The 464374-nt window shown below is 47.6% G+C and overlaps 2 protein-coding genes and 1 long non-coding RNA gene across 4 annotated transcripts; 1 reads left to right on the top strand and 2 right to left on the bottom strand.

The window, feature by feature from the left end:
- Positions 1–34190: 34190 nt before the first annotated feature.
- On the top strand, positions 34191–315361 carry SMPD3 (sphingomyelin phosphodiesterase 3). Of its 2 annotated transcripts, XM_063945732.1 has the most exons (10): positions 34191–34351; positions 124737–124806; positions 210389–210475; positions 245051–246623; positions 291244–291319; positions 300008–300163; positions 300541–300630; positions 304904–304967; positions 307522–307684; positions 314524–315361. In XM_063945732.1, exons 4-10 carry the CDS (start codon positions 245295–245297, stop codon positions 314623–314625), a joined length of 1980 nt encoding a protein of 659 aa, XP_063801802.1. In that variant the 5' UTR covers positions 34191–34351; positions 124737–124806; positions 210389–210475; positions 245051–245294; the 3' UTR covers positions 314626–315361. The 2 variants fall into 2 exon arrangements, with proteins under 2 accessions (XP_063801802.1, XP_063801801.1); XM_063945731.1 differs by lacking the exon at positions 210389–210475.
- Positions 299119–314266, bottom strand: LOC134969645 (uncharacterized). Its single transcript, XR_010189513.1, has 3 exons — positions 314049–314266; positions 305205–305302; positions 299119–299265 (listed from the first exon to the last, which is right to left on the bottom strand). It is a non-coding gene; the product is annotated as an uncharacterized LOC134969645 (long non-coding RNA).
- A 49591-nt stretch (positions 315362–364952) lies between the features above and the next one.
- On the bottom strand, positions 364953–407605 carry LOC134969642 (fatty acyl-CoA hydrolase precursor, medium chain-like). Its single transcript, XM_063945730.1, has 13 exons — positions 407291–407605; positions 398628–398832; positions 398387–398525; positions 396571–396704; positions 392526–392679; positions 391985–392098; positions 388483–388578; positions 386825–386965; positions 386192–386269; positions 378910–379057; positions 367603–367752; positions 366556–366628; positions 364953–365434 (listed from the first exon to the last, which is right to left on the bottom strand). The coding sequence occupies exons 1-13, from the start codon at positions 407349–407351 to the stop codon at positions 365248–365250; spliced, it is 1680 nt and encodes a 559-aa protein (XP_063801800.1). The 5' UTR covers positions 407352–407605; the 3' UTR covers positions 364953–365247.
- Between the last annotated feature and the right edge of the window lie 56769 nt (positions 407606–464374).

Genomic DNA, 464374 nt, shown 5'->3' with positions numbered 1-464374 from the left:
AAGAAAAAAAGAGGCGCAATGAGGTAGCTGACTGTGTGAGTAAGATTAGCGACCCTAGTGGCCGACACAAACACCGGGCCCATTTAGGAGTGGCACTGCAGTGTCACGCAGGATGTCCCTTCCAAAAAACCCTCCCCAATCAGCACATGACGCAAAGAAAAAAAGAGGCGCAATGAGGTAGCTGACTGTGTGAGTAAGATTAGCGACCCTAGTGGCCGACACAAACACCGGGCCCATTTAGGAGTGGCACTGCAGTGTCACGCAGGATGTCCCTTCCAAAAAACCCTCCCCAATCAGCACATGACGCAAAGAAAAAAAGAGGCGCAATGAGGTAGCTGACTGTGTGAGTAAGATTAGCGACCCTAGTGGCCGACACAAACACCGGGCCCATTTAGGAGTGGCACTGCAGTGTCACGCAGGATGTCCCTTCCAAAAAACCCTCCCCAATCAGCACATGACGCAAAGAAAAAAAGAGGCGCAATGAGGTAGCTGACTGTGTGAGTAAGATTAGCGACCCTAGTGGCCGACACAAACACCGGGCCCATTTAGGAGTGGCACTGCAGTGTCACGCAGGATGTCCCTTCCAAAAAACCCTCCCCAATCAGCACATGACGCAAAGAAAAAAAGAGGCGCAATGAGGTAGCTGACTGTGTGAGTAAGATTAGCGACCCTAGTGGCCGACACAAACACCGGGCCCATTTAGGAGTGGCACTGCAGTGTCACGCAGGATGTCCCTTCCAAAAAACCCTCCCCAAACAGCACATGACGCAAAGAAAAATAAAAGAAAAAAGAGGTGCAAGATGGAATTGTCCTTGGGCCCTCCCACCCACCCTTATGTTGTATAAACAAAACAGGACATGCACACTTTAACCAACCCATCATTTCAGTGACAGGGTCTGCCACACGACTGTGACTGATATGACGGGTTGGTTTGGACCCCCCCCAAAAAAGAAGCAATTAATCTCTCCTTGCACAAACTGGCTCTACAGAGGCAAGATGTCCACCTCATCATCACCCTCCGATATATCACCGTGTACATCCCCCTCCTCACAGATTATCAATTCGTCCCCACTGGAATCCACCATCTCAGCTCCCTGTGTACTTTGTGGAGGCAATTGCTGCTGGTCAATGTCTCCGCGGAGGAATTGATTATAATTCATTTTAATGAACATCATCTTCTCCACATCTTCTGGATGTAACCTCGTACGCCGATTGCTGACAAGGTGAGCGGCGGCACTAAACACTCTTTCGGAGTACACACTTGTGGGAGGGCAACTTAGGTAGAATAAAGCCAGTTTGTGCAATGGCCTCCAAATTGCCTCTTTTTCCTGCCAGTATAAGTATGGACTGTGTGACGTGCCTACTTGGATGCGGTCACTCATATAATCCTCCACCATTCTTTCAATGGTGAGAGAATCATATGCAGTGACAGTAGACGACATGTCCGTAATCGTTGTCAGGTCCTTCAGTCCGGACCAGATGTCAGCATCAGCAGTCGCTCCAGACTGCCCTGCATCACCGCCAGCGGGTGGGCTCGGAATTCTGAGCCTTTTCCTCGCACCCCCAGTTGCGGGAGAATGTGAAGGAGGAGATGTTGACAGGTCGCGTTCCGCTTGACTTGACAATTTTCTCACCAGCAGGTCTTTCAACCCCAGCAGACTTGTGTCTGCCGGAAAGAGAGATCCAAGGTAGGCTTTAAATCTAGGATCGAGCACGGTGGCCAAAATGTAGTGCTCTGATTTCAACAGATTGACCACCCGTGAATCCTTGTTAAGCGAATTAAGGGCTCCATCCACAAGTCCCACATGCCTAGCGGAATCGCTCCGTGTTAGCTCCTCCTTCAATGTCTCCAGCTTCTTCTGCAAAAGCCTGATGAGGGGAATGACCTGACTCAGGCTGGCAGTGTCTGAACTGACTTCACGTGTGGCAAGTTCAAAGGGCATCAGAACCTTGCACAACGTTGAAATCATTCTCCACTGCGCTTGAGACAGGTGCATTCCACCTCCTATATCGTGCTCAATTGTATAGGCTTGAATGGCCTTTTGCTGCTCCTCCAACCTCTGAAGCATATAGAGGGTTGAATTCCACCTCGTTACCACTTCTTGCTTCAGATGATGGCAGGGCAGGTTCAGTAGTTTTTGGTGGTGCTCCAGTCTTCTGTACGTGGTGCCTGTACGCCGAAAGTGTCCCGCAATTTTTCTGGCCACCGACAGCATCTCTTGCACGCCCCTGTCGTTTTTTAAATAATTCTGCACCACCAAATTCAAGGTATGTGCAAAACATGGGACGTGCTGGAATTTGCCCATATTTAATGCACACACAATATTGCTGGCGTTGTCCGATGCCACAAATCCACAGGAGAGTCCAATTGGGGTAAGCCATTCCGCGATGATCTTCCTCAGTTGCCGTAAGAGGTTTTCAGCTGTGTGCGTATTCTGGAAACCGGTGATACAAAGCGTAGCCTGCCTAGGAAAGAGTTGGCGTTTGCCAGATGCTGCTACTGGTGCCGCCGCTGCTGTTCTTGCGGCGGGAGTCCATACATCTACCCAGTGGGCTGTCACAGTCATATAGTCCTGACCCTGCCCTGCTCCACTTGTCCACATGTCCGTGGTTAAGTGGACATTGGGTACAACTGCATTTTTTAGGACACTGGTGAGTCTTTTTCTGACGTCCGTGTACATTCTCGGTATCGCCTGCCTAGAGAAGTGGAACCTAGATGGTATTTGGTAACGGGGGCACACTGCCTCAATAAATTGTCTAGTTCCCTGTGAACTAACGGCGGATACCGGACGCACGTCTAACACCAACATAGTTGTCAAGGCCTCAGTTATCCGCTTTGCAGCAGGATGACTGCTGTGATATTTCATCTTCCTCGCAAAGGACTGTTGAACAGTCAATTGCTTACTGGAAGTAGTACAAGTGGGCTTACGACTTCCCCTCTGGGATGACCATCGACTCCCAGCAGCAACAACAGCAGCGCCAGCAGCAGTAGGCGTTACACGCAAGGATGCATCGGAGGAATCCCAGGCAGGAGAGGAATCGTCAGAATTGCCAGTGACATGGCCTGCAGGACTATTGGCATTCCTGGGGAAGGAGGAAATTGACACTGAGGGAGTTGGTGGGGTGGTTTGCGTGAGCTTGGTTACAAGAGGAAGGGATTTACTGGTCAGTGGACTGCTTCCGCTGTCACCCAAAGTTTTTGAACTTGTCACTGTCTTATTATGAATGCGCTGCAGGTGACGTATAAGGGAGGATGTTCCGAGGTGGTTAACGTCCTTACCCCTACTTATTACAGCTTGACAAAGGGAACACACGGCTTGACACCTGTTGTCCGCATTTCTGTTGAAATACCTCCACACCGAAGAGCTGATTTTTTTGGTATTTTCACCTGGCATGTCAACGGCCATATTCCTCCCACCGACAACAGGTGTCTCCCCGGGTGCCTGACTTAAACAAACCACCTCACCATCAGAATCCTCCTGGTCAATTTCCTCCCCAGCGCCAGCAACACCCATATCCTCCTCATCCTGGTGTACTTCAACACTGACATCTTCAATCTGACTATCAGGATCTGGACTGCGGGTGCTCCTTCCAGCACTTGCAGGGGGCGTGCAAATGGTGGAAGGCGCATGCTCTTCACGTCCAGTGTTGGGAAGGACAGGCATCGCAACCGACACAATTGGACTCTCCTTGTGGATTTGGGATTTCGAAGAATGCACAGTTCTTTGCTGTGCTTTTGCCAGCTTGAGTCTTTTCATTTTTCTAGCGAGAGGCTGAGTGCTTCCATCCTCATGTGAAGCTGAACCACTAGCCATGAACATAGGCCAGGGCCTCAGCCGTTCCTTGCCACTCCGTGTGGTAAATGGCATATTGGCAAGTTTACGCTTCTCCTCCGACAATTTTATTTTAGGTTTTGGAGTCCTTTTTTTACTGATATTTGGTGTTTTGGATTTGACATGCTCTGTACTATGACATTGGGCATCGGCCTTGGCAGACGACGTTGCTGGCATTTCATCGTCTCGGCCATGACTAGTGGCAGCAGCTTCAGCACGAGGTGGAAGTGGATCTTGATCTTTCCCTAATTTTGGAACCTCAACATTTTTGTTCTCCATATTTTAATAGGCACAACTAAAAGGCACCTCAGGTAAACAATGGAGATGGATGGATACTAGTATACAATTATGGACGGACTGCCGAGTGCCGACACAGAGGTAGCCACAGCCGTGAACTACCGTACTGTACTGTGTCTGCTGCTAATATAGACTGGTTGATAAAGAGATGTCGTAGTATGTATGTATGAAGAAGAAAGAAAAAAAAACCACGGTTAGGTGGTATACAATTATGGACGGACTGCCGAGTGCCGACACAGAGGTAGCCACAGCCGTGAACTACCGTACTGTACTGTGTCTGCTGCTAATATAGACTGGTTGATAAAGAGATGTCGTAGTATGTATGTATGAAGAAGAAAGAAAAAAAAAACCACGGGTAGGTGGTATACAATTATGGACGGACTGCCGAGTGCCGACACAGAGGTAGCCACAGCCGTGAACTACCATACTGTACTGTGTCTGCTGCTAATATAGACTGGTTGATAAAGAGATGTCGTAGTATGTATGTATGAAGAAGAAAGAAAAAAAAACCACGGGTAGGTGGTATACAATTATGGATGGACTGCCGAGTGCCGACACAGAGGTAGCCACAGCCGTGAACTACCGTACTGTACTGTGTCTGCTGCTAATATAGACTGGTTGATAAAGAGATGTCGTAGTATGTATGTATAAAGAAGAAAGAAAAAAAAACCACGGTTAGGTGGTATACAATTATGGACGGACTGCCGAGTGCCGACACAGAGGTAGCCACAGCCGTGAACTACCGTACTGTACTGTGTCTGCTGCTAATATAGACTGGTTGATAAAGAGATGTAGTAGTATGTATGTATAAAGAAGAAAGAAAAAAAAACCACGGGTAGGTGGTATACAATTATGGACGGACTGCCGAGTGCCGACACAGAGGTAGCCACAGCCGTGAACTACCGTACTGTACTGTGTCTGCTGCTAATATAGACTGGTTGATAAAGAGATGTCGTAGTATGTATGTATAAAGAAGAAAGAAAAAAAAACCACGGTTAGGTGGTATACAATTATGGACGGACTGCCGAGTGCCGACACAGAGGTAGCCACAGCCGTGAACTACCGTACTGTACTGTGTCTGCTGCTAATATAGACTGGTTGATAAAGAGATGTCGTAGTATGTATGTATGAAGAAGAAAGAAAAAAAAACCACGGTTAGGTGGTATACAATTATGGACGGACTGCCGAGTGCCGACACAGAGGTAGCCACAGCCGTGAACTACCGTACTGTACTGTGTCTGCTGCTAATATAGACTGGTTGATAAAGAGATGTCGTAGTATGTATGTATAAAGAAGAAAGAAAAAAAAACCACGGTTAGGTGGTATACAATTATGGACGGACTGCCGAGTGCCGACACAGAGGTAGCCACAGCCGTGAACTACCGTACTGTACTGTGTCTGCTGCTAATATAGACTGGTTGATAAAGAGATGTAGTAGTATGTATGTATAAAGAAGAAAGAAAAAAAAACCACGGGTAGGTGGTATACAATTATGGATGGACTGCCGAGTGCCGACACAGAGGTAGCTACAGCCGTGAACTACCGTACTGTGTCTGCTGCGACTGGATGATAAATAATGATATAAAAAATATATATATATCACTACTGCAGCCGGACAGGTATATATATTATATAATGACGGACCTGCTGGACACTGTCTGTCAGCAGAATGAGTTTTTTATAGAATAAAAAAAAAAACACCACACAAGTGAAGTCACACGACGAGTGTTTAACTTTTTCAGGCAATCACAATATAGTATACTACTAACTATACTGGTGGTCAGTGTGGTCAGGTCACTGGTCAGTCACACTGGCAGTGGCACTCCTGCAGCAAAAGTGTGCACTGTTTAATTTTAATATAATATGTACTCCTGGCTCCTGCTATAACCTATAACTGGCACTGCAGTGCTCCCCAGTCTCCCCCACAATTATAAGCTGTGTGAGCTGAGCACAGTCAGATATATAATATATACATAGATGATGCAGCACACTGGGCTGAGCAGTGCACACAGATATGGTATGTGACTGTCTTGTACTCCTGGCTCCTGCTATAACCTATAACTGGCACTGCAGTGCTCCCCAGTCTCCCCCACAATTATAAGCTGTGTGAGCTGAGCACAGTCAGATATATAATATATACATAGATGATGCAGGCATGCAGCACACTGGGCTGAGCAGTGCACACAGATATGGTATGTGACTGAGTCACTGTGTGTACCGTTTTTTTCAGGCAGAGAACGGATATATTAAATAAAACAACTGCACTGCTGGTGGTCACTGTGGTCAGTCACTAAACTCTGCACTCTCTTCTACAGTATCAGCCTCAGGTCAATCTCTCTCTCTCTCTCCTAATCTAAATGGAGAGGACGCCAGCCACGTCCTCTCCCTATCAATCTCAATGCACGTGTGAAAATGGCGGCGACGCGCGGCTCGAGTCCTTATATAGAATCCGAGTCTCGCGAGAATCCGACAGCGTCATGATGACGTTCGGGCGCGCTCGGGTTAACCGAGCAAGGCGGGAAGATCCGAGTCGCTCGGACCCGTGAAAAAAAACATGAAGTTCGTGCGGGTTCGGATTCAGAGAAACCGAACCCGCTCATCTCTACTTTCTATAACTTATTTACTTTCTGGTAGCGGTATTGACTTTACTCCACAAATGGTACATTTCAAAGCTTTGTATTAATACTAGGAACTGCAGACCATTAAGCGTCCTTTATTTCTCATAACTCTTTCTTTAGTTTGGTACTAAAACATGAGGGACTGCCTGAGGTAGACGCACTGCGATGTCGGACGCAGTGCAGCGATGTTTTGCTACCGCGCATGCATCTAAAGCAGGGTACACACTAGACGATAAAGTGTACGATATCTCCGATAACAACACATCATTCACAATATCGTATGTGTACGCACTATGGGGGTCATTCCGAGTTGATCGCTCGCTAGCTAGTTTTAGCAGCCGTGCAAATGCTATGCCGCCTCCCACTGGGAGTGTATTTTAGCTTAGCAGAAGTGCGAACGAAAGGATCGCAGAACGGCGACAACGTTTTTTTGTGTAGTTTCAGAGTAGCTTAAAACCTACTCACCGCTTTCGATCACTTCAGACTATTCAGTTCCTGATTTGACGTCACAAACCTGCCCAGCGTTCGCCCAGCCACGCCTGCATTTTTCCTGGCACGCCTGCGTTTATCCGCATACTCCCTGAAAACGGTCAGTTGCCACCCAGAAATGCCCACTTCATGTCACTCACTCTGTGGCAAGCAGTGCGACTGAAATGCATCGCTAGACCCTGTGCAAAACTACATCGTTCGTTGTGCCCATACGTCGCGCGTGTGCATTGCGCCGCATACGCATGCGCAGAATTTATGTTTTTTAGCCTGATCACTGCGTTGCGAACAAATTAAGCTAGCAATCAACTCGGAATGACCCCCCATGTGCACTGCAGGTGTGACAGATATAACATGTGCAGAGAGAGTTAGATTTGGGTGGGTTATTTTGTTTCTGTGCAGGGTAAATACTGGCTGCTCTGTTTTTACACTGCAATTTAGATTTCAGTTTGAATACGCCCTACCCAAATCTAACTCTCTCTGCACATGTTATATCCCCCCCCCCCCCCTCCCTGCAGTGCACATGGGTGGTCATTCCAAGTTGTTCGCTCGCTGCCGATTTTCGCAGTGCAGCGATCAAGTGAAAAAATGACAATTATGCGCATGGTACGCAGCGCGCATGCGCTAAGTACTTTCACACAAAACTTTGTAGATTTACACAAGCTCGAGCGAAGTTTTTTCATCGTTGAAGTGATCGTAGTATAATTGACAGGAAGTGGGTGTTTCTGGGCGGAAACTGGCCGTTTTTTTAGGGAGTGTACTAAAAAATGCAGGCGTGCCAGGTAAAAACGCAGGAGTGGCTGGAGAAACGGGGGAGTGGCTGGCCGAACGCAGGGCGTGTTTGTGATGTCAAACCAGGAACTAAACGGACTGAGGTGATCGCAGTCTAGGAGTAGGTCCGGAGCTACTCAGAAACTGCAAAGAATTATTTAGTAGCAATTCTGCTAATCTTTCGTTCGCAATTCTGCTATACTAAGATACACTCCCAGAGGGCGGCGGCCTAGCGTTTGCAATGCTGCTAAAAGCAGCTAGCGAGCGAACAACTCGGAATGAGGGCCATGGTTTTTGCCCAACTGTTAACAAATTTGCTGCTGCTGAATTAGGCCCTATGTTCCTGACGATACGCACTCCCGTATGTGGTCATCGACATTGCCTGAGGGCCATTTTGCTGAATGAGCTGTTGTGCCTTTAATAAAATTGCAGTTTTACAAGCTTCTGGCTAAATTGTTGCTTGATAAATAAACCCTGTAATGTTTCACCAGCATGTGAGCGCAATTAATTATTGATGTTAACAGGATACTGCATAGCATCACACTATTTTTGCTTTAAATACAGACTAAAAAACACACTGGAAATAATGAATATGAATGTTTGATTAAAAGATTCTTCAAGCATGAGTATTTATATTTATACAGTAAATTAATACTATCAACACGCGGAACACATCTAATGAAGTGCAATTTGCTAAAATCATAACTCTCATCGATTCTTGCTGCAAAATTGTTGTAGGATTTAAATTGTCAAATTCATTCTGCAAAAGAGTCCAACAGATCTGTGAAGAAGACAACAGATGGCAGATAGGGCCTCACAAGTTTGGTGCCTATAAATACCTACAAAATAAAGTTTAATAACAGTTACTGTCTGTGAATTTTTCAAATTATGAGAACCTAAATAACTATATTTTTAAGACAAAAATAAAAGCTCACACCTCAGTTATGGCATAAAAGCATCTAGTTAAATAACATACTGTACTCTAAAGCCACCCACACTCTCAGATACGGTTTAATTGTGGTAAAAAAAATATCTATATAGAGATGTGAAACATGTGTAACACATGCCGCAGAAGGCGAACCTTGGAATAGGTATGTAAAAATAAAATAAAAAACATCTAAGGCCGATTCTGAGTCGCCTGCTATGTCTATGTTGTGAACAGTTGAGCCATTAGTTGCTACTGCGCACGCATCTAATTCGCACTGCGCCTGATTGTGTTTGTACAGAGATGCAGTAGTGAATTTAGATACATGCACGCAAAAGTATTTTGGAAACGTATTGTGGGTCATTCCGAGTTGTTCGCTCGCTAGCAACTTTTAGCAGCCATGCAAACGCATAGTCGCGGCCCACGGGGGGAGTGTATTTTCGCTTTGCAAGTGTGCGAACGCCTGTGCAGCCGAGCGGGACAAAAACGTTTTTTGCAGTTTCTGAGTAGCTCTGGACTTACTCAGCCGCTGCGATCACTTCAGTCTTTTTGGCCCCGGAACTGACGTCAGACACCCACCCTGCAAACGCCTGAGTTTTTCCAAACACTCCCAGAAAACGGTCAGTTGCCACCAATAAACGCCCTCTTCCTGTCAATCTCCTTGCGATCGGCTGTGCGAATGGATTCTTTGTAAAACCCACCGCCCAGCAATGATTCACTTTGTACCCGTACGACGCACCTGCGCATTGTGGTGCATGCGCAGTAGTAACCTGTTCGCTGCTCTGCGAAAAACGGCAACGAGCGATCAACTCGGAATGACGCCCATTGGACGTTCCAGGCTGGTTACAGGGTGGTGGCTATTAAGACGCATGAAAATGGTCGCAGACGGGATGCGTTCGGCATCCTATCAGTTTATGTGCCAGCGGACATGTGACCAACGCTGGAATCCCGACACCACTCTGGAAACTGGTGCCGAAACACTGGCCAACGGATTACCGAAGGCGAGTATTGGGTTAGAGATAGATTTCCGGGGGGGAATGGGTTAGGAACTAGGGGGGGGTTAGGTTTAGACACTAGGGTGCCGTGGTGGTTAGCCGTAACCACCCCCGTAGACTCTCGGCACAGCTCACTCATGCCAAATGGGATCCGGTCAAGATCCCGGCAGTCGAGATCCCGGCTGTCAAAATACAGACGCTGGGATCCTGACACTACTCGGAATGCCGACACCTGCATCTTGAATAGGGTCACAAGGTTGGGACCAAAATCCCGGCCACCAGGATTCCAAAACGATCGTGCCCTGGCCGCAAGGAATGGTAAGCCGCGGTGGGGGGTGGAGGTTAGGGTTAGGCCTCACCCCAGTGGGGTTAGGTTTAGGCTGTGTAGAGGGGGGGGGTTAAGGTTAGGCACCCATCAGAGGGTTAGGGCAAGGCTGCGGAGGGGGGGTTAGGGCAAGGCTGCAGGAAGGGAGGGTTAGGTTCAGGCGCCACCAGGGAGTGTTTGGGTTAGTCTGCGGGGGAGAGAGGGTAAGGTTTAGGTTGTGGGTAGGGAGGCTACTTACCTTTCCCTGTTGGGATTTAGACTACCGGGGTGCCGCAATCAGTATTCTGACTGCTGGCATATTCTACCCAACCCGTGCCAAACATCTCGTGCTGTAAAAAGTTGCAGATGAAGCAGAACTTGGCATGAGAAAAACCGCATATGAGAAAAACACATATGTACATGTATCACAGATCAAATTATGTCAGTGCAGTCTTGTGAAGTGGTTTTGTCACATCACATTGAGACTACGCATATTTGAGCAAAAGAGAAGCTAAAGACACTCAGAACAAGCCAAGTCGCACGGGGCCTGGCGCACTGAAAAGGGCTGTTTGACGCAACTGCGGCAACAGTGTTTGAGGACACATCTGTATATGGTAATCTCAACTAAACTCAGGATTTGTCTGTTAATAGTAAAACCAGACGTATTTTAATCCAAGTAATCATGTAACTTGTATATAGAGCCAATGAATTTCATACATTTCCTTATAGAAAGTCATAAATCACTTAGGGGTTGATTTCTGAAAACGAGATCAACCTTGAATATTGGGATAATGGCCATTTTTTGCAGGATTAAGGTATTCTCACTATTTAGCATTCCTTGTAACTTGCAATGACCGTCACCAACTGCCTTGGCTTAGGGATTACTTACAGGGAATTTATCAAGGACGGCAGTGGTACCTAGGATGTCCATAGCACGGACACATTTTATATTATTTGATGCATTTTTTTCTCGTAGCAATGGTGTTATAACAGCTTTTTTTTTTTTTCACTTTTTTTTTTTCGTTTTGCATATTCTGCACTGGGAGCCCAAGATCAGGCATCCAGTGTCTTGTCCGTGTATGACCCAGCTTCACTTGCACAGAAAGCAGAGGTGGTGTAAGAGAGGAGAGGACTAATGTGCAGGCTACATGTGACCTCCCTCCTGTCTGGCAGTGCAGCAGACTCAGACTCGTGAGCTGTATAGAACCCCACTTTGCTCAAAGCTTCGGTCCTGTGTATACAACAGTGAGTACGGCTGCACCTGTCGTGCTTCAATAGACCAACACCACTGGTTAAGTAACTGGGCTGATCACACTTTGAGTTATACGCTGGTGTGTGCCTGCATAACTATGCAGTATCTAACCTAAACACACATCATTAACCAGAGCCATCTGAAAACAGGTTCACAGTATCTTCATCTATACACAACTCTGCATAGCCCAGTGCTGTAGTCCATTTAAGATGTAAGTTGCACTACTATCAGTTGGTTTACACATACTAGCAGCCTGATTCATGGTGTATTGGTTTACATGCATCTACGATGTTTATTAAACTGCACATATGCATAACCCATTTGCGCAGGTGCCGATTGGAATCTGTATTGTCAGAAGCAGTGCCCCTTTTGACACCGCTGATTGACGTGCTTTGGCCGTTTGGGGGTGGGGAATGAACGGGTGAAGACTGGCTACTTAATCCAACATGGCATAGCATGTTGACTGGCAAGACTGCTATAATGCATAATGAAAGATATTTATCACTAGACCTCAGCCCAAGTCTATAATACTAACGCCTGTTTTGACTAGACTACTACTGTTGGGTTTTTTTGTGGTTTTTTTTTTGTAACTATTAACTTAATTCTTCAGGACTTTCTCTTTAACCTGCCACCACCAGGGCAGAATAACTAATTGTCTTCTATCAGGTAAATACTCCAATGCTTACGGCAGTTACAGACCTATGTATATAATGTAGCTTTTGGATGTTGTCCTCAAGCCGTTTGCTAAATTACTTGCCAACAGATAGCTCAAGGCCATTCTATCCACAACCTATTAAGAACAAGTTTGATTCATATAAATATGTCAAGTATTGGCTTTGAAATGACGCTGCTTAGTAAATAACGCCCTCTATGCTGGGAAAGCCACAGATATTATTATTATTATTATTATTATTATTATTCATTTATATGGCACCACAAGGGTTCGAAGTACATAAACAGAGAGTAAAACAACAAAACAGTTACTTACAGTACATGGTTTAAAACACTGCTACATCAGTGGTCATAAAACTCAAATAAGCAGCAGGGCGGTAGAACCCAAGAGCTAGGTGCCACTGTAGGGAGTATGGAGAAGGGTATCCGTTCACATGGTCGACCGTGTTATGGTCGACAGTCATTAGGTCGACCACTATTGGTCGACATTGACATGGTCGACATGGACACATTGTCGACACATGAAAATGGTCGACGCATGAAAGGTCGCCACATGAAAAGGTCGACATTAGTTTTTTAACTTTTTTTTCTTTTGGGGAACTTTTCCATACTTTACGATCCACGTGGACTACGATTGGAAAGGTAATCTGTGCCGATCAAAGCGGTAGCGGAGCGAAGGCACCATGCCCGAAGCATGGCGAGCGAAGCGAGCCATGCGAGGGAACGCGGTGCACTAATTGGGGTTCCAGTCACTTCACGCAAAAAACGACACCAAAAAAAGTAAAAAAACTCATGTCGACCTTTTCATGTGTCGACATTTCACGTGTCGACCATTTTCATGTGTCGACCATGTGTCCATGTCGACCATGTCAATGTCGACCAAATAGTGGTCGACCTAATGACTGTCGACCATAACATGGTCGACCATTCATACCGGAACCTGGAGAAGATGTTAGTATAAGTAATAGAGGCAAAGGATATGAGGGAAGAGGACCCTGCTCATGAGGGCATACATTCTAAAGCGGAGGGGCAGACAGACAGGGTGACACAGATGGGGTGGACAGTGAGCATGGAACAAAGGGTTAGGATGAGAGAGGGCTGAGTTTGATGAAGAAGTGGATCTTGAGAGCCCATTTAACGTTTTCAGAGAGGCAGAGAGTCTGAGAGGGAGAGAATTCCAGAGGTAGAGAGCAGTACGGGCAAAATATTGGAGGCGGGAGTGGGAAGAAGTACAGTAGTCAGTTGGCAGGAAAGGCGATTTTCATTTGTGGAGTGATGAGGGAAGGTGGGAGTGTGAAGGGAGATGAGGTCAGAGATGTAAATGAGTATGGAATGGGTGAAAGCTTTGTGAATGAGTGTGAGCTTGAATTGGGTTCTGAAAGGGAAGGGGAGCCAGCTTAGGGCTTGTAGGAGAGTGGAGGCGTACATAGTACATTTGTAGAGGAGGATGAGTCAGGCAGCAGCACTGAGGATAGATTGGAGTGGAGAGAGGCGTTTTTCAGGGAGGTTAGATAGGAGAAGGTTACAGTAGTGTAATCTGAAGATGACCAGTGAGTGGATGAGGGCCATAGTAGCATTCAGGGTGAGAAAGGGTCTGATAGTGATATATTTTTAAAATAGCAACGGCAGGACTGCGAAAAGTACTGAATGTGTGGTTTGAAGGAGAGGGAGGAGTCATGGATAACTCCAAGATAGCGCACTTGGGGACTAGAGGAGATAGTAGTGCCATCAATAAATAATTAAATTGTGGGAAGTGCGGTTATGTCGAAGGGTGGGTAGATGATCAGCTCGGTCTTAGACATGTTTCGTTTATGAAGGCACTGAAACATCCAGAAAGAGAGCACAGTATGAGAGGGGGGGCGGGATGTATTAACATACATCGCCGCACCTCGCCGGTTACCGCAGCGATGTTGATCGCGTATGTACTAACATATGCGATCAACATTGCGATGCGGTGACGGAGGCCCCCCGCGATACCTGTTAGGTGGTCTGCGGGGGGTCTCCGTCACCTCCATGGGGTCCCCACACAGGCTAGATACCGGGAAGCAGCAGCAGGCTGCCCCCGGCGCCTCCTCCTCCCCCCTGCAGCCGGAAGGACGTCCGGCTGCGCTGCTAGGGGGAGGAGGAGATTACCTTCCGGGTCTGGTGCATCATGGAAGAAGGTAAGCTGGGGGGGAGGGGGGTCGGCGTCTGCGGCGGTGTCGACGGTGTCGGCGGGTTGCGGCGGTCGGCGAAAAGAAGCCCATAGGCTTCTATAGGGTATCGCCTTCCAGAGATGGCGATACCCTGGACGCCGAAAACGCGGCGGTAGGGTGTTAGTAAATATGAAAATGCGGTAAAACCCCCGTTTTCGGGGGTTTTACCGCATTTTTGCTTTAGTACATCCCGCCCGGGGAGAGATCAGGGGAGATGATATTGGAGGTCAAAAGAGTTGATGTGCTCACCTAATGAGGAAATACAGAGTGAGAATAGGACAAGTCCAAGAACAGAACCTTAAGGGACACCAGGTTTTAGTGTAAGTGCGAAGTGGGGAGAGGAGTAACGAGAGTAGACAGAGAAAGAACGGTCAGAGAGGCAGGAGGATAACCAGGAGAGGGCAATTTCACAAAGACCAAGTGAGTGAAGGATTTGAAGGTGGAGAAGGTGGTCTACAGTGTCAAAAGCAGCAGAGAGATCCAGGAGAACAAGCAGAGAGTAGTGTCCCTTGGATTTTGTAGCAAAGAGGCCATTGCTGACTTTTGTGAGGCAGTTTCAGTGGAGTATAGTGTCACCAGGGACGTGCGGTGAGCTGAATGGGTCAGGAGGCACTGGTTAGCCCCAGAGCCAGGTTTACACGCAATATATGAGCCAAAGGGTACATCTGGGCATTATACACAGGTGCAGCAGTATAAACTCCTTGGAATTTGGTGAGTTTTGATCAGAGATGTGCGGAGAAGATAGACAGGTGGGGCACTGCCTCACCTGCCATATACTTTTTACTCCAGAGTTTTGGCTATAAAAATTATTAGAATAATGCAAAGAAGATATTTCAAACATATTTTTTGTATTTTTCATATACTTTACACAGTCAAAACTCTGGCACAAACATTGGTATGACAGGACAGGCTCTGCCTCACCTGCCTCACCCCACCGCACGTCACTGAGTGTCACTGTTCATCCTTTAGATCTCAAACACAGACCCCATTGCTTCCAGTTCGAACACTGGGGTATATTTACTAAGGTCCCGATTTTGACCGAGATGATGTTTTTTCTTCAAAGTGTCATCTCGGGAATTTACTAAGCAAAAGTCACGGCAGTGATGAGGGCATTCGTAATATTTTGGAAGTCCTAGGAAAAAATTACGAATCAATACACCATCGGACAAATACGCCTGCAATTTGGTAGAAATCGGTCATTTACTAAAAAGTGCAAATCACAAACACTGCCGACAATAGCCAAACACTGCCGTGCTGAAATACAATTCGTGGAAAAGTGCTAAAAAAAAACAGACCTGCTTTTTTATCCCGTGTTTGGATAGGCATGCACAGATCCATGAGATCCGTGCATGTTTTTCAGTGGGAAGGGGATGGGAAAGTGTTTTTTTTTTTAATAAAAAATGCGTGGGGTCCCCCCTCCGAAGCCAAACCAGCCTCGGGCTCTTTGAGCCGGCCCTGGTTGAAAAAATATGGGGAAAAAAATGATAGGGGTTCCCCCATATTTAAACAACCAGCACCGGGCTCTGCGCCTGATCCTGGTTCCAAAAATACGGGGGACAAAAAGCGTAGGGGTCCCCCGTATTTCTGAAACCAGCACCGGGCTCCACTAGCCAGATACATAATGCCACAGCCGGGGGACACTTTTATCTAGGTCCCTGCGGCCCTGGCATTACATAACCAACTAGTCACCCCTGGCCGGGGTACCCTGGAGGAGTGGGGACCCCTTCAATCAAGGGGTTCCCCCCCTCCAGCCACCCAAGGGCCAGGGGTGAAGCCCGAGGCTGTCCCCCCCCATCCATGGGCTGCGGATGGGAGGCTGATAGCCTTTTTGTCAAAAAATGAATATTGTTTTTAGTAGCAATACTACAAGTCCCAGCAAGCCTCCCCCGCAAGCTGGTACTTGGAGAACCACAAGTACCAGCATGCAGTGGAAAACCGGGCCCGCTGGTACCTGTAGTACTACTACTAAAAAAATACCCCAATAAAAACATAAGACACACACCTTGAAAGTAAAACTTTAATGCATACATCCACACCTCCATATACACATACTTACCTTATGTTCACACGAGGGTCGGTCCTCTTCTCCATGTAGAATCCATGGTGTACCTGTTGAAAAAATTATACTCACAAAATCCAGTGTAGATGGCTCCTCTTTTAATCCATTTGTAATCCAGGTACTTTGCAAAATAACAAAACGGACACCCGACCTCGCACTGAAAGGGGCCCCATGTTTTCACATGGGACCCCTTTCCCCGAATGCCAGGAACCCCCTCTGACTTATGTCTAAGACGGTTCCATCAGCCAATCAGGGAGCGCCACGTTGTGGCGCCCTACTGATTGGCTGTGTGCTCCTGTAGTGTATGACAGGCAGCACACGGCAATGTTACAATGTAGCGCCTATGCGCTCCATTATAACCAATGGTGGGAACTTTGTGGTCAGCGGTGAGGTTACTTTCGGTCAACCGCTGACCACAAAGTTCCCACCATTGGTTACAATGGAGCGCATAGGCGCTACATTGTAACACTGCCGTGTGCTGCCTGTCATACAGTACAGGAGCACACAGCTAATCAGGAGGATGCCACAACGTGGCGTTCCCTGATTGGCTGATGGAACCGTCTTAGACATAAGTCAGAGGGGGTTCCTGGCATTCGGGGAAAGGGGTCCCATGTGAAAACATGAGGCCCCTTTCAGTGCGAGGTCGGGTGTTCGTTTTGTTATTTTGCAAAGTACCTGGATTACAAATCGGAAAGAAGAGGAGCCATCTACACTGGATTTTGTGAGTATAATTTTTTCAACAGGTACACCATGGATTCTACATGGAGAAGAGGACCGACCCTCGTGTGAACATAGGTAAGTATGTGTATATGGAGGTGTGGATGTATGTATTAAAGTTTTACTTTCAAGGTGTGTGTCTTTTGTTTTTATTGGGGTATTTTTTTAGTAGTAGTACTACAGGTACCAGCGGCCCCGGTTTTCCACCGCATGCTGGTACTTGTGGTTCTCCAAGTACCAGCTTGCGGGGGAGGCTTGCTGGGACTTGTAGTACTGCTACTAAAAACAATATTCATTTTTTGACAAAAAGGCTATCAGCCCCTGACATTTTTTTCCCCATATTTTTTCAACGAGGACCGGCTCAAAGAGCCCGAGGCTGGTTTGGCTTAGGAGGGGGGACCCCACGCAATTTTTTTTTTTATTTTAACACTGATTACAATTTTTTAAAAGGTGCACAATGAAGCCCAGCATGGATCTCTCAGATCCGGCCGAGATTCATTGTATTAAAGTCGGCAGTGTTTTACAAGTCACTCACGTAAAACACTGCCAAAAAAACGAATTACATCGACATCGGTAAATCCGAAAATGCAGAATACGACAGCTTAGTAAATTAGTCATAATAAATTCAAAAAGTTGCAACTTTACACTTTCGATGTCATTCGTGATTGAACTTTGACCTCAAACGGGAAAATACGAATTTTAGTAAATATACCCCACTGTCGGGTCTACTCTGTGACGCGCTGGCAGTCTGCCGGAGGCTGGTCGCTGTTGCTGCTACTAGTGCTTCATCTTCTGTGTCTCCTGCTGCAGTGGTCTGCTCTCTTTGTCCCTGCTGGTGACTGCATGCTTGTAACACTGGGACCACGCCTGATAGAGGGGCCCTGGTCCACCGCTCGCCCACTCACCACCCCTTACCTGTCAGTCTGGGCTGCAGTGTGTGTATGGAGGCTGCTGCTCCTCTGTCTGCGTGGCAGCAGGGGGGGGAGTAGCAATCACACTGATCGCGCCCCAGCCCTGCTCTGCTCCTGGCTGCTGGGGTGCACAATGGTGCCCCCCAATAGAACATGCAGTGCTGCAAAGCGGCACCATAAATATTGTTTTCAATAATATTTTTTGGGTGAGGAGACGTGGTCATGTCCACTTACATACAGAGTTCTTATGCAGCCCTTTTTAGTTTCCCAAATCTACAGCTAACATACAGTACTGTACCAGGTATCAGAATTACTAAAATGCAGAGGCACAGGAATGCATTTACATTCCACATCCGTAAAGTATTCACAGTGCTTAAATTTTTCCACATTTTGTTATGTTACAGCCTTATTCCACAATGCAATAAATTCATTTTTTCCCTCAAAATTTTATACACAATACCTCATAATGACAACGTGAAAAAAAAGTTTTTGGGAGATCTTTGCAAATTTCTTAAAAATAAAAAAACTTATAAATCATATGTTCATAAGTATTCACAGCCTTTGCTCATTACTTTGTTGATGCACCTTTGGCAGCAATTACAGCCTCAAGTCTTTTTCAATATGATGCCACAAGCTTGGCACACCTATCTTTGGGCAGTTTCGCCCATTCCTCTTTGCAGCAGCTCTCAAGCTCCATCAGGTTGGATGGGAAGCGTCGGTGCACAGCCATTTTCAGATCTCTCCAGAGATGTTCAATTGAATTCAAGTCTGGGCTCTGGCTGGGCCACTCAAGGACATTCACAGAGTTGTCCTGAAGCCACTCCTTTGATATCTTGGCTGTGTGCTTAGGGTTGTTGTCCTGCTGAAAGATGAACCGTCGCCCCAGTCTGAGGTCAAGAGCGCTCTGGAGCAGGTTTTCATCCAGGATGTCTCTGTACATTGCTGCATTCATCTTTCCCTCTATCCTGACTAGTCTCCCTGTTCCTGCCGCCGAAAAAGATCCCCACAGCATGATGATGCTGCCACCATGCTTCACTGTAGGGATGGTATTGGCCTGGTGATGAGCGGTGCCTGGTTTCCTCCAAACATGATGCCTTGCATTCACGCCAAAGAGTTCAATCTTTGTCTCATCAGACCAGAGAATTTTGTTTCTCATGGTCTGAGTGTCCTTTAGGTGCATTTTGGTAAACTCCAGACGGGCTGCCGTGTTTTTTTACTAAGGAATGGCTTCTGTCTGGCCGCTCTACCATACAGGCCTGATTGGTGGATTGCTGCAGAGATGGTTGTCCTTCTGGAAGGTTCTCCTCTCTCCACAGAGGAATGCTGTAGCTCTGACAGAGTGAGCATTGGATTCTTGGTCACCTCCCTGACTAGGACCCTTCTCCCCCGATTGCTCAGTTTAGATGGCCAGCCAGCTTTAGGAAGAGTGCTGGTAGTTCTGAACTTCTTCCACTTACGGATGATGGAGGCCACTGTGCTCATTGGGACCTTCAAAGCAGCAGATATTTTTCTGTATCCTTCCCCAGATTTGTGCCTCAAGACAATCCTGTCTCGGAGGTCTACAGACAATTCCTTTGACTTCATGCTTGGTTTGTGCTCAGACATGCACTGTCAAGTGTGGGACCTTTTATAGACAGGTGTGTGCCTTTCCAAATCATATCCAATCAACTGAATTTACCACAGGTGGACTCCAATTAAGCTGTAGAAATATCTCAAGGATGATCAGTGGAAACAGGATGCACCTGAGTTCAATTTTGAGCTTCATGGCAAAGGCTGTGAATACTTTTGTACATGTGATTTTTTTCGTTTTTTATTTTTAATAAATTTGCAAGAATCTCAGGGAAAAAAATTCATGTCGTCATGGGGTATTGTGTGTAGAATTTGGAGGGAACAAATGAATGTAGTCCTTTTTGGATTAAGGCTGTAACATAACAAAATGTGGAAAAAGTGAAGAGCTGTGAATACTTTCCGGATGCAATGTATTGTGCTGTAATATACATCATCTTTTTATATATGTTTTTTATCATTAACAAATCTCCCCAATCAGAACATACAGTAGTACACAATACTGTCTTTGGTCTTTAAAAAAGCACATCAATACTGATTAATGTAACTATGTACCCCAATAATAACACAGCTCCAATTTTGGTTCCTGGTACAGTGTACCCAAGTCATTTCCAAACTGAGTACCGTGAGGAACTTGCTTGGGTTCCACGGGTTGGTGGTCCAAGACCAAATCAAATTATTTGTGGTTAGTTTGATAGGTAAAACCAGTGCTGGAGGCTGCCAGTCATAGACAATGTGCACAAATATAAGCACAGCCATGTCCACGGGTTGGGTTTGTGTCGGTCACCATACCGACGCGGGGATCCCGGCTTTTAGGTGGCTGGTGAGGATGGGTGTGGTCGAACACAACGAAGCCCCTTGCGGGCTCGGTGGCTTGCTGTGCTCGCCACGGGTTCTATTCCGCTCCATGGATGTCGTGGACACCCACGAGTGGGAACAGTCCCTGTTGGTCGGCATGCCGACCGGCGGGCTATTGAGCGCTCAGGATCCCGGCGTTGGTATTGTGACATGTCCACACCACATAGTTGGCCCCAAGGAGGGCAAGTACTTTATTTAATAATGTTTGATGAATTTCTAAGCAACTTTTGGCTTATGGGCGCCAAGAAATAAATCAGGGTCTGATCAATCAATAGGCTGATCAGACTCCAGCCTGGAACGCTGGGTCCAGGGGAGGCGCAGCGGGTGTGGACGTCACGTACGCCATGACATCACGCGCTATACCCGCCCGCATTCCTAGAGCCACGGCAGCCTGCAGCCATTAAGTACAGCGGCCCTACCCAGGAGTGGATTGGCCGCGGCGACTCCCCAACCAGTGTCACGGACCGCTGTTCTCCGCAGCCAGCGCCGCGGACTGACTGTCATTGTCACTGACTGTGGAGGGGAGGCCACCTGTTAGGCTATTGGCTGGAGGAAGCTACAGTCAGGACATGTTACATCCACATCTCTCCCGAGTTCCAGTTACCTGTGACATCCAGGCAGAATAAGTGCTGTCTGTACTAAGCTATCACACCGACGTCCACATAAACTCTGCAGCACTCACTTACTGCGGCCAGAGCGCATTCTGTAGGATACTGTAATGCAAGTGTCAGTTGTATTACAGTAACCTATAGAATGCGCTCTGGCCTCAGTAAGCGAGTGCTGCAGAGTTTATGTGGCTCCCCCTACAGCTGGCGGCCTGCTCTCCCTGGGCTGTGCCATGTAAGACTGGCTGCTCCTTTTTTTGTTTTTTTTAACCCTTTGGATCTAAGCGGAAAAAAATGGTGGTGGGGAAGGGGGAGGTCACTTCTGTATTAGTCTAGGGCGGCTGGAACCCTTAATCAGGCCCTGCAAAAAATGCTGATAATCAAGGGCGCAAAGGTTCAAGTAATCTGGTGTACCCCAATAAAAACACAGCCTGCAATACTGTCTTTTCAGTAACAGTGCACTCCAATTATACCATAGCCCCAATACTATCTCCTGTAACAGTGTACCCCAATAATAACACAACCCCAATATTGTCTCCAGTAACAGTGCACCCAAATAATAACACAATCCTAATACTGTATCATGTAACAGTGTACCCCAATAACACAAACCAATACTGCCTCCTGTAACAGAGTGTAACCCAATAACAACACAAACCAATACTGCCTCCTGTAACAGTGTAACCCAATAACAACACACACCAATACTGCCTCCTGTAACAGTGTAACCCAATAACAACACAAACCAATACTGCCTCCTGTAACAGTGTAACCCAATAACAACACAAACCAATACTGTCTACTGTAACAGTGTAACCCAATAACAACACAAACCAATACTGCCTCCTGTAACAGTGTAACCCAATAACAACACAAACCAATACTGCCTCCTGTAACAGTGTAACCCAATAACAACACACACCAATACTGCCTCCTGTAACAGTGTAACCCAATAACAACACACACCAATACTGCCTCCTGTAACAGTGTAACCAAATAACAACACACACCAATACTGCCTCCTGTAACAGTGTAACCCAATAACAACACAAACCAATACTGCCTCCTGTAACAGTGTAACCCAATAACAACACACACCAATACTGCCTCCTGTAACAGTGTAACCCAATAACAACACACACCAATACTGCCTCCTGTAACAGTGTAACCAAATAACAACACACACCAATACTGCCTCCTGTAACAGTGTAACCCAATAACAACACAAACCAATACTGCCTCCTGTAACAGTGTAACCCAATAACAACACACACCAATACTGTCTACTGTAACAGTGTAACCCAATAACAACACACACCAATACTGCCTCCTGTAACAGTGTAACCCAATAACAACACAAACCAATACTGCCTCCTGTAACAGTTTAACCCAATAACAACACACACCAATACTGCCTTCTGTAACAGTGTAACCCAATAACAACACACACCAATACTGCCTCCTGTAACAGTGTAACCCAATAACGACACAAACCAATACTGCCTCCTGTAACAGTGTAACCCAATAACAACACACACCAATACTGCCTCCTGTAACAGTGTAACCCAATAACGACACACACCAATACTGCCTCCTGTAACAGTGTAACCCAATAACAACACACACCAATACTGCCTTCTGTAACAGTGTAACCCAATAACAACACAAACCAATACTGCCTCCTGTAACAGTGTAACCCAATAACAACACACACCAATACTGCCTCCTGTAACAGTGTAACCCAATAACGACACACACCAATACTGCCTCCTGTAACAGTGTAACCCAATAACAACACACACCAATACTGCCTCCTGTAACAGTGTAACCCAATAACAACACAAACCAATACTGTCTCCTGTAACAGTGTAACCCAATAACAACACACACCAATACTGCCTCCTGTAACAGTGTAACCCAATAACAACACAAACCAATACTGCCTCCTGTAACAGTGTAACCCAATAACAACACACACCAATACTGCCTTCTGTAACAGTGTAACCCAATAACAACACAAACCAATACTGCCTCCTGTAACAGTGTAACCCAATAACAACACAAACCAATACTGCCTTCTGTAACAGTGTAACCCAATAACAACACACACCAATACTGCCTCCTGTAACAGTGTAACCCAATAACAACACACACCAATACTGCCTCCTGTAACAGTGTAACCCAATAACAACACAAACCAATACTGCCTCCTGTAACAGAGTGTAACCCAATAACAACGCAAACCAATACTGCCTCCTGTAACAGTGTAACCCAATAACAACACAAACCAATACTGCCTCCTGTACCAGTGTAACCCAATAACAACACACACCAATACTGCCTTCTGTAACAGTGTAACCCAATAACAACACACAAGAATACTGCCTCCTGTAACAGTGTAACCCAATAACAACACAAACCAATACTGTTTCCTGTAACAGTTTAACCCAATAACAACACAAACCAATACTGTTTCTTGTAACAGTGTAACCCAATAACGACACACACCAATACTGCCTCCTGTAACAGTGTAACCCAATAACAACACAAACCAATACTGTTTCCTGTAACAGTGTAACCCAATAACAACACACACCAATACTGCCTCCTGTAACAGTGTAACCCAATAACAACACAAACCAATACTGTTTCCTGTAACAGTGTAACCCAATAACAACACAAACCAATACTGTCTTCTGTAACAGTGTAACCCAATAACAACACACACCAATACTGCCTCCTGTAACAGTGTAACCCAATAACAACACAAACCAATACTGTTTCCTGTAACAGTGTAACCCAATAACAACACAAACCAATACTGCCTTCTGTAAAAGTGTAACCCAATAACAACACAAACCAATACTGTCTTCGGTAACAGTGTAACCCAATAACAACACAAACCAATACTGCCTTCTGTAAAAGTGTAACCCAATAACAACACACACCAATACTGCCTCCTGTAACAGTGTAACCCAATAACAACACACACCAATACTGCCTCCTGTAACAGTGTAACCCAATAACAACACAAACCAATACTGTTTCCTGTAACAGTGTAACCCAATAACAACACAAACCAATACTGCCTCCTGTAACAGTGTAACCCAATAACAACACAAACCATTACTGCCTCCTGTAACAGTGTAATAACAACACAAACCAATACTATTTCCTGTAACAGTGTAACCCAATAACAACACAAACCAATACTGTCTTCTGTAACAGTGTAACCCAATAACAACACAAACCAATACTGTTTCCTGTAACAGAGTGTAACCCAATAACAACACAAACCAATACTGCCTTCTGTAAAAGTGTAACCCAAAACAACACACACCAATACTGCCTCCTGTAACAGTGTAACCCAATAACAACACACACCAATACTGCCTCCTGTAACAGTGTAACCCAATAACAACACAAACCAATACTGTCTACTGTAGCAGTGTAATCCAATAACAACACAAACCAATACTGCCTTCTGTAAAAGTGTAACCCAATAACAACACACACCAATACTGCCTCCTGTAACAGTGTAATCCAATAACAACACAAACCAATACTGTTTCCTGTAACAGTGTAACCCAATAACAACACAAACCAATACTGTCTTCTGTAACAGTGTAACCCAATAACAACACAAACCAATACTGCCTTCTGTAAAAGTGTAACCCAAAAACAACACACACCAATACTGCCTCCTGTTACAGTGTAACCCAATAACAACACAAACCAATACTGTTTCCTGTAACAGTGTAACCCAATAACAACACAAACCAATACTGCCTCCTGTAACAGTGTAACCCAATAACAACACAAACCAATACTGTCTACTGTAACAGTGTAACCCAATAACAACACAAACCAATACTGCCTGCTGTAAAAGTGTAACCCAATAACAACACACGCCAATACTGCCTCCTGTAACAGTGTAACCCAATAACAACACAAACCAATACTGTTTTCTGTAACAGTGTAACCCAATAACAACACAAACCAATACTGTCTTCTGTAACAGTGTAACCCAATAACAACACAAACCAATACTGCCTTCTGTAAAAGTGTAACTCAAAAACAACACACACCAATACTGCCTCCTGTAACAGTGTTACCCAATAACAACACACACCAATACTGCCTCCTGTAACAGTGTAACCCAATAACAACACAAACCAATACTGCCTTCTGTAAAAGTGTAGCCCAAAAACAGCACACACCAATACTGCCTCCTGTAACAGTGTAACCCAATAACAACACAAACCAATACTGCCTTCTGTAAAAGTGTAGCCCAAAAACAGCACACACCAATACTGCCTCCTGTAACAGTGTAACCCAATAACAACACACACCAATACTGCCTTCTGTAATAGTGTAACCCAATAACAACACAAACCAATACTGTTTCCTGTAACAGTGTAACCCAATAACAACACAAACCAATACTGCCTCCTGTAACAGTGTAACCCAATAACAACACAAACCAATACTGCCTTTTGTAAAAGTGTAACCCAAAAACAACACAAACCAATACTGTTTCCGGTAACAGTGTAACCCAATAACAACACACACCAATACTGCCTCCTGTAACAGTGTAACCCAATAACAACACAAACCAATACTGTCTTCTGTAACAGTGTAACCCAATAACAACACAAGCCAATACTGCCTCCTGTAACAGTGTAACCCAATAACAACACAAACCAATACTGTCTTCTGTAACAGTGTAACCCAATAACAACACAAGCCAATACTGCCTCCTGTAACAGTGTAACCCAATAACAACACACACCAATACTGCCTCCTGTAACAGAGTGTAACCCAATAACAACACAAACCAATACTGCCTCCTGTAACAGTGTAACCCAATAACAACACAAACCAATACTGTCTACTGTACCAGTGTAACCCAATAACAACACAAACCAATACCGTCTCCTGTAACAGTGTAACCCAATAACAACACAAACCAATACAGATGGGTCCTCCGTAACCTTGGCTGACTGAGGCGTAGTCGCGATCAGGCATACGCAGCGTACCTGGGCGCAAGGAGGCGCACAGAACATTTGGCGTTACCTTTGAGTGTAATACCTAAGATCATCCACCAGATGTCGCTTTTTAAAATCACCATTGCGCAAGCGTGTGGTCTCGATTAAAATACAATACTGAACTACAGCGTAAGAACTACTTTACTGGTGCGTCTCATTACGCTACATTATGCTACAGTATGTCATACAGTCTATAACAGTATATACAGTACAGATGCAAATAGTACAGCATATACAGATGCAAACAAACAAGTTATAGATACAGTATGGTCTATTGATGTTAGGGATATGTGAGCGTCCAAATACCGTAGTATTAAGTATAATGGGGAGAGATAAAAGCTCATCCCTAAGTTCCTGGATGCCAAATCACTGTGTGTAAAGTTTATACAGATGCAAATGAACGTCTGTATAAACTATATAACAACACAATCCAATACTGCCATCTGTAACAGTGTAACCCAATAACAACACAAAGAATAATAGCCACAATTCTATCTCCTGCAGCAATGTACTCCAATAACAACACACAGTCCCAATACTATCTTGTGTTACAGTGAACCCCAATAATTACAAACCCCAATATTGTTTCCTGTAACAGTGTAGAAAGTTTTAGCATACTGCACAGTGGTAAACATACACATCTTTGTGTATCTCAGAGTCAAACGCATATTGGATGTTTCTTTCCGTTTATGAAATGGGTGTTTCTGGGTGTCAGCTTGGCATATGCACAGAAGAGAACTTTCTTATGGGAGAGTAGTGGGTGTGTAGCCAGAATAACACCACAGTCAGAGCCTTCTGTATGCAGAGGGGAGGCCTATTCTAGTCATGTTTGTTGCACCCAGAATGTGGTAGATGTAAGCCCCAATACTAGTGATTATTATTATTATTATTATTATTATTATTATTACATTTTATTTATAAGGAGCCACATGGGTTTCGCAGTGCCGTACAAAGGACAGTACAGGCAGACAAAACATAGCATTGCAGTAAATAAAAAACAGAAATAGAGTACAGGTAACATAGAGCACCACACATTCTCAAGACATAATACAGCTAAGATGTAAGTATTGAGGGATTGATCATCATACTACTAGAGGCTGGTGGCCATAGATGGAGATGAGTCTTTACTTGCAGGGTAAAGATGGTCTTTGAGTAGGGGAGAGCTGCGAGTGAAATGTGTCGAGACGAGGGCTTAGATAACAAGAGGAAAGAGGGCCCTGCTCTGAAGAGCTAACAATCTAGTGGGGAGGGGCGACAGACAGATGACAAGAGGTGCAGGCAAGCGGGAGTTAGCCTGATGGCAGTATGCAAGCACAGCTGAGATGTTCACGGCATGAGGCAGGGGGATGGGGGCACGGCTTCAGGGCTAGGTTATGCATCGGGAGGGTATGCTTTGATGAATAGGTGGGTTTTTAGTGCCTGTTTGAAGCTTTGCAAGGTCGGGGAGAGTCTAATGGAGCGGGGGATACGTTCCACTGAAGGGGAGCAGCACGGGCATAGTCTTGAACACGAGCATGGGAAACAGTGACCAGGGCGGTGGAGAGGCGACGGTCATTGGTCGACCGTAGGGGGTGGGAGGGAGTATGAAGGGAGAGGAGGTTGGAGATGTAGGGATCAGTGGAATTTGAGATGGCCTTGTATGTGAGGGTGAGGCGTTTGAAGAGGATTCTGTAGGGGAATGGGAGCCAGTGTAGATTTTGGCGAAGGGGAGTGGCAGATGTGGTGCGGCGGGAGAGGAAGATAAGCCTAGCTGCGGAGTTCAGGACAGATTGGAGGGGAGCAAGATGGGAGCAAGCGAGGCCAGTGAGAACATTGCAGTAGTCAAGTTGTGATAACAGCTGTTACTGCCAAAAGAGGGCTGCAATGCCAACAGCACAGGAATTCGTTTTAAACACGTACAAAGGGGGTCATTCCGGGTTGATCGCACCAAGCAACTTTTTGCTGCTGGTGCGATCAACTAATCTCCGCCTATGGGGGAGTGTATTTTAGCTTAGCAGGGCTGCGATCGCTTGTGCAGCCCTGCTATGCTAAAAATGTTTCACGTTAAATAAGAGCAGCCCTGGACATACTTACCCTGTGCGACGGATCCAGCGATGATGGGGACGGCTTTGACGTCAGACATCCGCCCTCCGTTCTCCTGGACACGCCTGCGTTTTACTCACCACTCCCCGAAAATGGCCGTCAACGGACAGGTGATGCCCCGGAACACCTTCCTTCTGTCAATCTTCTTGCGTTCGCTGCTGCGACCGCTTTCTTTGTTTCCAGTGTTGTAGCTCGCCGGGCAACGGCGCGCATGCGCAGTTCCGACCTGATCGCACCACTGTGAGGAAATGCAGCGTGCGATCGGGTCGGGATGACCCGCAAAGTTGTAGATGACGCACAGCAGCACTTGGCGGGAGGAAAAGCCGCACTTTCAGATGCATACCAGGCCGCACACAGATTGATCAGTGTGTAATCTAGTAGAGTCGTTTTGTCACTTCAAGTAAATTTATTTATGCGAATACACACATACATACAGTATATAGATAGATAGATAGATAGATAGATAGATAGATAGATAGATAGATAGATAGATAGATAGATAGATAGATAGATAGATATATTCTCTCTCTCTCTGGGTAGATACACACAGACACACATCCTTGTCAAGCAGAGCCGGCCATAGGCATAGGCAAACTAGGCAATTGCCTAGGGCATTTGATATGCCTAGGGGCATCAGCAGCTTCTGCTGATTAAAATGATATGCGGCATGCCTATATTCTGTATGTAGCATTTCATATGCAGATACAGCCACAGTCTCACACAGTATATAGGCATGCTGCATATCATTTTAATCAGCAGAATCTGCTTGTGCACCCTAGCCACATAGCAATGCAAATAAGATGCATTTTCATAAAAAAAAGTGCCCGACATTAGCATTGAGGCAAGATTTATGAGGACACATCTGTATCCAAGCAGAGGCAGAGGTCACAGTGTTAGTGGCAGTGTGAGTGCGGTGTGCATGTGAGTGGGTTGGTTGTGCAGTAGTGTTCAGAATATGTGTAAGGAGCATTATGTGTGTCATGTAAAAATGCATTAATAATGTGCAACATATGTGTAAAGGGGCACTATGTGTGTCATTATGTGTATAAGGGCATTAATAATGTGCGGCATATGTGTAACAGGGTACTACTGTATGTGTGTCATTATGTGTATAGGGGCACTAATAATGTGCAGCAAATGTGTAGGGGCACTATTTGTGTCATTATGTGTAAGGGACATTATGTGTAAAAGGGCATTAATAAAGGTTGTCATAATGTGTAAGGTGCATTATGTTTATAAGGACATTAATAATGTGTCTCATATGTGTAAGGGGCATTACTATGTGGTATTATGTGTATAAAGGCATTACTAATGTGTGGCATTATGTGTATAAGGTGCTCTACTATGTGGCGTTGCGTATAGAAAGGGCACTACTGTGTCATCTAATGTGAATAAAGAGCACTAGGGTGTGGTGTAATGTGAATAACGAGCAATTCAGTGTGATGTAATGTGAATAAGGGGCTCTACTGTGAGGAGTAACGTTTATAAGGTAAAGTGATACTACTGTGGGATGTAATATGAATTATGGACACTATCGCATGATCAAATGTTAATAAAGTTGCAATACTGTGTGGCGTAATTGGAATTGGGGTGACTATTGTGTGGTCATGCCTCTTGCCAGCAAAAACACACCCCTTTTTGGGCTGTGCACCAATTGTGCAAGCTGATCCTATTTAAAATATAGGGGGTACAAACACCAAAATAAGGACTGTTATGGGTGAGGGAAAGAGGTGCAAGGTCAGAGGCGGAACCAGCGGTGGTGCTAGGGGGCTCCAGCTAAAATCTTGCCTAGGGCATCATATTGTTTAGGGCCAGCTCTGGTGTCAAGGGACGCCTGCTTGAAACGTGCTGGATACAACAGTGGCGGATTTAGCGGGGGGCGATTAGGGCGAACGCCCCCCCCTACACATACCGGCACCGGGATGGAGGCCGAGTCCCGCCGCGGTGTTGGGAACGGGGTGGAGAGCGGGGCAGCGCGGCGGGGGAAGGGGAGAGAGAGAGCGTCCTGACGCGCGTACAGGGAGGAGGGGGCGTGGTCAGAACAGAGGCCGGCGGGGACAGGCTACAGTGATTGTGTACACTGCTGCCTCTGCCGTCCGTTCTCAACGGACGGCAGAGGCAGCAGTGTACACAATCACTGTAGCCTGTCCCCGCCGGCCTCTGTTCTGACCACCCCCCCTCCTCCCTGTACGCGCATCAGGACGCTCTCTCTCTCCCCTTCTCCCGCCGCGCTGCACCGCTCTCCACCCCGTTCCCAACACCATGGCGGGACCCGGCCTCCATCCCGACTCCTCATGCTGCTGCGGAGTCGGACTCCAAAATACGAGTAGGTGTCAATGTATGCCATGACTCCACCCCTCCAAGCTAAAGTGTGTGTGTGTGTGTGTGTGTGTGTGTGTGTGTGTGTGTGTGTGTGTGTGTGTGCCATATCTTCTACCCCCCCTTCTCCTCCTAGCTAAAGTGTGTGTGCCATGTCTCCCCTCCTAACTAAAGCGTCTGTGTTCCATGTCTCCCCCCTCCCCTCCTAGCTAAAGTGTCTGTGTGCCATTTCTCCCCCCTCTTCTCCTAACTAAAGTGTATGATATGTCCCCCCTCCTAGCTAAAGTGTGTGTGTGCCACGTCTCCCCCCTGTGCTTTTTTCCTCGTTGCCCCAGTGTAAGTTAATAAGGGGGTAGGATTCCCCTTGCCCCCAGTGCCTGCATTATTTTGGCTCATTCAGTGTACTGTAATGTGAATTTCGGCTCATTCAGTGTGCTATAATGTGAATTTCGGCTCATTCAGTGTGCTATAATGTGAATTTCGGCTCATTCAGTGTGCTACAATGTGAATTTCAGCTCATTCTGCGTGCTATAATGTGAATTTCAGCTCATTCTGCGTGCTATAATGTGAATTTCAGCTCATTCAGTGTGCTATAATGTGAATTTCGGCTCATTCGGTGTGCTATAATGTGAATTTCGGCTCATTCAGTGTGCTATAATGTGAATTTCGGCTCATACAGTGTGCTATAATGTGAATTTCGGCTCATTCAGTGTGCTATAATGTAAATTTCAGCTCATTCTGCGTGCTATAATGTGAATTTCAGCTCATTCTGCGTGCTATAATGTGAATTTCAGCTCATTCAGTGTGCTATAATGTGAATTTCGTCTCATTCGGTGTGCTATAATGTGAATTTCGGCTCATTCAGTGTGCTATAATGTGATTTCGGCTCATACAGTGTGCTACAATGTGAATTTCGGCTCATTCAGTGTGCTACAAGGTGAATTTCGGCTCATTCGGTGTGCTATAATGTGAATTTCGGCTCATTCAGTGTGCTACAATGTGAATTTCGGCTCATTCTGCGTGCTATAATGTGAATTTCGGCTCATTCAGTGTGCTATAATGTGAATTTCGGATCATTCAGTGTGCTATAATGTGAATTTCGGCTCATTCTGTGTGCTATAGAAACATAGAATTTGCCCCATCTAGTCTAACCCCTTTTTTTTTACATTATTTTTATCTCTAACCTTATTTGATCCTTATTTTTTTGTAAGGAGATCCTTATATCTATCCCATGCATGTTTAAATTGCCCTACTGTCTTAGCCTCTACCACCCCTGATGGAAGGAATGGCGATTCGCCAGTCTGTATCACCAGTGCGCAGGGTTCTCTCCACTAACTGGCAACATTTTATTAGTAATGGCAACAATAGGAAATTTTAGAAGCGAACGGGAAGGGCATTACTAAGTGGGAGGGGCTATGATTAGGGGGAGGAGTCATCATTCTTAAACCGCCCCCCCCCTAAAAGTTAAGTCTAGATCCGCCACTGGGATACAATAAATATACACTGAATAGCAACGACTGGATGCTGTCTCAACTCTTATATCTATATATAATATATATATATATATATATATATATATATATATATATTAGTGATGAGCCGGTTCGGTTCCTCGGGATCCGAACCCCCCCCGTACTTCACCCATTTTACACGGTTCCGAGGCAGCCTCGGATGTTCCCGCTTTGCTCGGTTCACCCGAGCGCGCCCGAACGTCATCATCCCGCTGTCGAATTCTTGCGAGATTCATATTCTATATAAGGAGCCGCACGTCGCCGCCATTTTCACTCGTGCTTTGGAGATGATAGCGAGAGGACGTGGAAATATCTGTGCTCAGAGTGCTTGCAAATATCTGTGCTCAGTGTGCTGAAAATATCTACGTTCTCTGCCTGAAAAACGCTCCATATCTGTGCTGCATTGTAGTATATAGTATAGGAGGACAGTGCAGAATTTTGCTGTGACCACCAGCATATATATAGCAGTACGGTACAGTAGTCCACTGCTCTACCTCTGTGTCGTCAAGTATATTATGCATCCATACCTGTGCTGCATTTTAGTTGTGCGCAGTATATAGTAGGAGGGGACAGTGCAGAATGTTGCTGTGACCACCAGTATATATATAGCAGTACGGTACAGTAGTCCACTGCTCTACCTCTGTGTCGTCAAGTATACTATGCATCCATACCTGTGCTGCATTTTAGTTGTGTGCAGTATATAGTAGGAGGGGACAGTGCAGAATGTTGCTGTGACCACCAGTATATATATAGCAGTACGGTACAGTAATCCATTGCTCTACCTCTGTGTCGTCAAGTATACCACAAAAGTTCAGTAAAATTACCCAAAAATCAAAATTAAAATCGTCTGATGAGAAGCGTAAACTTGCCAATATGCCATTTACGACACGGAGTGGCAAGGAACGGCTGAGGCCCTGGCCTATGTTCATGGCTAGTGGTTCAGATTCACATGAGGATGGAAGCACTCATCCTCTCGCTAGAAAACTGCAGTGCCACTCCTAGATGGGCCAGGTGTTTGTGTCGGCCACTTGGGTCGCTTAGCTTAGTCACACAGCTACCTCATTGCACCTCTTTTTCTCTTTGCATCATGTGCTGTTTGGGGACTATTTTTTAAATCGGCCATCCTGTCTGACACTGCAGTGCCACTCCTAGATGGGCCAGGTGTTTGTGTCGGCCACTTGGGTTGCTTAGCTTAGCCATCCAGCGACCTCGGTGCAAATTTTAGGACTAAAAATAATATTGTGAGGTGTGAGGTGTTCAGAATAGACTGGAAATGAGTGGAAATTATGGTTATTGAGGTTAATAATACTATGGGATCAAAATGACCCCCAAATTCTATGATTTAAGCTGTTTTTGAGGTTTTTTTTTAGAAAAACACCAGAATCCAAAACACGCCCGAATCCGACAAAAAATTTTCAGGGAGGTTTTGCCAAAACGCGTCCGACTCCAAAACACGGCCGTGGAACCGAATCCAAAACCAAAACACAAAACCCGAAAAATTTCCGGTGCACATCACTAAATTATATATATATATATAATATATATATTTATATATATATATATATATATAATATATATATTTATAATATATATATAATATATATGTGTGTGTGTGTGTGTGTGTGTGTGTGTATCTAATATCTCTCTCTCTCTCTCTATACATATAAATAATATATACATTTACATATAATATATATTATACACACACACACACACACACACACACACACACACACACACACACACACACACACACACAGTGTGTGTGTGTGTGTGTGTGTGTGTATATATATTTATATATATATATCTATCTATCTCTTAGACAGATCGATAGATATAATCAGTGCACACAGTATACATGTAAACTCAATCCCTTTCTATCCCTGTGTGTATTTAGTACATGATGCCTACAGATACATCTGCCGCCTGGCAGAGGGAGGGCAGCACGTCCACGCCCACCAGTCTCCAATTACAATTGGATAAACCATACAAATGGGCGGAGCTTATTGAAAATCCTTCACCACCCCCCTCCGATCGCGATTGGCTAGGCGCGGGTACGCGCAGTCCTGAGTACGTGTGCGCGCCGCTTGTTAGAAGAGGAGCTGTTCTCAGCAGCAGGTGCTGAGTAGAGAGAGAAAGAGGGAGGGTGGGGGAACCGAGGAGAAGGGAGGGAGAAGAGGGAGGGAGAGAGAGAGAGAAAAGACAGAGACAGGAGAAAGAGGGGGAAAAAAGAGAGAGAGAGAGCGAGGCAGAGGGGAAGCAGCCTGCATTTACCTAAAAGAGAGAAGCCCTGGTACCCACCCTGCAAGACTGGTCCTCAGCAGCAGGTAAGTCCAGCCATGCTATTGCACTCTGCTCTTCTGTTTGCTGCCAGGGCACGTACATGATACATGTATGAGATATTTGGGGGGGCTTTGTTGCTGCAGCATCAGGTTGTGATGGGGTCTTGCTCAGGTGTTTGGGCATGCCCCCCCACCCACCCAGTGCTTGCACCCCTATATTGCACAGCACATGCTTGTATTGCAGCTGCTATCCTCACATCAGATAATGGCAGCACCAGTGCCTTCCAATTAGACTGACATTTCTCCTGCAAGCCCTTCCTTTCCCATTGCATGGAGAGATGATGAGAATGTGATTTGGTCATCATGGATCACCGTGTTGATTCTAGCAGTAGATCTCATCCGCTGTGTGGCTTTCTCTTGTGTCTGAGGATCCAATGCTTTCATCTACTCAGAGATGTGATTTGGAGGAGAGACAGATGGTGAGCGCAGGATCTGCCTAGGAACATGAATCTAGGAATGAAAAATGCCCCAGAGGCCGGGAACATTCATTGTGTTAGAAATGTATCAAAGTGTTATCTTCTTCCCTTATCCATCTCTACTTTTATAGAAGCTTGTGCGTTCTACGGAAATATGCAAATAAATCCACCACCTGTACAAGAGATAGCAATCTGGGATTAATGGACCCAAACGCCTGGACTCTTGTTTAAACTACATTTTATAACTGGGGTCACATTTTGTTTTCATTGTGATCAGACGAGCGTTGTTGTGCAATAGATCCCATCCGCCAAATCAATCATTCTTATTTTACTCATCCCATCTACTTGTTTTTTGAGACTTAAAAATGGTTTGTTTTGTACTTGTCTATGTAGACCCACATGCAATTCTGATGTTTTTCTGATACGGTCTATATTTCTATATTTCTTTGTTTTGTCTTCTTGAATCTTTTTCTGGTAAAGTGAATGTACGTTTTATTTTGATCTCCCTAAATCTGGGATATCTAGGGTCAGTCTTGTATGCTTTCGGTCCTCCAATATAAAGCATGGGAGTGGTTATGTTATAGCACAGTTTATAAAGCTTGGGTTTTTTTGTTTTATAATGCTTGAGGTCTGATACACTTGGCTGATGATATGTTGCAATGTATATTTCCCATATTTACATGCATACACCGGTTTACCTCCAGAAGGGGTCAGAGCAGGCCTTTGAAATAGTGTATGGGTTAAAGATAACGTAGCAAGACGGCATAATGTAAAAAAAAAAACTAAAAAAACCCAAAACTTTATAGCTCACAGGATTGAGGCGTCATATAAGACGCCTGAAGTTCAGTGAAAGAATAATTCTACGGGAAGAACAGGTGGGTGATAGAGCACAGTCAGAGGAAGAGACTCTCACGCTAAAGATTTTAGTTGTCTGTTTTGGGAACAATTCCCAGGATAATTATGTAAGGTGCTGAAGAACATTTCATTGTCCTATTAGCAATGACAGATTGTGTCAACTTTGATTTGATTTTTAAAAAGACGAGGTTATAAACTCCAAAGCGTCTTTCGGATCTGAGCTGTAACTTCAGGCAGGGAAAGTGGAACGTTTACTAAGCAACATTTTTTCGTGCTGTCAGATTTCCATTTAGCGGAAAACCACATTTTTTTAGTTGCTGCGTAACATTTTTGTGTAGATTTTTATAGAACTGTCCAGAACTTTTCTTCGTGTGTGTGGATGTTGTTTGGTGAGAGTTGACGAGAGGCACCTGTGGCATTGGTGGCACACAACTTATATGACTTTTTCCCTTTCCAAGTGTGCAGTGTATATTGAAGAAGGCAGCGTTCAGCTGAAGCCAAAAAGATCATTTATTTTCCCTGTTGGTGGGTGGCACAAGTTGGTGTTCTGCAGAGATGTGTATATCTCTGTATGGTCCTGATATGGAATCAAATGTTTCTACTGTGTGCTATTGGATGTTATCCTGTCACATCGCCTGTCAGCTAAATGAGAGGCGGTTGGCTTCACATGGCAGCTTACATGGCAGCTTCTACTGAGGGTTGACACAAAAAATTTTTGTTCAAGTCCATGCGAAAAGGCATCGCTTTAATACAGTGATTTTAAATGTTTTTAACTCACGACACACTGAACAAGATGCTAAAATTGCCAAGGCACACCATCAGTTTTTTTTCCTCTAAGGAGAGGTTTTGGGGGTCATTCCGAGTTGATCGCTCGCTAGCAGTTTGTAGCAGCCGTGCAAACGCATAGTCGCCGCCCACGGGGGAGTGTATTTTCGCTTTGCAGGAGTGCGAACGCCTGTGCAGCAGAGCGCCTGCAAACACATTTTGTGCAAAACAAGACCAGCCCTGTAGTTACTTATCCTGTGCGATGATTGCTGCGACGAGTGACACGGTAATGATGTCAGGTACCCACCCAGCAAACGCCCTGCCACACCTGCGTTTTTCCAAACACTCCCAGAAAACGGTCAGTTGACACCCAGAAACGACCACTTCCTGTCAATCTCCTTGCGATCGGCTGTGCGATTGGAATCGTCGCTAGAACCAGTGCAAAACCACGAAGGGCTTCGTACCCGTACGATGCGCGTACACATTGCGGTGCATGCGCAGATTAGCCATTTTTTCACTGATCGCTACACAGCGAACAACGGCAGCTAGCCATCAACTCGGAATGACCCCCTTTATCATAAAAAAATTAGTATTGCGATTGTGTATGTTGATTCTGTTATATTTAAAAACAGTATGGATCTTTGTATGTTGATATTTGGTATTAGTTTGCTCATTGAAAAGAGATATCATTGAAAATGTCACACAAAAAAAACTATGAGTAGGAATAAAATGTCTTTACAGACATTAATAATTCAGTGTGAAACCTGGGCTTGGTGATGATGTCTCATTGTCGTCAGATGCGAGGCCGGATGGTTGAAAAGATTACCCTCCAATGTTTGAAGCCGGCATTCTCTTACAGCTGCTAATATTTAGTGAAAGACACTGAGGAGAGCTCAAGATCCGGAGCCACACCCCCTTCCTGTATCCAGACTCTGCCCCACTCCCCCTTCCCGAACCCAGACCATCCCTCCCCAACTCTACCGCCGGCAGAATCCAAGCCTTGGTCCAGCAAGAGCTTACAGGCCCAGATCTATCAATCCTAGTGATAAATTGTACGATGATAAAGTACTAACCAATCAGCTTATGACTGTCATTTTTCAAGCAGCCTGTAACATGGCAGTTAGGAGCTGATTGGTTGGTAATTTAATATCGTGCTATTTATCACTCTCCAAGGCTTGATAAATCTGGGCACTTGATTGCATATCCGTGGCGCTGAAGCGGGAAGTAAAAGCCCAGCCCCCTTGTCTCTCTGCAGAGTACAGGAGGTGGGCTTGGCAAAAACTCCAGTGTCTGCTCCGCGGACCCGGCTACAGTGCGGCACACTTGTGCACTGCTCGCGACACATTGGGGCAGATGTATTAAGCCTGGAGAAGGCATAAAGAAGTGATAAAGCGGTGATAAGCGCAAGGTGATAATACACCAGCCAATCAGCTCGTAACTGTCAATTTACATATTGGAGCTGATCACCTTGCACTTATCACAATCTGAGTGCTTTTTTTTTTTTTTTTATAAAAGGTTTGGAATTAAAATATTGTATAACATATACTACTGATACTAACCCTTCAGACTTTGCTAACGAGTCCAAAACCTACGGTTACATAGTTAGTACGGTTGAAAAAAAAGACTGGGTACGTCCATTAGCATATCTAGGTCTCCGGGCACCCCTGTCAAAGACTTGATCAGCTGCGATATGGTGACACACGTACTGCACTTCTGGACCAAAACATCAGGGAGGCTCTGTAAGAAACCTAGGGCCAGGAATGTGTATCAAAATTCAAGGCTAGGGTAATTTACGGAGACCAGGGCCATCTTAACATATGGGCACACTGGGCATCTGCCCAGGCCCCCACAGTTCTAGGATCCTTTTAAGCAGGGGCTGGTGCCCCCGGAGATTCTTGGGAGCAGGCAGGGAATGCTGGCCAGCCAAGCTGATTGGGAATTACACACAATCAGGGCAGCAGAACAGCAAGCCAGCATTCTCTTCCTGCCTACCAGCCTGCAGGCAAACAATGATGGATGTCATGCTCATTGGTGGATGGCTGAAGCTATCCAGCAATCAGAAGACAGCATTCAATATCTGCCTCCCAGCCGGCAGCCAGACAGTGAATGGCTCTCATCGTGCTGATTGGTGGATGGCTGAAGCTATCAAGCAATCAGATGTCAGCATTCTCTACCTGCCTCCCAGCCTGTAGCCAGACAGTGAATGGTTGTCAGCATACTGATAGGTGGATGGCTGGAACTATTCACCAATCAGAGTTAATTTATTCCTCTGAATGGGTGGGTAGAGGCCCCGGTGCATTGCTTTGACCAGGGCCTACAATGCTGTTAAGACGGCCCTGGAGGATACCTTTCCCTGGCGTTTCGTGGTTGCGGCACCTCGGATGGCTGAGCCCACCTCTCAACTAATGCTCCTGGTGAGGGCTGTCCTGGCCAACTGGTAGTTCCAGCCCTGGGAATATCATGTTCCAACTTCCATCTTATTATAAATTCTAATTTTGATGCTTTAGTGCAGGCATGTCCAAACTGCGGCCCTCCAGCTGTTGATAAACTACACATCCCAGCATGCCCTGACACAGCTTTAGCATTCTCTGACAGCAAAACTGTGTCAGGGCATGCTGGGATATGTAGTTTCACAACAGCTGGAGGGCCGCAGTTTGGACATGCCTGCTTTAGTGAAAGGCAAAATGAATTGCCAAATACAACAGTTTCCAGTGAGCTTCACAATGGAACACATGTCCTTACTGACCCCATAAGGCTTTTGTAGCAAGTTACTATACCCTGTTAATAAATCCTAGAAGCTCAAAGTCATAGGAATTATATACACCTTACTTTCAGGGCCATTACCAAAAAACATTAAAGAAAAGACTAAATAGCATCTGGCTCAATACTGATACCAGAGGCATTGTAAGACTATACATAGTAACATAGTAACATAGTATCTAAGGTTGAAAAAAAGACAATTGTCCATCGAGTTCAACCTATTTGTGGTCTCCTATGCATGATTATTTTGTATATAATTTTGACTGATGTTGATGACTGCCGTTACGTTTTACCCCTCTTTTTTATAATAACCATAGTGCGTGACTATGTCCCTTAACCCTGGATATCCTTATCCATTAGGAATTTATCTAACCCATTCTTAAAGGTGTTGACTGAGTCGGCCATTACAATTCCCTCTGGCAGGGAATTCCAAACACGTATTGTCCTTACCGTAAAAAAGCCTTTACGCTGTATAGTGGGCCTCTGGGCAAGATTCGAGCTGGCTCGCTGCCCGAATGCATATCCCAACAGTTTTGATTGAAGGATCTAAACAGAGGATGAGAGTGCGCATGGCATATGATATATGGGGTATAACTGCTTCACATTATTGTTGCGTAACGTCCCAAGGAGCATCCAGAGTGATTTGGAAGTGCTGGGCTATCCCCAGCCTCTGTCACCACCATCAAACCACGCACACTCAGGTATTGAGGAACCATCATATAGTTGGACATATCTCCCCAACTATTCCCAAATCAGGACAAAAGTGCATTTACGTAGGAGAACCATATTAATTGTGGTGAAACAGTGCTGATTTGAGGGACATTTAGTACATTTTGAGGCTGCTGCTCTCTCCTATCCGTTTTTTGCTACTTTGACAACCTGCTGCTATCTTAGGCTGGGTACACACTACACGCAGGGCAGTAGACATCTAGCCCAGGCTCCGGCAATGCTAGGGGTGTGGCTTAATCACAGAGGTGTGACCACTGGCGTTTCTATAATGGGTGCAGTGTGTACGGTGCACACGGGCCCCTGAGTCCAGAGGGGGGCCCCCACCGCACACACTGCACCCATTTTTAAAATACTCACCCCTCCGAAGTCCAGCGCCGGCATCCGCAGCGCTGTTAGAACACAGTGAAAATGTCCCAGCGGAGCGCTGTAGAGTCTGAGCACTAGAGGGCGCAGATCCACTGGGCCATTTTCCCGGAGTTCTGCGCATGCGCAGTAGAGAAATCTCAGGGAAAATGTCCGCCGCGCCATTTTCCTGGAGATCTGCGCCCTCTAGTGCTCAGACTCTACAGCGCTCCGGGCAGAGAGGAGGGGGCCAGAACGGAGGAGGCTGAACACAGGCCTCCTCCTCTCTTAAAGCGCCCCTGGGTGTGACCACGCCCCTTTGAAAAAAATAAGCTTGCAAACTACCTTTAATGCACCATGAAGCAGCACCATGCACTCCAGGGTCAGATCCCGGTGAAGGGGGGGGGGGGGGGGGGGGGGGGTTGGGCGTTGTGGCCCGATCAATGCTATCATTCCCCCTATCTGCAGGTAGAGGAGACTACTGATAATGGTTGCAGTCTCCCTAGACCCACCGCAGCGTAGCACACAGCAGGGTTGGGGAGAGGCTTCTCCCGGCCATTAAGTAAGTAGAATGGGGGGGGCAGCATGGGCCACTCGATGGTGCGATCATTATGCCGATATATCACACCTACTGTACACTATGCATGATATCACACTGCATTATATATTGCACGCTGGTGCAATATAACGGGGCACCCTGCATTTGCCTGCATGATGTCGTCTGCCGTGTCGGCCCATCTGAAATGCAGTACATCAGGTGGGACAGCTCTGCTGATGCCGGTTGGAGCGCGCAATTGTGGGTATATACAATGTGATGTGGCTGACATCAGAGCGCTATATTGGCCAATATGCTGTGTAGTGTGCACCCAACCTTACTGTCTCTTGCTGCTTGGCCAAATCCTGGAAAGTTGGGAACCTGTTTATAAAAGGGTTAAGTATTATTCACCTCATGGAAAGCTGAGTAATAAGCCCTTCTCCATCTCAGCAGTTAAACAACACTACCTCCATTCAGTAACTAGCCTCAATCCCACCAACTAGTCCAGCCATTATATCATTAGCTCCCACATGCATTTCATAGAACCCATGTTGCAGTGTGTGGTTCATAGGGTCGACCAAACTTAGGTCAACAGTGTCTAGGTCAACCACCATTGGTCGACAGTAACTAAGTCGACACCAAAATAGGTCGACACAAGCATTATGTCGACATCAGCAAGGTCGGTATGACAAAAGGTCAACATGAGGTTTTTAAAAAAATGTAGTGTCATTTTCTTCATAGAGTGACCGGGAACCCCAGTTAGTGCACCGCGTCCCCTTGCATGGCTCGCAGGCTGTGCTCGGCACAGGTTACCGTTCCAATTCGTAGTCCACGTGGATCATAAAGTGTGAAAAAGTTAAAAAAATGAAAAAAATTGTGAAAAACTCATGTCAACCTTTTGTCATGTTGACCTAGAACATATCGACCTAGTGACCATGGCAACCTAGAAACCCTGTCAACCTAATGCATGTCGACCAATAGTGGTCGACCTAGTGACTGTCGACCTAAGTGTGGTCGACCTAGAGACCAGATACCATCATTATTCACCCTTTATAACAGGGTAATTTAATAGCCCTCTTTAATCCCAAATAACATTTAATAGAGTCCCCCCATTAAACTAACAGTTTACCAGCTGCTGCATTAAATATATGGCCCCATATTACACCTTCCAACCAGATTTAACATTAATCAGTAGCATCTACATATAATAATTAGGCTTCTCTACTCTACCTGCAGCCAGCTCCCCACATTAAATTACTTGCATTCATATTTGATAAATAAACCTATGCCACCCCAACTAGCCCGACATTAAATTAAATTAAAAACAACCTATTTCCTACCAACATACAGGGCCGGTTCTAGCCCTTGTGGCGCCTCGGGTGAAAATAGGGGCGTGGCTTCATAAAGGGGCGTGTTCAGTTATGCCCCCTGTAGAGTTGTGCCCCCAGTGGTATTGCCCCCAGTACAGTTGTGCCCCATTTGTGCCCCCAGTGGTATTGCCCCCAGTACAGTTGTGCCCCGTTTGTGCCCCCAGTGGTATTGCTCCGAGTACAGTTGTGTCCCCGTTTGTGCCTCGTAGTTGCGCCGCTTACAATACATTTTTTTTAAATTAATACTCGCCATCCCCGCTCCTGATTCCTGACCGCTACTGCCCGCTGCCCTCTGTCTCCGGCCGCCGGCGCCGCTCCTCTGATCTATGGGAGAGACGTCATGACATCTCTCCCATAGCACAGCATAGACACTAGAGGTCAATCATGACCCCTAGTGTCTATATGTCGTTCCACAATGCCGTGCGGTGCGCGATTACATCATCGCGCACAGCACAGCAGTGACAGCCAGCACCGTGGGGCACCACCAGTAGCGGATCTTGCCATGGCGGCGGCGCCCTCCAGATGGCGGCGGCGCCCTCCGGAAGGCGGCGCCCCGGGCAAAAATCCCGTGTGTTCGTAGCAAGATCTGCTACTGCCAACATACCCTGACATTAAATTAATAGTATTCACATGAACTAAATATAACCTTCCATACAGCTATAACATTAAATAAATAACACAACTACTCCCCAAACTCAGCCCCACATTCAAATATAGCACATACATCGCACTAACACGATAAAGCTTAAAACGTTCTTATTTAAAATAAAATAAAGTTATATGTTTTTGTACGCAATGGCCAGTCCTTCGTGGAATTATTTTCTACAACAAACTTCCCTCAAAAACCCTTTAGAATAATATACCCACTGCGGCAATCAGGCTCGCAGATATATAATTTACTGCTTTTCATTTTGTTCCCTTTCTAAAATTCGGTCCCACATGTAATTTTCTTCAAGCTTGTGGCACTGAACCTATTATAAGTGTGGTGGATTCATATAGAAAATCATCAATTACTGCACTGATTCATGTTTGTAAGTAAAGCTAAAAATGCAAGTTACTGGGCACAAGCAGGTTACACTGCAGGTGGGGCAGATGTGCAGGAAGATTTAGATTTGGGTGGGGTGAGTTCAAACAAGTCTAAATTGCAGTGTAAAAATAAAGCTGTTGAACATTTCTGGGCTACATGCAAAAGCATCCAGTATTTACCCTGCACAGAAACATCTAATTGTATTTGCTCCCCTTGCATGGCAACATGGTTTGTTACAGACACAACATTTTATACAGGTTCTGTGGCTGGCTGACTACAAGCCTGCATTTCACCTGGTTTTAAGCAGCTACAGAACCTGCGTAATTCATGAGTGTCCCAGGCTAAAGGGATAATATGGTCAGCCTACTTTAATTACAGACATGAATCAGACCCCTATTGTTACAGCATGTGTGACTGTCTGCCATGCATTCCACTCTCCTGCACTTTTTGCTGAGTGGTCTTCAGGTTGCCGAATGTCGGGATCCCGGCGCACAGTATACCGGCACCGGAATCCCGACACCCGGTATACCAACAGATATTCTCCCTCGTGGGGGTCCACGACCCCCCTGGAGGGAGAATAAATAGCATGGCGTGCGTAGCGCGACAACGTGCCCGCAGCGTGGCAAGCACAGCGAGCCCGCAAGGTGCTCATTTGCGCTCGCCACGCTGTCGGTATGCCGGCGGTCGGGCTCCCGGCGCCGGTATACTGGTCGCCGGGAGCCCAGCCACCGGCATACCATACTACACTCCTTTTTGCTCCTTTACACACACAAGTGGAAAAAAACCCATTCAGATCGCCTTTACTTTTTGTCTTTAATTAATTTTTATAATCATTGTACGATATTAAGTTTTATTTTAGTTGCTGTTTGTTTCATTTTAATAAACAAACAAACATTTTTGGATTAGTTGGTTTATATATATATATATATATATATGTATGTATTAATGCTACTTTGCTTCTACTGTATTTTTCAGAAAAAAAATTCAGTCCCTTCTAGTTCTACCACCTATTCCCCCACCCCAACACCCCCAAAACGTTCTTATTTCACTGCATGGGTAATCTTTTATTCCGGCTCTTAATGGAATTTGCAGACCGTGACGTCAGCCAGAATTGCCTGTAAGATGAGGTTTTTATTAGAGATCCGTTGGAGATAAGAAAGAGGTACGTAGAGAGAGAGAGAGAGAGAGAGAAAGAAGCTGTTCAGGTATTTAGTGACATACCACTAAATCACAAAGGTAGCCATTCCCGAAATAACGTCATTTTATAGGACATGTAGGACACACAGATTTAAGGAAATAAAATTCTGTCCGTCAGATGTAAAAAGAGACAGATTGAAAAAAAAAAACAGATTCTTCTAAAAAAAAGTCTGACAAATCTAAATATACTGCACACAGGACACAAAGTATTAATGGAAGCCAAGCTTTCAGCTTGTGACATGTACTGTACCCTTAGTAGCTGTCATGGATATCACCTGTCAGAAAGGGCAAAGCATCAGGATCAGCTGACTAGGAACTGATGACATCATTGAAACACATGACTAATATTCGTGTAACACTTTGTTAGGCTGTGTTCTCAGGAATATCAGGACAGTAGGCCTAAAACATGGGGGCCTCTGCAGTGTGACATTAGTCAGCCCTATGCATACAATACATTTGAATATTTTGATGAGAAAGAGAACGTGTCTAATGGTGTCGTTACAAAAACAGACACTGTTGAAAGGCGTTAATAAAGGCCAACGTTTTATAAAGTTACATTTTTCAGATTAGGGATTAATAATTCTTCATCTGATGCTACATTTGACTGAATTTGGGGCCTGATTCGGACCTGATTGCTGCTGTGCGTTTTCACTGGCCATGCATATGCACCGCAATGCGTACGCGCGTCGTACAACAACAAAGGGCAACGCCGGTCAGCGACTGGATGGTGTGAAAAATCTGATCGCACGGTCGTTCGCAAGGTGATTGACAGGTGGAGGCCATCTGTGGGTGGTAAATGACCATTTATTGGGAGTGTCCGGAAAAACGCAGGCGTGCCCAAGCGTTTTCAGGGAGGGCGTGTGACGTCAGCTCCGGTCCCGATCAGCCTGTTCTCATCGCACTGTAGGAGTAAGTCCTGGGCTGCGCACACACTGCACACAGTGGATTTTTGAAGCTCGGCGAACACATAGGATCGCACACTTGCATATCGAATTTACACTCCCCCTGGTGGCGGCGACTATCTGAATGCAGGACAGCAAAGTTAGCAGCCCAGCGATCAGGTGTGAATCACCCGCTTTGTCACCTGTGTTCGATGTGTACAAGTGCAAACCTTTTTGCCATCCCTGGGGGTAAGTTTACTAAAGGTTCTAAAAATGAAAAGTGGTGGGGTTGCATAGCAACCAATCAGATCCTATCTATTATTTCTGTATTGCATCCTACAAAATGATAGGCAGATTCTGATTGGTTGCTATGGCCAATATCACCACTTTTCATTTTTATAAACTCTAGTAAATGTACTCCCTAGTTCTCCAGGTTGTGACACACAAATGGATTTTCTGTGAGGCAAGAGTTGATCATCCTAGTTGACTGCTAAGGCCCTGTCATCCTTCCACCTGCGCTAATAATCCCATTTGCACACATTCCATCAGTCCCAAATGAGAAGGGCCAGTCTTGATTTCAGTAACCTGTCCCTCTGTGCTGGCAATTAGGACTTTTGTGCAGCTCCCAAAACAGTTTAACGTTGTTTCCCACTAATGGGTACCAGACGTAATTGTGAGTTAACGGCTTTGGAAAGGTGTTTTTTGGGGATGGTGCACACCCCATCCTGAAGTGGTTCTGTCCCTGTGTAGTTTGACCATTTTGACATCTCCAAAAGTTGAATGTTATTCACTTGTATGAATCTGTAGGTACTGGATGGTGTTTTTCATTTGAGACCAACTAAAAAAAAATATTCTGATTTATTCTCTGCAATCATAATTGGAGATCCGGTTCCACAGTGACATTAAAATGATGACAGCAATGACTGGGTTAAAAACAAATCTGTTTTCCAGGCAGACGCTTATCCAGACAATGAGGAATGTGGGAATTGTCAGCATCCCATCCTTTATCAAAATATACAAGAGGAGCTGTTAATATGACCTTAATTTAACAGGGGTCTATCTATCTTCTGCCAGCACGGTGATTAACTGAAATTAATTTTTTTTTATCTGTGACATATTTGCATTTTAGTTCCTATTCTGCAGAATCAAATGATATTTACTGTGAACCTGAGTTACTAAGATGCTATTAATATCACCAATCTCTAAAGATATGTTGTCGAAATCTTATTTTGCTGCCTTCTTACATTCAGTATGCCTATCACTTGCGATGTACAGTATTGAATTGAAACACTCATAGTTGACTTTCCAGAATAACAGGAATATATATCTATATTTATTATTATTATTATTATTACTACCAGTTATTTATATAGCGCACACATATTCCGCAGCGCTTTACAGAGAATTGGCCATTCACATCAGTCCCTGCCCCAGTGGAGCTTACAATCTATATTCCCTACCACATGTACACGCACACACATTCAAGGTTGGGTTAATTTTGCTGGGAGCCAATTAACCTACCAGTATATATTTGGATTGTGGGAGGAAACCGGAGTACCCAGAGGAAACCTACGCAAGTACGGGGAGAATATACAAACTCCACACAGTTAGGGGCATGGTGGGAATCGAACCCATGACCTCAGTGCTGTGAGGCAGTAATGCTAACCCTTACACCATCCGTATCTATACCCCATCTTGTAACATCTCCTTCACCAAAGTATAACTGTACCTGTATTTAATTTGCTTATTCTTAATAATAGAGTTTCATTTTTACGGTTTGTTTCTATAATTATGTGCCTGTTGTTGTTAGCCTCTCCAGACACCCCTATGTAAATCTTGGAGGGTTTCCCTCAGAGGTCTTTCCCTAGGACCTAACTGTAACGCTCAGAGCCTTGGAGGGGTTCGGTGGACTATGGTCCAGGTGTGGTCCCATAACTCAATCTAGATATTTGATAAGAAAAACCCATGCAAATCTACCACACCCCTAAAATCAATGGAAAAACAGGTGGAAGTGACATGTATACTGTAGGTCCTCAATCTTCACTTGGTAATAGGAAACGTGTCCTGGCCAGCCAGATGCCTAGGGCAAAGGTACAAAAGCAGCAAACAACAAGAGAATTACAAGGGACTAACTGATTTGTGGTATGACCACTCCGTTGTGTTTTTTTCTGGCTACAGTGGAATCTACATCGTAGGCCAGTGGTTCTCAAACTGTGTGCAATGGCACTCTGGGGTGCCGCGAGGCTCTTGCAAGGGAGCCTTGGATTGGGGGTCCAGGACCAGTTCAAATTATTTACGGTCAATGTAATAAGCAAAAATAGTGCTTTTGGCTTCCAATCATAAAATATGTGTACAAACGAAAACTAATTCTGTCCTCCACCACACAGTTGAACCTAAGGATGACATAAAAACACAATTTACTTCATTTAATCTCTTTTCTAAATTTCTCACTAAGAAACTTTTGGCCTTGGGGTGCCGTGAAAAAAATTCTGATACTCTAGGACGCCGTGATTCAGAAAAGTTTGTGAACCGCTGCCATAGGTATATACTGTATTATATGCCAGGCTTTTACTGCTGTCCGTCCTGTCCATGAGGTCCAAGGTATCCTGTCCTTGATGTACACTTGGGTAAATTTACTAATTGTCAGTTTTACTTTTATTTCTAGCAGTTTTCAAATGATCAGTGTCACTAATGGAAACGCAGTAGAAAATCACCACAAATCTGCCATTTTACCAACACACCACAACACACAACTCCTCCTGATTTTTTGGGTGTAAAAAATACAAAACAACCACATTTGTAGAGAAGCAGTTTTACAAAATGTGAGAAAAACTGAACCGCATCTTGTTTCAGCAAGTGGGCTTACGGGTTTCTCACACGTGTGGCAGATTTTATTGGGGGGAGAGATTTCAGTGAGACACAGTTCCTGGCACTGGGGGCGGCCAAATCCGGTAGCTGTTGCCACACCACCTCTGACAAATAAGTTAAAACTGTCAGGCTCCGGAGCCTTACTTCCGGCGGGTAGTCCTGCTGGTTACCATCCTGCTGGTTGGCGCAACTGCGGTGGCAGGGAGCTGCTGGCAGCGGGTCCCCCTGGACGGATGTGCGGCTGCCTAAAGCTGTGTGCTAACAGCTAAGTATGTCTCCTGTGCTGGGGGCAGCCATGTTGGAGACCAGAGTATTACCAATGAAGTTCCCAATCTGTGTCCAGCCAATCCTGCGTGTTCTCCCCTTACAAAAGGGGGCTGGCTCAGAGGGAGAGTGCCAGTGCTTCAGCCAAAACTCGGTTGTCGGAACCCCAACTTACGCCGAGCGTGACAAAAACAAAGCGTCACCACATGCAGCGGATAGGGAAATGTGTTCCCCTCAGCAGCTGACCTGGGCCATTGATCAAGGCCAGGCCTGGGTAATCAGCCCCTATAGTGCCAGTGCAGACAATAGAAAATGCAGTTCCCTTAAAACAGCAATAGGAGGATTTGCAGTGAAAGGTATAGTTGCCGACTTAACAGTTTCCTTTTCGGTTTAGTTCCCAGAGGGGAGATGCAACGGATTACGGTGTATGGGGCTGGAAGCTACTCGTCATTAGACCATACCGCCTTGCTGCATAATGCTGCACATTGTCGGTTTATGAAGTGGGGGGGTGGCAAAGGTGATGCAGTCCTCTTAGAATTGTGTCATTGTGCCTAAATTCCACTAAAAAGTGGGCAGGATGTGTTAGCGTGAACTCCAGGAGTCTGTGGGACTCCCCACAAAAATTTCCCCTGGACATTCCAGTTCACTTCTGTATAAGATTCTGAACTGGAATGTCCAGGGGAAATTTTTTTATTTAGTGCTCTCAAATTTTTGAAATGAAAAAAAAAAAATCAAGAATCTAAATTATGAATAAATCCGCCCTGTGTATTGAATATTTTTCGTGGAATAAAAAGGAGATTGTCCTGGGAAATAGAGACATATGGGAGCTCTTATCACATTGCAGCCTCGCGCCTTGACAGGTCTTACCATGAGACCTTGCAGTCTTGCTGCTCTTATTAGCTAATTCAGTGGCTACAAAGAAAATCAACGCTTAAGACTGTTATTGGTTATTGCTGTCACTTTTTACTGTAAACGCAAATCTCTTCTAGCCTACTGTTGCCTGTAATGAACTCCGAGTGGCTAGAGTACACTTCTGAATTTCAAACACTGTGCCTAATTCATGTCTGTATGCAGATACAGTTCAATTGCGATTCTCTAGGCCACAAGTTCTCAAACTCGGTCCTCAGGACCCCGCACGGTTCATGTTTTGCAGGTCACCTGTAGATTTTTAAAATGTGACAGTTGGTGATACACAGTGCACCTGCTGGGTGACATGGAAAACGTGAACTGTGTGGGGTCCTGAGGACCGAGTTTGAGAACCACTGCTCTAGAACACAGGTTCTCAAACTCGGTCCTCAGGACCCCACACAGTGCATGTTTTGCAGGTCACCTGTAGATTTTTTAAATGTGACAGTTGGTGATACACAGTGCAGCTGCTGGGTGACATGGAGAACGTGAACTGTGTGGGGTCCTGAGGACCGAGTTTGAGAACCACTGCTCTAGGCTACAGGGCTGCAAATGTTAGCAAGTGAAACTGCCGCCCAGAAATGAAAAAGGACGCCGAAGCCATCACAAACTCATTCGCAGTTGCATACACATTTGCAGCCTATACGTAAAAAAACGAGGAACATCGTGTCTAAAGGTTGGGCTATGGCTACGCAAACTGGACACAGCAGTAACGACTCAGACACCATGTTTTTCCCGTAGGAGCACGCACATGACAGCAGGTACACTCACCGAAAATGTCCATGATGTGCCTGCGTTTTACCAACCACTCCCCGTTAACTCGTCCAAACGGTCACTTCCTGTCAATCACTGCTCCATGAAATCCTCATTGCGAGCGGGATTGCAGCGGCACCTTAGCGCATGTGCCTTGCAATTACAGCACTTGCGCAGTTGGCTGATAATTGCTCCATTGCATGAACAACGCCCAATGCATACAAAGATAAATTAGGCCCATAGTGCTGTAGCCACTGGCAAAGATGAGATTACTTTGTGTTTGCAACCAGCCATAGGGATCTATGAAAGTTAATGAGCCCTAAATACTACAAAAACAGTAGGTTGAATTTATGGTATTTACTTATTTAGCAAGGCCGAACATCTGATGAAGACTTTTGCAGCTATCGCAAGGAATTGCCTTAACCGGTGGCATTCTGCGAATGTTTCTGCGCGAAAATAGTAGGAGAAACAACGGTACTCCCACACCATATCAAGGCATTTGCTGATGGCGTCAATAGTAAAAAAAATTATTTACTCTGAAAATGAAGCATTTTTTTCTGTTATGTTCATATATATAAGTAACTTTTTTTTTTTTCATTCTGTAAACATTCATTCTGTTCTGGAACCACACTCCTTGACCCTAACTTAGCATACTGGTCACTGTCGCCAGGGAGCAAAGCATCGCACGGCTGCCCTGGCAATGTTTTTAATTAAGCCCCCCCCATCCCCCCTACACTCACACACACACATAAAAAAAAAAGTTGAAATAAAATTTGGTTATAAAAAAAATATATCTGTCTTTTTGGTCAGATTGACAAGTATCTTTGATCCCACCCCCTCCAAGTCCTCTAATCCTTTAGCGCACATGCGCAAACCCAAGTCTCCAATTGCATTCTTAATTGCGTACGGCATCGCTTACACTTGAGAAGAGGTTTCCTTGGGTATTTCAGGGTAGAGACTGGGAGATGGCCTAAAGTGATTGCAAAAAGTAGGCTTCTCATGGGTGAATTAAAAGTGTGCCACTGGCTGCTGCTTTCCATTGCATCAGAGGCCATGTTTAGTTGAATTTGAGGTGAGTTGCTAGAGTAGACCTTAGGCTACCACAGATGTCAAGGTGGCAACCGATGTGTTGGGCCGAAGCCGGAGTTGCACAGACCATGGAGCCTGAAAGCGGGCGTCTCAGTGCTCGTGCACTCTGGCATGCGGTCTAGCACAAAGGGAGGGTGGAGATTAGTATTTGCATATTTCCATAACCACTCTCGAGGGAGCAACTGCGATGGTGACAGTATTACCACCCATCTCTGAATCAGATCCATGGGGGTCATTCCGAGTTGATCGCTAGCTGAAACTGTTCGCTGAGCAGCGATGATGCAAAAAAAACGGCACTTCTGCGCATGGGTATGCGGCGCAATGCGCACGTACGATGTACTTTTATAACGGCCGATGTAGTTTCACACAAGGTCTAGCAAAGCTTTTCAGTCGCACTGCTGGCCACAAAGTGATTGACATGAAGTGGGCGTTTCTGGGTGTCAACTGACCGTTTTCAGGGAGTGTTCGGAAAAACGCAGGCGTGCCAGGAAAAACGCAGGCGTGGCTGGGCGAACGCAGGGCATGTTTGTGACGTCAAAACAGGAACTGAACAGTCTGAAGTGATCGCAAGCGCTGAGTAGGTATTGAGCTACTCTGAAACTGCACAAAATTATTTTGTAGCCGCTCTGCGATCCTTTCGTTCGCACTTCTGCTAAGCTAAAATACACTCCCAGTGGGAGGCGGCCTAGCGTTTGCACGGCTGCTAAAACTAGCTAGCGAGCGATCAACTCGGAATGACCCCCATTCTCATTGGCCAATATGCTACTAAAGTTTAATGAAATTAAATTTCTATATAGGACACTGGCAATAGTGATTGAAAATGATTGTTTTGAAACAGAGTACACCATGGTGGTCATTCCGAGTTGTTCGCTCAGTAATTTTCTTCGCATCGCAGCGATTTTCCGCTAATTGCGCATGCGCAATGTTCGCACTGCGACTGCGCCAAGTAAATTTGCTAAGAAGTTTGGTATTTTACTCACGGCATTACGAGGTTTTTTCTTCGTTTTGGTGATCGTAATGTGATTGACAGGAAGTGGGTGTTTCTGGGCGGAAACTGGCCGTTTTATGGGAGTGTGTGAAAAAACGCTGCCGTTTCTGGGAAAAACGCGGGAGTGGCTGGAGAAACGGGGGAGTGTCTGGGCGAACGCTGGGTGTGTTTGTGACGTCAAACCAGGAACGAAACTGACTGAACTGATCGCAGTGACAGAGTAAGTCCCGAGCTACTCAGAAACTGCTTAGAAATTTCTATTCGCAATTTTGAGAATCTTTCGTTCGCAATTTTGCTAAGCTAAGATTCACTCCCAGTAGGCGGCGGCTTAGCGTGTGCAATGCTGCTAAAAGCAGCTTGCGAGCGAACAACTCGGAATGAGGGCCCATATATGTGTTACTCTGACAGCTGGCAAATTGTCTGATTGCTCAAATACATTAGATAATGATCCTAATTAGCCCCCAGAACTGTTGTTTTATGTTTTGTTTAAAAAAACAAACGTGCAATTTGTTCAGCTCAATTTAGTCTATGAAGTAGGACAGTGGCCTGCAGTCTTGCCTGTGTGTCAGTATCCCTGGCTGTGTGTAAGCGTATGGTGATTTAATGTAGTGTGTACAGTTTAGATGCTTTTAAGAGATGTGAGTAACCTGGAGCAATTTGCAGTGTGGACAGAATGAGTTCAGCCTGACTCAGTGGGGATTATTAAATATGGGACTGTAGGACTTGATGTATTTATGTATCTTCGTAGCTTTAATTACCACGAGCCTGATATAGAGTGGAACGCAAAGATGTTCCATTTACATATGAGTAAGGAGCATAATTGTGTTTCCATATGTATATGTTGCGTTTTATGCAATTTAAAATATGTGCAACCTAAAATATAGGGGCTAATTCAGACACGATCGCTACGGTGCGTTTTCACACAGCAGCGATCAGGTCTGAACTGCGCATGCACCGGTGCCGCGTTGCGCCGGCGCATGCCAGACAGCCGATGGCTTAGTCCTATGATCGCCTCGGCCTGATTGACAGGCAGAGGCAGTCACTGGGTGGGAGGGGGCGTTTGGCCGCCAGTTAGGGGGCGTGGTCCGGGCAATGCAGGCGTGCCCGGACCGTTGGGGAGGTGGACCACACGCAACTGCTGCGACCCGGGCATCGGCAAGTAGCTCCCTGCCAGTGCGCAGGAGCTGCGCTGGTAGGGAGCTACTCTTCCAGTACTAAAGCATCTCCGCTGTGCGATGCTTTTGTACTTGTGCTGCACTCTGTTACTGTTCTGCATACCCATACTGTACTGCACTCTGTTTCTGTGCTGCATATCTTACTGTACTGCACTCTGTTTCTGTGCTGCATATCTTACTGTACTGCACACTGTTTCTGTGCTGCATATCTTACTGTACTGCACTCTGTTTCTGTGCTGCATATCTTACTGTACTGCACACTGTTTCTGTGCTGCATATCTTACTGTACTGCACTCTGTTTCTGTGCTGCATATCTTACTGTACTGCACACTGTTTCTGTGCTGCATATCTTACTGTACTGCACTCTGTTTCTGTGCTGCATATCTTACTGTACTGCACACTGTTTCTGTGCTGCATATCTTACTGTACTGCACTCTGTTTCTGTGCTGCATATCTTACTGTACTGCACACTGTTTCTGTGCTGCATATCTTACTGTACTGCACACTGTTTCTGTGCTGCATATTCTTACTGTACTGCACTCTGTTACTGTTCTGCATACCCTTACTGTACTGCACTCTGTTACTGTTCTGCATATCTTAAAACCCCTTTCACATCGCACAAATAACCCGGTACCGACACGGCATATTGCCGTGTCGAACCGGGTCAGTGTGCGATGTGAAAGCACACTGGGCGATTTAGCGGGTCGCCTGACCCGGTAAATCAACCCGGTAAAAAAGAAGGGTTTTACCCGGGTTGATTACCGGGTCAGGTGCGGTGTGAATGGGAGCCGTGTCGATGCGACACGGTTCCCATTCACAAGATAGGGAGAGGCGGCGCTGGAGATGAGCTCATCTCCCGACGCCGCCTCCACCCCCGCCCCTGCTGCTGCTGCGGCCTCCGTTGTCATGGCAACCGACCCGGTATATTGCCGGGTCGGGAAGCCTGCAACGGAGCGCAAATGCCGGATCCCACCCGGTAAGTACACGTTTGTCTTACCGGGTAGGACCCGGCATTTGCGGTGTGAATGCAGCATTACTGTACTGCACACTGTTTCTGTTCTGCATATCTTACTGTACTGCACTCTTTTACTGTGCTGCATATTCTTACTGTACTGCACTCTGTTTCTGTGCTGCATATCTTACTGTACTGCACTCTGTTTCTGTGCTGCATATCTTACTGTACTGCACACTGTTTCTGTGCTGCATATCTTACTGTACTGCACACTGTTTCTGTGCTGCATATCTTACTGTACTGCACACTGTTTCTGTGCTGCATATCTTACTGTACTGCACACTGTTTCTGTGCTGCATATCTTACTGTACTGCACTCTGTTTCTGTGCTGCATATCTTACTGTACTGCACACTGTTTCTGTGCTGCATATCTTACTGTACTGCACTCTGATTCTGTGCTGCATATCTTACTGTACTGCAATCTGTTTCTGTGCTGCATATCTTACTGTACTGCACACTGTTTCTGTGCTGCATATCTTACTGTACTGCACTCTGTTTCTGTTCTGCATATCTTACTGTACTGCACACTGTTTCTGTGCTGCATATCTTACTGTACTGCACTCTGTTACTGTTCTGCATATCTTACTGTACTGCACACTGTTTCTGTTCTGCATATCTTACTGTACTGCACACTGTTTCTGTTCTGCATATCTTACTGTACTGCACACTGTTTCTGTTCTGCATATCTTACTGTACTGCACTCTGTTTCTGTGCTGCATATCTTACTGTACTGCACACTGTTTCTGTGCTGCATATCTTACTGTACTGCACTCTGTTTCTGTGCTGCATATCTTACTGTACTGCACACTGTTTCTGTGCTGCATATCTTACTGTACTGCACACTGTTTCTGTGCTGCATATCTTACTGTACTGCACACTGTTTCTGTGCTGCATATCTTACTGTACTGCACACTGTTTCTGTGCTGCATATCTTACTGTACTGCACTCTGTTTCTGTGCTGCATATCTTACTGTACTGCACACTGTTTCTGTGCTGCATATCTTACTGTACTGCACACTGTTTCTGTGCTGCATATCTTACTGTACTGCACACTGTTTCTGTTCTGCATATCTTACTGTACTGCACACTGTTTCTGTGCTGCATATCTTACTGTACTGCACTCTGTTTCTGTTCTGCATATCTTACTGTACTGCACACTGTTTCTGTGCTGCATATCTTACTGTACTGCACTCTGTTACTGTTCTGCATATCTTACTGTACTGCACACTGTTTCTGTGCTGCATATCTTACTGTACTGCACACTGTTTCTGTGCTGCATATCTTACTGTACTGCACACTGTTTCTGTGCTGCATATCTTACTGTACTGCACACTGTTTCTGTGCTGCATATCTTACTGTACTGCACTCTGTTTCTGTGCTGCATATCTTACTGTACTGCACACTGTTTCTGTGCTGCATATCTTACTGTACTGCACACTGTTTCTGTGCTGCATATCTTACTGTACTGCACACTGTTTCTGTGCTGCATATCTTACTGTACTGCACTCTGTTTCTGTTCTGCATATCTTACTGTACTGCACACTGTTTCTGTGCTGCATATCTTACTGTACTGCACACTGTTTCTGTGCTGCATATCTTACTGTACTGCACACTGTTTCTGTTCTGCATATCTTACTGTACTGCACTCTGTTACTGTTCTGCATATCTTACTGTACTGCACACTGTTTCTGTTCTGCATATCTTACTGTACTGCACTCTTTTACTGTGCTGCATATTCTTACTGTACTGCACTCTGTTACTGTTCTGCATACCCTTACTGTACTGCACTCTGTTACTGTTCTGCATATCTTACTGTACTGCACACTGTTTCTGTTCTGCATATCTTACTGTACTGCACTCTTTTACTGTGCTGCATATTCTTACTGTACTGCACTCTGTTACTGTTCTGCATACCCTTACTGTACTGCACTCTGTTACTGTTCTGCATATCTTACTGTACTGCACACTGTTTCTGTGCTACATATCCTTACTGTACTGCACTCTTTTACTGTGCTGCATATTCTTACTGTACTGCACTCTGTTACTGTTCTGCATACCCATACTTTGCTGCACTCTGTCACTGTGCTGCATACCCTTACTGTACTGCACTCTGTTACTGTTCTGCATATCTTACTGTACTGCACACTGTTTCTGTGCTACATATCCTTACTGTACTGCACTCTTTTACTGTGCTGCATATTCTTACTGTACTGCACTCTGTTACTGTTCTGCATACCCATACTTTGCTGCACTCTGTCACTGTGCTGCATACCCTTACTGTACTGCACTCTGTTTCTGTGCTGCATATCTTACTGTACTGCACTCTTTTACTGTGCTGCATATTCTTACTGTACTGCACTCTTTTACTGTGCTGCATATTCTTACTGTACTGCACTCTGTTACTGTGCTGCAAACCCTTGCTGTACTGCACTCTGTTACTGTGCTGCATATCATTTCTGCGCTGCACTATGTTACCGTGCTGCAAATCCTTGCTGTGCTGCACTCTGTTACTGTGCTGCATATCATTTCTGCGCTGCACTATGTTACTGTGCTGCATTCTGTTACTGTGCAGCACTCTGTGACTGTGCTTCATGTCCTTACCACCCAGATATACTATATGTGCAATTCTAATTATGAATCAGTGTTGTTTATCAGGACCAGTGGCATATTTCCCATTAGGCATGTGTGGCACGTGCTTAGGGGTGGCACTTGTTTGGGGGTGGCACCTGCATGCTTGTATTGGCATACTCAGTCTGAAATGTACCATTAACTGCAAAATATATTCACTGTACTGCACCATGGGGGTAATTCCAAGTTGATCGCAGCAGGAATTTTGTTAGCAGTTGGGCAAAACAATGGCCCTCATTCCGAGTTGATCGCTCGCAAGGCGAATGTAGCAGAGTTACACACGCTAAGCCGCCGCCTACTGGGAGTGAATCTTAGCTTCTTAAATGTGCGACCGATGTATGCGCAATATTGCGATTACAAACGAGTTAGCAGTTTTTGAGTAGCTTCAGACTTACTCTGCCTGTGCGATCAGTTCAGTGCTTTTCGGTCCTGGCTGACGTCATAAACACACCCAGCGTTCGCCCAGGCACACCCACCGTTTCCCCGGCCACTCCTGCGTTTTCTCCGGAAAGTAACACCCATTTCCTGTCAATCACAATGCGAACGTCGGAGCGATGAAAAAGCCGTGAGTAAACTTACTTTCTTCATAGTAAAGTTACTTGGCGCAGTCGCAGTGCGAACATTGCGCATGCGCACTAAGAGAATTCTCACTGCGATGCGATGAAAATCTCCGAGCGAACAACTCGGAATGAGGGCCAATGTGCACTGCAGGGGAGGCAGATTTAACATGTGCAGAGAGAGATAGATTTGGGTGTGGTGTGTTCAATCTGCAATCTAATTTGCAGTGTAAAAATAAAGCAGCCAGTATTTACCCTGCACAGAAACAAAATAACCCACCCACATCTAACTCTTTCTGCATATGTTACATCTGCCTCCCCTTCAGTGCACATGGGCCCTCATTCCGAGTTGTTCGCTCGCTAGCTGCTTTTAGCAGCTTTGCACACGCTAAGCCGCCGCCTACTGGGAGTGAATCTTAGCTTTGCGGAATTGCGAACGAAATATTTGCATAATTGCTAAAAGAAATTTCTCTGACGTCCTAGTGGATGCTGGGAACACCGTAAGGACCATGGGGAATAGCGGCTCCGCAGGAGACTGGGCACAACTAAAAGAAAGCTTTTAGACTACCTGGTGTGCACTGGCTCCTCCCACTATGACCCTCCTCCAAGCCTCAGTTAGATTTCTGTGCCCGGCCGAGCTGGATGCACACTAGGGGCTCTCCTGAGCTCCTAGAAAGAAAGTTTATTTTAGGTTTTTTATTTTACAGTGAGACCTGCTGGCAACAGGCTCACTGCATCGAGGGACTAAGGGGAGAAGAAGCGAACCTACCTGCTTGCAGCTAGCTTGGGCTTCTTAGGCTACTGGACACCATTAACTCCAGAGGGAACGACCGCATGGAACTGGCCTTGGTGTTCGTTCCCGGAGCAGCGCCGCCGTCCCCCTTACAGAGCCAGAAGCAAGAAGAGGTCCGGAAAATCGTCGGCAGAAGACATCAGTCTTCACCAAGGTAGCGCACAGCACTGCAGCTGTGCGCCATTGCTCCTCATACACACTTCACACTCCGGTCACTGAGGGTGCAGGGCGCTGGGGGGGGGGGGCGTCCTGAGCAGCAATAAAAACACCTTGGCTGGCAAATATATCACAATATATAGCCCCAGAGGCTATATATGTGATAAATACCCCTGCCAGAATCCATAAAAAAGCGGGAGAAAAGTCAGCGGAAAAGGGGCGGAGCTATATATCTCAGCACTGGCGCCATTTTCTCTTCACAGTACAGCTGGAAGACAGCTCCCCAGGCTCTCCCCTGTAGTTTGCAGGCTCAAAGGGTTAAAAAGAGAGGGGGGGGCACTAAATTTAGGCGCAATATTGTATATACAAGCAGCTATTGGGAAAAATTCACTCAATATAGTGTTAATCCCTAAATTATATAGCGCTCTGGTGTGTGCTGGCATACTCTCTCTCTGTCTCCCCAAAGGGCTGTGTGGGGTCCTGTCCTCAGTCAGAGCATTCCCTGTGTGTGTGCGGTGTGTCGGTACGGCTGTGTCGACACGTTTGATGAGGAGGCTTATGTGGTGGCAGAGCAGATGCCGATAAATGTGATGTCGCCCCCTGTGGGGCCGACACCAGAGTGGATGGATAGGTGGAAGGTATAAACGACAGTGTCAACTCCTTACATAAAAGGCTGGATGACGTAACAGCTATGGGACAGCCGGCTGCTCAGCCGCGCCTGCCCAGGCGTCTCAAAGGCCATCAGGGGCTCAAAAACGCCCGCTCCCTCAGATGGCAGACACAGATGTCGACACGGAGTCTGACTCCAGTGTCGACGAAGTTGAGACATATACACAATCCACTAGGAACATCAATTACATGATCCCGGCAATAAAAAATGTGTTACACATTTCTGACATTAACCCAAGTACCACTAAAAAAGGGTTTTATGTGTGGGGAGAAAAAGCAGGCAGTGTTTTGTTCCCCCATCAAATGAGTGAATGAAGTGTGAAAAAGCGTGGGTTCTCCCGATAAGAAAATGGTAATTTCTAAAAAGTTACTGATGGCGTACCCTTTCCCGCCAGAGGATAAGTTACGCTGGGAGATATCCCCTAGGGGGGATAAGGCGCTCACACGTTTGTCAAAAAAGGTGGCACTGCCGTCTTAGGATACGGCCACTTTGAAGGTACCTGCTGATAAAAAGCAGGAGGCTATCCTGAAGTCTGTATTTCCACACTCAGGTACTAGACTGAGACCTGCAGATAGTGCTGCTGCAGCGTGGTCTGTGACCCTGTCAAACAGGGATACTATTTTGCGAATATATTAAAGACGTCGTCTTATATATGAGGGATGCACAGAGGGATATTTTGCCGGCTGGCATCCAGAATTAATGCAATGTCCATTCTGTCAGGAGGGTATTAGAGACCCGACACTGGACAGGTGATGCTGACTTTAAAAGGCACATAGAGCCTTATAAGGGTGAGGAATTATTTGGGGATGGTCTCTGGGACCTCGTATCCACAGCAACAGCTGGGAAAAAATTTTTTTACCTCAGGTTTCCTCACAGCCTAAGAAAGCACTGTATTATCAGGTACAGTCCTTTCGGCTTCAGAAAAGCAAGCGGGTCAAAGGCGCTTCTTTTCTGCACAGAGACGAGGGAAGAGGGAAAAAGCTGCACCAGTCAGCCAGTTCCCAGAATCAAAATTCTTCCCCCGCTTCCTCTGAGTCCACCGCATGACGCGGGGGCTCCACAGGCGTAGCCAGTTACGGTGGGGGGCCGCCTCAAAAATTTCAGCGATCAGTGGGCTCGCTCACAGGTGGATCCCTGGATCCTTCATGTAGTATCTCAGGGGTACAAGCTGGAATTCGAGGCGTCTCCCCCCCGCCGTTTCCTCAAATCTGCCTTGCCGACAACTCCCTCAGGCAGGGAGACTGTGCTAGAGGCAATTCACAAGCTGTATTCCCAGCAGGTGATAGTCAAGGTGCCCCTACTTCAACAAGGACGGGGTTACTATTCCACACTGTTTGTGGTACCGAAACCGGACGGTTCGGTAAGACCCATGTTAAATTTGAAATCCTTGAACACATATATAAAAAAATTTAAGTTCAAGATGGAATCGCTCAGGGCGGTTATTGCAAGCCTGGAGGAGGGGGATTACATGGTATCCCTGGACATCAAGGATGCTTACCTACATGTCCCCATCAGGGCCGGTTCTTGCCCTTGCGGCGCCCTGGGAAAAAGTTAGGGGCGTGGCTTAACATGGGGGCGTGGTCAGTCACGCCCCCCATTTGTAGCGCCGCTGGAAAAAAAAAAGAAAAAAAAAAAGTATACTTACTGTACCCCGCTCCTGTTTCCAGGCCCTGCAGACCGGCGCCGCTCTTCTCCTCGGATCAATGGGAGAGACGTCAGTCATGACGTTTCTCCCATAGCACAGCATAGGCACTAGAGGTCAATTATGACCCCTAGCGTCTATGCCACAATGCTGTGCGGTGCGCGATGACGTCATCGCGCACCGCACACCAAAGGTCCTCTCCATGAAGGGAAACTAGACGCTTAGCGTCTGATTCCCTTCAGAGCGGGGGAGGACCAGCGCCATGAAGGGAAACCAGACGCGTAGCATCTGGTTCCCTTCTCACAGCGGGAGGGGGGGCACAGCGGGGGGACACTGCTGGGGCGCACACTGACAGTGGAGGATCTTGCCATGGTGCGGCGCCCTCCGGAAGGCGGCGCCCCGGGCAAAAGTCCTGCTTGCCCGTGGCAAGATCCGCCACTGGTCCCCATTTACCATCTTCACCAGGAGTACCTCAGATTTTTGGTACAGGATTGCCATTACCAATTCCAAACACTGCCGTTTGGACTGTCCACGGCACCGAGGGTCTTTACCAATGTAATGGCAGAAATGATGATACTCCTTCGAAAAAAGGGAGTTTTAATTATCCCGTACTTGGACGATCTCCTTATAAAGGCGAGGTCCAAGGAGCAGTTGTTGGTCGGAGTAGCACTATCTCGGGAAGTGCTACAACAGCACGGATGGATTCTATACTTTCCAAAGTCACAGCTGGTTCCTACCACACGCCTACTGTTCCTGGGGATGGTTCTGGACACAGAACAGAAAAAAGTATTTCTCCCGCAGGAGAAAGCCAAGGAGCTGTCATCTCTAGTCAGAGACCTCCTGTAACCAAAACAGGTATCGGTGCATCACTGCACACGAGTCCTAGGAAAAATGATAGCTTCTTACGAAGCAGAATTCCATTCGGCAGGTTCCATGCAAGAACCTTTCAGTGGGACCTCTTGGACAAATGGTCGGGATCGCATCTTCAGATGTATCGGCTGATAACCCTGTCTCCAAGGACCAGGGTATCTCTACTGTGGTGGCTGCAGAGTGCTCATCTTCAAGAGGGCCGCAGATTCGGCATACAGGACTGGGTCCTGGTAACCACGGATGCCAGCCTTCGAGGCTGGGGGGCAGTCACACAGGGAAGAAATTTCCAAGGACTTTGGTCAAGTCAGGAGTCGTCCCTACACATAAATGTTCTGGAACTGAGAACCATTTACAATGCCCTAAGTCTGGCAAGGCCTCTGCTTCAAAACCAGCCGGTACTGATCCGATCAGACAACATCACGGCGGTCGCCCATGTAAACCGACAGGGCGGCACAAGAAGCAGGATGGCGATGGCAGAAGCCACAAGGATTCTCAGATGGGCGGAAAATCACGTCTTAGCACTGTCAGCAGTGTTCATTCCGGGAGTGGACAACTGGGAAGCAGACTTCCTCAGCAGACACGACCTACACCCGGGAGAGTGGGAACTTCATCCAGAAGTCTTCCAACTGTTGGTAAACCGTTGGGAAAGGCCACAGGTGGACATGATGGCGTCCCGCCTAAACAAAAAACTAGATATTGCGCCAGGTCAAGGGACCCTCAGGCAATAGCTGTGGACGCTCTAGTGACACCGTGGGTGTACCAGTCGGTTTATGTATTCCCTCCTCTGCCTCTCATACCAAAGGTACTGAGAATAATAAGAAAACGAGGAGTAAGAACGATACTCGTGGTTCAGGATGGGCCAAGAAGAGCTTGGTACCCAGAACTTCAAGAAATGATATCTGAGGACCCATGGCCTCTACCGCTCAGACAGGATCTGCTACAGCAGGGGCCCTGTCTGTTCCAAGACTTACCGCGGCTGCGTTTGACGGCATGGCGGTTGAATTCCGGATCCTAAAGGAAAAGGGCATTCCGGAGGAAGTCATTCCTACGCTGATAAAAGCCAGGAAAGAAGTAACCGCAAACCATTATCACCGTATTTGGCGAAAATATGTTGCGTGGTGTGAGGCCAGGAAGGCCCCAACAGAGGAATTTCAGCTGGGTCGTTTTCTGCACTTCCTACAGTCAGGAGTGACTATGGGCCTAAACTTGGGTTCCATTAAGGTCCAGATTTCGGCTCTGTCGATTTTCTTCCAGAAAGAACTGGCTTCACTGCCTGGAGTTCAGACATTTGTAAAGGGAGTGCTACATATTCAGCCCCCTTTTGTGCCTCCTGTGGCACCTTGGGATCTCAACGTGGTGTTGAGTTTCCTAAAATCACATTGGTTTGAGCCACTTAAAACTGTGGATTTGAAATATCTCACGTGGAAAGTGGTCATGTTGTTGGCCTTGGCTTCGGCCAGGCGCGTGTCAGAATTGGCGGCTTTGTCATGTAAAAGCCCTTATCTGATTTTCCATATGGATAGGGCAGAATTGAGGACTCGTCCCCAGTTTCTCCCTAAGGTGATATCAGCTTTTCACTTGAACCAACCTATTGTAGTGCCTGCGGCTACTAGGGACTTGGAAGATTCCAAGTTACTGGACGTAGTCAGGGCCTTAAAAATTTATATTTCCAGGACGGCTGGAGTCAGGAAAACTGACTCGCTTTTTATCCTGTAGGCACCCAACAAAATAGGTGCTCCTGCTTCTAAGCAGACTATTGCTCGCTGAATTTGTAGCACAATTCAGCTGGAGCATTCTGCGGCTGGATTGCCGCATCCTAAATCAGTAAAAGCCCATTCCACGAGGAAAGTGGGCTCATCGTGTGCGGCTGCCCGAGGGGTCTCGGCTTTACAACTTTGCCGAGCTGCAACTTGGTCAGGGGCAAACACGTTTGCAAAATTCTACATTCTAAAATTCTAAATTCTGAGGAGGACCTTGAGTTCTCTCATTCGGTGCTGCAGAGTCATCCGCACTCTCCCGCCCGTTTGGGAGCTTTGGTATAATCCCCATGGTCCTTACGGAGTTCCCAGCATCCACTAGGACGTCAGAGAAAATAAGATTTTACTCACTGGTAAATCTATTTCTCGTAGTCCGTAGTGGATGCTGGGCGCCCATCCCAAGTGCGGATTGTCTGCAATACTTGTATGTAGTTATTGCCTAACTAAGGGTTATTGTTGAGCCATCTGTTGAGAGGCTCAGTTATATTTCATACTGTTAACTGGGTATAGTATCACAAGTTATACGGTGTGATTGGTGTGGCTGGTATGAGTCTTACCCGGGATTCAAAATCCTTCCTTATTGTGTCATGTCTTCCGGGCACAGTATCCTAACTGAGGCTTGGAGGAGGGTCATAGTAAGAGGAGCCAGTGCACACCAGGTAGTCTAAAAGCTTTCTTTTAGTTGTGCCCAGTCTCCTGCGGAGCCGCTATTCCCCATGGTCCTTACGGAGTTCCCAGCATCCACTATGGACTATGAGAAATAGATTTACCGGTGAGTAAAATCTTATTTTCTTTGCAGTTTCTGAGTAGCTCGACACTTACTCTGCCAGTGCGATCAGTTCAGTCAGTTTCGTTCCTGGTTTGACGTCACAAACACACCCAGGGTTCGCCCAGACACTCCCCCGTTTCTCCAGCCACTCCCGCGTTTTTCCAAGAATTGGCTGCTTTTTTTCGCACACACCCATAAAACGTCCAGTTTCCGCCCAGAAACACCCACTTCCTGTCAATCTCTCTCCGATCACCAGAACGAAGAAATTTCATCGTTAAGCCGTGTGTAAACTACCAAACTTTTTTGCACATTTACTTGGCGCAGACGCACTGCGAACATTGCGCATGCGCAGTTTGCGACTAATCGCTCCGTTGCGGAAAAAAAACTAACGAGCGAACAACTCGGAATGAGGGCCAGGGTTTTGCCCAACTGCTAACAAAATTCCTGCTGCGATCAACTTGGAATTACCCCCCATATGCCATCTTTATTGGAGTGTAAATAGGTAGGACGTGTACACACTGCCCCTGAATGCTGTCTAACTTAGTAAATATATATACATACAGTAACTAAAAATAAAGAAATGTCTGACATTTTTTAATATTCTATTAAATTGGCTATCATCTAATGAGAGCTTATAACCAATCAATTAAAATAATACAATTAGGAAAGGGGGTGGGCGTAACTGTTGTGCCTTAGGGGCGCCCTCACCCCTAAATTCGCCATTGATCAGGACACAGCATAAATTTTGCCTCAAAAAGCCTCTTAATGCACGAGTCACAGTCACAGTGGATTCCTACTATAATGTGTGTAGTGCAAGTTACAGATATTGGCCCTCGTTCCGAGTTGATCGCTCGCTAGCTACTTTTTGCAGCCGTGCAAACGCATAGTCGCCGCCCACGGGGGAGTGTATTTTCGCTTTGCAAGTGTGCGAACGCCTGTGCAGCCGAGCTGTGCAAAAACATTTTGTGCAGTTTCTGAGTAGCTCTGGACTTACTCAGCCCTTGCGATCACTTCAGTCTTTTTGGTGCCGGAATTGACGTCAGACACCCGCCCTGCAAACGCTTGGACACGCCTGCGTTTTCCCAAACACTCCCAGAAAACGGTCAGTGGACACCCATAAACGCCCTCTTCCTGTCAATCTCCTTGCGATCGCCCGTGCGAATGGATTCTTCGTTAAATCCATCGCTCAGCCACGATCTGCTGTGTACCCGTACGACGCGCCTGCGCATTGCGGTGCATACGCATGCGCAGTAGAGACCTGATCGCTGTGCTGCGAAAAACGTCAGCGAGCGATTGACTGGGAATGACCCCCATAAAGCAAAGTCTGACAGGTTGCTCTGGGGTCACCGCACATGGTTACACATAACACTCTCTGTATGATGAGCCTATAATCTCAGTTGTATGTCCTGGGCGTAGCAACCTGTGTGCTTTAGTCTCCTGCTGTAAAACCATCATGGAGCAAGTCATGTGACCACATGCCACCCTTTGCCATCTGTCTTCCCAGGCAATGCCAGCTGCTAATTCTCATCCACCTCCATATACTGGCAGATGCTCATGCCTGGCAGGTAAAGGGAGAAAATTGTTCCCTGCTGGGATAATATATATTTTATCTTAGAGCTCCGATCCTCATTGCTAACATAAAATAATATTTTTTTCCTACACGTTTCACGGTCTGCTGGGGATGTCTATTCCACAGGCTGAAATAGAAGCAGGACAGACGTTGACAGGGCCGGTTCTTGCCCTTGTGGCGCCCCGGGCCAAAATATAGGGGGCGTGGCTTCATATGGGGGCGTGGCCAGTTACGCCCACATTTTCCCCCTTGAAGCGTCGCAGAAAAAAAAAAAAAAAGAAACATTTATACTTACGATCCCCGCTCCTGATTCCAGACCGCTGCAGACCTCCGCCGGCGCCGCTCTTCTCCTCTCCTCTCCTCCGATCTATGGGAGAGACGTCAGTCATGACGTCTCTCCAATAGCACAGCATAGACACTAGAGGTCAATTATGACCCCTAGCGTCTGTGCCACAGTGCTGTGCGGTGCGCGATGACGTCATTGCGCACCGCACAGCAAAGGTCCTCTCCCAAGAAGGGAAACTAGACGCGTAGCGTCTGGTTCCCTTCGCAGCGGGGGGGCACTGCGGGGGGCACAGTTGCGGATCTTGCCATGGTGCGGCGCCCTCCGGATGGCGCCGGCACCCTCCGGATGGCGGCGCCCCGGGCAAAAGTTCTGCTTGCCCGTGGCAAGATCCGCTACTGGTTGTTGGACCACAATTGTATTACAGTGCTGTGACTGGAAGAGGAAATCTCCGAGTTCCAACTCACACTGAATGTTTTTATTATTATTTGTCGATAAGTTGATACAGTATAAAGTCACAAAGTGAAAATATTTTTAACAGCTTTCAGAAAGATACAGCTAGTAATAAATCTGAGTACATGTAAAAGTTGTACAAAGAACTTACAATCTTCCCATGTTTAATGCCAGTCACGAGCGTAAAGCATGTAAAGTGGCAACTCTCACTAGTTGTGTGCACGTCTGCACCAGTAGCACACTGTATACACAAGCGTTATGTCTCTGGTATGCCTCATACATATGTCAGTGTTTGTTTTGCATGCAGAGTACGCAACGCTATTAGGTTTCAAGGGAGCTTAGAAAAATAACAGGAAATACAGCAGATACTCTGTAACTCTCCGTATCCTGTAAAACGCACACAGACACATAATGTATGCACAAGCAACATGGACAGCACCAATCAGCATCAGCAGTGTATCCCTCAAACAGCCAATCACGTGTGGTTTGCAAATGTTAGCAAGCTGCCCTCAAATACCTGCTGATGATGCAGGCTGGAATTGCTCCATGCCGCTCTGTTCACGATCACGCAGACACATCCACGTTGTACTCAGCCTGTATTAGCTCAGATACAGGGGGTCATTCTGAGTTGATCGTAGATGTGCTAAATTTAGCACAGCTACGATCATTCACACTGACATGCGGGGGGACGCCCAGCACAGGGCTAGTCCGCCCTGCATGTCTGTGCCAGCCCCCCTCAGAAGTGCACAGACATCGCACAGCGGCGATCACATTGCACTTTAAGAGTAGCTCCCGGCCAGCACAACTTTTGCAACCTGGCCGGGAGCTACTCATCGCTCCCCGGTCCGCAGCGGCTGCGTGTGACGTCCCGCCATTTGGTCCAGCCACGCCTGCGTTGGCCGGACCGCTCCCACGAAACGGCGGCCAAACGCCCCTGTTCCGCCCCCTTCCGCCCAGCGATCGCCTCTGCCTGTCAATCAGGCCGAGGCGATCGCAGCCCTGCTTCGGCCTTCGTCCGTCTGGCATGCACCGGCGCACTACAGCGCCAGCGCATGCGCAGTAGGGACCCGTTCGCTCAACTGCGACAAAAAGCAGCGAGCGAACGGGTCAGAATGACCCCCATAGTTAGTATACAGCAGTGTTTCCCAACCACGGCCCTCAAGGCACACTAACAGTCCTGGTTTTAAGGATAACCATACCAGGTGATTTAATTAGTACCTCAGTTATTTTAATTGAGCCATTTGCGCTCAAACATGGTTATCACTAAAACCTGCACTGTTGGTGTGCCTTGAGGACCGTGGTTGTGAAACACTGGTATACAGTATTGTACTGACACATCTAGAGGCAAACAAAGGAAGACAAAATGCAGTCTGGGTAAAAACTTCCCACAATATATAGGGGGAGATTCAAATGTTTGAAAAGTCGGTTGGGTGTCTGTTTTTTCCTGTCTATTCCCTACTGACTTTTCAAACATTTGAATCTCCCCCAAAGTGTTTTTATACTGGTCCTGGCATTCCCTGTAAGTTTCTAATATCTTTTTTTTCCCTCAGTAGGTGGTTAGTTATTCGTTATAATACAGTTTTAATTTGAAACTAAAAATACATTTTTTTATTCAGTCGTCTCATTCCTGCTGTGTTATTATGGTATCTGGACTCTGGGTCGACACCAGTTAGGTCGACACCCATTAGGTTGACACCCATTGGTTGACAATGGCTAGGTTAACACTAGAAATAGGTCGACACGGCCACTAGGTTGACATGAAAAAAGGTCGACATGAGTTTTTCAAATTTTTTAATTTTTTACTTTTTCATACATTGCGATCGACGTGGACTACGATTGGGAACGGTAACCTGTGCCAAGCGCAGCAGTAGCAGAGCGAGGCACCTTGCCCGCAGTGTGACGCAGTGCACTAATTGGGGTTTCTCGTCACTTGATGGACAAAACAACACCAAAAAACCATGTAAAACCTGTTTTTCATGTCGACCTACTGGCCGCGTCGACCTATTTCTAGTGTCGACCTAGCCACTGTCGACCCTGAATCCCATACCTGTTATTATATGATCGGTTCTGAACAGTATGTGATAACATTGACTTTAGGTGCAATTGTTAAACTTACTGAATGGTTGAGTGGTAGCAGGCTTGGACTGGCCCACAGGGGTACAGGGAAACCACCGATGGGCCCCACTGCCTGGGGGGCCCCACCTCCTGTTTTAAGGATCAGGTTCCAGACTGTGCCCTTGAATTATACACTATACAGATGTTACCTTATACTGGACTATGGTGTATTTTCTACAGTGCATTGCTGTTATTAATCTGGTACATTATCATACATGCAGCAGCTGCATTTACTGTATATATTTATGAAGGGGCCCAGACGTTGCACTCTAATGGTTAGTCAAACAAATGAGGTGGCAGGCCACACCCCCTATGTGGACTGGCCACACCCCTAAACATGAGCTCCTACCACTGCATTCCCCCAGTGGGCCCTACATGCCCCAGTCCAACACTGAGTGGTAGTTTGCATCTAAAAGCAACGTAACTGTTAGCACCTAACAAAGTACATAAGCAAATAAGCAAGACAAGAAAACCGCGACCTACAGTACAAGACAATGCAGGACAAGTGCATGGTATATAATTATAAACATTCTACATCAGGGGACAGCACACTGAAATAAGCATCAGGGAGGCAGAAACAGGGGGTTAGGTGCCATTGTAGGGAGTATGGAAAAGAAGAAGTCTAAGAGAGGGAAAAGCACTTGAGGGGAGAGGGCCCTGCTCGTGAGATCTTACATTCTGAAGTTAGCTACTATAGGTAACTGGCAAGGAAAGTAATTCTAGGGATACAGAGGATATCTGGAGAGCGATCAGTGAGGGATTTATGAAAGTAACACACAAGTAAAATTGCTTTGGATGGTGAGCACATCTGTGTACAGTCGCTCTCTAGATGGTTACGATGCATGTAGTAGAAAATAGCTGAGAGCTCGTATAGTGTAATTGCTATTGGTGTAAGAGCCTGTTCTAATTCAGTCGGTGTGAACATTTTATAGGGGGGATTCAGTTGTTTTTGGGGTGCATCTAAGTAATGGGTGCCCGTTGGGCAATATTCAGTTGTACCGCAGGCGCCCATCACTTATCTCACTTGAAACATCCAAAGGCACCGAGATTAGACGCATGAAACAGCTAATGCACGGATTGGGCGTGCTGCCGGAACGGCATTTTGGGTGCCCAACTTTTTGCGGATACCTGTTCGCCACCTCAGGAGGTTGTGATCAGAAATAATAGGCGCCCACGGCACTTGCGCTGGATGGCACTACAGCTGAAGAGCTCCCGCCGGGCAACCATTCCTTACAACTGCACAAATACAATTGAATTCCCCCCTAAGAACAGCCTGCAAAAAAATGGAAGAAAAGTTCGACCTTACAACTGCAAAGCCGCTTATAGAAGAGATCCATTTCCTCAAGAGTTTACGTCTTACAGGGCTGTCTGTTTAACACCAAATGATGGCGTTACCTGCAAGAGGACTTTTACCGGAACGTCTTCAATTACCAGCTAGAGTACACTGTGCATGTTGTTTATTGGAATGTGCCATTGATTCAAATAAATGGGGAGTCTTCCGTTATGCCACACAGCTTACTCTATGTTATGCTTCTACACAAACACAAGACAGGACTTCTGCCGTGAGTACTGCCTTATCCATCAATCTGAAGCTACAGCGCAGACAGCTGTTGGGAATTAAGGACATTCACTCAAAATAACAGACCGATATGCCAGTGTAAAGCTGGGAAAATACCCTGGATACATTATAAAATTTGCCCTTCACATATTCCCAGTCATATATTTGATTTACTTTTGTTAAAATAGTTTTTTATACTTACAACTTGATTAAAAAAATTTTAACTTATTAAAAACATAAGTGTATTATGCTTTTTTTAAAGTTTTTTTATTGCCTTTAACAATTTATTTTTTATTTTTTGTAGTATATATAGATTGTTTTTATATAAAACATTTAACAATAAAATATAATGAAACAGCAACAGTTAACAAGATATAATAACTGAAATTCAGTTTAACAATTAGAAACCTTTAAGTTTCAGGAAATATGGATTTTGTTCAAAAGATGATGGCCCTCATTCCGAGTTGTTCGCTCGCAAGTGAATTTTAGCAGATTTGCTCATGCTAAACCGCCGCCTACTGGGAGTGAATCTTAGCATCTTAAAATTGCGAACGATGTATTCGCAATATTGCGATTACACACCTCGTAGCAATTTCTGAGTAGCTTCAGACTTACTCGGCATCTGCGATCAGTTCAGTGCTTGTCGTTCCTGGTTTGACGTCACAAACACACCCAGCGTTCGCCCAGACACTCCCCCGTTTCTCCGGCCACTCCTGCGTTTTTTCCGGAAACGGTAGCGTTTTTTCCCACACGCCCATAAAACGGCCTGTTTCCGCCCAGTAACACCCATTTCCTGTCAATCACATTACGATCGCCAGACCGATGAAAAAGCCGTGAGTAAAAATCCTAACTGCATAGCAAATTTACTTGGCGCAGTCGCAGTGCGGACATTGCGCATGCGCATTAAGCGGAAAATCGCTGCGATGCGAAGATTTTTACCGAGCGAACAACTCGGAATGAGGGCCCATGAGTAGGGATCAGTGGCGGAACTTAATCTGCAACGCCTAGAGGCAGTGTCTCCTGGTGCCCCCTCGCCCAACCCTGGCAAGGTCTTCAACAGCCCCCTGGATTTCATACCTGCATGAGGGGACTATGCAGCTTGCGGAAATGACCGTGCATTACCTCTATAATGCTACAGGAAGCAGTGTCCTATGCTATGGATCCCGGGATTAGGAGTTTGAAAGTCCATAGTGGTGGAAGTGTAAGCGAATGTATGTATGCTGTACTGTTTGTGGCCTTTGTGTGGTGTTGTTGTTGTTATTATTATGTTGCGTGTTTTCTTCATTGTGCATGCATTAGTCTGGTAGTGTTTTAGTGCATTAGTTTTTAGTGTGATGAGGTGCAGAAATAGGGGTGGAATGGATACAGCTGTTAAGTAATACCCCTTTCACACTGACACATATTTCCCGGGTTATTGCACATGAACGCGCATCAACCCGGGAATTTGCTCAGTGTGAAAGGGTCCTGAAAGAATAGCCCAGATCGAGCGTCCCGGCATTTCATCCCAGGTCTCGACCAGCGGTGCAAGTGTGCGGGTACAGTCGAGTATGGCGTACCCTTAAGAATTTGGCAGCGGGTATGCCGTACCGCCACCAGCACACATTTCAGCGCACCACTTTAAGGAGAGAGGAGAGCGCAGCATGCGCCTCTCCTCTCCTGCATGGCACAGTGACAGGAGTCCGGCGGCCGCGGAGTGCACTGAAACGCCGGTTCGTGAGCCAATCAGAGCTCACGGACCAGCAGGCAATCAGGAGCCAGATCTAAAATACGGGACACCGCCGCAGGAGGACGGGGAGACCGGACTGAGGGCAGGAGGGGCACGTGCTATGCTATCCTCTCTCCAGCAGCAGAAGAAGACGATGACGACAGTGCGGTGAGTTGCACTGCTGGGGCATATCTGGCACTCTGGGGGCATGTGTATCTGGCACTCAGGGGGCTTATCTGGCACTCTGGGGGCATGTGTATCTGGCACTCAGGGGGCATATCTGGCACTCTGGGGGCATGTGTATCTGGCATTCAGGGGGCATATCTGGCACTCTGGGGGCATGTGTATCTGGCACTCAGGGGGCATATCTGGCACTCTGGTGGGACTATCTGGCACTGTGGGGGCATGTGCATCTGGCACTGAGGGGGCATATCTGGCACTGAAGGGGCATATCTGGCACTGTAGGGGCATATGTGTATCTGGCACTGAAGGGGCATATCTGGCACTCTGGGGGCATGTGTATCTGGCAGAGTGGGAGCATATCTGGCACTGTGGGGGCATATCTGGCACTGTGTGGGGCAAATCTGGCACTGTAGGGGCATATGTGTATCTGGCACTGTGGGGGCATATCTGGCATTTGTACATCTGGCAATGTGGGGTCTTTGTGCATCTAGCACCGTGGGGCATTTGTGCATCTGGCACAGTGGGGCATATCTGGAACGGTGGGGGCGTATCCGGCACTGTGGGGGCATATGTGTATCTGCCCCCCCCGCCCGATATGTGTATCACGCCCCCATTTCCATTGGCCACGTCCCATGTGGCATTTGGTCACATCCATTATTTTGGCGTGCGCACCTTCTGCGCGCGCACACAGTACCTGTAAGACATTTTTTCTACTTGCACCACTGGTCTCGACCTGGGTTGAATCCGCAATCGATATGGGATGTGGCGCAGTGTGAACGGTAAGCCAGGTCACGGCGACCCGGCACCCGTTCTCTGCATAGGAGGAGGCGGTGCTTGGAGATGATTATCTCCAAGCACCGCCTCCGGTAGCGTCAGCGGTGACATCACCAATCGGCAATATTCCGTCGTCTTAGGGGTGTCTTGTTTTTGTGGGTCCAAAAAATCAGACTGTTGCATAAACCATAAGATTCACACAGAAAGGATTTCTTCTGCAATCTCTGGGTCTATCAGTGCTACACAATGTAATGAGGACAGGATATGGAAAGAAATGGCTATAAATAGTAACATTGGCCCTCATTCCGAGTTGTTCGCTCGTTAATTTTCATTGCATCGCAGCGATTTTCCGCAAACTGCGCATGCGCAATGTTCGCACCGCGGCTGCGCCAAGTAAATTTGCTAAGAAGTTTGGTATTTTACTCACGGCTTAACGAAGAAATTTCTTCGTTCTGTTGATCGGACTGTGGTTGACAGGAAGTGGGTGTTTCTGGGCGGAAACTGGCCGTTTTATGGGTGTGTGTGAAAAAACGCTGCCGTTTCTGGGAAAAACGCGGGAGTGTCTGGAGTAACGGGGGAGTGTCTGGGCGAACGCTGGGTGTGTTTGTGACGTCAAACCAGGAACGAAACTGACTGAACTGATCGCAGTGGCAGAGTAAGTCTCGAGCTACTCAGAAACTGCTAAGAAATTTCTAATCGCTATTCTATTCGCAATTCTGCTAATCTTTCGTTCGCAATTCTGCAAAGCTAAGATTCACTCCCAGTAGGCGGCGGCTTAGCGTGTGCAAAGCTGCTAAAAGCAGCTAGCGAGCGAACAACTCGGAATGAGGGCCATTGGGCCAGATGTACTAAGCCTGAAAAGTGATAAATATCACTGTGATAAAGTACCAGCCAATTGGCTCCTAACTGTCATTTTTCAAACACAGCCTGTGACATGACAGTTAGGAGCCGATTGGCTGGTGCTTTATCACAGTGATATTTATCACTTTTCAGGCTTAGTACATCTCCCCCATTATGTGTTATTTAGTATATTTAATGCATTAAAGCATGGTGGTGCTAATTCTGGAAACACACTTTCTCTGGCAAACCCAAATTTCGAAGCATTCCGTGTAATAGATTTCATACCTGTACAGTGGTCTATATGATATGATATTTTATTTTATCAATACGTATAATAAAACTGGGAGGGTTGTGTCTGTACATAGCATTTCTTTGAGAAATATATCTCTAGGGACTGTTTAAGAACTATGGAGACGGAAAGAAACCCCCCAGAATTTTTGGCTGTTTGTTACTGCATCATGCAAAACTATTGGATTAATTTGGATCCTGTTTTCAGTTTTTCACCATTGTATAGCTTAGTGCAGACTTGCCTACTCTCCCGGAATGGCCGGGAGGCTCCCGAAAATCGGGTGACCCTCCCGGCCCCCCGAAAGAGCAGGCAAGTCTCCCGATTACAGGGATCCCCCCTGCCCGGCTGCCCACTTAGCAAGTAAAGTGGGCGGTCCGGACAGGCGATGACGCGATTCTTGTTGAATCGCGTCATCATAGCCACGCCCCCTGCTGTATAATGCCGGCATTACACAGCGGGGGCGGGGCTTGCACGGGACGATCCCGTAGTCACGCCCCCTGCCCGCCTCCGCCACGCCCCCGGCCTGCCTGCGTCACGCCTCCAGCCCCCCCCCCCCCTCTGCATTCACATCGCAGCCCGCCCACCTGCCGAGCCGGCCAAAAAGTCGGTAAGTATGGCTTAGTGACCTAGAAAGAAAGTGAGGTAGGTATGACCTCTATGTGACATGAGAAGCAATAAAGGATAAACTAGACGCTTGACACTCGGCAAACAACAAAAAGCAACACTAGATAATCACACATAAAAATGAATTGGATGGATGGGTGAACACTTAAAAAACGTTTATTATACCAATCAATAAAAACATGAATTAAAAGTCCATGGATAAGTCACCTCTGGTAATAAATGCACCCCTTCATTACTTACTATAAGAATGGAAAAAATTAGTCATTTCTTGTAGCACAGTTCAAATAGGACAAATGTTACCACATTTTCACCGTTGGAGGTTAGTCCCAATTGCAGAAGATCCTTTAATAGGTCTTTTGAATCCTCACCAGGCATGCGGTGCCTTTTGATGGTAGTGGAATCCTGTCCTGATGCCAAGAATATAGTGTCCAAATGAGTCTTTCAATTTCCTTAGTCCAAACGTAGCAAATAAGGTGCAATCGTGATCCAAATGGTTTAGGTGACACAGCCACTACAACCGACGCGTTTCGCTGCTTTTTCGGCGTGTGCAGCCTGCAGGCTCCTCAAGTCCAAAATGACTATATGTATAAAATTATAGTAAGTGGGAGTTCCAATTGTGCTTCTGCGGAACTTGACTCTGTGCCCAAGTTATGGAACAGAACCTGACTTAAAGTGACTGCTCTGCAGAGGAACCTAATTGAGGCAGAGATTCTAATGGGATGTGACACCTGGGTATCCCCCAGCACACTAATAGTACTTGCAACAATACTTGAAAACTATGGGGCTAATTCAGACTGGAATGCTGCAGCGGCAGTGATCGCAGCCTGAATCTTTTCGTGGAGGGCGCACGTGCAGCGGCCGCACTGCGCGTGTGCAACCCGGGAGCCCAGTGAAATGCTATGAGCATCTCTGGGCTGGGATCGCCTCTGCCTGATTGACAGGCAGAAGCTGTAGCGGGGAGGAAGGGGGTGTGCCAACGGTGTTAGAGCGCCGTTGGCGGGGCGCGGTCCGGACAATGGAGGCGTGTCCGGACCATTGGGTGGGTGGGCCGTGGCGGCTGCGTGACATCACGCAGCCGCTGCGACCCGGGACGCGGCCGGTAGCTTCCTGCCAGAGTAGCTGATCGTAGATGTGCTAAATTTACCCCCTATATGGTAATAGAAATTCAGAGATATTTGTTGCATACGTCAAAATTACTGTAAGCGTCTGCTTCTCTATGACAATAAACAAGTCTCAGGAGCAAACACTCAGGGCTTCAGGCGTAGATCCCAGTACCAGCTGCTTCTTCCATGTGCAGCTTTACGTGGCTTGCTCACAAATTAGCAGCCCCAGGCATCTTTTTGTGTTAATCCCCGAAGAAAAACTGCAAATATTGTTTACAAAGAAATGTTGTGATCAATGTGTACAATGTAAAATATAAATCACAATATTAGATGGCACTACTGTCTTTGTAAAATGAGTTCCGCTGATCAACAACAGGACCCTTTCGCAGGACCCGGCCTGCACATGTGCAGCCACCCAACCGTCCAGCAAGAAAATAAAACAGCTGAAAGTAAAATCTTGGCCAGGTGGTCAGCATAATTAAAATCAGTTGTTCTGGCCTTCATCCGAGCCATTTTGTCTGGGATTATTCTAATTATTTTGGGCATGCTTGGCAGATAAATGCTTCCGTCTGTTACACAGAACAGAAACCTAATCCACTTTAGTGGAAGATTGCAAAATGGGCCCAATACATTGGTTGTACAGGTAACTAATCTAGAAGGGATTAATGCAGGTCCTAACAAAACAAATAGAGATTTTAATTAGTTGTCGAAATTTTGGCTGGTTAACTCCTCAGCGTCATAGCTCTGATAGACTGTATTGAGTGACCTTGTAATACTAGCAGGGAACCAGAGCGAGCTGGATAGTGTGACTGAATCTGTGAGTTGTCTATTAAAATTGACCATATGTGCTGCAGTCTGGTTGCTTGACAACATCATCGAGTGACGGGATGAGGGTTCTTTGTGACCATAATCTTTCTGAACATATCAGGGTTTGACACATGACATCAGATTATGGGGGTAATTCCAAGTTGATCGCAGCAGGAATTTTGTTAGCAGTTAGGCAAATCCATATGCACTGCAGGGGAGGCAGATATAACATGTGCAGAGAGAGTTAGATTTGGGTGTGGTGTGTTCAATCTGCAATCTAATTTGCAGTGTAAAAATAAAGCAGCCAGTATTTACCCTGCACAGAAACAAAATAACCCACCCAAATCTAACTCTTTGTGCACGTTATATCTGCCTCCCCTGCAGTGCACATGGTTTTGCCCAACTGCTAACAAAATTCCTGCTGCAATCAACTTGGAATTACCCCCTATAATCAGGCTTGTTTTTGGGACACGCTAGCTTCATAGCAAGCCAAAATCATTGCTGATATTGCTGTATATACAGGTTGAGTATCCCATATCCAAATATTCCGAAATACGGACTTTTTTGAGTGAGAGTGAGATAGTGAAACCTTTGTTTTTTGATGGCTCTATGTACACAAACTTTGTTTAATATACACAAAGTTATTGTACATATTGTATTAAATGACCTTCAGGCTGTGTGTATAAGGTGTATATGAAACATAAATGAATTGTGTGAATGTACACACACTTTGTTTAATGCACAAAGTTATAAAAAATATTGGCTAAAATGACCTTCAGGCTGTGTGTATAAGGTGTATATGTAACATAAATGCATTCTATGCTTAGATTTAGGTCCCATCGCCATGATATCTCATTATGGTATGCAATTATTCCAAAGTACGGAAAAATCCAATATCCAAAATACCTCTGGTCCCAAGCATTTTGGATAAGGGATACTCAACCTGTATATTGCTGTATATATGGGTGCCATAAGGATCCCGTCTACTACACAGTAAAATACAATGTGACACTGTCCTGTGCAGGTCTGTTTGTCTTTTAGTTGTGTTTTTCAATTAACGAAAACCACTATGGCTTTTTTTTTTTTTCTTTATTGCATTGGTTCAAACAGTATTGAGTCCTTTTCCTAGTGGCACATGGCAGCGAACTACATAAGGACTGTTTTATTGGGATGGTATCGATATACCGGCGGTTGAAATCAGGACGGCCAGAATAGCGACAGCTGCACCTCCGATATCTGCTGTGGGCTCCTCTAGATACGTTGAAGGGATACATAATATTTGCCGGTACCCCCAGAAAATAGGTGTTTTTGGAGTATATCTCACATATAGTAATTGATAAATAGGCCCGTTATAGACGATTTGCCATATTGGAATGATAAATCGTCTAGATTGTCTAGTATGTATGCACAATTGCGTGCTCCTGAGGGTCGCCTGCTACATCGTTTGGTCGGCCATGCTGCGCGGTCAGTAAGGCGATATTGTATGTCCTAAAAAACAATAGCTAGTGTCAATCCATGCGCCAACCGCAGCCGTAGACCCACCCAGTAATAAAAAGTGTCACCCACACGTCATAGACAACAACAAGAAAAAAGTATCACCGGATCATAAGGCGCTGGACCCTTAAATGGATGGTCTTGGTAGGATATAATGAACCTCAAAAACATAAAACACTCACAGAGCACATAGCGTAACTCTGTAATGGAAGTTAATCGGATCTATTCAATTTCCTCTCTGTGGACTTCTATCAGATCAGGTGGTCTACAAATGAGAGTGGACAATGGATCATTCAGCAAAAATAAAGCTCAACAGGCCTTCACACGCCCTCCCTCTTTGTTGGTTCTAATCCAAATTCCTCAGAATAAGAAGGAGAAATGCTCCCAATAGTGTATAAAGTTTTAATAAAATGTAATAATTATACATAAAACATTCTGGTTAGATTGGACTCTCACTGGCTGATTTTGTCTACAAACAAGGTAGACAACAAGGCATAGATCACCAAAGTTTCGGTCCAACGTCCCCACTGTCTCTCCAGTTACCAAAGCGTTTAAACACCACTTGGGTGTCTTTTTCAAGGCATAAGAGAGTCCCTATGGCTAATATATATACCCCAAAATCCATTTGCATGATTCCTCAATGAACTAACCTAGTGCCAGACATGGAGTTCCTAAGCCATCTAAAACCTATTAAAATATGCCAATGTCTCATAGTCCATATATCCGCTGTTTGATTTAAACCATTTCCTCCAGGTGTTTGTTAAAATGAAAAGCTGCATCCTCTCGATTCCCGCTGGACTCCCAGCATGACGCAACTGCGTGTCACCGTGCGTTCCACTGCGGTGTACTACTTCCAGGTGAGGTATTTCCACTTCCGGAAGTCCTGTGATCGGATTACTGGCTTTTTTCACCGGGAGCGGCCATATATAATCCATAGATAATTGTGGTGGGTGGCTATTTCCATGTGGAGTAAATCTAAATATAAAACAACATTAAACATCTAAAATTCAAATATGTTTCACAAATGGATATATACATTATACCCCAATTGTACTGCTTTACTTTTCTTACATAATCCAATAATGATTCGCTGAGGTTTTAGAAAAGATTTAAGGGGTTTCAATCTTATCTTAAACCCCAACATACCGACGCCGGGATCCCGGCTGGGGGCCGAGGACTGAAAGATCTGCAACCTGCCACTACTAAGATGCAGATTGATATTTCAGCATCAGGATGGTGAATCCTGCAGCTCTGGTCTGAAAACCCATTCCAAGGGTGACAGTCTGCAAGCCCCACGATAATCCACAGTTTGACGCATAGCGCCCATGATCTGTGATTATATGTTCAGAGGCACAAAAATAAAATGTTTCTTGCTTGTGATGCGTATTGTGGGCCTAATCAGAGATGCAGGTTATTTCTATATGTACGCACACTTTGGTGTTTTTGGAACTGCGCGTGTGCAGATCCGGAACAGCGATGTCACTCTCAGTGCCCCAAACGCTGCAGTAGGGTTGACTGATGTTTGGGGATAGCGTCAGGGCGTTGTCCCCATTTTCTGTCGTGCTGAAGTCAGTGGCCCCGGATGCATGAAATACCACCCATCCCCCATCCTTAGTAACAGGCTGTTGATATGATTGCTGGTCGTGGAGATCTTCGGATGTAGCAGCAAATTAGAGAAGCAGGGCGGCGGCGTTTATTCACACAAGACGCCTCCTTTGGCACCGTCATATTATCACGCATTAGCATATTATCACACAGCCGCTACGCCCATCTTTGAATCAGGCCCTGGGTTCAGTTTTGGTTACCTCAGACTTATGGCTAGATGCATCATCGCTTGGAGAGTGATAAAATGGAGAGAGAAAAAGTGACAGCCAATCAGCTCCTAGCTGCCATGTCACATGCTGTGTTTGAAAAATGGCAGTTAGAAGCTGATTGGCTGGTACTTTTTATTTCTCCATTTGATCACTTTCCAAGCGTTGATGCATCTGGCCCTATATTTATTTTCCCTTCCATACAAACTTATAATAACACCAGACTGTTATTACTACCTTATTCCCTTCTAATATATTCCGCTAAGCATACATTACAACCGCTTATTATGTTTACTGGTGACAGAGACCTACAGGGATCAGTGTTGTTAATTGCTGTTGTACCTAATTAAATGAATAGGTCTGCTCGGAAAAAAAAACGCAGGCAATTATCCTAAATAGTAACAAATAAATATAAAAGCACCCAGGAGCTCTCATTCATCGCAGATAGAGTTCTCACGTGTGTGGATAAAGCTATGGAAATGTATTTGTCCTGGCCGCACTGTTCCTGACAGGAATACATACGATTTACCGGTGGGCGGGATGCCAACTGTCCATATCCCGACAGCGGCAACCTGCCCGCCAGAATGCCGGCAGCGGGGCTGGCTGCCGGCATTCTGCCGGCTCGGTGGCTCGCTGCACTTGCCACAGGATGTCGTGGACACCCACGAGTGGGAATAGTCCCGTTTTGCCGGGATTTCAGCTGGCGCAATTGCCGGATGTCGGAATTACATCATCGGTATCCCGACCGCAGGGATCCCGATAGCCGGCAAATTGAACGAATCCCTACTGAAGGACTATGGCCAGGCAACGCTGCTACGTGCTAGAAATACAGCATTTTATTTTATTGTTTTCTGGATAAATTACTTTCATTCCATTTAATTTTACATTTAGAAAATCTCTGTATTCCTGGACAGAAATAATTGGCTGTTAAGAAAAACTGTACTGAAATCTTTGTCCGCTTTCATTTCACAGTACAATAGGATAAATTGGGCGAGATGTATCATTGGTCGCATATAAACTGCGATCATTTGCAACAACGAGTGCAGACTTATGCGCCCTAGGCCCCTACATCAGATGGCTATAGTCCCCATTACTCCATCTGACTGGAATGCCGATGTGCTGATATGAACTAGTGATCTGTCAGGGAATCCGGGAAATTCTTCATGTTAAAAATTCCAGATTTACCTATCCTGACCATTTTTGGGTCCGGATCTGGGGAATCAAGATTTTTCAATATCCCTGATTCTCCAACCCGGTGTAGGCAGATTGGAGAATTCTGACAACTAGTTGCAGTAGTATGAGGAACTTTACAGATATTATACTTTGCCGGGATAGCTCACCGATATCCTACTGTCTCAGCAATGTGATCACTTCCAGGTTACAGACTCGATAGTCGTGGTCATCTGGAGAGGAATCTGAAGGAACCCTCTCCGGGAAAATTTGCAGAATGTAACCCTAAAGCTATAATGGCTAACACCATGTAAAGATGGCGTTAGCTATGCTTTCCAGAACTTGATACATTCGGTCAAATCACAGCCCCGCAGAAACCCATGGATACTGCTCGCTAAAGGGCCACAGCAGATATCCCTGCGGCCCTTGATCATGTGGGGGGGGGAATCTAGAGCAAAGCGGGAAACTGCAGGATTTACCACAAATCGCTTTGATACTTCTTGCTGCATATTATAATTATTATTATTATTATAATTATCAGTTATTTATATAGCGCACACATATTCCGCAGCGCTTTACAGAGAATATTTTGCCCATTCACATCAGTCCCTGCCCCAGTGGAGCTTGCAATCTATATTCCCTATCACATGTACACGCAGGGCGTGGTATGGAAGGTAGATAGTAACTAGGTCAACAGTGTCTAGGTCGACCACTATTGGTCGACAGGGTCTCTAGGTTGACAGTCTTTAGGTCGACAGGGTCTAGGTCGACAGGTCAAAAGGTCAACGTGAGTTTTTTAATGTTTTATGGTATCGTTTTCTTCGTAGAGTGACCGGGAACCCCAATTAGTGCACCGTGTCCCCTCGCATGGCTCGCTTCACTCGCCATGCTTCAGGCAAGGATTACCGTTCCAATTGTAGTCCACGTGGATCGTTAAGTATGAAAAGGTTTAAAAAAAGAAATTGTGAAAAACTCATGTCAACCTGTTGACCCTAAGACCGGATTCCGTACACGCACACATATTCATGCTAGGGTTAATTTTTGTCAGGATCCAATTAACCTACTGGTATATTTTTTGATTGTGGGAGGAAACCCACCGAAGTACAGGGAGAATATACAAACTCCACACAAGTGGGAATGTGTGGCCATGGTGGGAATCGAACCCATGACCTCAGTGCTGTGAGGCAGTAATGCTAACCATTACACCGTCCATGCTGCTCTGCATAGACTTTTAATTGTTGCCAATGGCAACAACAGCTCTTCCTGTCTTCCTGGAACTGGTAACAAAATATTCAAAAACATGAGACAGATAAAATTGTTCTAATGCTAAAGCTTTCATTCACTGCTGTTTCCAAAGTAGTAAGACGGAAAGCTGCATGATTTCATTCACTGCTGTTTCCAAAGTAGTAAGACGGAAAGCTGCATGATGGATGTGGGATGTGGTGGTTTCTGAGGCACATGCTCAGAATAGGTTAATGTGAGATGTGCTTTTCCCAGTACAGTATCACTAAGTGCCCTTAGCAACCACTTATGTGGTATTGTTTGCGTACGATGCAGGGACAACAGAGTTTCCGTCCATCCGTGTCACAGAGGGAGACCTTATTCTTCCTACAGATGACATATACAGTATATCTAGGAGTAACTCTTTCCTGGCCAAGACACCTGACGACGCTCAGAATAACTGCTGACCATACAGGGATATATCTCCTTATCATTAAACTGTTCCTGATTGTTTACAAGTTGATATCGCTATGGTTGGTAAATATATAACATATACGATAACTATGCATTGTTGGGAACATGTTACTATACAGTACATTCTAACATACATTTTCCTACTTGCTAGGCGCTTGTACAGTAAGGATGTCACATGCTCCACTATCTGGGTAGGGGATGTAGTTACAATGGGATCATGGCGGCCGAAATACTGACGCCGGAATCCCGACCGGCGGCATAATACCGACATCAAATATAATTGGAAGTTTTGCAGATTTTGTGGGTTATTCAGGTTTGTTAGCAAACCAAAAAAGCACAATAATGGGCAAAACCATGTGTACTGCAGGTGGGGCAGATGTAACATGTGCAGAGAGAGATTTGGGTGGGGTGTTTTCAAACTGAAATCTAAATTGTAGTGTAAAAATAAAGCAGCCAGTATTTACCCTGCACAGAAACAATATAACCCATCCAAATCTAACTCTCTCTGCACATGTTACATCTGCCCCACCTGCAGTGCACATGGGGCCTAATTCAGATGGAATCCCTGCGTGGAGTGCGCACGCGCACCCCGGGAGCCCAGTGAGATGCTAACAGCATCTCTGGGCTGCGATCGCCTCTGCCGTGGGGTGGGAGGGGACGTGCCAACGGCGTTAGAATGCTGTTGGCGGGGTGCAGTCCGGACAATGCAGACGTGTCCAGAGCGTTGGGGGGCGGGCCGCAGTGGCTGCGTGACGTCACACGCAGTTGCTGCAACCAGGGACGTGGCGGGTAGCAGCCTGCCAGCGCACAGGAGCTGTGCTGGCAGGGAGCTACTCAGCGGGTGCAAAAGCATCGCACAAATGCACCCTTGTGGGGGGTGATAGGGTCAGACATGCGAGGCGGACTAGCCCTGTGCTGAGCGTCCCCCCCGCATGTGTGAGAAACTGATGTAGATGTGCTAAATTAAGCACATCTACGATCAGATCTGAACTAGGCCCTTGGTTTGGCCCATTGGTATGCGCTTGTGGTTTGCTAACAAACCTGAACAAGCCCTTTCGTCATACAGCCATAGTGGTGCACTGGATATTAATGTAGTCTCTACTCTAATAGGCAAATATATGCGCAGCCGGTAACCGTGGCGATGTGTGGTGGAACACCGCCCTAATTGAATTGATGCCTATACAGTGATTCAGCCATCAAAATTTCTGCTTTGTTAAGGATGACTAGATTATAGGTACTGTATGCTGAATTCCGTATAATAAAAGGCTAACGCTGCTCCTCACCTCTATGGGGGGGGGGGGGTTCAAGAGTTGTGCGCGCCAGTGGCCACTAGATGGCGCCCAATGCAGCAATTCAAGTGTTGCTCCGTTCAAACGCGCCCAGCCACCGGCGCTGATACTACTGTTATGTTGTTCCGTCATTTTAACGGGCTGAAAACTGGTATTTATAATATTCCAACAGCGTATACTTTACTTAAAGAAACATAATATAATTGGAAATTAAGCGGTGCGATTGACTATTTTATAGATTGACTACAGACTATTCATAGTTATACCATATGTATTTTACTTAAAGGAAAACTATTCATTTCTGGGCAAAATAACACTTCCTCCCCTCCTCCATACACAGGCACAAGCTTAGTGAATACTGTACAGCAGCTTCAATCCCTGAGAGGCTGCTTTCCTCCTGCTCCACATGAATTATTAAGTTAATTACCTCCGCAATTCATTCATTTGCTTTCCTTCTTAATGAAAAACAGAGCCTGGCTTGGTCACTAGGGGAAAGAACCCATTAGGTGATGGCGCACTGAGCACTTGTGATGCTGCTTAGAACTGGAGTCACACTTACAGGGTAACTGTGGATAAAATGCTGATCTTTCTCCCTGTTCATTATGGAGAGTTTTCTACTATCAGCACTGCAGAATCAGGGGGTCATTAAGACCCCGAGGCTTATGCGGGCCGCAGCGCACACATCCGCAGCCACGTACATCCCTTTTCTAAAAGGCAATAAAGAAATGATAGACAGTATCTGATTGGTTGCTATGGCAACATCACCAATTCTCTGTTTTAGAAGTTTTAGTAAATTTACCTCTAAGGGTCCTATTTATTAAGCCCAAAAAATGTCCTAAATCCTCTGAAAACTGGTGTTTTTTTGTTTGAGGACTGACACACTTTTGAGCATTGTGGTATTTAGCAAAGACAGATATCTGCTGCTGACTCCGTCTTTCCAATTGCAAATGTAGGACCCCATGTGGAGACTGCAAAAACGCCCCATTTACTAAACATGGAAAAGCTTGGCCTCATTAGCTACTGCAGCGTTATCTTAGCGGCCTGTATTATATGATGGTCCCAGAACAGTTTTGCTATTATCAGCGAAACCTGAAATTCCAGTCATTTCCTATCAAAGCGCTGCTAACAGTTTTTTATACCAACTACCTATGGGGGCGATTCAGATCTGATCACTGGGGTTGCTAACTTTGTTGTCCTGCGTCAGATAGTCCCCCCCCCCAGGGTAGTGTAAATTCGCCGTGCAAGTGTGCGATGCCATGTATACGCAGAGCTGCAAAAATCCACTTTGTGGAGTCTGTGCGCAGCCCAGGACTTATTCCTATAGTGCGGTGAGAACAGGCTGGAGCTGACGTCAGACCCTCCCTGAAATCTCTTGGCCACACCTGCGTTTTTCCGGACACTCCCAATAACCGGTCAGTTACCACCCACAAACACCCTCCTCCTGTCAATCACCTAGCGAACGCCCGTGCTATCAGATTTTTCGCAACATCCTGTCGCTGAGCGGTGATGCCCTTTGTTGCTGTTCCGACGCACATGCGCATTGCGGCGCATACGCATGCGCAGTTAGTACGTGATCACCCGCTATGAGAAAACGCACAGAAGAGATCAGGTCTGAATCACCCCCTATATCTACAATAGACACACAGGGAATGCTTTAGAATTAGAAGCAAATAAAAAAAGTAGCAATGTGCAGTGTAAAATCAAAGTTGCCCAGTATTTGTTCACTACATACAGAAGCATCCAGTATTTTCTCTGCTCGTAAAAACATAACTGCCTTTGCACCCCCTTGATTGCAATATCATTTGTTCCAGGAGCTCATTTCCTACTTATTTGGTTTGCTCCTAACCTTGCATTAAATTAATAGCACGTCATTGTCAGAGCGGGTGTACTACGAGTGGGCGTCACTCTGAATCCCTGCGCCCAGCATAACGGCTCCAGGATCCCAACCGCCGGAATGCAGACAGCGGGCTCGCTGCGCGCGCTGTTTATTCTCCCTCCGGCGGTGTCGTGGACACCCCAAGAGGGAGATTAATTGTCAGTATACCGGCGGTCGGGATCCCCGCACCGGTATGCTGAGCGCCGGTAGGATCCCGACAGCCGGTATATCGAGTGTCTCCCGTCAGAGCGTCTACAGGGTTCTCATATATTAAGTAGTTGATGTTCCTTCTCTTGGAACCACTTTAGCATACCTCCCAACTGTCCCGATTTTCGCGTGACTGTTCCGTTGTCCCACCTGCGGCCCGCAGTGTCCAGGGGGGGCAGTTGGGAGGCTATTCACAGGACACAGAGGGAGAGACACCCTCAGTGACAAAAAGCGGGAGGCGTGGCAGGCGTACTCAGCATTGCTGTGAAGCCATGCCCCTTTTCATGAGGCCACGCCCCTTTAAGCCACGCATAAAGGTCCCTCTTTGCATTTAATAGATGTTGGGAGGTATGCTTACGTGCAGTAGCTGAATCTTATAACAATTTGCACAGCAAGAAGTTTCCGTGCTTCCAGTCTGATAGGTCAGAATAGAAGACTTCTATTCACACTTGCCTACTCTCCTGGATACTGCGCGAGAATCACGATTTTCCAGGTAGTCCCCCGCACCCCTGAAAGAGTGGGCAACCCTCCCACCCACTTCCTAATGAAGTGGGCAGAATGGGGAGATAAATACCGTGAATTTGCAGTAATTTGGGAGTGTGTGGCCTAATGACATCCTATAGTTATTATGTCATTTTAGCCCCACCCCCTATTCAAATATGTGCAAATCACAGGATTTTACAGCGAGAGGGCAGGGCCTTATGGCACATTTAGTCTAGCCCTGCCCCATCACCGCTTACCTGCTTCTCCTCCCAGGGCTTCTCTCGAAGAGAAAAATTCATATATCAGTATGTATGCTTCTGTTGCAGAGCCAACTTAACACCATGCTCCTGGGGACCTGTGCATACCCAGTAGAGAAGTGTCTGGGATCGTACAACGGATGCCATGTTCCCGGAGACCTGTGCATGCCCAGTAGAGAAGTGTCTGGGATCATACAACGGATGCCATGTTCCCGGAGACCTGTGCATGCACTGTAAAGAAGTCTTTGGAAACATCCCACGGATGCCATGTTCCCGGAGACCTGTGCATGCGCAGTAGAGAAGTCTCCGGGGACATACCACGGATGCCATGTTCCCGGAGACCTGTGCATGCGCGGTAAAGAAGTCTCTGGAAACATATCACGGATGCCATGTTCCCGGAGACCTGTGCATGCGCAGTAGAGAAGTCTCCGGGAACATACCACGGATGCCATGTTTCAGGAGACCTGTGCATGCGCAGTAGACTCTAGTGCAAAGACTTTGGGTCTGTTGTGTTGCCAGAGAGTAGGAGGCCTGCACGGAGCCTGCACGTGAGGCCGTCTTTTTCTGAAACTACCCCTGCCCTTCATCCATCTTTGTTCTGCTGCAACTTCTTTGCTTGATGCAGCTCCTGTCTTCGGGCATCAGGCATTGAATTAGGTATCCTCTATTCATAGGTGTTTCTATAATGGGTGTAATGGGTGCGGTGCACTCAGGCCCCTTGGTCAAGGAGGGGCCCACACCACACCCATTTTTAGTACTTCTCTTTCGGGAGTCCAGAGTCGGGTGATGCAGTCGCGCCGAAATGGCCGCCACACATGCGCAGTAGTGATGTTGGTCTCCGGAACATTTTCGGGGCGCCATGTTTCCGGAGACCTGCGGGACCTGCGCATGTGCAGTAGACTTTGGAACAATGCCAGAGTCTACTGCGACCTACAGATTAAGGGGCCCACCCGGAGGTGCACACAGGCCCCCTCCTCTGTTAAAACGCCCCTGCCTCTATTTGCTACTTTAGGTAGCTGGAAAGAGGGATGGAGTGTTGTCCACAAGTTAATGGACTAGACAGATTATTTGAGGCCTGATTCAGAGGTAGATGCAGTGTCAGTGCCGCACACGGTTGTTTGATGATGTAAGTTGCGCAGCACCTGCCTCACAATTGTTACTGCTCAGAGATGCAGTACAGACATGGATGCGGAGGATTTTAGGTGGACATTCCTGTCAGGTAACAGCGGGGGTTACTATGTCAACATGGTCATGTCGTTGAAAGTTGCTGTGTCTAAAAACTTATGGCAGGTGCCTTATGGCCTCCTGTGTGAGAGGTTCAGCATCTTTGTACGAAACACCCCCCCGACACTCCCATAAGTGCGTCAGTGTAGCCACCCCCCAATTACCATCCAGGAATGCCCCTTCTATTTATGCCACCGATGCATGGGGTGTGGCTAAGTACAGCACTATTAGGCGCGTTCTGACGATAGGTGTTTGTGGACAAATCTGTATTACTTAGATTTCTGAGGTAGCGGAAACCCAATAAAAGTTCCAGTGTGTCTAGTTTCTGGAACAGACAACTCTGGGCTTGATTCAAAGGTGGTTGCTGACATGGAAAAAAGTATATATCAAGTAGATATGAACAGGCGCACATATGAGTGGTTTCTCCTAGCTGCTGTGTTGGGAGATAATCAGTCTCCCCAAGGGGTAAGTTACAGTAGAAAGAAACAGCGCTAAAATATATGTAATTAAGAACAATTTAATCCACATTTACATAAAACAATTGCTAATATAAGGAAACGTATCTGTTTGAAAAAGCTGCCCAGAGCAGCGAAACGCGTCAGTTCTGCATACACCAGGTACTGGACTTCTCCACCTAGCACCATCCATTGATCAGGAAAATCTCCAGCTACACAGCAAATCCAGCAAAAGCACTCTGTGAACCAGGATCCAACACTGCTTCTGCCGTCGCTAAATGAGCTTAAATCATTTGGACTATCCAATTGGAACACAGTTTGGAAGTACCCCACAGTTGGAAAATTTGATTGCTGGTAAAACATGGCCATGTGTGAGTAACTATCAATATACATTGGACAGTGTCCTTCCAAGGAGTGCATATATTGGTGGATTGAATCCAGAGACCTATTAATTACCTGTGTATTCCTGACAGATACGTTTCCTTATATTAGCAATTGTTTTATGTAAATGTGGATTAAATTGTTCTTAATTACATATATTTTAGTGCTGTTTCTACTGTTGTTGCTGACATGGCTGATGCTGCGTCAATTCGCCGTTACAAGTGCCACTATAAAAGCCCTTCCCTGGTGTTCATCTGTGCGTATGACTGTACAAGGACTGAGACGCCAACATTCAGTATCTGTACACGCTGTAATACAGCCTGGTGCATCTTTAGACTCCACCAACGGTCGCATCATCAAAGCTTGCAGTAGGCCTATAGCAGGTGCAGATCCGAGTGAGGCCTCCAAAGTGAGCGATTAAGCGCCTGAGTGCGCAAACTCTACAGTGCCATGCCCGTGGCACTCCCATAACACATTTAGCCACCTCCCAGTCACTGCCCAGGAACAACCAGCTCTGATTCTGTGCGTCCAATCGCAGTAGCTCCCTTGTGCGTACACTCTGTGCAACGTAGAAGTTTTTAGGTATGTTAGCAAAAAATCTCTCAACTCCATCAACATCGGCATTGCGTGCGGGTACAGAATCAGGCCTTCTGTGTGTTCAAGTCAGGGCTCAGATTCATATAACAAAATTCTGGCCCTCATTCAGGTCTCCAAGGGTCTGTGGCGTATGCCGCACAGTACAGATGTTCGGCACATGTGCAATATCTGTTCTGCGCCTGCGCAAACCGGTCCTGTGACGGTTGACACAGGACGGCATCAGTTTGGGGGCGGGAAGGGGGTGGCTACGGCCTCCATTTCTAAAAAATGGCGGCGTGTTGCTGGCATTGTGGCGGAAGGAAGAGGCCAGGATTTCTGTCAGAGGACAGAGATTTCCTGGCCTCTGTGTAGTAAATGCAGCGACCACCTTGCGCAGCCCCATAGGTCATGTAGCCGGCCGGTGGTTTCGGTGGTGACCCTATATTGCGTCCTAGGACTCAGTATGGATCAGTAATCCATGCTCCTGATGCATTATCATATAAGAGCAACTCTAACCACATCTGAATGAGGGCCCAAAACGCATTCTCATGATGCAGCCAATTCAGGAAGCTCTCCCTTGATATTTACCTAACAAGAATGTCTTCTGTCTCCTCCTTACACTTGGCACGCCCGTGCACCACTGAGAAAGGCAACAGGGTCTGCAATAAGTGGCTGTTATATGTAAGTTGTTAGTCATGTAGCATTTAATTAACAAATGTTTGTTTATTTTGACATAATTGTTTAATAATTGCCGTTAATCTCTGAGAAAAGCGCTTCATTAACAGCAGAAGTGACAGCACCCTGCAAGAAGAAGCTGCTATCCAACGTGATGAAGAATACTGTATAAAATTATAAACACAACCAAAATTATTTTATTTATCCTGATTACATAAATTCTTTCTTTTTCGAATTTCCCAAATGTCATGGTTATGACGGTGCCTGTTACCTTTCATTGCACTTATTTTTTGCCGTTAAAGAAAAGCAATACTTGTAATTAGCTGTCGTTTGGTGTCCTGGCCAGGTCTGACATGTAACCTTCTCCCACTGCTCGTGTTTCCACGCTGACTCCTCGGTGCTAACGCTCTGAGATTGCTGAGAATATGTGGAACGTCTGGTTACAGACCTACATATTCTGCTCGCTTCACTAGCTATAAATTATTCATCTGCATTTCCTGCGATGTGAAGGAAGCTGATCTCATTAATTCAGCCTTTTTTGAACTTCTAAACAAATGAATACGTTATACATAATTAATTCTGCCTCTGAAAGCACAGAGTTTCCTATCTGTGGTTACCTGGTGTGGATGGCTGCCCCAGTCGGCGGAGATCAAGTAAATGTGTTTCAAATAGTTTGGTGTGTTTAAGCATGCAATCAAGCTTACACATGTTCATTTTCCAAGAAAGCTAGTGCATCTCCAGATTCACAGGGACGGCATTCACTTCAAGATAGTATAAATTTCCTACTTCAACATATTTATTGCCGCAATAACCCTTGTTCCGGCAAATTATTAAAATTATCAGCAGGGCAATTGAGCAATATTCAGTTGCTGTGACGAGTGGTAAAGGTTAACTTACTGTTTTCCAAAAACTAGGCTTTGCAGATGTACGTGTGCGTGAGCCGGCGATCAGAAAATGACGACGAAAACTGGAGAATAGCACTGCCAGAGGGGGCTACCAATGGTGAGATTCGGCCTGACCCGAATTCTAGTGACTGTTTAATATCAGAATTTTGGGCCTAATTCAAGGTTGATTGCAAAATTAAATTTTCCTCTAATGGTCAAAACCATGTGCAGTGCAGGTGGGACAGATATAACATGTGCAGAGAGAGTTAGATTTGGGTGGGGTGTGTTCAAACTGAAATCAAAATTGCGGAGTAATAATAAAGCAGCCAGTATTTACCCTGCACAGAAACAATATAACCCACCCAAATATAACTCTCTCTGCACATGTTACATCTGCCCCACCTGCAGTGCACATGGTTTTGCCCATTAGGGGAAAATGTTATTTTGCAATCAACCTTGAATTAGGCCCTTTATTTCAAAACCTGAACCAGGAGGATGAGACGAGATAAAATCCAGCTGGGTGGACCAACGTTCACAGCTGTTGCCTCTTTAGAGAACCATGCTTGGAAGGGAACCCAAATTTCATGTAACCGGGTCACCAGAGTGTTTCGCCAAATTGCAGGATGAGCTTGTCACTTTGGCTCTTGCAGTGCGGCAGATTGAGCCCATGCATTCCCAGCGTTCCTCTCCTCCACACCAGACTGTCGGTGACCACTGCAAGCCCTACATTTCAGTCAGACTGTACAGTATGGAAAGTACAAGTGATAGGATGAAGTTGCCATTAAAAGCAGCTGGATCATTTCACCTCTGACCCAGATTACAAGTTACACCTCAGACGGACTGTGCTTGCGAGAGAGGAGGCACAAAGCACCTCACACAGCTGATCCCAGATCCATTACAAGTGTCCTTTGTTGTTGGTAAGCCAGGTCAGAGGTAGCCGTGTAAGATAATGGGACTGAACAAAGTTGGCCTCCGTTTTCCTCCCTCTCGCAAGAGAGCAATCACAGGGGACTCTTCTGCTGATTTTCTGGTCAGCGGACAGGGCAGGAGTGTGCTGATGCAGTTCGGTCCCATGCGGCCTCTGTGAGGCACCATCATTAGAAGTGCAACACAGATTAGTAAATGATGCCATGTAGAGAGGTTTGTGTGTTGTACAGTATGTATATGGTCACAAAGAGTAGACTCTAGGACAGGGATGGGAAACCTTCGGCCCTCCAGCAACTACACATACCAGCATGCCTTGATACAGTTTTGCTATTTGGCCATGCTAAAGCTGTTGCAGGGCATGCTGAGATGTGTAGTTCAGCAACAGCTGGAGGGCCGAAGGGTCCCCATCCCTGCTCTAGTCGAAGGACGTAGGATCGATATCTGGGACAATTCAGGATGCAGTCTGACTACTTCCATCTGAAAGCCTGCTTACATTCCATTCACTAATGCTGGCCAGGGCCTCTTCATTCTCAGCTGCTTCTGTACTAGCTGATTAGATGAGCGCAACTGAGCAAAAAATGGCAGACTGTGTGCGATGCCGCTCATAGTGAGGAATGACAGAAAGAGGCCGTATGGGGGAGGTAACAAGGAGTGTCTGCAGAAACGCAGGCATGGTGTAACTGTTTTCAGGGCGTCTCACGTGCGACTGCGATCTTGTAGGCGTAAAACATGGCTCCGGCGTCCATTCTGCGTGGCAGTGGAGGCACTCAGGGATTCGATGTTCCTCCCATCTGCGTCGCGGTTGCGACAGAGTACGCAGTTGCTGAGCATGTTGTGATGGCTTCAGTGGGTGCCTGTTTTCACTTGTAGGCATTATGACACCTCATAATTCTGTCACTAATAGAGATTGCTGCTGCGTTGGCATTGCAATCGCATCTGACAGGTCCATTGTTAGGAACAGGGCCATCACTACCAACAGGTGAGCATAGGCAGCCGCCTAGTGTACCCGTGGTTAGACGAAACCTGAAATATTGAACGAGTGACACCATGCCACAGAGATCTGGATGATATGGACAGGGGCGGTCTAAGAGAGATGGGGTCCTATGTGTAGGCACCCCCTTATCTTGCCAGCCCAATAGCAGAGTAAACTCTGGCACTGTGCCAGATTCTAATGCGAATATGCAGGTCTGCGTCCAACTCTGATTCAGGCCCTAGGCCTCAGTGTATTGTAGAATACTCTCTAGCTGTGACAATTCTAGTATCAATCACATAGAATGCTGAGAGGAAAAATACACAAGGAGGAGAGAGCAACTGAGTGCTGCACAACCACACTATAGAGCTGTATGTAGCTGTGCCGGGATTCCAATGAATTTTGCTGAATTGCAGCAAAATTCTTTATTTTTCCTTTCAAATTCTGCATGTAAATCACAGTTTGCTTTGATTCGCTTAGTTCCAGCAATGATTCGCCGAGTCCTAGCTCTGATTCGCCAAGTCCCAGCAATGATTCGCCGAGTCCCAGCTCTGAGTCGCCGAGTCCCAGCAATGATTCGCCGAGTCCCAGCAATGATTCTCCGAGTCCCAGCAATGATTCTCCGAGTCCCAGCAATGATTCACTGAGTCCCAGCAATGATTTGCAGAGTCCCAGCTGTGATTCGCCACACCCTGTCAGCGATGTACAATCTCTGTGGGAGCAGCAGGCAACAAAGCCCAGTGAGTAAAAGCTAGGGAGGATATTTAAAGGTTTAAGTGTGAAATGTTTATTATACTTTAGGTATACTTACCCACTCTACTGAAATCTCTGAGAGACTCCTAAATTTCAGGGTGTCCCCATGGATTCCCAAGAGAATGGGACACCCTCCCGAATCCTGCCAGCTTCCTAGTGAAAGGGCGGAACAAAGTCAGGTGTCTTTGACCAAGAAATTTCTTTTGGTTCTTGGCATTGAAACAACGCTCACCAAGGTCACCAGTGACCTGCTCTTGGCCAAGTCTACAGTAAAGGACAGTTCTCTATTCTTCTGCTGCTTGACCTCACAGCAGGATTTGACCCCATTAACCACCCCCCTTTCCTCCAAAGCTTTCTACCAGTTTGCTTCCTACTTTTCTTGGCCTCCTTCTCTTCTCTCTCTACACGTCTTCCCTCTGAAAATTTAATTCTCTTAAGGTGCCCATACACTAGACGATATTATGAGCGATTTGGCCATTTCCGACGGATCAGAACTAAAATTCGTTCATAAAAGTGCAGATCGTTCAGTATCTGTGAACGATAACCATCATGATGCGCGCCCCCTGCTGGTCGTTGGTCGGAGCTTCTCATCTTCCCTGCTGCAGGCAGATCTGAAGTTATTGACAACGACCGCCTGCTCCTGGATGTAGCCACTCCCAGATCTTAAGATATATCTTATGTGTATTGTACTATATTGTTTGCCCAGGACTGCCGGGCAGCTGCCGGGGAAGTTCAAGGGAAATCGTTAATGATAAATCATCATTTACAGGTCGTCTAGTGTATGGGCACATTTAAGGGCCCCATACACTACAACAATATGTCTGAGGCTGAAGTCGGAGGCGATTTCCCTTGAACTCTCCTGGGAGCTTCCCGGGAGTGGTTCCATACGATTTGGTACATTTTGCATGCAATATATCTTATGCGATCCCAGCCATGCCTGCGGGAGCTGACATATCACGAGTGCAGCACTAACGATCTAGGGGAGCCGATCCGACCCTCACGGGAATGCGCATCAGATCAGAAGCACATCCAAAATGCCCGATTTCACCCGATATATCGGCCCGAATGCCGAAATTGGATGAAATCGGGCATTATCGTTCTAGTGTATGGGGCCCTTTAGACTTTGCTATGCCCTCTTTGCCTATGGGGCATGAACTGATTAGCCAGGTCACATATGTTCTGATCATCTGAGACTGGCCTGGCATAGTGGCAGGCTGTGTGGCATACAGTAGCTGCCTCCACAAGTTTGTATTCAGAAATTGTAGCGATAGCAGATTTTTAATTGGTGCTGTAAGTGGTATTAAAAAAATAAATCAAGATTATTGCCACTTAGTACATAGGCCTCATAAAGTTCATACAGCTTTGAAAAATAATACTGACTCAATTCCCAAAATGATGCAGGGTCAAGAAACTTGGCAAGTGATCATCACAGAGTGCTCCAAGACGTATTCTGCTGTACTTCTTCCCACTGTGTGGTACTTGCAGCATTGATGGTTGGCTGCGGTTTCACAGAGTGCTCCAGGACATGTTCTGCTGTACTTCTTCCTACTGTCTGGTACTTGCAGCATTGATGATTGGTATCAATAGTTGTGGTTGCGCAGAGTGCTCCAGGATGTGTTCTGCTGTACTTCTTCCCACTGTCTGGTACTTGCAGCATTGATGATTGGTATCAATAGTTGTGGTTGCGCAGAGTGCTCCAGGATGTGTTCTGCTGTACTTCTTCCCACTGTGTGGTACTTGCAGCATTGATGGTTGGCATCGATAGTTGTGGTTTTGCAGAGTGCTCCAGGATGTGTTCTGCTGTACTTCTTCCTACTGTCTGGTGCTTGCAGCATTGATGATTGGTATCAATAGTTGTGGTTGCGCAGAGTGCTCCAGGATGTGTTCTGCTGTACTTCTTCCCACTGTCTGGTGCTTGCAGCATTGATGATTGGTATCAATAGTTGTGGTTGCGCAGAGTGCTCCAGGATGTGTTCTGCTGTACTTCTTCCTACTGTCTGGTACTTGCAGCATTGATGATTGGTATCAATAGTTATGGTTGCGCAGAGTGCTCCAGGATGTGTTCTGCTGTACTTCTTCCCACTGTATGGTACTTGCAGTATTGATGGTTGGCATCGATAGTTGTGGTTTTGTAGAGTGCTGCAGGACATGTTCTGCTGTACTTCTTCCCACTGTCTGGTGCTTGCAGTATTGATGGTTGACATCGATAGTTGTGGTTTTGTAGAGTGCTCCAGGATGTGTTCTGCTGTACTTCTTCCCACTGTCTGGTACTTTACAGCATTGATGGTTGGCATCGATAGTTGTGGTTTCACCGAGTGCTCCAGGATGTGTTCTGCTGTACTTCTTCCCACTGTCTGGTACTTTACAGCATTGATGGTTGGCATCGATAGTTGTGGTTTCACCGAGTGCTCCAGGATGTGTTCTGCTGTACTTCTTCCCACTATAGAATAAAATTAACCCCGCGCTTGAAAAAATATATAAATAAGCAGCTCCTATAAAAAATAATATCAATTCCTTTTGTGTATAAAAGGAGCGCTGACAGTGTACTATATGAAAAATTTGCAAACACCTGTGAAAAGAAAATTGAGTTAAAAGTAATGTTTACAGCACTTTTATGTGCTGGTGCAGTAGTCCGTGAGTGGGTTCTGTTTTAATTGCCGGCGTTATGTCCCGCACTGCGGCGGTGGTCAGAGGCTCACTCACTATCTCTCCCTGAGCTGCCTACCTCAAAGATGATTCTTCAGGTTTTCCTCCGGTCTGCTGGTCCTCGCACGTTGTGTCTCTGCTCTTACACCCGTCGGCGCAGGCTGAGTGACGTGTTCAGATATCGGACTCTCCTGCTGTCGCTCTCCAACGTGTTTCAGACCCGTGGGTCCTTAGACCTGGATGTTTGGAATTTTCCCTTGGATTTACTACAAAAGCAGATGACGCACTTTATAGTTCGTCAGGTTTGTCAGTCCCAAAAGAATCAACACATATTTCATCACCCTTATCACTGTGAGTACGGACAACAACGCCAGATGTAGTAGTATTAACATGTTTATTATTAGTCCTGCCGTCTGCTTTATAAGGTCTTGTGTTCATCTCCTGAAGAAGACTGATGCGTTTCCATGTTATGATCAGTGCCCACTTTCCAAGCTTTGTTCCCTGGCAACCTCGACTGATCCTTTCGCTTGATGCTGAGCTCCACGTCTGTCCATTTGCGGAGCGTATCTGGTGTGTTTTCACTTTGAGTGGTCTGGAAGTGAATGTATGCAGGTCCAGGTGTTGCTGAGTCATATGTGTTTCAGTCACGTCTCCATTTGCAACCGAGAAGGTGTAATTGGGATGTAACGGGGGCACACACTTGATCATTGCCATGATGTCTATGTCACCCTGAATACTTGTAGGCTTCTCAAGTTCAAGTTCAGTTTATTGTCATCAGCCAAAACAAATTGACAGACGAAATTACAATAGTGTATAGCACCTGATTGTCAGTCGCATGCAAATTGTCTGTAGTCACTGACAGCTGCCGGAGCCTGAATTACTGCGTTATGTTAATGTGAGATTCTGTTTAACTAAAGAATCTGCAATCAGAAACCAATAGCGCCCACTGATTATACACCGGTCACAGCCACTGTTATCATTAGAATCTCAACAGCCCCGTACACCGGACACAGCCACTAGAATCTGTACAGCCCCACTGTTATCATTAGAATCTGCATTGCCCCATGTTATCATTAGAATCTGCATAGCCCCATGTTATCATTAGAATCTGCACAGCCCCATGCCACAGATCCGTCACAAACTGGCTTCCCTTCAGGGGTCACAAAATGGCTTCCCTTCAGGGGCGTATTAAGAGAGGAGGGGGCCCGTGTGCAGTCACCGGCTTGGACCACTTCTCTCTAGTAGGCAACGCAGTAGACTCAACACTAGGAGCACTAGTTGACCCTAGTGCGGCAGCCATTTTGCCCGAAATTTTCCTACTGCGCAAAACGCGAAAATGGCCGCTGCACCATTTTTTCGGTGATTTGTGCAGCACTGCTGCCACCGACGCAGGACTCTGGACAGGTGAGTTTAGAAAAGATACGCCACTGCTTCCCTTCCCCATAAGCACGGCTCAGAATCTCACAGAGCTTTTGATTCACGCCCACGACACTCCTACCGCCCAGTTGCCGCCCCCGAAACACCCTATTTCATGAAAAGACAGATCTGGCCAAGACAGACAAATGCAAAGATGCGTAAATTTGCATCTGTGCCTGCGCTGTATGTGAACACTCAACGTTTGCATCTGTGAGCAGAGAGCCATATAACTGAGAAACCAAACCACCCAATATTTTTTTTCTTGAATTGGCAACTTTATTAGTTCTTGTTTATAACGTTGTATCGCTGTAGGTAGGCAACAAGCAGCCATAGCACTTGTCTTACAGTTCTCTGCATAGTATAATGTTATTCTGGGGAGCAGGCTGAGGAGACTTGGCTAATGGCTTGTCTACGCTTATCGGGCGTCTGCTGAATATTAGCGCCATCTAGGTGCATGAACGTACGTTGTGTAATGCCGTGTCGCTTTGTCACCAGAATCTGCTGGCACCGACTGATTTAATGTACCTTGTTTTCGCCACTGCTATGACATAGGACATATTGTCCCCAGAGACCACAAATCTGTGACTAAATACAGCTTTGTGTCACCGTGTGATAGAGGAGATAATAGAGAGTCACAGCTTTCTCTGTCATCTCACCTGACAGCATGGGTTTGCCATAATTTCATGTGCTGACTCATAGAACAAAATATACCCCTATAGCATGAAGGAAATATGTTACCTTCCTTTGGGGTAGAGGAGATATTTTTCTCAGTTATTTATTAAGTATCTGACAGTCTCTGCAGTGAACTTTATATTGGCCTTCACAATACAGTATTGGCTGCAGTTAGTGGGTGCAATTAGGCTCACAATGAAGGCGTGGCTTAAAAATCGGGCGACGGTAGTCGAATGGGGGCGTGGTGTGGGCGTGATTGGGGCCGCTGCGTGACGTCACACACATCCGCTGTGGTCAGAAAAATGGCGGTGGGTCTTCTACGGCCGCAGCCAGGTGTATGAGGTTGTGTGATGTGCTGCAGAGTTGCACGTAGAAACTGCGATGTGCTGCAGAGAGAGGCTGTCATCACAGTACTGGGCTATCTTCCAGCACCCATCAGAGTTATCACTTATTACAGCTCCAATACCATGATGAACATACTTTTATACAATGTTGCAGAATGAATGTGTATAATAGGAAAATTAGCCATGTGTATTAGATCAAATGGATTGTGGATAGAACAGTCCCCATATGGGGATTCGGTCTCTAGGTCGACAGTAACTAGGTCGACCACTATTGGTCGACAGTAACTAGGTCGACAGTGTTTCTAGGTCGACAGGGTCTCTAGGTCGACATGTTCTAGGTCGACAGGTCAACATGAGTTTTTCACGATTTTTTCCTTTTTTTTTGAACCTTTTCATACTTAACGATCCATGTGGAATACGATTGGAACGGTAATCTGAAGCATGGTGAGCAAAGTGAGCCATGCGAGGGGACACCGTGCACTAATTGGGGTTCCCGGTCACTGTACGAAGAAAACGACAACAAAAAACATAAAAATTCCACGTCGACCTTTTGACCTGTCGACCTAGACCACGTCGACCTAAAGACCCTGTCGACCTAGAAACCCTGTCGAACCTAGTTACTGTCGACTAATAGTGGTCGACCTAGATAGTGTCGACCTAGTTACTGTCTACCTTCCATACCACACCTCCCTGTGTGTATGTCTTCACACGGTCATTGATGGGTAGTTAGGAAACTGACTGAAAGATATGAACAATCTCGTTCATTAATTAATGAGATACCGTTCATATCTTTCAGTGTGGAGGCACCAGCGATGAACGATGCGCGGCCCCGCGCTCGTTCATCGCTGGTGCCCAGGCGGCTGTACATGCAGGCCAGTATGGACAATCTCGTCCATATTTGCCTGCACTTCTATGGAGCCGGGTGACGGGGGGGAGTGAAGAAACTTCAATCCCCCCGTCACTGCCCCCCCCCCCCCCCCCCGCCGCCGGGTCCCCGTCGACCATATCCGCCATCGGGCAGCTCGGCGGCGGATCGCTAAATGTGTAGGGCCGTTTAGTCTGTGCTCATCCTGCAACATTGTAACATATACAGGGCCCTGCAAAAGTATTCAACCCCTGTGACAGAGACAGCATTATTTGGACATGATTGTAAAACTGCAGGGTTGTAACTGGATACAATCCAGGCCAGGTATTTATTGAGGCCAGCTTTGAGAAGCAGCTGATTGCAGGCACCTGTAAGTTGCTGGTAAAAAGGCATCAGACACAAAGAACATGGCTCCTGCTGGAGGACAAGCTGCCCAGGCGATAGGCCAGGGAGTGGCTACTGTTAGGGGTTCTGAAGAATAGTGTTTGATGTATGTGAAGACTGTGAACATTGTGTGGCGGTACAGAACTAACCTGTCCTGTGAATCCTGCAATTGCCTGTAAACTGCCTGCAGTGAGAATAAAACTTATCTTGGATTTTACTCAGGTCTGTGTGATTCCTGTCACACCCCTTACAAAGTAAACAGATTATGTTCTTTATTATTGATCCAGAGGATAATTGAATGCCAATTGTTAGGGCAATGTCTTCATTTGTGTAAACCAGCAGCCTCCACTGGGGTTGAGTTTTCTTTCTTTTTTCCTTTGGGGAAGGGGGTGGGGGGTGTTAATCTGCAGACAATTAGTTAATTATGTGAAAATGTACTTGAAGAGCCTACTGGTGTTTTATTTGTGATTCAGACAAATCTATTGACTTTTTAAAGTGAAGCTACAGTATGTCTGGAAGTCTGGCAGCTGGTGAAAGCTGTGAGGAGGAGGATGGAGCATGTCCTCCCTGCAGCTAGGCATAGGCCATAGGAGATTATGTAATAGACTAGTATTTTGAACCCGTCATTTACCAGGACGCTAGCTCTGTCTCATCTCTGTGTGTGTGTGTGTGTGTGTGTGTGTGTGTGTGTGTGTGTGTGTGTGTGTCCCTCCGCCCCCCTGTCCCTCCTCCCATCCAGGGTCGGACTGGCCCATAGGGGTGCAGGGGAAACCACCGGTAGGCCCCACTGCCTGGAGGTCCACATCCTCCTCTAGGGATCAGGTTCCAGACTCAGCACTTGAATTATACACTATACATAGGTTACCTTATACTGCACACTATGTATTTACGCTATATATTTATCAAAGGGCCCAGACCATACACTGAAAGTTGGCCAAGCCTCTAAACATGGGCCCCTACCTCTGCATTTCCCCGGTGGGCCCTTCATGCCCCAGTCCGACACTGCTCCCATCTGTCTCTCATCTCTATCCCACTCCCTTTTCCTCTCTCTCATCCATGTCCCCCATCAGTCTCTCTCATTCCTGCCTGCCCCCGTCTGTATCTCTCTCACTTCTATCCTCATCTCTCTCTTCCCATTCCCGCTCATCTCTCTCACTCTCATATATGCCCCCCATCTATTTCCCTCTCATCTCTGTCCCCTCGTCTCTCTCATGTTCTTTCCCACCATCTCTATCGCTCACCTCGCAGTCTTTCTCTCTCATCTCTCACACTCATACCCCTTTCACTCTGCCAAAAATAACCCAGGTTGCATGTGAATGCGCAGTAACCCGGGTTTTTGTGCAATGCGGATGGGCCCAGGAGAAATAACCTGGATTGAGCGACTTGGTATTTCAACCTGGGCAGCGACCAGGACTGAACACGGTGTCAATACGGGTCACTGTGCGGTGGGAACGGATAACCCAGGTCGATGCGACCTGGGACCCATTAACACTATAGGAAACCCGGCTCTTGGAGAGGGTTAGGCTTAGGCTGCAGAGAGGGGGAGTTAGGTTTAGGCCCCCCCCCAGGGAGGGTTAGGCTGCAGGGGAAAGAGGGTTAGGGTTAGGCTGAGGGAAAGGAGGGTTAGGGGGGCATTGGGGAAAGGTGAGTATACTTACCTTGTCCCTATCAGGAATCTCACCATCGGGATGCCTCGGTCTGTATTCTGACCACTGGCAAGTCAGACCCAACCCATTACAGTAAGTAGACCAGTGATTTTCAACCTTTTTTAACTCGTGGCACACCGAACATTATTTTAAAATTGGCAAGGCACACCACCAGTTCCCCACGGGAAAAAAAAAACACACATTGGCCCTCACAGTAAAAAAATAATCCACACATACATTGGCCTACACAGAAAAAAAACAATCACATTGTTTCCCACATAAATCACGTCGCTCCCTACATAAATCCTATTTCTCCCCACAAAAATCAATCACTTTGTTCCCCCCAAAAATCCTTTTGCTCCCCACATAAATCCTATTGTTCCCCACAGGAGAAATAACATAACAAATATTAGCCCCTACCGGTCAGCTGTCCTCCTTCCTGTCCCTCACTGGTGGGGGTTGTTCATAGTGGAGTGCTGCGAATACTGAGCAGCGGGTGGTCGGGCAGGTGTGGATGTGGGTGGGCAAAGAAAGTTGTGGATGCGGGCGGGAAATGGAAGATGTGTATGTAGGCGGGTGGGCTGGCTGGGGGGTGAGACACGGCTGCCATGACCTATGTCACATCGCCATGTCTACAAGGCATAGGTCACAGGCGGGGCACGAGTGATCTTCTAAGTAAAACCCGGGCCAACAGTTCACTCTGAAGGTGCAGGCAGCTGCTCTGGCTCCGCGGCACACCTTGCAAATGGTCGCGGCACACTGGTCGAAAAAGCCTGAAGTAGACAATAACAAATAATTCTGTATAACCAAATTACAGAGGGGAATATTTGTAAAAATAAAATTGCAGGATATGCCCTGAAAACAGAATTATATTTTTGGGGCTACAAATATTAAGCCACACCAGAATATTTGTACAGGGAACCTCAGCAGATATCGCTAATATTTGTATTTCAAAAGCACCCCCCCATATATTTCTAAGGAGGCTGCTAAAGGTCAAGTGTTCCAAGCTTGTAACCGGCCTATCAGCTACATTAATCAGAGGTTTCCTGGAGAGGCTCCTGAAGGATCCTTCCCGGTACTCTCTGTTAGCACATGCGTGGACTGTGATAACCACATAGTAACGCAGTCGCTGTCTGAACCTGGAAGTAAATCGATCACATTAGCAATCACTTCCTATACATCAGAGGGATGATGTCCTATCGGAAACCCCTGTCCCTGCATGTGACTATTGTTAAATGTCGGCGATCTGTAATTTCTTATTTAAAAATGATAATTATCAGGACTAAGTACAGTTAATTGATAAATATGTCCCAAAATCAGGTTTGTAAAGACTCTTAAGTGCTAATTCAATTAGGCATGACTAGTTTGTGCCCGTGAGCCGGCTATATGCTGCACCTACAGTATCACTGGTCATCACAGGCGTGCGCAGCACATTTTATTAGGGGGTGCACTGTTGGAGGGGTGTGTCTAGCACCGCCTTTTGGGCGTGTCTAGCACCATCTATTGACAGTCAACGTAATATAAAATATCCACCCTTGTACCAATCCTAATAATGCAGATGCATTGTCAGATGTTGTGGTGTGCACCAAACAAACACCCCTGATGGCACTCACTGCAATTACACTGCTCCTCCTCAGCCTGGTCTGGCTCCCCCTCTCTTTCCCCTGCAAGCTGCAGTCACTCACTGACACTGACAGTCGCAGACTAGTTACTGCTGCTAGAAAAACGAGTGACGTGCCAATGCTGCTGCCAACCGCCTGCCAGTATTGAATTTGTCTTCCTAAGAGGAACGCTGGCTGCATACTGCTCCTCACCAGTGGCTGGCGTTGGCATATAATAGAAGGAGAGAGGTGGGCGTGTGACGGGTGGGCGTGCAAGCAGCATGATGTCATCACGTCACATCACGCTGTTTTTGTACATTGAGGTGGAGCCAGGAGTTTGAAAGCCGGTGGCAGTGGCACCCTTGATTAACCCAGGCATCCGGTCAGTAATGCAGTCCTGACAGGGTGCAACGCAGAGGGGACAGTAATCAGCTTGCTCGGTGATCGCTGCATCAGGAATGTGAGATCGGATATGCTGGTCATAGGCACCGGAGCAGAAAGGAGGGATGAGCGCAGGGGTGTTTTACGGGAGGAGGGGACCCGCGTGCAGCTCCTCTCCCGCAGCTAGTAGACTCTGACATAAAGCCAGAGACTACTGCGCATGTGCAGGTCTCCGGGAACATGGCGCCCACGCCTTGTTCCCAGGGACATCTTTAGTGCACGTCTTTAGTGCCCCGCAGTGTTTGCGAACGCCTCTGCCTGTTTGATAGTTAGAGGCGTTTGCGAGCGGTAACGCTCTTTTTCCAAGGCGGAGACGGAACGTTGCGGGGGTGGCGGCATCTGAACGGGGGCGTGTCGGCTGCGTTATCGGGATGGCTGCGTGACGTCACACAGCTGCGCCGATCAAAAAGATGGCGTACGGGCCTCCTACTGTCGCAGCCAGGCTGCGCCGGTAAGAGGCATCCACAATTTCTGCGGATAGGAAAGTATAATGTATGGGTGCAGGGTGTGGATCAAGGGCCTTTGTGCCATACGGGTGGCATTTGATATGGGTATGCTGGGCACCGGGATCCCCATCGCCGGCGTACCGTAGTACACTATGCCATACATACACCCTGCACCCATTACAGATACAGCCATGCTTGGTAAACCTTTTTTTGTGCACAAACAATTAATATTGTGATTGAAAATGATTGAAAATGTAATAATGCATTTTGTGCGGAGAGCAGACAGGGTCACAGACATTTTCAAACCCAATTTAAACTGTGCATGAGATTGGGTCTGGCTGTCTTCAGCTCTCCTCTGAATGGAAACTGCTCTGCACCGCTATGTTTCACTTTGGCAAAAGAACATATTTCCAGACGTGCTCTGAGCAAAGTACTGTAATGAAAAGCTTCTCTGAATACAGTATTCATTTCTCCTTTTATTCATTTAAACCACAAGGCGCTTATTTTTCACAATCCACATTTCAGATGCAGTTGTGAGGGGGAAACACTCGTCCAAACTCACAGTGTGGTATTACTAATACCCCTTTTACACCGCCAGCTTTGAAGAACACGGGTTATTGCACATGAGCGTGCAAAACCCGTGCTGCTGTGCGGTCTGTAAGGGCCCGGATGGAATAATCTGGGTCGAGCGACCCGGTATTCCAACTCTGGTAGCGAGCAGGCGACAAGCTGTGTTGTGTGAATGGGAAGTCGGGTCGCATCGACCCGTTTCCCGTTCACTCTGTGCGGACGGGCGTCGCTCGGAGATCATGTGATCTCTAAGCACCGCCCCCCGCCGAGTCAGTGCTAACGTCGCCAACCTGGCAATATGCCTGGTTAGGAACAGCAGCGGTGAGGGGCCTGAGACGGGTCGCACCGGGAAGCACCTGTTTAGGGCTCCCGCGTGCGACCCACCTCTGGCGTTCTAAGAGGGATATTAATATTGCAGGAATTTATCAAAATGAAGATGCCGGGACAGAGCTTGTGATACCTTACACTGCTAACCCTGGTCCAGCCCAGGTCACTGAACACGGGTTTGAAGCCTTGTCACAGCGGCTTGAAACCCTGATTACACCGCAGACAGGACCTGGGTAATTGCCGGAGCTTCCCTCTGCCGGCGTTTGGAGATGACACAATCTCCAAGTACCACTGCCAGCTCTTTTTAGGCTTGTAACGGGACTGGAACATTCCGTCACCTAGGTCCTTCCCGGGTCCAACCCTGGTTGGATTCCCAGGTCACTAGACTCAGGTTGTTTTTGGGACCCTTTTACACTGAGCCGCGACTTGGGCCAACATGGCAATAGGTGGCGCTGTAAAAAGGGTATTGGCAAGCTCTGTCCTGGTGAATAAGGAGTAGGCCGCTTCTTCACATTTGTTTTATGCTGCATTGCACTGGAATTCAGGTTTACGCATGCGGTGGCTTCACGTCAACACAGATATGTAAATGCAAACAAGCCTGCAACCTTGCGCCTTGTGTAACCCGCCTGTTGTGCACATTTGCCTAAGAAAATGTATCCCTCTTGCTTGATACCACATTCTAGTATAGAGGTTTAGCCATCCACTTTTTCTATTTACCAAGCACACCGTTGTCCTAAATTGGGTCTTACAGCACCTTGGGATCTATGCACAGTGTGACACCTCATGTGTTCTGGACATACGCAAAAAGATTCTGGTGTAAAAGTATACTTCATGTTCACTTTGCAGGTATGTCAGCATCATACTTGCCTACCTGACCCTCTCCATGAGGGAGAAAATGCTCTGTTCCTGGACTTTCCTGGTAATGTATGATTGCCATCACCTGTGGTGAGCTAGTTAATTGATAAGAAAGGTGTTTCACCACAGGTGATGGCAATCATACATTACCAGGAATGTCCAGGAACAGAGCATTTTCTCCCTCATGGAGAGGGTCAGGTAGGCAAGTATGGTCAGTATACAGTACAGTACGTCTAACTGTAAAACAGTGCATGACTTACGTCCCACTATAGCGTAAAGTTGCTGCTTGACATCGTGTGGAAGAGACAGCATGATTCCACATGAGGGAAATGTAAAACGGCAGACTTTTGCAGGATTGGAACACCAGCAACAGGTCTGATGGAATCCAGTCCAGGTTTTAGCTGAGTCTTCGGTCAGCCACAGCTGGGCTAATCACTTCACCTTGTCTGCTGTCTTTAAAAATGTGCAGTAGGCCATTACTCCTGATGCCAGCAAGTAGCCAGGCGATAGCTACCGCCAGCAGTACTCATCACTGGTGATTGCCAGCGGTAGTCTTTGATACAGAGCAAAAAAAATATTATCTCTATGTGATAAATTATTTACACCTAAATTCAAAGAGCTGTTGCCTAGAGACAGACTCTGGTAAGACCCCATCCTGACAAAATGCTGGAAGCAGATAGCTCACTCTGTTTCCTGGTTCAGATCTTCTACAGTGGGGCTGACGGAATCTCTTGTGAAAATCTCATGGAAATCTTGCTAAAGAGTAGCCCATAGGCTACTATAGACTAACACCATCTACAGATGGCCTTAGCAAATGGGGCCAAAATCTGACTGTACAGCAGCTCCCTTAGGGGTCTATTCATGAAGCAGTGAAAAGTGTGGAGAAGTGAGTCTGTGGAGAAGTTGCCCATGGCAACCAATCAGCTGCTCCGTTCAGTTGTATAGTATGCAAATGTTACTTCAATGCTGATTGGTTGCAATGGGCAACTTCTCCACTGGCTCACTTCTCCACTCTTATCACTGCTTTATGAATAGACCCATTAGAATTCTGTGGGGGCTGCTTTGTGACCGTAAATGGAGGTACCATGGCAGTTGTCGGATATATCTGTTGCAGTCCCTCCATAAATACCGGTGTTCCTTAATATTTACAGATACCCACTAATAAGCACTAAGGGGCATGTTTATTAAAATATGATTGAGGGATATCCCCCGAAAACATCCAATTTCTGGGGATATCCCCCAAATATACTTCAATAATTGACCCTTTAGTGCTTATTGAATGACAGGGTTGTTTGAAAATGGCAGACGATCAGACAGTCATGTTACATTTTTTATTATTTCGCACTGTGGAGTCTATTCACGAAGCAGTGAAAGAATGGCGAAAACAGAGAAAATCTGTCTATTGTCCTCCCATCCTTTTCCTTTATATCCGCAAGTCCATGGCGTGTTTATGATAGGTGCATAGCATACGCTGCAGCCTTTTCTTCAGCACTTACCTCTCCGGAGTCCAGCGTCCGCTATGACAGCCCTGCAAAATCACTGGGAAAATGGCCTCCGCAGCATTTTCCCGAAGTCCTGCGCCGTAGACTCTAGCACTGCTCTAGAGACTCTAGCTTCCGGCACTGTCACTCAGAATGACATTGACTACACTGCCAGGCTGCAGGTAAAAGAGAGAGAGGAGGGGGCCTGATTGAAGACTGCCCATTGCCCCCCTTGTCTCTTAATACGCCCCTGCACCAAGTAATGTAGTTACCTGCACAAATAATGAAGACTGAAGTTTCTTTGCAAAGAAAACTGTCAGATATCTGCTGAAAGAGAATAGACATTTGGGCACACCTCCCAACTGTCTCCCGATTTTTGTGGGACTGTCCCATTTTTGGGGGACTATCCCGCTGTCCCACCCGCGGGCCGGTGTCCTGCGGTTGGGGGGGGGGGGGGGGGGGCAGTTGGGAGGCTCCTGTCACTCGCTGTTCTGCTTAGCAGAGCATTCGTGAATAGACGCTGTGCGCATGCCCACAGCATCTATTCGCAGGAGACAGAAGGACGGGGGGCATGCCAGCAGCTCATAAAGCGCTGGGCATGCCCCAACAGTGATGAAATATGGGGGCGTGGCTCATGATCGTGGTGCTCCCAGGAAGCCCTCTTCTCCATAAGCCACACCCCTTTTTGGCCGGGTGCGGCTTTGCCGCGTGAAGGTGTTGGGAGGTATGTTTGGGCATACAGAGAACAGTCATATGAATTTGGGACAAGACAAAGACGGACAAGAAGGGCAGATGTGAGTTGATGGTGGGGCATATAAAAGATAAAGGGATGAGATATTATCCTTTATTTATATGGCACCATTTAGCTCCAGTGCCTCACTACGTGATTCCGGTGATTATCTTCCCATACTGCCCACTACAGACGGGAAGCGTTAAAGCCACCTACTTTTCCGGGAGTGCGGGGATACTACCCGAAGAATCGCGAGTCTCTCGCAACTTCCGAGAGAGTAGACAAGGTTTATAAAGTGCAGCAGCAGTCATTTTACCCATATGAGCAGCAGGGCGGCCAAACACAAAGGTTTGATGCTATTGATGGCAGTGGGAAGGAGATGATGGTATAAGTGAAGGATGGAGAAGCACATGAGGATGGAGGGCCCTGCTCGTGAGAGCTTACATGCAGGGAGGACCGAAGTGAGTACTACCTAGCAGTATCGGTGGTTATAAAACTCCCTGTGACCCACCTAGACACGATTCAGACCCGCTCATACAACATCACTTCCTGTTAGACCACGGTAGGCCTCTCCCCTTGGAGGCTTTCAGGGAAAGATGATGTTGTAGTTCCACGCAGCTGGAGAGTTAGTTTCCTTAGGCATTCTCAATGGCCTGAGTGGGGGAAGCAGTTAGCTTCCCGACAGACGGGATCCTGGCGGTCGATATACCGACGCCGGGATCCCAAAGTAGGACGCAATGCTGGCATCTACATACCGATGCTGCTCGGGATGCCGGCGTCACATTACCGACAGCTGGCATCCCGATGGTCCGCACAACGGGACGCGCTGGCGTCCTGCCGCCGGTGGGTTAGGTTTAGGCAGAAGAATGGGGGTTAGGGTTAGAGTGCAAGGCCGGCAAGATTAGGGTTAGGGACTGGGGAGGGTGGGTTAGGCACATAAAAGGGGAGGATAAGGTTCGGTATCAAGCGGGGAGGGTTAGGTTTAAGCAGGAGAATGGGTGTTAGGGTTAGAGGGCAGGGCCATTAGGGTTAGGGACCGGGGAGGGCGGGATAGGTTAGGCACATAGTAGGGGAGGTTAGGGGTAGGCACCCACAAGGGAGGGTTAGGGTTAGGCACCCACAAGGGAGGGTTAGGGTAGGGGGAAGAGGAGGGTTAGGGGCTTCCTGGTGGCCTGTCGGGATTCTGATGGACAGGATGCCGTTGTCGGTATACTTACAGCCGGCATCCAGTCCATCGGCAATTCATACTGAACCCCTGAGTGGGACTGTACAAATATTACATCCCCCCTAATGTGTTTCCACAATAGACAGCTGAATAAGAGAATTGCAGCTAATAATGTTTTACATGACAGAGTCTTGCTTGCTGGGTAGCATATTCCACACTGGCGTTGGTATTGAGAGGTAAAGAATGCATGGCAGAGCAGACAGCGGTGTAATATTTCCAGAACATGATCCATCTACCCAGGCTACAACACAGAGCTTAAATCCGACCAGTCCTACTTTACCTGAAATGGTTAAACTGATCTCTGTAATGACATTAAATGCAGTGTGGGCGGTAGTTAATTTTCTCCTGAATTAATATAAATACCATTAAGAGACAAATCTGCCTTTCCCTGATGAATTTGTGGATGTTCAGGCTTGGAATGTCTCCGGCACAGGAACCCGTCCGCGTTACTTCCGATCACCGATGGCTGCGCTCCTGGCCCCTCTCATCTTTTCACCTCTTCAATATTTAATGTACCTCCTTGCTGTGGCCCACATTGTGACATTTTATGGAACAGTCTTATGGAAATCGTGCTGATGACTGTTGTTTATTTATATATATATATATATATATATATATATATATATTTTTTTTTTTTTTTTTTTTTTTTTAAATTAAATTATAACCTGAACATTTGTACTTAGTGGGGCCGCTGCAGAGTTGAGCAGAGTTTGGTTTTACGGACGGATCTTGCGTGTTTCCGCAATGCACATTGGGGGTCATTCCGAGTTGATTGCTCGCTAGCAACTTTTTGCAGCACTGCGATCAGGTCAAAACTCGGAATAACTGCGCATGCCTATGCACCGCAATGCGCAGGTGCGTCGTACGGGTACAAAGAGGATCGGTGCTGGGCGATGGATTTAACTAATAATCCATTCGCACCACCGATCGCAAGGTGATTGACAGGAAGAGGGCGTCAACTGACCGTTTTCTGGGAGTGTTTGGAAAAACGCAGACGTGTCCAAGCGTTTGCAGGGCGGGTGTCTGACATCAATTCCGGGACCAAAAAGACTGAAGTGATCGCAGCGGCTGAGTAAGTGCAGAGCTACTCACAAACGGCAAAAAACTTTTTTGTGCCGCTCGGCTGCAAAAGCGTTCGCACACTTGTGAAGCGAAAATACACTCCCCCATAGGCGGCGACTATCTGAACGCAGCGCTGCAAAAAGTTGCTAGCGACCGATCAACACGGAATGACCCCCATTCTCCGTAGCTGTGCGCACACATCTACAGGCGATCCAGAGTTGTAGGCAGCTCAGCCGAATGAGCTTTAATGAATGATAAAAGGTGCATTCACACATAGGCAATTTTAGTTATGGCGCGTTGATGCATCTGCGGACTTTGCAGAGTTGCCTACTGTTCCAGAAGGTGCAGGAGACTGTCGATAGTCACCCGGGCCGTACTCCTGGAAGAGTGGTTGGATTTCCCGTAGCCTGCCCATTTCCTAGTAAAGTGGGTAGGATAGGGAAAAAAATACTGCAAATCATTGGTCAGTATGGGGGCGGGGCTAAATGTACTTGATTTGTGTTATTTTAGCCCCAGCTCTTCCCCACGGAGTGGTCCGCTGCATATCCTCTCTGGACTCTGAGCAGTCACATAGATGTGTACAGACTTGCATACCAATATCCACACTTTGTATCCGTCCAATGCAGTGTGGGTAATTACCAGTGGCAAACGCAGGATTTCTAGAGGGGGGGTTTCCAAATGCAATCCACAATCTCCCACTCTGCGGAACATGGAATACAATATTAATATTTAACACTATGGGGGGTCTATAGTACAGGCTGTATCAAACACATTTAAAATAAATAAGATAATGTTAGTGGTCAGGAAAAGGTTAAACATACCATAATAAATAAATACACAAACATAATAGAACCAGTACTGCACTTTCTAAGCACACATTCTCCCACCTCATGGTGAAGCTCCTGTCTCTTCTACCTGGTAGCTACTCACTGGTCCAGTGCACTGATTGAGGCCTCAGAAGCAGAAGAAGCTTCTGCCCCTAGGCACGTGTAGCAGCTTAAACTGCATGATGTGGCAGCAGCTCTAATAATTGTATTATATACCATTGCAATTGTTGTCATAATTTGAGCCACTTGCCAAGAGAACGGGGTTTCCAAGCAACTGGAAACCCCCCTCCCCCCTTGTGTTTGCCTATGATTACAGCTGATATGTGCTTAACCCTGCATCAGCCTTAGAGGTATATTTACTAAAGTGCGGGTTTATAGAAGTGGAGATGTTGCCCATAGCAACCAATCAGATTGTAGCTATTATCATCTAGAAGGTGCTAGTAGAATCTGATTGGTTGCTATGGGCAACCTATCCACTTCTAAAAATCTGCACTTTATTAAATATACCCCTCAGTGTCGCTGCACAGCAGATCCAAAACACTTCAAAAGAAGCATGGGCCCTCATTCCGAGTTGTTCGCTCGCTAGCTGCTTTTAGCAGCATTGCACACGCTAAACCGCCGCCTACTGGGAGTGAATCTTAGCTTAGCAGAATTGCGAACGCAAGATTAGCAGAATTGCGAATAGAAATTTCTTTGCAGTTTCTGAGTAGCTCGATACTTACTCTGCCACTGTGATCAGTTCAGTCAGTTTCGCTCCTGGTTTGACGTCACAAACACACCCAGCGTTTACCCAGACACTCCCGCGTTTTTCCCAGAAGCGGTAGCGTTTTTTCGCACACACCCATAAAACGGCCAGTTTCCGCCCAGAAACACCCACTTCCTGTCAATCACACTCCGATCACCAGAACGAAGAAATTTCTTCGTTAAGCCGTGAGTAAAATACCAAACTTCTTAGCAAATTTACTTGACGCAGGCGCGGTGCGAACATTGCGCATGCGCAGTTTGCGGAAAATCGCTGCGATGAAAAATAACGAGCGAACAACTCGGAATGAGGGCCATTATGCATACAAAATACAGCCTCAGCTCGAGTTGTACTTCATGGGAATCACAGCTATAAAACTGGGTGCTAATATGTAAAGTTGGCGTCATGCGTGGTACAGCACACTGGGGGCGTGGTCACGGGTGCTGCTGCTGGGTAGGGGCGGGGCGGGGTGTGTCTGCAAATTCCCGTCATCGTGGAACCGCCCCTGCCCCCCAATGTCGAGATTACAGGCATTGAGAGGCAAGGCGGCGGGGCCGTGATGACGCAAATCACATCATTGGCCCCCCCTTGGGAGTGGTGGCAGGGGTTTACGGACAGGTGGCGGCGGGCTGGAAGACCTGGCCACTCTTCTGGGGGACTGGGACAATTTTCAGGAGCCACTCGCCCATTCCGGGAGAGTAGGCAAGTATGAGCTAGTGGGCATGGCTGAGACTGAGCTTCTATCCTGCAGTAATATCTTGTTGTATTATGAAACATAGAAAATATAATTTGACTGCAGATAAGAACCACTGGTCTACCCCTGGGTTAGGGTATTAGGTTGTTAAGGGTTGTGGTGAAGTTAAGTGAAGAACAGGAAACAATGGGGGTCATTCCGAGTTGATCGTAGCTGTGCTAAATTTAGCACAGCTACGATCGTTAACTCAGACATGCGGGGGGACGCCCAGAACAGGGCTAGTCTGCCCCGCATGTCAGTGCTCCCCCCCCCCCCCCCCCCCGCACAAATACAAAGGCATCACACAGAGGTATTTTATTTGAGGAGTAACTCCCGGCCAGCGCAGCCGCTGTGGCCCGCCCTCCCAACAGTCTGGCCACGCCTGCGTTGGCAGGACCGCTCCCCCTAAACGGCGGCTTAACCCCGCCGTTCAGCCCCCTCCCGCATACCGACCGCCTCTGTTTTAGAGGCGACCGCTAGGTAACGATAGCTGCCATGCGTCGGCGCACTGCGGCGCCGGTGCATGCGCAGTTCCTACCCGATCGCTGCGCTGCGACAAACTGCTGCGAGCGATCGGGGCGGAATGACCCCCATTGGTCTATCCCAGTGGTTCCAAACCTCAGTCCTCGAGTACCCCAAACATTTCATGTTTTCCAGGTCTCCTCATGGGACTGCAAGTGAAATAATTTGCTCCACCTGTGGGTCTTTTAAAATGTGTCAGTGAGTAATGAATACACCTGTTCAACTGCTAGGTGACCTGGAAAACATGAACTGTTGGAGGTACTTGAGGACAGAGGTTGGGAACCACTGGTCACTCTAGACCAGAGGTTCTCAAACTCGGTCCTCAGGACCCCACACAGTGCATGTTTTGCAGGTAACCCAGCAGGTGCACAGGTGTATTAATTACTCACTGACACATTTTAAAAGGTCCACAGGTGGAGATAATTATTTCACTTGTGATTCTGTGAGGAGACCTGCAAAACATGCAGTGTGTGGGGTCCTGAGGACCGAGTTTGAGAACCTGTGCTCTAGACTAGAGTCCAGAGTGATAATTCCTCTTTCCCATTCTCCCCTCCTCCTGCCTGGTGTTCTGCTGTTGCTGTAAGTTAGTGGGCCCCCTCAAAAACTTTTGGTCCCCTCACAGCCACTATGGCTGAAACCTCTGTTCATTTGATATATGTCAAATTAGATGTTATTATTTTCTGGAGATAAATCCACCTATTTGCACACTGCTGCTATAAAACTAGACATATGTAGGAAATGGAAATGTAATCACCGCACTGACATTAGTTTGTTTACAGCACTTATATCATCCACATCTCACTTGTCTGTCCTATGACACTGTCTATGGGACTGCGACTCCTCGGATCATCTCTGGCTGCGACGCTGCTATAATATTCTGCGTGACTCTTTCACAGAAATTTCAGTATCGCTTATTTTCCTGTCATCGGTAATTACAGAAACACATAATGTGACAGCTGATAACCTCTCTCCAATCAGCCCCCTGGCTTTCTGCTCGCAGACAAAAACTAGTTTTCATTTCCAGGACAAACTTTGGCATATGCCGACCTAGGTGCCAATTCAGACCTGATTGGTGCTGTGCGTTTGCGCACAGCAGCGATCAGATCTGAAATGCGCATGCGCCGTTGCCGCAGTGCGTCGGCGCATGGCAGACAGCCGACGGCTGTCTTAGCCCTGCGATCGCCTCTGCCTGATTGACAGGCAGAGGCGGGAGGGGGCGGGCCGGCGGCGTTTGGCCGCTGTTTAGGGGGCGCGGTCCGGGCAATGCAGGCTTCTGTGCATGTGCTGCGATTGCATTGACGTGCGTGGGCTTTGACTATGCGATTGCATCAAGACTGACAGGCGGTGGGTGTTAGGGGCGGCGTTGGGGGGGGGGGGGCGGTGCAGGAAACGCAGGCGTGCCTCACATTTACTAACAGATGATTTCTGACATCCTTTTTAAAAAAAAACGTCAAAAATCGTCTGTAGTAAATGTGGGAAAATCGATCTGGGTCGATGGTTTGGTCGATGTTGTATTTCAGGGTCTAAATTACCCGCCCTGAAAACGGCCATTTCACACCTGCGTTTTGCCAATCAGTCCCCATAAACTCCCAGTTGACACCTCCAAACGGTCGCTTCCTGTCAATCACTTTTCTGTGAAATTCTCATTACGAGCGCGATCGCAGCGGCACCTTCACGCATGCGCATTTTGATGGTAGCACATGCTCAGTCTACTGATTATTACTCCGTTGCGTGCTAATTGGCCATTGTGTACAAACATGAATTACTGTTGGCTCAATGTTACTTCTCTCTCTTTCATTCAATACAGATGTGTTGTGCTATTAGGCAGCCTCTTTGGTTATATAGTATAAAGTGATTGAACTGGATGCTGATTGGTGGAATTGTATTCAAGGGCGGGGCCAGAGATGTCATCACTACTAAACTTATGTTTTGCATTTTTGTCCTGCAGTATGGGGGTCATTCCGAGTTGATCATAGCTGTGCTAAATTTAGCACAGCTACGATCTTCTTCCCTGACATGCGCGGGGACGCCCAGCACAGGGCTATCCCGCCCCGCATGTCAGTGCCGCCCCCCCCCCCTTCCCCGCAGAAGTGCAAAGGCATCGCACAGCGGCGATGCCTTTGCACTTCAAGAGTAGCTCCCGGCCAGCGCAGCTTTAGCGTGCTGACCGGTAGCTACTCATCGCTCCCCGGCCTGCAGCAGCTGCGTGTAACGTCACGCAGCCCCTGCGGCCCACCCCCCGTTCGGTCCGGCCACGCCTGCGTTGGCCGGACCAAACCCACAAAACTGCGGCCAAACGCCGCCGTTCCGCCCCCTCCCGCCCACCGATATTCCTGCTACGGCCTTCGGCCGTCTGGCATGCGCTGGCGCACTACGGCGCATGCGCAGTAGGGACCCGTTCGCTCTGCTGCGTTAAAACGCAGCGAGCGAACGGGTTAGAATGACCCCCTATGTCATAGTCATTAGGAGAGTAGACTTGTTTATACTGGGAAACAAAATGGATTTTGGGGCAAAATGTTAGCATTAGCCTGGGTGAAACATTTAGCATTTTGTGGGTGTAGTAGGTGTGCAGAAGGGGTACACCTTGCAAAATTAGACTTTGCAAAAATACACCTACAAAAAGGATATCCTGGAGCTAGAAAAGGTTCAAAGGCGGGCGACCAAACTAATTAAGGGTATGGAGACGCTGGAATACGAGGAAAGGCTTGCAACACTAGGCATGTTTACACTGGAAAAGAGGAGATTAAGAGGGGACATGATCAACATTTACAAGTATATAAGGGGACAATATACAGATCTTGCACAGGACCTGTTTTTGGTTAGATCAACACAGAGAACTTGTGGACACTCGCTCAGGTTAGAGGAGAGGAGATTCCGCACAATACGGCGTAAAGGCTTTTTTACGGTAAGGACGATACGTGTTTGGAATTCCCTGCCTGAGGGAGTTGTAATGGCTGACTCAGTCAACACCTTTAAGAATGGGTTAGATAAATTCCTAATGGACAAGTATATCCAGGGATATGGGGCATAGTCACGCACTATGGTTATTATAAAAAGAGGGATAAAACGTAACGGCAGACATCAGCATCAGTCAAAATTTTATACAAAATAATCGTGCATAGGAGACCACAAATAGGTTGAACTCGATGGACAATTGTCTTTTTTTCAACCTTAGATACTATGTTACTATGTTACCTTCAGGGAACGCAGAGCATTCTGCTACCTACATGTGCACTTATATTTTACAGGCACTTGGGACTCCTATACTTTCACCGGTTTACGTTCTCTCCATCCAGCTGCACTATATGGGAAGCCTGTTTCTAGTCACATGTAAAGGAAACAGAACCACACTCCCTCCTCAATAAGACAATTTAGTAATTTAGGTGAAAACTAATAAACCTCCTAATGGCTGATGAAGGCCCTGTGCATGAATCAGTGATAACACTTTGGGGGTCATTCCGAGTTGTTCGCTCGTTATATTTTTCTCGCAACAGAGCGATTAGTCGCTAATGCGCATGCGCAATGTCCGCAGTGCGACTGCGCCAAGTAAATTTGCTATGCAGTTAGGTATTTTACTCACGGCATTACGAGGTTTTTTCTTCGTTCTGGTGATCGTAATGTGATTGACAGGAAGTGGGTGTTTCTGGGTGGAAACTGGCCGTTTTATGGGAGTGTGTGAAAAAACGCTACAGTTTCTGGGAAAAACGCGGGAGTGGCTGGAGAAACGGAGGAGTGTCTGGCCGAACGCTGGGCGTGTTTGTGACGTCAAACCAGGAACGAAACTGACTGAACTGATCGCAGATGCCGAGTAAGTGTGGAGCTACTCAGAAACTGCTGAGAAGTGTCTATTCGCAATTTTGCTAATCTTTCGTTCGCAATTTTGATAAGCTAAGATTCACTCCCAGTAGGCGGCGGCTTAGCGTGTGCAAAGCTGCTAAAAGCAGCTTGCGAGCGAACAACTCGGAATGAGGGCCTTTAACCTTAAATTAAATAATGACACAGAGACTAAAGGGGGGTACACACGGAGCGATAATCTAAGCAAATTGAAATTAGCGCCCCCCCCCCACCGTCTCACCCCGCACCCTCAGCACACATCGCGCTGTGCTAAGCGCACACACATCTCTCCTCAATCGGGCTGTGAGTACTGGCCTTTAGATAACTGTTAGCTTATTTATTTCAATGAGCTATAACTTTAAATGGCTGTAAGGAAAAAGGCCGTAAGGTGAAACGCCTTCCGCAACCCGCAAAAACTGACAACATCATCACAACCATAAACCAAACCTGCTAAACCCACCATGGTATCCACTCAAGCTATCTAAGCTAACTTTTCCTATCTAGTCAATACGCTCTTCAACGTTGTGGTGGGGTTGGTGCCTGAGAGGTAGTGGGCTGGGCTTGGAAGGGTCACTTGCACTCATTCTGCCATGCCTGTTTCCAGTTGTTCCAACGATTCCATAAACGTCAGTGTGGCGTGGTTTTCCGGGGGCAGCACCAAACCCAGAATGTGTTGGAAGGCGAACAATTCGGAGGCTTTTCCCAAATAAAATCTCAGCACGTCCAGGTGTTTTGCACTCTTGTAAATTACTTTTATATGTCTTCAAAATATATACGATTTGGGGGTTCATAATGAAGGGGGAAGGGATTGCTGTGTATGAGAGTATATCTGAGAGCTTTCTGGGAGTGTTTGGAAAAACACAGGCTTGTCCAAGCGTTTGCAGGGTGGGTATCTGACGTCAATTCCGGGACCGGACAGGCTGAAGTGATCGCAGCGGCTGAGTAAGTTCTGGGCTACTCAGAAACTGCACAAATATTTTTTGTACCGCTCGGCTGCACATGCGATCGCACACTTGCACAGCTAAAATGCACTCCCCTATGGGCGGCGACTATCTGATCGCAGCAGTGCAAAAAACCCCTAGCGAGCGATCAGGTCTGAATTAGGCCCACGTGCACTGCTGGGGGTGCAGATATAACATTTGCAGAGAGAGTTAGATTTGGGTGGGTTATTTTGTTTCTGTGCAGGGTAAATACTGGCTGCTTTATTTTTACCCTGCAATTTAGATTGCAGATTGAACACCCCCCCCCCCCCCAAATCTAACTCTCTCTGCACATGTTATATCTGCCTCCCCTGCAGTGCACATGGGGGGTGATTCCGAGTTGTTCGCTCGTTAGCTGCTTTTAGCAGCATTGCACACGCTAAGCCGCCGCCCTCTGGGAGTGTATCTTAGCTTAGCAGAATTGCGAACGAAAGATTAGCAGAATTGCGAATAGAAATTTCTTAGCAGTTTCTGAGTAGCTCCAGACCTATTCACAAATAGCGAACAGTTCAGTCAGTTTCGTTCCTAGTTTGACGTCACAAACACGCCCTGCGTTCGGCCAGCCACTCCCCCATTTCTCCAGACACTCCCCCGTTTCTCCAGACACTCCCCCGTTTCTCCAGACACTCCCCCGTTTCTCCAGACACTCCCCCGTTTCTCCAGACACTCCCGCGTTTTTCCGCACACTCCCAGAAAACGGTCAGTTTCCGCCCAGAAACACCCACTTCCTGTCAATCACACTCCGATCACTTCAACGATGAAAATTGTTAGTTCGGACGTGAGTAAATCTACTAAGTTTTGTGCTAAAATACTTAGCGCATGCGCGCTGCGTACCATGCGCATTTTTGCCTTAATCGCTCCGTTGCGAAAATCGGCAACGAGCGAACAACTCGGAATGACCCCCAAGGTTTTGCCCAACTGCTAACAAAATTCCTGCTGCGATCAACTCAGAATTAGGCCCTATGGGGGTCATTCCGAATTGATCGTAGCTGTTCTAAATTTAGCACAGGTACAATCAGGCACTCAGACATGCGGGGGAACCCCGCAGAAGTGCAAGGCATCGCACAGCTCCTGCGACTGGCCGGGAGAACCTCTTCGCTGCCCGGGTCGCAGCGGCTGCGTGTGACATCACGTAGCCACCGCGGCCCGCCTACCCCTCCCCGGCCACGCCTGCGTTGGCCGGACTGCGCCCCCTAAACGGTGGCTTAACGCCGTCGTCCAGTCCCCTCCCACCCAGCGACCACCTCTGCCTGTCAATCACTGCGATGCCGGCGCGTGCACAGTACTGACCCGATCGCACCACTGCGATAAACTGCAGCGTGCGATCGGGTCAGAATGACCCCCTATATCTAGATGGATAACTACTACTGATGTATGCTAGCCCTGGAACAGTAAGTGGTTCTTAGCTTTGTCAGAACACTTATACTTATGTTTCTTATATGACACTGCTTTCCGATAGGCCCCCCGGAAGAGCAGGCAGGTCTCCTGATTCTTAAGCCCCCCCGCCCCCCGCCCAGCTGCCCACTTAGTGAGTAAAGTGGGCGGTCCGGGTAGTCGTTGGCGCGATTCCTGCTGAATCGCGTCATCATAGCCACGCACCCTGCAGTATAATGCCGTAATATCGGCATTACAGAGCGAGGGGTGTGGCTTCAATGACGTGATGAGGTACCCATGCCCCATTCCGCCTCCTCTGCGCATCATAGCCCTGCCCCGCCCCCCTGCTGAGCCGACCTAGCTGCTCTCTCCCGTAGAGATAAGCCAGGATGTCGGCAAGTATGATCTTGATGCTTCCATATAATACTTGACTCAGTAGGGTTTTACCCAGAACTTACGTAGGGTTCAGTATTGTATCCTGGCTGACGGGATGCCAGCTGTCAGGATCCCACCAGCGGCATCCCGCCAGCCACAATACTGTCAGTGAGCGCAGTGAGTACCCTCGCGGGCTCGATGCGCTCGCCACGCTTCTGGCCCCGCTTTCTTTTCCCAAGTGGGAATACCAGGGAGCAGTCAGTATTCCGACCGCTGGCATTTTACCGGTTGTCAGGATTCCAGCGTCAGGATCCTGAACGCCGGGATCCCGACAGCCGGTATATTAACTACATCCCCTTACCTACTGTACAGTTTAATTTGAACTAAGTTTGAAGTAAGCCAATCCCCTTATCCTTTGCATACATTAGTCAGAGTGGGGAGATGTACCAAGTCTTGGAGAGAGACACAGCAACAACCAATCAGCTCCTAACTGCCATGTCAAAGGCTGTGTTTGAAAATTGACAGTTTGGAACTGATCGGTTGGTAGTTTATCTCCCTCCACTTTGTCTCTCGCCAAGACTTGATACATCTCCCCCTTATTGTACTAAAGAATATTAATGATCAAACAAATGTACAAATGAAAGCATTGTTTGCCTTGTAACTGCTTTTTAATAGGAACAAGATATACTTTTAAGTTACCCGAGCGTGTCCCACCTTTGCTTTTTAGAACCGAATCCAATTCAGCAGGCATTAAAATAAGTAGTAATTTAGTCATGCAAATGAACTTGGAATTGTTGGGTCTTTCTTAGTGAATGGGTGACTTAAACATTGCATGTCAGGCGCTACCTCCCCCCCACACACACAGCCCCCCCGCACGAGTACAAAAGCTTCGCACAGCGGCGATGCTTTTGTACTTGACAAGTAGCTCCCTGCCTGCGCAGCTCCTGCGTCACACGCAGCCGCCCCGGCCCACCCCCCGCATGGTTCGGGCACACCTGCGTTGCCCGGCCCGCGTCCCCAAAATGGCGACCAAACGCCGCCATCCTGTCCCCTCCTGCCCAGCGAACGCCTCTGCTTGTCAATCAGGCAGAGGCGACCACTGGGCTGAGATACCGATAGCATCTCTGGCATGAACATGCGCACTGTGGCGCATGCGCAGTTCAGACCTGATCGGCCGCTGTGCGAAAACGCACAGCTGCGATCAGGTCTGAATTAGCCCCATTGCCTCCAGTTTCTTTGCTGTGTAACGTTAGTGCATTGCATTGATGTGGTGGATATCTGTAAAGATAATAACTGGGCTTTTTTAAAAAAATTCTAGTTCCCACTTACTATTATTATCTGTTTTGGCTGCTTGTGTTTCCATCCCGCCTCTGCTAATTGATTTATTGCTAATTTACTATCTTGGTGTTCGGGACACAGAGCCGCCATAACTCTTCCATAGGACCTTATTGAATTAACCAGCTCATTACCTCTTGATGTAAATGCCGCTAACCCAGTTAGGGTTTTCCTGTGATGTCATCGGTGCAATAACACGGGAACTGGGAAAGGAAATCAGCTCTGAAATGTGGAAAACCTTTTTATGGTGCAAGCAGGTCATTAGATGCCAGGGACATTTAACAAAAGATAGAGCCAAGCCTTGCTTCATTTAATTGAGTTTTTATTGCAGCAATTCATTTTAAGTATTGTGCATGTACCTGAAGATAGCTCTGTAGATTGTGAATGCCTGTGTAATTCTGCTATAGAGTCATCTATTTGTATTTAGTAGTGTGTTGATGTGTAAAGGCCTCCATACATCAGCGACCGATTGGGGCAATGGACCGATCCCTCGACAATCGTGTTGGGGGATCAGGATTTTTAAACATGTTTAAAAAATCCCGATTCGCTGATCGGAAACGGTCGGGATCGGCAAATCGGGCGTTTTTAACATGGTTAATTTCCTAGACGGATCGCCTATCCTTGATGGCCGCCGATCAGAGAATCCTGACGGCGGATTGGCGTTTCCGGCAGGGTCAGTGAATCACCTCATAGATGTATGGCAGCCTTTACTCCCACTATCCTGTATTTCAAAGAGAGGAAGTCGTAATCGTTAACATTTTTCAGGCATTAACAGTATCCGGTTCCCTTAAGTTGTAGAAATGTGCTCCCATAGCCTTGTATAGTAATTACTAAATAAAGTCAATTATTAAACACCATCTAAAGATTTCATTACCTGTCGGCCTGGATCTGAGAAGCTTACGATGCTTGGAGTATAATAAATTGCTCATTTTCACAGGTCTTATAAAAAGCTATGGTGTTGCGTTTGAGAATAAGGGGTATATTCAATAAGAGTCAGGTCCATTCCGACATGCAGTTGTCGAAATGGACCCGACAACCCCTATTCAAAGAGCAGCCAAATCCGGCTGTCGGATTTGACCGTTCCCTGTGTCCTGTCCTGCGGCTGCCGGGTGCGCTGCCAGGAGCGGCGGGGGGAGCAGTGTGCGGCGGCCGGCGGGGGGAGCAGTGTGCGGCGGCCGGCGGGGGGAGCAGTGTGCGGCGGCCGGCGGGGGGAGCAGTGTGCGGCGGCCGGCGGGGGGAGCAGTGTGCGGCGGCCGGCAGGGGGAGCAGTGTGCGGCGGCCGGCGGGGGAGCAGTGTGCGGCGGCCGGCGGGAAAGCAGTGTGCGGCGGCCGGCGGGGGAGCAGCGTGAGGCGGCCGGCAGGGGAGCTTCCAGCGGCGGCCGGAGCTAGCAGCGGGAGTGATCTGTGCGGCAGCGGAGGAGGCACTGCAGGTACTATCATCCCGGTAGCCCGCCGCACCGCTCCCCGTCTCCTCACCTCAATCCGACTTGTTTTCAAGTCAGATCGAGTTTGTCGGAAAGGAAGCCAGAACCTGTCGGATTTTGCCCTGTTTCCGACAGCAGCAGGTGGATCGGCGGGTATTCCTCCGATCCACCTGCTTTCCGACAGCATTCCGACAAGTCAGGTTTCCCGACTTGTCGGAAAAAATGTGCCCCTATTGAATAGGTCGGAACCCCTTCCTACCTTTCCGACAAGACGGCAGTTTCTGACTCTTATTGAATATAGCCCTAAGAGGCCTATTTTCTATCATAGGCGAGATGTAGCGGTGGATACTTGGCCCAGATTTATCAAGCCTTGAAGAGTGATAAATTGCACGGTGATAAAGTACCAACCAATCAGCTCCTAACTGTCATTTTTCAAACACAGCCTGTAACATGGCAGTTAGGAGCTGATTGATTAGACTATCTTGTGGCGATAGCAGTGGGAAGGTGGGGGTTGGGGTGGGCGATACTGTTGTGCCTAGGGGTGGCCTGACCCTTAAATCCGCCTCTGTGTGTTGGCTGGGATCACACATGCGTACAGCCACATATACGATCGGTTCCCGCTTTAAAATCCCAGACCCCCTTCCTATAGGAAGGTGCATGGCTCTGGAAACCAACGCCATCTGCAGATGACACTGTTTCCTGCAAGCAAACTCCGAAAACTTTTCGGAGTTTGCTGAATACTAGGTGGCCCTATCAGGCCTTCAATAATGAATGTTCCCCTCAAAAAAGAGCTTACCCTCACATGAAATAGCCATGATACTTGAATAATGCATCAACCTTTCAAAAGTTAGAGCAGTGCATTAATAAATAGATCCCTTGCCAGTAGATTGTGTCCAATACACAGAACAAAGCTAAGCAGTATTGTACAACAGGGCAACAATACCATATTCATATAGGGGCCTATTTATCAAATAGTGGGGCAGATGTATTAACCTGGAGAAGGCATAAGGAAGTGATAAACCAGTGATATGTGCAAGGTGATAAAGGCACCAGCCAATCAGCTCCAATATGTAAATTAACAGTTAGGATCTGATTGGCTGGTGCCTTTATCACCTTGCACATATCACTGGTTTATCACTTCCTTATGCCTTCTCCAGGTTAATACATCTGCCCCAATATATTATATACAAAAAGGGAGAAGCCCTATCTCCTGTGAAAACGGTCATTTTCAGTGGTGTTAGGGGTTTTCTCTAAAGTAAGGTCCTAAACTTTCTAAAATTAAAATTATTACAGGTCTATCCAACAGTGTGTGTGTGTGGTAGTGTTTTACTACTCTGTACCTATTATTATTATTATTATTATTATTATATTTTATTTATAAGGCGCCACAAGTGTTTTGCAGCGCTGTACAAAGGACAGTACAGGGAGACAAAACTTAGCATTACAGTAAATAAATAACAAAAATAGAGTACAGGTAACAAAGAGCACCACAATTCCCAAAACATAATACAGCTTAGATGTAAGTAGCGAGGGAGTAATCATCGTACTACTTGGGGCTGGCGGCCATAGATAAAGATGAGCCTTTACCAGCAGGAGAAAAAGCAGTAAAGATGGTCGCTGAGTAGGAGAGGACTGTGAGTGAAATGTGTCGAGAAGAAGGCTTTGACAACAAGAGGAAAGAGGGCCCTGCTCTGAAGAGCTAACAATCTAGTGGGAAGGGGCGACAAACAGATGACGTGAGGTGCAAGCAAGCGGGAGGTAGCCGGGTGGCAGTATGTAAGCAAAGCAGAGATGTTCAAGGCATGAGGCAGGGGGATGGAGGAGTGGCCTCAGGACTAGGTTATGTAGGTTGATGAATAGGTGGGTTTTTAATGCCCATTTGAAGCTTTACAAGGTCGGGGAGAGTCTAATGGAGCGCGTTCCACTGAGGAGTTCAGGACAGGTAAAATCTTGAACTCGAGCATGGGAAGCAGTGACCAGGGTAGAGGAGAGGTGACGGTCATTGGCCGACTGTAGGGGGTGGGAGGGAGTATGAAGGGAGAGGAGGTTGGAGATGTAGGGAGCAGCGGAATTAGAGATGTACCTATGATTGCATTGCACTGGGAGGCCAGAGCACAAAACAAGGATATACTGTAAAGGCACATTGCAGTGATGCCTGCGTGACTCCACATATTCCTATAACTATAATGCTGCCCTCTTTATAACCAAGCGCCCCAAGAGGCTTTATGTCTTATCTGATGGTTTTGTGCTTAAAATATTTATGGTGTCAAATCCAGCAGTAACATGTTTTCTTATTTTGCATTTTTAGACCGGAGGAGGCGCTCGATTTGTGAGATAAGAGCAGACGACACAGCAACTTGTATAATCCGTCTTGTCCGGTGAGTTATTTTAAGATCTACCAGTTATTCCGAGTCACGATTATTGCTGTTTACAGGTAAACTCAGACACTTGGGAGGACAGGTCTGGTGGCTCAGTTAGTAAGATATAATAATAATAATAATAATAATAATAATAATTTTATTTATATAGCGCTCTTTCTCCAAGGCGCTTAACAGATACATAGCATAATATAGTACAGAAAATAATGAAGTACAGAACAGCTTTTCACTAAATACAGAAGCATGAAGATACTAAAAGGGACATTATGGAAATGCTGAGTAAACAGGAAAGTCTTGAGTCTACTTTTGAAGCATTCTATAGTTGGGGCCTCTCGCACTGTGCGGGGAAGTGACTTCCACAGAGCCGGAGCCGCAAGACTAAAAGCTCCACTCCCAGATGAATTACGAGAGATTCTAGGTGCTGCTAAAAGTCCTTCATCGACAGATTGCAGTAATCGAGTGGGGCAGTATGGGGTCAGTAGCTTCTTCAGGTACCTTGGGCCCTGGTCATGTAATACTTTGAAGCTCAGTAAGCCAATCTTGAAGCTGATTCGCCGTATTGATCCCTCTTTCTCTGGGACTTACTATGTGTTGGCCTGAAGCGGAAAGCTCCCCTCACAAAAGCGCAGTGCAATGTATTGATGTATCCTCAGCTTTACAAACGCCTATCACTTATCATATACAAAAATTTTGTGGGCAGATGTTGGAAAGGGAGAGTCGAGGACTTGCCCTACGGTAGCTCAACTGCACATCACATATAAATAAAGAAATTGTATTTGCTCCCATTATATCACAATCATTGGCACCTCTCTGAGGCGTGGACTTGTTGAAGAATGTAACCATGGGGGTCATTCCGAGTTGATCGCTAGCTGCTTTCGTTCGCTGCGCAGCGATCAGGCAAAAAATTGGCACTTCTGCGCATGCGTATGTGGCGCAATGCGCACGCGCGTCATACTAATGCAATGAACGATGTCGTTTTACACAAGGTCTAGCGAAGCATTTCAGTTGCACTGCTGGCCGCAGAGTGATTGACATGAAGTGGGCGTTTCTGGGTGTCAAGTGACCGTTTTCAGGGAGTGTTCGGAAAAACGCAGGCGTGCCAGGAAAAAAGCAGGTGTGGCTGGGCGAACGCAGGGTGTGCTCGTGACGTCACAACAGGACCTGAATAGTCTGAAGTGATCGCAAGCGCTGAGTAGGTTTTGAGCTACTCTGAAACAGCACAAAAATATTTTGTAGCCGCTCTGCGATCCTTTAGTTCGCACTTCTGCTAAGCTAAAATACACTCCCAGTGGGCGGCGGCATAGCGCTTGCACGGCTGCTAAAAACTGCTAGCGAGCGAACAACTTGGAATGACCCCCCATGTTCCCATGAAGATGCAGCTTTGCCCCCTCTTGGGACACGGTGGTGTACGCCTTCTCCAAAGAGTACCGATGAGGCTCAGCCATACCCGCAGAAAGATATACTACTCCAGTTTAATATAAACCACTCTCCTGTATGATGGGTGAAAAAGTTGGGGGTTGGGGGGAAGGGGGGCTCTGCAGTGCCATGAAATAGCCTTTGCTGATAGCATAGAACTCCGGCAGAAGACTCCATACCATTTACTTTCCAAATGTTTACTGTACATGCTCATTAAAATGTAATAATCAACTGCATCAACAAGCTGATAATTGCATGCCCAGGCATATGCGTCTCACCGCACGGAGCGTGAAGTAACGTTTGCACATTGACAAGCCGACTGGGAATGCAAGTATGCACAATGCCATCCTGAGATGGCATTATGTTGTTTTTCCCCTCCAACTGCACCTCTCCACAGTCCCTAAAGCTGCCTACAACAGTAAACTGCGAGATTAGAGGGACCGCAGGGAAAATCTCCTTGTTTCCACTCTATAAATAGACCTGTAAGTAAAGATCACAATGTTAATATTTAGATAGATATTTAAAAGTTACTATCATGTCTGCCTAGAGAGGTATCCCAGTTATTCCATCAGTGCCAACAGAAACATGTTCCGCCGACATACCGGAGTATAATGATCAGGCTGATTGACACTGTAACCTGATATCATAGATTGGATTGAGGTGCGGAAGTAACATTGCAATCCCTACCGCTGTATGAGTAATGAGGAGGGCCTGAATAGGGGAGTACAGAAGGGAGGGAGGCAGCAGATAGATAAGCAGATGACATGACATGATATTGCCCCTCTCCAAGCACTTCCGCTGTGCTCCCTGCCCCTGTCCTTCCGTACAGGCCATCCTCAGAGGCCCATATCTACTCATGTGTCATGGGTGGGGTATGGAAGGTCGACTCACACTTTGGTCGACAGTGTCTAGGTCGACCACTATTGGTCGACAGTAACTAGGTCGACAGGGTTTCTAGGTCATCAGGGTCTCTAGGTCGAGATGTTCTAGGTCAAAAGGTCGACATGAGCGTTTTTGTTTTTTGTACATGTGTTGTTTTCTCCGTACAGTGACGGGGAACCCCAATTAGTGCACCGTGTCCCCTTCGCTCATCATGCTTTGGGCAGGGTCCGTCGCTGCGCTCGGCACAGGTTACTATTCTCAATCGTAATCCACGTGGACCGTTAAGTACGAAAAAGTTCAAAAAAGGAAAAAAATTGTGAAAAACTCATGTTGACCTGTCAACCTAGAACATGTCGACCTAGAAACCCTGTCGACTTAGTTACTATCGACCAGTAGTGGTCGACCTAGTCATTGTTGACCTAAGTGTGGTGGACCTAGAGACCGGATACCATATGTCATACATAGTAAGGCTGGTATAGGAACATGCATTAGTGCTGTTCTGTGTGTGACCCATGGATTGCAGACCAATGGGGACAGGCCTGTGTGCTGGGAATGTTGGTGCCATCTGACGGGAGCAGCTCAGCCAATCAGGACTGCTCCTTGTTGAATGTGGATTAGGCAACTTGTGTAGAGTGCACATACTTATAAACCTATATGCAAAATGTGATTTAGGGGTCTATTTACTAAACCGTGGATGGAGATAAAGTGGAGGGAGATAAAGGTGGCCATTCCGAGTTGATCGCTAGCTGTTTTCGTTCGCTGCGCAGCGATCAGGCAAAAAAAACGGCACTTCTGTGCATGCGTATGCGGCGCAATGCGGACGCACGACGTACTTTCACACAAGGTCTAGCAACGCTTTTCAGCCGCACTGTTGGCCGCAGAGTGATTGACAGGAAGAGGGCGTTTCTGGGAGGTAACTGACCGTTTTCGGGGAGTGTGTGGAAAAACGCAGGCGTGTCAGATACAAACGCAGGCGTGGCTGGGCGAACACAGGCGTGGCTGGCTGAACGCAGGGCGTGTTCAGGACGTCAGAACAGGAACTAAACAGTCTGAAGTGATCGCAGGCTAGGAGTAAGTCTGGAGCTGCTCAGAAACGACACAATCTTTTTTTGTAGCAGAGCTGCGATCTTTTCGTTCGCACTTCTGCTAAGCTAAGATACACTCGGAGAGGGCGGCGGCTTAGCGTTTGCACGGCTGCTAAAAGCAGCTAGCGAGCGAACAACTTGGAATGAGGGCCAAAGTACCAGCCAATCAGCTCCTAAATTTAATTTTTCAAACACAGCCTGTGACGTGGCACTTGGAAGCTGATTGGCTGGTACTTTATCTCCATTCACTTTTTCTCTTTCCAAGGCTTCGTAAATAGACCCCTTAGTTTTTATAGGATGAGATGAGTGGGTCTATCCTATATAATAAAAGGCTAAAGTTACTCCTCACCACTATGGGGGGGAATGCAAGTGTTATGTGTGCCAGCAGGCACTAGATAGAGCAAGTGAAGTGTTGCTCCGGTGGGGCGCGCACAGCCGCCGGTCTGACATTACTGTATTGTTGTTCTGGCATTTTGACGCACTGGTAACTAGTATATTAACTTATTTTCTACCTCAGTGATGACATGATAGGCATCTAGCGTACTTTCATTGGTCATATAGATTCAGTACGCAACATGGCTGACTTCACCATGAATACAGATGTGTCCTCTTACGTTATTGATGCAGTCGCAGCAAACAGCCATAACCAGCGCCACTCTTTTTAGCATCTTTTTGCCCAAAATGTGTCTACAGGCCCATACACACTGGCCGATATATCGGCCGTTCTCTTGAACAGCTGATACATCGCGGGTCTGTCGGCCAATGTGTACGGCCGATACGTCTGTGAACTCCGTCGTTCACAGGCGTATCGCGCCGGCCCCGCAGCACAGCCGACAGGCAATATATCTACCAATATATTGGCGCGTCGCTATGTGTGTACGCCCGCCTGTACACATTCTGCGGCGGCCGGCGGTTCATGACGTCAGTCCCCGACGGATCGGGCAGTGTGTATGCTCAACACACTGCCCGTTCCGTCCATAGATATATCTGCAGATCAATTGATCGGCAGATATATCTTCCAGTGTGTACCCACCTTTAGTCGCAATGTGATGCAACTACACCAGGAGACTGTTGCAATATATGCAACACTGTATATCTGTGTGCGGCTGAGTCTCTGAATCTGTATCCGAAGCCGCAGCTTTTTGTTGCCCTCCGTATACAGACCCAGTCGATTACAAGTGTTGCATATCACATTAATCAGCCCAGTCTCCTGGTGCGTCCTAGTCGCATTGCATTGTGATTAATACACATTGTAGGGCAAAAAGTCGCAAAAAAATACCCCCAGTGCTAGCAGAGTCACCGGGACTGGGCGGCTCACTCATGCCAGGTGTCTTGTGTCACATGACGTATTGGTCGGCTGATGAGAACTTCCTGCGGATTCAGCGGTGCTTCTGGCGGTGTGTATTGCTAACACCAACCATCCCCTCCCGCTGCCTAGCTCTAGCTATCTGCTGCTGGTCTGTGCAAAATATCGGCTTTATGAGCATGTCGACATGTTCAATTTCGACATTTTAACAACGTCGTCATCCTATCTGTTGACATTTTGACTACATCCCCCACAAACAGTGCATAGAACTGTATGCTTGAAACATTTAAATTAAGCTTATACCTTCCACATCCATTTCCCACACAAGCTGCTCCGCTAGGATCCTGAGAGGCTGCTTACGGGAAGCCCAGTAATGATGTGTGTTAAATAAAGACAATTAGCTCTCACTGAATATCTGCGTGCACGCAGGAAAGCTGTGTGGGATGGAACCGCTTTCAGATCAGAGCTCATTCCACCTACTTAGCTCGTCATTGGCTAATGTCCCTAATGCTGTAAGTGCAGATGGAACGGCAGGGGTTAATGTCAGCGTGTGTGACACTGTCACAAATTGCAAGCGCAGTGTCCTAAACAGCGCACGCTTGCCTAAAAATAATCCGTGCTAGTATGAAAATAACTGTAATTAGCATTCCTGATCCTCTGCTCCCTGGATCTGCGTCTAATGCAAAATATTTATGTGTAACAATCCACTTTCACACAGTTAATGCACTCAGTATTAAGCCACTAATGCAGCGGTAACCGTGCTCTCATCGCCCTCTCATGCCCACGTGTGATTGGGGGGAGGCTGGTGAAACGTAGGGCTCAATTTATTCTTATTATATATTTATTAATGTTTACCGCTGTAACTTTTGTTTGGTAATGCTACTTCTCACAGCAATTCGTGCTTGAGTACCGCAGGTATTCGTTATACACACCGGTGAGGGCGTGCAGCGATAACTCTCTCCTTCGCTGTGTCCTCTTGTGGGTAGCTGGGAGCCTGATGATGCTCTAGATCGGTGCTCCTCAACCTCGGTCTTCAAGGCATACTAATGGTCCAGGATTCAAGGTTAGTCATACTTGAGCACAGGTGACTAAATTAGTGCCGCAGTTATTTTTTATTTAACCTGTGCTCAAGTATGAAGAGATTAAGCTTGGACTCTTATACCTCTTTCAGACAAGCCTAAAACTTGGGAAAAGTTTGTTGGGACCCTATCCTTTAAAGCAGGGATGGGGAAGCTTCGGCCCTCCAGCTGTTTTTGAACTACACATACCAGCATGCCTTGCTACAGTTTTGATATTTAGCCATGCAAAAACTGTTGCAGGGCATGCTGGGATGTGTAGTTCAACAACAGCTGGAGGGCCGAAGGTTCCCCATCCCTGCGTTAAAGTTACATGAACAAGGCAGAAGCAGCCATTTGTGGGATTAACCAATGTTAACTAGAATACAGTCTCAGTTTATTGAAGACTAGGGACATCACTTATATTATATTATGTCTCAGTGATGTTGATAGTCCGTAGGGCAGTGGTTTCCAAACACTGTCGTCAAGGCATCCTAACAGTCTAGGTCTTAAGGATATCCATGTTTAAGCACAGGTGACTTAAATAGGGCCTCAGTCAGTTTGATTGTACCATCTATGTACAAGCATGGACAGCCTTAAAACCTCTCACCTGTCCCGCTCCTATTTTTGTGGGACTGTCCACAGGAAGATTGTACATAACTCAATATGCATGCACTGATGCACTCATCCAAGCCGGTGTACGGGTACTCACTCTGTATTATGGGCCAAATGTAATATAGTGCTGGATTCTGAAACTGCAGAGATTTTGGGGCGTTAACAGTCAAACTTAAAGCGGCGATGCATAGTAAGGTAAAACCAGGTTGGCTTTGCCTTACTAAGCATTGCCACTTTAAATTTACTTTTAATAACACCATGTTCTTCAACCATGTTTTCATTCTAAATAACAGTTCAGTTCATTCTTTTCCTAGATATTGCCACTTCTTCATAAATTGTAAAATGAAGCGGTGACTGCCTTTCTGCGTCATCATCACCGTTTTGTAAATAGGCCACTAAGCCAACATTCATGAGAATGCAGCCTCTGTATCTCAATGATCCTGTGCCCTCGATGTAAAATCGCTAGTCCCACTGCCTCCACTGTGTATAACTGATAGATGTACTTTAATAATGTTCTATGTTTCATTATCTCCACTCAATGTGTATCGATCCTGTTTTCTAAGCAGACTGTAGTTAATTTAGATGGAAACTTTTGAATAAAAAACATAGAGATCAATAGAATTGACTTGAACTTCAATGCCCTTAGTACATTTGAGCATAACATTATTGCATAATTTTCTTAGAGCTTTCTTACAGCTTTTCATTGGGTAAAATATTTTGTTTTAAAACAATATTCCATAACACATTCACTGTGAGAGCGGAGGGCCACAGAACAGCATCAGGTACACTAGTAAGGTATATAGCAGGCATCAAACCGTAAGGAGTTCTTTTGAAAACCTCTAATAGTAGTATACACTACCCACCTACGAATATGTAGATCTTAGGAGCTTATTTGTTATAGAGCAGAAAGGCCCTATTAGGTATGGCCATTGAAGGGTTCACCATCGATGGTGCCATCAGTACTTTACAGATGAAACTAATGAAAACCGTGAAGGTTTGAACCATCGATGGGCATCTCTACTGAGGGATAAGTAACAGCAGCCGGCCAATGAGAGAAGGGGGTGTGGCTAAGCAGGATGCCACTGCTAGGAAAGTGGCGAAGAACTGTGCATAGTATGTTGGGGTGGAAAAAAACTGTGCAGCATTTCTATCATCGATCACAAAACCATCGCCCATAGGTGGCAAACCATCGCTGGTTGGTTGCCATCAATTGTAGGTGGCCATCCCTAGGCCCTATGACCTTAGAAAAATAATAATAGAGCACTAATTATTATACATAAATGGAGTCACCACACCACTTGAAGTAGCACTGCTGTCGTCATGGGAATAGCCAATTAACAAGGATGGTGTACTTACTGTTTTTTTAATACATTACAATTTTTTTTCTTTTTGTGCCACAAAGTTCAGCTAAAAGGCTTCTGCTTCCATTGCGCACGTGAGAGCTGTCTAGCTGTGTCACGCCTGCGCATAATCCTACCAGACCTGCGCAGAGAAGCGGAAGTATCGCCAACGCAGCCGAGTCCCGATCGCATGCCCCGGCGATACATTCTTGATTGCAGTGGCAGAAAATCATCTTCAGTGCCGAATCATAGTAAATAGCCTCCTTAGGATTTTTGTTTGCTGTAAAGTGTGACATTTCGGTGCCGACCGTAGGTGGTAAAATGAAGACTCCCCCTCCTCGATAGATAGCGGTGACATTTATTTCTCAGGATATTTATATCAGTGAAAAGAGAAAATGATGAAAGCTCGGAAACAGTGTGTATGATACTGAACAACTCTGCCAAAGTAATCGCTGATATATTTAACTCCTTCTAACCCGGAGTCACCTGTGAGATGCTGTGACAGTTCCGGAACATGCAGTAAGCGTATACAGTGTGTACAGGTGGCTATTATGTTAATTCTGTGACTTGGAAAATATCAGCTCGTTAGTACAATGTCCCAATATTCTTGCTGGCTGCCCAGCAACGGGGCAATTTGGGGACAAAGTGTTCTGCTCTCACTGCTCTGTCTCCACAGTATTAACCCATTAGCCACCTGAAGAAGCTCATAGAAACCTGGCAGGTGGCTGAAGATAAGGGCCATGTGTCTATAGTCCCATTTCTTCCTACATGTAGAACTTGCAGGCTGTACTCATCTGTTGTTATAGTAGATGCTCAGCATCCGTCTATTGCTGCATCCAAGCGTTTTCTACCCTCTATTAAGTCTGAGAACCTCATCTGGGAAAGTATTTCAGCAATACGGAAAGTGGAGATTAGGTTTACATCTCTGGCACAAGCTCATGTAGGAATATCGCTCCTGCGCCTTCTGGCTATAAATATCAGAAAAACTGATAAGCTTACAATCAGCAAAAATAGACCAAATATTATTTTAGTAAAAAAGAAAAACGCTTTAATGCAGTAATATTAGTGCACGAATAGTGATGACTTTAATAAGCATTGGGGTGTTATTTATACAGACTGATTCCCAGCGAATGGATTTCGGGGGTCATTCCGACCCGATCGCTCACTGCAGTTTATCGCAGTGCAGCGATCGGGTCGGAACTGCGCATGCGTCGGCACCGCAGTGCGCTGGCGCATGCCGGGCGGCCGAAGGCCGTCGTTTCCTAGCGATCGCCTCTGCCTGATTCACAGGCAGAGGCGGTTGCCGGGCGGCACGGTGGGTTCCAGTATGAATGGTCGACCATGTTATGGTCGACAGTCATTAGGTCGACCACTATTGGTCGACATGGACACATGGTCGACACATGAAAATGGTCGACACATGAAAGGTCGACACATGAAAAGGTCGACATGAGTTTTTTACTTTTTTTGGTGTCGTTTTTTGCGTAAAGTGACTGGGAACCCCAATTAGTGCACCGCGTCCTCTCGCATGGCTCGCTTCGCTCGCCATGCTTCGGGCATGGTGCCTTCGCTTCGCTCGGCACAGATTACCGTTCCAATCGTAGTCCATGTGGATCGTAAAGTATGGAAAAGTTCCCCAAAAGAAAAAAAAGTAAAAAAACTCATGTCGACCTTTTCATGTGTCGACCTTTCATGTGTCGACCATTTTCATGTGTCGACCATGTGTCCATGTCGACCATGTCCATGTCGACCAATAGTGGTCGACCTAATGACTGTCGACCATAACATGGTCGACCATGTGAAAGGATACCGGCACGGTGGGGGCGCGGTCTGGCCAACGCAGGCGTGACCGAACCGTGCGGGGGGCGGGCCGCAACGGATGCGTGATGCAGACGCAGCCGCTGCGATCAGGGGCAGCGATGAGCAACTCCCGGTTAGCCGCAGGAGCTGCGCTGGCCGGGAGTTACTCAACAAGTACAAAAGCATCGCCGCTGCGATCAGCTCGGAATGACCCCCTTCATCTTTTTTGCAAATAACAATCCACACTCATTTAGAGTGGACTTATCACCTGCACACCTGGGCCTGACGCGGATCTGCTGGCCAGTCCACTCTGCAGACAGATCTTGAGATTCTTAGCAGCTGCGCATGCGTAAGATCAGGGCCATAAAAGGGTTGTATATCAGTAACATGCAGTGAGGTAAATGGCTGAGGAGGCACTGGCTAGTAGCAGGGCCCAGATTAACACACAATGGGGTATTTATAACAGGGTCTGAGTTTGCCGAAGGTACATGATCAGTCGCGCCGAGGGGGAAGGGAGGGGTACTCTTTTCCCGGGTGCCCACTGCCCTCCCCCCTCTTCCCCGTTGTAGACAGCGGCGACGGGGAGAGAGAGGACATTGCTGCAGCAGCGCCTCTCCCCAGCTCAGCACACACGCTGCTGTGTGATGCTGGGGACAGTGTCCTCTCTCTCCCCGCACCTCCGGCAGACTCCAACCCTTGGGTAAATGTATGAACTGTCGACATGGGGGGGGGGGGAGCAGTATCAGCGCATGTTATGAGCGCTATACCGCTTCCCCCCATGTATGATGGCAGCGGTACCGGCTCAGTGACAGGGGCGCTATGTATTATTAAATAATTAGAATAATACAAAGAAGATATTTTTTATATATTCTTTGTATTTTTCATAGACTTTATATAGTCAAAACTCTAGGACATGGGTCTTCAACCTGCGGCCCTCCAGCTGCTGTGGAACTACACATCCCAGCATGCCCTGCCTCAGTTTAAGCATACCTTAACAGCAAAACTGTGGCAGAGCATGCTGGGATGTGTAGTTTCACAGCAGCTGGAGGGCCACAGGTTGCTCTAGCATATACTGGAGTATGACAGGAAAGGCTCTACCTCACCTGCATCACCTCACTGCTCTGTACCCAACTGTGCCATCCCCGCCCCCTAAACCCATGACATCTATACATCACGCCTAGATGGGCGAGGCCATTGTCTCTAGGAAGTAGAGCACTGCCCTTAGCGCACAAAGAATGGTTCGGGTATTCACACAGGCTGGCCGACACTCCGGGCTGCTTGGTAGCAGTGTTACTGTCTGCAGGGTGCTGTTCCAGCTACCCTGCAAGCCACCTACAGGTGCTGTGGACCCTGCGCCTGGGAGACGGTACTGCTATCACACACCTAGTTACGGCCATGCATCAGATCCTGTATATGTAACAATGGGCTGAATTCAGACCTGATCGCAGCAGAAAATTTGTTAACTAATGGGCAAAGCCATGTGCAGTGCAGGTGGGGCAGATGTAACATGTGCAGAGAGAGTTAGCTTTGGGTGGGTTATATTGTTTCTGTGCAGGGTAAATACTGGCTGCTTTATTTTTACACTGCAATTTAGATTTCAATTTCAACGCACCCCACCCAAATCTAACTCTCTCTGCACATGTTGTATCTGCCCCACCTGCAGTACACATGGTTTTGCCCATTATCTAACAAATTTGCTGCTGCAATCAGATCTAAATTAGGCCCAATGGGCGAGTCAGAGTTGTACATCTCCGCAGCTGCATCAGTCTACTGGGCATTCACCCATAAGATAAGTATCCAGTGGCTGTGTGATGGAATTGCAGACTATTCAAGAGTGATCATACGCAGAGATCCATCAGATTTTCTCTTGTACCAAGGGCAGCGCTAGTGCGATTGCACGATGATAGTGATGCTGGCTACTTTCACAAGCGGATGTGTAGGGGCGGTGTGGGTGCATCGATACAGCCGACTCTGGAATAAACCAATATCCGCAGTTTCCTCTGACCACACAGAGCGGTTGCTGTTGTGGCCGAATTTCATGCGACTCCAAATCTGCCCCAGTACAAGTAACAATGGGCCTAATTCAGACCTGATCGCAGCAGCAACATTTTGCTCTAATGGGCAAAACCATGTGCACTGCAGGTGGGGCAGAGATATAACATGTGCAGAGAGAGTTAGATTTGGGTGTGGTGTGTTCTAATCTAAATTGCAGTGTAAAAATAAAGCAGCCAGTATTTACCCTGCACAGAAACAATATAACCCACCCAAATCTAACTCTCTCTGCACATGTTATATCTGCCACACCTGCAGTGCACATGGGTATGCCAATTAGAGAAAGATTTTGCTGCTGCGATCAGGTCTGAATTAAGCCCTATATTGCATCCTGTCAGTGCACTAGAAAACTGTCACATTACTGAGGTACAGTATGAGGCACTGTGGGGCTCATTTAAAGCAGACAACAGTTTTGCAGCCTAAACATACTGTATATATAAAGAAGAGGTCAGCAATATTGTGCTCTTATAGGCATATATTGGGATGCCTATATATTAGGTGCAGTTTAAAATACAGTGAAGATAGCTGGCTGCATTATAAGTAGTATATTGGTACAGCCAGTGCTATTTTTCAGCAGGAACTGAGTTCCTGAAACTCTTATTAAATATGACATCATCAGGAACTGGGTTCCTGAACCTGTCCTGGGCCAAAAAAATGTTTTTCATAAGTTTTATTTTAAAGTCAATTTTGAGTGCCTTCTTTCTAAAAACTTTATATCATCTATCTCTAACTTTTTTAATAGCTCCGCCCCCGATCCGTAGTGCCTGAACCTATTAAGAAAAAAAGAGTTCTGGTGTAACTGGCACTGCTGGGGGCATTGTGTAACTGGCACTGCTGGGGGCATTGTGTAACTGGTACTGCTGGGGACATTGTGTAACTGGTACTGCTGGGGACACTGTGTAACTGGCTCTGCTGGGGGCATTGTGTAACTGGTACTGCTGGGGGCATTGTGTATCTGGTACTGCTGGGGACACTGTGTAACTGGCACTGCTGGGGGCATTGTGTAACTGGTACTGCTGGGGACACTGTGTAACTGGCACTGCTGGGGGCATTGTGTAACTGGTACTGCTGGGGACACTGTGTAACTGGTACTGCTGGGGGCATTGTGTAACTGGTACTGCTGGGGGCATTGTGTATCTGGCACTGCTGGGGGCATTGTGTAACTGGTACTGCTGGGGGCATTGTGTATCTGGCACTGCTGGGGGCATTGTGTAACTGGCACTGCTGGGGGCATTGTGTATCTGGCACTGCTGGGGGCATTGTGTAACTGATACTGCTGGGGACACTGTGTAACTGGCTCTGCTGGGGGCATTGTGTAACTGGTACTGCTGGGGACACTGTGTAACTGGCTCTGCTGGGGGCATTGTGTAACTGGTACTGCTGGGGACACTGTGTAACTGGCACTGCTGGGGGCATTGTGTAACTGGTACTGCTGGGGGCATTGTGTATCTGGCACTGCTGGGGGCATTGTGTAACTGGTACTGCTGGGGACACTGTGTAACTGGCACTGCTGGGGGCATTGTGTAACTGGTACTGCTGGGGGCATTGTGTATCTGGCACTGCTGGGGGCATTGTGTAACTGGCACTGCTGGGGGCATTGTGTATCTGGCACTGCTGGGGACATTGTGTATCTGGCACTGCTGGGGACACTGTGTAACTGGCACTGCTGGGGGCCACTGTGTAACTGGCACTGCTGGGGGCATTGTGTATCTGGCACTGGTGGGGGCATTGTGTAACTGTTACTGCTGGGGACACTGTGTAACTGGCACTGCTGGGGGCATTGTGTAACTGGTACTGCTGGGGGCATTGTGTATCTGGCACTGCTGGGGGCATTGTGTAACTGGCACTGCTGGGGGCATTGTGTATCTGGCACTGCTGGGGGCAGTGTGTAACTGGCACTGCTGGGGACACTGTGTAACTGGCACTGCTGGGGGCCACTGTGTAACTGGCACTGCTGGGGGCATTGTGTAACTGGCACTGCTGGGGGCATTGTGTAACTGGTACTGCTGGGGACACTGTGTAACTGGCACTGCTGGGGACACTGTGTAACTGGCACTACTGGGGGCATTGTGTAACTGGTACTGCTGGGGACACTGTGTAACTGGTACTGCTGGGGACACTGTGTAACTGGTACTGCTGGGGACACTGTGTAACTGGCACTGCTGGGGGCATTGTGTAACTGGTACTGCTGGGGACACTGTGTAACTGGTACTGCTGGGGACACTGTGTAACTGGTACTGCTGGGGGCATTGTGTATCTAGCACTGCTGGGGGCTATGTGTATCTGGCACTGCTGGGGGCATTGTGTAACTGGCACTACTGGGGGCAGTGTGTAACTGGCACTGCTGGGGGCATTGTGTAACTGGCACTACTGGGGGCAGTGTGTAACTGGCACTGCTGGGGGCATTGTGTAACTGGCACTGCTGGGGGCATTGTGTATCTAGCACTACTGGGGGCATTGTGTAACTGGCACTGCTGGGGGCATTGTGTATCTAGCACTACTGGGGGCTATGTGTAACTGGCACTACTGGGGGCAGTGTGTAACTGGCACTGCTGGGGGCATTGTGTAACTGGCACTACTGGGGGCAGTGTGTAACTGGCACTGCTGGGGGCATTGTGTAACTGGCACTACTGGGGGCAGTGTGTAACTGGCACTGCTGGGGGCATTGTGTAACTGGCACTGCTGGGGGCATTGTGTATCTAGCACTACTGGGGGCATTGTGTAACTGGCACTGCTGGGGGCATTGTGTATCTAGCACTACTGGGGGCTATGTGTAACTGGCACTGCTGGGGGCATTGTGTATCTAGCACTACTGGGGGCATTGTGTAACTGGCACTGCTGGGGGCATTGTGTATCTAGCACTACTGGGGGCTATGTGTAACTGGCACTATTTGGGGACATTATGGGCAGGATGTACTAAAGCAAAAATGCGGTAAAACCCCCGAAAACGGGGGTTTTACCTTATTTTCATATTTACTAACACCCTACCGCCGCGTTTTCGGCATCCAGGGTATCGCCATCTCTGGATGGCGATACCCTATAGAAGCCAATGAGCTTCTTTTTTCGCCGACCGCTGCAACCCGCCGACACCGCCGCAGATGCCCCCCCCCCCCTCCCCCCCGGCTTACCTTCCTCCATGCAGCCCTGGTACCGGAAGGTAGTCTCCTCCTCCCCCTAGCAACGCAGCCGGACGTCCTTCCGGCTGTAGGGGGGAGGAGGAGGCGCCGGGGGCAGCCTGCTGCTGCTTCCCGGCGTCTAGCCAGTGTGGGGACCCCTGGGAGGTGACAGAGACCCCCCGCAGACCACCTAACAGGTATCACGGGGGGCCTCCGTCACTGCATCGCGATGTTGAGCGCATATGTTAGTACATATGCGATCTACATCGCTGCGGTAACCGGCGAGGGGCGGCGATGTATCTTAATACATCTCGCCCTATGTGTATTTGGCACTACTGGTGGCATTATGTTTATATATGGCAGTACTCAGGGCATTATGTGTTTAAACAAAAAGTTTATGTACCAATTGATGCCCCGCCCCTTTGTTATCTCCACCCACATCACCGCTCACCTCTGCTCCGCCCACAGTTCCTAAACCTTATGCCTACAAAAATAGCACTGGGTACAGCCACAACATGATCATGACGACCGGCGTTTAAATTGATCCTTCATGAGTGTCATACAATGGATAACAGATTGGGATGGTAGGGGTCATTTGGAAATGGTGTGCATCCGGTGGGGGACATGCACTAAGCAGTGAAAAGTGTGGAGAAGTGAGCCAGTGGTGATGTTGCCCATGGCAACCAATCAGCTGCCCTGTATAATTTTAAAATATGCAAATTATAAATGTTACTTCAATGCTGATTGGTTGCCATGGGTAACGTCTCCACTGGCTCACTTCTCAGCTCTTTTCACCACTTAGTACATCTCCCCATTAATGAGAGCCCCGAGGCTGGTGCCTACGTAGCGTGGAGTGCCCTTAGCCAAGATCCTCCACAACAAGTGCTGTCCTGGTGCTGCTGCTATCTACAGATCAGACGTGTCCAGGTAAATAAAGGAACGGCCGTACCCACCAAAAGTCACAACCAGCACCAGGCTATGCCAGACGGAGCTAGTCATGACGTCAATATCCAGCAGCTCCGGATTCCCCTTGTCATAGTGGAAAACAATCCCAACCTGGTCAGCACAGGATCTCATCAAACTGAGACGGGTTTATATGAGGGGTCAAGTAGCCGCACAGTTTGGCCACTTTTCAAACACTCTGGATGCTGTGGGGTTGTTGACGAGTCACAGTGGCAAAACAGTTTGTTGAATGTGTTGAACTACAAGTTTCAGCAAGCCTGACATGGGGATGCTCTTATAAAATGCGTACAGTATGACTGGAGGATCCCTGCTTGCTGTGTGTTGTTGACACAGAACGTTGTTCTCCAGCTGTAAAGCAGTAGATTAGGATTCCGCTTCAGTAATCAGGCCGCTGTGTGCGCGACAAGTGGCTGCTGTGTTCCTCCGAGCACATGGGACATTATATCACCTGCCCCTGTTACGCAGGACATAAATACAGCTTTAATCCCGCAGGCCAGCAGTTTTAGCCCTGCTATTCATAGCTCAGAGAGCTTATTCTGTGGAGCAGGAATGTCATACTGCTGTATATTTTCCAAATAACGCCATAAAAAATGGTCACATTATATTATCCATCATCAGAAGACACTCCGTCCTGACTCTGAATGAACAAACAGGCCTGTGTGCTGCTAGGGCTTCAGAGTCACACACGGCTGACCCACCTCCTAACTAAACATTCAATTCACCGGTTTGTAACTTCAGGCATAGATCTCTCCAACAGCAATACAAAATATCTGTGTGTTGGTCAGGGCTGTGCCTCGTCTGAGTAATAATACAACTCCCAGACATCGGCCTTTGGAGTATTGCTTATTGGGGGTTATTCAGGTCATACTTGCCAACATTCTGGCTGCTCTCTGCGGGAGAGAGCAGCCAGGTCGGCTCAGCAAGGGGGCAGGGGAGGGCTGTGACGTGGGGAGGAGGTGGGCCGGAGGTGGGACGGGGGTGGAGCAGGGGCGGGATGGGGGTGGAGTTTCAGCGGCACATCCTTTAAGCCACGCCCCCGCTCTGTAATGCCGCGATCCCCGGCATTACACTGCAGGGGGCGTGGCTATGATGACGCGATTCAGCAAGAATCGCGTCATCAACTGCCCGGACCGCCCACTTTACACACTAAGTGGGCGGATGGGCAGGGGGACCCCTGATTCCGGGAGACTTGCCTGCTCTTCCGGGGGGCCGGGAGGGTCACCCGATTTTCGGGAGCCTCCCGGCCATTCCGGGAGAGTAGGCAAGTATGATTCAGGTTTGTTAGTAAACCAAAAAAGCACACTTAATGGGCAAAACCATGCTGCACTGCAGGTGGGGCAGATGTAACATGTGCAGAGAGCGTTCGATATGGGTGGGTTATATTGTTTCTGTGCAGGGTAAATACTGGCTGCTTTATTTTTACACTGTAATATAGATTTCAGTATGAACACTGCTCACCCAAATCTAAATCTCTCTGCACATGTTACATGTGCCCCACCTGCAATGCACATGGTTTTCCCCCAGTTGCTTGTTTCTGACCAGCAGGCAGTTAAAAACAAAAAATACAAAAGTTGGCCGCACTATTACACAGCTGACTCTCAAGGGGGGGGATTTATCAAACCTTGGAGAGAGATAAAGTACCAACCAATTAGCTTCTGTCATTTTACAGGCTGTGCTAGAAAAATGACAGGAGCTGGTTGGTTGGTACTTTGGGGTCCATTTACTAAGCCTTGGAGAGAGTTAAACTGGAGGAAGATAAAGGTGGACAGTACTAAGCAGTAATAACAGCGGAGAAGTGAGCCAGTGGAAAAGTTGTCCATGGCATCCAATCAGCATTGACGTAACATTTATAATTTGCATACTTTAAAAGTATGCAGAGCAGCTGATTGGTTGCCTTGGGCAACTTCTCCACTGGCTCACTTCCCCACTTTTATCACTGCTCAGTACATGTCCCCCAAAGTACCAGCCAATCACCTCCTGTCATTTTTCAAACACAGCTTGTAACATAGCAGTTAGCAGCTGATTGGCTGGTACTTTATCTCCAAGATTTGTTAGACCTCCCCAATATCTGTAATGTTTACAGACTGACGCATACACACTATTGTTTGTGTTATAATAATTATCGCTCATTATTAATACTTCAAAAGATAGGTAGATTTGGGTACAGTAAATGTATGTACAGAACAATACGCCTTTGTATAAGTGGCAGGTTTGCAGGCAAGTAGCAGCTGAGAGAAGTCCTGCAATCCCTGACGTAGCTTGCTGGTACAGCTGGATCTCTCCAAGCGTGGGCGTTCTCCAGCATTTTTTCTAGCACAAAATAAATTATTTTGCATTTTGAAATTAAGAGGCTATAAAAAGCAACAGATAAATAGTCAGAAAGGTCACGGGGCTTCTGGTCTGCAGGAGTAGAAAACAGTATAATTGGAAATCTATCTATGCAGATTCGAGAGCTGAGACTCCAGGAGTATGGGGCGATTCAGAGCCGACGCGCTGCTTGCTGACGGTGGCTGCCTCTGCCAGTATATGGTAATGCCGCAGCCGACGGGCCACCTAATTGAATATTTTAGCAACACTATGGTTGCTCAAAATATCAAGAGTACGTGGCCACAGGTGTTAGTGGGGCTGCGCCGATCCTGCCCTCGACACACCTGCCGACTGGAGCCACCCTCCAGTCACCGTCCAGCAATGTCTGAAGGGATTTCATGTATCTCTATGCAATACCATTCTGTGTCGCCCGGCGGTAACCATTGCGGCGGTAACTATAGGGACACATGAGCAGATTTCAAATGTTTTAAATGAATCCACCTCTGAATCAGGCACTATGGGGGTCATTCCGAGTTGTTCACTCTCAAGCTGCTTTTAGCAGCTTTGCACACGCTAAGCCGCCGCCTACTGGGAGTGAATCTTAGCTTATGAAAATTGCGAACGAAAGATTAGCAGAATTGCGAATAGACACTTCTTAGCAGTTTCTGAGTAGCTCCACACTTACTCGGCAACTGCGATCAGTTCAGTGCTTGTCGTTCCTGGTTTGACGTCACAAACACACCCAGCGTTCGCCCAGACACTCCTCCGTTTCTCCAGCCACTCCCGCGTTTTTCCCAGAAACGGTAGCGTTTTTTCGCACACACCCATAAAACGGCCAGTTTCCGCCCAGAAACACCCACTTCCTGTCAATCACACTCCGATCACCAGAACGAAGAAAAAACCTCGTAATGCCGTGAGTAAAATACCTAACTGCATAGCAAATTTACTTGGCGCAGTCGCAGTGCGGACATTGCGCATGCGCATTAGCGACTAATCGCTCCGTTGCGAGAAAAAAATAACGAGCGAACAACTCGGAATGACCCCCTATATAACTACATGGCCCACACAATACTGATGGAGAACTTATGGCTGTATGAACCTCTGCAATTATTTTATCTACCTCAAGCCATTTTAACTGAAAGCTCAGGGCCCATGGCGCGTTCATTTTGTCTGACTGTCTATTCCGGCATTACGCAAAATCTACTGGATGAAATTGGATGGTGTTTTCACTATTGTATAGCTTAGTGACCTACAAAGAAACTGAGGTAGTGTCACACTGCGGCAGAGATTTTGTGAATCCAGGTTTGGATCCTTGACTGATGCGGATTTAGGGATAGGTGTCTCGAAAGTTGCTGGCATTCCTGGTCATAGACTAGGAGCAATAATAACCAGTACTGGATTATTGGCAAAGACCCAGAACAGGGGAACGAATTCTAACACGCTGGTGGTTTTCACCAGGGAACCCCGTAAGGAAGTTTGGACTTCGCTGCCCCCAACGTGCAGGTTGAGGTCAACTGCCTGGTCTCCCAGTACTAACACTAAGTAGATACTGACTGAACTGATGATAACGCTATTGGACTGGATCCAATGGTCAGAGTAATGGGCTGGAACCGATGGTGAGTTATCAGACTGGAACTGATGGTTAGAGAATCGGCTGGAACGGATGGTGAGATATCGGGCTGGAACTGATGGCCAGAGTATGAGCTGGAACCGATGGCAAGAGTATTGGCTGGGACCAATGAAGCAAGTGGGTGCACAGGATGGTAGTTGCGCTGAAGTCACTATGAGAAAGAATCCACAGGAGCTCAGATGAAGCACGCAGCTAGGCTTTGAGTGAAATTGCACTGGCAGCTTGTGACTCCAATTCAATCTGATTTTATACCCTTAGGATGACAGGGATTGGTTGCTGCAGTCAGTTGGGTAACTGACTGTCTGGGATTTGATGCAGACCAGTCATGTGACTGGAACCAAAATGGTGACGCCCAGCTGCCGGGAACAGCGCCTGTAGACCCCCCCCCCCCCCCTCTCTGCACTGCTGATCACCAGCGACCCGTAGCACCACCAGGCAGACAGTAATGCTGCTTACGAAGAGATAAGGAGCCAGTCTCCCGCAGTACTTGCTTACGGACTGTGACAGGTAGTACGTTCTTGATGTGACATCAGGGAGAGGAGCAATAAAGGAAAAGCCAGACTGTTGACACTCGTACTGAAAGTTGGTGTTCCGATCATGCTTCTGCGGAACTGACTCCGTCCAAGTTATGCAACAGAACCCGACTTAGGGCTTAATGCAGACCTGATTGCAGCAGCAAAATCTTTCTCTAATGGGCAAAATCATGTGCACTGCAGGTGGGGCAGATTTAACATGTAGAGATGCAAAGAGAGTTAGATTTGGGTAGGTTATATTGTTTCTGTGCAGGGTAAATACTGGCTGCTTTGTTTCTACACTACAATTTAGATTTCAGTTTGAACACACCCACCCAAATTTAACTCTCTCTGCACATGTTATATCTGCCCCACCTGCACTGCACATGGGGGGTCATTCTGACCCGATCGCTCGCTGCAGTTTGTCGCAGCGCAGCGATCGGGTCAGAACTGCGCATGCGCCGGCACATGGCAGCCGTCGTTGCCTAGCGATCGCCTCTGAGACAACCGCCGGTCACCCAAACCCAACCCCATACAGCATTGCTCAACTCATATCATGCCACATCCAACCAAAAGATACATCATGGAGTCAATTTGAGGTGTAATTGTGATCACTTCCCCCACTACCTGAACAGGCAGAGGCTCAGCAGTAGCAGCAGCCTCACTGCAGCACAGCACACTGCAGCATGTGCTGTGCTACCAAGATGAGTGCTTATGCTGCTGCTGCTTCTGTCCAGTAAGGAGGGAGAGGGTAGAGAGTGCAGTGGACCAGGGCACCCACCGGGCCCTCCATCAGTCCGTGGCCCGAGTAATTAGTACCCGATCCCTCCCTCCATCTCTGAGTCACTGCCGACATCCTACAGAGCCGCTGCTGCGGGGGTAATGGAGCCTCCGAGAGACATGAGGAGAAGGCAGCACCAGGTCGGGACCTCCTGCAGATACTGGGACAGTGCTGTGGAGGGAATGAGGGATGTACCTGGCATAATATGTATACTGGGTTCTACCTGGCCGCATAATGTGTATAAGGTGCTCTCCTGTGTGGCCTAACGTGTATAAGAGTACTACTGTGCAGTGTAATGTGACTAATGAATGCTACTGTGCAGTGTAATGTGACTAACGGACACTACTGTGCAGTGTAATGTGACTAACGGACGCTACTGTGCAGTGTAATGTGACTAATGGATGCTACTGTGCTGTGTAATATGACTAACGGACACTACTGTGCAGTGTAATGTGACTAATGAATGCTACTGTGCAGTGTAATGTGACTAACGGACACTACTGTGCAGTGTAATGTGACTAATGGACGCTACTGTGCAGTGTAATGTGACTAACGGACGCTACTGTGCAGTGTAATGTGACTAATGGATGCTACTGTGCTGTGTAATATGACTAACGGACACTACTGTGCAGTGTAATGTGACTAATGAATGCTACTGTGCAGTGTAATGTGACTAACGGACACTACTGTGCAGTGTAATGTGACTAATGGATGCTACTGTGCAGTGTAATGTGACTAATGGACGCTACTGTGCAGTGTAATGTGACTAACGGACGCTACTGTGCAGTGTAATGTGACTAACGGACACTACTGTGCAGTGTAATGTGACTAACGGACACTACTGTGCAGTGTAATGTGACTAATGGACGCTACTGTGCAGTGTAATGTGACTAACGGACGCTACTGTGCAGTGTAATGTGACTAATGGATGCTACTGTGCAGTGTAATGTGACTAACGGACACTACTGTGCAGTGTAATGTGACTAATGGACGCTACTGTGCAGTGTAATGTGACTAACGGACACTACTGTGCAGTGTAATGTGACCAATGGATGCTACTGTGCAGTGTAATGTGACTAACGGACACTACTGTGCAGTTTAATGTGACTAATGGACGCTACTGTGCAGTGTAATGTGACTAATGGACGCTACTGTGCAGTGTAATGTGACTAACGGACGCTACTGTGCAGTGTAATGTGACTAACGGACACTACTGTGCAGTGTAATGTGACTAACGGACACTACTGTGCAGTGTAATGTGACTAATGGACGCTACTGTGCAGTGTAATGTGACTAACGGACGCTACTGTGCAGTGTAATGTGACTAATGGATGCTACTGTGCAGTGTAATGTGACTAACGGACACTACTGTGCAGTGTAATGTGACTAACGGACACTACTGTGCTGTGTAATATGACTAACGGACGCTACTGTGCAGTGTAATGTGACTAACGGACGCTACTGTGCCGTGTAATGTGACTAACGGATGCTACTGTGCAGTGTAATGTGACTAACGGATGCTACTGTGCAGTGTAATGTGACTAATGGACGCTACTGTGCAGTGTAATGTGACTAACGGACACTACTGTGCAGTGTAATGTGACTAACAGACACCACTGAGCAGTGTAATGTGACTAACGGACACTACTGTGCAGTGTAATGTGACTAACGGACACTACTGTGCAGTGTAATGTGACTAACGGACGCTACTGTGCAGTGTAATGTGACTAACGGATGCTACTGTGCAGTGTAATGTGAATAACGGACGCTACTGTGCAGTGTAATGTGACTAATGGACGCTACTGTGCAGTGTAATGTGACTAACGGACGCTACTGTGCAGTGTAATGTGACTAACGGACGCTACTGTGCAGTGTAATGTGACTACCGGACGCTACTGTGCAGTGTAATGTGACTAACGGATGCTACTGTGCAGTGTAATGTGACTAATGGACGCTACTGTGCAGTGTAATGTGACTATCAGACACTACTGTGCAGTGTAATGTGACTAACAGACACTACTGTGTAGTGTAATGTGACTAACAGACACTACTGAGCAGTGTAATGTGACTAACGGACACTACTGTGCAGTGTAATGTGACTAACGGACACTACTGTGCAGTATAATGTGACTAACGGACGCTACTGTGCAGTGTAATGTGACTAATGGATGCTACTGTGCAGTGTAATGTGAATAACGGACGCTACTGTGCAGTGTAATGTGACTAATGGACACTACTGTGCAGTGTAATGTGACTAATGAATGCTACTGTGCAGTGTAATGTGACTAATGAATGCTACTGTGCAGTGTAATGTGACTAATGAACGCTACTGTGCAGTGTAATGTGACTAATGGATGCTACTGTGCAGTGTAATGTGACTAATAGATGCTACTGTGCAGTGTAATGTGACTAACGGACGCTACTGTGCAGTGTAATGTGACTAACGGACGCTACTGTGCAGTGTACTGTGACTAATGGATGCTACTGTGCAGTGTAATGTGACTAACGGACACTACTGTGCAGTGTAATGTGACTAACGGACGCTACTGTGCAGTGTAATGTGACTAATGGATGCTACTGTGCTGTGTAATATGACTAACGGACACTACTGTGCAGTGTAATGTGACCAATGAATGCTACTGTGCAGTGTAATGTGACTAACGGACACTACTGTGCAGTGTAATGTGACTAATGGACGCTACTGTGCAGTGTAATGTGACTAACGGACACTACTGTGCAGTGTAATGTGACTAATGGATGCTACTGTGCAGTGTAATATGACTAACGGAGACTACTGTGCAGTGTAATGTGACTAATGAATGCTACTGTGCAGTGTAATGTGACTAACAGACACTACTGTGCAGTGTAATGTGACTAATGAATGCTACTGTGCAGTGTAATGTGACTAACGGACAGTACTGTGCAGTGTAATGTGACCAACGGACGCTACTGTGCTGTGTAATGTGACTAATGGATGCTACTGTGCTGTGTAATATGACTAACGGACACTACTGTGCAGTGTAATGTGACTAGTGAATGCTACTGTGCAGTGTAATGTGACTAACGGACACTACTGTGCAGTGTAATGTGACTAATGGACGCTACTGTGCAGTGTAATATGACTAACGGACACTACTGTGCAGTGTAATGTGACTAATGAATGCTACTGTGCAGTGTAATGTGACTAACGGACACTACTGTGCAGTGTAATGTGACTAATGGACGCTACTGTGCAGTGTAATGTGACTAACGGACGCTAATGTGCAGTGTAATGTGACTAACGGACACTACTGTGCAGTGTAATGTGAATAACGGACACTACTGTGCAGTGTAATGTGACTAACGGACGCTACTGTGCAGTGTAATGTGACTAACGGACGCTACTGTGCAGTGTAATGTGACTAATGGATGCTACTGTGCAGTGTAATGTGACTAACGGACACTACTGTGCAGTGTAATGTGACTAACGGACACTACTGTGCAGTGTAATGTGACTAACGGACGCTACTGTGCAGTGTAATGTGACTAACGGACGCTACTGTGCAGTGTAATGTGACTAACGGACGCTACTGTGCAGTGTAATGTGACTAACGGACGCTACTGTGCAGTGTAATGTGACTAATGGACGCTACTGTGCAGTGTAATGTGACTAACAGACACTACTGTGCAGTGTAATGTGACTAACAGACACTACTGTGCAGTGTAATGTGACTAACAGACACTACTGAGCAGTGTAATGTGACTAACGGATACTACTGTGCAGTGTAATGTGACTAACGGACACTAGTGTGCAGTGTAATGTGACTAACGGACGCTACTGTGCAGTGTAATGTGACTAACGGATGCTACTGTGCAGTGTAATGTGAATAACGGACGCTACTGTGCAGTGTAATGTGACTAATGGACACTACTGTGCAGTGTAATGTGACTAATGAATGCTACTGTGCAGTGTAATGTGACTAATGAACGCTACTGTGCAGTGTAATGTGACTAATGGATGCTACTGTGCAGTGTAATGTGACTAATAGATGCTACTGTGCAGTGTAATGTGACTAATGGATGCTACTGTGCTGTGTAATATGACTAACGGACACTACTGTGCAGTGTAATGTGACTAGTGAATGCTACTGTGCAGTGTAATGTGACTAACGGACACTACTGTGCAGTGTAATGTGACTAACGGACGCTACTGTGCAGTGTAATGTGACTAATGGATGCTACTGTGCAGTGTAATGTGACTAACGGACACTACTGTGCAGTGTAATGTGACTAACGGACGCTACTGTGCAGTGTAATGTGACTAACGGATGCTACTGTGCTGTGTAATATGACTAACGGACACTACTGTGCAGTGTAATGTGACTAATGAATGCTACTGTGCAGTGTAATGTGACTAACGGACACTACTGTGCAGTGTAATGTGACTAATGGACGCTACTGTGCAGTGTAATGTGACTAACGGACACTACTGTGCAGTGTAATGTGACTAATGGATGCTACTGTGCAGTGTAATATGACTAACGGACACTACTGTGCAGTGTAATGTGACTAATGGACGCTACTGTGCAGTGTAATGTGACTAATGAATGCTACTGTGCAGTGTAATGTGACTAACGGACACTACTGTGCAGTGTAATGTGACTAATGGACGCTACTGTGCAGTGTAATGTGACTAACGGACACTACTGTGCAGTGTAATGTGACTAATGGATGCTACTGTGCAGTGTAATATGACTAACGGACACTACTGTGCAGTGTAATGTGACTAATGGACGCTACTGTGCAGTGTAATGTGACTAACGGACGCTAATGTGCAGTGTAATGTGACTAACGGACACTACTGTGCAGTGTAATGTGAATAACGGACACTACTGTGCAGTGTAATGTGACTAACGGACGCTACTGTGCAGTGTAATGTGACTAACGGACGCTACTGTGCAGTGTAATGTGACTAATGGATGCTACTGTGCAGTGTAATGTGACTAACGGACACTACTGTGCAGTGTAATGTGACTAACGGACACTACTGTGCAGTGTAATGTGACTAACGGACGCTACTGTGCAGTGTAATGTGACTAACGGACGCTACTGTGCAGTGTAATGTGACTAACGGACGCTACTGTGCAGTGTAATGTGACTAACGGATGCTACTGTGCAGTGTAATGTGACTAATGGACGCTACTGTGCAGTGTAATGTGACTAACAGACACTACTGTGCAGTGTAATGTGACTAACAGACACTACTGTGCAGTGTAATGTGACTAACAGACACTACTGAGCAGTGTAATGTGACTAACGGATACTACTGTGCAGTGTAATGTGACTAACGGACACTACTGTGCAGTGTAATGTGACTAACGGACGCTACTGTGCAGTGTAATGTGACTAACGGATGCTACTGTGCAGTGTAATGTGAATAACGGACGCTACTGTGCAGTGTAATGTGACTAATGGACACTACTGTGCAGTGTAATGTGACTAATGAATGCTACTGTGCAGTGTAATGTGACTAATGAACGCTACTGTGCAGTGTAATGTGACTAATGGATGCTACTGTGCAGTGTAATGTGACTAATAGATGCTACTGTGCAGTGTAATGTGACTAATGGATGCTACTGTGCTGTGTAATATGACTAACGGACACTACTGTGCAGTGTAATGTGACTAGTGAATGCTACTGTGCAGTGTAATGTGACTAACGGACACTACTGTGCAGTGTAATGTGACTAACGGACGCTACTGTGCAGTGTAATGTGACTAATGGATGCTACTGTGCAGTGTAATGTGACTAACGGACACTACTGTGCAGTGTAATGTGACTAACGGACGCTACTGTGCAGTGTAATGTGACTAACGGATGCTACTGTGCTGTGTAATATGACTAACGGACACTACTGTGCAGTGTAATGTGACTAATGAATGCTACTGTGCAGTGTAATGTGACTAACGGACACTACTGTGCAGTGTAATGTGACTAATGGACGCTACTGTGCAGTGTAATGTGACTAACGGACACTACTGTGCAGTGTAATGTGACTAATGGATGCTACTGTGCAGTGTAATATGACTAACGGACACTACTGTGCAGTGTAATGTGACTAATGAATGCTACTGTGCAGTGTAATGTGACTAACGGACACTACTGTGCAGTGTAATGTGACTAATGGACGCTACTGTGCAGTGTAATGTGACTAACGGACGCTACTGTGCAGTGTAATGTGACTAACGGACACTACTGTGCAGTGTAATGTGACTAACGGACGCTACTGTGCAGTGTAATGTGACTAACGGACGCTACTGTGCAGTGTAATGTGACTAACGGACGCTACTGTGCAGTGTAATGTGACTAATGGATGCTACTGTGCAGTGTAATGTGACTAACGGACACTACTGTGCAGTCTAATGTGACTAACGGACACTACTGTGCAGTGTAATGTGACTAACGGACGCTACTGTGCAGTGTAATGTGACTAATGGACGCTACTGTGCAGTGTAATGAGACTATTGGATGTTAGAGTGCGGTTTAATGTGTCTAACGGACGCTACTGTGCAGTGTAATGTGACTAATGGACGCTACTGTGCAGTGTAATGTGACTAACGGACGCTACTGTGCAGTGTAATGTGACTAACGGACGCTACTGTGCAGTGTAATGTGACTAATGGATGCTAGTGTGCGGTTTAATGTGACTAATGGACTTACTGTGCAGTGTAATGTGACTAACGGACGCTACTGTGCAGTGTAATGTGACTAACGGACGCTACTGTGCAGTGTAATGAGACTGTTGGATGTTAGTGTGCGGTTTAATGTGACTAACGGACGCTACTGTGCAGTGTAATGTGACTAATGGACGCTACTGTGCAGTGTAATGTGACTAACGGACACTACTGTGCAGTGTAATGTGACTAACGGACGCCACTGTGCAGTGTAATGTGACTAACGGATGCTACTGTGCAGTGAAATGTGACTAACAGACACTACTGTGCAGTGTAATGTGACTAATGGACACTACTGTGCAGTGTAATGTGACTAATAGATGCTACTGTGCAGTGTAATGTGACGGACACTACTGTGCAGTGTAATGTGACTAACGGACGCTACTGTGCAGTGTAATGTGACTAATGGATGCTACTGTGCAGTGTAGTGTGACTAACGAACGCTACTGTGCAGTGTAATGTGACTAACAGACACTACTGTGCAGTGTAATGTGACTAATGGATGCTACTGTGCAGTGTAATGTGACTAATGGACGCTACTGTGCAGTGTAATGTGACTAATGGATGCTACTGTGCAGTGTAATGTGACTAACAGACGCTACTGTGCAGTGTAATGTGACTAACGGACGCTGCTGTGCAGTGTAATGTGACTAATGGATGCTACTGTGCAGTGTAATGTGACTAACGGACGCTACTGTGCAGTGTAATGTGACTGACGGACGCCACTGTGCAGTGTAATGTGACTAACAGACACTACTGTGCAGTGTAATGTGACTAACAGACACTACTGTGCAGTGTAATGTGACTAACGGACGCTACTGTGCAATGTAATGTGACTAATGAATGCTACTGTGCAGTGTAATGTGACTAACGGACACTACTGTGCAGTTTAATGTGACTAACGGACGCTACTGTGCAGTGTAATGTGAATAACAGACACTACTGTGCATTGTACAGGGCAGGCTCTTCCACTAGGCAGCTTTAGGCGGCTGCCTAGGGGCGCAGGCCCTTGGAGGGCGCCACTGAATTTGCCAAGCAATAAATTGAAGGATGCCTCTGTACGAAACATTCTCCTTTTACACTGCACTGGCAGCGGCTGCAGGTCTAATCAGGTACAGCTGCCGCTATCAGGCTGCGCTGCATAGTGCCTCAGCGCTTCCTCCGTGCCGTCACGTGTATCCTCAAGTCATGTGAAGGCACATAGGAGGCAGATGTTACTGTGGCTCCCGAGGGGTACCCCCACGGTCGCTCCCCATAGCTCTGATGCACCTCCTCCAGGCCCCTGGATCCTGGCTCTCCAGCAGCAAACAGCTCCTGACTACATGTCTGCACCCATTAGCATCACTGTAATCCTGCTGCTGACTGTAAGAGGAGCCATGCCAATGATGAGGGGAAACAACATGAGGTAAGTAACCCATGGGAGTTTATGCGGGACCACAGAGGGTGGGTGGGGGAAGTTTGGGGTGGGGGGGTTTGCACAGCACATTAGCAAAAACACAGGAACATAAAAATATATGTAGGTGCGTATATATGTATGTATACACATACAATTAAATATCCCCACCAGATGTATATCACTCAGCATAAAGGTGACACTGGCCTCAGTGTCATATTCGATTCCCAACATGCCACCTACAATTTACACATATTACAATATATATTTTCATTTTAAAAGTCCTTGAGTGTCATCCCTTTTCTCTGTCTATGTATAATGATACCCCCGGAAGGTGTTGAGGGAGGAAGGGGGGGGGGGGGGGGGTGCTGCTGCAGATTAGGGGGCACTAGGCTGAAACTTTGCCTAGGGTGCAGAGAGACCTTGCAACTTTATTTGAATTGTGGGTACCATTGTGGCCATGCCCCTCCCTTGTGTTACCACACCCCTTTTTGCGGCGTGCACCGTCCTTTTTTTATGGATGGGAGGGCGCAAATTTATAATTTGCAGGGGGGCGCCAAACACTTTAGCACCGCCCCTGTGCTCACGGCAATAAAACTGTTTTGGGTTTTTTACTACATATAAATGACGGTGCAGATCTATAGCTTCCTGTTGGTCCACTTAGTCACCTCCTGGGCTGAGTGTGGGGTGCGGACTTTGGAAGATGCACCTACAGCCACTGGATGGTGGAGGCCTCTCGGCAACCTTATCGGACCTTAGTTTTCCCTATCAGAGCCCTCAGCCACAGCTTATTAGGTGTGGAAATCCTATTTCTGTCTTGCCTGTAAAACTATTACTTTAATATTTCTTATGAAAATTTTGAGATGAAACCTGGTGACTCACTTTTTCGCGTTTTGCAGGGAAAGGTCCTTTGTGTGACGTAGTGTGTGCGATTGATCAGCAGGATCCACCAATCATATGTCACAGAGGGGAAGCAGCTTGCCGTGCAGAGCTGTTCCTTTTCTTAGCACTTATATGTAGGCAGTTATGCCTTCAAACTACTGGGCTCATTGTTTTTCTGTCACACTGCTTCATTATCTAATGGAAAATACTTAAATGGTTGATGTATAAAAGGTTATTATATACAAGTTAAAAAAAAAGGTGTTCTATTCATTCAGACTTCAGTCACAAGGTCTAATATAGAATAGGACAAATATACAACAATGACATGTAAAAATGTTCTTTTCAGGACTGTCCGGAGCAAAATATGGCAGCCACACTTTGAGTAGAAAATAACTGCACTTGAGCCACTTTCGCCTGGATATGCGGATCTTGGCCAAAACGAATCTGGCGTAGTAATGGTTACCGCTTAAGCTGGAGTACAATGAGTGTTGGAACCACCTGGAAAAGAGGTGACCAGCACCAGGCTTTGCCATGCTGTGCAGGTCACTTAGTAACAGAACAAGAAGTCCCAGTAAGCCCTGGCAGTCTTTGACTCCTTGGGCATGCTGGCACTGGTGGCACTGAAAGTACCATCATGTCCCTGTCTGCCGGTGGCTTCAGAGTATATTGGAGCTTGCGGAACTACTACAAGCCTTGGTAGCCAGGGCTAACTTGAGAATGTAGTGTATCTAATAGAAACAAAATCCCAAAACACATACATGGTAATAAAATAATTAAAGTAGCATGCGCACAAATGATCGAGCCAACTGTATTCTAGGGACTGCATTGGCTGCAGCCCATAGAAGCCGTGTAGGGCTGGCGTGATAGCAGGGGAGTGGCTTCTCATTGGAACCACTCTCCGCTATCATAGTCTGGCCTGGCAGTCCTGGGGGGGCAGAAAATACCATCTCTCTGTGACTGCCTGTCCACTGTGATTAGCAGAAAGTGCTTTCAATGGGAAGCCTCTTACCAGTGTAGTCAATGAGGTGGTGGATTTTACTGGGGGGGAGAGATTCACTGTTATGCATGATTTAGGACTAAATCGAAATAACCTTCGTAATACAGCAAGCATAATTTCTCTAACGTCCTAGTGGATGCTGGGAACTCCGTAAGGACCATGGGGAATAGCGGGCTCCGAAGGAGGCTGGGCACTCTAGAAAGATCTTAGACTACCTGGTGTGCACTGGCTCCTCCCACTATGACCCTCCTCCAAGCCTCAGTTAGATTTCGTGCCCGGCCGAGGTTGGATGCACACTAGGGGCTCTCCTGAGCTCTTAGAAAGTTATAGTCTTAGAATTTGTTTTTTTTCAGTGAGACCTGCTGGCAACAGGCTCACTGCAGCGAGGGACTAAGGGGAGAAGAAGCGAACTCGCCTGCTTGCAGCCGGATTGGGCTTCTTAGGCTACTGGACACCATTAGCTCCAGAGGGATCGACCGCAGGCCCAGCCTTGATGTTCGGTCCCGGAGCCGCGCCGCCGTCCCCCTTACAGAGCCAGAAGCAGGAAGATGGTCCGGAAAATCGGCGGCATGAAGACATCCTGTCTTCACCAAGGTAGCGCACAGCACTGCAGCTGTGCGCCATTGCTCCTCATACACACTTCACACTCCGGTCACTGAGGGTGCAGGGCGCTGGGGGGGGGCGCCCTGAGGCAGCAATAAAAACACCTTGGCTGGCTAAAATACCTCAATATATAGCCCCTGGGGCTATATATGAGGTAAATACCCCTGCCAGAATCCCAAAAAAAGCGGGAGAATAGGCCGCGAAAAAGGGGCGGAGCCTATCTCCTCAGCACACTGGCGCCATTTTTCCCTCACAGCTCGGCTGGAAGGAAGCTCCCTGGCTCTTCCCTGCATTTCTACAGTACAGTAAGAGGGAAAAGAGAGGGGGGGCACTAAATTGGCACTGTATACAGTATAAGCAGCTATTAGGGACATAACTCAGTTAGTCCCTGTATATATATAGCGCTCTGGTGTGTGCTGGCATACTCTTACTCTGTCCCCCCAAAGGGCTTTTGTGGGTCCTGTCCTCTATTTGAGCATTCCCTGTGTGTGTGGAGTGTGTCGGTACGGCTGTGTCGACATGTTTGAGGAGGATAATGATGTGGAGGGGGAGCAGATGCCTTTAGCAGAGATGTCACCCCCTGCGGGGCAGACACCTGAGTGGATGGTATTATGGCAAGAAATGAGTGCACGTATAGACTCCTTACATAAAAAATTTGACGACATGCCGACTGTGGGACAGCCGAGTCTTCAGCTCGTGCCTGTCCAAGGGTCTCAAAAGTCATCAGGGGCTCTAAAACGCCCGTTATCTCAGGTGGCACAAGTAGATGTCGACACGGATACTGACGCCAGTGTCGACGACGATGAGTCAAATTTAATGCCCGTTAAGGCCATTCGCTGCATGATTGAGGCAATGAAAGAGGTGTTAAATATTTCTGATTTACATCCAGGTACCACAAAAAAGGGTATTATGTTTGGGGAGAAAAAACTACCTGTAGTTTTTCCCCCGTCAGATGAATTAAATGAAGTATGTGAAGAAGCGTGGGGTTCCCCTGATAAGAAATTGGTGATTCCTAAGAAATTACTAATGGCGTTCCCTTTCCCGCCAGAGGATAGGTTACGTTGGGAAACACCCCCGAGGGTGGATAAAGCGCTCACACGTTTGTCAAAAAAGGTGGCACTACCGTCCCAGGATACGGCCGCCCTTAAGGAACCTGCTGATAGAAGGCAGGAGGCGATCCTGAAGTCTGTATATACACACTCAGGCATTATACTCAGACCCGCAATTGCGTCAGCTTGGATGTGCAGTGCTGCCGCTGCATGGTCAGATAACCTGTCAGAAAATATTGACACACTAGACAGAGACACGATCCTGTTGACAATTGACCATATAAAAGACTCAGTCTTATACATGAGAGATGCACAGAGGGAAATCTGCCGGCTGGCATCTAAAGTAAGTGCACTATCTATCTCTGCTAGGAGATGCTTATGGACTCGCCAGTGGACTGGAGATGCAGATTCCAAAAGGCACATGGAAGTTTTGCCTTATAAAGGGGAGGAATTATTTGGGGATGGTCTCTCCGACCTAGTTTCCACAGCAACGTCTGGGAAGTCAGCATTTTTACCCCATGTCCCCTCACAGCCTAAGAAGGCGCCATTTTATCAGGTTCAGTCCTTTCGATCCCAGAAAAACAAGCGGGGAAAAGGAGGGTCTTTTCTGTCAAGAGGCAGAGGCAGGGGAAAAAGGCTGCAGCAAACAGCAGGTTCCCAGGAACAAAAGTCCTCCCCCGCTTCCTCTTCCAAGTCCGCCGCATGACGGTGGGGCTTCACAAGCGGAGCCAGGTACGGTGGGGGCCCGCCTCAGGAATTTCAGCGATCAGTGGGTTCGCTCACAGGTGGATCCCTGGATCCTTCAAATAGTATCTCAGGGATACAGGCTGGAATTCGAGGCGATTCCACCCCGCCGTTTCCTAAAATCCGCCTTGCCGATTGCTCCCTCAGACAGGGAGGCAGTGCTAGCGGCAATTCACAAGCTGTATTCCCAGCAGGTGATAATCAAGGTACCCCTACTTCAACAAGGCCGGGGTTACTATTCCACACTATTTGTGGTACCGAAACCGGACGGTTCGGTGAGACCCATTCTAAATTTGAAGTCCTTGAACACATACATAAAAAAATTCAAGTTCAAGATGGAATCGCTCAGGGCGGTTATTGCATGCCTGGACGAGGGGGATTACATGGTATCCCTGGACATCAAGGATGCTTACCTGCATGTCCCCATTTACAATTCTCACCAGGAGTACCTCAGATTTGTGGTACAGGATTGCCATTACCAATTCCAGACGCTGCCGTTTGGACTCTCCACGGCACCGAGGGTATTTACCAAGGTTATGGCGGAAATGATGATACTCCTTCGAAAAAAGGGAGTTTTAATTATCCCATACTTGGACGATCTCCTAATAAAGGCACGATCCAAGGAACAGTTGTTAGTGGGAGTAGCACTATCTCAGGAAGTGCTGAGCCAGCACGGTTGGATTCTGAATATCCCAAAGTCACAGCTGGTCCCCACGACACGTCTAATGTTCCTGGGAATGATTCTGGACACGGCCCAGAAAAAAGTGTTTCTCCCGGAGGAGAAAGCCAGGGAGTTGTCTTCTCTAGTCAGAGACCTCCTAAAACCAAAACAGGTATCGGTGCATCACTGCACGCGGGTCCTGGGAAAGATGGTAGCTTCTTACGAAGCAATTCCATTCGGCAGGTTCCATGCCAGAATCTTTCAGTGGAACCTGTTGGACAAGTGGTCCGGATCGCATCTTCAGATGCATCGTTTAATAACCCTGTCTCCACGAACCAGGGTGTCTCTTCTGTGGTGGCTGAACAGTGCTCATCTTCTGGAGGGCCGCAGATTCGGCATACAGGACTGGGTCCTGGTGACCACGGATGCCAGCCTACGAGGCTGGGGGGCAGTCACAAACGGAAGAAATTTCCAGGGACTATGGTCAAGTCAGGAGACTGCCCTTCACATAAATATTCTGGAACTAAGGGCCATTTACAATGCCCTAAGTCAAGCAAAATCCCTGCTCCTACACCAGCCGGTGCTGATCCAGTCAGACAACATCACGGCAGTCGCCCATGTGAATCGACAGGGCGGCACAAGAAGCAGGACGGCGATGGCAGAAGCCACAAAAATTCTCCGATGGGCGGAGAACCATGTACTAGCACTGTCAGCAGTGTTCATCCCGGGAGTGGACAACTGGGAAGCAGACTTTCTCAGCAGGCACGACCTCCACCCGGGAGAGTGGGGACTTCATCCAGAAGTCTTCCAAATGATTGTAAATCAATGGGGTCGTCCACAGGTGGACATGATGGCGTCCCGCATAAACAAAAAACTAGAGAAGTATTGCACCAGGTCAAGAGACCCTCAGGCGATAGCGGTGGACGCCCTAGTGACACCGTGGGTGTACCGGTCAGTGTATGTGTTCCCTCCTCTACCTCTCATACCAAAGGTACTGAGAATAATAAGAAAGCGAGGAGTAAACACAATTCTCGTGGTTCCGGATTGGCCAAGAAGAGCGTGGTACCCGGAACTTCAAGAGATGATCTCAGAGGACCCTTGGTCCCTGCCGCTCAGACAGGACCTGCTACAGCAGGGCCCCTGTCTGTTCCAAGACTTACCGCGGCTGCGTTTGACGGCATGGCGGTTGAACGCCGGATCCTGAAGGAAAAGGGCATTCCGGAGGAAGTCATTCCTACGCTTATTAAAGCTAGGAAAGATGTTACGGCAAAACATTATCACCGCATATGGCGGAAATATGTTGCATGGTGCGAGGCCAAAAAGGCCCCAACAGAGGAATTTCAACTGGGTCGATTTCTGCATTTCCTGCAAGCAGGAGTGAATATGGGCCTAAAACTAGGCTCCATTAAAGTACAGATCTCGGCTCTGTCGATTTTCTTTCAAAAGGAACTAGCTTCAGTACCTGAAGTTCAGACATTTGTGAAGGGAGTGCTGCATATTCAGCCCCCATTTGTGCCTCCTGTGGCACCGTGGGATCTCAACGTGATGTTGAATTTCTTGAAATCACATTGGTTTGAGCCACTAAAAACCGTGGATCTGAAATATCTCACGTGGAAAGTGGTCATGTTATTGGCCCTGGCATCAGCCAGGCGAGTGTCAGAATTGGCGGCTTTATCATGTAAAAGCCCTTATCTGATTTTTCATATGGATAGGGCAGAATTGAGGACTCGTCCCCAGTTTCTCCCTAAGGTGGTGTCAGCGTTTCACCTGAACCAGCCTATTGTGGTGCCTGCGGCTACTAAGGATTTGGAGGACTCCAAGTTGCTAGACGTTGTCAGGGCCCTGAAAATATATGTTTCCAGGACGGCTGGAGTCAGAAAATCTGACTCGCTGTTTATCCTATATGCGCCCAACAAGCTGGGTGCTCCTGCTTCTAAGCAGACTATTGCTCGTTGGATTTGTAGTACAATTCAGCTTGCACATACTGTGGCAGGCCTGCCACAGCCTAAATCTGTCAATGCCCATTCCACAAGGAAGGTGGGCTCATCTTGGGCGGCTGCCCGAGGGGTCTCGGCTTTACAACTTTGCCGAGCAGCTACTTGGTCAGGGGCAAACACGTTTGCAAAATTCTATAAATTTGATACCCTGGCTGAGGAGGACCTGGAGTTCTCTCATTCGGTGCTGCAGAGTCATCCGCACTCTCCCGCCCGTTTGGGAGCTTTGGTATAATCCCCATGGTCCTTACGGAGTTCCCAGCATCCACTAGGACGTTAGAGAAAATAAGAATTTACTCACCGGTAATTCTGTTTCTCGTAGTCCGTAGTGGATGCTGGGCGCCCATCCCAAGTGCGGTCTATCTGCAATACTTGTACATAGTTATTGTTAACTAAATCGGGTTATTGTTGAGCCATCTGTTGAGAGGCTCTATCGTTTCATACTGTTAACTGTGTTTCATATCACGAGTTGTTCGGTGTGATTGGTGTGGCTGGTATGAGTCTTACCCGGGATTCAAAATCCTTCCTTATTGTGTACGCTCGTCCGGGCACAGTACCTAACTGAGGCTTGGAGGAGGGTCATAGTGGGAGGAGCCAGTGCACACCAGGTAGTCTAAGATCTTTCTAGAGTGCCCAGCCTCCTTCGGAGCCCGCTATTCCCCATGGTCCTTACGGAGTTCCCAGCATCCACTACGGACTACGAGAAACAGAATTACCGGTGAGTAAATTCTTATTTTCCTTGCACGTGTACCAATGAAGTTAAATATTTATTAAAAAATACACCCACACCCCGCTTTCTTTTCACCAAACGTAGGGAAGTGCAGGTGTCAGAGCTGACCCTTTATCTATGCATGCGTTTAGCATATTTTACCATAAACAAATGAGCCTACTCCAGCTCAGTATATGCTCAAAATGCTTATAGATCATCCAGGTCAAAAAAACACTTCCTATTTTCTGTTTATTGTCTAGATCAGTGTTTACCAACCGCGGTCCTCAAGGCACATTAACAGTCCTGGTTTTAGTGATACCCAGGCTTGAACACAGGTGACTTAATTAGTACCTCAGTTATTTTGATTAAACCATCTGTGCTGAAGCCTGGATATCACTAAAACCTGCACTGTTGGTGTGCCTTGAGGACCGCGGTTGGGAATGCCTGCTCTAGATACTTCTTCCCATTGGTCTTCCCTGAAGTGTTAAGGTGGGTACACACTAGTAGATATATCTGCAGATCAATTGATCTGCAGATATATCTATGTACGGATCGGGCAGTGTGCTGTGCATACACACAGTCCGATCCGTCGGGGGACTGACGTCATGAACTGGGCGGCACCTGTCAATCACCGCCGGCCGCCGCAGCATGTGTACGGGCGGTCGGACGACCGCCCCGTACACACACAGCGACGGGCCAATATATCGTTAGATATATTGGCTGTCGGCTGTGCTGCGCGGCCGACGCGATACGTATGTGAACGACGGAGTTCACAGACGTATCGCCCGTAGACACTGGCCGACGGTCCCGCGATGTATCGGCCGTTCAAGAGAACGGCCGATACATCGACCAGTGTGTACGGGCCTTTAAACACAGAGGTTCCCTGTCCATGGTGCTGAATACATTGTCTCTATCTATACAGCCTATTTCAAGGCACTGTGTAACTGGGAGAGTATTATTTCACAAATAAGAAGTATATTCATGAAGCAGTTAAAAGTGTGAAGAAGTTGCCCATGGCAACCAATCAGCAATGAAATAACATTTATCATTTGCATACTATCCAGTTGTACGGTGCAGCTGATTGGTTGCCCTGAGCAACTTCTCCACAGGCGCACTTCTCCACTCCTTTCACTGTTTCGTGAATAGACCCCTCTGTCAGATGACTGTCTCTCTCTGGATGGCAATACGACCTCTCCATCTTGTCATCTTCTTCTGTATACTTCAACATAAAGGGAAGTGTCAATAAATTTACACAGGATTTAGGTCCATGGAGAGATCCGATCTTTGGGCTAAGACGGTGAAACTATTTATTTTCCACCTTATGAAAGCACCAGTCACATTACTGAGTTTATTGTTTACTTTCGACTGGATCAATACAGAGGAAATCCTCCAAAAGGTTAAATGTGATGGATTTATGTATTTGTTCAACTTCTCCAGCTACGTTGTTACAGTGTTAGTGCAGGGCTAATGGAGTTTCTCTTTTGCCAGTACTAAAATCTATTGATCACCCCAAGCATGTCATGTATTAATAATGCAGATGCACATGCTGGCTGTTAGCCTGTTCATTACTAATTGACTCGTGGTTTTAACACATTCGTTTTACCATTGGATCGGTGTCACATTCACACATACAGAGGGAGGTCTGGAAGCAGATACGCCCAAGGCAAAGAGATTATAAAAAGACATTTTACTAAAGTAAAGAGATTTTTATTAAAAACAATGAATATGTTACAGCTAAATACAAAGTAGACTGGAAGCTACACAGCTGGAAGTGCAGTGAATGTTCCCTACATTGAGCATAGCGTGCTGTAGAGACTTTCATTTGTGGATTGGGGGGGGGGGGGGGGGGTTTGTATTGACAATGGGCCTAATTCTGAGTTGATCACAGCAGAAAATTTGTTAGCAGTTGGCCAAAACCATGGGGGTAATTCCAAGTTGATCGCAGCAGGAATTTTGTTGGCAGTTGGGCAAAACCATGTGCACTGCAGGGGGGGCAGATATAACATTTGCAGAGAGAGTTAGATTTGGGTGGGTTATTTTGTTTCTGTGCAGGGTAAATACTGGCTGCTTTATTTCTACACTGCAATTTAGATTGCAGATAGATTTGGGTGTGGTAAATTCAATCTCTGCACATGTTATATCTGCCTCCCCTGCAGTGCACATGGTTTTGCCCAACTGCTAACAAAGATCCTGCTGCGATCAACTCAGAATTACCCCCCATGTGCACTGCAGGTAGGGGCAGATGTAACATGTGCAGAGAGAGTTAGATTTGGGTGTGGTGTGTTCAAACTGAAATCTTAATTGCAGTGTATAAAAATAAAGCAGCCAGTAATTACCCTGCAAATAACCCACCCAAATCTAACTCTCTCTGCACATGTTATATCTGCCCCCCCCCTCCTCTGCAGTGCACATGGTTTTGCCCAATTGCTAACAAACTTGCTGCTGCAATCAACTCAGAATTACCCCCAATGTGTCAATTCTCACTAGACAGTAGATTTAATTTCTTAGACATACTGAATATATATTACATATTCACACATTTACATTTATACCGCAGTCTGGGGCATGGGCTCTGGTAACTTAAAGTGTGAGCAGTGGACCTCCTTGCCTCTGATCTTGCAGCAGATACTGTATAAGCTACAGCAGAGAGGACTGAAGCTCATTCCCCCACCTGAGACATTCTCCACTGTTCTCCGTAGTAGAGGGGGGGGGGGGGGGGGATCATTAGATCGACAGTGTCTAGGTCGACAATGTTAGGTCGACCACTACAGGTCGACAGTCACTAGGTCGACAGGGTTGGAAGGTCGACAGGGTTGGAAGGTTGACAGGTCAAAAGGTCAACATGTCAAAAGGTCGACATGAGTTGTTGGGGTGTTTTTGTTTTGGTGTTGTTTTCTTCGTAGAGTGACCGGGAACCCCAATTAGTGCACCGTGTCCCCTCGCATGGCTCGCTTCGCTCGGCACAGATTACCGTTCCAATCGTAGTCCACGTGGAACGTTAAGTATGAAACAGTTTAAAAAAAAATGTGAAAAACTCATGTCGACATTTCGACCTGACGACCTACCACATGTCGACCTAGAAACCCTGTTGCCCTTCCAACCCTTTTGACCTAGTGACTGTCGACCTGTAGTGGTCGACCTAAACATTGTCGACCTAGACAGTGTCGATCTTCAGACCGGATCCCGTAGAGGGGGGGAGGGGGGAGTAAATGGCTCTGGGGAAGGGTGACGCCAGAAAATGGGGATCTACTGCCACTGTGAAGTTGGAGTGGTATTTATTGCCACCAAGACATTCATTGCTTGCTACTGTTGAGGGCAAGGGCTTAGCTACCATAAGTGCAGGGAGTGCACCTGCTATGGGGCCCAGAGCTGAGAGGGGCCACCTTCCCTGTCACAGTTGCATGTTTTATATACAGCGGGCGTAGCTACCATAGGTGCAGGCAGTGCAGCTGCTATGGAGCCCAGAGCTGAGAGGGGCCACCTTCCCTGTCTCAGTTACATATGTTATATACAGGGTGTAGCTACCATAGGTGCAGGGAGTGCAGCTGCTATGGGGCCAGAGCTGAGAGGGGCCACCTTCCCTGTCACAGTTACATGTGTTATATACAGGGTGTAGCTACCATAGGTGCAGGGAGTGCAGCTGCTATGGGGCCAGAGCGGAGAGGGGCCACCTTCCCTGTCACAGTTACATGTGTTATATACAGGGTGTAGCTACCATAGGTGCAGGGAGTGCAGCTGCTATGGGGCCAGAGCTGAGAGGGGCCACCTTCCCTGCCACAGTTATATGTGTTATATACAGGGTGTAGCTACCATAGGTGCAGGGAGTGCAGCTGCTATGGGGCCCAGAGCTGAGAGGAGACACCTTCCCTGTCACAGTTACATGTGTTATATACAGGGTGTAGCTACCATAGGTACAGGGAATGCAGCTGCTATGGGGCCCAGAGCTGAGAGGGGCCACCTTCCCTGTCACAGTTACATGTGTTATATACAGGGTGTAGCTACCATAGGTGCAGGGAGTGCAGCTGCTATGGGGCCAGAGCTGAGAGGGGCCACCTTCCCTGTCACAGTTATATGTGTTATATACAGGGTGTAGCTACCATAGGTGCAGGGAGTGCTGCTGCTATGGGGCCCAGAGCTGAGAGGAGACACCTTCCCTGTCACAGTTACATGTGCTATATACAGGGTGTAGCTACCATAGGTACAGGGAATGCAGCTGCTATGGGGCCCAGAGCTGAGAGGGGCCACCTTCCCTGTCACAGTTATATGTGTTATATACAGGGTGTAGCTACCATAGGTGCAGGGAGTGCAGCTGCTATGGGGCCCAGAGCTGAGAGGGGCCACCTTCCCTGTCTCAGTTACATATGTTATATACAGGGTGTAGCTACCATAGGTGCAGGGAGTGCAGCTGCTATGGGGCCCAGAGCTGAAAGGGGCCACCTTCCCTGTCTCAGTTACATATGTTATATACAGGGTGTAGCTACCATAGGTGCAGGGAGTGCAGCTGCTATGGGGCCCAGAGCTGAGAGGGGGCACCTTCCCTGTCACAGTTACATGTGTTATATAGAGGGCGTAGCTACCATAGGTGCAGGGAGTGCAGCTGCTATGGGGCCCAGAGCTGAGCGGGGCCACCTTCCCTGTCACAGTTACATGTGTTATATAGAGGGCGTAGCTACCATAGGTGCAGGGAGTGCAGCTGCTATGGGGCCCAGAGCTGAGAGGGGCCACCTTCCCTCTCACAGTTACATGTATTATATACAGGGTGTAGCTACCATAGGTGCAGGGAGTGCAGCTGCTATGGGGCCCAGAGCTGAAAGGGGCCACCTTCCCTGTCACAGTTACATATGTTATATACAGGGTGTAGCTACCATAGGTGCAAGGAGTGCAGCTGCTATGGGGCCCAGAGCTGAGAGGGGCCACCTTCCCTGTCACAGTTACATGTATTATATACATGGTGTAGCTACCATAGGTGCAGGGAGTGCAGCTGATATTGGGACCAGAGCTGAGAGGGGCCATCTTCCCTACCAAAGTTACATGTGTTATATAAAAGATTTCACCATTAGGTGGTACATAGAGGCCCTTACAAACTTTTGCTTTGTGGTCTGTAATATATCTTGGTATACCCTGGACTTACTCATTGTAATGTAGTGTAAAATTAACTGACGGGCATTATAATGTTACATAATCTAAACTGGGGCATTGTAATGCACCAGATATAAAGTGGAGGCACTATAGTGTGGAATATTATGAAGTTTTAAAGTGGAGGCCCTTTAGTGTGGCATAATATGAACTGGGGCACTATAGTGTGGCTGAACTGGGGGCACTGTAATATGAACTGGGGACACTGTATATAATAATGTGAATTGGGGGTACTATGTTCCATAATGTGTACTTTCAGTCCTACAATGTGACATGACATGAGCTAGGGCACTATTATGGTTCAGAAATTGAACTAGGACACTACTATGGGGCATGACATTAGCAATTACTGTGAAGAGGTGTCTCTCTAGATGCACTGGGACAGGGGCCCATTCAATGGGTGGAATTCAAATGTTTGAAAAGTCGGTTGAGTGTCTGTTTTTTCCTGTCTATTAGATAGGAAAAAACAGACTCCCAACTGACTTCATACATTTGAATCTCCCCCAATATGTTGCTATGGGGCCCGCAAAGTTCTGGCTATGCCCCTGGTTGAGGGGATTAATATTAAGATGAAGACACTGGATTGGGGGGGGGGGGGGGGTTGCAAAACTAAAAGGACATCCATGAACAGAGGTGGAGGAGGGGGGTTAATGGCTCTGGGAAGGGGTAATGACAGAAAAGGAGGGATCTACTTCCACTGTGAAGTTGGGGTGGTATTTATTGCCACTGCGACATTCATTGCTTGCTACTATTGAGGGGAATAATATTAAAATGGAGACACTGGATTAGAGGTGGTGTAAAACTAAAAGGACATCCATGAACATAGGGGGAGGGAAATGCTGGTGGTGACATATGAACACTGACGGAATCTATTGCCACTGATGGGGTAATACTACATTACACATTCCCAGGGTAGTGCTAGAGACACCCCTACTGTTATGTTGTTTCCCTAAAATAGTTACAAAATTTAAAAATAGATGTTTTTAACTTAATTAAATAATGTTGATGACTATTTCTGATGTTGTTTTGAGAGGAAAAAATAACAGTTGAGTGGTCATTATTTAATTTGTTTTTATTAAATGTATGGTTCTTTTTAATGATATTGATGCCGCTGGAACTCACCAGTGCCAAATAAACCACTGTTTCTTACTAGAGATGATGTGCGGCTGGCACTTTTCGTGTTTTGTGTTTTGGTTTTGGTTCTAATTCCACTTTCGTGTTTTGGTTTTGGATGTGGATGATTTTTGAAAAAAAATAAATGGCTAAAATCACAGAATTTGGGGGTAATTTTGCTCCTACGATGTTATTAACCTCAATAACATTCATTTCCACTCATTGCCATTCTATTCTGAACACCTCACACCTCACAATATTGTTTTTAGGCCTAAAAGTTGCACCGAGGTGGCTGTATGACCAAGCTAATCTACACAAGTGTGCGGCACAAACACCTGGCCCATCTAGGAGTGGCACTGCAGTGTCAGACAGGATGGCACTTTTCAAAAACTAGGCCCCAAACAGCACCTCATGCAAAGATGTAGAAGAGGTGCAATGAGGTAGCTGTATGACTAAGCCAAGCGACACAAACAATTCCCACTGGAATTATACGTCCAAATCACTGGAATTAAATGGCAAAATCACTGGAATTATACTGCAAAATCACTGGAATTATACTGCAAAATCACTGGAATTATACGTCCAAATCACTGGAATTATACATCCAAATCACTGGAATTAAATGGCAGTACCACTGGACATATACGGAAGTGTCAGACAGGATGGCACTTTAACAAAGATAGTCCCCAAACAGCACATCATGCTAAGAAGTAAAAGAGGGCAATGAGGTAGCTGTATGACTAAGCTAAGCGACACAAGTCTGCGGCACAAACACCTGGCCCATCTAGGGTTGGCACTGCAGTCCCACTGCACTAATGGCGGATACCGGATGCACGTCTAACACCAGCATAGTTGTTATGGCCTCAGTAATCGTCTTTGCAACAGGATATATATATATATATATATATATATATATATATACGGCAGTATCACTGGACTGGATTTATACACCAGTACCACTGTAATTATACGGCAAGATCACTGGACTTATACAGCAGGATCACTGGATTTATACGGCAGGATCACTGTAATTATACGCCAGTACCACTGTAATTATACGGCAGGATCACTGGAATTAAATGGCCAAATCACTGGAATTAAATGGCAAAATCACTGGAATTATACTGCAAAATCACTGTAATAATACTGCAAAATCACTGGAATTATACGTCCAAATCATTGGAATTATACGTCCAAATCACTGGAATTAAATGGCAGTACCACTGGACATATACGGAGGTGTCAGACAGGATGGCACTTTAAAAAAATAGTCCCCAAACAGCACATGATGCAAAGAAGAAAGAAAGGTGCACCGATGTTGCTGTATGACTAATCTAAGCAACACAACCACCTGGCCCATCTAGTAGTGTCACGCAGTGGCTGAATGTCGAGAGTGGGCTGCAATTGTTCGGCCCACTGACAGCATCTCCAGCATGCCCCTGTCATTTTTTAAAAAATTCTGCAATTGGTGGACTTATACGGCAGTACCCCAGGACTAATACAGCAGTACCCCTGGACTCATACGGCAGTGTCAGACAGGATGGCACTTTTCAAAAACTAGGCCCCAAACAGCACCTCATGCAAAGATGTCGAAGAGGTGCAATGAGGTAGCTTAATGACTAAGCCAAGCGACACAAACAATTCCCACTGGAAGTATACGTCCAAATCACTGGAATTAAATGGCAAAATCACTGGAATTAAATGGCAAAATCACTGGAATTACGTCCAAATCACTGGAATGAAATGGCAAAATCACTGGAATTATACTGCAAAATCACTGGAATAATACTGCAAAATCACTGGAATTATACATCCAAATCACTGGAATTATACATCCAAATCACTGCAATTAAATGGCAAAATAACTGGAATTAAATGGCAAAATCACTGGAATTATACGTCCAAATCACTGGAATTAAATGGCAAAATCTCGGTATCGCCTGCCTAGTGAAGTGGAATCTAGATGGGATTTGGTGCCGAGGGCACAATACCTCCATCAATTGTCTAAATCCCACTGCACTAATGGCGGATACCGGACGCACGTCTAACACCAACTTAAGTGTCAAGGCATCAGTTATGAGGGCTTCCATCGTCATGTGAAGCTGAACCACTAGTCATGAACATAGGCCAGGGCCTCAGCCGTTCCTTGCCACTCTGTGTCGTAAATGGCATATTGGCAAGTTTACGTTTCTCCTCAGACCATTTAAATTTATTTCTCTAACGTCCTAGTGGATGCTGGGGACTCCGAAAGGACCATGGGGAATAGCGGCTCCGCAGGAGACTGGGCACAAAAGTAAAAAGCTTTAGGACTACCTGGTGTGCACTGGCTCCTCCCCCTATGACCCTCCTCCAAGCCTCAGTTAAGATTTTGTGCCCGAACGAGAAGGGTGCAATCTAGGTGGCTCTCCTGAGCTGCTTAGAGTAAAAGTTTAAATAGGTTTTTTTATTTTCAGTGAGACCTGCTGGCAACAGGCTCACTGCATCGAGGGACTAAGGGGAGAAGAAGCGAACTCACCTGCGTGCAGAGTGGATTGGGCTTCTTAGGCTACTGGACATTAGTTTCAGAGGGACGATCACAGGCCCAGCCATGGATGGGTCCCGGAGCCGCGCCGCCGTCCCCCTTACAGAGCCAGAAGACTGAAGAGGTCCGGAAAATCGGCGGCAGAAGACGTCCTGTCTTCACTAAGGTAGCGCACAGCACCGCAGCTGTGCGCCATTGCTCTCAGCACACTTCACACTCCGGTCACTGAGGGTGCAGAGCACTGGGGGGGAGCGCCCTGAGACGCAATAAAAACACCTTTTTGGCAAAAAAAAAAAAAAAAAATACATCACATATAGCTCCTGGGCTATATGGATGTATTTAACCCCTGCCTATTTTTACATAAAAAAGCGGGAGAAAGGCCGTCGAAAAAGGGGCGGAGCCTATCTCCTCAGCACACTGGCGCCATTTTTTCCTCACAGCTCCGTTGGAGGAAGGCTCCCTGACTCTCCCCTGCAGTCCTGCACTACAGAAACAGGGTAAAACAAGAGAGGGGGGGCACTAAATTGGCATATAAATATATACAGCAGCTATATTAGGGAAAAACACTTATATAAGGTTATCCCTATATATATATAGCGCTCTGGTGTGTGCTGGCAAACTCTCCCTCTGTCTCCCCAAAGGGCTAGTGGGGTCCTGTCCTCTATCAGAGCATTCCCTGTGTGTGTGCTGTGTGTCGGTACGTTGTGTCGACATGTATGAGGAGGAAAATGGTGTGGAGGCGGAACAATTGCCTGTGTTAGTGATGTCACCCCCTAGGGAGTCGACACCTGACTGGATGGTCTTATGGAAAGAATTACGTGATAGTGTCAGCACTTTACAAAAGACTGTTGACGACATGAGACAGCCGGCAAATCAGTTAATACCTGTACAGGCGTCTCAAACACCGTCAGGGGCTCTAAAGCGCCCGTTACCTCAGGTCGATACAGACACAGACACGGACACTGACTCCAGTGTCGACGGTGAGGAAACAAACGTATTTTCCAGTAGGGCCACACGTTACATGATCACGGCAATGAAGGAGGTTTTGAACATTTCTGATACTACAAGTACCACAAAAAAGGGTATTATGTGGGGTGTGAAAAAACTACCCGTAGTTTTTCCCGAATCAGATGAATTAAATGAGGTGTGTGATGAAGCGTGGGTTTCCCCCGATAAAAAACTACTAATTTCTAAAAAGTTATTGGCATTATACCCTTTCCCGCCAGAGGTTAGGGCACGTTGGGAAACACCCCCTAGTGTAGATAAGGCGCTCACACGCTTATCAAAACAAGTGGCGTTACCGTCCCCTGATACGGCCGCCCTCAAGGAACCAGCTGATAGAAAGCTGGAAAAATATCCTTAAAAGTATATACACACATACTGGTATTATACTGCGACCAGCAATCGCCTCAGCCTGGATGTGCAGTGCTGGGGTGGCTTGGTCGGATTCCCTGACTGAAAATATTGATACCCTGGACAGGGACAATATATTATTGACTATAGAGCATTTAAAGGATGCATTTCTATATATGCGAGATGCACAGAGGGATATTTGCACTCTGGCATCAAGAGTAAGTGCGATGTCCATTTCTGCCAGAAGAGGATTATGGACGCGACAGTGGTCAGGGGGATGCGGATTCCAAACGGCATATGGAAGTATTGCCGTATAAAGGGGAGGAGTTATTTGGGGTCGGTCTATCGGACCTGGTGGCCACGGCAACGGCTGGAAAATCCACCTTTTTACCCCAAGTCACCTCGCAGCAGAAAAAAAGATACCGTCTTTTCAGGCTCAGTCCTTTCGTCCCCATAAGGGCAAGCGGGCAAAAGGCCACTCATATCTGCCCCGGGGCAGAGGAAGGGGAAAAAGACTGCAGCAGACAGCCTCTTCCCACGAACAGAAGCCCTCCCCCGCTTCGGCCAAGTCCTCAGCATGACGCTGGGGCCTTACAAGCGGACTCAGGCACGGTGGGGGCCCGTCTCAAGAATTTCAGCGCGCAGTGGGCTCACTCGCAAGTGGACCCCTGGATCCTGCAGGTAGTATCTCAGGGGTACAAATTGGAATTCGAGACGTCTCCCCCTCGCCGGTTCCTGAAGTCTGCTTTACCAACGTCTCCCCCCGACAGGGAGGCGGTATTGGAAGCCATTCACAAGCTGTATTCCCAGCAGGTGATAATCAAGGTACCCCTCCTACAACAGGGAAAGGGGTATTATTCCACGCTGTTTGTGGTACCGAAGCCGGACGGCTCGGTGAGACCCATTTTAAATCTGAAATCCTTGAACACTTACATAAAAAGGTTCAAGTTCAAGATGGAGTCACTCAGAGCAGTGATAGCGAACCTGGAAGAAGGGGACTATATGGTGTCTCTGGACATCAAGGATGCTTACCTCCATGTCCCAATTTGCCCTTCTCACCAAGGGTACCTCAGGTTTGTGGTACAGAACTGTCACTATCAGTTTCAGACGCTGCCGTTTGGATTGTCCACGGCACCCCGGGTCTTTACCAAGGTAATGGCCGAAATGATGATTCTTCGAAGAAAAGGCGTCTTAATTATCCCTTACTTGGACGATCTCCTGATAAGGGCAAGGTCCAGAGAACAGTTAGAGGTCGGAGTAGCACTATCTCAAGTAGTACTACGACAGCACGGATGGATTCTAAATATTCCAAAAAAATCGCAGCTGATTCCGACGACACGTCTGCTGTTCATAGGGATGATTGTGGACACAGTACAGAAAAAGGTGTTTCTCCCGGAGGAGAAGGCCAAGGAGTTATCCGACCTAGTCAGGAACCTCCTAAGACCAGGCCAAGTGTCAGTACATCAATGCACAAGGGTCCTGGGAAAGATGGTGGCTTCTTACGAAGCGATTCCATTCGGCAGATTCCACGCAAGAACTTTTCAGTGGGATCTGCTGGACAAATGGTCCGGATCGCATCTTCAAATGCATCAGCGGATAACCCTGTCTCCAAGGACAAGGGTGTCTCTCCTGTGGTGGTTACAGAGTGCTCATCTCCTAGAGGGCCGCAGATTCGGCATTCAGGATTGGGTCCTGGTGACCACGGATGCCAGCCTGAGAGGCTGGGGAGCAGTCACACAGGGAAGAAATTTCCAGGGCTTGTGGTCAAGCATGGAAACGTCACTTCACATAAATATCCTGGAACTAAGGGCCATTTACAATGCCCTAAGTCAGGCAAGACCTCTGCTTCAGGGTCAGCCGGTGTTGATCCAGTCGGACAACATCACGGCAGTCGCCCACGTAAACAGACAGGGCGGCACAAGAAGCAGGAGGGCAATGATGGAAGTGGCAAGGATTCTTCGCTGGGCGGAGAATCATGTGATAGCACTGTCAGCAGTGTTCATTCCGGGAGTGGACAACTGGGAAGCAGACTTCCTCAGCAGACACGATCTTCACCTGGGGGAGTGGGGACTTCACCCAGAAGTCTTCCACATGATTGTGAACCGTTGGGAAAAACCAAAGGTGGACATGATGGCGTCCCGCCTCAACAAAAAACTGGACAGATATTGCGCCAGGTCAAGGGACCCTCAGGCAATAGCTGTGGACGCTCTGGTAACACCGTGGGTGTACCAGTCAGTGTATGTGTTCCCTCCTCTTCCTCTCATACCAAAAGTACTGAGAATCATAAGAAGGAGAGGAGTAAAGACTATACTCGTGGCTCCGGATTGGCCAAGAAGGACTTGGTACCCGGAAATTCAAGAGATGCTCACGGAAGACCCGTGGCCTCTACCTCTAAGAAAGGACCTGCTCCAGCAGGGACCATGTCTGTTCCAAGACTTACCGCGGCTGCGTTTGACGGCATGGCGGTTGAACGCCGGATCCTGAAGGAAAAAGGCATTCCGGATGAAGCCAGGAAGGATGTAACCGTACAACATTATCACCGTATTTGGCGTAAATATGTTGCGTGGTGCGAGGCCAGGAAGGCCCCTACAGAGGAATTTCAACTGGGTCGTTTCCTGCATTTCCTGCAAACAGGACTGTCTATGGGCCTCAAATTGGGGTCCATTAAGGTTCAAATTTCGGCCCTGTCAATATTCTTCCAAAAAGAACTGGCTTCTGTTCCTGAAGTTCAGACGTTTGTCAAGGGAGTACTGCATATACAGCCTCCTTTTGTGCCTCCAGTGGCACCTTGGGATCTCAATGTAGTTTTGGGATTCCTAAAATCACATTGGTTTGAACCACTCACCACTGTGGACTTAAAATATCTCACATGGAAAGTGGTAATGCTGTTAGCCCTGGCTTGAGCCAGGCGTGTCTCAGAATTGGCGGCTTTATCCTATAAAAGCCCTTACCTAATTTTTCATACGGACAGGGCAGAATTGAGGACTCGTCCTCAATTTCTCCCTAAGGTGGTTTCAGCTTTTCACTTAAACCAGCCTATTGTGGTGCCTGCGGCTACTAGGGACTTGGAGGATTCCAAGTTGCTAGACGTAGTCAGGGCCCTGAAAATATATGTTTCCAGGACGGCTGGAGTCAGAAAATCTGATTCGCTTTTTATCCTGTATGCACCCAACAAGCTGGGTGCTCCTGCTTCTAAGCAGACGATTGCTCGTTGGATTTGTAGTACAATTCAGCTTGCACATTCTGTGGCAGGCCTGCCACAGCCAAAATCTGTAAAAGCCCATTCCACACGGAAAGTGGGCTCATCTTGGGCGGCTGCCCAAGGGGTCTCGGCTTTACAACTTTGCCGAGCAGCTACTTGGTCAGGGGCAAACACGTTTGCTAAATTCTACAAATTTGATACCCTGGCTGAGGAGGACCTGGAGTTCTCTCATTCGGTGCTGCAGAGTCATCCGCACTCTCCCGCCCGTTTGGGAGCTTTGGTATAATCCCCATGGTCCTTTCGGAGTCCCCAGCATCCACTAGAACGTTAGAGAAAATAAGAATTTACTTACCGATAATTCTATTTCTCATAGTCCGTAGTGGATGCTGGGCGCCCATCCCAAGTGCGGATTGTCTGCATTACTTGTACATAGTTATTGTTACAAAAATCGGGTTATTGTTGTTGTGAGCCATCTTTTCAGAGGCTCCTTCTGTTATCATGCTGTTAACTGGGTTCAGATCACAAGTTGTACGGTGTGATTGGTGTGGCTGGTATGAGTCTTACCCGGGATTCAAAATCCTTCCTTATTGTGTACGCTCGTCCGGGCACAGTATCCTAACTGAGGCTTGGAGGAGGGTCATAGGGGGAGGAGCCAGTGCACACCAGGTAGTCCTAAAGCTTTTTACTTTTGTGCCCAGTCTCTTGCGGAGCCGCTATTCCCCATGGTCCTTTCGGAGTCCCCAGCATCCACTACGGACTATGAGAAATAGAATTATCGGTAAGTAAATTCTTATTTTTTGGGGTCTTTATACTGAACTTTGGCTTTTTGGATTTTACATGGCCTCTACTATCACATTGGGCATCGGCCTTGGCAGACGACGTTGATGGCATTTCATCGTCTATGTCATGGCTAGTGGCAGCAGCTTCACCACTAGGAGGAAGTGGTTCTTGATCTTTCCCTATTTTATCCTCCAAATTTTTGTTCTCCATTATTTTTTTGGAGTTATATAACACAATATGCGGCACAGGAATGACTGGAATGACTGATGGCCAGGACACTACCACTGGTCTGATGCAGCACAACACAGCAACACTGTAAGGGACTTGTGGTTGTTGTTGTTGTTATTATTATTATTATTATTATAATAATACGGCAGCAGTGGACATATAGCAGCAGCGTATACCACTGTTACTGCCTGGTCACTGGAATTGTGATGTTAGTGTATTAGAATGCTTAATATTTGTAGACACTCCCTTACAAATATGTGTAAGCCTGAATCTGCAGTGATGGTCCCTAGGACCAGGGGGATGCTGGGAAGTGGGTGGTCCAGTGTGCAGTGTGCCTGGAGTTGGTGATTGAATAAACAGCATAGCAGTGAACTCACGTGTCTCTGTGTCCTGATGACTGGATTTACAAACGTATGAACAAAACATGGTGTCAGAAGAAGTTTAACTTGGACTGCTAGTGCTCACAGAGTGTGAAAGAATCTTGCAGAAGTCTGTAAGGCTGTGATACTCAGTGTCTGCAAAGCCTGCCGTGTGCTCCTATCTTCAAACAGTGAGTAACCATGGATAAACTAGCTCCTCCAACCAGCATGCTGATGTCTGGTAACTTGTCTGAAAACTGGAAAAGATTTAAGCAAAGGTTTAATATATATCTTGCTGCATGTGGAGCTGATTCAGAGGCTGACAAAACGAAGGCATCCATTTTCCTCCATGTGATAGGAGAGGATGTGCTGGACATTTATAATAGTTTTCAGTTTGATGAGGGGGAGAATATGGTGCTATCTTCTATAATGCAAAAGTTTGAAGATTACTTTGTGCCAAGGAAAAATGTGACATATGAAAGATATAAGTTTTTCACATGTGATCAGAAGTCTGGAGATTAATTTAATCAGTATGTTACAGAGCTGCAATCACTCAGTAAAACCTGTGAGTTTGGTGATTTCAAGGATTCACTGATTAGAGATCGTATTGTCTGTGGAATACCTGATAATGTACTCAGAGAGAGACTTCTGAGAGAGCAAGACCTAACACTCCACAAGGCAGTGACTATGTGTAGATCTGCAGAAATAACTAGATTTCAAGCCAAAACGTTACACAAGGACGCTGATGCTGCTGTATATGTAGTGCAGAAAACAGAGCAAAGCAAACCTCCATTCTCAAGAATGAAGCAGTCTAAGCCACAGTCTAATAAGGAAATGTGTAGTAGATGTGGAAATGCTCACAATCCTAAAATGTGCCCTGCTTATGGTAAAACCTGCATGAAATGTGGTAGACTTAATCACTTTGCCAAATGCTGTAAAATTAAAAGTAAAACAACCAAAGTGCATGCTGTTAAACAAACAGATGAATTCTTTGTGGATTGCATTGAACTTTGCAGTGCAGATAAGAAAGAATGGATTGTCCCTTTAACTGTGAACGAGATTGTCATTCCCTTTAAGCTTGATACTGGTGCGCAGGTGAATTTAATATCATTTCAAGACTATAAGACTTTTAGAGTAACCCTAAAATTCATCCAGCCAAAGTGAAAGTTACAGGGTACACTGGGGAGGAAATTCCTGTGAAAGGTACATGCTTAGTGACACTGAAATATAAGGGACAACAGTTTAAAACATCTCTACTGATTGTGGATAAAAATGTGCAACCGATTCTAGGATTAAGTTCCTGTGAGAAACTAAGCTTGCTAAAGAAAGTTTTTATGGTGACATCACAAGTAGAAGATGACTGCAAATCGATGTTTACAGAATACAGAGACTTGTTTGAAGGTCTAGGTTGTTTGCCTGGAGAGCATAAAATAAATATAGACACACAAGTTTCTTCAGTGATACACCCCTGTAGAAAAGTGCCGTTTGCGCTGAGAGAAAAACTGAAACAAGAGTTAAATCGCATGGAAGCCTTGGGTGTGATACAGAAAGTTGATGAGCCTACTGAATGGGTAAGCTCCTTAGTAATTGTTGTAAAGAAAAATTGACAACTCAGAATATGTCTAGACCCCAGAGATTTAAACAAAGCTATTAAACGAGAACATTTCAAACTACCAACCAGAGATGAAATCATGTCGCAATTTGCGGGAGCAAAATGGTTCAGTAAATTGGACACATGTTAAGGATTCTGGCAAATGAAGCTAGATGAGGCCAGCTCAAAGCTTTGTACATTTAATACACCAGAAGGTAGATACAGATTTCTTCGACTACCATATGGAATATTGTCTGCTCCAGAAGTATATCACAAAAAGATACACATGATTTTTGAACATATTCCAAGTGTTGAAACAATGATGGATGACATTATTGTCTGGGGATGTACAAAGGAAGAACATGATTCTAGATTGAGACAAGTAATGGAACTTGTCAAGAAAGTGAATCTAAAGCTAAACAAGGACAGATGTGAATATGGCGTGAATACACTTACCTTTATGGGCGACATGGTGTCGGATCAAGGTGTAAAACCAGACCCAAGGAAAATATCAGCCATAGTGAACATGGAACGTCCTAACAACAAAGACGACGTCAGAAGATTCCTAGGAATGATTACTTACTTAGGAAAGTTTATTTCTTAACTCTCTGAACGAACAGCCTCTCTTAGATGGTTGTTGGACAAAGATAACGAGTGGATGTGGTCACATGAACAAGAAGAAAGTTGGCAAAACTTGAAACAGATCATTACAGAGCAACCAGTGCTAAAATTCTTTGATCCTGCGAAAAGAATAAGAATTTCAGCAGATGCTTCGCAATTTGGCCTAGGCTCAGTGCTGTTACAAGAACATGAGGATACATGGCAACCAGTAATCTATGCATCAAGAGCACTGACAAGTGCTGAAAGAAGGTATGCTCAGATAGAAAAAGAACGTGCTGTGGACAAAAGTGAAGGTTCCAAAAGTCTGATGGATGAAGAGATAGAAGCCTATGTTAATTTGTTCGTAGCTTCTCTACCAGTGTCTCTTGCAAGACAAGAACAGATTAGGAAAGAAACTGAGACAGATGACACAATGAAAGTGTTGAAAGATATCATTCTGAAAGGTTGGCCAGCAGAAAAACATGCGTGCCCGATGTCTATCCATGATTATTGGATGTACCGCAGTGACCTTACAGTTGTCGATGGTATTATTTACAAAGGCAATAGGTTTGTCATACCTATACGACTAAGAAAAACTATGCTGTGCAAGATACATGAAGGCCACTTAGGAGAAGAAAAATGTAAGCGGAGAGCGCGTGAAGTTATGTATTGGCCAAGAATGAACCAAGACATAGCACAGACTACAGCTACATGTGAATTATGTCTTACGTATAGACCGAAACAACAAGTCGAGCCACTGAGTCCTCACGCAGTGCCAGAGAGACCGTACCAGAAAGTTGGCGCAGATTTGTTTGATTGTAATGGGAAAACGTACATTGTCGTGACTGATTATTACTCTAACTACCCTGAGGTGAAGACACTACATACAACTACTAGTAAAGTCGTAATCAATTGCATGAAGTCAATCTTTGCAAGGCATGGTGTTCCTATGGAAGTGTTCACTGACAATGGTCCTCAGTTTTCCAGTGCTGAATTTAGACAATTTGCTGATGAGTGGGAATTTGTCCATACTACGTCAAGTCCCCACTATCCACGCTCAAATGGGTTGGTGGAAAGTTCAATAAAAAACTGTAAAGAGGCTCATGAAAAAAGCTCAAGAAGGTAAAGAAGATTTCTACAAAAGTCTTTTAATCTACCGCAGTACACCTTTACAGAATGGACTTTCTCCTGCACAAATGCTGATGAGAAGGATGATTAGAGCAAATCTCCCGATACATGATGAACTGCTTAATACACATAACTTAGCGTTGGTCAGACTGAGTAAGGAAAGTCAACAGGCGAAACAGAAACTGTTCCATGACAGGCGAGCAAAAAACGTATGTGATCTAAAATCGGGTGACCAAGTCCGTCTCAGAGATCACGAGAAAGGTATTTGGGTGCAGAAAGGTATTGTGCAAGCACAAGTAGCACCGAGATCTTATACTATACGTACAGTGCGTGGAACGGAAGTAAGAAGAAATCAGGTGGATTTAAGATCTCAACCTAACCATAATGAAGACAACATGACTGAAGAATACCCTTCACCTGACATGTATGATGATCCTGATAATGGTGAACAAACCACGATTCTAGAAAGGTCCAACACAGACTGTGTATGAAAGATCCAAAAGGGAAATACGCAGACCTGAGAGACTCATTGAAACGTGTTAGATGATGTTCTTAATATGAAGTTGTTAATTGTTGCATTGAAGCGTACAAGGCTTATCTTTAAAGAAAAGAGGATGTGATGTTAGTGTATTAGAATGCTTAATATTTGTAGACACTCCCTTACAAATATGTGTAAGCCTGAATCTTCAGTGATGGTCCCTAGGACCAGGGGGATGCTGGGAAGTGGGTGGACCAGTGTGCAGTGTGCCTGGAGTTGGTGATGGAATAAACAGCACAGCAGTGAACTCACATGTCTCTGTGTCATGATGACTGGATTTACAAACGTATGAACAAAACAGGAATGACTGATGGCCAGGACACTACCACTGGTCTGATGCAGCACAACACAGCAACACTGAACTGATGCAGCACAACACAGCAGCAATGGACATATGGTAGCAGAGAACACAAACACTGTGACTGCCTGGTCACTGGAATAACTGATGGCTGATGCACAGGACACTACCACTGGACTGATGCAGCACAATACAGCAGCAATGGACATATGGCAGCAAGAGGACACAAAAACTGTGACTGGACAAATACAGCACAAGACACTACCACAGAGGACACTGAGGACAGAGACACATCCTCTCTCTACACTCTCCAATGCCGGAGTGAAAATGGCGGGGACGCGCGGCTCCTTATATGGAATCCAAACCCTGCGAGAATCCGACAGCAGGATGATGACGTTTTGCCTCGTTCTGGTTTCTGAGTCAGGCGGGAAAACCAGAGCCTGGCTCGGAATCAGACTCGAATGGTGACTTTCAGTACAGTTCGGTTCTCTGAGAACCAAACCCACTCATCCCTATTTCTTACCGACCCAGAGAACTGGACAAGCAAGCTGTACTATGCATCCAGCAAGAATGGTCTTGTGACAAGGGAATGGTGTGCAAGAGTAGCTGTTACCTCAGGGAGGTTAGTCCCAACCCCTCTGCTCTCACTTGTTCCTGGTGGCCCTGTGATTGCAAAACAGTGCAGGAATTGACACTGTATGGGTAGCGTCGAGTTACCCTTCGTGGAGAGGAACTTTCCCATAAGCCCCTGGGTCCATGTCACAAACTATTTGGAATAGTAACCTGTGGTGAGTGAAGTGAGTCTCCAAGCCCGAAGCGCGGCGAGGGAAGTAGCCCACGAGGGTCCTATGGTACGTAGATAACACAAAATAACCTCAAACAAACGGAGAATGGATAAAACATTAAGGTGCTGTAAGGGCGAAAGTTCGCTTCTGCCCTCTCGTGCTGTCACTTCCTGGTCCTGATCACAAAGGGAACATAGACACAACCATTTCATTTCCTGCAGGGAAGTAACACTCTATGTCACTTCCTGCAAGGAAGTCACACTCTATGTCACTTCCTGCAAGGAAGATACACTCTGCTACACATCCTTACACTCTGTGGCCAGAGAGGTATGGTCTTTTCTTAGTGCAGACACTGAGGTTTCCATAAACCGCACAGTAAGTGCCTGTTGCTGGAATGATGCTGCATTATGGGAACCGGGAGGGTGACCGTCTCCTGGCTCAGCACTGTGCCCAGAAACCATTTACATTGATTCCAGGGTAGGAGATCACTGTTAAATAACCTAGAGTCTGAATACTATGTAACCCAATGTTGGAATCGGATGTGTGTAAAGTGATTGCTTACTCAGAAATGGAAACTTCCTTATGGGCCCTACACATCTGCCGATTGCTGGGTGAGGTGCCCAGCGACTGATACGGCCCACGGGCACCCCGGTGGCAGGGGGGGGGTGACGGGGGGAGTGAAGTTTCTTCACTCCCCCCGTCACCTGGCCCCATAGCCCTGCATGCTAATATGGACGAGATTGTCCATATTGGCCTGCATGTATAAACGAGCCGGCACCAACAATGACACATTGAAAGATATGAACGATATCTCGTTCATTAGTGAACGAGATCGTTCATATCTTTCAGTGTAATCGCTAAGTGTATAGGGCCCTTTAGACAGATAGCACCCAGGGAGGGAGAGCCTAAATGAATATAGGCAAAGTATATATGATCTCCAGATCACACAGTGGGTTGTTCCCAAAATGTTTACCCATTCTCTGTAACACTGATACAAAGAAAAAAAAATCAATGCTTGAATGTTTCACAAAATACTTGTGGCCCAGTACCTCCAACAAAGTATTCATCAACTTTATTTCTGTCCACCCATTTCCAGCTATGTCTCCACTTATCACCAGCTTCAGTATTGGGGCAGTTACGCAGAACACAGATCATGGGTCCCCTTAAATCACCATTACCCAACACTAGGTTTTACTAACCAGGACTGCTGGAACCATAGAGGGGAGACCTGCATTGGTGGGGGCCCTCCAATATGATTCCAACCAGCCCTATGCTAGTTGATCACCAGGTCTGGGTTCTCTATGGGACCAGGCTTGAAAAAAACATGCAAATTCCCCCTTCTATATTTACAGTACCTAGACTTTAGGGGTCATATTTGTATAAAAGAATAAATACACTTTGTCTCTTGAGCACTACAGGTACCAGCAATGCCTAAAATGGCAGCCAGGGCATGCCGACACTTGGAGAACCATAAGTGCTACAATGCCCTGGCACCTGGGTCCACCGGCACCTGTAGTAGTAAACCAGGTAAAAATGGAAAGAAAAACAAATCACAAATGGCAGTTTCATAAAAAAATAAAAGCAACAAAAAAAAAAACATTTATTGAATGTAAACACCCCTGGATCCTTCTTTAACAGATGTTTGACTTACAAATCCATTGGAAAAGGTCCCAGTCCAAAGTGGACATCCTCGTACTTTGAATAAAAAAATGTAAGATGTTGCAGGACTTCTCCCGGGTGCGGTATGATATACCTGTCAGTATACCGACAGCGGCATCCCACCTGCCGGTAAACCGGCAGCGAGTCCGCTCACCACACTTCGGGCCTGGTGGAGAGCTTTACTCTCCACACGTTCTATTTTCACTCGGTTGATGACATGGACCCACCAACCGAGTGGGAATTGGGGGGTGGCGGATGTGTAGGGATTCCGCCTGCAGGTGGAATGTCGTAGGTTGGGATTCCGGCGTTGGTCTCCAGATAGCTCACGGACGGACACTGCCATTTCGTGAATGAAAGTGTTCTGACTGGCCAGACTGTGGGAGCTTGCACAGTTGTAAAGAATCTGTGTAGTGCTTTCTACAGACACGCCTGATATAACTTTTTTAATAAATAATTTGAAGGATACTTGTCAGATCTAGGAGTCACTATTAATAGAACAAAATGAAATGCCTACCTGTATATTACTCTGTATAGCCTAACTACCTATTGATCACCATCTGTATAGATTTATTTTTCCATAAATCAAAACTTAGTAGGAATTCGACAACCTCATCAATAAAACTTACATTAATTACATTAACATCTGAAAGAAAAGAAACACGCACAATGGCTCATGAAGCAAGTCAGGTTCAAAGACATCATGGGGATGAATATAAGCTCTCTCCAGAGAATTCACCCTAAGGATTTTTATACTTGATTTGATATGATGAAGAGGGGAACAGATTTGGTCCTTGTCATGTGACATACCGCACCTATTCTTGTCATGCGTGTACAGTAGTAAATCATAATGGCAGAATCGCAAAGAAAACTAGAAAATGTAAAAACTAACTATATACAGTACAGCGCTCATGTTGCCTTAATTATATGAATGAATTAAGACTTAAGTGAAGCCTGTTATAGAAAAGCAAAGTAAAAATGTAAAGAAACGCGTTAGTATCTAACGATGTATTGGCGCGTCGTGCTGTGTGTACGGGTGGTGTACACTTGCTGCAGACGCCGACGATGATTGTCAGCACAGCTAGGCGGGCGCATGTAAACTTCTGATGAAACAGCCCCAGTTTTAGAGGCTGAGAAACGCGTCAAGCATTCCGCCCGACACGCTATCCGGTATCCTGGACATCACTAAAAAGACCTGACACACAGCAACACGCTTTGGCGGCTCCCGCTACGTAACCACGAGCGAGCGGCTTTAGTGGACAAGCCGCGCTCCAAAACTATCCTGCGAGTCCTGTCCTCACCCATTGCACTTGACAGCCTCCTCCGTGCCACTGCTTAGCGGTGTGGGCAGCCGGCGCCCACTAACAAGAAGGAGACATCGTTCAATTCCTCCACTCCTAAGGCCAGGGTAAGCTTTGCACGAAACTGTTCAAATAGCGGTTCCAGCTTAAAAGTCACTGTGGTATACATGGTATCAAGTCCATATAAGCTGCCCATAAAGAGCCTTTTTTCATTGGTGGATAAGAGTGTGAGCATTTAAGCTTTTCATCAAGCGCTAGACAACTCAAGTGCACCATTTTCATTGTGGATGGACTCTTAAATTTAAAGGAATATCCAACTAAGCCCTTGAGATCAATTAGCCCATGCATGGAGCTTATTAAGGAGCATCTGATAAGCACAAATGCTGTACCTTTATCCGGAATATAAGAGGTTACATTTCTAAGGGAGTTTTTACAATGGGCGTAATTCCAAGTTGATCGCAGCAGGAAATTTTTTAGCAATTGGGCAAAACCATGTGCACTGCAGGTGTGGCAGATATAACATTTGCAGAGAAAGTTAGATTTGGGTGGGTTATTTTATTTCTGTGCAGGGTAAATACTGGCTGCTTTATTTTTACACTGCAAATTAGATTGCAGATTGAACACACCCCACCCAAATCTAACTCTCTCTGCACATGTTATATCTGCCTCCCCTGCAGTTCACATGGTTTTGCCCAATTGCTAACAGAATTCCTGCTGCGATCAACTTGGAATTATCCCCCATGTATCCTACATTTTATTGCTATTTGTAGTTATCAATGTTTGGTTCATACTGCAAAATCACAGGATACTTTGTTTATACATTGTATTGTGATATATACACACATTAAATATTTTTAATAATACATTTTATTAATACTGTTTAACGACAGCGCTTCTCTGAGTGGTTTTTCATTATTTTCATGGGCGCATGTAAATGTCCGCCCAGTTCGTGACGTCAGTCTTGACGGATCGAGCGGTGTGTATGCAGAACACACTGCTTGGTCCGTCTGTGGATATGTCTGCGGATCAGTTGCTATGCAGATATGTCTACAGGTGTGTACCCAGCATTACAGTTTAAATTTGGCATTACTTCTTCATCTCATTTTCCTTTTTTTCTTCCCCTTATTGTTTTATTTATTATTATTGCAGCTCATATGTTAATATGCTATAATGTGTTTATGTTTGTTTACACTGACTCAAATCATCTGTAATATAAAATTTTCTTTTTCTGTATTTAATAAAAATACTTCAGTATAAACAAAGAAACGCGTTAGTAGTCTTAACAGTTGTCTTACTGTTGGCAGCAAGTGGATGCCCGCTCTTGTAAAATGTAGCAAAAAGCATCTTTACTGGTGCACTACAAATAGCAGAATGTGGCTGTCCACTGGTGAATGTTGACAAAAGATAAGTACAGGTGTTTATCCAGTAAAGCAGGGGTGGGGAACCTTTTTTCTACCAAGGGCCATTTGGATATTTATAAAATCCTGCGGGGGCCATACAAAAATTCTCAACTTAAAAAATTACCCTCCCCCCCAGTAGGTGAGCCAAAAAATGGGTGTGGTCAATTAAAATGGGACGTGATACACATATGCCCCCAATAGTGCAGTGCCAGATCCACAATTGCCCCCACAGTGCCAGATTCACAATTGTCCCCACATTGCCAGATCCACAATTGCCCCCACAGTGTCAGATCCACAATTGCCCCCATAGTGCCAGGTATACAAATGCCCCCACAGTGCCAGGTATACAAATGCCCCCACAGTGCCAGGTATACAAATGCCCCCACAGTGCCAGATCCACAAATTCCCCCACAGTGCCCCCCCCACCCCACTGTGCTGCTCACCGCTGCTGCTCCATCCGCGCGGCTATGTTGGGCGGCGTGTAGGACCTCAAACCAGCTGCCGGTTTGTGAGCCAATCAGAGCTCACGGACCGGCAGCGGCAGCTCCTGATTGGCTGCCGGTCCGCAAGCTCTGATTTTCTCACAAACTGGCGGCTGGTTTGAGATCTTACCTGCCGCCGGACATAGTAGATGCGCTCTCCTCCCTGACAGCTGAGACACGCTGCCGCCAGACATAGTAGCTGCGCTCTCCTCCCTGACAGCTGAGACACGCTGCCGCCGGATATAGTAGCTGCGCTCTCCTCCCTGACAGCTGAGACACGCTGCCGCCGGACATAGTAGCTGCGCTCTCCTCCATGACAGCTGAGACACACTGCTGCTGCCGCCGGACATAGTAGATGCGCTCTCCTCCCTGACAGCTGAGACACGCTGCCGCCGGACATAGTAGCTGCGCTCTCCTCCCTGACAGCTGAGACACGCTGCCGCCGGACATAGTAGCTGCGCTCTCCTCCCTGACAGCTGAGACACGCTGCCGCCGGACATAGTAGCTGCGCTCTCCTCCCTGACAGCTGAGACACGCTGCCGCTGGATATAGTAGCTGCGCTTTCCTCCCTGACAGCTGAGACACACTGCTGCTGCCGCCGGACATAGTAGCTGCGCTCTCCTCCCTGACAGCTGAGACACGCTGCCGCCGGACATAGTAGCTGCGCTCTCCTCCCTGACAGCTGAGACACGCTGCCGCCGGATATAGTAGCTGCGCTCTCCTCCCTGACAGTTGAGACACACTGCTGCTGCCGCCGGACATAGTAGCTGCGCTCTTCTCCCTGACAGCTGAGACACGCTGCCGCCGGACATAGTAGCTGCGCTCTCCTCCCTGACAGCTGAGACACGCTGCCGCCGGATATAGTAGCTGCGCTCTCCTCCCTGACAGCTGAGACACACTGCTGCTGCCGCCGGATATAGTAGCTGCGCTCTCCTCCCTGACAGCTGAGACACACTGCTGCTGCCACCGGACATAGTATCTGCGCTCTCCTCCCTGACAGCTGAGACACACTGCTGCTGCCGCCGGACATAGTAGCTGCGCTCTCCTCTCTGACAGCTGAGACACGTTGCCGCCGGATATAGTAGCTGCGCTCTCCTCCCTGACAGCTGAGACACACTGCTGCTGCCGCCGGACATAGTAGCTGCGCTCTCCTCCCTGACAGCTGAGACACACTGCTGCTGCCGCCGGACATAGTAGCTGCGCTCTCCTCCCTGACAGCTGAGACACGCTGCCGCCGGATGAAGTAGCTGCGCTCTCCTCCCTGACAGCTGAGACACACTGCTGCTGCCGCCGGACATAGTAGCTGCGCTCTCCTCCCTGACAGCTGAGACACACTGCTGCTACCGCCGGACATAGTAGCTGCGGTCTCCTCCCTGACAGCTGAGACACACTGCTGCTGCCGCTGGACATAGTAGCTGCGCTCTCCTCCCTGACAGCTGATACACACTGCTGCTGCCGCCGGACATAGTAGCTGCGCTCTCCTCCCTGACAGCTGAGACACGCTGCCGCCGGATATAGTAGCTGCGCTCTCCTCCCTGACAGCTGAGACACACTGCTGCTGCCGCCGGACATAGTAGCTGCGCTCTCCTCCCTGACAGCTGAGACACACTGCTGCTGCCGCCAGATGTAGTAGCTGCGCTCTCCTCCCTGACAGCTGAGACACGCTGCCGCCGGACATAGTAGCTGCGCTCTCCTCCCTGACAGCTGAGACACACTGCTGCTGCTGCCAGACATAGTAGCTGCGCTCTCCTCCCTGACAGCTGAGACACGCTGCCGCCGGATATAGTAGATGCGCTCTCCTCCCTGACAGCTGAGACACGCTGCTGCTACCGCCGGACATAGTAGCTGCGCTCTCCTCCCTGACAGCTGAGACACACTGCTGCTGCCGCTGGACATAGTAGCTGCGCTCTCCTCCCAGACAGCTGATACACACTGCTGCTGCCGCCGGACATAGTAGCTGCGCTCTCCTCCCTGACAGCTGAGACACGCTGCCGCCGGATATAGTAGCTGCGCTCTCCTCCCTGACAGCTGAGACACACTGCTGCTGCCGCCGGACATAGTAGCTGCGCTCTCCTCCCTGACAGCTGAGACACACTGCTGCTGCCGCCAGATGTAGTAGCTGCGCTCTCCTCCCTGACAGCTGAGACACGCTGCCGCCGGACATAGTAGCTGCGCTCTCCTCCCTGACAGCTGAGACACACTGCTGCTGCTGCCAGACATAGTAGCTGCGCTCTCCTCCCTGACAGCTGAGACATGCTGCCGCCGGATATAGTAGATGCGCTCTCCTCCCTGACAGCTGAGACACGCTGCCGCCAGACATAGTAGCTGCGCTCTCCTCCCTGACAGCTGAGACACACTGCTGCTGCCGCCAGACATAGTAGCTGCGCTCTCCTCCCTGACAGCTGAGACACGCTGCCGCCGGATATAGTAGATGTGCTCTCCTCCCTGACAGCTGAGACACGCTGCTGCTGCCACCGGACATAGTAGCTGCGCTCTCCTCCCTGACAGCTGAGACACACTGCTGCTGCCACCGGACATAGTAGCTGCGCTATCCTCCCTGACAGCTGAGACACACTGCCGCTGGACTGAGCGGCGGCGTGTCTCACTGACACAAGCGGGTGGGCCGAAACCAACGGCTTTGCGGGCCTTATACGGGCCGCGGGCCAGAGGTTCCTTACCCCTGCAGTAAAGAATGAGATGCGTCATTGTATTGTTTCCAATACATAAATGATCTCGATACAGTTGCTTTGATTGGCCAATGTGCGTTAATGTCTTCTCAGCTTACGAGGAAATGTATGTTCTTATAGAATAAATATCATCAGTCAGGGCTTTTGCTTTAACCGTCAGTAAAGCTCCTCTGCCATTAGAGGTAATTACATTTCACTATAAATGTAACATTGCTACATGAGAACAATGAAGACCTAACCTAACCCCAGCTTAGTGTTTCTGTCTCATATCAATTTGTGTAATGACATCTCTCTGTTTGTGATCTGTGACCAGGAGCTTCCTAGCTCCCTCCCATGGAATACAGGAAGGTATTGTTCTGTGCCTGGGAGGGCTGCAGATTATTCTCCCTCGCAGCGTTAGCAATGCACCGGAAAATCTAATCATAGTCATACTTGCCTACCTGACCCTCTCCATGAGGGAGAAAATGCTCTGTTCCTGGACGTTCCTGGTAATGTATGATTGCCATCTCCTGTGATGAGCTAGGTAATTGATAAGAAAGGTGTTTCACCACAGGTGATGGCAATCATACATTACCAGGAAAGTCCAGGAACAGAGCATTTTCTCCCTCATGGAGAGGGTCAGGTAGGCAAGTATGTCATAGGTGCTGAAATCTAGGAAAAGCACCGTTCTGCTGTAGTTCCTATTACTCAGAAACTAGAGTATCTCGTTTTGGAAATGATTGCTGGAATGGGAAATGGGTAGGCAACCAGAGTGGCTCTTTGGGTTGAAAGGAAAAGGCAATTTCCCATCTTACAGACATGTTATTTGTTTACGCAGTTATCTGCAGCTTTGAGAACACTCAGAACATCAATTTAGCAAAAGACACCGCCACGTCTAAATCTTATACAAATGCCACAGCCAATTTTCTTAATACTAAGACGCCCACTTGCACCGTCTTCCAGCAGTGCATTTCCATCTCGGTGTGTCTTTAGACCAGGGACGGATTAGGGCTTGGGGGGGGCAAGGGCAACTAGGTAGCGGGGGGCACAACTAATAAAATTCATCCCAAATACCCCACCCCTTCACGCAGCCAACACTACTACTATGCAATACAGGTATAGGCATGTCAAGTGGCATTTGTGGGGTATATTGGGGGCACTGGGGCTGACTGGGAGGGTGGACTTGAAGCCAGGTGCCATCATGCCTTGCCAGGTTTCCGGCTGGAACCCACCATCACAGCTGCTGAAATTGCAATGGACATGTGGAGGGCAGAGCACACACATACGCAGGAGAGGGCCAGAAACTGGGCACTGGTGCGTTACCTTCCAGGACACTGGTGATCGTGATTGTTGAGGGTCATGCCATTGGCTGCCACCGTCCTTCTGCCGGTGACGCTGTCACCGACCATTCACAGAGCAGCAGCCTGGGCTGAGATAGCTGAGAGCCAGGTGAGCGCAGCATGTGCCAAGTGTATCCATCCCGGCTGAGGGAAAGATGGAGACAGAGTAGGGGTAGCGGGTAGGAGTCTGCAGTTGGAGAGTCTGTGATGCACTGGGAGGAGGCTGGACAGGCCAGGAAGGGTGCTGAGTGGGGGGACCCATGGATGACCACCCTGTCTGCCCCACCTATAATCTGGTCCTGCTTTAGACACACCACCGGATGCACCGTGCATCTGAGTATGGCCTCCTGTGTGAGCGGTTGGGGGTCTTTGGATGCAACCACTTACACACACGTCCCCCTGTCTGCTTAGCCAACCCCCATTAACCTTCCAGTACTTCTTGCTTTGATGTGTTCCATGGATCCTACAGCATGATACAAAGAGAAGACAGGCATATGAAACCATCTCATTTCTATATAGGAATAATTAAAAGGTGCCCAAAAGATCATGACTGCGTCTGGTATGTGAAACGCCACTTTCTCTACCATAGTGATTGATGAGCATTATACGTTTGCATTATACTTGTATGGCATTGACTCTCATGTTACTTTTGTAGATTAGGCCGTGACTCCGTAGAGGGTGTTGACGCAAACCTTTTCAGATTGAGCACCGGCCATGTTAACCACTGTATGAGAAAAGTCTGGAAACAGTTAGAGGCAAAGGAGTCCTGATAACCTGATACCGGTATTCTAGAGTCAGTGGATCACGCAATAAACTATATAATACATTGTAAAAACCAAAGGGCGCCATCAAAGTACCGTGCTGCTTCTGGGAATACATTTCTACGCTTACCAAAGAGTAAATATAGCTACAAAAGTTTACAGCATGTTATTTGACTCAGCTGCTACATATGGAAGACTCTGAGGGTGGGTAGCAAAATTGTTGTAAATTGCAAAAAAAAAAAAATGCACCGAGAAATTATTCATTCAGAGCCATACATAGGTCGAGATGCTTATGCCTCCGCATTGGCGGTATATGCGCCTAGTTTCCAACACGTCATGGTGATCAGCATGTATTGGGGGTGTGGCATATCATAAGGGAGCGTGGCCTCACGGGATATTCCGGGTTCCCTTAATCAGGGGGCATGGCCTAGCTGGAAAGGGGCATGGCTTCACATAGATGCTGGCTGGCTCCTCCTCCGAGACAGGAGCGGGCACTGCAGGAGAATGTCACACTGCAGCACCCGACTCCTGTCACTGCAGAGGAGCTGGCATTTTGGTGTTTGCACCTTCAAGGGTGACACCCCCCATAGTGACGCCACTGACACAATCTCGTATACACCCCCACCCGCAGAACTCACTGCTGCACATATACTGTGCAGTCTTACAGTGGGGCAGCAGGATGATGCTGACAAGATGTGGAGGAGTGGGGACTGACCCCCCCCCTGTCTTACGTCCTCCTGATTCCCCCAAGGCTTAGCGGCCTATTTATCACCATCCGCCTCCAGGATGCGGCTGACAGGTGATAAAATCGCCCTAACTCGCACTGCGATAATTGATTACATTGCAGGGATGTATCAATTATCTCATGCAGGAACAGAGCTTGCGGTCAAGCTCTGTCCCTGCGATGCCTCTTCGCAGCATCATCGGGGTATTTTTCGTAAAAAAACACCCCCATGTCCTGCTGCGCATTTGCCACCCCATCTACATCGCCACTAGCGCCGCTGCCTGTTCGACTACCCCCACGCACCGCGGACACCCCCCAGCAGGGTAATATTACTCACCTGTCCAGGGAGCCGGTCCGTGCTGCTTCAGGAGGCTGCCGGGCGCCGGGTCCTTCTGCTGCGCTGTGACCCCCGGTGCTGTAAAGTGCGCTGCACAACATATGGGGGGCCTGGCACCCGGCAGCGCTCACAGGAGCAGCGGACACCGGCTCCCTGGACAGGTGAGTATGTTTTTGGGGTTTCTTTAACCTTTTTTTTCTTTTTACACTGATCAGCTTGTGTGTGCATCGGACACACATAGCTGATCACTCTGCCGGGTCCCCGCTCAGCTCTCTCTGCCAGGGGCAGAGAAAGCTGGGCAAAAGGGTGCATATCGCAGTGCTGCCCTGTGATCTCGCCAGCCTGAGCTGGTGAGATTATCACAGGACACACTGCGGTATTTTTTCACAACTTTTCTCTTACGTCCTAGAGGATGCTGGGGACTCCGTAAGGACCATGGGGTATAGACGGGCTCCGCAGGAGACATGGGCACTCTAAAGAACTTTTAGTATGGGTGTGCACTGGCTCCTCCCTCTATGCCCCTCCTCCAGACCTCAGTTAGATCTTGTGCCCAAAGGAGACTGGGTGCATTACAGGGAGCTCTACTGAGTTTCTCTGATAAAAGAATTTTGGTAGGTTTTTTATTTTCAGGGAGCACTGCTGGCAACAGGCTCCCTGCATCGTGGGACTGAGGGGAGAGAAGCAGACCTACTTAAGTGATAGGCTCTGCTTCTTAGGCTACTGGACACCATTAGCTCCAGAGGGATCGGAACGCAGGTCTCCCCCTGCCGTTCGTCTCAGAGCCGCGCCGCCGTCCTCCTCGCAGAGCCGGAAGATAGAAGACGGGTGAGTATAAGAAGAAAGAAGACTTCTAAGGCGGCAGAAGACTTCAGATCTTCACTGAGGTAAGCGCGCAGCGGTAATGCTGCGCGCCATTGCTCCCTCACGTTACACACACTGACAGGCACTGATGGGTGCAGGGCGCAGGGGGGGCACCCTGGGCAGCAATATAGACTTCTGTTTTGGCATTTTTCACATATAGGCTGCGGAGTCAGTAGATATGTACATCCCCCGCCATTAATTGTAATTTTGAGCGGGATAGCAGCCTGCCACTAGAGGGGGCGGAGCTTGGTCTCACATCACTAACCAGCGCCATTTTCTCCACAGTGATCTGAAGAGAAGCTGGCTCCCCGGACTCTCCCCTGCAGATCGGTGGCACAGGGCTGAAAGAGAGGAGGGGGGGGGGGGGGGGGGGGGCACATTTAGGCGTAGTGAGTGTATTACACTGTTAATATATATAAAAGCGCTATATCTGGGAATTGTTTCCAGTGTCAATTGGCGCTGGGTGTGTGCTGGCATACTCTCTCTCTGTCTCTCCAAAGGGCCTTGTTGGGGAGCTGTCCCCTCATAGATATATCCCTGTGTGTGTACGGGTGTCGGTACGCGTGTGTCGGCATGTCTGAAGCGGAAGGCTCATCCAAGGAGGAGGTGGAGCAAATGATTGTGGTGTCTCCGTCGGCAACGCCAACTCATGATTGGTATGATATGTGGAATATTTTAAATGCTAATGTGACCTTATTACATAAGAGAATGGACAAAGCTGAGTCCAGGGAAACAGCAGGGAGTCAATCCGCGGATTGGACTGGGTCACAGGGCCCGTCAGGGTCTCAAAAGCGTCCCCTATCACAAATAGCAGACACTGATACCGACACGGATTCTGACTCCATTGTCGACTATGATGAGGCACGGTTACACCCTAAGGTGGCCAAAAGTATTCATTATATGATTATGGCAATAAAAGATGTTTTGCATATCACAGATGACCCCTCTGTCCCTGACACGAGGGTACACATGTTTAAGGGAAAGAAACCTGATGTAACGTTTCCTCCATCTCATGAACTGAACAAATTATTTGAAAAAGCTTGGGAACCTCCAGACAAAAAACTGCAGATTCCCAAGAGGATTCTTATGGTGTATCCTTTCCCTGCAAAGGACAGGATACGGTGGGAATCCTCGCCTAGGGTGGACAAGGCGTTAACGCGTCTGTCCAAGAAGGTGGTGCTACCGTCTCCAGACACCGCGACCCTTAAGGATCCTGCGGATCGTAGACAGGAAACTACCTTAAAGTCTATTTATGCACATACGGGTGTTTTACTCAGACCGGCAATAGCATCGGCATGGGTTTGTAGCGCTGTTGCAGCATGGACAGATACCTTGTTGGCTGACATGGATACCCTGGACAAGGATACCATTGTACTGACTTTAGGTCTTATATATGAGAGACGCTCAAAGAGACGTGGGGCTGCTTGGGTCCAGAGCTAATGCCATGGCAGTTTCGGCAAGAAGAGCTCTGTGGACCCGCCAATGGTCGGGTGATGCCGACTCAAAGAAACATATGGAGGTTTTACCTTACAAGGGTGAAGTTTTGTTTGGAGATGGTCTTGCGGACCTGGTTTCCACAGCTACCGCGGGTAAATCTACATTTTTGCCTTTTGTTCCCCACTGCAAAAGAAAACCCCACAATATCAGATGCAGTCCTTTCGGTCGCATAAGTCCAGAAGAGGTCAGGGCTCCTCTTTCCTTGCCAGAGGTAAGGGTAGAGGTAAGAGAACACCTGCTTCGGCTAGTTCCCAGGAGCAGAAGTCCTCCCCGGCTTCTGCTAAATCCACCGCATGACGCTGGGGCTCCACGGAGGGTGGGGGCACGTCTTCGACTCTTCAGCCAGGTCTGGGTTCTATCAGACGTGGATCCTTGGGTGTTGGAAATTGTATCCCAAGGTTACAAACTGGAGTTCGAAGAGGTGCCCCCTCGCCGATTTTTCAAGTCGGCCTTGCCAACCTCTTCCCCGGAGAGGGAAGTGGTATTAGATGCAATTCAAAAGCTGTGTCAACAGCAAGTGATTGTCAAGGTCCCCCTAGGCCAACAAGGAAAAGGGTACTATTCAACACTGTTTGTGGTCCCGAAGCCGGATGGTTCGGTCAGACCCATTTTGAATCTAAAATCCCTGAACCTATACTTGAAAAAGTTCAAATTCAAGATGGAATCACTCCGGGCTGTGATATCCAGTCTGGAAGCAGGGGATTTTATGGTGTCGCTGGACGCGAAGGATGCCTACCTTCATGTCCCCATATTTCCTCTTCATCAGGAATACCTGCGTTTCGCGGTACAGGACTGTCATTACCAGTTTCAGACGTTGCCGTTTGGGCTTTCCACGGCCCCGAGAATTTTCACCAAAGTAATGGCGGAAATGATGGTGCTCCTGCGCAAGCAGGGAGTCACAATTATCCCGTACTTGGACGATCTCCTGATAAAGGCGAGATCAAGAGATCAATTGCTGAAAAGCGTGTCGCTCTCCCTGAGAGTGTTACATCAACACGGTTGGATTCTCAATCTACCAAAGTCACAGATTCCAACGACTCGAATATCATTCCTAGGCATGATTCTAGACACGGAACAGAAGAGGGTTTTTCTACCAATAGAAAAAGCCCAGGACCTCCAGAACATGGTCAGGGACCTGCTAAAACCAAAAAGAGTGTCTGTTCATCAATGCACTCGAGTCCTGGGAAAAATGGTAGCAGCCTACGAGGCCATCCCCTTCGGCAGGTTCCATGCGAGGACGTTTCAGTGGGACCTTCTGGACAAATGGTCGGGGTCCCATCTACACCTACATCAAAAGATAAGCCTGTCCCCCAGGGCCAGGGTGTCTCTCCTGTGGTGGCTGCAGAGTGCTCACCTTCCAGAGGGTCGCAGGTTCGGCATTCAAGACTGGGTTCTGGTGACCACGGACGCGAGCCTCCGAGGATGGGGAGCAGTCACAAAAGGAAGAAATTTTCAGGGACTGTGGTCAAGCCAGGAGGCTTGTCTACACAATGGAATTGAGGTCCATATACAACGGCCTACGACAAGCGGAGTATCTTTTTCGCAACCTACCGGTTCTGATTCAATCAGACAACGTCACAGCCGTGGCTCATGTAAACCGCCAAGGCGGGACAAGGAGCAGAGTGGCAATGGCGGAAGCCACCAGAATTCTACGCTGGGCGGAAAATCACGTAAGTGTTCTGTCAGCAGTCTTCATACCGGGAGTGGACAACTGGGAAGCAGACTTCCTCAGCAGACACGATCTCCATCCAGGAGAGTGGGGACTTCATCAAGAGGTCTTTGCAGAGATAGCAAGTCTTTGGGGACTTCCTCAAATAGACATGATGGCGTCACGCCTCAACAAAAAGCTTCGGAGGTATTGTGCCAGGTCAAGGGACCCTCAGGCAGTAGCGGTAGACGCCCTGGTGACACAATTGGTGTTTCAGTCGGTCTATGTGTTCCCTCCTCTACCTCTCATCTCAAAAGTGTTGAGAATCATAAGACGAAACAGAGTACAAGCAATACTCGTGGTTCCAGATTGGCCTCGAAGGGCCTGGTATTCGGATCTTCAGAAAATGCTCACAGAAGATCCGTCGCCTCTTCCTCTCAGGGAAGACCTGTTGCAGCAGGGGCCTTGCATGTTCCAAGACTTACCGCGGTTGCGTTTGACGGCATGGCGGTTGAACACCGAATCCTAGCTGAGAGAGGTATTCCGGAGGAAGTTATTCCTACTCTGATAAAGGTTAGGAAGGAAGTAACGGCGAAACATTATCACCGTATCTGGAGGAAGTATGTTTCTTGGTGTGAAGCCAAGAATGCTCCTACAAAAGATTTCCATCTGGGCCGTTTTCTCCACTGCCTACAGACAGGAGTGGATATGGGCCTAAAATTAGGCTCCATTAAGGTACAGATTTCGGCCCTATCTATATTTTTTCAAAAGGAATTGGCTTCTCTCCCAGAAGTCCAAACTTTCGTAAAGGGAGTGCTGCACATCCAGCCTCCTTTTGTGCCACCTGCGGCACCATGGGACCTTAACGTGGTGTTGCAGTTCCTTAAATCACACTGGTTTGAACCTCTTCAAATGGTGGAATTAAAATTTCTCACTTGGAAAGTGGTCATGTTGCTGGCCTTGGCATCTGCAAGGCGGGTGTCAGAGTTGGCGGCCTTGTTCCACAAGAGCCTCTACTTGATTTTTCATGTGGATAGAGCAGAGTTGAGGACTCGTCCTCAATTTTTGCCTAAGGTGGTTTCTTCTTTTCATATGAACCAACCCATTGTGGTGCCTGTGGCTACGGGGGACTTGTAGTCAGGGCCTTAAAAATTTACGTAACCAGGACGGCTAGGGTTAGGAAAACAGAGGCTCTGTTTGTCCTGTATGCAGCCAACAAGGTTGGCGCGCCTGCTTCTAAGCAGACTATTGCTCTCTGGATCTGTAACACGATTCAGCAGGCCCATTCTATGGCTGGATTGCCGGTACCAAATTCAGTAAAGGCCCATTCCACTAGGAAGGTGGGCTCTTGTTGGGCGGCTGCCAGAGGCATCTCGGCATTACAGTTGTGCCGAGCAGCTACTTGGTCGGGTTCAAACACTTTTGCAAAATTCTACAAGTTTGATACCCTGGCTGAGGAGGACCTCGCGTTTGCTCAATCGGTGCTGCAGAGTCATCCGCACTCTCCCGCCCGGTTTGGAGCTTTGGTATAAACCCCATGGTCCTTACGGAGTCCCCAGCATCCTCTAGGATGTAAGAGAAAATAAGATTTTAAACCTACCGGTAAATCTTTTTCTCCTAGTCCGTAGAGTATGCTGGGCGCCCGTCCCAGTGTGGACTAAATCTGCAAGACTTGTATATAGTGGGGGGTGGGGGGGGAAGGGAGGGAGGGGGAGAGAGATAGAGGTAATACTTACATCTTCCCGCCCTTCTGGTGCGGCCGCCTCACGTCCCTCGCGCCGGCCACCTCCTCCTTCCAGGCTTATCTCCTCTCCTCCCTCTTCCCGAGCACTCCTGCTCGGGGGGAAGGGTTTCGCGGAATGCCGCGTTTGCGTCGTGACGTCACGACGCAAACGCGTCATTCCGCGAAACTCCGCCCCCCGAGCAGGAGCGCTCAAGAAGAGGGAGGAGAGGAGATAAGGACACACAAAGTGCCGCGGCGGGCGCCCTGTGCGGTTGCATGGCTCGCCCGCCGCTAGAAACGGCACTGTTTCTCAGGCAGGGAATTCCAAACACGTATTGTCCTTACTGTGAAAAAACCTTTTCGCCTCAATTTGCGGAAACTCCTCTCCTCTAACCTAAGCGAGTGACCATGTGTCCTCTGTGCTGATCTTATAGAAAACAGGTCCCTCCCGAGCTCTGTGTATTGACCCCTTATATATTTGTAGATGTTGATCATGTCCCCTCTTAGTCTCCTCTTTTCCAATGTAAACATGCCTAGCCTTGTAAGCCTTTTCTTGTATTCCAGCATCTCCATGCCCTTGATTAGTTTGGTCGCCCGCTTCTAAACCTTTTCTAGCTCCAGGATATCCTTTTTGTAATATGGTGCCCAAAATTGCACACAGTATTCAAGATGTGGCCTCACTAGTGATTTATATAATGGGAGTATAATACTCTCGTCCCTTGCATCAAATCCCCATTTTATGCATGCTCTCATACTTTGGGTACTGCTGCTTAATTTGTTATCTATGTGAACCCCTTAAGTTAAGTTGTTCTGAAGAGAATCAGCATCCCCCTCCGTATTTATAACCTTACACAATTTGGTATCGTCTGCGAAAATTGACACCATGCTCTCTAGACCTACTGTTAGGTCGTTGATGAAAATGTTGAACAAAAGTGGTCCAAGTACAGACCCTTGTGGCACACCACTTAGTACTTTAGTCCAATTTGAAAATGATCCATTGACTACAACGCGCTGCTCCCTGTTATCTAACCAATTACTGACCCAAGTGCATATTGTGCTCCCTAGCCCTATTTCGTGTAGCTTATAGATAAGACGCATGTGTGGTACAGTGTCGAAAGCTTTGGCAAAGTCTAAAAAGATTACATCCACCTCCTTACCCTGATCAAGGTTCGCACTTGCTGTTTCGTAAAAGCCAAGTAAGTTGTTTTGACATGATCTGTCCTTCACAAATCCATGTTGGTTCCTTTTAATGACCTTATTTGCTTCAAGGAACTTTTGAATACTGTCCCTTAGAATACCTTCCAATACTTTCCCCACTCTAGATGTAAGACTAACTGGTCTATAATTACCTGGTTCAGCTTTGCTACCCTTTTTGAATATCGGCACTACCTCCGCTATACGTCAGTCTTTGGGAACCATACCCGATTTAACCGAACCCATGAAGATCAAAAATAGAGGTCTTGCTAGTTCAGCGTGCAACTCCATAAGAACTGTCGGGTGAATTCCATCTGGACCAGGTGACTTATTATTCTTTAACTTTTTCAATCGGTCACAGACTACCTCCTCACATAAATAAGCATTTATAGCAATGGGACATTATCTTTGTTGAGATTTTGTGTTAGACCCAGCATTTGGTCCTCTGGTAAATACCGTTGAAAAAACTTGTTTAGTTTGTTTGCTGTGTCATTATCATTTTTGATTAAGACTCCCCTCTTGTCCTTTAAAGGGCCTATACTCTCCTTCATTAGTCTCTTGCTGTTGATGTACTTAAGAAAAAAATATTGGGATTCGCTTTGCTTTCCTTTGCTACTAGTTTTTCAGTTTCTTCTTTAGCCGCTCTTATTCCTTTTTGCATATTTTGTTACAGTCCTTATAGTGCTGGAATGACTACGCATCCCCCTCAGATTTGTATTTTTGAAATGCTAAATTTTTTTGTCCATTAATTCCTTTATATTTTTGTTAAACCACATTGGTTTGGGATTTTCATTCCTTTTTTTACTGCTGGTGGGAATAAATGTACAAGTATTATTAATTAGCAGTGATTTGAATACATCCCATTTCTCTGTAGTTTTTTTTCCTTGAAACAGAATTTCCCATTCAATGTCCCGTAACGCTTCCTTCATCATGTCAAAGTTGGCTTTGCTAAAGTTTAGAGTCCTAGTTGAGCCAGTATAGGATTGCTTATGAAAACTGATATTGAATGTGACCATTAGTCAGATTGCTTAGAATTTAAGCACACATCTCTATGTGTGTACCCCCCTTTAGTTTCTGATTGTTACGTTCCTGGTGCTCAGAACTAGAGAGATGTTGCGTAGTGAGTCCAGAGCACCAGGACGTGACGCTGAAATAAGGTGTGGTAGGGAAATAGCCCCTAGCACCCTACCTCCATTGTCTCACCCGTGTGGTCAGTTCACGCCTGAGTGACTATGGTCTCTTGGGCCCACGGCAGCCGCGTTTAAAGGGCGGATTATGGGGGTCATTCCGAGTTGTTCGCTCATTATTTTTTTCTCGCAACGGAGCGATTAGTCGCTAATGCGCATGCGCAATGTCCGCAGTGCGACTGCGCCAAGTAAATTTGCTATGCAGTTAGGTATTTTACTCACGGCATTACGAGGTTTTTTCTTCGCTCTGGTGATCGTAATTTGATTGACAGGAAGTGGGTGTTCCTGGGCGGAAACTGGCCGTTTTATGGGTGTGTGCGAAAAAACGCTACCGTTTCTGGGAAAAACGCGGGAGTGGCTGGAGAAACGGAGGAGTGTCTGGGCGAACGCTGGGTGTGTTTGTGACGTCAAACCAGGAACGACACTGACTGAACTGATCGCAGATGCCGAGTAAGTCTGAAGCTACTCAGAAACTGCTAAGAAGTGTCTATTCGCAATTCTGCTAATCTTTCGTCCGCAATTTTGATAAGCTAAGATACACTCCCAGTAGGCGGCGGCTTAGCGTGTGCAAAGCTGCTAAAAGCAGCTTGCGAGCGAACAACTCGGAATGACCCCCTAGGTCTGCCCAACTCCGATGCCCCCAGGTCTTAGAGTGAGGCAAGGTGTGAACCGAGACAGGATAATAACAAGGGGACCTCTAACTTAAGCAAACAAAAGGCTAGGGGCTACTAACAACCCTAAAACTAAATGTATGTGCGGCACGCCGCCAAAGGAAAAGAACAACAAAAGATACCACTGTCCACCCCCCCACACGGCACCGTCGTGTACCGGGGAGGACAGTGAAAAGCGGAAACCTCCGCAAAACCACCAGTACAAAATAAACGCAAAGACTAAGCGGCCTAGGCCGCAACACGCGGCAGAAGCCGCTACTCACGAAACCGGGAGAGAACCCCAATAAGCGAGAACCCCCAGATGACTGCAACAGTTTCACTTGGACTGGAAGGATTCCCAGGACCCAGGACTCAGGAGCACAGGGAGCAGGATCGACCAGATACAGCTGACCAGAAACAAACGTTGCAAGGCAGGAACAGCATACAGGAAGCTATCACCGGCGAGGCTGCAGTGTGCTGGCTCCCATAAAAAGACCCTGCTGGCCAATGACAGGAGGGCCAGCAAGACCAGCCCCCAGACCCTAATTACTAGTTGCCGTGCAGCTGCCCTGCTGCACGAACAACTAATCAATTTTATCTGGCAACGGGGAATGCGGTCCGCCAATGGCGTCCCCGTTGCCATGGACCCAGCGGCTGTGAACGCCCGGCGTCCTAGCGTTGCCAGGGATCCGGCGGCTACAGTACGCACGGCGTCCTGGCGTTGCTAGGCGCCGGGCAGGGAGGGAGGTGCGGCGGCCGTGAGCGTCGCACAGAAGCAGACCGTGCGGCGCCGCGGACCGCGGCACCTAACACTGATTGCCTGGATCTTGGAATGTTGGGGCTATGTTTGGTAAAGTTATGGGTATATGAAATATGGAAAACCTAGCAATGATTGAGCAATTAGGCATCCCCTCTCCAAACCAGCCACAACATTATATTAGTAGCTCCCACATTTAGGGGCATCACAAGCCGCATCTCATATGCGGATGCGGTGTGATAAATTTGCTCCAATCCGCAAGGTGATCATTTAAATACATTGCAGGAATGTATCAAGTGTCGCATGCAGGGACAGAGCTTGCGAGAGAGCTCTGTCCCTACGAATCTGCCTTCCCCAATTGTACCGTGCATACACCAGCACTGGGTACCCTGCGACACCCCCCCCACCACCACCCCACCCACACACGCACTGCTTATACTTACCAGGTAATCAGTGAGTCAGTCCTCTAGTCAGCTGATCACCTAGCTCCTGGTCTGTAAACCAGCATCCCACTTTACAGCATAAGAGATGCTGGTGTACAGCACAGCTGATCAGTGTCACAGAGAAAGAGTCCGGTGATCAGCTGACTTGAGGAGTGAGCTTACCGATCACTGGGCTCCTTGGTGCAGGTGAGTATTTCTTTTCTTTTAATCTATTTATTTTTTATTATTATTATTATTATTATTATTATTATTTTATTTTTTTTATTTTTTTCAGTGAACAGCTTTGTGGTCTGTTAGACCAGAAAGCTGATCACATCTGCTGCCTCACAGCTCTACTCTGCCGGTCAGATCAGAGCAGGAGAAACTCGGGGAAAGCCTGTTAACGACATCTCCAGATAGCGTTGTTATTGCAAGGCTCCCCCCTTCAGTATTTTTTCACAATTACCCTTAGTAAATTAGGGCAGAACGCATTTCCCATTACAAGAATGAGAAATGTGATCTGTTTACTTAATTAAAGGGCTTGGAGTAGTTTTTCCCAAAAACTGCTCAAAAAGTCCTTGAATACATTCAGGTGATACTAAAGAAATGTGAAAAGGGTGGGACAGAATGAGATCTGTCAGTGCCAGCACAATTACACCTGGCTGTGGTGCAAGAATGACCAGAACTTGTGCTAATGATGGGGTCATTGTCCCCCTTTGTTGCGCTGCTGAGGGAGAACTAATGTTTTTATAAGTCCTCTGTTGTATTTCAGATTTAGGATATCCTTATGTCCTTTACATTTTTTTTTTTTAAATTGAGTATCTTTTATTAATGTTTATAAAACCGAACACATGACTATACTGTACAGGGGGGGCATAGAGTAAAGAAGAAAGGAAAGGCACCCATTGCACCCAAGCGATATATCGGACATGGAGGCTGTGGGTCAATTTAAACCGTTCGCCGGGCACTTTAGATTATCAGGATTTTTTCTACCGAAACCAGATACAGATGAATTTAGACTCATGTTCATTACATGTTTAGATCCTCCCCTTTATTAGGGGTGGGTAGGATATGCGGTCGGGATGCCGGTGGTCAGAATACCAACCGCGGCATCCCCATTGTCTCAATGCCGATAGGGGAAGCTAAGTATACTTACCTTCCCCTAATGGCCCCCTAACCCTCCCTACCTGCAGCCTAAACCTAACCCTCCCTCCCCCACAGCCTAACCCTAACACTTCGTGGTGGCACCTGAACCTAACCCCCCTACCCGCAGCCTAAACCTATCCCTCACACACACACACACACACACACACACACACCCATCCACAGCCTAATCCTCTGGGTGGGTGCCTAACCCTAACCCCATTTACACAGCCTAAACCTAACCCCCCCAGGCTGCAGCCTAATCCTATACAGCCTAACCCTAACCCTCCCCTCCGCTGCCTAAACCTAACCTCCTGTGGCTTGCTCTGTCCTTGTGGTTGGGATTCCGGCGCCGGCCTTGTGTCCCTATTCGGGATGCAGGTGTCGGCATTCCGAGTAGTATCGGCATCCCGGCGTCGGTATTTCCACTGCCGGTATCCTGACCGCCGGGATTTTAGCCGGATCCCCTTTTAGTAATGTAATTCTTCCTCTAGTGCTAGTCTCCAGTATTGGTGTATTTACTTTTGCTTCTATTTCCCTTCCAACATAGAATAGTGTTACCCTGTTACCTTACATAAAACGTCATTTATTTTATTGTTTCAGTGATAATCCCCGTTTTGGCTTCTCTGCTCTATGCTACACATGGCGGCCTCTAGTTTGCCGTGGTACGTTAGGTGCTATTCCCTATGCACCAGTTCATTAGCCCTTCCTTGCACAAGTTATTTATGACCTTCTGCAATATGGCTTCCAGAACTAAGTAGCAGAAAATCAGTGTTATAGCTGCGTAATAGTAGATAGGCCTGTTAGAAACGTAATCCATTGCCCAGACCTGTGACGAGCAGAGAGTTAGTAATGTATGTGCTGTTGTTAAGCAATTTCCATCTGACTGATCAATATGAACATGTAAGTGATCTTCAGTAAACAGATGTCCATTACTCATCTGCACTACGGTCGGAAAGTGGAATCAATAGCGCAGTAACTGCATGTTTCTATACTCGTACCAGTGCTTATCACTACAACAGGACAGGGGGATTACCCTACGGAGAATAACAGCAATTAGCTCTTAGATCACAGGCAGACATGAGTTGTTGATAAATATATAAGCCGTCCATTGATTTTATTAACGGCCTCGCCGTCCACCCCCCTACCTTCTTTTCTCCCCAATAAACACGCGGACAACTGAATTGCGATTTAAAAGGTCACAGCCAAATTTATTGATTGGATTAGAATTGGTACTCTATAAGTGGGTGGCGAGAAAGCAGTGCATACCCCCGGCTACAGCCTCCATATTAATTTCTCCTCAATTAAACAACGGGGCGGAACCTAAGTCCCGCCCTTGCGCAAGTTAGCTGAGCGGTACCACTTCCCCTCATCGGCATAGCACCGGTCCACCCTTAAGATGACGACCGTGTCGGCCCTTGAGGCCACGACAAATTCGCCGAGTATCTGGGGAAGTGCCGGCCAACCGACGTTGCGCTACTACAGACCGCCGAGGAGCACTGCTTGCCGCGCCTGCTGGACCTCTTTTGCCAGACCATAATTAAAGACCGAATTGGCCTGACGTTGCCACCACCGGACGTAAACTTCAATTCAAATTCCAGTTACCTCACCTTCGCCCTGGTGATAGCGAAAACTCTGGATTGCCTGTCGGTGCCACCACCGAAATTAAAAAATGTTCAATTCCTAAATACCAGGGCCAAATTGCCCTACCAACTGGGCGGGAGGGTGGGTGCCTTCTTGTATCCTTGATCAGCCTGAAAGAGGGAGCCTGCCTGGCACTCCTGCTCTTTTGTACCTCCCAGGTAACTCTCCTCCCCCTCTTACCTATAGGATGCTGCTATGCTACCTGCTCTATCCCCCCCCCCCCCTCCCCTCCCCTCCCCTTTTCTCTCCTTCCTTGCCCTAGGCTCCTTCTTTAAAAAACCCAGGACGCTTATTTATTCTCGGGCCTAGTTTGTCCCTCGAATTCTTTAAGCCGTCCATTGATTTTATTAACGGCCTCGCCGTCCACCCCCCTACCTTCTTTTCTCCCCAATAAACACGCGGACAACTGAATTGCGATTTAAAAGGTCACAGCCAAATTTATTGATTGGATTAGAATTGGTACTCTATAAGTGGGTGGCGAGAAAGCAGTGCATACCCCCGGCTACAGCCTCCATATTAATTTCTCCTCAATTAAACAACGGGGCGGAACCTAAGTCCCGCCCTTGCGCAAGTTAGCTGAGCGGTACCACTTCCCCTCATCGGCATAGCACCGGTCCACCCTTAAGATGACGACCGTGTCGGCCCTTGAGGCCACGACAAATTCGCCGAGTATCTGGGGAAGTGCCGGCCAACCGACGTTGCGCTACTACAGACCGCCGAGGAGCACTGCTTGCCGCCATAGCCTGGTTCCTAGAACCCAGGCCCGCCACCCCCTGCTACCTCATGCCTTCCACTGACGCTTTCTGCTATGTTGCCCAAGAATATAGCTAAACCTTCCTCTGTCAGGTGTACCCCGCCTTGCCTGAATAGTCCCTCCTCTCCGAACCTCAACAACGGGTGCCTGGCGATCGTATCGCCTTCTCCCGTTAAGAGACGGGCTACCGCCCTGTTCACCTTTCTTCTGACCCTTTGTAACCCCGTGCCCCCCTGTGCCCTTGGGACTATCTCGGACCATGTGATCCGTGTATTAGGCCACCGGCCCTTCAACCCTTGTATGCCGGCTTGAATTGCCGTAATCGGCTCGCTCCCCTAGCTTTTTCCTAGATCGCTGCCCCCTAGACCTTTTGCCCTCCTGAAAAGTAGAATTACACATAACCGTTACCCCCTGTTGTATGCGGACCTATGGTGCGAACTTTCGCGCGACCCATATGAAGGTGAAAACCACAAAACCTCTTTTTGTTTGAGGGCAAAATTGGAAAAAGTCCTTCATTCCCCCATTTATGGCGGGCAGCTTAAGGCCTTGGGTTTCGCGAAAGACGCCGAGCTGCCTTCTAGTCTTGCTTTTCCGCGCGTAAGTGTACCTTGTACGCTCCTGATTTCCCCCTGGCCAGATTTTTGGTCTCGCCCGCTGGCAACCCCTTACGTGCCACTACTGCCATGTCTTGTCAGTTGATAATTACACTTTCAAATGGCCTGACGATGCCTCCACCGAAAAAAAAAAAAAAAAAAAAAAAAAAAAAACAATTTCTACATCCTAACGGTGCCAATAAAAAATTTCTACATCCTAACGGTGCCGAAATTAAAAACACAACAATTCTACATCCTAACGGGTTCAATCCGGTTAGGTATACTCATCATATAGCGCCCTATGATCTATACCTAGCAACTGACATATGACATAAGACACCCGAGAGTGCATACAAACTCCACAAAGAATGCTCTTAACTGGATTGAACCCATGACCTAAGCACTGTGAGGCCGTAATACTACCCATTGCCACATACTGGTGCGTTTACGCTGACTTGATATTCATGCCTTGCGCCAGACTATAGTTGTCCTACGTTATCCCGTCTACCGCTAAGGCACATGCAGCCTTGACCCCTACTTTATGCAGAGATGAGGTATTATTCAGCCCTTAAACCTTCGCTTTGCGCCTGGACCTTTTGCTTTCCTTTTCCTTCTGTCCTGTCTACCTTATTATGATACCATAAGTGACCATCATATTGCACGTTCACTAAAGTAGCTTTGATGGGTTTTTACTGTGATCGCTACCGCTACTTGTTGCATTTTGTATGACCGTTCGGTTCTGGAACAAACTTATTCAGCGCTTAAAGGCATAGCTAGTAAATGTAATATGAATTAAGAACTGGGATTGAACCCATGACCTCAGCGCTGTGAGGCCGTAATGCTAACCATTGCCCCATAAATGGTGCGTTTCTGCTATTCTGCTACCTAAGTGAACATAATACTGCGTATTCCCCAAAGCCGCTTTGATGGTTTTTCTATTGAGATCGCTATCGCTACTTGCTTTGTCTCCCAGGCCTGCCTTTTGTATGACACTCAGGTTATATAACAAGCGGTTATCATTATAACTATATACCACATAATACAATGCCAGGGGATTAAACCATGCGTTTAGCACAGTGGAAGTTGTACTGCGTAGCGCTGGGCTGTACCGCGCTATGCAAATCGTGGTCTGTCTATTTTTTATTTATTTTTATTTATTCATTATTATTATTATTATTATTATTATTTTTGGTTTTTGTTACTGCCTCGTTATGCTCTGTGTACCCATGCATTTTTCTAATGTATGGACTGTGCAAGGCATTGCAAATCGCCTGTGACGCCTTCCTACTAACTGCAATACAATAATAATGGAGCTAAGGCCACGGGTAATACTGAAAAAATTTGCTAGTATGAACGTTATGGTGCGTGACTGTCCCCCACTGATCTGTATTATACTGTTCTTATATACCTACTATCAATGCAATAGTACATGCTCACGGCAATGCGATGACTGTTCTGCCTTATATTATATAATTCATCGCTATTCCCCTCTATAATGTGCAAAATACCCCCCGGCCGTTCGATCCGGTATTAAGCTTTATATTAGCCCGCTAGTATACCTATGATGCTGAAATATGCTCTTGCCGCCATGCCCTCAGTAATCATTACGCTGTATACCTAGTACGACCCGTACCCTGTAATATACCCATGCGGCAATGACATCGCTGATTTGCTTTATCTCGTATACTTCCCCTTTCACACTGCCGCCCGTACCCGGTATTTTGCCATTTTAACTGGCTTCCTAAACGGGTCAAAACTGCGATGTGAAAAGGGGTCCCCTTCAATTTACCGCTTTCAACTACAGGTATTTTGAACGGTAAAAGAAGGGTCCTCCCCGTTTCAGTCCCATTTCGCTGTGCAGTGTGAAAGGGTCTGAAACGGTATTTGCAAGCCCCAGCAGGTCATAGGCTGTCTCCATGTGTGATGTCAGAAGCCACAACCAGGAAACAGCTTGGAAAACACCGGAGACCCATGTGAGAGTGGCTTTATAAACTTTTATACTGCAAAGCCACTATAAAATGTCTCATTGGAGTGATGAAGAGGTGAGGGAGCTGCTTTAGGATCAGAGGGGATGAGGAAATCTGCAGACAAATTACTGGGACAGTCAAGAATACCCTCATATATAAAAACATAGCAAAATGCTTCAAGCTGCTGGGTTCCATCGTACTACTATCCAAATTTATTAATAATTAATTAATTAATACTTATTAATAATGTGTGGTTAGAAAAGTCCATTTATAGCGACAACCACTGTTTTCTATGGGTGAAACGGGTTCAGTGTGAAAGGTACCAAAAAAAAATTAATGAAATGGTAATATACTGGTTACAACATGAGATGTGAAAGGGGTTTAACTGCTCAAACCCGTTTTAAGAACCGTTTCAAATACCGTTTCAAAAGCAGGTTTTGCGATGTGAGCAGCATTGCTAGTACCTATTCTACCCTGCAATATATACACGCCGTTGCACTTCTGCGATCCTTGCATCACTCGCATATTATAACCTTATCATACTTTATACGCTGTAATTTAATACTGACTGCAATGTAACCACTGACCCATGTTATACTGTCTACTATGACACTATTACACACTATGCGCTGCCATAACCCCCACAACCCTGTAATTCTACCCAGCCCCCCACTGCCCTTTTATTTCCTTTATTTATGTATTTTTATTTTTACACCCCCTCCCTCGTATACCTTACACTGGTCACCCTGCTGGGAGGGGTTATGTGCAGGGGAGAAGATGAAAGGGAACCACCACCATTGTTGGAGGAGGGGAGATAAGATAACCCCCAGCCAGATAGCGTCTGCTGGACATGCTATCAGTAATTAAGAAGGGGGGAAGCTATTGTATTACTGTGAGAGCAAAGATTTTATGCGGGAAGCCTTAGCAACGGGGAAAGGGGGGGGGGGGGGGTTGCTTAGATGTGGTGTTTGCTATCCCTGCAGCAGCTGAATGTCCCATGCGTTTGTCTTTTAAAACCAACTCCAAGGCTGGAGTGATTATCTTATGTTTTCTTACCAGACAGTCGCTTTAACCCACTAAGCCATAGCGCAGAAGCCATACCCCTAGCCTGTAAATACATGATACTTATCTGGGTGGTCCCTCTGCGTGCCTCCTAAGGAATCATTAGATTGCAAAGTTTCGCGTGGGCTCCCCCTGAAGCTAAGCCGTAGGGAGAAGCGAGACGAGTAGCCTGATCATCTGTAAGTAAGTACAGTAAGTGAGAGGGAAAAGTACCATATTACAAAGTAACATGACCGAAAAGGGAACATTCATGGAAATAATTAATTAACTAACAACCCAATAACTTGAATTAATAAATAGGCTGGCTGATTGATATGGGTATTGGTACTGGCTAGCGCCCGTGCAGCCTGGCGGATATGGCGGGGCTGATACCCGGTGGAGTGGGCTGCGGCGGGCCAGCAGCTTGCCCACTGCGGATAATGGGCTGTGGGGAAGTGCTGTCCCGCATGCCACCCGAGGGGGGGGGGGGGGGGGAGCGCTGCAAGCTGCTGCCCCCATCCCACTTGCTCTGGCTGTGCAAAATGAGTGTTTAGCAACTATTTTTCTATATAAACATTACTCAATTACCGACATAGGAGTATACACAGATAAAATGTAAGCTAACATGGTGCTGTTATAAAGAATGAGAAACTGTGACCTGTAAAATGTGGATTACTCCAAATGATCTTTACATTTTTGAAATCTTACTTTCCTATAATGTTATATTTTCATGTTATATTTTTATTGTATCATATTTACTTACCACTTTGCTCTTATTATTTTTATTGTATCATATTTATTTACCACTTTGTTCTTATTTTGATTAAAGATTTAGAACACATTCTGCTGTACCGTTTACCTTTAATTTTTAGTTAAAAACATGAAAATACTAATAAAAGTATTTTAAAAAGGAAAGCATGTTAAGTTTCTTAGTGAGAAGTAGAGTATTCCACCCACAGCAATCACGGGCTCCTGCGGTGGTGTCTGTCCCGCCGGAGCCGCTATCTGTGCCTGCTGTCGCTGCTGGGCGCGTACCTGCGTGTGTCGGTACGCGCCGCTACTGTGCAGCGTCGCTGGGGGTGTGAGTGCGGGCTCTGGCGGCGGCCTGTTAAGTTTCTTAGGACCTGACCCGCCGTAGACGGGGATTGTAGCTGCTGCTGTGGCTGGGCGGCGCCGAGCGTGACGCGATCGCTCGGCGCCGGAAGGAGGGGGGGGGGTGCGGCCTGCGGCTGGCTACGGGCTGGCTCGCCGGAGCCTGCTTCCGGGCCGCCGCGCGCCAGCCACGTGCGTAGGGGTGACGCGGTCGGCGGTCTCGCCGATCCCGTCCGGGGCCCTCGGGAGTGAGCAGCGTGCTGTGAACCGTGCGCTGCCTGGTCCGCCTGGATGAGGCGCCGGGGGGCGGGGGCATTCCTCCTGGGTCTGGGCATTCTGGTGTGCGGGCGCTAGATGACTGGGCTGCGTTTGGTGCAGTGAGTATATTTTGTGGTGAACTGTAAGGAGGGGGGTCTAGATTTTGGGCTGCAGTGTGTGTATAACTGAAGTGTATGAGAGGGGGCTTATAATAAAATTGTACTTATTCCTTTCCCTTGATTCCAGGAGCTGTGAGGTGGGTGCCTTCTTGTATCCTTGATCAGCCTGAAAGAGGGAGCCTGCCTGGCACTCCTGCTCTTTTGTACCTCCCAGGTAACTCTCCTCCCCCTCTTACCTATAGGATGCTGCTATGCTACCTGCTCTATCCCCCCCCCCCCCCTCCCCTCCCCTCCCCTTTTCTCTCCTTCCTTGCCCTAGGCTCCTTCTTTAAAAAACCCAGGACGCTTATTTATTCTCGGGCCTAGTTTGTCCCTCGAATTCTTTTACCAGAGTTTGCTGCTACTTCCGAAGACCAGGTGACCATAACGGGGGTCATTCCGAGTTGATCGCTCGCTAGCTACTTTTAGCAGCTGTGCAAACGCATTGTCGCCGCCCACCGGGGAGTGTATTTTCGCTTTGCAGAAGTGCGAACGCTTGTGCAGCAGAGCGCCTGCAAAATCTTTTTGTACAAAACAAGACCAGCCCTGTAGTTACTCTTCGTGTGCGTTGATTCTAACGATGGTGGGACGGCTTTTGACATCACACACCCGCCCAGCGTTCGCCCAGCCACGCCTGCGTTTTTCTAAGCACTCCCTGAAAACGGTCAGTTGACACCCAGAAACGCCCCCTTCCTGTCAATCTTCCTGCGTTGTGCCGTGCGACTGAAAGCTTCGCTAGAAACTGTGCAAAACCGCAAAGGACTTTGTACCCGTACGCCGCGCTTGCGCATTGCGGTGCATACGCATGCGCAGAAATGCCGATTTTGAGCCTGATCGCTACGCTGCGAACAACGGCAGCTAGCTATCAACTCGGAATGACCCCCTATGTCCCTTTAATCTGGGACACCTATGATTTACTAGTGATGTGCACCGGAAATTTTTCGGGTTTTGTGTTTTGGTTTTGGATTCGGTTCCGCGGCCGTGTTTTGGATTCGTACGCGTTTTGGCAAAACCTCCATGAAAATTTTTTGTCGGATTCGGGTGTATTTTGGATTCTGTTTTTTTTTTACAAAAAACCCTCAAAAACAGCTTAAATCATAGAATTTGGGGGTCATTTTGATCCCATAGTATTATTAACCTCAATAACCATAATTTTCACTCATTTCTAGTCTATTCTGAACACCTCACACCTCACAATATTATTTTTAGTCCTAAAATCTGCACCAAGGTCGCTGGATGGCTAAGCTAAGCGACCCAAGTGGCCGACACAAACACCAGGCCCATCTAGGAGTGGCACTGCAGTGTCAGACAGGATGGCAGATTAAAAAAATTGTCCCCAAACAGCACATGATGCAAAGAAAAAAAGAGGTGCACCATGGTCGCTGGATGGCTAAGCTAAGCGACACAAGTGGCCGACACAAACACCTGGCCCATCTAGGAGTGGCACTGCAGTGTCAGACAGGATGGCAGATTTAAAAAATAGTCCCCAAACAGCACATGATGCAAAGAAAAAAAGAGGTGCAATGGGGTAGCTGTGTGACTAAGCTAAGCGACCCAAGTGGCCAACACAAACACCTGGCCCATCTAGGAGTGGCAATGCACTGTCCTACTACTATATATATACTGCGCACAACTTAAATGCACCACAGGTATGGATGGATAGTATACTTGACGACACAGAGGTAGCTAGAGCAGTGGCCTACTGTACCGTACTGCTATATATTATATACTTTTGGCAGTACGGATGGTGTAATGGTTAGCATTACTGTCTCACAGCACTGAGGTCATAGGTTCGATTCCCACCATGGCCCTAACTGTGCGGAGTTTGTATATTCTCCCCGTACTTGCGTAGGTTTCCTCCGGGTACTCCGGTTTCCTCCCACAATCCAAAAATATACTGGTAGGTTAATTGGCTCCCAACAAAAATTAACCCTAGCGTGAATGTGTCTGTGTGTACATGTGATAGGGAATATAGATTGTAAGCTCCACTGGGGCAGGGACTGATGTGAATGGGCAGATATTCTCTGGAAAGCGCTGCGGAATATGTGTGCGCTATATAAATAACTGGTAATTAATAAATAATATACTGATGGTCAGCAAACTGTGCAAAACTGAAATGCACCACCGGTATGGATGGATAGTATACTTGACGACACAGAGGTAGCTAGAGCAGTGGCCTACTGTACCGTACTGCTATATATTATATACTGATGGTCAGCAAACTGTGCAAAACTGAAATGCACCACAGGTATGGATGGATAGTATACTTGACGACACAGAGGTAGGTAGAGCAGTGGCCTACTATACCGTACTGCTATATATTATATACTGGTGGTCAGCAAACTGTGCAAAACTGAAATGCACCACAGGTATGGATGGATAGTATACTTGACGACACAGAGGTAGGTAGAGCATTGGCCTACTGTACCGAACTGCTATATATTATATACTGGTGGTCAGCAAACTGTGCAAAACTGAAATGCACCACAGGTATGGATGGATAGTATACTTGACGACACAGAGGTAGGTAGAGCAGTGGCCTACTGTACCGTACTGCTATATATTATATACTGGTGGTCAGCAAACTGTGCAAAACTGAAATGCACCACAGGTATGGATGGATAGTATACTTGACGACACAGAGGTAGGTAGAGCAGTGGCCTTCTGTACCGTACTGCTATATTTTATATACTGGTGGTCAGCAAAATTATGCACTGTACTCCTACTATATACTACAATGCAGCACAGATATGGAGCGTTTTTCAGGCAGAGAACGTATAATACTGGTGGTCACTGGTCAGCAAAACTCTGCACTGTACTCCTCCTATATAATACTGGTGGTCCCCAGTCCCCACAATAAAGCAGTGTGAGCACAGATATATGCAGCACACTGAGCACAGATATGGAGCGTTTTTCAGGAAGAGAACGTATAATACTGGTGGTCACTGGTCAGCAAAACTCTGCACTGTACTCCTCCTATATAATACTGCTGGTCCCCAGTCCCCACAATAAAGCAGTGTGAGCACAGATATATGCAGCACATTGAGCACAGATATGGAGCGTTTTTCAGGCAGAGAACGTATAATACTGGTGGTCACTGGTCAGCAAAACTCTGCACTGTACTCCTCCTATATAATACTGGTGGTCCCCAGTCCCCACAATAAAGCACACTGAGCACAGATATTTGCAGCACACTGAGCACAGATATGGAGCGTTTTTCAGGCAGAGAATGTAGATATTTGCAGCACACTGAGCACAGATATTTGCAGCACACTGAGCACAGATATTTGCAGCCCCCTGAACATAGAAACTGAGAGGACGCCAGCCACGTCCTCTCACGATCATTTCCAATGCACGAGTGAAAAATGGCGGCGACGCACGGCTCCTTATATAGAGTCCGAATCTCGCGAGAATCCGACAGCGGGATGATGACGTTCGGGCGCGCTCGGGTTAACCGAGCAATACAGGAGAATCCGTGTATGCCTCGGACCCGTGTAAAATGGGTGAAGTTCGGGGGGGTTCGGATTCCGAGGAACCGAACCCGCTCATCACTATGATTTACACAGGTTCTGTGGCTGGCTAAACTCTGGCCTGAATTTCACCTGGTTCTGTGGCTGGCTAAACTCTAGCCTGAATTTACACAGGTTCAGCCACAGAACCTGTGTAAATCATATGTGTCCCAGATTATAGTGATATTATGGTCACCCTAGAACCTCAGGGAGGGCGGGATGTACTAAGGGAAGAATGCTGTAAAACCCCCGTTTTCGGGGGTTTTACCGCATTTTCAAATGTACTAAGACCCGGCCGCCGGGTTTTCACCACCCAGGGTATCGCCATCTTTGGATGGCGATACCCGATAGAAGCCTACGGGCTTTTTAACGCCGGCCGCCGCAACCCGATGCCTTCGCTGCAGATGCCTCTCCCCCTGCATACCTTCCTCCAGGCATACTGGACCCGGAAGGTAATCTCCTCCTCCCCCTAGCAACGCAGCCTGAGGACCTTCCGGCTGCAGGAGGAAGGAGGAGGCGCCGGGGACAGCCTGCTGCTGCTTCCCGGCGTGCGGGGAGTGTGGAGACCCTTGGGAGATGACGGAGACCCACCGCACACCACCTCACAGGTATCGCGGGGGGCCTCCATCACCGCATTGCAATGTTGTTCGCTGCGAGGGGCGGCGATGTATGTTAATACATCCCGCCCTGATACAAGAAATGGTCAGTTCCAACCAGTTTCTGGTAATATACAGGAAGGGGAGGGGGGGGGGAGTTGGCTGCAGGAAGAAAGTACTGTCTGGGGGCCAAGGACTTCCAATGAGACACAACCATGTCCCCAAACTGATGTTACCACACTACTTACATACTATGAGGGGTATCCAGTTTATCCGTCCTATCCAATAATTTCACGCGGAAAAAAAAATTCTATGCCAAATTCCATTGTGCTTCATACACAGACTCAAGGCCTAATTCACTAAGGATTGCAATTGCACAGCAGTTTGCAGCAGCTTTGCAATTGCAACCCTTAGCAATGCAAATACAGGAGAAGGTGCATACCACCTCCTCCCTGCATACCATCTCCACCCTCCCACCACCTCACCTCCTCCCTGTATACCATCTCCACCCTCCCACCACCTCCTCCCTGCACACCACCTCCTCCCTGCATACCATCTCCACCCTCCCACCACCTCACCTCCTCCCTGTATACCATCTCCACCCTCCCACCACCTCCTCCCTGCACACCACCTCCTCCCTGTATACCATCTCCACCCTCCCACCACCTCCTCCCTGCACACCACCTCCTCCCTGTATACCATCTCCACCCTCCCACCACCTCCTCCCTGCACACCACCTCCTCCCTGTATACCATCTCCACCCTCCCACCACCTCCTCCCTGCACACCACCTCCTCCCTGTATACCATCTCCACCCTCCCACCACCTCCTCCCTGCACACCACCTCCTCTCTGTATACCACCTCCTCCTCCTCCCTCCACACCACCTCTTCCCTGTATACCATCTCCACCCTTCCACCACCTCCTCCCTGCACACCACCTCCTCCCTGTATACCATCTCCACCCTCCCACCACACCACCTCCTCTCTGTATACCTCCTCCCTCCACACCACCTCCTCTCTGTATACCACCTCCTCCTCCTCCCTCCACACCACCTCCTCCCTGTATACCATCTCCACCCTCCCACCACCTCCTCCCTGCACACCACCTCCTCCCTGTATACTATCTCCACCCTCCCACCACACCACCTCTTCTCTGTATACCACCTCCTCCTCCTCCCTCCACACCACCTCCTCCCTGTATACCATCTCCACCCTCCCACCACCTCCTCCCTGCACACCACCTCCTCCCTGTATACCATCTCCACCCTCCCACCACCTCCTCCCTGCACACCACCTCCTCCCTGTATACCATCTCCACCCTCCCACCACCTCCTCCCTGCACACCACCTCCTCTCTGTATACCACCTCCTCCTCCTCCCTCCACACCACCTCTTCCCTGTATACAATCTCCACCCTTCCACCACCTCCTCCCTGCACACCACCTCCTCCCTGTATACCATCTCCACCCTCCCACCACACCACCTCCTCTCTGTATACCTCCTCCCTCCACACCACCTCCTCTCTGTATACCACCTCCTCCTCCTCCTCCCTCCACACCACCTCCTCCCTGTATACCATCTCCACCCTCCCACCACCTCCTCCCTGCACACCACCTCCTCCCTGTATACTATCTCCACCCTCCCACCACACCACCTCTTCTCTGTATACCACCTCCACCCTCCCTCCACACCACCCTCCCTCCACACCACCTCCTCCCTGTATACCATCTCCACCCTCCCACCACCTCCTCTCTCCACACCACCTCCTCCCTGTATACCATCTCCACCCTCCCACCACCTCCTCCCTGCACACCACCTCCTCCCTGTATACCATCTCCACCCTCCCACCACACCACCTCCTCTCTGTATACCACCTCCTCCTCCTCCCTCCACACCACCTCCTCCCTGTATACCATCTCCATCCTCCCACCACCTCCTCCCTGCACACCACCTCCTCCCTGTATGTATACCATCTCCACCCTCCCACCACACCACCTCCTCCTCCTCCTCCTCCCTACACACTACCTCCTCCCTGCACACCACCTCCTCCCTGCATACTACCTCCTCCCTGCACATCACCTCCTCCCTGCATACCACCTCCTCCTCCTTCTCCCTACACACCACTTCCTCCCCTTCTCTCTGCACACCACCTCCTCCCTGCACACCACCTCCTCCTCCTCCCTACACACCACTTCCTCCCCTCCTCCCTGCACACCACCTCCTCCCTGCATACCACCTCCTCCTCCTCTCTACACACCGCTTCCTCCCTGCACACCACCTCTTCCCTGCACACCACCTCCTCCCTCCACATCACCTCCTCCCTGCACACAACCTCCTCCCTCCACACCACTGCACACCACCTCCTCCCTGCACAACACCACCTCCTCCCTACATACCACCTCCTCCCTGCACACCACCTCCTCCATCCACGCCACCTCCTCCCTGCACACCACCTCCTCCCTGCATACTACCTCCTCCCTGCACACCACCTCCTCCCTGCATACCACCTCCTCCTCCTCCCTACACACCACCTCCTCCCTGCAACCACCTCCTCCTCCTCCCTACACACCACCTCCTCCCTGCACACCACCTCCTCCCTGCCCCTGCACACCACCTCCTCCCTGCACACCACCTCCTCCCTGCAACCACCTCCTCCTCCTCCCTACACACCACCTCCTCCCTGCATACCACCTCCTACTCCTCCCTACACATCACCTCTTCCCCTCCTCCCTGCACACCACCTCCTCCCTGCATATTACCTCCTCTCTGCACATCACCTCCTCCCTGCACACCACGTCCTCCCTGCATACCCCCTCCTCCTCCTCCTCCCAACACACCACCTCCTCCCTGCATACCACCTCCTCCTCCTTCCACACCATCTCCTCCCTGCACACCACCTCCTCCCTGCATACTACCTCCTCCCTGCATACCACCTCCTCCCTGCATACCACCTCCTACCTGCACACCACCTCCTCCCTGCATACCACCTCCTCCTCCTCCCTCCTCATCACCTCCTCCCTGCACACTACCTCCTCCCTCCACACCACCTCCACCCTCAACACCACCACCTCCCTGCACAGCACCACCTCCTCCCTGCGCACACCACCTCCTCCCTGCATACCAACTCCTCCCTGCGTACCAACTCCTCCCTGCACACCACTTCCTCCCTGCACACCTCCTCCTCCATGCACACCACCTCCTTCTGCATTTGCAGTCGGCGGTCGCTATGGTTCTGCGACTGCAAGCTGAGTGAGCCTAAGCTTTCTCAGCCTTGCCATCGCAGGGCGGCTTACAAGGCCAAGGAAATTGCGTCTCGCGATGCAGTCCTTGGCCTTGCCACTCCGGGAAAGCGGGGGCAGCACGCCCCTGTTTTCTGGAAGCTGGCTGCATCCGTCCCTTTACGCGAAAAAGACTCTGTCTGTCAATCAGGCAGAAGCGTTCGCATTCCTGTGCTGAAACAGCAGGACCCATTCTGGCTGTGTGAGGACACCTGATAACGAGGGTGTGACTGATTATAGATGGATCCCTTACGTCAGGTACATATACTGCAGGAGCAGCGCAAGTGAGCGCTGATAATAATGCTGGCTGGTTGAACAAGTGGATTGATAGGCGTGGTGCAGCCGCATAGACTCTGCATACAGGTGAATATCTGTAGCTAGTTCTGAAGACCTGATTCACACCTGATGGCTGTTGTGCGAAATTGCACAGCGAACTGTTATCGAATGACTGCGCATGCGTATGCACCGCAATGTGCACATGCGAGGCCAAACAGTAACAGAGTGCTGCGAAAATTTAGATCGCTAGGCATACGCAAAGGTGATTGACAAGAAGCGGGCGTTTGGGGGTGGTAATTGGCCGTTTTCTGGGAGTGTCAGGAAAAACGCAGGCATGGCCAAGCGTTTTCAGGGCGGGTGTGTGACGTCAGCTCCGGCCCCGATCAGCCTGTTTGTATCGCACTGGAGGAGTAAGTCCTGGGCTACGCACAGACTGCACAGACTGGAAAAATCATTAGATGGTGATTGAGTTGTGAACGGATTTGCAGATGTCCGCTGTCTGGCGAAGTTTTTGCACGGCGTACGCATGCATTCGCACACTTGCGCAGGGCGGGTTTCCACTCTATGGGCGGCGGCTATCTGATCACAGACCTCTGCAAAAATGCAGAGGAGCGATCAGGTATGAATTAGGCCCCATGTGTGCACTGCAAGTGCAGTTGAGGCCATTTTGCTAATAATTCTGGTTTGTCCCATAGTGCAGTGCTTACAACCAAGCTAAGAGAGGGACAGTGCGAGCAGGAACATACGATAAGACAGGTTACAGAACTGCTCTTCACTGATCACCGACCTCTTCCTGTGTCAGCATGTGTCTTGCTTTCTGTTCCACCGTACAGCTGTGCTATTCAGCCGGCTAATGAACAGTTCCTCTCTCCTCATGTGCCCTGAGCGTACAACTCATCTCACGTGTATAGCAGAGATGCATACCTTCCAATATCTTCAATGATAGAAGCGGGACTCCCACGCGTGCCCAAAAAGGGGTTTACCGTCACTGAGGGGGCATGCCCAGCGCTCTGTGAGCCACTGGCATGCCCCCTCTTCTCCTGTCTCCAGTGAATAGACGCTGTGTGCATACGCACAGCGTCTATTCACTGCTGCTCTGCTAAGCAGGGCAGCAAGTGCAGGAGCCTCCAAACACCACCACCACCCACCGCGGGACACTGCGGCCCGCAGGTGGGACAGCGGGACAGTCCCGAAAAAACTGGACTGTCCTGCGAAATCAGGACAGTTGGGAGCAGTGGCGTGCAGTGAGGTCAGTAGCTGGTGAGGCACTGCAGCCATAATGTACGCTGAGGCCCACCGATGACCCCTACCACCGCTGAGCTGATGTCTGCTACTACCCCACAAGCCAATACCCACTGCTGCTGCTGCTAATGACTGCTGCCTATGCCAATCTACTACAAAATTGCCGCCATCAACCGTCCTGGCCCCCCTGCCGCTAATTTGCATCTCAGTCCGATGCAGCCACTGCCAAACTTGTGATGAGCAGGCGGCTAATATATTGTAAATTTTGTAATATAAAAAATAAATATTAAGGGGGGAGGGTGATGCCAGGGAGAGGGTGACAGCAGTGGGTGACAGAGAGGGTGACGCTGACAGCATTGGGAGACAGGGAGAGGGTGATGCCAGGGAGAGGGTGACAGCAGTGGGTGACAGAGAGGGTGACGCTGACAGCATTGGGAGACAGGGAGAGGGTGATGCCAGGGAGAGGGTGACAGAAGTGGGTGCCAGAGAGAAGGTGACACTGACAGCATTGGGAGACAGGGAGAGGGTGACACCAGGGAGAGGGTGACAGAAGTGGGTGCCAGAGAGAAGGTGACACTGACAGCATTGGGAGACAGGGAGAGGGTGACACCAGGGAGAGGGTGACAGAAGTGGGTGCCAGAGAGAGGGTGATGCTGTGGAGAGGATGACAGCAGTGGGTTACACGGAGAGGGTGACACTAGGTATAGCACAATATAAAATACAACATAAACAGTACATCCCGGGGTCCGTGGAACAGCACGGGTGAGCTCACACAATGTCACACTGAAAATACACTTTTTGGGGGGCACGCTTGAAAATGTCCACAGGGATGTAAATGCACACATTTTTTTCTGGTCCTGCTCTTATCAGCGATCGTGAAGGGCACACGGAAAAGCTTTTTAGTATCAGGGTGACCCGTTCCCCCTAACGCAGACAGCAGACTATCACTATATACTGTATTACACTCTCGGTAATTTACCTCACATATTAGCTCAATATTTTTTCCTATTTTTCAGCACTCTCTTATTGGCGAATTTGTTGTAGTCTCCCTGCACTGTCCTTTGGCATCAGGGTTACGATCAGCATCTAACACCAACAGCAGAAGTGTTCTGTCTGTCTTATTTTTTTTATTTACAGTACATTATACAGTGCAGGTACACAATTCAGTGGCGGATCTTGCCACGGGCAAGCAGGACTTTTGCCCGGGGCGCCGCCTTCCAGAGGGCGCTGGCGCCATCCGGAGGGCGCCGCACCGTGGCAAGATCCGCCACTGCTGCCCGCTGTGTCCCTGTCCGCCTCCGCTGCCGTCCCCGTCCCCGTCCGCCTCCTGAAGGGAACTAGACGCTATGCGTCTAGTTTCCCTTCCTGGAGAGTAACTTTGCTGAGCGGTGCGCGATGACGTCATCGCGCACCGCACAGCAAAGGTCCTCTCTACGAAGAGAACTAGACTCATAGCGTCTAGTTTCCCTTCGTGGAGAGGACCTTTTGCTGTGCGGTGCGCGATGACGTCATCGCGCACCGCTCAGCATTCAAGCGGCGCTTTTAATGTACAGGGGGCGTAATTAACCACGCCCCCTGTATTAGGCCACGCCCCATTTCCTGCCCGGGGCGCAGAGCGCCCTTGAACCGGCCCTGACACAATTATGTATTCCTGTTTTAACTGGAAATACCTATGCAAATAACTATGTTACTGTACAATCTGCTGAATCAAATTGTATCAATCGCTTTCTTCAACAAAAAATTCTAACAATGTGGCAATCATAAAATAACAGTGGCCCTCATTCCGAGTTGATCGGTCGCAAGGCGAATTTAGCAGAGTTACACACGCTAAGCCGCCGCCTACTGGGAGTGAATCTTAGCTTCTTAAAATTGCGACCGATGTATTCGCAATATTGCGATTACTAACTACTTAGCAGTTTCTGAGTAGCTCCAGACTTACTCTGCCTGTGCGATCATTTCAGTGCTTATCGTTCCTGGTTGACGTCACAAACACACCCAGCGTTCGCCCAGGCACTCCCACCGTTTCCCCGGCCACTCCTGCGTTTTTTCCGGAAACGGTAGCGTTTTCAGCCACACGCCCCTGAAACGCCGTGTTTCCGCCCAGTAACACCCATTTCCTGTCAATCACATTACGATCGCCGGAGCGAAGAAAAAGCCGTGAGTAAAATTACTTTCTTCATAGTAAAGTTACTTGGCGCAGTCGCAGTGCGAACATTGCGCATGCGTACTAAGCGGATTTTCACTGCGATGCGATGAAAAATACCGAGCGAACAACTCGGAATGAGGGCCAGTGTTGCTACCACTTACATAAGCAACAAACGTTTTAGCAATTAGAACACATCAGCGTTTCTGTTATCTTTATCACAAGCTTACAGTATATTGGCCCTCATTCCGAGTTGTTCGCTCGCTAGCTGCTTTTAGCAGCATTGCACACGCTAAGCTGCCGCCCTCTGGGAGTGTATCTTAGTATAGCAAAATTGCAAACGAAAGATTCGCAAAATTGCGAGTAGAAATTTCTTAGCAGTTTCTGAGTAGCTCCAGACTTACTCTGCCACTGCGATCAGTTCAGTCAGTTTCGTTCCTGGTTTGACGTCACAAACACACCCAGTGTTCGCCCAGACACTCCCCCGTTTCTCCAGCCACTCCCGCGTTTTTCCCAGAAACGGCAGCGTTTTTTCACACACACCCTTAAAACGGCCAGTTTCCGCCCAGAAACACCCACATCCTGTCAATCACATTACGATCACCAGAACAAAGAAAAGACCTCGTAATGCCGTGAGTAAAATACCTAACTGCATAGCAAATTTACTTGGCGCAGTCGCACTGCGGACATTGCGCATGCGCAGTAAGCGGAAAATCGCAATATAGCGAAAATCGGCAACGAGCGAACAACTCGGAATGACCACCATTGTTGCTCCTGGGACGCTCATGCTTGATCAATTGAGGTGAATACTGTTCTCTCTAATACAAGCCTATACTGTTATTCTAAAGGACCTCGATACTTTACTAATTAAGGTGACAATTGTGTCTTTTCCATATTGGGTTACTCTAACTTTACATTATTTTATATTTATGTGATCTTTTTCAAATATCACAATAATTGGCGGTTAGGGAGCATTATGATTAAGGATCATTAATGCCAATTAACTTGTTTTTTTGTATTTATGCTTTTGACCGAGTGTTATGCGGATAATGAATGAGGTCCCAGTTGGAATTGCTCCTATATTACATGTGCAGTTTCAGTCATTTGTAAACATTTCAGATCTTTTTGGTGTAAAACATTAATTGGTATTGTCATTTATGACTAGAGTAGTGATTATCGGATTATGTGATCAACAAATTGTGTATACATTAAAGGTCACTTTTACGTTTGATTTAATTCAATGTTTGGTATGTCTAAGTATTTTGGGGAACTGTACTCTTTTTAAGATGGAATAATAAAAGTTATGTTTTAATTTTTTCTAAGTGTGCATTTACAACCCTGCGGACATTTTCAAGCGTGCCCCCCAAAAAAGAGCATTCTTTCTTCTAAGTGTATTTTCTCTGTTTATGTGGCTCTGGGGAGCACCACCAACCCGTATTATACATCTGCTCTATTGGGCTTATAAATTAGGTAGTTGGCTTTATATCAGTACTTCATGATATAACCATCCATTTGCATCTGTTTGAGATATTTTCAGAGGCTCAGGGTGGGGATCCTGTTGCAGACATTTAATTTATGCTTTTCTGTCCACAATGTCACACTGACAAGCCCTCACACTGTACTGAGGCACACACACTCACACTGAGGCACACACACTCATACTGAGACATGCACACTGTCACTCACACTGAGGCACAGACTCTCATACTGAGACACACACTCATACTGAGACATGCACACTGACACTCATACAGAGACACACACACTGTCACTCACACTGAGGCACACACACTCATACTGAGACACGCACACTGTCACTCACACTGAGGCACACACACTTATACTGAGACACACACTCATACTGAGACACGCACACTGACACTCACACTGAGGCGCACACACTCATACTGAGACACGCACACTGACACTCACACTGAGGCACAGACTCATACTGAGACACACACTCATACTGAGACACGCACACTGACACTCACACTGAGGCACACACACTCATACTGAGACACGCACACTGACACTCATACTGAGACACGCACACTGACACTCACACTGAGGCGCACACACTCATACTGAGACACGCACACTGACACTCATACTGAGACACGCACACTGACACTCACACTGAGGCGCACACACTCATACTGAGACACGCACACTGTCACTCACACTGAGGCACACACACTCATACTGAGACATGCACACTGTCACTCACACTGAGGCACACACACTCATACTGAGACACACACTCATACTGAGACACGCACACTGACACTCACACTGAGGCGCACACACTCATACTGAGACACACACTCATACTGAGACACGCACACTGACACTCACACTGAGGCGCACACACTCATACTGAGACACGCACACTGACACTCACACTGAGGCACACACACTCATACTGAGACACGCACACTGACACTCACACTGAGGCACACACACTCATACTGAGACACGCACACTGACACTCACACTAAGGCGCACACACTCATACTGAGACATGTACCGCTGCATGAACAGCAAGAACAGTGCTGTGAGTAAGGAGGCAGGGAGGGGGGAGCCGCTCATAGTCAGCGCCGCATGCACTCTGTCTCCTCGGCATCCCGGCACGCTGCAACTGGAGCAGTGCCTGACGTGTCCCGCCGCCACTTCTCCCCGCCGCGTCTATGTGATTGGACCAGCGAATCCAGCACTGGATCCGCTGTCCAATCACAGGTGCCTCGCTAGCAGGGGCGTGCTTTCCCTGCTAGCGAGGCACTTGTATAAGTGCCGCTTTCCACTCTTTTTGTAATGGGCTTTTACAGCCCAGCACATGGCCCCGCCCCCCGCTTTGTCCCGTTCCCACTGGTTACGGGAGGCACTAGCTGTCAGTGCCTCCCAAATGTAGTACATGCGGACTACAATGATTATAATAATACAAAGAGGGTACATCTGACACAGGATATGTGTCTTATGTATCTACTTTGTATTATTTTAATCATTAGTGACAGGGGAGGCACTGCCTCCCCTGCCTCCCCTGACTGCACGTCCCTGGTTGGGAGGTATGGAGATGTGCGTGGACTCTCGTGTTTTGGTTTTGCATAACCACCCTCAAGTGTTGTGTTTCGGAATTCGGATTTAAAATCCGATTTTTGTTTTTTGGATTTCTTGATAATGGATAAAAACAGCTAAAATGAAATAATTTTTATAATCCAAAACCTGAAATTCATGTTTTTAATCCAAATTCCGAACCACGGGAAGATTTGAACTGGGACTCGTTTCGGTTCGGATCCACAAAATTCGGGTGGGTTCGTATTTCTAAAGAACCCAGCCACTCATCTCTACTGTTAACCAGCATATGCTGCTCTCAGAGCCGTAACTAGGTGTGTGCCGATGGTGCATTGCCCACAGCGCAAATGTACTGAGGCGCACCATCGGGCAACACACCCGCAGGGCCGCAATCTCCAGACTCCAGCCTGCACACAGTCACTGCCGCTGGTGGCGCCGCCTGTGTCCTGAGTCCAGACTCCCGCTGGTGGTGCCCCCTGTGTGCCGCTGGTGGCGCCGCCTGTGTCCAGCGTGCGACGCCACCTGTGTCCCGACTCCCGCTGATGGTGCCCCCTGTGTGCCGCTGGCGGCGCCGCCTGTGCCCAGCGTGCGGCACCGCCTGTGTACCGACTCCCGCTGATGGTGCCCCCTGTGTGCCACTGGCGGCGCCGCCTGTGTCCAGCGTGTGGCGCCGCCTGTGTCCCGACTCCCGCTGGTGGTGCCCCCTGTGTGACGCTGGCGCCGCTGCCTGTGTTCAGGGTGCAGCGCCGCCTATGTACCGTCCCCCACCGCCGGCGCTGCTTTTACACTTAAGGGTCTGGCTGCCGCTGCACTCACCCGGCTGTGATGCTGCTGCTCCGGAGAGATGTCAAGTATCAACTATTCTGTATCGATCGATCCTGCCGTAATGTGTAAAGAGGGGGGAGGCTGTCTGTCGTAATGTGTAATAAGGGGACGCTGTCTGCCATAATGTGTAATAAGGGGGACGCTGTCTGCTGTAATGTGTAACAAGGGGGACGCTGTCTGCCGTAATGTGTAATAAGGGGACGCTGTCTGCCGTAATGTGTAAAAAGGGGACGCTGTCTGCCGTAGTGTGTAATAAGGGGACGCTGTCTGCCGTAATGTGTAAAAAGGGGACGCTCTCTGCCGTAGTGTGTAATAAGGGGACGCTGTCTGCCGTAATGTGTAATAAGGGTGACGCTGTCTGCCGTAGTGAGTAATAAGGAGACACTGTCTGCCGTAATGTGTAATAAGGGGACGCTGTCTGCCGTAGTGTGTAAAAAGGGGACGCTGTCTGCCGTAATGTGTAATAAGGGGACGCTGTCTGCCGTAATGTGTAAAAAGGGGACACTGTCTGCCGTAATGTGTAAAAAGGGGGCGCTGTCTGCCGTAATGTGTAATAAGGGGGCGCTGTCTGCAGTAATGTGTAAAAAGGGGACGCTGTCAGCCGTAATGTGTAATAATAAGATTTTACTCACCGGTAAATCTATTTCTCGTAGTCCGTAGTGGATGCTGGGGACTCCGTAAGGACCATGGGGAATAGACGGGCTCCGCAGGAGACTGGGCACTCTAAGAAAGATTTAGTACTACTGGTGTGCACTGGCTCCTCCCTCTATGCCCCTCCTCCAGACCTCAGTTAAGGAAACTGTGCCCGGAAGAGCTGACATTACAAGGAAAGGATTTTGGAATCCAGGGTAAGACTCATACCAGCCACACCAATCACACCGTACAACTTGTGATAACATACCCAGTTAACAGTATGAACAACAATCGAGCATCACTCAACGGATGCCACATAACATAACCGTTTATTAAGCAATAACTATATACACGTATTGCAGAAAGTCCGCACTTGGGACGGGCGCCCAGCATCCACTACGGACTACGAGAAATAGATTTACCGGTGAGTAAAATCTTATTTTCTCTAACGTCCTAGTGGATGCTGGGGATTATACCAAAGCTCCCAAACGGGCGGGAGAGTGCGGATGACTGCAGCACTGAATGGGCAAACACAAGGTCTTCCTCAGCCAGGGTATCAAACTTGTAGAATTTTGCAAAGATGTTTGAACCTGACCAAGTAGCTGCTCAGCAAAGCTGTAATGCCGAGACGCCTCGGGCAGCTGCCCAAGAAGAGCCCACTTTCCTTGTGGAATGGGCTTTTACTGATTTTGGATGCGGCAATCCCGCCGCAGAATGAGCCTGCTGAATCGTGTTACAGATCCAGCGAGCAATGGTTTGCTTTGAAGCAGGAGCACCCAGCTTGTTGGATGCATACAGGATAAACAGCGAGTCAGTTTTCCTGACTCCAGCCGTTCTGGTCACATAAATCTTCAAAGCCCTGACTACATCAAGCAACTTGGAATCCTCCAAGTCACGAGTAGCCACAGGCACCACAATAGGTTGGTTCAAATGAAAAGATGACACCACCTTCGGCAGAAATTGTGGACGAGTCCGTAATTCTGCCCTGTCCATATGAAAAACCAGATAGGGGCTTTTACATGACAAAGCCGCCAAATCTGACACACGCCTAGCCGAAGCCAAGGCCAATAGCATGACCACCTTCCATGTGAGATACTTTAGCTCCACGGTTTTAAGTGGCTCAAACCAGTGGGATTTCAGGAAACCCAACACCACGTTGAGATCCCAAGGTGCCACTGGTGGCACAAAAGGGGGCTGAATATGCAGCACTCCCTTAACAAATGTCTGAACCTCAGGAAGAGAAGCCAGTTCTTTCTGAAAGAAAATGGACAGGGCTGAAATCTGGACCTTTATGGACCCCAATTTCAAGCCCATAGTCACTCCTGACTGTAGGAAGTGCAGGAACCGGCCCAGCTGGAATTTCTCTGTTGGGGCCTTCCTGGCCTCACACCAAGCAACATATTTTCGCCATATACGGTGATAGTGCTTTGCTGTCACGTCCTTCCTAGCCTTTATTAGCGTAGGAATAACTTCATCCGGAATGCCTTTTTTCTCTAGGATCCGGCGTTCAACCGCCATGCCGTCAAACGCAGCCGCGGTAAGTCTTGGAACAGACAGGGTCCCTGTTGCAACAGGTCCTGTCTGAGAGGCAGAGGCCATGGGTCCTCTGTGAGCATTTCTTGCAGTTCCGGGTACCAAGTCCTTCTTGGCCAATCCGGAACAATGAGTATTGTTCTCACTCCTCTTTTTCTTACGATTCTCAGCACCTTGGGTATGAAAAGAAGAGGAGGAAACACATAGACCGACTGGAACACCCACGGTGTTACTAGTGCGTCCACAGCTATCGCCTGAGGGTCCCTTGACCTGGCGCAATACCTGTTTAGCTTTTTGTTGAGGCGGGACGCCATCATGTCCACCTGTGGCAGTTCCCATCGATTTGCAATCTGCGTGAAGACTTCTTGATGAAGTCCCCACTCTCCCGGGTGGAGGTCGTGCCTGCTGAGGAAGTCTGCTTCCCAGTTGTCCACTCCCGAAATGAACACTGCTGACAGTGCTTGCACGTGATTCTCCGCCCAACGAAGAATCCTGGTGGCTTCCGCCATTGCCACCCTGCTTCTTGTGCCGCCCTGGCGGTTTACATGGGCCACTGCGGTGATGTTGTCTGACTGAATCAGCACCGGTTGGTTTCGAAGCAGAGGCTCCGCTTGACTCAGGGCGTTGTATATGGCCCTTAGTTCCAGGATATTGATGTGCAGACAAGCCTTCTGACTTGACCACAGCCCTTGGAAGTTTCTTCCCTGAGTGACTGCCCCCCATCCTCGGAGGCTTGCATCTGTGGTCACCAGGACCCAGTCCTGTATGCCGAACCTGCGGCCCTCGAGAAGGTGAGCACTCTGCAGCCACCACAGAAGAGACACCCTGGCCCTGGGGGATAGGGTGATCAGCCGATGCATCTGAAGATGCGATCCGGACCACTTGTCCAACAGATCCCACTGAAAGATCCTCGCATGGAACCTGCCGAAGGGAATGGCTTCGTATAACGCCACCATCTTTCCCAGGACTCGCGTGAAGTGATGCACCGACACCTGTTTTGGTTTTAGGAGGTCTCTGACCAGAGTCACGAGCTCCTGAGCCTTCTCCGCCGGGAGAAACACCTTCTTCTGGTCTGTGTCCAGAATCATGCCCAGGAAGGGCAAACGCGTCGTAGGAATCAGCTGCGACTTTGGAATATTCAGAATCCAGCCGTGCTGTTGCAACACTTCCTGAGAGTGTGCTACGCTGATCAGCAACTGCTCCCTGGACCTCGCCTTTATGAGGAGATCGTCCAAGTATGGGATAATTGTAACTCCTTGCTTTCGAAGGAGCACCATCATTTCCGCCATTACCTTGGTAAATATTCTCGGTGCCGTGGACAGGCCAAACGGCAACGTCTGGAATTGGTAATGACAGTCCTCTACCACAAACCTGAGGTACTCCTGATGAGGTGGATAAATGGGGACTTGCAAGTAAGCATCCTTGATGTCCAGAGACACCATAAAATCCCCCTCTTCCAGGCTTGCAATGACCGCTCTGAGCGATTCCATTTTGAACTTGAATTTCTTCAGATAAATTTTCATGGATTTTAAATTCAAAATGGGTCTGACCGAACCGTCCGGTTTCGGTACCACAAACATTGTGGAATAGCCTCTGACTTTCTTGCTTTTTTGTGAACGAAAGGACTGCATTTGGTAATACGGTGCTTTCTTAGGCTGTGAGGGAATATATGGCAAAAAATTTGACTTCCCAGCCGTAGCTGTGGAAACTAGGTCCGAGAGACCATCCCCAAACAATTCCTCACCCTTATAAGGTAAAACCTCCATGTGTTTTTTAGAGTCGGCATCACCTGTCAACGCTTTTTCTACCCTAGGGGAGGATTCCCAGCGTAACCTGTCCGTTGGTGGGAAAGGATACGCCATAAGTAATCTTTTGGAAATCTGCACTTTCCTATCAGGAGAATCCCACGCTTTTTCACATAATTCATTTAATTCATGTGAAGGGGGAAAAGTCACCTCTTGCTTTTTCTCCCCAAACATATAAACCCTCTTGTCAGGGACAGGGTTTTCCTCTGATATATGCAACACATCCTTCATTGCTATAATCATGTAGCGGATGGCTTTAGCCATTTTAGGCTGCAATTTTGCCTTATCGCCATCGACACTGGAGTCAGAATCCGTGTTGATATCTGTGTCAACAATTTGGGATAGTGGGCACTTTTGAGACCCTGCCGGCCTCTGAGCTGTAGGATCAGGCATGGGTTGAGACCCTGACTGTCCCAAGGCTTCAGCTTTATCCAACCTTTTATGCAAGGAGTTTACATTATCATTTAACACCTTCCACAAATCCATCCAATCAGGTGTCGGCGCCGTCGGCAGAGACACCACATTCATCTGCACCTCTTCTGCCTCCACGTAGCCTTCCTCGTCAAACATGTCGACACAATCGTACCGACACACCGCACACACACAGGGGATGCTCTAATTGAGGACAGGACCCCCACAAGGCCTTTTGGGGAGACAGATAGAGAGTATGCCAGCACACACCCCAGCGCTATATGACCCAGGGATTACACAGTAACTTAGTGTTTACCCAGTAGCTGCTGTATAACTGATTTATGCGCCTAAATTTATGTGCCCCCCCCTCTCTTTTTACCCTCTTTCTACCTGGAGACTGCAGGGGAGAGCCTGGGGAGCTTCCTCTCAGCGGAGCTGTGGAGAGAAAATGGCGCTGGTGAGTGCTGAGGAAGAAGCCCCGCCCCCTCAGCGGCGGGCTTCTGTCCCGCTTTCTGTGTAAAAATAATGGCGGGGCTCATACATATATACAGTGCCCAGCTGTATATATGTGACTTTTGCCAAGAGGTATCATAATTGCTGCCCAGGGCGCCCCCCCTGCGCCCTGCACCCTACAGTGACCGGAGTGTGTGGGTAGTGTGGGAGCAATGGCGCACAGCTGCAGTGCTGTGCGCTACCTCATGTGAATACAGGAGTCTTCTGCCGCCGATTTCGATGTCTTCTTGCTTCTGCCGGCATCTGTCTTCTGGCTCTGCGAGGGGGACGGCGGCGCGGCTCCGGGAACGGACGACCAAGGTTAAGATCCTGTGTTCGAACCCTCTGGAGCTAATGGTGTCCAGTAGCCTAAGAAGCGCAACCTAGCCGCAGTTAGTAGGTTTGCTTCTCTCCCTCAGTCCCACGTAGCAGAGAGTCTGTTGCCAGCAGAAGCTCTCTGAAAATAAAAAAACCTAACTAAAATACTTTCTTATCAGCAAGCTCAGGAGAGCTCACTAAAAGCACCCAGCTCTGTCCGGGCACAGATTCTAACTGAGGTCTGGAGGAGGGGCATAGAGGGAGGAGCCAGTGCACACCAGTAGTACTAAATCTTTCTTAGAGTGCCCAGTCTCCTGCGGAGCCCGTCTATTCCCCATGGTCCTTACGGAGTCCCCAGCATCCACTAGGACGTTAGAGAAAAGGGGACGCTGTCTGCCGTAATGTGTAATAAGGGGATGCTGTCTGCCATAATGTGTAATAAGGAGACGCTGTCTGCCGTAATGTGTAAAAAGGGGGACGCTGTCTGCCGTAATGTGTAATAAGGGGACGCTGTCTGCCGTAATGTGTAAAAAGGGGACGCTGTCAGCCGTAATGTGTAAAAGGGGACGCTGTCTGCCGTAATGTGTAAAAAGGGGACGCTGTCTGCCGTCATGTGTAAAAATAAGAATTTACTTACCGATAATTCTATTTCTCGGAGTCCGTAGTGGATGCTGGGGTTCCTGAAAGGACCATGGGGAATAGCGGCTCCGCAGGAGACAGGGCACAAAAGTAAAGCTTTTACAGGTCAGGTGGTGTGTACTGGCTCCTCCCCCTATGACCCTCCTCCAGACTCCAGTTAGGTACTGTGCCCGGACGAGCGTACACAATAAGGGAGGATTTTGAATCCCGGGTAAGACTCATACCAGCCACACCAATCACACCGTACAACTTGTGATCTAAACCCAGTTAACAGTATGATAACAGAGGAGCCTCTGAAAGATGGCTTCCTAAACAATAACCCGAATTAGTTAACAATAACTATGTACAAGTATTGCAGATAATCCGCACTTGGGATGGGCGCCCAGCATCCACTACGGACTCCGAGAAATAGAATTATCGGTAAGTAAATTCTTATTTTCTCTATCGTCCTAAGTGGATGCTGGGGTTCCTGAAAGGACCATGGGGATTATACCAAAGCTCCCAAACGGGCGGGAGAGTGCGGATGACTCCGCAGCACCGAATGAGAGAACTCCAGGTCCTCCTTTGCCAGGGTATCAAATTTGTAAAAATTTACAAACGTGTTCTCCCCTGACCACGTAGCTGCTCGGCAGAGTTGTAATGCCGAGACCCCTCGGGCAGCCGCCCAAGATGAGCCCACCTTCCTTGCGGAATGGGCCTTAACAGATTTAGGCTGTGGCAGGCCTGCCACAGAATGTACAAGTTGAATTTTGTTACAAAACCAACGAGCAATCGACTGCTTAGAAGCAGGTGCACCCAACTTGTTGGGTGCATACAGTATAAACAGCGAGTCAGATTTTCTGACTCCAGCCGTCCTTTAAATGTATATTTTTAAGGCTCTGACAACGTCCAACAACTTGGAGTCCTTCAAGTCGTCTGTAGCCGCAGGCACTACAATAGGCTGGTTCAGGTGAAACGCTGATACCACCTTAGGGAGAAAATGCGGACGCGTCCGCAGCTCTGCCCTATGTCGAATGGAAAATTAAATAAGGGCTTTTATAAGACAAAGCCGCCAGTTCAGATACTCTCCCGGCCGAAGCCAGGGCCAGTAACATAGTCACTTTCCATGTGAGATATTTCAAATCCACATTCTTTAGTGGTTCAAACCAATTGGATTTGAGGAAATCTAAAACTACATTTAGATCCCACGGTGCCACCTTAGGCACCACAGGAGGCTGTATATGCAGTACTCCTTTGATAAAAATCTGGACCTCAGGGACTGAGGCCAATTCTTTGTGGAAGAATATTGATAGGGCCGAAATTTGAACCTTAATAGATCCCAATTTGAGACCCATAGACAATCCTGATTGCAGGAAATGTAGGAAAACGACCCAGTTGAAATTCCTCCATCGGAGCACTCCGCTGCTCGCACCACGCAACATATTTTCGCCAAATACGGCGATAATGCTTCGCGGTGACTTCCTTCCTTGCCTTTATCAAGGTAGGAATGACTTCTTCTGGAATGCCTTTTCCTTTTAGGATCTGGCATTCAACGCCATGCCGTCAAACGCAGCCGCGGTAAGTCTTGAAAAAGACAAGGACCCTGCTGAAGCAGGTCCCTTCTCAGAAGTAGAGGCCACGGATCGTCCGTGACCATCTCTTGAAGTTCCGGGTACCAAGTCCTTCTTGGCCAATCCGGAGCCACTAGTCTTACTCCTCTTTGCCGTATAATCCTCAATACCTTTGGTATGAGAGGCAGAGGAGGAAACACATATACCGACTGGTACACCCAAGGTGTTACCAGCGCGTCCACAGCTATTGCCTGCGGATCTCTTGACCTGGCGCAATACCTGTCCAGTGTTTTGTTGAGGCGAGACGCCATCATGTCCACCATTGGTTTTACCCAACGGTTTAATAGCATGTGGAAAACTTCTGGATGAAGTCCCCACTCTCCCGGGTGAAGGTCGTGTCTGCTGAGGAAGTCTGCTTCCCAGTTGTCCACGCCCGGGATGAATACTGCTGACAGTGCTATCACGTGATTCTCCGCCCAGCGAAGGATCCTGGCAGCTTCTGCCATTGCCCTCCTGCTTCTTGTGCCGCCCTGTCTGTTTACATGGGCGACTGCCGTGATGTTGTCCGACTGGATCAACACCGGTCTTCCTTGAAGCAGAGGTTCCGCCTGGCTTAGAGCATTGTAGATTGCTCTTAGTTCCAGAATGCTTATGTGAAGAGACTTTTTCAGGCTCGACCACACTCCCTGGAAATTTCTTCCCTGTGTGACTGCTCCCCAGCCTCTCAGGCTGGCATCCGTGGTCACCAGGATCCAATCCTGCATGCCGAATCTGCGGCCCTCCAATAGATGAGCCTCCTGCAACCACCACAGAAGGGATACCCTTGTCCTCGGCGACAGGGTTATCCGCAGGTGCATCTGAAGATGCGACCCTGACCATTTGTCCAACAGATCCCTTTGCATGGAATCTGCCGAAAGGGATTGCTTCGTAAGAAGCTACCATTTTTTCCCAGGACTCTTGTGCATTGATGTACAGACACCTTTCCTGGTTTTAGGAGGTTCCTGACCAGGTCAGATAACTCCTTGGCTTTTTCTTCGGGAAGAAAAACCTTTTTCTGAACTGTGTCCAGAATCATCCCCAGGAACAGCAGACGAGTTGTCGGCATTAATTGGGATTTTGGAATATTCAGAATCCATCCGTGCTGCTTTAGCACCTCTTGAGATAGTGCTAAACCCATCTCTAGCTGTTCTCTGGACCTTGCCCTTATTAGGAGATCGTCCAAGTATGGGATAATTAATACGCCTTTTCTTCGAAGAAGAAATATTATCTCGGCCATTACCTTTGTAAAGACCCGAGGTGCCGTGGACAAACCAAACGGCAGCGTCTGAAACTGATAGTGACAGTTTTGTACAACGAACCTGAGGTACCCCTGGTGTGAGGGGTAATTGGAACGTGGAGATACGCATCCTTGATGTCCAAGGATACCATAAAGTCCCCTTCTTCCAGGTTCGCTATCACTGCTCTGAGTGACTCCATCTTGAACTTGAACTTCTTTATGTATAGGTTCAAGGACTTCAGATTTAGAATAGGCCTTACCGAGCCATCCGGCTTCGGTACCACAAATAGAGTGGAATAATACCCCTTCCCTTGTTGTAGAAGAGGTACCTTGACTATCACCTGCTGAGAATACAGCTTGTGAATGGCTTCCAAAACCGTCTCCCTTTCTGAGGGGGACGTTGGTAAAGCAGACTTCAGGAAACGGCGAGGTGGTTCTGTCTCTAATTTCAACCTGTACCCCTGAGATATTATCTGCAGGATCCAGGGATTTACCTGCGAGTGAGCCCACTGCGCGCTGTAATTTTTGAGACGACCGCCTACCGCCCCCGAGTCCGCTTGCGAAGCCCCAGCGTCATGCTGAGGCTTTTGTAGAAGCCGGGGAGGGCTTCTGTTCCTGGGAAGGAGCTGCCTGTTGCTGTCTCTTCCCTCGTCCTCTGCCTCGTGGCAGATATGAATAGCCCTTTGCTCTCTTATTTTTAAAGGAACGAAAGGGCTGCGGTTGAAAGGTCGGTGCCTTTTTCTGTTGGGGAGTGACTTGAGGTAGAAAGGTGGATTTCCCGGCCGTAGCCGTGGCCACCAAATCCGATAGACCGACCTCAAATAACTCCTCTACGCATCGCCTGTCCACTGTCGTGTCCATAAAGCTCTTCTGGCCGAAATGGACATAGCACTTACCCGTGATGCCAGTGTGCAGATATCTCTCTGTGCATCACGCATATAAAGAAATGCATCCTTTATTTGTTCTAACGACAGTAAAATATTGTCCCTGTCCAGGGTATCAATATTTTCGATCAGGGACTCTGACCAAACTACCCCAGCACTGCACATCCAGGCAGTCGCAATAGCTGGTCGTAGTATAACACCTGCATGTGTGTATATACCTTTTTGGATATTTTCCATCCTCCTATCTGATGGATCTTTAAGTGCGTCCGTCTCAGGAGAGGGTAACGCCACTTGTTTTGATAAGCGTGTTAGCGCTTTGTCCACCCTAGGAGGTGTTTCCCAGCGCTCCCTAACCTCTGGCGGGAAAGGGTATAAAGCCAATAACTTCTTTGAAATTAGCAGTTTTTTATCGGGGCACCCCACGCTTCATCACACACGTCATTTAATTCTTCTGATTCGGTAAAAACTACTGGTAGTTTTTTCACACCCCACATAATACCCTGTTTAGTGGTACCTGTAGTATCAGCTAAATGTAACATCTCCTTTATTGCCAAAATCATATAACGTGTGGCCCTACTGGAAAATACGGTTGATTCGTCACCTTCACCACCGGAATCAGTGCCTGTGTCTGGGTCTGTGTCGACCGACTGAGGCAAGGGACGTTTTACAGCCCCTGACGGTGTTTGAGGCGCCTGGACAGACACTAATTGAGTGTCCGGCCGCCTCATGTCGGCAAACGACTGCTTAAGCGAGTTGACGCTATCCCGTAATTCCACAAATAAAGGCATCCATTCTGGTGTCGACCCCCTAGGAGGTGACATCCTCATATTTGGCAATTGCTCCGCCTCCACACCAATAACGTCCTCATACATGTCGACACACACGTACCGACACACAGCAGACACACAGGGAATGCTCTATACGAAGACAGGACCCACTAGCCCTTTGGGGAGACAGAGGGAGAGTCTGCCAGCACACACCAAAAAGCGCTATATATGACAGGGATAGCCTTATGATTAAGTGCTCCCTTATAGCTGCTTTTATATTAATATATTGCCATTTATTTTGCCCCCCCTCTCTGTTATACCCTGTTTCTGTAGTGCAGTGCAGGGGAGAGACCTGGGAGCCTTCCTGACCAGCGGAGCTGTGACAGAAAATGGCGCCGTGTGCTGAGGAGATAGGCCCCGCCCCTTTTTCGGCGGGCTCGTCTCCCGCTATTTAGTACATTTAGGCAGGGGTAAATATCTCCATATAGCCTCTGGGGCTATATGTGAGGTATTTTTAGCCTTTTTAAAGGTTTTCATTTGCCTCCCAGGGCGCCCCCCCCCAGCGCCCTGCACCCTCAGTGACTGCCGTGTGAAGTGTGCTGAGAGGAAAATGGCGCACAGCTGCAGTGCTGTGCGCTACCTTAAGAAGACTGCCGGAGTCTTCAGCCGCCGATTCTGGACCTCTTCTTGCTTCAGCATCTGTGAGGGGGCCGGCGGCGTGGCTCCGGTGACCATCCAGGCTGTACCTGTGATCGTCCCTCTGGAGCTTCATGTCCAGTAGCCAAGAAGCCAATCCATCCTGCACGCAGGTGAGTTCACTTCTTCTCCCCTCTGTCCCTCGTTGCAGTGATCCTGTTGCCAGCAGGAATCACTGTAAAATAAAAAACCTAAGCTAAACTCTCTAAGCAGCTCTTTATGAGAGCCACCTAGAATTGCACCCTTCTCGGCCGGGCACAAAAATCTAACTGGAGTCTGGAGGAGGGTCATAGGGGGAGGAGCCAGTACACACCACCTGACCTGTAAAAGCTTTACTTTTGTGCCCTGTCTCCTGCGGAGCCGCTATTCCCCATGGTCCTTTCAGGAACCCCAGCATCCACTTAGGACGATAGAGAAAAGGGGACACTGTCTGCCATAATATGTAAAAGGGTCTCTACCTGGTGTAGTGGCTCTACTGTGCAGCGTAATTTGAATAATGGAGACTACTGTGCACCGTAGTATGAATTGGTATTATTTTGTGGCCACGCCCCTTCCCCATGAAGCCACGCCCCTATATGTTTTGCACGCCTGCGCACCGCACTGGCCCTATCTTGCATATGGGGGAAGGGGGGGCGTTTTTTACCTTTTCTTGCACACAGCGCTAAAATACCTAGTTACGGCACTGGATGCTCTCGTTCTTCCAGCAGTTACTTCTAATGCCCCTCCTTTGCCGTCCACCAGCGCACAAGTGATCACTGATCACTTCTAGGCATACATGTTCACATACTTTAATTACAAGATAAATGTTAAGAGACAGATTCAGGGGGACATTTACTAAGCAGTGATAAGAGCGGAGAAGTGAGCCAGGGGAGAAGTTGCCCCATCAACCAATCAGCACTGAAGTAACATCTATAATTTGCATACTATAAAATTATACAGAGCTGCTGATTGGTTGATGGGGCAACTTCTCCACTGGCTCACATCTCCGTTCTTATCACTGCTTAGTAAATGTCCCCCTTAGAGTTGCACGCTGAGAATGCATATCCCGATTTATAGTAACTGAGCAATCATATGTATATGCAGCATTTAGTAACTATGGGCGTCACTACTTGTGGCTGAGTGGGTGTAACTGGGCGTCCGCACGTAGCGTCAGTGTGGAAACGGAATTACGGGTTAGTTAGAGGTGAGGGTACGCGGAGATCTGTCCGATTGCAGGTGGATCTCTTGCACCAGTTGTGCAGTGACAGTAATGATGGCGACATACAGTAGAGGCAGCTGACTCAGGACAGAGGGCGGTATGTACTAAGCACAAAATGCGGTAAACCCCCGTTTACCGCATTTTCCTCAATGTACATAGCCCTGGGTCAGCGCCGCGGAGGGGTTTGCCAGATTTTGCTGGCGATACCCCATTGAAGCCTATGGGCTTCTTTCCGCAGCGCTGGTGTGAGGGATCTCTCCCAGCATACCCCGCGGCCACCCCCATCGTTCTGCACATGCGCAGAATGACACGGGGCCGAAACCAGGAAGTCAGGGAGACGCCGGGGATCGCGAAGAACAGCTCTTATTGGAAGAGCCGTCCTTTGCAATGCTAAGCGCATATGTAAGTACATATGCTCTTAGCATTGTGACCATGAGTGGCGACGTCACATAGTGCATCCCGCCCAGAGTCCGAATGGAGTGCGACTATGAATCAGGCCTAAATCATAGTTGCCTACCCTCCCTCATTCTGCAGGAGACTCCCTGAAATAGTAGCAATCTCCCTCACTCCCTGAATAGTTCCTCAATCTCCCTGAAAAAAAGAGAAATCAGCGATACATACATTCAAATGGGATCATCAGCGCCATTTCCCTGTATTGGTTATAAGGCACAATGATCCCTATGGCTACATGCATGGCCTAAATGTATAGAGAAAACGGTAGTTACATAATGGAACACGAAAGCATTAATGTGTTAAACCAATTCTGTTGTTTATACAAGTTATTGATTGTCCTGTGCTTTTTGCTCACCACACTTCTAACTCCAGCGCTTTTCTGGAAAGTATTAATGAGCAGCAAGAAGCACTTTCCATACTGTGTGTGCAGCGGACGCTAATGAGAAAGCAGGACAGGCCGGGTGGGAAGTTATAATACTGCTGACTTAGCAGGCTGGGTTTATACATGCTGTGGTTAAGAAGAACAATCTTACCATTAATATGATGGCGGGAAGATGGAAGTGCAGCGTCCCCTTTCTCATATTTACTTTTCCTATTGTACCGCCACCCCAGCAGACACAGATCTTTGGTGGTCATTCCGAGTTGATCGCTAGCTGCATTTGTTCGCTGTGCAGCGATGAGCCAAAAAAACAGCACTTCTGCGCATGCTATGCGGGAAACAATGCGCACGCGCGAAGTACTATTACAACGAACGATGTAGTTTCACACAAGGTCTAGTGAAGCTTTTCAGTCGCACTGCTGGCCGCAGAGTGATTGACATGAAGTGGGCGTTTCTGGGTGTCACCTGACGGTTTTCAGGGAGTGATCGTAAAAACGCAGGCGTGTCTGGAAAAACGCAGGCGTGGCTGGCCGAACGCAGGGCGTGTTTGTGACGTCAAAACAGCAACTGAATAGTCTGAAGTGATGGCAAGCGCTGAGTACTGTAGGTCTGAAGCTACTCTGAAACTGCTCAAAAATATTTTGCAGCCGCTCTGCGATCCTTTCGTTCGCACTTCTGCTAAGCTAAAATACACTCCCAGAGGGCGGCGGCTTAGCGTTTGCATGGCTGCTAAAATACAGCTAGCGAGCGAATAACTCGGAATGAGGGCCTTTATTTCCTGCACTGCCCCTTCCATTTTTGTGTGTAATTTGCTCTAACCCCTAGTATGCTGTCTAGAGTCTACCATGTACACATTTTGCTTTGTTCCCTACCCCCCTCGTGTTGTTTGTGGGGGCCCCTGGTGACCACCCTGCCGGTAATCTGTCCCTGACAGCACCATGTAAAAGTGTGACTTTTTTTTCTCAAGATGGCAGCTGCCTAATGGTAGCGCCGTCCCTCTGTGCCCAGACTAAAATCTAAATTGCAGTGTAATTATAAAGCTGGCCAGCATTTGTGAGCTACATGCAAAAGCAGCCAGTATTTACCCTGCATGCAAAAATAATACAAAAACAAATTATTTGCAACACGGTTTGTCCAGTTGCACAGTTATATATTTTTGCGTCATCCATAACTGAGAATCTGCCCATTTTTCCGCATCGTGTATGCGTCTTAACAGAGCCGGCCTTAGGCATAGGCAAACCAGACAAATGCCTAGGGCATTTGGTATGCTTAGGGGCACCAGCAGCTTCTGCTGATTAAAATGATATGCGGCATGCCTATATTCTGTGTGTGACTGCGGCTGTATCTGCATACGAAATGCTACTTTGCAGTGTATTCCTGCAAATCACTGTAATGTAGCATTTCGTATCCAGATACAGCCGCAGTCACACACAGAATATAGGCATACTGCATATCATTTAAATCAGCAGAAGCAGCTTGTGCATCCTAGCCACATAGTAATGCAAATAAGATGCATTTTCATAAACAAAAGATGCCCGACGTTAGCAGAGCTGCCAGCTGACTCATGCCAGGCATCTCCTGCAGAACTAGTGGCGGTGCTAGGGGGCACCAGCCAAAATCTTGCCAAGGCATCATATTGGTTAGGGCCAGCTCTGCGTCTTAATGCAAATGCCTCTACAAACCCCTTCCCTGGGGTACATTTGAGGGTCCAAATGTGCAAGGACTGGGGTGCCCATTTATCAGTGTCTGTAGATGCTGAAATAGTACTTGGTGGCCAGGATGGTGTGCGATACATCCCGTCACTTATCGGGTACATACTGGTGTTAATAACGCCAAATGCGATTGGTATCGCAAAGGACAGCTCTCCCAATGAGAGCTGTCCTTTGTGATCACAGAACTTCCGCGTTTAGTACCATGGAGTCTTTTGGCCTATGGCCACCAAACAGCTGCTACGTATAACTGTATAGAATGTGCTTGATAAATGCTACCTCAAAGCTGATTGGTTGTCATGGACAACTTCTCCACTCTTTTCACTGCTTCATACATTTCCCCCTGTATGACTTTTTAGCCACCCCCGTTATCTCCCAGTCACTGTCCAGGAATGCCCCATTTCTGCAACTGTGCATCTAATTTTGATGTGCAACTCTGTAGAAACGATAGGGGTAATTCACAGTTGATCGCAGCAGCAAATTTGTTTGCAGTTGGACAAAACCATGAGGGTCATTCCGACCCGATTGCACGCTGCAGTTCGCAGCGCAGCGAGCCGGTCGAATCTGCGCATGCAACAGTGCCGCAGTGCGCCGGTGCATGCCAGATGGCCGAAGGCCGTCGTTACCGAGCGATCGAATCAGGCAGAAGCATTCGCTGGGCGGGAGGGGGCGGCACGGCAGCGTTTAGCCGCCGTTTTCAGGGCGCGATCCGGCCAACACAGGTGTGACCGGACCGTGCGGGGGGCATCACACGCAGCCGCTGCGACCCGGGGCAGCGACGAGTAACTCCCAGTCAGTCGTCAGGAGCTGCGCTGGCCGGGAGTTACTCTTCAAATACAAAAGCATCGCCACTGTGCGATGCTTTTGTACTTGTGCGGGGGTGGGGGGGGGGGGGGGGGGCGGACTAACATGCAGGGCAGACTAGCCCTGTGCTGAGCGTCCCCCCGCATGTCTGGGAAGATGATCATATTTAGCACAGCTACGATCAACTCGGAATGACCCCTATGTGCACTGCAGGTGGGGCCGATATAACATGTGCAGAGAGAGTTAGATTTGGGTGGGTTATTTTGTTTCTTACTGGCTGCTTTATTTTTACACTGCAATTTAGATTTCAGTTTGACCACACCCCACCCAAATCTAACTCTCTCTGCACATGTTACATCTGCCCCACCTGCAGTGCACATGGGGGGTCATTCTGACCTGATCGCACGCTGCCGTTCATCGCAGCGCAGCGATCAGGTTGGCGCCGGCGCATGGCTGACAGCCGACGGCTTTTATTGCCTAGCGATCTCCTCTGCCTGATTGACAGGCAGAGGCGGTCGCTGGGCGGGAGGGGGCAGCACGGCGGCGTTTTGTGGGCGTGGCCGGACGTGCAGGGGCGGGCCGCAGCGGCTGCATGACGTCACACGCAGCCACTGCGACCTGGGCAGTGACGAGTAGCTCCCGGCCAGCACGCAAAAGCTGCGCTGGCCGGGAGCTACTCCTGAAGTGCAGAAGCATCACCGCTGTGCGGGGCGGGCCTGCCATGCGGGGCGGACTATCCCTGTGCTGGGCGTCCCCCCACGTGTCAGTGTGCCTGATCGTAGCCCTGCAAAATTTAACAGGGCTGCGATCAACTGTGAATTAGGCCCAATATCGGGATGAAACTTCTGCTAAGCTAAAATACACTCCCAGTGGGCGGCGGCATAGCGTTTGCACGGCTGCTAAAAACTGCTAGCCTCTCCCCCTGTCAGTGAGTCACGCATGCGCAGTAGTAGGAAGCAGAGACTACTGCGCATGCGCGACTCACTGACAGGGGGAGCGCAGAGCTGAACAACCGCTGTGGAGGGATCAGTGGCCGCGGTGGTGATTATGGCAGACCGCAGTGACGACCAGTGTGACGTGGAAACTACAGGGAGCGTTGGGGAGCGCCGGGCAGCAGGAGGAAAACAGCTAACGAGGAGTAATCACCGGGAGCGCAGAGATATCCCTAATACCGCAGCGGGAGAGGTTAGTACATCCCGCCCATTGGGAGAGGTGGCGCGGAGATGAGCTCATCTCCCAGTGACACCTCCGCCCCTGATGCCGGCTCCGCCCTACACCGCTATGGCAACCTGACCCGGCATATTGCCAGGTCAGGGAGCCAGTTGTTAGGGTCCAATGCCAGGTCCCACCCGGTAAGGACCTGTTTCCATTTACCGGATGGGACCTGGCATTTGTGATGTCATAGATTTATTAGTGACTGCATACCGTTAAATCTACCTCTATAGAGTTCATCCAAGCCAGGTGCAATGATATATAACTTTGCAGGACATGTTACGATATATCATGATAATTGTTGTTCTTTAGCACAGATAGGGGGTCATTCCGAGTTGATCGCTCGCTAGCAGTTTTTAGCAGCCGTGCAAAAGCATTGTCGCCGCCCACCGGGGAGTGCATTTTTGCTTTGCAGAAGTGCAAACGCTTGTGCAGCCGAGCGCTTGCAAAATCATTTTGTGCAAAACAAGACCAGCCCTTTAGTTACTCTCCGTGTGCGTTGAGTCTAACGACGGAGGGACGGCTTTTGACATCACACACCTGCCTAGCGTTCGCCCAGCCACACCTGCGTTTTCCCCGACACGCCTGCGTTTTTCTAAGCACTCCCTGAAAACGGTCGGTTGACACCCAGAAACGCCCACTTCATGTCAATCTTCCAGCGTTCGCCCGTGCGACTGAAAGCTTCGCTAGAACCTGTGCAAAACCACAAAAAACTTTGTAACCGTACGTACATACGCATGCGCAGATTAGCCGTTTTTTCCACTTATCGCTGCGCTGCGAACAACGCAGCTAGCGAACAACTCGGAATGACTCCCATAGTCAGCATCATTTGTAGATATTTGTGAAGTTGTGTTACCATTCTTGCTGATTACTGTACTAGTGTGCCCACAGTGTACATCCCTCTTACGTTTTACCCCAATAGATTGCATTCACAAAAAAATGGATAGGAAATGAAACTGCCGAAGCTTGAAATGTGGAGACTTTACTCTCTGTCCGCATAGATTGATAGATATTTTCAGAGAGCGCCAATCTATCATCCTGCTCGGAACCGGCTCGGTGGTTACACAGTTCTCGTCTCAGGGAGCAGACATTCCCAAACACATACAGACTGAACTGAAGGTGCAGAATTGATCTGTACTTCTTCTGTTCAGTGGAGTTGTCACAGCAAATAATAGTTATTGTTCTATCCCAAGGAAAGATAAATGGCCTCTGGCTAAGAAGCGAGTTAATGAAGTCCCAAGGAGAGAACTCTTCGTGTTTATGTGAGAGAAATAATCTTCTATTCCACGTTATGATATTGTTATAGGTCATGCATGGCCAACCTGTGGCTCTCCAGCTGTTGTGAAACTACATATCTCAGCGTGCTTTGCCAAAGGTTTAGTATTCCCTAATAGCAAAACTGTTGCAGGGCATGCTGGGATTGTAGTTTCACAACAGCTGGAGAGCCACTGGTTGGCCAGGCCTGTTATAGGTGATCAGTATATATCACAGTACTACTTATTGCCTAGAACAGAGGTTCCAAAACTCTGCCTTTACAGTGCATTTCTTTAGGCTATCCATGATTTAGCCCAGATGGTTAAATCAAATAGACTGAGGTACTAATTAAGTCACCTGTGCTCAAGCATGGATGGATATCCTTAAAGCCAGGACTGTCATGGCAGTTTGGGAAACTCTGGCTTAGGACATGTTACTCCTTGAGATATGAGGGTTCTAGGTAAGTTGATTGGTAATAATTACCCAGGTCCAGGTCTGTCCGAGGGGCCAGCTGGGTAGGAGGAGAAATGTCCCTCTCTGCTTAATATTTTTCAGTTTTGATTTTCAGAGTGGGTGTGACCACATCTCCAGGGCTTGGTCACGCCCCTTGTGTCACTAATGCCCGCCGTATGTCTCGTTGGCCATGTATATTTGTGATTTTTGTTATATTTCCTCTGTTCAGCCTTTGATAAATTGCAATGATACATTAATCATGTGGATTTTTGGGTTGAGAGCTTTAATAAATAGACCCCTACAGTATATGTCATATACTCAAGAAAAAGGCAATCCACGTATGGAGATAGACAGCATATGTGGGGCTTCACACTGTAAAAATGGTTTTATTGGTATGGAAAAGCATGGAGTATTAGGAAGGCCACATCTAGCCTACTTACTCCCAGTTGGACAACCCTGATCTAGAAGTAGTTCTAGAAGTAGAAACTTGTCATTGAACTACCAAGTACTTTATTACACTGAAGTTACTAATAGTAGTGTTTTCGTGAAAGGTGTTGAACAGGTAAAATGGGCTATAACCTTAAGCAACCAATCAGGGGTCTAATTTTTTTTTTTAAGCTCTATTAGAAAAATACCGGTGACAGCTTGGAACATCAGTTCCCATAAATTAACCCCCCAATGCAGTGGTTCCCAAATTCAGTCCTTAAGGCACGCTAACACTCCAGGTTTTAAGGAAATCTGTGTTTATGCAAAGGTGACTTTTTTTGTATATATCAGATTGCTTATACCATCTGTGCATAAGGAGGAATATCCTTATTTACTGGATTGGTAAGGTGCTCTGAGGACAGAGTTTGGGAAACCCTGCAACAATGCCTGACAACGTATGACGCAAACCCCATGGCTTGCGCACTACTCCGGTTGTGCATGTGCGCATTCAGGGCGTTGTCGGTCACAGTTGCCCCAAGCCGTGGCTTGATTGACATGCTTCTGCCATTTGGGTGTGGGGTAGGGTGTGGTTGGCTTGCATTCCCAGAAATGCGGGCATGTCACCCCCCTGTTTTCTGGGAGTACCATGGCCAGGGTCTACGGCAGAGGAGGCAGATTTCCTGGCCTTGCAAGTTGTACGGGATTGCACAGCGGCTCCTCTACAGAATGATGAGTACAGATAGTTTATTTGTCACTGACAGTAGTAATGAAATACAGAGTTTAGAAATTATTCTCAGTGGACTTCATTTGTCCTAGACTTAGTCACAATCTTATAATGTAGGCGATATAATGTCTTCTTTATCAGTCTACGGTATATCCTGTCCATTTTTATATCAGTTGTTTTTTCTTTGTCTACAGGATCTCTCTCAGACATGAAGGCCTCTGAGAAGCAATGACACTCCCCTGGTCACAAGCTCATCCCATTGCTAGATATATCTTCTGCTTTGGAGACATGTCAAGGTGATATTTATCAGCAGTGTAAATAACTCCCATTGGGTGAGGGCTTAGAGGTGGTTCCTGCCTTCTGCCCCTTCCATTCTGATTATTCAACTAGAGTGACATCACGCAGAAGCTCCCATGAAGAGGACACCACTGAGCTGAGATGGTTTTGCACACTTCCCCCTTTCCCAGTAGCTTCCTGTCATTCCTCCACTCCCTATCATGGGCACTAATATTCCCTTGTGTGTGGCTTGGAGATCGTCTCCTGGCCTCGTTCTTGCCTACCACCTATGAAAAACGTCAGAGGTCTGATGATCCCTGTTACTTCCAGGCCCTTTGTATTATCATCACTACTCCAATTTACTTGGCCTTGCTTGTTTCATCTCTTCCCTTTGCCTTCATCGGCTTCCTGGTGTGGTCGCCTCTTCAAGCTGTCCGCAGACCTTATACCTACTCCCGTCTGCAGGACAAGGCCAGGGCTAGTGGAGCTAAGTTACTAACCGAATGGAGAGGAACAGGCAGCTCCAAAAGCTTCTGCTTTTGCTCGGCCAATGTCTGTCTGTTGCCAGACTCACTTGCAAGGTTCACTAACCTCTTTAACACTCAAGCACGGGCCAAAGAAATTGGCAGGAGAATACGCAATGGAGCCAGTAGGCCCCAAATAAAGATTTACATAGACTCTCCAACCAACACTTCCATCAGTGCTGCAAGCTTCAGCAGCCTGGTATCTCCACAGGGAGCGGATGTTACCCATCGTGCAGTCAACATGGGTATGAAGAGAACAACTTCAGTGGAATACAAAGGAGACAATGCTGGAGAGAACAGCAGCGAAGAGGGACGGGACGGGAGAAATGGTGGGGATATGGGTGAAGGGGAGGATAGTCCATGTATTGTTCGAATCAGTAGGGATGACAGCGGTCACATCTCCGACACAGAGACTGATGCCATGAGTGGACATGTGAATGTGGCATGTTTGGCCGAAACAGAACCAGACTTCCAAAAAAGCCCAACCCCTAACCACAAGCACAGGGAGGGGGATGGTGGAAGCCTGGACAGCTGCAACACTTCTCGTGACTCGCTAGTCAAGGGTAGGGTGGCGGACGGGGCTACTGACCAAAGTGTCATTAATAACAAACTTCTATACAGGGCATCCATCATTAAGAAAGCTGCAGCCCGGAAAAAAAAGCATATGGACGATATCCTGGACCATGAAATATCTGCCTTTTTCCCAGCCAACCTGGACTTCCTGTGCCTGCAGGAAGTGTTTGACAAACGGGCTGCCGAGAAGTTGAAAGAGCAACTACACTATTATTTTGAATACGTTCTGTATGACGTGGGGGTCTACAGCTGCCATGGCTGCTGCGGCTTTAAGTTCCTGAACAGTGGGCTCATGTTTGCAAGCCGCTACCCCATACTGGACGCTACCTATCACTGTTATCCCAACGGGAGAGGAATTGACGCGCTGGCCGCCAAGGGAGCTCTGTTCATTAAGGTGAGCGGTTTGGGGTGTCTTATGTGAAGTATATAGTATGTTCACTGTAGCGTAATATTGGATATAGTCACCGCTCTGCATATCTCTTGCATTGCATCACCGCTGCATGTCACTCGATATGCTATAAGTGAAATAGACAGATACAGACACAACTCAGATTGATGCATGTTACACTTAATGAAATCTGAATACAGTCCTAATTTCATTTTGTGAAGGTGAAGGTTAAAATGTTCATATATCAAAGTCTTCCATAAAGCATTATACAGTCTAATAAGCATCATTGATCATCCAAATTATTTTCAATGCATTTCTGTTTTGACTGTAATTTCAATTGTTCTAGACTGCCAACACACTGTGCTGTGTACAATGACTGCAAGTATTAATCTGAAGTATAAGCACTGTGCTTCGGATTATAGAAAGAGACAGAAATGTGTGTATTAACCAACATATATTAACCAGGATCAACTATGTATTATACAGCACTTTAGTAAACATTTCTATGTTTTTTGGGGGATGACACTGTAATGTCTTCCTGTGACTCATAACTTTCTTATCTTTGGTTTTCGATTATCTTTATGTTTGACTGTACAGATGTGTCCTCATACACCTAGTGTCTATACGCCATACAGCGCAAGACATCCAGCGCAACTGAGGTGCTCTGAGTAGTATACTGTACTCTTTATTTCTCTGACGTCCTAAGTGGATGCTGGGGACTCCGTCAGGACCATGGGGATTAGCGGCTCCGCAGGAGACAGGGCACAAAACTAAAGCTTTAGGATCAGGTGGTGTGTACTGGCTCCTCCCCCTATGACCCTCTTCCAAGCCTCAGTTAGGTTTTTGTGCCCGTCCGAGCAGGGTGCAATCTAGGTGGCTCTCTTAAGGAGCTGCTTAGAAAAAGTTTTTAGGTTTCTTATTTTCAGTGAGTCCTGCTGGCAACAGGCTCACTGCATCGAGGGACTTAGGGGAGAGAAGTTCAACTCACCTGCGTGCAGGATGGATTGGCTTCTTAGGCTACTGGACACCATTAGCTCCAGAGGGAGTCGGAACACAGGTCTCACCCTGGGGTTCGTCCCGGAGCCGCGCCGCCGACCCCCCTTGCAGATGCTGAAAATTGAAGGTCCAGAAACCGGCGGCAGAAGGCTTTTCAGTCTTCATGAAGGTAGCGCACAGCACTGCAGCTGTGCGCCATTGTTGTCACACACTTCACACCAACGGTCACGGAGGGTGCAGGGCGTTGCTGGGGGCGCCCTGGGCAGCAATGTATAATACCTTATTCTGGCTAAAAATACATCACATATAGCCCCTGGAGGCTATATGGATGTATTTAACCCCTGCCAGGTCTCAGAAAAACGGGAGAAGAGGCCCGCCGAAAAGGGGGCGGGGCCTATTCTCCTCAGCACACAGCGCCATTTTCCCTCACAGAAATGCTGGTGGGAAGGCTCCCAGGCTCTCCCCTGCACTGCACTACAGAAACAGGGTTAAAACAGAGAGGGGGGGCACTTATTTGGCGATATGTATATATATATATTAAAATGCTATAAGGGAAAAACACTTATATAAAGGTTGTCCCTGTATAATATAGCGTTTTTGGTGTGTGCTGGCAAACTCTCCCTCTGTCTCCCCAAAGGGCTAGTGGGGTCCTGTCCTCTATCAGAGCATTCCCTGTGTGTGTGCTGTGTGTCGGTACTTGTGTGTCGACATGTATGAGGACGATGTTGGTGAGGAGGCGGAGCAATTGCCGGTAATGGTGATGTCACTCTCTAGGGAGTCGACACCGGAATGGATGGCTTATTTAAGGAATTACGTGATAATGTCAACACGCTGCAAGGTCGGTTGACGACATGAGATGGCCGGCAAACCAATTAGTACCTGTCCAGGCGTCTAAAACACCGTCAGGGGCGTTAAAACGTCCTTTTTACCTCAGTCGGTCGACACAGACACAGACACGGACACTGACTCCAGTGTCGACGGTGAAGAAACAAACGTATTTTCCTTTAGGGCCACACGTTACTTGTTAAGGGCAATGAAGGAGATGTTACATATTTCTGATACTACAAGTACCACAAAAAAGGGTATTATGTGGAGTGTGAAAAAACTACATGTGGTTTTTCCTGAATCAGATAAATTAAATGAAGTGTGTGATGATGCGTGGGTTTCCCCCGATAGAAAATTATTGGCGGTATACCCTTTCCCGCCAGAAGTTATGGCGCGTTGGGAAACACACCTTAGGGTGGATAAGGCGCTCACACGCTTATAAAAACAAGTGGCGTTACCGTCTCCAGATACGGACGCCCTCAAGGAGCCAACTGATAGGAGGTTGGAAAATATCCTAAAAAGTATATACACACATACTGGTGTTATACTGCGACCAGCGATCGCCTCAGCCTGGATGGGCAGCGCTGGGGTGGCTTGGTCGGATTCCCTGACTGGAAATATTGATACCCTTGACAGGGACAGTATTTTATTGACTATAGAGCATTTAAAAGATGCATTTCTATATATGCGAAACTCTGGCATCAAGAGTAAGTGCGATGTCCATATCTGCCAGACGATGTTTATGGACACGACAGTGGTCAGGTGATGCAGATTCCAAACGGCACATGGAAGTATTGCCGTATAAAGGGGAGGAGTTATTTGGGGTCGGTCCATCGGACCTGGTGGCCACGGCAACAGCTAGAAAATCCACCTTTTTACCCCAAGTCACATCTCAGCAGAAAAAGACATAGTCTTTTCAGCCTCAGTCCTTTCGTCCCCATAATATCTGCCCAGGGATAGAGGTAAGGGAAGAAGACTGCAGCAGGCAGCCCATTCCCAGGAACAGAAGCCTTCCACCGCTTCTGCCAAGTCCTCAGCATGACGCTGGGGCCGTACAAACAGGTGCGGTGGGGGGTCGTCTCAAGAGTTTTCAGCACGCAGTGGGCTCACTCGCAAGTGGACCCCTGGATCCTACAAGTAGTATCCCAGGGGTACAGATTGGAAATTCGAGATGTCTCCCCCTCGCAAGTTCCTGAAGTTTGCTTTACCAACGTCTACCTCCGACAGGGAGGCAGTATTGGAAACAATTCACAAGCTGTATTCCCAGCAGGTGATAATCAAAGTACCCCTCCTACAACAAGTAAAGGGGTATTATTCCACACTATATTGTGGTACTGAAGCCAGACGGCTCGGTGAGACCTATTCTAAATGGAGTCACTCAGAGCAGTGATAACGAACCAGGAAGAAGGGGACTATATGGTGTCCCTGGACATCAAGGATGCTTACCTCCATGTCCAAATTTGCCCTTCTCACAAAGGGTACCTCAGGTTCGTGGTACAAAACTGTCACTATCAGTTTCAGACGCTGCCGTTTGGATTGTCCACGGCACCCCGGGTCTTTACCAAGGTAATGGCCGAAATGATGATTCTTCTTCAAAGAAAAGGCGTCTTAATTATCCCTTACTTGGACGATCTCCTGATAAGGGCAAGGTCCAGAGAACAGTTGGAGGTCTGAGTAGCACTATCTCAAGTAGTTCTACGACAGCATGGGTGGATTCTAAATATTCCAAAATCGCAGCTGTCTCCGACGACACGTCTGCTGTCCCTAGGGATGATTCTGGACACAGTCCAGAAAAAGGTGTTTCTCCCGGAGGAGAAAGCCAGGGAGTTATCCGAGCTAGTCAGGAACCTCCAAAAACCAGGAAAAGTGTCAGTGCATCATTGCACAAGGGTCCTGGGAAAATGGTGGCTTCTTACGAAGCGATTCCATTCGGCAGATTTCACGCAAGAACTTTTCAGTGGGATCTGCTGGACAAATGGTCCGGATCGCATCTTCAGATGCATCAGCGGATAACCCTGTCTCCAAGGACAAGGGTGTCTCTTCTGTGGTGGCTGCAGAGTGCTCATCTACTAAAGGGCCACAGTTATGCATTCAGGACTGGGTCCTGGTGACCACGGATTCCAGCTTGAAAGGCTGGGGAACAGTCACACAGGGAAAAAATTTCCAGGGAGTGTGATCAAGTCTGGGGACTTCTCCCTGCATAAATATACTGGAGCTAAGAGCAATTTACAATGCTCTAAGCTTAGCAAGACCTCTGCTTCAAGGTCAGCCGGTATTGATCCAGTGGGACAACATCACGGCAGTCGCCCACGTAAACAGACAGGGCGGCACAAGAAGCAGGAGGACAATGGCAGAAACTGCAAGGATTCTTCGCTGGGCGGAAAATCATGTGATAGCACTGTCAGCAGTTTTCATTCCGGGAGTGGACAACTGGGAAGCAGACTTCCTCAGCACGACCTCCACCCGGGAGAGTGGGGACTTCATCGAGAAGTTTTTTCCACATGATTGTGCACCGTTGGGAAAGACCAAAGGTGGACATGATGGCGTCCCGCCTGAACAAAAAACTGGACAGGTATTGCGCCAGGTTAAGAGACCCTCAGGCAATAGCTGTGGACGTTCTGGTAACACCAGGGGTGTACCAGTCGGTGTATGTGTTCCCTCCTCTGCTTCTCATACCAAAGGTACTGAGAATTATAAGACGTAGAGGAGTAAGAACTATACTCGTGGCTCCGGATGGGCCAAGAAGGACTTGGTACCCGGAACTTCAAGAGATGCTCACAGAGGACTCAGGGCCTCTGCCGATAAGAAGGGACTTGTTTCAGCAAGTACCATGTCTGTTCCAAGACTTACCGCGGCTGCGTTTGACGGCATGGCGGTTGAACGCCGGATCCTAAGGGAAAAAGGCATTCCGGAAGAGGTCATTCCTACCCTGGTCAAAGCCAGGAAGGAGGTGACCGCACAACATTATCACCACATGTGGCGAAAATATGTTGCGTGGTGTGAGGCCAGGAAGGCCCCACGAAGAAATTTCAACTCGGTCGATTCCTGCATTTCCTGCAAACAGGAGTGTCTATGGGCCTCAAATTGGGGTCCATTAAGGTTCAAATTTCGGCCCTGTCGATTTTCTTCCAGAAAGAATTGGCTTCAGTTCCTGAAGTCCAGAAATTTGACAAGGGAGTACTGCATATACAACCCCCTTTTGTGCCTCCAGTGGCACTGTGGGATCTCAACGTAGTCCTGGGATTCCTCAAATCACGTTGGTTTAAACCGCTCAAATCTGTGGATTTGAAATATCTCACATGGAAAGTGACCATGATGATGGCCCTGGCCTCGGCCAGGCGAGTGTCAGAATTGGCGGCTTTGTCTCACAAAAGCCCATATCTGATTGTCCATTCGGACAGGGCAGAGCTGCGGACTCGTCCCCAGTTTCTCCCTAAGTTGGTGTCAGCGTTTCATCTGAACCAGCTTATTGTGGTACCTGCGGCTACTAGAGACTTGGAGGACTCCAAGTTGCTAGATGTTGTCAGGGCCCTGAAAATATAGATTTCCAGGACGGCTGGAGTCAGGAAAACTGACTTGCTGTTATCCTGTATGCACCCAAAAAAAAAACTGGGTGCTCTTGCTTCTAAGCAGACGATTGCTAGTTGAATGTGTAGTACAATTCAGCTTGCACATTCTGTGGCAGGACTGCCACAGCCAAAATATATAAATGCCCATTCCACAAGGAAGGTGGGCTCATCTTGGGCGACTGCCCGAGGGGTCTCGGCTTTACAACTTTGCCGAGCTGCTACTTGGTCAGGGGCACACCCTGGCTGAGGAGGACCTGGAGTTCTCTCACTCGGTGCTGCAGAGTCATCCGCACTCTCCCGCCCGTTTGGGAGCTTTGGTATAATCCCCATGGTCCTGACGGAGTCCCCAGCATCCACTTAGGACGTCAGGGAAAATAAGATTTTACTTACCGATAAATCTATTTCTCGTAGTCCGTAGTGGATGCTGGGCGCCCATCCCAAGTGCGGATTGTCTGCAATACTTGTACATAGTTGTTGTTACAAAAAAATCGGGTTGTTATTGTTGTGAGCCGTCTGTTCAGAGGCTCCTACGTTTGTCATACTGTTAACTGGGTTCAGATCACAAGTTATACGGTGTGATTGGTGTGGCTGGTATGAGTCTTACCCGGGATTCAATATCCTTCCTTATTGTGTACGCTCGTCCGGGCACAGTATCCTAACTGAGGCTTGGAGGAGGGTCATAGGGGGAGGAGCCAGTACACACCACCTGATCCTAAAGCTTTAGTTTTGTGCCCTGTCTCCTGCGGAGCCGCTAATCCCCATGGTCCTGACGGAGTCCCCAGCATCCACTACGGACTACGAGAAATAGATTTATCGGTAAGTAAAATCTTATTTTTATTATTTTGACTTATTCACATCGCAGAAGCTGCAAAACACCACTCACAGGGTACCAGAGACGCTGGGCTGCGACTTTAACTTTTACTGGAGTTTCAAACACGTAGAAAGTCGCAGATGAAGCACAACAGAACTTAGCGTGAGAAAAGCCGTGGCCCTTGGGGCCCTTCCTACACAGACGCAGACTTAATCACCGCACATAAAATTGATCAGTGCAAGCTGGCAATGTAGTTTTGTCGCTCCCAGTCAGTAAAATCCACCACCGCAGGGAGCCAATTGCAGTCCGTGACTGCCCTGGCTCCACTGTGACTGGCAGTGACTTCCTATTGGAAGTGCTACCTGTCAGTCACCCATATGACAGGCAGCCCCAGGTGGAGGTGATTTCTCCCTCTGGGACTGCCAGACCAGGCTGTGATTAACTGAGAGGGTGCTACTAGTAGGAAGCCACTCCCTATCTTATCTACAGCCCTACCTGGCTTCTATGGACTGCAGCCAATGCAGTCCATAGAATATGCTTAATAACCGGCAAATAAGGAAACAATGCTATACGTCTACATAGAAAAATGTTTTACTGTTTGCTGAAAATTATTTACTATGAAAATTCTGTCTTATGCAGTGTAAATCTCACTATTTTCCTTACGCTATTACTGTATATACGAGCCCAACCACCCAGCCATAGCTGGGTAGTCATGCCAGGTTGCCATCTCAGGAAGATGCCTTGTATGCACTCTCCTGACACTGGTGTTTCTATAATGGGTGCAGTGTGTGCGGTGCACACGGGCCCCTGAGTCCAGAGGGGGCCCCCACCGCGCACACTACACCCATTTTTAAAATACTCACCCCTCCGAAGTCCAGCGCCGGCATCCGCAGCGCTGGTAAAATACTGTGAAATTGGCTCAGCGGCCATTTTCACGGAGTTCTGCGCATGCGCAGTAGGAAAATCTCAGGGAAAATGGCCACCGCACCATTTTCCCGGAGATCTGCGCATGCGCAGTAGAGTATGAGCCCTCTAGTGCTCAGACTCTTAGTGTTCACTCAAGGGGACGGGCAGGGCAGGGCGCGGGGCCGTGAGGGGCACAAGCGCGCCGCGCGTGCCAAAAGTGGGCGTGGTCATGCAAATAGGGGGCGTGGACACTTGCACGTAATGCAAGTGGGCGGTTCAGTCCACAGAAGGGGGGCGTTGGTGGCCGACGCCGTCACTGTTGGGGGCATGCCCAGCACCTACGGAGGTGCTGGACTTCCCCCAAACTCTCTGACAGCGTAAATGGCGCGCGGCATCTTTACACACTGAGAGGGCAGAAAGCGGCCGGCTGTTTTAGCAGGGCGCCCCAGAAAGGGCAGGGCGGGTTTTGCCCTTAAAAAATCGGGCAGGGCGCGGCGCCCTGCTAAAACAGCCTAGAGTGAACACTAGACTCTACAGCGTCTGGGCAGAGAGGAGGAGGCCCGCACGAAGGAGGCTGAACACGGGCCTCCTCCTCTCTTAAAGCTCTCCTGTCTCCTGAGAATGCAACGGTACCATCACGTGACTTATGTGGGTTGGTAAAGGATAGGCTGGGTTAAGTTCCAGTTTTTTTGCTCTTTTAAAACAAAGGAACCCAAACCGGATCTCATTACATTCTCTTTCAGAATCAAATTTCAAGCATTTCGCTACCCCATACAGCACAGCATCCATCAGCCTCCAGAAATTGTGGGGTCAGTACAAATAAAACAGGCAGGGTCACCCTCCTCCTCAACAACCACCCCACCCCCTTCCCAGTGGACACAGAGGTGCAGCGTGGAGCCCTGGCACTGGAGCAATCACCTGCTATTTCCTCCCCTGCAGTATTAAAGTGCCTTAAACTTGCTACTCGAAGGCCCTTAGAATTATGATGCCCTGTGCAACTGCCCTGTGTGCCTCTATGTTAAGATGGCTCTGCTGGTGATTCCTATCTACCTGTCTCTTAGCTCAATATACTGTACTTATATGCCTAAACTATGTGAGGTTATTTGGTGCCAGAGACAGCAATGTTTATCAAGGTATACACATGCATACACACACATGTAGTTTCCTATTCAGAGCTGTTTGGAGCTATAACTGATAGGCGGAATGGCACCAAATTTAAGAAGTGTACTGTACTGGGCAGAGGAATTGTGTGTAAAAAAAATGTAATTGCAAAATCTGCCAATAGGGGAAAATATGGTGCTGTACAATGTAATAATACACTGAAAGGGACCAACAAATGAATAACTAAAGCTGGGCTTACACTCTACAACTATCTGGCAGATTATCTGTCAGATCTGGCTGGTTGGAATGAAAATCTGGTAGTGGATGAGAGCAAGTGACAATAGACAATTTGCTCCTAAACACTGAAAAATGGACAAAAAAAATTGGTTAAAGTTGTGATTGAACCAATTTGTCTGAACAACAGGTTTGTCCATTTTCTAGTGTTTGGACACAAATGGTCAATTGTCATTTGCTCTCATCCACTACCAGATTTTCATTCCAACCAGCTAGATCTGGCAGATACTCTGCCAGATAATTGTATATAGGGGGTCATTCTGAGTTGATCGCTAGCTGCCGTTGTTCGCTGTGTAGTGATCAGTGAAAAAAACGGCTAATCTGCGCATGCGTATGCACCGCAATGCGCACGCGCGTCGTACGGGTACAAAGTCCTTTGTGGTTTTGCACTGGTTCTAGCGACGATTCCAATCGCACAGCCGAACGCAAGGAGATTGACAGAAAGACGGCGTTTATGGATGTCAACTGACTGTTTTCTGGGAGTGTTTGGAAAAACGCAGGCATGGCCGGACGGGTATCTGGCGTCATTACCGTGTCCCTCTTCGCAGTAATCATCGCACAGGATAAGTAACTACAGGGCTGGTCTTGTTCTTCACAACCTGTGTTTGCAGGCGTTTGCACGCCTGCAAAGCGAAAATAAACTCCCCCGTGGGCGGCGACTATGCGTTTGCACGGCTGCTAAAAACTGCTAGCGAGCGATCAACTCGGAATGACCCCCATAGTGTATGCCCAGTTTAAGAGCTAAAATGAAAATTAACATAAAAATTTTCCCTTCTTTGTAAAAACTGAAAAACAAACTGAAGTGACCTGAAATTGTAATAATGAAAGAAGTGTGCACAGCACTTGGGAGAGCAGAATATGTGCATGCATCTAATGTGTTACCTTTCCCCCCATCAGCAGAGAGCTATAAAGGCGCAGTGACACATTAGTTCCTGTATTTTCATTTTGTTCAATGGGGAAAAAATACAAATATGAAACTTCAATAAGGCGCAATGTATACCCTAGGCAGCACACACACCCCAGACGCTCACTCCCATCCCCCGGAACTTCTCCGTCCTAAGCTTTTTACCTTGTGCAAGGAGTGGGGTATGGAGGCATCTTCTTTCAGTCTGGGATTCCCAATGCACGGAAAGATCTACAGGCAGTCCGGACTCTGGGGATATGTAAGGAAGCATAATGCCACCCTGAGATGTTTTTAACAGCAATTTAATAAATTGACTTTCTTTGTCATGACTCTGAGGCCAAATCTGGACACAGGCGAGATCCACATTTATTTATTGTGTGCGTCACTGAATCAGGGCTAGTGAGATCAGTCAGTGATATAGCACTGGGATGACGCTGATGTGTATACTACACAAGGACAGAAACATATAATAATATAATTTAATATAAGGCTGCAAGGCGCTTCAATAAAAAAATTCTTTAATAATACAACTGCACGGTAAAACCTAACAACCAATAAAAAATTATCTAGTCTAGTCTAATAGACTATTTAAAGCACATTCCTAATTGGTTGCTTTATATTAGCATGGCATTAAAGTGACACGTAGAGTGTGACAGATGTCTCCCTCTATACATGTATTACTGCCCTAACAGACAACTACTGTACTTTAGGCAAGGCGGATGCATGTGTCTGTTTATATCGCAACTGGGTTTTACTGTTAGTGAGTTTACATTATAGGACTTATTATAAAGGAGTATACAGTAGTACATTTAACATATAGGGGTATATTAAATAAAAGTCGGACCCATTCTGACATGCATTTGTCGGAATGGATCCATCAACCCATATTCAATGGCGGATTTGGTCGAACCCGGGGTGCTGTTCTGCCGCTGCTGTCAGCTGCTGGGTGCGCTGACAGCGGTGGCAGGGAGAGCAGACAGCGGCAGCTAGCGGGCGGCAGATGACGGCGGCGGGAACTGGACGGTGGCGGGCGGCGGGGGAAGCTGGACGGCGGCGGGGGGAGCTGCCAGCGCCTGAGGAGAGTGATGTCTGCAGCGGGGGGAGGCGTGGCACGGAGAGAGGTGCCTGGCCGGGGGACGGCCAGGCAAGGTACCTCTCATCCCCGTAGCTTGCCACAGCACTCCCCGTCTCCTGACCTCAATCCGACTTGTTTTCAAGTCGGATTGAGTTTGCCGGAAAGGGGGCCAAAACCTGTCGGATTTGGCCCCATTTCCGACAGAAGACACACGGATCGGCGGCTATTCTACCGATCCAAGTGTTTTCCGACAAGTCGGGAATTCCCGACTTGTCAGGAAAAAAAAAGCATTTTTTGAACAGGTTGGAACCCCTGCCGACCGAAATCTGTCGGAAGCTGCCGTCTTTCCGACAAGACGGCAGCTTCCGACAGTTATTGAATATACCCCATAGTCGTATACCATAGAAACCAATAAGGTAGTAACTGTCATTATTCTGACTCCTCCTGCAGGCTATATACTCATATCCGATTCCCTGCAATATATTATAGGGGTATGGGACTCCAGGTCAACACCAAAAAGGTCGACACACTTTAGGTCGACAGCAATTGGTCGACACACCTTAGATAGGTTGCCATGGAAAAAGGTCGACATGAGTTTTTCACATACGTTCCAAGGTATTTATATGATTTTGAGAGCCTCTTTAATGCTGGATAGCTCCCTCTATAGTACAATGTAAAAATATTCATAATGAGATCATATATTTAATATATAATACTGCCATCTAGTGGCAGAACTACTGCGGGTGCTGTCAGCAATGCACTGTTCCGACCCCGTTCTCATCATTAAAAAACACATAGGTGGCCCGTTTTAGGTGTATTATTATTATTATTATTAATCTTTATTTACATAACAAAAACTTATTACAGATTTACACTTTACAGATTTTTTTTTTTATATCCCCTGCCCAGTGGAGCCAACAGTCTAGGGCAGTGGTTTCCCTAACGCGGTCCTCAGGGCAGTCCAGGCTTCAAGGATATCCATGTTTGAGGACAGATGGTTAAATCAAATTGACTGCAGTACTAATTAAGCTGCCTGTGCTCAAGCATGATAATTCTTAATACCTGGACTGTTAGGGTTCCTCAAGGACTGAGTTTGGAAACTGCTGGTCTATTATATTTATCTAGTTGTAGTAGCCCCTTTTTCCGGAGATTTCTCCGTTATCTCTAAATTACGCCACTGCCATGGCTGGCGATAGCGGGCAAGCCTAGCTGACAACTAATCAGGCAACGGAAAGCTGAGCTACATCTACAGGCACCAGCGCTGCCAGGGCATCCGGATAGTCCTTATGAAGCCATGCTCATTATTAGTTTACTCATGTACAGTCTAAGGGGGAGATGTACTAAGCAGTGATAAAAGTGGAGAAGTGAGCCAGTGGAGAAGTTGCCCATGGCAACCAATCAGCTGCTCTGTATACTTTTATAGTATGCAAATTATAAATGTTACGGCAATGCTGATTGGTTGCCATGGGCAACTTCTCCACTGGCTCACTTCTCCACTGCTCAGTACATGTGCCCTAAGTGCTGCACATCGCTGATGTTATAAAGAGGGTCTCTGATTGCTGGAGGGGTCAGTTACCACAAGTCCTCTCAGACAACTGAATTATGGATACATTGCTATCACAGATCTGTTTCACTGCATAGAGATAACCCAGATGTTGATAAATCTGCTACCACACATGCAAATACTAACAACCTATTAGTATATTGGGGGAGGGGTTGATCAGAGGCTGACTGGAGGATTTTAGCTTGTGGGTCAATGGGGGTCATTCCGACCCGCTCGCACGCAGCGGTTCTTCGCTGCGGTGCGAACGGGTCGGAACTGCGCAAGCGGGCAGCGGCTAGAACAAAGAAGAAAGTGATCGCTAGCGTGATCGCAAGAAGACTGACAGTGGGGAGGCGTTCCGGGGCTTCTACTCGCCGTTTTCCGGGCGTGGAGATCCGAACGCAGGCGTGTCCAGGCGTTTGAAGGGCGGATGTCTGACGTCAATCCCGGGACCTTCATTGCTGGATCCGTCGCACAGGGTAAGTAGGTCTGACCCTGGTCTTGTTTTGCAGGAAACGTTTTTTAGCATAGCAGGGTTGCACAAGCGATCGCAGCCCTTCTATGCTAAAATACACTCCCCCAGAGGCGGCGTCTAGTTGATCGCACCAACAGCAAAAACTTGCTACGTGCGATCAACTCGGAATGACCACCAATGACAGTAATGGTCCATGAGCCGCCGCCCATCCTTATATGGTTGTTTTATGAGGATCCCTCTCTGAAAATAAGTGCAAGCATTTCGGCTACAATTGCTAATGGGGGTCAAAATCCAACAAGCTAAACTTTTCTGAGTTAGGTAAATGGGGCTTTATCGCAGTCCCCATAGAAAGCTATGGAGACTACAGCTGTGATCCCATAGAAAGCTATGGAGACTACAGTTGTGATCCCATAGAAAGCTATGGAGACTACAGCTGTGATCATTAAGATAGGAAAAACATTGGGAGTTGGGCTGTACTGATTGCAGCTGCCTGCAAAGTATGGAAGACAATTCTCTCCTGCCTGGGTTCAAATAGTATAAGAAAGTTTTTCCTAAAGCCCTGTTGTACAGTAAATGGGAGTGTTTAAGTATACCTGACTGTAGTGGGGTGAGTGAGACCAGAGACAAAATGGAATATAAATATATAGTATATGGAGCACCCTTTATATAGAACTAAGGAGGACATTTACTAAGCAGTGATAAGAGCGGAGAAGTGAGCCAGTGGAGAAGTTGCCCATGGCAACCAATCAGCACTGAAGTAACATCTATAATTTGCATACTATAAAATTATACAGAGCTGCTGATTGGTTGATGGGGCAACTTCTCCACTGACTCACTTCTCCGCTCTTATTACTGCTTAATAAATGTCCCCCTTAAACAGTAATAATTCTAATACTCGAAATCTATACAATATAATATGCATTTTTTAGGTGTAACAAGTCCAATTCCACATTTAGGAGCATATTTGTTGCAGCATTAAATAATAGAGTATCGGCCGGAGGTATTAATATACACATGCAGAGACAGGGCACCGGATAGAAACTCGCCCCGACGATGGGGTATATTTACTAAGCTCCCGATTTTGACCGAGATGCCGTTTTTTCTTCAAAGTGTCATCTCGGTTAATCTCGGTCATTTACTAAACACTAATCACGGCAGTGATGAGGGCATTCGTAATTTTTTGCTAGTTCAGGTAAAAAATTACGAATGAATACACCATCGGTCAAATTACGCCTGTTTAGATATGAATCTCGGTCATTTACTAAGAAGTGCAAAGCAAAAAAACACAAAACACTGCCGTGAAAAATTACAACTCGTAAAAAAGTCCTAAAAAAAAACAGACCTGCTTTTTTTTTCCGTGATTTGAGATGCATGCAGGGATCCATGAGATCCGTGCATGTATATCAGTGGGAAGGGGTGGGAAAGTGCTTATTTTTGCCAAAAAAATTGCGTGGGGTCCCCCCTCCTAAGCATAACCAGCCTCGGGCTCTTTGAGCCGATCCTGGTTGCAGAAATATGGGGGGAAAAATGACAGGGGTTCCCCCATATTTAAGCAACCAGCATCAGGCTCTGCGCCTGGTCCTGGTCCCAAAAATACGGGGGTCAAAAAGAGTAGGGGTCCCCCGTATTTTTAAAACCAGCACCGGGCTCCACTAGCTGGACAGATAATGCCACAGCCGGGGGTCACTTTTATACAGCGCCCTGCGGCCGTGGCATCAAAAATCCAACTAGTCACCCCTGGCCGGGGTACCCTGGGGGAGTGGGAACCCCTTCAATCAAGGGGTCCCCCCCCCCAGCCACCCAAGGGCCAGGGGTGAAGCCCGAGGCTGTCCCCCCCATCCAATGGGCTGCGGATGGGAGGGCTGATAGCCTTTGTTGTAAAATAAAAGATATTGTTTTTAGTAGCAGTACTACAAGTCCCAGCAAGCCTCCCCCGCATGCTGGTACTTGGAGAACCACAAGTACCAGCATGCGGCGGAAAAACGGGCCCGCTGGTACCTGTAGTACTACCACTAAAAAAATACCCAAAAAAACACAAGACACACACACCGTGAAAGTATAATTTTATTACATACATACACACATACATACATACTTACCTTATGTTCTCACGCAGGTCGGTCCTCTTCTCCAGTAGAATCCAAGGGCTACCTGTTGAAGAAATTCTACTCACCAGATCCATGGGTCCAGGCTCCTCGGCAAATCCAGGGTTAATCCACGTACTTGAATAAATAAAAAAAACGGTGTCCCGACCACGAACTGAAAGGGGACCCATGTTTGCACATGGGTCACCTTCCCACGAATGCCAGAAACCCACTTTGACTTCTGTCTAAGTGGGTTTCTTCAGCCAATCAGGGAGTGCCACGTTGTAGCACTCTCCTGATCAGCTGTGTGCTGCTGTCCTCACTGACAGGCGGCACACGGCAGTGTTACAATGTAGCGCCTATGCGCTCCATTGTAACCAATGCTGGGAACTTTCTGCTCAGCGGTGACGTCACTTTAGGTCAACCGCAGGGCAGAAAGTTCCCATCATTGGTTACAATGTAGCGCATAGGCGCTACATTGTAACACTGCCGCGTGCTGCCTGTCAGTGAGGACAGCAGCACACAGCTGATCAGGAGAGTGCTACAACGTGGCACTCCCTGATTGGCTGAAGAGACCCACTTAGACAGAAGTCAAAGTGGGTTTCTGGCATTCGTGGGAAGGTGACCCATGTGCAAACATGGGTCCCCTTTCAGTTCGTGGTCGGGACACCGTTTTTTTTTATTTATTCAAGTACGTGGATTAACCCTGGATTTGCCGAGGAGCCTGGACCCATGGATCTGGTGAGTAGAATTTCTTCAACAGGTAGCCCTTGGATTCTACTGGAGAAGAGGACCGACCTGCGTGAGAACATAAGGTAAGTATGTATGTATGTGTGTATGTATGTAATAAAATTATACTTTCACGGTGTGTGTGTCTTGTGTTTTTTTGGGTATTTTTTTAGTGGTAGTACTACAGGTACCAGCGGGCCCGTTTTTCAGCCGCATGCTGGTACTTGTGGTTCTCCAAGTACCAGCTTGCGGGGGAGGCTTGCTGGGACTTGTAGTACTGCTACTAAAAACAATATCTTTTCATTATCACAAATGGCTATCAGCCTCCCCATCCGCAGCCCATTGGATGGGGGGGGACAGCCTCGGGCTTCACCCCTGGCCCTTGGGTGGCTGGGGGGGGGGACCCCTTGATTGAAGGGGTCCCCACTCCCCCAGGGTACCCCGGCCAGGGGTGACTAGTTGGATTTTTGATGCCACGGCCGCAGGGCACTGTATAAAAGTGACCCCCGGCTGTGGCATTATCTGTCCAGCTAGTGGAGCCCGGTGCTGGTTTTAAAAATACGGGGGACCCCTACTCTTTTTGTCCCCCGTATTTTTGGAACCAGGACCAGGCGCAGAGCCCGATGCTGGTTGCTTAAATATGGGGGAACCCCTGTCAATTTTTTCCCCATATTTCTGCAACCAGGATCGGCTCAAAGAGCCCGAGGCTGGTTATGCTTAGGAGGGGGGACCCCACGCATTTTTTTTTGGGATTTTACATTGTTTAATTAAAAAAAAAAAAAAAAAGAACCCCAGCACGGATCACACAGATCCGGCCGAGATTGATTGTAAAAAAAAACGGCAGTGTTTTGCTAATCACTGCCGTAAAAATAGGTAAAAAAAAACGAATGACATCGACATCGGAAGCAAAGAAAAATACGAATACGACAGCTTAGTAAATCCATCGTAATCAATTCAAAAAGTTGCAGTTTTACACTGTCGATGTCATTCGTGATTGAACTTTGACCTATTTTCGGAAATTACGAATCTTAGTAAATATACCCCGATGTGTCAGAACTAGAGAAATCGATAATGCAGATGGGAGACGAAAATTCTTCTATTTATGTTCTTTAAACTTAGTGTTTTCTTTCCTCCCATCATACTGTATCAATAAAGGTCATTTACAACAGTACAAAATACACACCTTGGCCCCTGAGCAGGCAATTTGGGGACTTTCCGCAGATGGGATAAGCTGTGCTGAGGCACGTATCTTGCTTGTGTGCTCTAGTGCATGAATGTGCCTAGTTATGTATAAGCCAAAACAAGACATTTCTTGGTTAAATATCCCTCATTATCAGCATGCATTTTACACTAGCCCTACCCCTGATGTAGTTCAGATGGATCTCTGCATATTGTCAGCGCACCATGACCCACGATTCCAACGACATACTCCCGACATGCCCTCACTTAGCCTACATGCAAACACCCCATTGCCAACCAGTTACATCCATTCAGTTGCAAGCAGAGATGCATACAGTGTCTGACTAAGGCATTATGTGCCCACCATAGTAAGGGTACATGCTTAGCGCTGTGGCCAGCTTCCAGAAGGGGTGTGGCTAGCCACCACAGATTAGAGAGTGCAAGATCTGGGCCCCTTTATAAATACTGCTAGTGCATGCATGATAATGTAACAGATTAATAACAGCAATGCACTATAGAGAATACACCATAGTCGTGTGCAGTATAAGGTAACATATGTATAATGTATAATTCAAGTGCGCAGTCTGGAACCTGATCTCTATAGCAGGGTGTGGGCCCCCAGGCAGTGGGGCCCTCCGGGAGTTAACCCTGTACCTAGGGCCGGCTCCAGGCCTACTAGCACCCCGAGCGAGAAAATTTAGAAGCGCGCTCCTGGAAAAGTGGGCGTGGCCTCGCAACTTCATATTATCAAACTATAAATAAATATCTTTTCACACACCCTCTACACTCACAATTAGCAGCCTTACACATTACAACCACAGTAGTGTTCCTTACACATAATGTCTCCAGTCTAGTGCCAGATACACATAATGTCTCCAGTATAGTGCCAGATAGACATGGCATGCCCCCTAGCAGTGCCAGATACACATGATATGCACCCCAGCAGTGCCACATACATGATATGCCCTCCAGAACTGCCAGAAAGACACAATATGCCGCACAGAAGTACCAGATAGACATGATATGCCCCGCAGCAGTGCCAGATACACATGACATGCCCCCCAGCAGTGCCAGATACATGATATGCCCCCCAGCACTGCCAGATAGACACGATATGCCACCCAGAAGTACCAGATAGACATGATATGCCCAGCAGCAGTGTCAGATACAAATGATATGCCCCGCAGCAGTGCCAGATACACATGATATGTCCCCAGCAGTGCCAGATACACAACATATACCCCCAGCAGTGCCAGATACACAACATATACCCCCAGCAGTGCCAGATACACATGATATGTCCCCAGCACTGCCAGATACACAACATATTCCCCCAGCAGTGCCAGATACACAACAAATACCCCCAACAGTGCCAGATAGACACGACATGCCCCCCAGCAGTGCCAGATAGACACGACATGCCCCCCAGCACTGCTAGATAGACACGACATGCCTCCCAGCACTGCCAGATAGACACGACATGCCTCCCAGCACTGCCAGATAGACACGACATGCCTCCCAGCACTGCCAGATAGACACGACATGCCCCCCAGCAGTGCCAGATAGACACGACATGCCCCCCAGCACTGCCAGATAGACACGACATGCCCCCCAGCACTGCCAGATAGACACAACATGCCCCCCAGCACTGCCAGATACACATTATATGCCCTGCAGCAGTGCCAGATACACATGATATGCCCCCAGCAGTGCCAGATACACATGATATGCCCCCAGCAGTGCCAGATACACATGATATGCCCCCCAGATACACATGTGCCCACAGTGCCAGATACATATATGCCCCACAGTGCCAGATACATATATGCCCCACACAGTGACAGATACATATATGCCCCACACAGTGCCAGATACATATATGCCACACACAGTGCCAGATATGCCCCAATGCCAGGTACACATGTTCCCACAGTGCCAGATATGCCCCAAATGACAGATACACATGTCCCCACAGTGCCAGATATGCCCCCAATCCCAGATACACATGTCCTCACACAGTGCCAGACATGTCCCCAATGCCAGATTACACATGTCCCCACACAGTGCCAGATATCCCACCTCCCCCCCAAGTGCTACTCACCGCGCGTCTGTTGTTCTTAAGGGTGGGGAGGCTGCTGATACTGCTCTTAAGTTGAAGGCGGGGAGGAGAGCGCACCTCTCCTGCCCCTCAGTCTCCGGCGGCGGTGTCTGAGCTCCAACTACGCGCCGGTCCACGAGCCAGTCAAACTCGCGGCCCGGCAGCCAATCAGGAGCCTCAGCTGCAAGGTCGGATTGGCTCACGGGCTGGCGCTGGTTAGCGGGGAGGGAGATTTACACAGGGCTGTACATGCAGTGCATGTCTCTGCTAGGAGACGGACACTGTAGTGCTGCTGCTGTAGGGACGGCTCCAGGCTCCAATATGGTGGCCAGAGCTAGCGGCGCCCATAAAGTGTGGTGCCCTGTTCGCCCGCTCTATTGGAACGTGCCTGGAGCCGGCCCTGCCTGTACCCCTATAGATCAGTCTAACACTGGTTCCATAACGCTGCCAACAAAATGGCCTTCTGTACACCCCTGAATCGCCCGAATGTAACTAAACCAAGTAGTATGTGAGGCAAAGATGTGAGAGGTTTAAATCTATGAGAAAAGTGAAAATAATTGTCGTAGAATAGACTCTGAAGTGACATTTTGACAGCTGTAATTACCCACTGCTGGGAGCTGGCGCTCTGCCTATAGATATCAACTGCCTGGAGGCAGGGAACAGCACAACAAGCGCCTGGAGGCAGGGAACAGCACAACAAGCGCCTGGAGGCAGGGAACAGCACAACAAGTGCCTGGAGGCAGGGAACAGCACAACAAGAGCCTGGAGGCAGGGAACAGCACAACAACTGCATGGAGGCAGGGACCAGCACAACAACTGCATGGAGGCAGGGAACAGCACAACAACTGCATGGAGGCAGGGAACAGCACAACAAGCACCTGGAGGCAGGGAACAGCACAACAACTGCATGGAGGTGGGGAACAGCACAACAAGCGCCTGGAGGCAGGGAACAGCACAACAAGAGCCTGGAGGTAGGGAACAGCACAACAAGCGCCTGGAGGCAGGGAACAGCACAACAAGCGCCTGGAGGCAGAGAACAGCACAACAAGAGCCTGTAGGCAGGGAACAGCACAACAACTGCATGGAGGCAGGGACCAGCACAACAACTGCATGGAGGCAGGGAACAGCACAACAACTGCATGGAGGCAGGGAACAGCACAACAACTGCATGGAGGCAGGGAACAGCACAACAAGCACCTGGAGGCAGGGAACAGCACAACAACTGCATGGAGGTGGGGAACAGCACAACAAGCGCCTGGAGGCAGGGAACAGCACAACAAGCGCCTGGAGGTAGGGAACAGCACAACAAGTGCCTGGAGGCAGGGAACAGCACAACAAGCGCCTGGAGGCAGAGAACAGCACAACAAGAGCCTGTAGGCAGGGAACAGCACAACAACTGCATGGAGGCAGGGAACAGCACAACAAGCACCTGGAGGTAGGGAACAGCACAACAAGTGCCTGGAAGCAGGGAACAGCACAACAAGCGCCTGGAGGCAGGGAACAGCACAACAAGCGCCTGGAGGCAGAGAACAGCACAACAAGAGCCTGTAGGCAGGGAACAGCACAACAACTGCATGGAGGCATGGAACTGCACAACAAGCACCTGGAGGTAGGGAACAGCACAATAAGCGCCTGGGGGTAGGGAACAGCACAACAAGTGCCTGGAGGCAGGGAACAGCACAACAAGAGCCTGGAGGCAGGGAACAGCACAACAAGAGCATGGAGGCAGGGAACAGCACAACAACTGCATGGAGGCAGGGAACAGCATACCAAGCGCCTGGAGGTAGGGAACAGCACAACAAGTGCCTGGAGGCAGGGAACAGCGCACAGGGAACAGCACAACAAGAGCCTGGAGGCAGGGAACAGCACAACAAGAGCCTGGAGGCAGGGAACAGCACAACAACTGCATGGAGGCAGGGAACAGCATAACAAGCGCCTGGAGGTAGGGAACAGCACAACAAGAGCCTGGAGGCAGGGAACAGCATAACAAGCGCCTGGAGGTAGGGAACAGCACAACAAGCGCCTGGAGGAAGGGAACAGCACAACAAGTGCCTGGAGGCAGGGAACAGCACAACAAGTGCCTGGAGGCAGGGAACAGCACAACAAGTGCCTGGAGGCAGGGAACAGCACAACAAGAGCCTGGAGGCAGGGAACAGCACAACAAGAGCCTGGAGGCAGGGAACAGCACAACAAGAGCCTGGAGGCAGGGAACAGCACAACAAGAGCCTGGAGGCAGGGAACAGCACAACAAGTACCTGGAGGCAGGGAACAGCACAACAAGTGCCTGGAGGCAGGGAACAGCACAACAAGAGCCTGGAGGCAGGGAACAGCACAACAAGCGCCTGGAGGCAGGGTACAGCACAACAAGTGTCTGGAGGCAGGGAACAGCATAACAAGCGCCTGGAGGTAGGGGACAGCACAACAAGTGCCTGGAGGCAGGGAACAGCACAACAAGTACCTGGAGGCAGGGAACAGCACAACAAGTGCCTGGAGGCAGGGAACAGCACAACAAGAGCCTGGAGGCAGGGAACAGCATAACAAGCGCCTGGAGGTAGGGAACAGCACAACAAGTGCCTGGAGGCAGGGAACAGCACAACAAGAGCCTGGAGGCAGGGAACAACACAACAAGAGCCTGGAGGCAGGGACAGCACAACAACTGCATGGAGGCAGGGAACAGCACAACAAGCGCCTGGAGGCAGGGAACAGCACAACAAGTGCCTAGAGGCAGGGAACAGCACAACAAGAGCCTGGAGGCAGGGAACAGCACAACAAGCACCTGGAGGAACAGCACAACAAGAGCCTGGAGGAAGGAAACAGCGCAACAAGTGCCTGGAGGAAGGGAACAGCGAAACAAGTAACTGGAGGCAGGGAACAGCACAACAAGCGCCTGGAGGCAGGGAACAGCACAACAAGCCCCTGGAGGCAGGGAACAGCACAAGCTGCTGGAGGTATGGAACAGCACAACAAGCTCCTGGAGGCAGGGAACAGCACAACAAGTGCCTGGAGGCAGGGAACAGCACAACAAGAGATTGGAGGCAGGGAACAGCACCACAAGTGCCTGGAGGCAGGGAACAGCACCACAAGTGCCTGGAGGAAGGGAACAGCAAAACAAGCGCCTGGAGGAAGGGAACAGCACAACAAGCGCCTGGAGGAAGGGAACAGCACAACAATGTCACGCTCGACGTAAGTTGGGGTTCCAACAACCCAGTTTTGGCTGAAGGGACAGCTACTTGTGAGGAGAGTAAACGAGGTGGCTGAATGTAATTCCTCCTCATGGGATGGGAGCCAAACTAAGTGTTAACATTGGCAGGAGGGCGTAAAGAAAAGGAGGAATTCGTAGGAAGATAACTGTAGTTTTAATGAATAATCAGGCTGTACACATATATTGGAGAAATAGAAGAAACTGGAAGAATTAGAGTCCATGGTTAAATGACTTGAAGAGCGAAGCTGAAGAACTCCGGTGAAGAAGAACTGAAGACTGTGTTTTATTATTAAAAGACGAGGCTGAAGTACTTGGACTTTGAAGAAAAGAAGAGTGTGGTTTGTGATTGAAAGACAAGGCTGAAGAACTTGGACTTTGAAGAAATGAAGACTGTGGTTTGTGATTGAAAGACGAGGCTGAAGAACTTTGACTTTGAAGAAATGAAGTCGTCTGCGGAAACCGCCGTTAGCACCTGGAGCTCCTCTACGACCTGGGACTCCGTGAGCGCTTCCAAAAGTGGCAACGGACTTAGACAGCAGGACTGCAGCAGTGTTTAGGTAACCGATAGATGAGAGCAACCAGGACCAGGGAACCAGAAGTAACCTGGGAGCACAGAGCTGGAGAACCTTTCACAAGGAGGTAACTTGAAGCACTGGCAATCTCCCTCTGAGCCAGCCCCCTTTTGTAAGGGGAGAACACGCAGGATTGGCTGGACACAGATTGGGAACTTCAATGGTAATACTCTGGTCTCCAACATGGCTGCCCCCAGCACAGGAGACATACTTAGCTGTTAGCACACAGCTTTAGCCAGCTTCTGTCTCTGACACACTATACTGTGTCACCACTAGGGGACCTAACCGCAGCGATCCCCGCCGCAGCGGCCGGCTCTCCAGACCCTCGGCCCCCGGCCCTTGGCAGCCGTACATACGTCCAGGCGGACCTGCCGCCAGCAGCTCCCTGCTGCCGCAGCCGTGCCAACCAGCGGGACGTTAACCCGTGGGAGCTCCCGCCGGAGGTAAGGCTCCGGAGCCTGACAAACAAGAGCCTGGAGGCAACGAACAGCACAACAAGTGCCTGGAGGCAGGGAACAGCACGACAACTGCCTGGAGGAAGTGAACAGCACAACAAGCGCCTTAGAGGCAGGGTACAGCACAACAAGTCTCTGGAGGCAAGGAACAACACAACAAGCGCCTGGAGGCAGGGAACAGCACAACAAGTGTCTGGAGGCAGGGTACAGCACAACAAGTGTCTGGAGGCAGGGAACAACACAACAAGTGCCTGGAGGCAGGGAACTGCACAACAAGCGCCTGGAGGCAGGTAACAGCACAACAAGTGTCTGGAGGCAGGGAACAACACAACAAGTGCCTGGAGGCAGGGAACTGCACAACAAGCGCCTGGAGGCAGGGAACAGCACGACAACTGCCTGGAGGCAGGGAACAGCACAACAAGCGCCTGGAGGCAGGGAACAGCACAACAAGTGCCTGGAGGCAGGGAACAGCACAGCAAACACCTGGAGGCAGGAAACAGTTACATTATATTGTGCATATAATAGAGGTTTTAAAATATAGGCTAGGCTGGCAATAGATTTGACAGACTCTAGTAGATTGTAACCTGATTGCTGCTACCTACGAAGGAAATAAAAAGCCACCAGGCTGTTTATTGAATTCAGGAACCATTAGCAGACTTCTATAAGTGGATCTAGAGAGATAAGGGCTGTGTGCTGCTGGGGGGGGGGGGGGGGGGTCTGGACAAATAGGTCATTTTCTAGAATTGTGTTTGAAGGATAGATAAGCAAAGCGAACACTTTGCAGCTTATACAGAGAGAGGTGTAAGTGATTTTAGCAGCATTTGTTTTGGCCGCAGTCTGCATTTTATTTGTAATGCACACGTACAACTTTTCGCAATATTTTTTCACTTGTACTGTAACCAACTGTGTACGACTAAGGGCCGGGATGGGAACTGCAGTGGGTATAGGGGGTAATTCTGAGTTGATCGCAGCAGGAACTTTGTTAGCAGTTGGGCAAAACCATGTGCACTGCAGGGGAGGCAGATGTAACATGTGCAGAGAGAGTTATATTTGGGTGGGTTATTTTGTTTCTGTGCAGGGTAAATACCGCTGCTGCTTTATTTTTACACTGCAATTTAGATTGCAGATTGAACACACCCCACCCAAATCTAACTCTCTCTGCACATGTTACATCTGCCTCCCTTGCAGTGCACATGGTTTTGCCCAACTGCTAACAAAATTCCTGCTGCGATCAACTCAGAATTACCCCCATAGAGTCACAGACATTGTGCATGCAGAACGGCAAGCTTGCTTGAGGACACCCCACTATAGCCCAGTTACACCAGTATAGTCACAAGTGGAGATGCCCCTGAAACGCATCGCCATTAGTTGCAAACGTTTGGGTACCAGAGCATGTGCAGTGTGAAAACACACAAATGGGTGATCGCTCAACCAGTGGCATAACTAGAAATTTTTCTCCCCCAAGCCAAAAAATTATCCGGCGCCGCGCCCCCCATCCCCCATAATTGGCACTAGTAAAGGGATAAACCTGTGCGCGCTGCAAAAAGGGGTGTGGCTTCGTTGAAATGGGCGTGGCTTCACATAACGGGTTGTGGCATTGCAGGAAAAGACTACCTTATACCCCAGTTTTGCAACCTGCACGCCCAGACGTTAGCCACCACAGGAAAGAAAAATAATCCTGATTCATGCCCCTTACATTATTTGTCATTTTTCCTCCTTATAGTAATGCCCAGTATACATTATGCCACATACTGCAATGGCCCTTAGACATTATGCCACACACAGTAATGCACATGACACAATATGCACACACCATAATGCCCCCAACACATTATGCCACACACCGTAATGCCTGTGACACATTATGACAGGAATCGCAATGCCCGTTATACATTATGCTACACACTGCAATGCCCCTATAGCACATACAATGTCTGTGACACATTATGACACACACTGCAATGACCCTGAGACATTATACCACATACCAAAATGCCCGTGATATAGTATACAACACACCGTAATGCCTGTGACACATACCGCAATGCCCGTTATACCCTATGCCACACACCGCAATGCCCATTATACATTATGCCACACTGCAATGCCCCTGAGACATTATACCACATACCACAATGCCCGTGATGTAGTATGCCACACACCGTAATGCCTGTGACACATTATGACACACACCGCAATGTCCGTGATACATTATGCCACACACCGTAATGCCCATTACACATTAAGTCCTACAGTAGGGCTTCTAATTACTTTTAAATTACCTGCTCGTTGTCAGGGGTTTCATGCTCTTGGTTCCATGCACGGTGCCAGGGGTTTTCATGCTCAGGGTGTCAATCTCGTTGCCAGGGGTTTCATGCACTGGGTGTCATGCTCGTTGCCAGGCGTTTCATGCACTGGGTGTCATGCTCGTTGCTAGGGGGTAATGCTTGTTGCTAGGGCTGTGCTCCCAGTGCCACATATGCCCCCAGTGCCAGATATTCCCCCACAGTGCCAGGTACACACATGCCCCCAATGCCAAATATGCCCCCCCCCCAAGTGCCAGGTACACACATACCCCCCAGTGTCACACATGCCCCCTCAGTGCCAAATATGTTCCCCCTCCCCCAGTGCCACATATGCTCCCCAAGGTCCAGGCACAGTCCCACCCCCCACCCCCCCATCCGCTCCCCGCTGTTTTGTATAGGAGGACACGGAGAGCACAGCGCGCGCCTCTCCTGTGTCCCTCCTGCGTCTCCGGCGTGTCTGTGGAATGAAGTGCCGGTTCCTGAGCCAATCAGAGCTCATAAACGGGCACTTCATTCAATAGACCCGCCGGAGACGCAGGAGGGACACAGGAGAGGCGTGTGCTGTGCCCTCCATGTCCCTCCTTACAGCAGCGGCTAGGGAAGGAGGGAGACAGCAGATTGACATGCGGACGCTCGTCCGCATGTCAATCTGCGCTAAATCAGTGGCTGCGCCCCGCAGCCCTGCGCCTCCAAGCCACCGCGAGGGCTGCGGGGGCAGTAGTTACGCCACTGCGCTCAACCCTGCATTGACCCAGCAATACACCCAGATAAGTACATTAGAGTTGCTGTAATCTGTAGCTTGTGTGATGAACAGCGATGAACAGTTTGCAAATTTGGCCATTGTCCAAAATACCATGGACATTGTTTAATCCAGTGTTCATTTCCAATGTAGTTTTAGTCTTATGGGCCCTACACATATAAAGACCCGCCGCCGAGCTGCCTGACGGCGGATACGGCCGATGGGCGACCCGGCGGAGGTGGAGCAGTGACGGGGGGAGTGAAGTTTCTTCACTCCCCCCGTCACCCGGCTCCATTGAAGTGCAGGCAAATATGGACGAGATTGTCCATATTCGCCTGCATGCACGGCGACGGGGCACCAGTGATGAACGAGCGCGGGGCCGCGCATCATTCATTGCTGGTGACTCCACACTCAAAGATATGAACGTTATCTCGTTCAATAATGAACGAGATCGATCATATCTTTGAGGAATATCGGCCAGTGTGTAGGGCCTATTAGTTGCTTACTTAAAATTGTAGTTGGGTTAAAGTCACATTTTAGTTTTTTTCTTTTGATTTAGTCAGTGGATCTCCATTTTCATTTTAGTGTAATATTTAAGTCTTCACATAGGGAGTTATTCAGGTTTGTTAGCAAACCAAAAAAGTTAGCAATTGGGCAAAACCATGTTGCACTGCCGGCGGGACAGATGTAACGTGCAGAGAGTTAGATTTGAGTGGGGTGTAATCAACCTGAAATCTAAATGTCAGTGCAGAAAGTAAGCAGCCAGTATTTACCATGCATAGAAACAATACAACCTACCCTAATCTAAATCTCTCGGCACATGTTACATCTTCCCCATCTGCAGTGCAACATGGTTTTGCCCAATTGCAAGAAATGTTGGTTTTTGTGGCCTAATAACAGCAAACCGCCCAACTGTCCAGATTCTGGTGGGACAATCCCGTTTTTCATGATCTGTCCCACCCATGGGTTGCAGTGTCCCGCGGTGAGGGGGCAGTTGGGAGATCCCCCATGTCACTCGCTGAGGAGAGCAGCGGTGAATAGATGCTGTAAGCATGCAAACAACATCTATCATTCCCTGGCAACGTGGGACATGGGGCATAGCCAGCAGCTCACTGAGAGCTGTCCATGCCCCCATAGTGATGAAAACGGGGGCGTCTTTACCAATTGTGGCGCTTGCCATGAGACCACGCCCTCTAACCATGTGTCCACACCCCCTGTTCAGAGGCCATGCCTGCCCCCTAATTTCCCCCGCTGATAGATTTGCAAAATCCTATAGTATAATCTGCATGTATAGTACAAACTAATTTTAAATCATTAGTCTGTAGATAGAAAGCTGTACTGTCCCCAGAACAGAGCTATTAGAAGGTGTATGTTTGTGAGCGTACATTGGGGGTCATTCCGAGTTGTTCGCTCGTTATTTTTTTTCTCGCAACGGAGCGATTAGTCGCTAATGCGCATGCGCAATGTCCGCAGTGCGACTGCGCCAAGTAAATTTGCTATGCAGTTAGGTATTTTACTCACGGCATTACGAGGTTTTTTCTTCGTTCTGGTGATCGTAATGTGATTGACAGGAAGTGGGTGTTTCTGGGCGGAAATTGTCCGTTTTATGGGAGTGTGTGAAAAAACGCTACAGTTTCTGGGAAAAACGCGGGAGTGGCTGGAGAAACGGGGGAGTGTCTGGCCGAACGCTGGGTGTGTTTGTGACGTCAAACCAGGAACGACAAGCACTGAACTGATCGCACTGGCAGAGTAAGTCTCGAGCTACTCAGAAACTGCACAGAGAAGTCTTTTCGCAATATTGCGAATCTTTCGTTTGCAATTTTACTATGCTAAGATTCACTCCCAGTAGGCGGCGGCTTAGCGTGTGCAAAGCTGCTAAAAGCAGCTTGCGAGCGAACAACTCGGAATGACCCCCATAAGCAGAAGGCACATTTATAAGTTGATTATGACTGTCATATCTTTGCTCAAGACTCATCTACCTACAGTATATGCTCTATTTTGGACTGCATGTAACATATGAACTACTGTAGATACCAATACATAAAGAGCTGGAGCTGATCATTGTAGGGGCGGGGCCAGACACCTCTCGTCATTTGGCCCCTTCCAGCATACGGTGAGCGAGTCCATGAAAAAGGAGGTGTGGCCAAGATGATGAGATCACCCAATGGCACACCCCATCCAGCCTACTTCATTAGGAAGTGGGCGGGATGCCGGAAGGTGACCTACTCCTTTGAGAATCTGTGGGACTCCTCAAAAATTCTGAAGTCCCCCAGACATTTCAGGAGAGTAGGTAAGTACAGTATATGCCAATGGAAAATATCAATTAGTAAGGCCCACAATCTGTGGCCCCATTGAGGACCAAAGGCTGCAGCTGAGGATAGAAATCTTGCTATCAATCCCAGAGCTGGTGTGAGTGGGGATTACTGGGGGGTTTTAGCTGAGAGTAATAGTAGTGTTCTTATAAGTGTGGTTAGTAATACTGTAATTATATACACATTCTATTGCTTCTGTATGACATTGTTTCACTGTTTCATTGGGCATGATTTTGAGTAGGGAATAAAGTTAGAATAGCAAGTAACAACCATGCTGCACTGCAGGTGGGGCAGCTGTAACATGTGCAGAGAGAGCAGGGCCGGTTCTATGATTTGTGGCGCCCCGGGCAAAATATGGGGGCGTGGCTTCGATTGGGGGCGTGGTCAGCGCGCTGAAAGAAAAAATAAAAATAAATAAAAAGTATACTTACCATCCCCGTTCCTGATCCAGACCCCCTCCGCCGGCGGCGCCGCTCTTCTCCTCTCCTCCTCTCTTCTGTTCTCTTCGATCTATGGGAGAGACGTTATTACGTCTCTCCCATAGAACAGCATAGACACTAGAGGTCAATTATGACCCCTAGTGTCTGTGCCACTATGCTGTGCGGTGCGCGATGACGTCATCGCGCATCGCACAGCAAAGGTCCTCTAGACGAAGGGAAACTAGACCGTAGCGTCTAGTTTCCCTTCATTGAGAGGACCTTTGCTGTGCGGTGCGCGATGACATCATCGCGCACCGCACAACTAAGGTCCTCTCCATGAAGGGAAACTAGACGCTACGCGTCTGGTTCCCTTCAAAGCGGGGGGGGGGGGCACAGTAGGGCACTACGGGGGGCACAGTGGCGGATCTTGCCCTGGTGCGGCGCCCTCCGGATGGCGCCGGCGCCCTCCGGAAGGCGGCGCCCCGGGCAAAAGTACCGCTTGCCCGTGGCAAGAACCGCCACTGAGAGAGAGATGTTGGGAGGGACGTGTCCAAACTGAAAACTAATTTGCAGTGTGAAAATAAAGCAGCCAGTATTTACCCTTTCGAACAAAAATGTATGTATGCAAATGTATGCAGTGCAGCATGGTTTGCCCAGGTGCAAAATGCCCAGATTTATCAAGCATTGGAGAGTGATAAATTGCATGGTGATAAAGTCCCAGCCAACCAGCTCCTAACTGTCATTTTTCAAACACAGCCTGTAACATGTCAGTTAGGAGCTGATTGGTTGGTACTTTATCACCGTGAAATGTATCACTCTCCAAGGCTTGATAAATCAGGTCAATGGTTACGTTCTCTTTCTCACTTTAATCGCAACTCAGAGTCAGGCCCATTGTGTGAATAAAGCACAGATTTTCCCAAACGCACAATTCTGCAGTAGCTGAGAAACATATCTGGTTGAAAGAACAAAATGATCATAAGTTCCCTACAAATGACTTTGCTACAGACAAACTTACATTACTCCACATGAGCAGCTAAGGATTCATGACCTGGGAATGCGTATCCCAGATGCATTGTACAGAAAAGTCTCCAATGTGCTCTGGTTTTCCCAGGGCGCTCCTGTTCTTGCTTCTAGAAATCGTTAACGCAAAATAATTAAATGACTGTGCGAGAGGTTAGATTCTTGCAGTACTAGCGAGTATAATATTTTTTACTGCCATCCAGGAAAGTTTAGACTCGTGTTTTTTCTATAGACTGATCAAATCTTGGTGACCTGGTTTCTGTTTCAAAATGTTTCCATTGCTGATAAAGTTTTAGAGGTGGCTTGGTTCTATTATATTCTTCATCTGAATCTGCCAGTGTAGTATGGGACTAATACGGTATTAGAGGGTAAAGGTGGTTTGGTTCTGTTATATGCTTCATCTGTACAGTGGCGGATTTAGCGGGGGGCGATTAGGGCGAACACCCCCCCTACATACACCGGCACCGGGATGGAGGCCGGGTCCCGGCGCGGTATTGGGAACGGGGTGGAGAGCGGTGCAGCGCAGCGGGGTACGAGGAGAGAGAGGAGCGTCCTGACGCGTGTACAGCGACCTCTGTTCTGACCACGCCCCCTCCTTCCTGTACGCGCGTCAGGACGCTCTCTCTCTGTCTTCGTCCTCCGCCGCGCTGCACCGCTCTGCACCCCGTTCCCAATACCGCGGCGGGACCCGGCCTCCATCTATGAGGTGTGTGAGTGTGTGTGAGTGTGTGTGTGTCTCCCATTTCTCCCCCCTCCCCCCCCCCCCCCTCTTCTCCGTGCATTATTTGGCTGAATTTTGCCTCATTCTGTGTGCTATGTCATTTTTGCCTCATACAGTGTGCTATAATGTGATTTTTTCCCTCATTCTGCGTGCTATCATGTGATTTTTCCCTCATTCTGCGTGCTATCATGTGAATTTTGCCTCATTCTGCGTGCTATAATGTCAATTTCGGCTCATTCTGCGTGCTATCATGTGAATTTTTTTCCTCATTCTGCGTGCTATCATGTGAATTTTGCCTCATTCTGCGTGCTATAATGTCAATTTCGGCTCATTCTGCGTGCTATCATGTGAATTTTGACTCATTCTGCGTGCTATCATGTGAATTTTGCCTCATTCTGCGTGCTATAATGTCAATTTCGGCTCATTCTGCGTGCTATCATGTGAATTTTGCCTCATTCTGCGTGCTATCATGTCATTTTTGCCTCATACAGTGTGCTATAATGTGATTTTTCCCTCATTCTGCGTGCTATCATGTGAATTTTGCCTCATTCTGCGTGCTATAATGTCAATTTCGGCTCATTCTGCGTGCTATCATGTGAATTTTGCCTCATTCTGCGTGCTATAATGTCAATTTCGGCTCATTCTGCGTGCTATCATGTGAATTTTGCCTCATTCTGCGTGCTATCATGTCATTTTTGCCTCATACAGTGTGCTATAATGTGATTTTTCCCTCATTCTGCGTGCTATCATATGAATTTTGCCTCATTCTGCGTGCTATAAAGTCAATTTCGGCTCATTCTGCGTGCTATCATGTGAATTTTGCCTCATTCTGCGTGCTATAATGTCAATTTCGGCTCATTCTGCGTGCTATCATGTGAATTTTGCCTCATTCTGCGTGCTATCATGTCATTTTTGCCTCATACAGTGTGCTATAATGTGATTTTTCCCTCATTCTGCGTGCTATCATGTGAATTTTGCCTCATTCTGCGTGCTATAATGTCAATTTCGGCTCATTCTGCGTGCTATCATGTGAATTTTGCCTCATTCTGCGTGCTATCAAGTCATTTTTGCCTCATACAGTGTGCTATAATGTGATTTTTCCCTCATTCTGCGTGCTATCATGTGAATTTTGCCTCATTCTGCATGCTATAATGTGAATTTCGGCTCATTCTGCGTGCTATCATGTGAATTTTGCCTCATTCTGCGTGCTATAATGTCAATTTCGGCTCATTCTGCGTGCTATCATGTGAATTTTGCCTCATTCTGCGTGCTATCATGTCATTTTTGCCTCATACAGTGTGCTATAATGTGATTTTTCCCTCATTCTGCGTGCTATCATGTGAATTTTGCCTCATTCTGCGTGCTATAATGTGAATTTTCCCTCATTCTGCGTGCTATCATGTGAATTTTGCCTCATTCTGCGTGCTATAATGTAAATTTCGGCTCATTCTGCGTGCTATAACGTCATTTTTGCCTCATACAGTGTGCTATAATGTGATTTTTCCCTCATTCTGCGTGCTATCATGTGAATTTTCCCTCATTCTGCGTGCTATCATGTGAATTTCGGCTCATTCAGTGTGCTATAATGTGAATTTCGGCTCATTCAGTGTGCTACAATGTAAATTTCGGCTCATTCAGTGTGCTATGATGTGAATTTCGGCTCATTCAGTGTGCTACAATGTAAATTTCGGCTCATTCAGTGTGCTACAATGTGAATTTCGGCTCATTCAGTGTGCTATAATGTGAATTTCGGATCATACTGTGTGCTATAATGTGAATTTTAGCTCATTCTGTGTGCTATAATGTGAATTTCGGCTCATACAGTGTGCTACAATGTGAATTTCGGCTCATTCAGTGTGCTATAATGTGAATTTCGGCTCATTCTGTGTGCTGTAGAAACAGAATTTGTCGGCAGATAAGACCCACTTGGCCCATCTAGTCTGCCCCTTTTTTTTTTTTTTTTTTTTTTACATTATTTTTATCTCTAACCTTATCTGATCCTTATTTCTTTGTAAGAATATCCTTATGTCTATCCCATGCATGTTTAAATTGCCCTACTGTCTTATCTTCTACCACCCCTGATGGAAGGAATGGCGATTCGCCAGTCTGTATCACCAGTGCGCAGGGTTCTCTCCACTAACTGGCAACATTTTATTAGTAATGGCAACAATAGGAAATTTTAGAAGCGAACGGGAAGGGCATTACTAAGTGGGAGGGGCTATGATTAGGGGGAGGAGTCATCATTCTTAAACCGCCCCCCCCTAAAAGTTAAGTCTAGATCCGCCACTGCATCTGTATCTGCCAGTGTAGTATGGGAGTAATACGGTATTAGAAGGTAAAGGTGGTTTGGTTCTATTATATTCTTCATCTGTATCTGCCAGTGTAGTATGGGAGTAATACGGTATTAGAGGGTAAAGGTGGCTTGGTCCTGCTATATGCTTCATCTGTATCTGCCAGTGTAGTATGGGACTAATACGGTATTAGAAGGTAAAGGTGGTTTGGTTCTGTTATATGCTTCATGTATATCTGCCAGTGTAGTATGGGACTAATACGGTATTAGAGGGTAAAGGTGGCTTGGTCCTGTTATATGCTTCATCTGTATCTGCCAGTGTAGTATGGGACTAATACGGTATTAGAGGGTAAAGGTGGTTTGGTTCTGTTATATGCTTCATCTGTATCTGCCAGTGTAGTATGGGACTAATACGGTATTAGGGAGTAAAGGTGGTTTGGTTCTGTTATATGCTTCATGTATATCTGCCAGTGTAGTATGGGACTAATACGGTACTAGAGGGTAAAGGTGGTTTGGTTCTATTATATGCTTCATCTGTATCTGCCAGTGTAGTATGGGACTAATACGGTATTAGGGAGTAAAGGTGGTTTGGTTCTATTATATGCTTCATCTGTATCTGCCAGTGTAGTATGGGACTAATACGGTATTAGAGGGTAAAGGTGGTTTGGTTCTGTTATATGCTTCATGTATATCTGCCAGTGTAGTATGGGACTAATACGGTATTAGAGGGTAAAGGTGGTTCGGTTCTATTATTTGCTTCATCTGTATCTGCCAGTGTAGTATGGGACTAATACGGTATTAGGGAGTAAAGGTGGTTTGGTTCTGTTATATGCTTCATCTGTATCTGCCAGTGTAGTATGGGACTAATACGGTATTAGAGGGTAAAGGTGGCTTGGTCCTGTTATATGCTTCATCTGTATCTGCCAGTGTAGTGTGGGACTAATACGGTATTAGAGGGTAAAGGTGGCTTGGTCCTGTTATATGCTTCATCTGTATCTGACTGTGTAGTATGGGACTAATACGGTATTAGAGGGTAAAGGTGGTTTGGTTCTGTTATGTGCTTCATCTGTATCTGCCAGTGTAGTATGGGACTAATACGGTATTAGAGGGTAAAGGTGGTTTGGTTCTATTATATGCTTCATCTGTATCTGCCAGTGTAGTATGGGACTAATACGGTATTAGAGGGTAAAGGTGGCTTGGTTCTATTATATGCTTCATCTGTATCTGCCAGTGTAGTATGGGACTAATACGGTATTAGAGGGTAAAGGTGGTTTGGTTCTGTTATATGCTTCATCTGTATCTGCCAGTGTAGTATGGGACTAATACAGTATTAGGGAGTAAAGGTGGCTTGGTTCTATTATATGCTTCATCTGTATCTGCCAGTGTAGTATGGGACTAATACGGTATTAGGGAGTAAAGGTGGCTTGGTTCTATTATATGCTTCATCTGTATCTGCCATTGTAGTATGGGACTAATACGGTATTAGAGGGTAGAGGTGGTATGGTCCTGTTATATGCTTCATCTGTATCTGCCAGTGTAGTATGGGACTAATACGGTATTAGGGAGTAAAGGTGGCTTGGTTCTATTATATGCTTCATCTGTATCTGCCAGTGTAGTATGGGACTAATACGGTATTAGGGAGTAAAGGTGGCTTGGTTCTATTATATGCTTCATCTGTATCTGCCATTGTAGTATGGGAGTAATACGGTATTAGAGGGTAAAGGTGGCTTGGTCCTGTTATATGCTTCATCTGTATCTGCCAGTGTAGTATGGTACTAATACGGTATTAGAGGGTAAAGGTGGTTTGGTTCTGTTATATGCTTCAGTTGTATCTGCCAGTGTAGTATGGTACTAATACGGTATTAGAGGGTAAAGGTGGCTTGGTTCTGTTATATGCTTCATCTGTATCTGCCAGTGTAGTATGGGACTAATACGGTATTAGAGGGAAAAGGTGGTTTGGTTCTGTTATATGCTTCATCTGTATCTGCCAGTGTAGTATGGGACTAATACGGTATTAGAGGGTAAAGGTGGCTTGGTTCTATTATATGCTTCATCTGTATCTGCCAGTGTAGTATGGGACTAATACGGTATTAGAGGGTAAAGGTGGTTTGGTCCTGGTATATGCTTCGTCTGTATCTGCCAGTGTAGTATGGGACTAATACGGTATTAGGGAGTAAAGGTGGTTTGGTTCTGTTATATGCTTCATCTGTATCTGCCAGTGTAGTATGGGACTAATACGGTATTAGAGTAAAGGTGGCTTGGTTCTATTATATGCTTCATCTGTATCTGCCAGTGTAGTATGGGACTAATACGGTATTAGGGAGTAAAGGTGGCTTGGTTCTATTATATGCTTCATCTGTATCTGCCAGTGTAGTATGGGACTAATACGGTATTAGAGGGTAAAGGTGGTTTGGTTCTGTTATATGCTTCATCTGTATCTGCCAGTGTAGTATGGGACTAATACGGTATTAGAGGGTAAAGGTGGCTTGGTCCTGGTATGTGCTTCGTCTGTATCTGCCAGTGTAGTATGGGACTAATACGGTATTAGGGAGTAAAGGTGGCTTGGTTCTGTTATATGCTTCATCTGTATCTGACTGTGTAGTATGGGACTAATACGGTATTAGAGGGTAAAGGTGGTTTGGTTCTGTTATATGCTTCATCTGTATCTGCCAGTGTAGTATGGGACTAATACGGTATTAGAGGGTAAAGGTGGTTTGGTTCTGTTATATGCTTCATCTGTATCTGCCAGTGTAGTATGGGACTAATACGGTATTAGAGGGTAAAGGTGGCTTTGTCCTGTTATATGCTTCATCTGTATCTGACTGTGTAGTATGGGACTAATACGGTATTAAAGGGTAAAGGTGGTTTGGTCCTGGTATATGCTTCATCTGTATCTGCCAGTGTAGTATGGGACTAATACGGTATTAGAGGGTAAAGGTGGTTTGGTTCTGTTATATGCTTCATCTGTATCTGCCAGTGTAGTATGGGACTAATACGGTATTAGAGGGTAAAGGTGGTTTGGTTCTATTATATGCTTCATCTGTATCTGCCAGTGTAGTATGGGACTAATACGGTATTAGAGGGTAAAGGTGGCTTGGTTCTATTATATGCTTCATCTGTATCTGCCAGTGTAGTATGGGACTAATACGGTATTAGGGAGTAAAGGTGGCTTGGTTCTATTATATGCTTCATCTGTATCTGCCATTGTAGTATGGGACTAATACGGTATTAGAGGGTAGACGTGGTATGGTCCTGTTATATGCTTCATCTGTATCTGCCAGTGTAGTATGGGACTAATACGGTATTAGGGAGTAAAGGTGGCTTGGTTCTATTATATGCTTCATCTGTATCTGCCAGTGTAGTATGGGACTAATACGGTATTAGAGGGTAAAGGTGGTTTGGTTCTGTTATATGCTTCATCTGTATCTGCCAGTGTAGTATGGGACTAATGCAGTATTAGGGAGTAAAGGTGGCTTGGTTCTATTATATGCTTCATCTGTATCTGCCAGTGTAGTATGGGACTAATACGGTATTAGAGGGTAAAGGTGGTTTGGTTCTGTTATGTGCTTCATCTGTATCTGCCAGTGTAGTATGGGACTAATACGGTATTAGAGGGTAAAGGTGGCTTGGTTCTATTATATGCTTCATCTGTATCTGCCAGTGTAGTATGGGACTAATACGGTATTAGGGAGTAAAGGTGGCTTGGTTCTATTATATGCTTCAGTTGTATCTGCCAGTGTAGTATGGTACTAATACGGTATTAGAGGGTAAAGGTGGCTTGGTTCTGTTATATGCTTCATCTGTATCTGCCAGTGTAGTATGGGACTAATACGGTATTAGAGGGTAAAGGTGGTTTGGTTCTGTTATATGCTTCATCTGTATCTGCCAGTGTAGTATGGGACTAATACGGTATTAGAGGGTAAAGGTGGCTTGGTTCTATTATATGCTTCATCTGTATCTGCCAGTGTAGTATGGGACTAATACGGTATTAGGGAGTAAAGGTGGCTTGGTTCTGTTATATGCTTCATCTGTATCTGCCAGTGTAGTATGGGACTAATACGGTATTAGAGGGTAAAGGTGGCTTGGTTCTGTTATATGCTTCATCTGTATCTGCCAGTGTAGTATGGTACTAATACGGTATTAGAGGGTAAAGGTGGTTTGGTTCTATTATATGCTTCATCTGTATCTGCCAGTGTAGTATGGGACTAATACAGTATTAGGGAGTAAAGGTGGCTTGGTCCTGTTATCTGCTTCATCTGTATCTGCCAGTGTAGTATGGGACTAATACGGTATTAGAGAGTAAAGGTGGCTTGGTTCTGCTGTATGCTTCATCTGTATCTGCCAGTGTAGTATGGGACTAATACGGTATTAGAGGGTAAAGGTGGTTTGGTTCTATTATATGCTTCATCTGTATCTGCCAGTGTAGTATGGGACTAATACGGTATTAGAGGGTAAAGGTGGCTTGGTTCTATTATATGCTTCATCTGTATCTGCCAGTGTAGTATGGGACTAATACGGTATTAGAGGGTAAAGGTGGTTTGGTTCTGCTATATGCTTCATCTGTATCTGCCAGTGTAGTATGGGACTAATACGGTATTAGAGGGTAAAGGTGGCTTGGTTCTGTTATATGCTTCATCTGTATCTGCCATTGTAGTATGGGACTAATACAATATTAGAGGGTAAAGGTGGTTTGGTTCTGTTATATGCTTCATCTGTATCTGCCAGTGTAGTATGGCACTAATACGGTATTAGAAGGTAAAGGTGGCTTGGTCCTGTTATCTGCTTCATCTGTATCTGCCAGTGTAGTATGGGACTAATACGGTACTAGAGGGTAAAGGTGGTTTGGTTCTGTTATATGCTTCATCTGTATCTGCCAGTGTAGTATGGGACTAATACGGTATTAGAGGGTAAAGGTGGTTTGGTTCTATTATATGCTTCATCTTATCTGCCAGTGTAGTATGGGACTAATACGGTATTAGGGAGTAAAGGTGGCTTGGTCCTGTTATATGCTCCATCTGTATCTGCCAGTGTAGTATGGGACTAATACGGTATTAGAGGGTAAAGGTGGCTTGGTTCTGTTATATGCTTCATCTGCATCTGCCAGTGTAGTATGGGACTAATACGGTATTAGGGAGTAAAGGTGGCTTGGTCCTGTTATATGCTCCATCTGTATCTGCCAGTGTAGTATGGGACTAATACGATATTAGAGGGTAAAGGTGGCTTGGTCCTGGTATGTGCTTCATCTGTATCTGCCAGTGTAGTATGGGACTAATACGGTATTAGAGGGTAAATGTGGCTTGGTCCTGGTATGTGCTTCGTCTGTATCTGCCAGTGTAGTATGGGACTAATACGGTATTAGGGAGTAAAGGTGGCTTGGTCCTGGTATGTGCTTCGTCTGTATCTGCCAGTGTAGTATGGGACTAATACGGTATTAGGGAGTAAAGGTGGCTTGGTCCTGGTATGTGCTTCATCTGTATCTGCCAGTGTAGTATGGGACTAATACGGTATTAGAGGGTAAAGGTGGTTTGGTTCTGTTATATGCTTCATCTGTGTCTGCCAGTGTAGTATGGGACTAATACAGTATTAGGGAGTAAAGGTGGCTTGGTCCTGGTATGTGCTTCAGCTGTATCTGCCATTGTAGTATGGGACTAATACGGTATTAGAGGGTAAAGGTGGCTTGGTCCTGGTATGTGCTTCGTCTGTATCTGCCAGTGTAGTATGGGACTAATACGGTATTAGAGGGTAAAGGTGGTTTGGTTCTGTTATATGCTTCATCTGTATCTGCCAGTGTAGTATGGGACTAATACGGTATTAGAGGGTAAAGGTGGCTTGGTCCTGGTATGTGCTTCGTCTGTATCTGCCAGTATAGTTTGGGACTAATACGGTATTAGAGGGTAAAGGTGGTTTGGTTCTATTATATTCTTCATCTGTATCTGCCAGTGTAGTATGGGACTAATACGGTATTAGGGAGTAAAGGTGGCTTGGTCCTGGTATATGCTTCATCTGTATCTGCCAGTGTAGTATGGGACTAATACGGTATTAGAGGGTAAAGGTGGCTTGGTCCTGTTATATGCTTCATCTGTATCTGCCAGTGTAGTATGGTACTAATACGGTATTAGAGGGTAAAGGTGGTTTGGTTCTGTTATATGCTTCAGTTGTATCTGCCAGTGTAGTATGGTACTAATACGGTATTAGAGGGTAAAGGTGGCTTGGTTCTGTTATATGCTTCATCTGTATCTGCCAGTGTAGTATGGGACTAATACGGTATTAGAGGGAAAAGGTGGTTTGGTTCTGTTATATGCTTCATCTGTATCTGCCAGTGTAGTATGGGACTAATACGGTATTAGAGGGTAAAGGTGGCTTGGTTCTATTATATGCTTCATCTGTATCTGCCAGTGTAGTATGGGACTAATACGGTATTAGAGGGTAAAGGTGGTTTGGTCCTGGTATATGCTTCGTCTGTATCTGCCAGTGTAGTATGGGACTAATACGGTATTAGGGAGTAAAGGTGGTTTGGTTCTGTTATATGCTTCATCTGTATCTGCCAGTGTAGTATGGGACTAATACGGTATTAGAGTAAAGGTGGCTTGGTTCTATTATATGCTTCATCTGTATCTGCCAGTGTAGTATGGGACTAATACGGTATTAGGGAGTAAAGGTGGCTTGGTTCTATTATATGCTTCATCTGTATCTGCCAGTGTAGTATGGGACTAATACGGTATTAGAGGGTAAAGGTGGTTTGGTTCTGTTATATGCTTCATCTGTATCTGCCAGTGTAGTATGGGACTAATACGGTATTAGAGGGTAAAGGTGGCTTGGTCCTGGTATGTGCTTCGTCTGTATCTGCCAGTGTAGTATGGGACTAATACGGTATTAGGGAGTAAAGGTGGCTTGGTTCTGTTATATGCTTCATCTGTATCTGACTGTGTAGTATGGGACTAATACGGTATTAGAGGGTAAAGGTGGTTTGGTTCTGTTATATGCTTCATCTGTATCTGCCAGTGTAGTATGGGACTAATACGGTATTAGAGGGTAAAGGTGGTTTGGTTCTGTTATATGCTTCATCTGTATCTGCCAGTGTAGTATGGGACTAATACGGTATTAGAGGGTAAAGGTGGCTTTGTCCTGTTATATGCTTCATCTGTATCTGACTGTGTAGTATGGGACTAATACGGTATTAAAGGGTAAAGGTGGTTTGGTCCTGGTATATGCTTCATCTGTATCTGCCAGTGTAGTATGGGACTAATACGGTATTAGAGGGTAAAGGTGGTTTGGTTCTGTTATATGCTTCATCTGTATCTGCCAGTGTAGTATGGGACTAATACGGTATTAGAGGGTAAAGGTGGTTTGGTTCTATTATATGCTTCATCTGTATCTGCCAGTGTAGTATGGGACTAATACGGTATTAGAGGGTAAAGGTGGCTTGGTTCTATTATATGCTTCATCTGTATCTGCCAGTGTAGTATGGGACTAATACGGTATTAGGGAGTAAAGGTGGCTTGGTTCTATTATATGCTTCATCTGTATCTGCCATTGTAGTATGGGACTAATACGGTATTAGAGGGTAGACGTGGTATGGTCCTGTTATATGCTTCATCTGTATCTGCCAGTGTAGTATGGGACTAATACGGTATTAGGGAGTAAAGGTGGCTTGGTTCTATTATATGCTTCATCTGTATCTGCCAGTGTAGTATGGGACTAATACGGTATTAGAGGGTAAAGGTGGTTTGGTTCTGTTATATGCTTCATCTGTATCTGCCAGTGTAGTATGGGACTAATGCAGTATTAGGGAGTAAAGGTGGCTTGGTTCTATTATATGCTTCATCTGTATCTGCCAGTGTAGTATGGGACTAATACGGTATTAGAGGGTAAAGGTGGTTTGGTTCTGTTATGTGCTTCATCTGTATCTGCCAGTGTAGTATGGGACTAATACGGTATTAGAGGGTAAAGGTGGCTTGGTTCTATTATATGCTTCATCTGTATCTGCCAGTGTAGTATGGGACTAATACGGTATTAGGGAGTAAAGGTGGCTTGGTTCTATTATATGCTTCAGTTGTATCTGCCAGTGTAGTATGGTACTAATACGGTATTAGAGGGTAAAGGTGGCTTGGTTCTGTTATATGCTTCATCTGTATCTGCCAGTGTAGTATGGGACTAATACGGTATTAGAGGGTAAAGGTGGTTTGGTTCTGTTATATGCTTCATCTGTATCTGCCAGTGTAGTATGGGACTAATACGGTATTAGAGGGTAAAGGTGGCTTGGTTCTATTATATGCTTCATCTGTATCTGCCAGTGTAGTATGGGACTAATACGGTATTAGGGAGTAAAGGTGGCTTGGTTCTGTTATATGCTTCATCTGTATCTGCCAGTGTAGTATGGGACTAATACGGTATTAGAGGGTAAAGGTGGCTTGGTTCTGTTATATGCTTCATCTGTATCTGCCAGTGTAGTATGGTACTAATACGGTATTAGAGGGTAAAGGTGGTTTGGTTCTATTATATGCTTCATCTGTATCTGCCAGTGTAGTATGGGACTAATACAGTATTAGGGAGTAAAGGTGGCTTGGTCCTGTTATCTGCTTCATCTGTATCTGCCAGTGTAGTATGGGACTAATACGGTATTAGAGAGTAAAGGTGGCTTGGTTCTGCTGTATGCTTCATCTGTATCTGCCAGTGTAGTATGGGACTAATACGGTATTAGAGGGTAAAGGTGGTTTGGTTCTATTATATGCTTCATCTGTATCTGCCAGTGTAGTATGGGACTAATACGGTATTAGAGGGTAAAGGTGGCTTGGTTCTATTATATGCTTCATCTGTATCTGCCAGTGTAGTATGGGACTAATACGGTATTAGAGGGTAAAGGTGGTTTGGTTCTGCTATATGCTTCATCTGTATCTGCCAGTGTAGTATGGGACTAATACGGTATTAGAGGGTAAAGGTGGCTTGGTTCTGTTATATGCTTCATCTGTATCTGCCATTGTAGTATGGGACTAATACAATATTAGAGGGTAAAGGTGGTTTGGTTCTGTTATATGCTTCATCTGTATCTGCCAGTGTAGTATGGCACTAATACGGTATTAGAAGGTAAAGGTGGCTTGGTCCTGTTATCTGCTTCATCTGTATCTGCCAGTGTAGTATGGGACTAATACGGTACTAGAGGGTAAAGGTGGTTTGGTTCTGTTATATGCTTCATCTGTATCTGCCAGTGTAGTATGGGACTAATACGGTATTAGAGGGTAAAGGTGGTTTGGTTCTATTATATGCTTCATCTTATCTGCCAGTGTAGTATGGGACTAATACGGTATTAGGGAGTAAAGGTGGCTTGGTCCTGTTATATGCTCCATCTGTATCTGCCAGTGTAGTATGGGACTAATACGGTATTAGAGGGTAAAGGTGGCTTGGTTCTGTTATATGCTTCATCTGCATCTGCCAGTGTAGTATGGGACTAATACGGTATTAGGGAGTAAAGGTGGCTTGGTCCTGTTATATGCTCCATCTGTATCTGCCAGTGTAGTATGGGACTAATACGATATTAGAGGGTAAAGGTGGCTTGGTCCTGGTATGTGCTTCATCTGTATCTGCCAGTGTAGTATGGGACTAATACGGTATTAGAGGGTAAATGTGGCTTGGTCCTGGTATGTGCTTCGTCTGTATCTGCCAGTGTAGTATGGGACTAATACGGTATTAGGGAGTAAAGGTGGCTTGGTCCTGGTATGTGCTTCGTCTGTATCTGCCAGTGTAGTATGGGACTAATACGGTATTAGGGAGTAAAGGTGGCTTGGTCCTGGTATGTGCTTCATCTGTATCTGCCAGTGTAGTATGGGACTAATACGGTATTAGAGGGTAAAGGTGGTTTGGTTCTGTTATATGCTTCATCTGTGTCTGCCAGTGTAGTATGGGACTAATACAGTATTAGGGAGTAAAGGTGGCTTGGTCCTGGTATGTGCTTCAGCTGTATCTGCCATTGTAGTATGGGACTAATACGGTATTAGAGGGTAAAGGTGGCTTGGTCCTGGTATGTGCTTCGTCTGTATCTGCCAGTGTAGTATGGGACTAATACGGTATTAGAGGGTAAAGGTGGTTTGGTTCTGTTATATGCTTCATCTGTATCTGCCAGTGTAGTATGGGACTAATACGGTATTAGAGGGTAAAGGTGGCTTGGTCCTGGTATGTGCTTCGTCTGTATCTGCCAGTATAGTTTGGGACTAATACGGTATTAGAGGGTAAAGGTGGTTTGGTTCTATTATATTCTTCATCTGTATCTGCCAGTGTAGTATGGGACTAATACGGTATTAGGGAGTAAAGGTGGCTTGGTCCTGGTATATGCTTCATCTGTATCTGCCAGTGTAGTATGGGACTAATACGGTATTAGAGGGTAAAGGTGGCTTGGTCCTGGTATGTGCTTCATCTGTATCTGCCAGTGTAGTATGGGACTAATACGGTATTAGGGAGTAAAGGTGGTTTGGTTCTGTTATATGCTTCATCTGTATCTGCCAGTGTAGTATGGGACTAATACGGTATTAGGGAGTAAAGGTGGCTTGGTCCTGGTATGTGCTTCATCTGTATCTGCCAGTGTAGTATGGGACTAATACGGTATTAGAGGGTAAAGGTGGTTTGGTTCTATTATATGCTTCATCTGTATCTGCCAGTGTAGTATGGGACTAATACGGTATTAGAGGGTAAAGGTGGTTTGGTTCTATTATATGCTTCATCTGTATCTGCCAGTGTAGTATGGGACTAATACGGTATTAGAGGGTAAAGGTGGTTTGGTTCTGTTATATGCTTCATCTGTATCTGCCAGTGTAGTATGGGACTAATACGGTATTAGAGGGTAAAGGTGGCTTTGTCCTGTTATATGCTTCATCTGTATCTGACTGTGTAGTATGGGACTAATACGGTATTAAAGGGTAAAGGTGGTTTGGTCCTGGTATATGCTTCATCTGTATCTGCCAGTGTAGTATGGGACTAATACGGTATTAGAGGGTAAAGGTGGTTTGGTTCTGTTATATGCTTCATCTGTATCTGCCAGTGTAGTATGGGACTAATACGGTATTAGGGAGTAAAGGTGGCTTGGTCCTGGTATGTGCTTCGTAGGCATGCGCACTGCAGACATGTTTTCCTTTTGAGTGGCTGCGTGCGCCGACCCACCCCCCGTTCACATTGACCCACAACAGCGCCACGCCGCGATTGACAGGCAGAGGCGTTCACAGCCATGCGATCCAATCGCATTGGCGCGGCACGCATCTGCAAGAAGGGACCAGCGCTTGTGCATTGGCGCCAGCAAAGGAGAAATTGCGGTCGTATCGCTTTGTGATGCGGCCTGAATAACCCCCATTATGAGGTTATACAGGTTGAGTATCCCTTATCCAAAATGCTTGGGACCAGAGGTATTTTGGATATGGGATTTTTCCGTATTTTGGAATAATTGCATACCATAATGAGATATCATGGTGATGGGACCTAAATCTAAGCACAGAATGCATTTATGTTTTATATGCACCTTATACACACAGCCTGAAGGTAGTTTTAGCCAATATTTTTTATAACTTTGTGCTTTAAACAAAGTGTGTGTACATACACACAATTCATTTATGTTTCATATACACCTTATACACACAGCCTGAAGGTCATTTAATACAATATTTGTAATAACTTTGTGTATTAAACAAAGTTTGCATACATTGAGCCATCAAAAAACAAAGGTTTCACATTCTCACTCTCACTCAAAAAAGTCCGTATTTCGGAATATTCCGTATTTCGGAATATTTGGATATGGGATACTCAACCTGTATAATGTATATATTGTCATGATTTTATATAATGAACAATGGTTCACAAGAATTAGCTGCTTTCAAAAAATGGGCATTCTGGCACGGAGTCTGCATTTCCGGCTTCTCGCAGCCGGTCTCATTTATCCCCATGTTGGGAAAATGCAATGTGTCATTCTGAGAAAATCCAAGAACAATCTCCTAAATATTATTCCCTGTATCTGATGTTTTAGGTGCAGGTGGGGACCATTCCTCAGGACCAAAGAATTGTGGGATATGTCTCCTGCACTCACCTGCAGGCTTTGGCAGGTAAGTCACTCATCTCTACTTACATTCTGAAATGACAGAGTTCATATAGAAAATAATGAAACATTACTCAAAGCTATCTGCAGGATTCCGGGAGTCGCTATAAAGAACAGCCTGACACAAACATTGCTGTCTCTACTTCGGGATCCGGTCTCTAGGTCGACAGTAACTAGGTCGACACTATCTAGGTCGACCACTATTGGTCAACAGTAACTAGGTCGACACGTTTCTAGGTCGACGGGTCAAAAGGTCGACATGCGTTTTTCACGTTTTTTTCTTCTTTTTTTGAACCTTTTCATACTCAACGATCCACGTGGACTACAATTGGGAACGGTAATCTGTGCTGAGTGCAGCGGTAGCGGAGCGAGGCACCTTGCCCGAAGCGAGGGGGACAAAGTGCACTAATTGGGGTTCCCGGTCACTCTACGAAGGAAACGACACAAAAAAACCATTAAAAACTCATGTCGACCTAGGGACCTTGTCGACCTAGTTACTGTTGACCAGTAGTGGTTGACCTAGACACTGTCGACCTAGTTACTATCTACCTTCATACCACACCCCTCTACTTCAGCTGTGCGCCCAATCAGCTGCCAGACCCTCCATTGGTTACTAGTCCTATGGTCTGGCTCCATCCCCAGGCATGTCACCATCTTTGTGCAGTGCGGAGCGTGGCCCCCTGTAACGTGGCTTCCTATTTTCCACAACCTGAAAATGTTATTGAAATTTAATGACTTTATTATTTTCTTACTGCTGTTCATGTTCTCATCAGTGTCTCATACCTGTTCCGGTGGTCAGTGACTAGAGCAGTGGTCGGCCATCTTATGTTATCAGTGCGCCACCTAAAATCTAGTTAAGCTAAGCACACAGTTCTACATATATATATATATACTAGGCAGATTGTCTGGCACTCTCCAACGGCTATCTGAGCATGGCTCTTGCTCCGGTGCCCTCCCATCCAGACTGGACTGTCTGGGTATATATGAATTGCAAAAAACGAGGCGGCACTCAGGAGGCTTGTAGTGAACAGGTGAACTCTGTCTAAGAGGACTTTATATATATATATATATATATATATATATGTGTATGGGATGCGCTTATGTGACCGGCGGTCACACTACAGACACCGGGATCCCGACATCTGAAAATCCCGCCGGTCAGCACGATGACCAACAGGGACTATTGCTACTCGTGGGTGTGCACGACACCCATAGAGTGGGAATAGAACCTGTGGCGAGCCACCGAGCCCACAAGGGGCTTCACTGCGCTCACCTCCCCCTCCCCACACGCCAGCCATGCAACAGCCAGGATCCCTCCGTCGGTATTGTTGACTGTATTGTTGACCGCCGGTCACACATACCCAACCCCTTACACAGACAGACAGACAGACAGACAGACAGATAATAGAGAGATAGATAGATAGATAGATAGATAGATAGATAGATAGATAGATAGATAGATAGATAGATAGATAGATAGATAGTGGCAGCAGGATCAAAAAGTTGGTGGCAAGACCAATACACAGGCCTCTCTTATAGGTAAATTGGTAGATTTCGGCTTATTGGTGTTTGTGATCAGTATGAATATAAAAAAAAAGACTCTATTGATTATAAAATACTGGGGCCTAAGTGTGAAGGTGGATACACACTGATAGATATATCTGCAGATCAACTGACCGGCAGATATATCTATGGACGGATCAGGCAGTGTGTTGAGCATACACACTGCCCGATCCGTCGGGGACTGACGTCATGAACTGGGCGGGCGTGAGTTCAGCTGTCAGTCACCGCCGGCTGCCGCAGCATGTGTACGGGCGGTTGGCCGACCGCCCGTACACACACAGCGACGTGCCAATATATCGGTAGATATATTGGCTGTCGGCTGTGCTGCGGGGCCGACGCGATATGTCTGTGAACGACGGAGTTCACAGACATATCGGCTGTACACACTGGCCGACGGACCCGCGATATAGCGGCCGCTCAAGAGAACGGCCGATATATCTGTGTACCCACCTTAAGTCTGGAGGTTACATACCTGTACTAGCTTTTAAATCTTCAAAAATGTTTGTTAGGCCACATTGAACTGTTCTGCATTCTGCATTCTGGCACCCATGCTGGAGGTTGCTGATTATAGGACTAGAGCACATGTACCGATCCAGTGTTGCCAGGTTGGCAAGTTCAACAATGGTACTGACGCATACTTACCTACTCTTCCGGAACCTGCAGAAGACTCCTGATTTTTTAGGTAGTCTCCCGCACCCCTGGAAGAGTGGATATTTCTCCAGCACCCCGCCCTTTTCCTAGTGAAGTGGGAAGAATAATGCAGATAAACGCGGGTCTGTATGGAGGGGGCGGGGCCATTATGATGTATTTCTATGGTTCATCAGGCCCCGCCCCTATCACCTGCCACTTGCATCTGATCTCCGGTCTTCTCCCGGAGAGATGATAATAAGCTTAGGCAAGTACTGATGGCAGAGGTAATGGGGGTTATTCTGACCCGATCACACGCTGCAGTTTATCGCAGCGGTGCGATCGGGTCAGAACTGCGCATGCGCCGGTGCCGCAGTGCGCCCGTCGGGCCGTTACGATCGCTGCTGCCTGATTGACAGGCAGAGGCAGTCGCTGAGCGGGGAAGGGGGGCGCAGGCGTGGCCAGACCGAACGGGGGGCGGGCCGCAGTGGCCACGTGACATCACACGCAGCTGCTGCGGGCCAGGGAGCGATGAGTAGCTCCTGGCCAGCACGCTAAAGCTGCGCTGTTCGGGAGCTACTCTTGAAGTGCAAAGGCATCACCACTGTGCGATGCCTTTGCACTTCTGCGGGGGGCGGGGGGCGGGCGGCACTGACATGCGGGGCAGGATATCCCTGTGCTGGGCGTCCCCCCCGCATGTCAGTGTGAATAATCGTAGCTGTGCTAAATTTAGCACAGCTACGATCATCTCGGAATGACCCCTATATGCATATCGGCAAAAAAATTTTGACTACCTAAACTAACTATGACCTTAACTGAATATAACAGCATCGAAAACTAGTATTAGGGGTAATTCAGACCTGATCGCTTGTCTGATTTACACGGTGTGTACTTCCCAACACTGTATAAGCAAATTGTACCGATATCTTTCCAAATATTATATGGTTCCTTTAGGATCAACTTAGATTTCTCCCTCTAGCTCTAGTAACGTCAGTTTTCCCATCCACGTCACCCACACCTCTCCCTGTCTAACAGCTATGCCAGGGATACCTCCAGCCAAAGCCGGGGAGCAGTGTTTGGATTCCACGGGGAGAACACAGACATGTATTTACATTACTGGTCCCTGCTCTGTGACTTTGTTTGGGTTCCCAAAGAGAAATATGAGCAGGGAATATAGTGAGTGATGTTCATGTAGCAGAGCCACTGACATTAAACAAAGCAAGTGTGTGAGATACTGTTTGCAGCTGTGTGTGGTCCAGACCAGAGTGTCTCATCCTACTTGTATTATGTGCAACCAATGTGATGGTCATTTGCTACTGAGTAACCCCTATTGTGCATAACGTTCTCCGAAGTTCCCTCTAAAGTGCATACGTTTATTCCAGGTAACCCTGCATGTGTATTATTGTGTATCATTGTTTGCTAGATAAACCCTTTGATTTTTGGCCAAATTGATGGGTGCCCTGGAAGGGATCCTACGTATCCCTCTCCCTGTGCTTTTTTTGATCTGTAGCCTATTGGCTAGATTGGCTCTTGCCAGTGTAGATGGCATTAGCTAACAGGCCAAGCTCCGGAATGCAGCTGGGTAAATTTGTCAGGAAATCAGCCGCATAGCTTTCTATGGGGGCTACTTTTGCAGTCGAAACGGGGGACCGCAGCAGATATCTCTGATCCCCTATAGATAATTCAAGGGAACACAGGGATTTTGGGGGTTATCTCCCAAATATGAATTAATAAATAAGCCCCTTATGTCTGTAAATAATTTAACGTTTAATTTGACTGGTGGATGGAAATTGACCTTGAGTCTGACTGATGTATCCTTGTTCGTATGTTTACCATTGGCTGGAATCCTTGTTCGTATGTTTACCATTGGCTGGAATCCTTGTTCGTATGTTTACCATTGGCTGGAATCCTTGTTCGTATGTTTACCATTGGCTGGAATCTTTGTTCGTATGTTTACCATTGGCTGGAATCCTTGTTCGTATGTTTACCATTGGCTGGAATCTTAGGCCCTCATTCCGAGTTGATCGCTCGGTAATTTTCATCGCATCGCAGTGAAATTCCGCTTAGTACGCATGCGCAATATTCGCACTGCGACTGCGCCAAGTAATTTAACAATGAAGATAGTATTTTTACTCACGGCTTTTTCTTCGCTCCGGCGATCGTAGTGTGATTGACAGGAAATGGGTGTTACTGGGCGGAAACACGGCGTTTTATGGGCGTGTGGATCAAAACGCTACCGTTTCCGGAAAAAACGCAGGAGTGGCCGGAGAAACGGAGGAGTGTCTGGGCGAACGCTGGGTGTGTTTGTGACGTCAAACCAGGAACGACAAGCACTGAACTGATCGCAGATGCCGAGTAAGTCTGAAGCTACTCAGAAACTGCTACGAGGTGTTTAAGCGCAATATTGCGAATACATCGTTCGCAATTTTAAGAAGCTAAGATTCACTCCCAGTAGGCGGCGGCTTAGCGTGTGTAACTCTGCTAAAATCGCCTTGCGAGCGATCAACTCGGAATGAGGGCCTTTGTTCGTATGTTTACCATTGGCTGGAATCCTTGTTCGTATGTTTACCATTGGCTGGTATCCTTGTTCGTATGTTTACCATTGGCTGGAATCCTTGTTCGTATGTTTACCATTGGCTGGTATCCTTGTTCGTATGTTTACCATTGGCTGATATCCTTGTTCGTATGTTTACCATTGGCTGGAATCCTTGTACGTATGTTTACCATTGGCTGGAATCCTTGTTCGTATGTTAACCATTGGCTGGTATCCTAGGGGGTAATTCTGAGTTGATCGCAGCAGCAAGTTTGTTAGCAATTGGGCAAAACCATGTGCACTGCAGGGGGGGCAGATATAACATTTGCAGAGAGAGTTAGAATTGGGTGGGTTATTTTGTTTCTGTGCAGGGTAAATACTGGCTGCTTTATTTTTACACTGCAATTTAGATTTCAGTTTGAACACGCCCCACCCAAATCTAACTCTCTCTGCAAATGTTATATCTGCCCCCCCTGCAGTGCACATGGTTTTGCCCAACTGCAAAAAAATGTCCTGCTGCGATCAACTCGGAATTACCCCCCTTGTTCGTATGTTTACCATTGGCTGGTATCCTTGTTCGTATGTTTACCATTGGCTGGTATCCTTGTTCGTATGTTTACCATTGGCTGGTATCCTTGTTCGTATGTTTACCATTGGTTGGTATCCTTGATCGTATGCTTACCATTGGTTGGTATCCTTGTTCGTATATTTACCATTGGCTGGTATCCTTGTTCGTATGTTTACCATTGGCTGGTATCCTTGTTCGTATGTTTACCATTGGCTGGTATCCTTGTTCGTATGTTTACCATTGGCTGGTATCCTTGTTCGTATGTTTACCATTGGCTGGTATCCTTGTTCGTATGTTTACCATTGGCTGGAATCCTTGTTCGTATGTTTACCATTGGCTGGTGTCCTTGTTCGTATGTTTACCATTGGCTGGAATCCTTGTTCGTATGTTTACCATTGGCTGGTGTCCTTGTTCGTATGTTTACCATTGGCTAGTGTCCTTGTTCGTATGTTTACCATTGGCTGGTATCCTTGTTCGTATGTTTACCATTGGCTGGTATCCTTGTTCGTATGTTTACCATTGGCTGGAATCCTTGTTCGTATGTTTACCATTGGCTGGTGTCCTTGTTCGTATGTTTACCATTGGCTGGTATCCTTGTTCGTATGTTTACCATTGGCTGGTATCCTTGTTCGTATGTTTACCATTGGCTGGTATCCTTGTTCGTATGTTTACCATTGGCTGGTATCCTTGTTCGTATGTTTACCATTGGCTGGTATCCTTGTTCGTATGTTTACCATTGGCTGGTATCCTTGTTCGTATGTTTACCGTTGGCTGGAATCCTTGTTCGTATGTTTACCATTGGCTGGTATCCTTGTACGTATGTTTACCGTTGGTTGGTATCCTTGTCCATATGTTTACCATTGGTTGGCATCCTTGTTTGTGTATTTACCATTGGCTGGTATCTTGGTTCGTATGTTTACCATTGGTTGGTATCCTTGTTCGTATGCTTACCATTGGCTGGTATCCTTGTTCGTATGTTTACCATTGGCTGGTATCCTTGTTCGTATGTTTACCATTGGCTGGTATCCTTGTTTGTGTATTTACCATTGGCTGGTATCCTTGTTCGTATGTTTACTATTGGCTGGTATCCTTTTTCGTATGTTTACCATTGGCTGGAATCCTTGTTCGTATGTTTACCATTGGCTGGTATCCTTGTTTGTGTATTTACCATTGGCTGGTATCCTTGTTCGTATGTTTACTATTGGCTGGTATCCTTTTTCGTATGTTTACCATTGGCTGGTGTCCTTGTTCGTATGTTTACCATTGGCTGGTATCCTTGTTCGTATGTTTACCATTGGCTGGTGTCCTTGTTCGTATGTTTACCATTGGCTGGTATCCTTGTTCGTATGTTTACCATTGGCTGGTATCCTTGTTCGTATGTTTACCATTGGTTGTGAATCCCTGGTCTAGAGGATTCTCAAATTAGCAGAAAGTAACAGGTCAGCATGCAGTCCCTCTGTATGTGTCTTACTACCTCCTCTATTACACAGGATATTAACAAGAAAGGACATACACAGGCTGTTATTAGCGTACGTCTTGATTACTAACACAACACGCATCATTACAGAACATTTTGTCATATTGGACGAGATTATTGTGCACGCTCAATTACAGCCCACAAAGAACAAAATGTACTTAAAACTGCAAATTCAAATAGTAGATTCATCACTGTGTGAGGCAAGTAAGCGCTGGGTGCTTCGCTTTTTATAAGTGACCAGTAACAGCGGCAAACTCTTCTTGGCGGGGTTTCCCAATGTTTGATTTTAGAGCGATTGTTTCCGGCCCATGAAGGATGCATAATTAGCATGTAACTAGCAATAGTCTGCTCCAAACAACGTGCAATTTATGTAATACAGGGGGTAATTCTGAGTTGATCGTAGCAGCAAGTTTGTTAGCAATTGGGCAAAACCATGTGCACTGCAGGAGGGGCAGATATAACATGTGCAGAGAGAGTTAGATTTGGGTGGGTTATTTTGGTTCTGTGCCGGGTAAATACCGGCTGCTTTATTTTCACACTGCAATTTAGATTTCAGTTTGAATACACCCCACCCAAATCTAATCTCTCTGCACATGTTGTATCTGCCTCCCCTGCAGTGCACATGGTTTTGCCCAACTGCTAACAAAATTGCTGCTGCGATCAACTCAGAATTAGGCCCACAGTACGTCAGACATATGCAGGCCCAATGATCACGGTAAGCCACTTACAACATTCTCTCTCTGGAGCGCTGTTGAGCACTCAGATCCACAGACACACAAACAGCCGACTTGGTAGGAAAATCTGCTGCCAGTGGATGTGTGCAGCAGCTCCATTCCACCCTTTGAACTGCATGTAGTTGCAGCTAGGTTCTGGTGAAGGGGAGTTTCCGGGCAACTGGAAACCCCCCCTGTGTTTGTCTATGAGTAACACATACAGACTAGTCTGCACAGACAATCTTATATGTGTGAATATTTGCAATAATTAAAAATATTGGATGGTGTCACGGAATAAGAAATATAGACATCACCGGAGCAGTGCAGGTGGCCAGAAAGATTTTTATGCTCTTTCAAAATTACCGGTGACAGATTGATAACGCTGCTGAGGTCAGGGTGGGTTCGTCTGCCGGACAGTAGGCCATGCCGTCATCTGCAGAGAGGCGCCTCTTCTATTCCTGGGTCCTGTTAGCTACACATAGAAAGCATAAAATATTAATTGTTTTCCAGCAGCAAAATTTGCAGTGTAAGTAAATTTTCTGCTTGCTGCCCCCCCCCCCCCCCCCCGCAATCTCCCCATAACCTCAATGCACATCTTCCCCAAAACTTGCCATATGAAACATCATCCCACCTTTATAAGTGACTGCCCAGTTTTATTTAGTGGCTACACTCTGAGGCCAGATAAGATCAGAGAATATGTAAAGCTGGGTACACACGAGGTGATCCCAGCGATGGTACGACCGATGCAACGATACATCGGTCGCTCGTACACCGAATGATATAGAGCACGACAGTGCGATATATGGCTCATTAGCCGCATTCAGCTACACGCTGTCGGCTGACTGATCTTCCCACTGGCCGTGCAGCTCAGCGGATGGGACATCCCCGATGTTGGCACACAGGAGCTCGTGGTAATGCATATACAAGGCCCGATATGCACAATATGTCGGTCTGATCTGCCGGATCGGTTGACATATCGCCTAGTGCAGTGATGGCTAACCTTGACACTCCAGCTGTTGTTGAACTACACATCCCAGCATGCCCTGCATCAGTTTTGCTATTTGGCCATGCTAAAACTGATGCAGGGCATGCTGGGATGTGTAGTTCAACAACAGCTGAAGTGTCAAGGTTAGCCATCACTGGCCTAGTGTGTACCCGGCATAAGCCTTATTTGGTGCTTGTTTAAGGACACAGCCTCTCTCCTCTTCTTTCAGGGGACGCAATGATCCGATGTGAGCAGCTAGACTTGCTACACGAATGGGTGTCTGAATTCCGCAAATCTACCTCCTCCTCCAGTGCGGCGAACCCGGAGGAGCTGGTGGCCTTTGATGTCATCTGTGGGGACTTCAACTTTGACAACTGCTCATCAGGTAAGAGCTAGGATGTCAGAGCTGGAGCTGAAAATAATTAAGGGCATAGGGGGAGATGTATCAAGCTTTGAAGAGAGCTCAAGTGGAGAAGTTGCCCCAAGCAACCAATTAGTCATCTCAAAGACTGTGCTATATAAATGACAGAAGCTGGGCAACTTGTGCACTCACTCTGCAAGGCTTGATACATTTCCCCCTTATTGTGAGAAGCTGGAGACCTGTGGACAGTGATATGTCTTTCCCAAGTAGCATATTGTAGTGTCAGAACAGTATGCAGTCCAAAAACAAAAAAGAGAATGTGATATTTTAGAAGGCAGTAGTGCTGAGGAGAAATGTCAGTGCGTGCACCCATACAATTGTGTCCCTATGTTCTGTTGCAGAAGATAAACTGGAGCAGCAGCACGCCCTGTTTACACACTACAAGGATCCCTGCAGACTGAGTCCTGGGGAGGAGAAACCTTGGGCGATAGGTGAGACAAATGTGTGGGCCCAACGATTTAACGTAAATGTTTTCCTGCAGTGCCACCTGCAGGAAACTGTATACACTGCAGTGCACATGGTTTTGCCCATTAGAGAAAGATTTTGCTTTTGTGATCAGGTCTGAATTAGGGCCTAAGGGGGTCATTTTGACCCGATCGTGGCTGTGCTAAATCTACGATCAATTCGGAATGACCCCCTAAGGGTCTAATTTAGATCTGTTCGCTGCAGCAAATTTGTTAGCAGGGGGGCAGGTGTAACATGTGCCGAGAGAGTTAGATTTGGGTGGGGTGTGTTCAAATTGAAATGTAAATTGCAGTGTAAAAATAAAGCAGCCAATATTTACCCTGCACAGAAACAAAATAACCCACCCAAATCTAACTCTCTCTGCACATGTTACATCTGCTACCCCTGCAGTGCACATGGGTGGGTCATTCCGAGTTGATCGCTAGCTGCATTCGTTCGCTATGCAGCGATGAGGCAAAAAAATGGCACTTCTGCGCATGCTTATGCGGCACAATGCGCGCGCGCGTCGTACTTTTACAACGGCCGATGTAGTTTCACACAAGGTCTAGCGAAGTTTTTCAGTCGCACTGCTGGCCGCAGAGTGATTGACAGGAAGAGGGCGTTTCTGGGTGTCAACTGACCGTTTTCAGGGAGTGTTCGAAAAAACGCAGGCGTGCCAGGAAAAACGCAGGCGTGGCTGGGCGAACGCTCGGCGGGTGTGTGACGTCAAAACAGGAACTGAACAGTCTGAAGTGATCGCAAGCGCTGAGTAGGTTTTGAGCTACTCTAAAACTGCACAAAAAAACTTTGTAGCCGCTCTGCGATCCTTTCGTTCGCACTTCTGCTAAATTAAAATACACTCCCAGTGGGTGGCAGCATAGCGTTTGCATGGCTGCTAAAAACTGCTAGCGAGCGATCAACTCGGAATGACCCCCATGGTTTTGTCCATTAGCTAACAAATTCGCTGCTGCAATCAGATGTGAATTAGGCCCTAAATCCACCCTGCAAAATGCTTTGGTTTTACACCAGGCATCTAGATTGGTCTGGCCAACATGTATATTCTCATCTCAGGGTATCAGTCTGCAAACTAGAAGTCTGCCTACAGCAGGTAAGTGTTCAAAGAAGCAGAAACATTCCAAGAAGCACACTGTCACATTAACGTCCAACCACATTAGGTCCATCCATTTCTATAAATAACACGGAAATATGTCTGAAAATTCTGCTTGCTTCAGCTCACTCATGGCCTAAATGAACCATGACAGATGGAACACTGGGATTGGCTGTATTAAACATGGCACGTTCGTGTGTGTGAAGCATTTCTTACCCTAGGAAATATGATTCTCCGCACACTGGAAGGTGCAAAATCCATCCCGTTAAAAGTATAGAATGAATGAGGCAGGACTTCTGCCAGCGGAATCTGGTGCAGTCAGAGCCAGATTAACAGCGGGAATGCTGGAACACTGTCGCCAAAATGCCCCCTATGTAGCATAATGTGAACTGGGGGCATTACACTGCAGTATTTACACTTTATAGTCTTTAATAACATCACAGACATGTCTTACTGACACCTTTATCGGTGAGGACCCCTACAAGTTCTTTTTCCTGCAGCCCTGACAAACCTTAATCCGTCCCTTGGTGCAGTAATCTTTTTATGGATTGAAGATGAATTAGAGCCTTCCGCACATTAAGACCTGTAAACACAGCCTCTCCCATCTCATCCCACAAACCATCGCTTGCAAACTATGATCCGAGTCTACCCACAGTCGCCCACCCAAAGTCCTCCTGCTGCCAGGTGCAAGCTTCCCATTCTCCGCAAACGCTAACATTGTGCTCGTCAAACCAGTAAACTCTGGCCAATCTCTAGGTGTTGCTGTGCCAATTGCGGCACGTGACGCCTCCTAGTGCTTAAAGTGGTCCTAGAGAGTTGGTGGAACTCACCCCCCTCTCCCCGGCGCCCATGCAATAAAGGTAGGCGCACGCCCCCCCAAAATGGGCGTGGTCTCAAAAAGAAAGGGGTGTGGTCACACAATAGTAATAATGCCCATAGTAGTAGCACCCCTAATACACATAATGCCCACAGTAGTAGCACCCCGTAATACACATGATGCCCACAGCAGTAGCGCCCCTTTTACAATGCCCACAGTAGTAGTGCTCCTTATGCAATGTCCACTGTACTGGTAGTGCCCACAGTGGTAGTGCCCCTTATATAGACCCCATAGTAGTTGTGCCCCTAATGCAATGCCCCCAGTAGTAGTGTCCTTATGTCCCCAGGAGTGATGCCCCTTATGAAGTGCCCCCTTTACAATGCCCTCATTAGTAGTGCCCTTAATGGTAATGCCCCTGTGTAGTATTGCCCCCAGTAGTAATGTCGCCTGTAGTAATGCCTCCAGTCATTTAGCCCCAGTAGTTATGCCCCCAGTAGTTTATCCCCTGTAGTTTAGTCCTCATGTAGTTTGCCCCATGTAGTTTAGCCCCCAGTGGTAATGCCCCCTGTAGTTTAGCCCCTGCACTTATGCCCCCAGTAGTTTAGCCCCCCAGTAGTAATATCCCCATTAATTTAGCCCCATGTAGTTTGCCCAAAGTAGTAATGCCCCCAGTAGTTTAGCCCCTGTAGTTATGCCCCCAGTAGTTTAGCCCCCAATAGTAATGCCCCCCTGTAGTTTGCCCCATTGTAGTTTACCCCCCCTGCAGTTTAGCCCAGAAGTAGTAATGCCCCCAGTAGTTTAGCCCCTGTAGTTATGCTCCCTGTAGTTTGCCCCCTTGTAGTTTGCCTCCAGTAGCTTGTCCCCTTGTAGTTAGCGCCTGTAGTTTAGCCCCATGTAGTTTGCCCCAAGTAGTAATGCCCTCAGTAGTTTAGCCTCCTTGTAGTTTAGCCCCCAGTAGTAATGCCCCCCTGTAGTTTGCCCCCTTGTAGTTTAGCCCCCAAGTAGTAATGCCTCCCAGTAATTTAGCCCCTATAGGTATGCCCCCAGTAGTTTACCCAAAATAGTAATGCCCCCAGTAGTAATGCTCCCTGTAGTTATGCCCCCAGTAGTAATGTGACCCTGTAGTTATGCCCCCAGTAGTAATGCACCCCTGTAGTTTGCCCCCAGTAGTTTGCCCCCAGTAGTTAGCCCCCTTGTAGTTTGCCCCCTTGTAGTATGCCCCAGTAGCTTGCCCCCTTGTAGTTTGCCCCCAGTAGCTTTCCCCCTTGTTGTTTGCCCCCTTGTAGCTTGCCCCCTTGTAGTTTGCCCACAGTAGATTGCCCTCAGTGGTTAGCCCCCTGTAGTTTGCCCCCAGTAGACGCACCGCTAATACACTCACACATATGTTTAAATGATGTCTCTCCCATAGCGCGCACTGACAGAGACAGGAGCCAGCGCTCAGTAGCAAGCTCCTGTCGTCGGCTTCCGCTTGGGAGCAGCTATTGTGTAGTTTGGAGTAGTATTCATGACAGTGCAGCTTTATCACTGAGGCATGAGGCACAGTTCATATTTCTCATCTTGGGCCTATATAGTAAATAGCTATGGACCCAGTCAGAGGCAGCACAGGGGTCAGTAAATAGTCCCCGCGCACGCTGAAAACCTGAAAGGTTCCAGGACCCACGGAGAGCTTGCGTTTATGTCAATCTGGGGGCATGACCTCACAGGAACGAGGACATGGCCTTGCAGGAAACCCACTGTTACATCGATTTAGGGGTGTGCCAAGCATCCCCGGGGATTCTGGCCTGTCCCCAGAGGCTGCACTGCCGGCTGCTCTTCAGTTACAGGTGCCGTGCGCTGCAGGAGAATGTCACAGTGCAGCACCTGGCTTCCTGTCACTGCAGAGGAAAAGTGACACCTGGGTGTGGTCCGCAATCCCCATTACGACACGTCTCGTCACAGTCCTTCATTGGTTCTTAAAAGTGTCTGTTTTTCACATGGATTTCCGTTCCTCACACGCTGGGAGTGTGCTTTTAGGATGTCTTTTTTTCCCCAGTGTCTGTTTTTTACATGGATTTCCTCACACGCTCGGAGTGTGCTTTTAGGATGTCTTTTTTTCCCCCCGATGTGTTTAAAAATGTGCTGTATGAAATTGCTGAATGTGAGAATCAGTGAGTCCCAGAGCATAGTCCGACTTCAGCTACCTAATCATTTCCCCCAGTCTACGGCTCTCCCTCTCCGCACAAGTGTTGCCGTGATTACGGAGTAGGTCACAGAGTGAGCCGCCTCTAAGTACCATGGGTACACAATAGCCTCAAATTGCTGTGGCACTCAGTATAATTTGTGTTTGTTTTCCCAGGAACACTGCTGGACCCGGAAGGTCTCTATGATGAGGAGGTGTGCACCCCAGACAATCTGCAGAAGTGAGTGACTTGTGTACACAGGAAGAATGGGGTGGTGTGTTTTATGCTGGGAGTAATTGCCATCATTTAAATCACTTCTCCAGAAACTGAATATTGCGTGTGTGAGGGGAGGCAATCCCAGTCCACGGCACGGCTAATACAGCTAATTCCTAAAGTGTATAGGTTACAGCTTATGCCGTGCAGGTGGCGAGAATGGGCGCCAGGCCGCTGCAGTCGGTATGTGCAATCCTCTCATACCTGGGATTGCGCAGGATGGGCGCAGCACCATTATTATCCGCAAAGCAGTCCCTCCGCTGGTGCCCGGATGCTGGTAGTGGGAAATGCTGTCTCCGGTGCTGTTACAGAATATGAAAGAGATTAGTTTAGATCAGTGGTTCTCAAACTCGGTCCTCAGGACCCCACACAGTGCATGTTTTACAGGTAACACAGCAGGTGCACAGGTGTATTAATTACTCACTGACATTTTTTAAAAGGTCCACAGGTGGAGCTAATTATGTCACTTGTGATTCTGTGAGGAGACCTGCAAAACATGCACTGTGTGGGGTCCTGAGGCCCGAGTTTGAGAACCTGTGGTTTAGATCTAGCTATGCGCCAGTATATGACATATAGATAACACAAGGGGACATTTACTAAGCAGTGATAAGAGCGGAGAAGTTGCCCATGGCAACCAATCAGCACTGAAGTAACATCTATAATTTGCATACTATAAGATTATACAGAGCTGCTGATTGGTTGATGGGGCAACTTCTCTGTTGGCTCACTTCTCCGCTCGTATCACTGCTTAGTAAATGTCCCCCACAGTGTCTTGCCTATAAAGTAATTGGATGACTACATATTTGTTGTGTGGATGGGGCTATTGTCATACAGGAAGACACCCCTCCTGTCAGCAAGGGGTCAGGTTGGTTACTCTCCACCTTTACACAGTGAGTGGCATTGTTGACTTACAAGATAAGGACCAGACTAACACCAAGCAAGTAATATGTGCTCCACCGGGGAAGCAGTTAGCTTCCCAACGGATGGGATCCTGGCGATCAGTATACCTGCGTCGGGATCCCGAAGGAGGACGTAACGTCGGCATCACATTACCGACAGCCAGCATCCCGATCATTCTCACAGCGGGATGCGCTGGTGCTCTACGGTGGGGGGGTTAGGTTTAGGCAGGGGAAGGGGGGTTAGAATTATGGAGCAGGGACGGGAAGGTTAGGGTTTGGGACTGGGGAGGGAGGGTTAGGTTTAGGCTCTTAGAGGGGGAGGTTAGGGTTATGCATCAAGCAAGGAAGGTTAGGTATAGGGAATGGGGAAGCAGCGGTGCAAGTATGCGGGTACGCTTGGGTACCCATAAGAATTTGGCAGCGGGCACTCAGTACCACCTGCCACACACTCTGCCATTACCACAATTATAATGTGCCACAAAGCAACAAGACCATGGTGCTTGGCAGCATGACGGCTCCTCCCACTTTGTCAGGGTTACTGGAAAGGCGACACTGGCTGTATTTTCCTGTTATAATGGAGGCATTACTATATATTGTTATTAAATTGGGGGCATTACTATATATTTCTATTATACTGGAGGTATCACTATAAATTTCTATTATACTGGAGGCGTTACTATATATGTTTAGCCGGGTGGTATTCATGTGACCGGCGGTCGGGAGACCGACAGTCACATGACCTCCTCCAGCATCCCGACCCCTCACTATCCCGATGGTTGGCATGCCGACCAACAGGGACTATTTCCACTCGTGGGTGTCCACGACACCCATAGAGTGGGAATAGAACCCGTAGCGACCGCAGGTCGCCACCGAGCCCGCAGCGAGCCTGCAAGGGGCTTGCTGCACTGGCCCCTCCCCGCCGGGATCCCGCCATCGGTATGCTGATACTACACCCGTTTAGCCTTGCCCCCAGATTAAAAAAAAAAGGGGGTTGGCTGTCGTGTGGCCACGCCACTAGTGTCATGTAGCTACTCCCACTAGCAGCATGTGGCCACACCCCCTCACAACACATGACCACGCCCATTTTTCAGCACACAGTACCACTAAGAAAATATTTCTACAAGCGGGGAGGTGTAGGGTTAGGCATCATCAGGGAGGGTTAGGCACCCCCAATGGAGGGTTAGGGTAGGGAAAAGGTGAGCGATAGGCGCCTAAAAGGGGGGCTTTTGGGATTCTGATGGACGTGATGCCACTGTCGGTATGCTGACAGCTGGCATCCCGCCCATCGGCAAATCATACTGATTCCCTCCACAATATAAGGGAATCACCAAAGCCCTTGACTCTTGGGGGGAAAAACACTGAGGCCTGCTCTTTTAGGGTGGTGCCAGAGCCTAGAACAGATGGCAGAAACTGGCAATACAGCTGACTATGACCATGTTGGGAGCTATTTGATCTCTATATCCTTGTTGTCCCTCATTTATCAAATTCTGTTTTCCGCTTCAATACCTACATGAGTCCATTAGAAGGTTCCTTAATGTGTTGGAAAGCGTCACTATGCTTGTCCACTATAATGCCAACGCTGCTCAATACCACTGTAGGTAAAAACTGATTTTCCCTTCCAGAGTTCTGGAAAATGAGGAGGGCAGAAAGGAATATCTGGTATATCCCACCAGCAAGAACCATTGTCCCAACCAGAAGGGAAGAAAGGTTCCGTTAAAGGGTAGCGGGCGCAGAATCGATTATATGCTCTATTCCGAGGATGGCAACAATATGGAGTGTAAAGTGGTAAGTATTGTAACTTGTCCTTTACTGTTAGCATCTCAGGTCGATACTGTATATAGAGGGTCATTCCGAGTTGATCGCTCGCTAGCAGTTTTCAGCAGCTGTGCAAACGCTATGCCGCCGCCCACTGGGAGTGTATTTTAGCTTAGCAGAAGTGCGAACGAAAGGATCGCAGAGCGGCTACAAAGTTTTTTTATGCAGTTTTAGAGTAGCTCAAATCCTACTCAGCGCTTGCGATCACTTCAGACTGTTCAGTTCCTGTTTTGACGTAACAAACCCGCCCAGCGTTCGCCCAGCCACGCCTGCGTTTTTCCTGGCACGCCTGCGTTTTTTCGAACACTCCCTGAAAACGGTCAGTTGACACCCAGAAACGCCCACTTCATGTCAATCACTCTGCGGCCACCGGTGCGACTGAAGTGCTTCGCTAGACCCTGTGCAAAACTACATCGTTCGTTGTGCCCGTACGATGTGCGTGCGCATTGCGCCGCATATGCATGCGCAGAACTGCCTTTTTTTTAGCCTGATAGCTGCGCTGCGAACAAATGCAGCTAGCGATCAACTCGGAATGACCCCCATCAGCTCAGTGTTGGTGACATCCACTAATATCATTCTGTCAGACATTGCTAGAACATTCTGTGGGGTATATGCAATTGTGGTCGAATTCCCGAAATTGGCGAATTTCGGGTCATTTTCGACCAAAAAAAAAAATTCGCCTATGCAATGCAGTGCTTTCCGACCAAAAAACGGACTTTCAAAATTCGACTTTTTGAAATTCGACTTTTTGCAAATTCGACTTTTCTGCAATGATACAAGTGCTGCAATTCGACCAAAGCATATTCAATTCAAGTTTGGAAATTCGACAGCAGTGCTTTTAGACAGCAAATTCGTCATTTTCAATCCGCCACACTTTGGAGGGTGAAAACAAATAAAAAAATTTTAAACATGTTTTTTTTGGTGTTTTTTTTGGGGGGAATAGCAGATCTATTTATATTAGAAGGGATTAGGTACTTTTTTTTTTTTGGGGGGAGGCACAAATATTATTTATATATTTTTTAAAATATTATTTATTTATTTTTATTTTTTTTATTGCTGGAACGGTAAAATCAGAAAAAAAAATGGCGTGGGGTCCCCCCTCCAAAGCATAACCAGCCTCGGGCTCATTGAGCTGGTCCTGGTTCTAAAAATGCGGGGAAAAAATTGACAGGGGATCCCCCGTATTTTTAAAACCACCACCGGGCTCTGCGCCTGGTGCTGGTGCCAAAAATACGGGGGACAAAAAGAGTAGGGGTCCCCCGTATTTTTAACACCAGCATCGGGCTCTACTAGCTGGACAGATAATGCCACAGCCGGGGGTCACTTTTATGCCGTGCCCTGCGGCCGTGGCATCAAATATCCAACTAGTCACCCCTGGCCGGGGTACCCTGGGGGAGTGGGGACCCCTTCAATCAAGGGGTCCCCCCCCCCCAGCCACCCAAGGGCCAGGGGTGAAGCCCGAGGCTGTCCCCCCCCATCCAATGGGCTGCGGATGGGGGGGCTGATAGCCTTTGTGATAAAAAAAAGATATTGTTTTTTCCATTAGTACTACAAGTCCCAGCAAGCCTCCCCCGCAAGCTGGTACTTGGAGAACCACAAGTACCAGCATGCGGGAGAAAAGCGGGCCCGCTGGTACCTGTAGTACTACTGGGAAAAAAATACCCAAATAAAAACAGGACACACACACCGTCGACAGTAAAACTTTATTTCACACTACCGACACACACATACTTACCTATGTTCACACGCCGACATCGGTCCTCTTCTCCATGTAGAATCCACGGATACCTGAAAAGCAAAGTTCAATATACTCACCTCAGGGTCCAGAGATAAATCCACGTACTTGGCAAAAAAAGAAAACGCAAATACCCGCTCCAGAACGGACTGAAAGGGGTCCCATGCTGACACATGGGACACCTTTCCACGATTGAGACCTGTCAGTGACAGCTGTCACTGACAGGTCTCTAAGCCAATCAGGAAGCGCAACTTCGTTGCGCTCACCTGATTGGCTGATCGCTGTGACAGCGCATCGCACAGCTCCCTCCATTATATTCAATGGTGGGAACTTAGCGGCTAGCGGTGAGGTCACCCGCCGGTCAGCGGCTGACCGGCGGGTGACCCCACCGCTAGCCGCAAAGTTCCCACCATTGAAAGTAATGGAGCGGCTTTGCGAGGCGCTGTCAGAGTACAGACGGCGTCCAGCCAATCAGGTGAGCGCCACGGCAGTAGCGCTTCCTGATTGGCTGAAGGGACATCAGTGACAGGAGTCACGTGATGTCCCGGCATTCGGGGAAAGGAGTCTAATGTGAAAACATTGGACCCCTTTCATTAGTCGGGTGGATCGTGTTCGGTTTGTTTTTTTACAAAGTACGTGGATTTACCTCTGGACCTGGACCTCTGGACGCTGGAAGGTGAGTATAATTTTTTGACAGGTACCCTCGGATCGTCGGAGATCGTTGCAGTCGGCGTGTCAACACAGGTAAGTATGTGTGTGTCGGCGTATGAAATAAAGTTTTACTATCAAGGTGTGTGTGTCCTGTTTTTATTTGGGTATTTTTTTCCCAGTAGTACTACAGGTACCAGCGGGCCCGTTTTTCTCCCGCATGCTGGTACTTGTGGTTCTCCAAGTACCAGCTTGCGGGGGAGGCTTGCTGGGACTTGTAGTACTAATGGAAAAAACAATATCTTTTTTTTTATCACAAAGGCTATCAGCCCCCCCATCCGCAGCCCATTGGATGGGGGGGGACAGCCTCGGGCTTCACCCCTGGCCCTTGGGTGGCTGGGGGGGGGGGGACCCCTTGATTGAAGGGGTCCCCACTCCCCCAGGGTACCCCGGCCAGGGGTGACTAGTTGGATATTTGATGCCACGGCCGCAGGGCACGGCATAAAAGTGACCCCCGGCTGTGGCATTATCTGTCCAGCTAGTGGAGCCCGATGCTGGTGTTAAAAATACGGGGGACCCCTACTCTTTTTGTCCCCCGTATTTTTGGCACCAGCATCAGGCGCAGAGCCCGGTGCTGGTTTTAAAAATATGGGGGATCCCTGGCCGATTTTTCCCCTGCATTTTTAGAACCAGGACCAGCTCGATGAGCCCGAGGCTGGTTATGCTTTGGAGGGGGGACCCCACGCCATTTTTTTTTCGGGTTTTTCCCCGTTTTTTCCCGTTTTTTAAAATCGCGGCAAAATCCGCCAAATCGGCCGATTTTCGCCCGCGACTCTGGCGAATCCGTTTTTCATTGCATATGGTGAATTCCGGAAGCCACCTTCCGGAATTCACCTGGCGAATTTGGTCGAATTGAAAAAACGGCGATAATTGCCGCGAATTCGCCCGCTATTGCATATACCCCTGTATATCTATTGAAAAGGATGTCCAACAACAACCAGTGATGTCTGTCTAACAGGGTCCTCCAGCACATTGTTTCTATAACCCAGCAATTACTATGTGCAGTACATGTTTTCAGGATATTCTAGTCTAACCAGTTAATCTGGACGACTAAGAGACATGCTTATCGTGACTTTTTTTTTTACTAAAATAATGAGAAAACTATTGTTTTCTCACAGATTTCACAGAAGAAAACTACTTTATCTCGTGTTTTACAGGCAATATGGAGGAGCTTTTGCAAAAATCTTCTCCATTATATAAAATTTGCATCAGCTCCGTGTTGTTAGCGCATTTTCCATATCTATAATGGGAAATGCGGTAATTCTGAATTTACCATGATCCAATTGAGATATTTAATCAGAAGAAGTCTACATACCTAACGGCCCCTTAAGATGGCGTTAGCAGGGGATTCTCACGATTTTGAAGTGAGAGGGATCTTTTCAGATCCCTCCCCTCTCCCTTGGCTGCTTCTGTGCCCTGCCTCCTCCACAGGACAAAGTTGCACTGAAGTGGAATATTTAACAATGCTGCACGCTTACCAGTGATCCAGGTCAAATTCTGCAATGCAAGTTTTAGGGGGACATTTACTAAGCAGTGATAAGAGTGGAGAAGTGAACCAGTGGAGAAGTTGCCCATGGCAACCAATCAGCACTGAAGTAACATCTATAATTTTCATACTATAAAATGATACAGAGCTGCTGATTGGTTGATGGGGCAACTTCTCTACTGGCTCACTTCTCCGCTCTTATCACTGCTTAGTAAATGTACCCCTTAGTGTTTTTTACTCTTAACATAATCGCATTTAAAATGTGATTTGTGATATATATGCCCCAAAGTGAGACAGCAATCTTCATACATTGGCAGTGAGGAAACATTCACATTACTATTTATCCCAGCCCAAACATTAAGATCCTAAGATCATGCAGCTAGTGGTATCTCAGGTGCGGAGCAAAGAGAAGCCCTTGTATATTTCCAATGCATGTTTAAGCTATTACCTTTACCTGTCAATGGCCCTCATTCCGAGTTGTTCGCTCGCTAGCCGCTTTTCGCAGCAGTACACACGCTAAGCCGCCGCCCTCTGGGAGTGTATCTTAGCTTAGCAGAATTGCGAATGAAGTATTCGCAATATTGCGAAAAGATTTTTCTGTGCAGTTTCTGAGTAGCTCGAGACTTACTCTACCAGTGCGATCAGTTCAGTACTTGTCGTTCCTGGTTAGACGTCACAAACACACCCAGCGTTCGCCCAGACACTCCCCCGTTTCTCCAGCCACTCCCGCGTTTTTCCCAGAAACGGCAGCGTTTTTTCACACACTCCCATAAAACGGCCAGTTTCCGCCCAGAAACACCCACTTCCTGTCAATCACACTCCGATCACCAGAACGAAGTTAAAACCTCGTAATGCCGTGAGTAAAATACCAAACTTCTTAGCAAATTTACTTGGCGCAGTCGCAGTGCGAACATTGCGCATGCGCAATTAGCGGAAAATCGCTGCGATGCGAAGAAAATTACCGAGCGAACAACTCGGAATGAGGGCCAATATCAGAATCTATGATGAGGAACAACGTGACTCAATGGCACTCATTCCGAGTTGATCGCACCAAGCAACTTTTTGCTGCTGGTGCGTTCAACTAATCTCCGCCTATGGGGGAGTGTATTCTAGCATAGCAGGGCTGCGAACGCTTGTGCAGCCCTGCTATGCTAAAAAAGTTTCACTCAAAACAAGAGTAGCCCTGGACATACTTACCCTGTGCGATGGGTCCAGCGATGATGGTCACGGCTTTGACGTCACTCCTCCGCCCTCCGTTTGGCTGGACACGCCTGCGTTTTGCTTCCCACTCCCCAAAAACGGCAGCAAACGGTAGGGTGACGCCCCGGGAACGCCCTCATGCTGTCCATCTTCTTTGCGGTCGCCGCTGCAACCGCTTTCTTTTCTGTAAGCATCGTTGCCCGGCAACAGAGGTGCCGTGCATGCGCATTCCAGACCCGTTTGCACCGCAGCGAAGAACCGTTGCGTGCGAACGGGTCGGAATGACCCCCAATATTAGCTAATTGTGTTCATGTAATGCCCGTGTCCAACTGTATACAGCTATTTTGAAATGTCTGGTATTTAATATTTGAAAAACTAGCGCCATGATAATGCAATGACTCTAATGGGGCATACACACGGGACGACTTGGGCTAAGCGATCTAGGTGAGCTTAGCGATCTAGGTTAGCACAGATCGCTCAGCACACATCGCTATACACCGCTATACACACAGCGATGTATGCTGAGCGATTTGTGGTAACCAGTGTTTTTTGTGCCCATGCTAGGCGATCTAACTAGATCTTGCCTGCATGTGCAAAAGATCTGAGCGTGCGATGACGACGCGTGGGACCGTGCATCGCCATCGCTATGGTGTGTACACACGGAGCTATCCGTGCTAAATTTCTAAGTGATCTAGACAGATCGCTTAGAAAATAGGCAAAAATCGCCCCGTGTGTATGCCCCATAAGAATTACTGATGGAAACCTTCTATGTAAATGTTCCCAGTAAAGGGCCAAATTGCGCAAAGTCTTAAAAACACTACAGAAGGTGGTATCTTTTGTGACCGTTACATCTAAGCGTCAATCCCCCGATGCTGATCCGATCCGATTGGCTGCTTGGTGTTCTCCAATGATCTGCAATTTGTCATGGCCTCACCAAAATTCTACAATCTAAAAATCCCAGACCAGCCGATTCCGATCTTTGGAATTGGCGATTCAAGACTGCCCCCCATGTTGGATTTGCCAAGCCAATAAATAGATAGATAGGAGAAGTAGTACAAATCCAGCATAGAGATTATATATTTACGTTGTTTAGGAACTTTTACATAATATATGCATTTGTATTTTCTTTTACCGATCCTATCATATTTGTTAGAATGAATGACGGCAGTAACATTAATTTTTGCTTTTGCAGTGCTTCTCCTCACCGTACAACCAGTGGCGTATCTATAATGCGTGCAGTGTGTGCGGTGCACACGGGCCCCTAGGTCCAGAGGGGGCCCACACCGCACTGCACCCATTTCTTCTAAATGCATAACCTTTCTGGTGTCCGGGTGTGGGTCCCCTCCTCTCCCGAGTCCCGTAGCCGGCAGCCGCAGCAGCGCTGTTAGTGCTCTGTCTGAGCACTAGAGACTCTGGCACAGTGCCAGAGTCTACAGCGCATGCGCTGCTCTCCGAAAAAATGGCCGCCGCACAGTGCCAGAGTACCTAGCGCTCAGACAAAGTGCTAACAGCGCTGCTGCCAGCTACAGAACTGAAGAGGAGGGGTCCCACACTTGGAGACTGCACACAGGTCCCCTCCTCTCTAGATACGCCCCCGTGTACAACATAATATTGTTTGAAAGTTTAGCGCAACCCCCTAAACGGAATTTTTGTGTGTCTTGTTTTTTTTTTTTTTTTTAGGACATTGAAGAATACAGTTTTATCACACAGCTAGCCGGACTTACAGACCACGTGCCAGTAGCAATGCGACTGAGTGTTTCTACAGGAGAAGAAGAGTCTTAAGCAGGACTATGGACTCTACCAGTGTTAATGGGGACCGTAGACATGGCCCAGGGGATATCTCCAAGCCCCAACATCTGGAGCAGGAAGATTTATCCAGCGAGCTAATGGAGTCATAAGAGTCCTCCACTATTTGGACTGCATGAAAGAGGCAGATAAGAGGATTGAGTGGAGAGGCTTCCTCACTGGTGCCATTTTTGGGTTCCAGAGCAGCTCCCGCAGCCGGCCAGCCACCCTCTCTACGGTAACAGAATGAGAGGACCTTAGGACAGATCCAGTGCCATTCTTACCAAGATGTTTTTTTTTATACCACTATATAGCACAATTTAGTTTGTAACCGTGAGATGCTGTTCAATGTTTCTTTTACTTTTTTTCTTTTTCTTTTTTTTCTTTTTTTTTGACATAATCTTTGTATATCTAAAGAAAAAAAAAAGAGGACCATTAACCTTTATACTTTTTAGGTTCTTGTTGTAGTTCCGAACACCTCCACTAGCATGCGCTATAACTGCATGAGGCTCTGCATTTAAAAAACAAAAACAAAAAAACAGCCAATTACACCTGGACAATTTAAAGGGAAAGAATACAGCCAAGAACGTGAATTACAAATTAAGAAAACTACGGTTTCTTTGATTGGCTAATACTTTTTTAACGGCTTTGCAGGATTTTGTTTAATCTTTTGTTTTTTTGTTTTTTTCCAATGGTTATAGAAATTACACAATAAAATATCACTTTGCTTTTATCGATCTGGATCATTGCTCGTTTTAAACCAATTTGAGAAAAGTAGCAAGTCAGAATTTACAGGTGCAGCTCAAGGTGTCTTTGGTACTGTACATTAAACCTCGTGTTGCTTTTAGCATAAGTTTCCATAAATATCTCAGAGTGATTGTTATTATGTAGGATGTCGTCAGTGGTCACCCTACTTTAATTTTTGTGGAGTAAAATGAGTGCTCGTAAAATTTTTAAGGTGTGCATCATTCCAAAGAGGGGCATGGCGCTATGTAATTGCACTGCGCTGGATCCATTCTGCTGAGAAGGTTCAGTCCCTGAGCACCTTCTGCTGAGAAGGTTCTGTCCCTGAGTGCCTTCTGCTGAGAAGGTTCGGTCCCTGAGCACCTTCTGCTGAGAAGGTTCGGTCCCTGAGTGCCTTCTGCTGAGAAGGTTCGGTCCCTGAGCACCGAGAAGGTTCGGTCCTTGAGCACCTTCTGCTGAGAAGGTTCGGTCCCTGAGCACCGAGAAGGTTCGGTCCCTGAACACCTTCTGCTGAGAAGGTTCGGTCCCTGAGCACCGAGAAGGTTCGGTCCCTGAGCACCGAGAAGGTTCGGTCCCTGAGCACCTTCTGCTGAGAAGGTTCGGTCCCTGAGCACCGAGAAGGTTCGGTCCTTGAGCACCTTCTGCTGAGAAGGTTCGGTCCTTGAGCACCTTCTGCTGAGAAGGTTCGGTCCCTGAGCACCGAGAACGTTCGGTCCCTGAGCACCTTCTGCTGAGAAGGTTCGGTCCCTGAGCACCGAGAAGGTTCGGTCCCTGAGCACCTTCTGCTGAGAAGGTTTGGTTCCTGAGCGCCTCCTTCTGAGACGGTTCGGTCCCTGAGCGCCCGCTTGGCAGGAGGAGACGCGCTGCCTTGGATGTAAGCAGCATTGTCTAATCGTGTAAAGCCATTGTGCAGAAGCTGATGCAGAGTCACACACAAGTCCACCTGCAGTGTGTATGGCGTATGTTTTTGCTCTGCGTATGCACCAGATCCAAGTGTATGCAGCTATGGGCAAAGCAGAGTCATACATATCTCCAAGGGGCAACTCAAGGGGCAGAACTGGATTATCACAGGGTGGTCTCATGTCGGCTAATTTCAGTGACGGTATGTAGATGGTAATGTGGGATATGCATCGTTGTGTGCGCGCATAACTTCTTTTGCACCAGGGATAGGGCATGTGCAAATGTGCACTGAGAATGTAGTTGGCTATGAAACCAGCATACGCATAGCAGCGTCCAGACTACAGAGATGCGTATATCTGCGTAGGAGCTATTATACACATTTAGTTTTGTGCATGCAATGCAGGAGCAATTGCGGCCAATTCACTTTGAATTCTGCATCAGCTCTGGTGGCAGTTAGGTGTCTAACAAATTGTTGTGGAACTTTCACACTGAGCAGCTGGTACAGATGTGTAAGTGGACCTGTTTGCTGTGTGTGCCTTGGGTATTTTTGTACTGCTCATACTACCAAGGCCAAACTTGCGCATGTACAGGCGATGCATTGGGGGTCGCATCCAAGACACCTCTCCGACTGAAGGGGCAAAACTGGGCTAAAGGGGGGTGTTCTTACATAGGCAATGTTCACTGAGGGTATATTGACTGCATTGCAGGCTGTTCAGAGACACAAATGCTGCTGTATACAGATACATCCTAACTCTGGATCGACCTTAATTGCATTGCCTGCAAAATTAAATCTTGTTTTTCACTAGATTGTTATGCATGTGAAATGTCCCATCATCTAGAGCAGTGGTTCCAAAACTCTGTACTCAGGTCATGTTTTCCAGGTCTCCTCACAGAATCACAAGTCAAGTAATGAGCTTCACCTGCGGATCTTTTAAAATGTGTACCTCCTGGGGACCTGAAAAACTTGAGCTGTATGGGGTCCAGGAGGACCAAATTTGGGAACCACTGATCTAAGGTATTTGTGCAAACACAATGAGATTTTGACTATCTTCGATCTTGACTGCGATATGGACTATAGGGGTAATTCACAGTTGATCGCAGCAGAAAATTTGTTAGCAGTTGGCCAAAAACCATGGGGTCATTCTGAGTTGATCGTATACGATCTTCTTCCCAGACATGCTGGGGGACGCCCAGCACAGGGCTAGTCCACCCCGCATGTCAGTCTGGCTAGGGATAGAGAACATAATACAGATTAAAAAATAATAATGAGAGGCACAATACAGATCAATGAGACATAATATAGGAGTTTAAACTTGATTATGTAGTGGATGAGGAACCAGCCAAGAGGGCAGCATAGAAGGTAGCGCACCAAAACAGGAACATAAAGAAGGATGCCATATTATGGAGAGACTGCAGAGGGCGAGGTGGGAGTCCTAAAGGCCTGGTGAGGATTAGATTACATTTAATCCAGGTAGGACATGAATGACTGCTTTATTGGCTTCCATGGTGATCCTGAAACTATTATAGAGGTAGACGCAGCAGAATTGGTAAATATGAATGTGAAGGGGAGTAAGAGAGGGCAAGTCAAGGATGAAACCCAGACAGTGTACATGCAAACAAAAGAGGAGAGGGGAGGAACGGAAGACAGAGGACTTTGGCTGGGATAAAGGCAATGATTGCAGTTTCAGAAATCTAGAGTTTAGGAAGCATCATAAAAAGGAAGTGGTTCTCAGGAAGTGGTTGGCAGACAGCAGGTAACATGGGAGAGGACTGAAGTGGAGAAGTCAAGGTAAGAGCACTAAATTTGGGTGGTGTGGACACACAGGTGGTATGGGAGGCTGAAGGAACTGAGGTGTTCACCTAGGGAAGAAGTACTGTATAGAGGGAAAATAGAAGGGGATCAAGGATAACCACTTGTGAGACTCCAACAGGGAGGTGAAGAATAACTAGGTGTGGGGATAGAGAAGTTGGACAACTAGCAGTGGACTCATGAGAGAGCTAAGTCATGAAGACTGATGTAAAGGAGGATGGTGTCAGATGTTGCTGTGAGGTTGCAGACTGAGTACTGATATTTTGGGTCAAAAAAGCTCTCAGGGTTTTTTCTATACACTATACCCATCGGACATTGTGTTGGTAAGCATATTGATGAATACGACAAGGAGCTTGGAGGTTAGAATGGTGAGGTAGACAAGGTTTCACAAAATGTCAATCAACTTCGCACTCATAATGGTTTGTAAAGATCCAAGACGTGTCGTACAATTCAACTTCTTTTATTTCAGGTTATGCAGTATAATAATTCTGTAGTTATATCACAATTACCCACAGTGCTTTGCTCGTTCATGGCAGACCAGAGGGACGGCAACAGCTGGCAGATTTATAAATAATTCATGAAATTGCTCAATATAAATTTCCATCATTACTATTTATATTAATTGAATCCAAAAGTGCGTAGCAAGATATTATACCTATCAAGTAATGCATGAATTAATTCAATAACAGAATAATATATTTCTTACATACGCAATTTTATAGAGCTGTCAAATCAAAATTTCTGGGAGAGCGTTGCCTGTAAATTCTAATTTATTCAGGGTAAAGACAAATAGCATATTAACAAAATGGGTGAGACTAATAATGTAATGGCGTTACTCAAATATATCAGATTTTACAGATTTATTCATGATTTTGCATAGGTCTAAGTGCTGTTTTATTGCACAGTTTGCATACACATTAGCGAGCGAGGACTACTGGCGAATCTATCATGGTTGGAGGGTGTACAGTGCATCAACTGTTGTGCTATAGGAGAGTTGGGGGTGTGGTTATGATAAAGTTATAGAAGTCTTCCCTTGTTAGGCTTCGGCCTATTTCATCTGATGAATTTGGACTAATGCCATCTATAGATTGTGTTAGCTACCGGGGCCAGTATCCTACAGAAACCTACGGCCCTGTTTTAGCAAATGAAAATGAAGGGACAGAGATCAGAGAATTGTAGTGAACGGTGGGTTAGGGTAAAGGCGCATATGGTACAGCTCGGGCTTTTTAAGGGAGGCGGAGGCCCGTGTGTAGCCTTCTGCATCAGGGGCCCCCTACTCTCTGACCAAGGCACAAGGATAGAATACTTACCTCTCCAGAGTCCCCCGGTGGTGCCATCCTTCTCTGCCACGGCAGTAGAGTCTGAGCCAAGGGCGTAGCTACCATAGGTGCAGACAGTGCAGCTGCTATAGGACCCAGAGCTGAGAGGGACCACCTTCCCTGTCACAGTTACATGTGTTATATACAGGGTGTAGCTACCATAGGTGCAGGGAGTGCAGCTGCTCTGGGGACCAGAGCTGAGAGGGGCCACCTTCCCTGTCACAGTTACATGTGTTATATACAGGGTGTAGCTACCATAGGTGCAGGGAGTGCAGCTGCTCTGGGGACCAGAGCTGAGAGGGGCCACCTTCCCTGTCACAGTTACATGTGTTAGATACCGGGGCGTAGTGACCATAGGTGCAGGGAGTGCAGCTGCTTTGGGGCCCAGAGCTGAGAGAGGACACCTTCCCTGTCACAGTTACATGTGTTATATACAGGGGCGTAACTACCATAGGTGCAGGGAATGCAGCTGCTATGGGGCCCAGAGCTGAGAGGGGACACCTTCCCTGTCACAGTTACATGTGTTATATACAGGGTGTAACTACCATAGGTGCAGGCAGTGCAGCTGCTATGGGGCCCAGAGCTAAAAGGGGCCACCTTCCCTGTCACATGTGTTATATACAGTTTTTCGCCAGTGGGTGGTACGTAGGGGTCCTTTCAAACTGTTTCCTTGGGACCTGTAATATATCTAGGTATGCCCCTGGACCTGCTCATTGTAGTGTGGTATAAAATAAACTGGAGGGCATTTTAATGTTATATAATATGAACCGGGGCACTGTAATGAGGCACAACATGAACTGGGAGCACTATATATCATAATGTGAATTGGGGGTACTGTGCGGCATAATGTGTACTGGCAGCTCTGAAATGTGACACGGTGAACTTAAAATTCTAAAAAAGTAGCGCTTGTAAACTAATTATGAACGCTCATACCTGTAAGAAAAAATGGGTTAATAGTAATGTGTACAACTCTTCATTAGTATTGGAGGTATTTTGTTATTTAGTAGGAATAGAGGGTTCCAATATATTGTCCGGGATTGCTGGTGCTTTGTCATGCACTAGGACCACAATCTATCTGCCTAGACAAAGGGCTTGTAAGCTGAAACGCATTAGAGAAAGCAAACAGAGGAAGGAGACGCGGGAGTGACATCATTGCTAAGCGCCACGGACAGCGAAAGCCGCAAGAGGAAACTAGAGCCGGGAAACCAACAGTCAGCCGCGGTTAGTGGCTCACGGAAGGTAGGGTGAGCAAGGACAGGTAGATTGTGGTCCTAGTGCATGACAAAGCACCAGCAAACACGGACAATATATCGGAACCCTCTATACCTACTAAATAACAAAATACCTCCAATACTAATAAGTTCTTAAAAGAGCTGTACACATTACTATAAACCCATTTTCTATTACAGGTATGAGCGTTCATAATTAGTTTACAAGCGCTTCTTTTTTAGAATTTTACTCTATTTGTTTTATTGAAGCCGCTGACACATATACAAGCGCAGTGTGAAGTGTATATTTAAAATCGGGTGAACTTAAGCACTACTAGGATTCATAAAAGAAACTAGGGCACTACTATGGGGCATAACATTAAATAAGGCTTTACTATGGTTCAGAAAATGAACTAGGGCACTATTATAGGGTATAAAATTAACAACTGCTGCAGAGAAGTGTCTCTCTAGAAGCATTAGGATAGGGCCCCCTTCATAATATTGCTATAGGGCCCAGAAAGTTCTAGCTACGCCCCAGGTCTGAGCACAGACTCTATTGCGAATGCACAGACCTCCAGGAACACGGCATGGCAGCCATTTTCCTGAACAGTTTCCTAATGCGCATGAGCGAGACTCCGGAAAAATGGCCGTCGTGCCACTTTCCAGAGTTTTCTGTAGGCGCAATAAGAGTTTGTTCCCCCTACTGTTCAGACTGTATTGCGCTGCCGAGAATGGATGGTTCCGACGGGGGACTCCAGCGAGGTAAGTATTAAACAAATGGGTGCGGGGTGGGCCCCCTGGACCCAAGGGCCCATGTGCCCTGCATACACTGCACCCATTATATATACGCCAATGGTACAGCTACGAGAGTAATCCAGAAAGTAAAGAGTTTTTACGCATCCCCGCTGTGCAGGCCATTCACCCTACTGAATTCATGGTCGGTTGCATACCTCCCAACTTTTTCCTTCTGTAAAGAGGGACACACGCGCGGCGACGCCGCGCACGCTCCCGAAAAGAGGGCGTGGCCTACGAAAAGGGGCGGCTTACGGAAGGGGGCGTGGCCTACAAAAAGGGACGTTTTACGGAAGGGGTGTGGTCTACGAAAAGGGCGTGGCTTCGCGGAGGACCCGCGATCGCGAGCCACGCCCCCGTTTTCATCACTGAAGGGGCATGCCCAGCGCTCTGTGAGCTGCTGGCATGCCCCCTCTGTGTCCAATGAATAGACGCTGTGCGCATGCGCACAGCGTCTATTCACCGCTGCTCTGCTAAGCAGGGCAGCGAGAGACAGAGCCTCCCAACTGCCCCCCCCCCCCCCACCGCGGGACACTGCGGCCCGCGGGTGGGACAGCGGGACAGTCCCCAAAAAACGGGACTGTCCCGCGAAAATCGGGACAGTTGGGAGGTATGCGGTTGGTCTCTAAACTTGTGTTCTAACTTAATGCTCTGTGAGCAGCTTACTGTTATGGTTGATTTGGCGATGTTGTGCATTGTTACAAAAATGGACTCTACAAAACAAAATACCTCAGACTGTGAAATGAGGAGTGTTATTCTATTCTTAAATGAGCAGAAAGTGAGATCTACAAAAGTGTATCATCAAATAAAACAGGTGTATGGTGATGTGAGAGAGTATGGAGTTATATGTTCAATAATGGACAAATCATGTGTCACAGTTTTGGTTGGGAGGTTTATATCATGCACCTTATAGTCCAAACCTTGCTCTAAGCCACAGGTTCTCAAACTCGGTCCTCAGGACCCCACACGGTGCATGTTTTGCAGGTCTCCTCACAGAATCACAAGTGACATAATTAACTCCACCTGTGGACCTTTTAAAATGTGTCAGTGATTAATTAATACACCTGTGCACCTGCTGGGTTACCTGCAAAACATGCACTCTGTGGGGTCCTGAGGACCGAGTTTGAGAACCACTGCTCTAAGCAATTTTCACCTTTACACTAACCTGAAAGAGTTTCTGTGCAGAAAACTTTTTTGGAGTGAACTTTTTTGGAGTGGTGATGAGTTGAAGCTTGCTGCCACCTACTGGTTCAGTGGACTCTTAAGGGCAGCTGGGTACAACAAGGGGGTTCTAAAGCTTGTTAATAGATATGATAACAAGCTGAGGGTTTTTTTTGTTTTTTTTACAGCTAAACGGTCTTTAATTTCTGGATTACCCTCGTATATAAGGGATGGGATTAAAACAATGCTCACAAGCACTGGGGGAGACCCCTCTCTGAAGAAAGGCCATCTTATCTTTCTTGACTATACAGAGTAGAAATATCATTTTTGTTTTTTAAATCTCTGTGTCTTGGATTCATTACTTTGATTGTAAATACAGAAACAGTTACCATCAGGCACTAAATACATATACTATCAGTCTTTATTATGGTGGCGGAGCCAATCAGGCTGGTAATTTCTGAACTTCTCAAACACATAGAAGAAGGTCTTCATAGCATTACTCTGTGATGAAAACTTTTTTTGCCATATATACAGTAGATCAGTGGTTCTCAAACTCGGTCCTCAGGACCCCACACAGTGCATGTTTTGCAGGTCACCCAGCAAGTGCACAGGTGTATTAATTACTCACTGACACATTTTAAAAGGTCCACATATGGAGCTAATTATTTCACTTGTGATTCTGTGAGGAGAACTGCAAAACATGCACCATGTGGGGTCCTGAGGACCGAGTTTGAGAACCTGTACAGTAGATCATATATAGAGACTAACACCAGATAAGGTAGTCTTCTAATCAGAGTAGACAAATCGCATTCACAGGAGAGGACAATGCTTATGTTCTGTCCAAATCCCTCTTATCACCATGTCACCCACTGTGAACACCTTCAGTTCCTCCAATTAAAAAGCAAGAGAGACACTATTATATCAACAATACAAACAATAACAGACCAAAGATAACGTGACAATAACCAGGCATCCACGGAAGGCAAGATCAAACAGCTACAGTGACAGCATAGAGACAGTATCTCCGATTTTCTCCTCACCCACGCGTTTTGATACCCAGTACGAACTGGTATATATACTTCATACTAGTTATCTTAACAAATACATATGTAAAACCTAATACCAGACACAGAACAACTAGCAGCTATGGATAAACATGATCCCCCATAATCAGTCCATTCCAGTGGGGACATGACCTGAGTTAGAGTGTAGACAGTGGGGACATGACCTGAGTTAGAGTGTAGACAGTGGGAGGCATGACCTGAGTAAAAGTAGAGACAGTGGGGACATGACCTGAGTTAAAGTGTAGACAGTGGGAACATGACCTGAGTTACAGTGTAGACAGTGGGAGCATAACCTGAGTTTGAGTGTAGACAGTGGGGGCATAACCTGAGTTAGAGTATAGACAGTGGGGACATGACCTGAGTTAGAGTGTAGACAGTGGGGGCATGAACTGAGATTGAGTAAAGACAGTAGGGATATGACCTGAGTTAGAGTGTAGACAGTGGGAGGCATGACCTGAGTTTGAGTAGAGATAGTGGGGACATGACCTGAGTTAGAGTGTAGACAGTGGGGGGCATGACCTGAATTAGAGTAGAGACAGTGGGGACATGACCTGAGTTAGAGTAGAGACAGTGGGGACATGACCTGAGTTGGAGTGTAGACAGTGGGGGCATGACCTCAGTTAGAGTATAGACAGTGGTGGAATGACCTGAGTTAGAGTGTAGACAGTGGGGACATGACCTGAGTTACAGTGGGGACATGACCTAAGTTAGAGTGTAGACAGTGGTGGTATGACCTGAGTTAAATTGTAGACAGTGGGGGCATGACCTGAGTTAGAGTAGAGACAGTGGGGACATGACCTGAGTTAGAGTGTAGACAGTGGGGACATGACCTGAGTTAGAGTGTAGACAGTGGGGACATGACCTGAGTTAGAGTGTAGACAGTGGTGTAATGACCTGAGTTAGAGTGTAGACAGTGGGGACATGGGGGGTCATTCCGAGTTGTTCGCTCGGTAAAAATCTTCGCATCGCAGCGATTTTCCGCTTAATGCGCATGCGCAATGTCCGCACTGCGACTGCGCCAAGTAAATTTGCTATGCACTTAGGAATTTTACTCACGGCATTTTCATCGTTCTGGCGATCGTAATGTGATTGACAGGAAATGGGTGTTACTGGGCGGAAACAGGCCGTTTTATGGGCGTGTGGGAAAAAACGCTACAGTTTCCGGAAAAAACGCAGGAGTGGCCGGAGAAACGGGGGAGTGTCTGGTCGAACGCTGGGTGTGTTTGTGACGTCAAACCAGGAACGACAAGCACTGAAATGATCGCAGATGCCGAGTAAGTCTGGAGCTACTCAGAAACTGCTACGAGGTGTGTAATCGCAATATTGCGAATACATCGTTCGCAATTTTAAGATGCTAAGATTCACTCCCAGTAGGCGGCGGCTTAGCATGAGCAAATCTGCTAAAATCCACTTGCGAGCGAACAACTCGGAATGACCCCCTTGACCTGAGTTACAGTAGAGACATTGGGGACATGATCTGAGTTAGAGTGTAGACAGTGGTGGTATGACCTGAGTTAGATTGTAGACAGCGGGGGCATGACCTGAGTAAGAGTATAGACAGTGGGGGCATGACCTGAGTTAGAATGTAGACAGTGGAGACATGACCTGACTTTGAGTGTAGATAGTGGGGGCATGACCTGAGTTAGAGTAGAGACAGTGGGGACATGACCTGAGTTAGAGTGTATGTAGACAGTGGGGTACATGACCTGAGTTAGAGTAGGGGCATGACCTGAGTTAGAGTGTAGACAGTGGGGACATGACCTGAGTTAGAGTGTAGACAGTGGGTTCATGACCTCAGTTAGAGTAGAGACAGGGTGTAACAACTGAAGGCTGGTGTTGGTGTGAGACTACCTCAGTTGTAGGGGCTGGTGTAAAGGTGAATCTGGGTGGCTGAATAGGACTCCTAGACATGAAGGAATTTCTTCCACCAGTACCCGAAGATGTGACCACGACAACAAAGATAAAATAAATGTTCATTTATTAAACACAGTTCTGGTGGTACACCGGCAGTTGCACAAGACGATATGAGAAATGGTTAAAAACAGTACATAGTTCCATAAACAGTAACAACTGTTATGTTCCATTAGGTGTGGTATCCGCACAAGACCAGCTTGGGAATTAAGGAGATGGTCAGTCCTTACCAACACCTAGATGCTGTAGAATGGAAGAAAGCTGGAACTGGTCAGCAGATGTAATACAGAGGCTGAGTGTACTGCAGAAGGAATGGTATTTGTAACTGCCGGATTTGCCGGATGAGACAGATGTTGAAGAAATGTGATTGAAGTGCAGATCCGGATAAAATGGATAATGAGGTTGAATAATACTGATGATGCTAGAGAGCGATGAATTGAGAAACAGATGACTTGATACTGTAGATAATAGGAACACCGATGGCGGAGCACCGATGATGATAGGTAGCTTTAACACCACTGGGAGCCCAATCCTGGAAGCTGGTGTTTCTTAGGGAACTGCCAATAGGAGAATACACAGAGAAGGCTAGGAAGTCAGGCAGGCACCACAGGGTGGTAGTTGGTGCGGGTCTCTGTAGAACTGGAGACTTCAGGAGCTGGAATACCTGGAACACTGTTAGAGTCACAGAGAGCAGAGACAGGATACACTTGGTGATGACAACCAAAGCACTGACGATTTCCTGGACTAAGATCAGTCCCTTTATACTTTCAGCAGTGCAGGGATTGGATCAGCAATCAGGCTGAGCTCAGCAGGACTGTAGATTGGTAGAAACAGTATCACACGATCAGATCCAACATGGCTGCGCACACAGTGACTCTTGGAGGGAAACCCGGCTTGTAGTTCTATATAGAACTTTCACAGTAATGGCGGCAGCGGCCGCAGGGCCCAGAGATTGTCAAGACTGCACAGCATCTTCCAGCGACAGAAGCCTCAGCGGGAAGGAGGTGCCGCACGGACCTGCAGTGCTTTACATAGTAATCGAGGCAAGAGGCCACGGCTGACAGGAGACGCCACACAGAGCCGTCCACGCGCTGGAAGCACAGCAAAGGCAGCAGAGGCCGCAACTGTCAGGGGATGCCATGCAGAGCTGCCCCAAATGCAGAGAGTCCGGTAATGGCAGCGAAGGCCGCAATGAACTTGAAACGCCATTCCATTTAAGAGTTCCCTGTGACAGCACCTGCAGACTAATAGGGAGGAAATATGAAGTAAGGACATTAACAACATGACTGAGACCCGGCCCTGGAACACTGAGCCAGCCTCAGAAGGCACCTAAAAGGTAAAAAACAGTGTCCAGTAGTCTGGATCGTGACACAGTGGGGGCATGACCTGAGTTAGAGTGTAGACAGTGGGGGAATGACCTCAGAGTGTAGACAGTGGTGGTATTAACTGAGTTAGATTGTAGACAGCGGGGGCATGACCTGAGTTAGAGTAGATACAGTGTGGACATGACCTGAGTTAGAGTGTAGACAGTGGGGACATGACCTGAGTTAGAGTGTAGACAGTGGGGGAATGACCTCAGAGTGTAGACAGTGGTGGTATTACCTGAGTTAGATTGTAGACAGCGGGGACATGACCTGAGTTAGAGTATAGACAGTGGGGGCATGACCTGAGTTAGAGTGTAGACAGTGGGGACATGACCTGACTTAGAGTGTAGATAGTGGGGGCATGACCTGAGTTAGAGTAGAGACAGTGCGGACATGACCTGAGTTAGAGTGTAGACAGTGGGGTACATGACCTGAGTTAGAGTGTAGACAGTGGGGGCATGACCTGAGTTAGAGTAGAGACAGTGGGGGCATGACCTGAGTTAGAGTGTAGACAGTGCGGACATGACCTGAGTTAGAGTGTAGACAGTGGGGTCATGACCTCAGTTAGAGTATAGACAGTGGGGACATGACATGAGTTAGAGTGTAGACAGTGGTGGAATGACCTGAGTTAGAGTGTACACATTGGGGGCATGACCTGAGTTACAGTAGAGACAGTGGGGACATGACCTGAGTTAGAGTGTACACAGTGGGGGCATGACCTGAGTTACAGTAGAGACAATGGGGACATAGTAACATAGTATCTAAGGTTGAAAAAAGACAATTGTCCATCGGGTTCAACCTATTTGTGGTCTCCTATGCACGATTATTTTGTATAAAATTTTGACTGAAGTTGCTGACTGCCGTTCCGATTAACCCCTCTTTTTTATAATAACCATAGTGCGTGACTATGCCCCGTAACCCTGGATAAGTTTATCCATTAGGAATTTATCTAACCCATTCTTAAAGGTGTTGACTGAGTTGGCCATTACAACTCCCTCAGGCAGGGAATTCCAAACACGTATCGTCCTTACCGTAAAAAAGCCTTTACGCCGTATTGTGTGGAATTTCCTCTAACCTGAGCGAGTGTCCACGAGTTCTCTGTGTTGATCTAACCAAAAACAGGTCCTGCGCAAGATCTGTATATTGTCCCCTTATATATTTGTAAATGTTGATCATGTCCCCTCTTAATCTCCTCTTTTCCAGTGTACACATGCCTAGTCTTGCAAGCCTTTCCTCGTATTCCAGCGTCTCCATACCCTTAATTAGTTTGGTCGCCCGCCTTTGAACCTTTTCTAGCTCCAGGATATCCTTTTTGTGGTAAGGTGCCCAGAATTGTACACAGTATTCAAGGTGTGGCCTCACAAGTGATTTATATAACGGGAGTATAATACTCTCGTCCCTAGCATCAATTCCCCGTTTTATGCATGCTAATATCTTATTAGCCTTCTTTGCTGCAGTCCTACTTTGGGTACTACTGCTTAGTTTGCTATCTATGAGGACACCTAAGTCCTTTTCCAGTACAGAATACCCTAATTTTACCCCATTTAGTAGGTAGGTGTTATTTTTGTTCTTGTTACCACAGTGCATTACCTTACACTTGTCTGTATTGAAGCGCATTCTCCATTTCGCTGCCCAAGCTTCTAATTTAACTAAGTCATTCTGAATCGACTCAGCATCCCCCTCCGCATTTATAACTTTACACAATTTGGTATCATCTGCAAAAATTGACACCATGCTTTCTAGACCTTCTGTTAGGTCGTTAATGAAAATATTGAACAATAGCGGTCCTAATACTGAGCCTTGTGGCACACCACTTAGCACTTCAGTCCAAGATTAAAAAGATCCATTAACCACAACGCGCTGCTCCCTATTATCTAACCAGTTTTTGACCCAAGTGCATATTGTGCTTCCTAGCCCTGATTCTTGTAGCTTGTAGATAAGTCTCATGTGTGGTACAGTATCGAACGCTTTGGCAAAATCTAAAAAGATTACATCCACCTCTTTACCCTGATCTAGGTTTGCGCTTACTGTTTCATAAAAGCCAAGTAAGTTGGTTTGACAGGATCTGTCCTTCATAAACCCATGTTGATTCCTTTTAATGACCTTATTGACTTCAAGGAACTTCTGAATACTATCTCTTAGAATACCTTCCAATACTTTCCCCACTATAGATGTAAGACTAACTGGTCTATAATTACCTGGTTCAGCTTTACTTCCCTTTTTGAATATAGGCACTACTTCTGCTATACGCCAGTCTTTGGGAACCATACCTGATATTACTGAATCCTTAAAGATCAAAAATAGCGATTTTGCAAGTTCAGAATGAAGCTCCATTAGAACCCTTGGGTGAATACCATCGGGACCTGGTGACTTATTAATCTTTAAATGTTTTAATCGGTCACAGACTACTTCCTCGCTTAAATAAGTACCTATCAGTGGGATATTCTCATTATTGAGATTATATGTTAGTCCCTGAATTGGGTCCTCTCTAGTAAATACTGTTGAAAAAAACTCATTTAGTGTGTCCGCTATGTCATTATCATTTTTGCTTAAGACTCCCAACTTGTCTTTTAAAGGGCCTATACTCTCCTTCTTTAATCTCTTGCTATTAATGTATTTAAAGAATTTTTGGGGATTCGCTTTGCTTTCCTTTGCTACTAGTTTTTCAGTTTCTACTTTAGCCGCTCTTATTTCCTTTTTGCAAATTTTGTTACATTCCTTATAGTGCTGAAATGACTCTGCTTCCCCGTCAGATTTGTATTTTTTAAATGCTCGCCTTTTCTTGCCCATAAGTTCCTTAATCTTTTTGTTAAGCCACATCGGTTTATGATTTTTATTCCTTTTTTTGCTGCTCGTAGGAATAAATTTGAGTGTATTGTTAGCTAGCAGGAATTTTAGTACCTCCCATTTCTCCGTAGTATTTTTTCCTAAAAACAAACCTTCCCATTCAATATCCCTGAAAAATACCCTCATCTTATCAAAATTTGCTTTGCTAAAGTTTAGAGTCCTAGTTGAGCCAGTATAGGGCTGTTTATGGAAACTGATATTGAATGTGACCATATTGTGTTCGCTGTTTCCTATGGGTTCCCCTACTATAATACCTGATACCAAATCCCCATTGTTTGTTAATACCAGGTCTAAGATTGCATTGTACCTAGTTGGTTCCTCAATTAGTTGAACTTAGTAGTTATCATTAAGTGTGTTTAAAAACATATTGCCCCTAACAGTATCACATGAATCGTTTTTCCAGTTTATCTCTGGATAGTTAAAATCTCCTTTCACTACTATGTCTCCTACTCCTGCTGCTCTTTCAATTTGCTTTAGTAACAATTCCTCATCAGATGCGTTGATACCAGGCGGCCTATAGCATACACCCAATACTAACTTTTTTATTCCTTTTTCCCCGCATGCAATTTCTACCCATAATGTCTCGACAGTGTCTACAGTCCCCTCCTGAATATCTTCCCGTATATCAGGTTTTAAAAACGGCTTTACGTAAAGACACACCCCTCCACCCTTTTTATTTAGTCTGTCTCTCCTAAACAGTGTATAGCCCTCTAGATTGACTGTCCAATCATGAGATTCGTCCCACCAAGTTTCAGTAATGCCTATAATATCATACTGTTTGCTTGCTGCAAGTATTTCTAGTTCACCCTTTTTACCAGTAATGCTTCTGGCGTTTACATACATACAACTAAGATAAGTATTTTCCCTTGCGCTAGGGACATCTTTCACCTTATGTAGCAATGATGACCTGTAATCGTCATTGGTTAGTGCTTTGGTAAAATCTCTTTTAGTACCCATGTTAGTAACCTTACCGCCTGCTCTTACCCTCCCCCCAACTTCTCCCCCATTTCGTTTACTACCGCCATCCCCACTATTCTCACTGCATGACCCGTAGTTTCTAGCTAAACCCTCCCCCCCCCCCCCACTGAGTTAGAGTGTAGACAGTGGGGACATGACCTGAGTTAGAGTGTAGACAGTGGGGGCATGACCTGAGTTAGAGTGTAGACAGTGGGGGCATGACCTGAGTTAAAGTGTAGACAGTGGGGGAATGACTTTAGTAACAGTGTAGACAGGGGTGGCATGACCTGAGTTAGAGTGTAGACAGTGGAGGTATGACCTGACTTAGATTGTAGACAGCGGGGGCATGACCTGAGTTAGTGTACAGACAGTGGGGGCATGACCTTAGTTAGAGTGTAGACAGTGGGGACATGACCTGAGTTAGAGTGTAGACAGTGGGGACATGTCCTGAGTTAGAGTGTAGACGGTGGCGGCATGACCTGAGTTAGCGTGTAGACGGTGGTGGCATGACCTGAGTTAGAGTGTAGACAGTGGGGTCATGACCTGAGTTAGAGTTTACACAGTGGGATCATGACCTGAATTAGAGTGTAGACAGTGGGGGCATGACCTGAGTTAGAGTGTAGACGGTGGTGGCATGACCTGAGTTAGAGTGTAGACAGTGGAGTTATGACCTGAGAGTGTAGACAGTGGTGGCATGACCTGAGTTAGAGTGTAGACAGTGGGGGCATGACCTGAGTTAGAGTGTAGACAGTGGGGTCATGACCTGAATTAGAGTACACAGTGGGAGCATGACCTGAGATAGAGTATAGATAGTGGGGGCATGGCCTGAGTTAGAGTGTAGACAGTAGTGGCATGACCTGAGTTAGAGTGTAGACAGTGGGGACATGACCTGACTTAGAGTGTAGATAGTGGGGGCATGACCTGAGTTAGAGTAGAGACAGTGGGGACATGACCTCAGTTAGAGTGTAGACAGTGGGGTACATGACCTGAGTTAGAGTGTAGACAGTGGGGGCATGACCTGAGTTTGAGTGTAGACAGTGTGGACATGAACTGAGTTAGAGTGTAGACAGTGGGGTCATGACCTCAGTTAGAGTATAGACAGTGGTGGAATGACCTGAGTTAGAGTGTAGACAGTGGGGACATGACCTGAGTTAGAGTGTAGACAGTTGGGGAATGACCTTAGTTACAGAGTAGACAGGGGTGGCATGACCTGAGTTAGAGTGTAGACAGTGGTGGTATGACCTGACTTAGATTGTAGACAGCGGGGGCATGACCTAAGTTAGAGTGTAGACAGTGGGGGCATGACCTGAGTTAGAGTGTAGACAGTGGGGACATGACCTGAGTTAGAGTGTAGACAGTGGGGTCATGACCAGAGTTAGAGTGTAGACAGTGGTGGCATGACCTGAGTTAGAGTGCAGACAGTGGGGGCATGACCTGAGTTAGAGTGTAGACAGTGGGGTCATGACCTGAATTAGAGTACACAGTGGGAGCATGACCTGAGTTAGAGTATAGATAGTGGGGACATGACCTGAGTTAGAGTGTAGACAGTGGGGACATGACCTGACTTAGAGTGTAGATAGTGGGGGCATGACCTGAGTTAGAGTAGAGACAGTGGGGACATGACCTCAGTTAGAGTGTAGACAGTGGGGTACATGACCTGAGTTAGAGTGTAGACAGTGGGGGCATGACTTGAGTTAGAGTGTAGACAGTGTGGACATGACCTGAGTTAGAGTGTAGACAGTGGGGTCATGACATTAGTTATAGACAGTGGTGGAATGACCTGAGTTAGAGTGTAGACAGTGGGGACATGACCTGAGTTAGAGTGTAGACAGTGGGGGCATGACCTAAGTTAGAGTGTAGACAGTGGGGGCATGACCTGAGTTAGAGTGTAGACAGTGGGGGCATGACCTGAGTTAGAGTGTAGACAGTGGGGACATGACCTGAATTAGAGTACACAGTGGGAGCATGACCTGAGTTAGAGTATAGATAGTGGGGGCATGACCTGAGTTAGAGTGTAGACAGTGGGGTCATGACCTGACTTAGAGTGTAGACAGTGGGGTCATGTCCTGAGTTAGAGTGTAGACAGTAGGGGCATGTCCTGAGTTAGAGTGTAGACAGTGGGGACATGACATGAGTTAGAGTGTAGACAGTGGGGGAATGACCTTAGTTACAGTGTAGACAGGGGTGGCATGACCTGAGTTAGAGTGTAGATAGTGGGGACATGTCCTGACTTAGAGTGTAGATATTGGGGGCATGACCTGAGTTAGAGTGTAGACAGTGGGGACATGACATGAGTTAGAGTGTAGACAGTGGAGTCATGACCTGAGTTAGAGTGTAGACAGTAGGGGCATGACCTGAGTTAAAGTGTAGACAGTGGGGACATGACCTGAGTTAGAGTGTAGACAGTGGGGTCATGACCAGAGTTAGAGTGTAGACAGTGGTGGCATGACCTGAGTTAGAGTGCAGACAGTGGGGGCAGGACCTGAGTTAGAGTGTAGACAGTGGGGTCATGACCTGAATTAGAGTACACAGTGGGAGCATGACCTGAGTTAGAGTATAGATAGTGGGGTCATGACCTGAGTTAGAGTGTAGACAGTGGGGACATGACCTGACTTAGAGTGTAGATAGTGGGGGCATGACCTGAGTTAGAGTAGAGACAGTGGGGACATGACCTCAGTCAGAGTGTAGACAGTGGGGTACATGACCTGAGTTAGAGTGTAGACAGTGGGGGCATGACTTGAGTTAGAGTGTAGACAGTGTGGACATGACCTGAGTTAGAGTGTAGACAGTGGGGTCATGACCTTATTTATAGACAGTGGTGGAATGACCTGAGTTAGAGTGTAGACAGTGGGGACATGACCTAAGTTAGAGTGTAGACAGTGGGGGCATGACCTGAGTTAGAGTGTAGACAGTGGGGGCATGACCTGAGTTAGAGTGTAGACAGTGGGGACATGACCTGAATTAGAGTACACAGTGGGAGCATGACCTGAGTTAGAGTATAGATAGTGGGGGCATGACCTGAGTTAGAGTGTAGACAGTGGTGGCATAACCTGAGTTAGAGTGTAGACAGTGGGGACATGACCTGAGTTAGAGTAGAGACAGTGGGGACATGACCTGAGTTAGAGTGTAGACAGTGGGGTACATGACCTGAGTTAGAGTGTAGACAGTGGGGGCATGACCTGAGTTAGAGTGTAGACAGTGGGGTCATGACCTCAGTTATAGACAGTGGTGGAATGACCTGAGTTAGAGTGTAGACAGTGGGGGCATGACCTGAGTTAGAGTGTAGACAGTGGGGGAATGACCTTAGTTACAGGGTAGACAGTGGGGGCATGACCTGAGTTAGAGTGTAGACAGTGGGGACATGACCTGAATTAGAGTACACAGTGGGAGCATGACCTGAGTTAGAGTATAGATAGTGGGGGCATGACCTGAGTTAGAGTGTAGACAGTGGTGGCATAACCTGAGTTAGAGTGTAGACAGTGGGGACATGACCTGAGTTAGAGTAGAGACAGTGGGGGCATGACCTGAGTTAGAGTGTAGACAGTGGGGACATGACCTGAGTTAGAGTGTAGACAGTGGGGACATGACCTGAGTTAGAGTGTAGATAGTGGTAGCATGACCTGAGTTAGAGTGTAGACAGTGGGGGCATGACCTGAGTTAGAGTGTAGACAGTGAGGTCATGACCTGAATTAGAGTGTAGACAGTGGGGATATGACCTGACTTAGAGTGTATATAGTGGGGGCATGACCTGAGTTAGAGTGTACACAGTGGGGTCATGACCTGAATTAGAGTGTACACAGTGGGGGTATGACCTCAGAGTTTAGATAGTGGGTGCATTAACTGAGTTTGAGTGTAGTCAGTGGTGGCATGACCTGAGGTAGAGTAGAGACAGTGGGGACATGAACTGAGTTAGAGTGTAGACAGTGGGGGCATGACCTGAGTTAGAGTGAAGACAGTGGGGACATGACCTGAGTTAGAGTGTAGATAGTGATGGCATGACCTGAATTAGAGTGTAGACAGTGGGGATATGACCTGAGATAGAGTGTAGACAGTGGGGGCATGACCTGAGTAAGAGTGTCAACAGTGGGGTCATTACCTGAATTAGAGTGTAGACAGTGGGGATATGACCTGAGTTAGAGTGTAGATAGTGTGGGCATGACCTGAATTAGAGTGTAGACAGTGGGGATATGACCTGAGTTAGAGTGTAGATAGTGTGGGCATGACCTGAGTTAGAGTGTAACTTAGGTCATGTTCCCACTATGTATACTTTATCTCAGGGCACAGCTCCTGGTGTCCATTGTCACAAGGTCCCAGATAGCAAGCTGTGTACCCAACGACATCGCGGGCGACGGGGCCTGGCGATGGAGCCAGCATTGTCAAGTGCATACACAGATGATGGAGCAACTGCGGGGGCCAAGCTGCACTCGGTGGATGTCGCTGACGAGGCACAGGAGCGCGTATCATCAGCGGGCACACATTAGGATCGAACGACGTATTGTCTACTGTGTACCCAGCTTAAATCTTCATTACCAATGTTATTTCCATCATCAGAGACCGACATCTCTGCACTGTGCTGTCTGAGTACAGCTGCCGGACCTGGCCAGTGATATACAGAAGCTGCAGCCTGGCACTATAGATGGGATGCTCCATTATCTCCCTATGATTGTCAAGAATCCAGATACTGCTAAACAGACCATATGAAGCTCAATGTAACAAATAATAAAAAAGATAGCAGAGAGGCCGCGGCCAGGCTCCAGGGGACTTGTGTACCCTTCCTGGCATCTGGGAGAGCCACTGGAGTCTCCCAAACATTCTGGGAGAGTAGGCGCCATTACTTGCACTAGGCATGTCACTGACATAAGTGACAGCCAGAGCTGGTAACAAGAAATGAGTGAGGGCAGCGGCTAATAACAAGTGCTGCCAGCATTACGTGGGATAGGAATGTGAGATACATCCTTCATTCTGCAATGAGGAAACAGCAAAGGACAACAGGACCTGATCAGATGTGGATGAAGGAGCTACCACTGCTGATTACATGGAAGCAGCAGAGATAGCAGTAATATGGTAATGCAGCAGGGGGCGTCACGCCTCCTGCTTCATTACTGATCCGAACCGTGTCCTAGCATCGGATCATTTGCGACACCATCGGCGTGATCCATGGCAGGCCGACTGGCGCAGATCCAACAACGAGGCCAGGGAATCTTCGTCCTGTGGATGGAGACCCTGACCCTGTGCCTCCCCAACAATGGGAAACGGAGACTGTCGCCACCCCCTCCCCACTCCCAAATGGCATCAGACTGTCAATCACTGACAGTCTGATGCCATAGTGTGACCGGCATCGCAGACCCGTACTGCACATGCACACTGCAAAGTACCAAACATCGGTGTAGTGAGGCCAGTGGCATATTTATAATGGGTGGAGTGTGTGTGGTGCACACAGACCCCCAGGGTCCAGTGGGGCCCACACTGCACACCTTGCACCCATTTTTTCAGTTACCACCTCTCCAGAGTCCCCGCCGGCAGCAGCAGCTATCCCCAAATGTCCGGGTAAATGGAGCAGCGGCCATTTTCCTGGAGTTTTGCACATGCGCAGTAATGAAGTCTCTGGGAAAATGGCCGCTGCACCACTGAGTCTGTGCCCCTCTATTGCTCAGAGTCTGTTGCGCTGCCTGGCTCCAGCTGCAGAAGAGGGGGCTCGGACTGAGGAGGTTATACATGGGCCTTCCTTTGTTAATAAGCCCCTGATTGCGTCATGTGCTGCAAGAGCACCGGGACCTGAATCAGGCCCACAGAGAACAGGGGCAGAGGTTTCCAACTCCAATCCTCAAGCACCATCATGTTTTTAGGATTGTTTTATGGGGGTCATTCCGAGTTGATTGCTCGCTAGCAACTTTTTGCAGTGCTGCGATCAGGTTAAAACTCAGCAAAACTGCACATGCATATGCACCGCAATGTGCAGGCGCGTCGTACGGGTACAAAGAGGATCGGTGCTGGGCGATGGATTTAACGAAGAATCAGGGACGGATCTAGACTTTTCTTTAAGGGGGGCGGTTTACTGTTTAATCTTGACTCCTCCCTCTACAGTCCCAACTCCTCCCATCCAATCCTAACTCCTCCTCTCTCAATTCTGACTGAACTTTTTGAGTGAGACTGAGATAGAGCTTTGTGATTGTTCATATGTACATGTGACTGTGCTATGGGGTAATTGTATTTATTAGCCCTAGTACCCACACACCAGCAAGTGAGGGGCAAATGCTCTGTAACCCTTGCTCTCCTGGCTCCTCTGTGCTGCTGTGGTATAAGCTGCAACACATCGTTCTGCCTCAGGCTCTCCCCGGAGAGCTCGCTTCTGCTCAAAAGTGGACGTGGCTATGACTGTGTTAGGGGGGGGGGGGGGGCGGTCGCCCCCTTCGCCCCCCCTAGATCCGGCCCTGCGAAGAATCCATTCGCATAGCCGATCGCAAGGAGATTGACAGAAAGAGGGCGTTTATGGGTGTCAACTGACCATTTTCTGGGAGTGGAGAGGAAAACGCAGGCGTGTCCAGGCATTTGCAGGGCGGGTGTCTGACGTCAATTCCGGCACCAAAAAGTCTGAAGTGATCGCAGCAGCTGAGTAATTCCAGAGCTACTCAGAAACTGCACAAAACGTTTTTGTGCCATCGGCTGCAAAAGCGTTTACACACTTGCAAAGTGAAAATACCCTCCCCCATAGGCGGCGACTATCTGATCGCAGCACAACAAAAAGTTGCTAGCGAGCGATCAACTCGGAATGACCCCCTGTGTGCAGTCAGGTGGGATAAGTACAGATCCAGCAAAACAGATTAATTTGCCTTGCATAATTAAAGAAATCCAGAAAACATGACTGTTTGGAGGCATTTGCTGTGCAATGTGCAATAAGTGACTAATGCTCACCTCCAATAAACTGCAATGTTCCCACTTCCCAGGTGTGTTTAACCACTGGCTAATATTGCAATTGTAGGGGTGTGAGATTAGTGGAATGAAGTTAAGCGATTCTTGTACATGTTCTGGGGTAGTGACTGTCACATAATCTATGAATCACTGTATATATCTATGTGGTTCTGTACAGGATTCAGCTGTAGGAGATTTTGTCATTTAGAAACTTGGATAAATTCCTCCTGCGATCGGCCATCTGGCCCCCACACTATCAATAACAAGACAAGGGAACGGACGGATTTTAATATTCAACACTTGTCACCCACACAGCCCATCTGTTTGACAACATTCCGGGAGCTGGAGGTTTTACACAGAGTAGATCTGCAGAACAGGAGGAAAACGAGGTCGAGATGAGCAAAATCATCTGTGGGATTTAACACCTGCGATTCCAGGGCTTTGTGCATGACACTGCCTGACATATGGTATTGTGTATCCAGACTCTAGTTCAACAATGTCTAGGTCGACAGGGTTTCTAGGTCGACAGGGTCTCTAGGTCGACATGTTCTTCTAGGTCAACAGGTCAAAAGGTCAGCATAAGTTTTTAACTTTTTTTTTTTACTTTTTCATACTTTACGATCCACGTGGACTACAATTGGGAACGGTAGGCTGTGCTGAGCGCAGAGGTAGCGGAGTGAGGCACCTTGCCCAAAGCATGGCGAGCGAAGCGAGTCAGGCGAGGGGACACGGTGCACTAATTGGGGTTCCCGGTCACTGCACGGAGAAAACAACACCAAAATACATAAAAAATCTCATGTCAACCGTTTAATCTGTCGACCTAGAACATGTCTACCTAGAATCCCTATCGACCTAGTTACTGTCGACCAATAGTGGTCGACCTTCAATACCACACCCATGGTATTGACTCATCGCTGACGCCGTCCACCTCTGGTGCAATCAGTGCACCAGCCTAAGTATATTGTTTAGTGATGTGCCCACCAAACCTGTGTGTTACATGCAAAGCTCGCCTACAGTGTTGGGTGATGTCGTTTTTCAGTGCAAGTTAAGTAACATTTATGTATATACTAGCTGGAGTAGCCGGCGCCCGGGATTTTAAGAATGTCTGTTTCCAAAATAAATGTAAATATTAAACACACAGTATAAATAACATTGTAGATAGCTGAATACCCGTGCTTCGCTACGGGATGAGGATGGTAAATTAGAATGATAGCTGTTCGTTAATGTACTTTGGTTGGAGATCTAGTATATAGGCATATCTTGCTTCCCTGATGCACTTTGTGTAGTGGCCGGACCCCTTTTTGGTCCCCCAAGGGACCCTGCTCTTCCCACTATACAACTCTCAGACTGTGGCTTCCTGCTGCCTCCATTCCCCTCCTCACATCATGTCAGTGCCCCTGTGAAATTATGTTTTTTTTTTACAGTTTCTTATATAGCATAAAACATTATGTATCTCCTGATATACTCTGTGCTGCTGGGGGACCATGCTACTTCCACTATATAACTGTAAGTGTGTGGGTTTGTGCGACCTGCATTCCCCTCCTCACATCATGTCACTGGCCCTGTCACATGGAGCACTGTCATCACTGACATATCATGCATGTCCTGATATAATGTGTGCTGCTGTCCCACCCCTAGGGGTGCTAGTGGTGTGTTACCCCCACAGTGTTTGTTCCCAGAGTGTAAGTCATTTGTGTAGCAAGTTTGGTGGAAATTGCTCCAGGCATTCCAGAGTTATGCTGTCTGCTGAAAAACTTTGTACTGCTGCCTCACTCCAAGAGGGGTGCTAGGAGTGTCTTACCCCCACAGTGTTTGTTCCCAGCTTGTAAGCCATATGTGTACCAAGTTTGTTGTAAATTGGTCCAGGCATTCTGGAGTTATGCTGTCTCCTGAAATACTCTGTGCTGCTGTCCCACCCCTAGGGGTGCTAGGGATTTCAAATTGATTTAGTTGCCTCTGCCGTGTTTTACTACACTCATATGTCAAATTTCACGATCTTCGCTTGTAAATTGTGCATTTGTATAGAAAGACAGAAGGAGAAATTTTCATTTTTATATATTAGTTAGTTGTATTTTATTGCAAATCGGAGCGAGATAAAGTGGAGAGAGATAAAATACCAACCAATCAGCTCCTAGCTGTATTGTTGATAAATCTCCCCCATAGAGATAAAAAGCACCTTAAAATATATATTTACATAGAAACATAGAATTTGTCGGCAGATAAGAACCACTTGGCCCATCTAGTCTGCCCCTTTTTTTAATTTTTTTTACATTATTTTTATCTCTAACCTTATTTGATCCTTATTTCTTTGTAAGGATATCCTTATGTCTATCCCATGCATGTTTAAATTGCTCTACTGTCTTAGCCTCTACCACCTCTGATGGGAGGCTATTCCACTTGTCCACTACCCTTTCTGTGAAATAATTTTTCCGCAAATTTCTCCTGAACCTCCCCCCCTCCAGCCTCAGTGCATGTCCTCGTGTCCTATTGCTTCTCTTCATTTGGAGAATGTTTCCCTCCTGGACTTTGTTAAAACCCTTGATATATTTGAAAGTTTCTATCATGTCCCCCCTTTCCCTTCTCTGCTCCAAACTATACATATTGAGATTTTTTAGTCTTTCTGGGTATGTTTTGTGATGTAGGCCATGCACCATTTTAGTTGCCCTCCTTTGTACAGTTTCTAATGTATTAATATCCTTTTGAAGATATGGCCTCCAGAACTGAATACAGTATTCTTGATGAGGCCGTACCAATGCCCTATACAGTGGCATTATTACTTCTTTCTTTCTGCTGCTGATTCCTTTCCCAATGCAGCCAAGCATCTGACTAGCCTTCCTCATTGCCTTGTTACATTGCTTACATGCCTTTAAGTCATCTGAAATAGTGACTCCTAGATCCCTTTCCTCCTCAGTAGTTTCCAGTATAGTGCCATTAATACTATATTTAGCTTTAGGATTTTTGAGACCCAAGTGCATGATTTTGCATTTTTTGGCATTAAACTGTAATTGCCAGACTCTTGACCATTCCTCTAGTCTACCTAGATCCTCAATCATTTGTTTTACCCCACCTGGTGTGTCTACCCTGTTGCATACCTTTGTGTCATCTGCAAAAAGGCATGCTTTCCCGTTAATGCCACTTGCAATGTCACCAATAAAGATATTAAAAAGCACTGGTCCAAGTACAGATCCCTGGGGTACTCCACTGGTAACATTTCCCTCCTGTGAATGCACTCCATTACCACAACTCTCTGTTTTCTATCCTTCAACCAAGATCTTATCCATTCAATAATCCTAATATCCAATCCCAAACTTTCAAGTTTATTTAGCAGTCTGCGATGTGGAACAGTGTCAAAAGCCTTACTAAAGTCTAGATAAGCTATATCCATGGCTCCACCTTTATCCATCACTTTAGTCACACAATCAAAAAAGTCAATAAGATTTGTTTGATATGATCTCCCCCCAGTGAATCCATGCTGTTTGGGATCCTGTAAATTGCCGGATTTGAGATAATATACAACTCTTTCTTTTAAGAGAGTTTCCATCAATTTCCCTACTACTGATGTAAGACTCACTGGTCTGTAGTTGTTTGCCTCTTCCTTGCTTCCACTTTTGTGCAGTGGGACTACGTTTGCTCTTTTCCAGTCCTCTGGAATTACTCCTGTAGCTAATGACTGGTTGAATAATTCTGTCAATGGTGCTACCAGCACCTCTTTAAGTTCTTTTAGTATCCTTGGATGTATCCCATCTGGCCCCATAGATTTGTCCACTTTCAGCTTTGAGAGTTCTGTTAGGACCTTCTCCTCTGTAAATGTACTTGTTTCATTTTCATGAATATTCCTGCAACTTAACTGTGGCCCCTTCCCCTCTCTTTCAGTAGTAAATACTGAGCAAAAATAATCATTAAGATGATCTGCTATTAAATTGTCTCCTTCAACAAAACTCCCAGTGTCCGTCTTTAGTTTTATAATTCCGCCTTTTGTTTTTCTCCTTTCGCTTATATACCTAAAAAAAAGTTTTGCCTCCTTTACCCACTGACTGGGCCATTTTCTCCTCAGCTTGTGCCTTTGCACATCTGATTACCTTCTTAGTCTCCTTCTGTCTAACAAGATATATCTCTTTGTCTTCATTATTTTGTGTCTGCTTATATTTCCTAAAAGCCATCTTTTTTGCTCTCACAATATTTGCTACTTCTTTTGCAAACCACACTGGCTTCCTTTTCCTTGTGTTTTTCCTAACAGTTTTGATACAAAGGTCTGTTGCCTTCAATATTGCACATTTTAATGTTTCCCACCTCTCCTGCACTGCTTCCAAGTTCCTCCACTCTGCCAAAGAATCGCTTACACATTTTCCCATCCCTACAAAATCAGCCTTCCTAAAATCCAACACCTTTGTTTTTGTATGGGACGAGTCAGTCTCTGTCTTAATGCTGAACCATACTGCTTGATGATCACTGGATTCCAGGTTTTCACCCACTTTTACGTCCGATAATCTGTCTCCATTTGTAAGTATTAAGTCTATTTGGGGCAGTACGGATGGTGTAGTGGTTAGCACTACTGCCTCACAGCACTGGGGTCATGGGTTCAATTCCCACTGTGGCCCTAACTGTGTGGAGTTTGTATATTCTCCCCGTACTTATGTGGGTGTCCTTCAGGTACTCTGGTTTCCTCCCACAATCCAAAAATATACTGGTAGGTTAATTGGATCCCAACAAAATTAACCCCAGTGTGAATGTGTGTGCATGTACATGTGGTAGGGAATATAGATTGTAAGCTCCACTGGGGCAGGGACTGATGTGAATGGCCAAAATATTCTCTCTGTAAAGCGCTATATAAATAACTGGTAATAAATATATATATATATCCATTTTCTTTATACCCTGTGAGACAGGTGCTTTCAGGGTTATTATGGGCAGCAGTTAAATTGTTGGCTTTTGTCACATACTACACTTGGTTATACAGTTACTGTTGCCATAAAAGGGTGTGAGTGCAACACACACATTTTGCAGTTATGTCTAACAAGGCAAAAGGACACAAACAGTGAGAAACCCCATTATTGCTTTCATGTAAAAAGTTGTACAAGATGGACTATGGCCCTCATTCCGAGTTGTTCGCTCGGTATTTTTCATCGCATCGCAGTGAAAATCCGCTTAGTACGCATGCGCAATGTTCGCACTGCGACTGCGCCAAGTAACTTTACTATGATGAAAGTATTTTTACTCACGGCTTTTTCTTCGCTCCGGCGATCGTAATGTGATTGACAGGAAATGGGTGTTACTGGGCGGAAACACGGCGTTTCAGGGGCGTGTGGCTGAAAACGCTACCGTTTCCGGAAAAAACGCAGGAGTGGCCGGAGAAACGGTGGGAGTGCCTGGGCGAACGCTGGGTGTGTTTGTGACGTCAACCAGGAACGACAAGCACTGAAATGATCGCACAGGCAGAGTAAGTCTGAAGCTACTCTGAAACTGCTAACTCGTTTGTAATCGCAATATTGCGCGTACGTCGGTCGCAATTTTAAGAAGCTAAGATTCACTCCCAGTAGGCGGCGGCTTAGCGTGTGTAACTCTGCTACATTCGCCTTGCGAGCGAACAACTCGGAATGAGGGCCTATGTGTTAAATGTTATACACCTCCTGGTCAGTCAACTACTCCTGTACCTACACAGGAACCTCCTTGGGCTTCCTTTACACAATTATTGGGTACCCTGGTGGACAAACTTACACCAGCCATGGGTCCTCCTATGCCAGTGCGAGCCCCAGATACAAATCCACCCTGAGCGGAAACGCCGTCGAGTTCAGTTCAAAGTCTGGCACAGACATACTGTATATAGCTTTTCAAAAGATGTTGCCACGGAACAAACAGCATTCTAGATTAACTAGAAATAACACATCTACCTCTCAGTCCACTATTATATCAGACTCACCGAGTCATCTGAAGAGGAAGGTGAAGAGAGTACTCTCTCTGTCATGGATTAATGTGTAGCAGAGGAGGAGGCTTCTATTATTGTAGATGTATGCATTAATAGATGCAACAAAGCAGGTCCTTCAGTTATCTGAAGATGAACCTGCGGCTGTTGCTAGGAAAACTAAAGTATTTAAACAACAGAAAATAATCAGATCATAATTTCCACATTCTGACCATCAATGGAAATTAGACAGGAATCTTGGAATACCCCTGGTAAAAAGTTTCCTCTGTCTGACTCTCATCTCACTATCCCATACCTTTGGAGGATAGTGGGGGTCATTCCGAGTTGTTCGCTCGCAAGCTGCTTTTAGCAGCTTTGCACACGCTAAGCCGCCGCCTACTGGGAGTGAATATTAGCTTATTAAAATTGCGAACGAAAGATTAGCAGAATTGCGAATAGACACTTCTTAGCAGTTTCTGAGTAGCTCCAGACTTACTCGGCATCTGCGATCAGTTCAGTCAGTTTCGTTCCTGGTTTGACGTCACAAACACACCCAGCGTTCGCCCAGACACTCCTCCGTTTCTCCAGCCACTCCCGCGTTTTTCCCAGAAACGGTAGCGTTTTTTCGCACACACCCATAAAACGGCCAGTTTCCGCCCAGAAACACCCACTTCCTGTCAATCACATTACGATCACCAGAACGAAGAAAAAACCTTGTAATGCCGTGAGTAAAATACCTAACTGCATAGCAAATTTACTTGGCGCAGTCGCACTGCGGACATTGCGCATGCGCATTAGCGACTAATCGCTCCATTGCGAGAAAAAAATAACGAGCGAACAACTCGGAATGACCCCCAGTGTGAGGTGGGAGACTCCTTCTCCAGTGGATTCTCATATCCAGAGCTGGCCCTAGGCATAGGCAAATGCCTAGGGCATGTGGCATGCCTAGGGGCACCAGCAGCTTCTGCTGATTAAAATGATATGCGGCATGCCTATATTCTGTGAGTAGTATTTTGTATGCGGATACAGCCAAAGTCGCACAGAGTATATAGGCATGCTACATATAATTTTAATCAGAAGATGCTTGTGCATCCTAGCCACATAGCAATGCAAATAAGATGCATTTTCATAAATAAGGGCACCCAACGTTAGCAGAGCTGCCAGCTGATTCACGCCAGGCATCTCCTGCTGCATGGCACATTGAGGCAAGATGTATGAGGACACATCTGTATCTATCCAGACAGTGCTAGCGGCCGTGTGAGTGCTGTGTGTGGGTGGGTTGGTTGTGCAATAGTGTGTAAGGGGCATTATGTGTGTCGTGTGTATAAATGCATTAATAATGTGTAGTAAATGTGTATGGGACATTATGTGTGTCATTATGAGTATAAGGGCATTAATAATGTGCGGCATATGTGTAAGGGGCATTATGTGTATAAGGGCATTAATAAAGGTTGGCATAATGTGTAAGGCGCATTATGTTTATAAGGACATTAATAATGTGTGTCATATGTGTAAGGGGCATTACTGTGTGGTATTAGGTGTATAAAGGCATTAATAATAATGTGTGGCAATATGTGTATAAGGTGCTCTACTGTGTGGCGTTACGTATACAAAGGGCACTACTGTGTGGTCTAATGTGAATAAAGAGCAATATGGTGTTGTGTAATGTGAATAAGAAGCAATTCAGTGTGATGTTATGTGAATAAAGGGCACTACTGTGAGGAGGGAGTAACGTATATAAGGTAAAGTGGTACTACTGTGTGATGTAACATGAATTAGGGAGATATATCGCATGATAAAAACAGGATTTTGATACCTACCAGTAAATCCTTTTCTCCTAGTTCGTAGAGGATGCTGGGGTCCACTTCATGACCATGGGGTAAAGACGGTTCCGCAGGAGCCATGGGCACTCTTAAGCCTTTTCAATGGGTGTGAACTGGCTCCTCCCTCTATGCCCCTCCTCCAGACCTCAGTTATAGGAACTGTGCTCAGGGAGACGGACACTTTGAGGAAAGGATTTACTTTAAACTAGTGGTGAGATATATACCAGCTCACACCTCAACCATACCGCACAACATGGCATTCAACAGAACACACACCAACAGGCATGAACCAATTACAGCAACATGCTGAAACTAATATAACACAACTTGTGTAACTCTAATAACAAAACTGCAGGTAAAGTACGCACTGGGACGGGCGCCCAGCATCCTCTACGGACTAGAGAAAAGGATTTACCGGTAGGTATCAAAATCCTGTTTTCTCATACATCCTAGAGGATGCTGGGGTCTACTTCATGACCATGGCGTTTATACCAAAGCTCCAGTACGAGCAGGAGAGTGCGGATGACCCTGCAGCACCGATTGACCGAACTTGAGGTCTTCATCGGCCAAGGTGTCAAACTTGTAGAATTTAGCAAATGTGTTTGACCCCAACCAAGTAGCTGCTCGGCAAAGTTGCAATGCCGAGACCCCCTGGGCAGCCGCCCAGGATGAACCCACCTTCCTAGTGGAATGGGCCTTCTCCGACGTCGGTAACGGCAATCCAGCCGTAATATGAGAGTGCTGAATCGAACTTCTGATCCAACCCGCAATAGTCTGCTTGGAAGCAGGACACCCAATCTTGTTGGGAGCATACAGGACAAACAAAGACTCTGCTTTCCGTATTCGAGCTGTTCTAGCAACATAAATCTTCAAAGCCCTAACCACATCTAGAGACTTTGACTCAGTGAACGTGTCAGTAACTATTGGCACCACAATAGGTTGGTTTATGTGGAAAGATGAAACCACCTTCGGAAGAAAATGTTGACGAGTCCTCAACTCTGCCCTATCTTCATGGAAGATCAAGTAAGGGCTCTTGTGAGACAAGGCCCCCAATTCAGACACCCGCCGTGCGGATGCCAATGCCAAAAGCATCACCACTTTCCAAGTGAGAAACTTCAACTCTATCTCTTGTAGAGGCTAAAACCAATCTGATTGAAGGAACTGCAATACCACGTTAAGGTCCCATGGTGCCACTGGAGGCACAAATGGAGGCTGGATGTGCAGAACCCCTTTCACAAAGGTCTGAACCTCTGGAAGAGAGGCCAATTGTTTTTGGAAGAACACTGACAAGGCCGAAATCTGGACCTTGATTGATCCCAATCGTAGGCCCGCCTCCACACCAGCCTGCGGAAAATGGAGAAAACGTCCCAACTCAAACTCTTCCGTAGGAGCCTTCTTGGATTCACACCAAGACACACATTTTCTCCAAATACGGTGGTACTCCTTTCCTGGCCTGAATAAGAGTGGGGATGACTTCCTTGGAAATACCCTTTCGGGCTAGGATCCGGCACTCAACAGCCATGCTGTCAAACGTAGCCGCGGTAAGTCTTGATACACGCATGGCCCCTGCTGCAGCAGGTCCTCGTGAAGAGGAAGAGGCCGAGGATCTTCTATGAGCAACTCCTCAAGATCTGGGTACCAAGCCCTCCTTGGCCAGTCTGGGGCAATAAAGATTGCTCGAACTCTTGTTCTTCTTATGATCCTGAGCACTTTTGGGATCAGCGGAAGTGGAGGGAAGACATACACCGACCGGAACACCCACTGGGCCACCAGCGCATCCACTGCTATTCCTGGAGGGTCTCTCGACCTGGAACAATATTTCTGAAGCTTCTTGTTGAGACGAGATGCCATCATGTCTACTTGAGGAACTCCCCAAAGACTTGTCACCTCTGTGAAGACTTCTTGGTGTAGGCCCCACTCTCCTGGATGGAGATCGTGTCTGCTGAGGAAGTCTGCTTCCCAGTTGTCTACTCCCAGAATGAAAATTGCCGACAGAGCCTTTACATGTCTTTCTGCCCAGAGGAGGATCTTCGTCACCTCTGCCATTGCCGCTCTGCTTTTCGTTCCGCCCTGCCTGTTTATGTACGCGACTGCTGTTACATTGTCCGACTGGATCTGCACGGGATGATCTTGAAGAAGATGTACCGCTTGTTGAAGGCCGTTGTAAATGGCTCTCAATTCCAGCACGTTTATGTAAAGGCAGGCTTCCTGACTTGACCATTTTCCCTGGAAGCTTTCTCCCTGAGTGACAGCTCCCCAGCCTCGGAGACTTGCATCCGTGGTTAACAGGAGCCAGTCCTGAATCCCGAACCTGCGTCCCTCTAGTACAGTGTTTTTCAACCACTGTGCCGTGGCACACTAGTGTGCCCTGAGCAGTCTCCAGGTGTGCCGCCATAGAAGCACAGCTAGGCCCGTCACTGTTTTGCCGCCTGGAACGATCAGTACTGGTGGGTTTAGTGGTTGCAGAGCCAGTTCTAATTTTGGGCCCGGGCAGTGTTGGGCTCTTTTGGCTTTCTCAGATGTGGCTCAGGCGTTACCTATGGAGCAGCTGTGACATGACATCCTAGAACACGCATCTGCACCATGCATCACCATTATATTTGAATGTGCCTTGGCAATATTTAAATCTTGTTCAGTGTGCCCCGAGTTGTAAAAGGTTGAAAATCTCTGCTCTAGTAGGTGAGAACTGTGTTGCCACCACATGAGCGAAATCCTGGCTTTTGATGACAGGATTATCTTCCGGTGCATGTGTAGGTGGGATCCCGACCACTTGTCCAACAGGTCCCACTGGAATACCCTGGCACGGAACCTGCCAAACTGTATGGCCTCGTAGGCCGCCACCATCTTCCCCAACAACCGAATGCACTGATGGATCGACACACTCGATGGTTTCAATATCTGTTGTACCATTTTCTGGATTTCCAGAGCCTTTTCCACCGGAAGAAATACTCTCTGAACTTCTGTGTCCAGAATCATCCCGAGAAAAGACATTCTTGTCGTCAGTTCCAACTGTGACTTTGGATAATTTATGATCCAACCGTGTTGTTGGAGTATTGACAGGGAAAGTGTGATGTTTTGTAACAACTGCTCGCTGGATCTCACCTTTATCAGTAGATCGTCTGGATAAGGAATTATATTGACTCTTTTTTGACGCAGGAGAACCATCATCTCCGCCATCACCTTGGTGAATACCCTCTGCACCATGGAGAGACCGAAAGGTAACGTCTGGATTTGGTAATGGCAATCCTGAACCACAAATCTCAATTAAGCCTGGTGAGGAGGATAAATGGGAACATGCAGGTAAGCATCTTTTATGTCTACAGACACCATGTAGTCCCCCTCCTCCAGACTGGAAATCACTGCCCTCAGTGATTCCATTTTTAACTTAAATCGTTTCAAGTAGAGATTCAGATTTTTCAGGTTTAGGATCGGTCTGACCGAGCCGACCGGCTTCGGAACTACAAAAAGGCTTGAATAAAACCCCTCCCCTTGTTGTGACAAAGGTACCAGGACTAGGCTGAAGATTTGGCAGAAGTAGGGGTAGACTTCTGCTCCTGGGAACCTGAAGCTGCTGTGGACTCTTTCCCTTTCCCCTTCCCCTACCCGCAAAGAAGGGGGAACCTCTCGCTTTTTTGTATTTATTGGGCCGAAAAGACTGCATGTGCGGGTGATATGTCTTTTTTGCTGGTGCAGGCGCAGAGGGCAAAAATGTTGACTTACCTGCGGTAGCCGCCGAGACTAACGCATCCAGTCCATCTCCAAATAAGGCCTCACCTTTATATGGGAGAGCCTCCATATTTCTTTTGGAATCTGCATCCGCGTTCCACTGGCGAATCCACAACGCCCGCCGAGCCGATACTGCCATGGTAGCGGCCTGTGAACTCAAGAGTCCAATATCTTTCATCGCTTCTAGCATGTATGCAGCAGCGTCTTTGATATTCCCTAATCTCAAGGAGTATCTCATCTTTATCAATCGTGTCAATTTCTGATGACACGCTTTCTGACCATTTTTCAATAGCGCAACTCACCCACGCTCAAGCAATTGTGGGCCTGAGCAGCGTACCATTGGCAACATAAATGGATTTCAATGTAGTTTCCATCTTTCGGTCTGCCGGCTCTTTTAGTGAAGCCGTGCCAGGTGCAGGGAGAATTACCTTCTTTGTCAACCTGGACAGTGCACTGTCTAACACAGGGGGTGACTCCCATTTTTTTCTGTCCTCCACCGGGAAAGGATAAGCTATCTGAATTCTCTTGGGAATACAAAATTTATTTTCGGGATTCACCCACATCCCGTCAAAGAGTGTATTAAGCTCGTGGGAAGGAGGGAAAGTGACCTTAGATTTCTTTTCTTAATAGAAATAAGCCTTCTCCTGAGGTACAGCAGTGGCTTCCGTGACTTCCAGAACTTCCCTTATAGCCACAATCATATATTGTATATTTTTTGCCAATTTATGATCTATTTCTCTGGAGTCACTATCGTCGACACAAGAATCAGTGTCCGTGTTGGTATCAGTATTCACAATATTCGCAAATGGTCTCTTATGTGACCCAGAGGGGTCGCCTGCGGATGGAAGAACAGAGCCCTGAAAAATCACATCCTTCACAGATTTTCTCCAGCACTCAGCATGAGATTCAGACTTATCTAATCTCCTATTGATATGATGCATACTATCACGTATTTCTTTCACCCATGCAGGCTCTCGGTGTGCCAGCAGCGCCACCACATTACACTTCTGCGTCCCTAAAATGGTTTCCTCCGGGGAGGAACTCCCTGCCTCTGACATGTCTTACACACGTGTACAACACACACACAGACAGAGGGGACAGACCCACAGTAAAATCTGTCAGAGGAACACAGTTTAGGAGCAGCCAGTTCACAACCCCAGCGCCAGTATCTAATGCCTGTGAACACAGAATGCCCACTAACATGCAGACATGCAGCGCTTTTTACACAGTAAAACACACTTGTAAAGCACCAAATTCACTTGTGCCCCCCCCCCCCCCCTTCCTGTTTTGCACCCTGATACTTGTAGTCAGAACTGAAGGAGGACCAACGATGTCTCTGCAGCCAGAGGAGAGAGAAAATGGCACCGAGCAGTGTGCTGGCTGCCTGAGGAAGAAGCTCTGCCCTTTTTACCTCAGAAACTTTTCATAATATTTATACTGGCGGGGGTAGGGCAGTGCCTGGGCATCTTATGCCCCCTTTTTGCCAGTTTACAGAGGTGTTTTTTGCTGCCCAGGGCGCCCCGCGCCCTGCACCCTGCAGTGCCTGTGTGTGTGGGCAACAATGGCGCGCTGCGCTCCCGCCAGCCGTGCTGTACCTCAGCCGTCACTTTTCTTGATAGAAGATCTGTCTTCTTCTACTCACCTGTCTTCTGACTTCTGGCTCTGTGAGGGGGTGACGGCGTGCTGTGGGAGTGAGCATCTAGCGTTCAGTACCCTTCAGGAGCTAATGGTGTCCTGTCAGCCAGAAGCAGAGCCATGAAACTCTCCAGGAAGTTGGTTCCTACTTCTGCCCCCTCAGTCCCACGAAGCAGGGAGTCTGTTGCCAGCAGTTCTCGCTGAAAAAAAAAAAACTAACATAAGTCTTTTCAGAGAATCTCAGTAGAGCTCCTCAGAGTGCATCCAGTCTGCCTGGGCACATTTCTAAAACTGAGGTCTGAAGGAGGGGCATAGAGGGAGGAGCCAGTTCACACCCATTGAAAAGTCTTAAGAGTGCCCATGGCTGCTGCGGAACCGTCTATACCCCATGGTCATGAAGTGGACCCCAGCATCCTCTAGGACGTATGAGAAATGTCAATAAAGTTGCAATACTGTGTGGCATAATTTGAATTGGGGGTACTATTGTGTGGCCATGCCCCTTCCCAGCATGTACACGTCCCTTTTTGGAGTGTGCGCCGTATGTGCGCACTGTTCCTATTTAAAATATAGGGGTTAGGAACACCAAAATAAGGACTGCTATGGGTGAGCGGTGATGGTGCTGGGAAAGGGGTGCAGAATCAGAGGCGGAACTAGCGGTGGTGCTAGGGGGCACCAGCCAAAATCTTGCCTATGGCATCATATTGGTTAGGGCTGGCTCTGCTCATATCACACGTTTGGTAAAAACATCTACTTTACCCATCACAACCATTTGATCATTAAAGCAACCCACAGATAGATGCATTGAAATTGCAGCCTACAATAGCAGCCTCATGGGCAGCAAAAGCTATTGAATCTTGGTTGCAGGCAATAGAGGAGAAACTGGCTCTAGAAGAGTACAGAATATATTTGGATTGTATCAAGAAAGTGACTTCTTACATTGGGGAAGCACTGTCTGATGCTGGTGTGTTGGCAGCAAACGCGTCGGCAACATCAGTGCTTGCTAGGCGCATTATTTGGTTCCGCTCTTGGAAAGCAGATTTAGGGGGTCATTCAGAGTTGCTCGCAGCAGACAATTTGTTAGCAGTTGGGCAAAAACTTGTGCACTGCAGGGGGGGCAGATATAACATTTGCAGAGAGAGTTAGATTTGGGTGGGTTATGTTGTTTCTGTGCAGGGTAAATACTGGCTGCTTTATTTTTACACAGCAATTTAGATTTCAGTTTGAACACACCCCACCCAAATCTAACTTGCTCTACACATGTTATATCTGCCCCCCCCCCCCCTGCACTGCACATGGTTTTGCCCAACTGCTAACAAATTTGCCACAGCGATCAACTCTGAATTACCCCCTTAGACTCCAAGAAAACTCTGGAAGTACTACCCTTTATGCGAGATGTTCTGTTTGGAGAAGAACTAAATAAAATAGTGGCATCCTTAACGGAAGCCAAAACAGTTTTTCTCGCTTCAGCTTCTATACCACGGCCTAAGAACGCAAACCGATTACTAAAGAAATGTGAATTTAAGGACTGGGAGAATTTTGCGAATTTTCCTCCAGGTGCCCTTTGATACATTTATGTGATACCGTAACTGAAATAATGAGAAAAGGGTGTGAAAACACTCATTTTCACATTATTTTACTAAAAATAATATTGATAAATATGCCCTTACTTTATGTTCACCATAACCTATATGTAAACATAACTGACCTGTGTAATTATGTGACAGATCTATGTACATAGCTTCATAGAGGGGTATCCAATTAGCCGCAATAACGTGCTTTCACAATAAAACCGGGGCTTTTAATTGCATTTGCGATAACTCGGTATCCAATTAGCTGTGAAGTTATCGGCAAAAAGACTTCACAGGGTTTATCGCAAATTTCTCTTCACCATCTCTGAGTAGGAGATAAGTAGTGCAAAATCCGTATTTTAAGTAAAAGCACGGGGATTTGGTTCAGAACTCCTGGGACACCCCCCTTATTAACTAAGTAGGCACTTAGATGTTTCTAATTAATTTTAATTGGCCAATAATGACATGTCATTTTTGAGGACAAAAAATGCAAATTGATGGAAATTGAGGTACAAGGTATAGGATAGGTCAGAGGTTCCTAAACGCGGTCCTCAAGGCACCGGTCCTGGTTTTAAATGTATCCATGCTTGGCCACAGGTGACTTAATTAGCACCTTAGTCAATTTGATTTAACCATCTATGCTGAGCCATGGATATACCTAAAACCTGGACTGTTGGGGTGCCTTGAGGACCACGTTTGGGAACCTCTGGGACAGATATTTGGGTGCTTAATGAGTGGGACAAGTGTTTTTAGACTTGCAGGTGGGAATAATCTGTCTGTTTCCACTTTAAAAAAAAAAAGTCCCCTAACATGACCCAAATATATATTTATACCCATTTTCTCTGACGTCCTAGTGGATGCTGGGATCTCCGTAAGGACCATGGGGAATAGACGGCTCCGCAGGAGACTGGGCACATCTAAAGAAAGATTTAGGACTATCTGGTGTGCACTGGCTCCTCCCCCTATGACCCTCCTCCAAGCCTCAGTTAGATTTCTGTGCCCGGCCGAGCTGGATGCACACTAGGGGCTCTCCTGAGCTCCTAGAAAGAAAGTATAGCTTAGGTTTTTTATTTTACAGTGAGACCTGCTGGCAACAGGCTCACTGCACCGAGGGACTAAGGGGAGAAGAAGCGAACCTACCTAAGTGGTGGTAGCTTGGGCTTCTTAGGCTACTGGACACCATTAGCTCCAGAGGGATCGAACACAGGACCCGACCTCGTCGTCCGTTCCCGGAGCCGCGCCGCCGTCCCCCTTACAGAGCCAGAAGCAAGAAGGTCCGGAAAATCGTCGGCTGAAGACTTCTGTCTTCTCCAAGGTAGCGCACAGCACTGCAGCTGTGCGCCATTGCTCCTCATGCACACCACACACTGCGGTCACTGATGGGTGCAGGGCGCTGGGGGGGGCGCCCTGAGCAGCAATAAATAGCACCTTGGCTGGCAAACTGACACCATATATAGCCCCAGGGGCTATATAGGTGTATATTAACCCCTGCCAGAATTATTAAAATAGCGGGAGAAAGCCCGCAGAAAAAGGGGCGGAGCTATCTCCCTCAGCACACTGGCGCCATTTTCCCTCACAGCTCAGCTGGAAGGATCGCTCCCTGGCTCTCCCCTGCAGTCCTGCACTACAGAAAGGGTTAAAAAGAGAGGGGGGCACAAAAATTAGGCGCAGTATATAATAATAATGCAGCTATAAGGGAAAACACTCTCTATAGGTGATATCCCTGTGATATATAGCGCTCTGGTGTGTGCTGGCATACTCTCCCTCTGTCTCCCCAAAGGGCTTTGTGGGGTCCTGTCCTCTGTCAGAGCATTCCCTGTGTGTGTGCTGTGTGTCGGTACTGCTGTGTCGACATGTATGATGAGGAAAATGATGTGGAGGCGGAGCAAATGCCTGTGAATGTGATGTCACCCCCTGCGGGGTCGACACCTGTGTGGATGGACTTATGGAAGGTGTCAACTCCTTACACAAAAGGTTTGACGACATAGGACAGCCGGCTACTCAGCTTGGGCCTGTTCCAGCGTCTCAAATGTCATCAGGGGCTTTAAAAACGCCCGCTACCTCAGGTGACAGACAAAGATGTCGACACGGATACCGACTTCAGTGTCGACGACGACGAGACTAGTGTACCCTCCAATAGGTCCACCCGTTATATGATTGAGGCAATGAAAAATGTATTACACATTTCTGATAATACCCCAGGTACCACAAAATAGGGTATTATGTTTGGTGAGAAAAAACTACCTGTAGTTTTTCCTGCATCTGAGAAATTAATATGAGGTGTGTGAGGAAGCGTGGACTTCCCCCGATAAGACATTGATAATTTCTAAGCAGCGTACCCTTTTCCGCCAGAGGATAGGTCACGTTGGGAAATACCCCCTCGGGTAGATAAAGCGCTGACACGCTTATTAAAAAAGGTGGCACTACCGTCTCCGGATACGGCCGCCCTAAAGGAACCTGCTGATAGAAAGCAGGAAACTACCCTTAAAGCTATATACACACACACGGGCATTATATTGAGACCAGCTATTGCCTCGGCATGGAGGTGCAGTGCGGCAGCTGCGTGGTCAGATTCCCTGTCGGATAATACTATGGATAGGGACAATATTTTGCTGACAATAGAGCATATAAAAGACGCTGTCTTATACATGCGTGATGCACAGAGGGATATTTGCTGGCTGGCATCACAAATAAGCGCTATGTAAAAGCGATGCCGATTCAAAACGGCACATGGAAGTTTTGCCCTATAAGGGGGTGAAACTGTTTGGGGATGGTCTTTCAGACCTCGTTTCCGCAGCTACGGCTGGGAAATCAAACTGGTTGCCACAAGCTACCCCAAAGCAAAAGAAAGCACTATATTATCAGGTACAGTCCTTTCGGCCTCAGAAAAGCAAGAGGGCTGGAGGCTCATCTTTTCTGCCAAGAGGATAAGGTAGAGGGAAAAAGCTACAGCACACAGCTAGTTCCCAAGAGCAGAAGTCCTCCCCTGCGTCCGGTAAGTCCACAGCATGACGCTGGGGCTGCTCAGGCGGACCCGGGTACGGTGGGGGCCCGTCTCAAAAATTTCAGCGCACAGTGGGCTCTCTCACAGGCGGATCCCTGGGTCCTTCAAGTAGTATCTCAGGGGTACAGGCGGGAATTCGAGACGTCTCCCCCCCCCCGCCGTTTCCTAAAATCTGCCTTACAGGCAACTCCCTCTGCCAGGGAGGCAGTGTGGTGGTTATCTAAAAACTGTATTCACAGCAAGTGATTGTCAAGGTACCCCTCCTTCAGCAAGGGAAGGGTTACTATTCCACAATGTTTGTGGTACCGAAACCGGACGGTTCGGTGAGACCCATATTAAATTTAAAATCCTTGAACACATATATCAAAAGATTCAAGTTCAAGATGGAATCGCTCAGGGCGGTTATTGCGAACCTGGATGAGGGGGATTACAGGGTCTCTCTGGACATCAAGGAGGCTTACCTGCATGTCCCCATTTACCCTCCTCACCAGGAGTACCTCAGGTTTGTGGTACAGGACTGTCACTATCAGTTCCAGACGCTGCCGTTTGGGTTATCCACGGCACCGAGGGTCTTTACCAAGGTAATGGCCGACATGATGATACTCCTTCGCAAGAAGGGAGTTTTTAATTATCCCGTACTTGGACGATCTCCTGATAAAGGCGAGGTCCAAGGAACAGTTGGTAGTGGGGGTAGCACTTTCTCCACGGCTGGATTCTCAATATTCCAAAGTCACAGCTGGTCCCGACGACACGTCTTCTGTTCCTGGGAATGATTCTGGACACAGACCAGAAAAAAGTGTTTCTTCCAGTGGAAAAAGCCGAGGAGTTGTCATCTCTAGTCTGAGACCTCCTAAAACCGGGACAGGTGTCGGTACATCAATGCACACGAGTCCTGGGAAAAATGGTAGCTTCGTACGAAGCAATTCCATTCGGAAGGCTCCACGCAAGGACTTTCCAGTGGGACCTGTTGGACAAATGGTCCGGGTCCCATCTCCAGATGCAACAGCGGATAACCCTGTCGGCAGGGACCAGGGTGTCGTTGCTGTGGTGGCTGCAGAGGGCTCATCTACTAGAGGGCCGCAGATTCGGAATACAGGACTGGGTCCTGGTGACCACGGATGCCAGCCTTCGGGGCTGGGGTGCAGTCACACAGGGAAGAAATTTCCAAGGACTGTGGTCAAATCAGGAGATTTCGCTTCACATAAATATTCTGGAGCTAAGGGCCATTTACAATGCCCTAAGCCAAGCAAGACCCCTGCTTCAGAACCAGCCGGTACTGATCCAATCAGACAACATTACGGCGGTCGCCCATGTAAACAGACAGGGCGGCACAAGAAGCAGGAGGGCATTGGCAGAAGCCACAAGGATTCTCCGATGGGCGGAAAAATAAGAATTTACTTACCGATAATTCTATTTCTCATAGTCCGTAGTGGATGCTGGGGACTCCGAAAGGACCATGGGGAATAGCGGCTCCGCAGGAGACTGGGCACAAAAGTAAAAGCTTTAGGACTACCTGGTGTGCACTGGCTCCTCCCCCTATGACCCTCCTCCAAGCCTCAGTTAGGATACTGTGCCCGGACGAGCGTACACAATAAGGAAGGATTTTGAATCCCGGGTAAGACTCATACCAGCCACACCAATCACACCGTACAACTTGTGATCTGAACCCAGTTAACAGCATGATAACAGAGGAGCCTCTGAAAAGATGGCTCACAACAAATAATAACCCGATTTTTGTAACAATAACTATGTACAAGTATTGCAGACAATCCGCACTTGGGATGGGCGCCCAGCATCCACTACGGACTATGAGAAATAGAATTATCGGTAAGTAAATTCTTATTTTCTCTGACGTCCTAGTGGATGCTGGGGACTCCGAAAGGACCATGGGGATTTTACCAAAGCTCCCAAACGGGCGGGAGAGTGCGGATGACTCTGCAGCACCGAATGAGAGAACTCCAGGTCCTCCTCAGCCAGGGTATCAAATTTGTAGAATTTAGCAAACGTGTTTGCCCCTGACCAAGTAGCTGCTCAGCAAAGTTGTAAAGCCGAGACCCCTCGGGCAGCCGCCCAAGATGAGCCCACTTTCCGTGTGGAATGGGCTTTTACAGATTTTGGCTGTGGCAGGCCTGCCACAGAATGTGCAAGCTGAATTGTACTACAAATCCAATGAGCAATAGTCTGCTTAGAAGCAGGAGCACCCAGCTTGTTGGGTGCATACAGGATAAACAGCGAGTCAGATTTTCTGACTCCAGCCGTCCTGGAAACATATATTTTCAGGGCCCTGACTACGTCCAGCAACTTGGAATCCTCCAAGTCCCTAGTAGCCGTAGGTACCACAATAGGCTGGTTTAAGTGAAACGCTGAAACCACCTTAGGGAGAAATTGAGGACGAGTTCTCAATTCTGCCCTGTCCGTATGAAAAATTAGGTAAGGGCTTTTATAGGATAAAGCCGCCAATTCTGAGACACGCCTGGCTGAAGCCAGGGCTAACAGCATTACCACTTTCCATGTGAGATATTTTAAGTCCACAGTGGTGAGTGGTTCAAACCAATGTGATTTTAGGAACCCCAAAACTACATTGAGATCCCAAGATGCCACTGGAGGCACAAAAGGAGGCTGTATATGCAGTACCCCCTTGACAAACGTCTGAACTTCAGGAACTGAAGCTAGTTCTTTTTGGAAGAATATCGACAGGGCCGAAATTTGAACCTTAATGGACCCTAATTTTAGGCCCATAGACAGTCCTGTTTGCAGGAAATGCAGGAAACGACCCAGTTGAAATTCCTCTGTAGGGGCCTTCCTGGCCTCACACCACGCAACATATTTACGCCAAATACGGTGATAATGTTGCACAGTTACATCCTTCCTGGCTTTGATCAGGGTAGGGATGACTTCATCCGGAATGCCTTTTTCCTTCAGGATCCGGCGTTCAACCGCCATGCCGTCAAACGCAGCCGCGGTAAGTCTTGGAACAGACAGGGTCCCTGCTGGAGCAGGTCCTTTCTTAGAGGTAGAGGCCACGGGTCTTCCGTGAGCATCTCTTGAAGTTCCGGGTACCAAGTCCTTCTTGGCCAATCCGGAGCCACGAGTATAGTCCTTACTCCTCTCCTTCTTATGATTCTCAGTACCTTGGGTATGAGAGGCAGAGGAGGGAACACATACACTGACTGGTACACCCACGGTGTTACCAGAGCGTCCACAGCTATTGCCTGAGGGTCCCTTGACCTGGCGCAATATCTGTCCAGTTTTTTGTTGAGGCGGGACGCCATCATGTCCACCTTTGGTTTTTCCCAACGGTTCACAATCATGTGGAAGACTTCTGGGTGAAGTCCCCACTCCCCCGGGTGGAGGTCGTGTCTGCTGAGGAAGTCTGCTTCCCAGTTGTCCACTCCCGGAATGAACACTGCTGACAGTGCTATCACATGATTTTCCGCCCAGCGAAGAATCCTTGCAACTTCCGTCATTGCCCTCCTGCTTCTTGTGCCGCCCTGTCTGTTTACGTGGGCGACTGCCGTGATGTTGTCCGACTGGATCAACACCGGCTGACCCTGAAGCAGAGGCCTTGCCTGACTTAGGGCATTGTAAATGGCTCTTAGTTCCAGGATATTTATGTGAAGTGACGTTTCCATGCTTGACCACAAGCCCTGGAAATTTCTTCCCTGTGTGACTGCTCCCCAGCCTCTCAGGCTGGCATCCGTGGTCACCAGGACCCAGTCCTGAATGCCGAATCTGCGGCCCTCTAGAAGATGAGCACTCTGTAACCACCACAGGAGAGACACCCTTGTCCTTGGAGACAGGGTTATCCGCTGATGCATTTGAAGATGCGATCCGGACCATTTGTCCAGCAGATCCCACTGAAAAGTTCTTGCGTGGAATCTGCCAAATGGAATCGCTTCGTAAGAAGCCACCATTTTTCCCAGGACCCTTGTGCATTGATGCACTGACACTTGGCCTGGTTTTAGGAGGTTCCTGACTAGGTTGGATAACTCCCTGGCTTTCTCCTCCGGGAGAAACACCTTTTTCTGGACTGTGTCCAGAATCATCCCTAGGAACAGCAGACGTGTCGTCGGAATCAGCTGCGATTTTGGAATATTTAGAATCCACCCGTGCTGTCGTAGTACTACTTGAGATAGTGCTACTCCGACCTCTAACTGTTCTCTGGACCTTGCCCTTATCAGGAGATCGTCCAAGTAAGGGATAATTAAGACGCCTTTTCTTCTAAGAAGAATCATCATTTCGGCCATTACCTTGGTAAAGACCCGGGGTGCCGTGGACAATCCAAACGGCAGCGTCTGAAACTGATAGTGACAGTTCTGTACCACAAACCTGAGGTACCCTTGGTGAGAAGGGCAAATTGGGACATGGAGGTAAGCATCCTTGATGTCCAGAGACACCATATAGTCCCCTTCTTCCAGGTTCGCTATCACTGCTCTGAGTGACTCCATCTTGAATTTGAACCTTTGTATGTAAGTGTTCAAGGATTTCAGATTTAAAATAGGTCTCACCGAGCCGTCCGGCTTCGGTACCACAAACAGCGTGGAATAATACCCCTTTCCCTGTTGTAGGAGGGGTACCTTGATTATCAGCTGCTGGGAATACAGCTTGTGAATGGCTTCCAATACCGCCTCCCTGTCGGAGGGAGACGTTGGTAAAGCAGACTTCAGGAACCGGCGAGGGGGAGACGTCTCGAATTCCAATTTGTACCCCTGAGATACTACCTGCAGGATCCAGGGGTCCACTTGCGAGTGAGCCCACTGCACGCTGAAAATCTTGAGACGGGCCCCCACCGTGCCTGAGTCCGCTTGTAAGGCCCGAGCGTCATGCTGAGGACTTGGCAGAAGCGGGGGAGGGCTTCTGTTCCTGGGAAGAGGCTGCCTGCTGCAGTCTTTTTCCTCTTCCTCTGCCCCGGGGCAGATATGAGTGTCCTTTTGCCCGCTTGCCCTTATGGGGACGAAAGGACTGAGCCTGAAAAGACGGTGTCTTTTTCTGCTGAGAGGTGACCTGGGGTAAAAAGGTGGATTTCCCAGCCGTTGCCGTGGCCACCAGGTCCGATAGACCGACCCCAAATAACTCCTCCCATTTATACGGCAATACTTCCATATGCCGTTTGGAATCCACATCACCTGACCACTGTCGCGTCCATAACCCTCTTCTGGCAGAAATGGACAGCGCACTTACTCTTGATGCCAGAGTGCAAATATCCCTCTGTGCATCTCGCATATATAGAAATGCATCCTTTAAATGCTCTATAGTCAATAATATACTGTCCCTGTCCAGGGTATCAATATTTTCAGTCAGGGAATCCGACCAAGCCACCCCAGCACTGCACATCCAGGCTGAGGCGATTGCTGGTCGCAGTATAATACCAGTATGTGTGTATATACTTTTTAGGATATTTTCCAGCTTCCTATCAGCTGGTTCCTTGAGGGCGGCCGTATCAGGAGACGGTAACGCCACTTGTTTTGATAAGCGTGTGAGCGCCTTATCTACCCTAGGGGGTGTTTCCCAACGCGCCCTAACCTCTGGCGGGAAAGGGTATAATGCCAATAATTTTTTAGAAATTAGCAGTTTTTTATCGGGGGAAACCCACGCTTCATCACACACCTCATTTAATTCATCTGATTCAGGAAAAACTACGGGTAGTTTTTTCACACCCCACATAATACCCTTTTTTGTGGTACTTGTAGTATCAGAAATGTTCAAAACCTCCTTCATTGCCGTGATCATGTAACGTGTGGCCCTACTGGAAAATACGTTTGTTTCCTCACCGTCGACACTGGAGTCAGTGTCCGTGCCTGGGTCTGTGTCGACCATCTGAGGTAACGGGCGCTTTAGAGCCCCTGACGGTGTTTGAGACGCCTGTACAGGTAATAACTGATTTGCCGGCTGTCTCATGTCGTCAACAGTCTTTTGTAAAGTGCTGACACTATCACGTAATTCCTTCCATAAGACCATCCAGTCAGGTGTCGACTCCCTAGGGGGTGACATCACTATTACAGGCAATTGCTCCGCCTCCATACCATTTTCCTCCTCATACATGTCGACACAACGTACCGACACACAGCACACACACAGGGAATGCTCTGATAGAGGACAGGACCCCACTAGCCCTTTGGGGAGACAGAGGGAGAGTTTGCCAGCACACACCAGAGCGCTATATATATATATATATACAGGGATAACCTTATATAAGTGTTTTTCCCTTATATAGCTGCTGTATAGATTTATCTGCCAAATTAGTGCCCCCCCTCTCTTGTTTTACCCTGTTTCTGTAGTGCAGGACTGCAGGGGAGAGTCAGGGAGCTTCCCTCCAACGGAGCTGTGAGGAAAAATGGCGCCAGTGTGCTGAGGAGATAGGCTCCGCCCCCTTCTCGGCGGCCTTTCTCCCGCTTTTTTAAGGAAAAATAGGCAGGGGTTAAATGCATCCATATAGCCCAGGAGCTATATGTGATGTATTTTTTGCCATATAAGATGTTTTTATTGCGTCTCAGGGCGCACCCCCCCAGCGCCCTGCACCCTCAGTGACCGGAGTGTGAAGTGTGCTGAGAGCAATGGCGCACAGCTGCGGTGCTGTGCGCTACCTTATTGAAGACAGGACGTCTTCTGCCGCCGATTTTCCGGACCTCTTCAGACTTCTGGCTCTGTAAGGGGGCCGGCGGCGCGGCTCTGGGACCCATCCATGGCTGGGCCTGTGATCGTCCCTCTGGAGCTAATGTCCAGTAGCCTAAGAAGCCCAATCCACTCTGCACGCAGGTGAGTTCGCTTCTTCTCCCCTTAGTCCCTCGGTGCAGTGAACCTGTTGCCAGCAGGATTCACTGAAAATAAAAAACCTATACTTAAACTTTTTACTAAGCAGCTCAGGAGAGCCACCTAGTGAGCACCCTTCTCGTTCGGGCACAAAAATCTAACTGAGGCTTGGAGGAGGGTCATAGGGGGAGGAGCCAGTGCACACCAGGTAGTCCTAAAGCTTTTACTTTTGTGCCCAGTCTCCTGCGGAGCCGCTATTCCCCATGGTCCTTTCGGAGTCCCCAGCATCCACTAGGACGTCAGAGAAATCATGTGTTAGCACTGACAGCAGTGTTCATTCCGGGAGTGGACAACTGGGAAGCAGACTTCCTCAGCAGGCACGACCTCCACCCGGGAGAATGGGGACTTCATCCAGAAGTCTTCCAAATGCTGGTAAACCGTTGGGAAAGACCACAGGTGGACATGATGGCGTCCCGCCTCAACAAAAAGCTAAAAAGATATTGCGCCAGGTCAAGGGACCCTCAGGCGATCGCTGTGGACGCTCTAGTAACACCGTGGGTGTACCAGTCGGTTTATGTGTTTCCTCCTCTGCCTCTCATTCCCAAGGTACTGAGAATAATACGAAGGCGAGGAGTGAAAACTATACTCGTGGTTCCGGATTGGCCAAGAAGAGCTTGGTACCCGGAACTTCAAGAGATGCTTTCAAAGGACCCTTGGCCTCTGCCGCTCAGACAGGACCTGCTGCAGCAGGGGCCCTGTCTGTTCCAAGACTTATCGCGGCTACGTTTGACGGCATGGCGGTTGAACACCGGATCCTGAAGGCTTGGTGTGAGGCCAGGAAGGCCCCAACGGAGGAATTTCAACTGGGTCGATTCCTGCATTTCCTGCAAGCAGGGGTGACGTTGGGCCTCAAATTGGGGTCCATTAAGGTCCAGATTTCGGCCCTGTCGATTTTCTTCCAGAAAGAACTGGCTTCACTGCCTGAAGTTCAGACTTTTGTCAAAGGAGTTCTGCATATTCAGCCTCCTTTTGTGCCCCCAGTGGCACCTTGGGATCTCAATGTGGTTTTGGAGTTCCTGAAATCACATTGGTTTGAACCACTTAAAACTGTGGATTTGAAATATCTCACGTGGAAAGTGGTCATGCTGTTGGCCCTGGCTTCGGCCAGGCGTGTGTCAGAATTGGCGGCTTTGTCCTATAAAAGCCCTTATCTGATTTTCCATATGGATAGGGCAGAGTTGAGGACTCGTCCTCAGTTTCTCCCGAAGGTGGTATCAGCGTTTCACTTGAACCAGCCTATTGTGGTGCCTGCGGCTACTAGGGACTTGGAGGATTCCAATTTACTGGACGTAGTCAGGGCCCTGAAAATTTATGTTTCCAGGACGGCTGGAGTCAGGAAAACGGACTCGCTGTTTATCCTGTATGCACCCAACAAACTGGGTGCTCCTGCTTCTAAGCAGACTATCGCGCGCTGGATTTGTAGCACTATTCAGCTGGCGCATTCTGCGGTGGGACTACTGCAGCCTAAATCTGTAAAAGCCCATTCCACAAGGAAGGTGGGCTCATCTTGGGCGGCTGCCCGAGGGGTCTCGGCTTTACAACTTTGCCGAGCTGCTACTTGGTCAGGGGCAAACACGTTTGCAAAATTCTATAAATTTGATACCCTGGCTGAGGAGGACCTGGAGTTCTCTCATTCGGTGCTGCAGAGTCATCCGCACTCTCCCGCCCGTTTGGGAGCTTTGGTATAATCCCCATGGTCCTTACGGAGTTCCCAGCATCCACTAGGACGTCAGAGAAAATAAGAATTTACTCACCGGTAATTCTATTTCTCGTAGTCCGTAGTGGATGCTGGGCGCCCATCCCAAGTGCGGATTGTCTGCAATACTTGTAAATAGTTATTGTTACACAAATCGGGTTGTTATTGCGAGCCATCTGTTCAGAGGCTCCTTTTGTTATCATACTGTTAACCGGGGTTCCTATCACGAGTTATACGGTGTGATTGGTGTGGCTGGTATGAGTCTTACCCGGGATTCAAAATCCTTCCTTATTGTGTCAGCTCTTCCGGGCACAGTGTCCTAACTGAGGCTTGAAGGAGGGTCATAGGGGGAGGAGCCAGTGCACACCAGATAGTCCTAAATCTTTCTTTAGATGTGCCCAGTCTCCTGCGGAGCCGTCTATTCCCCATGGTCCTTACGGAGTTCCCAGCATCCACTACGGACTACGAGAAATAGAATTACCGGTGAGTAAATTCTTATTTTAAGTACCCCAAATTTAATGACAGCACTTATTCTGCTGGGGAAAAAATGCTTTATATAATTTTATCACATTTAAAAAAAAAATTTGATAACAGCCATTTGACGCAACTTAATTACAACAAATAATTTTATTATGTTCACTAACAGACTTCTGTAATGATTTCCTATGTTAGTTTGGCTTTATTGGGGGTACAGACAGGCCTCCCCATTTTCTCCTATACTTATCTCTGGTTTTGCCGGCTAGAGTTATAGCGCAAATCCCATTTTCACCATTTTGAAATAGAATAGGTGCGAAAAACAGGAGTGCGTAGTCTGAATTAAGCTGTTTATTTCGTGAGATAGGTGCGATAACTTTTATCGTGGATAGCATTATCGCAGCTAATTAGGGGAAATTTACTAAGCAGTGATAAGAGCGGAGAAGTGAGTCAGTGGAAAAGTTGCCCTATCAACCAATCAGCAGCTCTGTATAATTTTATAGTATGCAAATTATAGATGTTACTTCAGTACTGATTGGTTGCCATGGGCAACTTCTCCACTGGCTCACTTCTCCGCTTTTATCACTGCTTAGTAAATGTCCACCATAGTCAGTTACTTGAAATGATTAATTATTTCGCCCATTTACTGTACTTTGTGTTAGTGACATGAGGAGACAAGTGAATACGGAAATGATACAACAAATAAAAATAGTTTTCGCTTTAATGAATGAGTTATTTGATGATTTGTCACATTATCAATACTTATGGTTGTACCATCAATCGAGTGAAGCATTTATTGAGTATTTGTAGGAAGCACTTCTGTTACTACGGCTCCATTCAAGGTGGGTTCTATGTTACACAGAGCCAGGATCTAGAACCTGAGACCTGATGTGTTCTCCATGCAGAGCAGAGCTGGAATATGTTAGGGCCATGGTCTGCATATTCTCCTCATAAAGCGTTCGTAAACACGTTCTTTCTCGGGGATCATCTGTGGAACTCTACAGCTCAGAACGGGGTTCCTCTTCCTTCAGAAACTCCCGGGCTTTCTCAGGAAGGGTTGTCGTCCAGAATTTGAATTTATCCGCTTTCAATCTTTTGCCAGACTCTAGTTTTATTTTGATCTTCATATACCCTTCTTCTTTGTTGTATTGAGGCCAGTGGGTGAGGCCCGGACCATTGGGGTTGCTGAAAAATATAAAATCATTGATTGTCAAATATATTTCAGAAGCTATTACCAGCTATTACCAGGTTTGGGAGGGTGGCTTTTCCACTGTAATTTTTTCCCTTCTAGAACTGCATGTAAAATTGAGGTAACAGACTACCACAGGTCGTGCTAAATGTATTTTTTATTATATGCTTTTAATTAGAACTACATGACCTCCCCCCCACACACCCCAAACCAGTGGCTGTAATCATGGCCACAATAGCACTAGTATTTAAAAGGATTTTACTAGAACTACAGCCACAAGATCCTGTATAAGGGACAGGACGGAACTGCTGCCCAATCCCAGTGGCAGCAGTTTTTCCTACTCAGTCAGCACACTATACCAGAGAGACCAGAGAGCAGCTGCCAGCAAGGACTAACAGGCTTCTTACCATGAGGTGGGAGAATGTGTGCATAGCAATCTCAGTTCTGTCTCCTAATAGCTTGCTGTAATCGCTGTCCCTGTATATGTCTGAAGTATAATTATGCTCCCTTCATGGGCTGGCTACAGTCACTCTATAATACAACATTTGGAAACCTCCCTAAAAATCCTGAAATTACCACTGAGCTACAGTAGTTATCTGTTTAAATACAGGAGTATGACTATATGTCACGTTCTAGTTCAAATATGTCTCCTGGGAGCGTGACTGATCACTGAAATCCCCTGCGCACCACATATCTTACTGCTTCTACATGGGCATCAAAGAGAGGCAAACAAGGTCCGACGTGGTTTTTATTCGGTCAGAACTGGCGTGAGATAAAACATGCACATCTGACCCCTCCTCCCCCCCCCCCTTCACTGCATCATTGTATCTTGATAGAGAGTAACTTTAATGAGACCAGGATATCATGGCCCAGATTTATCAAGCCTTGGGGAGTGATAAATAGTACGGTGATAAACTACCAACCAATCAGCTCCTGTCATTTTTCAAACACAGCCTGTAACATGACAGCTAGAAGCTGATTGGTTGGTACTTTATCACTGTGCAATTTATAACTCTCCAAGGCTTGCTAAATCTAGGCCTATATCTTATACCCAGTATTGGGCTCCAGACAAGTCAGACTCCATAGGGTTGGGGAATCCGATGTGCAGATATCTTACCCGGTGCGGGCAAAGTTGGCCCAATATTTCATGATTCTCTTACTCAGAACCTTCTCTTTTTCCTCCGGCTCATCTAGAGAAACCCAATAAGATGTTAGTGAGCCCAAAACATGGATCGACACATTAGTGTTTGTAGAACAATGAAAATGACAGGTGTTGTGCATTCCGGTGACACATAGCTGAGACTGTTTGTTCTACAACACAAAGTATAGAGAACATAAAGCAATGTATATAATATGACCTCCTGCATGTATAAGTCATCTGCAGGTGGGGGACCCCGCTGACGTGCTGGATTGCAACAAGATGGCTTCTCCTGTGCAGGACCCATCTGCTATGTCATAGTGATCTGAAGGATTGCCCACTAACAGAGCCGGCCATAGGCACAGGCAGTATTGGCAGATGCTAGGGGCACCTGAAAAGCCTATGGGCATCTGGGCAGGCTGGACATATTAATTGTTATCAGCAATTTCGGGCTGTAGCTTTATTGCAGCTGCTGTAGCTTTATTGCACTGGCAGTGTGCCGGAGCAATAACGTTTTTGGGTTCATTGCAGTGCAGCGCGTGTGACGTCAGGCTGCACAGCTGAGACAGGCAGAGGTAGCACATTCTCTATGCCATGATTCCCAATGCCAAACATCCCTATGCCACTCATGCCAATGCCACACATCCCTATGCCACACATCCCAATGCCACACATCCCAATGCCACACATCCCTATGCCACACATCTCTGTGCCATGATTCACTAAGCCTAATATCCCAATGCCTCACATCTCATGCCACATGTCCCAATGCTGCCACATATCCCTTTGCCATAATCCCAATGCCTCACATACCCATGCAACAATTTGTTAAGCCGCACATCCCTATGCCACGCATCCCAATGCCACATATCCCTGTGCTACAATTCCCTATGCCATACATCTCTATGCTACGAATCCCTATGCCTCGATTCACTATGCTGCACCTCCCTGTGCCATACACCCCTATGCCACACCTCCCTATGCCACTCCTGTCTCAGGTCTCATGTCAGCTGGTTAGGGCATTACCTGTGAACAGCTGATTCTCTGTCAGGAAGGGCGCTCCTGTCACGAAGTACAGCTCATCTCCATGGTCGGCTCTCACAAAGTCTGGTCTAGAATCCTTATAGAATGACGGACGGTGTTTGAATTCATAGAAGTAGACTGGCTGCCCGGCATCTGTTGGCCAATAGGATTATTGCTTTAGCAGGGTTACGGTATGAAGAATGAAAGAGACGCGATGTAACATTTTTTATTTTGTACAATGTGCATTCAGTAATAAACATGGGGGTAATTCAGACCTGATCGTAGATGTGCTAAATTTAGCACATCTACGATCAGTCACACAGACATGCGGGGGGACGCCCAGCACAGGGCTAGTCCGTCTCGCATGTCAGGACCTGCCCCGTCGCACAAGTACAAAAGCATAGCACAGCGGCGATGCTTTTGTACTTCAAAAGTAGCTCCCTGCCAGCGATGCTCCTGCGCGCTGGCAGGGAGCTACTCGTCGCTGCCCGGATCGTAGCGGCTGCGTGTGACGTTACGCAGCCGCCACGGCCTGCCCCCCTAACGGTCTAGGCACGCCTGCGTTGCCCGGACCGCGCCCCCCTAAACGGCGGCTAAACACCGCTAGCCCGCCCCCTCCCGCCCAGCGACCGCCTCTGCCTGTCAATCAGGCAGAGGTGATCACATGGTTGAGACGGCCATCGGCTGTCTGCCATGCGCCGGCGTACTGCGGCGCCGGCGCAGTTCAGACCCGATCGCTGCTGTGCGAAAATGCACAGCACCGATCAGGTCTGAAACAGCCCCATGGATTCCCCAGAGCTGCGTTCACTAGGGAGAGAGCATTTGCGCCACGCTCCCTCCTGACCTGCTGTGGACCTAGGGCATTGTTAAAGTTGTACTTGGAAGGAGAGTTGGCCTGGATGAGTAAACAGCTCCCTCCCGGCACAGGTACCTCTATAACTCACAGCTCTGCATTCTGGAGGCATCATGCATGGGAAACAGTTAGGGATGGGACAAGGATGGCTTGACCTCAATGTTAGCATCAACACATAACCATCGATGTTAGTAACCCATCGGCTGCTGAACAGCAATGTTTTTGGATGAAAAGCATTTCATGGAAACGTTTTGGTCATTTCTAGGAGAACATAGCCCCTGAATGTTAACTTTTCTTCAAGAAGATTTTAACCCCAACACCCCCTTCCATAATACAAGATAGATACTTCCTATGCTATCGGATAATACGTGGCCATAGCTTCATCAATGACTCAACAAAAAGCACTGAAAATAAGATTTTACTCACCGGTAAATCTATTTCTCGTAGTCCGTAGTGGATGCTGGGACTCCGTAAGGACCATGGGGATTAGCGGCTCCGCAGGAGACTGGGCACAACTAAAGAAAGCTTTAGGACTACCTGGTGTGCACTGGCTCCTCCCACTAAGACCCTCCTCCAGACCTCAGTTAGGATACTGTGCCCGGAAGAGCTGACACAATAAGGAAGGATTTTGAATCCCGGGTAAGACTCATACCAGCCACACCAATCACACCGTATAACTCGTGATACTATACCCAGTTAACAGTATGAAATATAACTGAGAAGGAAAATGAGGCTGCGCTGTTAGAGGAAAGAACAGTACCATTCACTATGTGTATAACTTTTAAAAACAATTTATTAAAACAGTAATAACTCTTTAAAATAGCAATATTATGTGCAAGATAAGCCAATTATAAGCAGGAAATGATTTAGCCAATTATATAGGATGGATAGAGTTTACCCCTGGAGATGATTCAGGACTGATGTTTTGTATTCTCTAGGATCCGTTCCACATTTTGCCCATAGATATTATGTCCAGTAAAATTCCACTGTAGAGAGTCCCTTTCAGATGGTATTGTAGAGAGTCCAAATTAGAATTCCATATGCCGCTAGAGGGTTGGTGCAAATCCCATGTATGGTGGGTACCTCATGCGTTGCGGAGATAGGATGGTGCCTCTCTAGGACTCCACTGGATGTCTGGTACGTGATATGGGCTGGTTCGGGTCCGGTTCAAGGTTGTCCTGTTCCAAGGGTAAATGCCTTCCAAGGGTAAATGACTGACGTGTTTCGCTGCATAAACCTTGCAGCTTTTTCAAAGGTACACCTTTGAAAAAGCTGCAAGGTTTATGCAGCGAAACGCAGTCCTAGAGAGGCACCATCCTATCTCCGCAACGCATGAGGTACCCACCATACATGGGATTTGCACCAACCCTCTAGCGGCATATGGAATTCTAATTTGGACTCTCTACAATACCATCTGAAAGGGACTCTCTACAGTGGAATTTTACTGGACATAATATCTATGGGCAAAATGTGGAACGGATCCTAGAGAATACAAAACATCAGTCCTGAATCATCTCCAGGGGTAAACTCTATCCATCCTATATAATTGGCTAAATAATTTCCTACTTATAATTGGCTTATCTTGCACATAATATTGCTATTTTAAAGAGTTATTACTGTTTTAATAAATTGTTTTTAAAAGTTATACACATAGTGAATGGTACTGTTCTTTCCTCTAACAGCGCAGCCTCATTTTCCTTCTCTATTGCTATCATACAGGGAGTGACTTCCCTAAAAATTGGCTGCTGCTTAGCTAAGCACCTCGCCTCATAGCGCCCGAATACCCTAGGGTACTTTTTTTCCCATCTCTATATGAAATATAACTGAGCCTCTCAACAGATGGCTCAACAATAACCCTTTAGTTAGGCAATAACTATAAACAAGTATTGCAGACAATCCGCACTTGGGATGGGCGCCCAGCATCCACTACGGACTACGAGAAATAGATTTACCGGTGAGTAAAATCTTATTTTCTCTGACGTCCTAAGTGGATGCTGGGACTCCGTAAGGACCATGGGGATTATACCAAAGCTCCCAAACGGGCGGGAGAGTGCGGATGACTCTGCAGCACCGAATGAGCAAACTCTAGGTCCTCCTCAGCCAGGGTATCAAACTTGTAGACTCTTACAAAAATGTTTTAACCCGACCAAGTAACAGCTCGGCAAAGTTGTAAAGCCGAGACCCTTCGGGCAGCCGCCCAAGAAGAGCCCACTTTCCTCGTGGAATGTGCCTTTACAGATTTAGGGTGCGGCAGTCCAGCCGCAGAATGTGCAAGTTGAATCGTGCTACAGATCCAGCGAGCAATCGTCTGCTTAGAAGCAGGAGCACCCAGCTTGTTGGGTGCATACAGGAGAAATAGCGAGTCAGTTTTCCTGACTCCAGCTGTCCTGGAAACATATACTTTTCAGGGCCCTGACTACGTCCAGTAACTTGGAATCCTCCAAGTCCCAAGTAGCCGCAGGCACCACAATAGGTTGGTTCACATGAAAAACTGATACCACCTTAGGAAGGAATTGGGAACGAGTCCTCAATTCCGCCTTATCCATATAAAATACAGATAAGGGCTTTTGTATGACAAAGCCGCCAATTCTGATACACGCCTGGCCGACGCCAAGGCCCACAGAATGACCACTTTCCACGTGAGGTATTATAGCTCCACGGATTTAAGTGGCTCAACCCAATGCGACTTCAGGAAATCCAACACCACGTTGAGATCCCACGGTGCCACTGGAGGCACAAACGGGGGCTGACTATGCAGCACTCCCTTAACAAAAGTCTGAACTTCAGGCAGTGAAGCCAGTTCAATTTTGGAAGAAATTCGATAGAGCCGAAATCTGGACCTTAATGGAACCCAATTTTAGGCCATAGTCACCTTCTGACTGTAGGAAGTGCAGAAATCGACCTAGCTGAAATTTTTCCTTTGGGGCCTTCCTGGCCTCACAGTACGCAACATATTTCCGCCATATGCGGTGATAATGGTTTGCGTTCACTTCTTACCTAGCTTTAAATAGCGTAGGGATAACTTCCTCCGGAATTCCCTTTTCCTTCAGGATCCGGCGTTCAACCGCCATGCCGTCAAACGCAGCCGCGGTACGTTTTGGAACAGACAGGCCCCCTGCTGCAGCAGGTCCTGTCTGAGCGGCAGAGGCCATGGGTCCTCTGAGATCATTTCTTGGAGTTCTGGTTACCAAGCTCTTCTTGGCCAACCCGGAACAATGAGTATAGTTCTTACTCCTCTCCTTCTTATTATTCTCATTACCCTGGGTAAGAGAGGCAGAGAAGGGAACACATAGACCGACTGGTACACCCACGGTGTTACCAGAGCGTCCACAGCTATCGCCTGAGGGTCCTTGACCTGGCGCAATATCTTTGTAACTTTTAGTTGAGGCGGGACGCCATCATGTCCACCTGAGGCCTTTCCCAACGGTGTACAATCATTTGGAAGACTTCTGGATGAAGTCCCCACTCTCCCGGGTGGAGGTCGTGTCTGCTGAGAAAGTCTGCTTCTCAGTTGTCCACTCCGGGAATGAACACTGCTGACAGTGCTAACACATGATTTTCCGCCCATCGGAGAATCCTTGTGGCTTCTGCCATTGCCATCCTGCTTCTTGTGCCGCCCTGTCGGTTTACATGAGCGACCGCCGTGATGTTGTCTGACTGGATCAGCACCGGCCGGTGTTGAAGCAGGGTCTAGCCTGACTTAGGGCATTGTAAATGGCCCTTAGTTCCAGAATATTTATGTGTAGGGAAGTCTCCTGACTTTTCCATAGCCTTGGAAGTTTCTTCCCTGTGTGACTGCCCCCCAGCCTCGAAGGCTGGCATCCGTGATCACCAGGACCCAGTCCTGTATGCCGAATCTGCGGCCCCCTAGAAGATGAGCACTCTGCAGCCACCACAACAGCGACACCCTGGCCCTTGGAGACAGGGTTATCCGCCGATGCATCTGAAGATGCGACCCGGACCACTTGTCCAACAGATCCCACTGGAAAATCCTTGCATGGGACCTGGCGAATGGAATTTCTTCGTAAGAAGCTACCATCTTTCCCAGGGCTCGCGTGCATTGATGCACCGACACCTGTATACGTATTAGGAGGTCTCTGTCTAGAGACGACAACTCCTTGGACTTCTCCTCCGGGAGAAACCCTTTTTATCCTGTTCTGTGTCCAGAACCATACCCAGGAACAGTAGACGCGTCGTAGGAACCAGCTGCGACTTTGGAATATTCAGAATCCAGCCGTGCTGTTGTAGCACTTCCCGAGATAGTGCTACTCCGACGAACAACTGCTCCCTGGACCTCGCCTTTATAAGGAGATCGTCCAAGTACGGGATAATTATTTCGGCCATTACCTTGGTAAATACCTCGGTGCTGGGGACAGACCAACGGCAACGTCTGGAATTGGTAATGACAATCCTGTACCACAATTTTGAGGTACTCCTGGTGAAGAGGGTGAATAGGGACATGAAGGTAAGCATCCTTGATGTCCAGTGATACCATAAAATTCTCCAGGCTTGCAATAATCGCCCTGAGCGATTCCATTTTGAACTTGAACCTTCGTATAAAAGTGTTCAAGGCTTTCAATTTTAGAATGGGTCTCACCGAACCGTCTGGTTTCGGTACCACAACATTTTGGAATAGTAACCCCGGCCTTGTTGAAGGAGGGGTACATTGATTTCACCTGCTGGAAGTACAGCTTGTGAATTGCCGCCAGTACTACCTCCGAGGGCAGCAGGCAAGGTTGGTGTGAGGTAACGGCGAGGGGGAGTCGCCTCGAACTCCAGCCTGTATCCCTGTGATACTATTTGCAGAACCTAGGGATCCACCTGTGGGCAAGCCCACTGGTCCCTGAAGTTCCCGAGACGCGCCCCTACCGCACCAGTCTCCACCTGTGGAGCCCCAGCGTCATGCGGTGGACTCAGAGGAAGCGGGGGAAGATTTTTGATCCTGGGAACTGGCTGCCGGTGCAGCTTTTTCCTTCTTCCCTTGTCTCTGTGCAGAAAGGAAGCGCCTTTGACCCGCTTGCTTTTCTGAAGCCGAAAGGACTGTACCTGAAAATACGGTGCTTTCTTAGGCTGTGAGGAAACCTGAGGAAAATTTTTTTTTCCTTCCCAGCTGTTGCTGTGGATACGAGGTCCCAGAGACCATCCCCAAACAATTCCTCACCTTATAAGGCAGAATCTCCATGTGCCTTTTACAGGCAGCATCACCTGTCCACTGCCGGGTTTCTAATACCCTCCTGGCAGAATGGACCTTGCATTAATTCTGGATGCCAGCCGGCAAATATCCCTCTGTGCATCCTTTATATATATATAAGACGACGTCTTTAATATGCTCTATGTTAGCAAAATATTATCCCTGTCTTAGAGTATTAATATTATCTGACAGGGTATCAGACCACGCTGCAGCAGCACTATTTATGCTGAGGCAATTGCAGGTCTCAGTATATAACCTGAGTGTGTATATACAGACTTCAGGATAGCCTCCTGCTTTTTATCAGCAGGCTCCTTCAAGGTGGCCGTATCCTAAGACGGCAGTGCCACCTTTTTTGACAAACGTGTGAGGGCCTTATCCACCCTAAGGGATATCTCCCAACGTGACCTATCCTCTGGCGGGAAAGGGTACGCCATCAGTAACTTATTAGAAATTACCAGTTTCTTATCGGGGGAACCCACGCTTCTTTACACACTTCATTCATTCATCTGATGGGGGAACAAAACACTGGCTGCTTTTTCTCCCCAAAAATAAAACCCCTTTTATGTGGTACTTGGGTTCATGTCAGAAATGCGTAACACATTTTTCATTGCCGAGATATGTAACGGATGTTCCTAGTGGATTGTGTATATGTCTCAACCTCGTCGACACTGGAGTCAGACTCCGTGTCGACATCTGTGTCTGCCATCTGAGGTAACGGGCGTTTTTCTGAGCCCCTGATGGCCTTTGAGACGCCTGGGCATGCGCGGGCTGAGAAGCCGTCTGTCCCACAGCTGTTACGTCATCCAGCCTTTTATGTAAGGAGTTGACATTGTCGGTTAATACCTTCCACCTATCCATCCACTCTGGTGTCGGCCCCACAGGGGGCGACATCCCATTTATCGGCCTCTGCTCCGCCTCCACGTAACCTTCCTCATCCAACATGTCGACACAGCCGTACAGACACACCGCACACACACAGGGAATGCTCTGACTGAGGACAGGACCCCACAAAGTCCTTTGGGGAGACAGAGAGAGAGTATGCCAGCACACACCAGAGCGCTATATAATGCAGGGATTAACACTATAACTGAGTGATTTTTCCCCCAATAGCTGCTTGTATACATATATTGCGCCTAAATTTAGTGCCCCCCCTCTCTTTTTAACCCTTTGAGCCTGAAAACTACAGGGGAGAGCCTGGGGCAGGGCCGGCTCCAGGCCTACTAGCACCCTGAGCGAGAAAATGTAAAAGCGCCCCCCCCCCCCCCCCTCCCCCTACGGCGCGCGCTCCTGGAAAAGTGGGCGTGGCCTCTGGAAAAGTGGGCGTGGCCTCGTAACTTCATATCATCAAACTATAAATATATTTTCACACAATTAGCAGCCTTACACATAGCCACAGTAGTGTTCCTTACACACAATGTCTCCAGTATAGTGCCAGATACACATAATGTGCAGTGCCAGATAGACATGACATGCCCCCCAGCAGTGCCAGCTACACGTAACATGCCCCCCCAGCAGTGCCAGCTACACGTGACATGCCCCCCCAGCAGTGCCAGCTAGACATGACATGCCCCGCATCAGTGCCAGCTAGACATGACATGCCCCGCAGCAGTGCCAGCTACACATGACATGCCCCCCAGCAGTGCCAGCTACACATGATAGTGTTCACTTTTTAGGGCATGGTGCTGATCACAGGGAGGGCACATTTTTAAGTTAGGAGGGCAAAATGATGTACATACTGCTTGTTGTTCCCATACCTATATGCCAAAGCATGGACAGTGCGCGCCGAAGGCGCGCAGCAAAAATTAAGGGGAGTTACTTCGTGGGGAAGGTACGTGGCCACATAATAGTGGCAATTTGCATTACACCACACAGTAGTGCAGCTAATACACACTGCACCAGGTAGAACCTCCTATACACTTTGCGTCAGGCACAGCACTGAGACACATTGCACCAGGGAGAGCACTGAGACACATTGCCTAGCCACAGACGCCTAGCGGGAACACTACATGACATGCCCCCCAGCAGTGCCAGCTACACGTGACATGCCCCCCAGCAGTGCCAGCTACACGTGACATGCTCCCCAGCAGTGCCAGCTACACGTGACATGCCCCCCCAGCAGTGCCAGCTACACATGACATGCCCCCCCAGCAGTGCCAGCTACACGTGACATGCCCCCCAGCAGTGCCAGCTACATAAATGGCCACACAGTGCCAGATATGCACCCACAGTTCAGATACATAAATGCCCCCAAAGTGCCAGATACATAAATGCCCCCACAGTGCCAGATACATAAGTGCCCACACAGTGCCAGATACATAAGTGCCCCCACAGTGCCAGATATAAAAATGCCCACACAGTGCCAGATATGTCCCCACAGTGCCAGATATAAAAATGCCCACACAGTGCCAGATATGTCCCCACAGTGCCAGATATAAAAATGCCCACACAGTGCCAGATATGTCCCCACAGTGCCAGATATAAAAATGCCCCCACAGTGCCAGATATAAAAATGCCCACACAGTGCCAGATATGTCCCCACAGTGCCAGATATAAAAATGCCCCCACAGTGCCAGATATGCCCCCACAGGGCCAGATACAGAAATGCCCCCAGTGCCAGATACATAAATGCCCCCAGTGCCAGATGCATAAATGCCCCCAGTGCCAGATGCATAAGTGCCCACACAGTGCCAGATACATTATTGCCCCCCACAGTGTCAGATACATTAATGCCCCCACAGTGCCAGATATGCCCCCGCAGTGCCAGATACATTAATGCCCCCCACAGTGCCAAATACATTAATGCCCCCCGCGTGCCAGATACATTAATGCCCCCCACAGTGCCAGATACATTAATGCCCCCACAGTGCCAGATACATTAATGCCCCCACAGTGCCAGATACAATAATGCCCCTAGTGCCAGATATGTCTCCACAGTGATAGATACATTAATGCCCCCAGTGCCAGATATGCCCCCACAGTGCCAGATACATTAATGCCCCCAGTGCCAGATATGCCCCCACAGTGCCAGATACATTAATTCCCCCAGTGCCAGATATTCCCCCACAGTGCCAGATACATTAATGCCCCCAGTGCCAGATATGCCCCCACAGTGCCAGATACATTAATGCCCCCAGTGCCAGATATTCCCCCACAGTGATAGATACATTAATGCCCCCAGTGCCAGATATGCCCTCACAGTGCCAGATACCTTAAACGCTCGCTGAAGACCCGTAAAAGTATCCAGGCTATCGGCCCCTGTCTTCTGTGTGGCCTGGTCCAATGTGTAAATGCTTTTTCAGTAAGATCATATTCTTACCTTTACATACCTCCCAACATGACCCTCTCCAGGAGGGACACAATGCTCTGCTTCTTGACTTTTCTCTTAGTGTATGATTGCTGGCACCTGTTTTGAACAGGTAAATGGATAAGAAATGTGTTTCAGCACAGGTGATGGCAATCATACATGAAGAGAAAAGTCCAGGAGCAGAGTATTCTGTCCCTCCTGGAGAGGGTCATGTTGGGAGGTATGCCATTACTTCTCTCACTCATTTCCCGGATGCAATACCCTGGCCCTGACTTGTAAATTTGTTAAATGCTTTTAACTCCAAATAATGACTGTAGGTGGAAAATGATTGCGAGAAGCAGTGCGCTCTCATTGTGCAGAGGCGTCTGGGTGGGCTTTGTACGCTGATATAATTCTAAAGCTACGCAAAGCTTTCAGAACTGTTATGTTGAATATTTGCCTCCTGATATTATATAATTATATTAATAATTGTGCTTCTAGAAACGTAGCCTTTAACTTCAGGCCAGTGCTTGCTGGAAGGTATGGAAGAGTTTGCTATATATTCAGGCCTGGCCGGTAGCGTCCGCAGCTGTTTACCTGATGTCAGGCTGCACTCCTTGTGCTGGATCTCGTCCACTGGCCACACAATCTGCAGAGTCCCGGAGGCAGTAAGGTCCACGGTGTGGCGCAGACTAAGCTAAGGTCTGACTCTGATCGGCTCTGCGCGCCATGTGCGCTGTGCGGTTCCGCTGACGTCAGACGCCGGAGCCGCTGCCGCCGTACAGCGTCAGCGCGCACAGCCTGGGTAGTTTAGATTTAGTCCGCGGCCCGCCCACAGCACTCCCCCTCGATGACTCATCATCGGTACGGGGCAGCAGGCACACCACAAACAGTCAGCCGCGGCCGCTGGCCGTCCACTGCTGTTGTCGCTAGGCAGGCTACTACCACTATTAGCAGGCGGGCGGGCGGGCCGGGGCGGGAATGGATTAATCATGGACGGATCGCTGTGTGCTGCAGCCGGTCACAGATGCTCTCCAGGCTCCACTGCTCCAGCCAGGTTCCAATATGGCGGCACAAGCATGCGGCGCCCATTAAGGGTGGCGCCCTGCGCGGCCGCTCTATTGGAACATGCCTGGAGCCGGCCCTGGCCTGGGGAGCTGTCTTCCAACAGCACTGTGAAGAAAAAATGGCGCCAGTGTGCTGAGGGAGAAGCCCCGCCCCTTTTTCGGCGGACTTTTCTCCCGCTTTTTTATGGATTCTGGCAGGGGTAATTTATCACATATATAGCCCTGGGACTATATATTGTGATGATTTGCCAGCCAAGGTGTCTTATATTGCCCTCAGGGCGCCCCCCCCCCCCAGCGCCCTGCACCCATCAGTGACCGGAGTGTGAGGTGTACATGAGGAGCAATGGCGCACAGCTGCAGTGCTGTGCGCTACCTTGGTGAAGACCGAAGTCTTCTGCCGCCGATTTTCCGGACTCTTCATGCTTCTGGCTCTGTAAGGAGGACGGCGGCGCGGCTCCGGGAACGAACACCAAGGTCGGGTCCTGCGGTCGATCCCTCTGGAGCTAATGGTGTCCAGTAGCCTAAGAAGCCCAAACTACCACCTGTTAGGTAGGTTCGCTTCTTCTCCCCTTAGTCCCTCGCTGCAGTGAGTCTGTTGCCAGCAGATCTCACTGTAAAATAAAAAACCTAATTATACTTTCTTTCTAGGAGCTCAGGAGAGCCCCTAGTGTGCATCCAGCTCAGCCGGGCACAAGAATCTAACTGAGGTCTGGAGGAGGGTCTTAGTGGGAGGAGCCAGTGCACACCAGGTAGTCCTAAAGCTTTCTTTAGTTGTGCCCAGTCTCCTGCGGAGCCGCTAATCCCCATGGTCCTTACGGAGTCCCAGCATCCACTTAGGACGTCAGAGAAACAGGGTTTTACAGTACAAAATGATCCTGTTTAGTGTTCTACGTCCTGGGTGGACCTCATACTGTACCTCTGTGATATTTAGCAGTCTTAAGTGCTGGCATCACAAAAAGGAAGTCTCCGCACATGTCAAGGAAGCGGTCGCGGATTTCAGCGGGATCGGTGACATCCCCCAGGTATTCATCTAGCAGCAGGGAAGCAGCACCAGACAAAGGACTCTGAAACATTATCAGAATGTTAATCCCAGACTCTGGTTCCGGCCATGCGGAATATACAACGGCCGGTTCTACTGTACATTTATTTCATGTGAGGGACAAAGTCAGGTCACCCCAAGCCTTGCTCGCTATGGAAAGCTGTTTTACATGGCTCCAGCCAGGTTCCTTGGTGGATTAGTAGCTAAAGAGTAGGATTTAAAAAGGACAAAACAGGAACACGACACATGTATCAGTAAATTGTATTATAATAGTATGTCTTCATTTAAAACTATGTATAAGTAATATAGAATGACTAATAATGACTAATTAATAGGTGGCACTGCCTGCTGCATTCATTATATAGGCTACATGTTTCATCCAGCACTGATCTGCATTATGAATGTATATGCGGAATTGTGTGTTACCTATGTAACTTGTGTATATTGTAATGTTTTGCACTTTACATCTGTTAACATTTCCCGACAATGGGGTATATTTACTAAGGTCCCGATTTTGACCGAGATGCCGTTTTTTCTTCAAAGTGTCATCTCGGGAATTTACTAAGCAAAAATCACGGCAGTGATGAGGGCATTCGTAATATTTTGGAAGTCCTAGGAAAAAATCACGAATCAATACACCATCGGTCAAATACGCCTGCAATTTGGTAGAAATCGGTAATTTACTAAAAAGTGCAAAACACAAACACTGCCGACAATAGCCAAACACTGCCGTGATAAAATACAAATCGTGAAAAAGTGCTTAAAAAAAAAACAGACCTGCTTTTTTATCCCGTGTTTGTATAGGCATGCACGGATCCATGAGATCTGTGCATGTTTATCAGTGGGAAGGGGATGGGAAAGTGTTATTTTATTTTAAAAAAAATGTGTGGGGTCCCCCCTCCTAAGCAAAACCAGCCTCGGGCTCTTTGAGCCGGCCCTGGTTGCAAAAATATGGGGGGGGAAATGATAGAGGTTCCCCCATATTTAAACAACCAGCACCGGGCTCTGCGCCTGGTCCTGGTTCCAAAAATACGGGGGACAAAAAGCGTAGGGGTCCCCCGTATTTCTGAAACCAGCACCGGGCTCCACTAGCCAGATACATAATGCCACAGCCGGGGGACACTTTTATATAGCTCCCGGCGGCCCTGGCATTACATAACCAACTAGTCACCCCTGGCCGGGGTACCCTGGAGGAGTGGGGACCCCTTCAATCAAGGGGTCCCCCCCTCCAGCCACCCAAGGGCCAGGGGTGAAGCCCGAGGCTGTCCCCCCCCCATCCAAGGGCTGCGGATGGGAGGCTGATAGCCGTTGTGTAAAAAAATGAATATTGTTTTTAGTAGCAGTACTACAAGTCCCAGCAAGCCTCCCCCGCAAGCTGGTACTTGGAGAACCACAAGTACCAGCATGCGGAGGAAAACCGGGCCCGCTGGTACCTGTAGTACTACTACTAAAAAAATACCCCAATAAAAACATAAGACACACACCTTGAAAGTATAACTTTAATGCATACATACACACCTCCATATACACATACTTACCTTATGTTCACACGAGGGTCGGTCCTCTTCTCCATGTAGAATCCATGGGGTACCTGTTGAAAAAATTATACTCACAAAATCCAGTGTAGAAGGCTCCTCTTGTAATCCATTTGTAATCCACGTACTTGTAAAAATAAAAAAAGGGACACCCGACCTCGAACTGAAAGGGGCCCCATGTTTTCACATGGAACCCCTTTCCCCGAATGCCAGAAACCCCCTCTGACTTATGTCTAAGAGGGTTCCATCAGCCAATCAGGGAACGCCACATTGTGGCACCCTCCTGATTGGCTGTGTGCTCCTGTACTGTATGACAGGCGGCACCCGGCAGTGTTACAATGTAGCGCCTATGCGCTCCATTATAACCAATGATGGGAACTTTGTGGTCAGCGGTGAGGTTACTTTCGGTCAACCGCTGACCACAAAGTTCCCACCATTGGTTACAATGGAGCGCATAGGCGCTACATTGTAACACTGCCGTGTGCTGCCTGTCATACAGTACAGGAGCACACAGCCAATCAGGAGGGTGCCACAATGTGGCGTTCCCTGATTGGCTGATGGAACCCTCTTAGACATAAGTCAGAGGGGGTTTCTGGCATTCGGGGAAAGGGGTCCCATGTGAAAACATGGGGCCCCTTTCAGTTCGAGGTCGGGTGTCCGTTTTTTTATTTTTACAAGTACGTGGATTACAAATGGATTACAAGAGGAGCCTTCTACACTGGATTTTGTGAGTATAATTTTTTCAACAGGTACACCATGGATTCTACATGGAGAGAGGACCGACCCTCGTGTGAACATAAGGTAAGTATGTGTATATGGAGGTGTGTATGTATGCATTAAAGTTATACTTTCAAGGTGTGTGTCTTATGTTTTTATTGGGGTATTTTTTTAGTAGTAGTACTACAGGTACCAGCGGGCCCGGTTTTCCTCCGCATGCTGGTACTTGTGGTTCTCCAAGTACCAGCTTGCGGGGGAGGCTTGCTGGGACTTGTAGTACTGCTACTAAAAACAATATTCATTTTTTTACACAACGGCTATCAGCCTCCCATCCGCAGCCCTTGGATGGGGGGGACAGCCTCGGGCTTCACCCCTGGCCCTTGGGTGGCTGGAGGGGGGGGACCCCTTGATTGAAGGGGTCCCCACTCCTCCAGGGTACCCCGTCCAGGGGTGACTAGTTGGTTATGTAATGCCAGGGCCGCCGGGAGCTATATAAAAGTGTCCCCCGGCTGTGGCATTATGTATCTGGCTAGTGGAGCCCGGTGCTGGTTTCAGAAATACGGGGGACCCCTACGCTTTTTGTCCCCCGTATTATTGGAACCAGGACCAGGCGCAGAGCCCGGTGCTGGTTGTTTAAATATGGGGGAACCTCTATCATTTTTCCCCCCATATTTTTGCAACCAGGACCGGCTCAAAGAGCCCGAGGCTGGTTTTGCTTAGGAGGGGGGACCCCACGCAATTTTTTTTTTTATTTTAACATAGATTTTATTATTATAAATGGTGCACAATGAAGCCCAGCACGGATCTCTCAGATCCGGCCGAGATTCATTGTATTAAAGTCGGCAGTGTTTTACAAGTCACTCACGTAAAACACTGCCAAAAAAAACGAATGACATCGACATCGGTAAAACCGAAAATGCAGAATACGGCAGTTTAGTAAATTAGTCGTAATAAATTCAAAAAGTTGCATATTTACACTTTCGATGTCATTCGTGATTGAACTTTGACCTCAAACGGGAAAATACGAATTTTAGTAAATTTACCCCAATGTTTTCCATTGTTGACACAGGGGGTCATCCTGAGTTGTTCGCTAGCTGCATTCGTTCGCTGTGCAGCGATCAGGCAAAAACTCGGCACTTCTGCGCATGCGCGGCGTACTATTACTACGAACGATGTCGTTTTACACAGGGTCTAGTGATGCTTTTCAGTCGCACAGGCAGCCGCAGAGTGATTGACAGGAAGAGGGCGTTTCTGGGTGTCAACTGACCGTTTTCAGGGAGTGTTCGGAAAAACGCAGGCGTGCCAGGAAAAACGCAGGCGTGGCTGGGCGAACGCAGGGCGTGTTCATGACGTCAAGTCAGGAAATGAATGGTCTGAAGTGATCGCAAGCGCTGAGTAGGTCTGAAGCTACTCTGAAACTGCACAAAAAAATTTTGTGGCCGCTCTGCAATCCCTTCGTTCGCACTTCTGCTAAACTAAAATACACTCCCAGTGGGCGGCGGCATAGCGTTTGCACGGCTGCTAAAAACTGCTAGCGAGCGATCAACTCGGAGTGACCACCATAGTGTCAACCTTTCAGGCATCAACATTGTGACATTATGACATTGATTTTTCCTAAAAATAACAATTTTAGGAAAAATCAGATTTGATCTCTGGGAGCGTGAAAAAAGACGCAGTGATTTCTCTCCTGCAATTGAATAGCAAAACCTTATGGCTGCAGGAAAAACACTGCCGCAGGTTTTTTCTTATTTTTTTCTTTAAATCTCCCACGCTTAATTGAATTCCCCTATTTGACAATGTTTTGGGCGTTTCCAGAAAGGACCAAAGACATAAATATACCTGTAAGGGCTTTTGTCAGCAGAACCATATACTCTGCTCAACACAGTGCAGGTAATAATTGTCTATCCCTAATTTATTTCTGTGACGACACAAGGGGACGCTTATTTGTCAGCCTGCACCTCATGGCGTACAGTATTAAGAGACACGCAAAGTTACTTTCCTAGCCCTGGTCCTAACCATGGATGGACTCCACTGACTGGAAATAAATTGACAAGCCGCAGTACAGGCGCTGACGTGCGCAAGAGCATTTGTGTCCTGTATTATGAGATCTATCTATTGCCATTTTCATGTAAATACAGGTAGAGTATCCCATATCCAAATATTCCGAAATACGGAATATTCTGGAATACAGAATTTTTTGAGTGAAAGTGAGATAGTGAAACCTTTGTTTTCTGATGGCACAATGGCCCTCATTCCGAGTTGTTCGCTCGTTCTTTTTCTTCGCATCGGTGCGATAAGTCGCAAACTGCGCATGCGCAATGTTCGCAGTGCGCCTGCGCCAAGTAAATTAGCACAAAAGTTTGGTATTTTACTCGCGGCTTAACGAAGATTTTTAATCGTTCTGGTGATCGGAGTGTGATTGACAGGAAGTGGGTGTTTCTGGGCGGAAACAGGCCGTTTTATGGGAGTGTGCGGAAAAACGCTGGCGTTTCTGGGAAAAACGCGGGAGTGGCTGGAGAAATGGGGGGGTGTCTGGCCAAACGCTGGGTGTGTTTGTGACGTCAAACCAGGAACGAAAAGGACAGAACTGATCGCAGTGGCAGAGTAAGTCTCGAGCTACTCGGAAACTGCAAAGAAATTTCTAATCGCTTTTCTATTCGCAATTCTGCTAATCTTTCGTTCGCAATTCTGCAAAGCTAAGATTCACTCCCAGTAGGCGGCGACTTAGCGTGTGCAATGCTGCTAAAAGCAGCTAGCGAGCGAACAACTCGGAATGACCCCCAATGTACACACACTTTGTGTACATTGGGGGTCATACACAAAGTTATTAAAAATATTGTATTGCATGACCTTCAGGCTGTGTGTATAAGGTGTATATGAAACATAAATGCATTCTGTGCTTAGACTTGGGTCCCATCACCATGATATCTCATTATGGTATGCAAAATACGGAAAAATCAGATATCCAAAATACTTCTGGTCCCAAGCATTTTGGATAAAGGATACTCAACCTGTAAATTCCAGATATGTTATTAGTGAAATCCTGGTCAATATCGTATTTTATTATTATTATTATTATTATTATTATTATTATTATTATTATTATGGTGTATAGTAACATTGTATCTGTTACAGTATATTTGGAACAAGTAGTGTGTTTATACTGCCTGCGTTCAATTGTTGTGTCTGTACATAGCAATTTTTATTTGAGACATATACTTCTAGGGACTGTTTATGTACTATGGAGACTAAAAAAAAAATTCTGGCATCACGCAAAAACTACTGGATGATATTTACGTGTGTGGTTCATTAGGTCGACATGAGTTAGGTTGACATATATTGTGTCGACCACGTTTGGTCGACATGATCACTAGGTCGACATGGAAAAAGGTCGACATGAGTTTCTTTACTTTTTTTGGTGTCGTTTTCTTCGAAAAGTGACGGGGAACACCAGTTAGTGCATTGTGTCCCCTCGCATGGCTGCACTCAGCACAGGTTAGCGTTCCCAATTGTAGTCCACGTGGATCGTTAAGAATGAAAAAGGTAAAAAAAAAAAAATGGTGAAAAACTCATGTCAACCTTTCCATGTCGACCTAGTACATGTCAACCTGGTGATCATGTCAACCTAATGCATGTCGACCGATCGTGGCCGATCCAATGTATGTTGACCTAACTCATGTCGACCTAATGACCGCCATCCGATATTTACGCCATTTTCACTATTGTATAGGTTAGTGACCTAGAAAGGAACTGAGGTATGTATGATCTCTGTGTGATATCAGGGACAGGAGCAATAAAGTAAAAACCAGACGCTTGACACACGGGGGGTCATTCCGAGTTGATCGCTAGCTGCCGTTGTTCGCAGCGCAGCGATCAGGCTAAAAATCGGCATTTCTGCGCATGCGTATGCACCGCAATGCGCAGGCGCGTCGTACGGGTACAATAAGCATCGTGGGTTTGCACAGAGTGTATCGAACATTCCAGTCGCACGGCACAACGCAGGAAGATTGACATGAAGAGGGCGTTTCTGGGTGTCAACTGACCGTTTTCAGGGAGTGCTTAGAAAAACGCAGGCGTGGCAGAAAAAACGCTGGCGTGGCTGGGCGAACACAGGGCGGGTGTGTGACGTCAAAAGCCGTCCCTCCGTCGTTAGAATCAACGCACACAAAGAATAACTACAGGGCTGGTCTTGTTTTGCACAAAAAGATTTTGCAGGTGCTCGGTTGCACATGCGTTCGCACTTCTGCAAAGCGAAAATACACTCCCCCGTGGGTGGCGACAATGCGTTTGCACGGCTGCTAAAAACTGCTAGCGAGCGATCAACTCGGAATGACCCCTCGGTGCGTGCTGTGTGCAGGCTCCTCAGATCCAAAATGACTATGGGGGTCATTCCGACCCGTTCGCAAGCAGCAGTTCTTCGCTGCGGTGCGAACGGGTTGGAACTGCGCATGTGCGGCGTACGCATTGCGTACACATGTCGTTGCCCGGCGACGGGCAGCGACGTGCACAGCGGGGGGGGGGAAACGCAGCGCCGATCGCATGAAGATTGACAGCAGAGAGGCGTTCCGGGGCGGATACTCACCATTGGATGCCGTTTTCGGGGAGTGGTCATCCGAACGCAGGCGTGTCCAGGCAAACGGAGGGCGGATGTCTGACGTCAAAACCGGGAGGAATGTCGCTGGATCCGTCGCACAGGGTAAGTAGCTCCAGTCATACTCATAGGTTGCTGAAAACTTTTTTTGCTTAGCAGGTCTGCACAAGCGATCACAGCCCTGCTAAGCTAAAATACACTCCCTCATAGGCGGGAACCAGCAGCAAAAAGTTGCTGGCTGCGATCAACTCGGAATGACCCCCTATATGTATGTGGATTTTGTGTTAGTAGAACACACAGCCAGTACAGAACTTACCAGAAGGGGGACCTTTTTTAGCACTTTGTGGGCAGTTTCTCTGTCCATTCCGTCTATAACGTCACTAATATTCATGGCCTGTGCACAACAACAATAAAACAAATTAAGATTTATCATCCAAATATACCCATTGCCACAATCCGCTTCCCACATTTTTTTAACCAAACTCCGGACTTTGGGCCCTATTCAGCAAGTATGGCATTAGTGATGCGATCATTTTGGGGCCAGTGCACACGCGCAGGGTCCGTTATGCGCGTGCGCTGGGCAGCCAATGCGATCGCATGGCGTTGATGCGAACACCTCTGCCTGATTGACAGAGGCATTCGCGGGGCGGCGATGCAGCATTGCGGGGGCATGGTGACAGAAATGGGGGCGTGTTGGGTGGCGGCCATGTGACGTCACATGCGGCCGCTGTGAACAGGAAAATGTCGGCGGCCCGACTGCCTTCTCAGCCAGGCTGCGGAGGCAGGGGGCTTCCCTTATTCAGCAATGTGGTCACAATTGAATTGCGATCGCATCGCTGGCCGCCATCAGCATACTAGGCGGCCCCCGGCATGCAAGTAATAGCAGTTGCAGTTTTCCTTTTTTGGAACCGATGCTGAATGAGGGCCTTTAGCATAGAGAAGAACTTACCAATACAAAGATCCATCCACACTCCTGCTCCGACATGCCAGCCAAAAACGGAACGGGGTTAATCTCCTTATCAGCCAAGATCTGTTCTGCAGGCTTAGGAAGAAATGTCCCGTCTATACTTGCGGGCAGAACCGCCAATTGCTGCACAGATAGGAACACAGGTGAGCCCCACAGATACTTGTGCAAATGTACAGTATGTAATCATATTGGCCTAGAGCAAGTACACAAAAGGAAACGTGTGGTGGGATATTTGCAGTGCCTGTATTGGCTATTGAGTTTACATGGCAAATTTCCCTTTAGGCACGTGAGGCACATGCCTAGGGGAGACACTTATTGGGGGGTGGCACTTGGGCTCATGTTTCATTACTGTCAGTCTGAAATTAATTAATGTATACAGGGCCGGACTGGCCTACAGGGGAAACCCCCGGTGGGACCCACTGTCCGAGGGCCCAACCCCTCCTCCAGGGATCAGCTTCCAGACTGTGCACTTGAAATATATATTATGCATATGTTACTATATACAGAACAGGACTATGGTGTTTTCTCTGCAGTGCATTACTGCTATTAATCTTGTAGATTACCATGCACTAGTTTGACTTTGAAAGTATGAATAGCGAGTACCAGTGACGTGCGGTGAGCTCAGTGGCTGGGGAGGCACTGGCAGCTAACCCCCCCATCGAGGAAAAAAAAAAAAAGTGTAGTCCCCCCACACACCACTAAAACCAGCACCAGGCAGAGCCAGCCAGGAGGGGTAATGCCATAGCAGGGGAGACACTCAGTGTGGGGTCGCCATAACATTAATCAGCCCCCCAAGCTAGTCAGCCCAGGGCTGGAATTTCCCCGGAAAGTGGGGACCCCAAAAAAGAAAAATGGGGTCCCCCTCCTGAGCAACATCCAGCCAGTGCTATGCCCCGCACCCCTGGTGGCGGTGGGTGCTGGGCGGGGTTCATTGTATGTTATTATTGTTCTTTACAGGTGGCCTACAGGTCCCAGCAAGCCTGCCCCAGCATGCTGGCACTTGGAGAACCACAAGTGCCAGCAAGCCCGGACATAAAGGGCCCGCTGGCACCTTTAGTCCACCTGTAAAGAAAATATTAAATTAAAACACCACACCGTCTTAAAAAATTTTTTTTATTGGTCAGGGTCTTCACCTGGGGGCGGCGGCCCACATAGTTGCGGCCACTTCTGCATATCCATCAATTTCTGAATCAGGCCTTTAAACACTAATTACCTAATTGAATATGTGTGACTGTTACTAGGAGTGGTTTTATAAGAAGCGACTAGTAATGTACATATAGTGCTTGTTTATGTCATAGGTGAGATCTGTAGGGATGTAACTCATATCTGTGTATGTACAGGGTGATTCAAAAGTCGCAGTACATCCTTTTGTTTCAAAAACTGTGCAGGAAATGGGAAAACTGAATACTCCAGTTAGGTATGGGTGAGGTGGGCTATTTTTTATGGTATGTACCAAACATGGGCGCCATCTTGAAATCGGCCATCTTGAATCTAAGTCAGTTTTCCCATTTTCTGCACAGTTTTTGAAACAAAAGGGTGTACTGCGACTTTGACAAGGGTGTACTGCGACTTTTGACTCACCCTATACAATGCCCCCTGTCTACCCGTGTTATATTCCCATATGATCCTCAATACAGTACCAGTTTAGAACCTATAGACAAGATTTCTTCTGCAGTTTTTGTCTTGAAACAATCCAGCAACTTGTTCTGGTCACAGCCGGCCACATCCGCAATTACCTGCAAAAGGAACATTTAATCTGGTTACAAGAAAATCTGCAATTACTCCAATTACTAAATGACAGCATTCTTAAACTGCATATGTCTAGTGACCGAGCTCAACATTGTGGTGACTATAGGGCAACTTGTGGCTAATCAGATAAGAACACTCACAATAGTATGTCGTACAGAAGATGGCGGCAGATCTCGGAAGAAAGTGGCAGCCGACGGGTACAGGAAAAAAGACGCCCCAGTCCTTGTACGGCAAAGGACTCATTGTAAAAGAGCTTAATAATCACTTTGCCATCTGCTGAAGGGTGAGGCCAACAAGGGACAAGAGAAGGAGCAAAGATCAAGTGAGGAAGGTTGAGGACATCTGGCACAGGTAGAGTGTTTAGACACCATCATCCATTAAGGGGTTCCACTAGGCCAACATGGAACCACTTGGAAGCCTACCCAGGAATCCATGCCCCTAGGCCTTCCTAAGAACTCCCATTTGTTCTTTATCCTAGAACTTAGTCCCAGTGGGTATTGTGTACTGGCACTAGACCTGGCCACCAGTTAGTGGGCTGGTGTTAAGCCCCTATACTATACCGCCCGCAGCATCCGTGTTTTACACAGTGAAGTAGGAGCATATTAAGAGCACTAGGCCCAGACAGATTAGTTATGAGACTTGGCATTAAGGCACAATGCCCTAGACCAGGGGTGGGGAACCTCCGGCCCACGGGCCGTATACGGCCCGCGAAGCCGTTTGGTCCGGCCCACTAGCTTGTGCCAGTGAGACACACTGCCGCTCAGTCCGGCGGCAGCGTGTCTCAGCTGTCAGAACAGGGAGACAAAGAGGAGAGCGCGGCTGTCGAGTGGGAGCGGCGGCGTGTAGTACTGCAAACCAGCCGACGGTCCGTGAGTCAATCAGAGCTCGCGGACCGGCAGCCAATCAGGAGCCGCGGCTGCCGGTCCGCAAGCTCTGATTGGCTCTCGAACCGGCGGCTGGTTTGAAGTACTACACGCCGCCGCTCCCACCCGACAGCCGCGCTCTCCTCCGTGTCCCACGGATGGTAAGCAGCACGGAGGGGAGAGGGGAGGGGGGAGGGCATCTGTATACCTGGCACTGTGGGGGGCATTTGTATACCTGGCACTGTGGGGGCATCTGTATACCTGGCTCTGTGGGGGCATCTGTATACCTGGCACTGTGGGGGGAATTTGTATACCTGGCACTGTGGGGGGCATTTGTATACCTGGCACTGTGGGGGGAATTTGTATACCTGGCACTGTGGGGGGCATTTATATACCTGGCACTGTGGGGGCATCTGTATACCTGGCACTGTGGGGGCATCTGTATACCTGGCACTGTGGGGGGCATTTGTATACCTGGCACTGTGGGGGGCATTTGTATACCTGGCACTGTGGGGGGCATTTGTATACCTGGCACTGTGGGGGGCATTTGTATACCTGGCACTGTGGGGGCATTTGTATACCTGGCACTGTGGGGGGAATTGTGGATCTGGCACCGCACTATTGGGGGCATATGTGTATCACGTCCCATTTTAACTGGCCACACCCATTTTTTGCGCGCCTCTGGCGCGCACACACAGTACCTCTAAGGGGCAGACCTACTGGGGGGCAGGGTAATTTTTTAAGTTGAGAAGTTTTGTATGGCCCCCGAAGGATTTTATAAATATCCAAATGGCCCTCGGTAGAAAAAAGGTTCCCCACCCCTGCCCTAGACCAACAGACAGGCATTTTGTGTTTGTATTACCCAATAGAGTCGGTGATGCCCCATGCCTGTTTTCCTGCCAAAAAGTTACATTTTCAAGTCTGGCCCACATAGATTAACATGGGCAGAAAAAAACATACCCCCTCATTATTAGCCCTAATTCTCAGGCTGCAAAATGGTGGAGAACTGTGACCCAAAGTGGGTGTTTCTAGGCTTCTGTCACACTGATACAGGAAGCCACAGACTGAGAGTTATATAGTGAAAGGAGCAGGGTCCCCAGCAGCACAGAGTAGGGATGTGAGGCTCCTGTCACACTGATATAGGAAGCCACAGACTGAGACTTATATAGTGGAAGGAGCAGGGTCCCCAGCAGCACAGAGTAGGGAGGTCAGGCTCCTGTCACACTGATATAGGAAGCCACAGACTGAGGGTTATATAGTGGAAGGAGTAGGATCTCCAGCAGCACAGAGTAGGGATGTCAGACTCCAGTCACACTGATACAGGAAGCCACAGACTGAGAGTTATATAGTGAAAAGAGCAGGGTCCCCAGCAGCACAGAGTAGGGATGTGAGGCTCCTGTCACACTGATATAGGAAGCCACAGACTGAGACTTATATAGTGGAAGGAGCAGGGTCCCCAGCAGCACAGAGTAGTGATGTCAGACTCCTGTCACACTGATACAGGAAGCCACAGACTGAGAGTTATATAGTGGAAGGAGTAGGATCTCCAGCAGCACAGAGTAGGGATGTCAGACTCCAGTCACACTGATACAGGAAGCCACAGACTGAGAGTTATATAGTGGAAGGATCAGGGTCCCCAGCAGCACAGAGTAGGAATGTCAGGCTCCTGTCACACTGATACAGGAAGACACAGACTGACAGTTATATAGTGGAAGGTGCAGGGTCCCCAGCAGCACAGAGTAGGGATGTCAGGCTCCTGTCACACTGATACAGGAAGCCACAGACTGAGAGTTATATAGTGGAAGGAGCAGGGTCCCCAGCAGCACAGAGTAGGGATGTCAGATTCAAGTCACACTGATACAGGAAGCCACAGACTGAGAGTTATATAGTGGAAGGAGCAGGGTCCCCAGCAGCACAGAGTAGGGATGTCAGACTCCTGTCACACTGATACAGGAAGCCACAGACTGAGAGTTATATAGTGGAAGGAGCAGGGACCTCAGCAGCACAGAGTACGGGTTTCGGGCTCTTGCTATCTTTATGCCCGAAGACTGAGGAAAAAACGCATATTTGTGCATATAGGGGGTCATTCCGACCCGATCGTTAAGCCGCCGTTTAGGAGACACGGTCCGGCCAACGCAGGCGTGGCCGGACCGTTGGGGGGAGGGGGGGGGCCGTGGTGGCTGCGTGACGTCACACGCAGCCGCTGCAACCCGGGGCAGCGAAGAGGTTCACCCGGCCGCTGGCTGGGGCTGCCCTGGCAGGAAGTAACTCCTGAGATGCAAAAGCAACGTCGCTGTATGATGCTTTTGCACTTCTGCGGGGGGGGGGTATGGGGGGGTGGTACTGACATGCCGGGCGGACTAGCCCTGTGCCAGGCGTCCCCATGCATGTCTGAGTGCCTGATCGTCGCTGTGCTAAATTTAAATCAACTCGGAATGAGGGCCATTGTGAAGAGATGGTTTGTGCTGGTGTAGGATTGCAGTTATTTGCACGATTACACTAGGACGTATTTACATTAGAAGTTACTTACGTTTCTGATAGAAGTAGCTTCCTGGACTGATTTGGCCATCAATCCTGGCATGAGGGCTGCTCCGCTCTCTGAAATGGCTCTGTGGAACAAGCCTTTGGCTAAGGGAGATAACACCTAGACATGTAAAACACAAAACATGACATTTAAATAACAATCATTGTCCCAGAATGAAGAAGGAAATACTGTATATTCTTAGATCAGTAAATGTGTCTCAGTGCTGTACACTGATCACATAACAGAGCTATTCAGTTGCTATGCTGACTGGGCACGAGTGCCACAGGCGCCCATAATTTCTGCATGCAACTCCTGATGTGGCAAGCTCAAATGCACAAAAGTGGGGCTTTTAGGCACCCAAACTGCATTTTTAGCAGCGCTCCCTGTACTTGTGCAGCTAAATCCAGCATAACAAGCGCAATAAGTAATGGGTACCCAAAACAACTGAATAGCTCAGATGGGTATCCATAACTTCCATTTCTATCAATCGTCTTGTGTGTGCTAAATAGACAGTCCACACTATAAATATGTTATTGATGGAACATACCAGGGCAGAGACACTAGCTCCTCCAGAAGACTCTCCAAATATAGTGACGGACTTGGGGTCACCTCCGAAATCTGCAATATTTCTCTGAACCCACCGGAGTGCTTCCACCTGATCGAAGAATCCGTAGTTTCCCGGTAACTGTTTATCACCAGAACTGGGACAGATAAATACTTTATTTTACATTACATTTTACCAATTTACAGAATTTATCGGGTTGGGTATGAAATACCAGCAGTGGGATCCTGACAGTCAGACTCTTGAAGGGTTGCAGTAAATACTTGTACCCTACCACTAATCCTACACCAAACCTTAACCCGCACCTCCCGTGGCGTAACCTCCCCCTCCCGCATTCTAACCCTAACCATTAACACCCCTCCCTGTAACCTAACCCTAGCCTCCCCCACACTCGCAGCCTAACTCAAACCCTCATCCTGGTACCTAATCCTAACCCCAAGGCAGGGCCGTCTTTTTATATGGGCTCAATGGGCTCTTGCCCAAAGGTCCCAGAAGTATAAGGGCCCTAGACTAATAGCTGAGGGTCCCCTCTTTCCAGGGTTACCAGATTTTTGAAAATCGGCCGTAGGTAACCGGAGTTATCCGACTTCAAAGCAGTGGTCCCCATCCAAGCCTGTTAATTGCTCTTCCCAGCCAGATTTCTCAGGTTCTGTCTTACTTAGAGTTCTCAAGAGGGTATATTCCAAAAGCTGAGACTTTCCCCTTTTGGTGGACACTTGCAGCTTGTCTCTGCTATGCCCAGAACCAGAGTCAAGCAGCTGGTCCCTGCTCCAGCTCCACACACCTGGTATGCAGATTTATATTTTCATCGGTGGATTGCCCTGGCTCCTGAACTTTGATCCCCAAGTCCCCAGTACCTCCTGAAAGGTGGGACTCTCTAGGTTTACTTTATCCAATTCAAAGCTAAGAAATCTATTTTCAGGAACTTGAGATATCTACAGTCAAGCAAGCTGCCATCCCACCAGAAAATTATGAATATTAAGCCCACTCCACTATCCACCCCTCCCCTATGTATTAAACACCCCCCCCCCCTGCCACCTTGGAAGTCATTTATCAGGGCCCCTTCATTCATCCCAATGCCATCTTCTACAGTTCAGTGTTCTCCCTCCCGCCCCATCTGTGAAGGAGCAATTAGCAGAAGTTACTGCTCCAAGTTCCACATGCTGAGCAGAAGACAGAACACCCCCTACCGCCCTTGGAACATCAAAGCTGCCGCTGATAGCACCCCTACCGCTGAAAGATAGGTAGGGACCCCAGGGGCCTATGCTGCTGTTAAGATGGCCCTGCCCCAAGGCCATTACTTACCTTCAGGATCCATTAGGATTCTGACCGTTGGGATCCCACTGTTGGTATTCTTACTGTCAGGATCTGATTATCTATTAGAGCAGTCGTTCTCAACTCCAGGACTCTAGTATTTCCAACAAGTCATGTTTTGAGGATTTCTGCATGGGGAAGCAGGTGGGATAATTACTGACCCAGCAAAGTAGATTAAGTCACCTGTACAGGTTTAAAGACATCCAGAAAACATGACCTGTTTTGGATACTTGAGGCCTGGAGATGAGAACCGCTGTAAAAGAAAATAGCCGCGACCCACTTATTTTTATAATTTTTAGCAACAATTCAAATATATAAATGTCCAGTTATTTACTCTTAGCATAATCCTGTATGCAAACATGAAATATTAACCAAAAGTGACTCTTGTTAGTATTTATCTACATTTTTCTAGTCTGGGTATTTATAATGTAGGGCGAACGCACAGGCAAAAATCGATACCATCAGCTAAGAAGTCTTCTTACACCAGATATATTAGCCCACCCATTCTCCTGCACTCACCTACCCAGCCTCAGCTACCCCGTTCCCAAGCTTCAGCTATCCCGTCCCTTTCACATCTCACTCCTCTTCCTCTACACTGGCACTCACCTCTCCTATCACTCAGAAACCATATCTTGACCTTGACTCTTTTTCCAGCATACACCCCATTTATCTCCTCCATTTTGCTTCCAGACTAATTAAGCAGTATACAACCGCCTGACCCATGTTCTCTCATCTTACTCTCTCCTCCAGCTTCTTACCTCTACGTCCTTACACTGGTTGGGCTAAAGTGACCAAAGAATTACAGCTAAAGGGCCCTATACACTAGAGCGACCACATGTCGGAGGCGATCGCAGGCGATCACCCAGTAGCCTCCAGGGGTGGGACAGGATCGGCCAAGATACATCGTATGCTTTCCATTTGCATATGATATATCCTGGGCGATCCCAGCCATGCCCCCAGGTCAGACCTGATTGAATGTGCAGCACATTCAATGTGGAGGATCCGATGCTCACGGGAACGCGCATCGGATCGGAAACACCTAAAAAATGCCCAATTTCATCCGATATATCGGGCCGAACGCCCGAAATCGCCTGAAATCGGGCATTATCGCTCTAGTGTATGGGGCCTTTAAGATGAAGGATTGCTTCTGCCTACTCACCCTCCGTGACCTCTCTGCCACTTTCAGGCCAGCCAACACCCTCCCTTCCCCTACTATTCATGGCACGGGCCTTTCCTAAGGGTAAATTTACTAAAGCTTCTAAAACAGAGAATTGGTGATGTTGCTCATAGCAATAGAGAAATGATAGACAGCATCTGATTGGTTGCTATGGCCAACATCACCAATTCTCTGTTTTAGTAGCTTCAGAAAATTGACCCCCTGGTCCCTCTCCTGACTCTACATAGGGTCCTGCAGTGTCGGCCACAGCCTACCCTGGGATCCCTCTAGGCCAAGGGTACTAATCTGAACCACGGACCTCAAGGCACACTAAGGGGTATATTTACTAAAGTGTGGGTTTATAGAAGTGGAGATGTTGCCCATAGCAACCGATAAGATTCTACTTATAATTTGTCTAGCACATTGTAGAAGATAATTGCTAAAATCTGATTGGTTGCTATAGGCAATATCTCCAATTCTAAAAACCGGCACTTTGGTAAATAGACAGTCCAGGTTTTTAAGGATAGTCATACTTGTACACTGGTGACTAAGGGGGAGATGTACTAAACAGTGAAAAGAGTGGAGAAGTGAGTCAGCGGAGTAGTTGCCCATGGCAACCAATCAGCCTCTCTATATAATTTTATAGTATGCAAATTATAAATGTTACATCAAAGCTGGTTGGTTGCTATGGGCAACTTCTCCACTGGCTCACTTCTCCACTCTTTTCAGTGCTTGGTACATCTCCCCCTTAATCTCACTTATTTTGATTTAACTATCTGTGCTCAATGAATGACTATCACTAGAACCTGTACTATTAGTGTGCCGACAGCTGTGCCAGGCCCAGGTATTGGGAGGGGGCATGGCCAATACAGGTAGGTGTGGCCAGCCCTCCTCCTTTGGCAATATTAATAAATAATGGTTATTGTATGGTTGCATGTGCTGTACGGGGGCTGATGGGCAGTGGACAGTGGGCGGCGGCGGGTGGGTGGGCTGAGGAGAGAAGCTGCTGCAGCAGTCACTCCCCTCTTTCCGCGCTCCAAGTGCCCGAGCTGTCTACAATAGTGAAGGGGAGGGGGCATGAGGACCCGGGCCCACTGCTTTTCTTTAGTCTATGGCCCCCTATGGGCTCTCTGCTCACGTCTACACCCAGTGTCGGACTGGGGCATGAAGGGCCCACCGGGGGAATGCAGTTATAGGGGCCCATACTTAGGGGTGTGGCCAGCTTACAAAGGGGGTGTGGCCAGCCTCCACAGAGGCTTGAAATACACAATAGTTTAGTGCAGTGCAATGCAACATATCTACCATGTATAATACAAGTGCATAGTCTGGAACCTGATCCCTAGAGGAAGGAGTGGGCCCTCAGGCAGTGGGGCCTACCGGTGGTTTCCCTGGTACCCCTGTGGGCCAGTCCGACCCTGTCTACACCTCATACCTTGTATGGACTTCAATTTTATGTACAATTAGTATTGCGTATGATTTTTTGATGGCATCTTATAAAAAACAGTGAATACTTAGGTAGCATTTATGTGATTTGCGTGTTACATGCAATCTATGACTTACCTGAGGAAACCCATGAGTCCCACTCGATACTGGATAGAAACAACAACAACATTTTCAAAGGCGCTCATTGCTGAGCCCTCATACAGCAGCGCCCCTCCCAACACCAAACCGCCTCCGTGTATAAACACCATCACCTGGACACAGACAATAAAGGTACCGTTACACTGGTGTCATACAATGATCTACCTGTATCTTATCTCTACACTCTGCCCATCCGCCCCTTACAGGAGGACTAGGGAGCACTGTGCACTTGGGTCCATGCTTGTGCTCCTTTGCACATAGTAAGGCCCAGATTTATCAAGCCTTGGAGAGTGATAAATTGCACAGTGATAAAGTACCAGTCAATCAGCTCCTAACTGCCATGTTACAGGCTGTGTTTGAAAAATGACAATTAAGAGCTGATAGGTTGGTCACCATGCAATTTATCACTCTCCAAGGCTTGATAAATCTGAGCCTAAGTATCCAGGAAGTGACATCACTGGCAGGCCCTAGGAATGTGTTGTGCTACTCTCTTTGGGGCTAATTCAGACCTGACCCTCACAATTAACATGGAGTATAATTGAAGTTCTTAGCACACATTTGCGCAAATATGTTAGGGACCCATGTGATGAAGTCACCTGGCCGCGGTACATGGGCCCGCAAATGTGTGCTAAGAACTTCAAATTTACTCCATGTTAATTGTGAGGGTTTATTTAAATTATTTTTATTATCAGTGTTCTTTAGTGCTAGGAGTGTGCATCTACATCTTTCTTCCCCCAGCACAGTATTAGAAGCCTCAGCATGATAGCACCTCTTGATATCTTTAGTAATAGGATGTGCAGTCCAGGTCCCCCCCCCCCCCCTTTTTCCAGGATGCATAATTAGCAAGCTATTGTCTGCCCCAAACAAAGTACTCTTTATGTAATACATTACTGTACGTCAGACATTTGCAGGCCCAATTATCATAGTAAGCCACTTACCAGATTCCAATAAGCCACTGGGCATGTGCAGCAGCTCCATTCCACCCATTATACTACATGTAGTGGCTGCTGGCTAGGCTGTAGGAAAGGGGGGTTTCCTGGCAACTGGAACCCCCCTCCTGCTTTTGCCTATGCATAGTCACTCACACAAATATTCACATACAGGCGTACGGTTACACACATATACAATATACATACATACTGTCATGCATATATACACATACATACGTACTGTCACACACATAGACACATACTGTACATATGTACTGTCACACACCTATACACATAATACATACTGTCATACACCTATACACATACATACGTACTGTCACACACATATACACATATATAAGTACTGTCACACAGACCAGGTGACCGCTTATGCAAGAGTGCACTAACGCAGTGGTTCCTAAAGTTTTTGGAATCACGGTGCCCTAGAGTATTAAAAAAAAACAAAAAAAAAACCCAGCACCCCTAGGCCAAAAGTTTCTTATTGAGAAATTTAGAAAAAAATATTAAATGAAGTAAATTGTGTTTATATGTCATCCTTAGGTTCAATTATGTGGTGAGAGACAGGATTTGCTTCTGATTATCCACACATTTTATGACTGCCAGCCAAAGGCACTGGTTTTGCCCATTCCATTGACCGTAAATAGTTTGAATTGGTCCTGGACCACCAACCTGAGGCACCCCTGCAAGTGTCCAGCGGCAACAAGTTTGAGAACCACCGCACAACGACAAGGGCTATTGGAACAAGTGGATTGCAGCCGCTTTCTCTGCACCTTTGACTTGACCCTGATATTGTTTTATCATTAAAGCATTAGAGAGAACACTAATCACACATGTGGCATACTTACAGGTAATCTCGCACTCTGCCCTCGGTCGGCTGGAGAGAAGATATTCAGGTACAGGCAGTCCTCAGACACTGGGGGGAAGGTAACTTTCATCTTAATCATCTGTAGTAGTTGACCCAAGATCTCTAGATTCTGCAGACACCTGGGAACATGATCAGCAGTTATTTAGGGCAATTAGAGTAACATTCAGCAGATCAGCATCTGCGGAACTTCATCTGATCCTCCCACAACCCTTTGTACTCACATGGGAGGATTTTCAGAGGCTTCTCGGATGGAGCCCCAGGGCTCTGGGGGTTCTGGTCTTGCCAGTCTTAATGGGCCAACTGGTGGCTTTGCAAATGGGATCCCATAGAAAGCGTCCACAGTTCTGTCGGCTTCCTTCACCGCTAACGTCTTCCCTCTGAGTTTCCCGTACTGTGTGTCCACTATGGGCCTATCCTTTTCCTTCCCTAAAATCACATACACAATCATATAGTTTGTTAGCCGACCAAGTTCAATTAGTGCACAGGAAAAAGGCTGCCCCAGAGCTACATGTACTAACACAGATATTCAGGATTTCAGTGATGTATTGCAGTTGCTGGGGGAAACTTGTTTTGTATCTCCTGCCTAGATAACCCCAATCCTAGACAACACCAGTATTATCCAATATACTGAGCAATCTTCATTTTATATATCGCTGTTATGAGGGGAATATATGGGATTTGTTGCTGGAGGGAATGTCGGCCCTTGTGGTGCCATATTAAAGGCTGCTGGGGCACCTCCTGGTAAGACAGCTCTCGATTAAAAAACACATGTATATTTGACCCAATATAGGGGATCTTATTGTCTAGAGTTAGAACCCCTCACCCCCATAGAAGAAGGGTCTTGAAACGATGAATGGTTTAAACCATATATTTGTAAACAGGAACGGTTTAAACGAGGAGGGGGCCCGTGTGCACACTCCTGGCAGGCCCCCTGCTCTCTGCAGTGCTGTAGACTCTGCACAAGCACCAGTTCAGGAACATGGGCCCTCATTCCGAGTTGTTCGCTCGCAAGCGGATTTTAGCAGATTTGCTCATGCTAAGCCGCCGCCTACTGGGAGTGAATCTTAGCATCTTAAAATTGCGAACGATGTATTCGCAATATTGCGATTACACACCTCGTAGCAGTTTCTGAGTAGCTCCAGACTTACACGGCATCTGCGATCAGTTCAGTGCTTGTCGTTCCTGGTTTGACGTCACAAACACACCCAGCGTTCGCCCAGACACTCCTGCGTTTCTCCGGCCACTCCTGCGTTTTTTCCGGAAACGGTAGCGTTTTTTCCCACACGCCCATAAAACGGCCTGTTTCCGCCCAGTAACACCCACTTCCTGTCAATCACATTACGATCGCCAGAACGATGAAAAAGCCGTGAGTAAAATTCCAAACTACATAGCAAATTTACTTGGCGCAGTCGCAGTGCGGACATTGCGCATGCGCATTAAGCGGAAAATCGCTGCGATGCGAAGATTTTTACCGAGCGAACAACTCGGAATGAGGGCCATGGTACCCACTATGTTCCCAGTGACTAATATCTACTGCGCATGTTTGAATCACCGGGAGAATCAGAGTGATATCTGCTGCAGTAGCAGCACCGACGCAGGACTCCGGAAAGGTAAGTAATTGGGTACAGGGTGTGCTGTGTGGGCCCCCTAGACCCAGGGGCTCATGTGCACCACACACACTGCACCCATTAAAGATATGACTATGATTCTATAGGTGTGTAAAGTCATATTTACCAAGTCTCACGGAACGTCCAGGAAACTCCAGAATTTTCCAAGTGTCCTCCAGACTCTGGGAAGAGTAGATGGCCCTCCCACATCCCACCTGTTTTATAATGAATTGATGGGATGGGGATCATTATGCGTGAGTCCACGGGATGGAGGGAAGGGTAATATGATGTGATACTATGAGAATGTCATATCGACTCCGCTCCCTTCATAGACATGTAATATGTAGCTTTATGCTATATACTGGCCATCACCATTATACTGGCCATCACCAGTCTGCTGCATCTCACCCATCTCTCCCCAGGCATTATCTTGGGGGAGTGTGATTGGGGTTTGGAATATTTTATTGTCAACAATTTAGTGTTTCTCGAGGTAGCGGCTTCAGTTATCTGGGCGCGGATGTATGACGGTGTCTTCTGGGTCCGGCGGTCAAGTGATCAATTCACTGGCGTAACTACTGCCCCCGCAGACCCCGCCATGGCGGGGGGCGGGGGGGGGGGGGGGGCGACGCCACTTTGAGTGACTAGCTTTGGCTGTCAGCTAGGCTGACAGATAGATTGGCCAGCCAATTACATAGAGGTGAGGGATGAGCGGTTTGTAGGGTGGGCGGCTTTATATATATCTCACTGTGACTGAGGGAGGGTCAGTCAGGTCAGCTGTGTACGCCCCCTGCACGTGGGAAGACCGAGTGAGGAGGAGAGACTGCACTGGCGGGCGACGCTGGGAGTTTGTGCGGGGTCCTCCGTCCGAGTCCTGCTGCTGCGCTGCCGGAGGGTCTGGATTCGGAGCAGTGGAAGGAAGCCAGGAGTTTATTGCCGCGACTGCCGCCATCCATGCCCATTGCCGCCCGCCCGCTCTCTTGGTAAGTGCGCGGCCGAGGCTGCATGCAGCTGTGTCACTGCGGCCTAGACTAGTTCGGTCTGTCCCGCCGCCCCGCCTGGGAAGACATCGCTGACGCTCCCGGCCGCCTGCCCATTTTCATTGCCTCCCACTCTCTTGGTAAGTGCGCGGCTGCGTGCGGCTGTCACTGCGGCCTAGTCCGCTCCATCCCACCGCACCGCGCCACCTGGGAAGACATCGCCGCCGCTCCCAGCCGCCTGCCCATTGCCATTGCCGCCCTCTCTTGGTTAATGCGCGACTGCGCGCGGCTGTTAATCAGGGCAGGGCATTGCCATTGCCGCTCTCCACTCAGTTGTCTTGGTATGGTTACCAATAACTACAGCAGTTCTTAGCTGGGGAGGGGAGGCAGGGGGGTTAATTACCCAAATATTTATTTTTCATGAAGTTCTGTTTAAAACTGACACTCATTTAATCAAGATAGAGGCCACGCCACATAGATATTAAAGAGCATGAACAATACACACATTTAAATCTACTGTATTAGGGGCTGTGAGTGACTGACTTAAAGTCTCACAAGACTCACATGATGTCATACAGTGCTACAGTGCACTGCAGCACTGTGTGAGTGTGTGACATCATGTGAGACGCTCAGTCAGTCACAGCCCCTAATGCAGTAGATGTAAATGTACTGTTCATGATTTTTAATATTTATGTGGCGTGGCCTTTATCTCGATTAACTGAGTGAGTGTCGGACCTACAGTATATCACTGGGATGTCCTCGTCCAGATGACCTAGTTTCTCTGCGTATCCTGCAGTACGAGTGCGGCTTTTGGGAGACTCTCTAAACCAGTGCCTGGGGGCATATGTGGCACAGGGGGAGGGGGGCTTATGTGGCACTGGGGGCATATGTGGCACTGGGGGGGGTATATGTGTACATGGCACATGGGGGGGAAGGGGGCTGTATTTGGCACTGGGGGCATGTGAGTACCTGGCACTGTGGGGCAATATCTGGTACTGGGGGTATATGTGGCACTGGGGGGGTATATGTGTACCTGACACATGGGGGGGCTATATTTGGCACTGGGGGCATGTGAGTACCTGGCACTGTGGGGGAATATCTGGCACTGGGGGTATATGTGGCACTGGGGGGGTATATGTGTACCTGACACATGGGGGGGGCTATATTTGGCACTGGGGGCATGTGTGTACCTGGCACTGTGGGGGAATATCTGGCACTGGGGGCATATGTGGCACTGGGAGAGCACAGCCCAGGCAACAATCACTACCCCCTGGCAACGAGCATGACACCCAGTGCATGAAACCCCTGGCAACGAGCATGACACCAAGTGCATGAAACCCCTGGCAACGAGCATGACACCCTGAGCATGAAAACCCCTGGCACCGTGCATGGAACCAAGAGCATGAAACCCCTGGCAACGAACAGGTAATTTAAAAGTAATTAGAAGCCTTACTGTAGGACTTAATGTGTAATGGGCATTACGGTGTGTGGCATAATGTATCACGGACATTGCGGTGTGTGTCATAATGTGTCACAGGCATTACGGTGTGTGGCATACTATATCACGGGCATTGTGGTATAATGTCTCAGGGGCATTGCAGTGTGGCATAATGTATAACGGGCATTGCGGTGTGTGGCATAGGGTATAATGGGCATTGCAGTATGTGTCACAGGCATTACGGTGTATGGTATACTATATCACGGGCATTGTGATATGTGGTATAATGTCTCAGGGTCATTGCAGTGTGTGGCATAATGTATCCCGGACATTGCGGTGTGTGTCATAATGTGTCAGGCATTACGGTGTGTTGTATACTATATCACGAGCATTGTGGTATGTGGTATAATGTCTCAGGGTCATTGCGGTGTGTGTCATAATAATGTGTCACAGACATTGTATGTGCTATAATGTATCAGGGGCATTGCGGTGTGTGGCATAGGGTATAACGGGCATTACGGTTTATGGTAAACTATATCACGGGCATTGTGATATGTGGTATAATGTCTCAGGGTGATTGCGGTGTGTGTCATAATGTGTCACAGACATTGTATGTGCTATAATGTATCAGGGGCATTGCAGTGTGTAGCATAATGTATAACGGGCATTGCGATTCCTGTCATAATGTGTCACAGGCATTACGGTGTGTGCATTATTGTGTGTGGCATAATGTCTAAGGGCCATTGCAGTATGTGGAATAATGTATACTGGGCATTACTATAAGGAGGAAAAATGACAAATAATGTAAAGGGCATGAATCAGGATTATTTTTCTTTCCTGTGGTGGCTAACGTCTGGGCGTGCAGGTTGCAAAACTGGGGTATGAGGTAGTCTTTCCCTGCAATGCCACGCCCCTTTATGCGAAGCCATGCCCATTTCAATGAAGCCACGCCCCTTTTTGCGGTTCACGCATATTTATCCCTTTATTAGTGCCAATTATGGGGGATGGGGGGGGAAAAAATTTCTAGTTACGCCACTGGTAATCATAACTTCTGAGTATCATGGAGCGGTTCCAGCAATGAGTAACCTTAATCCCTACTCCCAATAGTTCTTATCCCTAACCCTCCCATGGCCCAATCCTAACCCCTTAACCCTCTCCTCACCTTACCTTACCTTAACCCTCCAGCCACCTAACACTAACCCTCCCTTCCCGAAGCCTCACCCTAACCTTTCCGGTCCATGCAGAATATAAACATTTTGGACATGTCAACATTTCAACAATTTCGATATCATAACTGTCAACATTGTGGTGTCAACATTTTGAATGTCGACAGAGTGACTACAGTCGTCTGCATATTATTTACACATAGGAAGCTGGCGAATTGCAGTGTGCTGGGGGAGGCGTTTAGTTGCATTTTCTTGTCTAGATGAACCCCTCCCTGAAGCCAATAAAGTGATTCAGCAACCTGCATTTTGTATATGACAAACCCAACTGCACTATCAGTTAACACCCGCAGTTTGGGATGAGGGGCCCTGGCACCTCGTTTTCCCTCTGAGGAATCACCCTAAAACATCTGAAATCCACACAGCACCGCATCGGAACCCAAGGCAGCGCTGACTGCTCCTGTCCTTTACCCTGTAGGCAGCATACAGCTCCGTCCGTGGCACTCTCCGGGGACGGGGAGGGCTGCTCACTTTAACTTTATTTTTCGTGGAATAATAACTTTTTATCTGCTCCTTTTCCAGAACACAAAGATGGGTAACAGTGCCTGCAACAGATTCCCATAAACACACACACATGCGTATACTCAGACACTTACAGATGTGTCCTCCCACAACTAGCCTCAATGCGCCACGTGACGAGAGAGGCGCCTGGTGCGAGTGAGCCGCCAGGTCCTCTACGACTTTACTAGCACAGAGCATCTGTTTACCCTAAGAGGCGTCTTAGACGCAATGCAATGTGGCTAGGATGCAGCAGGAGACTGTGCTGATTAATGCAATATGCAGCACTTGTATATCTGTGTGTGACTGAGTCTGTATATGTAGCACAATGTAAAATAGCCACGGCAAATACGTCTTAGCACTCGCATACAGATTCAGACTCAGTGGCGCACACAGATATACAAGTGTCACATATCAAAGTAATAAGCAAAGTCACTGCGATGGAGACACATTTTTTGGGGAAAAAGATGTGATAAAGATGTCCAGCGCGAGCAGAGTCGCGCGGGACCTGGCGCAACATGGAGGACTATTTGGTGCAACTACAGCAACAATGTATGAGGACACATATGTAGATACACACATACTTGTACTCACACACATAGATGCATTCATGCATGCACTTGCATACATAGACACACATGCATGCACAAACATACTGTAGATACAGAGCCGGCCCTAACCAATATGTTGCCCTAGGCAAGATTTTGGCTTGTGCCCCCTAGCACAGCCACTAGTTCTGCAGGAGATGCCTGGCATGAGTCAGCTGGCAGCTCTGCTAACGTCGGTTTTTTTTTTTAATGAAAATGCATCATATTATTTGCACTACTATGTGGCTAGGATGCACAAGCAGCTTCTGCTGATTAAAATGATATGTTGCATGCCTATATTCTGTGTGCGACTGTGGCTGTATCTGCATACGAAATGCTACATTACAGTGATTTCCAGGAATACACTGCAACGTAGCATTTCATATGCAGATAAAGCCGCAGTCACACACAGAATATAGGCATGCCGCATATCATTTTAATCAGCAGAAGCTGCTGGTGCCCCTAAGTATACCAAATGCCCTAGGCATTTGCCTAGTTTGCCTATGCCTAAGGCCGGCTCTGTGTAGATACATACATGCATGTACTCACACACATAGATACACACACATTCTGTATGTACTCACAGGAATACATACTATTACATACCAGTGGCCGGGATCCCGGCTGTCATAATCCCAGAAGTGGGATCCCGCCCACCAGTATGCCGGCAGCGGGAAGAGCGCTAGAAACCCCCTTGCGGGCTCGCAGAGACTGTCACACTTACACAGAGACTCTCAAACTGCTACATTAATAGACCTGAGACTGTCACACTGACACAAAGACTCTCAAACTGTGATATTAATAGACTGGAGACTGTCACACTGATACACAGACTCTCGCACTGATACATTAATAGACGAGAGACTGTCACACTGATACAGAGACTCTCACACTACTATATTAATAGACTGGAGACTGTCACACTGATACAGAGATTCTCACGCTGATATATTAATAGACCAGAGACTCTCATACTGATACATTAGACTGCAACACTGATACAGAGATTCTCACATTGATACAATAATAGACCAGAGACTCTCATACTGATACATTAACAGACCGGAGACTGTCATATTGCACATTAATAGATGGGAGACTGTCACACTGCTACATTAAAAGACCAGAGACTCTCACACTGATACATTAAAAGATCGGAGACTCTCACACTGATACATTAATAGACCGGAGACTATCACACTGATACAGAGATTCTCACACTGATACATTAATAGATCAGGGACTCTCACACTGATACATTAATAGACAGGAGACTCTAACACTGCTACATTAATAGACCGAAGACTCTCACACTGCTACAGAGACTTTCACACTGCTACATTAAAAGATCAGAGACTCTCACACTGATACATTAATAGACAGGAGACTCTCACACTGATACATTAATAGACCAGAGACTCTCACACTGCTACATTAAAAGATCGGAGACTCTCACACTGCTACATTAAAAGACCGAAGACTCTCACATTGATACATTTATAGATGGGAGACGGTCACACTGATACATTAATAGATCGGAAACTCTCACACTGCTACATTAATAGACCGGAGACTCTCACACTGCTACGTTAAAAGACTGAAGACTCTCACACTGATACATTAATAGATGGCAAACTGTTAAACTGATACATTAAAAGACCGGAGACTCTCACACTGATACATTAAAAGATTGGAGACTCTCACACGGCTACATTAATAGACCGGAGACCGTCACACTGATACAGAGATTCTCACATTGATACATTAATATATCGGAGACTGTCATATTGCAGATTAATAGATGGGAGACTGTCACACTGCTACATTAAAAGATCGGAGACTCTCACACTGATACATTAAAAGATCGGAGACTCTCACACTGCTACATTAATAGATTCAAGACTGTCACACTGATACATTAATAGACCGGAGACTATCACACTGATACATTAATAGATCAGAGACTCTCACACTGATACAGAGACTCTCACACTGCTACATTAAAAGACCGGAGACTGTCACACTGACACAGAGACTCTGACACTGATACATTAATAGACCAGAGACTCTCACACTGCTACATTAATAGACCGGAGACTCTCACACTTCTACTTTAAAAGATCGGAGACTCTCACACTGCTACATTAAGAGACAAAAGACTATCACACTGATACAGAAATTCTCACACTGATACATTAATAGATCGGAGACTCTCACACTGCTACATTAATAGATCGGGGACTCTCACACTGCTACATTAATAGATCGGGGACTCTCACACTGCTACATTAACAGACCAAAGACTATCACACTGCTTCATTAATAGACCGGAGACACTGATACATTAATAGATTGGAGACTATCACACTGATACATTAATAGACCAGCTTTCACACTGATACATTAATAGACCAGAGATTCTCACACTGATCTCACATTGCACAATAACAGACTAACAGCCCTGATCCTGACACTGCATTCCCCATCCACAGTATAATGTGACAGAAGCCCCAGACAGTAAGAGGTATGATGAAAGTAGTGTGATGTCTCTCACCTGCTGCCAGCGACCCCAGTGCGAGGCAGCACAGTATAATTCCTTTCATCAGAGACCCCATTTCTCAGGACTGTGCAGCGCTTCCGCCAGATTCCCGGAGTATAAATGAGAATTGTTATGGGATGATACTTTATCCTCAGTGCAGACTTGTGATTGGCTGCTGAAGACTTGTCACTGGCTGATAAACTGTACAAGTTTCATATCTATATCAGGACATGTAGCTACAAAACCTTTCTTATGTTGTATCAGAGCATAGTACAAGCTAAGTGTAGCTACTGGATCTGCAATCAGTTTCCAGTCTCTCTTGCTGTGTACATGGAAGATAAGGCCAGGAGATATTGTTGGGAGTGTGTGTTTAATATTGTAGATAAGGAGAGTACTGTACACACCAGCGGTTATAATGTAGGCAAATTGCCAGTACAGACTTAACCAGGCTTTGTGGTTTTTTGGCTGAAGTGATTGTACAGCAGTACTCACTGTTATGGGCCCTACACATATCACGATGCGCCGCCGAGGTGCCCGACGGCCGATACGGCCGACGAGCGACCCGGCGGCGGGGGGGGCAGTGACGGGGGGAGTGAAGTTTCTTCACTCCCCCCCGTCACGCGGCTGCATTGAAGTGCAGGCAAATATGGACGAGATCGTCCATATTGGCCTGCATGCACAGCCGACGGGAGACCAGCGATGAACGAGCGCGGGGACGCGCATCGTTCATCGCTGGAGTCTCCACACTGAAAGATATGAACGAGTTCTCGTTCATTTATGAACGAGATCGTTCATATCTTTCAGAAAATCGGCCAGTGTGTAGGGCCTATTACACCACTTGGATGACAAATGGAGTGGAGCCTGTAGTGGAGCAGGGGCGTAGGCAGGGGATGGCTGGGCAGGGGGTAGGGGGTGCCATCTCCCCCCTCCCCGGGCCAGTGCAATTTAAGTGTTCCAGGGCCACCTGACTGCAGATTCCCTGTGAAAAGCTGGGCCTGCTTGCTTGAGTCTGCCCCCCAGGCTGAAAGTTGGCAGCCAGTCCCTGGGCATAGGCAGCTCACCAGCCAGTATGTTTGGTGGAAGATCATAGACTGTGCTCCTACATTTATGTTCTATACACTATTGTTGGCCATCTTGGATAAGGAATGAAGTTTCCCCTTTCAAGAGCCATTTTGTTGGAGACTGCACAATTGTGGCACCCCGGAAAAATTGCTTGTGTGCTCCTTTAAGAAAGGCTTGCTTGCAGCTCCGCAGCAGCAGGAGAAGTGCTGGCACAGGAGGAGCTAAGTGTAGCCCATGGTCTCGGGGAGGATAGCTGACTGGACAGGGGCAGCTGGGAGGAGCAGGGGATGTTGGGAAGAAGAAGGTGGAGAGTGGAGGCAGGGGAACACGGAGCAGAGCGGTAGCTGAGTTCAGGAGTTGGCCACAGAACGCTAGGCGGTAAGAGCAGTGTTGCTGAAGGAGAGCAGCAGGGTGTTGAAGGGAGTCAGGTGCTGGAGAGCGGGTGTTGAGATGCTGCAGACGGAGACCAGAGACTGCAAGGCCTGGTGAGGGGCGCGGACACGGTGCCTATCTTGAGACAGCGAAGAGCCATTGCAGCAGGTGCAGCCAGCATATACCTCCGTTCCCTGGATCTGAGTGAGTACTGTAGGAAATTGACAGCCCAGTCACAGGCAAAGTGTACCCTTCAGCCTCCGCCACCCTTGTCTCAGACTGAGCAGTGTTTAAAAGGGCGCAACCAGCAGCACCCACACAAGGGGTGCCAAAAGACTGCGTTTAATGCAGATCCAAGGGAGATATTTCTACTAAAAAGACTGAGTTTAACACAGATCCATGGGAGATATTTGTTCTGAAGGACTGAGTTTTATGCAAGCGCAGACAGACAGTTATTTCTGGAAGGACTGAGTGTCACAACTGAGGGTTTAGGCTGACGGGAGGAAGCCTCAGTTGTAGGGGCTGGAATGAAGTTAAACTTAGATGGTTTAATCAGACCCCTGGACATGTAAGTGTGGAAGGAAACCCGAAGGTGTGACCATGACAAGCAGGTTAAAACTTAAATGAAAGTTTATTAAACAGACTCCGTATAATCACAACAGCATTCACAGTCAGTATTAGCAGTGGCAGATAATACAGTTCCTGGATCACTAAACCATAAAAGGTATAACAGGGCACTGGTAGGTTGCAGAACGGATGTTATAGTCCTTGGGTAGAATAACCTTACCAGGCCAGGCTGTAGTAGTGGAGACAACCGAGGAACACGCCAGTAGGTGTATGAGATGATGCTGGTAACTGGAATGCACTGTAGGAGTCACTGGACGGAACCAGCCAGATGGTGGAGAAACGGAGTTAAAACTGAAAGATGCTAGGGTGCGTGGAAACAGATGAAATGAAGAGTGGTTACCGGTGGTAGTGGATACTGCTGGTAAGTAGAAATCCGCTGGGAGAACACCGGCTCTTTAAGGAGGCTGAATTCTGTTGGAAGCAGGTTGCTGGAAACAGATGGGTTAATAGCTGAAAGCTTGGAAGCTGGAAGCAAACAAAGTAATAGCTGAAAGCTGGATCAGTCACAGAGGATTGCAAAGTCAGGCTGCACCGCAAGATGGAAAGCAGGTGCGGGTCTCTTTGTGGATGCTGGAAACAGGAGCTGGAACCTGGAGAAACAAGCCACAGGAGAGAGAGACTGGAACAAGGTATGACATTCAAAGCACTGACATCTATCTGGCCCAGACACAGGATACTTATACCTGCTGCTATGCAGGCATTGGCTGGGCAATTATGCAGATTCCAGAGATGGTGGATTGGAGGAATTGGAGCATGTGATCAAATCCAACATGGCTGCGCCCATGCTGGAACCTGGAGGGAAAACCTGGTTTGGAATGAAATGTGCAAACATAGTGATAATGGCGGCGCCGGCCGCGGAGGACAGGAGACGCCAGATGACAATTATATGCTGAGACACTTGGAGGGCAGCAGAGGCCGCGGCAGGCATGATACATGATTCTGAGAACCTGCAGCAATAACACAGTAACGGCGGCGGAGGCCGCGGAGGACGGGAGACGCCATGTTGGATTCAAACATGGCGCCGCTGTGGTAGTGTCTCAGAATGACAGGAGGGATGTGCAGAGTGTTGACACAGATGAGATCCGGATTTGGAACGCTGGGCCAGTCTCAGAAGACACCTAAACGGCAGGTAATGGCGTCCAGATACCCGGATCGTGACACTGAGTTACTTATGCAAATACAGATCAAGCCCTGCAACTGAGAGATAATGAGTTTGTTCTATCCAAAAGTCCCTAATTGTGAGTGAGTTGCCATAGTTAGAGGACCCTACCATTCCTTCGCTAGTTATAACCTCTTTGAATAAAGAACAGAGTATCATTGACCGTTTCCTAACCCAGGATTCCCCCAATATCTGTGTGCCCATTCCAACATTGACACACTGTGACGCAGCAGATTTCAACCAGAGCTCCAGCGATATTTGCTTGTGAAGATATTTGTTACTTTGGCTAGGGAAAGTTAGAAAGTTATTATTTAGTATTACTGAGTATATTGCTATTATTCTTATTATCATCATATTATAGAATGGAATGCACAGCGTCTGATATTATTTTATGATTCCAACAAATGTTGTAATCTGTGATTCCAATGAGTCTTCCTCTGTGATTCTAGTTACTTGTCTTTTGCATACTGGATGATCTTTTGTGATGGGAACTGCAGTGAATTGTTTATTCCTGTTCTACTTGTATTGTATGCCAAATTCTTCTTCTTGTGATTTTCAACCAAAGCAACATCCTTTAATCAACCGATCATCCCAAACCCAGAGTTCATTGCAGATCAATAAAAAGACTTCCTGTTGGCATTTCTGACTCATTTCTGATTTGTATCAATCTATCCTACCTTTTTGAGCATGGTACTACAAGACAAGGTAAGAGGAACAACATTTCAGGGGAAATGTCCATCACATAGCTACCCAACCCCTGTGATACCTCTCTCAACCATTTAGACATACCCCGCCAGCCCTGGGAGTGTTACACAATAGCACACTACACTTTTAATTGATACAACTGTAGTTTTCAGAAATCTATGACCTGAATATTGTATTTGTTCTATGGAATAAGATTGCCACCTAGTGACAGCTAGTGGGCATTGGCGACAAGCCTCCAATAATGCACTAAGGCAGGGGGTCATTCAAATTCCCTTCCCTGCCATTAAAAAAAAAAAGGCATTGCTGTGCTGTTCATCAGGTGAGTGCTTTCACATTTGAAAGCTGATGGCTGGCAGCAGGGCAGTAGAGAGCCTGCCTGGGCCCAGGTACTTTTCAGGGGGCGTGGCCTAATCATGGGAGGCTTGGCCATGCACCCATATAAAAAAAATACACACATTAGTATTTTCATCGCCTCCCTGGCTACACTGAAGCCCAGTACATAGCAGCATACAGAGCTGGCCCTAACCAATATGATGCCCTAGGCAAGATTTTGGCTGGTGCCCCCTAGCACCGCCGCTAGTTCTGCAGGAGATGCCTGGCATGAGTCAGTTGGCAGCTCTGCTAACGTTGGGCGCCTTTTGTTTATGAAAATGCATCTTATTTGCATTACTATATGGCTAGGACGCACAAGTAGCTTCTGCTGATTAAAATGATACGCAGTATGCCTATATTCTGTGTGCGACTGCGGCTGTATCTGCATATGAAATGCTACATTACAGTGATTTCCAGGAGTACACTGCAACGTAGCATTTCATATGCAGATACAGCCGCAGTCACACACGGAATATAGGCATGCTGCATATCATTTTAATCAGCAGAAGCTGCTGGTGCCCCTAAGCATACCAAATGCCCTAGGCATTTGCCTATGCCGGCTCTGGCAGCATATACTGAGCTGAGGGCTGCTGTGTCCTGGGCTGAGAAGAAGAGCAGCAGCTGCTGCTGCATGTAAGGGAACGTATCTGGGCCCCTCCATCAGACCTGGGCCCGGGTAATTAGTTGTTTATTATTATGCAAGTTTTAACAATTTAATTTAACCAGTTAATCTTTGGAACTGGTAGTACAAGAAATATAGCATAAGACTACGTCATGAAGGTAAATAGAATGCATTAAGTCCAAGTGTTGTCTGATGAACTGAAGATGGAACACCTACGGTAAGAAAACTTAGAATAAACTAGAAATACATTTTGATTATGAAGTTGTAGGGATAATCCAGGATTGTATACTTAAAATGACCTCTGAAACTAGGGGTCATTCTGAGTTGATCTCTTGCTAGCTACTTTTAGCAGCCGTGCAAACGCATAGTAGTATATGTGCCTGGGTATATGTAGAACAGTAGTATATGTGCCTGGGTTACACCAGGAGAGAACACCAGGAGAGAACAGTAGTATATGTGCCTGGGTTACACCGGGAGAGAACAGTAGTATATGTGCCTGGGTTACACCGGGAGAGAACAGTAGTATATGTGCTTGGGTTACACAAGGAGAGAACAGTAGTATATGTGCCTGGGTTACACCGGGAGAGAACAGTAGATGTGCCTGGGTTACACCAGGAGAGAACAGTAGTATATGTGCCTGGGTTACACCAGGAGAGAACAGTAGTATATGTGCCTGGGTTACACCAGGAGATAACAGTAGTATATGTGCCTGGGTTACACCAGGAGATAACAGTAGTATATGTGCCTGGGTTACACCAGGAGATAACAGTAGTATATGTGCCTGGGTTACACTGGGGGAGAACAGTAGTATATGTGCCTGGGTTACACCAGGAGATAACAGTAGTATATGTGCCTGGGTTACACTGGGAGAGAACAGTAGTAGATGTGCCTGGGTTACACCGGGAGGGAGCAGTAGTATATGTGCCTGTGTAACACTAGGAGAGAACAGTAATATATGTGCTTGGGTTACACAAGGAGAGAACAGTAGTATATGTGCCTGGGTTACACCGGGAGAGAACAGTAGATGTGCCTGGGTTACACCAGGAGAGAACAGTAGTATGTGTGCCTGGGTAACACCGGGAGAGAGCAGTAGTATATGTGCCTGGGTTACACCAGAAGAGAACAGTAGTATATGTGCCTGGGTTACACTGGGAGAGAACAGTAGTAGATGTGCCTGGGTTACCCCGGGAGAGAGCAGTAGTATATGTGCCTGGGTAACACTAGGAGAGAACAGTAGTAGATGTGCCTGGGTTACACCGGGAGAGAGCAGTAGTAGATGTGCCTGGGTTACACCGGGAGAGAACAGTAGTATATGCGCCTGGGTTACACCAGGAGAGAACAGTAGTATATGCACCTGGGTTACACCAGGAGAAAACAGTAGACACAAATAATGACCCCAGTAGAGTGCCATATACACATAAGGAACACAGTAGTGCAGTGCCAGATACACTGATACTTCCAGTAGTGCCAGATACACAGATGTCCCCAGTAGTGCCGTGCCAGATACACGATTCCCCCAGCAGTGCCAGATACATGGATGCTCCCAGCAGTGCCAGATACACGATTCCCCCAGCAGTGCCAGATACACGATTCCCCCAGCAGTGCCAGATACACGATTCCCTCAGCAGTGCCAGATACACAGATGCCCCCAGCAGTGCCAGATACACGATTCCCCCAGCAGTGCCAGATACACGGATGCCCCCAGTAGTGCCAGATACATGATTCCCCCAGCAGTGCCAGATACACGGATGCTCCCAGCAGTGCCAGATACACAGATGCCCCAACAGTGCCAGATACACAGATGCCCCAACCGTGCCAGATACACGGATGCCCCCAGCAGTGCCAGATACACAGATGACCCAGCAGTGCCAGATACACGGATGTCCCCAGCAGTGCCAGGTACACGGATGTCCCCAGGAGTGCCAGATACACGGATGATCCCAGCAGTGCCAGATACATGGATGTCCCCAGTAGTGCCAGATACACGGATGATCCCAGCAGTGCCAGATAAACGGATGACCCAGCATTGCCACATACATGGATGCGCCCAGCAGTGCCAGATACACGGATGCCCCCAGCAGTGCCAGATACACGGATGCCCCCAGCAGTGCCAGATACACAGATGACCCAGCAGTGCCAGATACACGGATGTTCCCAGCAGTGCCAGATACACGGATGTCCCCAGGAGTGCCAGATACACGGATGATCCCAGCAGTGCCAGATACATGGATGTCCCCAGTAGTGCCAGATACACGGATGATCCCAGCAGTGCCAGATAAACGGATGACCCAGCATTGCCACATACATGGATGCGCCCAGCAGTGCCAGATACACGGATGCCCCCAGCAGTGCCAGATACATGGATGCCCCCAGCAGTGCCAGATACTGTACATGGATGCCCCCCGCAGTGCCAGAAACACGGATGCCCCAGTAGTGCTGTGCCAGATACACAGATGCCCCCAGCAGTGCCAGATACATGGATGCCCCCAGCAGTGCCAGATACTGTACATGGATGCCCCCCGCAGTGCCAGAAACACGGATGCCCCAGTAGTGCTGTGCCAGATACACGGATGCCCCCACCATTGCCAGATACACGGATGTCCCCAGTAGTGCCAGATACACGGCTGCCCCCAGTAGTGCCAGATACACAGATGCCCCCAGTAGTGCCAGATACACAGATGCCCCATGCAGTGCCAGATACACGGATGCCCCAACAGTGCCAGATACACAGATGCCCTCATCAGTGCCAGATACACGGATGCCCCCATCAGTGTCAGATACACGGATGACCCAGCATTGCCAGATACACGGATGTCACCAGCAGTGCCAGATACATGGATGACCCAGCATTGCCAGATACACGGATGTCCCCAGCAGTGCCAGATACACGGATGTCCCCAGCAGTGCCAGATACACGGATGCCCCCAGCAGTGCCAGATACACGGATACCCCCAGCAGTGCTAGATACACGATTCCCCCTGCAGTGCCAGATACATGGATGCGCCCAGCAGTGCCAGATACACGATTCCCCCAGTAGTGCCAGATACACAGATGCCCCCAGTAGTGCCAGATACACAGATGCCCCATGCAGTGCCAGATACACGGATGCCCCAACAGTGCCAGATACACAGATGCCCTCATCAGTGCCAGATACACGGATGCCCCCATCAGTGTCAGATACACGGATGACCCAGCATTGCCAGATACACGGATGTCACCAGCAGTGCCAGTACATGGATGACCCAGCATTGCCAGATACACGGATGTCCCCAGCAGTGCCAGATACACGGATGTCCCCAGCAGTGCCAGATACACGGATGCCCCCAGCAGTGCCAGATACACGGATACCCCCAGCAGTGCTAGATACACGATTCCCCCTGCAGTGCCAGATACATGGATGCGCCCAGCAGTGCCAGATACACGATTCCCCCAGCAGTGCCAGATACACAGATGCCCCCAGCAGTGCCAGATACATGGATGCCACCAGCAGTGGCAGATACACCCCCAGCAGTGCCAGATACACGATTCCCCCAGCAGTGCCTGATACATGGATGCCCCCAGCAGTACCAGATACACGATTCCCCCAGCAGTGCCAGATACACCCCCAGCAGTGCCAGATACACGGATGCCCCCAGCAGTACCAGATACATGGATGCCCCCAGCAGTGCCAGATACACGATCCCCCAGCAGTGCCAGATACACAGATGTCCCAACAGTGCCAGATACACAGATGCCCCCATCAGTACCAGATACATGAATGCCCCCAGCAGTGCCAGATACACGGATGACCCAGCATTGCCAGATACATGGATGTCCCCAGCAGTGCCAGATACACGGATGTCCCCAGCAGTGCCAGATACACGGATGATCCCAGCAGTGCCAGATACACGGATGTCCCCAGTAGTGCCACATACACGGATGCCCCCAGCAGTGCCAGATACATGGATGCCCCCAGCAGTGCCAGATACATGGATGCCCCCAGCAGTGCCAGATACTGTACATGGATGCCCCCAGCAGTACCAGATACACGGATGACCCAGTAGTGCTGTGCCAGATACACAGATGCCCCCAGCAGTGCCAGATACACAGATGTCCCCAGCAGTGCCAGCTACACGGATGCTCCCAGCAGTGCCAGATACACGGATGCCCCCAGCATTGCCAGATACACGGATGTCCCCAGCAGTGCCAGATACACGGCTGCCCCCAGTAGTGCCAGATACAGAGATGCCCCCATTAGTGCCAGATACATGAATGCCCCCAGCAGTGCCAGATACACGGATGACCCAGCATTGCCAGATACATGGATGTCCCCAGCAGTGCTAGATACACGGATGTCCCCAGCAGTGCCAGATACACGGATGATCCCAGCAGTGCCAGATACACGGATGTCCCCAGTAGTGCCACATACACGGATGCCCCCAGCAGTGCCAGATACATGGATGCCCCCAGCAGTGCCAGATACATGGATGCCCCCAGCAGTGCCAGATACTGTACATGGATGCCCCCAGCAGTACCAGATACACGGATGACCCAGTAGTGCTGTGCCAGATACACAGATGCCCCCAGCAGTGCCAGATACACAGATGTCCCCAGCAGTGCCAGCTACACGGATGCTCCCAGCAGTGCCAGATACACGGATGCCCCCAGCATTGCCAGATACACGGATGTCCCCAGCAGTGCCAGATACACGGCTGCCCCCAGTAGTGCCAGATACAGAGATGCCCCCATTAGTGCCAGATACACAGATGCCCCATGCAGTGCCAGATACACAAATGCCCCAACAGTGCCAGATACACAGATGCCCCCATCAGTGCCAGATACACAGATGCCCCCAGCATTGCCAGATACACGGATGACCCAGCATTACCAGATACACGGATGTCCCCAGCAGTGCCAGATATACGGATGCCCCCAGCAGTGCCATTACACGGATGCCCCCAGCAGTGCCAGATACACGGATGCCCCCAGCAGTGCCAGATACTGTACATGGATGCCCCCAGCAGTGCCAGATACACAGATGCCCCAGTAGTGCTGTGCCAGATACACGGATGCCCCCAGCAGTGTCAGATACACGGATGTCCCAGCAGTGCCAGATACACGGATGTCCCCAGCAGTGCCAGATACACAGATGCCCCCAGTAGTGCCAGATACACAGATGCCCCCAGTAGTGCCAGATACACGGGTGCCCCATGCAGGGCCAGATACACAGATGTCCCAATAGTTGCAGATACACGATGCCCCCAGCAGTGTCAGATACACGGATGTCCCAGCAGTGCCAGATACACGGATATCCCCAGCAGTGCCAGCTACACGGATGCCCCCAGCAGTGCCAGATACACGGATGCCTCCAGCAGTGCCAGATACACAGATGACCCCAGTAGTGCCAGATACACAGATGCCCCCAGTAGTGCCAGATACACAGATGCCCCCAATAGTGCCAGATACACAGATGCCCCCAGTAGTGCCAGATACACGGATGCCCCCAATAGTGCCAGATACACAGATGTCCCAATAGTGCCAGATACACAGATGCCCCCATCAGTGCCAGATACACGGATGCCCCCAGCAGTGCCAGATACATGGATGACCCAGCATTACCAGATATACGGATGTCCCCAGCACTGCCAGATACACGGTTGTCCCCAGTAGTGCCAGATACACGGATGCCCCCAGCAGTGCCATATACATGGATGCCACCAGCAGCGACAGATACATGGATGCCCACAGCAGTGACAGATACACAGATGCCCCCAGTGCCAGATAAACAGGTACTGCTCCCACAGTGCCAGATACACAGATAATGCCCCACAGTGCTGCTTACCACCGCTGCTCCTGTGTCTGAGGCTTCTGACTCACACACAGTCACCGCCGTCGCCCGGGCTCTGATGCCTTCCACTTCATCTGAGGGCCGGGAAGAAGAGCGCAGCGCTCGCCTCTCCTCCCCTCAGTCCGATCCTGTGTCACCGCCACCGCCCAGGATCACCTGCTTCCGTGGCTGGGGAGGAGAGCGCAGTGCGCGGCGCACCTCTCCTCCCCTCCGTCCGACTCTTGTAATACCTGCCCTCACACAAAAGAGTGCATGGCTGATACTCGGCAGGGCCTACAGGTGAGTTCACCGGCTCCCCAGTGGCCCAGTCCTACCCTGTATGTATGCATGCTATGTGTGTGTTGTATATGTATGTATGCATGCTATGTGTGTGTGTGTGTATGTATGCATTGCATGTGTGAGTATGGTGTGTGTGTGTACTATATGTATGCTGTGTCTATTATATATATATATATATATATATATATATACACACACACACACACACACACAGTGTTCATCTGCATGTATATGTGTGTGTATATGTGTAGATGTGAGTATGTGTATATATACACGGTACCGCTCCATAAAATTCCTGCATTTACCCCTGAGCAGGAGGAATGGGGCCTGCTACTAGGTGGCAATCAATCCTATTCCCTACGATAAATACAGCTCGCAGGTAATAGATTCCTGCCAACTACAGTTTGTTCTTCAGGAGGCTTGCCACCTAGCAACGGCTTCCACATACCCATGGGCATATCTATAATAAGTGCAGAGTGTCACATGGGCCCCTGGGTCCAGGGGGACCCACACTGCACACCGTGCACCCATACATTATTCTTACCTTCCCCGACTCCAGTGCCAGTGCTGCAGAGATCACTGGGAAAATGGCACGACCACCATGTTAGAACAGTGATAGAGTCGGTGATTTTGATCTGCGCTTATAGGTATAGAGGCAGCCTGTATGGTACAAAGGGCCTTCACCAAGACCCAAATATAGGACAATAGATACAAGAAAGTGACCACACCTGGCGCCACCATACACCAACAACAAATGAAATAACTTACTTAAATATCAACCAATTGGAATTGATAGCCTCTTTTATAGTGGGAGTTATTAGTGGAGTACAAAAATCCACCCTTCTCAGAGAGGTAACAAATCTGTAGGAATAAATATGAGTCAGTCAAGCATATCATCCACCATATGACGTGAATCCTCAATTCCCGCAGATGTCCTGATAGGCTGGGGACTCAGAGGGAGAAAAATATAGTGCAATACTGCTTCACCAAACAAATCGGTTTATTCTGACAAAAACACACTTACATTAAACAAAAAGATTAAAAGCATATCACCCAAATGGGATACTGGAACACCACTTCACAAACAGAGCCAGCTGCGTTTGGTCACCTGTGCGGGATCCAGATGGTTAGAGCCTTATGCTTAAGCGCGCTTTCGGTACTCAGACCTTCCTCAGAAGCATGAGGAAGGTCTGAGTACCGAAAGCGCGCTTAAGCATAAGGCTCTAACCATCTGGATCCCGCACAGGTGATATGCTTTTAATCTTTTTGTTTAATGTAAGTGTGTTTTTGTCGGAATAAACCGATTTGTTTGGTGGATGATATGCTTGACTGACTCATATTTATTCCTACAGATTTGTTACCTCTCTGAGAAGGGTGGATTTTTGTACTCCACTAATAACTCCCACTATAAAAGAGGCTATCAATTCCAATTGGTTGATATTTAAGTAAGTTATTTCATTTGTTGTTGGTGTATGGTGGCGCCAGGTGTGGTCACGACCACCATGTTCCCAGAGATTTACATGCATAGTAGGAAATCACCGGGAACAATAAAATTAATTACAGTTAATTATTTTGACCTGTATATTGACCAAAAACTTATTGGAAAATGAACATTCAAATATTTGCTAATAATACATCTAAGGAAATGGAAGGACATACTGTAACACAGATGCGTTCACGGTCAAATACACCTTTTATCCCTTCCATCTAAAAGGGTGTTTTGTTGAATGTAATGTATGATATTAATAAACTTACAGAAGTACTTTGCAAATAAAAGGGAAACAGGACAAGAAAAGAGCATGAGGCTTTAAAATCATTAAAGGATAATAATAAGATTATCACTAAGCCTGTAGGCAAGGGGGGGCAGGATAGGCATCCTTCAAAAATATGACTATATCAAGGAAGGTCTCAAACAGAGGACAGAAAAACTAAAAACTAAAAAAATTAAAAACAGACCTGGCCCAGAGTATCTTAAATACCCTTCAAGACATGGTTAACTACTATTTTCATTTAGGCAGTAAGGTCACAGCAATCTATTCATTTAATGAACAATATACAGTTCTGGTACTATATTTGTTCCGAAAATTTACAAAAATGTAACTGCTCACTCCGACCGCCCTATTGTAGCTGGCAAGAGATCTATAACCTCAAATTTGTCTGCTTTTATAGATTATTCAGAACCGTTAGCATGTAAGGAAAGATCACACCTTAGGGACATGCATGATATATTAATGAAATTGGAAGATGTCATGGGGGATGATAAGTTATTTTTGGTCATGGCTAGTGGGGTCATCTATAAACAAGATGTTGGGACAGCAATGGGCACCAGGTTTGCACCGTTCTGTGCAAATGTATTTTCTCTAACGTCCTAAGTGGATGCTGGGGACTCCGTAAGGACCATGGGGAATAGCGGCTCCGCAGGAGACTGGGCACATCTAAAGAAAGCTTTAGGACTATCTGGTGTGCACTGGCTCCTCCCCCTATGACCCTCCTCCAAGCCTCAGTTAGATCTCTGTGCCCGAACGAGAAGGGTGCACACTAGGGGCTCTCCTGAGCTTCTTAGTGAAAGTTTTAGTTTAGGTTTTTTATTTTCAGTGAGACCTGCTGGCAACAGGCTCACTGCATCGAGGGACTAAGGGGAGAAGAAGCGAACTCACCTGCGTGCAGAGTGGATTGGGCTTCTTAGGCTACTGGACATTAGCTCCAGAGGGACGATCACAGGCCCAGCCTGGATGGGTCCCAGAGCCGCGCCGCCGGCCCCCTTACAGAGCCAGAAGGCAGAAGAGGTCCGGAAAATCGGCGGCAGAAGACGTCCTGTCTTCAACAAGGTAGCGCACAGCACTGCAGCTGTGCGCCATTGCTCTCAGCACACTTCACACTCCGGTCACTGAGGGTGCAGGGCGCTGGGGGGGGGCGCCCTGAGACGCAATAAAAAACACCTTGGATGGCAAAAAATGCATCACATATAGCTCCTGGGCTATATGGATGCATTTAACCCCTGCCAGAATACATAGAAAAACGGGAGATAAGGCCGCCGATAAGGGGGCGGAGCCTATCTCCTCAGCACACTGGCGCCATTTTCCCTCACAGCTCCGTTGGAGGGAAGCTCCCTGTCTCTCCCCTGCAGTCACTACACTACAGAAAGGGTTAAAAAAGAGAGGGGGGGCACTAATTACGTGCAGTATTAAAGATACAGCAGCTATAAGGGGAAAAACACTTATATAAGGTTATCCCTGTATATATATAGCGCTCTGGTGTGTGCTGGCAAACTCTCCCTCTGTCTCCCCAAAGGGCTAGTGGGGTCCTGTCCTCTATCAGAGCATTCCCTGTGTGTGTGCTGTATGTCGGTACGTTTGTGTCGACATGTATGAGGAGAAAAATGATGTGGAGACGGAGCAGATTGCCTGTAATAGTGATGTCACCCCCTAGGGGGTCGACACCTGAGTGGATGAACTGTTGGAAGGAATTACGTGACAGTGTCAGCTCTGTATAAAAGACAGTGGTTGACATGAGACAGCCGGCTAGTCAGCTTGTGCCTGTCCAGACGTCTCATAGGCCGTCAGGGGCTCTAAAGCGCCCGTTACCTCAGATGGCAGATATAGACGCCGACACGGATACTGACTCCAGTGTCGACGGTGAAGAGACAAATGTGACTTCCAGTAGGGCCACACGTTACATGATTGAGGCAATGAAAAATACGAGTACCACCAAAAAGGGGTATTATGTTCGGTGAGGAAAAACTACCTGTAGTTTTCCTGAATCTGAGAAATTAAATGAGGTGTGTGATGCGTGGTTTTCCCCCGATCACAACTGATAATTTCTAAAATGTTATTGGCATTATATCCTTTCCCGCCAGAGGTTAGGGTGCGTTGGGAAACACCCCCTAGGGGGGATAAAGCGCTCACACGCTTGTAAGGGCTCTACCCTCTCCTGAGATGGCCGCCCTTAAGGATCCTGCTGATAGAAAGCAGGAGGGTATCCTAAAATGTATTTACACACATACTGGTGTTATACTGCGACCAGCAATCGCCTCAGCCTGGATGTGTAGTGCTGGGTTGGCATGATCGGATTCCCTGACTGAAAATATTGATACCCTAGATAGGGACAGTATATTTTTGCCTATAGAGCATTTAAAAGATGCATTTCTATATATGCGTGATGCACAGCGGAATATTTGCCGACTGGCATCAAGTCTAAGTGCGTTGTCCATTTCTACCAGTAGAGGGTTATGGACACGTCAGTGGTCAGGTGATGCGTATTCCAAACGGCATTTGGAAGTATTGCCTTATTAAGGGGAGGAGTTATTTGGGGTCGGTCTTTCAGACCTGGTGGCCACGGCAACAGCTGGGAAATCCACGTTTGTACCCCAGGTCGCCTCTCAACATGAGAAGACGCCGTATTATCAGGCGCAGTCTTTTCGTGGACAAGCGGGCAAAAGGTTCCTCATTTCTGCCCCGTGACAGAGGGAGAGGAAAAAGGCTGCAGAAATCAGCCAGTTCCCAGGAACAGAAACCCTCTCCCGCCTCTGCCAAGCCCTCAGTATGACGCTGGGGCTTTACAAGCAGAATCAGGCACGGTGGGGGGCCCGTCTCAATGAATTTCAGCGCGCAGTGGGCTCACTCGCAAGTAGACCCCTGGATCCTTCAGGTGATATCTCAGGGGTACAAATTAGAATTCGAGACGTCTCCCCCTCGCCGTTTCCTAAAGTCGGCTTTACCGATGTCTCCTTCTGACACGGAGACAGTTTTGGAAGCCATTCACAAGCTGTATTCCCAGCAGGTGATAATCAAGGTACCCCTCCTGCAACAGGGAACGGGGTATTATTCCACACTGTTGTGGTACCGAAGCCAGACGGCTCGGTGAGACCGATTCTAAATCTAAAATGTTTGAACACTTACATACAGAGGTTCAAATTCAAGATTGAGTCACTCAGAGCAGTGATTGCGAACCTGGAAGAAGGGGACTACATGATGTCTCGGGACATCAAGGATGCTTACCTTCATGTCAAAATGTACTCTTCTCACCAAGGGTACCGCAGGTTTATGGTACAGAACTGTCACTATCAGTTCAGACGCTGCCGTTTGGATGGTCCACGGCACCCCGGGTCTTTACCAAGGTAATGGCCGAAATGATGATATTCCTTCGAAGGAAGGGAATTTTAGTTATCCCTTACTTGGACGATTCCCTGATAAGGGTAAGATCCAGGGAACAGTTGGAGGTCGGTGTAGCACTATCTCAGGTAGTGTTGCGGCAGCACGATTGGATTCTCAATATTCCAAAATCGCAGCTGGTTCCGACGACTTGTCTTCTGTTCCTAGGGATGATCCTGGACACAGTCCAGAAAAAGGTGTTTCTCCCGGAGGAGAAAGCCAGGGAGTTATCCGAGCTAGTCAGGAACCTCCTAAAACCGAGCCAAGTCTCAGTGCATCAATGCACAAGGGTTCTGGGTAAAATGGTGGCTTCCTACGAAGCAATCCCATTCGGCAGATTCCACGCAAGAACTTTCCAGTGGGACCTGCTGGACAAATGGTCCGGGTCGCATCTTCAGATGCATCAGCGGATAACCCTGTCACCAAGGACAAGGGTGTCCCTCCTGTGGTGGTTGCAGAGTGCTCATCTTCTAGAGGGCCGCAAATTCGGCATTCAGGACTGGGTCCTGGTGACCACGGATGCCAGCCTGCGAGGCTGGGGAGCAGTCACACAGGGAAGGAATATCCAGGGCTTATGGTCAAGCCTGGACACATCACTTCACATAAATATCCTGAAGCTAAGGGCCATTTACAATGCTCTAAGCTTAGCAAGACCTCTGCTTCAAGGTCAGCCGGTGTTGATCCAGTCGGACAACATCACGGCAGTCACCCACGTAAACAGACAGGGTGGCACAAGAAGCAGGAGGGCAATGGCAGAAGCTGCAAGGATTCTTTGCTGGGCGGAAAATCATGTGATAGCACTGTCAGCAGTATTCATTCCGGGAGTGGACAACTGGGAAGCAGACTTCCTCAGCACGACCTCCACCCGGGAGAGTGGGGACTTCACCCAGAAGTCTTCCACATGATTATAAACCGTTGGGAAAAACTCGACAGGTATTGCGCCAGGTCAAGGGACCCTCAGGCAATAGCTGTAGACGCTCTGGTAACACAGTGGGTGTACCAGTCAGTGTATGTGTTCCCTCCTCTGCCTCTCATACCCAAGGTACTGAGATTGATAAGATGGAGAGGAGTAAGCACTATATTCGTGGCTCCGGATTGGTCAAGAAGGACTTGGTAACCGGAACTTCAAGAGATGCTCACGGAGGATCCGTGGCCTCTACCTCTAAGAAGGGACCTGCTCCAGCAAGGACCCTGTCTGTTCCAAGACTTACCGCGGCTGCGTTTGACGGCATGGCGGTTGAACGCCGGATCCTGAAGGAAAAAAGGCATTCCGGATGAAGTCATCCCTATCCTGATCAAAGCCAGGAAGGATGTAACCGCAAAACATTATCACCGCATTTGGCGAAAATATGTTGCGTGGTGCGAGGCCAGTAAGGCCCGACGGAGGAAATTCAACTGGGTCGATTCCTACATTTCCTGCAAACAGGAGTGTCTATGGGCCTGAAATTGGGGTCCATTAAGGTTCAAATTTCGGCCCTGTCAATTTTCTTCCAAAAAGAACTAGCTTCAGTCCCTGAAGTTCAGATGTTTGTAAAAGGGGTACTGCATATACAGCCTCCTTTTTGTGCCTCCAGTGGCACTTTGGGATCTCAGTGTAGTTTTTGGGTTCCAAAAGTCACATTGGTTGAACCACTTAAATCTGTGGAGTTAAAATATCTCACATGGAAAGTGGTCATGCTGTTGGCCCTGGCCTGGGCCAGGCGCGTGTCAGAATTGGCGGCTTTATCCTGTAAAAGCCCTTATCTGATTTTCCATTCGGACAGGGCGGAATTGAGGACTCGTCCTCAGTTTCTCCCTAAGGTGGTTTCAGCGTTTCACCTGAACCAACCTATTGTGGTGCCTGCGGCTACTAGGGACTTGGAGGACTCCAAGTTGCTAGACGTTGTCAGGGCCCTGAAAATATATGTTTCCAGGATGGCTGGAGTCAGGAAATCTGACTCGCTGTTTATCCTGTATGCACCCAACAAGCTTGGTGCTCCTGCTTCTAAGCAGACTATTGCTCGTTGGATTTGTAGTACAATTCAGCTTGCACATTCTGTGGCAGGCCTGCCACAGCCAAAATCTGTAAATGCCCACTCCACAAGGAAGGTGGGCTCATCTTGGGCGGCTGCCCGAGGGGTCTCGGCTTTACAACTTTGCCGAGCAGCTACTTGGTCAGGAGCAAACACGTTTGTAAAATTCTACAAAATTGATACCCTGGCTGAGGAGGACCTGGAGTTCTCTCATTTGGTGCTGCAGAGTCATCCGCACTCTCCCGCCCGTTTGGGAGCTTTGGTATAATCCCCATGGTCCTTACGGAGTCCCCAGCATCCACTTAGGACGTTAGAGAAAATAAGAATTTACTTACCGATAATTCTATTTCTCGTAGTCCGTAGTGGATGCTGGGCGCCCATCCCAAGTGCGGATTGTCTGCAATACTGGTACATAGTTATTGTTACCAAAAAATCGGGTTATTGCTGTAGTGAGCCTTCTTTTCTAGAGGCTCCTCTGTTATCATGCTGTTAACTGGGTTCAGATCACAAGTTGTACAGTGTGATTGGTGTGGCTGGTATGAGTCTTACCCGGGATTCAAAATCCTTCCTTATTGTGTACGCTCGTCCGGGCACAGTATCCTAACTGAGGCTTGGAGGAGGGTCATAGGTGGAGGAGCCAGTGCACACCAGATAGTCCTAAAGCTTTCTTTAGATGTGCCCAGTCTCCTGCGGAGCCGCTATTCCCCATGGTCCTTACGGAGTCCCCAGCATCCACTGCGGACTACGAGAAATAGAATTATCGGTAAGTAAATTCTTATTTATGTCTAGATGGGAGGAGCCTTCTGTATGGAATGCACATGCATGGAGCACAAACTTGATCAAATGGTGGAGCTATATAGATGACATTTTATGTATTTTGACAGTACAGGTTCAGTTTGGATTTATTTTGCGAACCCCAAAACTCTAATATGTTTAATTTAAATCTTATATTTAACATCAGTAAAAAGGAAGTAAACTTTTCGGACCTTAAGATTCAGGTTTGATTATTACTAGTGGATTTATTAAACCAATGGACTCTAATAGTTATATTGGATTTGATAATCACCATTTGCCACAGTGGTTTAATAGTGTCCCAAAAGAACAATTGATGAAATTTCACTGCTATTTTTCAGATTCTAAGGTTTTTTAAGAACAGGCTTATGTTATGTTAAATACATTTAAGGAAAAGGGTTATACAACAAAAGTTAACAGAAAGCATTATTAGAAGTCAGTTCCTTAGATAGATGTACCCTTCTAATAGCAAACAAGCACACCAACAAACAAAAGCTTAGGGAGTATAATATGACATTTAATACTAGGTATAATAATAAATATAAGAATATTGAAGTTTTTTTTTTTATGAGAAATTGGCTTATATTATTGAAAGATACCACTTTATGAGAAACGTTACCTCCAAAACCCAGATTTATTTATAGGTGGGCTCAACAATAAAGAATAAATTAGTATCTTGTGCATTACAAGATGAAAAGAGAAGATTCCTGCCTAGGAGTAAGGGTTTTTATCGCTGTCATAACTGCAAAATGTGCAAATCATGCAAGAGATGGAATTTTCTGCAAAGAGACTTAGGGGAGAATTCAATTACATGCAAAAGAGGAGAATCAGCCTTGCTGTGCCGTTCCAACACTGGCAACAGCAGCTTGATCCGCCCCTTTCGCCAAGCCGGTCGAAGGCCAGATTCGTGCTAAACGTGCTCAAAACCGCCGGGACTTACCTGAATTTCCCCCATAAAATTAATGGGTGTGGTTCATCAAATCAACAGTATCTAGGTCGACAATGTTTAGGTCGACCACTATAGGTCGACAGTCACTAGGTCGACATGGATGGAAGGTCGACAGGGTTTCTAGGTCGACGTGTGCTAGGTCGACAGGTCTAAAGGTGGACATGAGGATTTTTTTTTTTTTTGGTGTCGTTTTCTTCGTAAAGTGACCGGGATCCCAAATTAGTGCACCGCGTCCCCTCGCATGGTGCCTTCGCTTCGCTCGGCACAGATTACCGTTCCAATCGTAGTCCACGTGGATCGTTAAGTATGAAAAAATTCAAAAAAAGAAAAAAATGTGAAAAACTCATGTCGTCCTTTAGACCTGTCGACCTGGCACATGTCGACCTAGAAACCCTGTCGACCTTCCATCCATGTCGACCTAGTGACTGTCGACCTATAGTGGTCGACCTAAACATTGTCGACCTAGATACTGTCGATCTTCAGACCGGATCCCAAAATTAATATATGTGACATTTTTATTCCCTGCAATAAGCAATTAAATGCACTTTCCAGTTTTTATGATGTATATAGATTTTATTTATGAATTATGCACTTTTATACTACAGGTTGAGTATCCCATATCCAAATATTCCGAAATACGGAATATTCCGAAATACGGACTTTTTTGAGTGAGAGTGAGATAGAGAAATCTTTGTTTTCTGTGGCTCAATGTACTCAAACTTTGTTTAATACACAACGTTATTAAAAAATATTGTATTAAATGACCTTCAGGCTGTGTATAAGGGCCCTCATTCCGAGTTGTTCGCTCGGTAAAAATCTTCGCATCGCAGCGATTTTCCGCTTAATGCGCATGCGCAATGTCCGCACTGCGACTGCGCCAAGTAAATTTGCTATGCACTTAGTAATTTTACTCACGGCTTTTTCATCGGTCTGGCGATCGTAATGTGATTGACAGGAAATGGGTGTTACTGGGCGGAAACAGGCCGTTTTATGGGCGTGTGGGAAAAAACGCTACCGTTTCCGGAAAAAACGCAGGAGTGGCCGGAGAAATGGAGGAGTGTCTGGGCGAACGCTGGGAGTGTTTGTGACGTCAAACCAGGAACGACAAGCACTGAACTGATCGCAGATGCCGAGTAAGTCTGAAGCTACTCAGAAACTGCTACGAGGTGTGTAATCGCAATATTGCGAATACATCGTTCGCAATTTTAAGATGCTAAGATTCACTCCCAGTAGGCGGCGGCTTAGCGTGAGCAACTCTGCTAAAATCGCCTTGCGAGCGAACAACTCGGAATGACCGCCAAGGTGTATATGAAACATAAATGAATTGTGTGAATGTACACACACTTTGTTTAATGCACAAAGTTATTAAAAATATTGGCTAAAATGACCTTCAGTCTGTGTGTATAAGATGTATATGAAACATAAATGCATTCTGTGCTTAGACTTGGGTCCCATCGCCATGATATCTCATTATGGCATGCAATTATTCCAAAATACGGAAAAATCCGATATCCAAAATACCTCTGGTCCCAAGTGTTTTGGATAAGGGATACTCAACCTGTATTTGTAAAAAGAATGGAAGCAGGGTAAAATATTTTTTATATCTGCAGTTTTTTTGTTTTTTTTTAGATATGTGATTCCATTTTTTAAATGTATGGATTTACTATCTGTTCTACCCGTTCTTCGCACGGGAGTTTCTGCTTTTCACAGTTGTAAATAGAGATGTGCGGCTGGCACTTTTCGTGTTTTGGTTTTGGTTCTAATTCCCTGCTCGTGTTTTGGTTTTGGGTTGGTTTTGCCAAAACCACCCTTTCTTGTTTTGGTTTTGGTTTTGGATCTGGATAATTTTTGAAAAAAACATAAAAACAGCTAAAATCACAGAATTTGGGGCTAATTTTGATCCAACGGTATTATTAACCTCAATAACATTCATTTCCACTCATTTCAAGTCTATTCTGAACACCTCACACCTCACAATATTGTTTTTAGGCCAAAAGGTTGCACCGAGGTGGCTGTATGACTAAGTTAAGCGACACAAGTGTGCGGCACGGAACACCTGGCCCATCTAGGAGTGGCACTGCAGTGGCAGACAGGATGGCACTTAAAAAACTAAGCCCCAAACAGCACACCATGCAAAGAAGTAAAAGAAGTAAAAGAGGTGCAATGAGGAAGCTGTATGACTAAGCTAAGCGACACAAGTGAGCAGCACAAACATCTGGCCCATCTAGGGGGTAAATTTACTAAGGTGGGAGATGTTTAGAACTGGTGATGTTGCCCATAGCAACCAATCAGATTATATCTATTATCTGCTAGAAGCAGATAGATAAATGGTAAGTAGAATCTGATTGGTTGCCATGGGCAACATCACCAGTTCTAAAAATCTCCCACCTTAGTAAATTTACCTCTAGGAGTGAAACTGCAGTGGCAGACAGGATGGCACTTAAAAAAACTATTCCCCAAACAGCACATGATGCAAAGAAGAAAAATTAGTGCAAGATGGAATTGTCCTTGGCCCCTTCCACCCACCCTTATGTTGTATAAACATGACATGCACACTTTAACAAACCAATCATTTCAGCGACAGGGTCTGCCACATGACTGTGGCTGAAATGACTGATTTGTTTGGGCCCCCACCAAAAAAGAAGCAATCAATCTCTCCTTGCATAAACTGGCTCTACAGAAGCAAGATGTCGACCTCATCCTCCGATTCCTCACCCATTTCAGTGTGTACATCCTCCTCCTCACAGAGTATTAATTTGTTCCCACTGGAATCCACCATCACAGGTCCCTGTGTACTTTCTGGAGGCAATTGCTGGTCAAGGTCTTCCCAGAGGAATTTATAATTCATTTTGATGAACATCATCTTCTCCACATTTTATGGAAGTAACCTCCTACGCCGATCGCTGACAAGGTTACTGGCTGCAGTAAACACTCTTTCGGAGTACACACTGGAGGGGGGGCAACTTAGGTAAAATAAAGCCAATTTGTGCAAGGGCATCCAAATTGCCTCTTTTTCCTGCCAGTATAGGTACGGACTGTCTGACATGCCTACTTGGATGCTGTCACTCATATAATCCTCCACCATTCTTTCAATGGTGACAGAATCATATGCAGTGACAGTAGACAAGTCAGTAATCGCTGGCAGGTCCTTCAGCCATATGTCAGCACTCGCTCCTGACTGCCCTGCATCCCCGCCAGCGGGTGGGCTTGGAATTCTTAGCCTTTTCCTCGCAGCCCCAGTTGCGGGAGAAAATGAAGGAGGAGCTGTTGACGGGTCACGTTCCGCTTGAGTTGACAATTTTCTCACCAGCAGGTATTTGAACCTCTGCAGACTTGTGTCTGCCGGAAAGAGAGATACAACGTAGGCTTTAAACCTAGGATCGAGCATGGTGGCCAAAATGTAGTGCTCTGATTTCAACAGATTGACTACTCTTGAATCCTGGCAAAGCGAATGAAGGGCTCCATCCACAAGTCCCACATACTTTGCGGAATCGCTCCATCTTAGCTCCTTCTTCAATTTCTCCAGCTGCTTCTACAAAAGCCTGATGAGGGGAATGACCTGACTCAAGCTGGCAGTGTCTGAACTGACTTCACGTTCAAAGGGTTGGAGAACCTTGCACAAGACGGTAATCATTCTCCACTGTGCTTGAGTCAGGTGCATTCCCCCTCCTTTGCCTATATCGTAGGTGAATGTATAGGCTTGAATGGCCTTTTGCTGCTCCTCCATCCTCTGAAGTATATAGAGTGTTGAATTCCACCTCATTACCACCTCTTGCTTCAAGTGATGGCAGGGCAGGTTCAGGAGTGTTTGATGGTGCTCCAGTCTAGGCACGCGGTGGCTGAATGCCGAAAGTGGCCCGCAATTTTTCGGGCCACTGACAGCATCTCCTGCACGCCCCTGTCATTTTTAAAAAAATTCTGCAACACCATATTAATTGTATGTGCAAAACATGGGACGTGCTCGAATTTGCCCAGATGTAATGCACGCACAATATTGGTGGCGTTGTCCAATATCAAAAATCCCCAGGAGAGTCTAATTGGGGTAAGCCATTGTGCAATGATGTCCCTCAGTTTCCATAAGAGGTTGTCAGTGGTGTGCCTCTTACGGAAAGCGGTGATACACAGCGTAGCCTGCCTAGGAATGAGTTGGCGTTTGCGAGATGCTGCTACTGGTGCCGATGCTGTTGTTGCTGCGGGAGGCCATACATCTACCCAGTGGGCTGTTACAGTTATATAGTCCTTAGTCCGCCCTGTTCCACTTGTCCACATGTCCATTGTTAAGTGGACAGTGGGTACAACTGCATTTTGTAGGACACTGAGGACACTTTTTCTGACGTCTGTGTACATTCTCGGTATCGCCTGCCTAGTGAAGTGGAACCTAGATGGGATTTGATACCAGGGACACAGTACCTCAAACAATTCTCTAAGTCCCACTGAACTAGTGGCGGATACTGGATGCATGTCTAACACCAACATAGCTGTCAAGGCCTCAGTTATCCGCTTTGCAAAAGGATGACTGCTGTCATATTTCATCTTCCTCACAAAGGACTGTTGGACAGTCAATTGCTTAGTTGAAGTAGTACAAGTAGTCTTCCGACTTCCCCTCTGGGATGACGATCGACTCCCAGCAGCAACAACAGCAGCGGCAGCAACAGCAGGCGTACCACTCAAGGATCCTTCGGAGGAATCCCGGTTAGGAGAGGACTCCTCAGTCTTGACAGTGACATGGCCTGCAGGACTACTGACATTCCTGACTGAGGAAGAAGTTGACGTTGAGGGAGTTGGTGGTGTGGCTTGCAGGAGCTTGGGTACAAGAGGAAGAAGGGATTTAGGTGTCAGTGGACTGCTTACGCTCTTACCCAAAGTTTCACAACTTGACACTGACTTCTGATAAATGTGCAGCAGGTGACGTATAAGGGAGGATGTTTCTAGGTGGTTAACATCCTTACCCCTACTTATTACAGATTGACAGAGGCAACACACGGTTTGACACCTGTTGTCCGGATTTGTGGAGAAATAATTCCACACCAAAGAGGTGGCTTTTTTGTTATTTTGCCCAGGCATCACAATGGGCTTCTTCATCCCATGGACAACAGGTGTCTCCCCCGGTACCTGATTTAAACAAACCACATCACCATCAGAATCCTCATCGTCAACTTCCTCCTAAGCGCCAGCAACACCCATATCCTCATCCTGGTGTACTTCAATTTGAATATCAGAAACTGGACTGTGGGTGCTCCTTCCAGCACTTGCAGGGGGCAAGGAGCCGCAACCGCCGACACACTTGGACTCTCCTTGGGGATTTGTGATACCATCTTAGAACGCACAGTTCTTTTCTGTGCTTTTTCCAGCTTAACTCTTATTATTTTTCTAGCGGGAGGATGAGGGCTTCCATCGTCATGTGAAGCTGAACCACTAGTCATGAACATAGGCCAGGGCCTTAGCCGTTCCTTGCCACCTCATGTCGTAAATGGCATATTGGCAAGTTTACATTTCTCCTTAGACCATTTAAATTTCTTTTTTTGGGTCTTATTACTGAACTTTGGCTTTTTGGATTTTACATGCCCTATACTATCACATAGGCATCGGCCTTGGCAGACGACGTTGATGGGATTTCATCATCTATGTCATGAGTAGTGGCTGCAGCTTCACCACTAGGGGGAAGTGGTTCTTGATCTTTCCCTATTTTATCCTCCAAATTTTTGTTCTCCATTATTTTTCTGGAGTTATATAACAATATGCGATATAGGAGAGCATACCTCTCTACACCACACAGGGTAAACCCTGTGAAAATTATTTGGATTATATATTAATAATAACCCCTTTATTTATTATTTGGATTATATATTAATAACCCCTTTATTTGGAGTAAATAATATACAGCACAGGACAGCCCCACTGAACTTATATGGCAGAACCACTATACTGGACTTATACGGAATTATATGGAGTTATATGGAATTATACGTCGGAATCACTGGATTTATACGGCAGTATCAATGGACATATACGGCAGTATCACTAGACATAAACGGCAGTATCACTGAACTGGATTTATACGCCAGTACCACTGGAATTATATGGCAGGATCACTAGATTTATATGCCAGTACCACTGAAATTATACAGTAGGATCACTGGATTTATACGGCAGGATCACTGCAATTATATGGCAGGATCACTGGAATTATATGGCAGGATCACTGGATTTATATGGCAGTACCACTGGAATTATACGACAGGATCACTGGATTTATACGGGGCTACCACTGGACATATACGGCAGTACCGCTGGACATATACGGCAGAACCGCTGGACATATACGGCAGTATCAATGGACATATACAGCAGTATCACTGGTCATATACAGCAGTATCACTGGACTGGATTTATACGCCAGTACCACTGGAATTATACGGCAGGATTACTGGATTTATACGGCAGTACCGCTGGACATATACGGCAGTACCGCTGGACATATACGGCAGTATCAATGGACATATACGGCAGTATCACTGTACATATACGGCAGTATCACTGGACTGGAATTATACGCCAGAACCACTGTAATTATACGGCAGGATCACTGGACTTATACGGCAGGATCACTGGATTTATACGGCAGTACCGCTGGACATATACGGCAGTACCGCTGGACATATACGGCAGTACCACTGGACTGGATTTATACGCCAGTACCACTGGAATTATATGGCAGGATCACTGGTTTTATACGCCAGTACCACTGGAATTATACGGCAGGATCACTGGATTTATACGGCAGTACCGCTGGACATGTACGGCAGTACCGCTGGACAGTATCAATGGACATATACGGCAGTATCACTGGACATATACGGCAGTATCACTGGACTGGACTTATACGCCAGTACCACTGTAATTATACGTCAGGATCACTGGACTGATACGCCAGTACCACTGGAATTATACGTCAGGATCACTGGATTTATACGGCAGTACCGCTGGACATGTACGGCAGTACCGCTGGACAGTATCAATGGACATATACGGCAGTATCACTGGACATATACGGCAGTATCACTGGACTGGACTTATACGCCAGTACCACTGTAATTATACGTCAGGATCACTGGACTGATACGCCAGTACCACTGGAATTATACGTCAGGATCACTGGACTGATACGCCAGTTCCACTGGAATTATACGGCAGGATCACTGGATTTATACGGCAGTACCACTGGACATATACGGCAGTACCGCTGGACATATACGGCAGTATTACTGGAAATATACGGCAATATCAATGGACTGGACTTATACGCCAGTACCACTGTAATTATACGGCAGGATCATTGGATTTATACGCCAGTACCACTGGAATTATACGTCAGGATCACTGGCTTTATACGGCAGTACCGTTTGACATATACGGCAGTATCACTGGACTGGACTTATACGCCAGTACTACTGTAAATTATACGGCAGGGTCACTGGATTTATATGGCACTACTGCTGGACATATATACGGCAGTACCGCTGGACATATATACGGCAGTACCGCTGGACATATACGGCAATATCAATGGACATATACGGCAGTATTACTGGACATAAACGATAGTATCACTTGACTGGACTTATACACCAGTACCACTGTAATTATACGGCAGTATCACTGGATTTATGCAGCAGAATCACTGGACTTATACAGCAGGATCACTGGACTTATACGGCAGGATCACTGGAATTATACGGCAGGATCACTGGATTTATACGGCAGTACCGCTGGACATATACGGCAGTATCAATGGACATATATGGCAGGATTACTGGACTTATATGGCAGGATCACTGGTCTTTTACGCCAGTGCCACTGGAATTATACGGCAGGATCACTGGACATATACGGCAGTACCACTGGACATATACGGCAGTACCGCTGGACATATATGGCAGTACCGCTGGACATATACGGCAGTATCAATGGACATATACGGCAGTATCACTGGACATATACGGCAGTATCACTAGGCTGGACTTATACGCCAGTACCACTGTAATTATGCAGCAGAATCACTGGACTTATACGGCAGGAACACTGGAATTATATGGCAGGATCACAGTAACTATATGGCAGGATCACTGGAATTATACGGCAGGATCACTGGACATGTACGGCAGTACCGCTGGACAGTATCAATGGACATATACGGCAGTATCACTGGACATATACGGCAGTATCACTGGACTGGACTTATACGCCAGTACCACTGTAATTATACGGCAGGATCACTGGATTTATACGGCAGTACCACTGGACATATACGGCAGCACCGCTGGACATATACGGCAGTATCACTGGAAATATACGGCAATATCAATGGACTGGACTTATACGCCAGTACCACTGTAATTATACGGCAGGATCATTGGACTTATACGCCAGTACCACTGGAATTATACGTCAGGATCACTGGACTGATACGCCAGTACCACTGGAATTATACGGCAGGATCACTGGATTTATACGGCAGTACCACTGGACATATACGGCAGTACCGCTGGACATATACGGCAGTATCACTGGAAATATACGGCAATATCAATGGACTGGACTTATACGCCAGTACCACTGTAATTATACGGCAGGATCATTGGATTTATACGCCAGTACCACTGGAATTATACGGCAGGATCACTGGCTTTATACGGCAGTACCGTTGGACATATACGGCAGTATCACTGGACTGGACTTATACGCCAGTACCACTGTAATTATACGGCAGGGTCACTGGATTTATATGGCACTACTGCTGGACATATATACGGCAGTACCGCTGGACATATATACGGCAGTACCCCTTGACATATACGGAAATATCAATGGACATATACGGCAGTATTACTGGACATAAACGATAGTATCACTTGACTGGACTTATATGCCAGTACCACTGTAATTAACGGCAGTATCACTGAACTTATGCAGCAGAATCACTGGACTTATACAGCAGGATCACTGGACTTATACGGCAGGATCACTGGAATTATACGGCAGGATCACTGGATTTATACGGCAGTACCGCTGGACATATACGGCAGTATCAATGGACATATATGGCAGGATCACTGGACTTATATGGCAGGATCACTGGTCTTATACGCCAGTACCACTGGAATTATACGGCAGGATCACTGAACATATACGGCAGTACCACTGGACATATACGGCAGTACCACTGGACATATACTGCAGTACTGCTGGACATATATGGCAGTACCGCTGGACATATATGGCAGTATCAATGGACATATACGGCAGTATCACTGGACATATATACGGCAGTATCACTAGGCTGGACTTATACGCCAGTACCACTGTAATTATGCGGCAGGATCACTGGACTTATACGGCAGGATCACTGGATTTATACGGCAGGATCACTGGATTTATACGGCAGGATCACTGGATTTATACGGCAGTACCACTGGACATATACGGCAGCACAGGGACACCACCACCACTGGACTGATGCAGGACAACACAGCACCACTGCAATGGACTGGACTTATACAGCAGCACTGGACATATGGCAGCAGAGGACACCACCACTGTGACTGGACTGATGCAGCACAAGACACGGACACTGAAGACACTGAGGACGGAGACACGTCCTCTCTCTATACCCTCCAATGCTAGAGTGAAAATGGTGGGGAGGCGCGGCTGTTTATATGGAATCCAAACCCCACGAGAATCCGACAGCGGGATGACGACGTTTTGCCTCATTCTGGTTTCCGAGTTAGGTGGGAAAACCCGAGCCTGACTCGGATCCGGGCTCGTGACATGAAGTCCGGGGGGGTTCGGTTCTCTGCTCATCTCTAAATATAAGTGAGTGTTAAAAATTTGGTAAATCTATAGAGATGCAAATTTGAGACATCTTAATGTAAGTAAATATTAATCTCTGGTTCTTGGCGTTACCCGAGGAGCACCCATAGCAGATACAGTAAAAAGTGACAGGACTATTATTATTTAAGTTTATTAAATTCTACACTCTGGAGGTACAATCCAAATTTAGATCTGATTGTCCGTTTAGGCGTTATTGTTCACGCACTGCAAGCCACGTATCGGTAATGAAGTCATTATGTCAATCCCCTGTTCACCCCCTTAGGGGAGGTTTATTAACATTCTAATTACGTAGTTTTCCTATTTCCCACCTGAAGAATACCTATGTTAAATTTCAGCTTCCTAACGTATCGGGAAGTAAGAGAGTGAAGCAGTGAAAAGTGTGGAGAAGTGAGCCAGTGGAGAAGTTGACCATGGCAACCAATCAGCTGCTCTGTATAATTTTATAGTATGCAAATTATAAATATTACTACAATGCTGATTGGCTGCCATAGACAACGTCTCCACTGGCTCACTTCTCCACACTTTTCACTGCTTCATGAATAGACCCCTTAGTGATGAGTCAGTCAGTCAGTGAATGAGTATGGGATACGCTGTATAGCAATGGTGGTCATTCCGAGTTGTTCGCTCGTTGCCGATTTTCGCTATGCTGCGATTTGTTGCTAAATGCGCATGCGCATGGTACGCAGCGAGCATGCGCTAAGTTATTTCACTAAAAACTTAGTAGATTTGCTGGTGTTCGTGCAGTGCTTTTCAGTCGCACTGCTGATCGGTGAATGATTGACAGGAAAGGGGCGTTTCTGGGTGGTAACTGAGCGTTTTCCGGGAGTGTGCTAAAAAACGCAGGCGTTTCAGGGAAAAACGCGGGAGTGTCTGGAGAAACGGGGGAGTGGCTGGCCGAACGCAGGGCGTGTTTGTGACGTCAAACCAGGAACTAAACGGACTGAGCTGATCGCAGTGTAGGAGTAAGTCTGGAGCTACTCAGAAACTGCAAGAAAATATTTAGTAGCAAATCTGATAATCTTTCGTTCGCTATTCTGCTATACTAAGATACACTCCCAGAGGGCGGCGGCCTAGCGTTTGCAATGCTGCTAAAAACAGTTAGCGAGCGAACAACTCGGAATGAGGGCCAATGTGCCTTGTGCCCGCTCAGACACCTACACAAAGCATCGGGTTTGTGTCCAAATATGAATTAGGCCCAATGGCCAAAGTGTGTTTTTAAGGCTTCTATAATAAAACTCTGGCATATTACACTATCAGATATATCTGTTTTATTGCTGAGAGTGAGAGTGAAATATTGTTCTTGTGAAGCTGCTGCCAAGGAGCAAAGAAACTTTATATGAGGTTCAGCTGTAATGCTTATGTAAGCATTCATGTGCGCATTCAGTGGCGTATCTATAGTGGGTGCAGTGTGTGCGGTGTACACAGGCCCCCAAGTCCAGAGGGGGCCCCCACCGCACACGCTGCGCCCATTTTTTAATACTTACCCCTCCCGCGCCGATGTCAGCAGTGCTGTGGAATCACAGTGTTCTGCGCATGCGCAGTAGAGAAATCACTGGGAAAATGGCCGCCGCGCCATTTCCCCGGTGATCTGCATACGCGCAGTAGAGTCTGAGCCCTATAGTGCTCAGACTCTCCAGAGCTGACATCAGAGAGGAGGGAGCATGAACGGAGGAGGCAGCACACCGGCCTCTTCCTCTCTTACAGTGCCCCTGTGCCATACTTGCCTACCCTCCCGAAATGGCCGGGAGGCTCCCGAAAAATCGTGTGGCCCTCCCGGTCCCCCAGAAAGGTGGGCAAGCCTCCCGCTTTCCATGCTTCCCATCCACGACCTTCCTCGGCCGCCCGCAGCAGAGAACAAGTGGGCGGTCCGAGGGGGTCCGATGATGCGATTTGCGCTGAATCGCGTCATCGTAGCTCCGCCCCCACTATACAGCGCCTCTTTTCTTTGCACTGCATAGCGGGGGGCGGTGCCACGATGATGCAATCCTGATGCCACGCCCCCCGGACTGTCCACTGCCCTGTTGGCCATGCCCCGGAACGCCCATCCTGCTGCCGGCCACGTCCCCATGCAACTACAACACTGCCTCCTCCCGGAGTATGCCTGGTGCTCATTCATGTAATTTGCTCATTTGCATGATGATCCTGTATGCTTCAGGGGGTTGCGATCGTTAGGTTGACATGCATTAGGTCGACATGCATTGGGTCGACCACTAAAGGTCGACATGCACTAGGTCGACAGGGTGTCTAGGACGACAGGTTCATTAGGTCGACATGTGCAAGGTTCACAGGTCAAAAGGTCGATATGAGTTTTCCCCCCCCCTATTTTTTGACCATTTTCAGACTTTACGATCCACGTGGACTACTAATGGGAACGGTAATCGAAGCATGGCGAGCCATGCGAGGGGACGCAGTGCACTAATTGGGGTTTCCCGTCACTGTACGAAGAAAACGACACCAAAAACAGTAAAAAAAAAAAACATGTCGACCTTTTGACCTGTCGACCTTGCACATGTCGACCTAACGACCCTGTCGACCTTTAGTGGTCGACCCAATGCATGTCAACCTAATGTGTGTCGACCAAACGACCCGTACCCGCTTCAGGTTTGGCACCTCATCTGAGTAAAGTGTGGGTCTATCCTGGAGGACACCCCTGAGAATTTCTGATTTACATTGCGGTGCATATTCCATTATATCATTACTACATACTGTATGTTCCCTGTGTTTGCTCTTTTTGATTGTACTTGGAGAATTGCTGCTTAGGTCCTGTTGAAGAGGAGGAAATCGCAGTCTATACGAAAATTCTATGTGGAACAATTATTTAGCGCATGTATTGCGTATTTTTGGATTATATTGCTCTTAGAAACCTCCGGTAGCATTTTGTAAATGTATGGGCAGACGACCGACGTGCTGCATGCATTATAGTATGGAGTGGTAAACCTCTCTAAGCCCCTGAATCCTTTAAGGAGTAGCCTTTACGTGTATTGGTGTGTATGTCAGCCTCCTTCATAGAGGCGCCGATCCAGCCAGTAAATAGCTGTTGGATGTTCTGTCTGATAAGCTATATAATAATTCTATACCTTTTTCTACTGTGAAATCACTGGCGTTTCTATAATGGGTGCAGTGTGTGCAGTGCACACGGCCCCTGAGTCCAGAGGGGGCCCCCACCGCACACACTGCACCCATTTTTAAAATACTCACCCCTCCAAAGTCCAGCGCCGGCATCCAAAGCGCTATTAGAACTCCGTGAAAGTGGCTCAGCGGCCATTTTCACGGAGTTCTGCGCATGCGCAGTAGAGAAATCTCAGGGAAAATGGCCGGAGATCTGCGCATGCGCAGTGGAGTTTGAGCCCTCTAGTGCTCAGACGTTACAGCGCTCCGGGCAGAGAGGAGGGGGCCTGAACAGAGGAGGCTGAACACGGGCCTCCTCCGCTCTTAAAAAGCCCCTGTGTGAAACCTATTTCGAGAGAACAGCTGAACTTAAAATTGAGGTATCAGAATAATGGTCTTGCCAGTCGAAGAGAAAAATGAGAGCAATGGTTCGGGAATTGCGTAGTGGCAAAGTTCCCTTGTATAGTCTATGGGAGAAGCGTCTGTGAATTTGTAACATTTATTTTTCAATCAAATAAAGTTTACATTTGCTGCTTCATATGAGTTTATTTAACAACAAAAAAAACCAAAAAAAACCTAACCGTTCTAGCATTCTTTATCCCAGATACTGACATGGACTTAGCTTCCATTGTCAGTGAGGAGAGGCATTACTGCCGGGTCAGATTAACAATGGCGCGGATGCATAGCTAGATTAAGGGGGGGATGCAGGGCATACTCTACCCTGGGCCCCCCTTTGTCAGGGGGCCCCCCGGCCAGAGCACACTGACATCACTAGCTTATCCTCTTTAGCAGCAGCAGATCCAGCAGCCAGAATGCAAACAGGACAGTATGCAGTGCAGGTAGAGACACAAGAATATCATGTTTCGTGAGCTACCGACTGAGCTTTCTGACCAGAGGAGGGATAGGAGGGTGGAGGGAGCTGTAAGTGACACAGGGATCCCAGCTTCTCCTCCTCCCCACCTGGATGTCTGAGTCCTGTGTAAACTGTTACGCAACTAAACCATTTGGTTCTAGAGATAGAGACACACAGAGAGTCCTCCTGAGTCCTGTCCCAGTGTGTAAGTAGTACAGAGGCTGCTGCTATTCTTGCATGTGACAAGATAAATTATTTTATTTTTCTATGTGTATTTTATGGTTAAGTTGTCTTTGTTCCACTACAATAAAAGTTTATAAAATAGTTGTCTTTCAATTAGATGGAACTATAAACAGTACCCAGGCATTATTAAACTATTAGTTAAAACTAAAATAAACCATTGGTTTAAATTTAATATACACAATCTATACCTCCTACCATGACCCATTCCAGGATGGACAACATGCTCTCTACCTGGACTTCCTTCTTAATTTATGATTGCAATCACCTGTATTAAAGTACCTTTCTTATCAATTCAATAGTTCAACACAGGTGACGCCAATCAGTCTTAAAAATATTGCAGTGTAGGAGATCACTAACAGGTAGAACTCAATGGACAAATTGTCTTTTTCCAACCTCAGAAACTATGTATATATTAATTGGGAAGTCCAGAAAGAGAGCATTTTGTCCCTCCTGGAATGGGTCATGTTGGAATTTATGCACAATTTAATATACATTCCCCCACCTTCCATTGGGGCCCCCCTGTTACATGCCCCGGGCACCCCCAAGGCTTAATTTTACCTTAGGTGGATGGAGCTACAGCTCCAGGCCTCCACATAAAAATAGACCCATCATCATGGCAGTATGATGATCACTAGCCACCAGCTGGCCACATAGTTGCTCATCAATCATATCTATTAAGATTCTATTTCTATTTTTCCCACAAAATGATGCAATTTGAATCTTTTTACATAATTAGGAAGACATTGGGGATTATATTGTAGGGGAGTACACGCCCATATGGCTCTGGCCACACCCACAAAGCAATCACACCTTCCCGATTCTCACAAAAGGCCCTTGAATATCTTCAGTCCAGGCCCATGTGGTTTTTAATCCGGCCCAAAATGACTGTATATCCTCACTGGTTGGACACTGAGGAAAGTCCTCAATAAAATTGCAGCTGAGCCTCAGCCAATCTTGCGAGCAGGATGGGAAATATGTTTGTTCTCTTGTAGCCTCTATATTGCTCCCCCATAAAGCTATGAGTAGATGTACCCTAATTTGTAGGCAAGTCCTCTAATTACGTCACTCTCAATTTTCTCAGTGGCTAACCAAAGCAGGTCTGCCCCCTAATTATCTGGGTTGTACTAGTTCAGTTCATCTCTCTTCAGTTCTGGGATAGTGTTTTGCCTGCCCACAGAGGAGCACAATTATTTAGTATCCCCCAAATGTATCACAGAGGGACAGCAGCAGGTATTGGAGATCTCTCTGATACGTTCCCTCCATTCCTGCAAGCAGCTACAACCCCCATATGTTTCTATGTGGGATGCAATGCTGTGAGATTTACAGAGCAGCTAATCTGAAAATGACGTTAGCCCACTGCAACCTATGTATAGCAGAATAATGGTTTTCGGTGCTGGTCACTCCCGGATGGGTGTAAATGGGGTGGGGATAAATAGAGGGTATGAAAGAAACACTCACTGTGTGTATATGATATATGTGTTTATTTACTGCAAAAATGGTAAAAAAAAAAAAGGTTTAAAACGCTTAAAGGGTAACTACCCCTTTTATATCAATGTGGCAACAAATAATACCACAGTAACAATAATATCAATCTGTTACAGACCACATCTGGTCTGTCTCAGAGGCATAAAACATTGGGGGTCATTCCGAGTTGATCGTAGCCCCGCAGAAGTGCAAAAGCATCACACAGCGGTGATGCTTTTGCACTTTAGGAGTACCTCCCGACCAGCGCAGCTTTAGCGTGTTGGCTGCGAGCTACTTATCGCTTCCCTGGCCCGCAGTGGCTGCATGTGACGTCACGCAGCCGCTGCGGCCCGCCCCCCGAACAGTCCGGCCGCGCCTGCGTTGACTGGACTGTGCCAACGAAACGGCGGCCAAACGCTGCTGTTCCACCTCCCCCCGCCCAACAACCCCCTCTGCCTGTCAATCAGGCAGAGGCGATCGTAGCGCAGCGGCGGCCCTCGGCCGTCGGGCATGTACCAGCGCATGCGCAGTTCTGACCCGATCGCGCCGCTGCGATAAACTGAATGACCCCCAATGTACACAGAAAGAGAGAAATATAGGGGCAGATGTATTAAGTGTGGATGAGCGATAAAGCAGTGATAAGTGCAAGGTGATAACGCACCTGCCAATCAGCTCCTATATGGAAATTGACAGGAGCTGATTGGCTGGTGTATTATCACCTTGCTCTTATCACTGCTTTAGCACTTCTCCAGGCTTAATACATCTGCCCCTTGTGTTATAGACCAGGAGGGAGAACTGGTAGGTTTTGAGGCAGCAGGACACTTACCCATCGCCCTACAAAGGAGTTGGGCAGATATTTCATCGGTTCTGTTTTTACTATAACCTATGGACTACACATTGCATAATTAGCCGGGAGAGGGATTAGGGGAACCACGCATGCGGAGGAGCCCTTGCAGCACACTGAGTGCATCGCAGGGACAGGTTTCTTTTTGTAGCCCCTGTCCCTGCTGGCGTTCTGTAATACATGGTATATGCTGGTATAGGGGGATATCCTATTAGCAGCAGTACTTTACCGCTGCTAATAGGGCCCCTGGGGGCTCTCCTGTTAGCCCCAGTGTCGGCGTCCTTTTTCACCCGATGCAGACACTTATTGGGTATTATGCTTCATGTACCCGAGGCACACGATAATCCCTGTTAAGCAGCAAATTGGATACCACTCTTAATTGCATATTGCAGTGCAGTTCTGGGCTCTAATATTGCACCCAGATCGCATTGCATACGTGATTAATAATAAATAGACCCCTATATGAGCCAAAGTCAGTTTTATAACTTTATTGGGGCTCATAGGGGTTACTGCAGGAAAGTGTCTGGATGCAGGATTATGTAAAGAGAACCCTCCAAGGTGCAAGCACCAGGGAGATATTGATGCTCCTGCCCTCATGTTCTTTGCAGGTGCCACTGTTATGCAGTGTACTTCAGAGTCTCCTAAGGTCTCTTATTTGTGCCCCTGCCTGTTTGATGCCCCTCTGCGGGGAAGTGCTGGAGAGCTGAGACTGGGCAATAGGTTTACCAGGAGACCTCAACAAATTGCCAGGTTTGTCATCTTGACAGTGGATTTGCTGAGAGGAGGAGGCACTAAACAATATTATCTTTCAAAAATTGTACAATGCAATTGGGAGCCCACAAATAGACCTTTCTGTGAAGCCTTGTAGTACAAAGATCCCTTGCTGTATGTCCAAAGAATGAATAGAGGTAGCAAGACAGTCTTCCACTCTCACATAGTCCCAATTTTGTGAGGATACAGAGCTTGTCTGTTGCCTAATCTGCCCTCTCAACCTAGCTGGTCCACTTGATGCAGCCTCATGTGCCGGCTCTGCCAGCGTGGTGGGTACCAAACTTAGGGGTCAATTCAATTAGATGCAAAGGGTGCGAGTTGCCGTTGCTACAGCGTTTAACGCTGGCAACACCACCGCATCTCTTGCGGCCTGATCTCAGCCTGAATTTGCCTAAAGGAGTTTGCTGTCCTATGGGGCTTCGAGCAGTTTTGTGTGAGTTTGGTCTACCGTAAAGTGCCGCTGGTGCCAGGCTAACTCGCGGGTGTGAGAAACTAATTGGATTGATGCCTTAGTGTCCTCCTGCCTTTGGCATGTCCACATTGTACCAAAGATACATAGACAGTATGATATGATATATGGATGGCTCGGCTCCCTCTTTTAGCCTGGTTTCCTCAGTAGTGTGGTTTCGGTGGTGCTGGTACCTGATAAAAACTATCTCTTTAGAATAGAGGGCTGTCACTGAGACTCCCTCTCATCCCAGCTACCAGTGCAATGCAGTATAATGTTTAGTTACAGTATAAGTGGCACTCTCTACGTCAGGGGTGGGGAACCTTTTTTCTACCAAGGGCCATTTGGATATTTATAAAATCCTTTGGGGGCCATACAAAAATTATCAACTTAAAAATGAGCGTGCCCCCAGTAGATATGCCCCCCAGTAGATATACCCCATTAGATATGCCCTGTCACTTGTTATGCCCCATTAGATATGCCCCGTCACTTGTTATGCCCCATTAGATATGCCACCAGTCAGTTTTTCTGCACCATTAGATATGCCCCCTAGTAGCGACGCTTACACACACACATTAAAAGAAAAAACAAACACAATACTCACCAGTCCCGCTCCTGCTTCCGGACCGTTGCCCTCCGCCTGGCCGCTCGCTCCTCAGAACTATGGGAGAGAAGTCATGACATCTCTCCCATAACACCGCTCAGCCGCACATGCACACTGCCAGAGCCGAAAGCCGGAGCTCAGGAGTGAGCTCCTGCCTCCGGCTGCTACTGAGGGTAAGAAGCCAGGCACCCACTAGTAACAAAATCTCAGCGAGCGCCCGGCTAGGTGAGCCTGGCCGGGGCGGATCAAGTGGCTCTGCGGGCCTTATACAGCCCTCGGGCCTGAGGTTCCCCACCCCTGCTCTACGTGATATGTTCCTTCCTGTAGCACTAACTAACTTGTTGGTGAGTAAGGAAAATCTTCAACACCTCACATTAAACCAACAGTGAAGTTATCACAGCCGCAAGTGCCAGGGGTTACACAACAGCAATTGCAGAACATGAAGACAGGATAACAGGTAAAGTGCAATGCTCGACAGTAACACAGGAACACATAGCTTAATGACAACTGGGAAAAGCAGTCTCTGCTCATGCAGGTTATACACCAGTTTTTCTTTTAAGGTGTGAACAGAGGTAATGTCACCTTGTGGTGGTGCAGTGTAATTCAATAAACTGGGTACAAAACCATCTCAATTACAAACATACTGCATATCCCTTTTATTAACACGACTCTTGCAGCTCATTACTTGATTAGAAATATATGAGTAGTTACATAGATCCTTCTCCGCTCCAGCACGGTACTTGGGTTACAAAGATAATGAGAACATTTACAGCTCCTTCTCTCCTCCTGCACAGTACTTGGGTTACAAAGATGATACTGAGAATATATACAGCTCCTTCTCTCCTCCTGCACAGTACTTGTGTTACAAAGATGATACTGAGATTATATACAATTTCTTTTCCACTTCTGCACAGTACTTGGGTTAGAATGTTCATAAATAGAACATACGAGTACAGCTCCTTCTCTGCTCCTGCACAGTGATTGGGTTACATTACAAATTTGTTAAATAGAACATATACAGTTCCTTCTCCACTTCTGCACAGTACTTGGGTTAAAATGTTGATAAATAGAACACATACAGCTCCTTCTCTGCTCCTGCACAGTACTTGGGTTACAATGTTGTTAAATAGAACATATACAGTTCCTTATCCACTTCTGCATAGTACTTGGGTTAAAATGTTGATAAATATAACATATACAGTTCCTTCTCTGCTCCTGCACAGTACTTGGGTTACAATGTTGAGAAATAGAACATATACAGCTCCTTCTATGTATTATTAGTTATTATCCTGACGGGATACTACCATAGACCATTATAGAGTACATTTACAAAAAGAAAGAAAAAAAGACATCTGTCTTTGGTGCACAACTTCTAAAATATAACCTTTATTAATTTATAGTTAAAGTTTTTGTAGTTTTCGTAATATGCAACAAAATTCTGTTACAATACAGTGAAAGGACTGTGCAAATTATTGAAAGTTGTGAAAACATTAGTTTCCAGCTTTGTGCATCTGTGACATCTCCTCTTTAAATTAAAATTGATATTGTGTTCTTTTTTTCCCTACTGCCTTGCATAAGGTTGACAGCGAAACGTGCGTCTGTGTTTCAGCTGTCTGCCTGTCTTCCTTATGATTTATGTCTCCATGATCTAATACGCATTTTAGGCAGAAATGATCTTTACTGGGACAGGGGAGATGAAGGGAGACAATCTATCCTAATGCATCGCCGAAGACTTGCTACATGTAATGAGGAATGAGCACTGATTATGATCTATACCATTATACTGTTCATTAAATCTGAGCATTTAGTGCATATCATTACACAGCGTCTGTCACGCAAGTCACGGATAGATAGTGGATGTGAACCCGTACTCAGGGATTGGCAGAGAACCTGTACAGTGGCGCAGAGTCTAACGTGCCTTGGTATTCACCAGGGACTCTCGGCAAGAAGGTTTGGACTTAGCTGCACCCGACACGCAAGTAGCGGCCCTCTGTCTGGATTGCTAAGTATGGAGGATGGTATGTACAGGAGCAGACACTGGGGTATGCTGAATGGAGTGCAGCCACTGGAACATCAGCTGCTGTGAAGCTGGTTGGCAGGAACACTGAATGGAGCACAGGAGACAGGTACCACTGGAACGGAGCAGGAACCGTAACAGAGAATGGTACACACGAATCCGTATTGGCGCAGGGAAATGGGAACAGGAACGTAGTTTTCACGAAAAACTTAAACAGCACAAGGCTGACAATAGAGTATGGTTTGGGGGCCTATACATTACTTTGGCTCAGGAGTGTACTCATGGACTTCCTTTTATAGGCAGGATTCAAATTCCGGCACCAAACGTGATGCCGTGTTTCGGCACGCCTGGCCCTTTAAATCCTGCACTGGGTGCCGCAGCCACCTGTGCAAACCAGGGAACTCCCGCCCGCTGCCCCACAGAAGATGACGGAGGCCAGCGCTGCCAGACCTGGTAAGTGAGCCCTGCGTTCCTGCGCGATATGACAGCGTCAGATTTTACCAGACGTCCCGAGATCATTTGAGATTATCTGTTAAATCAATACTCATTAACCAGCTACTGAGGCTATTTACAAGTATAACTAATCTGATTCAGCAGTATACTGTATGTGACACAATTGTTACACGTGTATGACTCAATGTGAACACTGGCGCCATTCCCAGAACGAAACTACTTCAATAAAGATATATAACTATTTGCAACCACAGAGTTCAAATTAGGTTACTATACAAAGGTTATGGATAAGAGCATTATGGTGAATAGTTAAACACATAATTTTTTACAGGGTGAGACAAAAAAACTCCCAGATTTTAAAGGTTAACAAAACAGGCACGGTAAACGCTATTCACAATGTTAGTACATAATGTAAAAGTGCATGGAATACAGTTTATTTTCAAATGGCTTTGGATATGATATCGGCCAGATGGGGGCCTCCATTCATGATACACATTTGTAGTCGATTCCTGACGTTTTGCATCACTCGGCGGGTCACTTCCGGCGTTATCGCTGCACCTCCTGATGAAGCTCACTTTCATTTGTCCGGATTTTTATTACTGGGCGAAAAACATTCCTCATCAACTTCATAAGGAGGCCTCTACACAGCCAGCGGGACCATCTGAGAGCTGAGGTCTACACACCTTCACCAAGAACCATTAATGAGCTGTAGGCTTTTGTATGCCAAGAAATGACGAGATCATATTCAACACATATTAAAGATAAACTGTTTTCTGGGCATTTTTGATTATGTACTAACATTGTGAATAGCATTTACTATGCCATTTTTGTTAACCTTTAAAATTTGTGAGGTATTTTTGCCTCACCCGGTACTACTAATATACACCAGCCCTATGTGAAAATGAACATGAACTAAGGGGGTCATTCCGAGTTGTTCGCTCGCAAGCTGCTTTTAGCAGCTTTGCACATGCTAAGCCGTCGCCTACTGGGAGTGAATCTTAGCATATTAAAATTGCGAACGAAAGATTAGCAGAATTGCGAATAGACACTTCTTAGCAGTTTCTGAGTAGCTCCACACTTACTCGGCATCTGCGATCAGTTCAGTGCTTGTCGTTCCTGGTTTGACGTCACAAACACACCCAGCGTTCGCCCAGACACTCCTCCGTTTCTCCAGCCACTCCCGCGTTTTTCCCAGAAACGGTAGCGTTTTTTCACACACTCCCATAAAACGGCCTGTTTCCGCCCAGAAACACCCACTTCCTGTCAATCACATTACGATCACCAGAATGAAAAAAAAAACCTCGTAATGTCGTGAGTAAAATACCTAACTGCATAGCAAATTTACTTGGCGCAGTCGCACTGAGGACATTGCGCATGCGCATTAGCGACTATTCGCTCCGTTGCGACAAAAAAATAACGAGCGAACAACTCGGAATGACCCCCTAAATTCACACACACCCCTCCCCCTCCACCAACTTTTATCTAAGAATTAAGTAATACATCTTATCTAATCATACAGAATGATCACTGAATATTAAAGTCTAAACAAAAGTATGTTCTTTTGCAAATATAATGTGTTTGGGACATACTCATGTAACTATTACTAGACTGGTATATGACTCCATATTGAATACAATACTCTACGTTACTGTCACGAAGCAACCTGGTTGCCTTCGAACTATGGGGGTCATTCCGAGTTGATCGCTCGCTAGCAGTTTTTAGCAGACGTGCAAACGCTAAGCTGCCGAATCCTTTGGGAGTGTATTTTAGCTTAGCAGAAGTGCGAACGAAAGGATCGCAGAGCGGCTACAAAAAAAAAATGGTGCAGTTTCAGAGTAGCTTCAGACCTACTCCTAGCTTGCGATCACTTCAGACCATTCAGTTCCGGATTTGACGTCACAAACACGCTATGTGTTCACCCAGCCACACCTGCATTTTTCCTGGCACGCCTGCGTTTTTTCGAACACTCCCTGAAAACGGTCAGCTGACACCCAAAAACGCCCTCTTCATGTCAATCACTCTGCGGTCAGCAGTGCGACTGAAATGCATCGCTAGACCCTGTGCAAAACTATATCGGGCGTTGTGAAAGTATGCCTCGCGTGCGCATTGCGCCGCATACGCATGTGCAGATAAGCCGTTTTTTAGCTTCAGCGCTGCGCAGCAAACAATTTCTGCTAGCGATCAACTCGGAATGACCCCCTATGGGCCTAATTCAAACCTGATCGCTCAACTGCAAATTTGCAGAGGTCTGCGATCAGATAGCCACCGCCCATAGAGAGTGAAAACACGCCCCGTGCAAGTGTGTGAATGCATGCGCACGCCATGCGAAAACCTCGCCAGACAACGGACAGCTGCAAATCCATTCGCAACTCACTCATCATCAAATGATTTTTCCATACTGTGCAGTCTGTACATATCCCAGGACTTACTACTACAGTGTGATAGAATCAGGCTGATTGGGACCGGAGCTGACGTCACACACCCGCCCTGAAACCGATTGGGAACGGGTCTGGGACTGAGGGTCGACAGCACAAAGGTCGACACACCTTAGGTCGACGCCAATTGGTCGACACACCTTAGGTCGACATGGACATAAGGTCGACAGGAACAAGGTCGACATGGAAAAAGGTCGACATGAGTTTTTTATTTTTTTTGGTGTCGTTTTCTTCGTAGAGTGACCGGGAACCCCAATTAGTGCACCGCGTTCGCTCGCCATGCTTCGGGCATGGTGCCTTCACTCCGCTACCGCTTCGCTCGGCACACTTTACCGTTCCAATCGTAGTCCACGTGGATCGTTAAGTATGAAAAGGTTCAAAAAAAAGAAAAAAATCGTGAAAAACTCATGTCAACCTTTTTCCATGTCGACCTTGTTCCTGTTGACCTTTTGTCCATGTCGACCTTTTGTCCATGTCGACCTAAGGTGTGTCTACCAATTGGCGTCGACCTAAGGTGTGTCGACCTTTGTGCTGTCGACCTGGAGTCCGGATACCCTTGGGAACGCCTGCGTTTCTCCAGACACTCCCAGAAAACGGTCAGTTGCCACCCCTGAACGGCCATCTTCAAATGGTGGTAGCTGAGGGGCCTATATCGGGAATGCTTTGCATTCTGGATACTGGTAAATCTGGCAGCATCGCAAGCCCTATAGAAACCTACAGTTTTTAACCCATTCTGCACTGCTCACAATGCACACAATGAAGCCCTGCACAGATCTCACAGATCCGGCCGGGATTCCTTTTGTTTTGTCAGGCAGTGTTTTACTCATCACTCCCGTAAAGCACTGCCTGACATTACGAATCACATCGACATCGGAAAATACGAATGTGGAAAACTCGGCAGCTTAGTAAATGACCGTATCAGGATTCAAAAAGTTGCAGTAAAATGCACCCGATACCATTCGAGATCAAACACCCTTAAAAACGGCAAAAACACGAATATTAGTAAATATGCCCCCATGACTCTTTGAATAAGGCGCTCATAACTTTATTGTGATTACATAAACCTTTTCTTTAAGCTAGCTTATCACTAAATTAAACACCACCACACACTGAAATAAAGACACGGACACAGTAGCTGGAGTTAAAGGTCAGACGATGTTTATTAATCGCTGACCAACTCTATAAACTATAATTGTGATCGAATTAGAATTGATTTTGAATATAGACTTAAATTTAGTTTGGAGGATGGCAAACAGAAAGTCGCTGCCAAACACCAGCACCAGTCACCTAGATGAAAACCACCAAACCAAGGAGGGGAGTACACATACCCCGCCTCCTTCCCGCATAACCCGCATTGTGCTGGCCTTACCCCTCTTTCTCTGGCAAACGTTCGGTTCCCGCAGGGGAACGTCTAAATGTCCAACCGCAAGAAAAGGACACACCTGCCGTCCTTCTAAAGAGGGAGCCCCACAATGACCACTTATGCCTGTGTGACAGCTGGTTGGTAGCGACTTCCCGCCACCAAGGTTTACCAAACCGCCACCGCCATCCGCAACAGTAACCAACTAAAAACAACTAAATAGCTCTACCGAAACAGACAAAAAATATCCTCCAGGAAAAACTGCACTCCTTCCGGAGAAAGATGAACCCCATCCTCCTTGTAGAACTGCCTGTTCCTTAGCACCAGTAGAGGATGCCTGATCGCCACTCCACCTATGGCCCTAACAAAACGAGACACTGCCGAATTAACCTTCTTGCGTGCTTTCTCCAGCGCCGAGAAACGCACCGCACCACGCCAATGGAAACGAGGCACCATTTCCGACCAAACAATGCAGACTCCTGGCCAGTGACAACGGATCGCCACCACATCCGCCTTAACGGACAAAACCAAATCTATCCCTTAACTCGACCTATATCATTCCCACCCAAATGAATGACAATACAACTGGGGCGACCCTGGCGGCGCTCCCGGGAAAAAAGGACCCGCAACAAATCACCCCATGACATGCCTAGAACACCTAACCATCTCACTTGCCTGGATCCAAAAACCTCCGCTGCCCTAAGTGCCGTGGGATGCTAAAAAATATAGGAATGACCAACCAGCCATATTTGGTCCCCAAAATTGATGATAGCTGCAAAGAAAATATCCTAACATCAGATTATGAACGTAATACATACAAAAAACACAACGGAACAAAAAGAAACCCAAGTGAAGGAGAAAAATCAAAAAACCTCCCGTGGACCTTGAGAGAACAGCCAATTGAAATTAGGCCCCCTCGGAGGAAAAATTTTAAAAATTCACTTCACACCCTCGATTCCTGAACGGTAAGCGTTCAAAAACCGACGAGTAAACACGTTTTTGGGTTAGCGCAACAGGCGCACTTATAACTTATACAAACGGACATATGACCTATAGGAGGCGGACTTCCAACGGCCCAGCTCCCGAACAGCCGCAGGGGATGAACCTGTAGCCGCTGCATGAGTAGCCGCCCCAATCCGCAAGGAATGGGTACCGAAGTCCGCCCCCTGCAAGCCCAATGCCGCCAAACATTTTTTGAACACAGCAGCAAATTGAAATTTCGTCAGAGGGTCAACCTGCGCGTGCACCAGCAACTGGTCGCCCCCTGGAGGCCTCAACCGTACATACTCCTGCGTCAACCGCAGCGGGTAAACACCCGGTTCTTCCTGAGCCTCCAAGGACAACCAGCGACCCCGACCTGCTTGATCTGTCTTGGACCGCACAATCCTACAGAGTAACAGGCCCTCCTGCAAGCGCACATTTCCGTAAAGCCAACCTGACTCCCGAGACGTTTGCTGCATGCCACCAACTCGCTCACCCGAAAAGCCCCGAAAAAGGCCAGGGCATACGCACAACCAAACAACGCGACCTCGAATTCCGAGGACGCAATTTGAGGCAGTACCCGCAGTAAATCCGTTAGAAGCTGCAACGTTACGGGCCTACGTGAATCCGCAGGCGCCGGGCGCAACCTGGCCCAACCTTTCAGCGCTCTGGAAAGGACAAACGACCCCGTGGGGTCCGTCATCCCGTGGAGCCGCGAGTGAAAGGAAAATGCCCGCAAGGGCAGATGCCATGGTCGCTTTTGACCTACCGTTTTGGCAATGTTCCCAAACAAAGGTCATCAGGGCGACGGCCGAGGACTCACCTGCTACCCCGTACCTACTCTGAAAGACCGACCAATCCCGCCAAGCTGCATCATACACTCGGAGAGTGGAAGGAGCCAGAGCACACCTGGCTAAAGCATTTTAAACCGACTCGACCATCTGCCAGACAGAAGGTGGGCACTGTAACCCCTCCGCCGTCGCTCCCGGAACCAACGTCCTGAATTTGTCAAACTGGAACCGAGACAATGCATCCGCAATTCCATTGTCAACTCCAGGCACGGGGCGGGCCCTGAAATTAATATTGCGCTGCAAGCAAACTAACACTAGATGCCGTAGCCGCCTCAGAGCCTGCGGCGAGGAGGAACGCTGATTATTAATAGCATGCACCACCCCCAAGTTGTCGCAACGAAACAAAATGTCCCTATTTGCGAACTGGCCGGCCCATAATTCAAGCGCCACTATGATCGTGAACAATTCCAGCAAAAGGAGGTTTCTTGGTAAACTCACGCGTTACCCACGAGGCCGGCCAAGCCGCAGCGCACCATGCGCCAGCAAAAAACTCGCCCTAAACCTCGACTGCCTGAGGCATCCGTGAACAATTGCAGCTGCTCACTGGAACAACAAGGCGCGGGCCACAAAACTTCCCTGTTGAAGGACACCAGGAAAGAGACCCAAATCCGCAAATCATCTCTGATCTCGCGGGAAAGGTACACGGTGTGATTCTGCCGGACCGTCCCAGCCATGGCCCGCTCAAGTTTGTGACAGAAAATCCTACCCATGGGGATAATCCTGCACGCAAAATTGAGAGAACCCAGCAAGGACTGCACCTGCTTAAGCCGAACTCTGCGTTTGCCTAAACAGTCAGTAATTAAACCCAAAAGCTTACGCACTTTATCCTCAGGCAGGCGACAGCAACCCCCCACCGTGTCAATTTCGATACCTAAATAGCTAAGACAAGTGCAAGGTCCCTCGCATTTGTCTTGCGCGACAGGCACCCCTAGCCTTTTGAACAAGGATCTAGCCACCAACAGAATATCCCCACAGATCGAACTGCCCCCCAGGCCCACAAAGAGAAAGTCGTCCAGGTAGTGAGCCACCCCGCGTTGACCGGAGGCGGACTGGACGCACCAATGCAAAAATGTGCTAAAACTCTCAAAGTGGGCACAGGAGACCGAACAACCCATGGGGAGCCACCGATCCACGTAAAACTCGCCCCCTATTTTGAAACCCAGAAACCGCAGGGAATCCGGATGCAGTGTAAAAAGCCGGAAAGCCGACTCCACGTCCAAATTTGCCAACAAGCCCCCCGGACCACAACCCGCACCAAGCGCAGAGCGTCATCCAAAGACTGATAACGTACCCTGCACATAGCCTGCGGAATAGCGTCGTTAACCGAAAAGCCCGGAGGGTGCGACAAGTGCTGTATCAGGCGGAACTTGCCCGTGGCCTTCTTGGGCACCACCCCACCTGGGGAAATGCACAAGGAGGGCCGTGGGGGAAAGGCGTGGGGCCCCAACATGCGCCCCAAGCCGATCTCCCCGTCCACCTTCCGCCTAACCTCCTGCGGGAATTCGCGCGCCGATCTCAAATTCTGGCGCGCCACCACGTGCACTGAATCCGAAATGGGCAACCAAAACCGTGCAGAAAAAACCCGCCAAGAGAAATGACGCTGCCAACCTGTCGGGGTATAAGCTCAGCCAGCGCCGCAACTCGGGAACTTGAATTGGGGAAAAAGGCCTTACTTGCCAATTCCCCTGGTCTCGGCAGGGGCGGAGGGCTTCCCGCTCGCCGTCGAGGTCTAATCTTTGGCCGGGTGACTGGCCCCGCACAACCTGCACGAGTGGCGAAAACGACAATTCACCCCCTTGACGAAATTTCCCTCGTTGTAGGCAAAACACTTCCCTTTCCCTATCAAGCGGGAACCCGGAGCCCCGGCCGCCCCGGGCTTCTTGACCGTGATGTCCGGGGCGGGCTTAACCTGCTGCGTGACCCCCGGTTTCTTAGCTGCGTCAAAAACCTGCCGCATCTCATCCTTAAGGGTGAAGATGTCAACGTGCTTCCCCTTCCGGATTTTTTCTCGCGTCAGCTTATGAACCAGCCGCGTCACCGCCGTGTTGACGCTCTGCACCATCTCCGCATAACGGGGAGGGGGTCAATGGGAACTGCCGGCGCTGGCGCTGCCCTTTTCTGTGATTCCTTTGCCATGCGCCGCGCGATGCGTCTAGCTAATTTACGCGGGCGCCGCGGAGAGCCTGAAGAAACACTGCTAGATGATGAGGAAGAACAACTAGATGAACTGTGTAAAGGAAGGGCATGCTCACCAGTGTTAGAAGAACCCGGAACAGCGTCGTCCGTTGCACCCGACTCAGTTGGTGGCCGAACTTCCCCCGTTGCTGCCGCGTCCCTCTGCGACCTTCGTCCCCCACGCGACGTAGCCCCGGAACCGGCCAGCACCTGTGAGGGAGAAACAGAAGGGACAACAGGCGCGGGGGAAACCAGCGCATAAATGGTAATGGGGTGAGCATGCAGGGGAGGAGGCCAAGTACAGCCGCCCCGCGGCGGAGGGCCGGCGGGGAGCGGCGGGGGAGGACCCCCAACTGAGGGGTACCCGACGGCGTGGGGGAAGGCAGCCCCGACCCCCGCAGCGCCCCCCATGGAGTAAGCAGGCCGCCAAGAAGGATGCGGCATGTAACCGCCCGCCCCTGAAAATCCGGACGAAACCGGGGGGAACTGTGGAGGGGCAGGAAGGGGCGGCAAAATTTGCGCCAATTGATTGGCTACAGCTAGGGGCGGCCCGTGATGCGAGCCCGAAAAGGCAGGGAGGGGAACCATAACCCGGGGGGCCGCCGACCGACCACGTGGGCCGGACGCCGGAGCCCGAGCCGTCAAAGTAAGGATAAAATTGTGGTGTGGACGCCACCGTTAGGCCCATGGAGGGTGCTCCGGCAGCTGCAGGGAACGCCGGCGCAATAGGCCAAGGAAGGCCACCGGGGAAAAATTGGTCCCCAGCGAAACCTTGATGCGCGTCCATCGAGTGGGCAGGGCCGGGCAGGTGGTAAGCCGCCACGATGGACGACTGAGTCGCCACCAACTGCAGCGCCCCCGGCAGGCCGGGAGGAGGCGCCTGGAGCCCGACGACCGGGGATGATGACACGGTCAGCCGCGCAACGGGCGACCGGGGGCCCAGCCAAAAGGCCCCTTATGCGTGACTCCCACCCGGGAACCCCAGCCATGCAAACGCAGGAGGGGCGGGCGCTGCGGTAGCACCAGCCAAGCCCCCCACTCCTGAAACACCCGGTAGCGCCCCCGGCACCCCATTCCCTAACTGGGTACTACAGGCCCCTCCGCATACAGGGGTACCTGTACCCCACAAACCGTACTGGGGACAGATGGCACCTCACCCTGCTGCCCCAGACTCATATTCCCCACTGTTGGCCCAGCCCCCCCCCTCGCCCTCCGCAGCCCCGCCGCGGCCGCCCGACACCACGTGGGCGCCCGAGCCGCCGCTCAGAGCCGCTGTCGGGGAAGGCGGAGGAGACCCGGCGCTGCCCAGCGCGCCGGGCGAAGGAACTGTAGATGCAGCTGCAGCAGCCTGGGACGCCGGTGACCGCGGCCCGGCCGAGCCGCTCGCCCCAGCGACACGTGCAGAGCGGCCATTGGCCGTCTGCCTCGCGCTGACAGGGTAGGGGGTAGTCGTGGCCCGACCCCCCGCGTGCCAGCCGACGCCGAAAGGAGTCTCCTAGGGGCCGCACTGCGGGATGGGAGCGGGGGGTGCCCACGGCCTCCACGAGGCGGGTGGGGGGAGCGGAGCGGCGCGGGCTCGGCAAACCAGGAGGAGAGGGGGAACCAATAAATACAATATAATAAAATGTCACAGGAAGAATCACTGAAAAGAAAAGGGGGGAAGGGGGGGGGGGAGGGGTGCAGAACAGAAAAGCTAATATACAAAGGAAAAACAGCAATGAAATTACAGTGCCAATGTACTTAACCTTCCTGGGCCATAAAATGAATGGCAAGAGGAAGTCTAGGAAAATGGCCCCCACCTATATACTATCCTAAGACCCTCCTATTAAGCTTGATGCACAACCTTCCAATCCAATAGGAAAAAACCAAAAGGGGAAACTGATCTGCCTAGCAACTGCTTAGTCACTTAACAACCAATCACAAAAAGTGGATCTCTTATATGGCCTCAGGCTTATGCAGCCTTCAGCTTATCTTAATCAGAATTTATAACAATTCAGACAATACAACTAATGTATACCAAATTATTACTGTATGCTAATTAGGCTAGATCAGTGGTTCTCAAACTCAGTCCTCAGGACCCCCCACAGTTCACAATTTCCAGGTCACCTGGCCAAATGGGCGACCCAAAACTGGTAGACACATTTATTTTTTGATTTATGTTTTTGTGTGTTTTGTCACTTTTCTACATCAAACATGCCCCATTAGTGTACCGCCTGTCCTCGCTTCGCTCCCCATGCTTTGGGCAAGGTGTTTCTCAGACTCAGGGCGGGACGTACTAAGCGGAAAATGCGGTAAACCCCCTGTTTACCGCATTTTCCTGATGTACCATCCCCGCAGCCGGCAGGTCAGCGCCGCGGCGGGGTACGCTAGCTTTAGCTGGCGATAGTCCATAGAAGCCTATGGGCTTCTCTCCGCGGCGCTGTGTGAGGGATCCGATCGGATCCCTCCCAGCATGCCCTGCGGCCGCCCCCGTCACCCCGCGTATGCGCAGACTGACTCCTGGGGCCGAATCTCGGAAGTCAGGCTGCCGCTGTGCATCGCGGAGTACAGCTCTTATCGGAAGAGCTGTCCACCGCAATGCTGATCGCATATGTAAGTACATATGCGATCAGCATCATGGCGCAGGGCGGCGATGTACATTAGTACATCCCGCCCTCAGTCCCCCGTACCCCACACAGTTCACGATTTCCAGGTCCCCCGGCCCCTTCCCTGTGTACGACCAACTGTCGCATTTTAAAAATCCACAGGTGACCTGGAAAACATGAACTGTGTGGGGTCCTGAGGACTGAGGGGGTCATTCACATCTGATCGCTGGGCTGCGCTTTTTGCTGCCCTGCGATCAGATAGTCGCCACCTACAGGGGGAGTGTATTTTCGATGTGCAAGTGTGTGCAATCCTATGTGTAGCAGAGCTGCTAAAAATCAGTGTGTGCAGTGTGTGCGCAGCCCAGGACTTACTCCTACAGTGTGATTGAATCCTGCTGATCGGGGCCGGAGCTGACGTCAGACACCCACCCTCTAAACGCTTGGGCACGCCTGTGTTTTTCCGGACACTCCCTGTAAACGGTCCGTTGCCACCCACAAACGGCCTTCTCCAGTCAATCACCTTGCGAACGCCGGTGCAAATGGATCCTTTGCACCATCCCGTCGATGACCGGCAATGCCCGTTGTAGCTGTCCGACGCGCCTGTGCACTGCGGTGCATATGCATGCATCCCAACTTGAATTAAAATAGACACAAAAGGTACGGTATCCGGACTGTAGATCTACACTAAAAAGGTCTACAGTCAATAGGGCTATCGCTAAAGGTAGACATGCATTAGGTCGATAGGGTCAAAAGGTCGACATGATAATGATCAACACACATTGTAGACACAAGTTTGTTTGTTTGTTTGTTTTTTCTTAAATCAACTTTTTCATACCATCCACGTGGACTACGATTGGGAATAGTAACCTGTGCCGAGTGCAGCAGTAGCAGAACGAGAACACATTGGGGGTCATTCTGACCCGATCGCACACTGCAGTTTATTGCAGCGGTGCGATCGGGTCAGAACTGCGCATGCCGCTACAATTGCCTCTGCCTGATTGACAGGCAGAGGCGGTCGCTAGGCTGGGGGGGGGGGCGGAATGGCGACTGTAGGCTGGGGAGCGATGAGTAGCTCCTGGCCAGCACGCTAAAGCTGCGCTAGTCGGGAGCTAATCTTGAAGGGCAAAGGCATCGCCGCTGTGCGATGCCTTTGCACTTCTGCGGGGGGGGGGGGGGGGGGGGGCACTGACATGCGGGGCGGGATAGCCCTGTGCTGGGCGTCCCCCCGCATGTCAGTGTGAATGATCGGAGCTGTGCTAAATTTAGCACAGCTACGATCATCTCAGAATGACCCCCCTTGCCCAAAGTATGGCGGGCGAAGCGAGGGAACGCGATACACTAATGCGGCTTGTTTGAGGCAGAAAAGTGACAAAACACAAAACAAAGCAAATAAAAAAATTGTCTACCGTTTTGGTGTCGACAATTTCCTTGTCAGCCATTTGGCCCTGTCCACCTTTCCTGCTGTCTACCTATTGTATGTCGACCTTTCGACCTAATGCATGTCTGCAATTAGTGGTAGACCTATTGACTGTAGACCTTTTAGTGTAGCTCTAAGAATCCACAACCAAAAGGCACACAGCTGAAATAACAACTTTCAATAATTTACACACTTTCAATTTACTATATTTTAACAATATTTTGCTGCATATTAAGAAAGCTACAATAACTTGTTTACAATGTAATAAAGGCTATATTTTATTATTTGTGCACCCAATGCAAACCTCTTTTTTTCTTAGTCTCTTTTTGTAAATAGTTCTTAGGTTACAAAGATGATACTGAGAAGATATACAACTCCTCCACACCTGCACAGTACTTGGGTAAGAGAGAACATTGGGGGTCATTCCGAGTTGATTGTAGCTGTGCTATCATTCACACTGACATGCGGGGGGACGCCGAGCACAGGACTAGTCCGCCCCGCATGTCAGTGCCGCCCCCCCCGCACGCAGAAGTGCAGAGGCGTCGCACAGCGGCGATGCCTTTGCACTTCAAGAGTAGCTCCCGACCAGCGCAGCTTTAGCGTGCTGGTCGTGAGCTACTCGTCGCTCCCCGGCCAGCAGCGGCTGCGTGTGAAGTCATGCAGCCGCCGCAGCCCACCACCCCAGCGGTCCGGCCACGCCTGCGTTGGACGGACAGCGCCCCCCTAAACGGCGCCTTGACGCTGCCATCCATCCCCCTCACACCCAGCGACTGCCTCTGCCTCAGAGGCGATCGCTAGGCAACGACTGCGGCGCATGCGCAGTTCTGACCCGATCGCTGTGCTGCGAGAAACTGCAGCAGGCGATCGGGTCGGAATGACCCCCATTATTGGGCCAAATTTTGATCTGATTGCTCCTCTGCGATTTTGCAGAGAGTTGTGATCAGATAGCTGCCGCCCATAGAAAGTGAAAACCCGCCCTGTGCAAGTGTGCGAATGAAAGAAAGCGGACAACTGCAAATCCATTCCCTACTCACTTACCATGAAATGATTTTTCCAGTCTAGGCATAGCCCAGAACTTACTCCTACAGTGCGACACAAACAGGCTGATCGGGGCCAGAGCTGACGTCATACACCCTCCCTGAAAACACTTGGGAACGCCTGCGTTTTTCCTGACACTCCCAGAAAACGGGCAGTTACCACACCCAAACACCCACTTCCTGTCAATCAACTTGCATAAGCCTAGCAATTTACATTTTTGCACAATTTTTTCGCAGTTTGGCCTCGTGCGTTCACATTACGATCCATAGTCATGCGCAGTCAGTCGATAATTGGCCGCTGTGCGATTTCGCACACAACACCGATCGGGCCTGAATTAGGCCCATAATGAGAAGATATATAACTCCTTCTACACTCCGGCACAGTACTTGCACTCCAATGGTGACAATGAGAACATATACATTACTTTCTCCATTTCTGCACAGTACTTGGGTCACAAAAATGATAATGAGAATATGATACTGAAATATATACAGTACATTTTCCACCCAGCACAGTACTCTCTTTATTCACCTTCATTCCATCTGAATTTGCTTGCAGTTCTGTGACTTCCCCTCATGAACTCAGTGTTGGTGACTTCCCCACCTATGTATTTAGGCTTTTTGCACCCTTATGGGGCTTCCCCAGAGGGTAACCATTATTACAGGGAAAACTCATCTTCCACTTTATTCTGTGCCCTTGTGACATTGGCTGCCCACACTCTCCCTTACTCAGTCACTTACAAAGGGGCGATACGTTCCCTACTCCCAGTACAAAATGGCTGCCACCTTTTGGTAAGGAAACACAAGTATACAGAAAGCCAGCAGAACATGTCATTGGAGCAATGGAGGTTTATGGGAAACCAGACCTCCTCTAAGGGCGCTACTGAAGTATGGTATGTATTATTAAGGCGTTACATGTAGATTCTGTGAGGATCCTGGGGTAATGTTATTGGAAATTGTGTGTGCAGGTGCTAATATTGCAGTTATATAGGCACAGACCAGCAGATGACTCAAACTATGAACACCCAAGTTACTTAACCAGTGGTGTTGACTTATTGATAGATAGCAGGTACAGTACTCACTGTTACATGTACTCTGGAGAGGAGCTTGAGCAGGGTATGGTTTCATACAGCTCACCATCCTGTGAGTGTTTGTTGTAAATGGGTATCTGTGCAGGTAGACTGGAAAACATTGTGGATTGTAGGGAATCGTACGTCTCCCTGGAGCTTACACCCTGGAGAGCCGGGTCGCACCTGGTATTTTGTACACCCCCTAAATGGCCGCGACGCGCCTCTGTTTCTCCAAACAGAGCCTGTTGTCGTCCCCTCCCCTAAACGTCATCAGACTGTCAATTAATGACAGTCTGATGCCCGCCTGCATCCTATGAGGACCTGTTTGCGCACGCACAGAACAGGTCCTGCGCAAAGTACCAAAAATCTGTACTTTGCGCCAGAGGTCTCAAGTGCAACCATACCTGAATGACCCCCCATGTCACGTACTCAATCTACACGGTAAAATCAAGATGGCCCCTGTACATGCTTATTAGAGATCTTGGTGGCCATCTTGGGATTGGACGTTAAGCCTCCCTGAAGAATAGGAAGACTGGAATCTGCGCAGTGGCGTACTCCTCTTTCAACAGTGTTTAGCTGTTTCAGCCTTGTGCATCGTCTCTGTGGTTTCCCACACACTTAAGTGGATGCTCACACGTGGCAATAGCCAAACTCTGGTCCTTTTTTGTAAAATACAAGGTGCTTGTAAATTTAAATGGAAAATTGTCCCCCGACATATTACATACCAACAACGTCTTGCTGGGTGAACTGTGCTTTTTATTGTTCATGTCACAAACAGGATTGCAGACTTTTGTCAGGATTGCACCAGACTGACCTTCGCTCTAGCTAGGCACAGTTCAGCTGCCAAGTCACCAGCCAACAAGATGGCATCTGTTGCAACACCCACAAGTACAAACAGTGCTTTATCCTCCAGCCAAGCACTACAAACCAATCACATAAACCAACCGATCAGTTACCCCATGTGGTGCACCTGTGTGTTGCAAGAGACCCAGAGAGAATTTAACCCTGTCTGCAGCCTGTTCACTTCATACAGACTCCTTGGGTTACTACCTATCCCTCTGTATGAGATATGTGGTAAGCCTACCCCTTTTACACTGTCTTAAAAAAAACAACGGGTTTTCGCTGAGCGTTAAAGGGTCCCAAAAAAGAAAAAACCCCGGCCAGTTACCAGGGAATCCAACCCGCAAAGCAAGCATGGTTGGACTCGAGTAAGACACGGGTTAAGGGGCAGTGTAAACAGGTGTGGTACGTTAGATAGAATAGACTTAGGTCGTCAGTGTCTAGGTCGACCACTATTGGTCGACAGTAAGTAGGCCGACATGGTTTCTAGGTCGACATGAAAAAAAGGTCGACGTGAGTTTTTTACAGGTCATCTGACCTGTTACTCATTTACAGCATGGCTACAGCCCATACCTCACTGACCGCAGTGCAGACAGCATCGATGGCCGAATAAGGTTTGTGTCGGAGGCTGGTGGCAGCCCAGCAGCTTCTTGAGTGCTGAGCTTGCCCCTAGCATGATGTGAGACAGCTTCGAATGGGTGAAGGCGTGGCCTAACGGGACCAAGGCCACGCCCCGGGGGTCTCTTTCTCCCAGTTTTCCCAGGGTTTTATAGATGACGTCATCTCCAAGCGCCGGTCTGAAGACATTGCCCCAGGGTGCAGTGTACTTGGTGCCGACCTGTGATATTCCTGGGTTGTGCCGCAGTGTAAAAGGGGTCGGTTCCAGGACTTTGGTGTAAAAAGGGTATTAGTCACACTAAGGGGCAGATTTAACAACGTGTGATATTCTAGTTATAACTTGTTACTAATCTTAAATGGTGCCCCAACCAATCAGCTCCTGTCATTTTTCAAACACATGATGAGCTGATTGCTTGGAGCACCATTTAAGATTAGTAACGAGTGATAACTAGAATATAGCTCATTGTTTAATCTGCTCCCTATTTATGGGGGGAAAAAATCATATAAAAACAAATTCTGACCAAAAAAATATATAAGTATGTCACAGTTGTGATATGTTGCCTGACCCAAGTCACGGTGAGAACAATAGTCACAAATCGCTTTAAGCAAAAAAATAAATATATATATATATATATATATATAAAAAACAGTTGTGACCGGCACTCCTACAGCAGAACCTAAATACCTGGGTGCCTTCCCGTGGCACTGCAAGGCCCAGCAGACAAGGTAATGTAATGGGCGGCACTCCAAAGGATTTTCAATAAATGCAACAGCTCACCAGGCCGATTAATGTTTCAACGTTTCAGGTGTCTTTATTCACACCTTTCGTCAGGATGCTGACGAAAGGTGTGAATAAAGACACCTGAAACGTTGAAACATTAATCGGCCTGGTGAGCTGTTGCATTTATTGAAAATCCTTTGGAGTGCCGCCCATTACATTACCTTATATATATATATATATATATATATATCATAGCACTATGTCGGGGAACATTCACACATTCTATACTAAATAATAATGAAAGTTTAATTCACCGTTACCATGTATCCATAACTGAATTCCATTACTTTCTCCCAAGCTAGTAGAGAAAACTGTAACTTTTCAT

Source organism: Pseudophryne corroboree, chromosome 11, assembly GCF_028390025.1.
Source record: "Pseudophryne corroboree isolate aPseCor3 chromosome 11, aPseCor3.hap2, whole genome shotgun sequence".
Classification (NCBI taxonomy): domain Eukaryota; kingdom Metazoa; phylum Chordata; class Amphibia; order Anura; family Myobatrachidae; genus Pseudophryne; species Pseudophryne corroboree.
Note: the sequence above shows the minus strand (reverse complement) of the source record. Positions and strands in the feature narration are given on the sequence as shown.

Bases quoted from the DNA above. Each gene is read 5' to 3' on its own strand.
- SMPD3 (XM_063945731.1), top strand. From the start codon at position 245,295: ATGGTTTTGCACACTTCCCCCTTTCCCAGTAGCTTCCTGTCATTCCTC. The intron at 300,164-300,540 runs GTAAGAGCTAGG...GTTCTGTTGCAG, and splicing joins CTTTGACAACTGCTCATCAG to AAGATAAACTGGAGCAGCAG. The intron at 307,685-314,523 runs GTAAGTATTGTA...TTTTTTTTTTAG, and splicing joins ACAATATGGAGTGTAAAGTG to GACATTGAAGAATACAGTTT.
- LOC134969642 (XM_063945730.1), bottom strand. From the start codon at position 407,351: ATGGGGTCTCTGATGAAAGGAATTATACTGTGCTGCCTCGCACTGGGG. The intron at 398,526-398,627 runs GTGAGTACAAAG...TCATGTTCCCAG, and splicing joins GCCTCTGAAAATCCTCCCAT to GTGTCTGCAGAATCTAGAGA. The intron at 392,099-392,525 runs GTATGTTCCATC...TTACATGTCTAG, and splicing joins GAGCTAGTGTCTCTGCCCTG to GTGTTATCTCCCTTAGCCAA.